This window comes from Choloepus didactylus, chromosome 2 (genome assembly GCF_015220235.1).
Source record: "Choloepus didactylus isolate mChoDid1 chromosome 2, mChoDid1.pri, whole genome shotgun sequence".
NCBI classification, from domain to species: domain Eukaryota; kingdom Metazoa; phylum Chordata; class Mammalia; order Pilosa; family Megalonychidae; genus Choloepus; species Choloepus didactylus.
Window position 1 is genome coordinate 221,421,709 of NC_051308.1, and position 565,898 is coordinate 221,987,606.

The 565,898-nt window shown below is 40.0% G+C and overlaps 9 protein-coding genes, 3 long non-coding RNA genes, 8 other non-coding genes and 4 pseudogenes across 34 annotated transcripts; 10 read left to right on the top strand and 14 right to left on the bottom strand.

Moving 5' to 3' along the window:
* The first annotated feature begins 15,512 nt into the window (after window positions 1–15,512).
* LOC119527683 lies at window positions 15,513–19,761 on the top strand. Its single transcript, XR_005215450.1, has 6 exons — window positions 15,513–15,778; window positions 16,295–16,345; window positions 16,877–16,971; window positions 17,221–17,294; window positions 17,614–17,662; window positions 18,187–19,761. It is a non-coding gene; the product is annotated as an uncharacterized LOC119527683 (long non-coding RNA).
* On the top strand, window positions 16,401–16,535 carry LOC119528351. Its single transcript, XR_005215656.1, has one exon. It is a non-coding gene; the product is annotated as a small nucleolar RNA SNORA16B/SNORA16A family (small nucleolar RNA).
* Window positions 17,004–17,133, top strand: LOC119528370. The gene has a single exon (XR_005215674.1). It is a non-coding gene; the product is annotated as a small nucleolar RNA SNORA44 (small nucleolar RNA).
* Window positions 17,320–17,441, top strand: LOC119528377. The gene has a single exon (XR_005215681.1). It is a non-coding gene; the product is annotated as a small nucleolar RNA SNORA61 (small nucleolar RNA).
* Window positions 18,042–18,115, top strand: LOC119528391. The gene has a single exon (XR_005215692.1). It is a non-coding gene; the product is annotated as a small nucleolar RNA SNORD99 (small nucleolar RNA).
* On the bottom strand, window positions 19,664–40,378 carry LOC119527681 (tRNA selenocysteine 1 associated protein 1). Its single transcript, XM_037827983.1, has 9 exons — window positions 40,245–40,378; window positions 39,656–39,753; window positions 36,296–36,395; window positions 35,618–35,670; window positions 34,075–34,206; window positions 32,839–32,958; window positions 30,081–30,243; window positions 29,846–29,879; window positions 19,664–20,706 (listed from the first exon to the last, which is right to left on the bottom strand). The coding sequence occupies exons 1-9, from the start codon at window positions 40,269–40,271 to the stop codon at window positions 20,570–20,572; spliced, it is 864 nt and encodes a 287-aa protein (XP_037683911.1). The 5' UTR covers window positions 40,272–40,378; the 3' UTR covers window positions 19,664–20,569.
* Window positions 21,116–24,474, top strand: LOC119527682 (annotated as a pseudogene).
* A 3,092-nt stretch (window positions 40,379–43,470) lies between the features above and the next one.
* Window positions 43,471–60,871, bottom strand: RCC1 (regulator of chromosome condensation 1). 4 transcript variants are annotated; one of them, XM_037827984.1, is made up of 11 exons: window positions 60,801–60,871; window positions 50,303–50,384; window positions 49,640–49,705; window positions 48,635–48,822; window positions 48,304–48,483; window positions 47,421–47,517; window positions 47,197–47,319; window positions 46,538–46,693; window positions 46,193–46,312; window positions 45,701–45,853; window positions 43,471–44,803 (listed from the first exon to the last, which is right to left on the bottom strand). In XM_037827984.1, exons 2-11 carry the CDS (start codon window positions 50,373–50,375, stop codon window positions 44,628–44,630), a joined length of 1,332 nt encoding a protein of 443 aa, XP_037683912.1. In that variant the 5' UTR covers window positions 50,376–50,384; window positions 60,801–60,871; the 3' UTR covers window positions 43,471–44,627. The 4 variants fall into 4 exon arrangements, with proteins under 4 accessions (XP_037683912.1, XP_037683913.1, XP_037683914.1 ...); XM_037827985.1 differs by lacking the exon at window positions 49,640–49,705 and having other exon boundaries at window positions 43,472–44,803; window positions 60,801–60,870; XM_037827986.1 differs by lacking the exon at window positions 60,801–60,871 and having other exon boundaries at window positions 43,473–44,803; window positions 49,640–49,722; window positions 50,303–50,371.
* Window positions 60,872–65,250: 4,379 nt separating this feature from the next.
* Window positions 65,251–65,809, top strand: LOC119520242 (annotated as a pseudogene).
* A 14,160-nt stretch (window positions 65,810–79,969) lies between these two features.
* LOC119527688 lies at window positions 79,970–83,093 on the bottom strand. The gene is made up of 4 exons (XR_005215451.1): window positions 82,975–83,093; window positions 81,933–81,970; window positions 81,160–81,192; window positions 79,970–80,038 (listed from the first exon to the last, which is right to left on the bottom strand). It is a non-coding gene; the product is annotated as an uncharacterized LOC119527688 (long non-coding RNA).
* Window positions 80,123–80,327, bottom strand: LOC119528323. Its single transcript, XR_005215631.1, has one exon. It is a non-coding gene; the product is annotated as a small nucleolar RNA SNORA73 family (small nucleolar RNA).
* On the bottom strand, window positions 81,314–81,517 carry LOC119528322. Its single transcript, XR_005215630.1, has one exon. It is a non-coding gene; the product is annotated as a small nucleolar RNA SNORA73 family (small nucleolar RNA).
* On the bottom strand, window positions 82,089–82,293 carry LOC119528324. The gene has a single exon (XR_005215632.1). It is a non-coding gene; the product is annotated as a small nucleolar RNA SNORA73 family (small nucleolar RNA).
* Window positions 83,094–89,558: 6,465 nt separating the features above from the next.
* Window positions 89,559–282,910, bottom strand: PHACTR4 (phosphatase and actin regulator 4). Of its 5 annotated transcripts, XM_037827990.1 has the most exons (15): window positions 282,837–282,910; window positions 181,603–181,656; window positions 114,549–114,572; window positions 113,402–113,575; window positions 112,654–112,734; window positions 108,960–109,124; window positions 108,041–108,436; window positions 103,606–104,203; window positions 102,221–102,408; window positions 101,164–101,317; window positions 96,557–96,612; window positions 95,367–95,428; window positions 93,918–94,055; window positions 93,177–93,253; window positions 89,559–90,276 (listed from the first exon to the last, which is right to left on the bottom strand). In XM_037827990.1, the coding sequence occupies exons 2-15, from the start codon at window positions 181,616–181,618 to the stop codon at window positions 90,261–90,263; spliced, it is 2,145 nt and encodes a 714-aa protein (XP_037683918.1). In that variant the 5' UTR covers window positions 181,619–181,656; window positions 282,837–282,910; the 3' UTR covers window positions 89,559–90,260. The 5 variants fall into 5 exon arrangements, with proteins under 5 accessions (XP_037683918.1, XP_037683919.1, XP_037683917.1 ...); XM_037827991.1 differs by lacking the exon at window positions 114,549–114,572 and having other exon boundaries at window positions 282,837–282,900; XM_037827989.1 differs by lacking the exons at window positions 114,549–114,572; window positions 181,603–181,656; window positions 282,837–282,910 and adding an exon at window positions 132,100–132,884.
* Window positions 282,911–314,999: 32,089 nt separating this feature from the next.
* Window positions 315,000–315,105, bottom strand: LOC119528295. The gene has a single exon (XR_005215611.1). It is a non-coding gene; the product is annotated as a U6 spliceosomal RNA (small nuclear RNA).
* A 19,997-nt stretch (window positions 315,106–335,102) lies between these two features.
* On the bottom strand, window positions 335,103–345,089 carry MED18 (mediator complex subunit 18). 3 transcript variants are annotated; one of them, XM_037827995.1, is made up of 3 exons: window positions 345,002–345,089; window positions 344,133–344,277; window positions 335,103–336,183 (listed from the first exon to the last, which is right to left on the bottom strand). In XM_037827995.1, exons 2-3 carry the CDS (start codon window positions 344,203–344,205, stop codon window positions 335,630–335,632), a joined length of 627 nt encoding a protein of 208 aa, XP_037683923.1. In that variant the 5' UTR covers window positions 344,206–344,277; window positions 345,002–345,089; the 3' UTR covers window positions 335,103–335,629. The 3 variants fall into 3 exon arrangements, with proteins under 3 accessions (XP_037683923.1, XP_037683924.1, XP_037683922.1); XM_037827996.1 differs by lacking the exon at window positions 345,002–345,089 and adding an exon at window positions 344,444–344,741; XM_037827994.1 differs by having other exon boundaries at window positions 335,104–336,183; window positions 344,876–345,058.
* Window positions 344,230–367,755, top strand: LOC119514385 (annotated as a pseudogene).
* Window positions 367,756–378,716: 10,961 nt separating this feature from the next.
* Window positions 378,717–395,828, bottom strand: SESN2 (sestrin 2). 2 transcript variants are annotated; one of them, XM_037827998.1, is made up of 10 exons: window positions 395,333–395,828; window positions 388,178–388,243; window positions 386,431–386,628; window positions 385,885–386,067; window positions 385,562–385,774; window positions 384,867–385,017; window positions 384,291–384,409; window positions 383,727–383,917; window positions 381,219–381,363; window positions 378,726–380,578 (listed from the first exon to the last, which is right to left on the bottom strand). In XM_037827998.1, the coding sequence occupies exons 1-10, from the start codon at window positions 395,423–395,425 to the stop codon at window positions 380,492–380,494; spliced, it is 1,446 nt and encodes a 481-aa protein (XP_037683926.1). In that variant the 5' UTR covers window positions 395,426–395,828; the 3' UTR covers window positions 378,726–380,491. The 2 variants fall into 2 exon arrangements, with proteins under 2 accessions (XP_037683927.1, XP_037683926.1); XM_037827999.1 differs by lacking the exon at window positions 388,178–388,243 and having other exon boundaries at window positions 378,717–380,578.
* Window positions 395,829–399,117: 3,289 nt separating this feature from the next.
* On the bottom strand, window positions 399,118–400,706 carry LOC119520247. The gene is made up of 3 exons (XR_005214150.1): window positions 400,606–400,706; window positions 399,773–399,898; window positions 399,118–399,374 (listed from the first exon to the last, which is right to left on the bottom strand). It is a non-coding gene; the product is annotated as an uncharacterized LOC119520247 (long non-coding RNA).
* Window positions 400,707–446,641: 45,935 nt separating this feature from the next.
* Window positions 446,642–448,581, bottom strand: ATP5IF1 (ATP synthase inhibitory factor subunit 1). Its single transcript, XM_037828012.1, has 3 exons — window positions 448,420–448,581; window positions 448,248–448,327; window positions 446,642–446,906 (listed from the first exon to the last, which is right to left on the bottom strand). The coding sequence occupies exons 1-3, from the start codon at window positions 448,504–448,506 to the stop codon at window positions 446,765–446,767; spliced, it is 309 nt and encodes a 102-aa protein (XP_037683940.1). The 5' UTR covers window positions 448,507–448,581; the 3' UTR covers window positions 446,642–446,764.
* Window positions 448,582–451,504: 2,923 nt separating this feature from the next.
* Window positions 451,505–475,905, top strand: DNAJC8 (DnaJ heat shock protein family (Hsp40) member C8). The gene is made up of 9 exons (XM_037828010.1): window positions 451,505–451,602; window positions 453,868–453,969; window positions 463,119–463,175; window positions 465,653–465,719; window positions 466,229–466,323; window positions 467,975–468,046; window positions 472,869–472,960; window positions 473,851–473,926; window positions 475,074–475,905. The coding sequence occupies exons 1-9, from the start codon at window positions 451,525–451,527 to the stop codon at window positions 475,194–475,196; spliced, it is 762 nt and encodes a 253-aa protein (XP_037683938.1). The 5' UTR covers window positions 451,505–451,524; the 3' UTR covers window positions 475,197–475,905.
* Window positions 475,906–488,852: 12,947 nt separating this feature from the next.
* Window positions 488,853–541,078, top strand: PTAFR (platelet activating factor receptor). Of its 5 annotated transcripts, none has more exons than XM_037828009.1 (6): window positions 488,853–489,074; window positions 506,667–510,139; window positions 520,553–520,726; window positions 534,795–535,716; window positions 536,401–536,546; window positions 539,496–541,078. In XM_037828009.1, exon 2 carries the CDS (start codon window positions 506,683–506,685, stop codon window positions 507,739–507,741), a length of 1,059 nt encoding a protein of 352 aa, XP_037683937.1. In that variant the 5' UTR covers window positions 488,853–489,074; window positions 506,667–506,682; the 3' UTR covers window positions 507,742–510,139; window positions 520,553–520,726; window positions 534,795–535,716; window positions 536,401–536,546; window positions 539,496–541,078. The 5 variants fall into 5 exon arrangements, with proteins under 5 accessions (XP_037683937.1, XP_037683935.1, XP_037683934.1 ...); XM_037828007.1 differs by having other exon boundaries at window positions 534,795–534,897; window positions 535,121–536,546; XM_037828006.1 differs by lacking the exon at window positions 520,553–520,726 and adding an exon at window positions 510,369–510,464 and having other exon boundaries at window positions 534,795–536,546.
* LOC119527696 (cytochrome c oxidase subunit 6B1) lies at window positions 522,609–523,045 on the bottom strand. Its single transcript, XM_037828013.1, has one exon. It carries the CDS (start codon window positions 523,002–523,004, stop codon window positions 522,744–522,746), a length of 261 nt encoding a protein of 86 aa, XP_037683941.1. The 5' UTR covers window positions 523,005–523,045; the 3' UTR covers window positions 522,609–522,743.
* On the bottom strand, window positions 539,011–540,019 carry LOC119514391 (annotated as a pseudogene).
* Window positions 541,079–565,898: the final 24,820 nt, after the last annotated feature.

Genomic DNA, 565,898 nt, shown 5'->3' on the forward strand with positions numbered 1-565,898 from the left:
TCTTAATGACATTTAGTCTTCCTATCCATGAACATGGAATAGTTTTCCATCTTTTAAGGTCCCCTTCTATTTCTTTTAGTAGAGTTATGTAGCTTTCTTTGTATAGGTCTTTTACATCTTTGGTTAAGTTGATTCCTAGGTACTTGATTTTTTTAGTTGCTATTGAAAATGGTATCTTTTTCTTAAGTGTCTCTTCAGTTTGTTCATTTCTAGCATATAGAAACATTACTGACTTATGTGCATTAACCTTGAATCCCGCTACTTTGCTAAATTTGTTTATTAGCTCTAGTAGCTGTATCGTCGATTTCTCAGGGTTTTCTAGATATAAGATCATATCATCTGCAAACAATGACAGTTTTACTTCTTCTTTTCCAATTTGGATGCCTTTTATTTCTTTGTCTTGCCGGATTGCCCTGGCTAGCACTTCCAGCACAATGTTGAATAACAGTGGTGATAGCGGGCATCCTTGTCTTGTTCCTGATCTTAGAGGGAAGGCTTTCAGTCTCTCTCCATTGAGTACTATGCTGGCTGTGGGTTTTTCATATATGCTCTTTATCATGTTGAGGAAGTTTCCTTCAATTCCTACCTTTTGAAGTGTTTTTATCAAAAAGGGACGTTGGATTTTGTCAAATGCTTTTTCAGCATCTATTGAGATGATCAATTGATTTTTCCCTTTTGACTTGTTAATGTGTTGTAATACATTGATTGATTTTCTTGTGTTGAACCATCCTTGCATGCCTGGAATAAACCCCACTTGGTCATGGTGTATGATTTTTTTAATGTGTCTTTGGATTCGATTTGCAAGTATTTTGTTGAGGATTTTTGCATCTATATTCATTAGGGAGATTGGCCGGTAGTTTTCCTTTTTTGTAACATCTTTGCCTGGTTTTGGTATTAGATTGGTGTTAGCTTCATAAAATGAGTTAGGTAGTGTTCCATTTTCTTCAATGTTTTGAAAGAGTTTGAGTAAGATTGGTGTCAGTTCTTTCTGGAAAGTTTGGTAGAATTCCCCTGTGAAGCCATCTGGCCCTGGGCATTTATTTGTGGGAAGATTTTTGATGACTAATTGGATCTCTTTGCTTGTGATGGGTTGGTTGAGGTCTTCTATTTCTTCTCTGGTCAGTCTAGGTTGTTCATATGTTTCCAGGAAATTGTCCATTTCCTCTACATTATCCAGTTTGTTGCCATACAGTTGTTCATAATATCCTCTTATAATTTTTTTAATTTCTTCAGGATCTGCAGTTATGTCACCTTTTTCATTCATTATTTTGTTTATATGGGTCTTCTCTGTTTTTGATTTTGTCAGTCTAGCTAGGGGCTTGTCAATCTTGTTGATCTTCTCAAAGAACCAACTTTTGGTGATATTTATCCTCTCTATTGTTTTTTTGTTCTCTATGTCATTTATTTCTGCTTTAATCCTTGTTATTTCTTTTCTTGTACTTGGTTTAGGATTGGTTTGCTGTTCATTTTCTAGCTTCTTCAGTTGATCCATTAGTTCTTTGATTTTGGCTCTTTCTTCCTTTTTAATATATGCGTTTAGTGCTATAAATTTCCCCCTTAGCACTGCTTTTGCTGCATCCCATAGGTTTTGGTATGTTGTGTTCTCATTTTCATTCGTCTCTATATATTTAGCAATTTCTCTTGCTATTTCTTCTTTAACCCACTGATTGTTTAGGAGTGTGTTGTTTAACCTCCAGGTATTTGTGAATTTTCTAAGTCTCTGATGGTTATTGACTTCTAATTGTATTCCATTGTGGTCAGAGAATGTGCTTTGAATAATTTCAATCTTTTTAAATTTATTGAGGCTTGTTTTATGTCCCAGCATATGATCTATTCTGGAGAAAGTTCCATGAGCACTAGAAAAGTATGTGTATCCTGGTGATTTGGGATGTAATGTCCTGTATATGTCTGTTAAATCTAATTCATTTATCAGATTGTTTAGGTTTTCAGTTTCCTTATTGGTCTTCTGTCTGGTTGATCTATCTATAGGAGAGAGTGATGTGTTGAAGTCTCCCACAATTATTGTGGAAACCTCAATTGCTTCCTTTAGTTTTGCCAGTGTTTCTCTCATGTATTTTGCGGCACCTTGGTTGGGTGCATAGACATTTACGATTGTTATTTCTTCTTTCTGAATTGCCCCTTTTATTAGTACGTAGTGGCCTTCTTTGTCTCTCAAAACATCCCTGCATTTGAAGTCTATTTTATCTGAGATTAATATTGCTACACCTGCTTTCTTTTGGCTGTAGCTTGCATGAAATATTTTTTTCCATCCTTTCACTTTCAGTTTCTTTGTGTCCCTGTGTCTAAGATGAGTCTCTTGTACGCAACATATTGATGGTTCATTTTTTTGATCCATTCTGCGAATCTATATCTTTTTTTTTTTTTTTTTTTTTTTTTTTTTTTTTTTGAGCAGGAAGTTTGCTTTTATTACACTGTACTTGACAAAGAGGTTGGTACTATCAGCAACAGAAAAAGGTAGAAACAAGTAAAGGTGAGAAGACAAGTTCTACACATAGAGATGCTCATGGCAGGATGGTTTTGGAAATGGGTGTCAGCAGATACAGCTCTCCAAGAGGACAGTAACTCCTATGAGGAAAGTTCTTATTTTCTAGATCCTTCTGTGGCCAGTCTATCAGCGTCTTCATTGCCTCTGATGCCGGAATGAGAAGGAACATACTTCCACTGAATATCCATTCCTTGGGAAGCTTGATCAATCCTCTCAAAATCTGCTCTGTTGACAACATCCCTTCCGGAGGCTGTTTTCCATCCATTTTCTTTCCAGTTATCAATCCATTCTGTCATGCCTCTGACGACAAACTTGCTATCAGTTTTAATAGTGAGTTTATCCATGTTGAGGCTCCTTGCTTGTTCAATTGCTCTGTGGGCTGCCTGCAGTTCAGCTCTCTGGTTTGTCTGCCGTCCAGAAACCCTCTCACTTACATTTAGAGGATTGTTAGGTCCCCAGGAGACTCCGAATCCTGCTCGTGCACCATCTCTTCCATTATTTTTGCAGTTGCCATCTATGTAAACAGTTGAAGTGTTGTCGCGGTCCCAGCCAGAAGCCTGTCCCCGTCGTCCCCAATAGCTCATGTCGTCCTTTTCCAATAGGATCGCTCAGCGTCGTCCGGCTATTAGCTGTGGGATGTCTCGGGTCTCCACCGAATCTATATCTTTTAATTGGGGAGTTTAATCCATTTACATTCAACGTTATAACCGTGAAGGCATTTCTTGAATCAGCCATCTTATCCTTTGGTTTATGTTTGTCATATTTTTCCCCTCTGTCTATTAATATCCTTTATTGTACCCATACCGAATCTCTTTAGTACTGAACCTTTCTCCAAGTCTCTCTGTCCTTTCTTTGTTTCTCTGTCTGTAGGGCTCCCTTGAGTATCTCCAGTAGGGCAGGTCTCTTGTTAGCAAATTCTCTCAGCATTTGTTTGTCTGTGAAAAATTTAAGCTCTCCCTCAAATTTGAAGGAGAGCTTTGCTGGATAAAGTATTCTTGGCTGGAAATTTTTCTCACTCAGAATTTTAAATATATCGTGCCACTGCCTTCTTGCCTCCATGGTGGCTGCTGAGTAGTCACTACTTAGTCTTATGCTGTTTCCTTTGTATGTGGTGAATTGCTTTTCTCTTGCTGCTTTCAGAACTTGCTCCTTCTCTTCTGTGTTTGACAGTGTGATCAGTATATGTCTCGGAGTGGGTTTATTTGGATTTATTCTATTTGGAGTTCGCTGAGCATTTATGATTTGTGTATTTATGTTGTTTAGAAGATTTGGGAAGTTTTCCCCAACAATTTCTTTGAATACTCTTCCTAGACCTTTACCCTTTTCTTCCCCTTCTGGGACACCAATGAGTCTTATATTTGGACGTTTCATATTATCTATCATATCCCTGAGGTCCATTTCGATTTTTTCAATTTTTTTCCCCATTCTTTCTTTTATGCTTTCATTTTCCATTCTGTCATCTTCGAGGTCACTGATTCGTTGTTCAACTTCCTCTAGTCTTGTACTATGAGTGTCCAGAATCTTTTTAATTTGGTCAACAGTTTCTTTAATTTCCATAAGATCATCCATTTTTTTATTTAGTCTTGCAATGTCTTCTTTATGCTCTTCTAGGGTCTTCTTGATTTCCTTTATCTCCCATACTATGGTCTCATTGTTCATCTTTAGTTCTTTGAGTAGCTGCTCTAGGTGCTGTGTCTCTTCTGGTCTTTTGATTTGGGTGCTTGGGCTTGGGTTATCCATATCGTCTGGTTTTTTCATATGCTTTATAATTTTCTGTTGTTTTTGGCCTCGTGGCATTTGCTGAACTTGATAGGGTTCTTTTAGGGTTTGTAGACCTATTGAAGTCCTTATCTCTAATTTATCAGATCTACAGCTTCGTGGAGTACACTTTCTCTAACTAACCAGCAGGTGGCGTCCACGAGCCACCTGTTCTCCACAAGCCAGTTCTCCCCTGCTTAGCCTTTTTGGTGAGTGGGGGAGTGAGTCTTGTGGGGTCCAATTGGTGTACCAAGCTTGCGTGTGTAGTTGGTATTGCCTGCCCTGTATATGGGGCGTGTTTCTGGGCAGTCAGGGAGGGGGGGGTGGCTCTAACAATCAAATCTCCCTGGTGATCCTCGAGTTTTAAAGCTGCTGCAATAGTCTAATCCTTCAGTTGAGTCCTGCCACAGTTTGTCTCTGCCACTGACCCACAAGTCCTTGGTATTGGCGTATGGCTCCTGAGACTTGCAAGTGGGCCTCTCTTCCAGGCCGTGCACCCCGGGTCCTCTGTTGAGGGATGACTGTGCTATGTCACAGGTGAGTGCTGTACCCCCAGGGCAGTTCTGGGCTGCTGGGCTGTGTAGGGAGGCTCCCAGTCTGCTGAAATGATGGCTGAATGGGGCTTTGTTAATTCACACTGCTCTACCTTCCCAACTCTGGGACAATCAGCTGAGGTTGCAGGGAAGGCTAATGTCCACGCCCAGTTTTGTGGTGTGTGCCTGTTATTTGAAGCACTTCCGTCACACTGGGTTGTCTGGGGCAGTTCTGGGCTATGGGGCTGGCGATGGGCAGGAGTGTTTCCTGTCCACCAGGATGATGGCTGTGAGCGGACACCCCCCTTTTCTTGGGAAGTTGTGGTGTTTAGTGAATTTTCTCAGCCACTGGATTATTGCGTTTTGTCTCAGAGCTCTCCTAGTTCTGCTCTTGACTTGACCTGCCCAAATGGCAAGTCTTTGAAGCTTTCTGTATTGGGCTTCTTAGAGTAATTGTTTTAGAAAAAGAAAAAAGGATTAAAAAAAAAAACAAAAAACAAAAAACAAAAAACAAAAAAACGGGCCCTCCTCAGAGATCTAATGGGTTATTGAAATGCTAAGAGACAAAGCAAACAGGGCCATTAAGGAAAGGTCCACAGGGCAGAGAGATCAGCTTTTCTTCGGGATTTGCATATGCGCCTCAGGGCCCTTCCCCTTTCTATGTTCACCAGAACTCCAAAAATCCTCCGCTTTTATTTTGGAGTTTTTCGTGTTGTTTTTTTTCTATGCCTGTCTCCTCTCTGCTGGACATCAGATTCTCTGGTGTCTGGTCTCAGTCTATCTATGGTTGGAGTTTGAATCAGTAGAATGAGTTTCCGATACGGGCTGCCACTGCAGTTCTCCCTTCTCCTTCCCGGAGCTGACAGCCCCTCCTCCCCCGGGACTGAGCCTGGCAGGGAGGGGCGCGGGTCCCCTGGCCACAAAAACTTACAGATTTCGCTGATCTCAGCAGTTCCACGTTTTCATGAGTGTTGTATGAAGTATGCCCAAAGTCAGATTGCTCTGTGGTGTCCAGTCCACGCAGTTCCTGGCTTTCTACCTACTTTCCTGGAGGAGTAACTAAAACATACAGCTCACCAGTCTGCCATCTTCCATCAGGGGCCTTACCCCATCCTTTTTTTCATTTAGTTTTTGTCCCCATTTTTCTACTCATCCATCCATATACTGGATAAAGGGAGTGCAATCCACAAGGTTTTCACAATTACACTGTTATCCCTTGTAATCTACATTGTTATACAGTTATCTTTAAGAGTCAAGGCTACTGGGTTGGAGTTTGGTAGTTTCAGGTATTGACTTCTAGCTATTCCAATACACTAAAACCTGAAAAGGGAAATCTATATAGTGCATAAGAATGTTCACCAGAGTGACCTCTCGACTCCATTTGACATCTCTCAGCCACCGAAGCTTTATTTCGCATCCCCCTTTTGGTCAAGAAGATGTTCTCAATCCTACGATTCCGGGTCCAGATTTACCCCTGGGAGCCATATCTGGTTTGCCAGGGAGATTTACACCCCTGGGAGTCATGTCCCACATAAGGGGGAGGTCAGTGAGATCACCTGCTGAGTTGGCTTAGCTAGAGAGAGAGGGCCACATCTGAGCAACAAAGAGGTACTCAGGGAGAGACTCTTAGGCCCAACTTTTCTTTTAATTCAGTTTTATTGAGATATATTCATATATCATACAATCATCCATGGTGTACAATCAACTGTTCACAGTACCATCATATAGTTGTGTATTCATCACCCCAATCTATTTTTGAACATTTTCCTTATACCAGAAAGAATAAAAATAAGAAAAAATAAAAGTAAAAACGAACACCCAAATCATCCCCCCCATCCCACCCTATTTTTCATTTAGTTTTTGTCCCCATTTTTCTACTCACTCATCCATACATTGGCTAAAGAGAGCGTGATCCACAAAGCTTCACAATCACACCATCACCCCTTGTAAGCTACATAGTTATACAATCTTCTTCAAGAGTCAAGGCTACTGGGTCGGAGTTTGATAGTTTCAGGTATTTACTTCTAGCTACTCCAATACACTAAAACCTAAAAAGGGATATCTATATAGTGCATAACAATGTCCACCAGAGTGACCTCTTGACTCCATTTGAAATCACTCAGCCACTGAAACTTTATTTTGTTTCATTTTCCTTCACCATTTTGGTCAAGAAGGTGCTCTCAATCCTGTGATGCCAGGCCCAGGTTCATTCCTGGGAGTCACATCCTGTGTTGCCAGGGAGATTTACACCCCTGGGAGTTGAGTCCCACATATGGGGGAGGGCAGTGAGTTCATCCACTGAGTCGGCTTAGCTAGAGAGAGAGGGCCACATCTGAGCAACAAAGAGGCACTCAAGGGGAGACTCTTAGACACAATTATAAGCAGGTTTAGCCTCTCCTTTGCAGTAACGAGCCTCATAAGGGCAAGTTCCATGATAGAGGGCTTAGCATATCAAACCTTCAATCCTCAATGTTTGTGACAACGTCAGCAACAACCCAGGTGAGGAAATCCAACACTTCCGCATTTCCCCTCAGCTCCTCAGGGGGGACCTGCATATATATTTTTATTCTCAGCCTAAATTACTTTGGGATGTGTCAGTATTTCACACTAAACTGTTGTTCTAGTTTGCTAATGTTGCCGGAATGCAAAACACCAGAGATGGATTGGCTTTTTTATAAAAAGGGGGCTTATTTGGCTACACAGTTACAGTCTTAAGGCCATAAAGTGTCCAAGGTAACACATCAGTATTCGGGTACCTTCACTGGAGGATGGCCAATGGCGTCCGGAAAACCTCTGTTAGCTGGGAAGGCATGTGGCTGGCGTCTGCTCCAAAGCTCTGGTTTCAAAATGGCTTTCTCCCAGGACATTCCTCTCTAGGCTGCAGTTCCTCATAAATGTCACTCTTAGTTGCACTTGGGGTATTTGTCCTCTCTTAGCTTCTCCGGAGCAAGAATCTGCTTTCAACAGCTGTCTTCCAACTGTCTCTCATCTGCAGCTCCTGTGCTTTCTTCAAAGTGTCCTTCTTGGCTGTAGCAAGCTTGTTCCTTCTGTCTGATCTTATATAGTGCTCCAGCAATTTAATTCAGACCCACCCTGAATGGGCAGGGCCGACACCCCCATGGAAATTATGCAATCAGAGTCATCACCCACAGTTGGGCGGGGCACATCTCCATGGAAACACTCAAATGTGGGCAGCCAACTCAGCACCCGGCAGTCAGCCTAGTGGCACGGTCCCTGGGCCTTCAGTACATGTCGTGGTGACCGTTCCGCAAGGTGGAGTGTCGAGTGGCACCTATGACTCCTGCCTAAAAGGAATTTGTTTCTTATGCTGTTTCTTATGCTGTTTCTTATATTCATACTGCCTCTCTTTCTCACTTGGTGTCTTTTGGGCTCTGTGGTGGTGACATGCTCCCACACCTAGCTACTTTAATGAGCCAGCAGCTTACCCTGCATTAGCTTCAGCGCAGTGAAAATGCCTGCTCCTTTCTCAGAAGACAATAGGTCACCCTTTCTGCTCAAAATCCCCCTTCCCAAGCTCTGAAAGAGTTAGCTAGAAGAAATAAAAAGGTAATATTAACAGACTCTAAAACACGAACACAAAAAAAATAGTTATAGATTGCTTGGTACTCAATAATAGGACCTGCTATGCCTGTGCCCAAACACTGTCTTGCTGCGCTTCAAGGAATCTGTCCCTGCAAACCCACTGATCACTGTGTAAGAATAAATAATGTCTGAAATTTAGCCAAACTATTCTAGTACTGTATGCCTAAATGCTAGTGCGTATGTTACAGAAAATTATAAAAATAAAGCTCTGATGCTCTGCTTGGTCGGAGATTTCATCTTCATACCCAGACACAACAAGGTGTCTGTCTTGTTTTTTCACCGACTCCAGCCCCCCATCAGGACCCTGACCGCTGCTGAGGGTTAGGCCAGCCCTCGGCACTCAAAGAATTACAATCTAATTAACACTGATAGGTCTGCCCACACAAGATTACATCAAAGATAATGGCATTTGGGGGGACATAATACATTCAAACTGGCACATTCCACCCCTTGGACCCCAAAATGACATTATCTTTCCACATACAAAATACATTCATCCCACAACAATATTACAGAAACTTAAATCATTTCAGTAACAATAGTTAAATACAAGATCCCATCAAAATCAGTTACAAGCATGGTCTGTCCTAAAGGAAAATTCCCCTCTGAATGTGGACCTATAAACTTAGAACAAGTTATGTGCTTCCAATATACAAAGGAGAGACATTCATAGGATAAACATTCCCATTGCCATAAGGAGAAAGTGAAAGGAAAACAGGGTTAACAGGACCAAAACATTTCCTAAAACCCACAGGACAAACTCCATTAGATTTCAAAGTCTGAGAGTCATTTACAGAATGATGTTGCATCCTTGGGGCTTGAGAGAGTGGGAGTCTAACCCTTCCTAAGGGCCTTTGTGGCAGTCCTTTCCTCTCCATATGCTGGGGTGGGTGCTCCAACATATCCACACATTGGGGAGACAACCTTCTTGGCCCCACACTCCTCAAACATTGGGGCAGCACCCGGATTCCCTTCCATCTCTGGGGCACATGCTCAACCCTTTCAGAACAGTGTGGTGGCAGCCAGGCTCTCCCCAATTCCCAGGGAATGTGCTCCACCCTGTTTGGGGCTTGGGGTGGCAGAACATTTTCTAAGCATAGAAGCGGAAGGCTCATCCTTGACCTCCAGGGCAAACTTACCCTTTCCATGCGTGTGGGCCACTCCGCTCTCCCAGCCTGAGACCTCTTGACTCCAGACCTCAACCTCCATGGCTCTGTCTTTGAAGAAATTTTTCCTTCAGTTTGTTCCTTGTCTGTCTCCTCCAGTTCAGACTGGCAATGGCTCTGTCTATAAAGATCTTGCAAAAATTCTGTTGGCTTCACATGAAGTACACAGGGGCCAAAGCCGTCGGACAATAGGACTTTCCACAAATCCTTTCTGCTTAACTCCTTTTCCAATCTTGGCTTGTACTGAAATGGCAGCTAGGTTCCATGTTTGGTTACATCCTCACATTGGGCTGTAGCTTCTGGGATTCTACCCCCTAGAAGCCCATAATTTTCCAAGCCATCAGCTTCTGGTTTCTTTGAACCCAAGAGTTCAGTTCCAAGTTTATCTCTCTCTGCTTGCATTGTGCTATCAGCTGCAAGGAGAAGCCAGGGTACATCCTCCACACGTAGTCTGGAGATCTCCTCAGCTAAGTATTCCAGGTTGTCGCTTTCAAATTCTTCCTTCCATCTGACACCAGGACTCAATTTTGCCAAATTCTCTGCCACTTTAAAACAAGGATCGCCTTTCTTCCAGTTCGCAACAACACATTCATCATTTCTGCTGAAGGCCTCATCAGAAGTATCTTTAGAGTCCATGTTTCCACAAACAGTCTCTTCAAAGCAGTTTAGGCCTTTTCTATCAAGCTCCATTTAAAAAGCTGTTTCAACATGTTTGGTATTTGCAAACTCAGCAGCAAAAGCACCCCACTTCTCTGGTACCAAAATCTGTTCTAGTTTGCTAGTGTTGCCAGAATGCAAAACACCAGAGATGGATTGGCTTTTATTAAAGGGGGTTTATTTGGTTACACAGTTACAGTCTTAAGGCCATAAAGTGTCCAAGGTAGAACATCAGTAATCAGATACCTTCACTGGAGGATGGCCAATGGCGTCTGGAAAGCCTCTGTTAGCTGGGAAGGCACGTGGCTGGTGTCTGCTCCAAGGTTCTGGTTTCAAAATGGCTTTCTCCCAGGACATTACTCCCGAGGCTGCAGTTCCTTAAAAATGTCACTCTTAGTTGCACTTGGGGTATTTGTCCTCTCTTAGCTTTTGTGGAGCAAGAGTCTGCTTTCTATGGCCATCTTCAAACTGTCTCTGCAGCTCCTGTGCTTTCTTCAAAGTGTCCCTCTTGGCTGTAGCAAGCTCAGTCCTTCTGTCTGATCTTATATAGTGCTCCAGTAATTTAATTCAGACCCACTCTGAATGGGCAGGCCAGCACCCCCATGGAAATTATGCAATCAGAGTCATCACCCACAGTTGGGTGGGGCGTATCTCCATGAAAACACTCAAAGAATTACAATCTAATTAACACTGATAGGTCTGCCCACACAAGATTACATCAAAGATAATGGCATTTGGGGGGACATAATACATTCAAACTGGCACACCTGTACAAACCTACCAGATCTCACTTCCTATTCAAAGTTCCATGTAATTACGGTGTTTGAACAAACTGTGCAAATTAAATTGTTTAATGTACTACAGAAAATATAGATCCTGCACCAAATAAACATCTTTTCCCTTGGTCTCACATGGAAGTTGAAGTTTTAAAACAGAGTCAGTATCGTCCTTTACCCTTTGACCTGATTTGCCCTAGTCCTAACCAGATCTGCTTCATTCATATCTCCAATTGAAGTCTTGACTCTTTTTCAGCTTTTTTAACAGTTGCTATATGCACTAATACTGACTGACATTCATAGCTGCTGAACTCTGACTCTGAGTTTCAGGTGTCACACAGATACCCAAAGTTCCAGGGATCGATCAGGTTATATACAAAAGGATCAGCATCACAGAATTTGGAGATAGCCCTTACAAGTAAGGAATAGATGTGACTGCTGTAAGAGCTTACAATCTAGGGACCATTACTATAAGTGTTCCCCTGATAAGCTGTGCTCTAAGATTCAATTCTGAGTTTACACATGGTAGTTAGTCCATATTGGTGAGACATTATAATGTTTGCTTTTGTTTCTGGCATAGTTTACTCAAAATGCTGCCTACAGGATCCATTCACCTCCTTGTGGGTCTCACAGCTTCACTCCTTCTCCCAGTTGCTCAATATTCCATTGTATGCACACATCACAGTTCATTCTCTTCCTCAGTCAATGTACCCTTAGGCCACCTCCATCCATTGCAAATCATGAATACTGTTAGGCACAATTTTATGTAGCCTTAGCCTCTCCTTTGCAGTAACAAACTTCAAAAGGGCTTGGCCTTCTAATTGGTAGCCCCCAATGCTTGTGAGAATATCAGTAATTCCCTAGGTGGGGAAGTTTAATATTCCCACATTTCCCCCAGTCCCTCAAGGGGGCTTTGCAAATACATTTTTATTCTCAGCCCAAATTACTCTGGTATCGGGGCTTCACACTAACCTGTACCAACCAACCAGATTTCACTGTCTATTCAAAGTTCATGTAACTATGGTGTTTGAATAAACTGACCATATGTTCTAGTTTGCTAATGCCGCTGGAATGCAAAACACCAGAAACGGATTGGCTTTTATAAGTCCTAAGGCCACAAAGTGTCCAAGGTAACATATCAGCAATCGGCTACCTTCACTGAAGGATGGCCAATGGTATCTGGAAAACCTCTGTTAGCTGGGAAGGCACGTGGCTGGCATCTGCTCCAAAGTTCTGGTTTCAAAATGGCTTTCTCCCAGGACGTTCCTCTCTAGGCTGCAGTTCCTCAAAAACGTCACTCTAAGTTGCACTTGGGGTTTTTGTCCTCTCTTAGCTTCTCTGGAGCAAGAGTCCGCTTTCAACAGCCGCTTCAAACTGTCTCTCATTTGCAGCTCCTGTGCTTTCTTCAAAGTGTCCCTCTTGGCCGTAGCTCCTCTTCAAAACATCACTCACAGCTGCACTGAGTTCCTTCTGTTATGTCAGCTCATTTATATGGCTCCACTGATCAACTTAAACCCACCCTGAATGGGCGGAGCAACACCACCATGGAAATTATTCAATCAGAGTCATCACCCACAGCTGGGTGGAGCACAGTCCAAAGAAACACTCAAAGAGTTACAATCTAACCAACACTGATAACATCTGCCCACACAAGATTACATCAAAGATAATGGGTTTGGGGGACACAATATATTCAAACCGGCACACCATACAAGTTAAATTATATAGCGTGCTACAAAATATATAGATTTTGCCCCTAATAGACATCTCTTCCTTTGGTCTCACACAGAAGCTGAAGTTTTAAAACACTATCAATGTTGTCCTTTACCCTTTAGTATGATATACCTTAGTTCTAACCAAGTCCATTTTGTTCATATCTCTAATCGAAGTCTGATCTCTTTTTCAGACTCATTAACAGTTGCTGTATGGGGTAATGCTGACATTCATAGCTGCTGGACTGTGGCTTTGAGTCTCAGTTGTTACACAGATACCCAAAGTTCCAGGAACCAACCAGGTTATACACAAAGAGCTCAGCATCTCAGAATTTAGAAATAGCCTTTACAACTCAGGAACACATGTAACTGCTGTAAGAATTTACAATCTAGGAACCTTTACAATAAGCCTTCCCCTGATAACCTATGCTCTCAGATTCAGTTGTGCCTACTTTTTAACATATATGTGAGGATAAAAACTAATTAACAGATTAAGCATAGAATTGGTGCTTAATCCTTGGCAAGTACTTATATTTTTATATTGTGGCTTATTCATTCGATAGATAAAAACCAGGAGGTTTAGGACACAGTGATTGTGAGGGTGACCTCTGGGGAGCACTCCTGGATTCCAGTCCTTACTTCACTCTTTGGTAGTATGATCCATTCCTCAGTTTCCTTACCTGTAAAAGAGGATAACTGTAACACCTATCTACTGGGTTACTGTGAAAACCAGATGAGATAATCCAGCACAGTTTACATGGTATGTGCTCAGTAGTTATTTATGTATTAGGCAAAGAGACAAGAATTGAACAAATATTGCATTTGTTTCCAGAGTCCTCCATTACTCCACCGAAGAAGCTCTTCCCTACCCCATCCCCAGAAGAAGAACTCATAAACCTCCCTCCCTGTGAACGACTCAGTTGCTCTCCTCTGCACACCATGGGGGTCTCAGTGGATCCCTTCCCAAGCTTTGATGATTAATTCCCTGATTTTTTCCTTTTAAACTTTTTATTTTTAAATATTTTGAAATGTACAGGACAATTACAAAAATAATATAAAACCCATACAGAGAACTCCAACATACTCCCATCCCCCAGATACCCAGATCTACCAATTTTAACATTTTTCTACATTTTGTGTATCATTCTATCTATCTATCCATCAATCTATCAACACATCTAACTATCGGTCTATCTATCAATCCATTTTCTGAATACTAGAGCATAGGTTGTATGACTCGTGCTCTTTGAACACTTAATATTTCCATGTGCATTTCCTAAGAACAAGGATATTCACTTACGGATCCACCTTAAGCACAGTTATCAAGTTCAAGAAATTTAACATGATATAAAGTTCACTGTCTCTAGTCCAATGTTTTCATATATTCCAATAATGTCCTTTTGACCTCCATGGTAAGATTCCATTCAGGATTAAGTATTGCTTTTAATCGTCATCATCTCTTTAGTTCATCTTTTTTTTTTTTTTAATTGTGGGAACATATATACAACATTACTTTCCCATCTCAACCACTCCCAAGCATACTATTTAATGAGATTAATCACATTCACAATATTGCACTACCCTCTCCACTTTCCATTACTAAAACGTTCCCATCTCCCCAAATAGAAATCTATACCAATTTTGTATTAACTCCCCATTCCCCCGTCCCCTGCCAGTGGCAACTGGTACTCTAATTTCTGTCCCTATGAACTTGCATATTCTCTGACCTTTTCTTTGTAGTTACCACAGAGCTGTAACCCTCTTGTTTGCTTTGATCCCAACCTAACTTCAATAGTATACACAAACTATGTTCCTATACCCCTCACCCACCCACCTTTATATAGCTCTTCTCACAAATTTCGTTTACACATTATCAGTCCCAAACCACTGATCTCTCATTACAGTCTGTGCATTTGCCTTTTAGATCCTGTAGGAATTAAAAAGTGGAGTTGCAAACCCAAAATACAATAGTACTGACAATTATATTTACCTCTGCCGTTACCCTTACCGAGATCTTTATTTCTTCATGTGGCTTCTATCTACTGCCTATGTCCTTTCCTTATATCCTGCAGAACTGTCTTTAGCATCACTTGTAGGGCTGGTCTAGTGGTAGCAAACTCCTTTGGCTTTTATCCGGAAATGTCTTAATCCCTCCTTCATTTTGGAAAGAGAGTTTTGCCAGATATAGATTCCCGGGTGGCAGTATTTTGCCTTCAGCGTTTTAAATATATCTTCCCTGTGTCTTCCTGCCTCCATAGTTTCTGAAGAGAAATCAGCGCTTAATCTCCTTGAGGCTCTCTTGTTCATGATGTGTCGCTTCTCTCTGGCAGCTTTCAGAACCCTCTTTTTTTTGGCATTAGGTATCTTCATTATAATATGCCGGGGCATGAGTCTATTTGGGTTTATCCTGTTTCGAGTTCCTCGAGCATCTTGGATATGTATATTCATGTTTTTCCTTAAAATTTCCCGATTTTGAATTCCTTCCCAGAGACTGAACTCCAGAGAGCAGGAAGGGGGCTGATTCATTTGCGGGGCCAGCACTTCGCACAGGACGTGTGTGCTTGGTGAGTGCTGAAAGAAGATGGATACGCCTCTTCTGACCATAAAGAAATCACTAGGTTTCCCCTAACCCTTGCTTCCCAGACGGAGAGTGGGCGCCTGGGAGCGCCGCTTCTCACGGGAGGGCGAAGGAACTACAACTCCCAGAGGGTCTGCGCGAAGCGCTGGTCCAATCGTCAGGCGCCCGGCGAGGACGGCTATATAAGTTTGCTCCCGCCTTGCTCCCGTCCTTTCTCCCGGCTGCAGCTCTGTGTGTGCGTTGCTTTTCCTTTGCCGCGGCCTGCTGCGATCCACGCCGTTTCTCCGCCATCCCCACTTACTATACCGCCACCAGCCTCGGAAGCCCCTGGGCTCCTGAGGCTGCAGGATGCTGAGGTCGGCACAAGGAGCCTGGCCTTCCCGGGCCGAGATCCAGAAGGCCCCGGCCGCGTGCGCGGTGAGCAGAGCCGCGCCCGCGGGGGCTGCGCTCTGCTCCCACCTCGGCCCGCCGCAGCCACCCTTCTGGCCGGTGAGTAACGCGGGGAGGTGGCTTGGTGCATGGAAATCGGTGGTGGTGGCGGTGTGGCCAACTGCTAGGCTCTTGGGGCGGCAGGGGCGGATTCTGGGTCTGAGGTGGCTCACTTTGGGGGAAGGCCGCGTGACGGTGTCATGCAGACCTCTTGACAACCTGCTGGGTGACCTTGGGCAGGTGATTTGGCCTGAGTTTTCTGGCTGCACAACGCATGCTAACCAGGTCATCCTGTTAGATGTAAGGGACAATATTTTCTGAAAGACGGGTTTTAAGAGCCATATAGATCCTGTTTTGAATCCCAGTTCTGTCCTTTAAACCTTGAAAGGTGACCTTAAGTAAGTAACATTAATTGGGCTAAACCTCTCTGTAAAATGGGGATGATAAAGTGGTCTAGTGAAGATTTAATGAGACAAAGCATGGAAAAGACTTGCACAGACCCTGGCACATAGTGAAAATGCAATAAATGGAAACAGTGGTAATTGTGGCCTACAAGATGATTTTTTTTTCCTCCAGAATGTTCTGGTAGATGAATTTCAGAAGGCAATAAAGAGGCACAGAACTTAGGTGAGTCTGTGGTGGCTTAACAGTTGGTTTGGAGCTGTCGTGAGCTGGACTGCCCCATGGCCCTTATCGAAGCTACAGCAGCTTCCATGTAGCTACTGTGGTCAAAAAGGAGCCCAGAGTGACAGTTTTCCTTGACGGTCGCCGTTCTGTTTGCTGTAACTGATCTGCAACATTTCAGGAAAGGACAGTTCCCAATGTGTTTGCCGTTTCTCAGGTGTGATCTGAGACCTTTATTGGCATGGTTCCAGAAACTAGCAGAATGGGGCTTTTCAGATGTACCTCACTGGGGCCAAGAACGAGTAGAGAGGGTTGGTCCAAATCTTGGCAGTGCTTTGGCTCCTGGGCCAAAAAAGCTTAAGAGCATCAGGACCAAAGATGGAGGGCACAAAAGTAGTAAGACCAAGTTAAGGGAGAGTTCATGGACAGATACCTGAGTGATTAGAAGTGCGTTGGGACCAGTCAAACCCCTGTGATTCTGATGATTAAATGAAGGGAACAGTTTTGTTCAGGACCTATGTATTTTCATCCTAGCTGTGCTCAATGAAGATTGCAGGATAACTGGTCTTTTGGGCGACTGACTCCCAGGATCATGACCAGGTGTTAAAAGGCAAGATCCTCAGGACCTGGTAGGTTTTTTGGGGGACTGGGTGGGTTGGGGCGGCATGTTCCCAAGGTCTTTGGCTAGTTGTGGCCAAGGGATCTCCAACTGCATGCAAGAGCAACCTGGAGAGACTTTGACAGCCCAGGTGAACATATACCTGCAGCTGCCACTCGACTTTCCTATAATGTCACAGGACCTGGGCTTGGAAGCAACCAAGTTCAGGTGTTTCCATCAATTTTCGGCAGGTTTAGAGTTTTTACACTTTTTTCTGCAGGTTGGCCCTGAGTTTTCTCATTGTGTTAGCAAGTCTGAAGATAACCAGCTGGTTGCTGGAGCAGGTGAATTGAGGTAAAGTTAAGACTCAGGCTGCTTGATCCTCTGGTTCCCTTTCCCATCGGATCTGAACATTGGTCTGGGTGGTCGTAAAAGGAGGAAAAGTAACACTGAAGCTGACCTCACAATGCTTTGTAGCATGTTGGTTAGTTTCAAACAGGCTCAAGCAAGGTTGAATTCTCTTTAAATTTCCTCACCCCTGTAAAGCGAGCATACTCTTAGGCTTTTTGAAGGGATGAGTAAATGAGTAGATGTGGGAAGCTGGTGGAGCAATTGCTGGGCTAGTAGACTCTTTGGAAAAGATTATTCACGTGGCTTTTGCCTCCTTTTTTAGATTTGTGATACCAAGAAAAATATCCTCATCTCTGTGGATTTAAAGTTGGGTAAGTTGAACTGTTAGATGAACGACTCCTTGGACCTTTAGAAAATGCTGACTCATGAGAACCCTGTTCCTAAGCTGTGTGAGAAGTAGAATTACAATGTTGCTACAGGTCTATCTAAAAGTCCCAGCTATTCTGGCCTTCCTTGGGTGATACTGGCTATTTACCAGAGACCAAAAAAGTTTTCATTGTAGCTTTGCCCACCTTTTTAACCATGAGCACAAGAGGACGGCTCTGGATCTTGGGCAGCCAGGGCCTGATTGCTTTGGGTCATGCTGGATTTTTTTGGAGTGATCTCAAACTGGAATCTTGTTTCCCCACCACAGGGGGTGGGAGGTGGATTGGATAGAAAGAAGCAGTTTTGTATTGTTTATTTAGGCAGACTGGTCCAGGATGAAACCTAATCTGAGTGGACATCTGTGGATGATAAATGCGGATATGGGACTGAGACCAGCTCTTAGAAGAATTCAAGGGTGAAGTTTAATTGTAGTAGTACTGATGCAGTGTTTTTTAAACTTCCTTTTCAGGAGAAGCACTATGGGAAGAGACAGACCAAAGGACACCTAGCTGGTTTTTAGGAAGTGGTGACCATGGCAAGCGTTTTGCTTAGTGTTCCATCACTGATGTCTGGCATGTTGATGACCATTGAAAGACGACTGTATGAAAGTGCCACTTTTCTTGGTGTTGCTTATTGCACATTTGAATACCCCATCTGTGGTCTCAAACCCGTCATAAAAAAGGATGATGTCCAAGAAATTTGATCAGTCTTTTAACTATGTATATATAGTTCGCCATGAGGCCTGAGGCACTCTGTTTTGAGGCCTTGCTTGCTCCTTAAAAGGCTTTACATGGCCTAGGCAGTGAACCCTACCAATTAACAGCCCAACCCCCATCTCCAAACCTAGAGAGAAGGTGCAGATGTTTAGCATCCAGGTTGGACCTGGTAGTTTAGAGATGACAATATAAATTGGAAAAGATAAATTTCCTGATCAATCAAGTCAGGAAGGGGGATATGCATTAGAAGTAAAGATTTAGGAAGTGACTCTTCTACCTTTCCCGTATGAAAAGTGAAATTTAATGAATTTATTGGCATGGGGGAGCTTGGTGTATGGCACTGTTCTGTTCCTTGACTATCCAGGTCTGCATATTTTGCTCCCTGGGGAACCTCTAATCCTAGAGAATTTAGGATTTAAAGTAATTACTGAATCCTAGTATAGATATTTCTTTTTACTTTCTGGTGTATTACAGTGGCCAGAGGGAAATATCTCAAATTTCTGAATTGTAATCCAGCTGCCTTGATCTCTGATAACGACTGTATAACTATATAGCCTTTGTTTTGTGATGGTAAAAACCTTGTGACATGATGTGCATGATGAGCCCAAGTCAGCAGTTCTGAAAACCTAAAGAATACCCAGATCCCTATCTGAGACTACAAAAGTTTCACTAAGTTTATTCTGCAGGAACTTGAATCCTCTAGAGAGTTCCTATGCCAGCTAAGTCCAAAACCCAGAGGCCACAGCCTCTTGAAGAACAGTTGTGTCCCCTTTTCCCCTAATGTCGACACCCCTTTTCAACATGAACAAGTTATGGTGGTCACTTCCTGAATATCGGGAGAGTGATTAAACTGGAGGGAGGGGTAGCAACAGACAAGATGAAATTTAACAAAGGATTATGAATATTGAATCTATAATTTTCTTAGTTGCCAGGGTATTTCAATAGCTAGAAGCAAAGAACTGAAATGGTGGAACTGTAACCCAAACCCATAACATTCTTTGAAATTTGCTATATAGCTGCTTGTTAAAAGTTACCACCTTTTTGTCTATGTTATACTTAACAAGGAAATTATTGAAACTGGTACTGTAACCCGTAACATTCTTGGAGATTTACTCCTTAACTACTTGTTAAATTGCACTTGAAAAGGTATCACTTCTATATAAATATGTTAAATTCCACAAAACAGTAAAATCCCTTGTGACCGATCCTCATTTGTACCACTTGATCCTGTTTTCAACTTACGATCAATTAATGTTTATTAATGAAAGGCTTCGAGTCAGTACAGAACTACTCACCCTAATTGCAAATAAAGCTGGATCTAACCAAAATTAGCTGGCCTGACATGTGCAGTTAGTTTCAACTTGAACCTGTAAGCGACCTATACTGCATCATACTAAAAATCATGGCCATCATCAAGGCTGCCATTTCTTACGTACATTCTGTGAGTAAGCACGTAATTAGTCGACATTCTCAATAATTAGGTTATATTTGAGTCATGCTCATCCTAAAACCTGCCCAGTTTTTCATACCATAAAACTGCAGTTTGGGGAGATATTTAGGCAGATAGGCGATCTGTTCTGCTGTGTGCATGGCACTAAAATCTCTTTGACTGTCCCCCACCCCCTGGTCGTAGATGGGCAGAAAACCCACCACTTTCATTGGTCTAGGTCCATGTACATCACGGTCTACCTCAAGGCCCAGCTGGAATGTCATGAGTTAACAGTGGGCCTCACTCTTAGTCAACCTGTCTTGCAGTGGGGCATGGGGTGGTGAAGTATCTACGACATTGCTCTGACATGCAGATGCCCTATTCTTTCTAACACTTAGGACAAGGACCTTTAAATCTAGGGTTTAGTGGGTATCTGAATCATGATCCACTTTCATTATGGATAACCCTACTTGCAAGAGATTCATTTTCAGAGATGGAAAAAAACAGTCCTGAATGGGTGGTGCCTTAGTTTTCAAGTGAAGTTAGATGCATCACTCAAATGAGGTCAGGGGTGTTGCAGAAATATACACAATCTCAGGAAGCCGTTGATTATTAAAATCTTACAAATAGTTTCCAAAAAGGTAAAAGTTCTTGTAATTTTTTTTTTAAAAAAGGTCATCTCTCTCACACAGTCCATTCTGGCTTGACTACATCATGGCAGGGATCTCTGAAGACACTGTATCCAGGGGTTGCCAGTGACAATCCATGAGCGCGTCGTACAGCTCCTCGCTTTGCTCCATGAACTCCTTGTTGGCCTCAGTTACATCCAGCTGTGGCATGGGGTCTGGAAAAGAAGCAGGGATAAATTTTGAAAGAGGCTCCCAGAGCAGGATGGGGCAGAGGGCCAAGGAAAGAAACCTGGGCTCTATAGCCAGAGGAGACTTGGATTCAGTTCCCAGCAACTAGGACTTCCTGGGTGTCCTAGGACAAGTTCCCTATCCTCTCCCTCGGTTTCCTCATTTCTCACAGTGGCTGATACCACTGCCTTGCCAGGTTTCCTGTGAGGATGAAAACAAGATAATGTACATAGAAAATGTACTATGCAGTTAGAACTCATAATGGTGGCTGTTATTGCACATTAAGAGCTACACCTTTGTCATGTGCCTAGGATTTTCTGGTGTGGTTATTTCAAATTTGGATTTGAAAAATCTGAGTACAATTACTAAATTCAAAGTATAATCTCAAGAATTAAAAAGAACTGTGAATCCTACATATTTTAATCTTTTTTTATTGCAAAAGTAATATGTGTTCTTTAGAAATCATGGTAAAATACAGAATAGTAAAAAAAATAGCCCATAACTTAAACTGGCATATTATTCTTAAAATGGAATATTATATAGCATTGAAAATGAACATCAGCTGCAGGCTGGATGAATCTCAGATATAATGCTAAGTACTGAATGAAAGAAGCAAGACAGTATATACCGTATGATTCCATTTCATAAAGTTAAAAAACAGGTAGAACTATTCTATATTGTTTAGGGATGCGTATCTAGAGAAGGAAGGAAATGATTACCACACAATGGTTTTCCTAGTAGGGAAGAAGGGTGTTGTGAGTGGGGAGAAGGATGGATTCTGGTGGCTGGCAATGTTCTATTCCTTGTGATCAATGAAGGTTTCATAGTGAATTGCCACACGAACACAGCCACTTTTTCACCGGAGAATTAAAGGCCTAAATACATGGAAAGACATCCCTTATTCATGGATCAGAAGACTTCATGTCAAGATGGCAACTCCCAAAATTCATCTACAGATTCAATGCAGTCTCTGTCAAAACCCCAGTTCAATTTTTTTTTTTGCAGAAATTGCCAAGCCAATCCAAAAATTTATATGGAAATGGAAGGAACTCAGAATACAAAACAATCTTGAAAAAGAACAAAGTTGGAGGACTCACACTTTGCCATTTTCAAAACTTACTACAAAGTTACAATAATAAAGACTGTGGCACTGGCCTAAGGATAGACACACAGAATATATGTCATGTCCATGGAATAGGATTAATTCCAGAAATAAACCCTTACATTTATGGTAAACTGACAAGGGTGCTGCTTTAGTTTCCTAGCTGCTAAAACAAACACCATACAATGGGTTGGCTAAACAACAGAAATTTGTTGGCTCACAATTCCAGAGGCTAAAAGGCTTGCTTCCTCCTGGAGTTGGTACCTTGTACCTGACCACTGATCTGGGATTCCTTGGCTTTTCTGTCACATGGCAATGCACGTGACAACATCTTTCTCTTCCAGGTTCCATCAACTTCCAGGTTCTGGCTGCTCCCTGTGGCTTCTTTTTCTGTGTCTAATTTCCTTTGCTTCTTACGACTTCAGCCTTATTGGATTAAGGCCCACCCTCATGCAGTTTGGGTGCACCCTAACTAATAACATCTTCAAAGGTCTTAATTATGAATGAATCACACCTACAGGGCCAGCAGCTGGGACCTGAACTTGCCTTTTGTGGGGGACATGACTCAATTCCCAACAAGTTCCCAAGGGGGAAAGAATAGTCTCTTCAACAAATGGTGCTAAGACAGCTGGATATCCTTATGTAAAAAATGACGTTGGCCTCTTACCTCACACCTATATAAAACTAACTAAAAATTATCAACGACCCTAAATATAAGAGCTAAAACTATAAAACACTTTGAAGGTAACAGGAATAGGTGCACACTGTCTCCATGGAAAGAGGCTGAGGTGACCAAGCTCTGGACAGAGGCACTGGGACAGCCAAGATGTCGGTTTCATTAGTCCGGGCCACTGTTCGGGCTGTGAGCAAGAGGAAGATGCAGCCCACCTGGGTCGCCCTCACCCTGAAATCTTCAGCAGTAAAACAAGAGAAAACAGCTTCTTAAAGATAAGCCTGAACATGTATGTGTGAAAGTTGGTGTTAGAACCAGTGGTTGTAATGGCTTTTCTTATACCCTGGATTATATGAAGACAAAAGGAGATTCTGATGAAGTTGTTCAAGATGGAATCAAAGTGTTCACCAAAAAGAAAGCACAGCTAACACTTTTAAGAAGAGAAATGGACTAAGTAGAAGATAAACTATCCAGTGAGTTTGTGTTCAATAACCCAAACATCAAAGGAACTTGTGGCTGTGGATAAAGTTTTAATATCTGACATCTCAGGACTCCTCTTTCAGCTGTAGGCTCCAGGGATGCTCCTGGAAGACCTGGGGCTTACTAAAGAAATAATGTGACTGTCATGTTCACAAGGCTTATAATGCATGGCTGCCTTAGGAGGAAATGAAGTAATGCATTTTTTGGGGAAAAAAAAAGGTAACAGTAATAAACAGACAATGGCTTCTTATATATGACCCAAGCAATAACAGCACAAGCAACAAAATAAAAATTGATGAACTGGACTTCCTCAAAATTAAAGACATCTGTGCTTCAAAGAACACCATCAAGAAAGTAGAAAAGATAACTCACAGAATGAGAGAAAATATTTGCAAATCATCTATCTGACAAGGGACTACTATCCAGAGTATATAAAGAACTGTTACAACTCAACAAAAGATAACCCAATTTTAAAAATGGGCAAAATATTTTAGTTTCTCCAAAGATATTTTAGTTTCTCCAAAAGATGGCCAATAAGCATATGAAAAGATATTCAACATCATTGGGGAAATGCAAATCAAAACTGCAAAACTTCAAACTCACTAGGATGGCTATATTGAAAAAGAAAAATGTTGCCAAGTATGTGGAAAAATTAGAACCCTTCATGCATTGTTGGTGGGTATGTAAAATGCTGCAGCCACTTTGGAACACTTTTGGCAGTTCCTCAAATGGTTAACCATAGAGTTTAACATACGGTTCAGCAATTCCACTCCTCAGTATATACCAAAGAGAAATGAAAACTTAAGTCCACAAAAAAACTTGTATAGGAATATTTATAGCAGCAACATACATAAGAGCAAAAAAGTAGAAACATCCTGAATGTCTGTGAACTGATGAATGGATAAAATTAAGGGCTAATCATACAACAGAATTTTTCACCTGTTTTTTTAAAAAAAAGAATGAAGTACTGATACATGGATGAACCTTGGAAACATTACACTCAGAGAAAGAAGCCAATCACAAGACCACATATTGTCTGACTCCACTTTTATGAAATGTCAACAATAGGCAAATCCATAGAGACAATTTTAAATTGGTTGCCGAGGACTGGGAAGAGCGAGTGTGGGAAATGACTGCTCTTGGTTATGAGTTTCTTTTTGGTGTGATGAAAATGCTCTAGACAGTGGTGATGGTTGTGCAGCTTTGTGACTATACTAAAAAATTAACAAATTGTACATTTTCAAAGGATAAATTTTATGGTATGTGAATTATATCTAAAAAAGTATAAAAAACACAACTAACTGGGATCTTACCATATATCCTGTTTTATATAAGGCCATTTTTCATTGAAAACATTTTCCCATGTCAATATTCTCAGAAAGAAATGGGATTTTAAAAAAATGGCTACTCTTATGAAGCTCATTACCACAAAGGAGAGTCTAAAGTTGTATGTAATGGTGCCTAAGAGTCTCCCCCTGAGTACCTCTTTGTTGTTCAGATGTGGCCCCCTCTCTCTCTAACTGAGCCATCTCGACAGGTGAACTCGCTGCCCTCCCCCCTACGTGGGACCCGACTCCCAGGGGTGTAAATCTCCCTGGCAATGCAGAGTATGACTCCCGGGGATGAATGTGGACCTGGCATCGTGGGACTGAGAGTATCTTCTTGACCAAAAGGGGGATGCAAAATGAGACGAAATAGTTTCAGTGGCTGAGAGATTCCAAATGGAGTCGAGAGGTCACTCTGGTGGACATTCTTATGCACTATATAGATAACACCTCTTAGGCTTTCATGTATTGGAATAGCTAGAAGTAAATACCTGAAACTACCAAACTCCAACCCAGCAGTCTGGACTCCTGAAGACAATTATATAATAATGTAGATTACAAGGGGTGACAGTGTGATTGTGAAGACCTTGTGGATCACACCCCCTTTATCTAGTGTATGGCTGAGTGGAGGAATGGGGATAAAAACTAAAGGACAAATGGGGTGGGATGGGGGGATGATTTGGGTGTTCTTTTTTCACTTTTATTTTTTATTCTTGTTCTGGTTCTTTCTGATGTAAGGAAAATGTTCAGAGATAGATTGTGGTGATGAACACATAACTATGTTATCATACTGTGGACAGTGGATTGTATTTGTATATCATGGATGATTGTATGGTGTGTGAATGTATTTCAATAAAACTGAATTTAATAAAAAAAAAAATGGCTACTGTTAGTTATTTAACCAATCCTCTACCCTTGGATATTTATCTGTACTGATAATTATTATTTTGGGATAACATCTTTTTAGTTAAATCATTGTTTCCAAGGGTATGAACATTGTAATAACTAACTTTTTACAGAAATGTGATATATTTTAGTTTGTATTTGATTATTAAAAATAATAGCACATTTAAACTTTTTTTCCTTGTGGTATATAGGCCATTTTGCATTGTTTGATGAACTATTTCCAGCTTTCTCACTTATTAAGAGTCTGTTTCTCTTTCTATTCCAGTCCATACTGATTTTGTTCACATATGAACCCTGCCTGTTACTGCAACCAGCTGGATCTTTCTGTGTTGTTTTAATCTGAATTATGAGTTTAAGTTGTGAGCACTTACAGGGGCTCCCACAGAGGAACTGTAAGGAAGCAGAGCATGACCAGCCTGCTCACTCCACCCAGTGCATCATAGTTTATGGGAACAGATTAGGAAAAGGCTTGATCAAGGGTAGGCATGTGTGTGCTGACGACTGATAATGTACTTTCCCTCACACTGAAGTGAGGGCCTGGAAGAGGACCTGCTGAAGCCAAGGAATAGATGAAAGATAACAATCCCTGCTGTGCGCACCTCACTTGGTTATTAGGTTCATGGGAGGCATTGTGAGGCAGTGGTAAAAAGCATTAATTGTACTGCAAGATAAAGGGATATGAAGACTGGCTCCATCTCTTGCTACTATGTTGCAACCTGCAACTAAGTTGACCTTCAATTTCTCCACCTTGTTTACTCATCTGTAAAATCAGAATAACTATGATATTTACTTCATAAAATTGTCATCAAGATTAAATGAAGAGCTATATTGAAGGCGACTAGGAATGAAAGGGATTGTTTAAAGGCATGTTTCCCATAGATTAGCAGCACAAATATAGATAGGTGCTTGCATGATATACTTCTAAGATGTGATACTAGCACAGAGAGTTGACAACAGAAGGGTACATGGAAAAAATCTACACATTGCATACTAAGGACTGTAATTAATAGGAATACCATAGTAATATTACATGAATACTAGGGACAAATAATTAAGGGCTGACAACAGCTACGAGATGTTTAGGGTCATGGGAATTGTTGAAAATGAAGAGTGATGAGGATTGTACAACTAAGTGATAATAATGTGAGATATGGATGGCTTATCATGGATATAACATATGCTATGTGAATTTAGGAACCCCCTACTTTATAAGTCAAGCCCTTGATATTGAGGCTTGCTTGGGTGAAACTTATGGCTGTAAAGGGGAGGCTGAGCCCATATGTAATTATACCTAGGAGTCACCTCCAGAGAACATCTTTTGTTGCTCAAATGTGGACTTTCTCTCTCTAAGCCTAACTCTGCGAATAAATTCATCACCCTCCCCCTGACGTGGGAAAGAACCCCCAAGATGAATGAGCTTTCCTGATGGCATGGGACACAGATTCTGGGAATGAGCCTGATTCTGGCATTGAGGGATGGAGAATGCCTTTTTGACCAAAAGGGGGTAAAGAAAGGCAACAAAATAAGGTTTTAGTGGCTAAGAGAATTCAAATAGAGTCAAGAGGCTGTCCTGGAGGTTACTCCTATGCAAGCTTTACCTAGATATGCCAAATGACCACAACACGATAAGCCCAAGTCAACAGTAGTCCCCCAAACCTTAAAGAATACCCAGATCCCTATCTGAGACTCTGTAAAAGTTTCACTCACTAAGTTTATTCATCAGAAACTTAAATCCTTCAGAGAACTCCTATGCCAGACAAATCCCAAAACCCAGAGGCAATAGCCTCTTCAAGAACATCAACTAGATGTGTCCCCTTTGCTCATACGGTTGACACCCCTTTTCAGCATGGACAGGCTGGGGTGGTGACTTTCTAGACGAAGGTCGGGAAAGTGATTAAACTAGAGGAAGGAGTAGCAACAGACAAGATGGAATTTAACAGAGGATTATGAAGGCTGAATCTTTATATAATCTTTTTCTTAGTTGCTGGGGTGTTGGAATAGTTAGAAGGAAAGAATTGAAATGGTGGAACTGTAACCCATAGCATCCTTTGAAGTTTTTTTTATAGCTACTTGTTGAATTGTAATTTGAAAGCTATACCTTTTTGTATATATATTTCACAGTAAGGTAATAACTGAAACTATGGTACTATAGTTTGTTAAATCATAATTTAAAAGATATTACCTTTTTGTATATATGTTAAATTTCATAATAAGGACATAATTGAAACTGTGGAATTGTAACCTATAATATTCTTTGAAATTTGCTCTCTAACTACTTGTTAATTTGCTGTTGGAAAGTTATCACTTTGATGTATATGTTACATTCTACAATAAAAAAATATGATAAAAAAGATTAAATGGATTAATACATGTAAAGTGCTTAAACAGAGCCTGGTACATACTGAACTCTCAATAACTGCTAGCTATTACTATTATTAATGCTCCAGGCCTCAGTTTTCTTTTCTCTGGAATGGGGATTTTAACAGTACCTACCCATCTTAGTGCTGATAAGTAGCAGTGCTTGGCACATGGGTACCACTCAAAATATGCTGGCTATTGTTATATTACAAGTGAATGAAAAAGAGATTGGGAAATTCTAAGGACTTACATACAGATACTATTATAATTAGCTTAATTATCTCCAAAGAGGTGGCAGAATATCCTGGGGTGGAGGGGGGAGTCAGAGCACAGAAAGACAGGGAAGACAGAGAGACTCTTAACTCACTGTGTAACCCTGAGCAGATCACTCAGGCTTCCTGGGTTTCTAACTCCCCATCGCTCAATTGGAGCTTCTGTGTCCTGCACAGCCCACCCCACAAGGTCATTGTTAAAATCAGACGAGAGTCCCGATACGTGGGATATGATTTCCAGGGGTATAACTCTCCCTGGCAATGTGGGACATGACTCCCAGGGATGAGCCTGGCCCTGGCACTGTGGCATTGAGAAAGCCTTCCTGACCAAAAAGGGGAAAAGAAATGAAACAAAACAAGGTTTCAGTGGCTAAGAGATTTCAAATAGAGTAGAGGGGTCATTCTGGAGGTTACTCTTATGCAAGCTTCAGCCAGATATTGCAAATTGCCACAGTATGCCAAGCCCCAACCAACAGTATTCCTGATAACCCTAACGAATACCCTGGGCTCTATCTAAGACTCTATAAAAGTTTTACTTATTAAGTTTATTTTTTCCCAAAACTTAAAGCCTCCAGATTGTTCCTATGACAGAAAAGCCCTGAAACCCAGAGGTACCAGTCTCTCCAAGAACATCAACCAGTTTCATTCCTCTACCCCATAATGTCGACATCCTTTTTCAGCATGAAGAGGTTAGAATGGTCATTGCCCAGGTATCTCTGAAGATGGAGAGAATGATCAAATGAGAGGGAGGAGTTTTAACAGAGAAGTTAGGATTCAACAAATCATTATAACTACTGAATCATTATATAGATTTATCTTTTTAGTTTCTAGTGTATTAGAACAGCCAGAAAGAAATACCTGAAACTGTTGAACTGTAACCCATTAGGCTTGATCTTTGATAATGATTGTATAACTATATAACTTTTATCTTATCACTGTGTGACAGTAAAAACCTTGTGACTTACACCCCCTTTATCTAGCACATGGTTAGATGAGTAATAAAATAAAGACATGCATGGAAAAAAATAAGATGAGTTAATACTATTGTCTGAATATTAAAAAAAAAAAATCAGACGAGAGTACATGTTAAAGTGCTTTAAAATGCCTGACAGCGATCTGTTTCCTTTAAAAGATATTTTACTTACAGATCACATTTGCTCCTATTACCTACTCTTGAAGAATTATCCTTAAAATAGACTTAAATATCAAACTTTGAGTCTTTTTATATCTTAAAAAAAATTTTTAGTTACTTAGAAATCAACGTCTGATTTTATAAGACAGCTGTTTGAATTTTACTTCCTAAAAACTTAATATATATTGATAAACATGACACTGAAATAAAAAATTTCTTTCATAATTTTCTTTCAAATCTTAAAGGATCATTTAGGGATTATTAATATATGTTGTTCTGAAAAAACTTTGTCTGAAGGTTAATATTTCTTCAGTTTCAGTTTCTTTTTCTTCTGTTAAATTCAATAAAATTTATTATAAATGCTTTAAATAAAAAAAAACACATGATTATAACTATGAGGTAGGAATAGGTTATTTTCCATTTCTTCATTATACTTTATTTTCCAAATTTTCAATAAGTGTTACTTAGAAATCAGAAAAACATAAAATAAAAGAAAAAAATTTAAAAACATGAAATTAAAAAATGAACTTTATAAACTGTCCAACAAATATAAGATAACAGTATTTTTATTAGAGATTCACATCTTGGAGTAGAATGTCTCAAATCCAGGGTCAAGGGAGTGATGGGCTCCCCCCACTGCTTCAGCATGTGCTGCCCGCCACTCCCTACCCTCGGGGATCTGCACTCACACCTCTGTGGCCACACAGGTCAGATCTTACTATAATTATTTTCATGCCTGGCTCCATCACTAGAATGTAAGTTCCTCCAGGGTAGAATTCACCTCCCATTTCTTTAGCACCTAGCACAACGTCAGCCATAGTAAAGCAGTCATTTGATAACAGTTGACAGTGGAATGAATGAACAGACGTCTTTCTTACCTTCCAGTGCATCATCTCCAACTTCTTCATATGTCTGCCAAGAGACCAGAGAAGTGGGTGAGGAACATGATGAAATCCTGGCCCAGGACCAAAATGGCTTATTTTTATCAAGAGACACTTTTCCCATTTTTTCCCTGAAGCCTAAGCTCCACGGCTTACCACGTGCATCCTGGAGGATGACCCATTTCCAGAGTATGACACAACCCAAGAGGACCACACACCAAGTCCTAGTTACCTGCATGGTACTCTGTGTATAGCCATACTGGGGGTAGCTGTAGCTGTAGCTGCCTGTGTTCTGGTCATAGCCCCACTGGGCATAGTAGTTCTGGTACTGCTGGTAATACTGGTTGTAGCTGTAACTATACATCTGGCTATATTCCACTGGTTTCACACGACTCCTTAAATGAAGAAAGTACAAAAATAAAGAAGCAAATATTTACACAGCACTGACTAGGCAGTCAGGGGCTGTTCAAAGTGTTAATACAGATTAACTCATTTAGTCCTCACAACAACCCTATGCAATACGTATACCCTATTCCTATTTTACAGATGAAGAAACTGAGGTACAGAGATGTTAAGTAATTTGTCCAAAGTTACACAGCTAGTAAGAGATTCAAACCCAGGCAGTCTGGCTCCTGAGTTCATTCTTGTAAGGGAGGTACTTCTAATGGCTAGTTTTTTTCTCTTACCAAACCTTGTCAAGACTGATTTTCCCTTTCCTCTCAGAGATTCTGTCAGCCCAAAGGCTCAGGTAAACATGGTCTGGATAACCTGGGTTTAGGATGATCCAAGAAGCATTTCAAACTACAAAATATCTAATCACCTCCCCCTCCCCCTTCTAAAACAAGACAGGCCTTCCTTGTCTCATTGTAGTCATAGCTGTCATTTATCAAGCAATTAATCAGGATTTGTGCCAATCATCTTCATATATGGTCTCCTATTTTAAATCCTATACAACCTTAGGACAGAGTTATTATTTATTATTCCCCTTATATTGTTGAGAATACTGAACCTGTAAAAGGTTAAGTGATTTGCCCAAGCCACACAGCTATAAGTTGCAGAGCTAGCACTGGAGCCAGGTTTAACTCCAAGGCTCACAGATGTAACAGAAAATAAGCTCCTTGCAGGGGGGACTTTGCTTCTCTTGTTCACAGCAGCATCTCCAAAGTCTACGACAGGGTCTTCTAGATTGTAGGGACTGAGTACTGTTTACTGAATAATCAGTAACAAACAGAACAATCAGTATCAGAGGAACTGTTAGACAGAACATAAACTCAAAAGGATATTCTATCCATCAATAGATGAATAGACAAACAAAATATGGTATATACACACAAAGGAATTTTATTCAGTCATAAAAGAAATGAAGTTCTGATACATACAACCTAAATGAGACTTGAAGATATTACGCCAAGTGAAATAAGCCAGACAAAAAGGACACATATTGTATGATTTCACTTGTATAAAATATCTAGAATAAGCAAATTCATCGAGTTAGACGGTAGATGAAAAGTTATACCAGGGGCTGGGGGAAGGGGAATGGGAGTTATTGCTTGATGGGTACAGAGTTTCTATTTGGGTGATGAAAAAGTTTTGGTAATGAATGGTAGTAATGGTAGAACAAGACTGTAAGTGTAACTGATGCCACTGAAGTGTACACTTAAAAATGGTTAAAATGGCAAATTTTATATTATTTATATTACGTTAAAAATAAAGAATATTCTGCAACTATTGAAAAATTATAATAATGACAATTGTACAACTATATGGAAAAGTGTGTATCTTGAGTTAACTGGAAAAAAGAATAAGCACTGCTTTTGTAATTAAAAGTGAGTAAATAAATAAACCCACTACATGCAAAGTCACCCTATATAGTAAATATGCAAAAATCTATAAAAATCATGGACATATATGGAGAAGCCTAGAAGAGAACCCAGAAATTAAAATCAGTCATCTTGGGGTGACAGAATTATGAGGAATTTCTTTCTTTTAAATATTTTCTTTATGTTTTTATATAACAGCATTTACAACAAATAAAGTTTTGTGGGGAAATCGCTCAAGATGATCCATGAATTAAACACAGTTAACCAGAAAGAACCTCCAAGTCTTTTGCTGCTTTAAAAAGGCATGGCCCATTGAACTACTCACATTTTGTAGCAGAAAGCACACATACACACAAAAAGACATGACCATTTGGAAGTTCTGCCATAGGAGTTCAGCTACTCCTCTACTTTTGGAGCATGGTTTCTCAGCCTCAGCACTCTGGACATTTGGAGCTGAATAATTCTATGTTGTTGAGGGCTGTCCTGTGCATTGTAGAATGTTTAGCACTAGATGCATGTAGCACCCTCCCCTGAGTTGTGACAACCAAAAATATCTCCAGACTTTGCCAAATGTCCCCTGGGGAGCAAAGTCACCCCCAATTAAGAACCACTGTTTTGGCCAAAGAATGAAGATTCAGTGCAAAGAAAAGTTGAGTAGCACACCTGCTTGGAGCTGTTAAGGGAGGAAGAGCTACCTGACTAGCATGACAGATTAATAGTGACTTATACTCCACTCCCATAGCGAATGGGAGATTTGTAGGTTTCACTAATAAAAAATAGTTGTAAAATTGGATGTAGTTTTACCCTTTCTGCTCAAGTAATTCTACGGATAAATTCTCAAAAGTGGTACTACTGGGCAAAGGGCAGGGACATTAAGATACGTATTGCCAAACTGCTTTCCCAACTGAATAATTACTTTTCATTGTTACCACCAATGTCTGACTGTATCTGCTTCCCCTAGTCATAGCTCTCACCCTGGCAACAGCTTCTGAGCTGAGGGGCAGGGTCATGCCAAGTTCATCTTAACACCTAGGAGACAACCTGGCAAACAACAGGCATTCAGCATCTGTGGCTTGAACTGAATCTCCCTGAAGCTGGGAAAGAGATGAGGAATATCTGGTGGGGGCCAGTCCAGAGGCCCTCCACCTTCCCTGCCGGCACAGGACTCACGCTTTAGGGATTGCCACACTGAGCCGCACAGGTTTAGACCCCAGGCCTACTGCTCCCTGGCACTCCGTCAGAGCTCGCTTCTGTTCCAATTCATCTGTGAATTTCACAAAACCATAGCCCCTGCAAAAACAAACAAACAAAAAACAAACCCACTATTTTGATCACAAATTTTATGAAGGTGATCTAACAATGGAGGCATGGAAAAGAAGAAAGGTTAAGAAGGTGGGCAAGAGTGGTGAAAGGAGAAGGGCTGGGAGGGAGTGTGAGAGACCATTACACTGTATGGGAAGAGGTGAGCGCCACACCTGAGGAGGTGTGCCACAGGGCAGTGTCGGGACTGAAGCACAGGACGATCCCTGGATCTGTAGGCATTCCTACTTTCAGTTCACCATTCCCCCTGACACCTTCACTGTGGGGCTCTCATCTCTTCCCAAATAGTAGCTTCCCTCCCAATCTGGTAGAAAAGGACTTATTATTATCAGTTACTACAGTGATAGTTATACAAGCTCATTCAGCAAACATACACTGAGACTGCCCTGTATACCAGGTACGGTGCCAGGAACTGGGACTCAGCAGTCACAGGAGAGAAAAGGTTCCTGCTCTTATGGGCTCATAGTCTAGGTGTGGGTAAAAGAATAAGAGCTAACATTTGAGGAGCACCTATTATATCCTAGGCACTGTGCTGAGCATTGTACCAGGGTTACCTCATTGAACGGCCCAACAATTTGATGCAGGTGATATGCATTTTACTGATGAAGAACTAAAATTCAATAGCAGGGACAGAATTCAAATGAAGGCCTATCAGATTCCCAAAGTCTGAGCTTGTAACTATTATTCTGATCGAGAATGATGTATCTTGAGGTTTTTCTATTTCTGGAGTGGAAAACTTCTAACTCTCAAAGGCTCAGGAACAATAACAATTAAAATAGCAAATACCTATAAAGCATTTCCTATGTGCTTTATTTACCTTACATCATTTAACCTTTATATTAACCCTATGAGCAGATATTATTAACCAGCTTTATGTTATAAGTGAGGAAACAGGGTCAGACTTAAGTAACTAGTCTATTGTATTATCCTTAGCCAGTATAAGAGCTGGGATTCAAACCAGGCAATTTGGCTCCAGAGCCTCTGCTCTTAACCACCATGCGACATGGTCTATCTGTAACACCTCCACCTAGGAGAGAAGGATGCTGCAACTAGCAGGGCAGGCAACAATTACAGGTAAGGCCTTACTTAGACACGCCTGTCTGGTCCAAAACCACCTTGCCTCCCCGACAGGAGGGGTAGACTTTAACGAAGAATTCATACAGCATGCCATCATCCACATCTGGGGTCAGGTCCCCCACAAAGAGGGAGTACTCAGGGCTGGGAGGAGAGAACAGCAAGATTTAGAGACAGACTGAAACCTCTGCTCTGAAAAGTTATTTCAGCCCATTCAGGTAAACCTCTCTTGAGCCCTCTGTGGGAAAAACACTTTTCATAGGTCCTTAACCAGATTCTAATTTGTTTCATTATAGTACTGCTAGCAGAAGAGTTACAGAAGTAGTCCCTGCCCCTCAAATCCTTCACCCACCGCACAAAGCCTGTGTAGCTTCAAGTTTTCCGTGAATAGAGATGGGTGAAGGATTTGGTACCACACTTCAGGGAACAGGGTCAGAGGTGAGTCTCTGAGGTGCCCAAAAGATACAATTAGCCATTTGGTATTCACTATCTATTTTTAATTCAAATACTGAAAAACAGTGAGTGAACAAGAACTGGGTGCTAACCCTAAAGGCCCAAAGCCTTGCTAAAATGAAATCCCCAAACTTTTTGAACAGGGGCTGGCAAACTTCTCCTGTGAAAGGCCAGATGGTAAATATTTTAGACTTTGTGGGGGTACATATGGTCTCTGTACATATTTGTGGTTTACTTGTTTTTACAACCTCTTAAAAATGCAAAAATCATTTTAAGCTGGTAGGTGACACAAATTAGGCCAGCATTTGCCAATTCCTCTTCTAAGAGATCAATTCTTAAAAAAAAAAACAAAAAACAAGCAAGCAACTTTTTATTACAATTTTCTTATTTCAAGAATGATACATGCTCCTTGTATAAAATTAGAATACAAAAAGAAAGATAAAATCACCAATAACCTCAAGACCTGATGCTAATCACTATGAACACTTTGATATATTCTTTTTCTACAGTATTTTTTCTTTTGAATTTACAAAAATTATATTTGATTCATTTTGTTTCTAGCATTTTTCCATTTTGAACATATTGCCAGTATCTTACAAGTGAGTATTTTGCTACAACCTGACTTGTTAATGGATACTGCAGCTTCCCATCTCATGAACATACTGTGATTTATTTGACCATTGTAAATAATATTTCAGTGAACTTTCTGAGGCTAATCTTTCAATAAATGCTGAACAGTAAAATTATGGAGTTGACAGGTACAAACCTTTTTTAAGCTTTAAAACCTTGTGCTGAACAGCTCCCTGAAACACTGAATAAATGTATATTGCTACAACAGGTCAATTCTCACAGAATCAAACCTCTATACTGAGGGGAATGACCATGTGGAAGGTGGGAGAGGACCCAATAGAGGGAAAACAGAGGCCTCGAAATGGCAGCAGGCCAGGAAGGTACATTAACAGAGAAAAGGGAGGGTGTATTCCTTCAGGAGGGAGGCAGGGTGGACTCAAACTCGACTCCCCATCCTCCTCTTTGGTAGTGCCCAGCACACTGACACATCTTGCCTCTGCCTAGTCGTTTGCAGGGGCTACTCTGCACTTACCTGTTATCTGGCTGCTTCCCGTAAGTAGCATAATTCAGTTTAAAACGTTTTGCCTGGAAATTTAAAAAACAAACAAACTAAAACAGAGAAACGTGCTTCAAGAGTCAAACAATAATTGAAAAAAAAAAACTGAAATAAATTACCTTGGCCAAAACATCTCCCCCTCTCTAAGCCTCAGCTTTTTCTCCTGTATAAAATGAGGGGGTTGCACAGATGACCGCTAAGGGCACTCCAGCTCCATGATTCTATGAGCCCAGATGTGCCAGATTGGTGCAGCTGTAAGCTAAGTAACTGTGGGAAGAGCAGAATGTAACTCTCTTGAAATGTGTCCTCACAGCTTCCAGCCTGTTCTACTTTCTTAATCAGGCAAGAGATCTAGATTTTCAAGTCTTCTGTTAAGGGAGGCAGTGATGCAGAGTGGAAAGGGTATGGACTTTGGATGCAGCCAGTCTTCAGTTTGACTCCTGGCTCTGCCACTACTACCTGTGATGCCTGGCGTAAATTATTTCACTTCCCTGCACCTCAGTTTCCTGGTCTGTCAAATGAAGGTAATAATGCCTACTGCATAGGGTTGTTAGAGGACTAAAAAAAAATGATAGAAGTATACAGTAAGTATTCATAGGTGGTAGTTATTAATGACGATAAACAATGGCAATATCATCATCTAAATGTCCTTACAGGTGTGGCTCCTGGAAGGGGTTTTCCATTAATTTTATGCAAACACTTCTCGGCTGTGGCCAAATCTGCAAATTCTACAAAGCAGTAGCCAGCTGGGATCCTGGAAATAAAGCAGAGAAAAAGAATGGTTGAAGATACCCAGATGACAGACTGACTTTGGCCTGAAAGAAGGGAGAAATGGTTTTCTAATTAGAGCCTGTTCTGTTTTTGTTCCCCACTATAATCCAGTTCAATAACCTGAAATAAGGATTGCCAACCTGGACTGATTCCAGACTCAGTAAACATTTATTTATGGACTGCATCACATATGAAATTCTCTAGTCAAAAATGTTTAATGAAGTCCAATCAAGCCTTTAGCTCTGATTTTCAGTTTATAAGAAATATTAGGGATAGAAGAACATATAAAACACTACCATGAATAAACAAACAAATCCAGAATGGAGAATCTTAAGTAAGACTCATACCTCTTCAAAAAGTCAATGTTGTGAGAAAAGAAAGAAGTGGGCTCTTCTACATTAAAAGAGGCTTAAAAGACTAAAGAAAAAATGCACTGCAGGATCCTTGACTGGCTCCAAGTTCATTAAAAAGAAAAAAAGCTATAAAAGATATCCTGGGAACAATTATAAAAATTTAATGTAGATGGCCTATTACGTGGTATTAGGGAAATACTGTTAATTTTGTTAGGTCTGATATGAGCATTGTGGTTATGTAGGAGACAATTCAGTTTTTTGGTGATTCATGATGAAACATTTAGTGGTGAAGTGTCACAATACCTGTAATTTGATTTGGCTCAGCAAAAATTTCTAGCTAGCTATAGATCTATAAATAAGCATATGTATACAGATAAGGAAAATATGGCAGCTGTATCCCTTGCATTGCTGAGTAGTACCCCACTGTATGACTATACTATTATTTGTTTATACATTCACCTAGTCATGAAGTCCCATGACTATTTGGCCATTGTGAATAAAGCTGTTATGAACATTCCTTTTCAAGTCTTTTTGTTGACACGTTTTCATTTTTCTTGGGTAAATACCTAAGACCGGACTAGTCAGGTCATAAGGTAGGTATATGTTTAGTTTTATAAAGAAACTGCCAGACCCTTTTTGCCAGCAGTTGTACTTTTCACCCCAACAAGCAATGAGTTAGATGTCTGACTGCTCCACTTCTAACCGCATTCTTAATCACTATGCTCTACTATATATTATTTTTCCTTGGATCTTATCTTTTGCCCTTATTTTCTCTGGTCTTGAGTTTTATATATTGTATAGTATTCTTATAAGCAACATTAAAAACTTTTGTCGGAGAGGCTAAGGCTACTTATAATTGTGCCTAAGAGTCTCCCCCAGAGAACCTCTTTTGTTGCTCAGATGTCACCTGTCTCTCTCTAAACCCACTCAACAGGTAAATTCACTGCTCTCCGTGCTATGTGGGACATGACTCCCAGGGGTGTAATCTCCCTGGAAAAGTGGGACTTGAGTCCTGGGGATGAGCTTGGATCCAGGATCATGGGATTGAGAGAGTCTTCATGACCAAAAGCAGGAGGAGAAATGAAACAAAGTTTCAGTGGCTGAGAGATTTCAAATGGAGTCGCGAGGTCATTCTGGAGGTTATTCTTATGCGTTATATAGAAATCCCTTTCTAGTTTACTGTATTGGAATAACTAGAAAGAAATACTTGAAACTGTTGAACTGCAATCCAGGTGCCTTGATTCTTGAAGATGATTGTATAACTATGTAGGTAACACAGTGTGACTGTGTGATTGTGAAAACCTTGTGGCTCATACTCCCTCTATCCAGTGTATGGACAGATGAGTAGAAAAATGGGAACAGAAATTAAATGACTATTGGGGGATGGGATATTTTAGGTGTTCTTTACTTGTATTTTTATTTTTATTAAAAAATTTTTTTTGGAGTAATGAAAATGTTCAAAAATTGATTTTGGTGATGATTGCACAACTACATGATGATACTGTGAACAACTGATTGTACACTTTGGATGACTGTATGGTATGTGAAGATATTTCAATAAAATTGAATAAAAAAGCTGAATTTTAAAAATTTGTCAAATGAGGCATAAATATAATGTGTCTGTAAGTATTGTCATAACAGCTAGAGTTTAGTAATCATGGATAAGAAAGGATATCCAAATATCCTTTCCAAGGTCTAGTTCCAAATCCTATTTCAATATAGATTTAAATGTGAGAACCTATGCCAGTGTTTTAGAATGCAAAAAGTGTCAAAATGAATTTTCATGCCAAAAGCTGATTTATCTGGGGCTTTCTGTCTACAAAAGCAGAAGAAACACTTATGCCTGTATGATCGACCATTTTGAAAATCTGTCCCTAGATAATTGGGTTTTGAATGCACAAAGTACCTGCACACCAAAGAGCTATGGAGTTGGCTACATGTCGTATTTCTCATCTCTATTTTTAAATCATTTGATGTTTTAGCAAGCAGCATTTAGTAGAGTACCTGGCACTGAGTAGCCACTTGATAAACATAAGTCAAATTGGTAAAGAAATCCTCTCATTTCTAACCAGAATCAAAAGGAAAACGAACACCTCAAAGAGAAGGAAGAATCCAGGAGGCAAAAGAGCACCACTATCTGAAAGTAGTCTGCATTTTGTTTACTTATTTATTGTCTGACTTTCCCCATTAGAATGAAGTAAGCTCCACGAGAGCACGAACTATGTTTCAGCCACATATCCCAGGAATCTAGAATCCTAGCAATAGTAGAGTCTCTATAATATTTAGTCAGTAAAGGGCATAATAGTTAAGGACATTTATGAATTTGAGGACAGACTTGGGTTTGAGTTCTGGCTTGTCATTTAATAGCCATGTAACTTTAAGACAGCTATAAAGCTTCTTTAATAATGGTACTTAGCTCAGAGGTTTTTGTGATAACTTAAAAAAAAAAAAAAAGACAATGAATGTAAATTGCTTATTACCTAGCAGACCATAATCTGTTTATACTTACTGAGCATATACCATATGCCAGGTACTGTTCTAAAAGCAGAATGTGAATTAAATCATTTAATCCTCAGCATAAATCTATGAGGTAATAGTAGTATCCCGATTTTTACAGTCAAGTTAAATGAGACAGAGAGGTTAGGTAACTTCCCCAAGGTCACACAGCAGAAATAGCTTTCAAACCTCTTCAGGCTCCAGAGTCCTATCTTGAAGCAATGTGCTATGCTCCCTCTCAATAAGCCCCCTAAAAGCTAGCTTTTATAATGTTATAATAACTATTATCAGGGGTGATGAGAAGCCTGGACTGTCTGCAGTGTTTACATTATCCTGAATATCTGAAGCACGACTTATTAAGGGAGAACTGAGAACATGGAAGGAGGGAACGTACCCCGTGAGACGGTTTCGGATAATTTTGACACTCATCACGGTCTCCCCCATGGTGGCGAAAGCTCTGGAGATGAAGTTCTCATCCATGTAGGGCTCCAGCTGCGGGAAAACAAGAACAGAGTGGCTCAGGCCGGCACCCTGCCTCCCCATTCCCAATTTCAGAGCCCTTGCCGAGCCCTTGCTCCGTCTCAGCCTCGGGTGGGCTACAAGCTTTCATCTTCATGTCTGAACCCCACTTCCCGCGTCCTCAACCCCTTTTCTTCAAACTTGCTTCACTTTAAAGAGCTTCCCCCTTAAACCTAAGGACACCTTAAAACCACAGCGCCCTTCATTTTCTGGGACTGCTCTCCAAAAGAACCTCCTGGAAAGGAAACTTGCATGAATCCAGATGGGACCCAAGGACACTTCCCCCTCAGATTCAGCCGCTTCACTTAGACGCTGGGACCCACTTCTCTGTCACCAAAAAGAACCTCCCTCCCCATTCATTTCCCCCTAGTTGGAATCCGGGGGCCACTCCTCCTTAGACCGTTCCTCCCTCAAGACACCAAGATTCCTCCTCCTCAGACCCGTAGCGAGCGACCCTCACTCACGTCCCCCATCCACAGACTGGCGGCCATGCCCGCACCGGGGCGTGGACTCCGCGGACCTCCCAGGCCGACGCCGGCGCCTCTCTGCGCTCCCAGGACCGTCACGGAGCATGCGCCTCCGACGCCTTCTGCGCACGCTCAGAAACCCAGTGGTCGGGGGTGGGGCCCCGAGGCTCGGCTCCGGATATTTCCCGGAACCCGTCTGAACACCCGGCGTTCGGATCCCGCCGGCGGACAGAAGACAGCAGTGTCCGGAAGGGGGTGGGGCAGAGGCCACCCCGCGCAGGCCGCCGGGCTGAATTTAACAGGGCTTACTCGGGTTTCTTTCTAACTTTATATATATTTTAAAAACCGTATGTGTATGTGTATTACGTTTCAAAAGTTTCAAAAATCATATATGCTTGTGGTAAAAAAAATTAAAAAACTAAACACCTAAAAAAAGTGAAAGGTCCTTTTGGCAGCCTGGATGTTCCAGTTCCACTGCAAGGCCATCCCGGCCATTCCCACCACCCAGCCGCGTTTCCCAGATCTTTGTTGAAGTTGGAATGGGCTTCTTCCCGCACTTCCGGTATAGCCCTGAGGCGGCCGGGAGATAAAGGGATGTAAATTGGGGACGGTCTTGTCATCTCTACGACCAGCCAATCCCCGAGTCCTGTCAATCTACTTCTTATAACAGCTCTTAAATACTGCCACCTCGAGTCCTACACCCACTACCCTAGTCCAAACCGCCCGGAGCTCTAAACCCTTCAAACACGGTGACTAGCACATGGAAAACCCTCAGTAAACATGGTGACTGTAGATAGTACTGACAGTTTAATTTTGAGATTTTTCTAGTCTGGGAGTGTCCCAAGCCTCAACCCCACTTTGATGCCCTTTTCTGAGTGGGAAGCTTCTGTAGGTGGTGGTTGTCATGTCTTTCTGACAGTGAAGCACACCTCAAATGCTTGAGGGTCCCTTAATGGATTATATTTAATTGAGTTTTCCCTTTTGTCAATAGATGGCCCCCTAAGGCCCCTTCTTACCCGCCTGTACATCCTAAATTTGGGGTTTTGTGCCCTAAAGCCAAGTACCCATCAGCCTGAAAACTTGTGGTTCAATTGTGAGTTGCCAAATTTCCAGCTTTATCCTACCCTCACTGCAGCTTAGTAGTAGAGGTTAGACTTTGACGATAGAGTCAAACAAATGGTACATCAATTCCAACCCCATCTCTTGCTAATTACTGATACTTATTTGACGCTATTGCTAGCTACTGTGCTATGCTCCTTGCTTACTATTTTTTAAATATATTTCACATGTGGGAGTTTGTATATCTATTTTTGTAAGCTCCATTGGATAGGGATGTTTGCTAATCAAGTTCCTACAATATGCTCAGCACTGAAAACATATTTGCATAATAATCAGCAGTCCTTTATCCCAACTATTCCCACCCCCAATCCCACTCCCTTGAGACCGCTAATTCAAATCTTTCATTTTTTTCTAGCATCTATGTGCATATTTCTAAATACAATTCACTAGTCTCTTCATTTGTAATTTCAGATATTACTTTAGCGACCTCTCCCCCTATTCATATAGTTTTCCCTCCATCTTCCATTTATAATTTAAAAAAAAAAAAACACCATAAAAACATTTCCATTATTATTACTTTGTAAATATTATTTACAGCCTAGCCATATGGGGTAGTATGATTACATTTGCTTTTGGGCAACCAATCCAGATTGGAAGATGGAGAAAAAGATGAAATTAGATTAACTAATGTGTTTGAATTCAATAAAAGATTTACACTTCTGATAGACAATGGCACTGAATGATATTTATATTTTAAAAAACGAAGCACATGGGAAAAAAGGGCAATCATTAATTACAGGGAATTAAAAATTGTAGGAGAATCATAATAGCAAAGACTTATAGAGCATCTACTGTGTGCCTAAAAATCCCTTAGGTGCAATACAAGGAAAAGGAACTGAAGTTCTGGACTCAGGCAGAGGACAATTTAGATTCCAGTCTAGCCTGTGCATTTAGGAGCTTCTTGACCTCTTCCCCACATGTGGGGGGAGGGGGAGGATTCCTGGTTTGCAGGGTTGCTGTGAAGATTACAGGACCTAGTGCACGTAAAGCACTCACCACAACACCTGACCCATTTTAAGTGCCCAAGGCAAAAGGCTGTTATTTCGAGAATGGGGTATTTTCAACCTGCTCTATGGCCAAAAGGGAAAACTCAAGTAAATATAATCCAAAGGACCTTTTTACAAAGAAAATATTAACACCAAGTTTGACTTTCCATTTTAAGAAATCAATTTCTGATCAGTATAGTGCTTGCATCAAGAGTAAACGTTTAAGGGAAAAAATATATAGATTCTAAATTTTTTTACATTCTATTCATTTTTCCTAGAGCCCCTGACATCCAAGAATCCTCTTGGCACTAATAAAACATCTGTTACACACATACAGACCTTCTTTATGAGTGCTGTTCATTCTAACTTTCTGCACTGAAAGAAATGTTCCATCATTTGTGTGGTCCAGTATCAGAGACACTAGCCACATATGGCTAAGTACTTGAAATGTGGCTATTCCAACTGAGTGAATTTTAAATTATGCTTAATTTTAATTGACTTAAAACTTAAATAACACACATAGCTAGTGCCCACCATATTGGACAGGTCTGTTCTACATTATTTAGTTGTCTAACTGCTTGTTAACAGTCTACATTAACTTAAATTGCCTTAAGAGTAATTGTGCAATTATGTTAAAAAATCCTATCAGCCATTGAAAATGATTCAACAGTAAGCTTAGTTAAGCATTTCTAAAGATGTATATACTCAAAAATCCATTTGGGATTAGATGTTAAAAGATCCAAACCCTTTTTCTTGAATATTGTACAGCACAATTAAAAAAAATTATCCACTAAGTGCCAGAATTCAAATATGCAATCAAAACTCTACCAAGGCTGCAGCTTTGAGTTCAACCATGCGGACACTGGTTCTATCACTCATGCTTATGCAATGAGACCCCATATAAACCCCATATATACTAGAAGTTGAGAGTTTGCATCATGCATAATTACATTGCTATGCCAGGAGGGTGATACATTCTGACTCCAAGCAGAAAGGACATGACATGGAAGCTTGCATTTGAGACCCTCTCCAGCCTCACACTATGTGTCTCTTTTGACTTATTTGTATCCCTTTACTATAATAAAACTATAATCATAAAAAAAAATCATCTCTAAACTTTTTTATTTGAGCAGACTTCAAGAGCCCTGGGAATAGCCACATTGGCAGCGGATATCTTGACCTCATGTAAGTCCTCGCCCTGGCATCAAGTTCACAAGCACAGTTTTATTCTGCCCTTCCCAACAGTGCCTGGCAGCCAACAGGTGCTCCCTTAAAAGAGCAGGAATCATGTATAAAACAAGGGGTCAGTTTTTATAAAACTCTAAATTTATTCAAAGTGTTAAAAGAGTTCACTCTCCCTTCCAAAATATTTTACATTTTTAAAAAAATCAAAACTATTTTCTCAGCTACTGTACAAGCTGCTGCTTCCTTATTTTATGACAAGCCCCTGGCCCTCCAACCCTCTTCCTCCCTCCACCCTTTCTCAGTATTGCTCTAAGTTTGTTTATAAAACCCTCTGTCCCCCTCTCCCCTCACACCATGCCCTGCTGGGAGTGTCTCCCTTCTGGGTTCCCGGCTTGGCTGCAGGTGAGGCAGGCTGGATGGGGCCATAAGCAGGCAATGTCTGAGGGACAGGAGAATGCTTTGTGCTTCTGGGAGATCGGTTGGTTGGCTTTTTTCTCTGTCACATGGAGGATCATTGTCCTTTTTGCCCCACGAACACCTGTTCAGAGCCAAATGTCTGGCTCAGTGTTGCCCATGGCTGAGTAGCCCTGCCTCTTCTCCACTTATCCAGGCATGGGGCCATGACAGCTGGCGACTGTGCCATGTCTGCCTGTGGACTGTTAGGAACAGGAAAAGTTGCACATGACTAGGGTGGGGCTTGATGGAGCCCCAACTATTCTGAGTGTTGACACCAAATGCCCAGGGGAGGAAGTTTAGTTTTTTTGGGGAGACAAGGCCAGGGCCAGCCAGAACCATGGGAAGCAGGAATGGGGGGGGGGGGGGCGTCTAGCCACATAGGTCTGGGTTGAACAGTGTTCCTTCTAACCCCAAATCCCTCCCTTCTTCCAGCCACCTCCTTCTGCGGGTCCTAGGATGATTCCCAAAAGGAGGAAGAAAAAGAAGAAAGGGATTCTGTTCTGCTGATGGGAAAAAGGCAGAAGTTGACAGAGTGCTCGGGGTTGGGGGAAGGGCTGCTGGGATCTGTAGCTGTCACTGCTTCCCGGTTCCAGGAGGGAGTCCAGGGGCTGGAGCCAGGCCCTCAGGGGTTTCATCAGCTCTGTTCCTTGTCCTTCACTAACAAGACAGTGTGCTGGCCTCCGCTGGACACAGACAAGACCACGCGGTTCTCCAGCTGTTTCCCTGTCATCTCCACAGGGCTCCAGGCATCCTCCTCCTGCCCTGTGCCCAGCTGGTAGTTGGTGCCCATGCCCCAGGCGAAAATGTGACCTGCAAGGAAGAGAAATGGGGACAGCTGTCTCCAGGATCCACAGCCCCACCCTTCCACACTGGGGTGAATTCTGGTCTTGGCCCGTAGTGGCCTGGCAAGGTCCTGGCCTCCTGTAGTTCAGGGGAGCTGGGAGAAGCCAAGTAGATGATGGATAAAAAAGAGCTTTGTAAACCAGAAACCACAGTCCTTGAACATGCCAGAGGTTCCTCTGTGCTCCTAGGTTATGGCATTCAAGACTCCATTTGACTGGCTACTCCCCAACCTCCTCCACCGCCATCCATCCTCCATTCCTTAGGAACAGCAACCCGAGACCACCTGGACCTCTTCTATCTGGGATGCCCTCCTTTGCTTCTCATAAAGGACAGAACCTTCGAGGTGCAGCCCAAGCCCTGCTTCCTCAGCAAGTCTTCCTGGATAACCTCAGACCAAGCACTGCCCCTATCCCCCAGACTTCTAAGCACCCCGCCCCCCAGCCGTCCCACTCACTCACTCAGGCTTTGGTGGCCGCTCCTTCACACCCTCCCCTGCTGCGACCGCCAGGACCCTGATTACCAAACCTTCTTTTTTCTAATAAGATTCTAGGAATGCTGGCACACAGTAGGTGCTCAATAAAGAGGGTCACTAGTGGCGAGAGTAGGGAGAGGCTGGATTAGGAAGCTGGTGACCTGGGTTCATGTCCTGTTGTCTCCCTGTGCCTCAGCGATGTTTCTCCCTTTGCTCTTTTTCTCCTCTATGGAACAAATTACCTTTATTAAAGCAATCTCTTTTCTCATTGTATGTTCATCAAAGCCACAGCTTTGGAGAATCAGGGGAAAGGCAGCATCATCACGCATACTGCTCTCCACATCTCAGCTCCACATCCCAAACCCCCACTGACTTGGGACAGCTCCACTCACCATCCTTGGTCACCGCATACCCTACAGAGGCCCCACAAGCCACCGAGGAGACGTCTGGCAGCCTGGGGATGAGGGTGGGTGTGCTCTTCTCTTCGGCACCCTCCCCGAGGCCCAGCCGCCCATACTCAGCCCGGCCCAGGCTGTAGGCCTTTCCTGTGGGAGGAGAGAGAGGGGAGAGGAACAGCAGAGGGTGTGTTCCAGACAAACTAGACAGAAGGCCAGAGGAGTTCCCATGCCTGTGGGAGTTGGTCCCTGACTTCCAGGGTGGTCAGGAGGAGGTCTGCTGTGTCTCTTCCTAGTTTGGAGGGGCCTGAGAGAACCTCTACATAGGTCCCCATTGAGTTCAAACTGAAGAGCCCCAGGACTCTGGGGAAAGGGGGCCCAACCCATGGAGCAGGCCTGGGTTCCAAGGATGTGGTCTCTTGAGTCTGGCCAGGCCTGGGTCCGGGAAATACTCTACCCTCAACCCCAGGAAGGACGTGGAGGTCCCACCTTCTGAATCCATGCAGACCGTGTGGTGCTGGCCACCAGAGAAGCCCACCCAGGACTTGGTGGAGTTCTTGAAGGATGTCAGATTCTGGGGTACGAAGCATGACTCTGTGCCCGGGGTTCCTGGGGGGAGGCCAGGATAGAATCATCAAGGGTGAAGGTGTTGCAGGAGCTGCCTTTCCCATTCCCCTCACCCACCAGGGTATGGATCCTCCCACTTTGTAGATGATAAAACTGGGGCTCTTGAGGGGTTAGGTGACCCCCAAGGGTACACAACAAAGGGGTGGTGGAGCCAGGAGTAGAACCCAGTCGGTCCGGGCCATACCCAGGGATAAGCTAGGGACTCACCAAGCTGGTGGTAGTTGGAGAGGCCAAAGCCATATACGTGGCCCTCACAGGAGACGGCAAAGGTGAAGTAGGCGCCACAGAAGACATCCTGGAACTTCACAGGACCCCGGCTTCCCCTGGATTTCAGCATCACACACTTGGGGGCCAGGAATCGTTCTGCAGGCAGAGAGAAGCCAGGATCAGTGGCAGCACACTGCCTCCCTGAGTCTATTTCCCCTCCATTACTAAAGCCCGGGGAGGGAGGCCAAGCAGAGACTCTTATCCCCATTTTACAGAAGAGACAACTGAGGCCAACAGAGTACAAACAACTGTCTTGCTCAGACTCTCCTTTCTTTACATGGAACTTATCACCTGCCCCGCGCTCTTCTGAGTTCCATTTACTCACTGAACCTCACAACAACCCAGCTGGCACAGGTAACGTTATTATCCCCATTTTAGAGATGTCGGTGCTATATCCAGGATCCTACATTTAGTAGGTAGCAGAACCAGGATTCAACCCAGGGTAGTCCAGTTCCAAAGTCTGAGTTCTTAACCACCACCCCAAGTCTGTCTGATGCCACCACCTGAGTGGGCACAGGGACTACCTCTCCTGTCCTGCCTTGAGCTTTCACTGGGAGGTGATTTGCCACGATGCCCGGAGGAGATACTAAGCCACCTACCAAGGCCCTGCCGGCCACCACGGTTGGCGAATAGTTCAGGCACACGGCCCAGCTGGCCCTGCTCCCCGCAGCCCAAGGTGTAGAGGTCACCGTTATCTGTCAGCATCACCAAGTGATCATTTCCTGAGAGTGAAAGGAGGGTGGAGGGTGCAGGGCTTGTCTGTAAGGCCCATGGCTGGGCCAGCCCCAGAACAAGGCTCCCCAACTCCTGTATCTAAACTCACCGGAGGCCACTTTCACCACAGGCACATTCAGCTGCACTTGCACAGGCACCATGCTCTTCTTCATGGGCTCCAGGAGCCCAATCACACCATTATTGTCCTAAAGGGAGGGGCAGAGCACTCAACAGCCAGTGCTGCCTGCCCCTCAACAGCCAGGAACTGAGTTGCATGATGAAGGGCAGTGGAGGGATGGGAAGGGGGGTGAGCAGGAGCTAGGCCCCATACTGAAATACTTGTGAATGAAATCATATGTGGCCTGGGATTTGCTTTAAAATGAAAAAGGAGTCCAGGAGTGCAAGGGAGTAGAGAGGAAACAAGTTTGGTCCCGAGATGATAATTGTTGATGCTGTGTGGGGAGTAGACGGAGATTAATAAATTATTCTGATTACTCTTGATGTGTGTTTGGAATTCTCCATTAAAAATTTTAAGATGGCCCTCTTTTTTTTAAATAGAGAAACCTCATTGGTTCCTTTATTTTTGACATTTTGAAATAAATTGAATACCAAAGCATCAAAACAATTTTAACGCTGAATGTTGAATGTGCTTTTTTATACCACACTTCCTGGCCTTGGAAACTCTGAAATGAGATAAATCCCTAACTTGGGAAGTGTGGAAGAGGGTGGGGAAGGAGAGGGAAAAGCTGCAGGAGATGGGTGATGGGTGCAGGCTTTCTGGATCAGCCTCAGCCCCAAGACATTCTTGACCCACTCCCTCCCTACAATCCTACTTCTTAACATCAGAGTCAAGGAAGAAACCAGTTGGCATGGACCAGCCTGAATGAAGAAGCTAGAGAGCTGGGTCTGGGCCCCAATTCCCTCCAAGTACAATGCGGATGTGGAGGTGGGTTATCTTTGGGGCCCCACCAGTCTGCCAGACCCAGCCTTACCCGGAAGGAGCCCCAGAGGAAGACACGGCCATCCTCGGTGAGGGCCGCTGTGTGACTGTCTCCTGCTGACACCTGTACAACCTTCTCTTGCAGGTCCACTTTCCCGGGGACCATCTCTGAGCCCTCCACCGATGTGTCCCTTCCCAGGGCACCCTCATCATTGCAGCCGAAGGAGTAGACCTGTGCCCAGCATGCCCCCATTAGTGCAAGGTCTGGCCTCTCCTAGGCCATTCCCTGCTAGGCTGGCCAGCTCCACCTCCGCAGAGCTCCTCCATCAACTCATCATCCACTGCAGGCCTTGCCCAACCCTGTCCCACCACCTGTGACCTACCTGGCCACTCTTGCTTAGACACACGGTATGCATTCCTCCAGCCTCAGCCTGCACAATGCCTTCCGAAATGGGGACCAGGGCTGGCTTCTTCCTCTCCATCACATTCTCGCCCAGCCCCAACTGGCCCACGTCGCCCTGCCCCAGTGTCAGCACCAAGCCTGGTTCTGTGCCGTGGGACCTGTGTGAGACTAGGGCAAAGAAGGCAGTTCCTGAGTATGTGTGATGACAGGAGAGGTCGCTGCCCAGGCCCTGTGATCACAAGACCTGGGTTCAAGTCCCTGCTCTGCCACAGACCTTTCTGGCCTAAGTTTCCTCATCTGTGAAATGGGAATAACTAAAGTACCTGTCTCATAGAGATTTTGTGAAGATTAAAACTAAGCAGATTATTAACATGAGAGGGAGGAAACAAAAATGAAGGAATGCTCTATATTGTGAAATGAATCTTGGGGTGGGGGGAGAGGACAGTGAGAACACAAGACAATTTTCCTGACTCGTAAATTCTTGGTCAGGTGCCAACAGCCAAGGCTCAGACACTGATGTCCACCCTTTCCTGCTTGCTAACCTGTCCAGGATCACACAGCTAACAAGCGGCAGAGCTTGCACTGAAACGAAAGGAGATCACGAGTCAGAGCACAGCCCACAGCCTCCATACTAGCCCCGCCCCCCCCATGCCCCAGGCTGCAACTGTCAACTCCTCGACATATTCACATAGGAGAACTGGGTGCTTCCGCCCCTACCCGGGCAGCAAACAGGCAGCTGAGGAAAGGGCAGTAATCACAGAGGCACAAATACGGAGAGCCACCGGCCAATCAGTGGAAGGCACAGGGTATTCTGCTAGCCAATGAAGGCCGCCCGCCCAAGGCCCCAGGACAGCCAATGCCATCCAGCCCCTCGCCCCGGGGGTGTGGCCGCGGCTGCAGGGCCACAGCGGCTGCGCAGAAGCCACGCTGGGCAGGGAGCCACCCGGTCGGGTTTTCTGCTCAGGAGGGCTCGGCCTGCAGGCACCTCGGCAGGAGCGGGCGCCGGGAACGCGGCGGGAGGCAGAGGCCCTCACTGCTGGGTTACGGGGGTCTGCAAAAGACAGACGGCTGTCTTGAGTGTGCAGCGGGTCCACACTCCCCACCACCCCATCCTGGGGGCAAGTTTCTTTCCTCCCCACTCCTCTCCATGTTCCCAGGAAAGAAAAAAACCACAGCCGCCTCCCTCGAGGGGTCAGATGTTGCAAGGACATTATTTTATCTAACCCTCACAACAGCTCGGTGAGGTTGGTGCTGCTGTTGCCTCCATATTTTGAATGGGCTAATCTGTTCTCAATGAGGTTAAGTGACTCGCCTAAAGTCACACAGCTAGAAAGTGACAGAGCCGGGACTTGATCCTAACCATTATGCCTTTTTTCCTGGGGTGAAGCCATAGGCTCTAGCGTTTGCCAGCAGTACTGTTTCAGTGCTTTTAGGCAAGTCTCTGCCCTTTGTGATTGATTCCCAGAGGGTGGGATTCAGTGACCTATAGGGGACCCTCCACCTGGGAGAGGTCCCTAAACATCTTAGGCCTGAAAGTTTCAAGTGTCAGGAAGGAAGGAATCCAGTCCTAGATCCTGAGGGCTCCCAGAGGCCACCTGCACCCAGGTTCCCGGACAGCTGCCCCAGTCAGAGGCCAACGCCAACTTACCCTTCACTTTCTTGCTTATGGGGATGGCATCTTCTGGGGGTGACCTTTTCTTAGCTATGCGCTTGGGTGGCATGTTCTCCTCCTGAAAAATCCAGCCAAACACTCCATGTCAGAATTGGCAAACATTTTCCTGCCCTAATTAGGCAATATGCATCAAAAACCCTAAAAAAGGTAAGAAGAATTGCTCAGCAATTCCACTTCCTGGAATTTATCCTAAGAACAGAATAGTGGATGCACCCAATGATAAAGGTCCACGAATATTCTCTATTGCATTCCTCATAACATTAAAAAAAAAATAGTAAAAAACGAAAAAACAAAAAAACAAAAAAAACCACCACGTGCTCAATTGTAGGGGATTGGCTAAATAATATGTGGTTTGTTCATGATAGAACATTATGAAGCCACTAAAAGTGATGCTTTTGGAGATGTATTTATTGAATAGGAAGATCTTCACCATTGCTAAGTAAAACAAGTGGACTGAAAAAGAGCCTGTCATTTTTTTTTGAAAAAAAATATATAAACATGTACATGTGAAAATATTCATAGAAAAACATTTGGAAGAAAATACATCCATATTAATCCAAGAAATGGAATTATGGTTAACTTTTACTTTTTTCCTTGCACTTTCCTGTATCATCTAAGACATTTAACAAGGAACATTACATTTATTTTTTAGTTTTCAGTGTATCATAAAAAAACACTGAAGAACAACAATAAATAAAGTAGCCCTGTATCCCTTATAACTCCCAACTCTGAGCTAACCACGGATAACTTCAGTGATACACTGCTGTTCTAATCAGACAAAACAAAAAAAAACAAAAAAAAAACAAAAAAAAAAAGAAGAAGAAGAAAAGATGCAGCGGCAGCTATTTTCATTAAATAAAACCAAACCAGACCGTTACTGCCCTTTGATCCAGAAGTGGCAGTCCTGGGAGGAGCCTAGCTTTCCCAAACAGTCCAAGAAGAGGTAAAAACTAAACATACACTCACACATACATACAAACACTATGTATTACAAAAGGGGGAAAGAAAATCACCTATGGGTAATAAGAAAGGCTGAACCTAGAAGATCCAGAGTAGCTGAAAGACGCAGCCCTGAGCCCTTTCCCTCCTCTGACTGCTGCCTCTCCCAGGCTGCTGGAAACAGGGAGTCTCTCCAGCTCCCCAGATTCCAATCCAGCCAAAATTGTGCCACAGCCTTTCTTCCCGCTAACAAGCAGCTCTGCAAATAAAGCTTGTGAGCCCTGTTTTTTAAGGCTGTAAAACACAATATATCGGCAGCCAACTCAATGGGAAAAAATTTTTGGAAACCATGTATGTGACAAAAGACTGATATCTTGCATATACAAAGAAATCCTACAACTCAATGACAATAGTACAGACAGCCCAATTATAAAATGGGCAAAAGATATGAAAAGACAGTTCTCTGAAGAGGAAATACAAATGGCCAAGAAACACATGAAAAAATGTTCAGCTTCACTAGCTATTAGAGAGATGCAAATTAAGACCACAATGAGATACCATCTAACACCGGTTAGAATGGCTGCCATTAAACAAACAGGAAACTACAAATGCTGGAGGGGATGTGGAGAAATTGGAACTCTTATTCATTGTTGGTGGGACTGTATAATGGTTCAGCCACTCTGGAAGTCAGTCTGGCGGTTCCTTAGAAAACTAGATATAGAGCTACCATTCGATCCAGCGATTGCACTTCTCGGTATATACCCGGAAGATCGGAAAGCAGTGACACGAACAGATATCTGCACGCCAATGTTCATAGCAGCATTATTCACAATTGCCAAGAGATGGAAACAACCCAAATGTCCTTCAACAGATGAGTGGATAAATAAAATGTGGTATATACACACGATGGAATACTACGCGGCAGTAAGAAGGAACGATCTGGTGAAACATATGACAACATGGATGAACCTTGAAGACATAATGCTGAGCGAAATAAGCCAGGCACAAAAAGAGAAATATTATATGCTACCACTAATGTGAACTTTGAAAAATGTAAAACAAATGGTTTATAATGTAGAATGTAGGGGAACTAGCAGTAGAGAGCAATTAAGGAAGGGGGAACAATAATCCAAGAAGAACAGATAAGCTATTTAACGTTCTGGGGATGCCCAGAAATGACTATGGTCTGTTAATTTCTGATGGATGTAGTAGGAACAAGTTCACTGAAATGTTGCTATATTATGTAACTTTCTTGGGGTAAAGTAGGAACATGTTGGAAGTTAAGCAGTTATCTTAGGTTAGTTGTCTTTTTCTTACTCCCTTGTTATGGTCTCTTTGAAATGTTCTTTTATTGTATGTTTGTTTTCTTTTTAACTTTTTTTTTCATACAGTTGATTTAAAAAAGAAGGGAAAGTTAAAAAAAAAAAAAAAGAAAAAAGACAAACAAGGAAAAAAAAAAAAAGATGTAGTGCCCCCTTGAGGAGCCTGTGGAGAATGCAGGGGTATTCGCCTACCCCACCTCCATGGTTGCTAACATGACCACAGACATAGGGGACTGGTGGTTTGATGGGTTGAGCCCTCTACCATAAGTTTTACCCTTGGGAAGACGGTTGCTACAAAGGAGAGGCTAGGCCTCCCTGTATTTGTGCCTAAGAGTCTCCTCCTGAAGGCCTCTTTGTTGCTCAGATGTGGCCCTCTCTCTCTGGCTAAGCCAACTTGAAAGGTGAAATCACTGCCCTCCCCCCTACGTGGGATCAGACACCCAGGGAAGTGAATCTCCCTGGCAACGTGGAATATGACTCCCGGGGAGGAATGTAGACCCGGCATCGTGGGATGGAGAACATCTTCTTGACCAAAAGGGGGATGTGAAAGGAAATGAAATAAGCTCCAGTGGCAGAGAGATTCCAAAACGAGCCGAGAGATCACTCTGGTGGGCACTCTTACGCACACTTTAGACAACCTTTTTTAGGTTCTAAAGAATTGGGGTAGCTGGTGGTGGATACCTGAAACTATTAAACTACAACCCAGAACCCATGAATCTCGAAGACAGTTGTATAAAAATGTAGCTTATGAGGGGTGACAATGGGATTGGGAAAGCCATAAGGACCACACTCCCCTTTGTCTAGTTTATGGATGGATGTGTAGAAAAGTAGGGGAAGGAAACAAACAGACAAAGGTACCCAGTGTTCTTTTTTACTTCAATTGTTCTTTTTCACTCTAATTATTATTCTTGTTATTTTTGTGTGTGTGCTAATGAAGGTGTCAGGGATTGATTTAGGTGATGAATGTACAACTATGTAATGGTACTGTAAACAATCGAAAGTACAATTTGTTTTGTATGACTGCGTGGTATGTGAATATATCTCAATAAAATGATGTTTAAAAAAAAAACAAAACAAAACACAATATATCGTCTAATCCTGGGGCTCCTAATCCCTGAACTGTGAATTCTCTAGAATGGGATCGTTGGGGTTGGGGCCCTTGGCAGCAGTCCAAATCCAGAGGTGGTATACCACACAGCCATTAAGAGTGCAGTCTTTGATGTTTATTTGGTGCAAAATCGATACTTTCTGTAGCACGCTATGTAATTTAACTTGTGTGGTCAGTTTATTCAAACAGTAATTACATGGAACCTTGAACACAGGGTGAGATCTGGTTGACTTGTACAGGTTACAGTGAAACCCTGATACATCCCAGAGTAATTTAGGCAGAGTATAAAAAGTATTTGCAAAGCCCCCTTGAGGACCTGGGAAAAAATGTGGAAACCTTAAACTTCCCCACTTGGGGAATTCCTGATGTTCTCACAAGCATTGGGGACTACCATTGTAGTAGGCCAAGTCCTTGATCTTGGGGCTTGCCCTTATGAAGTTTGTTACTGCAAAGGAGAGGCTAAGCCTCCTCACAATGGTGCCTAAGAGTCACCCCCCCCCGAGAACCTCTTTTGTTGCTCAGATGTGGCCTCTCTAAGACAACTCCGCAGGTAAACTCACTGCCCTCCCCTCTATGTGGGACGTGACTCCCAGGGGTGTAAATCTCCCTGGCAACATGGGACATGACTCCCGGGGATCAACCTGGACCTGGCTTCATGGGATTGAGAAAGCCTTCTTGACAAAAGGGGGAAGAGAAATGAAACAAAACAAAGTTTCAGTGGCTGAGCGATCTCAAATGTAGTTGAGAGGTCATTCTGTAGGTTATTCTTATGTATTATATAGATATCCCTTTTTATGTTTTTTAGTGTACTAGAATAGCTAGAAGAAAATACCTGAAACTGTTGAACTGCAATCCAGCATTCTTGATTTTTGAAGACGATGTATAACTATATAGCTTATCTGGTGTGACTGTGTGATTGTGAAAACCTTGTGGCTCACACTACCTTTATCCAATGTGTGGACAAATGAGTAGAAAAAAAGGGGGACAAAAAGTAAATGAATAATGGGGGGAAGAAGGAGTATGAGATGTTTTGGGTGTTCCTATTTACTTTTATTTTAATTTTTATTCTTATTAATTGAAGTAATGAAAATGTTTAAAAATTGATTGTGGTTTTGAATGCACAACTATGTGATGATACTGTGAACAACTGATTGTACACTTTGGATGATTATATGGTATGTGACTATATCTCAATAAAATTGCATTAAAAAAAAAAGAGTGCAGCCTCTGAAGCCAGAATGTGGGCACTGCTGTTTTCTTGGGCAAAGTTACTTAATCTCTTTATCAGTAAAATGGGGAAAATAGTACTTATTTACACCTTTAAAATAGTACTTACTTAAACCTTTGTGATGTCAAGGGTTAAATGTGTAGGGTGTTGTAAGAATTAAATGAGCTAATGCTGTAAAAGTATGTAGTAGCTGTTTAATAAATTGACACTATCAGTGTTGTTATAATGTCTACGCCCTGCCCCAGGTAATCTTCTCAGGCACAGCCCTGTTTGGGAACCACTGATCTAACATAACCCTCCTTTCCTTCATTTTATAGATGAGGCAACTGAGGGCTAGTGAGGGACAGACTCCACTCAAGGCCACAAACGGAACAAGAGCCCCAAAGAGCCCTTCTTCAGCTCAGCTGTGGACTGAACCAGCCACCCCATCCCACTCTTTCTTCCATTAGGTCCTGGGATCTCAGCCTCTCCAGTTCCCCGTTCCACGGTATACTAACATGAGGCCTGGGGCCCCTGCATCACCAGGCACTTTTCTGCTGACTGTTGTGGGGAGGACAAAGTACCAAAGTTGGGAAAGTGCCCAAAGGCTGGGAATCCTGCTGAACCTGTACAGATTGAGCCTCTGAGAGGTGAGCTTGTACAAGGCTGGGACTAGCCCAGTTCTGACTCTTGATGAGGTGTGGCTCTGAGCTTCACCCAACTTTTATTCTTTTAGGTGTGGAAATTTCCCCCTCCCATCACCTTTTTGAGACCCCTCTTCCCACATTCTTTGGGAGCACAGGGAGCTGGATTCACCTTCCAGAGCTGCTGCTTGCTCACCTGGGCTCTTGTGACCATGGCTGGCCACAGGCCTGGACCTCTCTGAGCTGTCACTTCTTCTGTAAAAGGGGATTTGATGGCTGCTTCTCTGGGCTCTTGTCAAGGCTAAATGAAATACTGTTTATAAAGGACTTTGCAATGCCAAGCACACAGTAAATACTCAATAAGTGACGGCATATATTCTGTCATTCCTCGAGTATTTGAGTGCCAATTACCACTGCTTGGCTTTGGGGCAGGAGGTGCAACAAGGAACAAAGAGACTTTTTCCCTACTCTCATGGAGCTTACACTCTCAGACAAAACAAAACAGGAAAAATAAATAAAAAATTAAATTATCACAGATGATTCTGTGTGAAGGATAAGCAAGAAAATAAGGAAATGAGGGTACTTGGGGTAGGGAAGGATAGGGATTAGGGAGGCTAACCTGAAGCTAAGAGCTGAAATAAGAGACGAAGCCAGCCAGGGAGATGTGGAAAGCATTCCAGGAAACAGTGCAGGGTATTTGGGAATCTGGGATCGCCAGGGCGACTGGAGCTGGAGAGCAATCAGCTGAGTGGCGAGAGGTGGGTAGGGGCCAGAACATGCCAGGCTGGCGGGGAAACCATAGAAGAGTGGTAAGTAGGAGTGTGCCTTCATCAGATTTACATTTTAAGAGACTGCTCTGGCTAATGTGAAGCAAATGGAATGGCTTGAAAGGGTCGTTAAGTGTGGAAGCAGGCAGACTTTTTAGGAAGCTATTGCCAGCAACCAAGTGAGAGATGATAGTGAATTGATTTGGTTGGAAGAAATGGAGAAAAGTACACAAAGTAGATCAAAGTAGGAACTAGACAAATTGCTGATGGATTAGACGTAGGGAGAGGGAGGAAATCAGGAATGATTGTTTCATCCCCTAAGACTCCCAAGACCTAAATGACCTAAATGACTAGGTGGATGGCAGACTGCCACCTGGTGAGATGAACTCGGTGGGACACAGGTCTGGGTGGAGACACCTGGAGCTCCATTTCACCAGGTGCTCTCACTCAATCTGAAGTGCTGGGAGGCATCCGAGGGGGGATGTTAAGTAGGCAGGGTTGGGAGGGCGAGGGGTGTGGGGTGGGACAGGTCTCCCCTTGTCTCAGGCAGGCAGTTGGCAGCCCTGGCCAGGCTGGCAGCCGGTTCATCATGTTTAGGGCCCTGTCCTGCCCAGGGCAGATCTCCCATAGGTTCATCAGAAAAACCTGCAGCAGTAAGCTGTGTTCGCGGAGGGAGAGTGCTTAGCAGCATGGGAAAGTACACAGAAGAGGTCAAGTGAAAAAATGGGCAACAATTTTGTCTGTGCGTGGGGTGCCAAAACAGGGCTGAACAGCGGGCAAGGCCTGGAGTGGAGACAGAAAAATAAAGGCTATGTGAAGTGGTTGGTATCATGGGACATTAACAAAGAATTCTGTTATTGTGGCTTGGAAGTGATCCAGTCAGTGCCTCCTTGGCCACCTGTGTCTCGGCTAACAGGCTGGAGCCTCTGGCAAGCCGGCCACAGTGACCTCATTTTACAGATGAGGAAACTGAGGCTCAGAAAGGTGACATTTCTTGCCCAAGACTAAAGATGAAGCCAAGATCAGAACCAAGCTGGTGGGACTCTAGAGCCCTTGAGCGTTACGGAGCCTGCCTCTGCCCCGCTTTCCCCAGTGCTCCACCAGTCTCGCAGCCCGCTGGGGAGCTATCTCTCAAAGCCCCCGTCCCTGCCCCAAACGAGCTGGTTGTCTCTGGTCTTCCTGCTTCCCTCTCCCACTCCTTCACCCTGGAATCACTCTCCAAGTCATTAATGATCTTTCCAAAATTCAGAGCTGAAACAAGCTGCTTCTCTGCCCAGAATCCCTAGTGGCTCCCCCTGCCTGGAAGAGAAAGCCTGAATTTCTTAGCCTGGTACTAGAGACCTCCAGGATCTGGAACCAACGTAACTTTTGGTCCTCCCTTCTTTTCCCAGTCTCTGCACCGAACACACCAGACTAGACTGCTTACTCTTCTCTCCATACCACCCACACTCTATTCCTTGAATGCACCTCCCATCCCTTATTCCACCAGAAGTTCTCATGGCTCATTGCTACCTCCTCAGTACGCCTTTTCTGATCCTCCCTCATTCTAAACTAATTCTTCCCACAGAAAACTTTCAATCATAATCACTTTAATTTACATGTCTACCCACCATACTAATCTGTTTCCTATCTTCCTCATGCAACAATCCTTTACTTCTTACAACAAGCTGAAGACAATCACTCCCATTTCACAGTTGAGGGAATTTACAGATGGGAGGTAAATTTACTTGCTTAAGTTCACACACTCAGTAAATGAGAGCCAAGAGAGGAACTCAGGTATGTCTGACTGATTAAAAAAAAAAAAAAGTCCAGTCAAAGAGGGGCCATGACCCGGGCAAAGGGTCATGGCAGCCTGGGCAGGCCTCCACAGGGTCACCTCTGAGCTGAGCTTGGCTACACGCAACAAGGAGCAGAGAGCAGAGGCTGGCTGAAAAGGAGAGGATGGAGAGATCAGAGAGGAAACACAAGGCAGCAAGGGCCTGAGACAGCAGGCCCGGGGTGGGGGGTGTGTGACAGATTCTGCAAAAAGATTGGAGAAGGACAGTGAGGCTGCCTCCCTAATGTGATGGATGGAGAGCACTGGTTGTGGAGTTGGGCAGACCTGAGATCTCTTTGAGCCTCAGTTCCTTCATCTCTAACATGGGGGACCCTAGGCATTGCATGGGGCTGTTGTGGGGCAATCACTGAGGCAGGGCAGGGGACAAGTGGGCAAGCATTACCCGCCTGCATGTCCTCTAGCTGCACAAATGAATCCTTTCAGCAGACTCATGCTGATTGTTCCAGGTGTGCTCACTTGAGTGTGAATACATGAGCTGGGAATAAGGAGTAGCCTTCTGTCATCCCCTCAGTCCCCTCAGACAAACACAGCTTCCCTCTTCAAGGACATTATGATCTGGGAGAACAGTGAAACCCAGTCAAATAATTAAAAGTCACTAATAGGCAGCTACAGTGTGCCAGCAGCTTACACCTGCTCTTTGAAGTGGGTGTAATCACACCCATTTTACAGATAAGGAAGCTGAGGCTCAAAGACAGGGATGGGCCATGATGGCCCAGGCCACACAGAGGTGGAACAAAATCCCAGGTGTCTTGACCACTCCCTGCTAGGACCAGAACCACCCCACCCCACATCCTTCTCCTCCCTGGGCCTCAGTTTCCTCATGTGTTGAATGAAGCGGGGAGGCATACCAGACCAAAGAGTCTTCCAGGAGTGTTGTGTTCCTGCTGTGACCCTCTGTGACCTCACCACAGCCTCATTTCTGCAAAGGGAGACAGAGTCCTCTCTGACCACAGCAGCTGTCCCCTCCCTCCCCCATGCCAAGAGGCAGACACCACCTGCTTGCCAGACTCAGAGGCTAAAGAATCTCTTTGTGTGAAAGGTCCCTGGGAAGGAAGGGAGGAGAGGGGCTCATCTGTCAACACACATTTGCTGAGCTCCTGCTATGCACCCGGCAGCACTTGGCACTACAAGCTCTTCACCTGGGGCCCCCTCCATATGAAGAGTTGTGCCTGGGCCTATATGTGTTCACTTTTCTGGGGAAGGGGGCCACAGCTTCCACCAGATGCTTAGAACCACTGCCTTCTGGAAATTATAGGATATTAATAACCCTCACCACATGCCTCTTACCATCATTTTACAGATAAGGAAGTTAAGGCTCCAGGGGCACCCAACTAGGAAACTGCAAAGCTGAACAGAACAGGATTCCAGCCTTTGGAATGTGCATCTTCCCACTCCACTCAGATGCCCTTGGTGGGGGGGGCGACGACCCCCCCCCCCAGTGTTCCTTGGTCCTGCACTGGAACCCCATCTCCTTCTCCAATTGTATTATTTTGTTACTCCCCTCCTGGCACCCTGTGCTCCGGTCAGACTGAAATTTCTGTGGTATTCCTGATCCCAACACTCCCCTATAGCTTCATGCACGTGGTGTGCCCCCTGCCTGGCTGACCCTAACCCCTGCACTCCCAGTCTCCTCACTCACTCATCGTTCCTTCAAAACCCGGTTCGATGGTCACCTCACCTGCAAAGCCATCCCTGACCCTCTTAGGCAGGGTTGGCTGTCTCCCTCAGTGTTCCTGTAACACTCCACACTCAACTTCTGCTACTGCACAAGTCACCTTGGCTGGAGGAGTTCAGTTAGTATCTGATGAATGAATGACTTGCCGGCAGCGGCGCCCCGAGCTCCAGAGGCATACCTCGGGGATCACACTGGACTGTAACTGCGGACTCACATGAAGTCTCCCCAGGGAGACTGTGAGCTCCAAAAGGGCCACACGGGGCCCTTCTCATCATTGTTCCCCAGCTCTGCAAGAACGGCACAGAGTAGGGGCCAGTAAATAATTTGTTGACAGTGAGTTGATGCGGAGTTCACAGCACGCCTCTCAACGGATCACAACAGCCGTCGTCTTGGTGCCTGATGACGCTGAGGTTTGTTTCTCTGCCGCAGACACCCCCTCCCCCCAGCCTACCCTCGAGTTTCTACAGCGGACCCTCTGCGGGACAGGATTCCTTCCCTGCTCTGCAAACCACTTTCTCCAAACCAATGCAGGAAGAAATCACTTTACCCGCCCCGGAAACGCGGCCCCCGCCCCGGCCTCGGCCCGCGGGGCTCGCGGGTCTGCGCACCCCGGGCGGACGAAGTCCTCGAGGCCAGCGCGCTGCAGCCGCGCGCACGCCGCCCCGCGCTCCGGCCGACCCGCCCGCCGCACTCGGGCCGTTTGAATCTCCCGCCCGCGCGGGCGCCGCGGGGCGAACGTGAGAGCCGCGTGCCCCTCGCTCGGGTGAGTCGGCTCCCACCCCGGGCCCCGCGAGGCCGGGGTCGCGCGCGCCCGCACCTCCCTGCCGCCGGGCTTCACGTGGGCCGGCGCGGTGGGACCCGGGCGCGCGCGGGTAACGGCTCCCGCCCGCCGCGGGACAAACCCGTGCTCTGGCGGCGGCTGCTCCGCGGGCCGCCCTCCTCCAGGACCCTCCGCGGGTCACGGGCACGACCTACCTCGCTGCAGATGGACCACAAGGAACTCCACCGCTCTCCGGCCCGGCTGCGAACTACCCCAGAGCATGCGCTCTGCAGGCCTCCGGCCCCGACCCCAGGCGAGAAAGGAAAACAAAGAGGCCGGCGGCCCCTGGCGACCGCCCCGGGAAGTGCAAGCTGCGCGCTGCTTGGCGAGGCTCTCTCGCCTGGCCCGGACGCAGTGGTTGTGTATTTTGGAAACTGTATTTTCATAGCACCAAATTGGGACCAGTGGACTAACAACCGGAAAGATGAGGTGAAATCAGGGTTTGTTTGTTCTAGTGCGGATGGGGCTGTGTAGAGAAAAAAAGATACTTCCCTGCCCTCAAAAAGGTCTTTGTCATGAACTCTAATGTACACTATGGACGATAGTTAATATATTGTTTCATCGGCTGTAACAAAGGTACCATACTAACGCAAAATGTTAATAATAGGGAAAAGTGGGTGGGAGTATGTGGGCACTGTACTTTCTGCATGATTTTTCTGTAAACCTACAACTATAATAAAATTAATAATATTTTATAAGGTATTTATAAGAGAAAGTAAAATCAGACTATCACCAAAATTATTACATGGGTACAGGGACACTGTACTCCAGAGGTACAGGGGCATATGGCTCAGACTGGAGCTTAGGAAAGGCTTTCAAGTTAAATCTAGCAGGGCATCCTAAAAGGAGAAACACGTGCAAAGTCAGGGAGCAACGGAAACCCAGGGTGCTTATGGGAAACTGCCAAGTGCGTCTGGCTGGAGTAGAGGGTACCGCTGAGAACGGCAGGAGAGAGAACCAGAGCCATAGGGTCAGATCATGGGTGCAGGTCTTGGGTGACTAGGGAGTACAGCCTCTATCCTGAGGCAATGGGGAGCCATGGAAGAGATTTGAGCAGGGAAGTGACATGATCAGATTTTTGTTTTAGAAGGATCAGTCTGGAGAGTGGCCTTGGGGGAAAGGGGAGCCAAGAGTTGGGGGGAGCAAGACTAGTGAGGGAGACCAGAGTAGAAAGAAAATAAGGGTGTGAATTGGGGCTGGGAGCTGAGGATGGAAAACGGACATCAAGCAGATTACCCTCTCTTGTTAACACACTTTCTTGAGGATGAAAACACAGAACAGTTCGGGATTTCAGGTGTACCCTCAGGTCATTTGATTACGTCCAGGCGTTTTTCCAGGTGAGGGTAGTGACCTCGGCAGAAGGGTATTTTCTCCACTGCATGTTGTTTCTGACTGAAAGTCACCCCATCACACCCAAGCTCTAGATGGATACTTCCTATGAATATTTATTTACCAACTGAATTTCTTCTGCTATGCAGAGCCCACTCCAAAAGTACTCCCCTATCTTCAGGGTCTCTTACCTTTCCAATTTGACCTCTGCCTCCATTGTGGAATTCTCTTTTAGATGAGATACTGTGCAGTTTCACCAAGTTTAAACACTGCTCCCTGAGCTTCTCTTTCTGCTGTCTTTCTCCAAGATCTTACTCATTCACATGGCTTAATGTAATAATAAAAATAATTATCACTATCACCTGTTTTGTAAAACCCTTTACTTTGTTAACCATGGAAACATTCCATGTCCATTTGCTCATTTGTTCCTCACAAAAACTTCATGACAATTGGCAAAAGAGTAAACTGAGGTTCAAATAGGTTAAGTGAGGTTCTCTGAGGTTGGCACACGTGTGCAGGCTGGCACTCAAGTGGACTGGAACTGTTCCGGGCAGAGCCATCACCTTTGAACTGAGGGCAGGCCATCTGGGCTGGTTCTGACCTCTACTCCAAGTTGAAGCCCTTCATCTCTACCGAAGACACAATACCTTTCACTCGGGGTCCAAAATAAAGCTCATCATTTTTCCATGGATCTAGGCTCCCTCCCCCTTCCTGCCAAGGTTAAGTTTCTCTGAGGAGTACTGTACAAAACCTTAAATTCTTTTCTAATTCCTTCCTCTCCTTGTCATATTTCTTCCTTTCTGGATAAAAGGGCCAGCTTCCTTACTTCTCCCACCTCTCATCTCTTACCTTCCAAGTCATTCCATCTACACCCCAAGTTAGTTTCTCTAAATTGTGACTTTCTGTGAGAGTGCCCTGCTTAGAAATCTTTAAAGCCTCAGTCCAATTCCACAAGTATTTGTTTAGTGCTGGGCTCGGAGCCCCAGGCTGTGCTTAGCCTCTGCGCTGTACCCTGAAGGTAGCCATGCTCATTCTTGCCTTCTTACACTTATCTGAGCTGTTCTACCTACCAGAGTGCCTTCCTTCCTGCCTAGGTGAATTCTTGTTCTATTTCAAGGTCTAGTTTAGTCTGTACTTGGTGAAGCCTCCCACTGATCATTTTCTTCTCTGAACACAAATATTGATTTTAATTTTTTGTACCGTGTCATTGTATTATTTATTCAATATGACCCATAATAAAAAGAACAGTCAGTCAAGTGAACCCAAACCAGAACTGAAATAGATGATAGAATTAGAAGTGAAGGACATTAAAACAGTTACTGTAACTATTCCATATGGTCAAAAAGTTAAACAGATACATAGAAGATATATATATATATGAAACTCAAGTATACTTCTCCTTCTTGACATGAACACTACAATGTCTAGGATGACAAATAAAGGGATTAACAACAGATTAGATATTGCAGAAGAAATTATTAGTGAACTTGAAGCAACAGAAAGTACCCAAAATGAAACAGGAAAAAATAAAAATTTTTTAAATGTATGAAGCATTATTGAGCTATGAGAAAACTTAGAGCAGCTTTCTGTATGTGTAACTGGGGTCTCTGCAAGAGAGGGAGGAGACAGAAAGTAGATTTTGAAGAAATAATGCCTTAAAATGTCCAAACTTGATGAAAACTATACAATTACAGAACCAAGAAGCTCAATAAACCCCAAGCACAAGAAACAAGAAGAAAAAATCCACCAAGCCTCATCATAATCAAGTTGTTCAAAACAAATGAAAATTGAACATCTTAAAAGTAGTCAGAGAAAAAAAGACTTGTTTGGTACAGAGGTAAAAAGACAAGGATGACATCAGATCTCGTTACAAACAAGCATGACGACAATGGAGCAATATGTTAAAAGATCTCAGAAAATGTATTAGTGTATTCAGTAAAGTATATCTAGCAATAATATCCTTCAAAAAGGAAAGTGAGTTTTGATAATGGATGATGGTGATAGTAGAACAACATTATGAATGTGCTCTACACCACTGTATACTTGCAAGTGTTAAAATGGGAAATTTTAGGTTATATATGGTACCAGAACAAAAATGAAATTTAAAAAAGGGGAGGGGGTGTTGGAAAATGTATTTTCCAACATACAAAAGCTGAAAGAATTCATTACCAGCTGCCCCATAGTAAAGAAAATGTTAAAGGAAGTCCCTTAAGTGAAAAGAAAGTGATACCAGATGGAAAACTGGAGCTATGTAAAAGGAATGAAGATCACTGGAAATGTAACTACATGGGTAAATAAACGTTTTTCTTATAATTAAAACATTTTTGAAAGATAATAGTCTGGATCATGACACCAATCAAGATGGTAGAATGAGAAGCTTAAGAAGCTTCCCCATGGAAGCTTTGAACAACCAGCAAGAACTGGCAGAAACATCTTTCTCAAAGCTCCAGGAAACAGTTAAAGGCTGCAATAAGAGGGTGAGCATTGAATCAAGAAAAAGGCCACTCAAAAGCAGTAGGATCTCCTGTCCCCTGGCTGGTCCCCCACCACCACCTTGGTCCCATTTCTAGAGGGAATAGAGTAACTCTCATGCACATACTGGGAATATGTATTTCTGGTCCATTTTGTCTGGTGCTGAAGGACTTGCTGTCCCAAAACTAACCCGTTGAGCTCTCCTACAGAATGCTGTGGGAGAGCAGTCAAGTCGTGCTGCCTGGGGTAAGCATGCTGGCTGTTGGATATGCAATGCAATGCCTGGGAGCATGAAGAAACTGTTTTCTAGGGAGGAGGGGACATATGTATCTGTGTAAATGGGGGAATTTCTAGGTCCGAATGTGCATGCTCAAGACAGATCATATGAGAAAAGACAAGAGAGGCCCCATGCTTTGGCCTGGAGCTATTCTCTAAACTCTTATATGGGTAAGATCTGAAGGAAAGCACTCTCCCAGGTCTATTGGCAAAGAGTGGGAGAATTATTTCCTTTTTTCCTTCTTTTTTTGTTAGCTCCTGGCATTCAGGGAAAGCTCTGTTGTAACACTAGCTGGATACAAGTGTAAGGAACAGATGCCTTAAAGTCTATATTTCAGTGATAACACATTAAAATGTCAAAATGTCTAGATTTCAACAAAAGATTACAAAACATACCAAAAAAAAAAAAAAAATGAAGGAATAGCCCAGGCAAAAGAGAATATTAAAGCATTAGAAACCATCAGTGAGGCTTCACAGGGAGTTGAGGCGAGGAGAGTGTGTTCCGAATTATTTACTGCTGTTTTCATCATGGTTCATCAGCTAAACTGCGTCGTTGCTGTGTCCAGAACGTGGGCATCGGCAAGAACAGAGACCTGCCCTGGCCCCCACTCAGGAATGAATCCAAGTATTTCCAAAGAATGACCACAACCTCTTCAGTAGAAGGTAAACAAAATTTGGTGATTACGGGTGGAAAGAACTGGTTCTCCATCCCTGAGAAGAATTGGCCTTTAAAGAACAGAATTAAGCTAGTTCTCAGAAAACTCAAGGAACCCCACAAGGAACACATTTTCTTGCCAAAAGTCTGGATGATGCCTTAAAACTTATTGAGCAGCCAGAATTAGCAAATAAAGTAGACATGGTTTGGATGGTGGGAGGCAGTTCTGTTTATAAAGAAGCCATGAATCAGCCAGGCCATCTTAGACTGCTAATGACAAGAATCATGCAGGAATTTGAAAGTCACTTATTTTTTCCAAAAATCGATATAGAGAAATATAAGCTTCTCCCAGAATACCCAGGTGTTCTTTCTGATGTCCAGGAGGAGAAAGGCATTAAGTACAAATTGGAAGTGAATGAAAAGAATGATTAATGTGAAGATGTTTTCTGACTTAATTCGTTTCCCTTCCCCCACCACCAAAATTAAGTATTTTCACATTAGAAAAAAAGACTTTTGTTAACTAAATCTATAGATTATTATTTCTCAGCATTGTGGTTTTACTTGCCATTAATCTTAACTGAACTGTATCAGATATCATTTGTGAAATATTACATTGTGAAATTTAATGCCTATCTCTCAAGGGTATGGCTTAGGTCCCCAGTACCTGCCTAGGGTAGCATATCTATCAAGGTAGCCTAAAGTGGAGAGTTCCTGATATCATGAGTTGAAACCAGGACCCATAGAAATAGAGCTAGTCAGATTAGTCCAAAGGGCAGGAAGGGATTAGAAACAGAAGAAGAACAACTTGTATTTTAAAAGAAAATTGGCTCAGAATAGGGACTGACAATTATTCTGGTTAAATCATCCTTTTGAAAAAAATTCTGTTCACTCAGATAGGAAATCAGTGAATTGAGAGTTCAAATATATTCAGTAGGGAAGGTAGAGGTAGGTAGAAGATGAACCTTTTGAGGGTTAAAAGAGGAGAAAAGGTATAAGACCTTTAAAAATTCTGTTTCTCATCATCAGTGAGATTCAAAGAGTTGTTACATGACAGAAAAAAAAATAGACTGCTCTTTACAGAAAGAGCTCAATCTAACAACAAGCATAGTGGGTAAAATTAAACTCAAAGAGTTACTGAGTTGAGAATGGATATTGCTAGAAACCAAGATTAATTTGTTAGAAAATAAGCTTCACAACATTAAAAAATGAAACTTATACAATATTTTTTACCCATCATGTTAGCAAAGATTTAGATTATGATATCTAAGAAAATAACATTTTCAGGATTTTCTGCATTATAAATTGGCATAGCCGTTTTAAAACTGTAAATTAGCAATATCAATTAATTAAAATTCAAAATTTTCATACCCTTGGAACTCAGAGCTTGTATTTCTAGAAATTAATCCTGAACTAAAAAAAAAAAAAAAGAACCAAGAGTATTTGTTGAAGACTTTTTAAAAAATAACAATTTGGTGGTGGTGGATACCTGAAACTATCAAACTACAACCCAGAACCCATGAATCTCGAAGACAATTGTATAAAAATGTAGCTTATGAGGGGTGACTACGGGATTGGGAAAGCCATAAGGACCACACTCCACTTTGTCTAGTTTATGGATGGATGAGTAGAAAAATAAGGGAAGGAAACAAACAAACAAACAGACAAAGGTACCCAGTGTTCTTTTTTACTTCAATTGCTCTTTTTCACTTTAATTATTATTCTTGTTATTTTTGTGTGTGTGCTAATGAAGGTGTCAGGGATTGATTTAGGTGATGAATGTACAACTATGTAATGGTACCGTGAACAATCGAATGTACAATTTGTTTTGTATGACTGCGTGGTATGTGAATATATCTCAATAAAATGAAGATTAAAAAAAAATAACAATTTGGAAACAGCCAAATGTTGATCAATAAAGAAATATCTAACCAGTATATGTATAAAATTTAATATTCCATAGCAGTTAAAATGACTGAGATACTGACAGAAAAATGTCAAAGATTGTTAAGTGAAAGAAGCAAATTGTATATATTAGCAAAAATTTTAAATAAATATTAATATGTATCTGAAAAAAAAAAAAAAAGAAGAAGAAACCATCAGTGAGGAGGGCCAGACCTGGGATATACCAGACAAAGACTTTTAAAAAATTATCCTAAATATGCTCAAAGAGTGGAAGGAAAACATGGACAAGGAACTAAAGGAAATCAGGAAAGCAATAGATGAACAAAAGAGAGTATCAATATGGAGATGGAAATTATGAAAAGGAACCAAAAGAGCTGAAAACCACACAGATATTTAAAATTCTCTAGAGGAATTCAACAGCAGATTGGGGCTGGCAGAAAAAGAATCAGTGAATTTGAAGATGAGACAATTTAAATCATCTAGTGTGAGGAACAGAAAGAAGAAACAATGAAGAAAAGTAAACAGAGCCTGAGGAATCTGTGGGATGCCATCAAGCATATAATATATGCATGTGGGAATCCTAGAAGGAAAACAAAGAAAGAAAGGAGCAGAGAGAATATTCAAAGAAACAATGGCTGAACGCTTCTAAAATTTAATGAAAGACATGAATATACATCCATGATGCTCAACAACTCTAAGAGGATAAACCCAAATAGACCCACACTGTTTTATTTGTATATTATAATCAAACCATTGAATGTCAAAGATAAAGAAAGAATTCTGAAAGCCTCAAGAGAGAAGCAATGTGTCACATACAAGGGACCCTCAATAAGATTAAGTGCCATTTTCTCATCAGAAATCATGGAGACAAGAAGGCAGGGAGAAGACACATTTAAAGTGCTGAAAGCAAAAAGTTGCCAACCAAGAATTCTGTACCTGGCAAAACTGAGGAGGGGTTAAGACATTCCCAGATAAACAAAAGCTGAGGGAGTTCAGGGAGTTCATCACCACCAGACCAGCCCTAAAAGAAATGCTAAAGGCAGTTCTGCAGATTGAAAGGAAAGGACAGTAAACAACTGACTGAAGCCGCATGAAGAGATACAGATCTCCAGTAATGATAACGACATGGATAAATATAAATAACAGTAGTATTGTTTTTTTTCTTGTTTGTAGCTCTACTTTTTACTTCTTACAGGATCTAAAAGGCAAATACACAAAATATAATAATCAGTGGTTCTGGACTCATACTGTATAAACATGTAGTTTGTGACAAGAACTACACAAAGGTGGGGGGACAGAGGAGTATAAGAACATAGTGTATATACTTTTGAAGTTAAATTGTACAAAAGCAAACAAAATTGTTATGAACTTAGGATGTTAAATTTAAGTCTCATGGTAACCATAAACAAAATAGAGAATATGCAAAGTTATAGGGACAGAAAGTAGAGTACAGGTTACCAGGGGTGGGTGACAGGGGCAATGGGGAGTTAATGAAAAGTGAATGTAGGGTTTCTGTTAGGGGTAAAGGGAAAGCTCTAGTAATGGATGGTGGTGCATGAACCACACATTGTGAATGTGATTAATCCCACTGAATGGTATGCTTGGGAAGGATTGTGATGGGAAGATTTATGTTGTATATGTTTCTACAAGTTGAAAAAGAGAAAACCTAAAGAGATAATGACAATTAAATGCAATACATGATACTGGATGGGATCTAAGAATGGAGAAAGTTCAAAAAGACATGATTAAGACATAAGAAAAAATTGGAATATAGAATATAAGCTTTATATCAATGGCAAATTTCTTGACCTTGATAACTGTACTTAAGTTGATTACGTAAGTGAATATCCTTGTCTCCAGGAAATGCACATGGAAGTACTATGTGTTCAAGGAGTATGATGTATGTAACCTGCTATGAAATATTCAGAAAATAGATAGATGACAGACAGACAGATAAGATAGACAAGTAGAGGAAGTGTGCTGGTTTGAATGTATTATGTCCCCCAGAAAAAGCCATATTCTTTGATGCAATCTTATGGGGCAGACATATTAGTGGGGATTAAGTTGGAACATTTGGATTAGGTTGTTTGCAGGGAAATGCGCCCTACCCAACTGTAGGTGATAACTCTGATATTTCCATGGAGGCGTGGCCCCACCCATTCAGGGTGGGCCTTCATCAGTGGAGCCATATTAATGAGCTGACAAACAGAAGGAACACAGTGCAGCTGTGAGTGACATTTTTAAGTGCAGCTGTGAGTGACATTTGGAAGAGGAGCTACAGCCAAGAGGGACACTTTGAAGAAAGCACATGAGCTGCAGATGAGAGACAGTTTAAAGATGGCCATTGAAAGTAGACTCTTGCTCTGGAGAAGCTAAGAGAGGACAAATACCCCAAGTGCAACTAAGAGTGACATTTTTGAGGAACTGAAGCCTAGAGAGGAATGTTCTGGGAGAAAGCCATTTTGAAACCAGAACTTTGGAGATGCCAGCCACATGCCCTCCCAGCTAACAGAGGTTTTCTGGACACCATTGGCCATCCTCCAGTGAAGGCACCTGATTGCTGATGTGTTGCCTTGGACACTTTATGGCCTTAAGACTGTAACTGTGTAACCAAATAAACCCCCTTTTATAAAAGCCAATCCATCTCTGGTGTTTTGCATTCCAGCAGCATTAGCAAACTAGAACAGTACGGTAGGTAGGTAAGTGGATAGAATGATACATCAAGGTAGCAAAAATGTTAAAATTGGCGGATCTAGGTATCTGGGGGGGGGTATGTTGGAGTACTCTGTATGGAGTTTGACCTGCAAGTTTGAAATTATTTTAAAATAAAAAATAAAAAGATAATAGCCTATTTAAACAAAAATAATAACAATGTATTGTGGATTTTATGATATATAAAAGTAAAAAGTATGACAAAAAGAATACAAAGACTGGGAGGGTAGAAATGGAAGTACTCTCTTGTAAGGCTCTTAAACTATAATAAGTAAAGTGGTAGAATATCACTTGAATCTTGACTCTAATAATTTAAAGATGTACATTATAAACCCTTAAGCAACCACAAAAACAAAACAAAGAGTAATAGCTAATAATCCAGCACAGAAGAAAAAATGGGATCTGAAAAAAAATACTCAATTTTTTTTTTAAAAAAGCAGGAAGACAAGACAAAAAAGAACACAAAGATAGGTAAGACAAATAGAAAAGAAACAGCTGTTTTGCTTAATTGATAGGATCGGATTCAAAGGAAAGAAATAGATGGTCTCATACTACTTTAGAATTTAAAAGCTAATTTTATTGGCATTAGCAAAATTAAGAAAATATTAAATAAATTAAATGGTTAGAATTAAATGACTAGCTCAATTACAGAAACAGAACAAAAGAGAAATAAGAATACCTCACTGGTCAGGCAGCAGCATCCATGGGTTTGAAAAGCAACGCGCTGGGAAGCCTTTCACTCTGTGGCGGTCCCTGGAGCCCCGAAAGGGAATGCATCAGCCACACAAAGTGTGTCCACCTTGCAGGCGAAGGCTTCAGGGAGTCCAAGAGGGGCTTTCCCTTTTAAAGCCCAAAATACATTTGTCATAATTAAGAGTGTTCCCTTGAAGGTGAAACTTGCCAGACTTCACGTCTCCACGGCAAGACTGCCTCATGACTTGTTGGTGTTATTTAGGATGCTTTGTTTCTAAGGATGTGGAACACTAAGTCTTATGAACATGTTTCCACAGACGTCTATTATTTAGATGTTATATATTAACCTTTGGGTGAGGCCACAGGGACATGCTCTGCAGCATCCGTGCTCCTTAGCACATAAGGTCCCAGAATCCTTTACGTATGTAGCTACACAACAGCAAGATGGTAAGACTCAAACCTAAGAAGATCATTAAAAGTCAATGGTCTAAACACCCTAATCAAAAGGCAGTGATTGTCATATTGCATAAAAAAGCAAGATCAAAGCACATGCTGCCAACAATAAACATATTTTAAACATAAAAGTAAAAGTAAAAGGACAAAAGAAGATATACCATGCTAACACCAGTCAAAAGAAAGCTGAACAGACTACATTAATAGCAGACAAAGCAAATTTCAGAACAAAGAATATTACCAGGGATAAAGGTCATTTCATAACGATAAAGGAATCAATTAAGATGTACAATCCTAAACATATATGCAACTAATAAAAGAGTTACAAAATACATGAAGCAAAAACTAATAGAACTGCAAGGAGAAACAGACGAATCCACAACTACATTTGGAGATTTCCTAGCCCTTTCACAATAATTGACAGAATAAGCAAACAGGAAACCAATAAGAATATAGTAGACTTGAACAACTTTCAACCAATTTGAGGGAAATTTATGGCACCAGATGCCTATACTAAAAAAGAAGAAAGGCCTCAAGTCAATAACTTCAGTTTCTACCTTAAGAAACAAGAGAAAATTAACTAAAAAAAAAACAGAAGAAAAGAACTAATCAAGATCAATGCAGATATCAATGAAATAGAAAACAGAAAAAGAATCAATTTAAAATCAACCAGTGCTTGTTATATGCCAGGAACTAGACTTACATACTTGGCCCCTTCCTCCTGAGGATATAGGATTTTATATAAGTGTCTCATGCAACTGTGGGTATGCACAAGTCCAAATTCTGTAGGGCAGGCAGCAAACTGGAAACTCCAATGATGTTCGATGAACTCCCCAGGCAGTGAACTGACAACTTCAATGAAGGTTTCGATGAACTCCTCAGGAAATGAACTGGCAACTTCAATGAACTCCTCAGGAAATGCTTCACTGGTTAGCCGAAGAAGAAGTGAAGGTCCTCTAACTTTCTCGCTTTAAAGTCTTCAACTGATTGGATTAAATCCAGCTGATTGAATTCTCTCAGTGTGGAAGTTATGCTCTTCTTTGATGTAATCAGTCACAGCTGCAGCCAATTGACTGATGATTTAATAAACCAGCCTTCTGGTTTATTAACCAGCCACAAATGTCCTTGCAGTAATGGTTAGGCCGGTGTTTGCTTGACCAGACACCTGGACACCATCACCTGGCCAAGGTGCCACATGAACCTAACCATCACAGTTCACCCCTTGTCAACTTGGCATTTATACACATCACCTTAAACCATACTGTATCTCTAAGTGGAGAATAACAGACATGTATTTCACCTAACAATACTCAGCTGTCCTGCCTGCAACTGGAAACACACTAAATCTCTGCAGAATAGGGTGCAAATCCTTGGGTAACATTAACTCTTAAACTAGATTTCCTTTAACTTAAATACTGCAAATGAACAATACAGCTTATGTCATATGGTAAGGGGATAAGATAGAGAAGAAAACAAAGATATTTGCTTTGCAGACAAATACAAACATACTCATAACAAAACAAGGAGGAAATATTCGTGCCATCATAGTCCTCGTTTCTGTAACTGGTCACATGGCTGTAGTTCATATTTATCACTACCTTCTTCCACTACCCATTTACCCTCAACAAGCATTTCAGCTGGCCGTGGTTCTTTTCCTGGTGGGGTGACCCAATCCTTCATTCCTGAAGTTTCTTGGCCATTGGTAGTCCTGCCTGGATTGGGTTGTTGCAGTTTTCCATTGACTTTAATCACAGGGCATGGTAGTACTAAGAGATGCCCGAGGGGATCTCCTGTATTCCAGGAAAATTCTTCTTTACCTCCATTGTGTAGTTGCAGTGCTATTTCACCTTGATAGTCAGGATCAATCACCCCAGCCAGTACAGTAATCCCCTTCCTTGCCTGTTGATTCAGAGGCGTAAGAAGCCCAAAGTGGCCAGGTGGCAGTCTTAACTTCCAGTTCAATGGAATTATTGTTGTGGTTCCTGGTGGAAGCACTCCTCCTTTTGGAACTAAGACTTGTAGACCAGCAGAACTTAAGCTTTCAGGGACAGGGAGCAAAAATTTTCCTAGTGGATCACTAGGAGTGATAGTGAATGATGCCACTCCTGTTTCCACCCCTTGATTCCTGGACCCATGATTCCTGGCTATGGGAGAAACATCACCATAGAGTGGATGCTGATTCAGAGCATACACAACCTCCTGGAGAACACTGCCCCAGCCCCACAAGGTATTGCCACCTAGTTGAAAACAGACCATTCCACTGTTCTATCAACCCAGCTGCCTCTGGATGATCAGGAACATGGTAAGACCAGATAATTACATGAGCATGTGCCCATTCCCTCACTTCATTTGCTGTGAAGTGGGTTCCTTGGTCAGAAGCAATGCTTTGTGGAATACCATGATGGTGGATAAGGCATTCTGTAATTCCATGGATAGAAGTTTTGGCAGAAGCATTGCATGCAGGGAAGGCAAACACATATCCAGAATATGTGACTATTCCAGTAAGAACAAATCACTGCCCTTTCCATGATGTAAGTGGTCCAATGTAATCAACCTGCCACCAGGTAGCAGGCTGATCACTTTGGGGAACAGTGCCATATCGGGGACTGAGTGTGGGTCTCTATGGCTGGCAGATTGGGCACTCAGCAGTGGCTGTGGCCAGGTCAGCCTTGATGAGTGGAAGTCCATGTTGCTGAGCCCATGCATAACCTCCATCCCTACCACCATGACCGCTTTGTTCATGAGCCCATTGGGCAATGACAGGAGTGGCTGGGGAAAGAGGTTGATTGGTATCCACCAAATGGGTCATCTTATCCACTTAAAATCATCTTCTGTTGAAGTCATCCTCTGGTGAGCATTCACATGGGACACAAATATCTTCATTTTTTGCCCACTCAGAAAGGTCTATCCACATACCTCTTCCCTAGACTTCACCAATTTTCCAGTCACGTTCCTTCCGAGTCCCTGACCATCCAGCCAAACCATTAGCAACAGCCCATGAATCAGTATACAGATGCACTTTGGGCCAGTTCTCCTTCCAAGGAAAGTGAACAACCAGGTGTACTGCTCAAAGTTCTGCCCACTGGGAGGATTTCCCCTCACCATTGTCCTTCAGGGACATCCCAGAAAGGGGCTGCAGTGCTGCAGCTGTCCACTTTTAGGTAGTGCCTGCATATCATGCAGAACCATCTGTAAACCAGGCCCAAGTTTTCTCTTCCTCAGTCAACTGATTGTAAGGAACTCCCCAAGATGCCATAGCTGTGGACTGGGAAAGAGAAGGTAAGATGGAAGGAGTGGGGGCCATGGACATTTGGGCCACTTCCTCATGTAATTTACTTGTGCCTTCAGGACCCACTCGAGCTCTATCTTATATATACCATTTCCATTTTATGATGGAGTGCTGCTGTGCATGCCCAACTTTATGGCTTGGCAGGTCAGGCAACACCCAGCTCATGATAGGTAACTCAGGTCTCATGGTAACTTGGTGGCCCATGGTTAAGTGTTCTGTCTCTACTAAGGCCCAATAGCAGGCCAACAGCTGTTTCTCAAATGGAGAGTAGTTATCTGCAGAGGATGGTAAGGTTTTACTCCAAAATCCCAAGGGCCTGCATTGTGATTCTCCTATAGGAGCCTCCCAAAGGCTCCAAACAACATCTCTATTTGTCACTGACACTTCCAGCACCATTAGATCAGCTGGATCATATGGTCCAAGTGGCAGAGCAGCTTGCACAGCAGCCTGGACTGTCGCAGAACCTCATCTTGTTCTGGTCCCCACTCAAAACTAGAAGCTTTTCTGGTTACTCAGTAAATGTGCTGGGGTAGCACACCTAAATGAGGAATATGTTGTCTCCAAAATCTAAAGAGGCCAATTAAGTGTTGTGCCTCTTTTTTGGTTGTAGGAGGGGCCAGATGCAACAGCTTATCCTTCACCTTAGAAGGGATATCTCAACATGCCCCACACCATTGGACACTAGAAATTTTACTGAGGTGGAAGGTCTCTGTATTTTTATTGGATTTATCTCCCAACCTCTGACATGCAAATACCTTACCAACAAATCTAGAGTAGTTGCTATTTCTTGCTCACTAGGTCCAATCAACATATCAAAATAATGGACCAGTGTGATGTCTTGTGGGAGGGAGAAACAATCAAGATCCTTGCAGACAATATTATGACATAGGGCTGGAGAGTTGATATACCCCTGAGGTAGCACAGTGAATGTATACTGCTGGCCTTGCTGACATCCATAAGCCCCAACTCTGACTGGTGGACCAGAATGACGTTTTGGGTCTCCTGGCATTAATGTCACTTCTGAACCAGTTTCTAATAATCCCATAAATATCTTTATCATTTCCTTTTCCCCAATGCACATTTACCCTGGTAAAAGGTTGTAGGTCCCTCTGGGGAAGGCTGGGAGGAAGATTAACAGTATAAATTTTTGGCAGTTTAACAGGGTCCTTCCCCAAGGGTACCCAGCCTTTCCCTCACTCATGGGGCTCTGGATCTGTAAACTGTCTTAAGTCTGGGAATTGATTAAAGGGCCGTGACTCTCTGTTTTTATAATTCAAGGCAGACTTTTGTTCACTTGACCTAGAATTCTTCTGCCTATACAGTTCAATCAAGAATTTAGAAGACTGCTCATCTATTTTACTACTAGGTACTCCATGATCTACTAGCCAATGCCGTAAGTTTCTGTGAGTCAGATTACTTTGCTACTTTAAGCCTGTTTTCCATCATGGTAGCCACACCCATCTTATCTTTGGTGATCAACTGCCAACTCGGGATCCGATTATCCCCTTTATGTTTAAGGATTCCAGCTCAGTGACAGCAGTTCCTACAGTAATACCTGACCTACAGAGAAGGGCGACTACAGAGCTTTTCAGGGATGAAGGAGCTAGTCTCGCAAATTTATTCCTCACAGTCCTGGTAAAAGGTGTGTCCTCTGGACATTCCAGGGGTGTATGAGCAGGTCTTCCATGAGAAATCCCCTCTAACATTCCAATCTCTCTAAATCTTTGGATTCCCTCCTCTACATTATATCAGGCAGTTCTGACATTTTGACCTCAGGTAATGTTGGCCACCTTTTGATCCATGTTTCAGCCAACCACCCAAACAAACTGTTAACACCCTTTCTAACCCCTCACGCCAAAACATTGAATGCAGAATCTCTGCTTAGTGGGCCCTTATCAGTAAATTCAGCCTGATCCAACATTATATTTCTTCCACCATTATCCCACACCCTTAATATCCATTCTCACATACATTCCCGATTTCTGTGTAAGTTGGAAAACTCATACAGTTCTTTTGGAGTATAGTGTACTTCCTCATGGGTCACATTGTACCTCACCCTTCGGGGCCTGTTGGGACTTTAGTCTAGTTATAGGTCTTGAAGCAAAGAATGGTGGTGGGGGTGGGTAATGAAAAGAATGAGAATTATCCCTCTAGCCATTTACCTGAGGACCTTCTGTTGCAGTTTCATCTCCTGAAACAGGATTAATCTCTCCAGAGCAGTGAGGGCTGCTTCCTCAGGGGAGGTGACTACAGGTTTAGCAGGCACTGAAGGGTTAATCTCTTTAGGTGGAGGTTGGATGGCAGGCTCCTCAGGGCAGACAGGAGGTTGGGAAGCTGTTTCCTCAAAGCAGGTTGGAGGTTGGGTAGCTGTCTCCTCAGGGCAGACTGGAGGTGGAGGGGCAGGGCTGTTTGCTCACTACAGGTATATGTAACAAAGACTCAGCAGAATCCAGGGTTCCAATGTCCTCACTGCCATTATTATCAATCCATATGTCCCCATCCCAAGTTTCAGGATCCCATTCTTTCCCAATCAATGCCTTTACTTTAACAGCAGACATCATGCAAGGTTGAGATTTTAGTTTATTTGTAAATCTTCTACTTGCCTAATAAGACTCTGGGTCTAGTTTTCAGAAATCTCAAGTCTGCGGCCACAGGAAATAAGATTTTTTTTCAGGGCACACATAGAAACCATTACATCTGTCATACAGTGCTTAAGTTTCAAATTTGTAGCCTTTAGCTTGTCCCTTTCTCTTATAACTTTATCCAGTCTATCTAAGCACAACTAGCCAACATCATTATACCTCTTAACTCTGCAAAACTCTGCTGAGGTATCAAAAACAGTCACCCAGAGTCTTGCTTCATACAAGAGTATGATTCAGAGAATCAAATGGTGATATTTTGAATATCTCCATTGCCAACTCATGCCATGGACTGTCAGTGCCATCTTGATTATTAGAAATGGAGTCAATAGTGCCTTTGAAACTAATCAGAGTAGAAAACCAGTTGTAAAAGCCCATTTTAAGATTCTGTTTCTCAAGAACCATTCCCGGTACCAAGTTGTATTAGTGCCCTAGGGAAAGAGAATCAACAAGCTGTATCTATCTATAAATGTAAGACTTTGTAAGTGTCTCACACAACTGTTGGTATGCACGAGTCCAAATTCTGTAGGGCTGGCAGCAAACTGGAAATTCCAATGAAGATATTCGATGAACTCTGCAGGCAACACTTCACTCGGTAGCCAAAGTGAAGGTCCTCTAACTTGCTCACTTATAAGTCTTCAACTGATTGGATTAAATCCAGCTGACTGAATTCTCTCATTGCGGAAGACACGCCCTTCATTGATGTAATCAGTCACAACTGCAGCCAATTGACTGTTGATTTAATAAACCAGCTTTCTGGTTTAGTAACCAGCCACAAATGTCCTTGCAGTAATGGTTAGGCCAGTGCTTTCTTGACCAGACACCTGGACACCATCACCTGGCGAAGTTGACACATGTTCCTAACCATCAGGAGTTAGGTAAGTGGTTATCAAATTAGCCTAATATGAAAGGTTCTGTGGTTTAAACCAGGTGGAAAATGTTAATTTTTTTTTGAGGTGTGGTAATACCATTGGCTCAGTGGTCTGTAGCCAATTGCCTTGGGTCAAATCCATGCTTGTCACTTACTGGCTGTAGAACTTAGACAAATCCTCCAACTTCCGTTTCCTCGTCTCAAAAAAGTACACGAGAGTACCTATCTTACAGAGACACATGAAGCATCAGATAAGATAATCTTAGCCCATTGGCTGGCACATAGGAAATCCTCAATAAATGGTAACTATTAATTCAAGGCTAATAGCATAACATGGTATGGCTTTGGAATTAAGACTGAGAAGTTCAAATCCTGGTTCTGCTACTTACTAGTTAGGTGATCTAGGGCAAATTACTAATCCTAGCCTAATTTTTTCTCTCTTGGAAAGGTAGGGTGGTTCTGTGTGAGTTCAAACCTGGCTCAGTGGGTAAGTGAATGGTGGCCATTTTAAACATTCAACAAAATTTATCCGATACTGTAGCCCACTGCAGCCCTGGTCCTTTGCTTGAGGAAAAAAAACAAAACAAAAAAACAGAAAAAAACCACCGTATTTATGCGCCAGGGACTGTATTGTTTTACAAATATCAACTCATAATCCTCATTACAACCCCAGTTTACAGGTGAAAAAATTGAGAGGTTGTGTAACATAGCTAGTACCTGGTGATCAGGCTTCAAAACCAGGGGGTCTGAAGTTGGCAGCAACTGCCCTCTTGTCTATAAGCAAAGGCCAGAAGAATGGAGAGTCTACAGGTAAGTATGTTGCAGGATGAAGTTCAGCAGAAAGGGTTGGACCTAGAACAGCTGCTGAGTTGGCTGCAGCTGTACCTAGAAGAACTATCTGTATTTCCTACTCAGTCCCACACAGAATTTCAAGAAAACCCCAATGATTGTGTGGAAAAAAGCTACTAATACCATTTGAATTTTACTAAGTACCTTTCTCCAGAGGGCGTGTATATGCCTGAGGGGCTGGCAGGACAAGGGCAACAGTAGTACCATGAGAAAGGTAGTGAAAGCTGGACACAGGCCTGACTCTAGGGACACAAAGACCCATGGTTCACAGCGATTATGAAGCATGTCTGCAGGGTTTCATGGGCTGCATTTGTACATGGGGTTTACCATCACCACTCCCTAGTTGTGGAACTTAGGCATTTCCAGGTTCACCATAAGAACAGCACCTGGTTAACTGTGCAAACGCTACTCCTAGTTCAGGGAGGTGACATCATATTTCTGCCCATCTGGACTGTCCACCCACAGCCCACAAACCTGGCTACACTGGATTCTAAAAGGTTCATGGTTATTCGATCCACCAACCCTGTATTATAAAAATTAGTAACCCCCATCCAGGAACTAAACTATACCTTCTAGATGGATCCCTCTTGACCCCCATCCTGCAGGGCCTCCAGATTTCCTTATTGTGCTGGCAGCCAGCACGAGGGCTTTGACAACCCTTCCATTACGACTCAAACTCTTCGCATCAAGCAGCTGCCGAGCTAGGCTGTTGATTCATGTTTTTGTAGGCTCAAGTACAACTCTGACACCCATTATGCAGGCTCCTATAGCACACAATTATACTATGTCCTGTATCACCAACAACTTGTGCTCAAAACAGGTCAACCACTGCCAATATAAGCTAAGTACAATTTATAAATGAGGCTGTGGGGAGAAGATACACAGGAAATCTCTATATTCAAAAAACCAAGAGCTAACTGGTAGAGGCAGTTTTCTTGATTGCTTAACAAGTAGGTTTGGCCGAAGTCATTAATTTCTGCTTAAAAGAGAAACCACAGCAACATGTCAAAAAAAAACAACAACAACAAAAAAAACACTTTCAATTCGTAAATAATTAGTAAAATCATTTTTTATTTTCAGAAAATTGTCAATATGTGGGTTATTTTTAGCACATTAGGAATTAAAACTGGTATGAAGCTCTCTAACATGGTTTCAAATTCCCTAACCCTTCAAGAAAGTATACCTCGCTGTTAAAGGATCCCAAAGTATTTAAATGTCAACTCCTGCCCAAAAGGTGATGCTCCTCTTCTCTCCTGAATGAAAATAAAATAAAAAAAAAAACAAAAACAGGTTTCAATTCCTATTTAAGGTCTTTTCAATTTAATCTTTGGTATAAGGCATGTTTCCTGCATGGTTTGTCTCCTCAGTCACTGTCCACAGGACTCTGAGAAGCTGTAGGAATATGCAGGCGCAGGCTTGTGGCCCGGCTTCATGTCCAACGTTGTGGAAAGGGACTTTACATCACTGGGCAGGGCCCTATGCTCCCCTGCGCCACTTGGACAGAGCCCGGGAAGAGTGACACCCCCAGGGTATCCACGTTGGAATGCCTGACTACTGGCTAGATTTGGGGTAATTTACATAAGCACGAGTGCTTTACAGAGCACACTACTGTACAGCATTTTCAAGGGCTTCCAGGTTACTTACCTTTGGACTACACATATAAGACTTAGAATGATTAAGTTTCTAGCTAGAGGCAGACTGACCAGTCAGAAGCATCACGTGTCCTTTCCCTCTATCAATGAAATGGTACAAGCGACACATGCAGCCAACCTATAAGGTGTCACTTAAGAATAGTTGCTGTCTAGTCCCTCAAGGGGGCTTTGCAAATACCTTTATGTGCTATACAGATAATCCTTTTTAGTTCATTAATAGTTAGAAGGAAATATCTGAAACTGCTGAATTGCAATCCAATGTCCTTGATTCTTAAAGACAATTGTATAACTATATAGCTTATATGGTGTGACTGTGTGATTGTGGAAACCTTCTGAGTCACTCCCTTTATCCAGTGTATGTACAGATGGCAGAAAATTGGGGACAAAAAATGAATAGGGAGAGATGGGATGTTTTGGGTGTTTTTTTTTTTAAATTCAATTCTCATTCTTACTTTCTTGCGGTAATGAAAATGTTCAAAAATTGTGATGAATGCACTTCTACATAATGGTACTGTAAACAACTGATTGCACATGTTGGACGATTGTATGGTATGTGAATATGTCTCAAATTGAATAGAAAAATGGATAGTAGCCCTCTGATGGGTAGAAAGATTTTATTCCTGTGTTAGGAAATTTACTGAAATATCTTAACGCCTGATAATGACTAGATGAATTAGAAAAGCTGGCTAGCCAAAAAAGCAATTCAGAACACATTTACTCACCTCGAATCTGAGCTATTTGGAATTCTGAGAATTCTGTAAAACAAAGGTAGCAAGTTATCACATGGAATCCACAAATAGATTAAAAACAAGCCAAAGCCATTCCTCTTGAACATGTGGTAAATGGAACCTAGATCCACAATGGAATGCTTTGGAGGGCTGTTTCCTGCATGGTTTTTCTCCTCAGTCATTGTCCACAGGACTCTGAGAAGCTGTAGGAATATGCAGGTGCAGGCCCAAGGCCCGGCTTCATGTCCAACGTTGTGGAAAGGGACTGTACATCACTGGGCAGGGCCCTATGCTCCCCTGTGCCACCTGGACAGAGCCTGGGAAGAGTGACCTCCCAGGGTATCCACGTTGGGATGCCTGACTAGATTTGGAATAATGTATACAAGCAAGAGTGCTTTATATAACACATTATAGGTTGCACACTATTTTCAAGGGCTTTCAGCTTTCTTACTTTGGACCACACAAACATGCAGATTGGAGGAAAACTGGAAGAGAGACCCATGAGGATTGATAGCTATTTTTAACCAGCTCTAAATCACATGAAATCATTGCGGTACTTCCCTTCACGGTCTATGTACTTAATAACAGGACTTTTAGAAAGGTGTAGCAATATTCAGGAGCATATTGTCTCCAACACTGTGCAAAAGGCACAGGTCTACTTCCTGTGCTAGGTTTGTGACTTTGGCTGAATCACCCTGTTTCAATTTCTTCAATTTCAACAAGGATTGAGAATGAAGGAAATCCGGCTTAGAATGATTACAACTTACCTCAAATGTGAGCAGCTATTTGGAATTCTGTGAGAATTCTGTAAAATAAACAGATGTTAAGTACAATCCACAAATAGATGAAAAAAGGAGCAAAAGCCATTTCTCTTGGACATGTGGTAAACTGAACATATATTCAGATTGAAGTGCTCCGGAGGAGGCTGTTTCCTGCATGGTTTGTCTCCCCAGTCATTGTCCACAGGACTCTGAGAAGTTGTAGGAATATGCAGGCGTAGGCTCAAGGCCCAGCTTCATGTCCAACGTTGTGGAAAGGGACTTTACATCACTGGGCAGGGCCCTATGCTCCCCTGCGCCACGTGGACAGAGCCCGAGGAGAGTGACTTCCAAGGGGTATCCGCGTTGGAAAGGTAACCGTATTTGCCTTCGACTTGTAAGCTGTACAATAAAAGAATCCATCCAGTTGATCCAACTTTTCCACAGCATCAACCAAATTCGACTTCCAGACACAACACCGAACAGCTATTCTAAGGCACTTCTAGCCAGATTTCCCAAGTGAGAATATCTAAAAACCCCAAAAGGCCTCAGGAATCCTAAATCCAAACCAAGGATCTGGGGGGCTTATCTCAAGTCACAGAAACCAAAAGGCAGGAAAAGGAGGAACCTATATGAGGCTGTCTCGATGTTAGGATTCTTAAACGCGGATGGAATTGAACAGTAAAGCGATTTACTTGCAACTCCATTGAGAACAACGTGCCTTCTAGGCGGCAGGGAAAGTAACATGCACGGGCAAGTGAACACGGGGAACTGTGCCTTCAGGATCTCGGCGAGTCAGGCGGCGGTGCCGCAGGCTAAAGTTACGCTGCGCCTGTGCGATCCTTGCTTAGGGCCCAAACCGTGCAACTCCCATGCACTCGGCGGCCACCCGCGGCCCACGTCCGGCCCAGACCCGCCCCACGCAAGAACGTAGTTAGCACGGCCACCGCAGAAGAGAGTTGTAAATGGAATGATTCCCACAGGAAAGGGTGGTTACCGGATCGGATGCCAGACTTGGATGTGCGGAACCAAGAGAGCAAAAAACACTCACCAACGAAGAAACCTCCTAGCGCTTGACCTGCTCCGAAAGACCCAATAACTACAATGCTTTCTTATTTATACCTTCTGAAGAACGCGGAAATCAAGGAATGCCTGTTGCGCCTGCGCCGTGTCATGCGCAGTTCAGGGAACGGGAAATGCGCTAAGGGCGCTGGGAATTTTCCGCAGCCCCGCCCTGACCGCGCTCAGAGGCCTGTCGCGGCGCGGCGGCTTTCGGGCGGCTGCGTACCCGGCAATGTGAGTCCCAAAAACTGAAGTTCGGGTGTATGTCAACCTGCCCTCTGACGGAGAGGTGGTTTATTTGGCTACAGTTTGCCCAGTATGACGGATGTGCCATTAGATAAACAGGTCAGAAAACCTTTGGAATAGGAGAAAACATCGAGAGAAAGGTAGTGTCTCACTTAAAAGGGATGGAATCTGCCCTGTGACGTGAAGTAAACATTTGATAGATGTTTAGGACGCAAGTGTATTAACCTTTGTGCTGAGGGCTTTAAAGATATTGTTTACTCTCACAGCAGGTGTAAAACATTATTGTTATGCAGATTTTGAGACGAGAAACAGGATCAGAGCAGTGGTTCTCAAAGTGTGGCCTGCAGACACCTTGGGTCCCTGAGTCTCTTGGGGATCCATGAGGTCAAAACTATTTTCATAATAATACTTAGACTTTAAAATTTTTTTTTACTATGCTGACATTTGAACTGATGGTGTAAAAGCAGTGAAGGGTAAAACAGCTGGTGCCTTAGCAGAAATCAAGCCTGTGTAACAAAATTGTGCTGGTAGTTATTGTATTCTTCATCACCGCACATTAAAGTTTAAAAAAAAGTCAGTTTTGCCTAAGAATGTCATTGATGAAGAGGAAAAAAATTATTACTTTACATTTCGACCCTTGAATACCCATCCTTTTAATATTCTGGGTGACAAAATTAGAAGTACATATAAAGCACTTTTACTGCATGAAGAAGTAGGATGGTTGTCTCCAGGAAAAGCACATATGCAATTGCTTGGTTTGCAAACTGAAATAGCCACATTTTTCCGGGGAATGCCATTTTTATTTGAAAGAGTGGCTGGCTTGATATCTCTTCCATCTACTTGTCTGTGTGAGACTGGATTTTCTTCATATACTTAAGCTAGAACAACATATGGCAACAGATTGAATGCAGAAGCAGATGTGAGAATCCAGCTGTCTTATTTAGCTAGACATTAAAAAGATTTGCAAAAACTGTAAAACAGTGCCACTCATCCCACTAATTATTGTTGTAAAAGTTATGTTTTAATAAAAGTATTAGTTAACATTTAATAGGGTTATTTTTAAATGTATCAGAATATTCTAAAAATTTATCAGTTTTAATTTTAGTATAGTAAGTGATATAAACAACAGAAGCAAAAGTTCCTTGGTGTCCTCAATAATTTTTAAGATTGTAGAGGGTTCTGAGACCAAAATGTTTAAAAACTGGTGGTTATAGAAAGGAAGACAAGTAATTCTGCTGGCTACGCTACCAGCATTGTTACCTTTCAATCACCCAATCAACATGTATTTAGTAGGTTATTACTTATTATATGCCGGGTATTGTGCTAGACACTGATACCAAGGAAAAGCAGTGGATTCTTTGCCCGATGTGCTCAAATGACCAATTTCTGAGATACGAGGGTTTCAAAGAGAGGGTTTAATGCTAGGCGCAAAGCAGATCAGATGGCTTATTGGCCTAAAACTCTGTCTCCCTGAACTGCAGTATTTCTGATAGTTTTATAGTATCAAAAGATGGGCAGGTTACTTTTAGGATAATGAGCACAGTGGCTCTAGATAATATAATTAGAGGTGATCTAATTATTGAGCATGCGCAAATGGATTGCATGCTTAGTCACAGAATGTATGTAAGAAAATGGCAGCTTTAAAGTGAAGATGGGTGTGATTTTTAGTATTATAATGCCGTATAAGTCACTTACAGGTTAAAGTCTAAGCTAATGCACAAGTCAGGTGGGCTGATTTTGGTTAGATCCTTCTTCGGTTATCAAGATAACTTTGGAATTGGGATGGGTTAGTCCTGGGCCGACCCAAGGTTCTTCATTAATAAACATTAATGTCTTTAGTGATCATAAGACTCTAAAGTAGAAAAACCAGATAAAATGGGTGCCAGGGGAGGTCAGTCACAAGGTTTTTACAATCGTAAGAGCACAAGATAAAGGCTATACAATCACTAACAGAGGTTAAGGCAGCTGGATTACAGTTCAAAGATTTCAGTTATTTCCCTCTGTTGACTCTGATATACCAGAAAAAAAAAAGGAAAATCTATATAGTGTTTCAGTAATCATAATCATCCCTTAAATCCTAACTTCTCGGTTATAACTTAGGGATTCTGTCTTTGAAAGCTCATAATGAGGGAAATAGACATGACAGCAAATTATAATACTGCTTGATTAATGCTATATGGTATGCATAAGGTGTTCTGAGAGCAACTGAAAAATCTGCTGAAGGCTGGGAGGGCTTCATTGGGGAGTTAAAATTTGAGCTAAGAAGACATAAAAGGTGTGGTGTGGATAATGACAGCATCCTAGGCTGAGGAACTAGTGGGTGCAAAGGTAGGCTGGTAGTTTCCCAGGAAGAGTAAGGAGGCAGCTTCATGAGGGACATTAAAAAGTAATCCATGAGCCTGGGTGTTAAGCAGGAGCTGAATTACAAAAGATCTTGAAGGCCAGTCCAAGGAGTTTAAATTTTATCCTGCAGGGAATAGGGGGCCAATAAGCTTTGAAGAATAGGAGTGCTATGACCATCTTTGTATTTTAGAAAGATAACTTCAGTGGCAAAATTGGAGTAGATTGGAGAAACTGGTGGAAGGATGTTAAAAAGTCCCATGATCATGTTGATTTTGACCCCTGATGGTAAACCAGGGGAGAAGAGATTTGGGAATCGAGAGACATTTCTGAGGTAGAGAATGCATAGAATTTGATGTCTCACTGGATATGAAAGGTAAGGGAGACTTGAGGATGATACCAAAGTTCTGGATTTCAAATGCTGAAGTATGGAGGGCTCTAACCCTGATTGTTGGGAGAGCAGTCTGTGAGGGTAGGAAGTAAGGTCCAGGTTAGAGGTGCAGGTGAGTTGCCTGAGGAAAATCTGGGTGTATGTATGTCCAAAGGGCAGTTGGATGTATGGAATTGAAACTCTAGCAGGAAATCTGAGTTGGAAATGAAGATTTATTTGTTAGAATAAGGATAGTGGCTAATGTCATTCTGGGAGAGCAGGGAGAGTGATGAGAGGACGTGAAAATCCAGCATTTAAGTGATAGGAAAGAAGGCAGCACGACAGAGAAAGCATGATCAGAGAACCAGGAGACAGTGGTGCTTCAGAAGCCACAGAAGGAGTTTCAGGACTAGGGCACGGCCAAAAGTATCAAATGCTACAGAATAGTCAAGTATATTAAAAATTGAAAACAAGCCTTTGGATATGACAGTTAACTGAGTAGTCACTGGTGAGTTCGGGGAACTGTTTTAGTTTAGATGTAGTTTAGATTTTAAAGAATTGAGTGACTATGGCTTTAGAAAGGGGATACAGTGCGTACAGACCAGAAGTCATAAACTGATGCAAAGAAGCCTGTTTAGTTTACATCTCCATGACTCCTTTTTTCTCCACCTGTCATTCATTTAGTTCAATTGGCTGGATTCTGCAGAAATTTAAGTTACCTAACATAAGATTAGATTATGTGTAGGTAGTGTGGGATAGGGTTGTGTTGATAATGTAGGATAGTGCTGTGTAAGTAGTGTAGATTATGTGTAAGTTAGTGTAGAATAGGGTTGAAGAAAATATAAAGAAGATTTTTTTGGGGGGTGGTGGTTGCTGTAGGAAGGAGATAAACATTAAAATAAATAAATGTAGGTGTGTCCTAAGTGCTAGATGGAGGGAAATTGAAGGTGTTTGTTCCTGTCAGAGGACCTTTAGGAAAAAGGCAAAATTTTGGAGGGAAGGAGTTCACAGTGTCTATAGAAGAGACGAAGGAGCAAGTGGTTCAGGTTGCTGGTGGTTCTTGCTTTTCCCTTCATGCTTTCTTGATCTGGAATAAGATAGAAACTTGAAGCAGAAGTTTTGGTTGTTCTCGCATCAGGGCTTGGCCTTTCTTTGTTGCACTTTCTAATTTTCTGTAAGCACACCCCGCCATGCCACCTGCTTTCCCCATTCAATATCCATTAGACCTGTCTCTTTTTGAGAGTGGTTTTCGAAACCTCTCATTCTCCACCTAAAGTCTTCTCCCTCCCGAGGTACGGTAATCTAAACTTCCACAAGGAAGTTCATTCATTGTTTCAGCAAACACTGGATAATGTGCACCTTCAAAACAGCCTTCTGGAGACAATGCTTAACCTCAAAAAGGTAGTAATTTGAGGCCTCTTTGGAGTGCCAGAAGAAGGAAAATTTGGGAGCAGGGGGAATCCAATGACAGAGCAGTTCTGACTCATGGTTTCTAAAAAGGTTAAAAGGTGGTATGCTAAACAAGGCCAGACTCTGAAATGACATGTAGAAAGTGACTCATTGCTGAGGCCATCTGAATTGAAACTGGGCTTTTTGATGGAGAGGAATGCATGAAGTACTAACTGTCCTTTTGTGATGTTAGCCTTGAGGTTCAATTATATGTGGTCCATACTCGGTAAATCCTTGTAGGGACACAATTGATTGGGATACTATTGCTTGCCCCTGACTAGATGCAAAGAGTGATTACATAGCTTGCTTTGACCTTGGGGAAATGACTTTACTTCTCAGGCTCTCCACTGGTAAAATAGGAACATGACCACTGACTCCACAGGCTAGGGGTGGGCTTAAAAGAATAGAGCAGTCAGAGCAGTACCGGGTACACAGAATGCCATTCACAGTTGGCTCGCCTCTCCTCAGCCTGTTTTTTTTTTTTTTTTTTTTTTCCATATGTGTACACAGACAGACACAAACATGACTAACTCTCACCTCCAGCTGCATTTAATGTCCTTACCATTATTGTTTTTTCCTCATCAACTTCTCACCGATGGTCTCTTGCAAAATTTTAGGTATCCCTTTTAAGTTTTTTAAATAAGGTAGGACATAAAAAATACTTCACACCAGATAGTATCATTTAGTTTTTTTTTTATTCTAAAATACTTTAATAATTAAAATTGATAGGAAGACATATACAATGCAATTACTTATTTTACAAGGAGATTCTGTACATCGGGGAAGCATCTTGAAGTACAATACATCAGGCTTTTATTCTTTACATTATGATTGTGAATTGGTAACTATAGGGAAAGGGAACACAAAATCCATTTTATTAAAAACAAAACAAAACCTGAAAAGACTTTTTACCCAAAAGTATCTTGTTTCAAAAGAACACGAATGAGATGAAAAATGAACTGAATTCCTTGGTGGCACATGGCAGGCATACAAGCAACTCAGGAAATCAAATCCTGTTTGAAGCTTGGCACATTAAAGAAAAGAAAGGCAGTGAAAGGGTTTGAAAATATCATCTTAAGCCACAGAGAATGCTGCAGGCATAAGCTAATTGTTTCCAAACCAAGGAGAATGGACAGAAGTCAAGTTAGCAATTAACATGTGGCAGCCTTTCATGAAGACTTCTAACAGACTTCAGTAGAATGCTCACTTCCATCATTCATCCCAAATGTTAATGAGCTCAAAGGAGATGTGGACCCAGCATATCTCCATAGCCACAAAACATTTGACAGTAACAGAAATCCAAATACCCCATTTCCCCTTAAACAGAGAAGACACTTCCTTTTAAGGTCACTTTAGATTTTTTTGTTCTGCCCTGATAATCTGATTTTTCAGCAAATCATATGCTGACAAGAAAGGAAAAAAAGAGAAAAATCTAGTGAAAAATTACAAACAGAACAAATGTCAGGGACTGCATAAGAAATCAGAAGAAATCTATAAAGCAGCCCAAACTTTCTGAACATTAAAATGAAGGAACAAAAAGACACATTCATCAATTAAATAGAAACTATTCTTTTCTTCCACTTAGTGTGGATCGGAATTAAAGGGAAATAGTGAGGCTTTATGGTTTTCAATAAAAATCAAAGAAAGCAACTGAATCCTATTAATAATATATTACAAATACAAAAAAGGTGGGGGCTGAGCCAATACCCAGGCACCAACTACACTGGCAACAGCTTGGGAGAGGAGGGATGAATGAGGTGGAAGCTGCCAGAGAGGGTCAGCAGGAGGATCAGTGTTTGGGGTGAGGAGAGGGCAAATAGCAATGAGAAGAGAGGAGCAGTGGGTCATGATTGTGTCCTCTTGTTGCTTCTCAAAAGACCTTTTCTTATCCACCGCCTCACATCCCTTAGGACTCTGCTGTGATTCTGGCTGGAGGTGTTGGGGCTGATGACACACGAGAATTCTCAGAGAACTGCTAAAAACTCTGCTTTACAGAGGAAGATACATCTATTGGTCAGCATAATTTGGTACAAGTAAAAGTTCAACAGCCTATAAAATTTAAGTCATGAGTTAGTTTTCTGCCAAGTTGGCATTAACATGAAGACGTATTTTTGTTTTTGTATATAGAAAATATACACATTTTCTCATGTTACCAACTTGGAATCTGGTTGCAGCTGATTCTTTAACAGACAGGAAATACATAAGTTCCCATCACCTCTTCAAAACCTTTTTTTTTTTTTTGTAAAAAATCAGGGTAACTTGTGCCAAAAAGGAGCAACACATCAGATCCTGAGCATCCTTTCTTATATTGCTGTGTTTATAAGAGGTATGGTGCAATGGTTTTCAACTGACATTCCAGTGTGGTGTGGCTGCTTCCCCTGGAGGAAGGGGTCCCTTTGCCAGAAAACTGGGGACCTCCAGAAGAGGTTTTGCCCACCACCAATGGGAAACGACGGCTGGAACTTAGCGCCTACACAAGTGGGTCTCACAACTAGAGCAGGCAGGTAAGGCCAATGGTGCAAACTGTGCTTCAGCACAGGCAGTCATCTTGGGTCGAGGGTGCAGTGCGGCCAATAAAACTTGGAACCTGCAAGTGGCCCAGAACTTTGGTGGCTGGTGAGGGAAGACCCCTCAGCTATGCTGCAATATTAAAAAGTTCAAAAGCACTGACAAGTGTTTAGCTGTGCCCCAGAGGCAGCAAGTAAGAATTCATTCCAGTGAAATGCTACATTCACAGAAGTGCTGTCATCCCAGAACTACACCCTAGAGGGTCCAATTCTGGTTGTGCTGGGAAGAACTGAAGGAGGATGAAGCAGCAAAGCAGCCCTGTTTTGGGGGAGTTGTTTAGTTCCTCTCTCAAAACTTCAGCATCATGGACGATGGTAGCTAGAACAGATGATCAAAAAGAGACACGTTAACAGATAATGTAGATGCCATTATTACATCAGTAGTCATGAAATGCTATGTCCTAATTAAAAAAAAAAAAAAGCTTCTCCTCGCTCTAATTCTGCCTGACCTTTCTGTAGCATCTGATTCTCCTGACACCTCCTCCTTTCTTCTCAAAACTCTCTTCTCTTGACTTCTGCAACATTTTTTCCCTAGTTTTCCTTCTTCCTCTTCAACTGCTTTTCCTCAGTATGCTTTCCTGGTTTTTTCCTCTGGCCATCCTTTAAATAAAAACAATTTCTTCCCTAAACATCAACCTACTTTCTTCTTTCATAAATCTGTATCATTAAGCTTACTTTTCTCCTTAACTCTAGTTTGAGTATCTAACTGTCTTCTAAGTATCTCCACCTCAGTTTGTCACAGGTTCTTTGAACTCAACTTATATAACTTAGTTTTCAATTCTGTTTATTGTCTGCCTTCCTCCTTTGGAATAAAAGTGCTGTGAAGACAGGGGCTTTACCTGATTCCCTGATATATCCCAAGCACACTGCACTGTACCTATCATGTAGGAGGTGCTCAATAAACATTTATTTTATAAATTTATTGAATAAGTGTCCTAATTGTAATCCTGAATTATTTATCTCCTTAATAAACCTCAAAAATCACAAGTTAGACCAGGGGTGTAAATCTCCCTGGCAACGCAGGATATGATTCCCAGGGATGAATCTGGACCCAGCACCATGGGATTGAGAACATCTTCTTGACCAAAAGGGGGATGCGAAATGAAACGAAATAAAGCTTCAGTGGCTGAGAGATTTCAAACGGAGTCAAGAGTCATTCTGGTGGACATTCTTACATACTATATAGATAACACTTTTTATGTTTTAATATATTGGAATAGCTAGAAGTAAATACCTGAAACTATCAAACTCCAACCCAGTAGCCTTGACTCTTGAAGACGATTGTATAACAATGTAGATTACAAGGGGTGACAGTGTGATGGTGAAAACCTTGTGGATCGCACTCCCTTTATCCAGCGGATGGATGGATGAGTAGAAAAATGGGGACAAAAACTAAATGAAAAATAGGGTGGGATGGGGGGGGATGGTTTGGGTGTTCTTTTTTACTTTTATTTTTTATTCTTATTCTGAATCTTTCTGGTATAGGAAAATGTTCAAAAATAGAGAGGGGTGAATGCACAACTATATGATGGTACTGTGAAAAGATGATTGTACACCATGGATGACTGTACGGTATGTGAATACATCTCAATAAAACTGAATTAAAAAACAAAAACTAACAAAAAATCACGAGTTAGAAATCTAAGAGTCATTTTAATTATTTCTTATATTTCATCCTTAGGATCCCACAAATTATCAAATCTTGTTGATTCTATCCTTGAAATGTCTGTCAAGTCTATCTCCTTTGCATTCTTTCACTGCCCTGGTCTGTGCTTCACTGACACTCAATATAACTATTTCAGTTACTTCCTAACTGGTTTCTTTGTCTTTGCACACTGCCACCTTATACATTTCCAGTGGTCCCAACATCCTAACATAACAGCCCTTCAAAATGTGACCCTAACCCACCTTTCTGGTCCCTTCTTCTACCACACGGCTCCCCCATTTCCTCTCTTCAAGTTGCATTTCCCGTTACACATAAATACCAGGTACTTTCCTACCTCCCATAGCTTTGCTTATGCCTGTCCTTCTGTTTGCAATGATCTTTCCTTCCTTTTTGTCTACCTAAATTCTTGGTGCATGCATACGCTTTTACATACTTTAAGATCCAGCTCTGACGTCACCTTTTCTGTGTCTCTTCTCTTTATCAAATCTATTGCTAATTCTTGATTTGTAGTCACTATAGCACTTTATTACTACTTTAACAACAAAAATAGCTAACATTGACATAGCTAGGAAATGGGGGAGTTGGGATTTGAACTCTGGCAGACTCACTGAGGCAATTTATCATACCAATTTTACTGTACGTTCTAAAACACAGTTCTTTTTCTAGATTACATTAAGAACTCCTGCAGGCAAGTATGGTTTGTTATTCATGTTTTTATTTCAGTGCCTTGAATGGTGTTATTGCTATTTAAAGAATCTGCCTTCGTGCAGAGTTCAGTACAAAAATATTTCTGTAATCAAAATAACCATTTGCCTATATAGTGATGGAAAACACTTGTTAAAATTTTATATTGCAACTTTGCTTGTTATTCTTTGTACAGCGGGCTCTGTATTTGTCATATTTTCTTTCATTTAGCCTCTTTATAAATGTTCTGAGAGTCATGTAAAGATACTTCCAGTGATTCCTCTTTTGGCTAGCTGACTCTTTAGATATTAGGAGGGTGCTTACAACAGTTAATTCCAAATCAAAATACTTCTTGATTTGTTTCATGAAGATAGTTAATTAAAGTAAAGTTTACACACTAAATTGGTAAGATCAACTGTGCTAGACAGAACAGAAACCAGAAAGGGGAAGAGATGCTGTCTAACACAGCACAGTCTCTTCATACAGAACCTGGGGCAGTGAGGTGCAAGGGAAGAGAGGACTCCAAGAGTTTGAAGCCATTCATGCCTTTCTCAAATCCTGGTCCTGCAATTTAGTAGCATGTCAAGCAAGTTATTTAATCCTTCTGAGCCTCCTTTTCCTCATCTATAAAATGGGGATATGAACCTATCTTGCAGGTTGACTGCAAGGTTTAAATAAGAGTATATGTATATGCCACCCTCACAACAGGCATTTACTCTTCTCATTCCTTTCTCTTAGTGTAGTCTTGAAACCACCACTGAGTGTCTTTCTTTAAACCATATCATTACAGTTTTTCATATCTAAACATATCTGGGAGTTTTGTTTGTATTTGGGGTGGGCACCACTTACTCACAGTATCTGGGACTTACCGTGTAAAATGTTTGCTCTCTTCATGAACCTCCATCTCTGAGCTTTTAAATTCATTTAATTCTTTTCTTATGGCAGCCTGTGGAGGAGAAACAAAAAAAAATATCTTCTATCTACTGTGCTATAGAAATATGATTTGTCTTCTATTTTCTATTGGAGGAGAGAAGCCAAGTCAACACATTCAGCTAAACTCAGAGCCTGATTCACATCACCTTCTGACAGCAAAACTGCAGCTAAATAAAAATCCTTGAAAAGCTGAAAAAAGTTTTGAGGAGAGACTGTAGTATTTAGAACTTCTACAGCATATAAAAATGATTTTCCCATTATAAAAATCAATGTAATTACTAAAATATACCACCCAAGCGCCCGCTAATCAAACATAAGCACTGTTAAAAGTGTTTATATCTTTCTAGTTTTTTGCCCTCTGTGACAAAGCAGGGATTTTCTTTTCTTTCAATTTTGGTGGTAGTGGTGGTATCATTAGCATAACATCTTGGTTTATGTATTTTTGCCTTTTTGCATCCTGCTTTGAAATTTAACATTATATCAAAACTAGAAGCTTTGTTTATGGCTCCCCCCACTTCTAGTTAGTGTCATGCATCCAAGAAAGGAAGACAGACAGAGAAGGAGGGAGTGAAGGAAAAAGGGAGTAAGGGAGAGGGGGAGAAAGGGGGAGAGGGGGAGAGTGAGGAAGAGAAAGAGTGGGAGAGAGAAAGAGAAAGAAAAGCAGGCTTTACAGTTACCTTATCAGCAGGGGTCAGTTTGGTCCAAGGTTTGTCGGCTCGCCGGTCATAATCTTGAGCATCTGTTACCTCAACATACTCATTGAATCTCAGAATCTTCCTGGCCAGTAGTTCAGCCACAGTGGGCCTTTGGCTCAGCTGAAAGAGGGGAAGCCTCTTAGTTCATTATGCCAGGAATTATGCATCGATCATGCATTCAAATTGTCTCTAAGCCAGCACTTCAATCTTTGCTGCTCATTGGACTCACCCTAGGAGATTTAAACAGCACTGATGCTGGGGTCCCATCCTGAGAAATTCTGATTTAATAATCCTGATGTTTTTAAAAAACTCTTCGATGCATAGCTAAGATTGAGACAGCTGCTCTAATCCAGTGCTTCTCAACATTTAATGTGCATACAAATCACATGGGGGATCTTGTTAAAAAAGATCTTGATTAAGCAGGTCCTCGGGGTTGGGACCTGAAATTCTGAATTTCTAACAAGCTTCCAGGACATGCCAATGCCAATGGTCCATGAACAACATTTTGGGTAGCAAGGCTCTTATTTTTTGTGGAAAGGGTTAGGGTTATAAATACATATATAAATGCATTAGAAAGTGAATGCATTTAAAATAAAAACGGTATCTATCAGTGGAAAACATTAAGGGTAATTTCATTTCAACATGAATAATATCCAAGATAAGAGATTCTGTAACAAACTGTTATTTAAGGCTGCACATTTGGGTAACCTGCTCAATTTTACAGCATTAAGTCTAGTTCAGCCTCTAACTGTCTTCCATTTATCAATGACAATGCCTCTGACCCTGGAGAAGGGGAGAAGTAGAAGAAATCAGGAAGAAAATGTCTAGACTCTTCATCTCCTGGGCATTCTTATTAGCTCTAAAAGATATCTAGAGAACTCAGACCAAATCAGAATCTACAGGAGGCAATTACAACCTATTATAGTGGGAAGGAAAGGAGCAAGGGATTAATATCAGGGCTTAAAAGCCAACCCAGGTTTGGTACAGAAAAGATTCTATTCTAATTGTTCTGGGACCAAGAAAATTATAGTTGGTTTTGCTACTTTTCAGATACTACTAAGGGTCAGTTTAGTTTAGTTCCTTCTCTGATCAGAAAACAACCAAGTTTGTTTTACAAAACAATGCCACACACTCCTTTTTTTACTTTCTTTACACTTAACAGGCTCTTATTAGAGCCTACATCAAAATTCCAGGTCTACCAAAGAAAAGCCAAAATTTATTCAATGAAATATTTATTGAGCACCTTCTTGTGTCAGGCCTTCTTTAATAAAAATGACAAAAAAATTCTTGATAATGTTGTGTTGTTTCATATTTGCATAATGGTTTATATTTTCAGAGCAGTCTATGGCACTTCAAGTCCAATTAATTTCTTTCCAATCAATAAGTCATCCAAATTATAAGATATACGGTCACCAGACACATGGGCAGTACCTTTCTCGTGAGCCGACGTTTAATCTCTCGTTTTTCTGCCTGACGATCAGCTTCATTTTTAGCTACAGTTTAGAGTAAGAAACAAAGATTATTACTTCAAAATGATAATTTGCATATCAAACTTTTAGTACTTATACACTGCAGATATTTCTAACAAGCCCCAAATCAGAATACAATATTAACATTGGGGATGGCTTACCAAGATAATTTTGTTGCTAACTGGTACAGCTGAATACTCAAGAGCAGGGCTCAGCAAACGAAACTGCCAATCTTGTCAGCTGCCTGTATTTTTACTTCCCACAAGCTACCTACATAATAGCCTTGATTCTGTTTCTTGGCCTGCAAAGTCGAATATATTTACTCTCTGCCCTTTAAGAAAAAGTTTGTGGACTCCTGCTCAAGAGTAACCATTATCATGCAAAATGGGGGACACTCTTTTCATGTGATATGTCTATAAAGGCTCCTTGTACTTTAAATTTTAAAATACTTTACTAAGTTGTGTATATCCAAATAGTGCTGAGAGAATAAGACATGGATCAGTCAGAGGTTGTGCCTGTCCACAAGTAACCCTAGGGAACACTAAACCTCTTTAGGAGGCTTATAAGACCAACGTTCACACTATACTCTGGAAAAACAAATCAAATACATACCAGATTAGAAATCATGTTGGGAAGTTAAGTATGTACATAGAAAGCAAATTAAATACATAGTCCTATTTTGTGACTTTAGAAATACCAAGATGTAAGAAAGTCTTAAAGAGATGAAGGGGCATAAAGACTGCTGCATTTGGGACTTGTTTTGGACCCTAGCTCTCAGATTCCAGGAAGGTTCCCTCTAGATGCCCAGCCATTAAGATAATGGCTATTCCCCAAAGACAGAAAAACGTTGAGACACTCTACCATACACTCAAATCTTCCCAAATGCCAAAGCAATTCCAGGACACTGTGAGAATTTTTAAACAAAATCTTCTGAAGGGTATCCAAGTACACTAAACAATACCACAGTGGTGTCTTCCAAAGTAAGCCTGGGGGAACTCTGTTCCTTCAGGGAAAACAATATCAAGTCTTTCCCTAGTTGGAACATTCTCTGCTTGGCCCTTATAGTAAATGCTTCTTTTCTCTGTTAAGTACATTAAAGTCAGAAACATATGAAGAAAATCTGTACAACTTTATTTCCATAACTGGACTCACGCTGCAGTATATTTCGTTGTTCTAATTCTTCTGGTGTTGGTCTTTGACTCAGTCGCCTAAAAAGGAGATATTTAAAAATATGTTATTGTATGTTAAACCTCCCCAAACTTATAGAGATTGTTTGGGCCTTAGTTTATATTAGTCCCTAAACTAGTAAGAAATAAATAAACTTTCAAGCTGCTAATGTAAATATCACAACACAAAAAAGAATTTTACAGGCAAACAGAAGGCCAGGATTCTAGTTCTAGTTCTGACACCAACTAGTGCTCTCACTACAAAAAAGCTCAGTTACTCTGAGTGTCCTCATCTGTAAAGTGAGGGCTTTGGACTATACGGTAGCTCCCAAACAAATCTCCTTCAGAAGCAATGGGACACTGTTAAAAACAGTGTCCCAAGGCACATTAACAGAAATTCTGGTTCAACAAATCAGAATAAGGGCTGAGATTTTGTATATTTTTATTTACAAAGCTTCCCATATGACTCTGATGTCCCTCTTTTCATTTTTAAACCAGTAGTTTAGGAACTATGATAATTTAAAATTGTCTCTTTTGGGTGATATTCTGTAATTCTGTGATTTTAATTTCAGTCTTCTGTGTGAAGAATTTGATGAAATTTCTCTTCTCACTAACAGTTTTGAGATGTTACTCACCAAAGATAACTTGTCATGTCTGGAATCAGAAAGATTTTCATTTCTTACCTTGAATTTATACTTCTTAGTATGTGAGCTTCCTGCTAATTACTCAACCCACTAATTCCCTGCATAGAGAACTCCCAGTCCAATTTTATACACATTTTACAACTATGTATTTCAAAGGGTTTTTTTTGTCCCTCCCAATAAGACCTTTTTTGGTAATAAACAGCTTTATTGAGGTATAAATGACATACAGTAAAATGTACATAAGGTATACAATTTAATGTTCTGACATAGGTATACACCTGTGAAATGATCACCACAATCATGATAACGAACATGTCCATTACCCTTCCCCAAAATTTCATCTTCTAGATACCTCATATATGCAGAATACTACAATATTTGTCATTTTGTGTCTGGTTTATTTTATTTAGCATAATGTTTTCAAGGTTCATCCATGTTGTAGCATGTATCAGAACTGCATTCCTTTTTACAGCTGAATAATATTTCACTGTATGTATATACCACATTCTGTTTGTCCATTCTTCTGTTGATGGATACTTGGGTTGTTTCTACCTTTCAGCTATCGTAAATAATGCTGCTATGAACATCAGTGTGCAAATATCTGTTTAAGTCCCTACTTTCAATTCTTTTGAATATATATTCCATACGAATTTTAAGATTAGTTTGTTAATTAAATTTTAAAAAGCTTTCTGGGGTAATTTTGATTGGAATTGCATTGAATCTGTCGAAAATCTTAATAGTGAATCTTTTTATCCATGAATGTGGTATTTCTCTCCATTTATTTAGGTCTTCTTTAATTTCTTTAGCAATATTTTATAGATTTTAGGTCTTACACAATCTTTTGTCAGATTTATCCCTAAGTATTAAATTTCAATTTTAAATTGTTCATAGCTAGCATTCAATAAGCCCTTCTAAGAAGACTATGACTTTGAAACAAACAGCACTCAAAGATGGACAAACAGCTTTGCAGTAAAGTAAAACAGAGTCTGTTTTCAAAGGTCCTCATTCTTAACTAATTCCTAATCCTGTGGTCTCTTGCTGGCACTCTGAGAGGGCCACAGTTCTGCATTAAGACTGCCAAAGTAGCTAACACTAGTTACTAGATCCTGGAAACCAGCCCCTGGAGGAAGGGGAGGGAGCACTGGTTCAATCTGTTTCTTTGGACTTCTAGTTAGCTATTTGAAAAATCAAGGGAGGGACTGTGGGACTATTAATAAAGACTTCTGCCGCTCCTATGACAGCTGAGAGGACATGGGATCTGAAAGTGGTGAAGCACTTACCACTCACCTGCAGCTCATAGGTCAGGCAAGGTCCTGCTGTAATACTCTGTTTCTGAAGTTTCTAATGGTATTCCAGAGAAAACTAGTTTCCATGAGGAAATTCCCAAATCTGGGAATAAACTAACAATAATGCTATCTGTTGTCTGGGCAGATGAGAGCCCCATCATTCGTAAGGTAGGAATAATCAAGAAGACTATTAGCTTTAGGACGAATAGCTACTTGGGACAGAAGTCTGCATCTGTGAACATGAATACTGGTTCTTTTTTAAAAATTTCTGATAAAAATGGTGAACAGGGATTAAAGACTTCACCTCTATAATTAAAAGTGTTTACTTAGAACAGTAGTTCTCAAACAGTGGTCCTAGGACCAGCAGCATCAGTAAGAATATAAATTGTCAGGCTGCACTCCAGATCTACTGAATCACTCTGGATGTGGAACCTAGCAATTTGTATTTTAACAAGCCTATCAAGTGATTCTGTTGAATGCTACAGCTTGAGAACCAGTGACAGAATTAAAGTAGCAAAAATTTGGAAGCAACACACCCAACAGTAAGGATATGGTTGGATTAATTATACTATATCAATTCAATGTATTATTATATTATTGTTTATAGCCTCACCCCTGCCCCACCCTGTGGGCCAAATCCAACCTAAGGCCTCCTTTTGTGGAGCCTGCAAGCTAAGATACATTTTTACATTTTTAAAGGTTGTAAAATACATACATACATACATACATGAGACAGAGACTGTATGTGGCCCACAAATCCTAAAATATTTACTATTTGGTCCTTCACAGACAAAGCTTGCCAATCCCTGGCTAATAGGGTAGTAGGATTATGGGTGATTTACTATTTTTCTTTCCCAAATTTTTCAATCTTTCTATAATAAGCACATATTTCTTTACTTTTGTACTAGAAAAAAGACTTTGCAAATCATAATTGCTCTGCTAGAAAGGGAGGATTATTTTAGTTTCCACTGACAAAGCAACTAATGGGTATAAGGTCCAAGAGTCTGGAAATAAAGTCCTGGGAATATGTACTATAGTGGACAAGACAGACAAGCTCTCCACTCTCATGGAACTTAAGGGTGTCCTAGGGAGAGAACATACAACCAAATAAATGAGAACAGCTGAAAACATATAACATGAACCCCATCATGAGGAAACAATCAAACAAACTCAAATTAGAGGCACTCAACAAAATAAATACATTATATTCTTCAAAAGTGATAGTATTATGGAAAAAAAAAAAGGTAAAGAATTGTTTCAGATTAATGGAGTTTAGAAGTAAAAGACAACTTGTAATCTACATGTAATCTTGGATTGGAAAACAGATTGGGGAAAAAACTGCCATGAAAAGACATCACTGAGATGATTTGTGAAATTGAATTTGGGTAGAAGACACATTGGTACTGAAGTTAAATTTGCTACTGAAGTTAAATATGATAATTTGCTGTGGTTATGAGAATGCCCTTGTTCATAGGAGATATATGCTTAACTATTTAAGAGTAAAGAATCATGATGTCTACAATTTATTTTCTAATGGTTCGGGGGAAAAAATGTGTGATGTGTATGTGTCCATGGAAAGAGGGAGAATGTATGCCAAATAAACGATAAAGCAAATATAGAAAACTTAATGCTTTGTAATCTAGTTCAAGGGTATTCTAGAGTTCATTCTTACAACTTTTCTGTAAGTTGAAAAATTTTTTCAAAATAAAACGTTAAAAAAATAAATACATAAACAAGAATATATGCTAAATCTCTGGACCTTGAATGTAAAGGGTCAGACCCCTAGCTTTCCTGTACGTGGCTCTTTGGTACCACGCCCAGATGCACCTCTACCAAATTGATTTCCAGACTGATGACCTGTGAGTTAAAGACATTGTCAGAACAAGGGGAAACCTACACTTCTTTCTCCTCTAATTCCCTTCTAATTTCAGTAGTGGACATATGCAGAGGTCATATAGGCTGAACATTATGTTTAAGTAAAGCCATCTGACAGAATGGTCTCAGGATCTAAAAAGAAGAGAAAGGGCCAAACTTGTTCCTAGGTACAGCTTTATGGCAAAGCCAGGTGTCTGGGAGATGGGAGAGTACATTTTCATTAAAGGAGAGTATATTTCATTAATTAGTTCGCAGGGAATATACCAAGGGTTGCACCTCCCTTTCTTCTCTACTGAGAGATACCTGAGTGAACAAACACCTGTTTTATACTGGAGTTTATGCGAAGCTGTCCTGTATTCAGTCTTCCTATGCTTTTGGTTCCAGCTGACTTGAAAAACATACTAACACTTTGAAAGGAGGCAGTTACATGGAATGTGTAAAACAGATATAATGAAAAATATGGGTGTGATTTTTTTTTACTGGGTTGGCACCTGATGGTTGAGGAACTGGATAAAAACATGACAGATGAGTCTTTCTGTCCTGGGTGCCACTCTGACTTCTCTAGATACTTTTGCAAAACCATATGTCTAATTCATGTCTAAAGCTCTGAAAGCCATCTAGTTCCTTAATTTCCAACTTGTTAGAGGATACCTGTGTCAAACATGTATTTTAACTACTTCTAAAATTTAAACAAACAAACAAAAGATAAATGAATGCTCCACCACAAAGTAAATCTCTAATACATATACTGATATAATCAAATCAAATCAATCTAAACAAAGGCCTACCGGATCAGTGTATTTCCAATCTGGTGCCGTATTTCATTCCACTCCTCCTTGCTTTTTCGGGGCCAAGAATTCAGGTTCAATTCTGGTTCACTGGGTCTGTGGTTCAGTTTCATTGCCAGTGTGTCTTTCCTCTTCACTTTGCTGGCCAGAGCATCTTTGCATAGGGGGAGAAAAAAATGTAGAAACGTGAGGCTTGAAACCAAAGGTTCAACCTCACCTGCAGTGAGGCAAGAGCCTGAACAAATATAATGTAACTCCTGGCTTCCTATATGACCTCAAATTATCCAGCGAAACAAAATAGAAGTGGGAGGTGGGGGAGAAGCTAAAGACATCTAAAAATCTTTTTAGCCAGATGGGCTCAGACAGGCCAAAGAAATCTCCTTTCCTACCTGTCATCTACATTTTTCTCCTTATTAAGAATTGCTAGAGGAGAAATAATCTAAGCATGGGACAACCCTCTGAATTACAACAAAATGGCTTTGTGCATGAATGCTATCATAATATACCATTTTTCAAGCTGCTTTCCCACCTGTAGGAATCAAGATTCCACTATTCACAAAGATATGTGTGCAGTGTACATATGCACATTTTTTTCTTTGTCCCATAAATATAAATTCACTAAAGATAGCATCACTTTCGTCTTTTCAACACAGCCCACGTGTCAGCTTTCCTCTACTCCATATTTAATGCTATCAAGGTGAACAGCTTTTTTTTCTCACATATAACCCAGGTTTAATGATACTTGCTCCCAGAACGCTATAAATCACATCTGTTACAGTTGTCAGAACTGAGTGAAAAACATGTTTCATTCACTTCTAAACACTTAACAAATGAATAGCTTTTTAATCAAATGCAGAAACCTGAATAATTCAGTCTACATGGTTCCTCTCATTGGCTAGCAGGGATAAGCAGTCTTTCACAGTGGCTCCCAACACCAGCTAGCCAGATGATTCAATGGGAGAGGGTGCCTGTTTCCATGCATTTTACCCTTGTTAGACCAGCAAGTAGCTTTATCTGTAAAAGAATTCTCTCTTTTACTTATCCCTCCCTTTCTTACTGTTTTGGCTTTCATCTTCATCTTCCTCATCTCTGTACTGAATAGGACCCTCTGAATCAGAGTCGCTCTCCTTCTCTTTCACTTGCTCCTGCAGACACTGCGGAAGTTTAGGCTTGACTGAGGTAGACGCCATGTCTTCATTGAATGCACAAGGGCAGATCTGCTCCTCTTCTTCTTCATCGTCTGGACTGAAAAATTAACATAATTATATGTTCTTTTCAGAAACAAAAGGGATAAGTGATTTGCAAGGCAGAATCAATGAATGAAATAATTTATAATTCCTCTTCCCTTAATTTTAACAATCTTGCTAAGAAACATTTTAGCAACTATTAATCTAGAGGGCTGTCCCCTGATGACCTACTTATGAGATGAAAGTTTGCTCTGGTCTGATTAAATGAGAAGACTGCACAGCAGCTAACACTGTACCTGGCACACAGAAGACACTCAAAAGGACTGGGATAAAACGATATTCTAATCCAAGGAGGCAAAGAGAAGCAAAAATGAAAACTAATGTGTCCCTCCTGGTCCCCCATTCTGGAGGCATAAAACTACAATTTAGAGTCTACTTCAAAATCTTCAACTGTCTGTTTCCAAGATGTAAAATAAGTAATACCAGCAAATACCAACATTATTGCAAAAAAAATAACATATCGAGTGCTTCAACAGTTTTTCTTATGACAGTTCTTAAGTTAGCAAATCTCCAATCTGCCAAAAAATGTCAATCTTCAGTCACAATTTGTCTAAATCTTAAAAGCCCAAAATAGGTATAAGTACCAATATTGGAATAGATTCAGTGTTTAGGGACAGATAAAGGCAGAACAAAACCAGTTCCAGTCTATGGGGCTGTGATACTGAACTCTATTTTAGAACTCCCTTCAGTTTTCCCTGTCTTTCTCTACCAAGTTTGTATGGCAGCTACTAGTGCTTTTCATAATTTGTCTAATTCCATTTTCACAACAAGCCTACAAGATAGGTATTATTCCCATTTACAGATAAGACAACTAATGAGTGGAAAGTTTAAGTAATTATACTACTACAAACAAGTAAATTAGTGATACAGCTAGGAATGGAACCCAGAGTTATCTTACTTCAAGGCCAATGTACCATGTTACACTACTTCACCTGTACCATATAAAACTAGTGGTTTTAATCTTCAGGTACACAAGTTTGTAATTTCTGCTTCATCATGGAACTCTATGTCATGGGAAAAATGTTACAGAAATCAGCAGTGTAAAAAAAAAAAAGAAATCCCAATTCTAAAACTTATCCAATACCAGAGTATTCTTTTTTCTTTAAATTTATTCACATTTTCATTTTATAATTTTTTTTTCCAAGTAGGGCATCTAAAGAAGGGGAAACAAGAGGCAAGCTTTAAAGGCACTCACACTTTCAGCATTTCGATAGTGATGGGAAGTGACCTGGTTCGACCCAGGGTACTGCTGTCCTCAGAAAAGCTGTCACTGTTCTCGAAGAGCAACGAATGAGCTCTATGAGAGCCCTCCAAGGGAGGAGTCACGGGCAGTGGGCTGGTCAGGGCCTGCTGGATTCGAATATGCAGTGGGAGTGGGGGCAACCTACAGGGTACATGGGGGTCCCAAAAGTTCTGCTCCATCATCCTCTTGGGTACTTCCTTCTTCTGATCTTCCTGCTGAGGGACCTCCTGGGGTAGGTCTAAGGAAGGTGGAAACTCGATTTCTGGCACAACTTGAAAAGTCTTAGAGGAGAATGGAGGGGATCGTGGGGGCTCTGGAGGTATATGAGTAGGCAGTGGGGGAGATGGTGAGGGGGGTGGGATCATCAGCAGAGGTACAGAGCCCACAGAGCATGTACTCTTCTCTCTTTGATCACTTGGTGCTTTTGTGGTGGCAGCAGCAGCAGACTCCGAGGAGGGTACCAAAGTTGATGGAAGGCCTCTCTTAGGTGGTAAGGGTGGGGATGGTTTTGATAACAATGTACCACTGTTTATTGCTTGGGATAGTTCAGCTGGAAAAGAGAGAGCAACACTTTGATTTAACATGGTTTTACAATCGCAAATGCTTTGAGGGGCCAGCCCCAGGCCTAGAATTAGAGCTGAGCTCAGTCTTAATTTTTCAAGCAAATTATATCATTTCATGGCTATGCCATTTCCTAGATAGTTCATCCTGAAACAAAATTCATATTAATATATGTAGAAAATCTAATAAATGTATAGGGGAAGACTACCACCTTAATACTTCAGTGAGAAACTTTACTTCTTTGTTACGAAAATAGATATGACAACTTTTTAATGACTTGATCTTGGTGTATGGAATATGAACAGAGACAGAAAAATAAGGATAAAAAGTTATTTTATATAATAATACTCCATAAAAAAATTCAAACATGCAGACAGCAATAACAAAACAAACAATATTGGGCATGGTTATCATATTCTAACAAATAATGATGTCTAGATACTTCAGCTTTATATTATGAAAAAATCAATAACAACATTTTGGAGTTTTATAGCAAAGGCCTTTGAAGAAATCAAAATGCTTTTCTCTCCTTGACTTCGTACTCTCCTTATAACCATCTGAGGTGACAGGAGAGAAAACAAATAATCTTTACCATTTTACAGAAGGAAAAACTGAGGCCACAGAAGTTAGATGACTTGCCCAAGATTATACTGCAAACTGGCATGGATTCAGCTAGCACCTAGGTCTCCTGACTATGAGGCTATTGCTCCATCCTCTGGATCCCACTGTCTGTGATCTTTATTAGCATCCATACCTCTGTTGTCCCTTTGTGCCCCATCCCACATCTCCACTTCCCACTACACTATTGGCTCCTCGATGGCAGGGCAACCCGTCTCAATCAGGGTATCCACAGGGCTGTGCATGGTGACTGGCATATGTCTATTAGATGAGAGGCTCTCTCCCTTATTATGACCATTTATATCCCTGCGTGATACTCCAAAGCCACACTGATTCAGGTGTTGATTTGGCAAAGACCTTTTGACAAGACCCAAGAGGCCTGTAAGAAGCAGACCCTTATATATCAAGCAGGAGCAAACCTTGGAGAATAATTAAACAGTAGTCCTCTTGATCACCAACTTCTAACACCTTCCATGGAAACCCCTTATTTTTCTCTACCTCGTGCCCTTTGCAGAGAGCAGCAGTACCTCAAGTGTTCCTGAAATCAAAATTTACTTGTCTTAAACTCCATTCCTTTGGGGGCATTCAAAGTAAAAGGCTAGCTAATCTGATGTTTTAATGTCACACTGGAAGTAAATTTTAAAAAGGGTTTTCTAGAAGAACACTGCATACACATACACAGTTCTAAATATGTGAATTTTGGGATCAATGAAAGAGATATTTTGAATCTAAAAATAGCATTTAGTTATTTCATTTATAATAAAACTTAGCCCTTTTGAAAGTCTTCACCCTTTTGTATATACCCTATGTAGCATAATAAGGAAAGAACTGAAACTGTGGAACTGTAACCCATAACAATTTTTGAAATCACCTATATAACTGTTTGTTGAGCTGCATATTGAAAGTTTACACCTTTCTGTATGTATGTTATATTTTACAATAATGGAAATAGCTGAAGTTGTGGAACTTTGACCCATGATATTCTTTGAAATTTGTTCTCTACTTGCTAAATCGTACCTTGAAAGTTATCACTGTTATGTATATATGTTAAAGTTCACAATAAAAAAAATGCATTAAAAAAAAAACAACTTAACCCTGACAACACCATATTTTTTAGTATTTTAACTTCTGAATTGATAAGGTAAATTACCTTTAGTAGTCTAAAGTGGGCATATACCTCAAGCTGTCGAGGAAGTGAACTCTGTTACGTGTACCCTGACAGGAGCATCTGGTGGTAGTTCTATGGGGAAAATGTCAGAATGTTCCTGGCAGGGGTTAAAAATTCCCTTTACTTATTCCATTATTTTTGGTGGTCCTTCCTTGTTACTAATACCTATGTTATGCCTGTTCTGAGACAGTAGCACTGTCGAATGCTGTGGTTTCCAAACCTTTGGATTTCACAGACCAAAACAATTAAAAAAAAATTCTCAACAAATCTCAGGTTGTCAGTTTTTAATATTTCCAAGTAAGGCTTGATATTAAATAAACCGTCTATGATCATTTTCCTTTCATGAAAGAAATGGCCTTTTAACATCAAAGAAATAGGAAGGTTCCAATTTCAGAATAAAAGATAGTCCTTTAAATCAAATCTATTTAACTTTATTAAAAGCTCTGTGAACTGACCTATGTTTCTCCTGCTCAAGACGAGTCATGGACTGACGTTGGTACCTTCAGTCACAGGGCCCACTACTTTGGGCTATTCACCTCAAGCCAAGAGTGACCTCTGCAGTTTAGTCCAAGGAACTGTTCATGAATTATCATTTTATATTGGGCCTTACCCTGAGAAAGGTGGGGAACCACTAGTCTAGGGCAGTAGTTCTCAACGTTAGGTCCTTGGACCAGCAGCAGCAGCATGGCCTGGAAACTTATTAGAAATGCAAATTCTCAGGCCCTAGCCGAGACTTATTGAATCAGAACTCTAGGGACAGGACCCAGCAAGATGTGATCTAACCGGCCTTCCAGCTGATTCTGACGAGAACACCTGTCTAGACAATAGTCTGAGAACACCAGTGAAGAGAAGAGAGGTTTGGACTTGAGAGTGGAAAAGCCTGTGTTCGGTTTCTGTCTCTCAACAACTGCAACTCTGAATGGGTCACAACTTCTTCAGATTCTAATTGCCCTATCTATATAACAGATAAAAATCAGCTTCCTACTTCACAAGGAAGTTTTGATAATAAGTATGTGAAAGGCCCTCAAGTTCCTCAGAGATAAGGCAACACTATCCATCCAATGCAATGATCATCATCATCATCATCATCATCTTTGTTTTGCTTTTATCAAGCTACTCCAACCTATCATACTCACAAAGAATTCTAAGCCAGTTTTTCAAGGTTCCAGTCACCCCACCCAGCTTGGTAGTACTGGCCATTTAAAGAGAATATTTTTTATTCCTCCATTCAACCATTAAGAAGATATCTAAGCAGTACTAAGCCTAGTATCACTTTTTGTAAAAGACTACTTTAAATATTAGCAACTTTCATTAGCTCTGAAGCACTCATTAGTCCTCCCTCCTTTCCTTGAAAAGTCTTCTAAGGTGTGCAATTATGTAAATAAAATAGACCTAAATAGGACTTGCAGATAAATAAACAAACCTTACTAAAACATAAAAATTTACTGATTAACGTCATTGCTTCCCCTACTTATTTTATTGTGTGGCATTTTTAACTCTCCCAAGATAAAACATGATTTTAATCTTCTATAGTGTCCCCATGAAGATGCTATGCCAGACAATCAGTCAAAAGTTACACTGTCATCTATGTGAACACCTTTTCTTTTGATCTACTAGGCTCACTTATGCTGAAGGAGGCATTGGTATTTAAAGTAGGTTAAAAAAAAAACCTTTTCATTTGGAAAGTGTGTCTGGCCCCTTTTCGGTTGTGGCATTATTCTAATTTTTCCAGTAAATCACAAGATAACTCCATGCAGGTCAAATCTGTTGTCCCAGTCCTCCAATTATACAGAGTTTTTTGGAAAACAGAGTTTTAGAAAAACAGATATTAATCCCCCCAAAACGGTACCTAATTTTAGTGATCTGATCCCAGCCTGTTTCCATCCAAATACATCTGCTTTTCCCCATATTGAGATCACTCAAAGGGGTGAGATGTGGAGAACTCTCTCAGACTAAATAAATATTGTACTAGTTATCCAATAAAAAAACCATCCCAAACAAACAAAACAAAACAAAACAGAAGCCTAAAGACTTACTTACCAATGACAGGGTTGCTGTTTCTGTGAGCTGGTTTAGGGGGAGGGACAGGAGGCTGCTTGGCAGGTACCGTATGGGTCAGGCTTGGGGTAGCAGTAGTGTTAGTGCTGGCAGGAGCAGCAGGCAGAGTCCTGGGTGCTGGGGAAGGGGCGATAGAGGAATTAACAGTCTTTGCTAGGTTCACAGCAGTAGTGGTGGCAGTAGGTGCTGTAGTGGTGGAGGAGGCAGAGGTGAAGGAGATGGACCTTGCAGTGCTGCCAGAGGCAGTGGCATCCTTTTCTTGCCTTTCACTTGCTTCGTGAGAAGAGGACAAGAGTCTTTTTGGGGGAAGTAAAGGCTGTTTGGGTACATTCTCAGGAACAGACTCTGCTTCAGAATTAGGCTGGCTTTCAGTTGAGCCTGTGTAATAATAATAAATGTGATTTAAAAGGGAAGAGGGAGAAATAAGAGATTGAAGAAACTAACTCACCTACAGACTTATGGTCAATTTCATCAATAATTCAATTTATAGATTAGTTTACAAGTAACAGTTCTCAATGTTTTCTAACCTCAACATACTTGAGGAATATGGCATTTTCCCAGCAAGAGAGGCTCACTGTGGTGGTGATTCTTCACACAAGAGTCTACTGGAGGAAACACATCAGAATCCCTTGGGTGGAGGAAGAGGAATATGTAGATTGAAAAAGTCCTGCAGGAATATTTAACATCCTCTTCCCTCCTTGAGAATTACAGATTTAGGTATTTTGTAAACGAGAGACTGACAGTGGTAAAATTCCATGTGAAGTTGCAATTAATTAAGAAACTATTAGAGGAGAACAGAATTCCCTTTAAATTTTATTTCTCCCTCCTCTCCTACAAACCCCTCAGGTAAATGAGAGTGATTATTACATGGCTCTTAAATGCAAAACCCAGAGTTTCTTACCGAGACGCTTTTTTGCATCCTCTTCTAGAGCAGGTTTCCTAAGACTTGATATTCTTTCTGGATCTTCCTCCACTTGGACTGGACTAGAAGATCTGGCACCCCAAATGGGGTTGGTATGGCCATTCTTCAACACAGAATGGCTCAACTTCCCTGGATCCTCCCCATCTGCAAGGCCAAAAAGGAAAGAGTAAATGGAAGGAACTGGCCTGGTCAGATAGGAAGAAGAGCTGAAGATTTCTAATCTCTCTCACCCCCTTCTCCATTTCCTGATATTAGCTTATTATTTAGCTTGAGATTATTCGGACCCTTATAATAGAAATGGAAATAAATAATTCTTTCCAATAAACACGATTTCTTACTCTCTGCTTTGCTATATGTTAGGTAACCTAGGTGGATAAGACAAATGTATTATATCTAAGTAATTACAATGCTAAATATTAACAGCTAGAAATCAAGAAGCAGCAGTTCTCCCAGGATGGCAGTGGGATTAGAAAAGTTTCATCATAAGTGGTATCTGAACTGGGTCTAAAGGAGTAGGAGCTTACCACATGAAAGACAAGATGAGAGAGGCCACCTAGTCAGAAAAAAATAGTATATAGAGAAGGTGAAAGTATTCAGCATGTGTAGGTAGGTACTAGCCCTAGTTTGGTCAGGCAGGAGAAGACGCTACCCACAAGGAACAGGTATAGGTGGGGCTGGAAAGGCAGGCAAGAGGCCAGGCTACAAAGAACACCAAATGCCATGTTCAGGAGCCTGGACTGAATCCTGGAGGTAAGAGGAAGCCTTAAAGGATTAGAAGTAGGGGAGAGACTGATCTGATCTATCTTTTTAGGAAGTTTAACTCTGAGGACTGTGAGAAGAATGGATTATACAGGGGCAGAGATTAGAGCAGGAAAACCAATAGTGGCCTACTGTAGAATCAAGGCAAGAAATAACAGTCTGACTAAGGGCAGGAGGAGTAGAGAGAAGGGGGCAGAATTGATAGATAGATAGGGAGTAAAGAAGTCCACCCAGCACTATGAAAATCATTGGTGACATTCCTTCATGGAGCAACTAAATAAACTTTCCCAGTTACTGAAGTTTCCTAGACTCTTTTGGAGGAGAAAAGTAAAAAACTGAGGTTAGAAATAAAAAAAATCTGACTCACCTCCTAGTGTTATGGAGATGGGAACTCTCTGGTTTTCTAGATGGTGTCCCTCTTTGCTTTCCATAGTGAAACACTTTGGGTTAACATAATTTCAATGTCCCTTGAGTTGGTCCCTGGAGTTCTCATAGATCAGTGCCCATTACTCCAACCTACCTTAAGCTTCTTTACCCAAATGAAGGCTACTTTTTTTTCTTCCTACTTGGAGATTAGACAGACTATAATTCCTCCTGTAGTCTCAGGAAGAGGTTGAGCTTGGGCTAAAATAGTAAGTATTCTTGGGCAAATAAGTACTAATTGAAAATTTCTGAAGCTAAAGTATTTTGATACCTACTCTCTTATTGTAAAAAAGGGGAGAGGCAATATGACAACTATGCAAAAGTAGTAACTTACTGCTTATATTAATATAGCCCAATTTTTAAACAAGACTTTCTAGAATATAAAACAAGGAATGATTTCAAAGCCAACAAAGACTACTACTTTTGATAATCATAAAATGAAAAGACGTACTATTCATCAGTTTCTACTCAGCACACACTAGAAAAGATATGCAAAACTGATCAGTTATTTCTCAAGTTATTTAACCAGGAATGTCTACTTTGAAGTGTCATTTCTTATCTCTAATGCAGGGGGTTTCTGCAATACTAATATAATGATTGAGTATAAGTAGTATCTGGCTTCAAAACCTACAAATGCCCCCCAAAACTCAGAAAATCTATTAAATATTTTATAATACAGTCAAGTTAGCACTATAAGCAAGGTCATCTTTGAGGTACTAAGACAACTGCAAAGTTCAAACAATGTTTTTGTCCCAAACTAGATATATATATATATAAGCCAGGCCCTGAGGTCTATCCCTAAATTTTTTGATGCAGAAAAAAAAAGCTCAGGTCAGTTCCTTGGTTGGCAGAGTGGTATCCCACCTAGTAGCTGCAGCTCATTTATCATTTCAGCCTTTGAACTTTTTAGGCTAAAACCAGCTTGGATCAACAGCTATTAGGAAGCACAGGGCAAAAGTAATTGAATGAAGGTGAAAAACAAGGAAGAAGTAGTGTATGGGCGTTGTGGTGAGTGACCAAGAAAAGAGAGACAGGAGAGGGCGTGGAGAGAGGAATGGAAAAGCAAGGGCCAAAGGTGCAGCAATGAAGACATTCTGATTGTAGTTAACCACCTATATACCTTGAAGTATACTTTAAAAGCGAATAGCTATGAATATGTGATGACTTAAAGGGGAAAAAAAAAAACATATTGAAAGAATTCTGTATTGATAGAGAAACACTGAAACTACTGGAGCCTTTCATCACTTTATATCCTGAGAAAGGTATTTTTTACCTCTTTCTGACATTTCTGACTTCAAGTACAATGCAATTTTTTGCTCATTAAAAACTTCTACAAAGGACAAATACTGTATGATCTCATCAATATGAAATAATCAGAATAAGCAAATTTGAAGGGCCAGAACTTAGAACACAGGTTACCTGGGGCTGGGTCGGGGTAGGGAATGGAGTTAAAGCTTAAATGGTCCAGAATTTGTTTGGGCTGATTTGTTTTGGTAATGGATGGTGGTGATGATAGCACAACATTGTGAATATATAATTAACAGCATTGAAATATACATTTGAATGTGGTTAAAAGGGGAAAGTTTAGGTTGTATATATATTACTAAAATAAAATATAAAAAAGTTTACTAAGAAACAAGTTATATATGCTCATTACTAATCATGTAAAAAGTTCAGAAAAACAGTAAGAAAAAAAACACAACCATATTCCCATACCAACCTCCAGAGGTTACCAATGCTAATAATATTTTAGTATCTTGCCTTCACACTTTTTCCCCCACTTAGTTTTTATATAGTTGAGATAATAAATCTTTAATATATTTCTTAATTTAATGTTGTGATAGACAATACATTCACATGGTTCAAAACCCAAATAATGGAATATTCTCCCAACCTCCAAAAACATAACATATTTTTAAACCTTAACATTCAGATTTTGACTCAATCAAAGTATTTCTAATTAAGAGAAATGAAGGGCAACCAATGTACTATAATCTTTTATCATCAGCTGTTTCATAAAAGTCACACATTGGAGAAAGTTCTGACATTATTGAACCAACAATGGATATATCAAAACATGATCTTTGTGACAGACAAACAGAAGAGTAGGGCGGCAATATGGGAATGGAGACAAATTTGATCAAAAAAAAAAAAAAAAAGGACATGACAATCAGGGCTGCAGTTAGCACATGTTTGCCCCAGGGAGCATTCACCAAGCACTCAATTTCATAAAGACCACAGCCAGATAAGATAACACTAGGATAGCAGGTAAACAACAGTTTAAAAAAAGACACCCAAGAAACACCCCCCCCCCCCAACACGCACATAACAGAAAGAAAGGAAAAGAAAAGGAAAACAAGAAGGAAAAGGGGGAAAAAAACACAAAAAAGATAAAATGAAAAGAAGGAAGGAAGAAGATTCAAATACCTAGTCAGAACAGATCAAAGACCAAGCGCACAAAGACGTTTATGTTATTCATTTGTAAACTCACCTTGCTCAGAGTCTTCCAACAGAACTCCTCTTTTAACCAGCTCTTCTCTGGGTTTTCGCATAGATATCTTTCGCTCTAAAACTAACATTGAATTGGAAAATAGCACTCAGAAATGTGGCAGTTAAAGGTCAACTTTACTCAGCATTTTAACTCCACAGGTAAAAGAATAAAGTGGTTCCAATTTTACACTTAGGACAAAAAAGAACAGGGAAACTAATTTCAAATTAAAAAACAATTATTTTCATACTCTTATGCTTGTGGGAAAGTATAATTTCCTAAAGGAACTATCCTTACATAATTGTAGCTTTTTCTTTTTTAATTGAAATTTTAATCAGGTACTTATGAATGAACTTTGTATGGGTAGGAAGGACAAACTTTGTATGGGTGGGAAGTGGGCAGGGTTAGGAAGGACAAACTTTGTATGGGTAGGAAGTGGGCAGGGTTAGGAAGGACAAACTTTGTATTGGTAGGAAGTGGGCAGGGTAGAAAAAAGAAGCATCTTAGATTTTCTAGTTTAATCAGGAACTCCATTCACAATTCAAAAGATAAACTTTAATCCCATCAAAAAACCAACCTGGGAATGAGGTTATATTATGCAAGCTTAATGAATCTTTTAGATAAATTTGATAAAGATCAAATTTCCTCTTCATATAGGGGGTCAGAGAGACTTAGGAAGAGAATGAAAAAGTTATGTACTTCCAAAATAGCTCTTTAACTCAGAACATATATTTAAGTCTTAATACCTCACCTTCTGAAGTCTCTCTGAATTTATCACTACTTTTTTTTTTCCTCCACTTCCAGGGTTTGAAGATCTTGCCAAAGCCTGAAAACTTGCTCTTCCTTTTTGTGGGAGGAGTCATGTCACCTGCTTCCACACTGTCCATGACCATGCCTGGGTCTGCTGTGGGCTGGCCTGCTTCTTCTGTTGCAGGGTGAGGAGAATGGGAAAAGAAAAGCCAATTAATTACTTCAGCAAAATCTCTAAATATCCCTTCCCCTGTCTTCCTGTGGTGGTTGGAAAGGATTAGAGCAATAATAAACAATCATGCAGACAGATTCTTTGACATCACATGGACATCAAACATCAAAATTCCTAACAGACAAATTACTAAGGAAGAAAAGGAGCCAAATCAAGTTGATATTATTTTGGAACAAAATTCAATAAAAAAATCAGAACCAGCCCAAAATCTTTTGGGGGGGGGAGAGAAAGGGAGAAAAGTTGGGAGTTGGGGGAGTGTCTTCCCAATGTACATGAAATCTCACCCCAAAGAAGCCTATTACTGTTGTCATTTTCATCCTCTTGGCATGGTTCCGGGAAGGCCCTAACACTCCTACCTCCTGGGTCACTGAAGCAGAGAAGTCCATCATTAGTGAGTGAATCTTTATTCAGTTAAACAGTGCCCTCTCCCTGTCCTCCTCTTTCAGGATATAAGTAGTACAGGGAGGGGTAACATTAAGTGTTAACACCTTGCTTGTATTTATCAGATTATTTTCTCCTTCACACAAAGGGCCGTGGTTAGCTTTGGAGTTATAGGAGGTGCATGGGGTGGGGATTAGACAGAGAGTGCTTTAAAATGGAGGGAAGTTTTTGCAGAAAGTAGAAGAGAGATTCCATAGATTGCCTATCTCAGTATTGCTTGAGAGAGAATCCCTATTTTAAGAATTTGACAAAAAAACATAACTGACATGTTAAATTTGCAGAATTGAAATGAAAGGCCATAAGATCTTCCTGATGACTACACATGCAAGGTTTAGTTAGTAGCTTTAATGGCAGAGAAAGGAACAGACAAGGCTGGGCCAAGAATAATAATAATTAAAAAAAAAAAAAAAAAAAAAGCAGGAAGGCAACAAAAAAAGCAGGAAGGCAATACAATACAGCTTTGCACTCCACCTACTGTCCCAGGGTTCTCTGGAGAAGTCTAGAGGGGAAGAAAAAAAGAGTCATGTGGAATAATAGTCGTGGAGTTAAAGTGGAACCTCTACTTCATAGAAATACATCAAGAAACATATACTGTATGATATCGTGATAAATTAACATTTATTGTAAACTATTTCATATCTGAAGCCTAGAACACCTTTGGTGGTGGGTAAAAGGGGCAACATACATGCCCTAAAAAATTTCTCCTTTTAATATGGTAGATATTTCTCATAAGAAAAATACACAATTGAAAAGTATTGATATTATTTAGAAACAGGTTCAGTTGATGGATAAGAGTCTAGGGAAGTCCAATGATAAAGGTCAGGTTTATACAGTTGTAATTATCAGGGTGAATGCAGCAATGACTATCAATACATTAGTTTGCTGTGCCCAAAAGACTTAGGCAAAATAGGATCCTGGTTACTAAAGTACAACAGATTGAAATAACAGAGGACAGTGATTCTTTTCTTTCTAGTTGCCCACTTACCCTAGGGCATCCTCTTCCTGGGCTGGGTCTCAACTACTTTACTTCTTTAAATGAAATGCACTAGATTCTTATTAAAACATTGAACCTTATTCAAAAAAGTTTAGTTGCCAGAGACATTAAAAGGACCCTTGTCATAATAATTTCTCCTTAATGGTAGCCAGGGATGGACCCCACTAGGGTGAACACATTGTATTTCCCTTAAGAGTCAGTGCTTTAATTAACAGTATGCTCCCATACATGCTACAACATGGATGAACCTTGAAGATACCACATTGACTTAAATAAGCCAAACACAAAAGGTCAAATATTTTTTGACTTTACTTATATGAAATACCTAAAATAAGCAAATACATAGAGACAGAAAGTAGATTATAGGTTATTAGGGACTGGAGGGTAGTGGTTGGAGAATGGGGAGCTATTGCTTCATGGGTACAGAGTTTCTGTTGAGGGAGTTAAAAAGTTTTGGTAATGGATGGTGGTGATGGTAATGAATTGTGAATATAATTCATATCTCTGAATTGTACGCAAGAAAGAGGTTAAAATGGGAAATTCTGTGTTGTATATGTTAACACAATAAAAATTAAAAACAAAAGAAAGCAGTAACTTTCTTCCAATTATGGAGTGTCAATGAGAACTGAAGACTTTGCTGAGAATAGTATAGTATAGTATAATATAGTATAATATAATATACTATATACATTGAACTGAGTCATAATAGTCTTTTCAACAAATGGGGCTGGGAGAGTTGGATATCCATATCCAAAAGAATGAAAGAGGACCCCTACCTCACCCCCTACACAAAAATTAACTCAAAATGGATGAAAGATCTCAATATAAAAGAAAGTACCATAAAACTCCTAGAAGATAATGTAGGAAAACATCTTCAAGACCTTGTATTAGGCAGCCACTTCCTAGACTTTACACCCAAAGCACAAGCAACAAAAGAAAAAATAGATAAATGGGAACTCCTCAAGCTTAGAAGTTTCTGCACCTCAAAGGAATTTCTCAAAAAGGTAAAGAGGCAGCCAACTCAATGGGAAAAAATTTATGGAAACCATGTATCTGACAAACGACTGATATCTTGCATATATAAAGAAATCCTACAACTCAATGACAATAGTACAGACAGCCCAATTATAAAATGGGCAAAAGATATGAAAAGACAGTTCTCTGATGAGGAAATACAAATGGCCAAGAAACACATGAAAAAATGTTCAGCTTCACTAGCTATTAGAGAGATGCAAATTAAGACCACAATGAGATACCATCTCACACCAATTAGAATGGCTGCCATTAAACAAACAGGAAACTACAAATGCTGGAGGCGATGCGGAGAAATTGGAACTCTCATTCATTGTTGGTGGGACTGTATAATGGTTCAGCCACTCTGGAAGTCAGTCTGGCAGTTCCTTAGAAAACTAGATATAGAGTTACCATTCGATCCAGCGATTGCACTTCTCGGTATATACCCGGAAGATCGGAAAGCAGTGACACGAATAGATATCTGCACGCCAATGTTCATAGCAGCATTATTCACAATTGCCAAGAGATGGAAACAACCCAAATGTCCTTCAACAGATGAGTGGATAAAGAAAATGTGGCATATACACGTGATGGAATACTACACGGCAGTAAGAAGGAACGATCTCGTGAAACATATGACAACATGGATGAACCTTGAAGACATAATGCTGAGCGAAATAAGCCAGGCACAAAAAGAGAAATATTATATGCTACCACTAAGGTGAACTTTGAAAAATGTAAAACAAATGGTGTATAATGTAGAATGTAGGGGAACTAGCGATAGAGAGCAATTAAGGAAGGGGGAACAATAATCCAAGAACAGATAAGCTATTTAACATTCTGGGAATGCCCAGGAATGACTATGGTCTGTTAATTTCTGATGGATATAGTAGGAACAAGTTCACAGAAATGTTGCTATATTAGGTAACTTTCTTGGGGTAAAGTAGGAACAGGTTGGAAGTTAAGCAGTTATCTTAGGTTAGTTGTCTTTTTCTTACTCCCTTGTTATGGTCTCTTTGAAATGTTCTTTTATTGTATGTTTTTTTTTTTAATTTTTTTTTTCATACAGTTGATTTAAAAAAGAAAGTTAAAAGAAAAGCAAGGAAAAAAATATGTAGTGCCCCCTTGAGGAGCCTGTGGAGAATGCAGGGGTATTGGCCTACCCCACCTCGATGGTTGCTAAAATGACCACAGACATAGGGGACTGGTGGTTTGATGGGTTGAGCCCTCTACCATAGATTTTACCCTTGGGAAGACGGTTGCTGCAAAGGAGAGGCTAGGCCTCCCTATAATTGTGCCTAAGAGCCTCCTCCCGAATGCCTCTTTGTTGCTCAGATGTAGCCCTCTCTCTCTAGCTAAGCCAACTTGAAAGGTGAAATCACTGCCCTCCCCTCTACGTGGGATCAGACACCCAGGGGAGTGAATCTCCCTGGCAACGTGGAATATGACTCCCGGGGAGGAATGTAGACCCGGCATCGTGGGACGGAGAACATCTTCTTGACCAAAAGGGGGATGTGAAAGGAAATGAAATAAGCTTCAGTGGCAGAGAGATTCCAAAAGGAGCCGAGAGGTCACTCTGGTGGGCACTCTTACGCACACTTTAGACAACCCTTTTTAGGTTCTAAAGAATTGGGGTAGCTGGTGGTGGATACCTGAAACTATCAAACTACAACCCAGAACCCATGAATCTCGAAGACAATTGTATAAAGATGTAGCTTATGAGGGGTGACAATGGGATTGGGAAACCCATAAGGACCACACTCCACTTTGTCTAGATTATGGATGGATGAGTAGAAAAATAGGAGAAGGAAACAAACAGACAAAGGTACCCAGTGTTCTTTTTTACTTCAATTGCTCTTTTTCACTCTAATTATTATTCTTGTTATTTTTGTGTGTGTGCTAATGAAGGTGTCAGGGATTGATTTAGGTGATGAATGTACACCTATGTAATGGTACTGTGAACAATCGAATGTACGACTTGTTTTGTAAAAAAAAAAAAAAAAAAAAAAAATAGCCGAATCATTTGATTACAACAGATCATCCTAGCTTGTATATAAAATTTTTAAATAAATTAAAATAAATAAATAAATAAATAAAATGAAAATATAACACTGGAAAAAAATATACTATATAGTATAGTATAATATAATATAATATAATATAATATAATATAATATAATACAATACGATACAATACATACATATGTTAATGATAATGCTTTCAAAGGGGCAATCCCAGAAATGGAACTAAGTAATATGAACTGTTCATTCTCAAATAGCAGTTTTACCTGCAGAGGTAAAGAGGGAATCTAACTTTTATCTGCTAAAGTACCACTGACTGAACTCCACACAGTTCCAAAAGAAACAAAGGAAAATGCCTATTTGGTTAAAAGTAATAGGGAAGATAACATCAAATTTAAAAGAAATGCAAACTAACAATATGAAAGAAGAGGTTATCATTGCTGTGTATTTTTTTAAAAAAAAAGGTCAACAAGCTTTAGACATGTTAGAAGGTAACATATTCACAAGTAAGCTCCTGTTTTTAAAGTCCTTAAATGAAATATAGCCACTCTAGCCAATTTCCACATTTCTTCTGGGATATTTGATCATTTTCTAATGTAGGATTTAATTCACCACTTTTCATCCTTCATTACAGTTAAACTTGAACAGTATTTCTCATTCATGTGTCACTTTTTTCCTACAGATTCTAAACAACAAAGTCATGATATTTTTTCAAATATTTATGCCTGCCAGCATATGAACTCAAAACAAGTTAGGTTTTTAACAAGTGCAGCATATGTAGAAAATACCAACAGCTTAGTATACAAATTAACGTGTATTAATTTTGCCACATCTATTATTAAGAATAGCTGCCTTCTTTCTTTATGTAGAAAACCCTAGTCACTGAATTCAAAAAACAAAGAGAGCAGCAATTTTAATTTCTTCGCTGCTCCATGCAAATGTTCTTAATTTTCATCTAAAAAAACTTTTTAGAAATGGATATTGCCTCTTGCCTCATGCAGTTGGGTTCAACCATGCTCAGCCCCTTCCCAATTACCATCCCAAATTCATTCATTCATAGTCTCATATTCAGATTCTTTCTTTCTCCAGGGCATGTGGAAAACAGACCATTATTTTGGTGACTCCCAAATCTGTTTAACACAGAATCAGCATTTGCCTTTTCAAAATACAGACTCTCCAGGAGCTGAGACCTAGATGTAAATCTAATCCTAGATTATTATCTGGAAATTTATGCATGTGAAAAGAGACAGAGGCAGACCATCTCCGGCTGTACCCTGCTCCTTAGCTGAAGTAGAATAGACTTAAACATCCATTCCAGTGTTTTCTACTCAAGGAGGTATTCCCATAAAGGAATATTCCCTATGTTTCCTAGTCTCAGATATAGTTCAAATTAAAAATAAACAACAAAAAGCTTGCATTTTTGTTTCCAGATTTATCATATATTATGTTTCATGTGCACTTGAAAAGAATGTGTAGTATTTTGCAGTTGTTGAGTATATTTTTTAATACATGCCAATTAGGGCAAGTTGGTTAATCATGCTGTACAAATTATTAAACTTCTTTCTGATTTGTTGTCTGCTTGTACCATCAGTTACTGAGAGAGGTATGTTAACATTTCCAACTATGAAATTAGGTTTGTCTCTTTCTCCTTTTACTTCTATTAATTTTTTTATTGTTATATACTTTGAAGCTATTTTTCTAGGTACATATAAATGGAGCATTCTTATAGCTATCTGTTGAATAACTGTTTTAATATTGTAAAATTCCCACTATTGCTGCAGTAACAATTTTTCTTGATTTTGTTTCTCTATCCAGTTCAACAACCACTGTCTTTTAAATGGAGTATTTAGTCCATTCACATTTAATGTTTTTATGGACATAGCTGGGTTTAAGTCTACCATTTTGCTACTTGTGTCATCTGTTCTATATATCCTTGACTTACTACAATCCATCTTAAGTTACTACTACTTCCTGAATAGCACAAGAAAACCTACAAGAGTTTACTCCCTCCCTGCCCTTTGTGCTTTTGCTGTCATATATTTTAACTTCTACATATGTAAAAATAAATCACAGAAAACATTATCACTGTTGTTTTAACAAACAATATTCTTTTACATACTCTATATATTTGCCCTTTCAATATTCTTCATTTCTTCTTGCAATTCTGTGCTTCCGTCTAGGATAATTTTTGTACCATCTTCATTTTTGAAGAATATTTTGACTGGGTATTGTATTCTAGGTTGGGAAGTTTTTGTTAGTTTAATTTTAGCAATTTATAGATGTGATATCATTGTTTTTTTTCTTGGGCTGCTTTCCTTTGGGTGTTTCAGTTTGGACACTTCCTATTCTATTCTGGAAGTTCACTAATTCTATTTTCTGTTATGTCCAGTCATCTGTTTAACCCATCCAATGAGTTCATAGTGTCTGGATAATGCATTTTTCAGTTCTGGAGTGTCCATGATTCTTTACAGATACCCATTTTGTTGAAAATGTCCAACTTTTCATCTGTTTTGTCCATCTTTTCCTCTACTTTCTTTAATACATATGGATTATAATTACTTTAGGTCTTTGTTAATTCCAGTATTTTAAAATCACCTATGGGTCTGCTTTAACTAACTTTTCCCTCTGGATTACTGGTTATATTTATCTGTTTCTTTGCACATATGTTCATTTTAATAGTATGTCACTATGTAAAAAAAGAACCATAGAGGTTACATATATCTTCCTATAGAAAGAATTCTCTTTCCTTTTTAAGCAGAAAAGGTGACGAAGTAATCACTTCAATCCAGTCAGGAGTTGAGTTGGGTCAGGATTGATTTTCAGTAACAGTAAGACTCAGTTCATCTCTGGATCCTCTCCCTGTTCCTCTGGTGTGGCCCTCCAGGGCATCTGATTGAGAACCTGGCAAATTTATCTCTTCTCTGCTTGAAGAAGAACTCTTTCCTCTCTGGAAATCTTAGTTCTTCTAGATCTCATTGCTTCAATTGTCCAATGTCTCTAAATAGATGGCTTCGGCAACGTATTTACTTTTATCCTAGTTGTTGCAATAGGAGTATTGTTCTATCATAACCAATCTCATCCTACTTAAGAGTAAAGTGTAATATTAAAGTAAGTAATGATATATTTTGGAATAAAGTTAGAATATCCAATACTTTTAAGTTATTGCCTGGAAACTTTTATTTATGCAACTTTATTGAGATATATTCACACCATACAATCCATCCAAAGTATATAATCAGTGGCTCACAGTATCATCACTTAGTTGGGCATTCATCACCACAATCCATTTTAGAACATCTCCATTACTCAAAAAAACAAAAACAAAAAAAAAAACCCAAACATTCCATACCTCTTATCCCCCTCTATGATTGACCCCTAGCATTGGTATGGAACATTTGTTACTATTGATGAAAGAATATTAAAATATCACTATTAACTATAGTCCATAGTTTGCAAAAGGTACCTTTTCACCCATATATCACTCTATTATTATCTCCTTGTAATAGTGATGTACATTTTTTCTAGTTCATAAAGGAGCTTTTTAATATTGTACTGTTAATCACAGTCATCATCCACTACAAGATTCACTGTGTTATAGTTTTCCTTCTAGTGACATACATGACTCTAAACTTCCCCCCTCAACCACATTCACACACAGTTCAGCACTGTTAATTATACTCTCAATAATGTGCTACGTATCACCTCTATCCATTTCCAAACATTTAAACTTAACTTAGTTAAAAATTCTGCACATATTAGGCAACTGTTCTCCATTCTCTAGCCTCATTATATCTCTTGGTAACTTATATTCTAGATTTTATCTCTGTAAGTTTGCATATTATAATTCATATTAGTGAGATCATATAATTATGTGTCCTTTTGTGTCTGACTTATTTCACTCAACATAATATCCTCAAGGATCATCCATGTTGTTGGGTGCTGCAGCACTTCATTCCTCCTACTGCTGAATAATATTCCATCTTGTGTATATACCACATTTTGTTTACACATTCATCAGTTGATGGACATATGGGTTGTTGCCATCTTTTGGCAAGTGTGAATAAAGCTGCTAGGAACATTGGTGTGTAAATGTCTGTTGTGTCCCTGCTTTCAGTTCTTCTGGTTGGGTATATCCCAAGTAGTGGGACTGCCAGATCATAAGGCAACTCCTTTTTTTTTTTTAAACATTTTTTATTGTAAAATATAATATATATACAGAAAAGTGATAACTTTCAAAGTATGATTTAACAAGTAGTTATAGAACAAATTTCAAAGAATGTTATGGGTTACAGTTCCACAATTTCAGTTATTTCCTTATGGTGAAATATAACATATATGCAGAAAAGTGATAACTTTCAAAGTATGATTTAACAAGTAGTTATAGAACAAATTTCAAAGAATGTTATAGATTACAGTTTCAACATTTCAGTTATTTTCTTCTAGCTGTTCTAATACCCTAGAGACTTAAAAAATAAATATATATTTATATAAAGATTTAGCATTTGTAATCCTTTGTTAAATCCTACCTTGTCTGTTGCTACTCCTCCCTCTCTTTCCTCTTTAGCACTTTTCAAAACCTTTGTTGTTTCTTGCCCAGTCTCCCTGTTCAATTGTTGTTTCCCCAATGGCCACCTTAGTGCCAGGGTGAGTGCTTAATGGATGTTTGTTAATGGCATCCAATATTTATTGCACTTACTTATGAGCCAAGGACTCTTCTAGGCAATCTTTTTTTTTCTGGAACAATATACATATTTTTTTAAATGTAATTTTATTGAGATATATTCACATAACATACAATCATCCAAAGTATACAGTTGTTCACAGTATTGTCATATAGTTGGGCATTCATCACCAAAATCAATCTCAGAACATTTTCATTACTCCAAAAAATAAAATAAAAATTAAAATAAAAAAGAACATCCAAAATATCCCATTTCCCTCCTTCCCCCATTGTTCATTTACTTTTTAAAATACAGTTTTATTGAGATATATTCACACACCCTACAGTCATCCATAGTGTACAGTTATTCACAGCACCATCATACAGTTGTGCAGTCATCACCAGAATCAATTTTTGAACCTTTTCCTTACTCCAAAGTAAAAATAAAAGCAAAAAAGAACACCCAATACTTTCCATCCCCTCCATCCCACCTTATTCTTCATCTAATTTTTGTCCCCATTTTACCACTCATCTGTCCATACACTGGATAAAGGGAGTACTAACCACAAGGTTTTCACAATCACACAGCCACACTGTGCAAGCTACATAGTTATACAATCATCTTCAACAATCAAGGTTCAAAAAATAAAAGCAATCAAGGTCACTGGGTTGCAGTTCAACAGTTTCAGGTATTTCCCTCACACTAAAAACTAAAAAGAGATATCTATATAGCGCATAAGAATACCCTCCAGAGTGACCTCTAGACTCCACTTAAATCTTTCAGCCACTGGAACCTTATTTTGTTTCACCTCTCTTCCCCCTTTTGGTCAAGAAGATCCTCTCAATCCCACAGTACTGGGTCCAGGCTCATCCCCAGGAGTCATTTCCCACATACCCAAGGGGAATTACCCCCTGGGTGTCATGTCCCATGTAGAGGGGAGGGTAGTTAGTTCACCTGCTAAGTGGGCTTAGAGAGAAAGCCTCCCTCTTGTTTGATCACTGTCTCCATTTTCAGAGATCTCTGGGCAGTGACCACCCTACCTTGTTCATATTGAAAAGGGGTGTCGACATTACGGGGAAGGGGTATGCATCCGGTGATCTTCAAGAGGCTATTGCCTCTGGGTTTTGGGACTTACCTGGCACAGGAACACTCTGGAGGATTTAAGTTTCTGAGAAATAACCTTAATGAGTGAAAACTTTCATAGAGCCTCCAATATGGACCTGGGTATTCTTTAGGATTTTTGGGACCACTGGTGATTTCAGCTTGGCATACTGTGGAATATCTAGCTGAAGCTTGCATAAGGGTAACCTCCAGGATAGCCTCTTGACTCTATTTGAAATCTCTTAGCTACTAAAACCTTATTTGGTTACTTTTCTTTTTCTCCTTGATGTCAAGAAAGCACTCTCAATCCCTCAATGCCTGGGCCAGGCTCATTCCTAGGAGTTGTGTCCCATATTGCCAGGGAGACTCATTCCCCCTGGGAGTCATGTCCCATGTAGGGGGGAAGGGTAAGGAATTTATTTGCAGAGTTGGGCTTAGAGAGAGAAAAGGTCACATCCGAGCAACAAAAGAGGTTCTCTGGACATGACCCTTAGGCATAATTATAGGTAGGCTTAGTCTCCCCCTTACAACGGTAAGTTTCACAAGAGCACACCTCAAGATCGACGGCCTGACTTATTAAGTAGGGGGCTTCTAATTTCACATAGCATATATTTTGTTCAACATAAACAATCAATGTCTCACAACATCTTCACTTAGTTGTACAACTCAATTTTAAACTATTATTATAACCCAAAACACCCCAAAACTCTTATCACTCCCTAATTATTCATCTCTAGTATTACTGTAGTACTAGTAAGATATTCCTATTGAATATAGTCCATAGTATGCAATAGGTAGTTTTTCCCGTATACCACTCTGTTGATACCTCTTTGTACCAGTGTCATATTTTAGAAGGAGATCCTGCAAGCACTTATTTATATTTGTAGTGCTAATTTGTGGGATACATGCCTTTAAATAACCCCTTTCAATCATGTTTGTTTTCAATATGGCACTGAAACTTATAATCCCTTTAACGAACCATCATCACCCCTGTCCATTCCCATACCCTTAAGTTCAACCCCATTATCAGGTCTGTATATATTAAGTAATCATTCCCCCTTCTCTAGCATCTGTCTATCTCTAGGTCCCCTATATTCTGCATTTTAAGACACTGATTTAACATTATTCAGGGAGTTCATATTAGTGATAACATACAATATCTCTCCTTTTGTGTATGACTTATTTCACTCAGCATTATGTCCTCAAGGTTCATCCATGTTGTCACATGTTTCAGGTCCTCATTCCTTCTTCCTGCTGCACAGTATTCTATCATATGTATATACATTTTTTTTATGCACTCATCCATAAGGCAACTCTTTACTTCTCTTTCTGAGGTACCGACAAACCATATTGCACAGAGGCTGTTTTATTTTACATTCCCACCAGCAGTGAATAAGTGTTCCTATTTGTTTGAGTGGCCATTCTAGTAGGCGTGAAATGATATTTCATTGTGGTTTTGATTTGCATTTCCCTAATAGCTAGTGAAGATGAGCATCTTTTCATGTGCTTTTTAGCCATTTGTATTTTCTCTTTGGAAAAATGTCTATTCATGTCCTTTGCCTATTTTAAAATTGGATTGTTTGCCTTTTTATTGTTGAGTTGTAGGATTTCTTTATAAATTCTGGATATCAAACTCTTATTCCTTTTTTTGGAATAATCCAAACATAAGATGTTTTGGAAAGTAATAATTAATGAGCTCTTATTAGGTGCTATATACTTCATATATATATAAATTATATATATACTTTAATATATATAAATATATTATATTTATATTTATATATCATATATATATATAAATTATATATATACTTTATATAAAGTATATAGCACCATGCTATATACTTTAATTCACAAGAATCTTCAGAATAACCCTTTATGGTAGGTATCATATCTATTTTGTAGATATGGAAATGTGTTCAAGGTCACATAGCATAAGTAATAGAGGTGGGATTCAAATCTGAGACTAACTTCAAAGTCTAATTTTTTCCATCATGCTGCCTTCAGAACAAAGATTAAGCTGAAATTTTACATGTCTCCCCAACATCTGGTTTAATTCACTAAAAAAGCTTTTTACAATGCAATTTACAAAGCTGGCACATGATTTAATCCCCACATCAACCTAGATGATTGGTATTAATCTCTACTTTATATGATTTACTTTAACAGTTTGGTATTCATCTCAAATATACAAAATTCATAAAGGGTACAAATTCTAAAGTTAAGTTTCTTATTAAAGTTTCCTTATTAACTAGTTTGTCATCCAATTACAATTACTTCAAATTTCATTAAGTATTTTGTTCACTCTTAGAGGGATTAATTTGTACTTAAATTGGATACAGCAATCAACTTTTATGATTTAGATCATCACGGTGCATTATTTTTGCATTAGATTACTGTTTTTTTTCTTTTTTATTCATAAATCATATCCTGTATTGGAGTCTTTCTTCACTGGCTACTGTCTACTGTATTTCTTTAGACCTTGCTTCAAGTTGAGACAGATTCTGCACAATATTGATAAGGGACATGGGAAAGAGAGGTAGACCCCAAAGTCATACTCTTAGGCACTTCTGGTGGAGACTTGTCTGGGAATGTTCTGGAAATTCGACTTTTAGTGACTTAAGATCACCACCCATAACTGATTAAAATAAAGTGTTGATAAAGTTCTTCCCACCCAACTCTTTGCTAAGGTTTCTGCTGAAAGAAATAAATCCTAAATCAAAGGAGTGTTCTCTTCATTTAAATCATAAAAATACTAGAAAAGGTTTATAAAAATGGAAGTGAATTAATCAGTCCTAGTGAAAAACAAAAAAGGTGAATCATCTTAACTTTTCCCCAAAAAACTAAATCCATTATGTACCAGAAAGAAATTATAAGGATTGGATTCCATCAAATGGCCCACATATGAGGGGCAAGTGGGATCTTCAAGTAATTAAATGATAATGGATCCAAGGATGGGAGACAGTGGTTTCAGTTAGCTTTAGTTAGCCACTCCTATCAAAAATTTAAGCATAATTTAAAAACCTTCATTCCATAGCTGAAAAATTTCCATCTGGTGGACTTTTGATCATCATTAAATTTGATCTTTAGCTCTGATAGCACAAGATTGTACTCATGGCAAACTAGGAGAATATACTTAACATCCATATTATCAAGAATGTAGGACTAGAGAGTGTTGTTTGGGCAATCCAAACCTACTCACTTTCACAGGTATTAGTACTCCAAATACCAAAGTAATCTGATATACTTGACTGATTTAATGTGCTAATATTTGAGACTATGATATTCATATGGGAAATAATTCATTTTTATAGGAAGCTAATGTTTACATAGAATCGTTACCTTTTGTGCATTTACAAAAAGCATATGCTTGGAATTAATTTGTCATTGTTGAAAGCTGCCTCTGTTCATTGTAAAAAGTAAAATTAATTTGTTTTCCAATTATAAAAATTATGTATGTTTACTCTTAAAAAAATACTTAAAGTGTAGGAAATTAGAAAGTAGAAAAACAAATTTCCCAAAATCCAATACCACAAAATACTCTTTCTAACATTTTGATTTAGTTTCTTTCTTTCTTCTTTTGACATATTTTAGCATAGTTTAGATAATGAAATATTTAAACTAGTTATTTCGTCATTCAAGTTGTAGTATTTTATGTTTCACAGGCTTGCTTCTCATATCATGTATCAGGTAAGGTATTGGTCATTAGTTTCTTCTACCACGAGATTTTTCCCAGTCAACATTTAATTCAAATTTTTAGCTCAAAATTAATTGTCTCCGATGAATTTCTGGGGTGATGTTTAAACAAATGTATAATATTATTTAAAAAAAAAAACCAAACCCCAACCACTTAGCATTTTTCTTCTTGCAATAATTTTTTTAAAACTCATTAACTGTTTGCTGTAGGTATATACTATACCTACATAACTTACTGGGCATAAGGATACAACAGGATTAAACAATGACTTGGGTCAAAGACAGTGTTCAATTCTTAATCATCCAATGTTGGAAGGCACGTTTAAGGTACAAACTCTTTACCAGGCTTCGAAACAAGAGACAAAATTATTGAGTCTGAGTTGTCTGTATGCCTTACAGTTTTATCAGGTTTTTAAAGAAATTTAGACTTAAAGTATATAAAGTTCTCCCATTTCACCCGTAACAATTTTATATAATCAGCTATTTGTCCAAAATTTAAAAATCTATAATTCCGCTTAAAAAGATACATACTAAACTATCAAAAAGTGCCAAATACCTTTACAATCTAGTTGGTTCTTTGTTTAATTATTATGCCCACCTAGCTGGAAACTAGATCTTGCTTTAAACAGCATTTTAATAGCATCAGAACTTTATAAATAGAGAACATTAATTTATAGTATGCACACTGACGTACTTACTCATTTTTGCCTTCTAAAAGAAGATTATTATTAGACTTAAAGAATTGTTACAGAAAACTGCAACAAAATTACAGAAAGCAAAATGTGCCACTTATAAACAAAGCAGGCTTTGTCCAAAAGGCCCATAACATCCCTTGGAAATACAGCACACCTGTGACCCTTGGAATTAGAAAGAATTGGACAAGCACTCAAGAGAGGATGGTAATCAGGAAGAAGGTCTCTCTCCCCACTTGCAGGTAGAGTTAAGCATGAGATTCTAAGTCTGGGAAAATGTAGTTTTCTGACCAAGACTTCATCAGGAAGTGATGCTGCCTTACCCCTAGCAATCTGAATGTGTACACTTTCTTGATAAACATTCCAAGTTGAGGGTAATTTTTTATAGTAAGGGGTTAGAATATAAGATATTCTTTCATGGAAAAAAACCTTGAAACTTTCCAAAGTTTACATGCAAAATACAGAGTTATGACAATAGGCTATTCAGAAAATCCACTGGAGCAGAGAGAGGGACCAATAATTTCTGGTTGGTATTCAGGATTTGATAACAATAGAAAATCCTTTAAGGAGTCCATGATAGACCACTACACTGTTACCTCTTCCTGCATCTGGTATTACATGGGGAAAGCATGCCTGTTACTTAGTATTTACTATTAGACCCAGGTATGTATGAGAAATTTCTCTGGTAATTCCGATGATCAAATATTACTAGGTGTTTTTCCCCAAAGTCCTATAAATGTTATTTTTAATTAACACATCTATTATTTTTTCTTATGTTTTAATGTTGCTATTTATTTACATCTTGAATTTTATTCACCCAGGAAATTCCTTTCTGATTTTGCCTCTTAATTATATATTTCTAAATCGCCTTCCTCCAAACTACCTCGTTATCATAAGGGTGAGAATCCATAAATACAAATTTCAGAACAAATGAATCAAATAGTGCTGGATAGAAATGTAGGAAAAAGAAAATAATATTATCATATGGTATCTGTCAAAGCAGTATTTTCCTGTATAAAAGAAAAGCAGAAAAAAAGAAGCTGATTAGTGAATGAAAGGTAAATGAAGGGATAAAAAAAGAAAAAAAAAGAGCGGAAATGGAAGCGCAGAAAGAAGGAAAGTTCTGGGCTAAATGGTCAGACAGAGCTTATTAAAATTCTTTGGTCTTGTGCCTAATTTAAGGACAGGTACTAATTAGCCAGGTTGTTTTAATATGGTGTGTAGTAAAGAATTCTAGTGAATACAGAAAACAGCTTTTATGTTGATCAAGAATTACAAAGTATTATTTTAAAGTTTTATCTGAGTAAATTTACAGGCTTTTTCTATGGACATATTTCACCCAGTAACTTTTTGTAGGACCTGATTAGTATAACTATTTATTTCATTGAACAGACACCAAAGCATAACTTCCTACTCTGCATTTAAACACTTGATTAGTTTGCTAGTTGTTAGAAAGATTCTATGGTAAAAAACTCTGATATAACATCTCTTAAGTTTGCATATGAATCCTCATGCAGTTTATTTATTTGAGAGCAGACCCTTCCCGGTAACAGAACTGGACTTTCCTCATAAACCAAGGGAGACAACAAGCTTAGAATAAGGAATATATCTCATCCTAAGCAAATTTGTAAATATTTTGCTTTTTCCTTTTCGTCTTTTAAATTTATATTTCCAACTAGAAAGTAAACTTCTTGAGGGTGCAGACATGAATTATATCTATACAAGGTCCTTTATGACATTCACAGTGCCTCAAAAATAAGAAACCAATTCAATATATTCATTCATTTTGCATCACTTCATTGAACAAATATAGTATCATTGATCATACAGCTCAAAACTGCTATGTTATAAGCTTGGAACTGCAAACAAATGATTCAGGTTTCAATTCACATTGTTTATTTTTCCAAAGAATTTGGTAAGGCTTCCAAACAACTACCCATTGACATGTTTTTAAAAATTTCATTAAGTATTGCTGTTTGGTAAAAGCCTTTAAAGCAATGGTATGGTCCTCAAAATTGTTTAATATTAAGCCTTTTGACCTGTTCCTGATTTGTGCAAATAGAATACATCCTAAATTATAAATAAGAGAATAATGGGGTCTGTCCATCAAAATACTTATAGTCACCTATGAATTATCTAGGTAATAGGAAATAACCCAAAAATTAAACCCAGAGAGAACATAAAAACTTTAATTAGATATCTGAGTGATTTCTATTTCTTCCACATAGATCGTTGTTAGGGCTACTGGTAGGCAGCAAAATCAATGGATTTGATTATCTCACCTTTTTTTTAAGCATAGAAAATATCAGACTTCATCCACTCAGATGAAATTTTTGGTATGACATACCACCATCCACCACTAAGTTGAACCTGCTTAACAATTTATCACTTTCATTTCCATCTCATAGATAAATGCCTAGCATTAGATGGGTCCTTATTACACTTATTAACAAAGAACTCATCTGTGGAGTAGAAGACACAGGAGAATTTGGTAGTGCAAAAATGAGTTCTTTACCAAATTCAGGAGAATGGTTACCTCTGGGAATGAAGAAGCAAAATATGTTAATGGCATATTTTAAAAATTTTATTTCTTAATTTTATTTTATTTCTTAAGCTGGATAGGGGCCCATGAGGGTTCTTTATATTTTCTCTATACCTTTTTCTATTTATGAAATATCTCATTAAGAAAGTGTGTTACTGAATTGATAAAGACCCAGCCCTAGTGATCAAAGTAGAGTGAGTCAAGTCCTGACTTCAGTCCTAAAAATCTGTTGCTGACTGACTCACTTTGGGATCCTTGTGCTTCAGTTTCAGTAAAACATGAAATATACTTCTGTAGGTATTTCATCTCGGAAGTTCTCAGGTGAAAACACTAACTTTAGAAACTAAATAACAATAAATTATTAGATATATTTGGGAGTGTTTCCTGTGTTCCCACACTTTTACCATTTTCTCTTCAAGCCACAAGCATTTTCATTTCTGAACCCAAAGCGGCCCAGGACTGAACATGTTTTCTGCTGCTTCATAAATCAAAGAGAAGGTATAAATAGTTTTTAAATAGTACAATGTCAAGAAATGTTTCACAGGTTTTCTCTACCTTGCTTATATTTAGCAAACTTTTAATGAACACCAAGTTAAAACTATGTTTCCCAGTTGAAGATCATCTTAAACAAAAAAACCTGACAAGATTGGGAAAATTAGGTTGGAGTGACAATGGACTCCCATTTTACTTATAAGCTTTGAAACTCTGAACTATATTCACAATTATTAGCTTGGTCTCAAGCTCTCCCTAAGACAATAACACTTCAAATATAAAGCACTAACTTCAGAAATGTTCACACCAAAGTTTTGCCTTAGAGAAACGGAAACCAGCACAATGGAAAAAGTCTGAGGCTTATCTGTAAAACATATAACTGAGTCCAAAAGATTAAATCAATCCTTAAAAATGGCCTTGCTTATAGAAGTCAACAGTTCTACTTCTTCCCATATATATATCAATAGCCCAAGCCCTGCAAACTACTAGTAACATACCCCTGAATTCTAAGTAAGAGTTCCTGTAGCACTTACTCATCTTGTAAGGGCAAGAAATTAAGAGGTGGTCTCCTAGCAATTAATATTTAAAACTCCAAAGGGATCAAGTAAAACCCAAATGTGAGTGGTAAATTAATATAACTGACAGTAAAATAACTTAAGTTTTTCATTCATTCTTCATAAAGTCACAAACATCCCAAAGGTACAAACATCACAGTTCTCACATTCAAATCCCTACATAATACTCAGCTTCACCTGTAACTCTGCCTTGCCTTTGTCAAGATTTTCTCAGTTTCTTTGCCTTCTATTACTCACCAACTGCATCTGGATTTACCGGTCTGGAGACGTCAGCTTGCCCCATGATTATATTGTCTGATGTGCCTCACGACAACAAACTGTCCTGGACAAAAGCAAATCTTTCTTAAAAGATAAATCCACATAAGGAGGGGACATGCATTCCTCTCTGTGTCACTGCTGAATGTGAGGAAATGGCATGAGGTCAGGTAATAAGCTGGAGTTTCTGCTTCCCTGTATCCTGGATTGGGTGCCGTCGTTCTCGCAAATATGTCTTCACGCTGGCTCTCTTCACACAGGAATGCCTGTCATTCCAGAGTGCACACTGTGTAGAGCTGAAGTGCAGGAAGGGGAGGAGACTGCCAGACACATTCTAGTTGCTGAGTGGTACAGCCCAAAAAACCCACACCCCTTTTCCCTGACATTGAACTCAGATGGAACTCTCCAGAGACCAGAGGAAAGAGACCCAAAGGAACAAGTCCACTCAAGACTCTACCAAACACAAATCTGTAAACTTAATTGTAGAAATAAGGTTAGGCAGTTACATGCAGCAGGCTAATGAGAGCAGAAATCCATTCAAAGGTATGTTTTAGACACAGGCTTCCCTCAAGAGTAAACTGCTCTGACATTTCCCTGCTTGCTCCTTGTAAAATTATATCTGCTATCTGTGGGTGACATACTATAATCAAGATGAGATGTATGCAGTGGGAATTAATAACATTATGAACAATATTTTAGAAATTAATAGACCTTTTCTAAGAATAAAATAATATTTATGAAAAATTGCTTACTAAGTTGAATAAAAATTTGGAAGGTATTAGACAATTTTTCTTTCTGCTAAAATGCAATGATCACCATAAGATCCTGTAGACTACAAAATTATAACTCAAGTGAAACACAAAACTGTATGTGGAGTAGCCCATGTAGTTGACATAATACATTGAAATATCAGCTAATTACATGCAACTATGGAAGGTCCAGTTTGCACACTTTTTTTACTTATTAATTAAGCTATAACTAATTTATATACAGTCAACCATACAAATCTTAAGACTACAGCTAAGTGAATTTTTACATATGCACACACCTGAGTATATGGAACTTTTAAAATATAAAAAAGCCATATGTAACTTATTATTTAGTCACATACTCTGGATTATATCCTTCAATCCTAGAAGTATGAAGCCAGAAGTTCTAAGTTACTTTCCTGGGCAGAATAACACTGTCCAATTGTTTGGACTATCCACTGGTTATGCTGTAAGAAGGCCTGATACACTCTACCTGAACCAGAACCTCAACATTATGAGTTCTAGGTCTGTCACCTAAGTTGAAAAATGTCTATATTTCACTAATACATGAAGGTAAAAGGGAAGCTAACAATTTTGAACACTATATTAAGGAGTTTTACACTAGTTATTTCATTTAATCATCACCACAACAGGTCACATGTTGTGAGGGATGTATTTATTTACTTTATTTTCAGATAAGAAAAGTAAGGCTCTGTGAGGCCAAATCTTGTCTTATATTACCAAGTTTATAAATGCTAGAGTCCTAATATTCCTTCAATAATAGATAGCTACCAACAAATGGAGCTTTTAGTTTAAAATTTTGTCTCCAAGCTGAAATCCCAGAAAGATTTCCAGCATTTGGACTTTCCCTTAAGTCTTTGCACATTCTTGTTTCCCCCATCATCTTCCATCTGCTTTTGATAGAGAAAAAATAGCACAGGTAACAAATCAAATGACAATATGAAGGCATCTGTAATAAAAAGAAGTATGCAAACACTCAGGCAACTTTCAAATTGTTAATACTGGTAATAGTCAGAAATACATTATGATGTTGACCAGTAAAATAAGAAAAAGGAAAAGGAAAAAAATACATTGAAAGAATGCTCCATTTTAAGAAGGTCTAACACCTCCAAGGTACTTATAATTTATTAGCCTAAAAATGGACCATGAGTAGTAGCAAGTTTTTACTCCTGTAAAATGGGGATATATGAGATACAAAAGGTAGTCTGGCATCCAGTAGGTGCTTAACATATCATCATCATGGAGCAATACAGCATATTGCTTAAGAGCATGAGCTTTGCAAAGTCAGACCGAAATTTTAATTCCAGCTCTATCACTTACAAGGTGTTAAAGCTAAGGCAAGTTATTTCACTTCTCCTAGCCTCAATTTCCTAACTGTAAATGGGCATAACAATATTTACCAATATATGGCAGTTGTAAAGATTAAAATGACATGAACATAAATAAAGAGCTTTGAAATGTGCCCAGCACATGGAAAGCTCTCAATAAACACAAGAATAATTATCATAGATGTTATAGTAACAAGACAAGTTAAGACAGGAGGGCAATGGTGTATAGCAAATAACTAAACAGTCATAGAGGTTGTCATCTCTGTACTATGAATCCAGACAGCAAAGTCGAAGTTTGAAGACAGAGGTTTAGAAAGTCGAATTGGAAGAAGCAGGCCAGGAAGGAAGTCTGAACGCAACCAGGGTTGGTGTATAGAAACATCAAGCAGATGGAAGGGCCCGGACAAAAATGTATGAGTAAAGCCAAACCAGGAAGGGAGAAACAAAAAAGACACTCGGGGCCCAGAAACAGGACCTTAGAATTTAGTATATGTTTGTAGGCCCCTACCACAGTAGAACTGAAACAGATTTATGGATCCTTGTACAGCTGCTGTTTATCTCCTGACAAATTTAAATGCTCATCTTGGCTTGGCTCAATACTGATCCTAGGTTATTGTGAAGATGGCAGTAAAACTTAGAGATAAAAGAATGAAATCATTCTTACTGTTCATCTGGCTCAAGTGCTTCCTCATTACAGAAGGAAGAAACTGAGGGTCAATGAGGTTAAGTGCCTTGCCAAGAGTAAGGACTAGAACTCAGATCTCCTGATTCTAATTACAGGACTCATTTCAGTTCTTACATAAATGGCCAAGGAAATATTTAAGCTGCCAAAGAAATATTCACTTCCCAAGGAAGTCCATACTCTACAACGACAATGAATCTCTGAGAATTGCTAATTTGGTTGTCTTGTGCCAAGCCAACACATGTTTCTCTGACCAACATGTTTCATTTTCATTCCAACAATCAAGACTGACTTTGTAGCAACTGGCAAGCAGACAAGCAGAGAGATTAGGAAAATACTGGCTCACTGATGGCTTTAGAAATGAACAATCAAAACCTTAAATTCATTCTAGTTTTCCATGCATTCTGTTTTAGAAATACAAAGATTAAGTCTCATTTTATAAGTAGACAAATATCTCTTGTTAATTGTCGACTAATAAAAGATATTTTTTTAGAGTACTTTTCCTCCACAGTTTATTGACGCAAGGAATGGGGGAACAAACAGGATTAAAATTTGTGAATCTCTTCCCATTAAGAGAAGAGCAAGAAATACTCTGTAAAAATGAAATTTAATAGGCAAAGGAATCTAGGCTACAGCTTGATTTAGGTACAATCTTGAAGTCCTTTAACCAGAGCTTTGATGAAGCAGTTTCTAAGCACTGTATATGGCCTATAAAGTGTTGAGCATACCAACAATACTCTTTTCCCATAAACTTGAATTTGTACAGTTCCACAGGTGGAGCTCTACAAAGAAGCTTAAAGATATCATAAGCCAACAGCACAAGTTGCTCCAAAGCAAGCCGCATAAACATGAACTAAATTTCTCAACAGCAAGCCATGTATTGTTCTTTCCCTCCATTAATCAAATTCTGATTTTTTTTAAGACTATATGGAGTAAAGGATTGTGCAATATCTTTGTCAGTTTCCATCCGAAAGACAGGTAAGACATCACCCTCCTTTTCTTGAATAAAGTGCAGTTTGATCTGTCTTCTTACATGTTAGTCACAGGGCTTCAATGCTAAAGACAGAGTGAAATCACAGTAGACTTTTACTATTGATGTTTGGACCAGAATTCTTTTCAGACTTGATGCTTAAGTCTTCAATTCACCAGAAAAAATTGTATTATAGTGAATTAAGCTTGTAGTGAGAATCTGTGTTTTCACTTGAAAACCATGATCCTCTAAGTGTATGTAATCCCTTCTATTGCTAGTTGTGACGTGACTTCAACTTTAGTTAGTTATAAAAAATTCCAAATTCTACAGTTTTGGATTAAGAAAATAAATTTTAAAATTCAAAAGCCCTTTTCTTAGGGAGAGAGAGAATGGAGTTCAGAACATAACGCAGAAATTAAGCATAACCTATGTTACTAAGTTCTTCCATTTGCAAACATTTTCAATGAATTTTTTTTTTTTTTTTTTTTGCATACAGATTCTATATTCCCCAGGTTTAACACTCAAAAAACAAAAAACAAAAGAGATAATAACAAATTTTTTAACCTTACAATTTCTTAAGACTATATTTTCTCTGCTGGTTAAAAAAAAAATTCTCTAGAGATTCAAAACTTTAAGTGACTTCTACAATCCCCAAACTTTCTTTTAACAAACACATCATATCATACATCAACACAAGAACATGCATTATATTTCAATAAACAGTTTACAAGATTGAACATGAGAGTATAATGCTTTCATTTAAATGTACTTTTATGCTGAAGTATCAATATAACTTAGATTACCCAGGCCAATAAGCTCTTAGCTATTTTAATTACATCTCCCTCAGCTTGATTCAACATACTACTTTCTTATTGCCTGAGATGTCTCAAGGAGATTTAAGCCACTTCCCTCTAAGAATGGACCAAAAGAAATTATTAGCAGGTCACACAAGCACACATTCAAGTAAAAGACTAATTTTTGACTTCTAGATATATAATTGGGGGAGGACCAGATTCCTTTTCTTTATTTCATGATCTATTGCAATCTAGTCTGGCAGGCTCTGGATAGTTACAGGAGATAACATTCCACAACTAATAACCTGTGTCTCAAAGCTCATGTGGAAATTAGAAAGCCTTGTTAGTCATTTATAAAGTCTTCATCATCTCATCTACTTGTATACATTTTTCCTTTGGCCTAGAGTTTCCTTCCCAGACCCAATTGAGGAACTCTAACTCATCCTTTATGAACTGTGATTATGTGCTCAGCATTGTGCTGGTGCTAAAAACAACAGTTCTTGCCCTTAAGGTGCTTATAGTTCATATAAATAGGATCAACAATAGAGCACGATCAGTACTTAGGTACTATATGGGGGTATGTGTGCGTCCACCTTTGTCCTGAGATCAGAGAAAATATCTTGAAAGAAGTGACATCTAAAATCTGATACAGTCAACCACAGAAAGGAGGTTGGGAAGAGTGTTCTAGACTGAAGGAACAGAAAATGCAATGGTCCAGTATGGCTGAACAGAAGAATCAAGAGATAAGACTGATAAACTGATCGTGACTATTGTCCTGCTGGACGTACCACCTTGAATGGCAATGATCTTCAGACTTTTCTGTTAAGCTAAAAACTCCTCCTGGGGAAGGACCATGATGTATTTATCCTTAAACCCTCAATGCTTAGCACAACTTAGTGTACAGTAGACATGCAACAAGTATTTATTAACTTTTTTCATACAAGAGAACAAACAGCAGTCTTCAATTTTAAGTTTTGTTCATGGAACCTAGTTATAAAAGGCAATTAAGATGGAAAAGTGCCTCTTATAGAGGCTGGAAGAAATGTGGATACTACAGGCTATTCGATTATTCTGAACAATTCTCAGAGTTCCTGTGAAACATTTTATGGGGAAAACATGGCATATTCATGATGGTTTTTGAGAATTACTGCTTTGCAAGTAGTAACAGCTTTCAAAAGGGACAAAAAAAAATTGTCACATGAATGTTCAAATAAATGCTCATATAATCATTATTGTTAAGCTCAAGATCCTCAGCAAAAAGCATCTGCTTTTCATGTGAACTAGCCTGAAGAACGAGGTTGAAAGAGACAGAGAAGGTTAAAAATAAGGCAGGGCCATTGGTATCCTACTCACCCCAAGTAATACTGGTTTCTTTCTGTATGTCTCACTGGATACAAAACAACAACCAAAACTGCTTTCTATTTGTACATTAAATAACTCTTGTTTCCTGCCTTACCCCTACTTCCAGAAGGCATCATGTTTACCAATGGAAGAAAGTAGAGGCTTTGGAGTTGCATATAACTATGTAAAATTTCAGCTTTTTCATGATCAGGTGACTTTGGACAAGTTGCTTCACTTCTATGAACTTCACTTTCCACATCTGTAAAATGGAGATAATTATTCAGAGAGTTGTTATAAGGATTTAATAAGATAAATCTCCAGAAAATCTGACGATTGAAGGTACTTAATATATTTCAGATCTCTCTTTCCCCATTTGGGTTTTTATATAAATGGGGAAAAAAGATTTAAATGTAAACACTATAGTTCTTTAGGAAAAACTGAGGTTCTGATATAGTTTTATGTCACAGTGCTATATATCTTTCACCTTCAGTAATGACAGGCATTAAGTAATTTATATATCTACATGTTTAGAATACATTGTATATTCTTTATAGTGGAGAGGACTGAAATTATGCCAAAAGGACTGCTTTCAGATCCACAGAATGGAAGACCTCAATCTTGGAAATTGGAGCTACAGAGCTTCTGTTTTTCGCTTTCCCCTAAAGTTTCTGTTTTGAGGACAATAAGCTCGAAAGTTCACCATATGCATCAGGAGATGCTTCTAGAACCAAGGAGAGAATTATAAGAAATTATAGTAAACAGGAAAGTTTCAGTTAAGAAAGGTAAAAGGATTTCTCTATGGTTTGTTAAGGATGTGGGTAGTTCCTTAGGGTTAGTACTCTAAGTAATAATTTTTCATGAACTGAAGGTTGATTTTGTGTAGTTACAATTAAAGTGATTAAGGAACCTTAATCCTAAAGAAGAAAATGCTTTATAAAACCACAAGATACTCATAAAAATTAAGTTCCAATTGACCTCTAATAAGGAATCATGAGGTATCAATCAATGATATGTAGAAACTAACTAGTAAGAAATCAAGGAGCAGCCCATCACAGGGTTTTGAAACATGTTCCCCAGTATAATGGCATTTGTTGTTGGTAACTCAAAGGGTTGACTATTATTAGCCACTGCCATTTATCCTTCCTTCTCTCTCTTTCGTCACTGTTTCCAACTCATCTTGCTCTCAAATTCACTTTAAATGAATGAGAAAAAAAATCTAAATACTACCAACACTCAGACACATCCAGTGGGAATATAATAAATGTCTGATGATAGCTATAACATTTGTAAAAGTTATTCAGAAATTTCTAACAAGGAATTTCCTTAAGTATCATTCTTTTCCAGTACATGTGGGGAAAGAATATAGCCTTCATTCTCTACTAAATAAAAATTCTGAGTAATAAACACCTGGCTACTCTATGAGTCAACAGTAATTCCTGCAGAAGAACCAAGGATGACTACATAAATGGAGTTTCCATCTAACTTCCTCCAGCCAGTAACTTAAATACACTTTATTCTTTGTTTTCCATGTATGAGATATCCATATCCCTCAAAATGCTCAATCTTTCATAACCACAGGACCCAGGAGGACACAGGAGTAAGGCAGAGCAAAAGCAAAAACAAAAATGTATATAATTTCTAAAATCAAAGAGATATTATGTTTTGAATTACTCATAATTTTGCTTGTAAGTTTTATCAACTGTTTAGGAAAATAAGAGTGAAGTCAGAGAAAATATGCACAATTTGTGTCTTTGGTCACATGTCTATGCTAAAGCAACTAGCCCAAACCTAGTTTAATCTTTCTGAAAAGCTAATCTTTATTAGCTCTGCTGAGTGTGTAAAAATTTAGCAACTAAACAAAATCTTCCTTAAGGATGCAAATTTGATGATTGCTATTTCAACCTAAGAATCATATCTTTTCTTGAGAAAAGCCCTAAATTAAAAAGTACCCAATTAGCCTTGAAATAGTGTACCCATATTCCTTTGTTCCCAGGCCTAGGCAGTAAGCACATTCAGAATACCAACTATCCTAAAATCCAAGGGAGGGCTGACAACTAGTTTGTTGTATTGATTTGTAATGATTTAAAACAAAAGAAAAAAGATAAAGGGCTGAGATGATCCTTCTGAGATTTATTCATTTGGGGCAAAAAAGTTTATATATATCTTCACACAATTCTATGGGCTGACAGAATCTGTTTGTGGAAGACAGTTTTCAAATGTGACAACTTCCTATGTATATTTGGGGAGTAATAATTTCTTACCAGCCTCCAGTTTTATCCCTTTCTAATCTATTCCCAACTCTGCTACAAGAGTAATCTTTATGACACAAATTTCATAGTGTTCTCCACAGCTTTCAAAAATAAAAAACTTAAAAAATCCTGCAAGAACTGACCCCATTCATTTACTAGATTTTCTCTCACCACTCTCCCATACCCACATTGGTCTCTACTCTTTAGATTTACTCACTTAGATTTCTGAAATGATTCCATATTCTCCCAGGTCTGCCCATCTATGCATTTGTTAATCTCTCTGCCTGGAAAGTCCTCATTCCCTAATCTGGCTAACTCCTACTCCTTCAAAATTCAGTTTATGTGTACTTCCTCAAAGAAGCCTTCCTTGATGTCTGTCTTTCTACTTAAGAATGAGTTAGGCACCCCTCCTCTGTGCTTTAAAGTCATCTTAAATAAACCTTTACATATTAAGGTATATATCACTTTTATTGTAATGATCTATTTACTCATCTACTCCTACTAGATTGTGTATTCTTTGAAAGCAGAAATTGTCTCTGTATCCTCAGCAAGAAACATAGTGCTCAGCACATAGTAGACATTCAATAAATATCTGAAATAAAAAAAAAGAACAGAGGGGTCAGAGGTACAACAGGATCTTTTACTCCTCTCAGAGAAAGTTTTTTTGACTGTTAGTATCCCTTAAGGGTTATGAGTATTTATGTTGGGAAATGTGCCAAGTCTGTAGGTAATGAAAATACTATAATAAATCACTGAACAGTTTAATAACAAAAATAAAAGAAAAAGACAGCCATGATTGAGATTATCTTGCTAGCTATGCATTACATGTTACTATAAATTCACTTCCACAGATGCTCATGCCACCACAATCTTTCAGTTTTTAAAAAGGGTTTCTTAGAAAAATTAATGAAAGGTCTATAATCAAGAAAGACATTTCTACCACTCCCCAAACTAAATCAATAACAATGAAACTCTCCAGTCCCAGTGTTTCACAAGAAACCAAAGTTACTGAAGCACGTTTGTAACATCCTTCACCTACATTTACATTCCTTGAGGCATTATTATCAGCAATGCACAGGTTATGTTTTATGACTATGTGTTATCTATTCATATACTCCCAGGTAGTCAGGAAGCCCCTAGATTTTCCTATTTCCCCATGTTCACCAAATTCTCCTATTAGATACATGAAAGAAACAAACAACAAACAACTTTCTTTAAAGAAATCACAAACTGTTTGAAAGGACATAGATACAGAAAAGGAGATAATATGCTATACAAGCAAATTTTGTTTTAGCAGTTTCCTTAAGTACAAAGTTATTCATGAAATTCCAATTATATACTATATTTACCTAAATGAATGTTTTATATTCATTCTGCCTCACACTAATAGTTCTCAGACTTCTCTTTGAGAGCTCAAACTGTACCTTATTTATTTTCCTTCAAGGCAGCTAGGGCAGTGTGCCAACAAAAATTTATTGAATGAATTAATGAATCAGTCATTAAATTAATCTATCTACCCACCAACCATTCATCTTTTGGTTGGGATTAGGGTATGTGGTAAGTATGACCATAAAATATGAAGCAAAACTAAGTGTCCTTCACTGTAACCAACATTAAGCTATAGGCACTGTATACGTTATAAGATTAAAACCAGAATTTTTTTAGTAATATACTAAGCTCCTCATCTTAGCATGAATGTCCCTTCTTTGGTGCCACTTTTTTCTTTTATTTTTTTAAAGGCAAAAATTCTTTTTTTATTAGAGAAGTTATAGGTTTACAGAAAAATCGTACATAAAATATACAGTTCACATACTATTATATACACTTTGCATGGGTGTGATACATTTATTACAATAGATGAAGGCACATTTTTATAATTGTACTATTAACTATAGTCCATAGTGTAATTTAGGGTTCACTGTTTGTGCTGTACAGTTCCGCTGGTTTTTTTTTTTTAAGATTTTTTTCTAGTAACATATATACAACCTAAAATTTCCCCTTCAAAGTACATTCAAATGTACAACTCAGAGCTGTTAATAACATTCACAATGTTATGCTACCATCACCACCATCCATTACCAAAACTTTTCCATCATGCCAAATAGAAACAGTCCATTTTTAAGCTTTAACTCCCTATTCCCTACCCCCACCCCATTCGCTGGTAACTTATATTCTAAATTCTGACTCTATGAGTTTGTTAATTCTAATTATTTCGTATCAGCGAGCACATACAATATTTGTACTTTTGTATCTGGCTTATTTCATTTAACACGATGTCTTCAAGGTTCATCCATATTATCTCATGTATCAAGATTTTATTCCTTTCTATGGCTGAATAATATTCCACTTCATGTATATACCACATTTCATTTATCCATTCTTTGGTTGATGGACACTTGGATTGCTTCCACCTTTAGCAACTGTGAATAAAGCTATTATGAATATCAGTGTGCAAATATCTGTTCATGTCCCTGCTTTCAATTCTTTTGAGTATACACTTTGAAGTGGGATTGCTGGGTCATACAGTAATTCCATACTTAACTTTTTGAGGAACTGCCAAATTGTCTTCCATAGCAAATTGTACCATTTTATATTCCCCACCAGCAATGTTCCTTTTTCTCCACATCATCTCCAACACTTATAATTTTCAGGGTTTTTTTTTTTTAATAGTAGCTATTCTAGGGAGTGTGAAATGGTATATCATGGTGGTTTTGTTTGATTTGCATTTCCTTGATGGCTAATGACGTTCAGCAACTATACATGTGCTTTTTGGCCATTTGTATATCTTCTTTTGAGAGATGTCTGTTCAAGTCTTTTGCCTATTATTTAATTGTGGTGTCTTTTTCTTAAGATGAAGGGTTTTGTTGTATATTCTAGATATGAAAACCTTGTTGGTTATGTGGTTTCCAAATATTTTCTCCCATTGTGGAGACTGTCATTTTGCTTTCATGATAAAGTCCTTTGAGGCATAAAAGTTTTAATTTTGATGAGGTCCTATTTATCTATTTTTTTTCTTTTGTTGCTTGTGCTTTGGGTGTAATATCTAAGAAACCACTGCCTAACACAAGGTCCTGAAGTTGCTTCCCTATGTTTCCTTCTAGGTGTTTTATAGTTCTGGCTCTTATATTTAGGTCTTTGATCCATTTTGAGTTGAGGTAAGGGTCTACATTCATTCTTTTGCATACTGATATCCAGTTTTTCCCAGCACCATTTATTGAAGAGACTATTCTTTCCCAGTTGAGCGGTCTTTGCCTCCTTGTAAAATCAGTTGGCCATAGTCATGAGGGCTAATTTCTGAATTCTTTATTTGATTCCATTGGTCTGTATGTTTGTCCTTGTGCCAGTACCATGCTCTTTTGATTACTGTGGCTTTGTAGTACATTTTAAGATCAGGAAGTTTGCATCTTCCAACTTCTTTCTTCTTTGTCAAGATGTTTTTGGCCATTCAGGGCCCCTTATCCTTCCATACAAATTTCATGACTGGCTTTTCCATCTCTGCAAAGAAAATTGTTAGAATTCAATTGGGATTGCACTGAATCTATAAACCGGTTTGGGTGGGATTGACATCTTAACAATATTTAGTCTTCCGATCCATGAACATGGAATATCTGTCCATTCATTTACGTCTTCTTTGATTTTTTAGCAATGTTTTGTAGTTTTCTGTATACAAGCCCTTTACATCCTTGGTTAGATTTATTCCTAGATATTTGATTATTTTAGATGGTATTATAAACGGATTTTTTTCTTGATTTTTTTCTTCAGATTGTTCATTACTAGTGTATAGAAACATTACTGATTTTTGAATGTTGATCTTGCTCCCTGCCAAGTTCCTGAATTCATTTATTATCTCTAGCAGGTTTGTACTGGATTCTTCAGGATTTTCTGTATATAGTATGTCTTCTGCAAATAGGAAAGTTTTACTTCTTCCTTTCCAGTTTGGATGCCTTTTATTTCTTTTTCTTGTGTAATTGCTCTGTTAAAACTTTCAGTACAATGTTGAATAACAGTGGTGACAGTGGACATCCTTGTCTTCTTCTTGATCTTAGAGGGAAAACTTCCAGTCTTTCCCCATTGGGTATGATGTTAGCTGTGGATTTTTCATATACACCCTATTTCTCTTGAGGAAGTCTCCTTCTATTCCTAGTTTTCTAAGTGTTTTTATCAAGAAGGGTGCTAAATTTTGCCAAATGCCTTTTCTGCCTCAAGATGATCATGTGTTTTTTTTCCTTCATTCTGTTAATGTGGTGTATTATGTTAATTGATTTTCTTGTGTTGAACCACCCTTGCATACCTGGGATAAAACCCACTTGATAATAGTGTATAATTCTTTTAAAGTACTGTTGGATTTGGTTTGCTAGTATTTTGTTGAAGATTTTTGCATCTACATTCAGAAGAGATATTGGTCTGTAATTTTCTTTTCTTGTGGTATCTTTATCTGGCTTTGGTATGAGGGTGATGCTGGTCTCATGGAATGAATTAGGGAGTGATCTCTCCTTTTCAATTTTATGGAAGAGCATGAGAAAGACTGGTGTTAAATCTTCTTAGAATGTTTAGCAAAATTCCCCTGTGCAGCCATGTGGCCCTGGAGTCTTCTTTGTCAGGCGGTATTTGATTATGATTCAATCTTTTACTAGTTACTGGTTTGCTGAGATCTTCTATTTCTTCTTGAGTCAGTGTAGGTAGTTTGTGTGTTTCTAGGAATTCATCCATTTTATCCAGGTTGTCTAATTTGTTGTCATACAGTTGTCCATAGTATCCTCTTATAGTACTTTTTATTTCAGTGGGGTCAGTAGTAGAGAGAAAGCTTTTGGTCTTTCCCCATTGAATATGATATTAACTGTGGGTTTTTTCATTTCTGACTTTAGTTATTTGTGTCCTCTCTCTTTTTTTCTTTGTCAAACTACCTAAAGATTTGTCAATTTCATTGATCTTTTCAAAGAATCAACTTTTGGTTTTGTTGATTCTCTACTATTTTTATTCTCCATTTCATTTATCTCCACTTTAAGATTTGTTATTTCTTTCCTACTGCTCACTTTGGGTTTAGATTTTTCTTCTTTTTCTTGTTCTTCTGCCAGTTTTGAGTTGGTCTCTGATTTGAAGTCTTTCTCAGCACTGCCTCTGCTGAATCCATAAATTTTGGTAGGCTGTTATTTTCTATTTTCATTTGCTTCAAGATATTTTCTAATTTCCCTTGTGATTTCCTCTTTAACCTATCGGTGTATAACAGTACGTTGTTTAATTTCCACATATTTGCGAATTTTCCATTTGTCCCTCTGTTAATTTCTAGCTTTATTCCATTGTGATTGGAGAAGAAACATTCTACAATTTCTATATTTTTGAATTGAGACTTGTTTTGTGACATAACATATGGTCTATCCTGGAGAATGTTCCATGTGCACTTGAAAAGAATGTGTATTCTGTTGGCTGTTGGGTTTAGTGTTCTATATATGTCTGCTAGGTCTGTTGGCTTAGAGTCATCATTGAAGTTTTCTATATTCTTATTGATCTTCTAGATGTTCTATACATTATTGAAGTTTTAATTAAAGTCTCCTACTATTAATGTAGAACTGTCTATTTCTCCCTTGAAATCTATCAATATTTGCTTCGTATATTTGGGGGCTCTGGTATTAGGTGCACATACATTTACAATTTTACATTTTGTTCAACTGACCCTTTTATCAGTATATAATGACTTTCTTTGTTCCTTGTAACAGTTTTGACTTAAAGTCTATTCCATCTAATATTAGTATAGCTAATCCAGCTCTCTCTTGGATACTCCTTGCATGGCATATTTTTTCGATCTTTTCACTTTTGGCCTACTTATGTCTTTGAATTAAAGGTGAGTCTCTTATAAACAGCTTATAATTGGGAAATGCTTTTTTATCCATTCTGCCAATCTCCGCCTTTTCACTGAAGAGTTTAATCCATTTACACTACTGATAATACAGGACTTTCTTCTGCCAATTTGCTATTTAGTCTTTGTAAGTCTTATACATTTTTTGGCCCTCAATTATCCCGTTAATGCCTACTTTCACATTTTTTTCTTGTTTTGTATTGTACCACATTGAGGTCCTGTTTTAGTTTGGAAAGCTGCTCAAAGCAGAGACCATGAAATGCATTGGGTTTAACTATGGGAATTTATTAGCTTACAAGCTTACAGTATTGAAGCCATGAAAATGTCCAAATCTAGGCATCATCAAGATGCTGATTTCTTCCTGAAGAACAGCTGCCAGAGATCCTGGACTCCTCTGTCATAGGACATGCCACATGGCGGTGTCTGCTGGTCTCTCCCTTCTCTTCTGAGTTTCCTTGCTTTCAGCTTCTTGCTTCCATGGCTTTCTCTCTCTTTGTCTGAATTTAATTGTCTTATAAAGGTTCCAGTAAGAAGATTAAGACCCACCCTGGGCCACATCTTAAGTAACCTTATCAAAAGATCCTGCTTACAATCAGTGCTCACCCACAGGAATGGTTTAGCTTTAAGAACTTGATTTTTTGGGGTACATACAGTTTCAAACAACCATAAGTCCCTTCTCTTTTATTTCTGGATATTTTTTCTATATATTTTCCTTGTAGTTACCATGGGATTAAAATTCAACATCCTAAATATACAACAATCATATCTGATTTGATACCAACTTGACTTCAACAGCATACACATACACTGTCCCTTTACCCCTCTACCCACACCTCTTTTTGTACTTGTTAAACATTATATCTTTGTATATTGTATGTTCAAAACCATAGATTTATTGTTATTTTGCTATGCATTTGTATTTTAGCACTTGTAGGAAGAAGTGGATTTACATACCAAAAAATATAATACCATAGAACTGGCATTTACAATTACACACATGGTTATCTTCACTGGAGGTTTTTTGTTTCTTTATGCTGCTTTGAACCACTGTCTACTGTCCTTTCCTTTCAGTCTGAAGAACTTCCTTTACCATTGCTTGTAGGGCAGGTCTAGTGGTAAGGAACTCCTTCAACTTTTGTTTACCTGGGAATGTGTCAATTTCTCCCTCATTTTTGAAAGAAAGTCTTGCTGGACAGAAAATTCTCTCATCACTTTAAGCATTTCAGCCCACTGCCTTTTTGCCTCCGTGGTTTCTGATGAGAAATTTGAACATAATCTAATTGGAAGTCCACTGTACATAATATGTTGCTTTCCTCTTGCACTCTCAGAACTCTCTCCTTGTCCTTGGATTTGGACAGTTTGCTCTGTAAGTAATAGGGTATATTTCTCTCCAAGCTCATTCTGTTTGGTGTTCTCTGGGCTCCTTGGTGTGCATATTCACATCTTTTACTAAATGTGGGAAGTTTTCTGACATTATTTCTCTGAATATTCCTTTTGCCCCTTTCTCTCTTTCTTTTCCTTCTGGGACTCCCATAATGCATACTGCGGTGGTTTAGAACTGAATGTACCCCAGAAAAACATGCTTTTAAACTTAATCCATTCCTGTGGGTGTGAACCCATTGTAAATAGGACCTTTTTGATGAGGTTACTTCAGTTAAGATGTGGCCCACCTCAATCAGGACATGGCTTAATTCTATGACCAAAAACCCTTATAAGGGGAATGAAATTCAGAGAGAAAGAAAGCCACAGGAAGCAAGAAGCTGAAATTCAGCAGAACCCAGAAGAGAACAAAGAGTCCAGGAGAGGCCACCATGTGCACTGCCATGTGACAGAGAAGCTAAGAACCAAGGATCGCCAGCAACCACCCCCAGAAAACCAGTCTTTGGGAAGAAAACATTGCCTTAATGATGCCTTGATTTGGACTTTCTCTTGGTCTCAAAACTCTGAGCTAATAAATTACCATTGTTTAAACCAATCTTGTATGGTATTTGTTTGAGCAGCCAAGGAAACTAAAACATAGATGTTGGTTAAGTTTCATGTTATCCCACAAGTCTGCTAGGTTATTTTCACTTTTTATAGTTCTTTTTAACTTGTGCTCCTCAATCTGTCTTATTTCAATTGTCTTGTCTTTGACTTCATTAATTCTTTCTTCTGCCAGTCCAAATCTGCTACTGCAACCCTCCTGGGAATTTTTCATTTCCGTTATTGTGGTCTTCAACTTCAGTAGTTCTGTTTGGTTCCTTTTTTTTTTTTTTTTTTTTTTTTGCATTTTTATTGAGATTGTTCAGATACCATACAATTATCCAAAGAACCAAAGTGTACAATCACTTGCCCCTGGGTACCCTCATACAGCTGTGCATCCATCACACTTAATTTTTGTTCAATTTTTAGAAACTTTTCATTACTCCAGACAAGAAATAAAGTGAAAGATGAAAAAAGAAAAAAAGAAAAGGAAACTCTAATCCTCCCCTATCCCTAACCAACCCCCCTCAATTGTTGACTCCTAGTATTGATATAGTACGTTTGTTACTGTTTATGAAAAAATGTTGAAATACTACTAACTGTAGTATATAGTTTGTAATAGGTATATAGTTCTTTCCTATATGCCCCTCTATTATTAACTTTTAATTGTATTGTCATACATTTGTTCTGGTTCATGAAGTGATTTCTAGTATTTGTACAGTTGATCATGGACATTACCCACCATAAAGAATCAGACAATACCACCAATGTCAAGTGTCTAACATGCCTCTCCTATCCCCCCCTCTTATCTGCATTTACCTTAGTATATCACCTTTGTTACATTAAAGGAAGCATAATACAATGATTCTATTAGTTACAGTCTCTAGTTTATGCTGATTGCATCCCTCCCCCAATGCCTCCCCATTTATAACACCTTGCAAGGTTGACATTTGCTTGTTCTCCCTCGTAAAAGAACATATTTGTACATTTTATCACAATTGTTGAATACTCTAGATTTCACCAAGTTACACAGTCCCAGTCATTATCTTTCCTCCTTTCTTGTGGTGTCTCACGTGCTCCCCATCTTCCTCTCTCAACCGTATTCATAGTTACCTTTGTTCAGTGTACTTACATTGTTGTGCTACCATCTCCCAAAATTGTGTTCCAAACCACACACTCCTGTCTTCTATCACCCTGTAGTGCTCCCTTTAGTATTTCCTGTAGGGCAGGTATCTTGTTCACAAAGTCTCTCATTGTCTGTTTGTCAGAAAATATTTTGAGCTCTCCCTCATATTTGAAGGACAGCTTTGCTGGATACAGGATTCTTGGTTGGTGGTTTTTCTCTTTCAGTATCTTAAACATATCACACCACTTCCTTCTTGCCTCCATGGTTTCTACTGAGAGATCCGCACATAGTCTTATTAAGCTTCCTTTGTATGTAATGGATTGCTTTTCTCTTGCTGCTTTCAGGATTCTCTCTTTGTCTTTGACATTTGATAATCTGATTATTAAGTGTCTTGGCGTAGGCCTATTCATATCTCTTCTGTTTGGAGTACACTGCGCTTCTTGGATCTGTAATTTTATGTCTTTCTTAAGAGATGGGAAATTTTCATGAATTATTTCCTCTATTATTGCTTCTGCCCCCTTTCCCCTCTCTTCTCCTTCTGGGACACCAATGATACGTACATTATTGTACTTTGTTTCATCTTTGAGTTCCCGGAGACGTTGCTCATATTTTTTCATTCTTTTCTCCATCTGCTCCTTTGTGTGTAGGCTTTCAGGTGTTTTGTTCTCCAGTTCCTGAGTGTTTTCTTCTGCCTCTTGAGATCTGTTGTTGTATGTTTCCATTGTGTCTTTCATCTCTTGTGTTGTGCCTTTCATTTCCATAGATTCTACCAGTAGGTTTTTTGAACTTTTGATTTCTGCCGTATACAGGTCCAGTGCTTCCTTTACAGCCTCTATCTCTTTTGCAATATCTTCTCTAAACTTTTTGAATTGATTTAGCATTAGTTGTTTAAATTCCTGTATCTCAGTTGAAGTGTACGTTTGTTCCTTTGACTGGGCCATAACTTTGTTTTTCTTAGTGTAGGTTGTAATTTTCTGTTGTCTAGTCATGGTTTCCTTGTTTATCCAAATCAGGTTTTCCCAGACCAGAACAGAGGGAAGAAATATTCAGTATCTGGTTTCCCTGCGGGTGTGTCTTAGAAAATTGCTCCACCCTTTGATGCCTCGGGTCACTGTGCTTTTCTGCCCAGCAGGTGACGCCTGTTAGGCTATAATTCTTGACTGGTGTGAGGAGGTGTGGCCGTGTTCCCCCAGGCTCTGGGGTCTGGTTCTGAATGGAAAGGGCCCCACCCCTTTCCTCCTAGAGAAGACAGAGCCCCCAGGTGGAGGTCATTAGCATTTCAATGGTCTCGCTCTCTGCTTATGGTGTCTCCACCCTTCCCCAAGTCACAGCCCTGGAAACTTAAAATGACTGGGGCTTTCTCCACTGAGCCGAAAAAGAAACAGATAGTCCCCTTCAGACCCAGTCAAGGCGACCTTCCGGCTCTCCCAGGTCAGTCGTCACCCAAAGCCTCTGTCTGTTTTTCGGGGCTGCGTACCTGTAGTGAGCAGTTCACACTCGCTACTTAAAACCCCAGTTGGAGCTCAGCTGAGCTGTATTCGCTTGCTGGGAGAGAGCTTCTCTCTGGCACCACGAGGCTCCGCAGCTCGGGCTATGGGGAAGGGGGTCTCACGACCTGGTTCCACAGGTTTTACTTACAGATTTTATGCTGTGTTCTCGGGCATTCCTCCCAATTCAGGTTGGTGTATGATGAGTGGATGGTCTCGTTTGTCCCCCCGCAGTTATTCTGGATTATTTACTAGTTGTTTCTGGTTTTTTGTAGTTGTTCCAGGGGGACTGCTTAGCTTCCACTCCTCTCTATGCCGCCATCTTGCCTCTGACTCCCCTGGTTCCTTTTAAATATTTCTATCTGTTGAGAGTCTCATATTGTTCATTAATTGTTTTCCTGATATCCTTCAGTTCTTTCTCTGTATTTTCCTTCATATTCTTGAGCACACTGAAAATCATTTTGCAAAAGCCTTTGTACAGAGGAGGGACAAGATGGTGGCATAGCGAGAGGTGTGGAATTTAATTAGTCCCCAGGAGCAACTAATAAATAACCAGGAAAAACTAGGCTGAGCTGCAAGACCTCGCTGTGGGAGAAAGCAGCATTCCCGAAGTGAGCGAACACAGCACAACCTAGCTCCAACTGGGGTTTTAATTAACAAATGTGGACTGCCGAATACAAGCTATAAACATAGACAAACCCCTAACAAGCAGCAAAGTACCCTGAAGTTGCTCCCAGTGGAGAGGAGGTAGGGCTGAAGGAAAAAAAAATTAATTAAAAAAAAATACAGAGGCTTTTAGAGACGACTGACTTTAGAGAGCAAGAAAACACCTGTGCCCTGGGAAAGGGAGCCCAGAAGACTGGGTGCTCTCTCTGACCAACAAGCAAAAGTATGGGGCTGTGGACTGGCTCTGAAAAAGGGTTTTCTTTCACTTTTTTCTCTCTCTCAACCCGAGTGGCTCAGTGGAGAAAGCCTAGTCATTTTCAGTTCACAGTGCTCTGTCCCAGACAGGGTGGAGTTAACAGAGTCAGAGAGACAGAGGGGTAATTCAAATGCAGAAGATAACTTCCTAAGAGGTGTATCTTCCCTAAAACAAAGAGGTGGGGCTCAGCTTTAGTGCCTGCCCTCCCTTCAGAACTCAGACCTCAGGGCCTGGGGGTAAACAATAAAACCAGAAACAACTTAAACTGAGAATTAAAGGGGCCATACCTCTTTACACCAGTGGAGTGGCAGGCTGACAGGCACCACCTGCTGGGCAGGTTAGGAAAAGCACAGCTGCTAGAAGCCTCACAGGAAAGTCTGTCAATCTTCTAAGACACACCCTCAGGGAAAATTGACACTGAATATAGCCCCATTCTGAGACCTGAACCTGTTGTGATCTAGGAAAATCTGATTGGGGTAACTAAGGAAACCAGATGCCTAGACAACAGAAAACTACAAGTTACACTAGGAAAAACGAAGATATGGCCCAGTCAAAGGTACAAACTTACATCTCAATTGAGATACAGCGGAGATATTGTTTCACTTTAATGAAACAATCAATTAAAGATTTTCAAAGAAGTATGCTAAATCAATTCAAAAGCCAAGTCATTGAGTTCAGGGAAGATATGGCAAAGGAGATAAAGGATATACAGAAAACACTGGATGAACCTAAAGTAGAAATCAAAAGTTTGAAAAAACAACTGGCAGAGTCTATGGAAATGAAAGGCACAACACAGGAGATGAAAAACATATTGGAGACATACAACAGCAGATTTCAAGAGGCAGAAGAAAACATTCAGGAACTGGAGAGCAAGACACCTGAAATCCTACATACAAAAGAACAGATAGGGAAAAGAATGGAAAAATATGAGCAATGTCTCAGGGAATTGAATGACAACATGAAGTGCATGAATGTTTGTGTCATGGGTGTCCCAGAAGGAGAAGAGAAGGGAAAAGGGACAGAAGCAATAATAGAGGAAATAATCAATGAAAATTTCCCATCCCTTATGAAAGAGATAAAATTACAGATCCAAGAAGCGCAGTGTACCCCAAACAGAACAGATTTGAATAGACCTACGCCAAGACACTTAATAACCAGATTATCAAATGTCAAAGACAAAGACAGAATCCTGAAAGCAGCAAGAGAAAAGCGATCCATCACACACAAGGAAGCTTGATAAGACTATGTGCGGATTTCTCAGTAGAAACTATGGAGGCAAGAAGGAAGTGGTGTGATATATTTAAGATACTGAAAAAGAAAAACCACCAATCAAGGGTCCTAAATCTGGTAAAACTGTCCTTCAAATATGAAGGAGTTTACAATATTGTCTGACAAACAAACAATGAGAGAGTTTGTGAACAAGATACCTGCTCTACAGGAAATACTAAAGAGAGCACTACAGACAGATAGGAGAAGACAGGAGTGAGAGATTTGGAACACAATTTTGGGTGATGGTAGCACAACAATGTAAGTACACTGAACAAAGATGACTGTGAGTATGGTTGAAAGCAGAAGGTTAGGAGCATGTGGGACACCAGAAGGAAAGAGGAAAGATAATGACTGGGACTGTATAACTCAGTGAAACCTAGAGTGCTCAACAATTGTGATAAAATGTACAAATATCATGTTTTTACATAAGGGAGAACAAATGAATGTCAACCTTGCAAGTTGTTAAAAATGGGGTGGTATTGGGGACAAAAATACAATCAAAGCAAACTAGAGACTATAGTTAATAGAAACAATGTGTTATGCTTCCTTTAATGTAGCAGAGGCAATATATCAAAGCTAAATGCCTATAAGAGGGGGATATAAGGGAGGGGTATGGGACTGTTGGCATTAATGATGTTCTCTGACTCTTATTGTACTTTAGTTTAATGTTATCTTTCCTTTTGTTGCTTTTTGTCATTTTTTTTCTTTCTATTTCTTTTTCTTTTGTCTCTCTACCTTCTTTGATTCTTCCTCCTTCTTTGTGGAAGAAATGGAGATGTCCTTATATAGATAGTGGTGATGGTGGTGAATGCATAAATACGTGATTATCCAGGGAGACATCAATTATTTACTTAGGACGGAATCTATGGTGTGTGAACAAAACTGTCTTAAAAAACAAAACAAAACAAAAATGAGTTAATGAAGAAACCTTGAGGGCACTATATTTAGAGAAATAAGTCAGACACAAAAGGACAAATATTGTATGGTCTCACTGATGTGAACTAATTATAATATGTAAACTCTAGACCTGAAATATAGGTTATCAGGATATAGAATGAGGCTAAAGAATGGGGAGCAGTTGCTTATTATGAGCAGAATGTTTAACTAGGTTGAACTTAAGTGTTTGGAAATGAACAGAGGTGATGGTAGCACGTTATTGTAAGAATAACTAACAGTGCTGAATGGTGTGTGAATGTGGTAGAAAGGGGAAGCTTCGAGTCATGTATGTCACGAGAAGGAAAGTTGGATGCTAAAATATGGGAATGTATAAAACAGTGAATCTTGTGGTAAACAATGTCCGTGATTAACTGTACAAATATTAGAAATCTCTTTCATGAACTAGAACAAATGTATGACACTATAACTAGAAGTTAATAAAGGGAAAAAAATAAAACTATGCACACTATTTACTGAAGTTAGTAGCATTTTAACATTCTTTCATCAACTTACCAAATGTACTATACCAATACTATGAGTCAATAATGGAGGGGGGCGGTTAGGGGTATGGGAGGATTTGAGTTTTCTTTTTTGTTTTTATTTCTTTTCTGGAGTAATGAAAATGTTCTAAAAATTGAAAAAAAAATTAATTGCAGTGCGGGATACTGATTACGTGCTTCGACTTGGTGGGCCTGGGCCGGGGGACCTGATCAGCCCCTGGGGAGGGTGGTGGGCATGGGCGGTAGCGCCCTCCACAGCCCCCTGGGCCTGAGAAAGTGAGGCCGGAGGCAGGCCCCATTTCCTCACCCAAAATACAACCATTGGAGGAGGCTTGCCGGAGAAAACCGCCTCCCTTATCTTGCCACACACTCCCCGTTGCCAGAGCAACTCCCCCACCGCCAGTGCGCATGCACCGTTGCCAGAGCAACTCCTGCCCGTGGCAAACAGCTTCCGCGTCCTCTCAGAACCAATCCTAGCCTTTCTCCCCTCAGCATTACCATTTAAGGCCCTTTCACCCCTACACCAACCCCGCCCTCTACGCCAGCCTATATAACTTGTGCTCACCCCTGAATAAAGGCTTTTTGTTCTACCCCCCTGTAAGGAGAGTGTCTCGTTTTTCTCCCTCACTGCCCTCCACACCTTGCACGCCTCCGCCGGGGACTCGGCCAAGTCCCCCGCCTCGCCCTCGCCTCCGGGAAGAGCCTCCGCCGGTACCCACAAAGCAAACCTGACAGCAGAAGGTTCCGTGGGTGCCCGCCCCTACTTAGCTGCGACCGCATTGCAGTGATGGATGCACAGCTATGTGACGGTACCGTGGGCAACTGATTGTGCAACTTGGATGATTGTATGGTATGTGAACAATCTCAATAAAATTGAATTAAAAAAAAAAAAGTCTTTGTCCAGTATGTCCACAGTCTGGTTATCTTTGTTGATATTTTCTGGACTTTAATCCTCTTCCTTTGGATGGGCCATAATTTTCTGTTTGTTTGTCTTGTAATCTTTTGTTGCACACTGTACATTTTAATATTTTAAAATGTTAACTCTGGGTTTATCTGCAGATGTCTGTTTCTGGAGTTTTTATCCAGCTAGTGATAAGACAGAGATTTTCTTGAGTGTCTCTGAGCTCATGAGACCTTGAGGAGGTAACAAAACCAAGCAAACCTAAGCAAAAACGTCCTTTCACCGTCTTTGCAAATTGGCTTTACATTGGCTAATGCTCTCTTCAGCCAAAGCAAATGCACAGTGTGGGGTCCTTCCTGTCTTTTCTGGGCCTGTGTCTTGTCCAGGGCTTGTTAGTGACCTTGAAATTTCCCTCTACTTCACAGGAAACAAATCTTCTCCCTCTCCTGGGTGATAAACTGCAGGACTTGAAGCAGGTAAGCTTTTGACCCAGGTCTCCTGCCTCAATTGTTTCTTAGGCTGCTTTTGTTGTCACAAGCTGCTTTTGCTTGGAGGGCAAATTCTGGGAGGGAAGGCATGAGAGGAGTTTCCCAAGTCAGTCTCACCCAGCTGGAACAAGGTCAGGGACCTACAAAGGAGTAAGTACTGGCAGTTCCCTGCTGCCCTGGACAGGGGATGAGGGAGAGGCCAGGAAGGGTGCTAGGAGCTTCTTCCACAGTTCCCCAAAGCTGCAGTTTCTTGACTCGGCACCTGCCCAGCAATGCTTTTCTTCAGCTGCCTTCTGAAGCTCTGGGGAAGGGTACCGTCTTTAAGTTTCCTCCATTGACTTTTTCCAGGGCAGGGTGGAACCCTCAGAGCTGGGCCCCCAACATTCCGAAGTAATTAATCAAAAGCAGTGGTCTGCAATCAGGCCACATCCCCCCTCCTCTGCCATCTTCCCACAATTCCCCTAAAACATAATTCTTAAGGCTTCTTGCTACTTAATTCCATTGATAATTGCACTCTAAACTGAAGTGAAGAGAGAAAAGACTGATACCTGAGGGAAAAATGGACAAAATATAGCAGCCAGACCCACGTGTTTTACAGCATCTAAACTCTTTTGGGAGATCAAAGAAGAAAAACAAAAGATAGAGAATCATCAAAAGAAACCTAAATATGAAATATAAAAATGTTTAGTCAGATCAAATATAATATTTAACCTTTTATGCAGTAGAAAAAAAGACAGCTGTCGCTATAGATAGCAATCTGAAATAATGCATTTTAGCTACCATGACACAACCAAACACTGGTTTGATGAGGAAAACAACAACAACAACAACACTTCAATGAGTAAAGGCTATTAGTACCACTCCCACAAGTGGGCATTGCACTCCCATCACATTCTTTTCATGGATGTCTCCATTACGGTGTGCCTGTGTTTTGGTCTCCACAGATATCCCAAACTGCAATCTTGTAAAAACTACCCTGCCTTTAGGTCAAGTCAAAGCTCTGATTATGAAATATCATTTTAACATGATAGAGCTCTGAGCTAGCACAAGAAGCCAATCACTAAGATTGGTCTAAAACTGATGGTTCCCTGTCTAATGTGCAATGTTTACACTAGTTTCAAGTTTTATATCCTTTTGACTACACTTCAACTCAATTTGAAACAAAATTAAGGCAAAACATTTTTAAATGAACATTTACTTTTCACTTAATATTAAAACATTATAACATTTCAAGAATCTTAAAGATTTTTAAAAATAAAAGTAAAGCACAATTTTAAATGGGAGCATGACATATACACTATGCTCTGCACACTGTCCTTTATCAAGGTTATTTTATTAGCAAATAGTCATGAAAAGTCTGAAAAAGTAGAATGAAGGAATATTATTTCAGAAATATTAAAATAAGACTGTACTCCCTATTTCTCAAGTAGGCTAAGAAAACTCCCACCTGAGGTCAACTGAATTTGCTGCTCCCTTTGCCTGAAAATTGCTTACACCATATACCTGCATGGTGCATTCCTCACTTCATTCAGGTCTCTGTTCAAACGTCCCCCTATCAAAGACAGTTCAGGGAACATTCTGTTTCCTATATCCAAAATACTTAACACTCTCCATTTTGACTCAGTGTGGTTTTGGGGGATTGAATTATGTCCCCCACAGGAGGAATGTTCATGTCCCAAACACTGGTCCTGGTGTAAACCCATTTGTAAGTAGGACTTTTGAAGATATTATTAGTTAAGGTGTGCCCAAACTGAATGAGGGCGGGCCTTAATCCAATATCGCTAGAGTCCTTATAAGCAAAGGACACTGGACGAAGAAAGAAAGAAGCCAAGGAGAACAGCCAAAAGCTGGAAGTCAGTGGAATCTGGAAGAGAAAGAAGACAGCACCATATGCACTGCCAAATGATGAAAAACCAAAGAACTCCAAAGACTGCCAGCCAGTCAGAAGATACCTACCTGGAGGAAAGCAAGCCTTCTAGCCTTTGAAACCATGAGCCAATAAATTACTATTGTTAAGTCAAAAGGGGAAAAAAAAGGACTGTAATAATACACACATTGTAGTACTGGTACAAAAACTAACAGATGGATCAAAGGAACAGAGCATATGGTCCAAAGATATACCTGAGAACGTAAGAAATTAGTGTGAGAAAGAGAATGGCTATGTGACAGAGGCAGAAATTAAGTTATGCTGCAACCAGAGAACACCATGGATTGCCAGAAGCCACCACCAGCACCCTACAGGCTTCAGAGGAGGCATAGCCCTACTGACACCTTGATTTCTAGCCTCCAGAATTGTGAAACAATAAATTCCTGTTGTTTCAAAAACAAAACAAAACAAAACAAAAAAACCAAAAACAAAACAAAAAACCTTAGTGTGATCAATATGGCACCAAAAATCTATAAAAGGATAGTTTGTAATTACTTAATTTTAATGTTTTCAAAGTTATATTTTAGAATTAGTCTTGTCAAATATCAAAAGTGAATATAAACTGTTTGAATTATTTAGTTATATTAAATCTATACATAAATTTGGGAATAAATGATACTTTACACTTAAATTTTTTTCCCATTTCTTGACACAATGGATCTACTTCTTCATCTACAACAAATTTCTATAGTAGTATCATGTAGGTTATGCATGTCTTTTATTAAGATCCTTCCTAGGTATTTTATAATTTTGGTTGCATGACTTTTAACCTTATTAGTTTTTCTATATATAATCCACTATACTGGTGTATATATATATGCATGATTCATTTTTGAACATTTATTTTGTATTTATCCAGTCATTTTACTAAACTCTTTTTTTCAGTTGATTCTCCTGGAATATTTTTCTGAAGAGCTAATAACTGCTAACATAAGTAAAATTATGTTTTATTCATTGGGAACCATATCTCTCATTAGTGTTTGTTTTACTGCACTGTCTAGAACTTTCATAAAAATGTTATATAAGGATAACAGTGGCCATTCTTGTTCTGGGCTCTAATGGACATGTTTTTAGTATTTCACTAATAAATGCGGTATCCATTGGTTTCAGAAAGCTATTCTTTATCATATGAAAGGAGTAGGTAAGCCTATTGTAAAAGGGAAAAATGAACTATGTAGGACATACAGAAAATTCATGCTATGGATTGTCACTGGGCTGTGGTAGTCAGAGGGACTTTAACAAGTTTTATTTTATAGAATGTACCAGTTTTTAAATCAATTTGGTAGGAATGTAGGTGCTTGATATTATTAAAATATTTAAGAATAAAAATAAATTATCCTATTCCTAGGTTAATAAAAGTTTTTAACCAGAAGAGCTAAATTTATAAAAATGTTTGTCATCTACAAAGATGAGCATAGTTTTCCTTTCTCACCTATCTATTTATTACTAGTTATAAATTCCTTAATACAATATTCTTATATTCCTGAAAGAAATCCCTCTTGGTCATATCTTTTAATATACTGAAAGATTTGACATATGAAATGGAAAAACAGCAGTTATAAAATCATTATGTTGAAAATATATCACTATATAGATAACTGTCCTGGAAAAAATCATGGAAATAGATATAACATGATGTTATGAGTAGTTACCACTTGGGGGAAAGATTAAGTATGATTCAGAATTTTCTTCTTTATGCCATTTAATATTTTTAAATTTTTCTGGAAGAAATATGTATTGCTTTTGTAATTAGAAAGAAAATGAAATAATTTGTTGGATTTAATTTGAAAGTATTTTATATAGACTTTCTACAACTATTAATTAAATGGGATACGACAAATGTAATTTTATTTATTTACTATCTTTGTCAGCTTTTGGTTATCAAGATTTTGCTAACTTTATAAAATGAATGGGTATATTTTCTATATTTTTCTCTCCCTTAGGATGATTGATATAGCACTATAATCATCTGCTTACTCAAAATATGGATGGAATTGTTCATAAAACCCACTGAGCCTAGACACCTTCTTTTTTTATACTTGTTAAATTGTGAAATATATACAGAACAGTGACAACTTTCAAAGTATGATTTAACAAGTAGTTAGAGAGCAAATCTCAAAGAATGTTATGGGTTACAGTCCCACAATTTCAGTTATTTCCTTATTGTGAAATATAGATGATATATTGATGATATATGATGATATAAAAGGTAATAACTTTCAAAGTACACTTTAACAAGAAGTTATATAGGTAATTTCAAAGAATGTTATGGGTTACAGTTCCACCATTTCTGTTTTTTTCCTTCTAGCTATTCTAACACCCTAGCATCTAACTATATATATATATATATACACACACATATATATACACACACATATATACACATACATACACACAGACACACATATATATACACATGTATATAAAGAGCCAGTATTCATAATCCTTTGTTAAATCCTATCTTGTCTGTTCCTACCCCTTCCTCTTATTTAATCACTTTCTCAATCTTCAGGGATGTCTAGTGATGTCAGTGACCACCCTAACTTGTTCATATTGAAAAGGAGTATCAACATTATGGGGATGAGGGATGCATCTGGTTGATGTTCTTGAAGAGGCTGTTGTCTCTGGGTTTTGGGACTTATCTGGCATAGGAACACTCTTGGGGATTTCAGTTTCTGAAAAGTAAACTTAGTGAGTGAAAATTTTATAGAGTCTCAAATAGGGACCTAGGTATTTCAGGACTACTGTTAGTTAGGGCTTGGCATACTGTGGTCATTTGGGATATTTGGTTGGATCTTGCATAAGAGTAACCTCCAGGATAGCCTCTTGACTCTATTTGAAATCTCTTAGTCATTGTAACTTTATTTTGCATCCTTGCTTTCCCCTCTTTTGGTCAAGAAGGCATTTTCAATCCCTTGATGCCAGGGCCAGACTCATTCCTGGGAGTCATGTCCCATGCCACCAGGGAGAATCACTTCCCTGGGAGTCATGTCCCACTATAGGGGGAGGGTATTGAATTTATTTGCAGAATTGGGCTTAGAAAGATAAGGGCCATATCTGAGCAACAAAAGAGGTTTCCTAGACAAGTTTTAACCTTCTTTCCATGACTAGTAGTCTATTTGGGGTTTTTAGTTTCTTGAGTCACTTTGGTAAATTACATTTTCTAAGAAAATTATCCATTTCATCAGGAATTCAGTAAAGGTAAGTGCCAAGGTACATATCTAAAAATTAACTTGAAAGGATCATTGATTTAAATTAAAAAAACCTAAAACTATAAAACAGGTTGAAGAAAACAAAAAAATCTTTGTGACTTTGGAGTAAGGAAAGATTTCTTAGGACACAAAAAGCAAGAACAATAAAAGAAAAAAATTGGATAAGTTGGATTTCATCAAATTAAAAACTTCTGCTAGTAAGAAAACAAAAAGACAAGCCACAGGCTGGAAGAAAACATTAAGAACTTGTATGCGGACTATATAAAGCACTCTCACAACTCAATAACAAGAAACTACCAGCTAAATTTTTAAGAAGGACAAATATTTGAATACATACTTCATCAAATTAAAGAAGGCAAATAAACACATGAAAAACTGCTCAACATTATTAGTCATTAGGTAAATACATATTAAAACCACAAAGAGATGCCATTACACACATATTAGAATAGCTAAAAAAGTGATAATACCAAAGTCTAGCAAGGATGTGGAGCAACTGGAACTCTCACACATTGCTGCTGGGAATACAAGATGGTTCAGCCACTTTTAAAAATAGTTTGCCAGTTTCTTATTAAGTTAAACATAAACTTATCATGTAGTCAAGCAATCCCATTACTAGATATTTACCTAAGAGAAAACAGATGTCTACATAAAGATTAATATATAAATGTTTGGAGCAGCTTTATTGATAACGTAAAAAAGTAGAAACAGCCCAATGTCTACTGTCTGATGAAAGGATAAACTGCTATATCCATACAACAGAATTCTACTCATTAATAAAAAGGAATGAACTACTGACACATATAACAATGTGGAAAAATCTCAACAGGATTATTTTTAGTGGAAAAAACCCTCACTTTTCTAACACTGTACATACTGTACAATTCCACCCATTAATATAATATTCCATAAAAGGCAAAACTATAGGGACAGAACCCAGATAAGTGGTTGCCAAGGATGAGGTGGAGGGAGAAAATTAATTATAAAAGGAAAGAAGAGAACTTTTTGGGGTGATGGAAATAGTCTATATCTTAATCCTGGTGGTGGTTACATGACCTTATATGTGTCTAAAAAATCATAACTGTATTAACTAAAAAGGGTAAATTTTACTATATATATATATATATATATATAAATTATATCTCAATAAAACACCCCCCCCCCCAATAAAAGGAATCCTAGGAAGCACCACCTTGTAACTCATTAGCCCAGAAGGAAAGCTCCACAAAAGCAGGGATCATGTCAAATTCATTTTATACCCTTAGTGCCTAGGATATTATAGCTATTAAATATTTACTATGTGCTTGATAGCATGCTAAGCAAATTACAAGCATTAACACATTTAATTCATAGAGCAATCTTCTGAGATACTCAATTTTCATATCCCCATTTTACAGACAAACTGAAGATCAAAGATTAACTATCTTGCCCAAAAGAACACAGCCAAGAAGTGGCATTCTCACTCCAGAGCCTGAGGGTTTAACTGTTACAATAGGCTCCTCTGCTGATTTTGCTCAGTGTTTATTGAAGAAATGAATGAATGAGAAACAAGTCAAATGTGTTAGAATTTATCCTCTTCTACATCCTTTAAAAATTAGCTTTATATATTTTACTTTTTACACTGAGAAGTACAAATAAGAAAAAAAAAAAGAACCCTTAATTCTAAAACCCAGATAAAATCTGTTTACAATACTGAAAATAAAAGTAATACATGTGCAAAGTTAGGAAATGCAAATCATACAGAAGATTAAACAAATGATAAGTGAAATCCATTATCTCTCCTATTCCTCCCTTTTAATTTTAAGTTTTATAATCATGCCTAGGCAGTGTCCATACATCTTGATGCAGAAATAATTTCAGATGGAAATCAGTCTAAACATTGAATCAACCTATCATGGTTGCTATTATTTTCCAGGGAGTAAGTGGTGGTCAGGAATGATGAAAAATGGTAGGAGTATATGGGAGATAGCCCAGAATCTCAGCATCATTCTGACAGATTTGCATTACTACTACTACTATAGCTCAACTTTTTCTTTTAAAGAATTATGAGCCATCTGTGTTCTTCAAGTTCTTAGAAATTGGTGTTCTGGGTACTCTATTTCCCTTAAGATTTATGAAGGATATTTAATGTATATTTATAATAAAGCTATATTAAATCTCTACTAAGAAATCACAGGAAAAAATTTAATTCCAGAGGAATTTATCTCCCACACCCTAAGGATCTCAAAACTAATTAAGTTCATATTTTATCCTTCTTTCTTAAAGAGGACGGAGGGAAGGACTGAAGGACTGTGTTGTTCACACATTTTGAGCTCCAAGTGATAACAACATGATAATGTTGCAGTTTTTTCCTCCATGAACTCTGAAATAAAGTGCATTAGCCTTGAGCATGGCTCCTTAACAAATGTCCTTGAACAGCCAGAAAATAAAACCCCTTTACAAAATAATAATGATTTATGAATTCCAATACAAAGTAGGAAGAAAGAAAATTATTGATTTTGCTTGTTTAGTATATACCTTCTGTTTTCTACCTTAACAAACTGCTCTTAATTTTCTTCATGATACAAATTTTAATCTAAAGGAGATTTTACCTTGTTAATCTGTTCTCAGAATACAACATACATAAAGACTTTGCAACTAATGTTAAATTCAGGAGTCACACTTATAATCTACATCTCATTAAATAATTATTTTATCAAATACACACCAAAAATATTTTTTTGTTAAAGTGTGTCAACTTCTGTAGAAAGGAGGGTATATAGAAATCTAATGAAACAGAAGATTTAAAACATTTTGGGAAGGCAGTTAGTATTCAGATCCTCCTTCACCTCCAAAACCTTTAAAAAGTAAGTCATAATTCAGCACCTTTTAACAAATGATACTGCCAGGATTTCAGTCATCTTTACTCTAGCACACTGTGGGGAAACTAGCTGTTAACTCACGAGCAATTGAGAAGAGAGGAAAGAAGCAAGTAGAAGCAGGTATTAGCCATTCTTAAAAGCAGTGAGGTGTGACTCACCACAGCATAATACTCCGGACCCCTTCTTCCCCTAGTACTTAAGTACAGTGTAGCCACTGCTTTTTTTTTTTTTTTTTTTTTTTTTTAATCTGGTAACATATACCAATATAAGTAACAGTTAATACCTTCATTGTATTTTATCCAGTACATATGAAACTGGGTGAAAAGGAGGGGATTCAAAAAAGGAGGACCAGGGTAAAAGTTGTTTGATTTCTCTATCACCTTCCCCACTCCATGACCTTGAAGAATTCTGGAGGTCTGTTTTCTGGGAGGGGTATAACAAGGGTCTCTGCACTGGGGACACAAAAGACAACTGATGGTGGGGATACAGAACTAAAAACTGGGAGGAATTAAGTGAACATATGCATAACTAATGCTGGATGCAGCGACCCCCAGTCCTCTTCAATTCTTACCAGGCAGAGATTGGAAGACTCTGCTCCTAGGATCCTGATACTGATATAGGGATATACTCCTCAAAAATAGGGCCAAGACAACGTGGAATATGACTCCTGGGGAGGAATGTAGACCCGGCATCGTGGGACGGATAACATCTTCTTGACCAAAAGGGGGATGTGAAAGGAAATGAAATAAGCTTCAGTGGCAGAGAGATTCCAGAAGGAGCCGAGAGGTCACTCTGGTGGGCACTCTTATGCACAATATAGACGACCCTTTTTAGGTTCTAATGAATTGGGGTAGCTGGCGGTGGATACCTGAAACTATCAAACTACAACCCAGAACTCATGAATCTTGAAGACAATTGTATAAAAATGTGGCTTATGAGGGGGGACAGTGGGATTCGGGGGGCCATAGGGATCACACTCCCGTTTGTCTAGTTTGTGGATGGATGAGTGGAAAGGTGGGGGAAGGAAACAAACAAACAAACAAACAGACAAGGGCGCCCAGTGTTCTTTTTTACTTTAATTATTATTCTGGTTATTTTTGTGTGTGTGGTAATGAGGGTGTCGGGGATTGATTTTGGTAATGAATGTACAACCATGTAATGGTACTGTGAACAATCAAATGTACGATTTGTTTTGTACGACTGCGTGGTATGTGAATATATCTCAATAAAATGAATCAACAACAACAACAACAACAAAAACAAACAAACAAAAAAAAATAGGGCCAAGAAACTCACTGGACACTGAAGCCCAAAAGTGACCAGCCATACCCACACATTCAAAGCTTTTAATTGGCTATTTATTCCTCACTCTTAATCTTAAGCAGACAACTAATTATTACTAGACTTCAGCGGAAAGCCTGACATAAAGGACTGAGACCAAAACAGAGAAAAGTAACTTTAAGGAAACAGAGACTATGCAGGACAAAGAAAATTTGTTAAACCAATAAAAAGACATTATGAAAAGAAACATTCAGAGAATAGAGAAGACCTTCTAGAAATTTAAAACATCATAGCAGAAAAGAAAAATTTAATAAAGCTGAAGAAATCTTCCAGGAGGTAGAGCTAAAGGAAAAAAAGAGAAAATAAGAAGTCAAGAAAATTAGAGAACTATTACAGGATGCCTGTATTAGTTAGGGTTCTCCTTGGAAACAGAATCAATGAGAGATGTCTCTTATTATCAAATTGTAAAAGTGACTCACACAACTGCGGGAGCGCACGAGTCCAAATTCTGCAGAGCCGTCAACAAGCTGTCAACTCCAAGGAAGACGTCCGACGAACTCCTCGGGAAACGAACCGACAACTTTGACGAACTCCTCAGGAAACGAACCGGCAACTTTGAAGAACTCCTCAGGAAATGAACCGACAACTTTGACGAACTCCTCAGGAAACGAACTGGCAACTTCGACGAGCTCCCCAGGAAAAGCTTCACTGAGCAGCTGAAGAAGAAGTGAAGGTTCTCTAACCGTCCGGCTTGTAAGCCTCCAACTGATCACCCGGACCAAATCCAGCCAATTGCATTCTCTCACTGTGGAAGCATGCCCCTTGATGAGTCATCAGTCAGCTGCAGTCAATTGACTGATGATCCGACAAACCAACCAGCCTCAAATAGCCTCACAGGAATCATCAGGCCAGTGCCCGCTTGACCAGACAGCTAGGCCACCTAGCCAAGTTGACACATGAACCCAACCATCACAGTCCACCCCTTGTCAACTTGGCAGTCGTACACATCACCTAAAACCATATCTTCAAAATGAACGTTACAGCTTATGCCATATGATAAGGGGACAAGACAGAGAAGAAAGCAAAAATATTTTCTTCACAGACAAATACAAACATAATCATCACAAAACGAGGAGGAAATATTCATATCATCATAGTCCTCGTTTCTGTAACTGGTCACGTGGCCGTAGTTCATATTTATCACGACCTTCTTCCACTACCCATTCCATGTTCCCTTTACCCTCAGCAAGCACTTCAGCTGGCCGTGGTTCTTTGCCTGGTGGGGTGACCCAAACCTTCATTCCTGAAGTTTCTTGGCCATTGGTAGTCCTGCCTGGATTGGGTTGTTGCAGTTTTCCATTGACTTGAATCACGGGGCATGGTAGTACTAAGAGATGCCCCAGGGGATCTCCTGTATGCCAGGAAAACTCTTCTTTACTTCCATTGTGTAGTTGCAGTGCTATTTCCCCTTGATAGTCAGGATCAATCACCCCAGCCAGTACAGTAATCCCCTTACTTGCCTGTTGATTCAGAAGCATAAGAAGCCCAAAGTGGCCAGGTGGCAGCCTTAACTTCCAGTTCAATGGGATTATTGTTGTGTTTCCTGGTGGAAGCACTCCTCCTTTTGGAACCAAGACTTGTAGACCAGCAGAGCTTAAACTTGCAGGGACAGGAAGCAAAAATTTCCCTAGTGGATCACTAGGAGTGATAGTGAGTGGTGCTACTCCTGTTTCCACCCCTTGATTCCTGGACCCATGAATCCTGGCTATGGGAGAAACAGCACCATAGAGTGGACGCTGATTCAGAGCATACACAGCCTCCTGGAGAACACTGCCCCAGCCCTGCAAGGTATTGCCACCTAGTTGGCGCCGTAATTGAGTCTTCAATAGGCCATTCCACCGTTCTATCAACCCAGCTGCTTCTGGATGATGGGGAACATGGTAAGACCACAGAATTCCATGAGCATGTGCCCATCCCCTCACTTCATTTGCTGTGAAGTGGGTTCCTTGGTCTGAAGCAATGCTGTGTGGAATACCATGACGGTGGATGAGGCATTCTGTAAGTCCACGTATTGTAGTTTTGGCAGAAGCATGTCGTGCAGGGAAGGCAAACCCATATCCGGAGTATGTGTCTATTCCAGTAAGAACAAATCGCTGCCCTTTCCATGATGGAAGTGGTCCGATGTAATCAACCTGCCACCAGGTAGCAGGCTGATCACCCCGAGGAATGGTGCCATATCGGGGACTGAGTGTGGGTCTCTGCTGCTGGCAAATTGAACACTCAGCAGTGGCTGTGGCCAGGTCAGCCTTGGTGAGTGGAAGTCCATGTTGCTGAGCCCATGCATAACCTCCATCCCTACCACCATGACCACTTTGTTCATGAGCCCATTGGGCAATGACAGGAGTTGCTGGGGAAAGAGGCTGACTGGTATCCACCAAACGGGTCATTTTATCCACTTGGTTATTAAAACCTTCTTCTGCTGAAGTCACCCTCTGGTGAGCATTCACATGGGACACAAATATCTTCATGTTGTTTGCCCACTCAGAAAGGTCTATCCACATACCCCTTCCCCAGACTTCTTTGTCACCAATCTTCCAATCATGTTCCTTTCAAGTCCCTGACCATCCAGCCAAACCATTAGCAACAGCCCAGGAATCAGTATACAGACGCACCTCTGGCCAGTTCTCCTTCCAAGCAAAGTGAACAACCAGGTGCACTGCTCGAAGTTCTGCCCACTGGGAGGATTTCCCCTCACCACTGTCCTTCAGGGATATCCCAGAAAGGGGCTGCAGTGCTGCAGCTGTCCACTTTCGGGTGGTACCTGCATATCGTGCAGAACCATCTGTAAACCAGGCCCGAGTCTTCTCTTCCTCAGTCAACTGACTGTAAGGAACTCCCCAAGATGCCATAGCTGTGGGCTGGGCAAGAGAAGGTAAGGTGGAAGGACTGGGGGCCATGGGCATTTGGGCCACTTCCTCATGTAACTTACTTGTACCTTCAGGACCTGCTCGAGCTCTATCTCGTATATACCATTTCCATTTTATGATGGAGTGCTGCTGTGCACGCCCAACTTTATGGCTTGGTGGGTCAGATAACACCCAGCTCATGATAGGTAACTCAGGTCTCATGGTAACTTGGTGGCCCATGGTTAAGCGTTCTGTCTCTACTAAGGCCCAGTAGCAGGCCAACAGTTGTTTCTCAAATGGAGAGTAGTTATCTGCAGAAGATGGTAAAGCTTTACTCCAAAATCCTAAGGGCCTGCGTTGTGATTCTCCTATAGGAGCCTGCCAAAGGCTCCAAACAGCATCTCTATTTGCCACTGACACTTCCAGCACCATTGGATCAGCTGGATCATATGGTCCAAGCGGCAGAGCAGCTTGCACAGCAGCCTGGACCTGTTGCAGAGCCTCATCTTGCTCTGGTCCCCACTCAAAACTAGAAGCTTTTCTAGTCACTCGGTAAATGGGCCGGAGTAGCACACCTAAATGAGGAATATGTTGTCTCCAAAACCCAAAGAGGCCAACTAAATGTTGTGCCTCTTTTTTGGTTGTAGGAGGGGCCAGATGCAGCAGCTTATCCTTCACCTTAGAAGGAACATCTCGACAGTCCCCACACCACTGAACACCTAGAAATTTTACTGAGGTGGAAGGGCCTTGTATTTTTGTTGGATTTATCTCCCATCCTCTGCCACGCAAATACCTTACCAACAAATCTAGAGTAGTTGCTACTTCTTGCTCACTAGGTCCAATCAACATGATATCATCAATATAATGGACCAGTGTAATGTCTTGTGGGAGGGAGAAATGATCAAGATCCCTGCGGACAATATTATGACATAGGGCTGGAGAGTTGAAATAACCCTGAGGTAGCACGGTGAATGTAAACTTCTGGCCTTGCCAGCTAAATGCAAACTGTTTCTGGTGGTCCTTGCTGACAGCAATTGAGAAAAAAAGCATTTGCCAGATCAATAGCTGCATACCAGGTACCAGGGGATGTGTTGATTTGCTCAAGCAATGATACCACATCTGGGACAGCAGCTGCAATTGGAGTCACCACCTGGTTAAGCTTACGATAATCCACAGTCATCCTCCAAGACCCATCTGTTTTCTGCACAGGCCAAATAGGAGAGTTGAATGGGGATGTGGTGGGAATCACCACCCCTGCATCCTTCAAGTCCTTAAGAGTGGCATTAATCTCTGCAATCCCTCCAGGAATCCAGTATTGCTTCTGGTTCACTACTTTGCTAGGCAGAGGCAGCTCTAGTGGCTTCCACTTGGCCTTTCCCACCATAATAGCCCTCACTCCAGGAGTCAGGGAACCAATGTGAGGATTCTGCCAGTTGCTGAGTATGTCTATTCCAATTATGCATTCCGGCACTGGGGAAATAACCACAGAATGGGTCCGGGGACCCACTGGACCCACTGTGAGACGGACCTGGGCTAAAACTCCATCAATCATCTGACCTCCACAAGCCCCAACTCTGACTGGTGGACCAGAGTGACGTTTTGGGTCTCCGGGAATTAATGTCACTTCTGACCCAGTGTCTAATAATCCACGAAATATCTGATCATTTCCTTTTCCCCAATGCACAGTCACCCTGGTAAAAGGCCGTAGGTCCCCCTGGGGAAGGCTGGGAGGAAGATTAACAGTGTAAATTTTTGGCAGTGTGACAGGGTCCTTCTCCAAGGGTACCCGGCCTTCCCTTTATTCAAGAGGCTCTGGATCTGTAAACTGTCTCAAGTCTGGGAATTGATTAAGGGGCCGTGACTCTCTGTTTTTGTAATTCAAGGGAGATTTTTGTTCACGTGGCCTAGAATTTTTCTGCTTATATAGTTCAAACAAGAATTTAGTCGATTGCCCATCTATTTTACTACTTGGTACTCCATGATCCACTAGCCAACACCATAAGTCTCTGCGAGTCATATTATTTTGATTGCTGCTTTGAGCCTGTTTTCCATTATGGTAGCCCTGTCCACCTTGTCTGTGGCGATTAACTGCAGCCACTTGGCTTCTGCTGACTCGGGACCCGATTATTCCCATTGTGTTTAAGGATTCCAGTTCAGTGACAGCAGTTCCTACAGTAATATCTGACCTACAGAGAAGGGCGACTACAGAGCTCTTCAGGGATGATGGAGCTAGTCTCACAAATTTATTCCTTACAGTCCTGGTAAAAGGTATGTCCTCTGGACATTCCAGGGCTGTGTGAGCAGGTTTTCCATGATAAATCCACTCTAACATTCCAATCTCTCTAAGCCTTTGAATCCCCTCCTCCACATTATACCAGGGCAGTTCTGGCATTTCAACTTCTGGTAATGCCGGCCACCTTTTGATCCATGTTTCAGCCAGCCACCCAAACAAACTGTTAACACCCTTTCTAACCCCTCGAGCTACAACACTGAATGCAGAATCTCTGCTTAGTGGGCCCATATCAGTAAATTCAGCCTGATCCAACCTTATATTCCTTCCACCATTATCCCACACTCTCAATATCCATTCCCACACATATTCCCCTGGTTTCTGTCTGTATAAGTTGGAAAACTCATACAGTTCTTTTGGAGTATAGTGTACTTCCTCATGGGTCACACTTTGTACCTCACCCTTTGGGGCTTGTTGGGACTTGAGCCTAGTTATAGGTCTTGAAGCAAAAACTGGTGGTGGGGGTGGGTCATGAAAAGAGTAAGAATTATCTCTCAAGCCATTCACCTCAGGGCACTCTGTTGCATTTTCATCTCTTAAAACAGGATTAGTCTCTCCAGACAAAAGAGTGAGGTCTGCTTCCTCAGGGGAGGTGATTACAAGATTAGCAGGCATTGAAGGGTCAATCTCCTTAGGTGAGAGTTGTGTGGCAGGCTCCTTAGGGCAGACTGGAGGCAGAGAAGCTGTTTCCCCAGGACAGCCCTCTACAGGTAAATCTAACAATGACCCAGCAGAATCCAGGGTTCCAATGTCCTCACTGTCATTATTATCAATCCATATGTCTCCATCCCAAGTTTCTGGGTCCCATTCTTTTCCAATCAATGCCTTTACTTTAACAGCAGACACCCTGAGAGGTTGAGATTTTAGTTTACGCTGTAAATGTGCTACTCGCACAATAAGAGACTGCGTCTGATTTTCAGAAACCTCCAGTCTGCGGGCACAGGAAATAAGATTTTCTTTCAGGGCACAGATGGAACCCTTTACATCTGTCATACGGCATTCAAGTTTTGAATTTGAAGCCTTTAGCTCATCCCTTTCTCTTACAACTGTATCCAAAGTATCTAAGAGCAGCCAGCCAACATCATTATACTTCTTAATACTGCAAAACTCCGTGAAAGTGTCGAAAACGCTGTCACCCAGAGCCTCGCTTCGTACTAGAGCACAATTAGGAGAATCAAATGGTGCTATTTTGCGTATTTCCTTTGCGAACTCCTGCCATGGACTCTTAGTACCCTCTTGATTATTGGAAATAGAGTCATTAGTGCCTCTGAATCTAATCAGAGTAGAAAACAAGTTGTAAAAGCCCATTTTAAGATTCCGTTTCTGAAGAACCACTCTTGGTACCAAGTTGTATTAGTTAGGGTTCTCCTTGGAAACAGAATCAATGAGAGATGTCTCTTATTATCAAATTGTAAAAGTGACTCACGCAACTGCGGGAGCGCACGAGTCCAAATTCTGCAGAGCCGTCAACAAGCTGTCAACTCCAAGGAAGACGTCCGACGAACTCCTCGGGAAACGAACCGACAACTTTGACGAACTCCTCAGGAAACGAATTGGCAACTTCGACGAGCTCCCCAGGAAAAGCTTCATGAGCAGCTGAAGAAGAAGTGAAGGTTCTCTAACCATCCGGCTTATAAGCCTCCAACTGATCACCCGGACCAAATCCAGCCAATTGCATTCTCTCACTGTGGAAGCACGCCCCTTGATGAGTCATCAGTCAGCTGCAGTCAATTGACTGATGATCCGACAAACCAACCAGCCTCAAATAGCCTCACAGGAATCGTCAGGCCCAGTGCCCGCTTGACCAGACAGCTAGGCCACCTAGCCAAGTTGACACATGAACCCAACCATCACAATGCCCAATATCAAGAAGCTATTGGCAATCAAGAAAGGGAAAGACATGAGATTTAGGAAACAAAAGAGCCAACATAGGAGAGGAGAGTCTTTAGGAGACTGGAGAAGGAACATCCCAGACATAGGCCACACATAGAGGTTCACTTGTCCAGATTAGAGCAGTGTCTCAAGAGACATACTGAAGGCTGTTATTGCCAATATTTCTTCTGCCATTTATCCTCTTTTTTTAAGGCCAAACAGAGTACCCAGGTGAGCCTGGCCCTCAGTTTGTCTTGGTCAAATGCTGATGCATTTCTTACTCATACTCAGTGCTTAATGAGCGCAGGATCTCCATTTCACCCCACAGAAATGTGCTTTAGCTTATTCCTGAAAGCTGTAGTTAAGTCATGGTCAATTTTGGAAAAAACCCAGAGCTGCTCACTTCCTCTGACCATATTTCTGCCAAATGTCAAAGACTTGGTCCATACCAGAGCCCTGCCCAAAACAATTTCCAGGACTAAATCTTGACTTCGCCCATGACTTCTGTAGAAGGAGCTCTGTGAAACTCAGGAAACTGAAGTCAATGTGGTCCACAGAATCAATCCCTGGGGGTCCCTGAGAACCTTTCAGGAGTCCAAGAGGCAAAACTACATACATAATAATGCCTTAAAAATCATTTGCCTTTTTTCACTGTGTTGACACTTGCACTGATGGTGGAAAAGCAATGGTGACCAAAACTGCCAGAACCTTAACACCAGTCAAGGCAGTTGCAACGAACTGTTAGGAGTCCTTGTGTTCTTCACCAAGGCACAATTGCAATTAAAGAGAAACAAAGTTTTATTTAAGAATGTACTTGAGGAGAACTTGTCATTTCACATCCCAATTGGCATTTAGGTAAATGGCAAATACACAGGTTTCAATTTCTATTGAGTGCAAAACTGCATAATAGAGTTAAGATGCTGCTATTATCTGACATAATAAAACAATTATTAAGATCATCAAAAAAAAAAAAAGAATGTACTTGAGGAAGCAGTAAAACATTTCAATTTTAATACATTTCAATTCTGTTGCAATATAACAGTATCTGTTCCTCTTTATTTCTGAGTAGTACTCCATTGTATGAATACCACAATTTGTTTATCTACACTCCTGCTGATGGACACTTGGGTTACAGTTTACAGCTATTATGAAAAAAGCTATATCAACATTTGTGTACAAGTCTTTTTGTGGATATGTTTTTATCTCACTTGGGTTAAATATCTTTCATGGGTCAGAGAGTAGACCTATGTTTAAAATTTAAAATTTATAAGAAACTGCCATTTTTTTCCCAGAGTGGTTGAATCATTTCACATTCCCCCCAGCAATGTAGGAGAGCTTTGGTTACTCTACATTCTTGCCAATAATTGCTGTTATTAGTCTTTTAAAAATTTAACTATTCCTGTGAGTGGATAAGTGGCATCTCACTTTGATTTTAATTTGCATTTCCCTAATGACCCATATAGCTTCCCTTGTGAAGTGTCTGTTCAAGACATTTGCTCATATTTTTATTGGGTTGTTTGTCTTTTTATTCTTGGGTTGAAGAGGTTCTTTAATACTTTGGATATAAGTCCTTTGTCTACACACACACACACACACACACACACCACTTTGTAAATATTTCTCCAAGTTTGTGGTTTACTGATTCTACATGGTATCTTTTGGTGAACATAAATTTTTAATTTTGATCAAGTCTAATCACTTTTTTTATTTTAGGATTATTGCAAAGAGCATCCTATCTAAGAAATCTGTTCCTAGTCCAGGTTATGAAGATACTCTATTTAAAGTTTTCCAGTTTTAGCTTTTATATTTAATTCTGTGGTCATCTTGAATGAATTTTTGTGTATGGTGTCATGTAGGAATTAAGGTTCATTTTTGTCCCAAATGGACATCCGGTTGTTTAAGCACCACTTTTTAAAAATGCAATTTTATTGATATATATTCACACAGTATACAACCCACCCATAGTATAATCACTGGCTCACAGTATCATCACATAGTGGTGCATACACCCCCATGATCAATTTTAGAACATTTTCATTACTTCAGAAAAGAAATAAAAATTAAAAAGGGAACCAAATCTTCCCATGCCCCTAATACCCCCTATTATTGACCTATAGTATTGGTGTGGTACATTTGTTACTGTTGCTGAGAGAATATTAAAAGATGACTGTTAACTATAGTCCATAGTTTGCAATAGGTACATTTTCCCATATACCCCTCTATTATTAACTGCTTGCAATAGTGTCATACATTTGTTATAGTTTATGAAAGAACTTTTTTTATATTTGTACAGTTAATCACAGTCATTGTCCACCGTAAGATTCACTGTGTTACACATTCCCATGTTTTAAGCTCCAACTTTCGTTCTGGTGACATATATGACCCTAAATTTCCCCTTTCCATCACATTCACACACCATTCAGCATTGTTAATTATTCTCACAATAACATAAGCAGCATTTTTAAAAAATGACTTTCCTTTCTCTGATAAATTGTTTTGGTGCGTTTGTTGAAAATCAATTGACTGTATACAAAGGTGTGGTCTAAATTTGAATACTGTATGCTGTTCCATTGATGTATTTATCCTTACATCACTATGATACTGTACATTTATACTTTATAGCAAGTCTTGAAGTAGGTAATATAAATCCTCCAGCTTTGTTCTTCTTTTTCAAGATTGTTTGGCTATGCAGCTCCTTTACATTTCCAAATAAATTTTAGAATCAGCTTGTCAATTTCTAGAAAAAACCTTGTGTCATTATGATTGGAACTGTGTTCGATCTATAAATCAATTTGAGGAGAATTGATATCTTAATATTGAAATTTTCCATTCATTTAGGTCTTCTTCAGAGATGTTTATACATTACAATGAAGAAGTTAAACATATTTTTGTTAAATTTATTGCTATATTATAGTATTGACATATTACAAATAGAACTGCTTTTTTAACATCATATTCCAATTGGTTGCTCTTGGTACACAGAAATGCAATCGACTTCTATATCTTGATTTTACAGCCTGAGACTGTGCTAAACTTATTTTTTTCAGTATTTTGTGTGTGTGTGTGTGTGTGTGTGTGTGTGTGTGTGGTTATTGATTCCTTAAGCTTTCCACAATCACATCATCTATGAATAGGGACAGTTTTACTTCTTTCTTTCCAGTCTGGATTCCTTTCTATTCTTTCTCACTTTACAGTACTGGTGAAGATCTCCAATAGTGTTGAAAAAGAGTGGTGAGAGCAGACATTTTTGTCTTGTTTCCGATTTCAGGAGGAAAGAGTTCAGGGTTGTACTATTATATGTGATGATAGCTTTAGTTTCTTTACAGGTTTTTTTTTTTTTTTTCTTTTACCACATTGAGGAAGTTTCCTTCTATTCACAATTTTCTGAGTGTTAACCATGGATGAATGCTGAATTTTGTCAAATTCAAATAGGTGATTTTTCTATCTATTGAGATGATCATATCCTTTTTCTTCATCATTATGTTAATCTGATGGATTACATTGATTGATTTTTTCTTCCCCTAGATTTACCAGATTTAAAAATTTATCTACTGATGAACATTTAGGTTGTTTCCAGTTTAGGGCTATTATAAATAAGACTGCTTTGAGCATTGATGTACAAAGTCTTTGCGTCTACCTACAGCTTTGTTTTTCTTGGGTACATACTTAGGAATGGTAGGGTTGTATGGTAGGTTTTATTTAACATTTTAAGAAACTACCAAACTGGTTTTCCAGAATGATTGGATTATTTACCTATTTTGCTGCATAACCTGCTTAGAGCCTTAAACCAACAGACATTTATTACTTTGGACATTTATTAACGTAGGTCTAGAATCGAAGCAGTTTAAATGGGTCATCTGATTCAGAATCTCTCACAAGACTGCATTCAAGATGCTGTCTGAGGCTGTGGTCTCATCTCAGGCCTTAACTGGGGAAGGACCCACTTCTAAGCTCTATGGTTGTTGGCAGAATTCAGTTCCTTGGTGGCTATAGGACTGAAAGCCTCAGTTTCTTGCTGGCTGTCAGATGGCGGATGCCCTCAGTTCTTTGCTACATAAGCCTTTCTGCAAGGCAACATACAACACAGCAGCTTGCTTCATCACAGCCAACAAGGGAGTCTGCTGACAAGATGGAAGTTACAATCACCTGTAACAATCATGTATGTGTCATCCCATCAACTTTGCCATTTTTTATTGGTTTGAAGAGAGTAATGGATCTCATCCACACTCAAGGGGAAGGGATTACACAAAAGCATGACCACCAAGAAGTAGAGATAACTGGGGGGACTTCTTAGAGCCTACTCACTATGGTTGTACCATTTTACCCTCCTACCAGCAATATGGGATGAGAGTGGGTATAGTGGTATTTCACTGTGATTATAATTTACATAGCTTTGATGATGAATGATACTGAACACAATGACTAATTTTTTTAATAATTCAATTTTATTGAGATATAGTCACATGCCATGCAGTCATACAAAGCATACAGTCAATTGTTCACAGTACCACCATATAGTTGTGCGTCCATCGACAAAATTAATCTTTGAACAATGACTAATTTTTGAATGCTAAAACAACCTTACATTTCTGGGATAAACTCCACTTGGTCATGATGTAGTATCCTCTTTATATATTGCTGGTTTCAATATTCTAAAGGATTTTCGCTTCTATGATCATGAGGGATACTGATCTATAGTTTTGTCTTGTACTTATCTTTGTAGGTTTTGGTATCATGGTATATTGGTTTAATAGAACAAATTGGTAAATATTTTACCTGCTATTTTATGAAAGAGTTTGTCAAGACTGGTATGGTTTTTCCTTTAAATATTCAATAGACTTCACCTCTAAAACCATTAAGATACAGTGTTTTATTTGGGGGAAATTTCTGGTAAAAATTTTAGTTTGATAGCTACAGGGCTATTCAGATTTTTAATTTCATCTTTTATGTCAGTTTTGGTAAACTGTGTTTTGCAAGGAATATGTCCATTTCATCTAGGCTGTCGAATTTATTGGAATAAAGTTGTTCATGATGTTTCCTTATTATCCTTTTGATGTCTATAGGATCTGCAGTGATATCCCTTCTTTTTTATTTCTATCACGGGTAATTTATGTTTAATCTCTTTTATTTCTTGATTGTCTAGGATTTCCCCCTCTCTTCACCCCAATTTATTAATCTTTTCAAAGAAACAACTCTTGGCTTCATTACTTTACTATACTGTTTGACTATATACTATATACTATACTATACTATGCATCGACGTCTTGCTTTTTCTTTATAATTTATTTACTTCTAGTTATTTTTGGTTTAAGTTGCTCCTGTTTTCTCTAGCTTCTTAGAGTGGAAATTTTAAATCATTGACTTTCTTCCTTTCTTACAGAAGTATTTAAAGCGATGAACTTTCCCCTAAGTGATGCTTTAGTTGAATCCTATAAATTTTGTCACACTGTGTTTTCATTATCATTCAGGTAAAATATTTTTTAATTTCTCCTTTGTTATTTCTCCTTTGACTCATGGGTTACTCAGAAGCATGTTGTTTAATTTACAGTTATTTAGGGCCTTTCTAGAAACCTCATTGATAATGATTTCTAATTTAATACCATTTAGTCAGATAAAATACTCATAAAGATTTTAATCTTTTGAAATGTATTATGATTTTTTAATGGCCCAGCATATGATCTAGCTTCATGAACACGGTTTGTGCACTTTGAAAACAATATGAATACTGCAGTTGTTGGATTATAAGAATGTTAAGGTGGTTGTTGGTGCTGCTCAGACCTTTATACTCTTATTGATCCTTTATCTTGTATGTACTTCAGTATATCAGTAACAGAGACAAGGGTATTAAAATCTCTAATAATTGTAAATATGCTTATTTATCCCTTTAATTCTGTCAGTTATTGTTTCAATTATCTTGAATGTTTGCACTTTTCAGCTTTACCATTTTCATTTGGTTCCTTTTTATTACTCTTTCTCAGCTGTTAGTTCCATCTTCATTCACTGACAGTAAGTTTTCTTAAGACCTTTAACATATTTAAAACAACTGTTTTAAAATTCTTCTCTGCTAATTGTAATATCTAGATTAGCTCTGGGTCAGTTTCTATTGACTGCTTTTTCCTGAGTATAGGTCACAAATCCTATTTTTTCATATGTTTAGTGATTTTTAAATTGCATATTGGCATTACAAATGATATGTTGTAAAGACTGTGGATTATGTTATATTCCTTGAAAGTGTGTCACTTTCTATTCTAGCAGGTAGCTAAACTGGCTGGACTGAAACTGAAACTTTGCCTCCTTGGGGGTGAACAGCAGCTGAAATTGTCACTCAATTCTTTCAGTGTCATGCTTATGCTTTTTCTAGGGCCCACTGCACTCTTCCCATGCACGTATAGATCAATGGTCAACCAAGGTGTTGGGAGGAGTTTATATGCAGATTTTAGGGCACCACAACATCCTCTGTGACTCTCTCTCTTCCAGGATTTCCCATCTAACTTTCCAGACACTCTGCCACACCAAACACTGTCCTCTGGTACCTCAAGCTAATAAGGCTGTGGCTTTCTGGTGCCACACAAATGTGGACTGGGAATTCCTTCACACAAAAAGCCTTAAACTCACAAATCTCACTTGCCTTCTTTCAAAGCCTATTTTCACTTCAGTTTTGCCTACTTTTTGTTACTTTCCACTCAATGCTTTCAAATAGTTTTTCTTTTTCTTTCTAAAAACTATTTTGTCCAGATTTTATGACTATTATCTATGGGTAAGTTATGCTACCCCACCATCACTAGAAGTCAGAACTCTATTTTATAACTACATCTATCTATCTATCTACCTACCTACCTACCTACCTATCCTGATATATATATATAAATAGCAACTATAAAAGGGAAGGGAATGATTAATACAAAAATTAAGAGGGGAAGGGGCAAAAGAGAGGATGATGTGACAGGTGAGGTAAGACAGGAGATTTGTACTATGGTTCATTAATCTGGTCATTTGTTCAATGAGTGGCCTTTTTCTTCTTAATCTTTAAACTGTACATACATGTATTATACATACTTTTCTATGTGTATTTTACTAAATAACAAAACAATTTTTTAAAGAACTGTCACATTCTTCTAGCTTGGTCAGACCTCCTTACAAAAAGAATTCTTCCCATACTAAGCTCCCAGTTCATCATTCTCTAGGTCCTGAACTACTTGGTTTCTCTCAAATGGGCCAGTCTCACACCTAAGTCTGTTTCCCCAGAACTCCTCCTCAATCCTCTTTGCTAGGTTTTGGTTTTCTTACCCCCACCTCAAACTGTTCTTGTGGCAAAAAGGTCCAAGAGAATTTCAGTTTCTCCCACTGGAATATGATGAGTAAAAATCCCTCACTTACTTTTAACTCATTTTACATTCAGAATTCTTTTCTTTGTCAAATGGCACTGAATAACCAGAACCAAGTAAACTAAATTCTTATTACATGTATGGTTTGTCAGCAACTAAGAAAAAAATAGTAAAGAGTATATAGAAGGAAGAATGGAGATAGAGAAAGAGGCTTGTTATTAAACATATGACCAAGTATCATTTCCATTTTTTCTCTAAAATCCACATTAGGAAGGTACATGTTAAATAATTTACTAATTAAAAGATTTAAAGTGAAAGTGCAAAAACCTTCTAACTGATGGAAAACATAAACTTTTGCCTATCCCAGTTAACAATCAAAAAGCACATTTCAATTTACATTTCAACTGTGTACTGGCCAAATATAACTTCCATAGCAAACTCTCCCTTTGGTGTTCGCTAGTAAATTTAAGTTACATTTAAATCTAAGTTAAATTTAATTTAATAACAAATTTAATTAATCAATTAATTTAATATAAATTTAATTTTACATAAGTTGGGTGAGGTAAGGAGGTAAGGGAGAAAAAAATAAGTTTCCAGCAAAAATCTTTGCAATTGTCACACTTTATTCTAATTTGTTATATATGCATGTTCTTTAGGACTAGTCACCAGACTACTAAAATAACCTTAATCTACCAAATTCTTCATAAATAATCACCTCAAGAATTAACCTGATAATGAAACTACAAATCTATGAATAAAGCAGTGACTGCCCTCTAGTGTTCAAACTAAGGATTTCATTGATGGACTTGATGTAATTCTGTAAACTACTTTTCAGGAAGAAAAAGCCAAGGTCCTAGAGAAGCCATCTAGGGTCATTAAAAACAGAAAGGAAATTCTGATCTTGCAAAATTTTCAACAGTAGTCTTCTCAAAGCAAGATAGAAGCTAGATATTGAAACTCTCAGATTACTAGTAACAGTTGACCAAAGGGCCTCAGTCATTAATTGTAATTGGGCATGAGTAGAATATAAACTTGGCAACATTTTTATCATAAATCTTTAAGTTACAGTTGCATAAAAGGAATTCATATATTTTCCCATGTGGCAAAGAATCAAAAAATGCTTGAATCAAACACTGCCTTTAGCATACTGAATTTAAACCAGTAAAACTGTCTCGGTTTCCATTTTTTTACTCATGCCTATTTTACATAAGCAGTACTTTATAAATGGTCTTCCTACCCTATAATATGGTTTTAAAATTTCTGATATCCTAAAATGTGTCTCTTACATTGAAATGAGAGTCAATAGGAAAATTGAGTTCAATACACTGTATTTGACTTTTTAGTCAAAAAGGCAGATATTAAACCTTTGTGTATCTAGATTTATATTCTCTTACCTATGTTGCTAGATGAAAAATGACATACAGGCAAAATTCAATTATAAATATTATACACCCGTTATTATGATTATTTCCATGGTATATTTCATTGGCCAATTACTAATAAAGCATTACAATGCACACTTTTTCCTGAAATATTAGCAGACTCAATTTCCAACAAAAAAAAAGTACATATAAATTACTAAGTGATCAAGATAGGAAATTTTAAGTTTCTAATTTTAACTTGGTTTTTTGAAGTAGCTAACATTCTAGAGCAGCAACTCTCAACATGTAGTTTAGGGATCTCTGGGGTCCGCAAGGTTAGAACTGTTTTTTAAATAATAATACTAGATGTTATTTCCTCTCTCCACTGTCATTATCTCACAATGTACAGCCAATTTTCCAGAGGCTACAATGGTGCATGATATCACAACAGATTGAATGCACAAACAGATATGTAAGTCAAGTTATCTTCTATCAAACCAGACATTAAAGAGATTTGCAAAAATGTGAAACAATGCTAACTTTCTTATTATTTTGGGGGGAAGGGGTTTGGAAAGTGATTTTACATAAAGAATGTCATTTATGTAATATATAATGATTATAATATTATTTTTAAATGATAAATATATTTAAATCTCTATTATTAATTAAAATGCAATAACTATCAATGGCCATACATTCTGCAAAACTCTCTAGGGTCCTCAATAATTTTTAAAAGTATAAAGGGATCTTGAGACCAAAAAAATCTGATAACCACTATTCTAGAGAGTGGCTGATGAAGATGAAAAAAATGAACTTACTCTCACAGTTCTAACACATATGAGGAAAACATGAATATGCAGGTGATACTCACCAAATGGACCTTCCATGCCACTGTTAACCAGTTTAGGGAGGTGGGGTATAGTTTCTAAAAAGAGACAAAGGTTTATGATATTCTTAAAATGTAAAATGTAAAATAGTGATTACAGATTAAAACTGGATCATTGGAGAAAAGTATGACTTATTAAATGTGAACAATGACAAATGGACATTATTTTAAGGTAAGAGTTAGATATAATACATAACATAAAAATTTTAAAAAACATTTAAGGTGAATTTTCATTTTTAAAGTATATCCTCAGTTTCCTCAAATATGTTCCCATTCTAATCCCCTTTTTGCATTTACTACAGTGTAAGGAAAAGGCAAGTTTTAAGTTAAATGCAAAAAAAAAAATTCTCATATTAACACCTGAAAATGGATATGAGGGATATCTTAGGAATTGGATTTGCCTAAGAAAAGTGGATGCTATAAGTTTAGAATACCCAAGAATGAAAATAAAACAAAAAATGTTTTGAAAGAAATTTGACTAAGTATAGCTACCCAACCTCCTTTACCTCCAAACAAGACAATAAATGGTCTAATCTGCCTAATTCTGCTTCCTACCCCTCCTCTTGTTTTCATCCCAAGGACACTCTCTAATAATAGTTTGAATACTAAACCCCAACTCAGAGCCTCTTTTTCAGAAAACACAATCTACTGACAGTTGGTGCCAGGAGTGAGCTGAGAAAATTGGGAATAAGATAGGGTTTTGAAGTCAAATTGCTTGCAGCCAGATGGCAATGAAGACCCCACTGCTGGCAGTAGGTGTAACACAGATAATCCCTGGTACAAGGTGCTGGTCTAATTCTTAAACTTTCACAGTAATGAATAGTGATGGCATACTTGTGAAAGGAAATGCACTCACTGACTGGATGTCTGAGACATTTGCAGAGTAAGAGGAAAATAGTAACTAAGGACAATGGAATTGAGTGGCTGATTGCTAAATTCAATTGGTGTTCTAGAAAAAGACTTTTAAAAGCTGAGAGTGATTAACCGCCAATTGAAAGCCAAATGTGAAAACTAGAAGGCAACCATGGTAACATACAAGGAGGCTCTTTTGCAGCAGGACAGAAAATGCTCAAGACCAGCCCGGGAGACAATCATCAGAGTAGCTCAGCTTCATAGGATAAAGTCTCAGTCAAGGGAAGTATGCCATGCCAACATCAGGGCCCAGACTGGAAAAGAATGATACCCTAATGCACAGGATGGAGACATCTGATTAAATGTCTCTCCCAAAGATAAAGTGGAAGCCCTAACCCCCAGTGTCTGGGAATGTAAAACCTTATTTAGAAACAAGGTTTTTGCGGATGTAATTAGTTAAGATTAAGTTATACTATGTGACTATACCAGCAATCACTGATTGTTTTTGGATTGAATGGTGTATGAATAAAACTGTTTAAAAATAAACAGAGGGATACAAGTGCTGGAGAAAATGTGGAGAGAGGGATGTACCTATTCACAGTTGGTAGGGAAGTAGAATGGTGCAGCCCATCTGGAGGGCAGAGTGATGGTTCCACAGGAAACTAACTGTGGGGTTTCCATATGGTACTGCAACCCTGTTATTGGGTATATACTTGGAAGAACTGAGAGTAGGGACATGAATGGACATTGCACACTGGTGTTTATGGTGGCAGTATTCACAATTCACAACAGATGGAGATGACCTAAGGGTACATCAACTGATAAATAGAATGTGAACTGCGGTGTATACATTCAATAGAATACTGAGCAGCAGCAAGAAGAAATGAAGTTGTGATGTATGCAACTAGGTGAATGGAACTTGAGGACAGTATGTTGAGTGAAATAAGCCAGCATCAAAAAGATAAACATTATAACATCTCACTAATATGAACTAACTATAATGTGCAAACTCTGAGAACTGAATCTGAGAGCACAGGTTATCAGGAGAAGGCTTATGGTAAAGCTTCCTAGATAGTAAGCTCTTACAGCAGTCACATCTATTCACGAGTTGTAATGGTTATTTCTAAATTCTGAGATGATGAGCTGTTTGTGTATAACCTGGTTAGTCACTGGAAATTTGGGTATCTGTGTGACACCTGAGACTCAGAGCCACACTTTGGCAGCTACGAATGTCACCATTACCCCATACAGCAAATGTTAAAGGAGCAGAAAAAGAAATCAGACTTTAGAGATATGAACAAAATGGACTTGGTTAGGACTAAGGAAAACCAGACTTAAGGGAAAAGAAAGACACTGACTGTGTTTAAAACTTTAACTTCCATGTGAGACCAAAGGAATTGATATTTATTTGGTGGAAAATCTATATTTTCTGTAGCATGCTATATAGTTTAACTTGTATGGTCAGTTTATTCAAATACCATAATTACATGGAACGTTGAATAGGGGGTGACATCTCGTTGGTTTGTACAGGTTAGCATGAAGCCCCCATATATTGCAGAGTAATTTGGGCAGAGAATAAAATGCATTTGCAAAGCCCCCTTGAGGGAATGGGGAAAAATTGGAAAAATTAAACTTCCCCGCCTGAAGAATTCCTGATATTCTTGTAAGCATTCAGGACTACCATTGTAGTAGGCCAAGCCCTCGATCTTGGGGCTTGCCATAAGGAAGGCTGTTACTACAAAGGAGAGGCTAAGCCTACTCCTAGTTTTCCCTAAGACAGAGAACCTCTTTCGCTGCTCAGATGTGGACTGTCTCTCTAAGCCAACTCTGCAGGTAAACTCCCTGCTCTCCCCTCTACATGGGACATGACTCCCAGGGGTGTAAATCTCCCTGGCAATGTGGGACATGACTCCTAGGGATGAGCCTGGACTGGGCATTGTGGGATTGAGAAAGCCTTCTTGACCAAAAGGGAGAAGAGAAATGAAACAAAGTAAAGTTACAGTGGCTAAGAGATTTCAAAAGGAGTTGAGCGGTCATTCTGGAGGTTATTCTTACGTATTTTATAGATATCCCTTTTCAGTTATCAGTGTACTAGAATAGCTAGAAGGAAATATCTGAAACTGTTGAACTGTAATCAAGAATAACTATATAGCTTATATGGTGTGACTGCAATTGTGAAAACCTTGTGGCTCACACTCCCTTTATTTATTTATCCAGCATATGGACAGATGAATAGAAAAAAAGGGGGATAAAAACTAAATGAATAATGGGGGGGGGGGAAGGTGTAGGAGATGTTTTGGGTATTCTTTAATATTTTTTTAAATGCAATTTTGAGATATATTCACATAAAATACAATCCTCCAAAGTGTATGATCAGTTGTTCACAGTATCATCATATAGTTGTGCACTGATCACTACAATCAATCTTTGAACATTTTCATTACTCCAAAAAATAAAATAAAAATTAAGAAAAAAAAGAACATCCAAAACATCCCATTCCTCTCCTCCCCTCAACTGTTCATTTAATTTTTAAATACTGTTTTATTGAGATATATTCACACACCCTACAGTCATCCACAGTGTACAATTATTCACAGCACCATCAAACAGTTGTGCGTTCAACACCAGAATCAATTTTTGAAACTGTTCCTTATTCCAAAATAAAAATAAAAGCAAAAAAGAACACCCAAAACTTTCTATCCCCTCCATCCAACCCTATTCTTCATCTAATTTTTGTTCCCATTTTTCCACTTATCTGTCCATACACTGGATAAAGGGAGTGCGAACCACAAGGTTTTCATAGTCACACAGTCACACTGTGTAAGCTACATAGTTATACAATCGTCGTCAAGAATCAAGGTCACTGAGTTGCAGTTTGACAGCTTTAGATATTTTCCTCTAGCCGTTCCAACACACAAAAACTAAAAAGTGATGTCTATATAGAGCATAAGAATACCCTCCAGAGTGACCTCTCGACTCCATTTGAAATCTCTCAGTCACTGGAACCTTATTTTTTTTGGTCATGAAAATTTTCTCAATCCCACAGCGCTGGGTCCAGGCTCATCCCCAGGAGTCATTTCCCGTGTTGCCAGGGGGATTCACACCCCTGGGAGTAATGTCCCACATGGGGGGAGGGTAGTGAGTTCACCTGCTGAGTGGGCTTAGAGAGAGAGGGTGCCACATCTGAGCAACAAAGAGGCTCTCTGGGGGAGACTCTTAGGCACAATTATAAGTAAGCTTAGCCTCTCCTTTGGAGCAACAAGCCTAACAAGGGAAAACCCCCAGATTGAGGGCTTGGCCCAACAATTTGGCAGTCCTCAATGTTTGTGAGAAAATTAGCAATAACCCAGGTGGGGAAGTCCAACATTTCTGCAGTGGGCCCCGCAAATACACTTTTACTTTCTGTCTATATCACTCTGGGATGTATCAGGATTTTACCCCAGCCTGTACAAACTCACCATATCCCACTTCCCATTCAAAGCTCCATGCACCTATGGTGTTCAAACAAACTGATCATACAAGTTAAATTTTCTAGTGTATTACAGAAAATATAGATCCTGCAACCAATAAACATCTCTCCCTTGGTCTCGCATAAAAGTTGTAGTTTCAAAACCCTGTCAGTATCATCCTTTACCCTTTGGCCTGATGTGCATTAGTCCTAACCAGATCTGCTTCATTCATATCTTTAATTAAAGTCTGAACTCCTTTTCAGCTCTTTCAACAGTCACTATATGGGGTAATAATGACATTCATAGCTGCCAGGCTCTAGCACCGAGTCTCAGGTGTCACACAGATACCCAAAGTTCCAGAGACCGACCAGGTTATACACAAGGAGCTCAGCATCACTGAATTTAGAGATAACCATTACAACTCAGGAATAGATGTGGCTGCTGTAAGACGTTACAATTTAGGGACCATTATAATAAGTGTTCCCTTGATAAGCTGTGCTCTAAGATTCAGTTTTCAGAGTTTACATTATAGATAGTCCATATTAGAGAGGCATTATAATGTTTGTCATCTCGTTTCTGGCCTACTTCACTCAAAATGCTGTACTCAAGATCCATTCACATAGTTAGTTGCATGTCTCAGAGCTTCATTCATTCTTGTAGCCACTCAATATTCTATTGTACGCATACACCACAGTTCACCATTCTGTTCATCAGTCGATGTACCCTTAGGCCACTTCTGTCCATTGCAAATCGTGAAGAATGCCACCATAAACACCAGTGTGCAAATGTCCTTTCCTGTCCCGGCCCTCAGATCTTCCAAGTATATACCCCATAATGAGGTTGCAGGACCTTATGACATCTACATACCTAGCTTCTTATTGTACCACCACACTGTCCTCCAGATAGGCTACACCATTCTGCTTCCCCACCAACAGTGAATACATACATCTCTCTCTCCAAGTTCTCTCCAGCACTTGTGTCCCTCTGTTTATTTTTTTCCCCTGCAATTTTTTAGGGAAATATTCAAATACCACACAATCATCCACAGTGTATAATCATCTACAGTATCATCATACAGTTGTGCATTAATTAACACAATTAGCACTTACACATATTCATTACTCAAAAAATGAATTGAAACAACAGAATAGTAAAAAGGGTAAAAGAAAAAGTAAAAATAAAATAAAATACAGCAATTAGGTCAGACAGCAACACTACTACCAAGAATCCCATACTTCTCCCTTACATCTCCCTCTCACAGACATTTAGCTTTGTATTTGGCCTTTGTTACATTTAATGGGAGCAGATTACAATGTTTCTGTTAACTCCAGACTCCAGTTGCATTGATTATATTTTTTCCCCAATACCATCCCTTTTTCAACACCTTGCAAGGTTAACATTCATTTTGTTCTCCCACATGTAAAAACATTTTTACATTTATATATTTAGTCACCATCATTGACCACTCTAGATTTCACTAAGTTAAACAGTCCCAGCCTTTATTGTCCATCCTTCCCTCTGGCATCACACATGCCCCTAGCCCTTCTCTTTCAACTTTACGCACAGATATCCTTGGTTAGTGTACCTACAATACTGTGTTACCATCACACAGCACTACACTCTCCATTTCTGGATCTACACAGTCAATTCTGTTGAACATTCTATAATCCTTTAGCATCAAATGCCTGTTCTCTACCATCTTTCTATCTCCTGACAACCTCTGTTCTCAGCTTTAACTGTCAAAGTTTGTTCATTACCGTTAGTTCATATTAGTGAGACCATACAGTATTTGTTCTTGTGTTTCTGACTAACTTCACTCAACATAACGTCCTCAAGGTTCATCCATGTTATTATCTGTTCTGTGACTTCGTTCTGTCTTAGAGCTGCATAATATTCCATTGTGTGTATATACCACAGTTTGTTTATCCACTCATCTGTTGATTGACATCTGGGCTGTTTCCGTCTCTTGGCAATCATGAATAATACCGCTATAAACATTGGTTTACAAATGTCTGTTCATGCCTTAGCTTTCAGTTCCTCTGAGTATATACCTAGTAATGGAATTGCTGGATTATATGGCAGTTCTATACTTAGCTTCCTGAGGAATCTCCACACTGCCTTCCAGAGTGGCTGCAACATTCTACATTCCTACCAGTGAATAAGTGTGCCTCTTTCTCCACATCCTTTCCAGCATTTGTAATTTTCTGTTTTTTGGATAAGGGCCATTCTGGTAGGTGTGAGATGATATGTCATTATGGTTTTGATTTGAATTTCCCTGATAGCTAGTGAAATTGAGCATCTTCTAATATGTTTTTGAGCCATTTGTATTTCCTCTTCAGAAAAGTGTCTATTCATGTCTTTTGCCCATTTTTTAATTGGGTTGTTTGTCTTTCTCTTGTTGATATGTAGGATCTCTTTGTATATTCTGGATATTAGACCCTTATCTGATATGTGGTTTCCAAATGTTGCCTCCTATTGTGTAGGCTGCCTTTTTACTTTTCTGACAAAGTCCTTTGATGTACAAAAGTGTTTAATTTTGAGGAGATCCCATTTGTCCATTTCTTCTTTGATTGCTCGTGCTTTGGGTGTAAGGTCTGGGAAACCACCTCCTATCACTAGATCTTTAAGATATTTCCCTACATTTTCTTTTAAAAGTCTTATGATCTTAGCACTAATGTTTAGATGCTTGATCCATTTTGAGTCAATTTTTGTGTAAGGTGTGAGATAGCAGTCCTCTTTCATTCTTTTGGATATGGAAAGCCAGTTCTCCAAACACCATTTATTGAAGAGGCTGCTCTGCCTAAGTGGCTTTGGCTTAATTGCTTTATCAAAGATCAATTGTCCATAGATGAGAGGGTCTATTTCTGAATACTCAGTCGATTCCATTGGTCGGTATATCTATCTTTATGCCAGTACCATGCTGTTTTGACCACTGTTGCTTTGTAGTATGCTTCAAAGTCAGGTAGTGTGAGAACTCCCACTTCCTTCCTCTTTTTCAAGATATTTTTGGCTATTTGGGGCACCTTGCCATTCCAAATAAATTTGGTTATTGGTTTTTCTATTTCTGCAAAGTAAGTTGTTGGGATTTTAATTGGTATTGCATTGAATCTACAAATCAATTTAGGTAGAACTCACATGTTAACTATATTTACTCTTCCAATCCATGAACACAGTATGTTTGTCCATTTTTTTAGGTCCTGTTCGATTTCTTTTAGCAGTTTCTTGTAGTTTTCTCTGCATAGGTCTTTTATGGCCTTGGTTAAGTTTATTCCTAAATACTTGATTCTTTTGGTTGCTATTGTCAATGGAATTTTTTTCTTGATTTCCTCCTGTTGTTCATTACTTGTGTATAGAAAAACTACAGATTTTTGCATGTTGATCTTGTAGCCTGCCACTTTGCTGTATTCATTGATTACCTCTAGTAGCTTTGCTATAGCTTTTTTCTGGATTTTCTACATAGAGGATCATGTCATCTGCAAACAGTGAAAGTTTTACTTCTTCCTCTCCAATATGCATGCCTTTTCTTTATTTTTCTTGCCTAATTGCTCTAGCTAGAACTTCCAGCGCAATGTTGAATAATGATGGTGAAAGTGGGCGTCCCTATTTTGTTCCTGATCTTAGAGGGAAAGTGTTCTGTCTTTCTCCATTGAGTATGATGTTAGCTGTGGGTTTTTCATATATTGCCTTTATCATATTGAGAAAGTTTCCTTCTATTCTATTCCTTGAACTGTTTTTATTAGGAAAGGATGTTGAATTTTGTCAAATGCCTCTTTTGCATTGATTGAGATGATCATGTGGTTCTTCCATTTTCATTTATTGATGTGGTGTATTCCGTTAATTGATTTTCTTATGTTGAACCAGCCTTGCATACCTGGAATAAATCCCACTTGATCATAGTGTATAATTTGTTTAACTTGCTGCTGGATTTGATATGCGAGTATTTTGTTGAGGATTTTTGCATATATATGCATTTAAGAAATTAGTCTATAATTTTCATTTTTTGTAGTATCTTTGTTTGACTTTGGTATTAGGGTGATGTTGGTTTCACAGAATGAGTTAGGTAGCTTTCCCTCCTCTTCAATTTTTTTAAGAGTTTGAGCAGGATTGGTACTAATTCTTTCTTGAATGCTTGGTAGAATTCACATGTGAAGCCATCTGGTTCTGGACTTTTCTTTTTTGGGAGCTTTTTGATGACTGATTCAATCTCTTTATTTGTGATTGGTTTGTTGAGGTCATCTATTTCTTCTTGACTCAGTGTTGGTTGTTCATGCTTTTCTAGCAAGTTGTCCATTTCATCTAAGCTGTCTAATTTAGTAGCATATAGTTGCTCATAGTATCCACTCATTATCTCCTTTATTTCTGCGGGGTCAGTAGTTATGTCCCCTTTCCCATTTCTGACTGTGTTTATTTGCATCTGCTCTCTCTCTTCTCTTTTCTCTCTCTCTCTCTCTCTCTCTCTCTCTCTCTCTCTCTCTCTCTCCATTAGCCTAGCTAAGGGCCCATCGACTTTATTGATTTTCTCAAAGAACCAACTTCTGGTTTTGTTGATTTTCTCTATTGTTTTCCTATTCTCAACTTCATTAATTTCTGCTCTAACCTGTTGTCCTGGTGGGCAGATGGAAGGCATAATTTGAAAGCGATGAGCTGGGATACTTAGCTGAGGACATCCCAGACTACGTGTGGAGGATGTGGCCTGGCTTCTCCTTGCAGCTTATAGTAAAATGTGAGTGCAGAGAGATAAGCTGAGAAATGAACTCTTAGGTTCAAAGAAACCAGAAATCGACAGTTTGGAAAATTCAGGGCTTCCAAAACATGAAACCCCAGACGGTATAGCCCCATGTGAGGATTTAACCAAACATGGAACCTGACCACCATTTCATTACAAGCCAAGACTGGATATGGAGTTATCCAGAAAGGATGTGTGGAAAGTCCTATTGTCTGATGGTTTTGACCCCTGTATGCTTCATGCCAAATCTACAAAATTTTTGTGAGATCTGTATAAATGGAACCACTGCCAGTCTGGACTGGATGGGGACAGAGAAGGAACAAACTGAAGGAAAATTTCTTCATAGAGGGAACCAAGGAAGTTGAGGTCTGAAATCAAGAAATCTTGGGCAAGAAGAGCAGAGCAAACCTTACACATGGAAAGGATGAGTTTGCCCTGGAGGACGAGGGCAGGCTTTCCGCCTTGATGCTCAGGAAGAGTGCTGCCACCCCAGGCCTCAGAGAGGGTGGAGCACATTCCCCGGGGGTTGGAGAGAGCCTGGCCACTGCCCCACAGTTTGGAGAGGGGAGAGCCTTTGCTCTGGAGGGGCAGAGTCCAGGTGGCACTCTGATGCTTGAGGAAGGTGGGGCCTAGAAAAAGGTGGTCTCCCCAATGTGTGGATATGTTGGAGCACTCATCCTAATGTTTGGAGAGAAAAGGGCTGCCGTGTAAGCCTTTGGAAAGGGTGGCACAGCCACTCTCTCAAGCCTTGAGGATAAAACACCGTATAAATAACTCTCAGACTTTGAAATCCAATGGAGTTTGCGTTGTGGGTTTTAGGAATTGTTTTGGTCCTGTGAACCCTGTTTTGCTTTCAACTTCTCCCTATGGCAATGGGAATGTTTATCCTATGACTGTCCTTCATTTGTATATTGGAAGCAGATAACCTGTTCTGAGTTTCACAGGTGCACAGCTAGAGGGGAATTTTGCCTTAGGACACACCATGCTTGTAACTGATTTTGATGGGATCTTGTACTTATCTATCATTACTGAAAGGATTTAAATTTTTATGATATTGTGGTGGGATGAATGTATTTTGTGTATGGAAAGATTATGTCATTTTGGGGTCCAGGGGGTATAATGTGCTGGTTTGGATGTATTATGTCTCCCAAAACACCATGTTCTTCGATACAATCTTGTGTGGGCAGACATATTAGTGTTGATTAGGTTGGAATCCTTTGATTGTTTCCATGGAGATGTGACTCAATCAACTGTGGGTGAAACATTTGATTAAATTATTTCCACAGAGATTCAGGCCCCACCCATTCAGAAGGTCTTGATTTAATCACTGGAGTCCTATAAAAGAGCTCACAAACAGAAGGATCTCAGAGTAGTGACAGTGACATTTCGGAGAGCAGCTGAGAGAGACATTTTGGAGATGGCAACTGAAAGCGGACTTTTTTTTTTTTTTTTTTAAATTCAGTTTTATTGAAATATATTCACAAACCATACAGTCATCCATGGTATACAATCAACTGTTCACAGTATGATCATATAGTTATGCGTTCATCACCACAATCTATTTCTGAACATTTTCCTTACATCAGAAAGAATCAGAATAAGAATAAAAAATAAAAGTGAAAAGAGAATACCCAAACCATCCCCCATCCCACCCTATTTGTCATTTAGTTTTTACTCCCATTTTTCTACTGATTTTTTTTCAATTTTTTAACTTTGTTTATCAAAAAATTAAAAACAAACAGGCAAACAACAACCAAAAAAACCCCACATTTCAAACAAAGCAATGGATTAAGGAAAACAAATAACCTAAAATAACTACTTTGCTTCCAGTATGTTCCTACCATACCCCAAGAAAATTAATAAACCATGTCCAAACAGAGGAGTAAGAAAAACAAATAATCTAAAATAACTACATTGCTTCCAACATGTTCCTACTATACCCCAAGAAAATTAACAACCCCTAAGAAAACAAAGGAATAAGAGAAAAAAAAAAAAAAACCTAAAATAACTCTATTGTGAAAGCGGACTTTTGCTGTCACTTTGAAGATGCTAGGCCAGAGTTTGCTCTGGAGAAGCTAAGAGAGGACAAAATGCTCCAAGAGCAACAATTTGAAGAATGCACAGGAGCTGAAAGAGAAGCTGGAACACAGCCTGGGATCAGGAGATGCCAGCCATGTGCCTGTCCAGCTAACAGAGGTTTTCTGGATGCTATTGGCCTTCCTTCGGTGAAGGTACACTCATGTTGAAGCCTTAATTTGGACATTTTCATGGCCTTCAGAGTGTAAATTTGTTGCCAAATAAACCCCCTTTATAAAAGCCAATCCATTTCTGGTATTTTGCATAATGGCAGCATTAGCAAACCGGAACACCTGTGTTATGTTTTTCCTTCTGTTTGATTTGGGGTTAGTTTGCTGTTTTTTCTCTAGTTCCTCTAGGTTAGCAGTTAATTCCTCAGTTTTTTCTCTTTCTTCTCTTTTAATATAGGCATTTAGGGCAATAAATTTCCCCTTCAGTCCCACCTTTGCTGCATCCCGTAAGTTTGATATGTTGTTCTCATTTTCATCTGCCTTGAGGTATTTACTATTTTCTCTTGTAATTTCTTTCTTTACCCACTGGTTGTCTGTGTTATTTAGCCTCCATATATTTGTGAATTTTCTGACCTTCTGCCTGTTATTGATTTCCAACTTCTTTCCATTATGATCCGAGAAGGTGTTTTGTATAATATTAGTTCCTTTAAATTTGTTGAGACTTGCTTTATGACCCAACTTGTGGTCTATCCTAGCGAATGATCTATGAGCACTTGAGAAAAATATGAATCCTGCTGTTGTGGGGTGTAATGTTCTATGTCTGTGAAGTCTAGATCATTTATGATGTAATTCAACATCTCTGTTTCCTGACTGATCCTCTGTCTAGATGTTCTAGCCATTGATGACAGTGGTGTATTGAAGTCTCCAACTATTACTGTAGAAGTATCTACTTCTCCTTTCAATGTTGACATTGTTTCCCTCATGTATTTCGGGGCACTCTGACTTGATGCATAAATATGTATGGCTGTTTTGTTTTCTTGATGAATTGATCTGTTTATTAATATATATTGTCCTTCTTTGTCTCTATTAATTGTTTTACATTTGAAGTCTAATTTGTATGATACTAATATAGCTATTCCCGCTTTTTTCTAGTTGTTGTTTGCATGATAATCTTTTTCCAACCTTTCACTTTCAGCCTATTTTTGTCCTTGTGTCTAAAGTGAGTTTCTTGTAGACAGCATATAGATTACTCTTGTTTTTTAATCCATTCTGGCAGTCTGTGTCTTTTTATTGGGGAGTTTAATCCATTAACATTTAGTGTTATTATTATAAGGGAAGTACTTTCTTCTACCATTTTGCCTTTTGGATTTCATATGTCATATCTTATTTTTTTTTTCTCTCTCTCTCCTTTTACCCTTCCTTATAGTCTTAATTTATACACAATTCTCCAAACTCCTCTCTCCTGTCTTTTCCTATCAGCCTGTAGCACCCCCATTAATATTTCTTGAAGCGCAGAAAGTACTCTTGTAAGCACTCTGAACACAGATGAGTGTGAGTACAGTTGAAAGAGGCTAGGGTCATGTATGATACCAGAAGGAAAGATAGAAGATAAAGACTGGGATTATATAACTTAGTGAAACCTAGAGTGGTCAATGATGGTGATTAAATATACAAATATAAGAATGTTTTTAAAAGAGGGACAACAAATGAATGTCAACATTGCAAGGTGTTGAAAATTGGATGGTACAAGGGAAAAAATACAATCAATGCAAACTAGAGTCTATAGTTAATGGTAACATTGTAAGATGCTTTCACTAATTGTAACAAAGGCAATATACCAAAGCCAGGCATTGTGGGATTGAGAAACCTTCTTGAACAAAAGGGGGAAGAGAAATGAAACAAAATAAAGTTACAGTGGCTGAGCGATTTCAAATGGAGTCGAGAAGTCATTCTGGAGATTATTCTTATGCAGTTTATAGATATACCTTTTTAGTTATTAGTGTATTATAATAGCTAGAAGGAAATACCTGAAACTGTTGAGCTGCAATCCAGTATCCTTGATTCTTGGAATATGATTCGGCAATTAAAAAAAAATGAAGTACTGCTATAACATGGATAAATCTCAAAAACATTATACTAAGTAAAAGAAGTCAGTCACAAAGGATCACATATTTTATAATTCCATTTATATGAAATGTCTACAATAGGCAAATCTATAGAAACTGAAAGTAGATAAGTGGTTGCCTAAGGCTGGGGAGAGGGTGATGAGAGTGGGGGGTTGACAGCTAAAGGGAACAGGGTTTCTTTGGGGGTTGTGCTTGTTTGAAGCTGTTAGGTAGCTCAGTTAAGGCCATGTTCTTTGTTTTTTTTTTTTTAGTGTGCTGCTCATTTTTTTTTTTAATTAAATTCAGTTTTATTGAAATATATTCACATACCATGCACTCATCCATGGTGTACAATCAACTGGTCACAGTGCGATCATATAGTTATGCATTCATCACCACAATCTATTTCTGAACATTTTCCTTACATCAGAAAGAATAAGAATAAAAAATAAAAGTAAAAAAGAACACCCAAATCATACACACTCATCTCATCCTATTTTTCATTTAGTTTTTGTCCCCATTTTCCTACTTATCCATCCATACACAAGATAAAGGGAGTGTGATCCACAAGGTTTTCACAATCACACTGTCACCCCTTGTAATCTATATTGTTATACAATTGTCTTCAGGAGTCCAGACTACTGGGTTGGAGTTTGATAGTTTCAGGTATTTACTTCTAGCTAGTCCAATACATTAAAACCTAAGAGGTGTTATCTATACAGTGTATAAGAATGTCCACCAGAGTGACCTCTTGACTCCATTTGAAATCTCTCAGCCACTGAAACTATTTCGTCTCATTTTGCATCCCCGTTTTTGTCAAGAAGATATTCTCAATCCCAAAATGCCAAGTCCAGATTCATCCCCAGGAGTCATATCCTCCATTGCCAGGAAAATTTACACCCCTGGGAGTCAGGTCCCACATAGGGGGGAGGGCAGTGAGTTCACCTGCCTAGGTGGCTCAGTTAGAGAGAGAGAGGGGGCCACATCTGAGCAACAAAGAGGTACTCAGGGGAAGACTCTCACACACAATTATATGCAAGTTTAGCTTCTCCTTTGTAGTAACAAGCTTCATAAGGGCAAGTCCTATGATAGAGGGCTCAGCACATCAAACCACCAGTCCTAATGTTTGTGACATCAACATCAGCCCAGATGAGGAAGCCCAATACTTCTGTACTTTCCCCCAGCTCCTCAGGGAGACCCTGTAAATATATTTTTATTCTCTGCCCAAATTACTTTGAGATGTGTCACTATCTCACTCTAACCTATACTAACATACCATATCTCATTTCCTATTCAAAGTTCCATGTAATTGTGGTGTTTGAACAAATCGACTGTAGAGTTATACTCTACAGAAAATACAGATCCTGCACCAAATAGACATCTCTTCTCTTGGTCTCACATGGAAGTTAAAGTTTTAAAACACAGTATGTTTCGACCTATACCTTTTGGCCTGGTTTGCCCTAGTCTTAACCAGATCTGCTTCATTCATATTGCTAATTGAAGTCTGGGATCTTTTTCAGCTTTTCTTTTTTTTTCTTTTTAATAGTTGCTGTATGCGCTAATACTGACATTCGTATCTGCCAAGCTGTAGCTCTGAGTTTCAGGTGTCACAGAGATACCCATTGTTCCAGAGACCAATGAGGTTATACACTAAGGGATCAGCATCTCAAAGTCTGGAGATAGTCATTACAATAATTCAGGAATAGATTTGACTGCTGTAAGAGCTTACAATCTAGGGACCATTACAATAATCGTTCCCCTCTTAGACTGTGTTCTAAGATTCAATTCCGAGTTTACACATTGTAGTTAGTCCATATTGGTGAGGCATTATAGTGTTTGCCTTTATTTCTGGCATATTTCACTCAAATGCTGTGTACAGGATCCATTCACCTCATTGCGTGTCTCACAGTTTCACTCCTCGTAGTTGCCCAGTATTCCATTGTATGCTTACCCCACAGTTCACCATTCTGTTCCTCAGTCTGTATACCCTTAGGCCACCTCCACCAATTGCAAATCATGAATACTGCCTCCATGAACATCAGTGTGCAAGTGTCCATTCATGTCTCTGCTCTCAGATCTTCCAATGACATACCCCATAATGAGGTTGCAGGACCTTATGGTCCCCACAAACTTAGCATTTTGTGGAACCACCACACTGACCTTCAGAAAGCCTACACCATTCTGCCTGCTCATCAACAGTAGATAGGTACATCCCTCTCTCCATGTTTTCTCCAACACTTTTACTCCTATATATATTTTTTTTCCTACAATTTTATAGTTATATTCACATACCATACATTTATCCACAGTGTACAGTCTGTTGTTGATGGTATCATCATAACGTTGTACATTTATCACCATAATCAGCACTTGAACATATTGATTACTACAAAAAAAAGTTGTCTTTTTTTTTTAACGAATAATAAAAAAGATGATAAAAAGAAAAATAACATGTCATACAATACAATATAATAGTAAGGACAGAAAACACCACCACTACCAAGAATCCCATATCCCTCCCCTCTATCCCCCTCTCATACACACTTTAGCATTGGTATATTGCCTTTGTTACATTTAATGGAAGCATATTACAATGTTACTGTTGGCCATAGACTCCAGTTTGCTTTGATTATGTTTTTTCCCAAACACCATCCCCTTTTCAACACTCTGCATAGTTGACATTCATTAGCTCTCTCACATGCAAAAACATTTTTACGTTTATACATTTAGTAACAGTCATTAAGGCCATGTTCTTTTAATCCATTCCTGTGGGTACAAACCTGTTGTGGGGTGGGACCTTTTGGTTAGGTTATTTGGATTTGAGATGTGACCCACCCCATTCAAGGTGTGTCTTAATCCTTTTACTAGAATCCTTTATGAAAGGAAAAAGGACATAGAAAAAGCCCAAGAGCTCAGAAGAAACAGGGAAGTTCAAATCCATTAACTGATCAAGATCAAGGTCAAAGTATAAGCCCAGGCATTAGATACCAACATGGGACAACTCAATAGGCCACTGTAGTTCCAGAGCTTCCTGTGGGGTCTGGTCCACCAGGGCTACTTTTGGATCTGTACTGCAGCTCGACTTCTCCCTCTGTCCAAATACTGCTTTCTTCCTATCCCTGTCATAGTTGTTGCTCCCAAGGACTTTATAATAAACATTATAATAATATATATTATAATAAACATTATAAATGTTTATAACAAACATTCTTCACACTAAACTATCTCAGTTTGCATCCCAGAGAACCCAACTTAAGACAGTACTCCTTTAAAAATATGACTTATGCTGACAGTGCCAGCCATGCAATACTTGCCAATTCTAATATCAAGCTATCTAGTCCTACACGGTCCTTTCACATGTCTGAAGCAACTCTTATAGACCTCTAACTTCTACATTAGATTATACTGGACCCTTCCAAGCCCAGAGAACACATGTGGTTTTTCTGATTGACGTTATTACAAAGTGTCTCCAAAGTCATTTTTTTTAATCTTCATTTTATTGAGATATATTCACATACCATGCAGTCATACAAAACAAATCGTACATTCGATTGTTCACAGTACCATTACATAGTTGTACATTCATCACCTAAATCAATCCCTGACACCTTCATTAGCACACACACAAAAATAACAAGAATAATAATTAAAGTGAAAAAGAGCAATTGAAGTAAAAAAGAACACTGGGTACCTTTGTCTGTTTGTTTGTTTGTTTCCTTCCCCTATTTTTCTACTCATCCATCCATAAACTAGACAAAGTGGAGTGTGGTCCTTATGGCTTTCCCAATCCCATTGTCACTCCTCATAAGCTACATTTTTATACGATTGTCTTCGAGATTCCTGGGTTCTGGGTTGTAGTTCGATAGTTTCAGGTATCCACCACCAGCTACCCCAATTCTTTAGAACCTAAAAAGGGTTGTCTAAATTGTGTGTAAGAGTGCCCACCAGAGTGACCTCTCGGCTCCTTTTGGACTCTCTCTGCTACTGAAGCTTATTTCATTTCCTTTCACATCCCCCTTTTGGTCAAGAAGATGTTCTCCGTCCCACGATGCCAGGTCTACATTCCTCCCCGGGAGTCATATTCCACGTTGCCAGGGAGATTCACTCCCCTGGGTGTCTGATCCCACGTAGGGGGGAAGGCAGTGATTTCACCTTTCAAGTTGGCTTAGCTAGAGAGAGAGGGCCACATCTGAGCAACAAAGAGGCATTCGGGAGGAGGCTCTTAGGCACAATTACAGGGAGGCCTAGCCTCTCCTTTGCAGCAACCGTCTTCCCAATCCAAAGTCATTTAACTCTACCTATCAATATGTTATATATTTCAGCCAACAGTCCCACAATTTTGCCCTTTAGAATCTTCAAAAGTAGTAGGTGGGTATTATGTGATCCCAGAAACCTGGCTCAGCTTGCTGTAATATTTGTTACAAGTGTTATGTTTGAAGGGAGACTTCAAATTTAATAAGAATTTAAGCAAAAAATAGATCTTTTATCTTTTTTCAACTGACTATATTACTTGAACCCTTCTTTCAACAAATATGGTATTGATTATCAGTGGTACGTATTGCCAAAGGCCCCACTGGTTTCTTCACCGGAATAAAGGTAGCACAAAGAAGGAAAAGAACCCAAAACATTGCATAATTAATCTGCACACTAACAAATGGCAAATTGAGCTTGTCATCTTAATTGAGAGGATATTTGAGTGGACTGCAAGTGATACACTCAATAAATGTTTTAGTGTTACTTACAATTTGAAAATGAGGTCAGTTCTTTTCTAAAAAGGAAAATTAACCACCTAGAAAAATCCTAATCCTACAAATCACCAAAACAAAAAGTAAAGAGTGAGTCTGACAATTTTAGACATAATTGACACGTGGGTAGTAGTGAACCTTACAGCTAAGGCAGTTAAGTTATATTCATTTTTCATAAGAAAATTATTTAATGAGCTATTTATATGATAGAATTTAATAGAAATGTGTCATGTGACAAATGACCACATTGAGAATGTCATGTTTCATTTCATACATGCTTATGATCCATGGGAACAGTCACATCTTTAAGTATACACCTTCACCTCTGTGAAAATAGTGACACCTGTTTTTATTTCCTGTAAGAGCTCCAAAAGAGGTGTGAAACTGATGGGAAAAGCTGGCAGAAAAGTATGAACAAAGTGCAGAAACTTGCATGAATAAAATCCACTCTTTGGTAGAGAGAAAGAAACATCAAATTATCATTTATTTAAAATTGACTATGTGATTAGTACCTTGAAAGGCACAGGGAAGATCAAAACCAAAAAACCTAATAGCATGTTTATTACTGGTAAAAGGTTAAAATTTAGCTGGAAGGGGAGCACTTCCCAAATGACAAAATAAGGACCTTTGAAAACCTGCTCCTTCAAAAAGGCAATGAAAATTACTGCAAATATTATAAAAATCAACTTTTTTCAGAACTCTGGACATTAACCAAATGTTTGCACCAATCCAAGGAGAATTTATTTAACAAAAATGGCTGAATTTTTGTAAGAACAATGAGTTTGTGGCATTTTAACTTTCCCAATTCCCATTTCCCTCTCCCCAACTCCACAGCAGCCTTGAAAACCAACAGCCTCACAATTACAGTAGCTGTGAAAACCAGCAGCCTAGCAGCCTGTGCTGGTTTAAATCTATATGTGCCCCACAAAAGCCAGTTCTTTTAATCCAGTCTTGTGGGTGCAACTTATGGGTGGGATCTTCTAATTAGGTTATTTCCATGGAGATGCGATACACTCAACTATGGGTGAGACCCTTTGATTAGATTATTTCCATGGAGGTGTGGCCCCCACCCATTCAAGGTGGGTCTTGATTAGTTTACTGAAGTCCTTAAGAGAGCTCAGGGACTACCACAGACCCAGACCCTTGGAGAAGCAGACAGAAAGAAGTTCGGAGATGCTAAGCTAAGAGATGAAGCCCAGAGTTTGCCCCAGAGAAGTTAAGTGACAGCCCCATAGATGTTTAACAAGAAAGCCACAGGAATCAGAAGCTGAAATCAGTCCAACCTGAGAGCAAAGGACCACAACACCAGGCACGTGCCTTCCCAGCTGACAGAGGTGTTCCGATGCCATCGGCCTTTCTTCAGTGAAGGTGTCCTCTTGTTGATGCCTTAGTTTGGACACTTTTATGGCCTTAGATCTGTAAATTTGTAACCTAATAAGTCCCCTTTATAAGAGCCAATCCAATCCTGGTATTTACTTAACAGCAGCTTTAGCAAATTGGAACAGAACCACTAGAGGGGAAAAAACAAATTTGGAGCCCCCTAAACCCCATCCCCAGAGAACTGTCATTAATTGACCAGTCTGGCAATACCTTGAGAAGCTCCATTATTAGGGCTTGCCTTTGTTTGACCTTACTTGGAACTCATTCTATGAAGTGAATTCCCATCCTTAGGGAATTTTTAAAAAATTAATCAGTGGCAAATGTTTAATATCACAATTGCCTGAGGCAGCAATATCAGTAGGGATTAAAAAGGCACTGACCAAAAAACATAAAAGGAAAAACTAGAAAATAAGATGTCTGCAGGGAGGTTTGAAAAGCTCTGACACATTCCAGGAAAGGTCTGAAAAGGCCCTGAACTCTCACCTCTGGCTAACCTTGAGGCTTTGTGCAATCAGGAAGTGATGGATAAGGCAAAGTTATAAACTGCCTGGTGGAACATTGAAGGTGTACTCCAACACATACACAGAGCACGCTCAGCAAAGGCTGGGAAACTTAATGGTCCAAGGAATTTAAGGAAATCTCTGTCTAATCATTAGCTGACTACTAAGCCAACTGTGCATACTTCAGTGGTCACACGTAACAAAGAATACAGGCTTTACAGATTTAGTTCAGGGAAGTCACTAAACAAAAAAACAGCAGCAACAATAAGAAAAAACACACAAAAGGGAGGGAATCTGATTTTCACAGTTGTCCTATTATATTACTTTAAATGTCCTGTTTACAAGAAATTCTGAGACAACAGGAAAGTATGGCTCATACACAAGAAAAAAAGTCAATGGGAACTGTACATAAGGAAACCTATATGTTGCACTTACTACATAAAGACTTTAAATCAGCTATTAGAAATACTTCAAGGAACTGAAGAAAACTTGTGTAAAGAACTAAAGGAAAGTATGAGAAAGATGTCTCACCAAATACAGAATATCAATAAGGAAATGTAATTCTTTTTTAAAAAAAGAACTGAATAGAAATTCTGGAGTTGAAAAGTACAATAGTGAAATGAAAATTTCACCAGATAGTCTTAGTAGTAGATTTGAGCTGGCGTAAGAAAGAATAAGCAAATGTAGAGAGAGATTAATCTGAGAAACAGAAGCAAAAACATAAAGAAAAATGAACACTCCTTCAGATCTGTGGGACACCTCAAGTGTACAAACGTATGCATAATGAGAATAACAGAAGGAGAGAGATAGAGATAGAATATTTGAAGAAATAATGGTCAAAAATTTCCCAGATTTTATTTTTTAAAAAACCCACAAACCATTAATCTGCATATCCAAGAAGCTCAACAAAATCAAAGTAGGATAAACTCAGATCCACACCTAAACATACCAGATTCACAGTACAGAAAGACAAAGAGAGAATCTTGAAAGTAACAAGAGAAAAGCAACCTATCACATATAAGGGATCCTCAATAAGATTAAGAGCTGGCTTTTAATCAGAAACCATAGAGGCCAGAGGCAGTGGGATGGCATATTAACAGTGCTTAAAGAAAGACTGTCAACCAAGAAGTCTTTATCAGCAAAATGATCCTTCATAAACAAAGAAGAAAATAAGACATATGCAGGTGTGGTGGTCTGGACCCATTATATGTAAGATTTTTTGATAAGATTACTTCAATTAAGGCGTGGCCCCGGGTGGGTCTTAATCCTTTTGCTGGTGTCCTTTATAAGGGAATGAAATTCAAACCAAGAGAGAGAAAGCCAGAGAAGCAAGAAGCTGAAAGCAAGGAAACTCAGAAGAGAAGGGAGAGACCAGCAGATGCTGCATGTGCCAGGAGTCCAGGATTGCTGGCAGCTGGGCTTCAGGAAGAAAGCATGTCTTGATGATGCCTCAATTTGGACATTTTCAAGGCTTCAAAAATTTAAGTTGTAAGCTAATAAACTACCATAGTTAAAGCCAATGCATTTCATGTTATCTGCTTTAAGTAACCTAGCAAACTAAAACACCAGGTAAACAAAAACTGAGAGAGTTCATAACCAGCAGACCTGCCCTTCAAGAAGTACTAAAAGAAGAACCTTCAAGCTGACACGAAAGAACACTAGAATCCACACACAGAAGTAAAAAGCACTGGTAAAGGTAAGCACATAGGTAAATATAAAAGACAGTATATGTAGGTAGTACTCAATATTTGATGAATAAATGAATGGCAATAATAATGAAGAATTGAGAATCTGAGGAGGGTTAAGAAAACCCAATTTACTGGCAGATTGGGGAGGCAGAATCAATAGTACCTGCATTGTTAATCACATGATCACTTTTTATTACTAGAAATTTGGGGTCATGGTCCTGGATTGTTAGCTGATGGAGAATTTTAATTAAGAAAACACATTTGTCCCTAGAAAATCACATATGGAAGGATATCTTGCTGAGAGAATACTTTGAGTTGGCTTTTGGCAGAAGAGGAGCCTCCTTATCTCCACCTAACTGAATGGCTGTGGCAAGACAGAAATATTCCCATGGTTTCCATGACTATCCATGTGCAGATGATGCCCTACCTACTCATATGTTCAGTCCAGACCTCTCTCAGAAGCTCAGGGTAAAAGCCAAAGTCCTTTCAACAGCATATAAGGCCCTACGACTTGCCCCCAACCCCCACCCCCATCACCAGCAACTACTCTTCCCCTTCTTCACTAACTCCAAGAAGTGAGCCTCTTTCCTATTTCTTGGACATGCCAAGTATGCTCAGGGCCTATGAATTTGCTATTCTGTCTGCCTGGAATGCTCTTTCCTCAGATATTCATTCGTCATTTCCTTTAGGTCTTTCCTTACATATTATCTTCTCAGTGAAGCCTTCCTTCATCACCCTACTTTAAATTGCAATCACCAGCAAACCCTTCCCTGCCCCTGCACTCCCTGCACCTTTTCCCCTTTCCCAGCTTTATATTTCTCAGAGCAGTATTACCTTCTAATATACCATATATATATATATATATATATATATATATATATTTTAACTTTTTAATTTTATTTATTGTTTCCTCCCACTAAAATACAAGTTCTTTGAGGACAGGGATTTTGCCTGTTTTTGTTCACTACTGTATCCTCAACATCTATAATAGTGCCTGGAAAATAGCCAAGTGCTCAATAATTACGGGAACACTTCACTTAACTGCACTTCACAAATACTGCATTTTTTATAAATTGAAGGTTTGTGGCAACCCTTGACAAGCAAGTCTATCAGCGGCATTTTTCCAACAGCATGGGCTCACTTTGTGTCTCTGGATCACATTTTGGTAATTCTCGCAATACTTTGAACTTTTTCATTATTTTATTTGTCACAGTGATCTGTGATCTTTGATGTTACTACTGTAATTGTTTTGGGGTGCCACAAACCACACCCATATAAGACAGAGAACTTAATCAATATCTGTGTTCTGTCTGCTCCACTGACTGACTGCTCCCCATTTCTCTCCCCCTCCTCAGGCCTCCTTTTTTCCTGAGATGCAACAATATTGAAATTAGGCCAATTAATAACCTACAATGACCTCTACGTATTCAAGTGAAAGGAAGAGTCACATGTCTCTCACTTTAAATCAAATGCTAGAAATGATTAAGCTCAGTAAGGAAAGCATGTCAAAACCCAAGACAGGCCTAAAGGTAGGCCTCTTGTGCCAAACAGTTAACCAAATTGTGAATGCAAAGAAAAGTTCTTGAAAGAAATTAAAAAGTGCTGCTCCAGTGAACACACAAATGATAAGAAAGTCAAACAGTCTTACGCTGATAGAGAGAAATTTTAGTGGTGTGGATAGATCAAACCAGCCACAACATTGCCCTAAATTTCTTCAGTTCAATGAAGGCTGAGAGAGATGAGGAAGTTGCAGAAAAATGTTTGAAGCTAGCAGAAGTTGGTTCACGAGATTTAAGGAAAGAAGTCGTCTCCATAACATAAAAGTTCAGGGTGAAGCAGCAAGATGATGGTTAGTATTTTTTAGCAGTAAGGTATTTCTTTAGTTAACATATATACTTTGTTTTTTTAAACCCAATGCTATTACACATGTAATAGACTATGGTATAGTGTAAGCATAACTTTTATATGTACTGGGAAACCAAAATATTCATGTGACCCACTTTATTATGATATTCACTTTATTGCAGTGGCCTGGAACTGACTCTGCAATATCTCTGAGATTTGCCTGTATTCATTGAATGCATGAGCTCCAAATTTATATCCAACCCACAAAACATCTCCACTTAGATAGCCACAAACCTCCATTCAAAAGGTACAAAACAACACATTATCTACCTCTCACCATTCTTACTCCTTCTTCTTCCTGCAGTTCTCTAGTTTACCACCATCAATCTAATTGCCCAAACCAGAAATCTCGCCCCCCACCATGAGTCATTTCCAAAACGTATCTCAGATCCCTCTCTTCTATGCCCTACCTGAATTCAAGATACTAACCTCCCCTTCCTGAAAACACAACAGAATCCAAAATAATCTCCCTGTCTCTAGAATTGTTTCTGCTCCAATCTATGTACCATAGCCCCAGTAACTGTTGTGTTCTCTAAACTGGGGTCTATGACAGAACTCCTAAGAGTCTTGGTTTTCCTCTTACTTCAACTGGGGTAGTAGCTTCTGCAGGCACTGCCTCCTCTTCCTAACCTCTAAATGTTGCAGAGCCCCAAGAATCAACCCTTAGATAGCATCTCTTCACTATCTACACTCACTCCTCCAGTGTTTCTCAACTGAAATTCTATAGTAATCCCATCCAATTCCATAGCTTTAAATATCAGATATACAGCAATGATTCCTCAAATTTATATTTCCATATTGATCCTCTCCCCCGAACTTCAGACTATTAAATCCACAGCCTGTTCAATATCTGAATCTGGAAATTTATTAACTATCTCAAACATATTATGTTTAAAAAACAAGCTCTTGATTTCCTATTTCCAACCTGCTCCAACTCCAGTCTTCCCTGTTCAATGAGTAGAACAATACATGTAGAGCACTTACAAAAATGGATGGCACATGTTTCAGATGCTATTTTGTACCATCATCCTCATCTCAGTAAAATGGCAACTCAACTTTTCCCGTTGCTTAGGACAAAAACCTTGGCGTCATCCTTAACTCTTCTCTTTCTCTCGCACCAATATCTAAATCATTACCAAATGATTATATCCATAATGTAACCATTTCTTACCACTCTTATCACCATCTCTTGCCTAGATTTGGGCAATCAACTATTCCTCAGAGTGGCCCAAATGATCCTTTAAAATAGTAAAGCAGATCATGTCTCCCTATTTCATCCAACGTTGAATCCAAATTTCTTACCATGATTTGGTATAAGAGTCTATAAAATCCTACATGACCTGGCCCCTGTCTACTTCAATAACCTTAGGTCCTACTTTGATCTCTTGATCACTCTATTCCAGATATACCGGCTCTACTGCTGTTTCTATAAAACAAGCACATTCATACCCCAGTGTTTTGCAGTTACTGTTCATTCAGTCTAGAATGCTCTTTTTCCCAGAAACTGCATGATTTGGTCCTTCATTTCAAGTGACAATTCAAATGTGACTCCCTCAGAGAGGACTTTTCCTGACTACCGGTCTAAAATCACACCCTCTTCCATTGCATTCCATCCCTTTACGCTGCTTTATTTTTATTCTAAACTTACCATTACCTGATAATAAATATTAATCTAATTTCTTATTGTGTCTCTCTCATCTAGAAAGTATTATTAGAGCAGTGACTTGATCTGTTTCGTTCACTACTGTATCCCTGCATTTAGAACTGTGCACACGGTAGGTGCTCAATAAATACTGAATGAATGAACACATGTACCAAATAGTCCAGGACTTGGATTTTGTCCAGGGCCAACAAGAAAAGAACAGAAATGGACTTATGTAAATACTAACGATGCATTTGAGTCAAGAGAAAGCCTAAACACCTCAAAGAAACAAAAATTTCTTGGAAATGTGAATACTGAAAAGTGGCGTAAGAAATAAATCATCTCATATCACTTAATAATAGAGAAATGCTAAACTCAAAAGAATTTACACACAGCAGAGATATCATTTTGATGTAAAATTATCCATATTAAGTTAATATAATTTTAATAGTTTTATAACCATTATAGTTTAATTAGAAACTGTCAGTTTTGTAGTCAAGTGCTATAAGTTTATGTCTATATTTATGTTTATTAATATTATAAACATTATTTAATAATATAATAAAATTATATTAAGCCATTACTGAGGATTGACAATATTTTTCCTTTAAAAAGCATTCCTCAAGTTAAAGAAACTGTTCTAAAACAAATCTCATCACAGCATCCCCCTGCTTTATAACCTTTCACTGTCCAAGATAAAGTCCAAACCCCCTAATCTGTGTGATCCAGCCTTTGTTTATCAACCTGATCTCATTCCCTGCATTCTTTTCTTCTGCCTATTGCTCTAGTTTGCTAATGCTGCCGGAAAGCGAAACACCAGAGAAGGGGGTTTATTTGGTTACACAGTTACAGTCTTAAGGCTGTAAAGTGTCCAAGGTAACACATCAGCAATTGGGTACCTTCACTGGAGGATGGCCAATGGTGTCCAGAAAACCTCTGTTAGCTGGGAAGGTTAGTTGCTCTTGGGGTGTTTGTCCTCTCTTAGCTTCTCCAGAGCAAGAGTCTGCTTTGAATGGCTGTCTTCAAACTGTCTCTCATCTGCAACTACTCTCTCAGCTTCTGTGCATTCTTCAAAGTGTCCCTCTTGTCTGTAGCAAGCTTGCTCCTTCTGTCTGAGCTTATATAGTGCTCCAGTAAACTAACCAAGGCCCATGCTGAATGGGTGGGGCCACACCTCCAAGGAAATTATCCAATAAAAGATCTCGCCCTTAATTGAGTGATCACATCTCCACAGAAACATCCAATCAAAAGTCTCCAAACCAATCAACACCAATATGTTTCCTGCGCACAAAAGACTGCATCAAAGATAATGGCATTTTGGGGGACATAATGCATCCAAACCAGCACACCTATTATGTATTATCCAAACCAAACCCCTGAATGAAACATACTCCTTCTTACCTGAGCCTTTGCACATACTGCTCCCTCTACCTTTAAAACTCTTTTGTCCTAATTCTCTATACAGTTGATTCCAATTCATCCACTAGGTATCAGTTTTGCTAACATATCCTCTAGGATACCTTCCCTATAGAAATAAATACAATTGCAGGTCTCTGCAGTAGATTCCTTGCAGCTGTACCAAAGATTTATAAAGGAACTAAAATATTGATATTCAAAATGAAGCATTTTTGAAGCAATATTTTATCATTCCAGTAAATGCAAAACTAAAGTCCATGTTTATATTAGAAAAAAAATGGTAGTTTTCCTACCTGTTATACTCCTTGCACATCACTAAAGTTAGATACTGTAAAATCAGAAATGCTTCTTGAATCAATTTTCTATCTCCATAACCTTTCTGCCTTAATTCAGAATCTTATTGTAACTAATCATTTGGGTCCTTGCTGCTACTTCTACTAATAGCTAACTCTTTGTGTTTACTACATGCCAGGTACTGATTTTGGTGTAATAACTCCTTTGATCCTTTTAAAATAACCCCATGATTTAGGTCCTATTGTTATCCTCATTTTACAGAAGAAGAACTTGAAGCACAGAGAAGTTAAATAATTTGACAACAACACTCACATTACCCTTATGCTGGTAACACTGCAATCTGCCTCACAGAGATTTGGAATATAAAATAGAACGAGGTAGGTCAAATGTCTTAACACTGTGCTTGGCTTACTAGGTAACTAATAAATGTTTACTGAATCAATGAATTGATGTTAGGCAGATATAACCTCACTTCTTTCCCCCTTGAGCACCAGAGCTGAACTACAGAAATAATTAGCTTCACATTCATTATTTCATAGTGGTATTAATTCTAAGTCATGATCAAGACATTTTTTAAAAAAACTTAAAACACAAGTAACCCTATTTTGAGCAGACAAAAAGACTGCAGGGAATAGTGCAGATCCTACTGTTTTAACATCATAAATAAAATTTGACATAAAAGCTAGGGCTTTAAGCTACACAAAAATTAAGCAGGAACGGTTGAGTGTAGTATAATGGTCTTCTTCTGTAACTTACGGCTGTGTAGTGGACATGTTTGTTAAATGTGCCAGAGCTATTTCACAACGTGTTATAGCAGAAACTGTCAGTAACCCTGCAGAACCAGATCTTTATAGCTTGTCAGAGGAAGTTAGCTATCAACAACCAGCATCTTAAACATCCCTCTCTGGGACTAAGCAGCAAAGCTGCTCTAATTCAAAGGCTTGCTCCAAGTACCTGCTGAACTACTTAGGTCACATTCTGGTGTGTTGAAGTTTCTTTATTGTCTAAAAGAGCCATTAAAATATATTGGTGCATGAAATGTTTTTCTTCTGCTAAAAAGGCATATATTTTCCTGTAAATACTTCCTGAGTATCCAGTTTTAAGGTTGCCAATGAATGCAAATGAAAGAATCACCCAAAATTCTGAAGTGCCTTTATAACATCTTGGTTCTGGTATTATAACTGATTAACAGACAGCTCTTTCTGCAGGCACCTTTCAAAGATATTCAATCATATTAGAGTACATCTTTTGAACACTACAGTAATCTCTCATTTCCACTCAGAGATTCATATTAATCTGGTAATTTTGTGTAGGGAAGTTGTCAGTTTTAAGCACCTAAAATCTGATAGATAAAGGAATAGCCCTAAAGACTTAAATCATAGTAAAATCACAGCCCTAAATAAATCCTCACTTCATTTCTCAGTATTGTCGAATAATTAAAAACCCTTGATAAGTCTTTACTACTAGAAATGTTCTAGAATCATTGGAGAGTGGACCATAAGAGATGCCGGGGTCTTGGGGCAGTTAAGTTCCTCCTCTGTGTAGGTTATAAGTGTTCTCATTTTGGCCACAACAGTTTTAGGATTGCTTTTCTGTATCGTAACTTTAGAGTACTCTTAATATCTTGAGGAGCTTTTAAATTAGAATACTGTCTTAAATACACCACTGGGAAATCAAGGTTATATTTCATTTTGGATTCATCTTTTACCAGGTTATACCAGGTAATTTTTAATTTCACTCTTGCAAGTTAAATGTCAATATTTCCTTTAAAAGTATCCATTGTTGTAAAGATTTTCACATGTAGTTCCTTTCAAAGAATGTTTTATATAACTTTTATAGAGACAACTGATATTACTGAGCTTCAAGCATTGTGGGTGAGTATAGGATACTGAACTCTTCTATAGTCATTCTGAAATTTCCGCATAGGTTATTTTGGTAACATAAACTACCAAATTGACCTGGAGTGACTGTTGAGGCATGACGTTTTCCTATTTTCAGTTCGTTCAAGTTGCTTGTACCTAATTTGTCTACTCACATAATGAGCCCTAGTAACACCAGATTTGGCTATTCTCATTCCTTATCAGGAGCTCTTTGTGTTAACACAGGCTGCTGCATGTTATTTTTAAATTGGGCTCTTCACATTATATTGTGTTTTATGATCTTACATGACGAGACTCTGTAATGGAAGCAAAACCTACCAAAAAAAAATGTATGGCCTTGGGTCTGCATTAAACAGTATAATCCATGTTCATACAAAAAAAAAAAAAAAAAAAAAAAAAAGGTAGGACTTTGGTGATCCATTGGGTGTCCTCTGAGATAAAGGGAAATTATGTAACTAAATTGTCTAAGCCAGACAGGATATCTGTTTTAATAATTCCTGACTTTTAAACTTCTGATCCCAATACCAAATTTCACCCATTCCTCTGCTCTTATTAATGCTGCTTTCTCCAGAAGTTTCTTCTATTAAATCTACCGCAAATCACAGATATTCCCTTTATCCAACTGAGAAGGAGCTATTATTTATCATTTCTAAAATACTCTGTATTTTAGACTCCTGCGATAAATAATAATGAAATACCACATGGCAGTAAAAATAAATAAACCACAGACACACATATCAACATGGATGAATATACCAATATAATGTTGAGTTAATAAAGTTAAGTAGTAGAAGAATTCACACAGCATGAGATCATTAAAAGTTTAAAATATGCAAAACATGTTTAGGGATACATGATACATACATATCTATATATTAAAAAGTATAAAGACATACACAGGAATAATAAACGTCAATTTTAAGAGAATGATTTAACCTGGGCAGTAGAGGGAGAAATGCAATCATTGAGGAGAACATGGTGTTTTAACTCTACTGATAATGTTTTATCTTCATCTGAGTAATTGGTACCCAACTACTTGTTTTAGTATTCTAGTTTAGAATTTAGAAGTTTAATAAGAGAGTGCATGTAATATATGTTTAGTTTAAAAAATAAAAATTAAATCAACAAATGTGGTTTGATAAACGAAGTTCTTAAATTTAAGTTAGTCAAAATTTCCAAACTTTTCCTTTACAGTCTAGGCTTTTTCTGTTTTAAAAACTCTTCCCAAAACCTGAGATAATGATCCAACATTTTTTCAGATGACTAACCACTGATGTCAACCCATTACTAAATAATTCATCCTTTCTCCACTGATTCGCAAAGCCACTTTTGTCACAGATCCAAGTTTCCCTATATTCATGGGTCTGTTTCTCAGCTATCCTATCTATTCCATTCTATAGGTCTTTTTATCTATCCTTGGGTCAAAATCACATTGTACTAATAGAGTTTTACAATATTTTAATGAGATAGGGAGAATATCCCATTTTGTCTTCAGAAGTGTCTTGGCTATTCCATTTACATTTTACAATCAACTTGTCAAGTTCTAAGAAAAAAAAATTGTTGGGATTTTTATTAGAATTATATTCAATCTAAAGTTCAATCAGGAGACAGCTGTTATCTTGACAATGTTGAGTCTCCCTATCCATGAATATTGTATGTCTCTCCCATTGATTTAAGTCTTCTTTAACACTTTTCTAGTCTGACCATTTTTGTATTTTAAATAGAGAATTTTTATAGAAATAGTTTGATCTATTTACTTATACTGTGGTTATGATATATTTGGACTATTTAATTTTGCACTTTTCATGTGTTCACTTTTTAAGTTTTTTCTCCTTTTTGGTGTTCTTTTGGATTGATTTTTTTTCTCATTCCCTTTTAACCCTACTAACTTCCATTCATTCTAGTTCTCTTCTTTCCAATCTATTTATATTTTAATTCTTTTAGTGATACCATGAATGAGTAACATAAACATTATGTCTAAGTCTAAAGTTAATCAATGATTTATACTCTCTTCCATGGTTATATAAGAACCTTTGGAAAGCTTTTACTCCAAACCCCTTCATTATTTATATTTTTGAGTACCATTTTTACACCCATAAGTAAGATATCATTATTATTTTGTTAACTCAATTCTTCTTAAGATTTCCTGAAACATACAGCAAATGTGCTTCATTCCTCATTGCATCTTGTTCCTAAAAGCATTTTTCCTTCTTCCTAAAGTATATCCTTTAGAAGTTCCTTTGGTGAGGTACTTTGGGAACAACACATTCTCCATTTTTCTTTGTTTGAAATTGCCTTTCTTTTAGCCTAAATTATGGTTGATTTAGGCTCCTTGTTGCTAAAGCAAATATCATGCAATTGTTTGGCTTACACAATGAGAATTTATTGGCTCACGGTTTTGAGGATAGAAGAAATCAAAATCAAGGTGCTATCCTCCCACCAAAGATTGGTTGCTGGTGATCCTTGGTCCTGGGCTCCTCTGTCACATGGTAATGCACACAGTGGCTTTTCTTGGCCCATCCCTTTCTTCTGAGTTCCATTGACTTTGAGTTTCTGGCTGCTCCCTTGGTAGCTTTTTTCTCTCTCTGTGACCTTCTCTATAATGCCTTTAGTAACAGGATTAAGACCCACCCTGGGCCACAACTTATCTGAAGTAACCTCATCAATAGGTCCCCAATTTACAAGGGTTTACACCCACAGGAATGGATTAGCTTTAGGAACATGATTTTCTGGGGTACATACAGTTTCAAACTACCACAATGGTTTTGCTGGGTAGAAAATTCTAGGTTGACAGATGTTTTCTTTCAGCACTTTGAGGATATTATTCCACTGTCTTCTTGCTTCCACTGATTGAAGAACAGAGTCTTAACCAGTACAACAAAGAGCCTCTCAAAAAGTATATATGGGGACTTTGGGAAGATGGTGGAGATGGGGGTGCCAGGATTTCCTCCAACAGTTGTCTGAAACAACTATTTTGAAACTTCAGAGGTGAGAAGAACACTGTACAACATCCAGGGAAGAGCGGGAAAGAAAGGCTGATAAATTACAGTAAAGAACAGTAAATTGCTCTCTCTGCACTGTGGCTAGCGGCGCCCATCCCCACTCTCAGTGCAGACCACTGTGGGGTCCAGTGCTGTTCTATTAGCTGCTGCTGACAGCAAGAGAAATAAAAAACCTCTTTCCCAAGAACACAGGTTGGCATAAGCTGATCAGTGATCATGGCTTTTGATTAGTGAATTCAGATTGCTGGGTCCTGAATGGCAGCCATTGTTTCAATCTGCCCTGGACAAAGGCAATGGCAGCCATTGTTTCAACCCTACCCCAGCAAAGGCAGGAGCAGCCATTGATTCAACGAGGCAGGGGAGATTTAAAGACACAGTGCTTCCTGAGGGCTATGAGGGACAGTAAGCTGAAGGGCTGCATTTTCTGGGCAGCCCAGGTAAGTTCAGCTTTGGGGAACTGACTATTGCAGAAGCTTTCCATGCCCTATGCTACCATCTTTGCAGCTGGCTGGGACACAACTCTTCACAGCCCTGCAGCCAAGAGCTTCCTTAGGGAATTCAGGATTTGGCAGGCTTGTGACTGTGTCCACTCTTCCTCCACGGAAGCCCACAGTGTGCACAGTCTAGAATCAGGGGTGCCACGCAGAGGTGCCAGGAGCCCTGGCCATGCAAATGTCGAAATGAAGGCATCAACACAAGTATACCTACACTGAAGGAAGGCGAATGATGTCTGGAAAACCTCTGTTAGCTGAGAAGATATGTGGCTGGCATCTGCTGATCCTGGGTTGTGTTCCAGCTCCTCTCTCGGCAACTGTGTGTTCTTCAAAATGTTGTTCTTGGAATGTTTTGTCCTCTCTTGGCTTCTCTGGAGCAAAGTTGAGCAAAAGTCTGCTTTCAATCGCTGTCTCCAAAATGTCTCTCTTACCACCTTCTGTCTATGAACTCTTTTATAGGACTCCAGTGATTCAATTAAGACCGACCCTTAATGGGTAGGGTAACACCTCCATGGAAATTACCTAATCAAAGGTCTCACCCACAGTTGATTAAGTCACATCTCCATGGAAACACTCAATCAAAGGATTCCAACCTAATCAACACTAATACATCTGCCCCCACAAAACTGCATTGAAGAACACGGCATTCTGGGGGACATAATACATTCAAACCGGAACAACTTGCCAACCCTTTTAATGATATAAATGCGCAAATCAGAAATGCCCTATGACCTCCAAACAGAATAAATCCAAATAAACCCACTCCAAAACATGTTCTGATCACTTTGTCAAATGCTGAAGAGGAGAGGCTTCTGAAAGCAACAAGAGAGAAGCAATTCATCACATACAAGGGAAACAACATAAGACTAAGTACTGACTACTCAGTGGCCACTATGGAGGTGAGAAGGCAGTGGTATGACATATTTAAGATTCTGAAAGAGAAAAATTACCAGCCAAGAATTCTTTATCCAGCAAAGCACTCCTTCAAAATTGAGAGAGAGCTTAAAATTTTCACAAATGCTGAGAAAATTTGTTAACAAGTGGCCTGCCCTACAAAAAATACTAAATGGAGCTCTACTGGCTCAGAAAAAAAGAAAGGAGAAAGACGTCTGGAGAAGGGCAGAGAACTGAAGAGTTCTAGTAAGGGTACCTTAAAGGAAATAAAGAGAAAGGGGGGGGAAAATAAATCTGACAAATAAAAACCAAAGGATAAGATGGCTGATTCAAGAACTGCCTCCACAGTAATAACATTGAATGTAAATGGATTAAACTCCCCAATTAAAAGATATAGATTGGCAGAATGGATTAAAAAATATGAGCCATCAATATGTTGTTTACAAGAGACTCATCTTAGACACAGTGACTTAAAGAAATTGAAAGTGAAAGGACGGAAAAAAAAATATTCCATGCAAGCTACAGCCAAAAGAAAGCAGGGGTAGCAATACTAATTTCAGATAAAATAGACTTTAAATGCAAAGATGTCATAAGAGACAAAAAAGGACACTATATACTAACTGTTCTAGTTTGCTAATGCTGCTGGAATGCAAAATACCAGAAATGGATTGGCTTTTATAAAAGGGGGTTATTTGGTTACACAGTTACAGTCTTAACGCCATCAAGTGTCCATCAACAAAGTGTACCTTCACCAGAGGATGGCCAATGGTGTCCGGAAAACCTCTGATAGCTGGGAAGGCACGTGGCTGATGTCTGCTCCAAATTCTGGTTCCAAAATGACTTTCTCCCAGACGTTCCTCTCTAGGCCACAGCTCCTCTTCAAAATGTCACTCTCAGTTATTCTTGGGGAATTTGTCCTCTCTTAGCTTCTCCGGAGCAAGAGTCTGCTTTCGATGGCTGTCTTCAAACTCTCTCTCACCTGCAGCTACTCTCTCTCAGCTTCTTCAAAGTGTCCCTCTTGGCTGTAGCTCCTCTTCAAAATGTCACTCTCAGCTGCACTGAGTTCCTTCTGTTTGTCAGCTCATTTATATTGCTCCAGTGATTTAATTTAGACCCACCCTGAATGGGTGGGGTAACACCTTCATGGAAATTATCCAACCAGAGACATCACCCACAGTTGGGTGGGGCACATCTGCATGGAAACACTCGAAGAATTACAATGTAATCAACACTGATACTTCTGCCCACAGAAGATTACAACAAAGATAATGGAGTTTTGGGGGACATAATACATTCAAACCAGCACACTAATAAAAGGGACAATTCATCAAGAAGAAATAACAATCATAAATGTTTATGCACCCAATCAAGGTGCCCCAAGGCACATGGGACAAACATTGGCAAAACTAAAGGAAGCAGTAGATATTTCCACAACAATCATGGGAGACTTCAATACATCACTCTCTGCTATAGATAAATCTACCAGACAGAGGACCAATAAGGAAATTGAGAACATAAACAATGTGATAAATGAATTAGACTTAACAGACATATATAAAGCATTACCTTCCAAATTACCAGGATACACATTCTTCTCTAGTGCGCATGGAACTTTCTCCAGGATAGATCATATACTGGGGCATAAAACAAGCCTCAGTGAATTTAAAAATTATTGAAATTATTGAAAGCACATTCTCTGACCATAATGGAAAGCAACCAATAAGGAAACTGAGAACATAAACAATGTGATAAATGAATTAGACTTAACAGACATATATAAAGCATTACCTTCCAAATTACCAGGATACACATTCTTCTCTAGTGCGCATGGAACTTTCTCCAGGATAGAACATATACTGGGGCATAAAACAAGCCTCAGTGAATTTAAAAATTATTGAAATTATTGAAAGCACATTCTCTGACCATAATGGAAAGCAACTAAAAGACATTAACCATCAAAGATCTAGAACATTCACAAAATATCTGGAGGTTAAACACATTCCTAAATAATCAGTGGGTGAAAGAAGAAATTGCAAGAGAAATTGCTAAATATGTAGAGACAAATGAAAACAAGAACACAATATATCAAAACTCATGGGATGCAGCAAAGGCAGTATTAAGGGGGAAAATTATAGCTCTAAATGCATACATTAAAAAGGAAGAAAGCTAAAATCACAGAACTAATGGAAAACTGAAGGAGCTAGAAAATGCTCAGCAAACTAATCCTAAAGCAAATAGAAGAAATAACTAGGAGTAAGCAGAAATAAATGATGTGGAGAACAAAAAAACAATAGAGAAAATAAATAAAATCAAAAGTTGGTTCTTTGAGAAGATCAATAAGATTGACAAACCCTCAGCTAGACTAACAAAGTCAAAAAGAGAGAAGATCCAATAAAATAACATATGAGAAGGGGGAAATTACTGCAGATCCCAAAGAAATTAAAAAATTCATAAGAGGATACTATGAACAACTGTATGCCAACAAACTAGATAATTTAGAGGAAATGGATAATTTCCTGGAAACACAGTGAACAACTTAGATTGATCAGAGGAGAAATATAAGATCTCAATATACCAATCACAAGCAAAGAGATCCAATCAGTTATAAAAAGCTTCTTCCAAATAAAAGTGCAGGGCCAGATGGCTTCACAGGGGAATTCTACCAAACTTTCCAAAAAGAACTGACACCAATCCTACTTAAACTCTTTCAAAAAAATTGAAGAAAATGGAATGCTACCTAACTCATTTTATGAAGCCAACATCACTCTAATACCAAAACCAGGTAAACATGCTACAAGAAAGGAAAATGACACGTAGACCCATCTCCCTAATGAATATAGATGCAAAAATCCTAAACAAAATACTTGTAAATTGAATCCAAAGACACATTAAAAAAATCATACAGCATTATCAAACGGAGTTCATTCCAGGCATGCAAGGTGGTTCAACATAAGAAAATCAGTCAATGTAATACAATACATTAACGAATCAAAAGGGAAAAATCAAATGATCATCTCAATAGATGCTGAAAAAGCATTTGAAAAAAATCAGCATCCTTTTTTTGATAAAAACATGTCAAAAGGTAGGAATTGAAGGAAACTTCATCAACATGCAAAAGAGCATATATGAAAAACCCACAGCTAGCATAGTACTCAATGGTGAGAAAATGAAAGCCTTCCCTCTAAGATCAGGAATGAGACAAGGATACACACTGTCACCACTATTATCATTCAACATTGTGCTAGAAGTGCTAGCCAGAGCAATCTGGCAAGACAAAGAAATAAAAGGCATCCAAATTGGAAAGGAAGAAGTAAAATTTCGTCATTATTTGCAGATGATATGATCTTATATTTGGAAAACCCTGAGAAAGCAACAACACAGCTACTTGAGCTAATAAACAAATTCAGCAAAGTGGTGGGATACAAGATTAATGCACATATGTCAGTAATATTCCTATACGCTAGCAATGCCCCCTTCCCCATACTGTCGACACCCCCTTTCAATATGAACAAGTTAAGGTGCTCACTGCCTAGACACCCCTGAAGATGGAGAAAGAGATTAAATGAGAGGAAGGTCTAGCAACAAACAAGATAAGATTTAACAAAGGTCTATGAATACTTAAACTTTATATAATTATATGACAAGGCTCCCAAGCCCACACAACTGGGACAGAACAGTTTCTTCAATAAATGGTGTTGGGAGAACTGGATATCTCCCAACACCAACATCTCCCAACATCTCAGTAACCAAAATAATGAAAGAGGACCCCTATCTCATACCCTATACAAAAATTAACTCAAAATGAATCAAAGACCTAAATATAAAAACCAGTACCATAAAACTCCTAGAAGAAAATGTAGGGAAACATCTCAGAGCTCTAGTGATAGGCAGTAGTTTCTTAGACTTTACACCCAAAGCACAAGCAATGAAAGAAAAAAACAGATAAGTGGGAACTCCTCAAAATCGAATACTTCAGTGCTTCAAGGGACTTTGTCAAATGGGTGAAATGGCAACCAACTCAAAGGGAGAAAATATTTGGAAACCATGTATCTGATAAGGGTTTGATATCTAGAATATATAAAGAAATCCTACAACTCAACAATAAAAAGACAAACAACCCAATTTAAAAATGGGCAACAGACATGAAGAGATATTTTTGCAAAAAGGAAATGTAAAGGGCTTAAAAGCACATGAAAAGATGCTCATCTTCACTAGCTATTAGGGAAATGCAAATCAAAACCACAATGAGATATCATCTCACACCTATTAGAATGGCTCCTATTAAACAAACAGGAAACTACAAGTGTTGGGGAAGAGGTAGAGAAATTAAAAAACTTATTCACTGCTGCTGGGAATGTAAAACGGTACAGCTGCTGTGAAAGACGGTTTGGCAGTTCCTCAGGAAGCTAAGTATAGAGTTGCCTTACAATCTGGCAATCCCACTACTCAGGTTATCCAGAAGATATGAAAGCAGGAATGTGAACAAACATTTGCACACCGATGTTCATAGCAGCATTATTCACAACCACTAAAAGATGGAAACAACCAAGTGCCCATCAACTGATGAATAGATCAACAAAATGTGGTAGATACATACAATGGAATATTCAGCAGTAAGAAGGAATGAAGTCCTGAAGCATGAGACAATATGGATGAACCTTGAGGACATTATGTTAAGTAAAATAAGTGAGACACAAAAGCACAAATACCGTATTATCTCACTGATATGAACTAATTATAACATGTAAACTCAAAGACATAAAAAATAGAGTACAGGTTACCAGGATATAGAATGAGGCTAAAGAATGGGGAGTGGTTGCTTAATATGTGCTGAATGTTTAACTAGGTTGAAATTAAATGTTTGGAAATGGACAAAGGTGACAGTAGCACGTTATTGTGAGAATAATTAACAGTGCTGAATGCTGTTTAAGTATGGCAGAATGGGGAAGTTTAGAGTGAGGTAAGTCACAAAAAAGAAAGATGGAGTTTAAAACATGGGAATATATAACACAATGAATCTTGTGGTGGACAATGTCCATGATTAACTGCACAAATATCAAAAAGTTCTTTCATGAACTAGAACAAACATTATTACAAGGAATTAATAATAGAGGGGTTTATGGGAAAAACTGTACCTATTGTAAACTATGGATATAGTTAACTGTAATATTTTAATACCCTTTCATCAACTGTAACAAATGTACTACACCAATACTATGGGTCAGTAATAGGGGGGAATAAAGGGTATGGGAAGATTTGGGTTTTCTTTTTTATTTTTATTTCTTTTCTGGAGTAATGAAAATGTTCTAAAATCGATCATGGAGTTGTATGCACAACTATATGATGATACCATGAGCCAGTGATTGTATACTTCAGATGCGTTATATGGTGTGTGAATATATCTCAGTAAATCTGCATTAAAAAAAAAAAAGTACAAAGTAAAAAAAGAAAAAAAATGAGGGAGAGATTAAGACTTTCTCTGATAAACAAAAGCTGAGGGAGCACATCACCACTAGACATGCTCTACAAGCAATGCTAAAGGGGGTTCTTCAGACTGAAATGAAAGGACACTAGATAGAGGTTCATATCAGCATAAAGAAATAAAGAACTGTGGTAAAGGTAACCATTTGGATAATTACAAATGCCAGTATTATTATATTGTATTGTTTAGTATGTGACTCCACTTCTTACTTCCTTCAGGTGCTAATATGCAAATGCATAAAAAGTAATGATAAATCTATGGTTTTGGACATATAATGCACAAAGATGTAAGTGGTAACTTACAAAAAATAAATGGTGGGGCAACAGAGGGGTATAGGAAAAGTATATGTACATGCTATGGAAGTTAAGTTGGTATCAAAACAAATATAATGGTTATATAATTAGGATGTTAAATTTTAACCCTATGGTACCCACAAGAAAAAAAGGATGAAAAATATATTCAGATAGAAATGAGAAGGACTCAATATGGTACAATATAAGAAAGCAAATAAATATAAAAGTAGGCTTTAAGGAAAGTGAGGAACAAAAAAGGTATAAGACTTACAAAGCATGCCCTGGAGAAGATAAGACAGGACCCCCAGCAAAACAGTAGAAGAAAGAACTGTATTATCAGTAGTGACTTTAAATGCAAATGTATTAAACTCTCCAGACAAAAGGCAGAGATTGGCAGAATGGATAAAAAAGGGTGAGACAACTATATGCTGTCTGCAAGAGATTCACCTTAAAGTCAAAGATACATATAGGTTGATGATGAAAGGATGGAAAAAATACATACCAGGCAAGCAGTAAACAAGAGAGTCACGGTAGCTATAGTAATACAGGATAAAAAAGACCTTAAGTGAAAAACAATTACAAGGGACAAAGATGGTCACTACATACTGATAAAGGGGACAATTCAACAGGAAGATATAACAATTATAAAATTATATGCAACTAACAGCAGAGCCCAAAAATATATGAATCAAATACTGACAGATTTGAAGGGAGAAATTGACAGTTCTACATTAATAGTAGGAGACTGTAACACACCACTCTCAATAATTGATAGAACATCTAGTCAGAATATCAATAAGGAAGTACAAGGCTTGAATGATACATGAAATCAACTAGACCTAACAGGCACATATAGAACACTGCACCCAAGGAAGACAGAATACACATTCTTCTCATGAGTACATGGATCATTCTCCAGAGCAGACTATATGTTGGGTCACAAAACAAGTCACAATAAATTAACAAAATTGCAAATCATACAATGTACATTCTCTGACCACAATGGAATGAAGCTAGAAATCAACAACAGAGGGAGGAAGAGAAAATTCACAAATATGTGGTGTGCTGATTTGAATCCACTATGTACCCCACAAATGCCATGTTCTTTTAACCCAGTCTTGTGGGTGCAGACTTATTGTGGGTGGGATCTTTTTTTTTTTTTTTAATTAAATTCAGTTTTATTGAAATACATTCACACACCATACAATCATCCATGGTATACAATCCACTGTCCACAGTATGATAACATAGTTATGTGTTCATCACCACAATCTATCTCTGAACATTTTCCTTACATCAGAAAGAACCAGAACAAGAATAAAAAATAAAAGTTAAAAAAGAACACCCAAATCATCCCCCCATCCCACCTCATTTGTCCTTTAGTTCTTATCCCCATTTTTCTACTCATCCATACACTAGATAAAGGGGGTGTGATCCACAAGGTCTTCACAATTACACTGTCTGTGGGTGGGATCTTTTGGTTAGGTTGTTTGCACGGAGATGTGACCTACCCAATTGTGGGTGGGACCTTTTGATTAGATTGTTTCCATGGAGATATGACCCCTTCCATTCAAGATGGTCTTAATTAGGTTACTGGAGTCCTCTATGAGAGGATGAAAGGCAGAGACATTTTGAAGAGAGCTTAGGGAGGCTTAGAGAGAAAATGCCCAGAGACATTTTGGAGATAGCTGTTGAAACCAAAACCAGGAGAGAAGGTAAAAGATGAAATCCAGAGTTTGCCCTGGAGAAGATAAGACAGGACCCCCAGATGCTTAGAGAGAAAAACCCTGGGTGAAACAAGCAAGGATGAACAGGAGCTGAGAGAGAGGCTTAGACAGGAGCCCAGAGTAATTTTAGAGAAAGCAACAGAAACCAGAAGCTAACCCCCAGGAGAGGCCCAGCAGACTCCGGCCACGTGCCTTCCCATGTGACAGAGGAACCCCAGATGCTGTTGACCTTTCTTCGGAGAAAACATTATCCTAATGATGCCTTAATTGGGACATTTTCATGAATTTAGATCTGTAAATCTGTGAACTAATAAACTCCCATTGTAAAAGCCAATCCATTTCTGAGTTATTGCATTTCCAGAAGCTTTAGCAAACTGGAACATGTGGAAATTAAACAACATACTCATAAACAACCAATGGGTTAAAGAGGAAATCAAAAGTGAACTTAGGAAATACCTTGAGGTGAATGAAAATGAAAATACAACATACCAAAAGCTACAAGATGTAGTGAAGGAAGTGCTAAGAAGGAAACTTATAGCTCTAAATGCTTACATTAGAAAAGAGACTTCAAATCAGAGACCTCACCTCAGAACTGGAAGAACCAGAAAAAGAAGAATGAACTAAACCTAAAGCAATGAAAATGAAAATACAACATACCAAAAGTTACAAGATGTAGTGAAGGAAGTGTTGAGCAAGAAACTTATAGCTCTAAATGCTTACAGTAGAAAAGATAAAAGACTTCAAATCTGAGACCTAACCTCAGAACTGGAAGAACCAGAAAAAGAAGAACGAACTAAACCTAAAGCAAGCAGAAGAAAGGAAATAACAAAGATTAGAGTGGAGATAAAATGAAATAGAAAACAAGAAAACAATAGAATCAACAAAACTGAAAGTATGTTTTTAAAAAGAGCAACAGAATTGACAAACCTTTAGCTGGACTAAAGAAAGAGAAGGATACCAATAACGAAAATCAGAAATGAAAAGGGGTGCATTACTACTGGCCCCTCTGAAATAAAAAGGACAATAAATGGATACTATGAACAACTGTACATATGCCAATAAATTAGATAAACTAGATAAAATGGACAAATTCTAGAAACACAAACTACCTTCACTGACTCAAGAAGAAATAGAAGATCTCCACAAATAAATTACTAGTAAAAACATTGAATCAGTAACCAAAACCTTCCCAACAAAGAGAAGCTCAGGACGAGATGGTTTCACAGGGGAATTCTACCAAACATTCCAAGAATTAACTCCATTTCTGCTCAACTCATTCTACGAGGCCAAAATCATCCTCGTACTACCTCATACCAGGGATAATTCCCACTTGATCATGGTGTATAATTCTTTTAATATGCTGTTGGATTCAGTTTGCTAGTATTTTGCTGAGGATTTTTGCATCTATAATCATAAGACATATTGGTCTGTAGTTTTCTGTTCATTGGTATCTTTATCCAGCTTTGGTATGAGGATGGTTTTGGCCTCCTAAGGGAAAGCTAATCAAAGCCATAATGAGATATCATTACACACCCATTAGAATGGTTGCTATTAAATAAACAATAAATAAATAAAACAGAAAATAACAAGTGTTAGAGAGGATGCAGAGAAATAGGACCACTCATTAATTGCTAGTGACAATGTAAAATGATGCAGCTACTGTGGAAGACAGTTTGGCGGTTCCTCAGAAAGCTAGGTATAGAACTACCATATGACCTGGCAATCCCCTTATTAGGTGTATACCCAAAGGAATTAAAAGCAGGGGCTTGAAAAGATATCTGCACACTGGTGTTCATAACAGCATTATTTACACTTGCCAAAAGATGGAAGCAACTTAAGTGTCCATCAACCAATGAATGGATAGATAAAATGTAGTATATAAATCTGTTCTAGTTTGCTAATGCTGCCGGAATGCAAAACACCAGAGAAGGATTGGCTTTTATAAAGGGGTTTATTTGGTTACACAGTTATAGTGTTAAGGCCATAAAGTGTCCAAGGTAACATATCAGTAATCGGGTACCTTCACTGGAGGATGGCCAATGGTGTCCGGAAAACCTCTGTTAGCTGGGAAGGCACATGGCTGGTGTCTGGTCCAAAGTTCTGGTTTCAAAATGGCTTTCTCCCAGGACATTCCTCTCTAGGCTGCAGTTCCTCAAAAATGTCACTCTTAGTTGCACTTGGGGTATTTGTCCTCTCTTAGCTTCTCCAGAGCAAGAGTCTGCTTTCAATGGCCATCTTCAAAATGTCTCTCATCTACAGCTCCTGCGCTTTCTTCAAAGTGTCCCTCTTAGCTGTAGCTCCTCTTCAAAGAGTCCCTCACAGCTGCACCGAGTTCCCTCTGCCTCTCAGCTCATTTATATGGCTCCACTGATAAGGCCCACCCTGAATGGGTGGGGCCACACCTCCATGGAAATATCTCATCAGTTATCACCTACAGTTGGGTGGGGCGCATTTCCATGCAAAAAACCTATTCCAAATGTTCCAGCTGAATCCCCACTAATGTCTGCCCCACAAGATTGCATCAAAGAATATGGCTTTTTCTGGGGGACATAATACATTCAAACCGGCACAACATACAATGGAATTATTATTCAGCCATAATAAGGAATGAAGTCCTGATACATGCAACAATATGGAAGAACCTTGAAGACATTATGAGGAGTGATTTGAAACAATTAGAATAAGCAATTGTGCCGGTTTGGATGTATTATGTCCCCCAAAACACCATGTTCTTTGGTGCAATCTTGGGGGGGGGGGCAGATGCATTAGTGTTGATTAGGTTGGAACCTTCTGATTGTTTCCATGGAGATGTAACCCACCCAACTGTGAGTGACACCTTGATTAATGTGGGACCTCTTGATTGAATGTTTCCATGGAAATGTGGCCCCACCCATTCAGGGTGGGCCTTGATTAATTCACTGGATTCCTATAAAAAGAGCTTACAAACAGGACCTCAGAGCAACTGAGAGTGACATTTTGGAGAGGGGCTGCAGCTGAGAGACATTTTGAAGACAGCTGTTGAAAGCTGATGCCATTTTGAAATGCAACCTGGGAGCAAGCAGACGCCAGCCATGTGCCTTCCCAGCTAACAGAGGTTTTCCAGAAGCCAATAGCCTTTCTCTAGTGAAGGTACCCTATTGTTGATGCCTTATGTTGAACACTTTATGGCCTTAAGACTGTAACTTTGTAACCAAATAACACCCCTTTATAAGAGCCAATCCAGGGAGGATCTAAGATGGCAGCATAGAGAGGAGTGGAAGCTAAGTAGTCCCCCTGGAACAACTAAAAAAAACGAGAAACAACTAGTAAATAATCTGGAATAACTGCAGGGGGACAGACGTGACCATCCACTCATCATACAGTAACCTGAATTGGGAGGAATGCCCGAGATCACAGCATAAAATCTGTAAGTAAAAACTGCGGATCCAAATCGGGAGACCCCTCCCCCACAGTCCAAACTACAAAGCCTCTTGGTGCCAGAGAGAAGCTTTCGTCAAGCAAGCAAATATAGCTCAGCTGAGCTCCAACTGGGGTTTTAATTAGCGAGTGTGAACTGCTCACTATGAGGTACAAATCCCCAACAAGTAGACAGAGGCTTTGGGTGACGACTGACCTTGGAGAGCCGGAGGGTCGCCTCAGACTAGCTCTGTTCCTTTATCGACTCAGTGGAGAAAGCCTCAGCCATTTTCAGTTCCAAGTTCTGTGACCCAACAAGGGTATAGCACAGACAGAGAGAGACCATTGAAATGCTAATGACCTCCCCCTAAGGCATCTATCTTCTCTAAGAGGAAAGGGGTGGGGCCCAGCCCTACTACCTGCCTTTCATTCAGAACTTACACCAGTAAAGAATTACAGGCTAATCTTTGCATCAGGCAGAGAGCGCCCCTGCATGGCCTGGCGGCCTGGGGCTTCCCTTGAGGGACAATGCGCACTAGTGACATAGCACAGCCTCCCCTCAGCAGAGGTCCTGGAAGATCACAGCTGAGAAGGGGGGCCCACTCGGAAAACCCAGGGACACTATGTCAATTCCAGTGGTTTGTGGGTCAGTGACAGAGAAAATCTCGGGCAAAACTGAAATGAAGGCTTAGACTCTTGCAACAGTCTTGAATCTCCGGGAACACCTGGGAGGTTTAAATATTAAAGCTGCCCTGCCTCCCTGACCACCCAGACACACGCCCCACGTTCAGGGCGGACACGTCCAACAACAAACCCAAACTGAGTTCACCAGCTGAACCCCACAAAAATCATCTCCTCACACACCACAGAGACAGAGTTGGGGACAACTGACTTGAGGGGTATAGGTGACTTGCAGACGCCATCTACTGGTTAGTTGGAGAAAGTATACGCTACCAACTTGTATTTCTGAAAAATTAGATTGGTATTTTTTTTACAACTTGAAAGAACCCTATCAAGCAAAGCAAATGCCAAGAGGCCAAAAACAACAGAAAATCTTAATGCATATGATAAAACCAGATGATATGGAGAACCTGATCCCAAACACCCAAATCAAAATAAAAGAAGAGACACAGTACTTGGCACAATTAATCAAACAATCACAATCGAGGAACAAAAACACGGCACAGGATATAAAAGACATGAAGAAGACCATGGTAACAGAATTCTGTGTATGGGGTTTGTATTGTTTTTGCAACTCAGCAGCCACCACAGAGGCGAGAAGGCAGTGGCAGGACATATCTAAAATTCTGAGAGAGAAAAATTTCCAACCAAGAATACTTTATCCAGCAAAACTCTCCTTCAAATTTGAGGGAGAGCTTAAATTTTTCACAGACAAACAAATGCTGAGAGAATTTGCCAGTAAAAGACCTGCCCTACTTCAGATACTAAAGGAAGACCTACCGACAGAGAAACAAAGAAAGGAGAAAGAGATACAGAGAATTTTAATAGACATATATAGAACCTTACATCCCAAATCACCAGGACACTCATTTTTCTCTAGTGATCATGGATCTTTCTCCAGAATGGACCATATGCTGGGACATAAAGCAAGCCTCAATAAATTAAAACAAAACAAAACAAAACAAAACAAACCAAAAAACCCCACAATTGAACATATTCAAAGCACAATCTCTGACCACAATGGAATACAAATAGAAGTCAATAATTTTTTGAACTGTAACTCCACTATTTACTTCCTACATGATATAAAATACACAAACTCTAAGGACAAATCAGTGGTTTTGAACTCAATGTAAAATATGTAATTTTTGACAAGAACTATATAAAGGTGGGGGAATGGAGGAGTATAGGTACATAGTTTATGTGTCCTATTGAAATTAAGTTGGTATCAAAGAAAAACAAGATTGTTATGGATTTAAAAGTTTAATTTTAAGCCCCACAGTAAACACAAAAGAAATTATCAGAGAATATGACCATAGAGATGAAAAGTAGAGTATGGGTTAAGAGAAATGGGGGAAGGGGCAATGGGAAGTTAAGAAATGAGTGTAGGGTTGCTGTTTAAGGTGTAGGGAAATTTCTAGTAATAGATGGTGGGAAAGTGATAGCATTACAACATTCTTAATGTGATTAATCCTACTAATGGAAGGCTAGGGAGGGGGTGGAATGGGAAGATTTAGGCTGTATATATGTTTCCACAATTGAGGAAAAAAAAAAGACAGTCTAAATAGATGACAATTGAATGCCAAGGATGACCCTGGATGGGATCTGAGGATGGAGGATAGGAGGCTCAAAGGGACACAGTTGAGACATAAGGAAAAGGAAATATAGAATGTAAGCTTTGTATCATTCTTGAATCTCTTGTACTTCTTAGCTGCGCTTAATGGGATTGCATAAAAGAATGTTCTTGTTCATGAGAATTGTATATGTGAATTATAGTGTTTGTTCACGGATGTGTGCAGCTAGCTCTCATGTTCACAAGACAGAGCAATAGATGATGGATGATAGATAGGGAGAGAGGGAGGGAGGGACAGAGAGAGGGAGGGAGGGACAGAGGGAGGGAGGGAAAGAAATAGCCGTGTGACAACATGTTAAAGTTAGTGGATCGGGGTATCGGGGGAGGGGGGTCAGGGAATGCTGGAGTTCTGTGTATGGGGTTTGTATTGTTTTTGCAACTGTTCCTATAACTTTGAATTTATTTCAAAATAAAATGTAAAAAAAAAATGTATAGGGGTCTTATTTGGAATTATGGAAATGTTTTAGTAATTAATGGTAGTGATGGTAGCACAACATTATGAAAGCAATTAGCAACACTGAAATATGTATCTGAATACAATTAAAAGGGAAAATATTAGATTGTATATATGGCAACAGAATACATTAAAAAAAATCCATGGAACTACAGTGCACAAACAGTGAACCCTAAGTTAAACTATGGACTTTAATCAATAGTACAATTATAAAAATGTGCTACATGTATTGTAACAAACATTCCACACCAATGCAGGATGTTGGTGGTGGGGAGGTTTATAGGGAGCCTGTGTTTTTTTGCATGATTGTTCCGTAAACCCACAACTTCTCTAAAAAGGCAAAAAACAAGTAAATAAAGAATATATGCTGCTAGAGGAAATAATGTGTCCTCAGTGTCCATTACAATCCCTTCTTCCTGATAATTGTGTGAGGTTCAAAATAATAATAATAATTAAAGATGAGGTAAAATGGCAGTATGATCTAACTACCAGTGGAAAAGGCATTTTACCGTCAAACTAAACTGGCTATCTCTCAGATCTTGAATAAATTACTTGCCAGCTATATGACCTTATGCATGCTAAATAACCTCTCTTGAAAGTATCAGTGAATTACAAGAACTTTACATGCATTGTCTCATTTAATTTTCAAAACAACCAAGAGATAGATATTATTATCCCAATTTTAAGACGAACGTAGAGTAGGAGGGAGGTTACATAGCCTATGCAAGGTCAATCACTTAACAAATAGTTGGAGCCAGGATTTGAATCCAAGCAACCTGACTTCTGAGCTTCCATTTAAAAATAATATGTTGCCTAATATTAAATCAAAGAATTTTAACAGACTTAAGATCTGTAAGAAGTTTGCACATAGCTGAGGAATTCCCTTGTGCAAAAAATTCACATGGAAACGCCCTTATCAGTATAGTCCCTCCTAGCTAAAACTGTGAGATACTTAGAATCATTTAAAGCAACAAATAAAAATGCAGCCGGGCGGGGCAAGATGGCAGACTGGTGAGCTGTATGTTTTAGTTACTCCTCCAGGAAAGTAGGTAGAAAGCCAGGAACTGCGTGGACTGGACACCACAGAGCAATCTGTCTTTGGGCATACTTCATACAACACTCATGAAAATGTCGAACTGCTGAGATCAGCGAAATCTGTAAGTTTTTGCGGCCAGGGGACCCACACCCCTCCCTGCCAGGCTCAGTCCCGTGGGAGGAGGGGCTGTCAGCTCCGGGAAGGAGAAGGGAGAACTGCAGTGGTAGCCCTTCTCGGAAACTCATTCTACTGATTCAAACTCCAACCATAGATAGACTGAGACCAGACACCAGAGAATCTGAGAGCAGCCAGCCCAGCAGAGAGGAGACAGGCATAGAAAAAAAAAAACAACACGAAAAACTCCAAAATAAAAGCAGAGGATTTTTGGAGTTCTGGTGAACACAGAAAGGGGAAGGGAGGAGCTCAGGCCTTGAGTAGCATATGCAAATCCCAAAGAAAAGCTGATCTCTCTGCCCTGTGGACCTTTCCTTAATGGCCCTGGTTGCTTTGTCTATTAGCATTTCAATAACCCATTAGATCTCTGAGGAGGGCTCTTTTTTTTTTTTTTTTTAATCCTTTTTTCTTTTTCTAAAACAATTACTCTAAGAAGCCCAATACAGAAAGCTTCAAAGAATTGCAATTTGGGCACGTCAAGTCAAGAGCAGAACTAAGAGAGCTCTGAGACAAAAGGCAATAATCCAGTGGCTGAGAAAATTCACTAAACACCACAACTTCCCAAGAAAAGGGGGGTGTCCGCTCACAGCCACCATCCTGGTGGACAGGAAACACTCCTGCCCATCGCCAGCCCCATAGCTCAGAGCTGCCCCAGACAACCCAGTGCGACGGAAGTACTGGGCGTGGACATTAGCCTTCCCTACAACCTCAGCTGATTGTCCCAGAGTTGGGAAGGTGGAGCAGTGTGAATTAACAAAGCCCCACTCAGCCATCATTTGAGCAGACTGGGAGCCTCCCTACACAGCCCAGCAGCCCAGAACTGCCCTGGGGGGAAGGCACTCACCTGTGACATAGCACAGTCATCCCTCAACAGAGGACCCGGGGTGCACAGCCTGGAAGAGGGGCCCACTTGCAAGTCTCAGGAGCCATACGCCAATACCAAGGACTTGTGGGTCAGTGGCAGAGACAAACTGTGGCAGGACTGAACTGAAGGATTAGACTATTGCAACAGCTTTAAAACTCTAGGATCACCAGGGAGATTTGATTGTTAGGGCCACCCCCCCTCCCCGACTGCCCAGAAACACGCCCCACATACAGGGCAGGCAACACCAACTACACACGCAAGCTTGGTACACCAATTGGGCCCCACAAGACTCACTCCCCCACTCACCAAAAAGGCTAAGCAGGGGAGAACTGGCTTGTGGAGAACAGGTGGCTCGTGGACGCCACCTGCTGGTTAGTTAGAGAAAGTGTACTCCACGAAGCTGTAGATCTGATAAATTAGAGATAAGGACTTCAATAGGTCTACAAACCCTAAAAGAACCCTATCAAGTTCAGCAAATGCCACGAGGCCAAAAACAACAGAAAATTATAAAGCATATGAAAAAACCAGATGATGTGGATAACCCAAGCCCAAGCACCCAAATCAAAAGACCAGAAGAGACACAGCACCTAGAGCAGCTACTCAAAGAACTAAAGATGAACAATGAGACCATAGTACGGGATATAAAGGAAATCAAGAAGACCCTAGAAGAGCATAAAGAAGACATTGCAAGACTAAATAAAAAAATGGATGATCTTATGGAAATTAAAGAAACTGTTGACCAAATTAAAAAGATTCTGGACACTCATAGTACAAGACTAGAGGAAGCTGAACAATGAATCAGTGACCTGGAAGACGAAAGAATGGAAAATGAAAGCATAAAAGAAAGAATGGGGAAAAAAATTGAAAAACTCGAAATGGACCTCAGGGATATGATAGATAATATGAAACGTCCAAATATAAGACTCATTGGTGTCCCAGAAGGGGAAGAAAAGGGTAAAGGTCTAGGAAGAGTATTCAAAGAAATTGTTGGGGAAAACTTCCCAAATCTTCTAAACAACATAAATACACAAATCATAAATGCTCAGCGAACTCCAAATAGAATAAATCCAAATAAACCCACTCCGAGACATATACTGATCACACTGTCAAACACAGAAGAGAAGGAGCAAGTTCTGAAAGCAGCAAGAGAAAAGCAATTCACCACATACAAAGGAAACAGCATAAGACTAAGTAGTGACTACTCAGCAGCCACCATGGAGGCAAGAAGGCAGTGACATGATATATTTAAACTTCTGAGTGAGAAAAATTTCCAGCCAAGAATACTTTATCCAGCAAAGCTCTCCTTCAAATTTGAGGGAGAGCTTAAATTTTTCACAGACAAACAAATGCTGAGAGAATTTGCTAACAAGAGACCTGCCCTACTGGAGATACTCAAGGGAGCCCTACAGACAGAGAAACAAAGACAGGACAGAGAGACTTGGAGAAAGGTTCAGTACTAAAGAGATTCGGTATGGGTACAATAAAGGATATTAATAGAGAGAGGGGAAAAATATGGCAAACATAAACCAAAGGATAAGATGGCCGATTCAAGAAATGCCTTCACGGTTATAACGTTGAATGTAAATGGATTAAACTCCCCAATTAAAAGATATAGATTCACAGAATGGATCAAAAAAAATGAACCATCAATATGTTGCATACAAGAGACTCATCTTAGACACAGGGACACAAAGAAACTGAAAGTGAAAGGATGGAAAAAAATATTTCATGCAAGCTACAGCCAAAAGAAAGCAGGTGTAGCAATATTAATCTCAGATAAAATAGACTTCAAATGCAGGGATGTTTTGAGAGACAAAGAAGGCCACTACATACTAATAAAAGGGGCAATTCAGCAAGAAGAAATAACAATCGTAAATGTCTATGCACCCAATCAAGGTGCCACAAAATACATGAGAGAAACACTGGCAAAACTAAAGGAAGCAATTGATGTTTCCACAATAATTGTGGGAGACTTCAACACATCACTCTCTCCTATAGATAGATCAACCAGACAGAAGACCAATAAGGAAATTGAAAACCTAAACAATCTGATAAATGAATTAGATTTAACAGACATCTACAGGACATTACATCCCAAATCACCAGGATACACATACTTTTCTAGTGCTCACGGAACTTTCTCCAGAATAGATCATATGCTGGGACATAAAACAAGCCTCAATAAATTTAAAAAGATTGAAATTATTCAAAGCACATTCTCTGACCACAATGGAATACAATTAGAAGTCAATAACCATCAGAGACTTAGAAAATTCACAAATACCTGGAGGTTAAACAACACACTCCTAAACAATCAGTGGGTTAAAGAAGAAATAGCAAGAGAAATTGCTAAATATATAGAGACGAATGAAAATGAGAACACAACATACCAAAACCTATGGGATGCAGCAAAAGCAGTGCTAAGGGGGAAATTTATAGCACTAAACGCATATATTAAAAAGGAAGAAAGAGCCAAAATCAAAGAACTAATGGATCAACTGAAGAAGCTAGAAAATGAACAGCAAACCAATCCTAAACCAAGTACAAGAAAAGAAATAACAAGGATTAAAGCAGAAATAAATGACATAGAGAACAAAAAAACAATAGAGAGGATAAATATCACCAAAAGTTGGTTCTTTGAGAAGATCAACAAGATTGACAAGCCCCTAGCTAGACTGACAAAATCAAAAAGAGAGAAGACCCATATAAACAAAATAATGAATGAAAAAGGTGACATAACTGCAGATCCTGAAGAAATTAAAAAAATTATAAGAGGATATTATGAACAACTGTATGGCAACAAACTGGACTATGTAGAAGAAATGGACAATTTCCTGGAAACATATGAACAACCTAGACTGACCAGAGAAGAAACAGAAGACCTCAACCAACCCATCACAAGCAAAGAGATCCAATCAGTCATCAAAAATCTTCCCACAAATAAATGCCCAGGGCCAGATGGCTTCACAGGGGAATTCTACCAAACTTTCCAGAAAGAACTGACACCAATCTTACTCAAACTCTTTCAAAACATTGAAGAAAAGGGAACACTACCTAACTCATTTTATGAAGCTAACATCAATCTAATACCAAAACCAGGCAAAGATGCTACAAAAAAGGAAAACTACCGGCCAATCTCCCTAATGAATATAGATGCAAAAATCCTCAACAAAATACTTGCAAATCGAATCCAAAGACACATTAAAAAAATCATACACCATGACCAAGTGGGGTTCATTCCAGGCATGCAAGGATGGTTCAACATAAGAAAAACAATCAATGTATTACAACACATTAAAAACTCGAAAGGGAAAAATCAATTGATCATCTCAATAGATGCTGAAAAAGCATTTGACAAAATCCAACATCCCTTTTTGATAAAAACACTTCAAAAGGTAGGAATTGAAGGAAACTTCCTCAACATGATAAAGAGCATATATGAAAAACCCACAGCCAGCATAGTACTCAATGGTGAGATACTGAAAGCCTTCCCTCTAAGATCAGGAACAAGACAAGGATGCCCGCTGTCACCACTGTTATTCAACATTGTGCTGGAAGTGCTAGCCAGGGCAATCCGGCAAGACAAAGAAATAAAAGGCATCCAAATTGGAAAAGAAGAAGTAAAACTGTCATTGTTTGCAGATGATATGATCTTATATCTAGAAAACCCTGAGAAATCGACGATACACCTACTAGAGCTAATAAACAAATTTAGCAAAGTAGCGGGATACAAGATTAATGCACATAAGTCAGTAATGTTTCTATATGCTAGAAATGAACAAACTGAAGAGACACTCAAGAAAAAGATACCATTTTCAATAGCAACTAAAAAAATCAAGTACCTAGGAATCAACTTAACCAAAGATGTAAAAGACCTATACAAAGAAAACTACATAACTCTACTAAAAGAAATAGAAGGGGACCTTAAAAGATGGAAAAATATTCCATGTTCATGGATAGGAAGGCTAAATGTCATTAAGATGTCAATTCTACCCAAACTCATCTACAGATTCAATGCAATCCCAATCAAAATTCCAACAACCTACTTTGCAGACTTGGAAAAGCTAGTTATCAAATTTATTTGGAAAGGGAAGATGCCTCGAATTGCTAAAGACACTCTAAAAAAGAAAAACGAAGTGGGAGGACTTACACTCCCTGACTTTGAAGCTTATTATAAAGCCACAGTTGCCAAAACAGCATGGTACTGGCACAAAGATAGACATATAGATCAATGGAATCGAATTGAGAATTCGGAGATAGACCCTCAGATCTACGGCCGACTGATCTTTGATAAGGCCCCCAAAGTCACTGAACTGAACCATAATGGTCTTTTCAACAAATGGGGCTGGGAGAGTTGGATATCTATATCCAAAAGAATGAAAGAGGACCCCTACCTCACCCCCTACACAAAAATTAACTCAAAATGGACAAAAGATCTCAATATAAAAGAAAGTACCATAAAACTCCTAGAAGATAATGTAGGAAAACATCTTCAAGACCTTGTATTAGGCGGCCACTTCCTAGACTTTACACCCAAAGCACAAGCAACAAAAGAGAAAATAGATAAATGGGAACTCCTCAAGCTTAGAAGTTTCTGCACCTCAAAGGAATTTCTCAAAAAGGTAAAGAGGCAGCCAACTCAATGGGAAAAAATTTTTGGAAACAATGTATCTGACAAAAGACTGATATCTTGCATATATAAAGAAATCCTACAACTCAATGACAATAGTACAGACAGCCCAATTATAAAATGGGTAAAAGATATGAAAAGACAGTTCTCTGAAGAGGAAATACAAATGGCCAAGAAACACATGAAAAAATGTTCAGCTTCACTAGCTATTAGAGAGATGCAAATTAAGACCACAATGAGATACCATCTAACACCGGTTAGAATGGCTGCCATTAAACAAACAGGAAACTACAAAAGCTGGAGGGGATGTGGAGAAATTGGAACTCTTATTCATTGTTGGTGGGACTGTATAATGGTTCAGCCACTCTGGAAGTCAGTCTGGCAGTTCCTTAGAAAACTAGATATAGAGCTACCATTCGATCCAGCAATTGCACTTCTCGGTATATGTCCGGAAGATCGGAAAGCAGTGACACGAACAGATATCTGCACGCCAATGTTCATAGCAGCATTATTCACAATTGCCAAGAGATGGAAACAACCCAAATGTCCTTCAACAGATGAGTGGATAAATAAAATGTGGTATATACACACGATGGAATACTACGCGGCAGTAAGAAGGAACGATCTCGTCAAACATATGACAACATGGATGAACCTTGAAGACATAATGCTGAGCGAAATAAGCCAGGCACAAAAAGAGAAATATTATATGCTACCACTAATGTGAACTTTGAAAAATGTAAAACAAATGGTTTATAATGTAGAATGTAGGGGAACTAGCAGTAGAGAGCAATTAAGGAAGGGGGAACAATAATCCAAGAAGAACAGATAAGCTATTTAACGTTCTGGGGATGCGCAGAAATGACTATGGTCTGTTAATTTCTGATGGATATAGTAGGAACAAGTTCACAGAAATGTTGCTATATTAGGTAACTTTCTTGGGGTAAAGTAGGAACATGTTGGAAGTTAAGCAGTTATCTTAGGTTAGTTGTCTTTTTCTTACTCCCTTGTTATGGTCTCTTTGAAATGTTCTTTTATTGTATGTTTGTTTTCTTTTTAACTTTTTTTTTCATACAGTTGATTTAAAAAAGAAGGGAAAGTTAAAAAAAAAAAATAAAGAAAAACAAGGGAAAAAAAAAAAGATGTAGTGCCCCCTTGAGGAGCCTGTGGAGAATGCAGGGGTATTCACCTACCCCACCTCCATGGTTGCTAACATGACCACAGACATAGGGGACTGGTGGTTTGATGGGTTGAGCCCTCTACCACAGGTTTTACCCTTGGGAAGACGGTTGCTGCAAAGGAGAGGCTAGGCCTCCCTATATTTGTGCCTAAGAGTCTCCTCCCGAATGCCTCTTTGTTGCTCAGTTGTGGCCCTCTCTCTCTGGCTAAGCCAACTTGAAAGGTGAAATCACTGCCCTCCCCTCTACGTGGGATCAGACACCCAGGGAAGTGAATCTCCCTGGCAACGTGGAATATGACTCCAGGGGAGGAATGTAGACCCGGCATCGTGGGACGGAGAACATCTTCTTGACCAAAAGGGGGATGTGAAAGGAAATGAAATAAGCTTCAGTGGCAGAGAGATTCCAAAAGGAGCCGAGAGGTCACTCTGGTGGGCACTCTTACGTACACTTTAGACAACCCTTTTTAGGTTCTAAAGAATTGGGGTAGCTGGTGGTGGATACCTGAAACTATCAAACTACAACCCAGAACCCATGAATCTCGAAGACAGTTGTATAAAAATGTAGCTTATGAGGGGTGACAATGGGATTGGGAAAGCCATAAGGACCACACTCCACTTTGTCTAGTTTATGGATGGATGAGTAGAAAAATAGGGGAAGGAAACAAACAAAGGTACCCAGTGTTCTTTTTTACTTCAATTGCTCTTTTTCACTCTAATTATTATTCTTGTTATTTTTGTGTGTGTGCTAATGAAGGTGTCAGGGATTGATTTAGGTGATGAATGTACAACTATGTAATGGTACTGTAAACAATCGAAAGTACGATTGGTTTTGTATGACTGCGTGGTATGTGAATATATCTCAATAAAATGATGATTAAAAAAAAAATGCAGCCAACTGGACTAATATATTCTTAGAAGATTCTTCAGCTAAGCTAAGTGGTCTTTAAGACAACAGAAAAATTCACCTAAGAGATTACAAATAAATGGATGCTTGCATCAAGGTGTTTCTAGAAAAAGCAGCAAACCCCTGATAGGTCAATGGATATATCATAGTTTGTAAAAACTACAAAGTCCCTGCTACAATAAAAAATATGGCAGGAAAAGAAGGGAAGAAAAGGCAGCAAAGTCCTGATATACCACTCCTCTTTCTGCTACTCCTTGTATGCTCTTCATCCTCTTTCCAATATTGCTCCACATTCCCCATTACCATTAGAAAATTCTCTTAACAAATCACTCCAAAGTTCTCTTCCAGCTCTATGAATTCAGAAAAGGGAAAGGGAAAATACTGTTGATTTTCTTACTCCATGTAAGCAATAATTACAAATGAAACTAGCCAGTCAACAAATCAGCTACTCAAATGAATGCCAAACCTTTGCTCTGTGTAAATATTGGTTTTTAACTAAACATCAGACATTTATCAACACAAGGATATGCTGGGCAGCACAATATAAACACAAGTGGATTTACAAATGACAACGATCTATCACGTTTCTACTTCCTAACCAAAAGCGTCTACTGATTTTTTTAAATATCAAGCAGATTTAAAAATAAAATTTTAGAGGTAATTAGGAATATAAAACATCTGTCCATATAGTCTAGGGCAAATAATAAAAAATAAAAAGATTTCAGTTTTACACTATATCTGTAATATAAAAAGCCTTGGTCTACAGGCTACCTAAAAGATATTTGATTCTGTTCTTCCCAACAGTAGCCACAGTCTTGCTAGTGTTGATATTGGTGTATGAGAATTGTGAATACTTATATCCCTCTCCCAGCTTTAGCAACAAATATATTAGTTCCTCAACTCGGATAAACATAGCTAGGTTAATCCAGTGAAAGCAATGCAGAAATGAATACCACTGGCTAAAAATTTCTGATATTAAAAGCAAAAATGTCCCTTTGTCTCAAGTACCCTAGTAATAGCTTTCATTCTTTGTTTCATTTTGAGTATCTGAGATAGTCAAGTTATAAATACAGATATAAATGAATCTAACAAGATGGAAATCAAGTATGAGAAGATTATCCTTCTGTCTTTTCTATTCCTTCCAATGATTCTTCCATAAGACCGGTCCTGTGTTCTTCAAAATAACCTTCTCACAAGACAATATATTTACTTAGGCAGAAACCAAAGAACAAAAATCTACCCAGCACACTGATCATGCCACCTCTGTATTCTTGAACATACACATGCACAATCATGCACATGTGTACACACACTCATACACGTACACACACTAACGAGTATTTTAAAAGGTTGTATGAACTGAACTCTCATCCTCTACATCTGGGATGGTTAACAGAATGCAGGTATCTTTCATCTGACAAATGAGCACATGGTGGTTTTAAATATCAATCACTCACTTCCAATAAAGAAAAGTTCAAAACCAGATGGTTTCACTGCTGAATTCTATCAAATATTTAAAGATTTAACACCAATCCTTCTCAAACTCTTTCATAAGACAGAAGAGGGATTACTTCCTAACTCATGCTATAAGGCCAGCATTACCCTGATACAAAAGCCAGATAAAAACAGCATAAGAACAGAAAATTTCAGGCCAATATCCCTTATGAATACAGATGCAAAAATCCTGAACAAAATACTGGCAAACTGAATCCAAAAGTAAACTAAAAGCATTATATAAGATGACTAAGTGGGTTCAACATAAGAAAATCAATTAATATACCATATTAATAGAATGAAGAAAAAAAACACATGATCTCACAAAATCCTACATCCTTTCATGATACAAACTCTCAGAAAACTAGGAATAGAAGGGAATTTTCTCAACATGATAAAAGGCATTTAAGAAAAACTCACAGATAATAGCATACTCAATGGTGAAAGACTAAAAATTTTCCCTCCAAGATCAGGAACAAGACAAGGATGCTCACTGTCACCACTGTTAGTCAACACTGTACTGGAAGTTCAAGTCAGAGCAATCAGGCAAAGAGAAAGAAATAAAGGGCACCCACAGTGGCTGAGGAGAGCTGGAACACACTCCCTCTTCATCTCTCCCTTACCCCTACATGATCCTTCCATACCTTCCAGGAAGAAGGGCAGCCAGGGAGTCAGGACAGGTCCAGAACCATTCAGGGCAATGGACAGATACAGAAGTATCAGCCCTAAGTCAAATAGTGACTGGGCAAAGTTTTTGTGGGACACTCCCATGGCCTCTGATGGTAAGGAACATTTTCTCTTGAAAGGCATTGCAATCAATGTTATTTTCCTTTATTTAAGATGTTTTACATGTAAAATTTTATTACCAAAATAATACATGTTGTTGAAGGCCAATTGGAAAGCACAAATTAGTAAAACATAGTAAGTACAAAATGAATTCACAGTCCCATCTCCTAGGGAAAAACAATCACTATTAGCTTTTATATATGAATATAGAAGCAAAAATCCTGAACAAAATACTGGCAAACCTAATCCAATACCAAATTAGTCTTTCTACATTTATTTAGATAAAACACACATAAATAAAACATTACCAATATTCTAAAAGCATCCATTATGTCCTCTCCCAATCATTATTCCGTCGTCTTCAAAAGTAGTTACCATTCTGACTTCTAACAGCATAGACTAACTTTGCCTGCTTTTAATTTTATATAGATGGAATCATAATCTTTTGGGTCTTTTTACTTTTTTTTAGCACTGTGTTAGTGAGAATCATGGATGTTGCTGTAATTCATTTCTTTTCACTGCTGTATGGTAAACTATCGTATGAATATATCACTACTTATCCATTCTGTCAAAAGGAGTTTGTATTGTTTCCTATTTTGGACTATTAAAAATAATACTGCTCTGGGGGAAAAAAAGGCATGCAAATAGAAAGGAAGAAGTCAAATTATTCCAATTTGCAGATGACATGATCCTATATACAGAAAATCCCAAAGAATCCACAACAAAGCTAATGGAACTAGCTTTAATTTAAATTAATGAATTCAGCAATGTTACAGGATATAAGATAAATATGCAGAAGTCAGTTGAACAATCTGACAAGGAAATCAAGGAAACAATTCCATTTATAATAGTGTCTAAAAGAGTAAAATACCTAGGATAAATTTAACCAAGGAGATGAAATACTTGTATACTGAAAACTACAAAACATGCTGAAAGAAATTAAAGAAGATCTAAATAAACGGAGAGACAGCCTATGTTCGTGGACTAGAGGACTTAATATTAAGATATCAATTCTGCCTAAAGCAATCTACAAATTCAATATAATTCCTACCAAAATTCCAGCAGCCTTTTCAGCAGAATGGAAAAGCTGATCCTCAAATTCGTATGGAATTGAAGGGGCCCCAATAGCCAAAACAATCTTGAAAAGGAGAATAAAGCTGGAGGACTCATTCTCCAATTTCAAAACTTACTACAAGCTACAGTAGTTAAAACAGTGTGGTACTGGCTTAATGATAGACATAGAGAAAAATGGGACAGAAGCGACAGTCCAGAAATAAAGCAATATACATCAATACCCAGTTGATTTTTTACAAGGCCACCAAGCCCATACAATGGGAAAAGAATAGTCTCTTCAGCAAATGGTGCTGGGTCAACTGAAAATCCACATGGAAAAGAATGAATTTGGACCCATACCTCACACCTTATACAAAAATTTACTCAAAATAGATCAATGATCTAAATATAAGAGCTAAACCCATAAAACTCTTTGAAGAAAATATAGAGGAAAAGCATTAGGACCTTGGATTTGGCGGTGAATTCTTAGCGATGACACCAAAAGCACAAGTAACAGAAGAAAAAAAATAGAAAAAATTTAAAACTTATGCATCAAAAAATGTTATCAAGAAAATGAAAAGACAACATATAGAAGGTAGGAAAATATTTGCAAACCACAAATATTTCATTTTGATAAGGATTTAATATCCAGAATATATAAAGAACTCCTTCAACTCCACAACAAAAAGACAAACAACCCAATTAAAAAGTAAGGACTTTGAGAAACTGCTATACCTAAACCTGCCAGCTTCCCTTTCCCTGGACAAAGAAATTCCTGCCAACCATCCTTTATAAGCCCTACTGTCCCTTGGCTTGGGGGCTGTCACCATTTTCTTAGGCTTCAGCCCACCTGCGCATGGCTAAACAATAAAACTCCTTTTGACTGAAAACAAAAAAAAAAAAGGACTTAATAGGCATTTATCCAAAAAAGATATAAAAATGTCCAATAAGCACATGAAAAGCTGTTCAACATCGTAAGTTATCAGAGCAATGTATAGCAAACCCATGAGATATCACTTCTTACCCACTAGGATGGCTATTATCAAAAAAGTGGAAAATAATGTGTTGGCAAGGATATGGAGAAATTGGAACCCTTGTGCCTTGCTGGTAGAAATGTAAAAGGTGGTGTAGAAAACAGTATGACAGTTCCTAAAGAACTTAACACAATTGCCATATGACCGAGCAATTCCATTACTAGGTATATACCTAATAGAATTGAAAACAAGTGTTCAAACAAATAGTTGCACATGAATGTTCATGGCTGCATTATTCACCATAGCTAAAAGGTAGAAACAACCCAAGTATCCATCAGCAGATAAATCAATAAACAAAATGTGGTCTATATTACAATGGAATATTATTCAGCCAGAAAATGGAATGAAGTGCTAATATATGCAACAACATGGATGAACCCTGGAAACATTATGCTAAATGAAAGAAATCAGACACAAAAGGAAAATTATGTATGACTCTACTTATACGAAATATATGGAATATGCAAATTCAGATATAGAAAGCAGAATTGAAGTTACCAGGACTAGGCAGAGGAGAGGAGTAATGGGGAGTTATTGCTTAATGGGTACAGAGTTTCTGTTTTGGTTGATGACAAAGTTTTGGTAACAGATGGTGGTAATGGTAGCACAGCACTATCAATGAAATTAATACTACTGAATTATACACTAAAAATGGCTAAAATGGAAAATTTTGTGGTATATATAAAGTTACAATAAGAAAATTAAAAATCATAGCATATCATCTGTTCATAGTGGTTTTCAATTGTTCAGATAGATGCTACTACCTTAATAACGAGCAGACCCTATAATCTATGTGTATTTTTGTTATTGTCGCCACAGAATCTCTTTTGACTGGAAACCGAAAGCCTTAGAAAACCTTGATCAGTTCCCTAAAATAACATTCTTGGCTATTTCTGAAATATTTTAATACTTGGCAGAGAAATTTAGTAGCTACAAAGAGAAAGAAACAGTTAATAAATAATTCATTTGTTTCTGCTTTATTACAAAGAAAATGAAGTATTATAGAGATACATAACCAGATATAAAATGCCTAAGCAATAAATTCATGTTCTCGGTAAAGATATAGCATATATTCATTAACAAACTCAGGAGTTTCACAAACATCTTTTAAAAAGTCACACCTAAGAAAAGTTTACATTTAAGTACAAATTATTAACATCTAACATATTACTTATGAGTAAAGAAAAAAAAATGGGAGCAATTTCCGCTATCTGTTGTCACTAATAAAGGCATGTATCAGCTCTAAAATAGAGATGGGACTCCTTAACTAGCAAAAACACTGCATGCTTATCCAAATTCTTTCAGGAAGTATCATAAATAAGTTATAAAGGACACTTCTTTCAGAAAGTGAAATTTTGAGAAAATGTGTGAAGAGAAAACACTTTTAAAAGCTACAGTTTTTAGTGACATAATATAGCAAATCTTTATTTTTTAAAACAATTTTGGCATTGAATATTAACTATTATGAGGATATTATTTATAAAATCCCCAAATACGATTCTTTCCCCAAACTAAAAAATGTAAATGAATGGAATCCTTGTTTCTAAACTTGTCTTTAAAAATTGTTACATGATTAAGAAATAGACACACCAACAGATAAATGGAGAAAAAATGATAATAGGCCATGTGTTGACAAAATACAAATGGTTAATTTTTCCCCCTATCAGAGTGGCTAAATATTTGTAGATTTATAATATCCAGTACCAGTATTCCATAAATAAATGAATGATGCCGATGTGTCAAAAAGTACACTTATAAACTGAGTCAAAGATAATTTGTTGTACTTTGTTGGAGGGCATTTGGGCAGTAGCAATCAACTGTAAAATTTACAAATTTTTGGCCCAACAATTCCATTTCTAAATCCTACAGAAATACTAGCTCTATTTACAAAGATACTTGTGACAGCATTACTCATAATGGCAAAACTTTGGAGGTATGTGAAATGTCCATCGATAGGCTAGTGGTTAAAGCATGAAACATTCAGAAAAGAATGAAGGCTTCCACTATGTTCTGACATAAAAGGATATAGGCAATATACTATTGAGTGAAAAAAATAAAGAAGTTGTATAACAATAGGTATGGACAGGTAGGAATAGAAGGTTAGTCACCCAACTATTAATTAGTGGTAACTCTTAGAGTGGAATTTGAAGGATACAGGGGTGGGAATAAGAGAGAGACAGTAGGATGGTGATAAGGACTTTTGCCCTGTACATTATAAACTTCTACACTATCTGAATGTTTTATTGTATACACCTTTTATAATTAAAATTTATTTTTAAGATTTGCAGATCAGAATTAACCATCTTATTTCTTATCTTGTGATACTTAATACTAATGTTAGACTTTAATTAAGAAAAACTTTTTTTAAAAAAGATGAAGTTTGGTTACATATAGTTATATGGTATTAGAAATCAAGTAAAAGTGCTCAATGGAAATACTGACAAAAATGGGCTTAAAAAAGTTTCATGTATCCTTGGATCACAGTGATATCAAGCATGAATATTTCCTCATGAAATAATATTTAGATTCACTATTTACAGGCATTTAATATGGAATAATTGATGTTTAGGAGGTCATTAACCCTTTTAATCTCTTTTAGTTAAGAGGAAGAAGTTACTCAACAACTACACTTTAATATTTTCCCTATCCTCCAAAAGGACATACTAAAAGATTTTATTTCCCAAATGCTTTAAGTCTTCTGTTATTAATTCCTCAATATAGCACCCAGAAGATAATTAAATGTTTGCTTTTCTACTTAATTCAAGTGGTGCCTTTCCTCTAGAGAATTCAAAGGTCTAAAGAACAGCTTTGTGTGTGTGTGTGTATATGTGTGTCATACGTATTTTATTTACCATAATATTTTCAAGTACATTCCCATTGTACCATGTATCTATACTTCATGCCTTTTTGTTGCTTCACGATACAGGCATAGTAGAAAATATCTTTTGATTTTCTATAAAATACATTTTTAAAATGTAACTACAGAAAGATGGCAGCGTAGATGACACAGGACAGGTTTCTCCAACACCAGAGTAACTAGAAAGGGGCCGGAGGACACCAGGGACCATGGTTCTGGCATGTGACCGACCATAGAGGGTCCTCAACAGTATGTGGCGGGACACCAAAAAAAACGGAGGAGAGATGTTGGCTGGAGAGATGCAGTGAGTTTGTTCCCTGACCAGACCGCCCCCACCCAGGCTGGCAGCAGCAAAACTGTTGCTGGGCAAGGCAGTGAGCAGTGGCTCTCCATTCCCATCTACCTACCTTGACAGTTTGCTGGGAGGTGATCCTCCACAGCCAGACAGCAGGGAGCTCCCATGAAAGATCCCTGCAGGCAGCAATTGCTCTACACCCCCACGGAAGTCAGGGTGTGTGTGTGTGTGTGTGTCTAAAGGCCAGAGGCAAGGAAGGGAGAGGTGCCATAGCAGTGATTGGAAGCCCCTCCCACACCCCAGAGACTTGCAGGGGCAAGGGAAGCAGAGAACCAGCAGACAGGGCCACGTCCCACCTGTGGGATGCCCTTGATCAGATTCCCTAACTACTTGCTCAGGGCCCCTATGATAGCCCCAGGACAGGGATTCCCCATTGCACAGGGAGAAGGGATGCACTGATCAGATATGCACCTGGTTTGGACTCCGCCCACCACACCAAGGAAGTTTGGGGAAGACCTACTTGAGAGCACCACCTGCTGGTAGGTAGGGAAACTGCACTCCAGCAAGCTGTGCATCAAGAGCACCACCTGCTGGTAGGACTGAGAAACTGTACTCCAGCAAACCAAATTATACATAAATACTCAATTCTCCACTTCCCAAAATAACCTTATCAAGACAAGGAAGCCAGCAGAAAATTACAAAGACTTGAAGGATCTAGAAGATATGGACAAGCCACACAAACAAATAAAAAGCTGGAAGAGACACAAAATTTGCAGCAATTAATCAAAGAAGTACAAATAAACATCAATATTATGGCTCAGGATATAAAGGACATGAAGAAAACCCTAGAAGAGCATAAAGAATTTGCAAGAGTAAATTTTAAAAATAGCAGATCTTATAGAAATAAAAGATACTGCTGATGAAATTAAAAATATTCTTGAGATACATAACACCAGATTTGAAAAAGTAGAGGAATGAATTAGTGACCTTGAGGATAGAGTGATGGAAAGTGAAAGCATAAAAGAACGAATGGTGAAAAAAATAAAAAAAATTTTAAATGGATCTCAGGGAAATGGTGGATGACATGAAGCGCACAAATATAAGAATCACTGGTGTTCCAGAAAGGGAAGAGAAGAGTAAAGGGCTAAGAAGAGTATTCAAAGAAACTGTTGTGGAAAACTTCCCAACCCTTCTAAATGACAGAAAGATGCCCAACAAACTCCAAATAGAATAAATCCAAATAAACCTACTCTGACACATATACTGATTAGATGGTCAAAGGCAGAAGAGAAGGAGAAACATCTGCAAGCAGCAAGACAGAAGCGATTCACCACATACAAGGGAAATAACATAAGACTAAGTACTATTTACTCAGTGAGCACCATGGAAGTGAGAAGGCAATGGTATGACATATTTAAAATTCTGAGAGAAAAATTGCCAGCCAAGAATTCTTTATCCAGAAAAGCTCTCCTTCAAAACTGAGGGAGAGTTTAAAATTTTCACAGACAAACAAACAGAGAATTTGTTAACAAGAAACCTGCCCTGCAAGAAACACTAAAGAGAGCTCTACGAGCTGAGAAAAAAAGGAGAGAGGGGTCTGGAGAAGAGCACAGAACTGAAGAGTTATTTAAAAGGGTAACTTAAAGGAAAAAAAAAGAGAGAGGGGAAAAAAAATAGATCTAACAACTAAAAACCAAAGGATAAGATGGCTGGTTCAAGAACTCCCTTCACAGTAATAAGTTTGAAAGTGATTGGATTAAAAGATACAGATTGGTAGAATGGATTAAAAAATATGATGCAGCAGAATGCTATTTACAAGAGAATCATCTTAGACCCTGTGACACAAAGAGACTGAAAGTGAAAGGATGGAAAAAAATATTCCATGCAAACTGCAATCAAAAGAAAGCTGGGTTTAATCTGCCAGGTGAGTTTATCCATTTATCAAGTTCAATGAAATCCCCCTGGGAGTTGAATGGGCATTGCATCACATGAGCACATTAACTTTGTGCACATTGTCGCCTATATGATAGTTTTCTGAAGCGAAAGCAAAACATTTTTTCCATTTATGTTTTAAACTTTATTTGAATAAGTCTCATATCCCCTAGTTAATAATAATAGCTAACACTTACCAAGTACCCACTGTCCCCATTTAACAGATGAGGAAACCCAAACATAGGGAAATCAAATAACTTAACCAAGTTTACAGAAAAGCTACTGAATGTTAGTGCCAAGATTTGAGCCCAGACAGTCTGATTCTAGAGCCCTGGAGCCTGCCCCCTTTGCCACTACAGTATACCATCTCTCCAGAGTTAATTCCCAAGCTTTTGATATTTTGTCCCTGTGTGTAAGCTTTTTTCACTGATCTTCCTAATTGTGTGTCCCAAATATTAAAAAAGAAAACACTAATGATTTGTGAGTTTAGTTTCTCTGTTGCGAAACTTCCAAATTGCTTTGATAACTCTATTTTTTATTGATGTTCAAGTATATAATAATGTCACCTTCAGTGTGTTCTTTTTATCTATTCCATTTCTAAAAATATGTCTTTCATTGCTTCCTCATCTCTAAAAACTATACTCAACCATAACAAGCTTCACCAGATATGGCAGCTATAGCTACGAGGCACTGTGCTAGACTCTGTAACAGGAATGAAAGAGACAGACTTCCTCCTTTTAGAAGCTCACATTCTAATGGTGGGGAGAGACAGATAAATAAACAACAAATTATTGCACAGTGTTATAAAAGCTATAACAGAGGGATGAAAAATATACCATAGGCACTGTATCTCAGTGGAAGGATATGGGTTTGCCAGATAAAGAAGAAAAGGCATTTGAGAAGGAGGGACATTTGATCTCCAGTAAGGACATCATGGAAAACACCATGATGAAGCTAGCCGTGCAGGGAAAGCACAGGACAAACAAACAAACAAACAAACAAAAAAGAAAGCTGGGGTAGCTATGCTAATATCAGACAAAATAGACTTGAAATGCAAAGATGTCACAAGACATAAAGATGGACACTATATATTAATAAATGGGATAATTCACCAAGAAGAAATAACAATTGTAAATGTTTATGCACTCAATCAAGGAGCTCCAAAATACATGAGACAAACTTGGCTAAACTGAAGGGAGTAATAGACACGTCTACAATAATAGTGGGAGACTACAATACACCACTCTCTTCTATACATAGAACAACTAAACAGAGGACCAATAAGGAAACTGAGAATCTAAACAATATGATAAATGACTTAGACTTAATAGACATATATACATAGTCACATTCCAAAGTAGCAGGATATACATTCTTCTCCAGTGCCTATGGAACATTTTCCAGGATAGATCATATGCTGAGGCACAGAATAAGTCTTAATAAATTTAAAAAGATTGAAATTATTCCAAGCACATTCTCTGACCACAATGGAATGCAACTAGAAATCAACAGCCACCAAAGAATCAGATCTTTCACAAATATTTCGAGGTTAAACAACGCACTCCTAAACAACCAGTGGGTCGAAGAAGAAATTGCAAGAGAAATTGGTAAATGTCTAGAAAAGAATGAAAATGAGAACACAACATATCAAAACCTGTGGGATGCAGTGAAGGCAGTGCTGAGAGGGAAATTTATAGCTCTAAATGTATATATCAAAAAGTAAGAAGGAGCTAAAATTAAAGACCTAACTGAACAACTGAAGAGGCTAGAGAATGATCAGCAAACTAACTCTAAAGCAAGTAGACAAAAAGAAATAACAAAGATTAAAGCAGAAATAAATGAGATGGAGAACAAAAAACAATAGAGAGAATAATAAAACCAAAAGTTGGTTTTTGAGAAGATTGACAAAATTGACAGACCCTTAGCTAGACTGACAAAGTCAAAAAGAGAGAAGTCCTCATGGTAAATAGAAATACCAATACTACTGTATTTTTGATTTGTAACTCCACTATTTACTTCCTACAGGATCAAAAATACATAAACTGTAATGATAAATCAGTGGTTGTGCCAGTTTGAATGTATTGTGTCCCCCAAACACCATTATCTTTGATGTAATCTTGTGGGGCAGACTTTTGGTGCTGATTAGATTTGCTTGGAATGTGCCCCACCCAGCTGTGTATGATGACCCTGATGAGCTATTCCCATGGAGGCATGGCCTCACCCATTCAGGGTGGGCCTGGATCAGTGGAGCCGTATAAATGAGCTGACTCAAAGAGAAGGAACTCAGTGCAGCTGTGAGTGATGTTTTGAAGAGAAGCAAGCTTGCGAGAGAGGAATGTCCTGGGGGAAAGCCATTTTGAAACCAGAACTTTGGAGCAGATGCCAGCCACGTGCCTTCCCAGCTAACAGGTTTTCCGGACGCCATTGGCCATCCTCCAGTGAAGGTACTCGATTACTGATGTGTTACCTTGGACACTTTATGGCCTTAAGACTGTAACTGTGTAGCCAAATAAACCTCCTTTTATAAAAGCCAAAAAAAAAAAAAAGAGAGAAGTCCCAAATAAACAGAATCAGAAATGAGAAGGGGATAATTACTACAGATCCCAAAGAAATAAGAAAAAACAAAACAAAACAAAAAAAAAACGATCATAAGAGGATACTATGAACTGTATGCCACCATGCTAAACAATTTATAGAGGAAATGGATAATTTCCTGGAAACACATGACCCAAGAAGAAATAGAGGACCTCAATAAACCAATCACAAGCAAAGAGATCCAATCAGTCATCAAAAATCTACCTACAAATAAAAGCCCAGCGCTAGATGGCTTCACAGGGGAATTTTACCAAACTTTCCAAAAAGAATTGACACTATTTCTGCTCAAACTCTTTCAAAAAATTGAAGAAAAAGGAGGAGGGCGGGGCAAGATGGCAGACTGGTGAGCTGTATGTTTTAGTTACTCCTCCAGGAAAGTAGGTAAAAAGCCAGGAACTGCGTGGACTGGACACCACAGAGCAATCTGTCTTTGGGCATACTTCATACAACACTCATGAAAACGTGGAACTGCTGAGATCAGCGAAATCTGTAAGTTTTGCGGCCAGGGGACCCGCGCCCCTCCCTGCCAGGCTCAGTCCCGTGGGAGGAGGGGCTGTCAGCTCCGGGAAGGAGAAGGGAGAATTGCAGTGGCTGCTCTTATCGGAAACTCATTCTACTGATTCAAACTCCAACCATAGATAGACTGAGACCAGACACCAGAGACTCTGAGAGCAGCCAGCCCAGCAGAGAGGAGACAGACATAGAAAAAAAAACAACACGAAAAACTCCAAAATAAAAGCAGAGGATTTTTCGAGTTCTGGTGAACACTAGAAGGGGAAGGGCAGAGCTCAAGCCCAAGCTCAGGCCCTGAGGCGCATATGCAAATCCCGAAGCAAAGCTGATCTCTCTGCCCTGTGACACCTTTCCTTAATGACCCTGGTTGCTTCGTCTATTAGCATTTCAATAACCCATTAGATCTCTGAGGAGGGCCGTTTTTTTTTTTTGTTTTTTTTTTTTTTTAAATCCTTTTTGCTTTTTCTAAAACAATTACTCTAAGAAGCTCAATACAGAAAGCTTCAAAGAATTGCAATTTGGGCACGTCAAGTCAAGAGCAGAACTAAGAGAGCTCTGAGATCAAAGGCAATATCCAGTGGCTGAGAAAATTCACTAAACAACACAACTTCCCAAGAAAAGGGGGGTGTCCGCTCACAGCCACCATCCTGGTGGACAGGAAACACTCCTGCCCATCGCCAGCCCCATAGCCCAGAGCTGCCCCAGACAACCCAGTGTGACGGAAGTGCTTCAAATAACAGGCACACACCACAAAACTGGCGTGGACATTAGCCTTCCCTGCAACCTCAGCTGAATGTCCCAGAACTGGGAAGGTGGAGCAGTGTGAATTAACAGAGCCCCATTCAGCCATCATTTGAGCAGACTGGGAGCCTCCCTACACAGCCCAGCAGCCCAGAACTGCCCTGGGGGGACGGCACTCACCTGTGACATAGCACAGTCATCCCTCAACAGAGGACCCGGGGTGCACAGCCTGGAAGAGGGGCCCACTTGCAAGTCTCAGGAGCCATACGCCAATACCAAAGACTTGTGGGTCAGTGGCAGAGACAAACTGTGGCAGGACTGCAACTGAAGGATTAGACTATTGCAGCACCTTTAAAACTCTAGGATCATCAGGGAGATTTGATTGTTAGGGCCACCCCCCCCTCCCCGACTGCCCAGAAACACGCCCCACATACAGGGCAGGCAACACCAACTACACACGCAAGCTTGGTACACCAATTGGGCCCCACAAGACTCACTCCCCCACTCACCAAAAAGGCTAAGCAGGGGAGAATCTGGCTTGTGGAGAACAGGTGGCTCGTGGACGCCACCTGCTGGTTAGATAGAGAAAGTGTACTCCACGAAGCTGTAGATCTGATAAATTAGAGATAAGGACTTCAATAGGTCTACAAACCCTAAAAGAACCCTATCAAGTTCAGCAAATGCCACGAGGCCAAAAACAACAGAAAATTATAAAGCATATGAAAAAACCAGACGATATGGATAACCCAAGCCCAAGCACCCAAATCAAAAGACCAGAAGACACACAGCACCTAGAGCAGCTACTCAAAGAACTAAAGATGAACAATGAGACCATAGTACGGGATATGAAGGAAATCAAGAAGACCCTAGAAGAGCATAAAGAAGACATTGCAAGACTAAATAAAAAAATGGATGATCTTATGGAAATTAAAGAAACTGTTGACCAAATTAAAAAGATTCTGGACACTCATAGTACAAGACTAGAGGAAGTTGAACAACGAATCAGTGACCTGGAAGATGACAGAATGGAAAATGAAAGCATAAAAGAAAGAATGGGGAAAAAAATTGAAAAAATCGAAATGGACCTCAGGGATATGATAGATAATATGAAACGTCCAAATATAAGACTCATTGGTGTCCCAGAAGGGGAAGAAAAGGGTAAAGGTCTAGGAAGAGTATTCAAAGAAATTGTTGGGGAAAACTTCCCAAATCTTCTAAACAACATAAATACACAAATCATAAATGCTCAGCGAACTCCAAATAGAATAAATCCAAAAAAACCCACTCCGAGACATATACTGATCACACTGTCAAACATAGAAGAGAAGGAGCAAGTTCTGAAAGCAGCAAGAGAAAAGCAATTCACCACATACAAAGGAAACAGCATAAGACTAAGTAGTGACTACTCAGCAGCCACCATGGAGGCGAGAAGGCAGTGGCACGATATATTTAAAATTCTGAGTGAGAGGAATTTCCAGCCAAGAATACTCTATCCAGCAAAGCTCTCCTTCAAATTTGAGGGAGAGCTTAAATTTTTCACAGACAAAGAAATGCTGAGAGAATTTGCTAACAAGAGACCTGCCCTACTGGAGATACTAAAGGGAGCCCTACAGACAGAGAAACAAAGACAGGACAGAGAGACTTGGAGAAAGGTTCAGTACTAAAGAGATTCGGTATGGGTACAATAAAGGATATTAATAGAGAGAGGGAAAAATATGGCAAACATAAACCAAAGGATAAGATGGCCGATTCAAGAAATGCCTTCACGGTTTTAACGTTGAATGTAAATGGATTAAACTCCCCAATTAAAAGATATAGATTCGCAGAATGGATCAAAAAAAATGAACCATCAATATGTTGCATACAAGAGACTCATCTTAGACACAGGGACACAAAGAAACTGAAAGTGAAAGGATGGAAAAAAATATTTCATGCAAGCTACAGCCAAAAGAAAGCAGGTGTAGCAATATTAATCTCAGATAAAATAGACTTCAAATGCAGGGATGTTTTGAGAGACAAAGAAGGCCACTACATACTAATAAAAGGGGCAATTCAGCAAGAAGAAATAACAATCGTAAATGTCTATGCACCCAATCAAGGTGCCACAAAATACATGAGAGAAACACTGGCAAAACTAAAGGAAGCAATTGATGTTTCCACAATAATTGTGGGAGACTTCAACACATCACTCTCTCCTATAGATAGATCAACCAGACAGAAGACCAATAAGGAAATTGAAAACCTAAACAATCTGATAAATGAATTAGATTTAACAGACATCTACAGGACATTACATCCCAAATCACCAGGATACACATACTTTTCTAGTGCTCACGGAACTTTCTCCAGAATAGATCATATGCTGGGACATAAAACAAGCCTCAATAAATTTAAAAAGATTGAAATTATTCACAGCACATTCTCTGACCAAAATGGAATACAATTAGAAGTCAATAACCATCAGAGACTTAGAAAATTCACAAATACCTGGAGGTTAAACAACACACTCCTAAACAATCAGTGGGTTAAAGAAGAAATAGCAAGAGAAATTGCTAAATATATAGAGACGAATGAAAATGAGAACACAACATACCAAAACCTATGGGATGCAGCAAAAGCAGTGCTAAGGGGGAAATTTATAGCACTAAACGCATATATTAAAAAGGAAGAAAGGGCCAAAATCAAAGAATTAATGGATCAACTGAAGAAGCTAGAAAATGAACAGCAAACCAATCCCAAACCAAGTAGAAGAAAAGAAATAACAAGGATTAAAGCAGAAATAAATGACATAGAGAACAAAAAAACAATAGAGAGGATAAATATCACCAAAAGTTGGTTCTTTGAGAAGATCAACAAGATTGACAAGTCCCTAGCTAGACTGACAAAAACAAAAAGAGAGAAGACCCATATAAACAAAATAATGAATGAAAAAGGTGACATAACTGCAGATCCTGAAGAAATTAAAAAAATTATAAGAGGATATTATGAACAACTGTATGGCAACAAACTGGATAACATAGAAGAAATGGACAATTTCCTGGAAACATATGAACAACCTAGACTGACTAGAGAAGAAATAGAAGACCTCAACCAACCCATCACAAGCAAAGAGATCCAATCAGTCATCAAAAATCTTCCCACAAATAAATGCCCAGGGCCAGATGGCTTCACAGGGGAATTCTACCAAACTTTCCAGAAAGAACTGACACCAATCTTACTCAAACTCTTTCAAAACATTGAAAAAAATGGAACACTACCTAACTCATTTTATGAAGCTAACATCAATCTAATACCAAAACCAGGCGAAGATGCTACAAAAAAGGAAAACTACCGGCCAATCTCCCTAATGAATATAGATGCAAAAATCCTCAACAAAATACTTGCAAATCGAATCCAAAGACACATTAAAAAAATCATACACCATGACCAAGTGGGGTTCATTCCAGGCATGCAAGGATGGTTCAACATAAGAAAAACAATCAATGTATTACAACACATTAACAAGTCAAAAGGGAAAAATCAATTGATCATCGCAATAGATGCTGAAAAAGCATTTGACAAAATCCAACATCCCTTTTTGATAAAAACACTTCAAAAGGTAGGAATTGAAGGAAACTTCCTCAACATGATAAAGAGCATATATGAAAAACCCACAGCCAGCATAGTACTCAATGGTGAGAGACTGAAAGCCTTCCCTCTAAGATCAGGAACAAGACAAGGATGCCTGCTGTCACCACTGTTATTCAACATTGTGCTGGAAGTGCTAGCCAGGGCAATCCAGCAAGACAAAGAAATAAAAGGCATCCAAATTGGAAAAGAAGAAGTAAAACTGTCATTGTTTGCAGATGATATGATCTTATATCTAGAAAACCCTGAGAAATCAACGATACACCTACTAGAGCTAATAAACAAATTTAGCAAAGTAGCGGGATACAAGATTAATGCACATAAGTCAGTAATGTTTCTATATGCTAGAAATGAACAAACGGAAGTGACACTCAAGAAAAAGATACCATTTTCAATAGCAACTAAAAAAATCAAGTACCTAGGAATCAACTTAACCAAAGATGTAAAAGACCTATACAAAGAAAACTACATAACTCTACTAAAAGAAATAGAAGGGGACCTTAAAAGATGGAAAAATATTCCATGTTCATGGATAGGAAGGCTAAATGTCATTAAGATGTCAATTCTACCCAAACTCATCTACAGATTCAATGCAATCCCAATCAAAATCCCAACAACCTACTTTGCAGACTTGGAAAAGCTAGTTATCAAATTTATTTGGAAAGGGAAGATGCCTCGAATTGCTAAAGACACTCTAAAAAAGAAAAACGAAGTGGGAGGACTTACACTCCCTGACTTTGAAGCTTATTATAAAGCCACAGTTGCCAAAACAGCATGGTACTGGCACAAAGATAGACATATAGATCAATGGAATCGAATTGAGAATTCGGAGATAGACCCTCAGATCTATGGCCGACTGATCTTTGATAAGGCCCCCAAAGCCACCGAACTGAGCCATAATGGTCTTTTCAACAAATGGGGCTGGGAGAGTTGGATATCCATATCCAAAAGAATGAAAGAGGACCCCTACCTCACCCCCTACACAAAAATTAACTCAAAATGGACCAAAGATCTCAATATAAAAGAAAGTACCATTAAACTCCTAGAAGATAATGTAGGAAAACATCTTCAAGACCTTGTATTAGGAGGCCACTTCCTAGACTTTACACCCAAAGCACAAGCAACAAAAGAGAAAATAGATAAATGGGAACTCCTCAAGCTTAGAAGTTTCTGCACCTCAAAGGAATCTGTCAAAAAGGTAAAGAGGCAGCCAACTCAATGGGAAAAAATTTTTGGAAACCATGTATCTGACAAAAGACTGATATCTTGCATATACAAAGAAATCCTACAACTCAATGACAATAGTACAGACGGCCCAATTATAAAATGGGCAAAAGATATGAAAAGACAGTTCTCTGAAGAGGAAATACAAATGGCCAAGAAACACATGAAAAAATGTTCAGCTTCACTAGCTATTAGAGAGATGCAAATTAAGACCACAATTAGATACCATCTAACACCGGTTAGAATGGCTGCCATTAAACAAACAGGAAACTACAAAAGCTGGAGGGGATGTGGAGAAATTGGAACACTTATTCATTGTTGGTGGGACTGTATAATGGTTCAGCCACTCTGGAAGTCAGTCTGGCAGTTCCTTAGAAAACTAGATATAGAGCTACCATTCGATCCAGCGATTGCACTTCTCGGTATATACCCTGGAAGATCGGAAAGCAGTGACACGAACAGATATCTGCACGCCAATGTTCATAGCAGCATTATTCACAATTGCCAAGAGATGGAAACAACCCAAATGTCCTTCAACAGATGAGTGGATAAATAAAATGTGGTATATACACACGATGGAATACTACGCGGCAGTAAGAAGGAACGATCTGGTGAAACATATGACAACATGGATGAACCTTGAAGACATAATGCTGAGCGAAATAAGCCAGGCACAAAAAGAGAAATATTATATGCTACCACTAATGTGAACTTTGAAAAATGTAAAACAAATGGTTTATAATGTAGAATGTAGGGGAACTAGCAGTAGAGAGCAATTAAGGAAGGGGGAACAATAATCCAAGAAGAACAGATAAGCTATTTAACGTTCTGGGGATGCCCAGAAATGACTATGGTCTGTTAATTTCTGATGGATGTAGTAGGAACAAATTCACTGAAATGTTGCTATATTATGTAACTTTCTTGGGGTAAAGTAGGAACATGTTGGAAGTTAAGCAGTTATCTTAGGTTAGTTGTCTTTTTCTTACCCCCTTGTTATGGTCTCTTTGAAATGTTCTTTTATTGTATGTTTGTTTTCTTTTTAACTTTTTTTTTTTTTTCATACAGTTGATTTAAAAAAGAAGGGAAATTTAAAAAAAAAAAAAAGAAAAAAGAAAAACAAGGGAAAAAAAAAAAGATGTAGTGCCCCCTTGAGGAGCCTGTGGAGAATGCAGGGGTATTCGCCTACCCCACCTCCATGGTTGCTAACATCACCACAGACATAGGGGACTGGTGGTTTGATGGGTTGAGCCCTCTACCATAAGTTTTACCCTTGGGAAGACGGTTGCTGCAAAGGAGAGGCTAGGCCTCCCTGTATTTGTGCCTAAGAGTCTCCTCCTGAATGCCTCTTTGTTGCTCAGATGTGGCCCTCTCTCTCTGGCTAAGCCAACTTGAAAGGTGAAATCACTGCCCTCCCCCCTACGTGGGATCAGACACCCAGGGAAGTGAATCTCCCTGGCAACGTGGAATATGACTCCCAGGGAGGAATGTAGACCTGGCACCGTGGGACGGAGAACATCTTCTTGACCAAAAGGGGGATGTGAAAGGAAATGAAATAAGCTTCAGTGGCAGAGAGATTCCAAAAGGAGCCGAGAGGTCACTCTGGTGGGCACTCTTATGCACACTTTAGACAACCCTTTTTAGGTTCTAAAGAATTGGGGTAGCTGGTGGTGGATACCTGAAACTATCAAACTACAACCCAGAACCCATGAATCTCGAAGACAGTTGTATAAAAATGTAGCTTATGAGGGGTGACAATGGGATTGGGAAAGCCATAAGGACCACACTCCACTTTGTCTAGTTTATGGATGGATGAGTAGAAAAATAGGGGAAGGAAACAAACAAACAAACAGACAAAGGTACCCAGTGTTCTTTTTTACTTCAATTGCTCTTTTTCACTCTAATTATTATTCTTGTTATTTTTGTGTGTGTGCTAATGAAGGTGTCAGGGATTGATTTAGGTGATGAATGTACAACTATGTAATGGTACTGTAAACAATCGAAAGTACAATTTGTTTTGTATGACTGCGTGGTATGTGAATATATCTCAATAAAATGATGATTTAAAAAAAAAAAAATAAAAAATAAAAAGGAAATCTTAAAAAAAAAAAAAAAAAGAAAAGTAGGGGAAGGAAACAAACAGACAAAGGTACCCAGTGTTCTTTTTTACTTCAATTGCTCTTTTTCACTCTAATTATTATTCTTGTTATTTTTGTGTGTGTGCTAATGAAGGTGTCAGGGATTGATTTAGGTGATGAATGTACAACTATGTAATGGTACTGTAAACAATCGAAAGTACAATTTGTTTTGTATGACTGCGTGGTATGTGAATATATCTCAATAAAATGATTAAAAAAAAAAAAAAAAAAAAAGAAAGCTGGGTTTAATCTGCCAGGTGAGTTTATCCATTTATCAAGTTCAATGAAATCCCCCTGGGAGTTGAATGGGCATTGCATCACATGAGCACATTAACTTTGTGCACATTGTCGCCTATATGATAGTTTTCTGAAGCGAAAGCAAAACATTTTTTCCATTTATGTTTTAAACTTTATTTGAATAAGTCTCATATCCCCTAGTTAATAATAATAGCTAACACTTACCAAGTACCCACTGTCCCCATTTAACAGATGAGGAAACCCAAACATAGGGAAATCAAATAACTTAACCAAGTTTACAGAAAAGCTACTGAATGTTAGTGCCAAGATTTGAGCCCAGACAGTCTGATTCTAGAGCCCTGGAGCCTGCCCCCTTTGCCACTACAGTATACCATCTCTCCAGAGTTAATTCCCAAGCTTTTGATATTTTGTCCCTGTGTGTAAGCTTTTTTCACTGATCTTCCTAATTGTGTGTCCCAAATATTAAAAAAGAAAACACTAATGATTTGTGAGTTTAGTTTCTCTGTTGTGAAACTTCCAAATTGCTTTGATAACTCTATTTTTTATTGATGTTCAAGTATATAATAATGTCACCTTCAGTGTGTTCTTTTTATCTATTCCATTTCTAAAAATATGTCTTTCATTGCTTCCTCATCTCTAAAAACTATACTCAACCATAACAAGCTTCACTAGATATGGCAGCTATAGCTACGAGGCACTGTGCTAGACTCTGTAACAGGAATGAAAGAGACAGACTTCCTCCTTTTAGAAGCTCACATTCTAATGGTGGGGAGAGACAGATAAATAAACAACAAATTATTGCACAGTGTTATAAGAGCTATAACAGAGGGATGAAAAATATACCATAGGCACTGTATCTCAGTGGAAGGATATGGGTTTGCCAGATAGAGAAAGAAGAAAAGGCATTTGAGAAGGAGGGACATTTGATCTCCAGTAAGGACATCATGGAAAACACCATGATGAAGCTAGCCGTGCAGGGAAAGCACAGGACAAACAAACAAACAAACAAACAAAAAAGAAAGCTGGGGTAGCTATGCTAATATCAGACAAAATAGACTTGAAATGCAAAGATGTCACAAGACATAAAGATGGACACTATATATTAATAAATGGGATAATTCACCAAGAAGAAATAACAATTGTAAATGTTTATGCACTCGATCAAGGAGCTCCAAAATACATGAGACAAACTTGGCTAAACTGAAGGGAGTAATAGACACGTCTACAATAATAGTGGGAGACTACAATACACCACTCTCTTCTATACATAGAACAACTAAACAGAGGACCAATAAGGAAACTGAGAATCTAAACAATATGATAAATGACTTAGACTTAATAGACATATATACATAGTCACATTCCAAAGTAGCAGGATATACATTCTTCTCCAGTGCCTATGGAACATTTTCCAGGATAGATCATATGCTGAGGCACAGAATAAGTCTTAATAAATTTAAAAAGATTGAAATTCTTCCAAGCACATTCTCTGACCACAATGGAATGCAACTAGAAATCAACAGCCACCAAAGAATCAGATCTTTCACAAATATTTCGAGGTTAAACAACGCACTCCTAAACAACCAGTGGGTCGAAGAAGAAATTGCAAGAGAAATTGGTAAATGTCTAGAAAAGAATGAAAATGAGAACACAACATATCAAAACCTGTGGGATGCAGTGAAGGCAGTGCTGAGAGGGAAATTTATAGCTCTAAATGTATATATCAAAAAGTAAGAAGGAGCTAAAATTAAAGACCTAACTGAACAACTGAAGAGGCTAGAGAATGATCAGCAAACTAACTCTAAAGCAAGTAGACAAAAAGAAATAACAAAGATTAAAGCAGAAATAAATGAGATGGAGAACAAAAAACAATAGAGAGAATAATAAAACCAAAAGTTGGTTTTTTGAGAAGATTGACAAAATTGACAGACCCTTAGCTAGACTGACAAAGTCAAAAAGAGAGAAGTCCTCATGGTAAATAGAAATACCAATACTACTGTATTTTTGATTTGTAACTCCACTATTTACTTCCTACAGGATCAAAAATACATAAACTGTAATGATAAATCAGTGGTTGTGCCAGTTTGAATGTATTGTGTCCCCCAAACACCATTATCTTTGATGTAATCTTGTGGGGCAGACGTTTTGGTGCTGATTAGATTTGCTTGGAATGTGCCCCACCCAGCTGTGGATGATGACCCTGATGAGCTATTCCCATGGAGGCATGGCCTCACCCATTCAGGGTGGGCCTGGATCAGTGGAGCCGTATAAATGAGCTGACTCAAAGAGCAGGAACTCAGTGCAGCTGTGAGTGACGTTTTGAAGAGAAGCAAGCTTGCGAGAGAGGAATGTCCTGGGGGAAAGCCATTTTGAAACCAGAACTTTGGAGCAGATGCCAGCCACGTGCCTTCCCAGCTAACAGGTTTTCCGGACGCCATTGGCCATCCTCCAGTGAAGGTACTCGATTACTGATGTGTTACCTTGGACACTTTATGGCCTTAAGACTGTAACTGTGTAGCCAAATAAACCTCCTTTTTATAAAAGCCAAAAAAAAAAAAAAAGAGAGAAGTCCCAAATAAACAGAATCAGAAATGAGAAGGGGATAATTACTACAGATCCCAAAGAAATAAGAAAAAACAAAACAAAACAAAAAAAAAAACGATCATAAGAGGATACTATGAACTGTATGCCACCAAGCTAAACAATTTATAGAGGAAATGGATAATTTCCTGGAAACACATGACCCAAGAAGAAATAGAGGACCTCAATAAACCAATCACAAGCAAAGAGATCCAATCAGTCATCAAAAATCTACCTACAAATAAAAGCCCAGCGCTAGATGGCTTCACAGGGGAATTTTACCAAACTTTCCAAAAAGAATTGACACTATTTCTGCTCAAACTCTTTCAAAAAATTGAAGAAAAAGGAACACTACCTTACTCATTTTATGAAGCTAATATCACTCTGATATCAAAACCAGATATCAAAAGAAGGAAAACTATAGGCCAATCTCCCTAATGAATATAGATGCAAAAATCCTAAACAAAATACTTGCAAATTGAATTCAAAGGCACATTAAAAGAATTACACACCACGCCAAGTAGGGTTCATTCCTGGCATGCAAGGGTGGTTCAACATAAGAAAATCAATTAATGTAATTCAACACATTAACAAATCAAAAGGAATGATCATCTCAATAGACACTAATAAAGCATTCAACAAAATTCAACATCCTTTTTTTGATAAAAACACTTCAAAAGGTAGGAATTGAAGGAGCCTTCCTCAATATGATAAAGGGAATTTATGAAAAACCTACAGCCAGCATAGTACTCAATGGTGAGAGGCTGAAAGCCTTCCCCCTAAGATAGGTAACGAGTCAAGGATGCTCACTGTTACTCCTATTATTCAACATTGTGCTAGAAGTGCTAGCAAGAGCAATTCACCAAGATAAAGATATAAAATGTAAATACAAAATGGTTATAGTATAAAAAATAAAAGGGAAAAAAGTGTGCAATGATTAATGCAGCTGCAAAGAGACAGACTTCTCATTTCTCTTAGCCTATAGTACACAAAGATATATTCATTCAACAGGGTGGTTCTTAGTGATCTGCATTTACCAAATGGTGGTGTTGCAGTGGAAGGATGAAGCCCCTCTCCCAATGATATAAAGATATTATCCACTTCTCAGAAGCCTTATCTCTTACCTGATTTTTTGTAACCACATAGAATGTATAAAAGACTACAAGTAAAAATCCAAGTCTTACTGGTATCACCAATAGGTGGCAGGCATACAATCCTTGAATACAAAGATGTCCTGATATCCTGAATCATGATGTTCTTCCTCAAATTTAAATTCAGAGGAAGAAACACGAGGCAAAGTTGGTGTATATAAGCAAAAGGAAGTGTAATGTGCTCTTCACACCTTATGATCGGTTCTTACTCAGTTACTGTTTGGTGTCTACTGGCAGCATTTCTAACAGGGATTTATTCAAGAGGGAGGGGAAGAAGAGGTAAGGCTATTATTGTTACATTCTGCCTTAGCCCCCTCCCCCTTCTCTGGAGAATGGAAAAGTGTTTGAAGGTTATATTTTAACCTTGCCTAACCTTCCCAAAGAATAACCATCTCTCCATGAAACCTATTCTGAGGTAAACAAGAATGAACACATCATTAAAAAAAAATGGTATATATATACAGTCAACATCATTGTGAAAAAGACACACTGTCATTTTATAAATATCTTTGATTATTTATTAAATGAAAGAATTTAATTTCTAATGACCTAGGTACATTCTTAGTATTTCAAGATAAAAATACTTTAATGTACTGCTTTCCAAAGACCAGCACGCCCTCACAAAATAATTGCTGTTGGGAAGAAGTGGATAGCATTATTAAAAAAAAATTAATTTGGAACATTTTTGTCCCACAGATCAAAATTAACTTTTCCAAAAGTTAAGAAAGGGCTAATAGTAGAAACATGAGTTGAGAATTTAATAAAGCATTACTCCAACTATGCAGAAGTAGTTTTCTAATGATGGAATACAAGAAATCACAAGGAAATAGTGAATTCCTATGGCATGAAATGTTTAGGTTTCTGTACAAAACAAAATTAAAATTAAATAAAAACAAATCTCACAGACTGGGGGAAACCTTTCAATAAACTTAAAAATAAATTATTTCTATAATAAAAGGCTTCCAGAAGTATCTAAGACCATCAAGGCCTAAACAGATAAATGAGTAAGAACAAGAACAGAATTTACATGATTATATGAAAAAACGTTTGACCTTCTCAGTAATTAAAACATTATAAATTAAGACAATAATTACGTATCATTTATAACTATTAAACTGGAAATATATTTATTTTAGAATATTAAACCCAATATTAGAAATCATATCTTAAATATGTTACCAAAATAAAAATAAATATATATTTTTTTAAAATTCAATAGCAGTAAGGTTGTGGGTAAACAGGTACTGAAAATTATCAGTAGCACTGCAAATGAGTATACTGATGTTGGCAAACAACTTGGTAATACCAATCAACGTATAAATGTTCTTATCTATATTGATCTAATAATTTCACTTTAAAAAATAATTTCAAAGAAAAAAGTTACATGTACAAAGACCAATGTGACAATATTATTTGAAATGGTTAAAAAATGGAAACCAATAAGCTTAATATAACAACATAGGAATCCTTAATTCAGTTTATTTTCATAAAAATGTATTGAGTAGCCAGGTTTCTCACTGTTGGAGAAAAAGGTTATAAATAAGTAAAAGGGGGAAAGCTAAAACAAACCCTGTATATTGGGCTAGAATCAGAAGTATCAATATAGCCACAGTTTTTAATATAAATACACAGACTGATACAGAAATATGGGTGGGTGAATATACATCAATCAGTACACAAACATATTTCCTAGCTCTGTCTGCTGAGACGGGCTAGCAGCAACGACACCACAGAAGCAATGAACACACCTAGGGATCAAATTTTGGTTTCTAAACAACTTCTCAAATAAAAGAAGAAATGGCTGATTCCAGGGCTGGGACAGGGAAAGTATAAGATGAACCTGGATGAACCTGGAATATCATGTGGTGCCAGAAAGTAAAGAAATTGTAGAATTCCAATTAATAAATGTAGAAGAAAAGAAGGAAATAGAAGATGGCCATTAGGCAAATGCCACAGTAATAATTGTTGCAGACAAGATCAACTGGCAGATGCTAATATTAATGGGCAAAAGTCTGAAGAGAAAATGGATTTGCATAGTCTCAAAGTATCTCCCTCATGACACCTTTTAACTACAAAGAGAAACATACTAACTTTATGGTAGAGAAACCCGGCAGACACAACTTAACCACATGATCAAGGTGAACATCATCAGGAATAAGACATATTGACATCATCATGAATACCTTGCTACGATGCACTGAGCAAGACAAAACACCACTTTTGAGGAGTTCTTGTCCAAAATGCATAACTTCATTTGAATCAAGAGAAAATACCAGACAAACCCAAATTGAGGGACTTTCTACAAAATAACTCACCAGTACTTGTGTAGTAAATAATGTGGCCTTGTCCAAAGAGAAGCTCTGGCCTTTGCCCTCAGCTTCTGGGGGAAAATCTCTGAACCCTTGTAATGTTGTACCTGAAAGGAGTGTCTCAGTTTGCCTGGGGGCCTTGGGTCATACTGGATAGTCTAACAATGTGATTTAGGGTGGGGGCTGGCCAGACTTACTAGTTTTATAGCCAGAAAGACCAACAATGGTCAGGGTAGGGGTTTTGGGTCACATGGTATCAGTTGACCTGGAGACTGAAATCAACCACATTGGCAATCAATCATGCCTACATGATGAAGCTCCAATAAAAACTCGGAAGTTTGATTGAGTTTCCCTGGTTGGCATTACTTGTGTTTGCTCACATATCAAGGCCAAGAGAGTAATGCACCCTAATTCTATGTGAAGAGGTCAATAGAAGAGGCTGTTTGGTGCTTCTGGGCTCTACTCTACATACATCTTCCCTTGAATGACTTTAATCTATTTCCTTTCCCTGTAATAACCTGTAACTATGAGTATAATAGCGTTCTGTGAGTTCAGGAATCGAAACTGAGGGTGGTTTGGGGAAGCTCCCAAACTTGCTGTATGTGTCAGAAGTAAGAGTAGTCTTGGGGATTATGCCCCCTAACTCTGTAATTGGTTCTAAACTTCTTTCAGTACTCACTCTTCAAATGTGTCAAAGTCATTGAAGACAAGGAGAAACTGAGAAACTGTTACAGACTAAAGAAGATCAAGGAGAAACAACCACTAAATGCAACATTGGATCCTGAAAAAACAACAACAAAAAAGAACATTAGTAGAAAAACTGTTGAAATTCAAATAAGGTCTTTAATTAATAATATTGTAATAATAGTAATTTCCTATTTTTGATAACTGAACTATGGTTATATATGATATTGGGTGTGGAATATAAGGTAATCTGGTGCTATTATACAATTTTGCTTTAAGTATAAAATTAGTTCAAAATAAAAAGTTTTTAAAAAATGTACTGATCCCCTAATATACATAAGATACAACGCTGGTAGAGGATCCAAGATGGTGGATTATGGAAGACAGTGCAAAACACTCCTCCATGAAAAACACTAGATAAAAGATAGATAGTGCTCCAGAATACCAGTTTCAGGGTTGTACTGGCTGGACAAGGTCTGCTACATCCACAGTGATTGTGTACTTGGTGAAACTGAGAATCTGGGTTTGGAATCGACTGAGTAAGGCTGCTGGGGAAACGGCAGCCGTGCCGCGGTGGGGAGAAAATTGGGGTCGGTGTTTGGAGGAGGGTTAGTTTAAAAACCCCAAAAGCAGCTGCGGATCTGGCAGCGAGAGCCACGCAGGCAAGCGTGGCGGCGAGTGCCTTCCATGCCCCGTACGCCCGCCACAGTATCTGGCAAAGACGATAGCCTTTTGCACAACTACAGCTAATTGTACTGGAGCTAGGAATGGCCCGCTGCAGCAGGTGGAGGTCTGCGGAAGTGGGAAGTTACCATGCCCCATACAGCCATCTTTTCAGTGGGCTAGGAGACACCCCTTTGCAGCGCCGTGGATGAAAGCTTCCCTTGGGGATTCCACTCGCCTGTGACATTGCAGTCTTCCTTGGTGGAGGCCTGTGAAGTGCACAGCTTGGAGACGCGGTCCTGCACAGAGGTCCCAAGGGCCCTACACAAATCCCAGGTATTTGTGGACCTGTGGCAGAGATAGACTGTGGGGAGTCTGAGCTGAAAGGCTGGACTTGTGCAACAGCTTTAAGACTCCGGGAAAGGGTGGGAGTCCTGGGTCTTAAAGCTCTCTTCCCTGCCTAACTGCTCAGGTCACACCCCCAACCCTCAGGGCTGGCGGTCCCCATTGCACATGGAAATTTGGTGCACTGACTGGACCTCCACAAGGTTTGTACCCCCCCACTCGCCACACAGACGAAGTTGGGGAGAACTGGCTTGAGGGTAATAGGTGGCTCAGGGGCGCCATCTGCTGGTAAGTCAGGGAAAGTACACTCCACCAAGCTGTAGCTCTGAAAAATTATAGATAGTTGTTCAAATAAGCCTGCATATCCTAAAAAACCCTATCAAGATAAGCAAATGCCAAGAGGTCAAAAACAACAGAAAATTGTAAACCAGAAAATGAAGAAACCAGAAAATATGGATAGCCCAAACTCCCAAATCAAAAAATCAGAGGAGACACAGTACTTGGAGCAATTAATCAGAGAAGTAACCACAAACAACAAGACCATGGCTCAGGATATAAAGGACATGAAGAAGACCCTAGAAGAGCATAAAGAAGGATTTGCAAGAGTAAATAAAAAAATAGATGAGCTTATGGAAATAAAAGAAACTGTTGATCAAATTAAAAAGATCTTGGAAACACACAGCAGCAGATTAGATGAACTCAAAGAATGAATAGGCAAACTTGAAGAAAAAGTCTGGAGAGTGAAAGTACAAAAGAATGAATGGAGAAAAAAATTCAGAAAATTTGAAATGGATCTCAGGGATATGATGGACAACATAAGGCACTCAAATATAAGAATCACTGGAGTTCCAGAAGGGGAAGAGGGGGGTAAAGGTCTAGGAAGAGTATTAAAAAAATTTTGGGGGGAAAACTTCCAGCCCTTCTAATGACATAAATAAGCAAATCATAGATGCCCAACGAACTCCAAATGGAATAAATCCAAATAAACCCACTCCAAGACACATTCTGTTCAGATTTTCAAATGCTGAAGAGAAGGAGCAAGTTCTGAAAGCAGCAAGAGAGAAGCAATTCACCACATACAAGGGAAACAACATAAGACTAAGCAGTGACTACTCAGCAGCCACCATGAGGCAAGAAGGCAGTGGTACGACGTATTTAAAATTCTGAAAGAGAAAAACTGCCAACCAAGAATTCTTTATCCAGCAAAACTCTCCTTCAAATTTGAGGGAGAGCTCAAAATCTTCACAGACAAACAAATGCTGAGAGAATTTGCTAACAAAAGACCTGTCCTACAAGAGATAATAAAGGGAGTCCTACTGGCAGAGAAAGTAGAGAGAGGTATGGAGAAGCGTTCAGAACTAAAGAGATTTAGTAAGGGTATGTTAAAGGAAATAAAGACAGAGGGGGGAAACTATATCTGGCAAACAAAAACCAAAGGACAGGATAGTTGATTCAAGAAATACCTTTCAGTAATAATGTGAATGGATTAAACTCCCCAATTAAAAGATATACATTGGCAGAATGGATAAAAAAAAATATGAACCATCAATATGTTGTGTACAAGAGGCGCATCTTAGACCCAGAGACACAAAGAAGTTGAAAGTGAAAGGATGGAAAAAAATATTCCATGCAAGCTACAGCCAAAAGAAAGCAGGAGTAGTAATATTAATCTCAGATAAAATAGACTATAAATGCAATGATGTTATAAGAGACAAAGAAGGCCACTATATACTAATAAAAGGGATAATACAAAAAGAAGAAATAAAAATCATAAATGTCTGTGCACCCAATCAAGGTGCCCCAAAGTACATGAGACAAACATTGGCAAAACTAAAGGAAGCAGTAGATGTTTCCATAATAATTGTGGGAGACTTCAACACATCACTCTGCTATAGACACATCAACCAGACAGAGGACGAATAAGGAAACTGAAAATCTAAACAATCTGATAAATGAATTTGAATTAACAGACATATATAGAACATTACATCCCAAATCACCAGGATACACATTCTTCTCTAGTGCTCACAGAACTTTCTCCAGAATAGAGCATATGCTGGGCCATAAAAAAAGGCTCAATAAATTGAAAATTGAAATTATTCAAAGCACATTCTCTGATCACAATGGAATATAATTAGAAGTCAATAACCATCAGAGATTTAGAACATTCACAAATATCTGGATGTTAAACAACACATTCCTAAACAATCAGTGTGTTAAAGAAGAAATAGCAAGAGAAATTGCTAAATATATAGAGATGAATGAAAATGAGAACACAACATATCAAAACTTATGGGATGTAGCAAAGGCGGTATTGAGGGGGAAATTTATAGCTCTAAATGCATACATTAAAAAGGAAGAAAGAGCTAAAATCAAAGAACTAATGGAACAACTGAAGAAGCTAGAAAATGAACAGCAAACTAATCCTAAAGCCAGTAGGAGAAAAGAAATAATAAGGATTAAAGCAGAAATAAATGATATAGAGAACAAAAAGCAATAGAGAGAATAAATAAAACCAAAAGTTGGTTCTTTGAGAAGATCAACAAGATTGGCAAGCCCCTAGCTAGACTGAAAAAATCAAAAAGAGAGAAGACCCAAATAAACAAAATAATAAACGAGAGAGGTGACATTACTGCAGATCCTGTGCCAATTGGATATATTATGTCCCCCCAGAAAAAGCCATGATCTTTTAATCCAATCTCATGGGATACTGGGATTAGGTTGTTTCCATGGAGATGTGACCCACCAAATTGTGAGTGACACCTTTGGTTAGTGTGTGACCTCTGACTGAATGTTTCCATGGAGGTGGGGCCCCTCCCATTCAGCATGGGCCTTGAATAGTTCATTGGAGTCTTATAAAGGCTCACAAACAGAAGGAGCTCAGCGCTGCAGCTGAGACACACATTTTGAAGACGGCCATTGGAAGCTGACACTGACATTTTGGAGAATGCCATTTTGAAATGCAGCTTGGGAGCAAGCAGATGCCAGCCACGTGCCTTCCCAGCTAACAGAGGTTTTCAGATGCCATCAGCCATCCATCAGAGAAGGTACCCTATTGTTGATGCTGTAGCTTGGATACTTTTATGGCCTTAAGACTGTAACTTTGTAACCAAACAAATCCCCTTTATAAAAGCCAATCCATTTATGGTATTTTGCATAATGGGGGCATTAGCAAACCAGAACAGATCCTGAAGAAATTTAAAAAATTATAAGAGGATACTATGAACAACTCTTTGCCAACAAACTAGATAATGTAGAGGAAATGGACAATTTCCTGGAAACACACTGAACAACCTAGACTGACCGGAGAAGAAATAGAAGACCTCAACAAACCAATCACAAGCAAAAAGATCCAATCAGTCATTAAAAAGCTTCCCACAAATAAATGCCCAGGGCCAGATGGCTTCACAGGGGTATTCTACCAAACTTTCCAAGAACTGACACCAATCTTACCCAAACTCTTTCAAAACATTGAAGAAAATGGAACACTACCTATCTCATTTTAAGAAGTTAATATCACTCAAATACCCAAAACAGATAAAGATGCTACAAGAAAGGAAAATTACAGGCCAATCTCTCTAATGAATACAGATGCAAAAATTCTCAACAGAATACTTACAAATCGAATCCAAAGACACATTAAAAAAATCATACACCATGACCAAGTGGGGTGCATTCCAGGCAACAAAAGAAAATCAATCAATGTAATACAACACATTAACAAATCAAAACGGAAAAATCAAATGATCGTCTCAATAGAAGCTGAAAAACCATTCAACAAAATCCAGCATCCTTTTTTGATAACATCACTTCAAAAGGTAGGAATTGAAGGAAACTTCCTCAATATGATATTGGGCATATATGAAAAACCCACAGCCAGCAAGAGACGGCAAGCCTTTCCTCTAAGATCAGGACCAGACAACGGTGTCCGCTGTCACCACTGTTATTCAACATTGTGCTAGAAGTGCTAGCTAGAGCAATCCAGCAAGACAAAGAAATAAAAGCATCCAGATTGGAAAGAAGAAGTAAAACTTTGTCATTATTTGCAGATGATATGATCTTATATCTGGAAAACCCTGAGAAATTGGCAATACAGCTACCTGAGCTAATAAACAAATTTAGCAAAGTAGCGGGATACAAGATTAATACACATGAGTCAGCAATGTTCCTATACACAAGAAATTACTTAAATGAACAGACACTCAAAAAAAGATTCCATTCTCAATAGCAACTAAAAAAATCAAGTACCTAGGAATAAACTTAACCAAGGATGTAAAAGACCTCTAAAGAGAAAACTACATAACTTTACAAAATAAATAGAAGGGGAACTAAAAAGATGGAAAAATATTCCATGTTCATGGATAGGAAGGCTAAATATCATTAAGATGACAATTCTACCCAAATTATCTATAGATTCAATGCAATTCCTATCAAAATTCCAACAGCCTACTTTGCAGACTTGGAAAAGCTAGTTATCAAATATATTTGGAGGGGGAAGATGCCTCGAATTGCTAAAAACATTCTAAAAAAGAAAAACGAAGTGGGAGGACTTACACTCCCTGACTTTGAAGCTCATTATAAAGCCACAGTAGTCAAAACAGCGTGGTACTGGCACAAAGATAGCAATATGGATCAATGGACTTGAATTGAGAATTTGGAGGTAGACCCCCAGATCTATGGTCAACTGATCTTTGATAAGGCCCCCAAAACCAATGAGCTGGGACATAACTGTCCAGTCAACAAATAGGGCTGGGAGTGCAGAATATCCATATCCCAAAGAATGAAAGAGGACTCCTACCTTACACCCTACACAAAAATTAACTCAGAATGGATTAAAGACCTCAATATAAGAGACAGTACCATAAAACTCCTAGAAGATAATGTAGGGAAACATCTTCAAGACCTTGTATTAGGAGGTCACTTCTCAGACCTTACACCCAAAGCACAAGCAACAAAAGAAAAAATAGATAAACGGGAACTCCTCAAACTTAAAAGCTTCTCTACCGCAAAGGCATTTGTCAAAAAGGTGAAGAGGCAGCCAACTCAATGGGAAAAAATATTTGGAAGACACTTATCTGACAAAAGACTGATATCTTATATATATAAAGAAATCCTACAACTCAAAGACAATAGTACAGACAGCCCAATTATAAAGTGGGCAAAAGATATGAAAAGACATTTCTCTGAAGAGGAAGTACAAATGGCAAAAAAAAAAAAAAAAAACAAACACATGAAAAAATGTTCATCTTCACTAGCTATTAGGGAGATGCAAATTAAGACCCCAATGAAATATTATCTCACACCAATTAGATTGGCTGCCATCAAACAAACATGAAACTACAAATGCAGGAGAGGATGTGGAGAAATCTGAACTCTTATTCATTGTTGTTAGGATTGTATAGTGATACAGCCACTGTGGAATACAGTCTTGCGGTTCCTTAGAAAACTAGATATAGAGCTACCCTTTGATCCAGCAATTTCACTTCTCGGTATATACCCAGAAAATCTGAAAGCAATGACATGAACAGATATTTTCACACTGATGTTCATAGCAGCATTATTCACAATTGCCAACAGATGGAAACAATCCAAATATCCTTCAACTTATGAGTGGATAAACAAAATGTGGTATACACACACAATGGAATACTACGTGGCAGTAAGAAGGAACGAGGTCGTGAAACATATGACAACATGGATGAACCTTGAAGACATAATGCTGAGTGAAATAAGCCAGGCACAAGAAGAGAGATATTGTATGTTACTTAACGTGAACACTGTGAAAAATGTAAAATAAATGGTTTATATTGTAGAATGTAGGGGACCTAGCGACAGACAGGAAATAGTGAAGGGGGAATGATAATCTAACAAGAACCTATAAGTTATGGAGGGTAAACTTAATGTTATGGGAATGCTCAGGAATGACTATGGTTTGTTAATTTCTGGGTGGTATGGTAGGAACAATTTGGCAGAAATGTAGTTATTTTAGGTTATTTGTTTTTCTTTTTCCTTTGTTGGGTTATAGTATGTTTATTTTCTTGGGGTAGGGTAGGAACATGTTGGAAGCAATGTAGTTATTTTAGGTTATTTGTTTTTTCTTATTCCTTTGTTTTGGTTTTGTTTGAAATGTTGGTTTTTTGTTTGTTTTTTAATTTTTTGAAAAAGTTAAAAAAAATGAGTGTGAAAAAAGTAAATGAACAATGGGGGAGGAGGGGAATGAAATATTTTGGATGTTCTTTTTTATTCTAATTTTTATTTTACTTTTTGCAGTAATGAAAATGTTCAAAGATTGATTGTGGTGATCAATGCACAACTATATGATGACACTATAAACAACTGATTGTACACTTTGAAGGACTGTATGTTATGTGAATATATCTCAATAAAATTGCATTTAAAAAATAGATACAATGCTGACCTTGAAGGACAAGTAGGATTTTTTTTTAATGTTGTATTGTGGTAATGTATATACAACCTAAAATTCCCCATTTTAACCACTTTCAAATATACAATTCAGTGGATTAATTACATTCACAATACTGTGCAACCATCTACACCATCATTTATCGAAACTTTTCCATCGCCCCAAACAGAAACTCTGTACCCATTAAGCAATAACTCATTCCTCTTCCCTAACCCCCTCCCCCTGGTAATTTGTAATCTATTTTACTGTCTCTAAAGAATTTTCATATCCTAGTGCTTTCATATAAGTGAGATAATAGAACATTTGTCCTTTTGTGCCTGGTTTATTTTAGTCAACATGATGAATTCAAAGCTGTAGCATATGTAGCACATATCAGAACTTCATTCCTTTTTCTGATTGAATAATATTCCATTGTGTGTATATATCACATTTATTTATTTGTCCATCTCTTGATGGACACTTGGGTTGTTTCCACCTTTTGGCTATTGTGAATAATGCTACTATGAACATTGGAGTACAAATATCTGAGTCCCTGCTTTCTTTTGGGTATTTACCTAGCTGTGAGATTGCTGGGTCATATGGAAATTCTATACTTGACTTTCTGAGGAAGCCCCAAACTGTTTTCCACAATGGTTGTTCCACTTCATATTCCCACCAACAATACAACAGGATTCCTATTTCTCCACATTCTCACCAACACTTATTTTCCTTTTTTGTTTTTCCCATAATAGCCATTCTCATGGATGTGAAGTGGTCTCATAGTAGTTTTGACTTTGGTTTACATTTTCTTAATGGCTAATGATGTTGAGCATCTTTTCATGTGCTTATTGCCATTTGTATATCTTCTTTGGAGAAATGTCTGTTCAAATCCCTTGCCGACGTTTAATTGGGTTGTTTGTCATTTTGTTATTGAGTGGTAGGCATTCTTTATAAATTCTGGATATTACATTCTTCTCAGATATATAGTTTCCAAATACTTTCTTCTGTTGTGTAGGCTGTCTTTTCACTTTCTTGATAATAGCTTTTGATGCACAGAAGTTTAATTTTGATAAAGTCCAATTTATCTATTTTTTCTATTGTGGCTCATGCTTTTGGTGTAAAGTCTAAGAATCCACTGCCTAATACAAAGTCCTGAAGATATTTCTCTATGTTTTCTTGAAAGAATTTTACAGTTTTGTTCTTATATTTAGGTCATAGATCCATTTAGAGTTAATTTTGCAGATTGTGTGAGGAAGGGGTTCGCTTTCATTCTATTACATGTGGAGATCCAGTTTTCCAAGTACCACTATTTAATGGACTATTTTTTCCCCATTGAGTCACCTTGGCACCCTTGCCAAAAATCAACTGGCCATAGATGTAAGGGTTTATTTCTGAACTCTCAGTTCTATTCCATTGGTCTATATGCCTGTCCTTGCACCAATACCACACTGGTTTGATTACTGTAGCTTTGTAATGAGTTTTGAAATCAGGAAGTGTGAGTCCTCCAACTTTGTTCTTTTTCAAAATGGTTTCAGCAATTTGGGGCCCCTTGTCTTGCCGTATGAATTTGATGACAGGCTTTTTCATTTCTGCCAATGAAGCTGCAAGAATTTTGACTGGGATTGCATTGAATCTGTAAATTTCTATGGGTAGAACTGACATTTTTACAATAGTAAGACTTCTAATCCATGAACATGGAATGTACTTTCATTTATTTAGGCTTTTTTCGATATCTTTAAGCAACGTTTTGTAGTTTTCAAGTGTAAATCCTTTACATCCTTGGTTAAATTTATTCTTAGACACGTTATTCTTTTAGCTGTAATTGTAAATGGAATTGTTTTCTTGATTTCCTTTTCAGATTGTTCATTACTGGTCTATAGGAACACCACCTATTTCCGTGTACTGGTCTTGTACCTAGCCACTTGCAGAATTCCTTTATTAGGTCTGGTAGTTTTCTTGTTGATTCTTTAGGATAATCACGTCATCTGTGAATAGGAAATGTTTTACTTAATCGTTTCCAATTAGATGCCTTTTATTTCATTTTCTTGACTAATTGCTCTGGCTAGAACTTTCAGTACAATACTGAATAGCAGTGGTGATAACAGGCATCCTTGATTTGTTTCAGATCTTAGGAGGAAAGCTTTCAGTTTTTCACAACTGAATATCATGTTAGCTGTGAGTTTCTTTAATGCCTTTTGTCATGTTAAGGAAGTTCCCTGCTATTCGTAGCTTTCTGAGTGTTTTTACCTTCAAAGGGTGCTGCATTTTGTCAGATGCCTTGTCTGTATCAAGAAGATCATGTAGGTTTTTTCTTTCATTCTATTAATGTGGTATATTACATTAATTGATTTTCTTATGTTGAATCTCCCTTGCATTCCTGGGATAAACCCCACTTGGTCATGATGATAAGTAAATTCTGATAGGAGAGATTTAGATAGAATAGGTGGAAGCATGTGCACCAATAAAGGTAGAGAGAGCAAAGCATTGAGTGGTACTAAGTCACATCTGGAAAAGTTAGCTGAAATTACAGTGTAGAAGGGACTTGAATGTGAGTATGTATGTTGCTTAATGATCAAATATGTCCATACCTATTGATCCGATAATTTCATTTTACAAAATAATTTCAAAGAAAAAAAGTTACTGCACAAAGTCCTATGCAGCAGTATTATTTGTAATGGTTAAAGAAATGGAAACCAAGAACATGTTACTATGACAACACAGGAATTCTCAATCCAGTTTATTTTAAAAAAAAGTTACTGTTAATGAGGATGTTACAGTTTGCTAATGCTGCCATTACACAAAATACCAGAAATGGATAGGCTTTTAGAAAAAGAGTTTATTTGGTTACAAATTTACAGTCCTGAGGTCATAAGTGTCCAAACTAAGGCATCAACAAGAGTATACCTTCACTGAAGAAAGGCTGATGGCATCCAGAACACCACTGTCAGCTGGGAAAGCATGTGGCTGGCATCTGCTGTTCCTTTGCTCCCAGGTTGCATTTCAAAATGGCGTTCTCCCAAATGTCTCTGGGCTTGTCTCTCTTAGCTTCTCCAGAGCAAACTCTGGGCTACAATCGCCAAATGTCTCCAAGCATCTTCTTTCAACAGCCATCTCCAAAATGTCTCTCTCAGCTGCTCTTGGGTTGTTTTGTCCTCTTTTAGGTCCTGTGCATCCTTAGCTTAGCATCTCCAAATGTCCTTCTGTCAGCAATTCCAAGCATCTCTATGCATCAGCAGCGTCTGGGCCTGGAGCTCTTTTTAAAGGACTCCAGTAAACTAACCAAGACCCACCCTGACTGGGTGGGGCCAAATCTCCATGGAAACATTCAATCAAGAGGTCACACCCTAATCAAAAAGATTAAGCAATCTGCCCCCACAAGATTGCATTAAAGAATATGGCTTTTTCTGGGGGAATAATATATACAAACTGGCACAGGGGCAAACAAAGAGATTAAACAATCAAATTACAGAGGGAAGAGTGTTCTACAGAGATATGGACAAAGTGCTCTAGGATCACCCAAAGTATGGATGAATCTTTAATCATTTACCTCAATTTTTGACACTGTAGTGCTACCAAAGTGTAAAGAAAGAATGTAATCAGAGCAGTTAAGTAGGGGAAATTGAATACACTGGTTATCAGCTACATGATTTGTGCAGGGCAAAAGTGGGGAAGGGAGTTCTCTGTAAGATATTAAACATCTTGAATTTTAACAGAGCCAACCATTCATGGAGGAAACAAATCAACAAACCAAGCAATACACTTAAATTCTGTTAGAGGCATCATAAAGTTATCATCTATCCCTAAATAAAATATAGTCAACATCTATCTAAAAATTACTTCTGGAAATGTGGCTAATAAATGCACAGTTGAGATAATAGAGAATATTTAACAAAAGATTTACTACAAAACACTAAGATTTAAGATTAGATTTGATTTTTAATGTGTACTTGAAAAAACACCCACAAACATCATAAACTACAAATACTTTTCTAAATTCAATCCACTGTAAGTGTTCACTCCTAGAGAAGTTTCTCTTACCACTCAGTACTCGAAGGATGCACTTTTAAACCAGTGTTCTCTCATATAGCACTGAGCATACTACAATCTACTTTTCTTTTGCCAGATATAATAATGTCTCTTCTTATTATGTTAAACACTATACAATTTATCTCTGAGCAGAGGGTAACCATACCTAGTTTATAAATGAGAAAACTAAAGTTCAGAGAGGTTAGCAGATTTGCCCATGGATGTTCACAGCTAGGAAGTGACAGAGCTGGAATAGGCTCAGATTTCAAAGTTAGTACGCAGTATTTTGAATAAACATGTCAGAACTTTCAGACTGTCAAACACAATAGAGACGTTAAACAAAAAAACAAGCTTGAATCTGAAAATTACATGGTTTCAACCATTCCTTCCCTAAAAATCAAACATAAGCTACTGAACATACTTCCTCTCTTAAAAACCCCAGAGAATGTTTTTGGTTTTAAGTCACAAAATGCTAGAATTTGAGAGAACAACTAATCCAGCCCCTTTTAGAGATGAGAAAATTGAAGCACAAGACTTGTGATTTGCTCAGAGACACAGCAAAAGCAGAGTCTTCCATTACAGCATTATGCATATCCTTCTAAAGCCCACAGAAAGAATATTCTTTAAAAAAATGTTCTAATGTTCTTCCATGAATTAGAACAAATGTACGATACTATTACAAGGCATTAATAATAGGGTTGTGTGCCGGTTTGATATATTATATCCCCCAGAAAAGCCATGGTTTTTAATGCCATCTTGTGGGAGCAGATTTATTAGTCTTTTGATTAGGATGGAACCTTTTGAATGTTTTTATGTAGATGTGACTCACCCAACTGTGGATGATACTTTAGATTATTTCCATGGAGGCATGGCCCCATCTATTCAGGGTAGGTCTTGATTAGTTCACTGAAGTATTTAAGAGAGAAGCTAAGAGCCAACACAGATCCAGATGCTTGCTAATGCTTGGGGATGCTTGGAGATGCAGATAGGACATTTGGAGACGCTAAGCTAAGAGACGAAGCCCAGAGTTTGCCCCGGAGAAGCTAAGAGAGGACCCCCAGACACTAAAAGAGAAACACCCCAGGAGAAAGAAGCAAGGATGCACAGGAGCTGAGAGAGAGGAGCAAAAAGAGAAAACCCGGAGATATTCTAGAAAATGCCATTTTGAAACACAACCTGGGAGCAAGGAACGGCAGATGCCTTCCCAGCCTTCCAGACCCTATCAGCAGTTCTTCAGTAAAGGTATCCTCTTGTTGATGCCTTAGTTTGGACAGTTTTATGGCCTTAGGACTGTAACTTTGTAACCTAATAAATACCCTTTATAAAAGCCGATTTATTTCTGGTATTTTGCATAACGACAGCTGTAGCAAACTGGAATACGTGGTATATGGGTAAAAAGACACCTAAAGCAAACAATGGACTGTAGTGAATAGTAATATATGAATATTCTTCCATCAATTTCTGCTAAGTGAAAGAAACCAGACACAAAGTATGATATGTAGTTTGGCTCATTTATATAAAATGTAAATATAATTTTATGGAAATGGAAAAAAAAAGCGTCTGCTCTGACAGAAATAGACTAGTGGTTATATAGGTAGAGAAGGACAAAGAGATTTTCTGCTTATGGCTTACCAATTTCTACATTACAAAGTCTAAATTCCTTAGCAAAGCATTCTGAATCCTTCTAAGGCATATAAGGTTTTTCTTTTTGGAGTAATGAAAATGTTTTAAAATTGATTGTGGTGATGAATGCACAACTCTGTGAATATACTAAAAGCCACTGATTGTTCACTTTGGATTAATTGTATGGGATGTGAATATATCTCAATAAAATGGTGTTAAAAAAAATGTTCTTAGTGAGAATGTAGGGGACAGAATAGATAGACTACTGGATAATCTGAGTCTGACCTTAGCTGGGTCCTAACTGCTGTTCAGCAGCCCATACTCATCTTTGATTGGCTCCTTTATCCTTTTCCACAACTGCTATTGCAACTTTTAACACTCTCTCAGGTCTCCTAGCCCACATTGTCCTTTTATCATTCTGTACATAACTTAACCTCTTTCTTCCAATAGGGAAATTTTAAAAGCTCATGAGGCATGAATAGGCCCTATGAGGCAGAAATTATAAGCCTGGGCTTTGGAGTCAAAACATATCTAGGTTCCAGATGTCTTCTACTACTTAATACAATGTCCTTGGGAAATTTACGTAATCTCTCTGAGTCACAATTTCTTCAGCTATCAAATAGGAATGTTCATCCACTCTATAGAAGTGTTGTAAAATTAAATACCTCAAAAAAGCACCTAGAACAGTGCCTGGAACAGAATAAGCACTGGTAACAAATACTCCTATTTCAACTTCTCTCTTCATCACTTCCAAATACATTTTCATCCGTCTTTCCTTTCTTCCTGTTTCTTTTCCAAGGCTCACCTCTCCAGGAGCTTTTGATTCTATTTCCTCCCAATGCTTCTTTCATTACCTACCTTTCTCTTGTACATATCTTCAATATCTGCTTCTCTGATGGCTCCTTTTCTTTCACTTTCAAATGTATAAAATCTCTCCCACCTTTACAAACAAATCAGAGCAAAAGGCCCTCAGTCCTGTCTCCTTTCAGGACTTGCTCAATAAATACCTTCCCCCCCACCCTCTAAACAGATGTGATTTTGTCACTTTTCTGCTTATGGCATACCAATTTCTACATTATAAAGTCTAAATTCCTTAGCAAAGCATTTTGAATCCTTCTCAGCACCCCAATCCACCTACCTTTTCCCCTTCACCAGCCACTGTACCCTTCAACTACTGGAACCCTAAGTAGTCCATGATTTGTAAAATTATATGCAAATTTTTGCTTTTGTGCATACATTCAGTTTTCTAGAGGGAGAAGCCATTGCTTTTCTCAAATTTTCTAAAAGGAGGGGGAGTATCTGAATTAAAAAAAAAAAAATGTTAAAAACCAACTGCCACACTCTCTAGCCATACCAGATATTCAGTCTTCCCCAGACACATACCTTGTGCTTTCTCATCTCCATTCTTATGTTCAAACTGCTCTCTCTGCCTGGAATAACCTTAACAGTAACTAGTCTACCTTGTGAATTTGTAATTCATCCCTCAAGACCCACCTCCAAAATCACTTCCTCTGTAATGTCTTCTTCACTGTCTCTAAAACAGAATCATTCAATCCTTCATCTATATTATAACTCTTTTCTATTTAACACTTACCACACTGTTATGTGTGGTAAGCTTTTCAAGGGCAGAGGCTATACCTTGCATATCTTTGTACCTTCAGACCACTAACACAGATTCTAGTACACAATGGGCATAAAAATGTCTGCTGAATAAATGAACAATGTTGGCATCTGTGTTCTAAAACTCTCCACAACTACCCTCTCACTTGATCACTCATTCAATAAGCATTTATAAAGTTCCAACAACTTTGTGTGCTAAGGCATACCCCTTCCATCAAGACTGTTAAGTGTAACAATGTGAAACAAATAATAGTCTTATTTTATAAATGTTATAAAAGAGGCCTATATAAAGGATTATGGTAGCCTATATGAAGACATGACAATCTGAAGAAGCCACAGAAAATTTTACAATGAGATTTTAAGCTTTCTTAGGCTGGAGAATTCATCCATTCCCTTCTCTGTCTCTTTCCTTATAAACAACCTTCTTCTCTCAATATTCCTTTCCTTTTCTAATAGTAGTAATAATAATAACTTACTATATAATAATAATAACTTACTACACAAATCTGAAGCATAGAACACAACCAAATACTTCACCCTACTCACTCCTGGAAACAATTCCACAAGCTAGGGAGATAGAGCAAGAATCACTATCCCCATGTAACAGATGAGAAAACTAAAGCTTAACACAGTTAATAAGAGGGGATTTTATTTATATATTTACTTATTTTCTGTTTGATTCCCCTTCCCTCATGTACTGGTTTGAATCTATTATGTTCCCCATAAAAGACTATATTCTTTTAATACAATCTTGTAGGTGCAGATTTATTGTGGGTGGGATCTTTTGATTAGGTTGTTTCTGTGGAGATGTGACCCCACCATTCAAGGTGGGTCTTAGTTAGTTTACTGGAGTCCTTAAGAGAGCTAGGGAGGGAGGGAAGGAAGGAGAGAGAGAGCGTACACACACACGCTCAGAGCTGACACAGATCCAGACACTTGGAGATGCAGACAGAAAGACATCTGGAGATGCTAAGCTAAGAGATGAAGCCTAGAGTTTGCCCCAGAGAAACTGAGAACCCATAGATGTTTAATGAGAAAGTCACTGCAATCAGAAGCTGAAAGCGGCGCAACCCAAGAGCAAAGGACCACAATGCCAGCCATGTGCCTTTGCAGCTGAGAGAGGTGTTCTGGATGCCATCAGCCTTTCTTCAGTGAAGGTATCCTCTTGTTCATGCCTTAGTTTGGACACTTTTATGATCTTAGAACTGTAAATCTGTAACTTAATAAATACCCTTTATAAAAGCCAATCCACTTCTGGTATATTGCATTCTGGCAGCTTTAGCAAACTGGAACACCCCACCAAGGGAGAAAAGACTTTTTCTTTTTCATTGCTTTGTCTCCAGGTCTAGAACAGTGTCTGGAATATCCTAGGCTTTCAATAACTATTTGTTGATTGAATGAATGAGTAAATGGATTTGGAAATAAAGTAGACCAACAGCAAAAAACACAAGAGAAAAAAATTCTTTCCCATTATGACAGCATAATAAAAGATTTAAAACAGGCTTCTACTAGTTAGAAAAGCTAGACTAATTGTATTGACTCAATTTCAATGACATGTTATTCATTTTACCTCGAAGAATTTAAATAAGGGAAGTGAAGTAGGTTTCTATTCCTGATGTCACATTCATGGCATGTACTGACATAAATTCAAGACTAAGCTGCAGATCTGGCTGGAAAAGTATCTGAATTTCAGTTTTGTCTTCTATGTTAGTTTCAGCAGCCAAAGCTGCTGCACCTATGTTTTCCAACATATTTCTTAATAAACCTTTTAGTAAAGATTAGTCAAAACCTTTTAGCAAATAAACTTTTTAATAAAGATTAGTCAAAACCACAGACCAGTAACTCACCACCCTTCCATCCCTAGGGCTCCATAAAACTGCCATTCAGCTAGGCACAAGGTAATTACAGCACATCGTAAGACAAGGAATGGAACCAATGTTCAGTATGACTTATGGGAAAGACGCACTGCTGATGTTTCCAGAATTCCAGTTCCCTATATATCAGACTGCTCTAATTGAAAACTATTGCCATTATTTTTCTCCAGTATTTAGATTTCAATAAATCAAAAGTTGTTGGTAGTAGTATGACAAGTAGCTACAATAAGTGTGAGGTAATGGAAAGAGCACTGGACTTGGAGTATGGTTTACTCTGCTATTTACTATCTGGGTTAAAGTGTGACCTTGGGCAAGCCACTTCACATTCTAGAGCTTTGGTTTCATGGGCTGTAAAATGAGAACAACCACCTCACAGAATTACAGTGAGAATTAAATTATATAATATATGTGAACTGCTTTCAAAAAATAACATGGATAGTATAAGCATATTTGAACAAATAAGTAACAATCAGTCATTAGTAATTAGTGTTCCTTAGATTATTTTAAAATATCCAATTCTAGGGATACTTCCTCAAAGCACAGCCAGGAAAACATAAACGACCACCACCCACTGCTGGATTAAAAACTGAGGAGCCACTATATTAAGACCTCCTATCCCTATACAATATTGCCAACAACCTGGGATTCTCAGTATAAATCATTTCTATTATGAGATCTCAAACTAAGTAATAAGGTCCAAAAGACTTTATTTGCCTTCTTGCCTACTGTGGGAATTTAACCAATATAATTCCAATAACTTCCCTGATTCATACAAAGGGGTCTTCACTGCCTTCATTCCAGAGGCTTGAAATACTAATTAATCTGTTTTTCAAAGGGGTATCTGCACTGGCCTTTAGAAAGCTTTACTTTTAACTGAATCTAGCAATGCAGAGCCTTCTAATGGGACACAGAGTTAGCACTTCCCAAATTTGATCAAATCCATGCAATTCCGCGTTTTCCATTAAGGATCTACCACCTCTCCTCCCTCAAACTGGCTTCATTCCTTTTACTTAGTGAACTGGTCCCCTTTGTTGCTTTCTGGAAGCCACCAAGTTTCTGGTTTCTCTGTAAAGCAGATCCATCTATTAATGGACTTGTTCTTTCCACTTTTTGTTTCAAGCAGGAAAGATAAGAAAAAGACTGGAGTCTTTTCTGTTTTTTTTTTTTTTTTTTTTTTTTTTTTTTGCACTCAACGAATGGAAAGTCTGCTCGCTGCCCAATAAATCACTTTCTCTTATACGAGACTCGGAGAGTGTCTGAACAATTCTGCCCATCGCATTGGTTCTGTGGTCCCCGTCACAGCTGCGACTTACACAGACATCGCAGCAAATTCGATCCCTTCCCCATTCCCCGGGGCTCGCTTCTTTTCCACAGTCCTATCCCCCTACCAAGAAAAACATCTGCAGATTCGCGCTCTGATGCCGCTCAGTGCTGATGTTTAAGAGTTAGACAATAACCTCAAGGTTTTCGACAGAAACTCCGTCTGCCTCCGCCTGGGTCCAGGTCTCGGCTCTGCAGAGTTCTGAGCCAGGACGGTTTTGAAAAATGTACTTTGATCGGATCCTGTTACAGTAACCGGATTCCTAGAGACCTGCGGTTCCCGTCAAGGGCTAGCCCGGCGAGCTCCTCCGAGTAGGTGACTCCACGCACGGGCACAAAGGGGCGAAGAGCAGTCTAGACAAAAGGGCCAAGCCAAGTCCCCGGGGGCGGAGAGGGCGAGTCTATGCCAGGCGCTACTGCAGACCGAGAAACAGGCGGGACAGCCCTGGGAAGGCCGAGCAGGGAGGCGACAGCCCTGGAGCGCCCTACCCTGGCCCAGGGCCGTTACCCACCGCCGGGGCCGAGACCCCCTAGCGGAGCCAAGAACGCGGCCCGCGCCTGAGAGCCGCCCTCAGTCCGACCCCGAGCACTTCCCGTTCACTTTACCTCGCTCACTCACTCACCTGGGTCGCCGCCGCCGCCGCCGCCGCCTCAGTCTCTACAGCAGTTTCCCCCGGAAATCCTACCTGGCTTGCCAGCCGCCAAGCTGCAGCTCAAGCCTTCGGCCCCCTGGAGGGGGTGGGAGAGGGAGTGGGTCGGACAGTAAGGGGGAGGGCGTACCGCCGCGGAGGCTCTCGGGGCTTGTAGTCTCCAGCAGGGACCAGCTGTGCCGCGGGCGAGACAAAATGGCGGGAATTTCACGGCCTTTGCACCCTGGGCATTCTGGCTCCATGTGTTTTCTCTGGGCATGCACCATACACTGCCCGTGCCCGTGCCCTACTTCTAAAAGCCCCTGGGTGCCATTGTTGGTACCGAGAGAGGCAAAGGTCTTTGGGGTTTGGGAGGGCAGGGTTAATTAGTAGGATCTAGGGAAAGTGTAGTAAGAAAACCGTCCAGTCCTTGTCTGACCAATTTCAATTATAATCTCCAAAAAAGAAAAACTATTGGGGAACTAATATGAAACACAAAAAACTTACAAAAAAGTTACTCTCAATTTTGTGCATATGTAAGAAACCAGGAATCATTCTTGACACCTGCTTCAATCCATTAACTTCAGTCAGTCTATATTAACTTTTTATTTCTGTTTCCACATCACAATCACCTAGTGAAGGCCACCATTATCTCTCTACAAGCTTTTTTTTTCCTTTTCTTTTAAATTCAGTTTTTTTAATCTTCATTTTATTGAGATATATTCACATACCACGCAGTCATACAAAACAAATTGTACATTCGATTGTTCGCAGTACCGTTACATAGTTGTACATTCATCACCTAAATCAATCCCTGACACCTTCATTAGCACACACACAAAAATAACAAGAATAATAATTAAAGTGAAAAAGAGCAATTGAAGTAAAAAAGAACACTGGGTACCTTTGTCTGTTTGTTTGTTTGTTTGTTTCCTTCCCCTATTTTTCTACTCATCCATCCATATACTAGACAAAGGGGAGTGTGGTCCTTATGGCTTTCCCAATCCCATTGTCACCCCTCATAAGCTACATTTTTATACAGTTGTCTTTGAGATTCATGGGTTCTGGGTTGTAGTTTGATAGTTTCAGTTATCTACCACCAGCTACCGCAATTCTTCAGAACCTAAAAAGGGTTGTCTAAATTGTATGTAAGAGTGCCCACCAGAGTGACCTCTCGGCTCCTTTTGGAATCTCTCTGCCACTGAAGCTTATTTCATTTCCTTTCACATCCCCCTTTTGGTCAAGAAGATGTTCTCCGTCCCACGGTGCCAGGTCTACATTCCTCCCTGGGAGTCATATTCCACGTTGCCAGGGAGATTCACTTCCCTGGGTGTCTGATCCCACGTAGGGGGGAGGGCAGTGATTTCACCTTTCAAGTTGGCTTAGCCAGAGAGAGAGGGCCACATCTGAGCAACAAAGAGGCATTCAGGAGGAGACTCTTAGGCACAATTATAGGGAGGCCTAGCCTCTCCTTTGCAGCAACAGTCTTCCCAAGGGTAAATCCTGTGGTAGAGGACTCAACCCATCAAACCACCAGTCCCCTATGTCTGTGGTCATGTTAGCAACCGTCGAGGTGGGGTAGGCCAATACCCCTGCATTCTCCACAGGCTCCTCAAGGGGACACTACATATTTTTTTCCTTGCTTTTCTTTTAACTTCCTTTCTTTTTTAAATCAACTGTATGAAAAAAAAAATTAAAAAAAAACATACAATAAAAGAACATTTCAAAGAGACCATAACAAGGGAGTAAGAAAAAGACAACTAACCTAAGATAACTACTCTACTTCCAACATGTTCCTACTCTACCCCAAGAAAGTTACCTAATATAGCAACATTTCTGTGAATTTGTTCCTACTATATCCATCAGAAATTAACAGACCATAGTCATTCCTGGGCATTCCCAGAATGTTAAATTTACCCACGATATCTTATCTGTTCTTCTTGGATTATTGTTCCCCCTTCCTTAATTGCTCTCTATTGCTAGTTCCCCTACATGCTACATTATACACCATTTGTTTTACATTTTTTCAAAGTTCACATTAGTGGTAGCATATAATATTTCTCTTTTTGTGCCTGGCTTATTTCGCTCAGCATTATGTCTTCAAGGTTCATCCACATTGTCATATGTTTCAAGAGGTCGTTCCTTCTTAATGCCATGTAGTATTCCATCGTGTGTATATACCACATTTTATTTATCCACTCATCTGTTGAAAGACATTTGGGTTGTTTCCATCTCCTGGCAATTGTGAATAATGCTGCTATGAACATTGGTGTGCAGATATCTGTTCGTGTCACTGCTTTCCGATCTTCCGGTTATATACCGAGAAGTGCAATCGCTGGATCGAATGGTAACTCTATATCTAGTTTTCTAAGGAACTGCCAGACTGACTTCCAGAGTGGCTGAACCATTATACAGTCCCACCAACAATGAATAAGAGTTCCAATTTCTCCACATCCCCTCCAGCATTTGTAGTTTCCTGTTTGTTTAATGGCAGCCATTCTAATTGGTGTGAGATGGTATCTCATTGTGGTCTTAATTGGCATCTCTCTAATAGCTAGTGAAGCTGAACATTTTTTCATGTGTTTCTTGGCCATTTGTATTTCCTCTTCAGAGAACTGTCTTTTGCCCATTTTATAATTGGGCTGTCTGTACTATTGTCATTGAGTTGTAGGATTTCTTTATATATGCAAGATATCAGTCTTTTGTCAGATACATGGTTTCCCATTGAGTTGGCTGCCTCTTACCTTTTTGAGAAATTCCTTTGAGGTGCAGAAACTTCTAAGCTTGAGGAGTTCCCATTTATCTATTTTTCCATTTGTTGCTTGTGCTTTGGGTGTAAAGTATAGGAAGTGGTTGCTAATACAAGCTCTTGAAGATGTTTTCCTACATTATCTTCTAGGAGTTTTATGGTACTTTCTTTTATGTTGAGATCTTTGGTCCATTTTGAGTTAATTTTTGTGTAGGGTGTGAGGTAGGGATCCTCTTTCATTCTTTTGGACATGGATATCCAACTCTCCCAGCCCCATTTGTTGAAAAGACCATTATGACTCAGTTCAGTGACTTTGGGGGCCTTATCAAAGATCACTCGGCCATAGATCTGGGGGTCTATCTCCAAATTCTCAATTCGATTCCATTGATCTATATGTCTATCTTTGTGCCAGTACCATGCTGTTTTGACAACTGTGGCTTTATAATAAGCTTCAAAGTCAGGGAGTGTAAGTCCTCCCACTTCGTTTTTCTTTTTTAGAGTGTCTTTAGCAATTCGAGGCATCTTCCCTTTCCAAATAAATTTGATAATTAGCTTTTCCAAGTCTGCAAAGTAGGTTGTTGGAATTTTGATTGGGATTGCATTGAATCTGTAGATGAGTTTGGGTAGAATTGACATCTTAATGACATTTAGCCTTCCTATCCATGAACACAGAATATTTTTCCATCTTTTAAGGTCCCCTTCTATTTCTTTCAGTAGAGTTATGTAGTTCTCTTTGTATAGGTCTTTTACATCTTTGGTTAAGTTTACTCCTAGGTACCTGATTTTTTTAGTTGTTATTGAACATGGTATCTTTTTCTTGAGTGTCTCTTCAGTTTGTCCATTTCTAGCATATAGGAACATTACTGACTTATGTGCATTAATCTTGTATCCCCACACTCCCTTTATCCAGTATATAGATGGATGAGTAGAAAACTGGGGACAAAACCCAAATGAAAAATAGGGTGGGATGGGGGGAGTGATTTGGGTGTTCTTTTTTTATTTTTATTTTTTATTCTTATTCTGATTCTTTCTGGTGTAAGGAAAATGTTCAAAAATAGATTGGGGTGATGAATGCACAACTATAAGATGGTACTGTGAACAGATGATTGTACACCATGGATGACTGTATGGTATGTAAATATATTTCAATAAAACTGAATTTAAAAAAAAAAAAAAAAAAAAAAAAAAAAATCTTGTATCCCACAACTTTGCTAAATTTGTTTATTAGCTCCAGTAGCTGTATTGTCGATTTCTCGAGATTTTCCAGATATAAGATCATATCATCTGCAAACAATGACAGTTTTACTTCTTCTTTTCCAATTTGGATGCCTTTTATTTCTTTGTCTTGCCGGATTGCCCTGGCTAGCACTTCTAGCACAATGTTGAATAACAGTGGTGATAGCAGGCATCCTTGTCTTGTTCCTGATCTTAGAGGGAAGGCTTTCAGTCTTCAGCATTGAGTACTATGCTGGCTGTGGGTTTTTCATACATGCTCTTTATTATATTGAGGAAGTTTCCTTCAATTCCTACCTTTTGAAGTGTTTTTATCAAAAACGGATGTTGGATTTTGTCAAATGCTTTTTCAGCATCTATGGAGATATCATTTGATTTTTCCCTTTCAAATTGTTAATGTGTTGTAATACATTGATTGGTTTTCTTATGTTGAACCATCCTTGCATGCCTGGAATGAACCCCACTTGGTCATGGTGTATGATTTTTTTAATGTGTCTTTGGATTTGATTTGCAAGTATTTTGTTGAGGATTTTTGCATCTATATTCATTAAGGAGATTGGCCGGTAGTTTTCCTTTTTTGTGGCATCTTTGCCTGGTTTTGGTATTAGATTGATGTTAGCTTCATAAAATGAGTTAGGTAGTGTTCCATTTTCTTCAATGTTTTGAAAGAGTTTGAGTAAGATTGGTGTCAGTTCTTTCTGGAAAGTTTGGTAGAATTCCCCTGTGAAGCCATCTGGCCCTGGGCATTTATTTGTGGGAAGATTTTTGATGACTGATTGGATCTCTTTGCTTGTGATGGGTTGGTTGAGGTCTTCTGTTTCTTCTCTGGTCAGTCTAGGTTGTTCATACGTTTACAGGAAATTGTCCATTTCCTCTACATAGTCCAGTTTGTTGCCATACAGTTGTTCATAGTATCCTCTTATAATTTTTTTAATTTCTTCAGGATCTGCAGTTATGTCACCTTTTTCATTCATTATTTTGTTGATATGGGTCTTCTCTCTTTTTGATTTTGTCAGTCTAGCTAGGGGCTTGTCAATCTTGTTGATCTTCTCAAAGAACCAACTTTTGGTGATATTTATCCTCTCTATTGTTTTTTTGTTCTCTATGTCATTTATTTCTGCTTTAATCCTTGTTATTTCTTTTCTTGTACTTGGTTTAGGATTGGTTTGCTGTTCATTTTCTAGCTTCTTCAGTTGATCCATTAGTTCTTTGATTTTGGCTTTTTATTCCTTTTTAATATCTGCATTTAGTGCTATAAATTTCCCCCTCAGTACTGCTTTTGCTGCATCCCATAGGTTTTGGTGTGTTGTGTTCTCTTTTTCATTTGTCTGTATATATTTAGCAATTTCTCTTGCTATTTCTTCTTTAACCCACTGATTGTTTAGGAGTGTGTTGTTTAACCTCCAGGTATTTTTGAATTTTCTAAGTCTCTGATGGTTATTGACTTCTAATTGTATTCCATTATGGTCAGAGAATGTGCTTTGAATAATCTCAATCTTTTTAAATTTATTGAGCCTCGTTTTATGTCCCAGCATATGATCTATTCTGGAGAAAGTTCCATGAGCACTAGAGAAGTATGTGTATCCTGGTGATTTGGGATGTAATGTTCTATATATGTCTGTTAAATCTAATTCATTTATCAGATTGTTTAGGTTTTCAGTTTCCTTATTGGTCTTCTGTCTGGTTGATCTATCTATAGGAGAGAGTGATGTGTTGAAGTCTCCCACAATTATTGTGGAAACATCAATTGCTTCCTTTAGTTTTGCCAGTGTTTCTCTCATGTATTTTGTGGCACCTTAATTGGGTGCATAAACATTTATGATTGTTATTTCTTCTTCTTGAATTGCTCCTTTTATTAGTATGTAGTGGCCTTCTTTGTCTCTCAAAACATCCCAGCATTTAAAGTCTATTTTATCTGAGATTAATATTGCTACACCTGCTTTCTTTTGGCTGTAGCTTGCATGAAATATTTTTTTCCATCCTTTCACTTTCAATTTCTTTGTGTCCCTGTGTCTAAGATGAGTCTCTTGTATGCAACATATTGATGGTTCATTTTTTTAATCCATTCTGCGAATCTATATCTTTTAATTGGGGAGTTTAATCTATTTACATTCAGCATTATAACCATGAAGGCATTTCTTGAATCTGCCATCTTATCCTTTGGTTTATGTTTGTCATATATATTTTTCCCCTCTCTCTATTAATATCATTTAATGTACCCATACTGAATCTCTTTAGTACTGAACCTTTCTCCAAGTCTCTCTCTCCTTTCTTTGTTTCTCTGTCTGTAGGGCTCCCTTTAGTATCTCCAGTAGGGCAGATCTCTTGCTAGCAAATTCTCTCAGCATTTGTTTGTCTGTGAAAAATTTAAGTTCTTCCTCAAATTTGAAGGAGAGCTTTGCTGGATAAAGTATTCTTGGCTGGAAATTTTTCTCACTCAGAATTTTAAATATATTGTGCCAGTGCCTTGTTGCCTCCATGGTGGCTGCTGAGTAATCACTACTTAGTCTTATGCTGTTTCCTTTGTACGTGGTGAATTGCTTTTCTCCTGCTGCTTTCAGAACTTGCTCCTTCTCTTCTGTGTTTGACAGTGTGATCCGAATATGTGTCAGAGTGGGTTTATTTGGATTTATTCTATTTGGAGTTCATTGGGCATTTATGATTTGTGTATTTACGGTATTTAGAAGATTTGGGAGGTTTTCCCCAACAATTTCTTTGAATACTCTTCCTAGACCTTAACCCTTCTCTTCCCCTTCTGGAACACCAATGAGTCTTATATTTGGACATTTTATATTATCTATCATATCCCTGAGGTCCATTTTGATTTTTTTGATTTTTTTCCCCATTCTTTCTTTTGTGCTTTCATTTTCCATTCTGTCATCTTCCAGGTCACTGATTTGTTGTTCAACTTCCTCTAGTCTTGTACTATGAGTATCCAGAATGTTTTTAATTTGGTCAACAGTTTCTTTAATTTCCATAAGATCATCTATTTTTTTATTTACTCTTGCAGTGTCCTCTTTATGTTCTTCTAGGGTCTTCTTGATATCCTTTGTATCCCGTACTATGGTCTCATTGTTCATCTTTAGTTCTTTGATTAGTTGCTCTAGGTACTGTGTGTCTTCTGATCTTTTGATTTGGGTGCTTGGGCTTGGGTTATCCATATCGTCTGGTTTTTTCATATGCTTTATAATTTTCTGTTGTTTTTGGCCTCTTGGCATTTGCTTAACTTGATAGGGTTCTTTTAGGATTTGTAGACCAATTGAAGTCCTTGTCTCTAATTTATCAGATCTACAGCTTCTTGGAGTACACTTTCTCTAACTAACCAGCAGGTGGCGTTCACGAGCCACCTGTTCTCCACAAGCCAGTTCTCCCCTTCTTTGCCTTTGTGGTGAGTTGGGGAGTGAGTCTTGTGGGGTCCAATTGGCGTACCAAGCTTGTGTGTGTAGTTGGTGTTGCCCGCCCTGTATATGGGACATGTCTGGGCGGTCGGGGGTGGGGGTGGCTCTAACAATCAAATCTCCTTGGTGTTCCTGGAGTTTTAAAGCTGCTGCAATAGTCTAATCCTTCAGTTCAGTCCTGCCACAGTTTGTCTCTGCCACTGACCCACAAGTCCTTGGTATTGGCGTATGGCTCCTGAGACTTGCGAGTGGGTCCCTCTTCCAGGCTGTGCACCCCCTGGTCCTCTGTGGAGGGATGACTTTGCTATGTCACAGGTGAGTGCCATCCCCCCAGGGCGGTTCTGGGCTGCTGGGCTGTGTAGGGAGGCTCCCAGTCTGCTGAAATGATGGCTGAATAGGGCTTTGTTAATGCACACTGCTCCACCTTCCCAACTCTGGGACAACCAGCTGAGGGTGCAGGGAAGGCTAATGTCCACACCCAGTTTTGTGCTGTGTGTGTGTTATTTGAAGCACTTCCGTCACACTGGGTTGTCTGGGGCAGCTCTGGGCTATGGGACTGGCGACAGGCAGGAGTGTTTCCTGTCTACCAGGATGATGGCTGTGAGCGGACACCCCCCTTTCCTTGGGAAGTTGTGTTTAGTGAATTTTCTCAGCCACTGGATTATTGCCTTTTGTCTCAGAGCTCTCTTAGTTCTGCTCTTGTCTTGACCTGCCGAAATTGCAAGTCTTTGAGGCTTTCTGTATTGGGCTTCTTAGAGTAATTGTTTTAGGAAAAGAAAAAAGGAATTAAAAAAAAGGGGGGAGCTCTCCTCACAGATCTAATGGGTTATTGAAAAGCTAAGAGACAAAGCAATTAGGGCCATTAAGGAAAGGTCCACAGGGCAGAGAGATCAGCTTTTCTTATGGATTTGCATATAAGCCTCAGGGCCTGAGCTCTGCCCTTCCCCTTTCTATGTTCACCAGAACTCCAAAAATCCTCCACTTTTATTTTGGAGTTTTTCTTGCTGTTTTTTGCTATGCCTGTCTCCTCTCTGCTGGGCTGGCTGCTCTCAGATTCTCTGGTGTCTGGTCTCAGTCTATGTATGGTTGGAGTTTGGATCAATAGAGTGAGTTTCCGATAAGAGCTGCCACTGCAGTTCTCCCTTCTCCTTCCCAGCGCTGATGGCCCCGCCTCCCACGGGACTGAGCCTGTCAGGGAGGGGCGCGGGTCCCCTGGCCGCAAAAACTTACAGATTTCGCTGATCTCAGCAGTTCGACATGTTCATGAGTGTTGTATGAAGTATGCCCAAAGTCAAATTGCTCTGTGGTGTCCATTCCATGCAATTCCTGGCTTTCTCTACAAGCTTTTATTAGTTTGATGCCTCCAGGGTCTCACCCTCTGTACATCTTCATTATTGCAGCAAGAGAACCTTTCTAAAATGCCAAACTGATTGCGCCACGTCCCAAATGAAACCCAAATGTAAAACTTAAAGCTACAAAACTTCTAGAGGAAAATGCAGGACAAAATCATTGTGACCTTCAAAAACACAATCCATAAAAGAAAACGTTGTTAAATTGGATGACATCAAAATATAGTTTTGCTCCTCCAAGATGCTATTTTGAAAATGAAAAGGCAAGCCACAGACTGGGATAAAATAGTTGCAAAACTAGTCCTATAAAGGACTAGTATCTAGAGTATACAGAGAACTCTTCCGACTTAGTAAGAAAAAAAACAACTCAATTTAAAAAAAGATTTGATGACATAATTACGTGGATCTTTTAATAGGAAGTGAGACCTGGTAGGTTTGCATAAGTTAGTGTGAAATAGGAACATATCCCAAAGTAATTTGGGCAGAGAATAAAAATATATATGCAGGCTCCCCCGAAGAGCTGGGGGAAAATGTGGAGGTGTTGGGCTTTCTCACCTGGATTGTTGCTGATGTTCTCACAAACATCGAAGACTGGTGGTTTGATGTGCCCAGCCTTCAATCACAGGACTTGCCCTTATGAGGCTCTTTACTACAAAGGAGAGGCTGAACCTGCTTGTAATTGTGCCTAAAAGTCTCCTCCTGCGTACCTCTTTGGTGCTCAGATGTGGCCCTCTCTCTCTACCTAAGCCAACTTGGCAGGTGAGCTCACTGCCCTCCCCCTATGTGGAATCTGACTTCCAGGGGTTTAAATCTCTCTGGCAACACAGGATACGACTCCTGGAGATGAATCTGGATCCAACACCGTGGGATTGAGAACATCTTGACCAAAAGGGGGATGCGAAATGAAACAATAAAGCTTCAGTGGTTGAGAGATTCCATATGGAGTTGAGAGGTGTCCTAGTTTGCTAATGCTGCAGAATGCAAAACACCAGAGATGGATTGGCTTTTATAAAACGGGGATTTATTTCGCTACACAGTTACAGTCTTAAGGCCACAAAGCGTCCAAGGCAACACATCAGCAATCGGGTACCCTCACCGGAGGATGGCCAATGGCCTCCGGAAAACCTCTGTTAGCTAGGAAGGCAGCTGGCATCTGCTCCAAAGCTCCGGCCTCAAAACGGCTTTCTCCCAGGACGTTCCTCTCTAGCAAGCTTGCTCCTCTTCAAAACGCCACTCACAGCTGCACTTTCTCTTTCCCCCCGAGTCAGCTCATTTATGTAGCTCCACCGATAAGGGCCCACCCTGAATGGGCGGGGCCACACCTCCATGAGAACATCTCATCAGAATCATAGCCCACAGCTGGGTGGGGCACACTCCAAGCAAATCCAACCATCACCAAAACGCCTGCCCCACACAAGACCACAAAGATAATGGCATTTGGGGGACACAATACACTCAAACCGGCACAAGAGGTCACTCTGGTGGGCATTCTTATGCACTATATAGATAACCCTTTTTAGGTTTTAATGCATTGGAATAGCTAGAAGTAAATACTTGAAACTATCAGACTCCAACCCAGTAGCCTGGACTCTTGAAAACGATTGTATAGCAATGTAGCTTACAAGGGGTTACAATGTGATTGTGAAAGCCTTGTGGATCACACTCCCTTTATCCAGTGTTTGGATGGATGCATAGGAAAATGGGGACAAAAAACTAATTGAAAAACAGGGTGGGAGTGGGGGTGATTTGAGTGCTTTTTTTTACTTTTATTTTTTATTCTTATTCTTATTCTTTCTGGTGTAAGGAAAATGTTCAAAAATAGATTGGGGTGATGAATGAATAACTGTATGATGGTACTGTGAACAACTGATTGTACACTTTGGACGATTGTATGGTATGTGAATATATCTCAATAAAATTGAATTAAAAATATAAAATTAACAAAGTTTCCTTGGGGGAAAAAAAAAGATTTGAACACTGTTCCAAAGTAGATATACCAATGGCAAATAAATACACATTATTCATTAGAGAAACATCATTAGTCATCAGAGAAATGCAAATTAAAAGCACAGTGAGAGATGGAAGAAGATGGCAGCATAGAGAGAAGTGGAAGTTAGTTAGTCCTCCCGGAACAACTAATAAACAATGAGGAACAACTAGTAAATAATCTGAAATAACTGCTGGGGGACAACCGTGACTGTCCACACACCGTACATCAACCTGGATTGAGAGGAATGCCTGCGATCGCAGCATAAAATCTGTAAGCAAAAGCTGCAGACCTAAGCCAGGAGCCCCCTTCCCCCATGGCAACCCAAACTGCAAAACCTCACTGTGGTAGAGAGCAGCACTCTCTGAACAAGGGAATATATGTCAGCCAACCCCAACTGGGGTTTTAATTAACAAACGTGGACTGCTCAATACAAGCTACAAATCCCCAACAAGCAGACAGAGGCTTTTAGTGATGACTGAACTTAAGGAACCAGAGGACTTCTCTGTACCTTGAGGGGGAGTCCAGAGGACCAGGTGCTATCTCTGGCCGGCAGGTGAAGCTGGTGGAAGGCTGTGGACTGGCTCTGAAAGGGGGCTTTCTGTCCCTTTTTCTCTCTCTCAACCTGGGTGGCTCAGTGGAGAAAGCTGCAGCCATTTTCAGTTCACAGTGCTATGACCCAGACAAGGGTGAAGACAGCAGAGTCAGAGAGACAAAGAACATATTTAAATGATGATGATCACTCACTAAGGGGTTTATCTTCCCCAAGAGGAAGGATGTGGTGCCCAGCCCTATGACTGGCCTCCCATTCAGAACCGGACCCCAGAGCCTGGGGGAGAACAGCCAAAACAGAAACTAAGCAGGCCACAACCTCCTTACACCAGTCAGGAGCAACAGGCTGACAGACGCCACCTGGTGGACAGGGTAGGAAAGCACAGCAGCTAGAGGCCTCACAAAGTGTGTCGATCTTCTAAGACACACCCTCAGGGAAATCCGATACTGAATATTGTCCCCTTCTGAGATCTGAGCCTGTTCTGGTCTAGGAAAATCTGATTGGGGTAACCAAGAAAACCAGATGCCTAGACAACAGAAAACTACAACCTACACTAAGAAAAACGAAGTTATGGCCCAAAGGAACAAACTTACAGTTCAACTGAGATATAGGAATTGAAACAACTAATGCTAAATCAATTTAAAAAGTTTAGGGAAGATATGGCAAAAGAGATGAAGTGTATAATGAAAACACTGGGCGAACACAGGTAGAAAACGAACACCGGTAGAAAACAAAAGTTGGAATAAACAACTGGCAGAATCTATGGAAATGAAAGGCACAAAACAAGAGATGAAAGACACAATGGAGACATACAACAGCAGATCTCAAGAGGCAGAAGAAAACACTCAGGAACTGGAGAACGAGACACCTGAAATCCTACACACAAAAGAACAGATAGGGAAAAGAATGGAAAAATATGAGCAATGTCACAGGTAATTGAATGACAACATGAAATGCATGAATGTACATGTCATGGGTGTCCAAGAAGGGGAAGAGAAGGGACAAGGGTCAGACGAAATAATAGAGGAAATAATCAATGAAAATTTCCCATCTCTTATGAAAGACATAAAATTACAGATCAAGAAGCGCAGCGTACCCTAAACAGAATAGATCTGAATAGGCCTATGCCAAGACACTTAATAATCATATTATCAAACATCAAAGACAAAGAGAGAATCCTGAAGGTAGCAAGAAAAAAGTAATCCATCACATACAAAGGAAGTTTGATAAGACTATATGCAGATTTCTCAGTAGAAACTATGGAGGCAAGAAGGAAGTGGTGTGATATATTTAGGATACCAAAAGAGAAAAACTGCCAACAAGAATTCTATATCCAGCAAAATTGTCCTTCAAATGTGAGGGAGAGTTTAAAATATTCTCTGACAAACAGACAATGAGAGAGTTTGTGAACAAGATACTTGCTCTACAGGAAATACTAAAGAGAGCACTACAGACAGATAGGAAAAGAAATGAGTGAGAAGTTTGGAACATAATTTTGGGTGCTGGTAGCACAGCAATGTAAATACACTGAACAAAGATGACTGTGAGTATGGTTGAAAGAGAAAGTTGAGGAGCATGAGGGACACCATAAGGAAAGAGGAAAGATAAAGACTGGGACTGTATAACTCATTGAAACCTAGAGTGCTTAACAATTGTGATAAAATGTACAAATATGTTTTTACTTGAGGGAGAACAAATGAATGTCAACCTTGCAAGGTGTTAAAAATAGGGTGGTACTGGGAGAAAATATAACCAATGCAAACTAGGGACTATAATTAACAGAAAAATTGTATTATGCTTCCTTTAATGTAACAAAGACAATATACCAAAATTAAATGCATGTAAGAGGGGGACATAAGGGAGGGTTATGGGACTCGTGCATTGGTGATGTTGTCTGACTTTATTCTACGTTAGCTTAGTGCTATTTTTCCTTTTGTTGCTTCCTAGCTGTCAAGTTTCTTTTTTTCTTTTTTTTCTCTTTCTTTTTTCTCTTTCTTTTGTCTCTCTACCTTCTTTGACTCTTCTTCCTTCTTTGTGGAAGAAATGGAGATGTCCTTATATAGGTAGTGGTGATGGTGGTGAATACATAAATACGTGACTCTACAGGGAACCATCGATTGTTTACTTAGGATGGAATGTATGATGTGTGAACAAAATCACCTTAAAAAAATGGGTTGATGGGGATACCTTGAGGGAACTATATTGAGTGAAATAAGTCAGACACATAAGGACAAATATTGCAAGGTCCCACTGATAGAATATGTAAACTCATAGACACAAAATATAAGTTACTAGGATATAGAAAGAGGCTAAAGAATGGTGAGGTGGTTACTTATTATAGCAGAATATAACTAGGGTGAACTTAAACATTTGGAAATGGACAGAGATGACAGTAGCACATTGTGAGAATAACTAACAGTGCTGAATGGTGTGTGAATGTGGTGGAAAGGGGAAGCTCAGAGTCATGTATGTCACCAGAAGGAAAGTTGAAGGTTAAAAGATGGGCATGTATAAAACTGTGAATCTTGTGGTGGACAATGTCCATGATTAACTGTACAAATATTAGAAATTTCTTTCATGAACTAGAACAAATGTATGACACTATAACTAGAAGTTAATAATAGAGGGGCATATAGGGAAAAATATATACCTATTACAAACTATACCACAGTTAATAGTATTTTAACATTCTTTCATCAACAGTAACAAATGTACTATACCAATACTATCAGTCAATAATGGAGAGGGGCTGGTTAGGGGTGTGGGAGGATTTGATTTTCCTTTTTTTGTCTTTATTTCTTTTCTGGAGTAATGAAAATGTTCTAAAAATTGAAAAAAATATTAATTGTTGTGATGGATGCACAGCTGTATGATGGTACCATGGGCAACTGATTGTACCCTTTAGATCTTTGGACAATTGTATGGTATGTGAACAATTGCAATAAAAAATTTTTTAAAAAAGCACAATGAGATAACACTACACACCTACTTCAATGGCTAAAAAAAAAAAAAATGTCAATATTAAGTGTTGGGAAGAGTGTAGAGCAGCCAGAATTCTCATACACTGTTGGTGGAATTATAAAATGATACAATCACTTTGGATACAGTTTAGCAGTTTCTTAAAAAATTAAATATACACCTAATTTATGACCCAAACATTTCATACTAAGTATTTACCCAAGACAAATGAAAGCATACATCCATACAAAGACTTGAACATGAATGTTCATAGCAACTTTATTTCTAATAGCCAAAGACTGGAAAAAAACACAAATGTCCTTCAACTGGTGAATGGTATTCATACAGTGGAATATTACTCAGTAATAAGAAGGAATAAACTATTGATTTGTACAACAATGTAATTATTATCTGATAACGTGATAATTATGCTGAGTGGGGAAAAAAGACAAAAAGTACATATACTGTATGATTCCACTTATATAAAAATCTGAGAAATGCAAACTAATCTATAGTTAGCAGATCAGTGGTCGCCTGGGGACCAGGGAAGTACGAACATGGCAGGGAGAGATTATAAAAGGGGTGAGGAAACTTTGAGGGGTGATGGTTATGTTATTTATCTTGATTGTGGTTATGGTTTCAAGGATGTATGAATATATCAAAATTAATCAAACTGTAGACTTTAAATGTATATTATATTGTTCCTCAATTATACCTCACTATAGCTAAAAAAAATACTGTAGAAAAATATTTTTTAAAAAGAAAGATATTACCAGGATAAAATTATATAAAAAAACATAGAACTGTATAAACACAAACAGTTGGACCCTAATATAAACCATGGTAAAATATATATACACAAACAGTGAACCCTAATGTAAATTATGGACTATAGTTAATAGTATAAATACAATAATATTGTTTCATCAGTTGCAACAAAGTTACCAGCAAGGTATTAATAATAGGGAAAACTGTGTAAACTAGGTATATGGGAACTTTGTATTTCTGCATGATTTTTCTGTAAACCTAAAACTTCACTAATAAGAAAAAAATGAAAGGAAGGATGGAAGGAGGGAGGAATGGAGGCCCTAAATGATATCCCAGTGACCTCAGGAAAAAATAAAAATCTTTGCCATATAAATTGTAATTGTGGATCTCTCCAACATCATCCATAATTTCAGGGAAGGGGAGACAGGGGAATGGCAATCTTGAAACATCAGATAACTAATATAATAAAAGTGCTACTCTTTTTTTGAACATCTACCATGTATCAGGGATTTTACATATGTCTTACATATTTGACCTATGTCTTAAATAGGATTTCCCCCAGAAAGCAGAACCTGAAACAAGTATTAGTTGCAGGTAATTTATTTGAGAGATGATTTCGGGGATTAAAACTGTTTAAAAAAAAAAAAAAGTGAATGTCCAAAATAAAATAGGGAAAGAGGACAAGCCACTACAGCGATCAAGGTGATCATTGAGGTGGACACCTGAGGCTTGATCCCACCAAAACATTCTGAGGCTTGTCCAGAATGCCTCTTGGAATGGCCCACCTAAGGACTGCAGTAGAGAAACATTTATCCATTGGCTCCCATCCCCCACTGTTTAGGATTGCACCAGGGAACATCAACTCTGCTTACACTTCTCCCACCAAAGACCCACCTCAAGGTTTAGGAAAAGCCTCAGGACTGAAAGAAGAAAGATACAAGAAGAGAGTTGAAGCCCTCTCTGAACAGTTTGCTGCGGCTTTGTCTAGCATCTGAGGGAAAACCGAAAGGCTGTGAGATAAGACACAACAGGTCCCAGACCATTACCGGCACTGCTCAGATTTGCCCATGCTCTGCAGAAGGCCCAATCCTTCAAGGTGATGGCTGGCTGAAATCTCAACAAAAGACTCTGTGACATGATAATTCTTTGCAAAATGTATATTTTTCATGTGCTTTTGGGTCTACAATACAATACACTCAACCAGATGGATGATTCTGACCATGTTAAGCAAAAGAAGCCAGACCAAATGAGTACATACCGTATAATTTCACTTTATATAAAATATAAAATGGGCAAAATCTTCTATCTGTTAAGTCAGAACGGCAGCTGCCCTTCAGAGTGGGAGGCAGTGTCTGGAAGAGGGTGAGAGGAGGTTTTCTGGAAGGTGGTAATATTCTATTTTTTTATTGGGTGCTGGTTACATGGGTATCTTCAGTTTGCAAAAACTCATCAAGTTGTATATTTGGGATATGAGTATTTTCTACATGTATGTTATACTTAAATATATTTTTTTTAGATGGGAAGTGGCCTGGACTAGGCCTCTCTTGTCCTCTGAAAGACCTGTTGGTAGTAAAGACTATTTTCAACCATTGATATTTCTGGATTTGGGGCTTACGTATAGCCAGTGGAAGGAAATGTTAAGAGTATGAGCTTTGGCAATAGAGAACTGCTCTGCCACTTCCTATCTGGGCACGCTTGGCCAAGTTATTTAAACTCTTTAAGACTCAATTTCTTCGTTATACAATGGGCAATATAATGGTACCTAGTATATAGGTTACTATGAAAATCAAAATTAAATTAAATTAAGTGCCTAACACTGTACCTGATATTAAGTGCTCAATAAACAAGAGCTACTATGATGTGTAATATTAGTTTCCTTCTTTCTGTTTTTTAAGCTTCCGATTTTTCAACAAGGAACATGGAGACAAGGTTGCAGGTACAAGAATTCATTGTAGCACTGTTTGAAACAGCGAAAGTATTGGAGACAATGCAAATGTCCATCAACTGGGGAATGGGTAAATCGACTACGACATATTCATAGTATAGACTACTACAAAACTGTTAAAGTGAATGAATTAGAGCTACTTGTATCAACACAAATAAAACGCTGAGAAAAAATAAAATGTTCAGAGGGAAAAAAACAAGTTGCAGAAGATGATATACAGCTTGATACCATGTATATAAAAGTTTAAAACTTTTATTAAAGTTTTAAACAACACTACCCTGAGGTTTCATACATACATAGCATATAAAATCCTGTGGGAATAAACAAACATTCAGGCAAGTGTTTAACTTCTGAGGAGAGAGAAAAGGAAGTGAGTAGAAGGTGGGATACAAGGTGGCTTAATACATATCTCTATTATTTTATTTCTTTAAAAAATTTCAAGAAAATAAAGCAAAACATTTAAGATTTGACAAAGTTGGTGAAAGGTACTTGGGTCCTTGTTATATAATCTTTACTTTTCTATAAGCTTGAAATAATTTATTTAAAAAAAAGCATAGATCAGAGCAGTGTGTAAAATACACTACCTTTTTTTAAAAAAAGGAAAAACAGTAATTTATTTGTACCAACAACTGCTGTGATATCAACCTAAAATTAGTGTACTGGGGGGGAGGGGAATTCTTTTAGATTCAGTTTTTTTAAACATACAGTAAATTTCACACTTTTTGGTGTTCAATTCTATGAGTCTTGAAAAACACATACAATTGTTTAACTAAAACCACCACCATAATTTATGTACAGAACAGTTTCATCACCTCAAAATAGCCCCTTCTGCTGAACTTTGTAGTCAATCTCCCCTTCTCCACCCAACCTCTAGTATCCACTGATCTTTTCTCTGTTCCTGTTATTTGGCTTTTTCCAGAAAGTCGCATAAATGAAATCAAAGAGTGTGTAGTCTTTTGAGTCTGGCTACTTTCACTTATTGCTAAGTATTACTATACTGTATGGATGTACCATAGTTTGATTTTCCATTTACTAGTTTTAGTATATTGAGGTTATCTGCAGTTTTTGTTGATTGTGAGTAAAGCTACTATGACATTTGCATGCAGGTTTTTGTATACACATCAATTTTTACTTCTTTTGGGGAATACATGGGAGTGGAATTGCTGGGTCATATGGTATGTGTAACATTATAAGGACCCCTGTATTGGTTTGTATATATTATGTCCCCCAGAAAAAGCCATTATCTTTGATGTAATCTTGTGTGGGAAGACCTATCAGTGTTAATTAGATTGTAATTCTTTGAGTGTTTCCATGGAGAGGTGCCCAACCCAACTGTGGGTGATGACTCTGATTGGATAATTTCCATGGAGGTGTTGGCCTGCACATGCAGGGTGGGTCTGAATTAAATTACTGGAGCACTATATAAGATCAGACAGAAGGAGCAAGCTAGTACAGCCAAGAGGGGCACTTTGAAGAATGCACAGGAACTGAGAGAGGAGCTGCAGATGAGGGACAGTTTGAAGACAGCCGTTGAAAGCAGACTTTTACTCTGGAGAAGCTGAGAGAGGAAAAACTCCCCAACAGCAATTAAGAGTGACATTTTTGAGGAACTGCAGCCTAGAGAGGAACATCCTGTGAGAAAGCCATTTTGAAACCAGAACTCTGGAGCAGACGCCAGCCACGTGCCTTCCCAGCTAACAGAGGTTTTCAACACCATTGGCCAGCCTCCAGTGAAGGTACCCGATTGTTGATGACTTACCTTGGACACATTATGGCCTTGAGACTGTAACTTTGTAACTAAATAAACCCCCTTTATAAAAAAGCCAATCCGTCTCTGGTGTTTTGCATGCTGGCAGCATTAGCAAACTAGAACAACCCCCTAAACTGTTTTCAAAAGTGACTGTACCATTTTGCATCTCCACTAGCAATGTGTGAGAGTTCCTGTTGATTTGTATGCCCACTGGCACTTGGTACTGTCAGTTTTTTGTTTGTTTGTCTGTTTTTGGCTATTCCAATAGGCATATAGTGGTATCTCAATGAAATTTACATATATCCAATGATTAATAATGCCAAGCTTCTTTCCCTGTACATATTTGCCATCTGTGTATTTTCTTTGGTGAAATATTTGTGCCCATTCTTTTACTGGTTTGTTTTCTTACTATTGAGTTGTGACAGTTCTCCATATATTATGGATACAAGTCCTTTATCAGAGATGTGATTTGCAAACATTTTCTCCCAGTCTGTGGCTCTTCTTTTCACTTTTTTAACAATATCACTCACAGAGCAGAATTTTAAAATTTTGATTAATTCCAATGTATCATTTTTTTAATCATGTCGTAGCTAATAAATCTTTACATAACCCTAGATCACAAAGATTCTTCCCCTAAATTTTTTTCTAGAAGCTTATAGTTCATGTTACTGTTCTGGTTTGCTAATACTACTGTCATGCAAAACACCAGAAATGGATTGGCTTTTATAAAGGGGGTTTATTTGATTACAAATTTACAGTCTGAAGGCCATGAAAATGTCCAGATTAAGGTATCAACACAAGTAAACCTTCACCAAACAAAGGCCAATGGAGTCCAGAAAACCTCTGTTAGCTGGGAAGGCAAGTGGCTAGCATCTGTTGACCCCAGGTTGTGTTCCAGCTCCTCTCTCAGCTCCTGTGTGTTCTTCAAAATGTTGCTCTTGAGGTGTTTTGTTCTTTCTTAGCTTTCCCAAAGCGTCAGCAAAAGTCTGCTTTCAACGGTCATCTCCAAAAGGTGTCTCTTAGCTGCAGCACTGAGCTCCTTCTGTCTGAGCTCTTATATGGCTCCAGTGATTTAATTAAGACCCAACAGGGGGCCACAACTCCATGGAAATAATCTAATCAAAGGTATTACCCACAGTTGGGTGGGTCACATCTCCATGGAAACGATCTAATCCAAAGATTCCAACCCAATCAACACTAACATGTCTGCTCCCACAAGATTTCATTAAAGAACATGGTGTTTTGGGGGACATAATACATCCAAACCGGCACAGTTATCATTTTTTTTTTTTAAAGGTATATGCTTTTATCTTCAGAGTCTACCCCTGGAAGGATACACAAGGTTTCTTCTGGGGAAGGAAAATGGTGGAACTTGGAGTGAGGGTGATAGAGAAACTGACTTTTCACTGTATACTTTTTGGTGCTATTTGAATTTTTCCTTAAATTTATATATTATTGTATCCTAAAAACAAAACAAAAACAGGGAACTAAAAAAACTAAGAAACTTAAAAAGTTTGGGGAACAACTGAAACAGGGTTCCACCCAACACAATTTAACATCACAGCCTGAGCTGTTGGACTGTATGACTTCCCTTCATTTCAAATCCGGAGGGCTCTCTCTTCACAGTCCTAAAGGGCTCCACAAGCCTGGCAGTGCTCATAAGGCTGAGAACCAAGCCATCAAATTAATTTGTGAGTAATTAATTGGGCCTAAGCATGATATGAGCGATTGTGAATGCATAAAGCTTCCTCATTGATGCTTTGACCATTCCAAAGTAGAGAAGAGAAAGTCATTGTGCTGCCACCTGCAGGCCAAACCTCTCAATAGCAGGTTTGTGGAAATAACCAAGGTGGAGTCCTCTCTCAATTTATCCTTTTGTGAGGCTCTGGATCAAAAAGAGAATGACTTATAAATATTTTCCATTTCCTAGTTAGCCCACTACTCTGCCACAAACCCAAATTTGAGATAGGGGTTCCTAAGAATAGGGACTGTGGCATCAGACTGTCTGAGTTTGCATTCTGTCTTAATCAGATATTTGTTCTATAACTCAGCTTCCTCATCTATGAAATGGGGATGATAACAGTAGCTCCTTCATGTAGCTGTTGTGAGGATTAAATCAGATAAATCTTTGGCACATAGTAAGCACTCAAAAAATATTAACAGTTGTCATTAGACTGAGCTTAGAAGCCTCTCCCATTCTAAACTGACAAATTGTACCTTGACACAGTAGAAAGCCCTTTAGCACCTGACTCCACCACTGTGGCTTGTGACCTCAGGCAAGTGTCTTAATCTGTCTGAACCTTACTTGACCTCACAGGTGGTTTTGGAGATCTCTTGAGATCATCTATGTAAAGCACCAAGCACAGTGCCTGGCAGGTGGATGGACAGTTAATAAATGGAGTGATGAAGGAGTGATGATATATACAGAAGAAGTTACCAAGCATTGCAAAAAGTGAAAAGCAAATAGGCAGGACACAAGCAGGCAGCAACCAACAGATGTTTTGATTCAGCTCATGGAGTTGCACATTTTAAAAATTTCTGGCCAGCATTGAAAACAGGAATTTCCCATTTAAGCCCAGATTCCTAACTTCTTTTTTAAAATATGAAGATCGACAATGTATCACACTAGATCTACAAGGAAGATGGCATATAACAAGGAGACCTAATTTCTTCCAAGGGAGCCAGACAACGTTCCTTAAGGAAGTGATGTTAAAGTTGAGACATGAAGGTTGAGTAGGAGTTGGCCTGATAAAGAAAGGGAGGATTAATGCTCCAGGTAGAGGGACTGGCAGGTCCAAGGCCTTGAGTCAGGGAGGTCATTGCCTCCAGGGAACTTCAGGAGAGCCAGGTAGCTGGAGTCCAGTGAGCAAGGGGAGAGTGGGGAGAGGAGGAGGCTACAGTAGGCTACTTAAGGATTTTGGATTTTGTCCTGAAGATGAGTGTAGTTTAAGGCTGGCAGCTGGGAGGGAGCCCAACCAGTGAAGCAAATTGAAATGGGTAGACAGGTCAGAATAGAGCAGGGTCAAGGGTCAACAATTAGCAACTGAGAAAGCAGCAGGGAAGTAGCTTAGTTCATCGGCTACAGAGATAGAATCACCATGCTTATCTCTAATTTGTTGCTCCTCTCAATATATTAGTTTTCTCAAGGTGAGAAAACTCAGCACCAATATTATAAACAACAATAATAATAGTTAACTCATTTATTAAGAGCTGTTAAATGTTAGGCTCTGTGTTTATGTGCATTATTATCTCACTTTTTTACTCAGGTAACAAATATGGTCCACCCAAAATATTATGTACCAAGGGACTGTTAGGCATTGGGGGCACAGGAATGAATGAGACAGACACCATCCCTAGGCTTTGGGAGTTCACAATCTAGAAAGGAAGTGAATAGTTGAAGATGTAATTACAGGTGGATTGAAGATTACAAAGGGTCATTGCAGGGACAGTGTGACAGTGGGCACAACCTACTAGGGACAGCAAGGAAGGCTTTCTGGAAGTGTTGGTCCAGCTAAAGCAGAAGTAGAAATTAACCAGATAAAACATGGGGGAAGAGTGTTCCAGGCAAAGAAAACATGTGGAAAGCAGTAGTCTCACAGTACCCGAGATAGGTGCCATTTCTATCCCCTTTTCATGGATGAGAAAACTGAGGCTCAGAGAAATTAAATAACTGAGATTAATAACTAGACATTGATGGAGCTGTTAAGCTAGATATTTCTATTGGTTTGACATTTCCTTCTAAGGGTCATCTGAGTGGAATGGAATATTAACTGAGATGTCTACTAGGCAGGAAGTTAGAATCACAGCTTATGAACTGTGCAAGCATGTCCGTGTCAGGGTTGGCTGTCAGTGTTGGAATGACAGCTATTTAGTGACACAGCTCTTGTGCTAATGGCCAAATGGATGCTCATTTCAACTGAGCATGATTCAACAGTTATGTACAGAGCACCTACTACGTGCCAGGCATAGTGCCAGGCACTGCCAGAGTTACAGAGATAACAAGACAAATTCCTAAGCACTAGGCTAAAGATCGGGTTATCATCAACAAATTAAAAAAATAAATAACAAAGTCATAATCCTGGCAGTTAGAAACTGTAGGTAATTTATCATAATAGCTACCAGATTTTGAGCATCAAACATATGCCAAGCACTGCCTGAGGTACCTTAACGAAAAGAAGAATGACAATGGTCATAACTAAAAACCAAAAGTGCTTACTTTGAGCCTTGTGTTAAGTGGTTTTTGTGTTTTATCTTCTTTCACCCTTGTGTTCATTCTGTAATTCTTAATGCTGAATATACTAATGTTGCCCGTTTTACAGATTTGGAAACGAAGCTTCAAGTATTTTTGCCTGTAAGTAGAAGGGCTAGAAGTCCAACCCAGGTCCACCCAATTCCAAGCTCTACAGCATTGCGCCATACCACCTCTGCAAGAACAATCAGCTAGTCAAAGATTCAGGGAAATGTGATATGCATGGACAGGCACACATCCAGAAAGGAAAAAATAACTATTGGTGGTTGAATTCAATGTATTTAGTGATTAGACCCCGGTTAATCCCTAAAAGAGAAAACCCACCCACAATATTTATACTACTCTTTTCTGTCACTTAATTCTGCTTAAATTCCCTCTAAGTTTAATTAGTAACTAAAGTTCAGAATTTTTTTGTATCAAAAAACACATCCTTTAATTCTTGTTTTATGTCTGCTTGGGAAATAAAAGAACTATTTTGCAAAAGTAAGTGTCGCGGAGGTGAGCAAGATGGAAGAGGTGAGGGCTGTTTCCGGGTACGGGGAGGGTGAGGCTGGGAGGTCGCAGCAGAATCGCGTGGTGCAGCCTCAGTCCCGGACAAACACGCTTCCGAAAACCTCATACTCGTGATGCCTTTGGATCTTCATCTTCCTCGACCTGGTGGTGTTTTTCATCGTGTATTTTTTGCCCTGAATGGTTTACCTGATATCTAAATAAAGAAGACGTCTTCTGAAGTGGATTCTGAAAATAATTACAAACCTTTTGAATAAAGAAGACAGGATTGTGAAGCAGGAGAATTTCAAATCAAGGACCTTTTTATTTTACACATTCTGTTACTTACTTGGGGTACTATATAAAACGGGTAGTGCTCTCAACCATTCGTAGTTCTTAAATCTAGGCTTATTGGTTCGTGTTTAAAAACTTTTTTCAAACATCTGATGGCTTTACAGGGTCTGAATATGAAGTTATTTGTTCTTAATGGTTTAATGTATTCATTAATAAATATAGTAATGCCTTTAACATTTTAAGCATTGGTCAGGGTTTAATATGATGTAAATAATATGGTGAAATAATAAGTTGAGGTATTTATAAGTTCAAAAGTAAATTACTGAAAAGCAAGGGAAGGATTTTGAAAAAACAGAGTGTTTTAAAATTGCATAAAAACGCCATAATAACACAAAAGAATTACAGAAAATGATGACCCACAATGTGTTGGCTGTACATTTCCAGTTTAATTTTTAGACTGAGACTCTTATGAAATATATGTTATGGTTGATGGATTCAGAAAATTTTAGAGAAAGTAGATAATAGCCAGTATGGGAAAGCTAGCACATATATTCTCTGAAACTCTTGAGCTCCCTAAAATAGGATTGCATGTTATATGAACTTTTTATGTTGCTTGCTAATAATTTTGTCTAATAAAGGTTTACTTGTATAGTTGAAAAAAAAAGTGTCAGTCAAAACCTGGGAAAACTATGTTGAAGTCTACCTGTATTCTATTTTTGTATCACATTTCATTTCCATCTTTTACATTTTTAAACTTTCTATCTTAAATAATTTCAGCTAACAAAAAAGTAGAAAGGTAATACAAAGAATTTTCACTGACCCTTTACTCAGCTTCCCCAACATAACATAGTTCAATAATCAAAACCAGAAAATCAACATTGATAAAATGCTGCCAACTAAGTCTACAGAACTTATTTGAATTTTGTCATTTGTCCAGCAATTCTTTTTCTGTTCTAGGAGTAAATCCTGGACCTCCCATTCCATTTAGTTGTCTTCTATATTTAGTCTCCTTCAATCTGAGACAGTTCATCAGTCTTTATTTCTCTCTCAGGACCTTAACATTTAAGGTGTTCTGGGCAGTTATTTTCTAAAATGATCATGAATTTGGATTTCTCTGTTGCTTCTTTCTGATTAAATTTAGGTTAGGCATCTTTATGTTTCTTCGGTCAAGAATACAAAAGAATTTGTGCTTTTCTCATTGCATCATACTAGAAGGTGTATGATGTTGATATTTCTCATTACTGGTGATGTCAGCTTTGATCACCAGGGTAATGTAAAGTTTTAATTCTTCCCTTTGTCATCAATAAGTGTCTGTTGGGGTAAAATTTTAAGAGCATTTACTCATCACACGTTTGCCCACAGATCTTTGCATCTATCATAATTCTTGCCTGAGACAAATTTTACTGTGGTGTTTGATAAATGGTGACTTTCTATTTTCATTTATATTTCATTCTCCATTTATAAATTAGAATTACACTGGAAGGAAAGTTTTCCTTTTCTCCCTGCTTATTTACTCATTTGATTATACCAGTGGAGGCTTATGGCTATTTCTCTTATTCTATGGTTAATAATCCATTATTGTCTTTGTTTTGTTGCTTGTATTGTCCCATATTCTCCTAACATTTCTAAATAATTTCATCTTAATTACTTATTACATGTTCTTTAGCACAAAAATCTATTTTTTTTCAATTTTGCCAGTTTTACTTAACCAATAAAATAAAACAAAATTTCTACTAATAACATCAAAATACATATCTGAAAGATACAGTTTAATAAAACCTATTATTCTGTACCCATAAATAGATTTTCAAAATGTCAAAGTGAATTGTTGTATATGTGTTAAAGTACAGTTGTCTGTATTACAAATATGTTTGTCTTGACTCATTAATGGCTCCTGCATCTGCTTAAAAATAATATCCACCCCTCAAAAATAAGCATTAAAAAATGCTAGAATATTAAAAAAAAAAAAAAGAAAGAAAGTGTCAAGCTCCCAGGAATGAGCCTGGCCCTGGCACTGAGGGATTGAAAACGCCTTCTTGATCAAAATGGGGAAAAGAAAGGTAACAAAATAAGGTTACAGTGGCTAAGATATTTCAAATAGAGTCAAGAGGCTATCCTGGAGGTTAATCTTATGCAAGACCCAACTAGATATTCCAAATGGCCACAGTATGCCAAACCTAACCAACAGTAGTCCTGAAATACCTAGGTTTCTATCTGAGATTCTATAAAAGTTTCACTCACTAAGTTTATTTTTCAGAAACTTAAATCCTCCAGACTGTTCTTATGCCAGATAAGTTCTAAACCCAGAGGCAACAGCCTCTTCAAGAACATCAGCCAGATGTGTCCCCCTTCCCCATAATGTCGACACTCCTTTTCAATATGAACAACTTGGGGTGGTCACTGCCTACACATCCTTGAAGATCAAGAAAGTGATTAAATGAGGGAAGGTGCAGTAACAGACAAAATAGGGTTTAACAAAGGATTCCAAATATTGAATCTTTACATAAATATATATATATATATTTAGATGCTAGGGTATTAGAATAGCTAGAAGGAAATAACGAAAATGGTGAAAGTGTAACCCTTAAGATTCTTTGACGTTTGCTCTATAGCAACTTGTTAAATTGTACTTTGAAAATTACTACTTTTCAGTATATATGTTATATTTCACAATAAGGAAATAACTGAAACTGGGGAACTGTAATCCATAGCATTCTTTGAAATTTTCTCTCTAACTACTTGTTAAATTGTACTTTGAAAGCCATCACCTTTCTGTATATATGTTTCACAATAAGGAAATAACTGAAATTGTGGAACTGCAACCCATAACATTCTTTGAAATTTACTCTCTATTTGTTAAATCATACTTCGAAAGTTATCACTGTTCTGTACATTTGTTATATTTCATGCAAACAAGTAACTTCATTAAGGATGGAGCGCAAGCTGTGTTGTGCTTAGTAAATTGGGAGAACACCCCCACTCCCACCCCGCCCCAGGAGGCAGCCATCAGCCCTGGGCCATATGAACAGCCCGTCCCCATGATTACTTGTGGTTGTGGGCAGGGAGGTATGCAGCCTCATTCCAGATGTTCAGATATGGCCAGAGGTGAAATCTGTGTTGTTAAGTGCCCTGAATTGGCTCTCTGTGACACATGGACCAGGAAGATGCCTTTTTTGTTCAAGCATATAGATGTTTGCATTTCCATCTGCCTGTTTACCCTTCATCTCAACATAAAAAGTCAAGAAAAGAAACTAATTTTTATTGAATGCCACTTTGCATGTGCTGTATTATTGTCTCAACAATTCATTTAATAGTATAGAAACTGGAGCTCAAACTTCTATCATAGTAACTAAAACAAATTATCTATTAAAATAGAAATCCCATTACTACTACTAAAACAATAATAACAAGAGTTTCCATTTAATAAGCACTTACTATGTGCCAGGCACTGTGCAAGGTACTTCTCATACATTATTTCATTTAATCTTCACGACAATCTGATGATATAAGGACTATTACCCCATAAAGCAACAGACACTCAGGAAGTTAGGCAACTTCCCAAGGTCACACAGTTACCAAGTGGCATCTCTTTACTGTCTGTCTCCCCACCAATTACTGTAAATTTTTTGAGGGCAAGGACTGTGTCTTACTCATCTCTGTATTCCTTCTACCTAACACTCTGCCTGGCACAGAGAAGGCAGAATCCAGTAAGTGTTTTGAATGAATGAGCACAATAACAAACTATTTCCCAAGATAAGTGGTAGAACTTGAATTTGGATTTCTGTCTTTTGTCTTCAAGTCTAGCGTGCTCTCTATGATTGTTTATTGCTGCCTAAGTCAGGATCCTGATTAAGCCCTCACAAGCCTCTTTCACTGTGAAAATTCACACGCAAGTGTGATGGTGCGATTCCACTTCTAGCTCACAGTAATTCTAGCACAAGTGCATAAAGATATATATATCAGGGTGCCCATTGTTGGTATTTAATGGAAAATAGAAAACAATTTTAAAAGTATGGTACATGAAGAGTTAATGCTTAATTGGTATAGTATTTCTGTTTGGTGTGATGGAAAAGTTTTGGTAATGGATGATGGTGATCATAGCACAACATCGTGAATACAATTGATACCACTGAATTATATATCTGAACATGAGTTTAAAAAAAGTTAAAAAAAAAGCATGATACATCCATTCTACAAAATATCATATAACTTTTTTTATTCATTTTATTGAGATATATTCACATACCACGCAGTCATACAAAACAAATAGTACATTTGATTGTTCACAGTACCATTACATAGTTGTACATTCATTTCCAAAATCATTCCCCAACACCCTCATTACCACACACACAAAAATAACAAGAATAATAATTAAAAGTGAAAAAGAGCAACTAAAGTAAAAAAGAACACTGGGCGCCCTTGTCTGTTTGTTTGTTTCCTTCCCCCACCTTTCCACTCATCCATCCACAAACTAGACAAACGGGAGTGTGATCCCCATGGCCCCCCCAATCCCACTGTCCCCCCTCATAAGCCACATTTTTATACAATTGTCTTCAAGATTCATGGGTTCTGGGTTGTAGTTTGGTAGTTTCAGGTATCCACCACCAGCTACCCCAATTCATCAGAACCTAAAAAGGGTTGTCTATATTGTGCATAAGAGTGCCCACCAGAGTGACCTCTCGGCTCCTTTTGGAATCTCTCTGCCTCATATAACCTTTAAAGAGAGTAAGGTAGATCTACTTGTACTAATATAGAAGAATGGCCATGATTGTATCAAGCGGAATAAGCAAGTATAATTTAGTATGTATAATAATTATCATATCTTGATCATAGATTGCACACTTTTTTCCAGGCACTCTTCAAAATGCATTACCACATTTCACTGAATCTAAGCTATTGTTTATTGAATGCTTACATTATACTTGGACTTGTACAAAACATTCTGATTTCAGAAATGTAAAAATGTTTCTTAAAATTAGTTAAATATGGTATTTGCTTAATATTCATAATAGTATAAAGTAGTACCATTTTTCTCCCATTTTACTGATGAGGAAATTGAAGCACAGAGAAATCCAAGTAACATGCCTTTTTGTAAGCAGTGAAATATAAGAAACAACTAGAGCTCTGGATAAAGACGGTGGCTGTAATTTGTCATGCCCCCAATTTTTCTGTCCCTCCCCAATCCCACTAACATTTCAGTAAAAGATTGTTTTAAAGTATAAGGAAATGGGGAAAGCAGTAAGTGCAACAGAATCTTGCAGGCCAGAAAGCAGATAAATGAGTGGTAATAGGCCTGGCAGAACAGAGTGCTCTGAACCCTAGGCCAGAAACTGAAGAAAGCGGAAAAGCAGCCTGATACGTTTAGGAATTAATATACCACTGGTGTCCTTGGAAGCAGGGGTGAAAAGCAGCTGAAACAAGGACTGATTGAAGGTCAAGTTCCCTTCCCCTATTGCACCCTCTAGGTGACTGCCCCATTGCCACCTCAGCAGAAGTATGGAGGTTTATTCTCTGGAGAAAGTGAAACAGACAATATCTGGAATAAGAGTCACCAGGCACTTATAAGGACACCATGCCAGAAAAGGAGAATTAGTAGGTTTTTCTCACACTCTGTTCCCAGAGTGTTGGTAGCTAACCTTTACCTCCTGGGCAGATAAGTCTTCTTTGGGGAAAATGACCAGCCCAACAGGAAAGATCTAAAGATACTGACGTTGAAGTCTCCAAAAACGGTTCTGCCAGATTCCCCTATGGTGAACCTCATGACCAATGTTCCCAGCTTTACATATAGCGCTTCCAATCGGCTTTAAGTCCCCCACTTCTATTCATGAGCAGAAAGCAAAGGATTACCAGATACTAGGCTTTCCTCTAACAGGAAAAAATAGAGACCAAAACAAACAGAAGAGAGGAACTTGGAGAAAATTGAGACAATGGGGAGAAGAAAACTTAAATAACTAGCATTCATATCTTCAGAGTAAAAAAAAGATAACTGAGTGTATGGAAATATTTGGAGGGGAAAAGAAGTTCTTAGAAATGAAAAAACACAAAAACAATGGAAAGATTGCAACCTAAAGTTGAGAAAATCTAGAATGTACAACAAAAAAACACAGATATGGAAAACAGCAGAAAGATAAGAAAATTGGAGGACCAGTCACGGAAGTGCAGCTGCTGAATAAGAGTTGAGGAAATAATAAACAAAATAATTCAAGAACATTTACAAGTTTCCACATTGAAAGGGCCTACTGAATACCCAGCACAATGAATGAGAATAGGCCCACATTAAAACCCTCTACTGTGAAATGTCAGAACACTAGAGACAAAGAGAAGATTCTATAAACTTCCAAGAAGAAAAAAAACTGGACCCATACAGTGGATTTGGGATCACAATAGCTTTAGACTTTTCAAAAGCAACACTAGAAGCAGAGGACAAGGGAGCAGTACCTTAAAAATTCTGAAAGATGATTTCCAACCTAGGATTCTATATCCTGCTAAATTGTCAATACTATCATTCAATTGTGTGGGTGAAGACAGAATTAGATATACAAGGTCTTTGAAAATTTACCTCTAATGCACCCTTTCAAAAGAAGCTACTGGCAGATGTGCTCCACCAAAACTAGGGAGCAAAGATAAAGGAAATTATGGGATTCAGGAAAACAGGAAAACCAACACAGGAGAGAAGGGAAAGGAATCCCCAAGAGGATAAAGAAGGAATATCCCAGGAAGACAACCATGCATCAGATATAGAGGGACGCCTATCTAGACTAGAGCAGTATGACTTAAGAAAGAGACATACTGAAGGCTGTCGTCAAGAACCCTGCTGCTGTAGTATCTTCTTTTTAAAGCAAAGGACAGAGTACTCAAATAAACCTGGCCCTGATTCTTACCTGTACAGAGCTTGTCTTGACCAGGTGGTGATGAAGGTCCTGCGCTCCCAGAATCATGTGATAGGGCAAGCGAGAAAGGGATAGTAACACCATAGCTTTGGGGCTAGAGGCACCATCACCATCCCTTGGAGACACCAGTGCCCTCCTCCCCCAGGCATCATCTTGAGGGGATAATGAGGGAGGCCAGGGTCTCTGAAAGAGAATGGGCTTCCTAGCATTAATTGAGAGTCTTCAGTCAGGAAACAGAAACCAAAGGATGGGGGCCGGTTTAAGTAGCTGTAGAAGGGGTGGTAGTTGCCTTTCTGGGCTTTCCTTTATTTATTCTTCTCAATTGAACCTAAAGTTTTGTGGAAGATCCTGTGAGGTAGGGATTAAATATCCCCTCTGCCATTTATTTGGAGGGATGATGCAAGCTGGGCAGGGAGACCTCTGGGTAGGGCACCACCAACATAAAATGACTAAGCTATATTTTGTGAACCGGATTATTGGGATTCTTGTGTTATTTGTTATCATTGGTATGAGAAAAAAAAAAGGGAGGAGCAAATGTTATAGAACAAAAGGAAGTTAAAAGACATAACAACCAAATGTATTATGTTGACCTTGTTTGGATCCTGACTTGAACAAACCAACTATAAAAAAACATTTTTGATACAATTAGGGAAATGTGAATAAAAATTGGGTATCACATGATATTAAGAAACTGTTAATTCTGTTAAATATAAAATGGGCATATTTTTGTTTAATATACCAAGGTATTAAAGCATAGAATGATGTGTTTTAAAATACTCCAGAAAAAAAATGTTTGGGGGGATAGAGAGGAATAAGACCGGAGATGTATTCTTAATTGTTGAAGCTGAATAATGGGTACACATGTGTTTATTATACTCTTCTTTCTACTTTAGGGTGTGTGTTTTAGTTTCCTAGGCTGCTCTAGCAAATACCATGAAAAGGGTTGGCTTAAACAATGGGAATTTATTTGCTTACAGTTTTGATGCTGGGAAAATGTCCAAATCAAGGCATCATCAAGGTGATAATTTCTTCCCAAGACTGGGGCTTTCTGAGGCTGGCTGCAGGCAACCCTTGTTCTTTAGCTTGTCTCATGGCAAGGCACATGGCAGTGGCTCCTGGTCTCTTCCTTCTCTGCTGGATTCCAACTCAGCTTCTTGCTTCCTTTGGCTTTCTCTCTCTGTCTGAATTTCATTCTCTTATAAAGGACTCCAGTAACAGGATTAAGACCCATCCTAGGCCATGCCTTAACTGAAGTAACCTCATCAAGAGGTCCTATTTATAATGGGTTCACACCCATAGGGATGCATTAGATTTAAGAACATGCTTTTCTGGGGTGTATCCAGTTTCAAATCACCACAGTATGTTTGAAATTTTCCATAATTTAATGTTCAAAAAGAAAAAAATAAGGAACACAGTGCAGAAAATTCATAAATACAGATAAGTAAAATGAAAAAAATAAAATTGTGCATAATTCCATCACCCAGTAACTGTTTTGATGAATCTTTTTCTACATTTTTAAATGGGATCACACCAGACTTTTTTTTTAACATGGACCACTTCATGAATTTGTATGTCATCTTGCACAGGGGCCATGCCAATCTACTCTGTAGTGTTCCAATTTTAGTATGTGTGCTGCTGAAGTGAGCACCACATATATTGTTTTATATCCTGTTTTTCTCACTTTATATATCATGAACATCTTCCTATGCATTAAATTTTTCTACAACTTTAAATAGTTGCATGGGATTTCGCTATAGAGTTATCTCTATCATTACTGTAAGATATGTTGGTTCTTTCTAGTTTGTGTGTGTTTGTATGTGTGTGTAATTATGAAAAATATAGCAAAGGGCAACCAGTCTTAATCATTTTTCTGGAATAAATACCTTGAAGAGGAATTGTTGGGTTAAATCTTAATTTGTACAAATTAAAATTGGGGTACTCACTGTACTCTCAACTACCTTGTGCTTTCATTCATCCATGTTCTTTTCCCCTTTGAAACTCTACTCATCTTTTTTTTTTATTATTAAATTCAGTTTTATTGAAATACATTCACACACCATACAATCATCCATGGTATACAATCCACTGTTCACAGTATGATAACATAGTTATGCGTTAATCACCACAATCTATCTCTGAACATTTTCCTTACATCAGAAAGAACCAGAACAAGAATAAAAAATAAAAGTGAAAAAAGAACACCCAAATCATCCCCCCATCCCACCCCATTTGTCCTTTAGTTTTTATCCCCATTTTTCTACTCATCCATACACTAGATAAAGGGGGTGTGATCCTCAAGGTCTTCACAATCACACTGTCACCTCTTGTAATCTACATTATTATATAATTGTCTTCAGGAGTCCAGACTGCTGGGTTGGAGTTTGGTAGTTTCAGGTATTTACTTCCAGCTATTCCAATACATTAAAGCCTAAGAGGTGTTATCTATATAGTGCATAAGAATGTCCACCAGAGTGACCTCTCGACTCCATTTGAAATCTCTCAGCCACTGAAACTATTTCATCTCACTTTGCATCCCCCTTTTGGTCAAGAAGATACTCTCAGTCCCACGATGCCGGGTCCACATTCATCCCCGGGAGTCATATTCTGCATTGCCAGGGAGATTTACAACCCTGGGAGTCGGGTCCCACGTAGTGGGGAGGCCAGCGAGTTCACCTGTCAAGATGGCTCAGTTAGAGAGAGAGAGGGCCACATCTGAGCAACAAAGAGGTACTCAGAGGGAGACTCTTAGGCAAAATTATATGTAAGTTTAGACTCTCCTTTGCAGTAACAAGCTTCATAAGGGCAAGTCCCATGATCGAAGGCTCAGCACATCAAACTACCAGTCCCAATGTTTGTGACAACATCAACACCAGTCCAGGTGAGGATGTCCAACACATCCGCACCTTCCCCCAGATCCTCGGGGCTGGAGAGGGGGAGGCTGTAAATATATTTTTTATTATCTGCCCAAATTACTCTGGGATGTGTCACTATTTCACTCCAGCCTATACTAACCTACCGTATCTCACTTCCTATTCAAAGTTCCATGCAATTGTGGTGTTCTACTCATCTTTTAAGACCCACTTCCAATCCTCACGAAATCTGTCCTCAATTATCTAATTAGAGTCCCAGAATCTAGAAAGCAGTAAAGAGAGATACAGTCTTGCTTCTGACTACAAAAATTTAATTTCTGAACACCTGAAAATGATTTTCAGTTCAGATTAATGAGAGGTGCTTGGAATAGTGGCTCCTAAACCAAGGATCTTTACATTCACCTAGAGAAATTAAGAAGGGAAAAATTCAGATTCCTGGATCCACGCCCCAAAGATGCTACTTGGGTTGGTTGGGGAGATTCTGATGATCACTCAGCTTTGGCAAATGCTACTTCAGTAGCACTCTTTCCGCCTAATGTTCCTTCTATAGTCTCTTTCTTGGATTACTATTTCTGCCTGTTTCTTTAAGTGCCATTTATTAGCATTCCTTCAGTTTTTGCATTTCAGGTGACCCATGGCCATGAGCGATGTGCACATGCTACCCAAACCCTTTTACTATGCGAAGTTTGAGTATAAGTTTTTGTCAGCTGAGCCTCTCCAGGCGTCAGAGAATAAATCATTCCCTTACTTCCACCTGCCAATTCTTACCTGGTTAGATGATAAAGTCCTTGGGGGTGTCTCGTAAGGCTCCAGATATAGACAAGGAGTGTCCTTCACATTCATCCACTTCCACTCTGTCCCCACTCACCAGTATCATTGTCCAAGAAAGCCTTTGGGGCTTCTGGCCTGGGTTGGAGCTCACCACACTGATGTCCTTGCCAGTGTATGGCAGCCTCAAGGTAATAGAACAATTCCTCAGAAATCCACACGATGACAAAGGACTCAGCAAAAGAGAAGCAGTTAAATAAATTCTGCCACCTTCAGTTCTCTTTTGCTGAAAATTTAGGTTGTTTTGAGATGTTTATTACTATGCAATATACACAACTGGATATTTATTAATATTTATTTCCTCAGTCTGGATTACTGGAAGTGGGATTGTTAGGCCAAAGGATATGAGAATTTGATGGTTCTTGATATTTAATTCCAAATTGCTTTCCAGTAGGTTTTCATTAATTTATAATGTCACTAGAAACATGAGAATACCCATTTCACTGCACCTAAAACAGCACTGGGTATCATGATTTTAATAAATTAAGAGCTAGAAAATTAGTTCATATAAGCCGATTTTGAAGTCATTGCACCCCCAAATCTAAAAAAATTCTTTGAACAATGGCAAATATCATTGCAATGTGTGTAGTGTTTATGTTCCAATATATTTATTTTTTTAAAAACTTAGTCTCCTCATTTTACACTCACATCTCCAAGAAAAAACACAGAAGCAATTACAATCAACCTGACAAAATGCCAGTGTGTTGACTCACATCCTGCCCACCTCTAGAGTTCAGTGTTGGTTTTAAGTAGTTGAGCTAGCTTTAAGAACCTGTCACTGCCAGAGGGCATCCTGGGGGCGTGGGATCCTCTCTCCTTTGAAAAGGGGAGCAATTACCTTTCAGAGTAGTTAGAGAAGTTTGACCCCTCCTTCACATTCAAACACCAGCCACACAGGATTTAGCAAAGCACAGGGAGGGTGAAAAATCCCAGACACTCTAAACTCCCCCAACCAAACAAATCTCTTCTGTTTTTATTGTTTTCTTAATTAGATAAGAAATATATATTCATTATAAAAAAAAATAAGACAGGAAAAAGAATTTAAAAATATGGCATATGTCCAACACCAAGCAATGACTATTAACATTTTGAAAAATTTATTTTCATATCAATCTCTCTATGTACACATTTTATAAAAAGACAGCATACTTTATATGTTGTTTTAAAACTTTTTTCCCCACATAATAATAGTTACATTTTATACTTAGTAGTTATTATGTACTAGGTACAATTCCAAGTATTTTTACACGTAACAACTCATTTAATCTTTATGATAACCCTTAGGAAGGCAATATTAGTATTCCCACTTAATAAAGAAACTGAGGCAGAGAAGTTAAGAAATTACCTAAGGTTACACAATTAATAAGTTAATATATCTGGAATATTTTTCTACATGAATATATTCATTTCTACAGAATCTTTTTGGGTGGCTTGCAAGATATCTCATTGTATGGATGAAGTATCATTTAATTATTCCATCCCATTTTGTTAACGATTTAGATTATTTCCATTTTTGCTATAACACACATCAATAAGATGACAAGCTGTACACTCATCCTTTGTGCACATCTATATTTCTTCATGCTAAACGCCCTCAAGAACAGCTTTATCAATTTTTATTTCTTCCAAAAAGGTATTCCTGTGTCCATGTTTGTTCTCCATCATCCAGACTGTTATAAACCTTAACATTTTTGCCTAGAGCAACTTTTTAAAATTCACTTTACATAGTAAGTAATTTACCAGTTCTGAGAAATGAATTAGAGCATTAAAGGATGAGTGATTTCTCTAGGGTCAAAAAGCCAGGGTCTAATTACAAAAATGTGCTTTCATCAATTGTAACAAATGTTCCACACCAATGCAAGGTGTTAATAATACAGTGGTATATGGGAGTCCTGTATTTTATACATGACTATTCTGTAAGCCTACAATTTCTCTTAACAAAAAAAAAAAAAAAGAAAGAAAAAAAAGCCAGGGTCTAAAAGCTCCCTCTTTCCACAGTCTCCACAGTCTCCTACTTTTTACAGATGTTGGCTTACAAGCCAACTCATTACAGAGGAATGAGGAGTGTTAACTTGGGACAAAGCAGCTTACATAGGTAAGATTCTTTTGGTCTGCAACTCAGCCTTCACTTATGCACTCACTCATTCATTCAACAAATATTTGAAGGACTATTACACGAGTAGTGATAAGCTAGGTACAGGTTGTGGGGTTCACAGAAAAGTACATTTAGAACAATGCTAAGTAAAAAATTTTGCACTTTGCCTGGCAAGAATTTACTGATCAATAAACCAATATTTATGCCTGGCACTGTATTAAATGCTGTGAGTAGATTATCTCATTTAATCCTATGTACTATTATCATCCCCATTTTGCAGATAAGAACCTAAGACTAAAGACATTTACCCAGCTTGTGCAACATGCTTGTGGTGCAGTTAGGATCTGAACTTAGGTCTCCAGAACCCAAGCTAGTAACCATTATACTATACCACAAAACACAGTTCCTCCTCTTACGAAGTGTGTAGTCTTGTTAATAATACTAAAATTGAAAACAGCTAACACATATTAAGCGCGTACATGCCAAGCACACAACTAGGTCTTTATGTGTATTGATTTTTTTATATTGATTATTTAATTCACATGACAACCTTATGAGGTCTGTACTCTAATTATGCTTATTTTACAGATGAGAAAAAAAGCTATTCTGAGAGTTTAAATAACTTGCACAAGACACAAACAACTATTAAAGGAGAGAGCTAGAAACCAAGATATACACACATGCGGGACACTGTTATCGAGTTCCGACTTGGCGGGCCTGGGCCAGGGGAACTGATCAGCCCCTAGGAAAGGTAGTGGGGCACGGGTGGTAGCGCCCTCCACGGCCCCCCGGGCCTGAGAAAGTGGAGCCGAATGCAGGCCCCATTTCCTCACCCCAAAGTACAACCGTTGGGGAGGGCTTGCCGGAGAAAACCCCACCCCGTGCCTTACCCGCACCCTCCACCCTCTTCGTTAATCAACCTCCGCGCCCTCTCAGAACCAATCCAAGCCTTTAACCCCTACAGCTACCCCGCCCTCTAAACCGCCCGATATAAGCTTGTACTCTCCCCTAATAAACTCTCTTGGCTTCTTCACCCTCAAAGAAACGTGTCCCGCCTGTTCCTTCTCGCCGCCCTCCACACCTTGCACGCCACCGCCGGGGACCGGGCCCAGTCCCCCGCCTCGCCCTCGCCTCCGGGAAAGAGCCCCCGCCGCCGGTACCCTCCGAGCAATCCCGAGAGCCTAGGATTTAGCAACCGGCCGCCACCCCCCCCCCAGACGAGTCAACTGCGACCGCACACACATAGAATTACTGTACAGGGAACATGATGAAATGTGAAACGAGGGCTATCAGAAGTCAGAGGCAAGAGAGAAAAGACTTCTTGATCTTTTTGCGGTTCATGAACGATCACGGGACAGAAAGGGAAAATGCTGATGAATTGTCAGGCCCCATCATAAACCTTTGCGCAGTCAACTCATTATATTCTCCATGTGATAGAGGTATTATTATTCCCAATTTGACACATAAGGAAATGGATTCTCTGAAAGGTGATGCAGTATGTCTGAGGACACATAGCTAGTATATGGCATGGCTAGAATTGGAACCTACATTTGTGTCTCAAGCCTGAGCTCTTAACCACTAAATTATATGCTCTTCATTGTTTGATCTTGCTTTTGGTTGTGTGGGAGTCACATAGGCAGACATGAGTGGAAAAAGCAAAGGTGAAAGGATATTAAGACAATACAGAAGCAAGATCATTGAGGTACAGCCAAGGAATAGGAAATAAACTACTTGGTCAGTGCTAAAGATTCATTTGTTTTGGGAAGGATCTCTTTGCATGCATAACTTTTATGACTACACTAACTATAAAAATGTCTCTTTCTGCCACTATAATAGGAGCTATTAAAGACAGGGACTGTATCTTAGCCATTGCTATAACCTAGTGTCTAGCACAGTTTCTAGCTTGTAGTTCTAGCAGGGAACGTTGGAAAAAGAGAGAGCAGCCCAGCTGCATAGATCTCTGAATGGCAATTAAGGAAGTACACAATGCAAAAATCCTAAATAGGTACCCAAATCCAACGTATTTAAAAGATAATACATCATGATATAGTGGGGTTATCCCAGGAGTACAAGAATGGCTCAACAGCAGAAAAATTGTCAATATAATTTACCACATTAATAGAGCAAAGGAGGAAAAATTACATACTTAACTCAGTATATATATATATATATATATATATATTTCAACACGTGATTTTAAAAAGAACACAGAAAATTAGAGATAGAAGTTTCTTAATTTGATAAGAAGTCCATACACCAGAGAAAAACCTACAACAAATAATCATACTTACTAGAGAAAATTTATGCAATAACGTAAAGATTGGGATTAAACCATCGATGCTCATTGTTACCACTAGTGTTCACTAGAGTATTGGAAAGTCTGGCTAATACTTTTGAACAAGGCGAAAGAGGTATTTAAGCATAGGAAGGGAAGAGATACAACTATCATTGCTTACCAGTGATATGATCATCTAACTAGAAAACACAACAGAATCAACACACTATTGAAACTATGAAAGTTAAGGAAGTTTGCAAGAAAATAAATCAACTTAAAAAATTAATAGTTATTCCTGCCAAAAATAACCAATTTAAAAATAAAAAACATAAATAATACTATTTACTATTGTTAACTATAGTCTGTAGCAGGGACTGGCAAAAAATTTCTGTAAAGGGCCAGACAGTAAATATTTCTGGCTTTGCAGCCACACAGTCTGTTGCAGATACTCAACTATGTTGTTATAGCACAAAAGCAGTCATATACAATATTTAAATGAATGAAGGTGGCTGTGTTTCAATTAAACATGATTTACAAAAACAGGTGGCTATACTGCAAACTATGGACTATAGTTAACAGTAATATTCTAATACTCTTATAAACCATAACAAATGTACCAAACCAATACTATGGATCAATAATGGGAAGGATAAGGGATATGAGGGGATTTGGGTTTTCTTTTTTATTTTTATTTCTTTTCTGGAGTAATGAGAATGTTCTAAAATTGATCATGAGGATGTTTGCACAACTATGTGATGATAAAGTGAGCCAGTGATTGTATACTACAGATGGGTTGTATGGCGTATGAATATATCTCAAAATTGGATTAAAAAATGATACAGCAAAATAAACTTTTTCTTCAAATAAAAGAAAAAAAGAAAGAAACCAAACAGGTGGCCAAACAATGCATGCAAGTATAGTTTGCTGACTTCTAGTCTATAGTAATTAACCTAAAATCCAATGCCTAAGAAAACTATTGAGAAAAAAAGTTAAACTCCATTCAAGGGCATAAGAAATAAGAAGGCTTGAATAAATGTTGTTCCAGTTTGTTAATGCTGCTGTTATGCAAAATACCAGAAATAGATTGGCTTTTATAAAGGGGGTTTATTTGACTACAAATTTACAGTTCTACGGCCATAAAAGTATCCAAACTAAGGCATCAACAAGAGGATACTTTCTCTGAAGGCCGATGGAGTCCAGAACACCTCTGTCAGCTGGGAAGGCACGTGGCTGGTGTCTGTTGGTGCCGGGTTGTGTTTCAGCTCCTCTCTCTCATCCTTGCTTCCTTGCTTCTTTTTCCCAGGACGTTTCTCTCTAAGCATCTGGGGATCCCTCTTAGCTTCTCCGGGGCAAACTCTGGGCTTCATCTCTCAGTTTAGCATCTCCAAACATCCTTCTGTCCACAATTCCAGGCATCTCTAAGCGTCAGCAAGAGTCTGTGTTGGCTCTTGAGTTCTCTTAAGTAATCCAATGAACCAATCAAGACCCACCCTGAGTGGGTGGGATCCACACCTCCATGGAACTAATTTAATCAAAGGTATCACCCACAGTTGGGTGAATCACATCTCCACGGAAACAGTCAATCAAATGGTTTCAGCCAACAACACTGTTAAAAGATCATGACTTTTGTGAGGGACAAAATATATCCAAACCAGCACAAATGTCATAGTTGGGATAACCTCAACATTGTGAAGATTTCATTCGTTTAACAAATATTCATTGAGGGCCCACCATTGCTAAGCACTGTTCTAGGGGCTAGAAAAACAGCAGAAAACAGAACAACACATCTGCCCTCACGAATCTTTCATTCTAGTACAGAAGGCAATGAATGAATAATTTAAAGTTGGATAGTAATAAATACCATGAAAAAATATGTAACAGGCTGAAGGGATAGAGAGTGATAGGGAGGGGGCATACTACTTAATTTAGGATGTTCAGTGAAGGCTTCTCTGAAATTTTAGCAGAGACCGGAACAAAGTAAGGTCAGGTCTTTCTCTCACATTGAATTCTGGGGAAGGATTGTTCTAGGGAAAGATGTCAATTCTCCCCCCAAATTAATCTATACATATTCAATAAAATTCCCACAAACCTTCCAGGAGTATCTAAAACTTACTGTAAAATGAATATGAAAGAAAATAGGTCTATGAAAGCTAACTATCTTAAGGAAAAAATAAAAGGTACCTGCCCTACTGGTAGAACTGGTTCTACCACAAAGCCACAGTAATAAAAACACTGAGATGCTAAACAAAACAAAAGAGCAGTGGAATAGAATAGAGAGCTCAAAAATAAAAGTATATACATGGAACCTAATATGTGATAAAGGTGGTATTACAAAGCAATGGAAAAAAATGAATTGTTTCTCAGATGGTGGTAGAAAAACTAATTCACTATAGGGAGAATAAAGCTGGATTTTCACTTGAAATCATATAAGAGATGGACTCCAAATGAATTAAAGACCTAAATGTGAAGGTTAACTTATAAAATGAATATAAGAAAACGTCGGAAAATCTATGTAGCCTAGGGGTAAATAAGGGCTTCCTAAACAAGACTGTAAACCAAAAGGCCAAAAATTGATGGATATGTCATCAAAACTTAGTACATCTGCTCATATCTGTTGAACTAATGACATCGCAAAGTTAACAGGAAGATGACAAACCAGGAGAAGGTATTTGTAGTTGTTCTAGTTTGCTAATGCTGCTGGAATGCAAAACACCAGAAATGGATTGGCTTTTATAAAAGGGGGTTTATTTGGTTACACAGTTACAGTCTTAAGGCCATAAAGTGTCCAAGGTAACACATCAGCAATCGGGTACCTTCACTGGAGGATGGCCAATGGCATCCGGAAAACCTCTGTTAGCTGGGAAGGCACGTGGCTGGCATCTGCTCCAAAGTTCTGGTTTCAAAATGGCTTTCTCCCAGGACGTTCCTCTCTAGCAAGCTTGCTCCTCTTCAAAACGTCACTCACAGCTGCACTTGGGATATTTGTCCTCTCAGTTTCTCCAGAGGAAGAGTCTGCTTTCAACGGCCGTCTTCAAACTGTCTCTCATCTACAGCTCCTGTGCTTTCTTCAAAGTGTCCCTCTTGGCTGTAGCTCCTCTTCAAAGCATCACTCACAACTGCACTGACTTGCCCCTGCTCATCAGCTCATTTATATGGTTCCACTGATCAAGGCGCATCCTAAATGGGTGGGGCCATGCTTCCATGGAAATTATCTCATCAGAGTTATCACCTACAGCTGGGTGGGGCACCTCTCCAAAGAAACACTCAAAGAAATCTAATCAAAACTGATAACGTCTGCCCACACAAGAATACATCAAAGATAATGGCATTTGGGGGACACAATACACTCAAACTGGCACAGTAGTGTTTTAAAAGAAAGGATTAATGTCTAGAATATACAAAGAATTCCTGCAAATCAACAAGACAGAAAACCAAATAGAAAAATGGCCAAAGGATATTCATACCTTAGTTTCATATACTAACAACTGTATACACTTTCATATACAAAAACGTATATTAAAAAGGCTCAAATTTAATTATAATCAGAGAAATGGAAATCAAAACAATCAAAAGATGCCACTTTATACCCATCAAACTGGAAAAATTTAGAAAAAAACGATACAAGAAATTTCCTGCACTTGTGTAATTGACACAGCCACTCCAAAATGCAATCTGGCGGCCTCTCCGGAGAGTCGGAAAGCGCCGCAGGTGAGCGCGCAGACGTCCAGGTGTCGCCTCATTCCCTCGCCCGCCCCCATTAGGGACCACTTGAGCTGGTACAGAGAGAGGAAGATGTTGACTCGGTGGTCAAGACGCGAGGGAGGGGCAGACTGGTGAGCTGTATGTTTTAGTTACTCCTCCAGGAAAGTAGGTAAAAAGCCAGGAACTGCGTGGACTGGACACCACAGAGCAATCTGTCTTTGGGCATACTTCATACAACACTCATGAAAACGTGGAACTGCTGAGATCAGCGAAATCTGTAAGTTTTTGCGGCCAGGGGACCCGCGCCCCTCCCTGCCAGGCTCAGTCCCGGGGGAGGAGGGGCTGTCAGCTCCAGGAAGGAGAAGGGAGAATTGCAGTGGCTGCTCTCATCGGAAACTCATTCTACTGATTCAAACTCCAACCATAGATAGACTGAGGCCAGACACCAGAGACTCTGAGAGCAGCCAGCCCAGCAGAGAGGAGACGGGCATAGAAGGAAAACAACACGAGAAGCTCCAAAGTAAAAGCAGAGGATTTTTGGAGTTCTGGTGAACACAGAAAGGGGAAGGGCGGAGATCAGGCCTTGAGGCGCATATGCAAATCCCGAAGCAAGGCTGATCTCTCTGCCCAGGGCACCTTTCCTCAATGGCCCTGGTTGCTTTGTCTATTAGCATTTCAATAACCCATTAGATCTCTGAGGAGGGCCGTTTTTTTTTTTTTTTTTTTTTTTTAAATCCTTTTTGCTTTTTCTAAAACAATTACTCTAAGAAGCTCAATACAGAAAGCTTCAAAGAATTGAAATTTGGGCACGTCAAGTCAAGAGCAGAAATAAGAGAGCTCTGAGACAAAAGGCAATAATCCAGTGGCTGAGAAAATTCACTAAACAACACAACTTCCCAAGAAAAGGGGGGTGTCCGCTCACAGCCACCATCCTGGTGGACAGGAAACACTCCTGCCCATCGCCAGCCCCATAGCCCAGAGCTGCCCCAGACAACCCAGTGTGACGGAAGTGCTTCAAATAACAGGCACACACCACAAAACTGGGCGTGGACATTAGCCTTCCCTGCAACCTCAGCTGAATGTCCCAGAGCTGGGAAGGGGGAGCAGTGTGAATTAACAGAGCCCCATTCAGCCATCATTTGAGCAGACTGGGAGCCTCCCAACACAGCCCAGCAGCCCAGAACTGCCCTGGGGGGACGGCACTCACCTGTGACATAGCACAGTCATCCCTCAACAGAGGACCCGGGGTGCACAGCCTGGAAGAGGGGCCCACTTGCAAGTCTCAGGAGCCATACGCCAATACCAAAGACTTGTGGGTCAGTGGCAGAGACAAACTGTGGCAGGACTGAACTGAAGGATTAGACTATTGCAGTAGCTTTAAAACTCTAGGATCATCAGGGAGATTTGATTGTTAGGGCCACCCCCCCTCCCCGACTGCCCAGAAACACGCCCCACATACAGGGCAGGCAACACCAACTACACACGCAAGCTTGGGACACCAATTGGGCCCCACAAGACTCACTCCCCCACTCACCAAAAAGGCTAAGCAGGGGAGATCTGGCTTGTGGAGAACAGGTGGCTCGTGGACGCCACCTGCTGGTTAGTTAGAGAAAGTGTACTCCACAAAGCTGTAGATCTGATAAATTAGAGATAAGGACTTCAACTGGTCTACAAACCCTAAAAGAACCCTATCAAGGACAGCAAATGCCACGAGGCCAAAAACAACAGAAAATTATAAAGCATATGAAAAAACCAGACGATATGGATAACCCAAGCCCAAGCACCCAAATCAAAAGACCAGAAGAGACACACCTAGAGCAGCTACTCAAAGAACTAAAGATGAACAATGAGACCCTAGTACGGGATATGAAGGAAATCAAGAAGACCCTAGAAGAGCATAAAGAAGACATTGCAAGACTAAATAAAAAAATGGATGATCTTATGGAAATTAAAGAAACTGTTGACCAAATTAAAAAGATTCTGGACACTCATAGTACAAGACTAGAGGAAGTTGAACAACGAATCAGTGACCTGGAAGATGACAGAATGGAAAATGAAAGCATAAAGAAAGAATGGGGAAAAAAATTGAAAAACTCGAAATGGACCTCAGGGATATGATAGATAATATGAAACGTCCGAATATAAGACTCATTGGTGTCCCAGAAGGGGAAGAAAAGGGTAAAGGTCTAGGAAGAGTATTCAAAGAAATTGTTGGGGAAAACTTCCCAAATCTTCTAAACAACATAAATACACAAATCATAAATGCTCAGCGAACTCCAAATAGAATAAATTCAAAAAAACCCACTCCGAGACATATACTGATCACACTGTCAAACATAGAAGAGAAGGAGCAAGTTCTGAAAGCAGCAAGAGAAAAGCAATTCACCACATACAAAGGAAACAGCATAAGACTAAGTAGTGACTACTCAGCAGCCACCATGGAGGCGAGAAGGCAATGGCACGATATATTTAAAATTCTGAGAGAGAGGAATTTCCAGCCAAGAATACTTTATCCAGCAAAGCTCTCCTTCAAATTTGAGGGAGAGCTTAAATTTTTCACAGACAAAGAAATGCTGAGAGAATTTGCTAACAAGAGACCTGCCCTACTGGAGATACTAAAGGGAGCCCTACAGACAGAGAAACAAAGACAGGACAGAGAGACTTGGAGAAAGGTTCAGTACTAAAGAGATTCGGTATGGGTACAATAAAGGATATTAATAGAGAGAGGGAAAAATATGGCAAACATAATCCAAAGGATAAGATGGCCGATTCAAGAAATGCCTTCACGGTTTTAACGTTGAATGTAAATGGATTAAACTCCCCAATTAAAAGATATAGATTCGCAGAATGGATCAAAAAAAATGAACCATCAATATGTTGCATACAAGAGACTCATCTTAGACACAGGGACACAAAGAAATTGAAAGTGAAAGGATGGAAAAAAATATTTCATGCAAGCTACAGCCAAAAGAAAGCAGGTGTAGCAATATTAATCTCAGATAAAATAGACTTCAAATGCAGGGATGTTTTGAGAGACAAAGAAGGCCACTACATACTAATAAAAGGGGCAATTCAGCAAGAAGAAATAACAATCGTAAATGTCTATGCACCCAATCAAGGTGCCACAAAATACATGAGAGAAACATTGGCAAAACTAAAGGAAGCAATTGACGTTTCCACAATAATTGTGGGAGACTTCAACACATCACTCTCTCCTATAGATAGATCAACCAGACAGAAGACCAATAAGGAAATTGAAAACCTAAACAATCTGATAAATGAATTAGATTTAACAGACATCTACAGGACATTACATCCCAAATCACCAGGATACACATACTTTTCTAGTGCTCACGGAACTTTCTCCAGAATAGATCATATGCTGGGACATAAAACAAGCCTCAATAAATTTAAAAAGATTGAAATTATTCAAAGCACATTCTCTGACCATAATGGAATACAATTAGAAGTCAATAACCATCAGAGACTTAGAAAATTCACAAATACCTGGAGGTTAAACAACACACTCCTAAACAATCAGTGGGTTAAAGAAGAAATAGCAAGAGAAATTGCTAAATATATAGAGACGAATGAAAATGAGAACACAACATACCAAAACCTATGGGATGCAGCAAAAGCAGTGCTAAGGGGGAAATTTATAGCACTAAACGCATATATTAAAAAGGAAGAAAGAGCCAAAATCAAAGAACTAATGGATCAACTGAAGAAGCTAGAAAATGAACAGCAAACCAATCCTAAACCAAGTAGAAGAAAAGAAATAACAAGGATTAAAGCAGAAATAAATGACATAGAGAACAAAAAAACAATAGAAAGGATAAATATCACCAAAAGTTGGTTCTTTGAGAAGATCAACAAGATTGACAAGCCCCTAGCTAGACTGACAAAATCAAAAAGAGAGAAGACCCATATAAACAAAATAATGAATGAAAAAGGTGACATAACTGCAGATCCTGAAGAAATTAAAAAAATTATAAGAGGATATTATGAACAACTGTATGGCAACAAACTGGATAATGTAGAAGAAATGGACAATTTCCTGGAAACATATGAACAACCTAGACTGACCAGAGAAGAAATAGAAGACCTCAACCAACCCATCACAAGCAAAGAGATCCAATCAGTCATCAAAAATCTTCCCACAAATAAATGCCCAGGGCCAGATGGCTTCACAGGGGAATTCTACCAAACTTTCCAGAAAGAACTGACACCAATCTTACTCAAACTCTTTCAAAACATTGAAAAAAATGGAACACTACCTAACTCATTTTATGAAGCTAACATCAATCTAATACCAAAACCAGGCAAAGATGCTACAAAAAAGGAAAACTACCGGCCAATCTCCCTAATGAATATAGATGCAAAAATCCTCAACAAAATACTTGCAAATCGAATCCAAAGACACATTAAAAAAATCATACACCATGACCAAGTGGGGTTCATTCCAGGCATGCAAGGATGGTTCAACATCAGAAAAACAATCAATGTAGTACAACACATTAAAAACTCGAAAGGGAAAAATCAATTGATCATCTCAATAGATGCTGAAAAAGCATTTGACAAAATCCAACATCCCTTTTTGATAAAAACACTTCAAAAGGTAGGAATTGAAGGAAACTTCCTCAACATGATAAAGAGCATATATGAAAAACCCACAGCCAGCATAGTACTCAATGGTGAGAGACTGAAAGCCTTCCCTCTAAGATCAGGAACAAGACAAGGATGCCCGCTGTCACCACTGTTATTCAACATTGTGCTGGAAGTGCTAGCCAGGGCAATCCGGCAAGACAAAGAAATAAAAGGCATCCAAATTGGAAAAGAAGAAGTAAAACTGTCATTGTTTGCAGATGATATGATCTTATATCTAGAAAACCCTGAGAAATCAACGATACACCTACTAGAGCTAATAAACAAATTTAGCAAAGTAGCGGGATACAAGATTAATGCACATAAGTCAGTAATGTTTCTATATGCTAGAAATGAACAAACTGAAGAGACACTCAAGAAAAAGATACCATTTTCAATAGCAACTAAAAAAATCAAGTACCTAGGAATAAACTTAACCAAAGATGTAAAAGACCTATACAAAGAAAACTACATAACTCTACTAAAAGAAATAGAAGGGGACCTTAAAAGATGGAAAAATATTCCATGTTCATGGATAGGAAGGCTAAATGTCATTAAGATGTCAATTCTACCCAAACTCATCTACAGATTCAATGCAATCCCAATCAAAATTCCAACAACCTACTTTGCAGACTTGGAAAAGCTAGTTATCAAATTTATTTGGAAAGGGAAGATGCCTCGAATTGCTAAAGACACTCTAAAAAAGAAAAACGAAGTGGGAGGACTTACACTCCCTGACTTTGAAGCTTATTATAAAGCCACAGTTGCCAAGACAGCATGGTACTGGCACAAAGATAGACATATAGATCAATGGAATCGAATTGAGAATTCAGAGATAGACCCTCAGATCTATGGCCGACTGATCTTTGATAAGGCCCCCAAAGTCACCGAACTGAGCCATAATGGTCTTTTCAACAAATGGGGCTGGGAGAGTTGGATATCCATATCCAAAAGAATGAAAGAGGACCCCTACCTCACCCCCTACACAAAAATTAACTCAAAATGGACCAAAGATCTCAATATAAAAGAAAGTACCATAAAACTCCTAGAAGATAATGTAGGAAAACATCTTCAAGACCTTGTATTAGGAGGCCACTTCCTAGACTTTACACCCAAAGCACAAGCAACAAAAGAGAAAATAGATAAATGGGAACTCCTCAAGCTTAGAAGTTTCTGCACCTCAAAGGAATTTCTCAAAAAGGTAAAGAGGCAGCCAACTCAATGGGAAAAAATTTTTGGAAACCATGTATCTGACAAAAGACTGATATCTTGCATATACAAAGAAATCCTACAACTCAATGACAATAGTACAGACAGCCCAATTATAAAATGGGCAAAAGATATGAAAAGACAGTTCTCTGAAGAGGAAATACAAATGACCAAGAAACACATGAAAAAATGTTCAGCTTCACTAGCTATTAGAGAGATGCAAATTAAGACCACAATGAGATACCATCTAACACCGGTTAGAATGGCTGCCATTAAACAAACAGGAAACTACAAATGCTGGAGGGGATGTGGAGAAATTGGAACTCTTATTCATTGTTGGTGGGACTGTATAATGGTTCAGCCACTCTGGAAGTCAGTCTGGCAGTTCCTTAGAAAACTAGATATAGAGCTACCATTCGATCCAGCGATTGCACTCCTCGGTATATACCCGGAAGATCGGAAAGCAGTGACACGAACAGATATCTGCACGCCAATGTTCATAGCAGCATTATTCACAATTGCCAAGAGATGGAAACAACCCAAATGTCCTTCAACAGATGAGTGGATAAATAAAATGTGGTATATACACACAATGGAATACTACGCGGCAGTAAGAAGGAACGATCTGGTGAAACATATGACAACATGGATGAACCTTGAAGACATAATGCTGAGCGAAATAAGCCAGGCACAAAAAGAGAAATATTATATGCTACCACTAATGTGAACTTTGAAAAATGTAAAACAAATGGTTTATAATGTAGAATGTAGGGGAACTAGCAGTAGAGAGCAATTAAGGAAGGGGGAACAATAATCCAGGAAGAACAGATAAGCTATTTAACGTTCTGGGGATGCCCAGAAATGACTGTGGTCTGTTAATTTCTGATGGTTGTAGTAGGAACAAGTTCACTGAAATGTTGCTATATTATGTAACTTTCTTGGGGTAAAGTAGGAACATGTTGGAAGTTAAGCAGTTATCTTAGGTTAGTTGTCTTTTTCTTACTCCCTTGCTATGGTCTCTTTGAAATGCTCTTTTATTGTATGTTTGTTTTCTTTTTAACTTTTTTTTTCATACAGGTGATTTGAAAAAAGAAGGGAAAGTTAAAAAAAAAAAAAAAAAAAAAAAAAAAAAGATGTAGTGCCCCCTTGAGGAGCCTGTGGAGAATGCAGGGGTATTCGCCTACCCCACCTCCATGGTTGCTAACATCACCACAGACATAGGGGACTGGTGGTTTGATGGGTTGAGCCCTCTACCATAAGTTTTACCCTTGGGAAGACGGTTGCTGCAAAGGAGAGGCTAGGCCTCCCTGTATTTGTGCCTAAGAGTCTCCTCCTGAATGCCTCTTTGTTGCTCAGATGTGGCCCTCTCTCTCTGGCTAAGCCAACTTGAAAGGTGAAATCACTGCCCTCCCCCCTACGTGGGATCAGACACCCAGGGAAGTGAATCTCCCTGGCAACGTGGAATATGACTCCCAGGGAGGAATGTAGGCCTGGCACCGTGGGACGGAGAACATCTTCTTGACCAAAAGGGGGATGTGAAAGGAAATGAAATAAGCTTCAGTGGCAGAGAGATTCCAAAAGGAGCCGAGAGGTCACTCTGGTGGGCACTCTTACGCACACTTTAGACAACCCTTTTTAGGTTCTAAAGAATTGGGGTAGCTGGTGGTGGATACCTGAAACTATCAAACTACAACCCAGAACCCATGAATCTCGAAGACAGTTGTATAAAAATGTAGCTTATGAGGGGTGACAATGGGATTGGGAAAGCCATAAGGACCAAACACCACTTTGTCTAGTTTATGGATGGATGTGTAGAAAGGTAGGGGAAGGAAACAAACAGACAAAGGTACCCAGTGTTCTTTTTTACTTCAATTGCTCTTTTTCACTCTAATTATTATTCTTGTTATTTTTGTGTGTGTGCTAATGAAGGTGTCAGGGATTGATTTAGGTGATGAATGTACAACTATGTAATGGTACTGTAAACAATCGAAAGTACAATTTGTTTTGTATGACTGCGTGGTATGTGAATATATCTCAATAAAATGATGATTAAAAAAAAAAAAAAAAAAAAAATGCAATCTGGCAATATTTTGTGAAATTGGGTCTGCCCTTGGCTTTATGGCTCAGAAGAATTTTCACACCAATCTACAAATTTGCTTCTTGCAGCATTCTTTATGGTAGTGGAGAGTTGAAGGCAATCCAGTTTTCCTCAATCAAGGAATTGAATGAGTAAAACACGGTGGATGCTTAAATGATTATGTGCCTCGATTCCAGAGCTAGACTGCCTCAGCTGAAAGTCAGGCTTAACCACCAACAAGTTCTGTGTGCAGACAGTAAATATGAATAACCTCTCTGTGCTTCAGTCTCATCTATAAAATGGGAGTAATAATATCTACCATGATTGTTGTGAGAAGTACGAGTTAAAATATTTCAAGTGCCTGCCACAGAGTTAAGCACAAAGTCCTACTATTACTACTGTTAACGTGAAAGCATACGCAAGTTGGGAGGTATGAGTTAGATTTACATATAGCAACAAGAGCAGATCACAAAAACAATGTTAATTTTTAAACAGTAATAGAAGTTATAGCACAGTTTCATTTACGTGAATTGAAAATACATAACTCCACATATTCAACAGGGCAGGCATTACAGAGACATCAAACATGGATGCCTATAGGATAGAGGGAATGCAAGTAGTTTAGGAATAAAGGGAAAGATTACAAAACAAGAAAGGGGCCTCCTTGAAGCAGGAAAAAAGCTACCTTGAAAACATACAGGGGAAAGTCAAGAAAAGGATCCCAGAGCTGGTGAAATAATCAACTAATAACTTGGGAGCAGCCCCATGTTGGAACTGATCATTAGGTGAGAAAATCCCATCCTTATTGTTTAAGGCTTTTTAAAATATTTTGTTACTTGCACCCCAAAGCATCCTGTTAGAGTAGACATATAATCTTATGAGTGGCAAACAGATCCAAAGAGATTTATGATTTATCTAGTGTAGCTCAACTGGGATGATAACTAAGTGGAAGCTCTCAGAAGAAAATGATGAATTTCAGTAACCTACAATTTTTAGCAAACCAAACTCTCTCCAGTGTATTAAAATCTCTACTGCAAATATTAACATGATCAACATTTATCCTACTAAGAATTGTCACTTAACAAAAAGCAAAAACAAAAAACACCTGTTAAATTAAATGATAAATGGGGAAAATTATATTAAAAATCCTATAAATAAGGAAAAGATGATCAATGAAAAAAATTCATATAAGAAAAAAAGTTCCAATAAACATAAAAAATTCCAAGCTCAATGATGAATATTAAAAAAAAAATTAACTAGTTACCATTAATCATCAAATTGGAAAATGAATTTTCATGATAATATCTAGTGTTAGCGATAGTGTTCGCAAACTCATTCATAACCGGTAGGAATGAAAACTGGGACATTTCTGGAAGGCAACTGGCAATGCATGGCAGAAGTCTTGAAATAGTGCACACTCTGACTCAGCAGTTCCCTAAAATTCATCCTAAAGAATAATCGTAGATGTCAACAAAGATTTCATTAAAAATACTAGCATTACAGGATTGTTTATAAAAGCAAAAAATTAGAATCATACTAAAAATCAAACAGTAAAGGACTCAATTAATTTATGGCATATCCATATGGTAGAACACAAATAGCAATTATAAATGCCATTATTTAAATCCAACTCTCCTATTTAGTAGCTGTGCCTTCGTTTTCCTGTTTACAAACTGGGACTATCGTGAAAATTAAATGATCTATGATATCTTAAGCACTGACACATAATAAAAACTCAATAAATGAGCTTTTTTTTAAACCAAAAGACGCTAATGTCCTGTGAAGATGTTAATGATGCATTAAATGCAAAAAGATTACAAACTAGTATATGCAGAATAACTTTATAAAATACAATCATATACATTAAAAAATAATTCTAGAAAGATATATACCGAAAGAGAAATAGTACATCCATTTGGATAATATGATTATAGGTTACTTTTACTATTTTTGTCTGTATTTAAAATTTTTTAACAAACATGCTTTTATGAAAGGCAGAAACTACCATCTCTATCAAAATTAAAGTAGGACCTGTCATTTTCTTGCTCTAACTGGTAATGAATCCACCCCAAATTAGTAGGATGGCAGAGTAAAGAAATACAGAATTATGCAAGCATTTCTCTTCATAGACTTTATTACCACACAAGCTCACAGCTTCTACATTACAAACCTTTATACCCAAATGGCCAAACAATTAAGATTTTTCTGTCCAAAAGTGAATTTATTCCAGTGTCCCCCCTTTATGTGGAAGGGACTAGATAGAGTCTCAATGTATTCCCGAGCCTTTCATGCAGACAGGCTGTCACAAAAGGGAAACTATCACATGAGGAAAATGTGCAGTGAACCAACAGTCCTCACCGCCCTCCTTCCTGGGGGAAAGGATGCCTGGCTGGCAGTGGTGAAGTAAGACATTTATAATACCTTTTCTGTAAAAGGTGAGGACAGGCCGCAATGATGGACAGTCCCCCTTAGTCACATGAGCCTTTTGGGGTCTATTTTCTCTAGGTGAACTAGAGGCTTCAGCTGCTCGGCAAAGTTCCTCATGTCATCCGAGACCATGTCCTGCCCAGCTGGTGCAACAACACTCAGTTCCACAAGATAGGAGAGTGACAAGGCCTCAGTGCTATCTGTGTTCCCTGGCACCAGGAGGCGGAAAATCTTGTACACCATAATCTTCATGATGCCCTTTCGGAACAGGTGTCCCTTGGCGACGAACTCATGGTCCATGCGGAAACCCATTTCCATCAGGAAGTCAGTGAGGTTCTCAGATGTGGCAATGTCCACACAGTTTCGCACCAGGGCATGGCGGTTCTTGTCTCCCATTTCTGGCTGTCCGAGGTAGCGCAAGTGCCAGGGTGCCCCTGCCTGATCCATTGAGCGCCGGGCCCTTAGAACAAACGGGCTGGCCTGCTGGCCCTTAAGGAGGAAAACCATCTCATGGTCAAGGAAAGTCTCGGGTTCCATGTTGTCACACAAACCGCGAAGACGGTGGATGAGGCTTTCCAAGCTGTGATCTAAAACACTTCCTAAAGAGGGAGAAAGCACTATTGAGTCCAATCTTTCACTTTGGGTCATGAAACTAGCAAAAGATTCAAAAGAGTTACAAGACAAACCACAGCAGTTTAGTGTACTATTTTGTAAACTATAGGCCCAATATGTGAGATTTTAAGGGATGACACTGCAAAAGTATTACATTAACATTATGAGAAAGTTATTCCTTTATCAATTTCTTCCATTTTCTTATTTGGTACTAGAAAGTCCTTAGGCTCTCTCTTAACACTTGCTAATCTCCAGCAAGCCTGGGGCTCAGAACCTTTAACAGGTAACAGTATCTAACTGAAATATAATAATACTGTTTTGTTTTCATTTTATTTAACAATTACCTTCCATTCCTAGCAAAGAAAGGTTTTCCATTTATAGAAGAAACATAAAGCTTCCTTTTGAAGTAACAAATTTAAGTATAAAAGAATGATCTGCTTCAATGAAATATGTTAAATAATTCTTAGTCCTCATCTTATTCACCTTGTTGGCAGCATTTGATACAGCTGTTATAGTTTATACTGACTCTGAAATATTTTCTTCCCTTAGCCTCTAAGATGCAACTCTCTCTTGGTTCCTCACGTAACTCACTGACCACTCCTTTTAAGTCTTCTTTGTTGGTTCTTCCTCAACCATTGGAGGACCCTAGGACCCAGTCCTGGTTTTCTTCTCTATCACCAGGCCCTTCCTCATAGATGACCTCATTACATTAAATATCATCTATGACTTGAAATATCACCTATGCCCTGGGGACTCTCACATTTATATCTCACGAGCTTTACACTCACATATCCAACTGTCTACTCAACTTCTCTACTTGGATGCCTAACAGACATCTCCATCTGAATGTGTTCAATACCAAATTGTTGTGTTTTTTTCCCTCCACAAACTTATTCCTCCTGCAGTTTTCCCTATCACAGTAAATGGCAACTCCTTGCTTCCAGCTGCCTGGTCAAAAACCATGGAATCTTCTTTGATTTCTTTCTTTCTCCTATATACAATATCCAATTCCTATTTTTGAAATAAACACAGAATCCAACCACTACCCATTCCCTCAGTCACTTCCATCTTTTTCAAATATCTTTCATTTCTTGCCTGGTCTTTACACTAGCCTGCTTCCACTCTTGCCTTCTTCTATTCTCCATATAACAGTCAAGTGATCCTTTAAAAATGTAAGGCAGTAGACACCCCTGAAGACGGAGAAAAGGATTAAGTGAGAGGAAGGGGTAGCAACAAACAAGTTAAGATTTAACAAAGGTCTATGAATACTGAAACTTTATATAAATATGTATATTTTTTTAGATGCTGGAGTGTTGGAATAAATGGAAGGAGGTAAATGACAAATGGAACTGTAACCTATAACATCCTTTGAAATTTGCTCTATAGCTACTCATTGAAATGTGCTTTGAAAGCCTTCACTTTTCTGTATACCTTATATTGCATAATAAGAACTGACACTGTGGAACTGTAACCCATAGCAATTTTTGAAATTACCTATGTAACTGCTTGTTGAGCTGTACATCAAAAGTTAACACCTTTCTGTACGTACATTATATATTACAATGATGGAAATAGCTGAAGTTACGGAACTGTGACCCATGACATTCTTTGAAATTTGCTCTCTAAATACCTGTTGAATAGTACTTTGAGGGTTATCACTCTTATATATATATGTTAACATTCACAATTAAAAAATGCATTAAAATACATATATATATGTAAGGCAGGCCCCATCCCAATCAAGATGGTGGCGCGAGACGCTTCAGGGCTTCATTCCTCCACAAAAGCTTTGAACAACCAGCAAGAACTGGCAGGAATTTCTTTCTCAAAGCTCCGGAAAACAGTTAAAGGAGTACCGCAATAGAGAGGGCACTGAATTTAAAAAGCCAATTAAAAGTGGTAGCATCTCACGGTGGCCTTGCTGGCCCCTTCCCACTCCTGTTACTGGCTCCCAGTGCAGGTCCCTGGTCCAGGTTCCAGAGGGAACAGTATAAACCTCATGCACAAAGTGGGAACATGGATGACTGGCCCAATCTATCTGGCGGTGGCCTGAGGGACTCATTCTGAGAACTTGGCCTGCATGTAGAAGGCGGCTCACACAGCTCTCCTACAGAATGCTGTAGGAGAGCAGTCAAGCAGCTGCCTGGAGCAAGGGATTGCTGGGAGGACATACAGTGCAATGCCTAGACTGTGAGGAAACTATCTGCTAGGGAAGAGAGGACTGGAGAATTCTCAGGGTCAAACACCCAGTCCCACACATATGCACACAAAGGACCAAGGAGAACCCTACGCTTTGGCCTGGAGCTATTATCTATACTGATTGTATGGAAAAACTCTGAAGGAGAGCTGTGAAAGGTCAATCTACAAAGGCTGGGAAAGGTGTTTTCTTTTTTTCCTGCTTTTTTTGTTGATGTCATTGTTAGATTCTGGCATTCAAGGAAAGCTCTGTCATAACACTAGCTGGATACAAGCCTAAGGAACAGATGCTTCAGAGTTTAAATTACAACAATAATACAATAAAACATCAAAATGTACAGGTTTCAATAAAAGGTTGCAAAACATACAAAGAAACAGGAAATGATGGCCCAGGCAAAGGAGGAAGTTAAAGCATTAGAAACCATCAATGAGAAGGACCAGGCCTAGGACACACCAGACAAAGACTTTAAAAGCTGGTTCTAAATATACTGAAAAAGATAAAGGAAAACATGGACAAAGAATTAAAAGAAATCAGGAAAATGATATATGAACACAAAAATAATATCAATAAAGAGATGGAAATTATGCAAAGGAACCAAAACAGAGCTGAATACCACAGTAACAGAAATTACAAATTCCCTACAGGGGTTCAACAGTAGATTGGAGCTGGCAGAAGAAAGAATTAGTGAACTTGAAGATAAAGACCACTGAAATCATCTGGTGCGAGGAAAAGAAAGAAGAATGAAGAAAAGTGAAGAGAACCTGAGGAACCTGTGGTACAATAGTAAGCATACCAATTTATGTGCTGTAGAAGTCCCAGAAAAAGGAGAAAGAGAGAAAGGGGCAGGGAGAGTATTCAAAGAAATAAACGTGAAAAACTTCCCAAATTTAATGAAGGACATGAATATACATATTCAAGATGTTAAACAAACTCCAAATAGGAAAACCCAAATAGACCCACACTGCACCATGTTATAATCAAACTGTCAAATGCCAAAGATAAAGAGAGAATTCTGAAAGTCACAGAAAGAAGCACAGGTTACATGTAAGGGAGACTCATAAGATTAAATGCCGATTTCTCATTGGAAACTATGGAGGCAAGAGGGTAGCAAGAAGACTAAAAATATTTAAAGTGCTAAAAGTAAAAAATCACCAATCAAGAATTCTATATCTGGTAAAACTGTCTTTCAAAAATGAGAGAGGGATTAAGACATCCCAGATAAACAAAAGCTGAGGAGTTTATCAACACTACACAGACCCCGCAAGAAATAGTAAAGAGAGTTCTGCAGGTTGAAGGGAAAGCACACCAGACAACTGACTGAAGCCACGTGAAGAAATAAAGATCCCTGGTAAAGATAATGATAAGGGCAAATATAAATACCAGTACTATTATATTTTTGATTTGTAACTCCACTTTTTACTTTGTACAGGATCTGAAATGCAAATGTTTAAAAATGTAATGATAAATCAAAGGTTTTGGACTCAATTAATAAGAATGTAATTTTTGACAAGAACTACATAAAGTTGGGGGGACAGGGTTGTAGAAACATAGTTTGTGTGTTATTGAAGTTAAGTGATATCAAAGCAAACAAGTACAAGATTGTTACAGATTTAGCATGTTAAATTTAACACCATGGTAACCACAAAAAAGAAATACCAGAGAATATGCAAACTTAAAGAGACAGAAAGTGGAGTACACATTATGGGGTGTGGGGGGACATGGGCAATGAAGAGTTCATCCAAAATGAGTGTAGGGTTTCTGTTTGGGGTAAAGGGAAAGTTCTAGCAATGGATGGTCATGAGGGTATGCTTGGGAGAGGTTGGGATGGGATGATTTATGTTGTATATATGTTTCCACAATAAAAAAAGGGAGAATGAGAAACTAAAGAGATAATGGCAATTAAATGCAATACATGATATCAAATGAGATCCAAGGACAGAGGAGAAAATGCTCAAAAGGACATTACAGGGACCTGAGAAAAAATTGGAATATAGAATGTAAGCTTTATATCAATGCTAAATTTCTTGAACTAGGTAACTGCAGTTAAGGTGATTACATAAGTGAATATCCTTATTTCTAGGAAATGTACATGGAAATACTATGTGTTCAAGGAGTATGATGGGAACAACCTGCTCTCAAATGTTCCGAAAACAGACAGATGACAGATAGATATAGATATAAAGAATGATACAGCATAGAGGATAAAACATTAAAATTGGTGGATCTGGGGTATCTGGGAGGGTGCGTGTATGTTGGCGTTCTCTGTATGGGGTTCATATTACTTGAAATTATAAATTTGAAATTATTTCAACATTAAAAAAATATATATATATTTGAGGCAGATAACACACCTCTGCTTAGAACCCTCTAATAGCTTCCCTTGTCATTCAGAATAACAGCCAAAATCCTTACTGTACAAGCTCCTACATATAATGGTCTCTGTAACCTATCCAACATCAATCATATCCCTCCAGGCTCCCCCTTGATCATTTTCTCCAGTCACAGTGACCTTTATCCTATTTCCTGAAAATGCCAAGTACACACCCACTTTAGCGCCTCTTCCCTTATTTCCTATGTTTAGATATTCTTCCCTCAGTATCTACATGGCACACCCCATCACTTTCTTCAGGTCTTGGCTCCAATGTCACTTTATCAGAGAGGTATTTTCTAGCCAGCCTAACTGCACAAGTGTATCTCCATCAATCTCTATCTGCTTCCCTCCTTTAATTTTTCTTTAGCCTTTGTCTCCTCCATTTTTTAGTCATCTTTCAATGTATCAATTATGTATTAATTTCTTCTAATCATCTTTTTCCCTCCACTGCTGATACTCCAATACTAGGAACATATTCAAAAATTGGTTGAATAAATCTGTTAAAGTAAATAATAAAGTATTATTGTAATTACGGCAGAATTCAGAGTGAGAATCAAATGACTGAATTTTAGGAAACAATATTGTAGGAAAAGGAATAGACCAGGTCTCAGTGATCACAGACAGAAGATCCCTGAGAGCAGGGAATGGTAAACCAATATATCTTGCATTTAAGAGAGTGTCAGACATGTGCTTGTTCATTTCTCAAACATTTTAAGTACTTAACAAGTGTTGGTTCATTTAACATATACTTGCTGAATGTTGTGCCAGACACTGTGCTAGGTAGGAGGAGGCCCTGCCCTCACAGAGATTAGGGTTTAGTGGGGAAAGCAAAAAATAAACAAGTAAGTGAACAGAAATACAAAGAAATAAAAGGGAGCTGGGATAGAGAGCAACCAGTGGGGGCGAAGAAGAGGAGACCTCTCTGAGGGAGTGGAATGGTCAGACAGGGCCTCTCTAAGGGGGTGACAACTGAGATGTGACCCAAATGATGAAAATGAGAAGGTCATGTGAAGACCTTGGAAAAAAAGATTCATAGTGTAGGGATCATCAAGTACAAAGGCACTGAGGTGGGAAAGAGTCTGGTGACTTCAAGGAAATGAAAGGAGATCAGTGCAGATGAAGTATACTGAGCAAAAGGGAGGATGGTAATGAAATGAGGATTTGGCATGGGTCAAAGCAAGTTGGCCTTCTAGGCCATGGAAAGGGTTTGTTTTTTATTCTAAGGTAACTGGGCAGCTATTAGTTATTTTTATTGTCAACTGAACAGGGTAAAATATGATTGCATTTACATTTTAAAAAGAAAATTTTAGTTAAACTTATAGACTCCTCAACAAGACAAGGTCATGCTAAAGAAAAAAGCAGGGGCAAGGAAGAGACTGTTCCAGATTAAAAGACACAAATATCAAATGTAATGTATGAAAACTGATTGGATGCTGGTTTGAAAGAAAAAAAAGTTATAAAATATATTTTGGGGACATTTGGGGAAAAATTTAATATCATCAAGGCATTAGATGATATTAAAAATTATTGTTAATTCTGTTAGATGCTAATGATGGTATTTAAGTCATGAAGGAAAATATCCTTGTTTTTTAGAGATGCATGCAAAACTATTTAGGAGTGAAATGTGATGATATGTGCAATTTTCTTTAAAAATATCCAGCAAAGGAAAACAGATAAGGCAAATATGGCAAAATGTTAGCAAATCTAGATGATGAATATGGAATGTTCATTATACTAGTCTGTTTTTTATGTTCAAATTTTTCATACATATATTTTTTAAAGGTCACTGGCTGTTGTATGAGAAGAGACAAGAGAGCAAAAGAGGAAGCAATGTAAGAAATAGGAGCTTGGTAAAGTAGGCCAGGCAAGAGATGATAAACTAGGGCAGTGGTACTGCAGATGGAGGAAAGTCATATTTAAAATACATTTTGGAAACAGAATCAACAGAACTTAGAGATAGACTGAATGTAGGGGTAAAATGAAAAATAGATTGACTCCTAAATGCTTGGCTTAAGCAACAGGGAATTGATAGTGCCACTTTACCGAGATGGGGAAGAATGGAGGAGGAACAACTTGGGAAGTAAATATTAATAACCCCATTTCTGGCTTATTAAGTTATTGAATTAATTATGTGAATTAATTTAGATTAATTCTGAATTAAAGTCTAAACTCTTCCACTAAACATTATATGACCTCCTGAAAACCATTACCTTCTCTGGGTCTCAAGTTTCCTCACCTGGGAAAGTTACTTTACCTCAGTTTCCTGATCTAGAAAATGGAGGTAATAATAGTATATTCTTGTAAGTTGTTATGAGAATTAAGTAAGTGGGCAAAACACTTGAAGAACCCGATATAGAGCAGATGCTCAAAAATTGTTAATTATTATTATTATCATCATTAGTTTTTTTTTAGCTGAGTCATTTCTCTGAAACCACTAAATTCAATTTAAAAAAATCATTGTTTGACCCAGCAATTCCACTCCTGGAATTGCACCCAAGACAAATGAAAATATATGTCCACAAAAAGATCTGTGTAAGAACGTTCATAGCAGCTTTTTTCATAATAGCCAAAACTAGACACACCCAGGGAGCCCATCAATAGAATAAACATTGTGTGATATATTTGTACAATGGAATGTTAATCAGCAACAAAAAATACAACTAACAACATGAATGAATCTCAAAAACATGCTGACTGAAAGAAGTCTTCGACAAAAGAGTGCATTCTATATGATTCCCTGTATATGAAGTTTAAGTAAGAATAGGCAAAGGTAACCTATAGTGGGAAAAAAATCAGAATGGCAGTTCTGCCAGTGGGGAAGGGGTCAGGATAATGTGTAACAAGGAGCATGAAGGAAGTTTCTAGGTGATAGTAATATTCATATCTTGAAAAGGGTTTGGATTATACAGATGAACGTATTTGTTAAAACTCATGGAATGTCCACTTTAGATTTATGCACTTCATTATATGGAAATTTTACGTCAAGGAAAATAACGAATTTTGAACTCTAGCTAATTTTATGCTTGCTCAAGTATTTACGGGAAAATATACTGAGGTCTTCAACTTAAACGGAAATGCATAAAAAATAGGATGGATTGATGGACGGAGAAATGTACAAATATATAATAAGGGAAGTATAGTAAAATGAAAATTGTAGAATGTAGGTGGCAAATATAGGGGTGCTCACTGTAGAATTCTTCAAAATCTTCTGTATGTTTAAATTCTTTCATAATAAAATTTTGGGGCAAAAAAAAGAGTTGTCTGCTGAGTGCCAGAAAGTGCAGGCTGCCTTTGTATAACTCTCCCATCTCCAGGGAAGATGAATAAAATGGAGGGAGACAAGTAATCCACCTTCCTGGTTCACTTACCTTGCAATAGGTACTCCATCATGTTAATGGTGCCCCCAGTGACGGGCATCATGGTGACTGGAGGAGCTTCCATAATGTTTGTCTGATTAAGTTGAAGATGGAAGAACTGGACTCAGACCCCAATCAGGTAAGGTACAGGATACACCTAGAGAAGGGTTAGAATTGTTTACACATCAGAGTGGAGATACGCCAGGTCTGCCTGTGTAAATGGCCTTCATATCAAAAGATTTATTCATTCAACATTTTTTGAGCAACTGCTAAACTAGATGTCCTGTTCCAGGAACTGATGATACAGAAATATACAAACCGACCTGCTCACTACAGCATAATGTTCTCGTCTCAAATTCTGAATCCTCCTAAAGTTAGCTGTGTAGTGTAATCTTGAGCAACTTCTCGCGCTGGGACTCAATGTCTTCCTTATAATAAGGCAAACGATATCTAACCCCCAAGGCTATGAGGCTTAAAGGACATAATGCACGTGCAATAAAATTCAGAAGAACTGAAAGGAGCCTTAAGAGAGCTTGTCCACCCTTCATTTTACCCACAAAAATATTGAACCAGGAGAGGGGCCAAAGGATACCCAGCAAGTCAGTGACAAAGTCCGGACCAGACTAAAACCCAGGCGTTCTGCATCTCCAGACACTGAAAGCGCCTTTTAAAGCGAGTAAGCGGAAGCGTGAAGTTCTTTTAAAATGATGGTTTAGGTACTCCTAAATCGGCTTCCAGAACACATGCCCACTTACACTAGAAACACAACTCCGCTGGGCTCTGGCCTCCTCTCGCAAGGTCAGGAATTATATCCTTGGAGCCTTTAAGCATAGCGCCAATTAAGCTCCCAGCCTTAGGTTACCCGAGCTGGACAAACCCACCGGCAACCGCAACCACAGTAACTCTTCTTCTTCCCGCTTCCGGTAGGGCAGCAGACGTCCCGCAACACCAGCAAAGTACGGGTGCCGAGATGGCACGAAACACTCGCTTTAATGCTCGGCAAGCAGAAGAGCATGCGCAAGATCTGGTGCTGCTGGATGGAGGATGGCGGCGTTTCCCTGGAAAGTACTCGCTGCCGTGACGTCATAGGCCGTCCGCTAGGAAAAAAAATTTTTTTTTCTAAGTTCGATGAGCTGGAGAGCATTTTAATGTACGAAATCTCATTAGACTGATAGGACTAAAGAAAGAGCTTATGCCTAAGCTTTGGACTCAGAGCAGTGCTGCCCAGAGAGGAAAAGAGAACCTAGGGAAGGGAGCTGTAAAGAAAAGAGGAGAGAAGGGGAGAATTTTATAAAATAAAGACCTCTTTTTGTTGGGTACCTGAAAGAGAAAAGGGAAGACTCCAGTGTTGTTATTACTGAAAACTCTATAATGTTCTGGTCAATCAGGGAGATTGGTAATACACTTACTATTTGTTCAGTTTACTTTGTATGTGTGTATTATACTCAACATAAAAATGAAGAGAGATAAGTAAATTCAACAAATACTTATGGAAAGCTGCTTTATGTCAAGGACATAAGGTGAGGACAGGGCGGGGACTAGAACGAGGCCTGTGAGGTGCTCTCCTGGGGCACAAAATTGAAGGAAGTGCAAAAAAAAAAACTGATTAAAATAAATAATATTTATAAAGTTAATGCAAAAATTCCATAATGAACATATCAAAATTTAAATTTTGTTCCTCACAGCACACCTATGAAGCAATTTACTATTATTACTATCATTTTACAGGTGGGAAAATTTAGACAATGAGATGTTAATTAACTTTAAGGGAAGGGAAGAGGCTTGAATACAAAGCTTAGTGACTTCAGAGTCCACACTCTTACTTACTGTGGTATACTGCCACCTCTAGCTCTAGTTCCCCTACACTACCATTCTTTTTTTTTTTTTTTAATTGGGAGTCTACTGTGTTGTAGACATTCTGCTAGTTGTTGACTCCATCTCTACTCTCAAAAGAGTTTATTGTCAAGTTGTGAGAATCAGAATTAAACTAAGGAGACTACTGTGTGAATGATAACATGGGTTAATGAAATATAAAGTAGCTCAGCCGCTTTGGAAGTAAGCAGGGCATTTGACCCATCCTGGGGGCATCAGAGGAGGTTTCCTGAAAGAGGTAATTAATGCTGGAAGAATTTGAAGGTTTAATAGGAGTTCGCCAGATAAAGAATGAAGGAAAGGGAATTCCAGGTAATGGGAACAATGTACAAAGGAACATCAAGTTAAGTAAAATTGGGATATAGATAGAATCAGGTTTTGAGGGGTACAAAAAGAGTCTGGAGATGAGGGTAAGGCCCAAATCCTGGAGAACTTTGCATACCAGGCCAAAATAACAGATGTGAACTTTAGAAGGATCACCCTGGCTGCAATGTGAAGAAAATCTTGGGAAAGGAGAGCCTGGAGAAGGGAGACCAGTTGGGAGCTATGAATCAACTCCAGCTAAGAGAATAATCCAGGAGAGAAGAAAGGTTTAAAAAAATGTATATAAAAGAGGTGTAATGATTTGATGACTAATCAGAGATAAAGGCAGAGTGAGGAAGGAGTCACGAATATCTAGGTTTCTACCTTGGGTGGCCATGGCAATTCTTTTTTTCTGAGCTAGGAAACACAGAGATGGTGAGTCAGAAAGATGAGTATGTGTGTTTGTGTGTGTGTGTGTGTATATATATATATATACACACACACACACACACAAACACACATATACATATATTGAGTATGAGTTGTCTCCAGGACACTCAGAGTTCTGGGGAGAAAGAGCTGGGCTAGAGGTAGAGATTTCATAGTCGTAGCCTTATAGATCATGGTTGATGGCATGAGAATGAATGAGATTACCCAGGAAGAGTGTGTAGAATAGGAAGAGAAGATGGCCAAGCACCGGGCCTTGCAAAGGACTCTGACAGTTATTAGAGCTGCTTATACCTCAGGGCTTAGGATGTGCCCCTGACCAGCCTAGTGATTCACAAGATTTGACTGAGTGGCAGACTCTCAATGGTGAAATGACTGAAGGAGGATGTAAAAATACTGGGCCTCTCCCTTCCTATTCAGACACTAGCTTCGGAATGCAAAGTCCAGTGAATTATAGGTCCTTTGAGGCATCATAGTATTTATCCCAAATTTTAGCTGGCATTTTACAGTAGAAGACATTTGGTTAAATAAGTATTTTAAAAAGGGGTGGATATACAAAGTAGTAAATCCTACCCCCACCACAATGCAGGACATTTTAGTTTGGCTTTATAAGTAGAGAAAGTTCTCCCCAATCTATTTTCTGATTTTTGTTTTCACTATTTGTCACAGAATTGTAGAACAATTAAATATTTTTCTTTTGAATGAGAAAAATTATTAGACCTGGAAGGAACTTGAGAATCATCTAGTCAAGCTTACCTATTTAACAGTTGAGAAGAATAAGATTCAAAGAGGCTTAGTGATTTGCCCAAAGATATTCATTAATTGTTGCCAAAATGGGGATATGAACCCAGTGTTCCTGACTACTCAACTAGTATACACTATCTTCCTCAGAATTTTTAAACTATTTATGGTGAAAGAAAATGAGTTCAGTAATTACTCATTGCTAATAAAATGCAAAGTTCTTTTAAACCCAATATAAGGTTATATATATATATAATTTTTTCTTATTTTTTAGCCAGAAAAATTTAGTCTTCAACCATGCGATAATGCTAGGACTAATTAATGGAAATTTAAATCTTTGCTTTGTGTCAGTGCAATATACATTGTAGCAAAAGAAAAGATAAGGGATGAAAACATTAATGTCTAGTTATGTTGCTTTGAAAATTCTAATTATTCACTGGGACCATACCATTGAGTTCCAAAATTGTATTGCTTACAAAAGGGGTTTAAAATTTTTTTAAATTAATATATTAAAATGATGTCTCAATTTGTATGTCTTATTGAAAATCTCTTTGAAAACTTTTACTTTCGATATAGCATGAAAGACTTTGTAAGTTAGGTGGTAGGTCACTAAACGTGTTAGCATCAGTTAATTTTTATAAGAATGTTTATATGGCCTCTTTTGCTTGGTTGTATATTTTACAAACTATATTCAGTGTTTGGTCCTATCAACAAATCTTAAGAGTACTGTAATCACTTCCTTATTTAAAAAAAAAAAGGATGGATATGAAGTGGGTGAACAATATGGTAAAACATGGATGAGGCCCAGGAATTATAAGGATGGGTTTCCTTGATAAGGAAATGAGGCCTGGCACTTAGAATGGGGCTCAACCCTGCCACTGCCACTCTCCTGCTGTGCAAATTTAGGCAACTCAGTTCCCCTCTCTGAGTCTCAATTTCCTTTTTGGTGAATTGGAGATAATACTAATACTTTCTAAGATGAAGTTTGCAAAAATAAAACGAGATAATGTTTATAAAGTACTTTTCACAGTGCCTGGCTTATTGTAAGCACTCAATAAATGGTAGCTATTATTATTATTTTGTATCTGTCATTTGAGCAAGCACACTGTGTCTTATTGAATATATTTTGTCAGCATCTCATCTCTATATCTTGAGGGGAGGAATCCTGTAATTCTTTATACATGTGCTCAAAAATTATGTTGAACATTTCACAACAGCTACCAATGATTGAGCAGCTGCCACACACTAGCCACTTTATACTATATGTGTATAAATCTGGCAAATACTACTAAAAGGTAGCTATTACCATCTCCACTTTACAAAGGAGGTAAAAGAGGTTCCGAGAGGTAAAATGACTTGTCCAAGGTAACACAACCTGTAAATGACAGAACTAGGATCCAAATTCAGGTCTCTATCACTAAGCTTATCTCTTCACTTTGCCACCTTCTGAATTCATGGGCTCTTTCCTCACAGCGGATTTCCCCAATTATTCCAATTAGGGGTAGCAAAGGAGGAGTAAAGTTCATACGTTAATGTTTCCTAGTCAATTCCTAGACTGGGCTCAAAGGAGTAGGACCAGTTCTTGGCCCATCTTCATCAGGAAGCAGACCAGCAACATGGATTGCAACACGCATACTTCTTTCATCAGCTTTCTAGAATGGCCCAGTGGGTATTAAGATAGATCTACCTCCCTGTTCTTCTCAATGCTATGCTCTCAGCCTTTTTGCCTTAGTGTTAAAAACTAGTATTTCCCCAGGAATGGGCTGTCATTTATTGGCTGTTTCCTATACGTATAACCCTGCAGAAAACGTATAACCCTTGCTTTTCAACCTCATTATCTCCAGTATCCTCATCAGATCATGTTGTTTCCTTGACTCATAATAAAAGCCAGAGTCTCTATGGCTACCTGATCGGCCCCCACCTGTTAACTTTTTGACTGTATCTCCGACCATCCCCATTCCACCACCACCACCCCCAATTCCCTCCACTCAGCTCCAGCCCCATGGTCTCATTGTGCTTAATTAACTGAACATGTCCAGGATGCTGTCACCTCAAGTCCTTTGCATTCATTGTATAGTCTGCCTGCAATTCTCCTTCCCCACTGAATCACAGGGTTTATACTCTTGTGTCCTTCTGGTCTCTCCTCAAATCTCCCCTTATTAGAGAGGCCTTCTCTGACTGCTTATTTAAAGTTGCAATCCACTATCTGCTTTGGCCCCCATACTCTGTTATATTCTTCTTCAGAGAACATTTGACCAGGTGACACGACCTATTTACTGATTTATTTGTTTATTGCCTTTCTCCCTCCATCAAAATTATAAGCCTCAAGAAGGAGGGACTTTGTTTTTCAACTGCTGTGTATCCTCAGCTCCTGGAATGATGCCTGGCACAGCGTCTGCAATTGATAAATATTGCATTTGTTGAGTGAATGAATGGTAAAGGGAAGAGATTAACAGGGGGGTTATTATATGACTGTCTCGGTCTCATACATTTAATCAGCACTGGATTTGAGAGGAGAACCTAAGTCCTTGAGTTCTAGGCTGGGACACTCCTCTAGGTATGAGCTGTCCAATACAGTAGCCACTAGCCACATGCAGCTATTAATCACTTGAAATGTGACTAGTCTGAATTGAAATATGCTATAAGTGTAAAATACACACACTGAATTTTGAAGGCTTAATGTGAAAAAAAGAATGTGAAACATCTCATCAGTAATTTTTCATCTTGATTACATGTTGAAATGATGCTGTTTTGGGTATTTTGGGTCAAATAAAATATATTATTAAAATTAATTTCACCTGTTTCTTTTAATTTTTAAAATGTGGCTGCTGGAACATTTAAAATTACATATGTGGCTTGCAAGATATTACTACTGGACAGCACTGCTGTAGGATCCAGATTTGAAGGTGTGGCTTTAGAGCCAGACAAACCAGGGTTTGAATCCTGCTCTGCTTTAATAGCACTAGGGAAATTATTTAATCTCTCAGGCCTTCAGCCATGCCTGCCACTAGTTATGCAATGAATCAGAGTTATTAGTAGGAGAATTGTTGAGAAATTGAAGATGTTTAACTTGGAAAAGACTTGGGAAGGATGGTACATAACATCTGTCTTCAAAAATATGACAAAACCAGGGAGAGGAGAAGAGGGAGGAAGAAGAGGGGAGTATTTTTCATTTATTGAGCATCAGGAAGCAGATACTTTCTATGTATTTATTTCATTTATATCTCACAGCAACGGGTACTTTAACCCACATAACAGATGAGGAAACTGGTTCAGAAAAATTAAGCAACTTGATTATAAGTGGCAGACAGGATTAAAACCCAGATCTGTCTGCCTGCAGAGCCTTTCCTCACTTTCCTAAGCCACTCTGCCTTCTGAGAAAGATCTAATTATTTTGTGTAGTTCCAGGGGACAGAACTAGAATTTCTGGATGGAAATTATAGGGAGACAGATTTCAGCTTCACATAAGGAACAACTGGTCTCAATTATGGTGTCCAGTAATGGAATGGGTTGCCAGGATAAGAAGTAAATTCCCTTCCAGTGGAAATATTGAAGCATAGACTACTATAGAAAGAATTCTTGACTGAAGTGGAAAGTCAAACTATTATATTTTCTCAATTCATAGGCACTATCCACTCTAAGTCACAGCATTTATTTAATAACAGAGTTTAAAGCAATAGAAAAACACTTCCATATATACCTCCTTGAACATTTTGATTTTGTAATTCATAGAGACTCCTGGCCTTAGTAATTCTGCACTTTTTTTTTTTCCTATTGTGATGACTACAGCATCATTATTAATAGTAACCACCAATAGCAAACATCTAGTGACAAATAATAAATGACACAATTCTTGCATTCAACGAGCTGGTTTGCTAAGAGACAGGTAAAACATCCCAGGTCATTTTGTGCCTAGTGTTCTTCATCGTCTGCTGACTCAAGTGCACATCAGCCATTTAATCCTCTTAATCTCAAGGTGGAGACCTAAGAAAGTCTGTTACAGAAGGGTAATTGGCCTATTTACTTGCCCCTTTCCACTTAGCCCAGCCAACTCAACCCCACCCTCTGGCTGACCAGGTGTTGAGGTGCCTCAAGGGGATGGGCTGTAATAGTTAATGTATTACACATATCCATAAAGATTAAAGATTAGTTTTGCTTTAGCTGCACTATAACCGTCTGTTTGGGTTTTTCCCCAGCCAGGACTGTCTGGGTAATCAGCGTTGTTTTCCATCTGAAGATAATTAACTCACTGGGTCTTGAATTTCCTGGATGGGGTCCCTTTAGCAGCTCCCCCTTTAGTAAGTCCTCGCTGGGTACCAGGCTCAGGGGGAAGCGTTTTCCACGAATCACTAATATAGTCCTCACCCCATCCCTCTGAAGCAGGGGGTATTCTCCTGGTCTTCTAGCTGCAAGAATTGCAAGTCTGCCATGTGGTATCTTTGGAAGTAAAAGAGTTTGTTTCTTCAGTTTCTCAAAGATCCCATGCCATTAATCCCTTCCTTGGGTCAGAGGGTCATATGCCATCAATGACATCATCGACTCAAACGCTTTCTGAGCAAGACTCTGTGTACAGACCAGAGGGAGTAAAGAAGCCCAAGGAGACTGCTTGGAAAAGCAGAAAGGCATGGGTTAACACACCAGTGCTTGGAGTTTAAGATGGGCTCTGGCAGCAGACTGCTTGGGTTAAAATTCTATCACTGTCTAGTCTGTAACCTTGGGCAAGTTAGTTGCCTCTCTGAATCTCTCAAATGGGATGATATTAGTATTTCTCTTTAAGATTGTTATGAGGATTGACTGATAACCTGACACACGTGCCAATAAAAATTATTGTGGGATTTGAACTCTATTAAACATGGATTAACATCTAGACTCACCTACAAACTTCTGTGTGGCCTTGAGGCAGTCATTTGACTTCTCTGAATCTGTTTCTTAATCTGAAAATCAGGGAGATTATCTACTTGAAAGATTATAGATGATACACAATGTGCTTGGAATGCAGTAGATATTCTCAGAAACTGCCTTCAAGCAGCTTGGTTGAGGAGGCAGGACATAAACATTAAAAAGAACCAGTATGCAGGATCTATATTTTCTCAACGATATAACTTCTACAGTCAGTTTGTTCAAACACCACAATTACATGGAACTTTGAATAGGAAGTGTGATATGGTAGGTTTGTATAGGTTTGAATGAAACACTGACACATCCCAAAGTAATTTGGGCAGAGAATAAAAATATATTTGCAGGGCCCCCTGAGGAACTGGGGGAAAATGTGGAAGAGTTGGACTTCCTCACCTGGACTGATGCTGATGTTGTCACAGACACTGAGGACTGGCAGTTTGATGTGCCGAATCCTCTATCATGGGACTTGACATGAAGCTCATTACTGCAAGGGACAGGCTAGACTTGCATGTAATTGTGCCTAAGAGTCTCCCCCTTAGTACCTCTTTGTTGCTCAAATGTGGCCCTCTCTCTCTAACTAAGCCACCTTGGCAGGTTATCTCACTGCCCTCCCCGCTACGTGGGACCTGACTCCCAGGGGTGAAAATCACCCTGGCAACGCAGGATTTGACTCCTGGGGATGAATCTGGATCCAACATCGTGGGATTGAGAACATCTTGACCAAAAGGGGGATGCAAAATGAAATGAAATAAAGTTTCAGTGACTGAGAGATTTCAAATGGGGTTGAGAGGTCACTCTTGTAGACATTCTTACACACTATATAGATAACACCTCTTAGGTTTTAATGTATTGGCATAGCTAGAAGTAAATACCTGAAACTACCAAACTCCAACCCAGTAGTCTGTACTCTTGAAGAGGATTGTATAACAGTGTAGCTTACAAGGGGTGACAGTGTGATTCTGAAAACCTTGTGGATCGCACTCCCTTTATCTAGTGTATGGATGGATGAGTAGAAACATGGGGACAAAAACTGAATGCAAAATAGGGTGGGATGGGGGGGATGATTTGGGTGTTCTTTTTTACTTTTATTTTTTATTCTTATTCTGATTCTTTCTGATGAAGTCATGACTAATATGATAGAGCTGTGAACAGTTGATTGTACACCATGGATGGATTGTATGGTATGTGAATATATTTCAATAAAACTGAATTTAATTTAAAGAAAAAAGAACGAATAAAAACAAAACTTGAAGAATTGGCATGCTCTCTATATGGACATAGCAAGACAAACTCTGGCACACCATTCAGTAAACATTTATTGTGTGCCTGCTGTTGGCCAAGCACCATTCTAGGCTCTTGGAATACAAGGCTCTTGGCTCTTGGAAGCAAGACAGCCTAAATCCCTGCACTCACAGAGTATTCATTCAATTGATAAAATATTATGTACTATTACAAATGAGGGTTATGAAAGAAATAACATGGAAAATATTTATGATGCAATGTTAACCAAAAATGCCAGTTACAAAATCATATGTACAATATGATTATAAATACATAGATTCCCCAAAACATCTGTGCACAGGTGGAAAAAACAAAATATTCTAATACTAACCGTGATTGTGTTCAGTTAATGAGGCCAGAGATGATTTTTCCTCCACTTCTCTGTTTTCCAAATTTTTGATGAACATGTGCTATATAAAAATTAAAAAAATAAAAAAAATGAAAAACTTGAAACAAACCAAATGTCTATGAGCAGGTAAATGGATAAACAAATTGTGATATATTCTTACAATGGAATACTACTCAGCAATAAAAAAGAACTATTGACATATGCACCAAGATAGATGAATCTAAAAACATTCTCAGTGAAAGAAGTCAAACACAAAAGAATACATAATTCCTGATTCCATTTATATGAAGTTCTAGAACAGATAAAACAAATCTATCATAGGAGAAATCAGATCTGTGCTTGCCTGGGATGGGGGGTGGGGAGGATAGATCACAAGGGGACATGAGGGAACTTTTTGGGAAAATGGAAATATTCTGTATTTTGATGGTGGCGGTGGTTACTTAGGTGTATACATTTGTCAAAATCATCAGGCTATACACTTAAAATGGGTGCACTTTTGTTGTTTGTAAACAGAGCCTCAACAAAGTTAATTAAAATAATGAAAAAAAAACACTATTGTTTTCTTTTCTGATCACAAGAAAAATGTTTCTGATTACAAAAAACTATATCATTTTCTTTTCTGATCGCATGCTCACTTTTATTTTCCAGGCTTCCAAATCAAATACCATGCAATGGATTGGCTTAAACAACAGGAATTTATTAGCCCATGGTTTTGAGGCTCACAGAAGTCCCAAGTCAAGATGTCAACAAGATGATACTTTTTTCCAGAAGACTGTGGTGTTCTGGGGCTGGCTGCCATTCGTCCTTGGTCCTTGGCTTTTTTGTTACCTGGCAAGGCACATGGCGGCCTCTCCTGGCCTCTCTCTTCTCTTTGGTTTCTGTTGACTTTCAGCTTCCGACTGCTCCCTCTAGCTTCCCCCACTCCCACCCCACCCCCTATCTGACTTTCACTCTGTTTATAAAGGACTCTAGTAATCCGGATTAAAGCCCAACCTGATTCGTGTGGGCCACACCTTTAACTGAAGTAACATCTTGAAAAGACCTTATTTACAATGGGCCCACACCCATGGAAATGGATTAAGTTTAAGAACATGTTTTTTTCTGGGGTTCATCGCTCCAAGCCACTACACTTACTATAAAAAAAATTTCTAGCTTTTTAGAAAGATAAAAAGATGAAGCAGGGAAATAACTTTTTCCAGTTTTAAGAAATTGGAAGTCACTGAAACTGTAAGCACAGGGTTTGGTACATGATAAATATGTGTAAATCAAAATACAGAGTGAGAGAAAGCATTATCCTCGTTGGGAAGCAAAGAAGAAATTGAGTGGAGCAACCAGTAAGAACTACAGAACTCTAGAAGAAGCCCTGCTGGAGGATGAGGCTGTCGACAGGTGTGTGACCTCTGTGAGACCCTGATAGGAAGCAGGATGGAGGTCAGAGTAAGTGAGCCATTAGGAATTGTGCTTGATTAGCTTCTGCTTCCTCTCAGGGTTCCCTCCCCCCCACTTTACTGGAGAAAAAGTGAAAATGTGGCTATGACAAAAATCATGAAAGCTGAGAAAGTGTAGGAGGAAGTGGGCACGAGTTCTCAGTAACGACCAAACCAACTAGAGAGCTAATTCCCCAAGTTGTCATCCTGCCTGCTTGGCCGAAGTACTGTTAACTGATTCCACCTGCCTGTCCTTAGTGAATGGAATTATATCAGTCAGCAAGCAATTACACACCAAGAGCCCATAGAAAGTCCCATGATGCATTATCTCGGAAAACAAAAACAGTGGAAGACTCAAGTTCCAGCTCCCGCTCCAGTGGGGAAAAGAGAATCAGAATAAGAAGCTCACCAAGTGCTCTCCATCCATCATGGCAGTGCAACCTCCCACCCACAGAGGTGGGAGATGAGGGGAGGGGCAGCGTGGCAAAGGGCAAAGAGGCAGAGGATCCTAGGCTGAAATCCCAGCTCTGCCTCCTAAGAACCAAGTAGCCACATCCCCTCCTGTAGCCATTATGACGATGAACAGGAAATGTATATGACTTGCATAGCACAGTGGCATGTATTGTGACTGGGTTGCTGGAACTATGGTTATCCAGATTTTACAGATGCATACAGGACACAATGGAAGTCCTGAAAGAGTTGTCAGCAAAAACTGATACTTGCTGGGAAATCGCCAATGTGGAAAAATTCTTCATCAATATTATCTGCTCTTTCCCCAGAGGAAGCTTGAGAATGTGCTAGGATTTGCAATAGCCAAAAGGCAGAAACAAAAGTGCCCATCAAGAGATGAATAAACAAAATGTGGTATATCTGTACAACGGGATATTAATCAGCCATAAATGGAACGAAGTTTTAATACATGTTACATCAAGAATGAAACTTAAAAATATTATGCTAAGTGAAAGAAGCCAAACACAAAAGGACAAATATTACATGATTTCATTTATATGTAGTATCTAGAAAAGTCAAATTCGCTGAAACAGAAAGTAGAATAGAGGTTACTGTGGGCTGGGGGGAGGAGAATGGGGAGTTATTGCTTAATGGATAAGAAATTTCTGTTTGAGATGATGAAAAAGTTCTGGAAAAGTGGTGAGGGTTACGCGTCACTGTACGTGTATATAATGGCACTGAATTGTACACTTAAAAGTGGTTAAATGGTAAATTTTAAGTTATGTATATTTTACAATGATAAAAAAAAGAAAAAAGAAGGAAAATGAGCTAGTGTCTGTGCAGGGAACAGAGACTAAGCCCAAGTTGTGACTTAGAGAAAGACCTTCTGACATGAAATCATAGGGCCATAGAGGTAAAAGTGACAGTTACCTATGCCCCATGGAACAGATGGGGGAAAAAAGGCCCAGAGAGAGGAGGGGACTTGTCTAAATAACTCAGCATGGAGTGGCAAGTCCTGAATGATGGCCAGACTTTTGCCTTGCCATTTCTTTCTGAATCCAAGCTCTTAAGTCATACAGGCTTGGGGGTCGATTCCTGACCCTGCACTAACCTGCCATGTGACTTTGGTAAATGACATAACATCCCTATTCCTCAGTATCTGTATTTATAAAATGGAAAAAAAATAGCATCTACCTCATTGGTTTACTGTAAAGATTAAATTATATAGTGCATGTGAATGCACAATAATTTAAATATTCCCCATTTTACAGATGAGGAACCGAGGTTTGTTGAAACTTCCTTTGGCTCAGGATTGCACATCAGTTCAGAGAGAGCCTAGAAGCAGCTGAAGAAACCTCTGGGTGAGAGTTGGTTAGGCACAGGGTGAGCCAAGCCCTCCTTGCACCTGTCCCTTGGAGGTACCTTTTTGTCCAGGAGCTCAAGAAGACATTTGCCACTCACAGAGCCTCCCTATCTCTGCTGTTTGGTTCACAAACAGGTTGTGAAACAACCTGGGCGGTGACTCAGGCTGGAGGTCTATTCCACTGGTCAGTGCAGACAGACTGGGGCTGTTTGGTTGAGCCTTGGAAGGACAGCGTGTTTAACAAACACTGTGCTTGTCAAAGCTCTTATGGGGGTGCAAAACACAGACCATGAACTCTGGTCCCTGAGTCGTCACGGATGGTGGAACTTGGGTGCCCAAGTTGTGTACAATGTTTCCTGGTTGTTTTCTGGTCTAACAACTATCCAGGTCAATGTCAAGATGAGGGAGGTGTGTTAGGGACTGGGAAGCTCCTGTTTTTCAAGAGACAGCTTGGTGTGGTGGCCAGGGCCTGGCTTTGGGCATGCAGACCTGGGTTCAAACCCTAGCTCTACAACTTATTGCCTGTGGTGATGGGCAAGTGGCTTACCCCCTCCAGGTTTCAATTTCCTTATTCTGTAAAATGCCCACCATGCAAAATTGCCTTTTGGAGATAAGGGATATAAATTTCCTGGAACATAGAAAATTGTCCATAAATTATTATTAAGATCCTGTGTCAAATTTTTCTTCTTTCCCCACCCCAAACTGAAATTGTCCTTCTTGCTAGCTAAGGGTTTATATTGTACTGTCACTTTCCCACTCATCCAGAAGCAATAAAAAAGCAACCAGTACAACTATAACAGATGCTTGCCCCAAGCCAGATGTAGTGCTGTTATTCTATTGATCACACCTGTATTCATTTCCTAATATTAAAAAGAGAGACATTTTTAATCAAGGGATATGGTAGGCGGCATAATGGTCCCCAAAGATATCCAGGCCCTAATCCCTGGAACCTGTGAATATTACATTATACGGCAAAAGAGACTTTGCAGATGTGATCAAGTTAAAAACTTTGAGATGGGGAGATTATCCCACATAACCTGGGTGGATCCTAAATGTATTCACAAGGGCCTTTATAAGAAGGGGCAGAGGGAGATTTGACTACAGAAGAGAAGGCAAGGTGATAGTGGAAGCAGAGATTGGAGTGGTGTGGCCACAAGCCAAGAAATGATAGCAGCCACCAGAAGCCAGAAGAAACAAGAAGCAGATTCACCCGTGGAGCCTCCAGAGAGAATCTGCTCTGCTGACACCTTGATATTAGACCTGTAAAATTAATTTTGGAATTCTGGCCTCCAAAACTGTAAAGAGAAAAAAATTCTGTTGTTTTAAACCACTAAGTTTGTGGTAACTTGTTATAGTAGCAATAGGAAACTAATATAAGAAAAGAAAAGTGTTGGGTATATTGATTTTAAAAATTATTACTCTGGTATATACATGCAATGGAATGTTATTCAGCAGTAAAAAATGTCATAACAGTACATGCTACAATGTGGATGTATATCGAAAACATTATGCTAAGTAAAAGAAGCCAGTCACAAAGGACCACATGTTATTATTCCACTTATGTTGAAATACTCACTGTGGTTTGAAGCTGTATGTACCCCAGAAAAACATGTTCTTAAATTTAATCCATTGCTATCAGTGTGGACCCATTTTAAGCAGGACCTTTTGATGACCTTTCTAGGTAAATACTCGAAAGAATTTAAAGCAGGGGCTTGAACAGATATTTGTACACCAGTGTTCATAACAGCATTGGACACGATAGCTAAAAGGTGGAAACAACGCAACTGATGAATGGATGACCAAAATGTGGTACATTCATACAATAGAATAGTATTTTACCATCAAAAGGAATGAAGTTCTGATATGTACTACAACATGGATGGCCCTTGAAGACATCATGTTGAATGAAGTAAGCCAGAACCAAAGGGATATTGCATGATTCCACTTATATGAAATACCTAGAATAAGCAAATGCATAGAGACAGATAGTAGATTACAGGTTACAAGGGGCTGGGGTGAGGAATTATTGCTTGCTGGGTATAGAGTTTCTCTGTGAGTGTGATGAAAAAGTTTTGGTAATGGATGATGCTGTGGGTAGCACAATATTATGAATGTAATTGATATCACTGAACTGTACATGATAGTGGTTAAAATGTGAAATTTTTGTATTGTATATACATTACCACAATAAATTTTTTTAATCCTTGACTCTGCACTCTGGACAATGGTTTGGTAGTGATTGTAGCACAATATTGTGAATGTAATTAACCCCACCGAATTGTATATTTGAAAGTGGTTAAAAAGGGAAATTTTATGTTGTAAATATGTTATCAAAATAAAAAATTTAACAAACCATATAATTGTACAACAAAAAGAGTGAACCCTAAAGTAAACTATGAACTACGGTTAATAGCATAATTATAATAATATTGTTTCATTAATTATAACAAAATTACCACACTAATGCAAAGTGTTAATAATAGGGAAAACCATGTGTGTGAGGGGAGGTATATGGAAACCCTGTACTTTCTGCATGATTTTGCTGTAAAACTAAAACTTCTTTAATAATAGTAATTTTTTTTAAAACCTAAATGTGCAGCTGCCATACAACCAGCAATTGTACTCCTGGGCATTTATCCCAGAGAAATGAAGACTTGTGTTCACACAAAAACCAGTACATGAATGTTCAAAGTACCTTTATTCATAATAGCTAAAACCTGGAGATGTTCTTCAATGGGTGACTGGTTAAACAAACCATAGTACAGGAATAAAAATGATATAAACGTTGATATGTGCAGCAACCTGGATGAATTTCCAGAGAATTATGCTGAGTGAAAAAAGCCCAATCCCAAAAGGTTAAATATGTATGATTCCATTTATATAACTTTCTTGAAATGACGAAATTATAGAAATGAAGATCAGATTAATGGTTACCAGTGGTTAAGGAGAGAGTGGGGGAGGGAGGGAACTTGGTGTGGCAATAAATGGGCAACATGAACCATCCTTATGGTGATATGCAGTTAATTCTCATTATTTGTAGTAGTTATGTCCTATACAGTCACAAAAAACACTGAATTAGCAAATACTGAACCACTGCTTCTAGGAGAAATACAGAGTTAGGTTCCTACAAGCATCTGGTCATGTGTTCATCAATCAATAGATAACCTTATTTTGTGTGTGTTTCTGTTTAAAGACACCTTATTTAATACATGTTGTTAATTCATCAAAGCTGAACTCAGGGCCAGCAGTGCTATAACTCATGCCTGAAAGAAGCTTATCTAAAACACACTCATCTTCTCTTCAAGGCACATGACAGTCTTCTTGAACTTAGAACCACTAGACAGCACTTTAGCACTATGCTTGCAGGTCATTTTAAACATGAAATCACCAACAAAACCCACAAAAATGCTAAAAACATGGCACTAAATATACTTCCAAAAAGACACTTGTTTACAGCATAAGAACTGAAACAAGAAGACACAGCCTCATTTTGCTGAACCTCAGCTGGGAACGTGCATCAGGCAACTCAAATTTTTTGTGACTGCAAATGTCTCAAATGACCACAAAAGCTCTGTGAGTATTGATTTGGGATTTATGAATAAATTTTAGTGATTAGACAAATTTACAAATATGAAATCGGCAAATAATAAGGATGGACTGCTTTCTGTACCTTGACTGTATTAATGTGAATATGGTGGTTGTGATATTGTACTACAGTTTTGCAAGACGTTACCATTGAGGGAAACAGGTAAAAGGAACATAGAATCCCTTTGTATTATTTCTTACAACCACATGTGAATCTACAGTTACCCTTAAAAATAAAAGTTTAATTTTTTAAAATCCTGGGCTCTGTGTTCAAATCCTGCCCCCACCATCTATTAGCTATGTGTTTTTGAACAACTGTCTTTTCCTATCTGCACCTCAGTTTTTCTTCATCTTACAGATTTGTTGTGAGAAGTAAATGATATTATGTATATGAAATACTAAGCATAGTGCCTAGTACATTCCAAGGACTTAATAAATATTAGTTAGTATGATTATAAAAAATAAAAAATATAAATATAAATAATAAAAATTAAGAAAATAATTAAAACAACTCTAATTCTACCACTCTTAACACCTTTGTCAATTGCTATACTTTTAGCTGTGAATAAAAACAAAAGGAAAATTTCTCAGAATTGTTTAAGAAAAATTGATTCTCTCTCATACCAAGAAGTCCTGTAAAGCTCTAAAATTGGTTATTTTAGTAGCTTGAAGATTTCATCAAGGACTCCAGTTCTTTCCATCTCTCTGTTTTTTTATCCTCAGTTGGCATTCTCTGCTCTTTCATGGTTGAAAGATGGCTGCCACAGTTCCAACCATCTCATGCAGATTCTAGTGAAACAGAAGGGATACCTATTCCTGTATTTCTCTCACTCTCTTTCTCTCTTTAATAACAGTTTTGTTTAGATATAATTCACATGCCATACAATTCATCTATTTAAAATATAAATTAAATGGCAATTATCACCAAAATCAGTTTTAGAATATTTTTATCACCCCCCCCAAAAGAAACTGCACTCATTAGCAGTCACTCCTCATTTCTGCCCTTCCTCCAGCCCTAGGCAGCCACAAATCTTCTTTCTGTTCCTATAGATTTGCCTATTCTGCACATTTCATATAAATGGAATCATCTAATATGTGGTCTTTTATGACTGACTTCTTTCACTTAGCATAATGTTTTCAAGGTTCATCCATGTTGTTGCATGTATCAGTACTTCATACCTTTATATTGCTGAATATATTCCTCATATGGATATACTACATTTTCTTTACCATCAGTTGATAGACATTTGAGTTGTTTCCAATTTTTTGCCATTATGCATAATGCTGCTATGAACATTTGAATACACGTTTTTGTGTAGAAATGCATTTTCATTTCTCTTGGGTATATACCTGGAAGTAGGATTCCTGAGACGTCTGCTGACTCTATGTTTAACCTTTTGAGGAACTGCTAGGCTGTTTTCCAAAGTGGCTGAACCATTTTACATTCCCACTAGCAGGCATGAGGTTTCCAATTTCTCCATATCCTCCTCCATAAGTCTTTCTTTTACCCAGAAGCCCCCCAGAAGATTTTCCTTATGTCTTATTGGCCAGAACTATTTGACGTGGCTGCACCTAAACCAATCACTGGCATTACCATGACTGATTTTGCGTTGAGTCTTCAGCTAAATTCTGGATATGGACACCTTCCCCGAAAAGTGAAGACCTGAACAAACTTGGGGTTCAATGAACAAAGAAAAAAGGAGAAAGATTTGGTGTAGTTAGCAATACTCTGCTACAAATGTCTTTCAGACCTTATTCCTACAAACATATAAATATAGTTTTAAACAAACAAACAAACAAAAAAACAGTACTATCACACTGTTTTGTAATTCAGTTTATTACTTAACAATATTCCTGGTATATTTTTCCATGTTCATACATATTTATTTACAACATGACTTTAATAGTTGAATGACATTTGTTAGTGTTTTAAATTCTGTAACACGCAGAGGCATTTCTAAACTTGTGTTGGCACACTTAACATCAGAAGCATAGAAGCATTCAAGTCCTGTCTCAGAGAGAGAGAGATGGAGGGCGGAGACTAATTTCTTGGATCACCTGTCTCTTTAAGTCAAGGCAAACTATCAGGTTCCTTTGTTGCCCAAGAAGAGGCATCAAATATGAGCTCCATCTACTTCCCTATACTTTTGCTACCAATTCTTTCTACCCTCTAGGGGGCTGGCTTCCCCAGCTGTCCCATTTTCTTTTTCCCTCTTATTTGCTGTTTTTCTTTTCCCTTTCATGTCTCTCCAGAGCCTACATAGAACTCCTTAGAATGACATTTGAGACCCTTTGTAATTTTATTAGTTGGCATTCTTCTGGTTTCATGTGACTTAAAAAACAGCCATCTCAACCTGTCTTACTCATAAAAGAGAATTTATTGCTCATGTAATTGAAGAGTCTAGAAGAAGTCTTCAGGCATAGCTGGATCTAATGATTCAAATAACATCAAAAGGAATTGGTTTCTGTTTCCTTTTTCCATGTCTATACTTGACTTTCCTGTCTTAGTTTCCCAAGTAAAACAGAGCTTCTGTTTTCCCAAGAGTTACAACAAATAAACTGGGGAGGATTCTCAATGGCCCAGCTTGGGATTTTTGTCTATCACTATACCAACCATTGTTGTGTTCTCATTGGCTGGACCCAGATCACATGCCTGCATCTGGAGATATAAAAGTGGGGCCAACCCCACCAGAACTACTTAGACTAAGAGGAGGAGAAGTGGACCTCCAAACCTTCTTTGTGTTGTTTCCAAAAGGTAGAAAGGAGGTTGGTTGGACAAATGCCAACACCCTTCCCAGGTTACTCAGCATGGGATTCAGCTAGTCTCCAGCAGCAAGGCCTTGAGGGTTGTTTATAGCACAGCATCCATCTGATCGGTTAGTGCCTGTTTTTTTACAGTTGTTAAACATCTTGAATATCACCCCTGCCCATTTCCAGCTAACAAATAGTCTTTTTCCAATTTACCAACTTTTCCAGTCAGATCTTCGAACTCCCTTCCCCTTCCCCATCTTCTGACCCAACCATGTGGTCACGCTTCTTGGGACCTCATTCTGTGAAGGAAGAGTCTGGCTGTCTACTTTCAATCCTACTCATCTTCAAAGACCAACTCACACACCATCTCCTAGGGGAAGAGAGATGAAGGAAAGTAGGGTTCCGGTGGCTGAGAGATTACAAATGGATTCGAGAAGTCACTCTGGAGGGTATTTCTATGTGCTATATAGATATCACCTTTTAGTCTTTAGTGTGTTGTAATGGCTAGAGGGAAATACCTGAAGTTGTCAAACAGCAACCCAGTGACCTTGATTCTTGAAGATGATTGTATAACTATGTAGCTTGCACAGTGTGACTGTGTGATTGTGGAAACCTTGTGGCTCGCACTCCCTTTATCCAATGTATGGACAGATGAGTGGAAAAATGGGGACAAAAATTAGATGAAGAATAGAGTGGGATGGAGGGGATGGAAAGATTTAGGTTTTCTTTTATTTTTATTTTGAAGTAAGGAAAAGGTTCAAAAATTGATTCTGGGGATGAACACATAACTGAATGATGGTGCTGTGAATAATTGATGTACACTGTGGAAGACAGTAGGGTGTGTGACTATATCTCAATTAAACTGTATTTTAAAAAGTAAATGAACAATGGGAGGAGGAGGGGAATGGGATGTTTTGGATATTCTTTTTTACTTTAATTTTCATTTTATTTTTTGGAGGAATGAAATGTTCAAAGTTTGATTGTGATGATGAAAGCACAACTATATGATGATATTATGAATAACTGATTGTACACTGAATGATTGTATGTTATATGATTAGATCTCAATAAAATTGCAATTAAAAAAAACACACCAACTCCTCCATGAAGGCTTCCTGATTGTTCCCTATCTGGAATTAACCTCCAATCTGCCCCCTTTCACCCAAATGCTCTTTTGTAGTACTTCTCTCATGGTCTCTTTGCTTGGGATTCGAATTTACCTGTCTTTATTTTGTCTCTCTTTTGAGACCCTAAGCTTGTTGAAGACAGGGACTGCATCTTAATCTATTCTATTATTTCTATTTCCTCAAAAGTCTCTCACAGCAACCTTCTGCCACTTACTTCTCTGACATTGGGCAAAGCCCTTCACCTCTTTGAGCCTCAATGTATTCTTTCGTCAAATACGGATTGCTAACAGCCCTTACCAAATAAGTTTTTTGTGAGGACTGAAACACGCACATAATTTACTGAATTTATATCATGTGTGTCAGGAAAATGACATGCCTTATAGAGTGCCAACACCTAGTGCTGGCAGAGCTGGGATTCAAATGATCCTACCCACTATTCCAAATGGCCTCCCACATAGGAGTGGGACAGTACCTGGTCCACAGCAGGAGATTAACATTGCTAAATGCTTGACTCTTCAATTGAATCAAATCTTGCTTTGACCGCACTTTCCCCTGGGCTGTGGTTCGTCCCTCTCCAGTCGATCCTGGCTGTGCCATCAGACCACGTGACACACGCACCCCCTGGAGGCCCCATTTAATTCCTGCTGACCTGGAATGTGTCTTCCCAGCACTTCAGTAAACTGGGAGGAACTTACAGACAGTAAATCCTGGACCTGGGACAGCCCAAAGGTCTCTGTTTGCACTGCCCCAGACAACAGCTGGAACTCCAGCCAGGGGAGACACTAGCTGGAGGGGGAGTGGTGCACCTGAGCCTTTCCATCCTCCCCACCTAGGGGAGTTCAAGGTTCAAGGCTGCAGGTCCTCAGTCTTGAACATATTGCTCACCCTTTGGCTGCTGAGGACTCTGCAGTGATAAAACCCTTCTCATTCTTTTGAAGCCTCCTCACTTCTTACCAGCCTTATTGCTAGATATTTGGGGAAAGTGCCATGGGAATCTGGATCCACCAAACTCATATTCCTGCTCTTGAAAATATTTTTTCCCAAAAGTCTCTTCTCCCTTTACCAAACACTTAATATGTGCTAGATGATATATTGTAGGTACATTATTTAATTCAGAATTTCTCAACTTTGGCACTATTGACATTTGGGACTGGACAATTACTTGTTGTGGGGTGCTGTCCTGTGCATTGTAAAACATGTAGCAGCATCCCTGGCCTCTACCCACTAGATGCCAGTAGTACCCTCCCATCTGTGGCAACCAAAAATGTCTCCAGATTTTGCCAAACGTCCTGGGGGTATAATAATGTCCCTAGTTGACAACTGCTGATTTAATTGAATGGACACAAGAACCCAATGAGATAAGTACTATTATTAACCCTTTTAACAGCAGAGAAAACTGAGACTTAAAAAAGTAAAGTGACTCACCTAAGGTCATACACCATGTGGAAGGGGTGGAATTTGAACTCTGACTCCAGTGCATCTGTGTTTAACCACTAGACCAGCAGTTCTCACCTAGGGGCAATTTTGCATTCCCAAGGGTCATTTGGCAATGTCTGGAGACATTTTTGGTTGTCACATTGGTGCTGCTGGCATGTAGTAGGAAGGGACCAGAGATGTATCTAAACATCCTACATACATGCATGGGATAGCCCCCCCCACAACACAGGAATATCCAACCCAAAATGTCAATAGTGCCTAGGATGAGAAACTCTGCCCTACTATACCATGCAAATGTTAAAAATATTATTGTAACAATGTATTTATTACTTAGAAAGATATTCATTTACTGTGGTGGGGGAAAACAGATTGTGAAACAGAATGTTTAATATGTGCCATTTTGTTAGCATATCTAAGCATAGAGGGAAGATCTGAAAGATAAATTCTATAAAAAGAAAACAGTAGTATGCTTTGTAGGGGGAGAACTAATGGCAATTTTTATTTTCTTATTTTTGCTTCTCTGTATTTTCTGATTTTTCTTCTGTAAACAGAAAACCTATTTTTTTAATTTTTTCCTGCCTTGCTCCACAAAGGAATGGGATTTACTTACAGGAAAAATATACAATAAAATAGTGAATAACAAATTAAAAATTTTAATCTCAGTATTAGGATAGACATATGGATCAATTCAACAGATTGGAGAAACCAGAAATAGACTTGCATATATTCAGTCAATTGATTTTTTTACAAAGGAAACAAGGTAATTGAATGGGAAAGGATAGTCTCAACAGATGGTGCTTGGATAGCTGAATATTTGATGGAAAAAAAAATGAACCTTTACTTCACACCATAACCAAAAAATTAACATGAAATGGGATATAGACTCAAATGTCAAAGATAAAAATATGGAAAAAATAATAGGAGAAAAATCCTTGAGACCTTGGAGTAGGAAAATATATCTTAGATGGAACACAAAAAATCTGAACCATAAAAGAAAAAATTGATATATTGGACTCCATCAAAATTTAAATTTTGGTGAGCAGCTAAAACGGTGGTGCTTGGCCATGAAGCTGGTCCTGAATTGAGGGATGTAGGTGTGGTGCCAGTGAAAGCTGGGGAAGTGCCCAAAAACTTCAAGATGGCAACATATATGCATGGTCAGCACAGTCCGTCTCTAGGAGATGAAAAACTTGGAAGAACAACAGTCATTGAAATGATAGAAAAGAAAATTGAGTATCTTAGAAAAGTAAGAGACACATTGAGACTGAAAGACCTTAAATACATATGGATCAGAGTTCTTTGAAACAACAGAAGGTTTCTGTGGAATATTGGCAAACTTCATGAAGGTTAACTGTGACACTTTGAAGACATATGCATCGACTACACTTCCATTTTTGTCTACTATAGTTATAAGCTCTTTGTAACTGACTCTTTGTATTCAGCTCATATAAGCCAAGAGAACTGTGTTTTAAGAAGTTCACTGGTTGGCATAATATGTGATATTTCATATCTCAGTCCTTTGACTTTTTCTAAAAATGGACATCTAGCAGTCAAGTATCACACTGTTCTACTGCTATGAAAAGGAAAAGTTTTACTCCACTAGCAAAAGCAGTGGTGGTTCCTCTAGTCTTTTCAGAAAGTCATTGGAATACTTAATGGTCTCCAACATTATTTGAAAGTACACTTGAGAAAACTACACATGAAGATAATCAAAGAATGAATGGATACTAAATCAGCAGAATGGACTTTTTATGATAAGGACTTGGATATTACTGAAAGAGCTAAAAGTAACTCTGGAGATGAGAACCTCTTTTGTTGCTCAGATGAGGCCCCTCTCTCTCTAAGCCCACTCAGCAGGTAAACTCACTCTCCTCCCCCCATATGGAACATGATTCCCAGGGGTTTAAATCTCCCTGGAAACATAGGATATGATTCCTGGGGATGAGCCTAGACCCAGCATCGTGGGATTGAGAAAGCCATCTTGACCAAAAGGGGTAAGTGAAATGAAACAAAATAAAGTTTCAGTGGCTGGGAGATTTAAAATAGAGTTGAGAGGTCACTCTTGAGGTTATTCTTATGCATTATATACATATCCCTTTTTAGTGTATTGGAATAGCTAGAAGGAAATACCTGAAATGGTTGAACTGCAAGCCAGTAGCCTTGCTTCATGAAGATGATTGTATAACTATATAGCTTACACAGTGTGACCATGTGATTGTGAAAACCTTGTGGCTCACACTCCCTCTATCCAGTGTTTGGACAGATGAGTAGAAAAATGGTAACAAAAATTAAATGAGTAATAGAGGGATTGGGGGAGATAGGATATTTTGGGTGTTGTTTACTTGTATTTTTATTCTTATTTTTATTAATGTTTTTGGAGTAATGAAAATGTTCAAAAATTGTTTTGGTGATGAATGTACAACTGTATGATGGTACTTTGGACAACTGATTGTACACGGTGGATGATTGCAGGATATGTGAATATATCTCAATAAAACTGAATTCAAAAAAAAGTAACTCTGGAGAGACAACTTGTTTTTGTCCCTTCTGTCTGGCATATAGCAAGTACTCAATAAATATTCAGTAATTCAATTAAAGAATTTTAATCTTCCAAGCAATAGTTGTGGAAAAAATATTTTGGAATTCATTTATCTGACAAAGGACAAATCCAAAAAAAATCCAGAATATATAAAGAACTCTTAGTATTCAGTATTAAAAAAAAAAAAATTAAAAAAATAGCAAAGGATCTAAAGAGACACTTTACCAGAGAAGATATACAAATGGCCAATAAGTACATGAAAAGATGCTCTTCATCATTATTCCTCAGAGAAAAATAAATTAAAACTGCAAGACACCAATACACATCCATGAGAATGGCTAAAATTGAAGTCTGATAACACCAAGTGTTAACAAGAATGCAGAGCAACTGGAACACTAATATATTGCTGGTGGGACTGCAAAATGGTACAGCCACTTTAGAAAACAAGTTGCAAGTTTCTTATAAAATTAAATATGCACTTATCATATATTCCAGCAATTTCAATCCCATGTACTTACCCAAGAGAAGTGAAAACATATATGCACACAAATAGCAGCTTTATTCAACATGGCCTACACTGAAAACAACTCAAATGTCCATGAACTAGTGAATAGACTGAAAAACATCATAGTATTCTACTCAGCAATAAAAAGGAATGAACTTCTGATGCATGCAACAACCTGGATGAATCTCAAAAGCATCATGCTAATGGAAAGAAGCCAGCCACAAAAGATTATACAAGGAATGCTTCCATTTACACAAAATTCTAGAAAACTCAAAACTATAGAGACAAAGCAGATCAGTGGTTGCTAGGAGCTGGGGTAAGGGGGAGAGATTGATAGCAAAGGAGCACAAGTGAATTTTAGGAGTAGTTTGAGATGTTCTATATCATAAATTTTAATAGGTAAATTTAATTGTATGCAAATAAGACCTCAATAAAGCTCCCTCAAAAAAAATTTTATACCATCATAAACCCACTGGAATGGCTAAAATGAGAAAAGATTTACTATACTGTGTTGGAGAGGATATGGAACAACTGGTACTTCCATACGCTGTTTGTGGGGAATAAAATGGTACAACCACTTTAGAAAACAGTTGGGCAGTTTTTGTAAAGTTAAAAACATTTACCATACAACCCAGTGATTCTACTCGTAGGCACTTACCCAAGAGAAAAGCAAACACAGTCTGTAAAAAGACTTGTAATTGAATATTCATAGCAGTTTAATTTACAACATCCCCAAACTTGAATCCAGCCAAATGTTCACTAACTGGTGAATGGATAAACAGCTTCCAGTATATCCATACAACAAAATATCACTTAGCAATAAAAAGAAATGACCTACTGAGACAGGAAACTCATGGATGAAATTCAAAAGTGTGATAAGCAGAAGAAGCCATACACAAAAAGTATATACTGTATAATTCCATTCATATGGAATAATAGAACAGGCAAATCGAATCTGCAGTGACAGAAAGCAAATCAGTGGTTGCCTGGGGCCTGGAAGGGAGAAGATGGAAGATTCTTTGCAAAAGGATCAAAGGAAACTTGATTTTGGTGATGGTTACATAGGTGTATACTTTTGACAAAACTCATGCAACTGTGTGCTTGTAAAATGTGTGCATTTTATTGAATGCAAACTATACCTCGAGAAAGTTGATTTGAAAAGAAAATTAAATGAGAGCAAATATAAATTAGTGGATATCAATCTCAGAGAGGAAGAGTAAATTCAGAGCAGCTGGAGAGTCCTAAGACACTGCTTTGGCTGGTCTGTGAATTTGGCTCTGGACTTTCTTTCCCCAAATCTTACTTATCCTGCAAATCCTGGTTGAGATGCCACCCCTTGTAGGAAACTTCCTTGGCCTGTACCACTCCACAGAGACTTCTCCAGTTTTTGAACTCAATATCCATTCTGTATATTAACATGAAAAATAATCCTCCATACATGAGTATAGTGCATTCAACCCATGATCTCATCTGATTCTCACCTTAACCACCAGCCAGGACAAGGATTCTTCTCCCCATTATAGAAATGGGGAAACTGAGGCTCATGGAGCGACATATATCCCACTAACAGTATATGAGAATTCCAGTTGATCTGAATCACTGTCAACACTTGGTACTGTCAGCCTTTTTATTTTTAACCATTCTCATGGGTGTGTAGTGGTATCTTGTGGTTTCAGGATGTATTTCTGTACTGACAAGGGCAAGTTAGGGCAAAGCCTGGACTAGTACTTGGCTTCTTGTTGGTTCCTCCAGGGCTCCTTCCTCTGGACAGCAGTGGAGGAGAGGGTGGAAAGAGCACTGAACAAAGAGTCTAGAACTGCTGTATTTTGTTTGGGAAATCCCTGGGCAATGTTACTGTGGTCTTCAGCTCTGGTGGCACTTTTTCATAATTTCTGTCCCTCTAATGATATTCTTCGTGTTCCGTTATTGTTTTCCTGATTTCCTTGTTTTTTTGTCCATTTTTCACTTTGGCTCCTTGTGCATACTTAGCGCTATTTTTAAAAAGTGTTTGTCTTATATGTCCCAGGTCTAATCCTCTTCACTGATGGTTTCTAATGCTTTAATATTCTCCTTTGCCTGGACAATTTCTTCCTGTTTCTTTGTATGTTTTGTGACTTTTTATTGAAACCTGGACATTTTGATATTTTAATGTTATTGCTGAAATTTAGACTCTGAGGTGTCTGTTCCTTAAGCTTGTATCCAGCTAGTGTTAAGACAGCGCTTGCCTTCATAGCCCAGAGCCAACAATAATAACAATGAAGAAGAGGGAGAAGGAGAAGGAGAAGAAAAAGAAGAGGAGGAGGAAGAAGTGAAAAAAACAAAACGAAACACCTTTCACACTTTTTGCTGATTGTTCTATGCAAGTGCTCTCCAGAGCTTATCTATACAATGAGTTTAAAGAATAGCTCCAGGCCAAAGTGTAGGGGCCTCCTGGATCCACTCTGAGCATATCTCTTATTTTGGATACACAAGAGTGGCCTAGGAGTTCCTCTGTTTACACAGTTCCCCTTCCCTAGGAAACAATTTCCTCAAGGTCCCGGACACTGCACTGTATGTCCTAGCAGCCAGCAGTCCCTTGCTCCAGGCAGCATGACTTGATGCTCTCCCACAGTGTGCTGCCACGTAGGAGAGCTCTGTGAGCTGCCTTCTCCGCACAGGGTACGTTCTAGGACAGAGTCCCTCAGGCCACCACCAGACAGACTGGGCACGACTTACGTGCTCCCAGCTTGTACAGAAGGGTTACTCTGTTCCTTCAGGAACCAGGGTGAGGAATCCTTACTGAAGGGTGGGTCAGCTCTGCGCCACACCCATGAGGGCATGAGAGAGGGCTAGCCAGAAGCCATGAGATCCTGCAGATTTTAAGTGAACTTTTTCTTGAATCTGTGCTCACCCTGTTACTGCATTCCTTTAACTGTTTTCTAGAGCTTTGAGAAAGAAGTTTCTGTCAGTTCTTGCTGGTTTTCAAACCCCTGGGGCAGTATTAATGCTGCTAGACCTTAGTTTCCATAGTTGGAAAATGATTAAAATTATCCCTGCCATGCCCATGTCCCAAGTTGATGGCTAAGATTGCCTAGGAGATGGCAGGTAAATTCACTGCCCTCCCTTGACCATGGGACATGACTCCCAGGGGTGTAAATCTCCCTGGCAATGAGGGACATGACTCCCGGGGATGAGCCTGGACCCGGCATTGTGGGATTGAGAAAGCCATCTTGACCAAAAGGGGGAAGAGAAATGAAACAAAATAAAGTTTCAGTGGCCGAGAGATTTCAAATGGGTTGAGAGGTCACTCTGGAGGCCATTCTTATGAGCTATATAGATATCCCTTTTTAGTTTTTAGTAGCCTTGCTTCTTGAAGACGATGGTATAATCTATGTATCTTACACAGTGTGGCTGTGTGATTGTGAAAACCCTGTGGCTCATACTCCCTTTATCCAGTGTATGGACAGATGAGTAGAAAAATGGTGACAAAAATTAAATGAAAAAATAGGGTGGGATGGGGAGGGGGGATAGAATGCTTTAGGTATTCTTTTTCAGTTTTATTTTTATTCTTACTTTTATTTTTATTTTTTGAAGTAAGGAAAATGTTCAAAAATTGATTTTGGTGATGAATGCACAACTGTATGATGGTACTATGAACAACTGATTGTACACTGCAGATGATTGTATGGTATATGAATATATCTCAATAAAACTGAATTTAAAAAAATAAAACACACATTGTTCCAGAAAAAAAAGATTGCCTAGAAGAGTCCTTGGCTCACAAATAAGTGATCAATAAATATCTGATGCAATTAACAAACATCCATTAAGCACCCACCCTAGCACTATGGTGGCCATTGGGGAAACAACAACTGAACAGGGAGAAGGGCAAGAAACAATAAAGGTTATGAAAAGTGCTAAAGAGGAAAGAAATAGAAGGAGGTGAGTTAGGTGGAGAAATAGGGATCAGATCAGAACTCTCCAAGAGATGTTATTTAAGGTGAAACCTCAAGGTTTAGAGCCGGGAGAAAAGCATTCCAGGCCATGGAAATTCTGCATTCTCTTGCATCCTCACAATTCCCGTTTTGCAGTTGAGGAAACACTCTCTGAATCTAAAAAAAATGACATTGACCCAATCCCTGTCTTCTCATGAAGGGAGGAACTAAATTAATTAAACAGGCATTTTTGTAAACATTTTCTCATTTGATCCCGAAACAACGTATTTTTTTTGACGTGGGTGGATGGTAGTGTTCCTATTTAGTAGATGAGGAAATTAAAAGAAAGTTACCCAAGCCCAGACAGGCACTTGGTTCAGTTTGTTTATACTCTGCCTCATTCCAGATGGACTTGCTCTCAGATTTGAGCCTCATCTGTCTGGTTCCAAAGTCCAAGCTCTTTGCCTGACATCAGACTGGCGCTGAGTCTGAGATCTGGTCATGAAACACCCGAAGCAGAGGCTGGATACACAGCGTTGGGTGGCTGTGATTTCTTGAGCATGGCTGCCTGGGCCCAGCACTGGACCAGACATCCTGGTGGTACAAACATGTATTCCTCTCATATTTAGTCAACACCCACTGTGTGCCAGGCCCTGTTCTAGGCTCTGGAGAGAAAGCAGTGAACGCTCCAGACAAACATCCCTGCCTTCTGGAGCTTGCCATCTAATGGGGAAATGACCAAGTCACACAAGTGATAATAATATTAGAAAAAAAAAAATGCCTTGATAGGCTTAAAGAAGGAAAAGGCATCCGCTGGATATGGACAGGGAACCAGAGAAACCTTTTTGGATGAGGAGACTCTCAAACCCAAGTTCAATTATGCTCATCTGTAAAATGGGGATAATAATGGGCTCTCTGATACAGGGCTGTTGTCAGGATTAAATGAGATCATGCCTGCTATGCACTTAGTGGGGTAGCTGGTGCCCAGTGGTCCAAAATAAGTCTTGCTACCTTCTCCACTCCCTCTACTAATAAATAGTGTCTATTTTGTAATACATAACAAAATCTCCTTTGAAGATTTTCCGTTGCCCATAGGATAAAATCCAACATTCTTAACATGCCCTGCAAGGCGCTGCTGGATAGGGCCTGGCTTCCTCCCGAAGCCCTCCCTTCTCCTTCCTCCTGTTCTCCCTGCTCCCTCTGTCCCAACCAAGAAGCCTTCTCCTTCCCACGCCGAATCTTCTATGCCGTTTCCTCCACCAGAAACCTTCTCTGCTCCACACACCTTTCTCTTCTCCCCTCCTTAGTCAACCCCTCCTAATCCTTCAGGTCCTGACGATGTCTTCTGGGACCTGTTCCCACTCTTGTTCCCTCTCGTAACTATTTTTTTTTTTTTTTTTTTTTTTTTTTTTTTAACTGAGGTGAAATTAACATAACAGAAAATTAACCATTTTAAAGTGAACAATTTAGTGGCATTTAGCACATTCACAATGATGTGTAACCATCCCCTCTATCTAGTTCCAAAACATTTTCATCACCCCATAAGGAAACCCCATACCCATTGAGCAGTAGTTCCCCATTGCCCCTGGCAAACAAATACCAATCTACATTCTGTCTCTATGGATTTACCTATTCTGGATAATTCATATTTATGGAATCATACAATATGTGACCTTCTGTGTCTGGCACATTCCACTTAGCATAATGTTTATGCGGTTTATCCACATTGTTGCATATATTAATACTCCATTCTTTTTGATGGCTGAATAATATTCCTTTGCATGTATATACCATAATTTGTTTACCAATTCATCCACTGATGGACACATGGCTGTTTCTACCTTTTGGCTGATGTGAATAGTGCTGCTATAAACGTGCGTGTACAAGTCTTTATTTGAGTACCTGTTTTCAATAGTTTGATATTTATACCTAGGAGTGGAATTGCCAAGACCTTTGGTAATTTTATCTTTTAACTTTTTGAGGAAATGCCAAAATGCTTTCCACAGCCGTGGCGCCATTTTATATTCCCACCAGCAATGTACGAGGGTTCCTACCTGTGCTTTTTTTCCCACCAGGACTTATCACAAGTGTTTGTGTGATGTTCATCTTTCCCACTGGACTGCATGGCCCACGAGGGTCAGCACTGTGTCTGTCTGTCTGTACTGCCAGCATCTAGCCATGTCTGGGACACAGTAAGTATAATGTTGGCATGAACAAAGAAAAGGGGTACCTTCTTGAAATGTGAGTTTGGACATTCAGAAATGGGACAGGAACCAACTAGGTCAGTGGTGACTCAGCCATAGGAGGAGAGGGCTTCAGCTGCTAGGAGTTTCTCTCAGGACCTGCAGCATCACACAGGCAGACTTGAGAGAAGATGGGGTGCTTTGCCATCTCCTCAGAGAGGGGAAGTGATTTGCCCAAGGTCTCTGGCCATGGGGGTGGGGATGAGAGCAAGACCCTATTCTGGTGCTTTCAAGCTTTGCAGCTGTTGCCTCCAGCCTCAGAAGAGAAAGTTGAGACAGGAAGTTGTAGGACCCTGGGACAGGGTGGTGGCAAACTATGAAGAGAATCCAAAGGTCCAGGCTTGTGAGATCTCAAGCAAGTCATTTCCCCTCTCTGGTCTTTAGTTTCACCATCTGTGATAAGAGGGTGTCTTAGATCAAATGCCCCAGCAAGCAAGCTCTGAGATGGAAATGTGGACACTGGAGGGTTATTGGGGACCAATATCATAAGACAGTGAGAAGCAGGACTGGCCAGAGGGAGAAGCTGAACTGCAATGCAGCTACCCCAGAGGTGTCAGTTGATCCTGCAGGGAGCTCTGGAGCTGGGAAAATTCTTCAGAGTTGTTTCAAATGCAGGCAAGGGGACCAAGTCTTTGCACACTCCTGCCCGCACCAATCTGTCAATGGAAGCAGATTGCCTGGGTGGGGATAACCTTGAGCTAGCCATGACCTGCAATCCAGGGCAATTCCCAGACTCAGCTGAAAGCCTTAGGCAGCCAACAGTCCTGATGGATTTGAGGGGTGGGGCAGGCAATAGGTGCCACAATCTCAGTAGCACACCACAGCACCTGCGACACAGGAATACAGATTAGCAGTTTTCTAACTCTCTTCCATGGAGCCCTCAGGTTCTGAAGAGGTACTTCAGTGAGTAGGAAACTGCTCCTCTTTGATGTATTTTAGCTTCGGCAGAACTCTAACCTATTTCCTTGGAAGAAAGGCTCTGATGCTAGATTTGAAATGGATAAATGCTTGTGTAGCACCTCATATTCCTCCTTTGAGGTGCAGATTACAATTGCAATTTAAATAATTGGCATCTATTCAGAGCAGTGTGCAGAATGTAGTTTTTACAATAAATATTTTATCATTTTAAAAATAAATTTAGTGAACTTATTGTTTGGTGTTTTTTTTTTTTAGCAGTCATTTTTCAAATGGCTAAATTCTTCTACCCCATCCCTAAACTAAACACTAGGTTTGGTTTTCAGCTACTCTGTTGGACATAAGTGCATCTCTTCTTGGACATAGGCAAAATATCTTGGCAAATTCAGTTCTGGTGACTTGGTTTGAAAGTCCATTGTTTGGGAAGATACAGATATTCCATCACATATATTCACGCTTATAATAGGCTGGGGTTTCTTATTTGTTTGTTTTTGTAAATTGTTTCTAGATTATTTCTCACCTAGACTTCAACTGTCAACCTGCTAGTATCTTATTAAACTTTGTAAAAGATATATACATACATACATATATATATATATATATATATATATATATATATATATATATATAGTTTTTCCATTGTATGCATTTTCTCTGTTGTATGTTGGATTATGTAGGAAATGTTTGTAAATAATTCAAAACAAAGATGAAAAACAGTTCCTGTAGATGTTTTGTGTAGTTTCTTGGCATTTGTATCGATAGTTAAAAGTTCACTTCCAAATAAATAAAAGTCCCATGGGGGAAAAAAACAAATAAAAATATTTGAGTCACCCGTCCCTCTCCAACTCCAACCTGTTTGTGTTTTAAGTGTGCCCAGGTCCTGAGGCTGTAGTAAGCTAAAACAGATTTATTACATACAATCTTGAGCCAAGAGTTTTCAATTCCATTAGAAAATTGACTTGAACAAGATAAACAGTATGCAGATGGAGGGCCCGGGGAGTTTGGGGGTAAAAGCATGCAAATCAAAGAGCTGGAATCCTACTGACAGATTCAAATCCTAGCTCAGCTGCATGCTGTTGGGCAAATACCTGAAAACAGGACTCACTAGCGTTAGGTGCCAGGTCCCTGAACTGTGCTCACTGGTTTTCATGCATTATTTAATCCTCACAGCTCCCCTGTGACCTTAGTATTGATTCCATTCCACAGATAAGGAAATTGAGGAGGGAGAATGGAAGTAACTTGCTCAGGGTCAGAAAGGCATTAAGTGTCGAGGCTGGAATTTGAACCTGGGTCTGTCTGACTGCTAAGTTAACATTCCCTGGACTCTCATTTGAGGTTCCCTTTCCACATCTGTAAAATGTGAAAATTAAGTGAGCGATTACTTTTGAAAACATCTGGCACAGAGTCATACTTACGTGCAACCCGAAAAAGAAATGGAAACCTGGCTCCTGGACAAACAAAATAAATATCAAACTTCCAAGTCTTCCTTGAACCCCTACAACAGACTATAGTTTACAAATTCATAATCTTGCGGTAAAGCAGGTGCAGTAGATATTTTATTCTCATTTTTGTTTTGGCTGAGGAAACTTGAGGCCTGGTGAAACCGATCAATCCACCAGGCCACTTGGCTAATAAGTGGCAGTCAGGACCAGAATCCAATTTTTGTCTTCCAAATCTGATTCACTTTCTCTCACACCCTCTCACAATACTCTAAAAAGAAGAGTAAGTATCAGGAAATGTTGCAAAAATACGAAGAATTACCTTAAGGGGAAAGGGGACATGGAGTCAATCAGGGGAGGCTTCCTGTAAGAGACCCAGTTTTAGTTTTATGATGCAGTGTTTAGAGGAAGTGGGAAGCCAGCAGGTCTTAGCTCTTAGTCATGATGTGGGTTTCCTGCTAAGCTTACAGGTTCCTGGTGCCCAGAGAACTTAAGAAACGACTGAGGTCACACAGCTGCCAAATGGCACTAGCACAACTTGGGGGCCACATTTGAGCACTTATGCCTGGTTCTGTCTCCTTGGGGCTGGAAAGGAAAGGATGAGAAGTAGGCAGGCATAAGGTGGGACAGAGGACACCAGGAGGTTCCCCCAGAGATTCTCAAATGGCCTCCCTCTGCCACAGGGGGAGCCCAGGAATGGGAAAAGAAGTGAGGTGAAATTCCAGGGCCACTGGGTTGGACTCCTGGCTCCACAACTGACTAGCTGTGTGGCCTCAGCAATTTCACTTCACTTCTGAGTCTTAGTTCTCTCACAGGACTGTTGCAGATTCAGAGAAGTACCCGGCACAGGGCCAGGTTTAGTCAGAACATGGTCATTATTAGTCCATAATGCCAGGGCAGCTGCACATGGGTGGCAGGACTGGACACCCAAGGGATAGAAGTAGACTTTCAGTGCCAACCACTCCCAACCCTATAGTCACAGGGCACAAGTGCCTGACAGGGCAGGAACTGGCAGGTCAGGTTCATGATGCAATCACAGCTCCCTGGTTGTGCTAGGAGGTGAACTATGACCCTCAGGAAATGGAAAAACAGCCCATTAACAAGGAGTACAAAACAAAACCTCAGTGAACCTTTATTTGTCATCTTACAGAACAGGTAGCAAAGCCAAAGATTTCTGCACTTGAACACGGACTACCCTTCCCCACCCACCCGGAGGACGTTCACAGAGTCACCAGGTCCCCTACAGAACCCAAACCCCATGCTGGGGTCCCTTCCCTCCTGCCTGGCTTCTTTGTGGGGAGGGGCTGGAGGCTTGAAGGGGGTGCCAGTTGCTTCCCTGTGCCTGCACAGGAATGAAATGTGGCATGCTGACCGGGCTCCTCTCCTGCCCCACCCAGGGAGGAGGTCAGAAGCAGCAGCGTCGTGGCCCTTGCCTTGCCTCAGACTCCTCCCACCTGGCCGGAGAGGAGGCACACGCCGTGGGAAGAAGGGCAGGTGATGTCAGAATTCACAGCTTGTTTACTACAGAAAGTGCGTAGGATCAGTCCTTGGCTGCTTCTGCCTCCAAGCAACCTACCTAAAATCAAGGAGAGGGGACAGAAACTGGGATAGGGGCAGCGGTCCTTGGAAGGCAGCCAGAAGACAGACTGCAGGAGTGGAGGGAAGGGTCCCCAAAAGCCTTCGAGATCCTGCAAGGAAATCCGTTCGCTGCTGGGCGGTTGGCCTGGGAATTCCAGGGTGAAGGGTCTGACATCTTAGAAATCTTGTCCCACCCCTCAGTTTGCAACTGTGGAAACAGTCAAAGCAGTTTCGCAATGTAGCTGTGGTCACCTGGCCAGTGGCACTCACTTGGCCACGGGACCGTGAGCCCCCTAGGAAGGCTCAACTTTCTGCAAACATCTACAACAGGGGTGATAGGAGAGAAGGGTGCCAGCCCCTGCGGGGCACCTGCAGCTCTAGGGGAAAGAATTCTCTCTCTCCCTCCCCTCAAGCACTGACTGTGGTTCCAGGGGGAAAGGCCCTAAGGAGCTTTGAATCTCAACCATAAAGGACCAAAAAGTCAAAAATTTATAATTTAATACTCTCTCTTCTTCAGAAGGCAGTGACCAGCAGAGGCCCAAACTCTCCAGAAAAAAAATCTACTTTTTTTGATGTGCTTGGCCTCTCTCCTGGGGCCCCCACACCAGCAGGCCTGAGAGAAAAGGATAAGAGGGAGAAGGCGGCCAAATAACTGCACTAGGTTTAGGGCAACCAGAGAACAAGGGGCTTTTGGGGAGCTGGGCACAGACCAGCTGTGACCTGGCGTTCACATTGATGGGTGAATGACAAGTGGGAGGTAATGAAATCTGGAAATGGGGGGAAGGGAGGGCAAAGCTGCCTGGAGTGTCAGTCCCTGGAGGTGTGGCCCCTCTCCCTGGGGGCCTAGCCAGGGACTTCCCCGTCCAGGGAGCCAATAGCACTCATGGTGTTGATGAGTCCCAGCTGGACCCTTTTTCCTTCCTGTGCCCTCCAACTGTGGGGGTCCAGGCTGGAAGAGGGACTTGGCCCATCGGGGTCTCCTAGTTCCTTCCAGCTCCCAGGGGCAGAGCTGGGATCCCAGAGTCAGTGCAATGATCCTGTCCATTCCAGTGAAAAAAGAGGGTGTGGCTCTGGGGCTGCACATCACACACAAGCCCACCCCTAGAGTGGATGGGCGTGGGGCAGCAAATGGGTCTGGGTCTGTCTCCAGAGAAGTCCTTGCAGGACCCCCAGGGTCAGCGGCTCCAGACCCAGGTAGCATGGGGATCAGGTCATGTAACGGGTGATGGCCCGGAGGGCGTAGAGCAGGGCGGCTTGCATCCGGGCCTCCAGGAGCAGCAAGTTCACGTGGACCTGAAAACAGGCAAGGGCTTCTAGCAACTGACTTCACTCCCTGTCACCCTATCTCTTCCAGACTGCCACTGTCCAGCCTTCCCTTCAGAGATTCCCTGTCCTTTCCTAAGACTCTGAGGAGTTTGGTGCAATGACTGCTGCAAACTTTCAAGCACATCCATCCCTCCCATGACTCATCCCTCTATCCTCTGGAGCTAAAAACAAGAGCTACCACTAACTGAGCACCTTCTAGGGATCTGGGGTTTCTATACCTTTTCTCATTTTATTTTCCCAGCAATTCTAAAATGCAGGCAGTATTTTTTCTCATTGAAAGATAAAAAAGCTCAGAGAGGCAAAGTGACTGCTGGTCTAAGGATACACGGCAACCAAGTGATAGTGCTACGATCTGAAACAGTTCAGCCAGGCTGCCACTGAGGACCCTGTGAAGCAGGCACCCATATTATCATTCTACATGTGAGTAAATGGATCACACTGTGAAGCAGGACTTAGAAAACAGGCCCAGGTGTCCCATATCTTGCAAGACAGACTCAGTCAGGTATCCCTCAGTGACTCCTGATCTCTTGCTCCCTCAGATTGGGCTTATCTATTCCATCCTGTTCTTCCAGTCTTAGCAACTTCCTGTCCCTCCGAGGGGCTGTACCTTCTCTGAGTGGCGGAAGTGCCTCCAGAAGAGGTTGTACATCCTCCGAGTGGTCTTCTCTGGGTAGCAGGCCACCGTCTTGATATAGACCTTGAGGTTCCGCTCCAGGAGCTGGTTCACTTCCCCATAGTCGTAGTCATCGTATCTTGATGGAGAGGACCCAACACCGTCACTCACCCTCTGCTCCCAGAGGTAGCTCCTGCCCCCACCCCCACTCCATACAGGGAGGAACACAGAGTGACAAGAATAGAGTAGGAAGCAATGAGGTGCCTGGTTCCTCTTAGAAAAACAGCTGTTGCCATATATCACAGGCTGCCAGATATGCAGGGCACCACTCCAAGAATGCACAGAGAATGAGCACCAAGTATGTGGCAGGTATTTTGTGGATATGAACTCATGGAATCCTGAAAACTACTGCATACAACAAACAGGCTTCATCAACCCAATTTTCATAGATAAGGAAACTGAGATTCAGAGAAGTGAAGTCACTTGCCCTAGGTCACACAGCTAGAAATGGGACCCAAAGCCAGCTCTGCCTGGCTCCAGGGCAAAAGCCATGAGAGGTGGGGCAGGAGGTAAGTGCAAATATTCACCCTGGAGGAGGAAGAGAAGGGTAAAAAGGAGCTGTAAAAATCATTTTACAGATGGGTAAATGAAGGCCTAGAGAATGGAATTAACTTGTTCAAAGTCAAAGAGCAACTTGGACAAATCTAGAAGCCACGTGGAACATTCTGCGGTCCAGATGGGGATGGCTGGTTGACAAATGGAGGGCAGGTTTGGAAGATAAAAGTGTGACAGGAAAAGCCATGTTGGAGAGTGGAGAAGGCTAGACCCGTGGGCTGGGCAGGAACCAGCTTGGACCACACTCTGAGATGCCCATCCGCAGCCTGCCTTACATGGGAAACCCACCCATGACCAGCAAGTAGGCACAGTTCGACTTACTCAGTGAAAAAGAATTTTAAAAGTCAGCAATACAAGGAAATACATGTTTTTCTGATAGGAACACATACCTCTTTAAAAATTAGAGGGTAATTTTTAGCTGTTTGGCAGAAACAGTTAAATGAGAAAAGCAAAAAACAAAACAAAACAAAAAAACAAAAAACCCTACAACAAAACCACATGTTCACAGAAATATGCTCATATTTTAGTAAATGAGTAAAATAAAATTAGATATGTTTTCATTATTTTCACATAAAAAAAGACAGGAAGAAAATACCTGACAAGAAGAAGAGGAAGTGGAATCTTTTTTTTTTTTTTGCTTTTTGTTATGTGTGTTTTCTAAATTTTCTAAAATCAGGCTATTTGTTTATATATGTTTTTAATGAAATAACCACTATAATTTCAATACAAAAGTGACTGCATAACAAAGAATAAAGGTAATGGAGAAAAACATACCAGGATGTGGATATGGAGTAGTAGAATATGCAGAAAATTGTTTTCCTCAAGTCTTAAAATTTCTCATAATTGTATCAGAGTATGAAATTAAGAATTTTTTCCAAACTGAAAAATAATTATACTGCGTATACTCTTGACAAGCAATTTCACATCTAGGAATCTATCTACAAAAGATTTATGCACATGGTGTTTGTAATAGTGAAAACCGCAAACAACCTAAAAAGCCACCAAAAGGGGAATGTCTGAAAAATGAATCATGATATATCCATAACAGATTACCATGTGGCTACTTAAAAGCATAAAAGATCTATATAAACTGACAAGGAAGGTGAGTCACAACCGATCACTTGTGGAAAAAAGCAAGTAGCAGAATAGGTCAAGTATGATCTCATCAATTAAAAAAGTACTCAAAAAAATTGAAAATACTTAAGCAACAAGATAAAAATGTAATTCCTCACATAATACTATACAGACATAACCACTATTAAGTAACATTTTCATGTATAGCCTTCCACTCATTTTCCACACATGCGCACACTTTTAGGAACAAAAAGAAGATTCTACATGGTAACTAGCTTTCTCTTCTCTGAATACATTTTAACCTTTTCCCATGTCAATATAAATAGACCTCTACTGTCATTTTTAACAGCTGCACAATATTTCACTTAATGGACATATCATTATTTAAAGTCCCTATTGACAGGCATTTATGTTATCATTATTTACTATAAGGGAAGGGCTACTGTTTGGAATGGAAATATAAACATTAAATATAACTATAGTAATCTCTAGGGGGTGGGATTATAAGAGTTTCATTTTTTGAGATTCAAAAAATGAGCACATCTATCATCTATTATATTCAACAAAGAAGTAAATTTGTTTTCAAAAAGAGTACAGGCACAACTATATGGTAGCATTGTGAACAATTGATTGTACACTTTGTATGACTACATGGTATGTGAATATATCTTTGAATTATTAAAAAAATAATTGAATTATTAAAAAAAAAGAGTACGGGCAGGAAGAAAAAAAAATAAAAGAAACAGAACTGTGAGCTCAAACTGAGGACATGCAGTATACACAAATGGCCTGGGTGAGGGGACACATGCCCACCTGATACCAAAGACACAGTGGATGTAGTTCCAGATGGCCCTGCGGAGCACGGAGGTGTCCACACCACTGTGCATGGCGATGGTGTTGTAAGTAAGGCTATAGGCTGCCTGGAACTTCTCGTCCAGCAGCTGCCCACCCTCGGGGTAGAGCCGTTGGATCAGTGAGTAGCCATGGTCTTCCCAGGTATAGTCCTGTGGAATGCGAAAAGGAGTCAGCGGACAGAGTCTTTGGAGCCCAAGGCCAGTTGGAGACATCCTCGGGTCCTCGGGAGCATGCCTTGGCTTTCCACAGTGTTCCTTCCCCACCCCGCAGAGATAACACTCTTCTTGCTCTGGGCCCAAGAAGCTGTGGAAGATACACTTTGGTGGTGACCTCCTCCCTATGATCGGGACCCTCGAAGCTTAGGGTGCAGATAAGAGGCTTCAGGATCCAGAGGCCCTTCCACTGCCCTCCCCTCCCGGGAATCTTGAGGGATATCCAGGTAGTAAGGGAAGGTGCCAACTCTACAACCCACAAACCTTTCACCCCTGGAGCAACAACCAGGACATGGGGGGAAAAGTCTACCTGGGCTCGGAAGGTGGGGGGTGCCTGAGCCCCTCGTCGGGTGAAGTCCTCATATCCGAAAGTGGGGTCTTCCACAAAGCAAAGCATGTCTGGGCATGGAGACGGCTCCAGGATGTCAGCTGAGGACCACGTCAGAAAGAGGCCACAATGAGGCCAAGGCCTACAGTGCACAGACCTCCAATCCTCAGTAGTAGGCAGGGAGAGGCACAGAGCAGAGGGCAAGCCTCTTGCTACAGTGAGTGAGACTAGGACGCCAGCTGGAGCCGGGCCTGGGGAAGGTGAATCAGGCCCATGGACCCAGGAGACAAGGCCCCTAGTAATAATCACAGCATTAAAAACAGAGGCAATCCTTCACATGTGAGGAGACTGAGGCCCCGAGACAGGAAGTGACTTATCAGTGCTCATCATACAGCCAGAAAGGGGAACAAACTGAGGTCCATGCTTGAAACCTACTGGAAGGGTGGCCAAGATTTGGTTGCCTCCAGAACAGAAGAGATATGGGGTATGGAGGTGCCTACTCTGCACTAAAGTTAGGCAAGGAGCAGTCCCTGGAAATGGATGCCTGTGACCCTGTACCTGCAGGGGTCACCAGCAGGCTCTCCGACTTCTCCAGCTCAAAGCGGCTCTCCATCTCCTCCTGGGATGCCCCTTCGTCCTGCAGCAAGCTCTCCTGCAGCTGCCTCATGCGTTCCACCAGAGCGTCCACATCGCGTGCAGCTTCAAAGCCCTGGTGGAGAGAACCCAGTGGTGACGATCCCCTCCTCCCCAGCCCTGGGAAACCACACATCCTTTGCCACATGCTGGGCCTTCCTGAATGATCATAAACTCATAAAGGCCTAGTGCACCTCTGTGACAGGCACAGTGCGAGCAGCTCACATGATCTGTGCTTTCCAAAGTTGAGTTTAAGAAGTTGAAGAATAAACATGTTCCTTTCCTGAGCATAACTTCCCTTACAGATGAGGAATTTTTAGGTACCTATATTTTTATATTAAAACAAATAAGGCCACTGTATGGAGTAAGAGGCAAACTTTACAGTTTTTAAAATGCTAAAACGTTTGAGCCTATGTGGCAATGATGAGAGGCCAGTCAAATGATTATTTCATTTAATCCTCACAACCCACTGGGTCCCATTGATGAGAAACTCAGCGTCACTGTCAAGTAACTCTTCCAAGGCCTCTCAGTCTGGGAAATGGAAGCAGTGGATGCTACCCAAGGACCAGAGCCCATTCCAGTTTCCTCCTCCACCAAGACCCAGGTGTGGAGTGACTTACCCCAGAGTTGTTCAACGGGTCCCTGCTGGGGGGGCTGCTTTGCTCACTGGGTGGTGAAGGCGCCTGGGGAGCAGGGCTGCCCTCTGGGTCCCCCTCAGGGAGGATGCCACAGCCAAACACGAAGGAGGCCAGTGAGTGGCAGTGGGTGAGCAAGACCAGGGCCTGGATGAGCTCGGCCAGGGACCAGCTGTGCTCACCCGTCTTCAGCAGGGCCTGGAGGAGAAGGAAGACCAGGCCTGCTCAGTGCCTGCCCCTGGGCTGCCCGCTGTGCCCCAGCCCAGACCCAGGGCTCCCTTGGGGACCCACCTCTCTGCCCCCTGTACCTGGATATGCTCTTTGGTGATGAGCCATGGCCGATGTGCCAGCAGCTTGTTGATCTCACTCAATTTGCGTATCTTCTCAGGGGCACGGTGGAGGCCCAGCAGCCACTCAGGGTCACCGCCAGTCTGCAGAAACTCGGCCATGTGGTAGCCCACCAGGTAGGAGCACTGGTGGCGGGCGGCAGCCTGTGGAGGTGGTGGATGGAGCCTGAGTCTCCCTCCTTTCCCTGTACCCTGCTCATAGCAGTTTCACAGAGAAAGACCCACAGGGTGGCTGGAAATCGAAGTTCTAACCCCAGCTCTGCCACGGCTTGCTGTGTGACCTTGGATGGGTTACCTGAGCCCCTGCATCTTAGTTTCCCAATCTGTAAAGCAGTCGCTAAAGATGTGTCTCTTCAAAATCTAAAATCCTGTGGATGCTCAGATGAAGCCAGGGCTTTCCTCTGTTCTATGCTGCCTCTCCCTCTCATCTACGGAATCAGCTCAAGAAGCCCCCAGCAGAGAGATCCCAGGACCGGACCCCCAAAAGTCAGGCCCCGACAGGCTCACCATGATGGCAATATAATGGCGCCAGGAGCTAGCCAGGGGCCCATCCGTGTGCAGCAGCAAGTAGTGCAGGCGCCAGAAGCTGCTCAGGTAGTCGGGGTGCAGGCCCATCACCACCGCCAGGTTGTCCACCCGCCCTGAGGACATCAGCGCCTCCAGCCCCAGGTGCTGCTCCAGGCTCTCAGGCCCCTCCCGAAGGACCTGCCAAGAAAAGGTAAGGAGAGCATGGGTCACCCTCCTGCACTCCCCACCAAGATGCCAACACATTCACTGTGGTGAGTTTATAACAAGAAACTGAAAGTAACCTCCATGTCCAAAAGATGGGAACAAGGGGAGGAAAAGATATTTCATTAAGTCATTAAACAAATATTTGTTAGGCACCTTATATAATAATAGGTAATGAAATCAGAGGACTGTTTTCTCCTTCTCCATCTTTAGATAGGAAAACTCAGGCACAGAGATTAAAGTAGAGTTTCTCCTGCCCTCATGGAGCTCCCATTCTAACAGTACAAATCCAGACAACCATGGGGTGCAAGGGCAAATTCTCCCATTTTCTGAGTGCCAGGTACTGAGTTTAGACCTTTCCTGATATTATTTCATTGAAATCTTCCCAACAGTCCTGCAAAGTGCAGTGTCCCCAGTGGACAAATGAAACTGAGGCCCAGAGAGGTTTAGTTCTTTGCTCAAGATCACAGATCTGGTAAATGACAGAACCAAGATTCAAATCCAGATTAACCCAAAGCCTATTTCTTTCCTTTATTATAAGAGAGGAGTGGTTATTTATAAATGAAAAAATAAAACAGAAGAATACACCAGTTGAGTTTAAAATTCTTGGCTACAGAAATCAGGGGGTGGCTGTTCACCTTACATTTACAGGGTGGGGTGAGGTTGAAGCATTTAAACATTTGTTAACTGCTCATCAACCACCTGGTCTACACATTAGAACAGAGAGCAAGGAAACAAAATACTCCTCCCTATTCACTGAAAGTCAAAGAAAAGTGAGGAAACTATTGTTTTGTTTTGTTTTGTTTTTTTAGTTTTTCTGTACTTGTGTTTTAAAGGTACCCCTCCCCCCAAACACAAACATACACACACTCTAGACTGTAAACTCCATGATGGCAGAGATTTTTATCTGTCTGTTCACTGCTGTATCCCCAGCACTTAGAACAGTGCCTGGCACAGATTAGTCATTCAATAGATCCAAATGAACAAATGAATTGACTCAGTAAACGAAAGATGCCTTAGTTGTACTAAGTGGAAAAAAAACACCAAATAAGCAATGACCTTGGTTTTGTATTGAAAATAATTATCTGTATGAAAAAAAAAGTCTGGAGAAGGGTGGCAAATGGTTAATAATGATTACCTCTGCAGGAGATAGGAGTACAGGAGATTAGAGCTTCCTAAAACATTGGAATTTTGTTCACAATGAACTGGAAAATAATTTAACATATGCACAGTCAAGAATGAGAAAATAAATATATATAGTTCTATCTTAAGGAAAATGGGTACTTATCTAGGAATCAAAAGTTTGGCCATTATCTAGCTGCGTTACTATCATTTTATCTCCTTGAGCCTGTTTACTTCCCAGTAAAATGGGGTTGACAGTGCCTGCTTCACAGAGCTGTTTTGCAGATTAAATGAGTCAGGAACCTGAGGGTGTACTTTCAAAACTGCTATTTTAAGGGACAGAAAAAGACATCCCCACCCCACCCCAAACCAACCAAAGATTCCTAACCCGATCCAAGTTTACCTCCTCCACAGGGATAAAGGCGCTGGGCCCTCGAGGGCCTCGCCGAACCCGGCTCTCCCTCTGTCCCTGGAAGGAGACAGACACACCACGATTAGTTAGCAGCAGAAGTATGGACTACAGGGATAGTTCTCTCTCCAGCCTCCTCCTCACCTGAGGAGCCACAATGAGCTTTTAAAACCCCTTTTCTGGTGCACCCAGTACAGAGGAGCCAGTTGGGAGAAAGACAGCCAGTTTGGGAGGCATTGAAAGCGTACGCAAGAAAGAGGGCTGACCCTACAAGCTAAGTTCATCAGGACTGGGCAGGGACCCAGGAACCCCAGCACTGCCAGGAGGACTTGGGGAAGGGAAGTATACAGCCACCTGTTGCTTACCTCCAGGGGACCACCTTCTAGGCATCCCTGAAAAACCCATACAAGGCATGGTTTGACCACCCCTGCCAGGAAAAATGTCTCCTTGTCAGATGTATCCAGGAACGAGTAACCAAGTACCTTAAAGTCCTGTTGATCTAATCAACTGGCTTAAAACCCAAAATTGTGCCTTGATCTCCCAGAGCCCTCCAGAAAAATTAGTGGCCCAGGGCCACTGCCCTCCCACTGGTCCCTCTTTTTTTTTCTTTTTTTTAAAAATTAAATTCAGTTTTATTGAGATATATTCACATACCATACAATCACCCATGGTGTACAATCAACTGTTCACAGTACCATCATACAGTCGTACATTCATCATCCCAATCTATTTTTGAACATTTTCCTTACACCAGAAAGAATAAGGATAAAAAATAAAAGTAAAAAAGAACACCCATATCATATCCCCCATCCCATCCTATTTTTCATTTAGTTTTTGTCCCCATTTTTCTACTCATCCATCCATATACTGGACAAAGGGAGTGCGATCCACAAGGTTTTCACAATCACACTGTCACCCCTTGTAACTACACTGTTATACAATCACTTTCAAGAGTCAAGGCTACTGGGTTGGAGTTTGATAGTTTAAGGTATTTCTAGCTATTCCAATTGAAATCTCTCAGCCCCACTTGTCCCTCCTTTTGCAAAGCTAATTCTTAATTGTTCTTCAGGCAGGAGGACAATAAGATCCCTTGTCTGTGATTCCCCACAATCCCACTGCTTTTGCTTCTGAAAACATTATCTTCTAATTGTCTGTTTTAAGACTCCTTATCACCTGGCCACCTTTTGTTAAGAGCAGGGCCAGATCATTCATACTCATCTGTGAATGAAAAACCGAGAAAGCAGGGAGGAATTCCAAGCAGCTGTTTGAGGTAGCAGCTATTCTGACATGTGGGAGGAAATGTTCCTGTTTGTATGTAGTTGAGCCTCTTTAGAACCCACCAGAGTCATGTACTCACTAAATCTGCTTCTCCTAGTTCTAGAGACGGGATTCAGGGAGGATGCTTTTATTCACTTTGTTTTGTTGATTTGAGATCGGGGGACTCTCAGCACTGGCCTTGGAACCGGAGCTAACCCAAACCAGTCATACCTCTTGCTGGACAGAGACAGCGTCTCCTCCAACACCCTCCCCATTAAAGTCCAGACTTAGTACCATACCAATCCCCAGATGTTCAAGGACTAAACTCTATAATTGAACCTTCCTTCTCAAGCCGCCAAAAGCCCCTGAGGCAGGCAGAGCTCTGGGGCTCTGGAAGAGCACAAAGGAAAGAACACCAGACCTGGGAAGCCCGGCAGCAAGTACCAATTCTGCCACTAACTTGTTTGTGCCCCTGGAAAGTAAGCTGGACTCCTGCTGGACAGAGAAGGTTAGGCTAACTGCCCAGGCCCCTTTCAGCCCCTGCACTTCTAGTACCTACCAGGTAGGCTGGTCCAAGTCCAGGGTGGTAACCACCACAATCCCCAGCTCCTTTGCGCCGCCCTCCTCCCTCGCCAGGGGGGAAAGCCCAGCGGCACCGTCTGAGAGATAAGGACTGCTGACTGCGCAAACTCCCCTCAGGGGAGCTGAGGACAGATAGAAACCGCAGGGGAGAGGGTAGGGTGGGGTGTGAGGCAGGGAGGGCCCACCACAGGTGCTAGGGAGTGCAGAGCGCAACCTTGGGATCCCTTCTTGCTCCAAAATCTGCCCCAGGAGGTGCTAAGGGAAGGAGGCGACACCTGTGGGTCAGTAAGTGCTAGGTCTGGATCCATCAACATTTTCCAGCCCTACTGATGATGAAGATGACTGCAGTTAAGAGATAGGGGCTCTGAAAAATAAAAAACAAAAACAAAAGATATAGGGGCTCTAGACACAACCGCCTGGGACAAAATACCATGCCCCCAGCTGCTATCTGCTAGCTATGGGAGCCTCAGTTTCCTCACCAAATAAGGGGGTTATAGTACCTATTCTCACTGGGTAGTTGGCAGTCATTTAATGAGATAGAGGATTTAATGAGATAGTGTTTGTATAGTGCTTAGCTCAGGACCTACCTCACAGTAAGCACTTAATACAAGTCAGCCATCAAGAACCTCATTGTTATTTCAAACAAGGGTTTCTAAACCCAGGATGTGCATTAGAATCCCTTGGAGAAGCTTTAAAAAAAATACCAATGCCCGGGTGGGGATGGGGCCTCAGCATAATGTACAGCCGGGGTGGAGGACGATTGTTTCGTAGCATTTATTGATCGCTTTCTCAAGTATAAGCCACTCTGCTCAGTGCTTTCCAGGAGGAACCAGAATTAAACTGTTCCTATGACAAATATTTTTGATGACTATATATGGTAGGCAGTTGGAATACAGTAGTGCAAAGACAAAGTCTCAGCCCTCATAGAACTTACAATCTAATGGGGAAAGACAAACAAATAAACGAATAGGATTTCAAATCACAGATTCTATAAAGGAAATGAAATAGAGCAATGAAAAGAGTGTATGATGGGGTGTGCAGATGTGCAATATTTTAGCCAGAGAAACGGGGAAAGCCCAAGGAGGTAACCTTTGAGCTGATATCTAAGTGATGAGAAGGCAACAGGGCCTGTAAAGATCTGGGGGACCAGCATTCCAGGCAGAGGGAACAAAGCCCTGAGGGCAAGTTCAGAGAGATTCCAATCTACGGCTCCAAAACCTTGCACACTTGACCAATCTTGACATCCAGGGGGGAGGCAGACAGGGCTCTCTGATTGCCAAGAGATGATACCTCCAAGTCAGCCTTCCCCCACTCCCTTGGGTAGGAAGTCAATAATAATAATAATAATAATAATAATAATAATAATAATAATAATGGTAAAGAACAACACTGGTCACCATTGGCTAAGCATTTACTTCACATGCACTGCCTATGCTTTACAGTAGGAACTACTGCTCCAATTTACAGACAAGGAATAAGGCTCAGAGAGATCAAGTTGTCACGTGCAGACACTCAGCTGGGAAGGAGGTGGCTGAGCTTGGACTCAAACCAGGTTTCTACAACTGCCGAAATGACTCCCCATTCTCTAAATTTCTTAAGGTCTCAAAAGCCTCAAAGATTTTGCATCTGGGATTCCCTAGGAGTGAGAAGCCCCTTCTCTCTGCCCTCAAACCCCATGATCCACTGTCCCCAATCACACTGTATTGTTTCTCACTTTCAGGGCACACAAACAGATCTAGCTACCTGTTGTTACCCCATTAGCTAGCACAGGGCAGTCCAAGAGAACTTTCTGGAGTGATGGAATGTCCTATATCTGCACTGTCCAATAAATACGGTATCCCCTAGCCACTTGTGGGTACTGAGGATTTGAAATGTGGCTGGTGTGACTAAAAAACTGAATTTTTAATTTTATTTCATTTTAATTAATCAAATGTAAATAGCCACGTGTGGCTGGGGCTACCATATTGGACTGTGCAGATTTAGCACATCTGATAAAGGTGAGATTCCCCACCTCCACTTTATACCTGAAGAAAATGAAGCACAGAGGGAGCAGGTGACCTGTCCAAGGTAACACAGCCAGTGTGGTACAGAGGGAGGACCACTGGTGGCAGTTCCTATAGATTTGACTGAGGGGGTCACATGGGACAGCAGGAGCACAGGAAGAGGAAGAGTCAGACAACATTCAGAGAAGGCCACTCAGGGGGGAGGCCTTTGGGCAAGTTGTAAAGAGGAAAATTGCCTCAAGCTCATTGCCTGGCTCCAAATTTAAGTGCTCACTAAACAATTTTATATTAACTCAGGCACTTGCATATAGGTTCCATTTAATTTTCACATCAGTTTTGGGGTGATGGGTCTCTCTATTTTGCACACACAAAAAAGATTAAGGTCCTAAAGGTGAAGCACCACAAATGGCCAATCTGATGTTTGAACCCAAATCTACCTGGCTTCCAAGGTCCTTTCCACTCCACCAGGATGGCTCTTGCAATGGCCCCAAGCCTGGAGATTTGAACCCAGCTCAATCTGCCTTCCAAGTTTTCTGTCCACTGCCCACATGGACCTCTTGGAGTGGTCCCAGCCTCTATTCTTGGCATCTTTTCTAGAGCCTGAGACCCTGCAAATCAGCAACTGACACCTGCTAAGTTACTCTGCTGGCTGTTGAGGGGCAGAGACACCCCTTCTTCTCCCCAACATGGTCAGAAGCTCTTTTCAGCTGAACTTGGACACTTCCTTGGTTTACACCTGAGAAGAAGACAGTCCCTGACCACCAGCCTTGAGTGGAAGGTTGGAGGAGGGATTGCCATTCTCTTGTATGCCCACCAGGAGCTGGGCACTATGCTAAGTGCCTTATACATCTGGTCTTGCTGATTCCTCACAAGCACCTCCAAAAATAGTTCTTGTTATCCCCTTTTTAGAGGTCCCAGGGGCTTTGAAAGGTTCAGTCCCACAGGGGCACAAGCTCAGACAGGACTTTCAAAGCCTGCACAGTTCACAAGGGTCAGCTAAGTCAACAAGGGGTGAATAGTTATGGACACTTACTAAGTGTTAAGTACAGTGCTGGGACAGGAATGAGGCCTGCAGGGTGGGGTTCCTCCCCCTGGGCGCTCCTAGTTCAGTAGAGGAGACAGACAAGAAACACCTAATTACTCAACATTTTCACTATAATTGGGATAAAATATCCTACAATGGAGAAGGGCAACTGGGAGAAGAGGACTTATATGGTGGAGGAAGAAAGGCTTTCTTGAGGAAGTGATATCTGAGGAAGCGATTCTAGGGCCCAAAAGGCTCTGAGAACATCAACAGAGTGAAGCCCTTGGAACTTTCTGGAGACATGTATACCTGAAGGCCTTGATCTTCTCACACGGCAACTGGTGGAAACATGGGGAGATGTGTGGGTCTTTGCTGGGGCTTCAAGCACCAGGCTCTGTAAGATCAGCCAGCACCCTTCTGTCTTCTAGGGATTCCCACTTAAGCAGATACCCCCTTCTCAAGGTCCTCTTTTCACAAGACAGAATACATAGAAACACCTTATACACCACCAGGTTTCTCCACTGCTGACACATGGCTTCCATTTAAAGACCACTCCCTCAGGAGTCTGTCCTAACCACCTGAGAAACTTTCTGCTCCCCAGACCACTTCCCGGAGAGGGATGTACCAACTCTCACCTCAGGCAGGAGGCGTAGGCTCAGGGCACGTCCCTGTGAGCCTATCTGGGGAAAGAGAAGCGTGTCCTACGCTCTCAGTTGGGTATGACCGCATTCTAACCATAGCTAGCATGTTTGATGCAGTTACAATGTTCCAGGCCCTGTACTGTGCCTTTGCTTGTCTTAGTTAATTCTCTGAAGAATCCCTCAGAGATACCAACAAATTGACCAAGGGAGGAAGCTGTGGATCAGAGAGGTGATCTATCACTTGGCCAAACTCACAAAGCAGGTGACTGGGAGAGGGCTTGGACATGAACCCAGCTCTCTCCCACTCTAGTGCCCAGGCACTCTCAATATTATTTCCATTTTTCACAAAGAAGGAAACAGACTTAGAGGGTAAAGCAAATTGGTCAAAGTCACCCAGCATGGCTGAGAGGTTATCAGGAGCAGGGGTCATTCCTTCACATGGAGCTCCTAAACCAGAGTGGGAAAGGAGTTTAGCTAACAGAAAATCTAGAACACAAACCATCCACTGATGAAGCTAGGACCACGAAAACAGGTAGCTCAGAGAAGGTGAGATATTTTCCTGGTCACACAGCTCAAGCCTCTAGCACTATCTGACTCCAAATTCCAGCAATACCCCGCTCCACACTGCCAGGAAACAAGAGAAACAGGCAAAACTCCCCGAAGTGCCCAAGCACACTCCAAAATCCTGGAGCCACCCAGGCCAAAGAATGGGCTACCAGGGTTTGATTACAGAGAAGCCTCTCCCTAAGTCCCTCCTGGGATTTTCTCATTCTTTAAAGTGGGGCTGTAAGTACAAGTCCTATTTTGTTAGCTTAGTCCTGAAGACTCAGAGAAAAGGCAGGCAAGACTCGTAGCCTGGCATATCGTAGGTGCTTAATAAATGATAAAATGCCCTACATCGCAGAGGTGTGGGAGGAGGGAGATTGTTAAACAGATTGGGCCGTGCCTTATTCCTAGCCTCACAGCAACGACCCTCCCAGCTCTGCCTGGGGGATAAGGGGGACCCTGCGAAACAAACTTCTAGGACCTCAGACCGCTTAATAGGACGCTGCCTAACCCGCGCTTAGCTCCCCCCACCCCAAGCCCCTCTCCCCCCAGCTCGCGCGCGCCGCCCACCACCCCCCCAACTCCGGGGTGTCAGAGGGGGCACGGCGGAGGGAGCCGGGAATAGCAGGAGACCGGCTCGGCCTTCGCTGGCTAGTCCCAGATGCCCAATTACCGGCGCTCGGGGACTGGAGCGGGGACATACCCTAGAAAGAGTCCCCCAGCCTGCTCGCCCCCACCAGGAGGAAGGGAATCTGCGGAAAGAGGCGGGGAGGAGGAGTGGTCGGGCCGCGCGGGCTGGGATTTGCCTGGACTTGAAGACGCTCTCGACGAGAGCCCTAACCCGAGAACCTCGAGAAGGCCCCCTTCTCATTGGCCAGGGGTCCGAGGGAACCTTAGACGGCTTCGTAGCCCCGGGGGGAGGGGGTGGGGACAGACAGAGCCGAGGCTGCCAGTTGATGCAACCCCACTCCCAGGTTACACACTCCACTCCCCCTCCCCAAGCCCGGGGGGCGCACAGACTCCGCTCGGGACAGCCCGAGGCTCCGACGCCGCTCGGGGTTCCAGCGAACAGTGGCGTCCCTCGGCCGCTGCTTACCTCTTCGGCCCCGGCGCCGCCGCCGCCGCTGCCCCGGGCGAACGGCAGGTAGCCCTTGAGCTCAGCGCGGCACTCGGAGTCCGCAACGATCATAGTGTGCGCCAGGACGGAGCCGCGGCTCGGAGACGACCCGGGCACCCGGAGGGGGCGTTGGACCGATGCACGCAGGAAGCCGGGACCGGGGGCTGCTGGGGAGGTTCTAGAACCCTGGGGTGCCTCTCGTGATTCCAGAACGCTCCGAAAGCCCAGAAATCGGGAACCGCCGCTGCTGCGCTGGACTCTCACTCAGTCCCGCTTCTGGAACGGTGAATGGCCGTAGGAGCCTCTGATTGGCCGCGGCGCCGGGGTTTTCACGGCCCTTAGCGCCTCGGAAGTCCGCAGTGGCCAGGGCTGCTCGCGGACCCAGCGCGCCTCAGCATCCCCGCCGCGGAACTGCCAGCGTTCGCCCGGCCCTGACACCAGCAGAGCCGCTCAGCCCGCTGCGGTCCCCCGGGGAGAGCGGGGACATAAAAGCCCCTCACCGCAGCCAATCAGATTCCTGTTTCCCGGGGAGGCGGGGGCGACACCTCCCCCTCGAGCCGCCTGCTCGGCCAATCGGCATCGGGAAGCTCCCGGGAACTCTGGGAGCTGTAGTCTGGCCCGGACCAATGCTGCAAACTTTTGCAAGAGGGTTTAGTCAGAGCGCAGAAATGCCAGGCAAGAATGACAGCCCAGAGAGTCATTAGGGCTACGTGATGAAACGGGACTTCACCGGTCTGGGCCGGAGAGCCGGTGTTAAGTCCCTCCCAAGTGCGTTCTTCAGTTTTTCAGTTGCTGGAGAGGCTGGTGAGGATTAGAAGTTTGGCCCCGTCGTATCCAGAGGTGTTAATTACAGAGCGGAACGCCAGATCACTGGAGGTGAGAGGACACAGCCCTGTTCTCCTTGGCCTCGGGGAGGACTCCGCCTTGAAATGTACCAGACACAGGGAATCCAACCTATTTGTGGAGTCTCTGGAAAAGCCTTCATTCGCGAAATGTCATTGGTCACCTCATGTCTAACCTCAATCCCTATTGCAGCAGTTTCCTCCCTTCTGCTCCCTTTGGACCTCAGGTCTTGTCTTCCAGCCCTGCCCACTCCCCCTTTTCGAAACTCTGTGACAAGGTGTTGTGCTGGCTCTTTTCTCACCTCACTCTGGCCACTCCTTCTCTGACTCCTCTTTCTCCTCCTACTCCCTGAAACGTGGGTGTTCCCCCAAGTTTCTGTTTTTATCCCTCTTCGCTCCAGACACACTCTTCCTTCCTAATCTCATCCACTTTCTGGCCTTCAACTCTCCTTTGGGGAGGAAATTACCTTCATCAGCACCTCAAAGCTGAATTCATCTCCTGTCCCCTTTCCACAGAGCCTCTTTCTTCATAGTTTTTCTTCAGAGCTCCTCTTTTTGTTTCAATTTTAAAGCCATTGTTTACTCTGGACAGGGATCCTGGCAGGGGCAGAAATGGAGTATATGAACTGCCAAGGTCCCTTCTGAGAAGTGTAAGATTACAATTCCAAAGATGAGCCTCTGCCTTGTTCTCCTGCCTCCAGCCTCTTGAGAAAGGAAATTAATCTCAATCTTTCCGGAGTTCCCAAGGCACTTGGGCTGGGTCTCTATTATAACACTTATCACACTCTATCTTGTATTGTAATTTTTCTGCATACATGTCTTATCTGATCCTTTTGATTATAAGCTCCTTGAGGGCAGGGTCCACATCTTGACATCTTTGTATCCTCCTGACATATGCCACCTCGCCTAACCTCCTGCCAACAATATGCTCTTGTAACAGAATCTTCCTTTGAATTGAATTCCCCTCTAAAGCATTCAGTTTCAGATTTCGGCATTCATTTGAAATAATTACTCTGTAAGGCCAATGTGCAGATGAAAAAGCTCTAATGATATTTCATCAGCTACAGAATAAAGGTCAAACCCTTAGATTGCCAAGACCTGCCTCAGTTTACCTTTCCAATCTCATCATCTGTCACACGGATGTTCCTTGTTTGGTTTTCAAGCCTTCCAGTAGTTCTCTCTATAAATCTCTCCCCCTTGAAATCCTACCCAGCATTTACTGCTTTCATTCTTTGTGGCCTGAATGAAGGCTTCCAAATGCCACTTCCTCCAGAAAGCCTTGCCTTTTTTCAGCCCAGTGGAAAGGAATCTCTCCTACTCCTCAACTCCTACAACTCGTCCTCTCTACCTCTATATCATTGCCTCCCAAACTTGATGCAGCCTCATTATCATATTTGCATATCTTTCCTCCTCCCCCCAACTAATAATGGAAAATGTTATTGACCATTTTTACAATGTGAGGAAATGAGCCCAGAAAGATAAAATTGCTTGTCCAAGGTCACACAATATCTTCTTTTGACTGGGCCAGGCTGTATCAGAGCTCCTTTAAGACGGGACTGTCTAATTGTTTCTGTACCCCCACTAGCACATAGTGGGTCCTCAGTAAATTTTCTGTAGAATGTATATGAGTTATTCTCCTCTGCAGAATAACCCTTCAGAATCTTCAAGAAAGTGACTAAATCATTCCAAGGCTTCACTTACAAAATTAATGATTTTTGAAGAAGTAAAAGCAAGAGATACCAATATTCTAAATTGGATGCTCTTTTGTATCCCAGTCTCCAAGGAAGAAAGATTGGAAGACGCAGGGACTGTAACGTTTACTGACCTCCAGCAATGGTCCAGGATATATCTGTTGTTACACCAGGATACATCTGTTGCCTCCTATAACTCTTACCACAATGTCATGAGGTAGACATCATGCCCCCATTTGGCAGATGAGGAAACTGAGACTCAAGAGGTATGTTGGCCAAGGTCAGATTAAGCTTATTAACAGGTTGAGCAAGGATTCAAACCTAGGCAGGAATGACTCCAAAGCAGAAATTCCACTGTGCCACTGATTCTGCTTAAATCAGAATTCCAAAGTATTAATTAGGGGTGAGAAACATAACTGTCAAGTGGCCTAAAATTGAAGGGCTACCCCATCCCTCCTGGTAGGACAGCCTCCATGAAAAGGCAAGTTATCATCCAAAGGTAGCCAGGGCAGCTGAAATCTGAGCAAAAAGAGTCAGTGAAAAGATGAATCAAAACCTGTTAGTCAGTGCTCAGGCTCCTTCCCTCCCTCTTTCCTTCAATAAATATGTACTGACCATCTAGTGCATACCAGGCATTGTGCTGGGCTCTGGAAATCCAGCGATGAAGCTTCCAGCCCAGTGGGAAATGGCCTCATGACACCAGTTGGATATGTACTCCCCTCTCCCCTACCCCTCAAGGTTTTGGTTCAGTCAATATCTCCTCCTGTTGCCATACTCTCTTGCATCAGCTATGCTGAAGCCACTGATTGGCTGAAGCTTTTTTATTCCTCAATATTTCAGTCCTGAAGATAGATAACATCTAGATCGGATTTGAAATGTTTTTTTTTCCTCAGCTTCAGGCCCTCTCTTAGATTATGACCCTAATGGGATTCTCATCTGTTCTGTATTCATTCCTCCCAGGTTAATTTTCTAATCCCACATTCTGAGATCACTTTACCATATAACCTGTACTCCAACCACTCCTGGAACTGTGACTTATCACCCCAGAAGTCATCTTCTGAGCTCTCCATATTGTTTCTCCCTCCCCAACGCCCCTCCCACCTCCATCTCAGAACACAATTCCTGTCTGGGGGGGGGGAGCACTGGAGGAAAAAAAGCTGAATCCCAACTGGTTTGATAAAACCAAAGGAGACACACCCATCATGGTTTATTAACACATTCCTTCATTTAATTACTCATTAAGCAGACATTATGCTAGGTGCTGACAGGTCCTGAGCTGTCAAACTAGACAACCACTACTGGGATTGTCCCCTGGAGTTGTGCTTTAGGGGGCAGGACTACCACAGGTTCTTGGAAACAGAGACAACTGTTACCTGGATAAGATGAAATAGAAAGAACACTGCCAAGGAATCAGGAAACTCGGGTGCTAATCTTTAGCTGTGTGACCCAAGGTGAATTTTTTTCAGCTCTTAGAATCTGTTCCCTCATCTGTAAAACAAAGGAATATTGAAATTAGTTCTAACCCTTAAGAGTCACTGTGGAGAGAACTGGTATTGGGCAATGCATATAATTCCATTTCTTCACTGCATACCTAAGACAGAAACCTTCAGCTTTGACCAAGCTCACCCCTCTTAATAAATAAAATAAGAAAACAGACCAGCTGGGTTGCTCTTGGGAAATTCACTGAGTTCCTGATGGATTGTTTTGTCGGCTGAGTGGGCCATCAGACCCCTGCAGGCTGGACCTTGCTACAGCTTGGCCAGAATGGGCCGGAAAAAAAGGCTTGAGGGCCACCCCAAACCTTTTTGAGTATATAGGATTGCTAGGTCCCATGTCACTGCCCCAGAGGTCCTGAAAAGAGGCCAGGAGACGGCCAAGTAAAAAACCTGTGGTTGCTGAGGTTTCCTCTGCGCTTGCCAGCATGACCAGGCTCCTAAAAGACTTCACAGTATGAATGCACTTCCCATCGGTTTGGTCAATTCTTTCATCAAACAGTCAGGAAGTCCGAGGTCCTGAGAGAGGAAGGAATTTGTCCAAGGTCACCCAGCAAGATGGCCACTGAGCGGAAACTAGAACCCTGGGATTCAGGCTCCCAGGCCAGGGCCACCTGCACCATAATAGGCTGCCCCAGGAGCCTCACATTTCCAGAAAGAACAACTTCTCTCTTTCCTCTGGTGTCCCCCCCTCCACTCCTAAAGGACTTATACATCCCATTCCCAGATGCCTCTGCGGACCATCCATGGAACAACGCCCCTGACTCTTGTCACCATCTTGTCCCTTCTCTCCCCACCCCCCAAACGACTTCCATACCACCCAACTACATCCACCCAGAGACTGTGCTTGGAGTCTGAATAGCTGAGTTGAAGGTTTCGGTTCTAATCCTTTCTAGCTGTGTGAACCTGGCAAGTCACTTCTCTCTGAACCTGTTTTTCTGTGTGCAGTTAAGTTTTACCTCACAAGGCTGTTGTGAGGATGGGAGCTAATGCGTACAAATACCTTAACTAGGCTTGATGTGGAGTAGTGCTTAATAAACGGTAGTAATTATTCATATTAGTACTGTTCTTTTAAGGCGTCTACCTGAATAACTGGCAGAGTGTTTAAAAAAGGTGGCCATTAACATTAATGTTTTAAAGTTTGGAGCAAGGAGCCTGGCACTTGGTAGAAGCTGAATAAAAGGGGGCTACTATTGTTCCTTTTTTGACCCAAGGGCACCCAGTACCTTTCCAGCCCTAACATTTCTTCTAAACGAAAGCTGCAGCAGTTACTTCTCTTCGCTCAGCAACAGGCTCCTTTTACGTAAGCCGCGGCAGCCAATGAGCAGGAAGGTGGGTGAGTTTTTCTGACAGCCAATAGCAGCCTTCAGCGGCGCGCTGGCTAGGCCGAGGCGGGTTTCCAGGCTGGTTACGGAAGCAAATCCCCAAGCTGTTTGCGGGGCGGGGAGTGTCTCCACATGCTCCCGGCGCTGCCTATCAACGGGGCTTTGGTTGGTGCAGACCGTGGCGCGGCGCCCCGCCCCCGTGGGTGGGGGCCGGCGCTTACCCGTGAGCTTTACCTTTCTTTCTCTTTTTCTCTGTCCCTTTTTTTTTTTTTTTTAAATGAACGTTTGATTTTAGTTTCTGTTTTTCCCCTCCAAATTTTAAATGACTTACATTTATTGTAGAAATTTTGGAAAATACAGAAAAGTATAAAGGTAAAAAAGAACCTGAAATAGTTTTCCTCTTTGTGTTTTTTAATGTTTTTCAGGCTTTCTGCCCTGAGCCACTATTGCTCCAATTCTTTTTCTATTGTGAAAGCGTAAACCTGGAAGCGACCAAAATACCCTTAAAGGAGATTGGTTAAAGTAATATACGGATTCGTCCGCACAGCTGAATGTCATGCAGCAAAGAAATAGAAAGAGGTAGCGCTCTTTGCTTTTAGATGGATAGCGGTGCAGAGTTTAATGTAAGGTTTAAATGAAAAATCAAGTTGCACAATGACGCAAATGGAATGCTCTTATAGATGTGGACATGACTACACAGGAAACAAAAGTCTGGAAAGATGCACAGTTTGCAAAAAACTGTTTACAGCGGCTGCTTCTGGGGTGGGTGGGGGAAGATGGGGAAGTTTTAAGATTCTTTATACACTTCTTTAATATTTGATTTTTTAAATGCAAAGATGTATCACGTTTGTAATTTTAAAAAGTCTTTTAAAGAGACAGGGAAAAAAGCCTCAAATCCTAATCCCACTATCAGGAAGAATTACTAACATGTTGGTTTTTATTCTTTGTATATATCTATTTTTATATATTTATTACATATAACATATTAGTATATATTTATTCTGTCTTTAATTTATGCTTATTTTTCCTAAAAAATGTGTAGCTATGTGGTCTGCTTTTTTCATTTAGTTAATTTCATAATTTTCATAGTATTCTATAAACATAATTTTTGATGGTTGCAGAATGTTCATATGTGCTATAATTTGTTCATTAATCCCTATTGCTGGACATTCTGGTGTTCTTCCCAATTTTTCACCATTATAAATCAAGATGAAATAAAAATCTTACATATAAAAATATTGCATTATATCCCTAATTAGTACTTTAGGTTAAATTTCTAATCAAATTCACAAGTTGAAGACTGTGAACAAATATATTTAACACTCTTGATGCTAATTGTAAAAACTTTAAAAAGTATTTCTGTGAACATTACTGATTTCTAAGATAGGCCCAGGACTGTGCTTCTTGCAGGGATGCAAAGATGAATAATGCCCCAAATCTAGCTGCCAGGATTAATCAGGTGGGAAAGATAGATGCAAATATAAATAACTCAGATAAGTAAATAGCTCAAATAACTGTTTTCTGCTGTATCCCCAGGACTAAGCTCAAATAAGTGAAAATAGTCTGACAAAGTTGTTACTAGGCACAAAACTCTTTATGGCTCCCTATCGTCCAGGTTGTGATGGTACATACAATGGGTTGTATTTTGTCTGCAGATACATATTGTTCAGTCAGTTTTTCAAAAATTGAATAAGTTGCTAAGATTTAAAAATTCAATTTCACATATAATCCCCAATTTATGGATTCCCTTGGAAAACAGGAATATAGGCAACACTGGGCCTGCATTCCAGGGCCATCAGCCAGGACTGAGTAGTTGAACTTATCTTCTCTAACTCTCAGTTCTTGTAACAACAACACGCAGACCACTTGACTCGTGCATTGCCTGCCTGGCCTCCATAGGAACCTGAGTTTGAAACCCTGGACCAAGTGAAGTTCAGATTCCTTAACATGGCATTCAAAGCCCCATGATGGTCCTGTGTCTTCCTTTTCACCTTCACTTCCTTCCACTCTTGCTCACTCCGAATCATGCATAAACTTGTTCAGGGTCAAAGCATGAGGTAGAGGTAGAACTGGTATTAGAACCAGGGATTTTTGTTCCACTGTGCAGGCTCTTTTAACTACTTCATTCGGTTCTTCATTCATTGACTTGTGTTTATTATTCTACAAAAGACCAGGCCAAAGTCAGCCAATTTGCATCAAACCAAATGTGATGTAATGTCCTGAAATGGAAATCTTTCTACAGGATGTACAACCTCACATATGGCTCTCACCCTTCATTCCCTGCTTCTCTCCTTCTTGCTCATTGTGTTTCAGCTATACTGGCCACTTTGCTGTTCTTTGACTATGTCAAGCCACTTTTGTCTCAGGGCCTTTGCCCTTGCTATTATACCTCAGCTTGAAATGTTCTGTATGTTCATAGCCCATAATAAAATAATTTTCATGTCTCTCCTTTATCAGTTCACTCTATAAGATGACAACCTTATCAGATCACACTATATAAAATTGTTCATCTTATGTCCTTTTATGTCCCCTTACCCTGCTTTATTTTTCTTCCACCATACATATGATATATATATCATTCTTACTACTTACTTATTATTTGTTGCCTCCATCACATAATGTAAGCTCCATGAGGACAGGTCTGTGTTTTCTGCTGTATACCCAGCACTGTATCCTTTGCACAGTGCCTGGCAAAGTAGGTGTTCAATTAATTAATTTTGTTTTAATTAATGAATTAATTAATTAGTACTCCTACAAGAGTTCCACCTCTTTCACGGTCGGGTAATTTTCAGTACATTGCGTATTTCCCCCAAGAGCTAACTAGCTTTAAGTTTCTTGTGCTCAGATATGGAGAATGGGATGAAAAACTGAGAAGCACCAACTAGAGGAACAGAGCCAACATCATCAGAGCCATTAATGGCAGTGCCAGAATCCCCTGCCTCAACCCATTGGGAAGATGGAAGAAGATAAACTAAAACAACTGACTCTTTGATCTGAGATGATAAGTCACTTGTGGCTCTTTATGAGACATGAAAGCATAGTGATGAGGAATAGATTCCATCAGGGTCTTTGAGACAATGACCATGGTAGACAACTCTTGAGATCTCTGCCTAGCTCAAAATCCCTTCTTTGGAAACTATCCCATATACAAAGAAGTGGGGCCTCAACAGCTGGGACTGCACTATAACCATACTCTCCTTGCCCAAGCCCTTTAGACTAGGTGTAATTGCCTGACACAACTCAGACTTGAGTCTTTTCCAAGGATTGGAAATTTGCAAAGCTGACTATTGTTAGAGCTGAATCACATTAATGGCAGCTATGGAGCATAAAACTTACCCAGAAGCTTCTTAAAATGTATATTCTTGGAACTTTTCTCAGTATTCTGATTCATGGTGTTGGGAGTAAAGGGTCGAAATTTGCATTTAGAAAAAGCACCCCAGTGATTAAAAAATGGAGTTCCAAGAATCACTCTTGCCACTGAAGCAACCATTAAGCTGGCAAAAATGGCCAGATTCAACATTTTTTTTGGAACTCTGGAATCTAATAAAAAATTTATACTAAACAGAGAGGTGCTTAATAAAGAAAGAGGCTGCTAAATTTCAGCATTAAAGATATCTTCATCAGGTCACTGGTTGACCACTGAGATAAAGGATCAGAGACTTCAGTGACCACACATGACAAGGAATACAGTCTTTGCAAAAATGTTTTGGAAAAGACATTAAATGACAGATGACTGTACCCCACAACAAGCAACAATAACATGAGAAGTGGGGCAAATCTGATTTCCAGAGTTACCACATTATAATATACAAAATGTTTTCAGTTTTTGATGAAAGTTTACCCTATATACAAAGAAACAGGAAAGTAAGGCCTATGCACAGGAAGAAAAGAAATTCACAGAAAATCTTCCCTGAGGAAATCTAGTCATTGGACTTAGTAACACAGACTTAAATAAACAATCTTAAATACACTTACAAAGCTAAAGTAAACAATGGGCTGAAAACTAAAGGAAACCAGGAGGATTATGTTTCAACAAATAAAGACTATCAATGGAGAGATACAAATTATGAAAAGGAACCAAATAGAAATTATGGAACTGAAAAGTACAATAGCTAAAATGAAAAAATCATTAGAGGGGTTCATCAGCAGATTTGAACAGGCAGAAGAAATAATCAGTGAATATGAAGATAGGTCAAGTGAAATTATCCAGTGTGAGGAGCAGAAAGAAAAAAGAATGGAGAGATCTGGCCCTGATCAAGGTGGCAGAGTGAGAAGTTTCGAGATTCCACCTCCCCACACACAGAAGCTCTGAATAACTGGGAAGAATTGGCTGAAACATCTTTCTCAAAGCTCTAGAAAACAGTTAAAAGGATTGCAGCAACAGGGCAAGTGCTGAATCAAGGAAAAGGCAAATTAAAAGCCATGGGATCTGAATAGCCAAAAATATCTTGAGAAAGAGGAATGAAGTGGGAGGTCTCACACTACCTGACTTTGAAGCATATTACAAAGCTACAGTGCTCAAAACAGCATGGTACTGGCATAAGGACAGATGTACTGATCAATGGAATCGAATTGAGTGTTCAGAAGTAAACCCTCGCATCTATGGACAACTGATCTTTGATAAGGCAGTGAAGCCGAAGCAACTGGGAAAGAGCAGCCTGTTCAATAAATGGTGTTTGGAGAACTGGATATCCATTTCCAAAAGAATGAAAGAGGATGTCCATCTCACACCTTATACCAAAATTAACTCAAAGTGGATCAAAGACCTAAACATTAGCACCAAGACCATAAAACTCTTAGAAGAAAATGTAGGGCAATATCTTAAAGATCTTGTGAAAGGAGGTGGTTTCTTAGACCTCACACCCAAGGCACGAGCAACCAAAGAACAAATAGACAAATGGGATCTCCTCAAAATTAAACACTTTTGTACATCAAAGGACTTTGTCAGAAAAGTCAAAAGGCAACCTACACAATGGGAGATGATATTTGGAAACCACACATCAGATAAGGGTTTAATATCCCGAATATATAAAGGAATCCTGCATCTCAATAACAGAAAGACAAACAATCCAATTAAAAAATGGGCAAAAGACATGAACAGACATTTTTCTGAAGAGGAAATACAAATGGCTCAAAAGCATATGAAAAAATGCTCAACTTCACTGGCTATTAAGGAAATGCAAATCAAAACCACAATGAGATATCATCTCACACCTACCAGAATGGCCATTATCCAAAAAACAGAAAATGACAAGTGCTGGAGAGGATGTGGAGAAAGAGGCACACTTATTCATTGTTGGTGGGAATGTAGAATGGTGCAACCACTCTGGAAGACAATATGGAGGTTCCTCAGGAAGCTAAACATAGATTTGCCATATGACCCAGCTATTCCGTTGCTAGGTATATACTGAGAGGAACTGAAACTTAAGACACAAACAGACATTTGTAAACCGATGTTTATTGCAGCATTATTCACAATTGTCAAGAGATGGAAACAGCCCAAATGTCCATCAAAGGATGAGTGGATAAACAAACTGTGGTATATACACAAGATGGAATATTATGCAGCTGTAAGACAGAACAAAGACCTGGATCATGTAATAATGTGGATGAACCTTGAGGACATTATGTTGAGTGAAGTTAGCCAGAAACAAAAGGACAGATTCTGTATGGTCTCACTAATATGAACAGACATTAATGAACAAACTTTGGGAGTTAAAAGCTGACAACACAGGCGACCAGGAGATAGAAAGAGGGCAGAGATCAGCCATTTGATGCTGAAGGACTACAGAATGTTTAGGATTGATTGCATAGATCCAGAAATAGATAGCATAATACTGTGTGATGGTAGCACGGTATTGTAAGTACACTGAACAAAGATGTCTGTGAGTAAAGCTGAAAGAGGTGGGATAGGAGAATATATGACACCAGAGGTAAAGATAGATGATAAAGACTGGGACTGTATAACGTGGCAAAAACTGGAGTGGCCAATGACTGTTACTAAATATACAAATATAAAAATGATTTTGCATGTGGGAAAGCAAATGAATGTCAACCATGTAGAAATTTGAAAAGGGGATGGTATTCAGGAAAAAACATAATCAAAGCAAACTGGAGTCTATGGTCAACAGTAACATTGTAATATACCTCCATTAAATGTAACAAAGGCAATATGCCAATGCTAAATGTATATGAGAGGGGGATATAGGGGAGGAATATGGGATTCTTGGTAGTGGTGTTATTTGCTGTCCTTACTAATATATTGTATTGTATGACATGTTATTTTTCTTTTTATCATTTTTTTCTTATTGCTAAAAAAATTTTTTTTTTCTTGTAGTAATCAGTATGTTCAAGTGCTGATTGTGGTGATAAATGTACAACTTTATGATGATACCATGAACAACTGATTGTACACTGTGGATAAATGTATGGTTATGAGAATATAACTCTATAAAATTGTAGGAAAATATATATATATAGGAGTAAAAGTGTTGGAGAAAACATGGTGAGAGGGATGATGCCTCACCAATATGGACTAACTGCAATGTGTAAACTCAGAATTGAATCTTAGAACATAGCCTAATGTGGACATAATAATTGTAATAGTCTCTAGTTCGTAAGCTCTTACAGCAGTTAACTCTATCCCTGAATTGTAATGCCTGTCTCTAAACTTTGAGATGCTGATCCCCTAGCGTATTGGACTCTGGAACAATGCATATCTCTGAGACACCTGAAACTCAGAGCTAGAGCTCAGCAGATATGAATGTCAGTATTAGTGCATACAGCCACTTTCAAACAACAACAACAAAAAAGCTGAAAAAAGAGCCCAGACTTCAATTAGTGATATGAATGAAGCAGGTCTGGTTAAGACCAGGGCAAGCCAGGCCAAAGGGTAAAGGTTGAAACTGATTGTGTTTTAAAACTTCAACTTCCATATGAGACCAAGGGAATAGATATCTATTTGGTACAGGATCTAAATTTTCTAAACGGTACAACTCTATAGTCGATTTGTTCAAACACCACAATTGCATGGAACTTTGAATAGGAAGTGAGATATGGTAGGTTAGTATAGGCTGGAGTGAAATAGTGACACATCCCAGAGTAATTTGGGCAGATAATAAAAAATACATTTACAGCCTCCCCCTCCCCAGCCCCGAGGATCTGGGGGAAGGTGCAGATGTGTTGGACATCCTCACCTGGACTGGTTGTCACAAACATTGGGACTGGCGGTTTGATGTGCTGAGCCCTCGAGCATGGGACTTGCCCTTATGAAGCTCATTACCACAAAGGAGAGTCTAAACTTGCATGTAATGGTACCTAAGAGTCTCCCCCTGAGTACCTCTTTGTTGCTCAGATGTGGCCCTCTTTCTCTGTAACTGAGCCAACTCAACAGGTGAACTCGCTGCCCCCCACCCCACGTGGGACCCGACTCCCAGGGGTGTAAATCTCCCTGGCAATGCAGAATATGACTCCCGGGGATGAATGTGGACCCGGCATTGTGGGACTGAGAGTATCTTCTTGACCAAAAGGGGGATGCAAAGTGAGATGAAATAGTTTCAGTGGCTGAGAGATTTCAAATGGAGTCGAGAGGTCACTCTGGTGGACATTCTTATGCACTATATAGAGAACACCTCTTAGGTTTTAATGCACTGGAATAGCTAGAAGTAAATACCTGAAACTATGAAACTCCAACCCAGCAGTCTGGACTCCTGAAGACAATTATATAATAATGTAGATTACAAGGGGTGACAGTGTGATTGTGAAGACCTTGTGGATCACACCCCGTTTATCTAGTGTATGGATGAGTAGAAAAATGGGGATAAAACCTAAAGGACAAATGGGGTGGGATGGGGGGATGATTTGGGTGTTCTTTTTTCACTTTTATTTTTTATTCTTGTTCTGGTTCTTTCTGATGTAAGGAAAATGTTCAGAGATAGATTGTGGTGATGGACGCATAACTATGTTATCATACTGTGGACAGTGGATTGTATACCATGCATGATTGTATGGTGTGTGAATGTATTTCAATAAAACTGAATTCAAAAAAAAAAAAAAAAATCCATGGGATCGATACTTTCAGCAGACTGGGAGCCTCCCTACACAGCCCTGCAGCCCAGAACTGCCCTGCGGGGACGGCACTCACCTGTGACATAGCACAGTCATCCCTCAACAGAGGACCTGGGGGTGCACAGCCTGGAAGAGGACCCACTCGCAAGTCTCAGGGGCGATATGCCAATACCAAGGACTTGTGGGTCAGCAGCAGAGACAAACTGTGGCAGGACTGAACTGAAGGATTAGACTCTTGCAGCAGCTTTAAATCTCCAGGAATACCAGGGAGATTTGATTGTTAGAGCCGCACCCCCCTCCCTGACCACCCGGACACACGCCCCATATACAGGGTGGGCAACACCAACTACATGCGCAAGCTTGGTACACCAATTGGACCCCACAAAACTCACTCCCCCACTCACCACAAAGACAAAGTGGGGGAGAACTGGCTTGAGGGGAATAGGTGGCTTGTGGATGCCACCTGCTGGTTGGAGAAAGTGTACTCCACGAAGCTGTAGATCTGACAAATTAGAGATAAGGATTTCAATTAGTTTACAAATCCTAAAAGACCCCTATCAAGTTAAGCAAATGCCAAGAGGCCCAAAACAACAGAAAATTTTAAAGCATATGAAAAAAACAGACGATATGGATAACCCAAGCCTAAGCACCCAAATCATAAAGATCAGAGGAGACACAGTACCTGGAGCAATTAATCGAAGAACTAAAGACAAACGATGAGACCATGGCACAGGATATAAAGGACATGAAGAAGAGCATGGCACAGGATATAAAGGACATCAAGAAGACCCTAGAAAAGCATAAAGAAGAAATTTCAAGAGTAAATAAAAAAAAAAACAGATGACCTTATGGAAATTAAAGAAACTGTTGACCAAATTAAAAAGATTCTGGATACTCATAGCACAAGACTAGAGAAAGTTGAACAATGAATCAGTGACCTGGAAGATTACAGAATGGAAAATGAAAGAACAAAAGAAAGAATGGGGAAAAAAAATAAAAAAAATCGAAATGAACCTGAGGGATATGATAAATAATATAAAACGTCCAAATATAAGACTAATTGGTGTTCCAGAATGGGAAGAGAAGGGTAAAGGTCTAGGAAGAGTATTCAAAGAAATTGTTGGGGAAAACTTCCCAAATCTTCTAAACACATAAATACACAAATCATAAATGCCCAGCAAACTCCAAATAGAAAAGCCATGGGATCTTATTTTGTTCTGGCTGGCCCCACCCCCAACTCCTCACCAGCTCAGCATGGAGCCAGTCAGTGCTCCCTGTGGGGGTCCCTGGTCCCAGTTTGAGGGGGAACAAAGTAACTTATATGCTTTCTGGAAGAATGTATGTCTGGCTCAGTCTGTCTGGTGGTGGCCTGAGGTCCTGAACTAGGACATTGGTTTCAGGCTGGCCATTCGAGAACTTCCTCTGTGTGTAAAAGACAACCCACAAAGCTGTCCTGCAGAAGCTATGGGAGACCAGTCAGATTGTGGCTGTATGGGGCAAGGGATTGCTGGCTGTAAGACATAGAGTGCAGTGCCCAGAACCATGAGGAAACTGTTTCCAACAAAAGAGATGAATTTGTATCCATGAGAATGGAGGAATTCCTAAGGCCACATGCTCATGCCCAAGATAAGACATATGTGCAGAAAGGATCAGGGAGGGTCGTACACTTTAGCCTTAAACTATTCTGTAAACTCATTGTATGGATAAGATCTGAAGGAGAATACTCACATAGGTCAATCTGCAAAGACTGGGAAACGTGTTTTTTTTTTTTTTCCTTATTTTGTATTTTTTGTTAGCATACTGTTTTCAAGGAAAATTCTGTCAAAACACTAACTGAATATAAGCTTAAGAATCCTCAGAGTATAAATTCTAGTGATAAATATAAAATATTGAAGTTTAATAAAAGATTATAAAGGATACAGAAATAGGAAGTCATGGCCCAGGCAAACATGAAGATTAGACATTAGAAACCATCAATGAGGAGGACCAGATTTGGGACATACCAAAGACTTTTTAAAAAATGGTTCCAAATATGCTCAAAGAACTAAAGGAAAACATGGACAAAGAACTAAAGGAAATCAGAAAAATGATAGATAAACCCAAAAAGAATACCGATAGAGAGATGGCAAAAGACCCAAATAAAGCTGAAGACCATAGTAACAGAGATTTAAAATTCCCTAGAGGAATTCAAAATCAGATTGGCCTTCTTGACCAAAAGGGGGAAAAGAAATGAAACAAAATAACATTTCAGTAGCTAAGAGATTTCAAATAGAGATGAAAGGTCATTCTGGCAGTTACTCTTATGTAAGCTTCAGTGAAATATTATAAATTGCCACAGTATGCCAAGCTCCAACCAACAGTATTTCTGAAACCCTAAATAATACCTTGGGTTCTATCTAAGACTCTATAAAAGTTTTACTTATTACATTTATTTTTGCAGAAACATAAAGCCTCCAGATTGTTCCTAAGCCAGATAAGCCCTGAAACCCAGAGGTACCAGTCTCTCCAAGAACATCAACCAGTTTCATTCCTCTACCCCATAATCCCAACATGAAGAAGTTAGAATGGTCATTACCCAGATATCCCTGAAGATTGAGAGAATAATCACTGTGCCAGTTTGAATGTATTATGTCCCCCAGAAAAAGCCATATTCTTTGATGCAGTCTTGTGGGGCAGACGTTTTGGTGCTGATTAGATTTGCATGGAAATGCGCCCCACCCAACTGTAGGTGATAACTCTGATGAGACATTTTCATGGAGGCGTGGCCCCACCCATTCAGGGTGGCCCTTGATCAGTGGAGCCATATAAATGAGCTGACAGGCAGAGGGAACTCGGTGCAGCTGTGAGGGACATTTTGAAGAGGAGCTACAGCCAAGAGGGACACTTTGGAGGAAGCACAGGAGCTGCAGATGAGAGACAGTTTGAAGACGGCCGTTGAAAGCAGACTCTTGCTCGGGAGAGGCTAAGAGACGACAAATACCCCAAGTGCAGCTAAGAGTAACATTGGTGAGAAACTGCAGCCTGGAGAGGAATGTCTTGGGAGAAAGCCATTTTGAAACCAGAACTTTGGAGCAGACTCCAGCCATGTGCCTTCCCAGCTAACAGAGGTTTTCCGGACACCATTGGCCATCCTCCAGTGAAGGTACCCGACTGCAGATGTGTTATCTTGGACACTTTATGGCCTGAAGACTGTAACTGTGTAACCAAATAAACCTCCTTTTATAAAAGCCAATCCACCTCTGGTGTTTTGCATTCTGGCAGCATTAGCAAACTAGAACAGATTTTGGTACCAAGAGTGGGGTGCTTTTGCAGCTGAGTTTGCAAATACCAAACATGTTGGAGTGGCTTTTTAAATGGATAAGGGGAAGATTCTGGAAGAATTGTGAGGAGCTTGATAGAAAAGGCCTAAACTGCTTTGAAGAGACTGTTTGTGGAAATATAGACTCTAAAGATACTTCTGACGAGGACTTGAACAGAAATGATGAATGTGTTGTTGTGAACTGGAAGAAGGGTGATCCTTGTTTTAAAGTGGCAGAGAATTTCGCAAAATTGAGTCCTGGTGTCAGATGGAAGGAAGAATTTGGAAGCAACAACCTGGAATACTTAGCTGAGGAGATCTCCAGACTACATGTACAGGATGTACCCTGGCTTCTCCTTGCAGCTTATAGTAAAGTGTGAGCGGAGAGGGATAAACTTAGAACTGTTGGGTTCAAAGAAACCAGAAGCTGATGGCTTGGAAAATTCTAGGCTTCCAGGGGATGGAATTCCAGAAGCTACAGCCCAACGTGAGGATGTAACCAAACATGGAACCCAGCCGCCATTTCAGTCCAAGCCAACCTTGGAAAAGGAGTTAAGCAGAAAGATTTGTGGAAAGTCCTATTGTCTAATGGCTTTGACCCCTGTGTGCTTCATGTGAAGCCAACAGAATTTTTGCAAGATCTTTATATAAGCCATTGCCAGTCTGGACTGGAGGAGAAAGACAAGGAACAAATTGAAGGAAAAATTTCTTCAAAGACAGAGCCGTGGAGGTTGAGGTCTGGAGTCAAGAGGTCTCGGGCTGGGAGAGTGGAGCAGCCCACACGCATGGAAAGGGTGAGTTTGCCCTGGAGGTGAAAGGCGGGCTTTCCACCTCAATGCTCAGGAAATGTTCTGCCACCCCAAGCCCCAAAGAGGGTGGAGCACATTCCCAGGGAATTGGGGAGAGCCTGGCTGCCACCACACTGTTCTGAAGGGGTTGAGCATGTGCCCCGGAGATGGAAGGGAATCCGGGAGCTGCCCTGATGTTTGAGGAGGGTGGGACTGAGAAGATGGTCTCCCCAATGTGTGGATATGTTGGAGCACTCACCCAAGCGTTTGGAGAGGAAAGGGCTGCCACAAAGGCCCTTAGGAAGGGTTAGACTCCCGCTCTCTCAAGCCCCAAGTATGCAACCTTGCTTTGTTAATGACTCTCAGACTTTGAAATCTAATGGAGTTTGTCCTGCAGATTTTAGGAACTATTTTGGTCCTGTGAACCCTGTTTTCCTCTCAGGTTTTCCTTATGGCAATGGGAATGTTTATCCTATGAATGTCCCTCCTTTGTATATTGGAAGCATACAACTTATTCTAAGTTCACAGGTACAGAGGCTGAGGGGAATTCTGCTTTAGGAGAGACCATGCCTATAATTGATTTAGATGGGATCTTGTACTTAACTATTGTTACTGAAATGATTTAAGTTTTTGTGATATTGTGATGGGATGGATGTATTTTGTATTTGGAAAGAATATGTTTTTCTAGGGTCCAGGGGGTGGAATGTGCCAGTTTGAATGTGTTATGTCCTCCAGAAAAAACCATATTCTTTGATGCAGTCTTTTGAGGCAGATGTTTTGGTGTGGATTAGATTATCATGGAAATGCGCCCACCCAACTGTAGGTGATAACTCTGATGAGACATTTCCATGGAGGTGTGGCCCCACCCATTCAGGGTGGCCCTTGATCAGTGGAGCCATATAAATGAGCTGACAGGCAGAGGGAACTCGGTGCAGCTGTGAGGGACATTTTGAAGAGGAGCTACAGCCAAGAGGGACACTTTGGAGGAAGCACAGGAGCTACAGATGAGAGACAGTTTGAAGATGGCCGTTGAAAGCAGACTTTTGCTCCGGAGAAGCTAAGACATGACAAATACCCCAAGTGCAGCTAAGAGTAACATTGTTGAGGAACGGCAGCCTGGAGAGGAACGTCCTGGGAGAAAGCCATTTTGAAACCAGAACTTTGGAGCAGATGCCAGCCATGTGCCTTCCCAGCTAACAGAGGTTTCCCGGACACCATTGGCCATCCTCCAGTGAAGGTACCCAACTGCTGATGTGTTGCTTTGGACACTTTATGGCCTGAAGACTGTAAGTGTGTAACCAAATAAACCCCCTTTAATAAAAGCCAATCCATCTCTGGTGTTTTGCATTCTGGCAGCATTAGCAAACTAGAACAATCACATAAGAGGGAGGAGTTGTAATAGAGAATTTGGGATTTAACAAATGATTATGACTACTGAATCATTATATAGACATTTCTTTTTTTTTTTTAATTCAGTTTTATTGAGATATATTCACATACCATACAATCATCCATGGTGTATAATCAACTGTTCACAGTACCATCTTATAATTGTGCATTCATCACCCCAATCTATTTTTGAACATTTTCCTTATGCCAGAAAGAACCAGAATAAGAATAAAAAATAAAAATAAAAAAAGAACACCCAAATCACCCCCCCCATCCCACCCTATTTTTCATTTAGGTTTTGTCCCCATTTTCCTACTCATCCATCTATACACTAGATAAAGGGAGTATGATCCACAAGGTTTTCACAGTCACTCTGTCACCCCTTTTGAGCTACATTTTTATATAATTGTCTTCAAGAGTCAAGGCTACTGGGTTGGAGTTTGGTAGTTTCAGGCATTTACTTCTAGCCATTCCAATATATTAAAACCTAAAAAGTGTTATCTATGTAGTGCATAAGAATGTCCACCAGAGTGACCTCTTGACTCCATTTGAAATCTCTCAGCCACTGAAGCTTTAGTTTGTTTCATTTCGCATCCCCCTTTTGGTCAAGAAGATGTTCTCAATCCCACAATGCCGGGTCCAGATTCATCCCTGGCAGTCATATCCTGCATTACACCCCTGGGAGTCAGGTCCCACATGGGGGGAGGGGAGTGAGATCACCCACCAATGTGGCTTAGTTAGAGAGAGAGGACCGTATCTGAGCAACAAAGAGGCACTCAGGGGGAGACTCTTAAGCACAACTGTAAGCAGGTTTAGCCTCTCCTTGCAGCAACAAGCTTCATAGGGGCCAGCCTCAAGAAAGAGGGCTCAGCATGTCAAGCCGTCAGTCCCCAATGTTTGTGAGAACATCAGCAACAATCCAGGTGAGGAAGTCCAACACCTCTGCATCCTCCTCCAGCTGTTCAGGGGAGCCCTGAATATATATTTTTATTCCCCACCCAAATTACTTTAGGATGTGTTGCTATTTCATTCTAATCTATACAGACCTACCCTAGCTCACTTCCTATTCAAAGTTCCATGTAATTATAGTGTTTGAACAAACTGACTATAGAAGTTATATTGTTTAGAAAATATAGATCCTACACCAAATAAACATCTCTTCCCTTGTAGACATTTCTTTCTAGTTTCTGGTGTATTAGAATGGCCAGAAGGAAATACCCGAAATTGCTGAACTGTAACCCAGTAGCCTTGATCTTCGATAATGATTGTATAACTATATAGCTTTTATCTTATGACCATGTGATTGTAGAAACCTTGTGACTGATACCCCCTTTATCAAGTGTATGGTTAGATGTGTAACAAAATAAAGACATGCATGGAAAAAAAATGGAATGACAAAATGAGGAGAAAGTGTATAAGGATTTTGCTGCTTAACAGGACAAGGGTAATTAAAACTTAATCTTCAGAGGAGAATGATTCCCTGGAGTCAAAATTGCAGCCTCCTTAAATGTTTCTACCTTTTACCATTCTTTTGAGAAATGTATGAGAGTTCAGTTGCTCCACATACTTACCAATATTTAGTACTGTTTGTCTTTTTTATTTTAGCCATTCTAGTAGATGTGAAAGGAGATTTAATTTAAATTTGCTTATGATTTATGATGTTAACTTTTCTTGTGTTTATGACCCATTTATATATAATTTGTCATGAAGTGTCCAAGAGTTTTGCCCATTTTAATTGCGTTATTTGCTTCTTTATATTTTATTTATAGAATTTATTCATACATACTGGATGTGAGTCCTTTATCTGTTACATATTCTGCAAATATTTTTGTCAGATTATGATTTGTCTAGTTATTTTCTTAATGTTGCATTTTGAGAAGCAAATATTTATAAATTTGATTTTATCTAAATAAAAAAAGAGGAGATTGGAGCCAGCAGGAGAAAGAATCAGTGAATATGAATATAAGACAGTTGAAATCATCCAGTCTGAGGAACAGAAAGAAGAAAGAGTGAAAAAAAGTGTGTGTGTGTCACTGCGGAAACTGTGACACACCATCAAGGGTACCAATATATGCACTGTAAGAGTCCCAGAAGGAAAAGAAAGAGAAAAGGTGGCAGAAGGTATATTCTAAGAAAGAATGGCTGAGAACTTCCTGAATTTAATGAAAGACATGAATGTACACTTCTAAGATGCTCATTGAACTCCAAGCAGGATAAACCCCCAAATGAAACTGTCAAATGCTGAAGATGAAGAAAGAATTGAGAGCTACTTGAGAAAAGCAACATGACATGTACAAGACAGCTTCAAAATATTGTGCTGATTTCTCACTGGAAAATGTGAAGGCAAGGAGGAAGTGGTATGACATATTTAAAAGGCTGACAGCAAAAAATTACCAATCAAAGGGGACTTCCAGGGAAGAAGGTGGAGTAGGGAGATTCAGGACTCAGTCTTTCCACCAAAACAACTATTAAACAGGCAGGAACTCTCTAAAACAGTTATTTTAAAACTCCAGAGGCCAGAAAAGCACTGTACCGCATCCAGGGATGTGTGGGATGAAGAAACCAATAAACTATGATAAAGAAAATTAAACTGCTCTCTATGCATAGTGGCTACTGGTGCCCATCCCCCATTCTTGTGGCTAGCTAACTGACGACAGAAAGGGACTTAAAAACCCTCTTCTCCAAGAAGAGGGGTGGGCACAGCTGATCACTGATCATGGCTTTTTGGATTTCTGGGGGCCTGGCTCTGATACTGACTTACCCACCCAGGGCAAAGGCAGTGGCAGCCATTGTTTCAACCCTCCCTGGACATGGGTGGAGGTGGTGGAGATTTAAAGATTCAGTGCTTCCTCTGGGCTGCCAGGGACAGTTAGCTGAAGGGTTACATTTGCAGGGCAGAGCAGGAAAGCTCAGCTTTGGGAAGACTTTGGGGTAGCTTTTGGCACCCTCCTAATCCTCTCCCAAACGCACTTTGGAACCAGCCTGTGCCCCACCTCATGGGTCCCTGGCCCTGTTTGGGCTGGGAAAGACTGACTTGGGAAAGTCCTTCCAGAAAGTGACCCTCCTCCAAGAATTCGCCCTCCAGGCAAAAGCAGCTGGAAACAATGAAAGGAGTGTAAACACCTATAGAGGCAGACAGTTGGGGAAAAAGACCTGCTGGCTTCAAACACCCAGGAGAGGGAGGCCTGTCTCCTGGGAAACAGAGGAGACAACCAAACTCCTGTACACAGGGGAACTCCAAAACAACTGACAAGCAAAAGCCCAGGACAAGACAGAGGCCCCAAAAGACAGGGAAAGCCCTGCACACTGCATTCGCCTTGGGCAGACCTTCTTGATAAGGAGGGCTGAAGCTCAAGAGAATCTCTGTCTTATCACCAGCTGGTTACAAATCCAAGAAACAGACATCTCAGGGAATAAATGCCAGAGTCAATATTTTAAAATATTAAAATGTACAGTGTGCAAAAAAAGAGCACAAGACAGAAAAAGAAACAGGAAATGATGGACATCCAAAGAAAGGGGATAAAAATACAGAAAATACAAAGAAGATGAGAATGTGGACATTCTGAACAAAGTCTTTTAAAAAATGGTCTTAAATTCAAGGAGACGAAGGAAAGTACAGAGGAAAAACTAAAGGATATCAGGAAAAAAATGAATGAGCAATATGAGGGTCTAAGTAAAGACCCACATATCCCTGGATTTTTAAAAGGAACCAAACAGAACTACTGGAGTTGAAGGCCACAATCACTGAAATGAAAAATGCCCAGGAGGGTTTCAAGAACAGACCGCACATGGCACAAAAAGAATCAGTGAACTTGAAGACCAGACACTTACAATGAGTCAGACTGAAGAGTAGAAAGAAAAATGAAATATTGAGAGTAAAAATAGCCTTAGACAGCTATGGGACACTGTGCTGGTTTGTATATATTATGTCCCTCAGGAAAAGCCATATTCTTTTAATGCATTCTTGTAGGGGCAGACATATTAGTGTTGATTAAGTTGGAACCCTTGGATTAGGTTGTGTCCATGGAGATGTGACCCACCCAACTTCAGGTGATAACTCTGATTAGATAATTTCCATGAGGTGTGGCCCTGCCCCTTCAGCATGGGCCTAGCGTGGAGCTCTATAAAAGCTCATAAAGAAGGAGCTCACAGCTAGCTGCAGCTGAGAGACACGTTTTGAAGATGGCTGTTGGAAGCTGACACTGACATTTTGGAGAACGTCATTTTGAAACACAGCCTGGGAGCAAGCAAATGCCAGCCATGTGCCTTCTCAGCTAACAGAGGTTTTCCGGATGCCAATGGCCTTTCTCCAGTGAAGGTACCCTTTATTGATGCCTTACATTGGACATTTTATGGCCTTAAGACTATAACTTTGTAACCAAATAAACCCCCTTTATAAAAGCCAATTCATTTCTGGTATTTTGCATAAGGCAGCATTAGCAAACCGGAACAGACACCATCAAGCACACCACTATATGCATTATGGGGTCCCAGAAGGAGAAGAAAGAGAGAAAGGGTCAGAGGACTAGTCTAAGAAATGATAACAGAATACTTCCCAAACTTAGCAAAAGACATGAATATGCACATCCAAGAAGTTCAGAGAACACCAAACAGGATAAATAAGAAGAAAATCACAACCCATTGTGTATCAATTACACTATCAAATCCAAAGGGCAAGGAGAGAGTTCTGAAAGTTGCAAGAGAAAAGCAATGTGTTACATACAAGGGAGTCCCAACTAGATTGAGTGTGATTTCTCATCAGAAACCATGGAAGCAAGAAGGCAGTGGTTGAAATATTTAACATGCTGAAAGAAAACAATTCCCAGCCAAAAATTTTAAGTCCAATGAGACTCTATTTCAAAAATGAGGAAGAAAGTAAGACATTCTCAGGTAAACAAAAGCTGAGAGAATTCATTGCCACTAGATCTGCCCTACAAGCAGTGCTAAAGGGAATTCTTTAGGCTGAAATGAAAGGACACTAGACAGTGGTTTAAAGCAGCATAAAGAAATAAAGATCTGCAATAAAGGTAAACTTTGGGGTAATTATAAATGCCAATATTATTGTATTGTATTCTTTAGTATGTAACACCCACTTCTTACTACATTTACAAGTGCTAAAATGCAAATGCATAAAGAATGTGCATAAAGACTAATGATAAATTTATGAGTTGGCCATACGATGTACAAAGGTATAAGTGGTAACAAGTACCAAAAAATAGTGGGAAGAGAGAGGAGTATAACAAAAGTATATGTTCATGTTATTGAAGTGAAGTTGTACCAAAACATATATGATTGCAATATATTCTGGATGTTAAATTTCAACCCCATGGAATCCACAAGAAATATATCCATGAAGAAACGAACAGGCACTCAATATAGTACAACACTAAAAAAGCAAATAATTTAAAAACAGGCATTAACAGAAGTAAGAGACAAAAAATGTATAAAACTTACAAAGGCTAGGTAGCAAAATGGCAGAAGAAAGCCCTGTATTTTCAGAACTGACTTTAAATGTAAATAGATTAAACTCTCCAGTCAAAAGGCAGAGATTGGCAAAATGGATAAAAAAGCATGACCCAACTATATGCTGTCTGCAAGAGACTCATCTTAAAGTCAAAGATACAAGAAGGTTGAAAGCACAAGGATGGAAAAAAAGATATTATGCAAGTAGTAAACAAAAGAAAGCTGGGCTGGTTATACTAATAACAGATAAAATAGACTTCAAGACAAAAACAGTTATGAGGGACAAAGATAGTCATAATATACAGATGAAAGGGACAATTCAACAGGAAAATGCAACAATGATAAATATATATGCAATTGACAGCAGATCCCCAAAATTTCTGAAACAAATACTGACAGATTTGAAGGGAGAAATTGACAGTTCTACATTAATAGTAGGAGTCTTTAACACACCACTCTCAATAATGGATAGAAAATCTAGTCAGAAGATAAATAAAGAAGTATAGGATTTGAATGACACACTAAATTAACTAGAGCTAACAGACATTTTGGAACACTGCACCCCAAAAAACACAGAAAAACACATTATTCTTGAGTGCACATGGTTACCAGGGGACAAGGAGGGGACAGGGAATGGGAAGTTAAAACTTAAAATGTACAGGTTTCCTATTTGGAATGACGGAAATGTTTTGGTAATGGATTGTGGTGATGGTAGCACAACATGGTGAAGGCAATTAACAGCACTGAAATATATATCTGAATATGTTTAAAAGGGGAAATGTTAGATTGTGTATATGGTAACTAAATAAAAAACTTAAAAATCCATGGAACTACACTACACAAACAGTGAACCATAAAGTAAACCATGGACTTTAATAATACAATCATAAAAATGTGCTATCGTTACTTGTAACAAATGTTCCACACCAATGCAAGTTGTTGTTGGTGTGGTGGTATATGGGCATCCTTTATTTTAAGCATGATGGTTCTGTAAACCCACAACTTCTCTAATAAAGAAAAAAAATTAAATACCTTCTACCAAGGAAAAGCCCAGGACCAGATGGCTTTAAATAGTGAATTCTATAAAATATTTAAAGAAGAATTAACACCAATCCTTCTTAAATATTCTCAAAGAAACAAAAGAGGAGGGAATGCTTCCCTATTAATTTAGGGTAAAGCCAGCACTACCCTGATACCTAAGCCTAATAAAGATATTACTAGAAAAGAAAATTACAGACCAATCTCCCTTATGAATATAGAGGTAAACATCCTTAATATACTAGCAAACCAAATCCACCAGAATATTAAAAAGGTTGTACACCATAATCAAGTGGGATTAATTCCAGGAATGCAGGTTGGTTCAACACATAAAAATCAATCATTGTGATAGATTAATAGATGAAGAAATAAAGCACACCCATAATTATCTCAATAGACCCAGAAAAGGCATTTGACAAAATTCAGAACATTTTCATGATAAAACACTCAGAAAACTGAAAATAGAAGAGAACTTTCTCAACATGATAAAGGGCATTTGTGAAAACCCACAGCTAACATCAGACCCAATGAAGAAAGACTAAGTTTTCCCCCTAAGATCAGGAACAAGACAAGGATGCCCATTTGCATGGCTGCTATTCAATATTGTACTTGAAGTTCTAGCCAGAGCAAGAAAAAGAAATAAAACATATCTAAATTGGAATGGAGGAAATGAAACTATCCCTATTTGCATATAACATGGTCTTATAGATAGAAAATCCAAAATAATCCACAAGAAAACTACTAGAGCTAATAAATGAATTCAGGAAAGTGGCAGGGTACAAGAGCTACAGACATAAGTCAATTGTGTTTCTATACACTAGCAATGATCAATCTAAAAAAGAAGTAAAGGAAACAATTCCATTAAAAATAGCAACTAAAAGATTAAAATATCTAGAAATAAATTTAACTAAGGAAATGAAAGACATATATACCACAAAACATTTCTGAAAGAAATTTAAAAAGAAATCAAAACAGCATGGAGAGACCAAGGGAAGAGATGTTTATTTAGCACAGGATCTATATTTTCTGCAGCACACTAAATAATTTAACTTGTACAGTCAGTTTATTGAAACACCATAATTAGATGGAACTTTAAATAGGACGTGAGATCTAGTAGATTGAAACAGGTTAGTGTGAAATCCCAATACATCCCAAAGTACTTTGGGCAGAGAATAAAAATGTATTTGCAGAGTTCCCTGAGGAACTGGGGAAAAATGTGGAAATATTAAACTTCCCCACCTTGGGAAACCACTGATATTCTCACAAGCATTGAGGACTACCAATTTAGTAGGCCAAGCCCTTGATCTTGGGGCTTGCCCTTATGAAGCTTGGTACTCCAAAGGAGAGCCTAAGCCTGCTTATAACTGTGCCTAAGAATCTCCCCCAGAGAACCTCTTCTGTAGCTCAGATGTGGCCTAGGCCCACTCAGCAGGTAAACTCACTGCCGCCCCCCCCCAGGTGGGACATGACTCCCAGGTGTGTAAATCTCCCTGGCAATGTGAGACATGACTCCCAGGGATCAGCTTGGACTGGGCATCAAGGGATTGAGAAAGTCTTCTTGACCAAAAAGGGAAGAATTGTGGGATTGAGAAAGTCTTCTTCACCAAAAGGGGAAGTGAAATGGAACAAAATTAAGTTTCAGTGGCTGAGAGATGAAAAAATCCTTAAGAAAATACTAGCAAACTGAATCAAACAGCATAAAAAAAAAAAAAGAACTACTCACCATGAGCAAATGTGATTTATCCTAGTAATGCAAGGTTGGCTTAACATTAAGAAATCAATTAATATATCATATCAATAAAAAGTTGCAATTATCTTGATGCAGAAAAAGCATTATGGAAAGAAATGAAAGAAGATCTAAATAAATGGAAAAATATCCCATGTTCATAGATTAGAAGCATTAATATTGCTCAGATAGCAATACTTCCAAATTTGATCTACAGATTCAACTCAATACCTATCTGTATCCCAGCTGACTTATTTGTAAAAGTTGAAAAGCTGATTATAAAATTCATATGGAATTAAAAGTTACCCAGAATAGCTTAAACAATATTGACAAACAAAAACAAATTTGGAGGACTCACAGTTGCCAATTTTAAAACTTACTACAAATAAATGGTGGTCAAGACAATGAGATACTTGAGCATGAATAGAAATATATTTCAATGGAAGAGAATTAAAAGTCCAGAAATAAAACTATATGTCTATGGTGAACTGAGTTTTGGAAAGAATGTCAAGACCATTCAGTGGGGTAAGAATAGGCTTTTCAACAAATGTTACTTGGACAACTAGATAGCCACATGGAAAAGGATAAAGATGTCCGTTGACCTCACACTGTATTCCAGTTTGCTAATGCAGCTGGGATGCAAAACACCAGAAACTGGATTGGCTTTTATAAAGGGGGTTTATTTGGTTACACAGTTACAGTCTTAAGGTCATAAAGTGTCCAAGGTAACACATCGGCAATCGGGTACCTTCACTGGAGGATGGCCAATGGCATTCAGAAAACCTCTGTTAGCTGGGAAGGCATGTGGCTGGCATCTGCTCCAAGTTTTGGTTTCAAAATCGCTTTCTCCCAAGACATTCCTCTCTAGGCTTCAGCTCCTCAAAAATGTCACTCTTAGTTGCTCTTGGGGTGTTTGTCCTCTCTTAACTTCTCTGGAGCAAGGGTCTGCTTTCAACGGCCATCTTCAAACTGTCTCATCTGCAGCTCTTCTCTCAGCTCCTGTGCATTCTTCAAAGTGCCCCTCTTGACTGTAGCAAGTTTGTTCCTTCTGCTTGAGCTTATATAGTGCTCTAGTAAGCTAATCAAGGCCCATGCTGAATGGGTGGGTCCACGCCTCCATGGAAATTATCTAATCAGAGTTATCACCTACAGTTGGGTGGGTTGCATCTCTGTGGAAACACTAAATCAAAGAACTGCAATCTAAACAACCCTAATACATCTGCCCACACAAGATTGCATCAAAGATAATGGCGTTTTGGGGGACGTAATACATTCAAACCAGCACACACTATATACAAAAGTTAACTCAAAATGGATCAAAGACCCAAATATGAGAGCTAATACTATGAACCTCTTGGAAGAATAAGGCAAATCTTCATTTCAGATTTGGCAAAGGATTCTTTGATATAGCACTAAAAGCATGAACAACAAAGAAAAATAGAAAAATTAGACTTCATAAAAATTAAAAACTATTGTATATCAAAGACCAGTGTCAAGAAAGTGAAAAGACAGCCAACAGAATGGGCAAAAATATTTGCAAATCAAATGTCTGATATGGGTTTCATATCCAGAATATAAAAAGAACTTTTATAACACAATGATAAAAAGACAAATAATCCAATTTAAAAATGGGCAAAGGATCTGAATGGACACTTCTCAAAGGAAGATTTACATATGGCCAATAACCACATGAAAAGATGCTCAAATAATTAGGGAAATTCAGATCAAAATTTTAATGAAATATTACTACATACTCATTAGGATTGTAGAATCAAAGTAGGTAACATCAAGTGCTGGTGAGGATGTGGAGAAACTAGAACACCCATACATTTTTCATGCAGCAGGTGTGGAAAGCAGCTTGGCAGCTCATAAAAAAATTTAAACAGAATTACTACATGTCCTAGAATTTCAACTCCTAGATGAATACACAATAAAATTGAAAACAAAGGTTAAAAAAAATACTTGTAAATGAATGTTCATCACAGCACTCTTCACAATAGCCAAATTTTAAAATGATCCAAATGCCAGTCAACTGATGAATGGATAAACAAGAGTGGTGCATCCCTATGATGGAATATTAATCAGCCATAAAAAGGAGTGAAATGCTGATATATGTTACCAAATGGATGAAACTTGAAAACATATGAAAGAAACCCTCCACAGAGGACCACATTTTATATGATTCCATTCATATGAAATGTGCATAATAGGGAATTCAATAGAAATAGAAAGTAGGTTAATGGCTGTCACTTTTGTGTTTCTAGGGATTATTCCAGTTAATCTAGGTTATCTAATTTGTTGGTGTACAATTGTCCATAGTATTCTCTTACAATACTTTTTTTTATTTCTATAAGGTCAGTAGTGATATTCTGCTTGTAGGTACTTGCATCTTCTCTTTTTTCTTAGTCTGTGGGAATGGGGCACACATTTAAAGAATTCAAGGTTTTGTTTTGAGGTGATGAAAATGTACTAAAATTAACTATGGTAATGATTGTACATGTCTGTGAATATCATCACTGAAATCACTGAGTTGTATACAAAATTGTAAAATTTTTGGTATGTGAATTACATCTCAATAAAGCTGTTTAAAAAAAGAATACCTCAAAACAATAACCACACTATACACCTTAAGTAACTAGAAAAAGACGAGTAAACTAAACCCAAAAGTGGCAAGAGAAAAGAAATAATAAGGATTAGAATGAAGATAAATGAAATAGAGAATTGAAAAACAATAGACAGTATCAACAAAATCAAATATTGGTTCGATTAGTTTCAACCTTTGTTGAAAATGTCAACAAAATTGACAAGCCTTTAGCCAGACTGACTAAGAAAAAAGAGAAGATGCAAATACCTAAAATCAGAATATCACTACTGACCTTATAGAAATAAAAAAAAGTATTGTAAGAGAATACTATTAACAACTGTACATCAACAAATTAGATAACCTAGATGAACTGGAATAATCCCTAGAAACACAAAAACGACAGAAACAGACTCATGAAGAAATAGAACATCAGAACAGACTATAACGAGTGAAGAGATTGAATCAATAATAAAAATCTTCCAACAAAGAAAAGTCCAGAATCAGATGGCTTCACTGGTGAATTCTACCAAACATTTAAAGAATTAACACCAGTCCTTCTCAAATGCTTACAAAAAATGGAAGAGGAGTGGGCACTTCCTAAGTCATTCTATGAGTCCAGCATTACCATAATACCAAAGCCAGATGAAGACATTACAAAAAAGAAAACTACAGACCTATATTCTTTGTGAGTATAAATGTAAAAATCCTCAACAAAATAGAAGCAAAATGACTCTAACAGCATATTAAAAAGATCATACACCAAGACCACATGGGATTTATCTCAGGAATGCAAGAGTGGGTCAACAAATGAAAATCAATCATGCAACCCACCACATTTACAGAATGAAAAAACAAACACATCTCAATTGACACATCAAGTCTTTGACAATGGACATTTTTGCAGAAACAGAAAAATTGATCCTAAAATTCATATGGAATTTCAAGGGACTCCACATATCCAAAACAATCTTGAAAAACAAAAATAAAGGTTCAGGACTCATACTTCCTAATTTTAAACATATTACAAAGCTCTTGTATTCAAAACAGTATGTTACCAGCACAAGGACAGTCTTATAGACCAGTGGAACAGAATTTAGAGTCCATAAGTAAACCCATACATCTTTGGTCAATTGACTTTTAAAAAGGATGCTAAGATAATCAATCAGAGAAGGGCATTGTCTCTTCAACAAATGGCTCTGGGACAACTGGGTAGCCAAATGCAAAAGAATAAATAGGACCTTTACCACACACCAAAACTTAACTCAAAATGGTTCAAAAAACTAAATGTAGGAGATAAAACTATAAAACTATTAGAAGATAACATGGGGCAAATTTTTATGACCATGAATTTGACAATAGTTATTTAGATTTGACATCACAAGCACAAGCAATGAAAGAAAAAATAGAAAAGTTGGACTTCATAAAACTTAAAACTTTTCATGCCTCAAAGGACATTATCAAGAAATTGAAAAGACAACCTTCAAAATGAGTAAAAAAAATTGCAAATCATATATTTGACAACGGTTTTGTATCCAGAATATATAGAGAATCCTTATAACTCAACAAAAAGACAGACATCCTAGTTTAAAAATGATCAAAGGAGTGATGTCAGTGAGAAGGCAGAGAAACTTCAGGGTCCAGTTCCCCAACAAAATCTGAATAAGCAAAATCTTGCATAACCATCTTTCTCAGGGACCCAGAAAACAATTAAAGGGCTTCAGTGATTGGGAAAGCACCACATTAAGAAAAAGGCAACTTAAAAATTGTTGAAAAACCTTGCAGCACCTTTTCTGGTCCTTTCCCCAACCTCTCCCTGTTTTAGTGCAGTCAGCCTTTGCTCTGAGTGTGGATTCCTGGTTCCAGTTTTCAGAGGTTGCAGAGTAACACTTATGCACATATTGGGGTGAATGTATGTCTGTACCAGTCTGTCTAGAGGCAACATGAAGGACTGAAATGGCATGCCTATGTCTGTCTGTCTTGTACTAAAACTTGCTGGAATGTAGAAGCTTCTCTCAGGGCAGCTAAAACACCAAGAAAACAACTAAACTGCAGTGGCCTTGGGCAAATGATTACCACCTTTAAGATATACAATAGACTGCCCAGGACCAAGAGGAAAGTCTAAAAATTTCTTGGCACAAGAGGCATTCAGAGAGAAGCAACGTGTAATCACAAGGAAGCCCCAGTAAAATTAAGTGCTGGTTTCTCATCAGGAACCATGGAGGCAAGGAATCAGCAAGATAACACATACAAAGTGCTGAAAGAAAAAAAAATTGCCAGCCAAGAATTTTATATCCAGCAAAACTGTCCTTCACAAATGAGGGATAGATTAAGACAACCCAGATAAACAAAAACTGGGTTATTTACTCCCTCTAGACTGGCCTGAGAAGAAGTGCTAAAGGGAGTTCTTCAGATTAAAAGGAAACAACACTAGATAGTAAATGAAAGCTGCATAAAGCAAAAAAGATATCTGATAAAGATAACTACATGGATGCTAATGCCTTAATGGTTAGGTTCATGTGTAAGGTTGGCCAGATGATGGTGCCCAGGAGTCTGGTCAAGCAAGCACTGGCCTGTTACTGCAAGGACATTTGTGGCTGGTTAATAAATCAGAAGGCTGGTATATTAAATCATCAGTCAATTGACTGTATCTGTGACTGATTACATCAAAGAAGGGTGTGTCTTCTGCAATGAGAGAATTTAATCAGCTGGATTAATCCAATCAGTTGAAGAGTTTTAATGGAGAAGAGAGAGAACTTTCATTTTTTCTTTGGCTAGCCAGAATCTCCTGGGGAGTTAGTTCATCAAACACCTTCAAAGAGTTGTCAGTTTGCTGCCTGCCCTATGGAAGTTTGGACTCATGCATCCCCACAGTTGATGAGACACTTTTATAAAATCTCATATTTACAGATATCTCCTTTTGGTTCTGTTTCCTTAGAGAATCCTAACTAATACAATGCCAGTACTATTGTATTTTTGGTTTGTAAGTCCACTTTTTTTTTCTTACAGGATTTCAAATGCAAATGCATAAGATAATTATAAATCTATTATTTTGGACACACAGTGTATAAACATGTAATATGTGATAAAAATAACATAAAGGTGGGAGACAAATGGGTATGTTGAGTGAAATAAACAAGAAATGGAAAGAAAAACATATTTATAATGCCTCATTTATATGGACTAACTATAACACGCAAACTCTGAGAATTGAGTCCGAGAGCATAGGTTATCGGCGGAAGGCTTGTAAACGTTCCTAGATTGTAAACTCTTACAGCAGTTACATCTATTCCTGAGTTGTAATGGTTATTTCTAAATTCTGAGAAGCTGAGCTCTTTGTGTATAACCTGGTCAATCCCTGGAACTTCAGGTATCTGTGTAATGTAACACCTGAGACTCAGAGCCAGAGTTCAGCAGCTATGAATGTCAGCATTGCACCATAGAGCAAATGTTAAGGAGGCTGAAAAAGAGTTCAGACTTCAGTTAGAGATATGAACAAATGGACTTGGTTAGAATGAAGGTAAATCAGACTAAAGGGTAAAGGATGATATTGATGGTGTTTTAAAATCTCAACTTCTATGTGAGGCCAAGGGAAGAGATGTTTATTCAGTGCAAAATCTATATTTTCGGTAGTACACTATATTATTTAACTTGCATGGTCAGTTTATTCAAGCACCATAATTTACATGGAACTTTGAATAGGGAGTGAGATTTGGTTGGTTTGTACAAGTTAATGTGAAGCCCCGATTCATCCCAGAGTAACTTGGGTAGGGAATAAAAATGTAATTGCAAAATCCCCTTAAGGGACTGGGGAAAATATGGACATACTCAACTTCCCTTCCTGGCAAATTAATGATATTCTCACAATCATTAGAAACTACCAGTTTAGAAGGCTGAGCCCTCAATCTTGGGGCTTGCCCTTTTGAAGCTTGGTACTGCAAAGGAGAATTATTAATTGCCCAAGAGTCTCACCCAGAGAACCTGTTTTGTCACTCAGATGTGGTCTCTCTCTCTAAGCCAACTTTGCAGGTGACCTCACTGCCCTCCCCCAACGTGGGACAGGACTCCCAGGGGTGTAAATCTCCCTGGCAATCTGAAACATGACTCCCAGGAAGGAACATTTACCTGGCATCATGGGATTGAGAATGCTTTCTTGACCAAAAGGGGGAAGAGAAATGAAACAAAATAAAGTTTCAGTGATTGAGAAATTTCAAATGGAGTTGAGAGGACATTCTGGAGGTTGTTCTTATGTGTTATATAGATACCCCTTTTTAGTTTTTAGTGTATTGGAAAAGCTAGAAGGAAATACCTGAATCTGTCAAACTGCAACCCAGTAGCCTTGATTTTGAAGACAATTGTATAACTATATAGCTTACACTGTGTGACTGTGTGATTGTGAAAACTGTGTGATTGTGTCTTACACTCCCTTTATCCAGTGTATGGACAGATAAATAGAAAAAATGGGGACAAAAAATAAATGAATAATAGGGAGGGATGAGGGAGGATGGGATGCTTTGGGTGTTCTTTTTCACTTTTATTTTTATTCTTATTCTTATTTTTTTGTGGTAATGAAAATGTTCAAAAGTTAATTACGGTGATAAATGCACAACTATCTAATGGTACTGTGAACAATTGATTGTACACTTTGGATGATTGTAGGGTATGTGAATATATTTCAGCAAAATTGTATTTAAAAAACATGCTGAATAAAAGAAGACTTACACACACACACACACACACACACACACACACACACAGGAAAAAAACACCAAAGGCACCAAATTTTACATAGCCTGCCTAATCCCTAATCATGGAAGTATGTTCAGGCTTCAAATAACTTGAGTTTTAATTTTTTTCTTGGCAGGTATGCCGGTTTGTATATATATGTCCCCCCAAAAAAGCCATATTCTTTAATGCATTCTTGTGGGGGTGACATATTAGTGTGGATTGGGTTGGAACCTATTGCTTCAGTGTCCATGGAGATGTGACCCACCCAACTGTAGGTGATAACTCTGATTGGATAGTTTCCATGGAAGCATGGCCCTGCGCATTCAGCCTGGGCCTTGTTTAGTTTACTGGAACACTATATAAGCTCAGACAGAAGGAGCTCATAGCTAGCTGGAGCTGAGACAGACATTTTGAAGGCAGGTGTTGGAAGCTGATCCAGACATTTTGGAGAACGCCATTTTGGAACACAACCCAAGAGCAAGCAGACGCCAGCCACGTGCCTTCCCAGCTAACAGAGGTTTTCCAGATGCCAATGGCCTTTTTCCAGTGAAGGTACCCTTTGTTGATGGACACTTTATGACCTTAAAACTGTAACTGTTGGGGGCAAGATGGCAGACTGGTGAGCTGCAGGTTTTAGTTACTCCTCCAGGAATGGGGGTAAAAAGCCAGGAACTGCGTGGACTGGACACCACAGAGCAATCTGTCTTTGGGCATACTTCATACAACACTCATGAAAATGTCGAACTGCTGAGATCAGCGAAATCTGTAAGTTTTTGCGGCCAGGGGACCCGCGCCCCTCCCTGCCAGGCTCAGTCCCGTGGGAGGAGGGGCTGTCACCTCCGGGAAGGAGAAGGGAGAACTGCAGTGGATGCTCTTATCGGAAACTCATTCTACTGATCCAGATTCCAACCATAGATAGACTGAGACCAGACACCGGAGAATCTGAGAGCTGCCAGCCCAGCAGAGAGGAGACAGGCATAGAAAAAAAAAAATAAAAATAACACGAAAAACTCCAAAATAAAAGCAGAGGATTTTTGGAGTTCTGGTGAACACAGAAAGGAGAAAGGCGGAGCTCAGGCCTTGAGGCGCATATGCAAATCCCGAAGAAAAGCTGATCTCTCTGCCCTGTGGACGTTTCCTTAATGGCCCTGGTTGCTGTGTCTATTAGCATTTCAATAACCCATTAGATCTCTGAGGAGGGCCCTTTTTTTTTTTTTTTTTTTTTTTTTTTTAATCCTTTTTACTTTTTCTAAAACAATTACTCTAAGAAGCCCAATTCAGAAAGATTCAAAGAATTGCAATTTGGGCACGTCAAGTCAAGAGCAGAACTAAGAGAGCTCTGAGACAAAAGGCAATAATCCAGTGGCTGGGAAAATTCACGAAACACCACAACTTCCCAAGAAAAGGGGGGTGTCCGCTCACAGCCACCATCCTGGTGGACAGGAAACACTCCTGCCCATTGCCAGCCCCATAGCCCAGAGCTGCCCCAGACAACCCAGTGTGACGGAAGTGCTTCAAATAACAGGCACACACCACAATACTGGGCGTGGACATTAGCCTTCCCTGCAACCTCAGCTGATTGTCCCAGAGCTGGGAAGGTGGAGCAGTGTGAATTAACAAAGCCCCATTCAGCCATCATTTGAGCAGACTGGGAGCCTCCCTACACAGCCCAGCAGCCCAGAACTGCCCTGGGGGGACGGCACTCACCTGTGACATAGCACAGTCATCCCTCAACAGAGGACCCGGGGTGCACAGCCTGGAAGAGGGGCCCACTTGCAAGTCTCAGGAGCCATACGCCAATACCAAGGACTTGTGGGTCAGTGGCAGAGACAAACTGTGGCAGGACTGAACTGAAGGATTAGACTATTGCAGCAGCGTTAAAACTCTAGGATCATCAGGGAGATTTGATTGTTAGGGCCACCCCCCCTCCCCGACTGCCCAGAAACACGCCCCACATACAGGGCAGGCAACACCAACTACACACGCAAGCTTGGTACACCAATTGGGCCCCACAAGACTCACTCCCCCACTCACCAAAAAGGCTAAGCAGGGGAGAACTGGCTTGTGGAGAACAGGTGGCTCGTGGACGCCACCTGCTGGTTAGTTAGAGAAAGTGTACTCCACGAAGCTGTAGATCTGATAAATTAGAGATAAGGACTTCAATTGGTCTACAAACCCTAAAAGAACCCTATCAAGTTCAGCAAATGCCACGAGGCCAAAAACAACGGAAAATTATAAAGCATATGAAAAAACCAGACGATATGGATAACCCAAGCCCAAGCACCCAAATCAAAAGACCAGAAGAGACACAGCACATAGAGCAGCTACTCAAAGAACTAAAGATGAACAATGAGACCATAGTACGGGATATGAAGGAAATCAAGAAGACTCTAGAAGAGCATAAAGAAGACATTGCAAGACTAAATAAAAAAATGGATGATCTTATGGAAATTAAAGAAACTGTTGACCAAATTAAAAAGATTCTGGACACTCATAGTACAAGACTAGAGGAAGTTGAACAACGAATCAGTGACCTGGAAGATGACAGAATGGAAAATGAAAGCATAAAAGAAAGAATGGGGTAAAAAATTGAAAAAATCGAAATGGACCTCAGGGATATGATAGATAATATGAAACGTCCAAATATAAGACTCATTGGTGTCCCAGAAGGGGAAGAAAAGGGTAAAGGTCTAGGAAGAGTATTCAAAGAAATTTTTGGGGAAAACTTCCCAAATCTTCTAAACAACATAAATACACAAATCATAAATGCTCAGCGAACTCCAAATAGAATAAATCCAAATAAACCCACTCCGAGACATATACTGATCACACTGTCAAACACAGAAGAGAAGGAGCAAGTTCTGAAAGCAGCAAGAGAAAAGCAATTCACCACATACAAAGGAAACAACATAAGACTAAGTAGTGACTACTCAGCAGCCACCATGGAGGCAAGAGGCAGTGGCACGATATATTTAAAATTCTGAGTGAGAGGAATTTCCAGCCAAGAATACTTTATCCAGCAAAGCTCTCCTTCAAATTTGAGGGAGAGCTTAAATTTTTCACAGACAAACAAATGCTGAGAGAATTTGCTAACAAGAGACCTGCCCTACTGGAGATACTAAAGGGAGCCCTACAGACAGAGAAACAAAGACAGGACAGAGAGACTTGGAGAAAGGTTCAGTACTAAGAGATTCGGTATGGGTACAATAAAGGATATTAATAGAGAGAGGGAAAAATATGGCAAACATAAACCAAAGGATAAGATGGCCGATTCAAGAAATGCCTTCACGGTTTTAACGTTAAATGTAAATGGATTAAACTCCCCAATTAAAAGATATAGATTCGCAGAATGGATCAAAAAAAATGAACCATCAATATGTTGCATACAAGAGACTCATCTTACACACAGGGACACAAAGAAACTGAAAGTGAAAGGATGGAAAAAAATATTTCATGCAAGCTACAGCCAAAAGAAAGCAGGTGTAGCAATATTAATCTCAGATAAAATAGACTTCAAATGCAGGGATGTTTTGAGAGACAAAGAAGGCCACTACATACTAATAAAAGGGGCAATTCAGCAAGAAGAAATAACAATCGTAAATGTCTATGCACCCAATCAAGGTGCCACAAAATACATGAGAGAAACACTGGCAAAACTAAAGGAAGCAATTGATGTTTCCACAATAATTGTGGGAGACTTCAACACATCACTCTCTCCTATAGATAGATCAACCAGACAGAAGACCAATAAGGAAATTGAAAACCTAAACAATCTGATAAATGAATTAGATTTAACAGACATATACAGGACATTACATCCCAAATCACCAGGATACACATACTTTTCTAGTGCTCATGGAACTTTCTCCAGAATACATCATATGCTGGGACATAAAACAAGCCTCAATAAATTTAAAAAGATTGAAATTATTCAAAGCACATTCTCTGACCACAATGGAATACAATTAGAAGTCAATAACCATCAGAGACTTAGAAAATTCACAAATACCTGGAGGTTAAACAACACACTCCTAAACAATCAGTGGGTTAAAGAAGAAATAGCAAGAGAAATTGCTAAATATATAGAGACGAATGAAAATGAGAACACAACATACCAAAACCTATGGGATGCAGCAAAAGCAGTGCTAAGGGGGAAATTTATAGCACTAAACGCATATATTAAAAAGGAAGAAAGAGCCAAAATCAAAGAACTAATGGATCAACTGAAGAAGCTAGAAAATGAACAGCAAACCAATCCTAAACCAAGTAGAAGAAAAGAAATAACAAGGATTAAAGCAGAAATAAATGACATAGAGAACAAAAAAACAATAGAGAGGATAAATATCACCAAAAGTTGGTTCTTTGAGAAGATCAACAAGATTGACAAGCCCCTAGCTAGACTGACAAAATCAAAAAGAGAGAAGACCCATATAAACAAAATAATGAATGAAAAAGGTGACATAACTGCAGATCCTGAAGAAATTAAAAAAATTATAAGAGGATATTATGAACAACTGTATGGCAACAAACTGGACTATGTAGAAGAAATGGACAATTTCCTGGAAACATATGAACAACCTAGACTGACCAGAGAAGAAATAGAAGACCTCAACCAACCCATCACAAGCAAAGAGATCCAATCAGTCATCAAAAATCTTCCCACAAATAAATGCCCAGGGCCAGATGGCTTCACAGGGGAATTCTACCAAACTTTCCAGAAAGAACTGACACCAATCTTACTCAAACTCTTTCAAAACATTGAAAAAAATGGAACACTACCTAACTCATTTTATGAAGCTAACATCAATCTAATACCAAAACCAGGCAAAGATGCTACAAAAAAGGAAAACTACCGGCCAATCTCCCTAATGAATATAGATGCAAAAATCCTCAACAAAATACTTGCAAATCGAATCCAAAGACACATTAAAAAAATCATACACCATGACCAAGTGGGGTTCATTCCAGGCATGCAAGGATGGTTCAACATAAGAAAAACAATCAATGTATTACAACACATTAAAAACTCGAAAGGGAAAAATCAATTGATCATCTCAATAGATGCTGAAAAAGCATTTGACAAAATCCAACATCCCTTTTTGATAAAAACACTTCAAAAGGTAGGAATTGAAGGAAACTTCCTCAACATGATAAAGAGCATATATGAAAAACCCACAGCCAGCATAGTACTCAATGGTGAGAGACTGAAAGCCTTCCCTCTAAGATCAGGAACAAGACAAGGATGCCCGCTGTCACCACTGTTATTCAACATTGTTCTGGAAGTGCTAGCCAGGGCAATCCGGCAAGACAAAGAAATAAAAGGCATCCAAATTGGAAAAGAAGAAGTAAAACTGTCATTGTTTGCAGACGATATGATCTTATATCTAGAAAACCCTGAGAAATCGACGATACAGCTACTAGAGTTAATAAACAAATTTAGCAAAGTAGCGGGATACAAGATTAATGCACATAAGTCAGTAATGTTTCTATATGCTAGAAATGAACAAACTGAAGAGACACTCAAGAAAAAGATACCATTTTCAATAGCAACTAAAAAAATCAAGTACCTAGGAATAAACTTAACCAAAGATGTAAAAGACCTATACAAAGAAAACTACATAACTCTACTAAAAGAAATAGAAGGGGACCTTAAAAGATGGAAAAATATTCCATGTTCATGGATAGGAAGGCTAAATGTCATTAAGATGTCAATTCTACCCAAACTAATCTACAGATTCAATGCAATCCCAATCAAAATTCCAACAACCTACTTTGCAGACTTGGAAAAGCTAGTTATCAAATTTATTTGGAAAGGGAACATGCCTTGAATTGCTAAAGACACCCTAAAAAAGAAAAACGAAGTGGGAGGACTTACACTCCCTGACTTTGAAGCTTATTATAAAGCCACAGTTGCCAAAACAGCATGGTACTGGCACAAAGATAGACATATAGATCAATGGAATCGAATTGAGAATTCAGAGATAGACCCTCAGATCTATGGCCGACTGATCTTTGATAAGGCCCCCAAAGTCACTGAACTGAGCCATAATGGTCTTTTCAACAAATGGGGCTGGGAGAGTTGGATATCCATATCCAAAAGAATGAAAGAGGACCCCTACCTCACCCCCTACACAAAAATTAACTCAAAATGGACCAAAGATCTCAATATAAAAGAAAGTACCATAAAACTCCTAGAAGATAATGTAGGAAAACATCTTCAAGACCTTGTATTAGGTGGCCACTTCCTAGACTTTACACCCAAAGCACAAGCAACAAAAGAGAAAATAGATAAATGGGAACTCCTCAAGCTTAGAAGTTTCTGCACCTCAAAGGAATTTCTCAAAAAGGTAAAGAGGCAGCCAACTCAATGGGAAAAAATTTTTGGAAACCATGTATCTGACAAAAGACTGATATCTTGCATATACAAAGAAATCCTACAACTCAATGACAATAGTACAGACAGCCCAATTATAAAATGGGCAAAAGATATGAAAAGACAGTTCTCTGAAGAGGAAATACAAATGGCCAAGAAACACATGAAAAAATGTTCAGCTTCACTAGCTATTAGAGAGATGCAAATTAAGACCACAATGAGATACCATCTAACACCGGTTAGAATGGCTGCCATTAAACAAACAGGAAACTACAAATGCTGGAGGGGATGTGAAGAAATCGGAACTCTTATTCATTGTTGATGGGACTGTATAATGGTTCAGCCACTCTGGAAGTCAGTCTGGCAGTTCCTTAGAAAACTAGATATAGAGCTACCATTCGATCCAGCGATTGCACTTCTCGGTATATACCCGGAAGATCGGAAAGCAGTGACACGAACAGATATCTGCACGCCAATGTTCATAGCAGCATTATTCACAATTGCCAAGAGATGGAAACAACCCAACTGTCCTTCAACAGATGAGTGGATAAATAAAATGTGGTATATACACACGATGGAATACTACGCAGCAGTAAGAAGGAACGATCTGGTGAAACATATGACAACATGGATGAACCTTGAAGACATAATGCTGAGTGAAATAAGCCAGGCACAAAAAGAGAAATATTATATGCTACCACTAATGTGAACTTTGAAAAATGTAAAACAAATGGTTTATAATGTAGAATGTAGGGGAACTAGCAGTAGAGAGCAATTAAGGAAGGGGGAACAATAATCCAAGAAGAACAGATAAGCTATTTAACGTTCTGGGGATGCCCAGAAATGACTATGGTCTGTTAATTTCTGATGGATATAGTAGGAACAAGTTCACAGAAATGTTGCTATATTATGTAACTTTCTTGGGGTAAAGTAGGAACATGTTGGAAGTTAAGCAGTTATCTTAGGTTAGTTGTCTTTTTCTTACTCCCTTGTTATGGTCTCTTTGAAATGTTCTTTTATTGTATGTTTGTTTTCTTTTTAACTTTTTTTTTCATACAGTTGATTTAAAAAAAGAAGGGAAAGTTAAAAAAAAAAAAAAAAAAGAAAAACAAGGAAAAAAAAGATGTAGTGCCCCCTTGAGGAGCCTGTGGAGAATGCAGGGGTATTCGCCTACCCCACCTCCATGGTTGCTAACATGACCACAGACATAGGGGACTGGTGGTTTGATGGGTTGAGCCCTCTACCATAAGTTTTACCCTTGGGAAGACGGTTGCTGCAAAGTAGAGGCTAGGCCTCCCTTTATTTGTGCCTAAGAGTCTCCTCCTGAATGCCTCTTTGTTGCTCAGATGTGGCCCTCTCTCTCTGGCTAAGCCAACTTGAAAGGTGACATCACTGCCCTCCCCGCTACGTGGGATCAGACACCCAGGGGAGTGAATCTCCCTGGCAACGTAGAATATGACTCCCGGGGAGGAATGTAGACCCGGCATCGTGGGACGGAGAACATCTTCTTGACCAAAAGGGGGATGTGAAAGGAAATGAAATAAGCTTCAGTGGCAAAGAGATTCCAAAACGAGCCGAGAGATCACTCTGGTGGGCACTCTTACGCACACTTTAGACAACCCTTTTTAGGTTCTAAAGAATTGGGGTGGCTGGTGGTGGATACCTGAAACTATCAAACTACAACCCAGAACCCATGAATCTCGAAGACAGTTGTATAAAAATGTAGCTTATGAGGGGTGACAATGGGATTGGGAAAGCCAAAAGGACCAAACTCCACTTTGTCTAGTTTACGGATGGATGTGTAGAAAAGTAGGGGAAGGAAACAAACAGACAAAGGTACCCAGTGTTCTTTTTTACTTCAATTGCTCTTTTTCACTCTAATTATTATTCTTGTTATTTTTGTGTGTGTGCTAATGAAGGTGTCAGGGATTGATTTAGGTGATGAATGTACAACTATGTAATGGTACTGTGAACAATCGAAAGTACAATTTGTTTTGTATGACTGCGTGGTATGTGAATATATCTCAATAAAATGATGATTAAAAAAAATGAGGGACAAATTAAGACATTCTCAAAAAAAAAAAATAAAAAAGACTGTAACTGTTTAACCAAATAACCCCCCTTTTATAAATGCCAATCCATTTCTGGTGGTTTGCATTCCAGCAGCATTAGCAAACGGGAACAGCAGAGTAATATAAAATTAAAATGGGGAAAGATATTTCATAACACTAAGCTTTAAAAAGTTACCTGCTATCATTGCTATGTATCTTGTTGCAAAGACTATGATGATGGTAAAAGAAATTAAAGAAAAAAATTATAGGTATTCAGGAAAATGATAGATGAACACAAAGAGAATGTCAATAAAGAAATAGAAATCATGAAAAGAAACCAAATAGAGCTTAAGTTCACAGTAACAGAAATAAAAAATTCTCTAAAGAGATTCATTTGCAGATTGGAATAGCAGAAGAAGTCAGTGAACTTGAAGATAAAACAATTGAAATTATTCAGTCTGAGAAGCAAAAAGAAGGAAGAATGAAGAAAAGCAAACAGAGCCTTAGAGACCTGTTGCACACCATCAAGCATACCAATGTGGTATTCCCCCTAAGGAGAAGAAGGAGAGAAAGCCAAAGGAGTATTCTAAGAAATAATGTCTGAAAACTTACCAAATTTAATGAAATACATGAGTATACACATCCAAAAATGTCAACAAGCTCTATACAGGAAAAACCCAAATCAAACTGTTAAAAGCCAAACATAAAGAAAGAATTCTGAAAGCTGCAAGAGAGAAGAAATATGTCATGTACAAGGGAGACTCAATAAGATAAAGTGCCAATTTTTCATGGAAAACCATGGGAGCAAGGAGTGATGAAAAAGTTTTGAAACTAGAAAAAAGTTGTGATGGCACAACATTGTGAATGCACTAAATGCCATTGAATTAAGCATGTAAAATGGTTAATTGTATATTATGGGAATTTCATTTCAATTTAAAAAAGAAAAGGAAAAAAATCAGTCTGGTATTGGCTTAAGGATAGACTTACAGATCTATGAAATAGAATACAGAATCCAGAAATAAATTCATATATTTCTGGTCAATTGATTTTCACCAAGACTACTCAATGTAGAAACAATAGTGTTTTCAACAAATGGTGCAAAGATAACTAAAGAGCCATATGCAAAAAAAAAAAAAAAAAATGTCTTTGGACCCCTGTCTCACACTATATATAAGACATAACTCAAAATGGTTCAAAGACCTAATATAACAGTTAAACCTATACAACCATCAGAAGAAAACAAAGAAGTGAATCTTCAAGACCTTACATTTGGCAATGGATTCCTATATACAACATCACAAGCACAAGCAACAAAAGAAAAAATAGAAAAATTGGACTTCAAAAAAATTAAAAACTTTTGCGCATCAAGGGACATCATTAAGAAAATGAAAAGACAACTTACAAAATGGGAGAAACTATTTGCAAATTATATATCTGTGTTCTAGTTTGCTAATGCTGTGGAATGCAAAACACCAGAGATGGATTGGCTTTTATAAAAAGGGGGTTTATTTGGCTACATGGTTACAGTCTTAAGGCCATAAAGTGTCCAAGGTAACACATCAGTAATCGGGTACCTTCACTGGAGGATGGCCAATGGCGTCCGGAAAACCTCTGTTAGCTGGGAAGGCACATGGCTGGCGTCTGCTCCAAAGTTCTGGTTTCAAAATGGCTTTCTCCCAGGATGTTCCTCTCTAGCAAGCTTGCTCCATGTCAAAACGTCACTCACAGCTGCACTCAGTTCCCTCTCTTTGCGTCAGCTCATTTATATGGCTCCACCGATCAAGTCCCACCCTGAATGGGCGGGGCCACACCTCCATGGGAACATCTCATCAGAGTCATCACCCACAGCTGGGTGGGGCACATACCAAGCAAATCTAATCAGCACCAAAACGTCTGCCCCACAAGACTACATCAAAGATAATGGCATTTGGGGGACACAATACATTCAAACTGGCACATCCGTTAAGGTTTTAGATTCCAGAATATATAAGGGTCTTTTATAACTCAACAATAAAAAGACAAAAAACTGAATTTAAAAATGAGCCAAGGACTTAAATAGATATTCTCCAAAGAAGATATACAAATGGCTAATAAGAACATGAAAAGGTGTTTGACAACAGAAAAATGCAAATTAAAACCACAATGAGATACCTCTTCACACCCACTAAGATGGTTATAATAAAAAAGACAGATAGTAAGTGTTAACAAGGGTTTGGAGAAACCGGAACCCTCCTACATTGCTTTTGGGAATGTAAAATGGTTCAACTGCTGTGGAAAACTGTTTGGTAGTTCATCAATATTTGTCCTTTGGTACCTGGCTTATTTCACTCAACATGATGTCTTTAAGTTTCATAATTTTGTACCATGTATTTTTATGGCTGAATAATATCCCATTGTATGGATATACCACAGTTTGTTTATCATTCATCTGTTGATGGACACTTAGTTTGTTTTCACCTTTCAGCTATTGTGAATAATGCTATGATGAATATTGGTGTACAGATATTTGTCCAAGTCACTGCTTTCAATTCTTTTGGGTAGATAACTAGAAGTGAAATTGCTGGGTCATATGGTAATTCTATGTTTAATTTTCTGAGGAAACACCAAACCGTTTTCCATAATAGCTGCACCATTTTACACTCCCATCAACAATGTATGAGGGTTCCTATTTCTCCACATCCTGGCCAACATTTGTTTTTTCTTGTTTTTGTTTTTTAATAATAGCCATCCTAGTGGCTTTGATGTGGTATCTCACTGTAGTTTTGATTTGCATTTCTCTAATGGTCAGTGATGTTGAGCATTTTTTCATTTGCTTATTGGCCATTTGTATTTCTTCTTTGGGGAAATATATATTCAAATTCTTGGCCCATTTTTAAATTTGGTTGTTTGTCTTTTTGTTGAGTTCTGGGAGTTCTTTACATATTCTATATGATAAACCCTTCTCAGATATACGGTTTCCAAATATTTTCTCCCATTCTGTAAGTTGTCGTTTCACTTTCTAACAAGAAAGCAATTTCATGCACGAAAGTTTTTAACTTCAGTAATGTCCATTTTATTTATTTTTTCTCTTGTTGTTCATGCTTTTTGTGTAAAATCTAAAAATCTGTTGCCTCCTATATGATCCTGAAAATATTTCCCTATATTTTCTTGCAAGAGTTTTATAGTATTAACCCTCATATTTAGGTCATTGATCCATTTTGAATTAATTTTTGTATATGGTTAGAGGCAGGGGTCCACATTCATTCTTTTGCATGTGGATTTCCAGTTATCCCAAAACTGTTTGTTGAAGAGACTTTTCTTTCCCCATTGATTGGACTTGGTGCCCTTGTCAAAAATCAGCTCTCCATAGATGTGTGGATTTGTCTCTGGACTCACAATTCTATTTCATTGGTCTCTAATTCTATCCTTACACCAGAATCACAGTTTTGATTACTATAGCTTTTTAGTAAGTTTTGAAATCAGGAAGTGCTGAGTCCTCCAAATTTGTTCTTTTAAAGATGGTTTTGGCTATTCAGGGTCCCTTGCAATTCCACATAAATTTGAGGATCAGCTTTTCCATTTTCTGCAAAAAAGGATGCTAGAATTTTTATAAAATGGTATTGAATTTGTAGATCTCTTTAAGTAGTATTGACACCTTAACAGTATTGTCTTCTAATCCATCACATGGGATGTATTCCATTTACTTAGGTCTTTAATTTATTTCAGAAGTGTTTTGTAGTTTTCAGTAAAAAATATTTCACCTCCTTCATTAAATTTATTCCTAGGCACCCCTCCCTCTTACCTGGTCACTATTATATCACTTCCATCATGAAATCCCTCCGAGGGCCAGGTTTGGAAAGAATGCCCTGTCACTGCGCCCCACCCCCAATCATTCTGCATTCACCGTGTTTGGAGTGTGTCCCACATTAATCACGTCTTTCCCTTTTAATCACATGTCTTTCCCAATAGGCTGTGGGTTCCATAAGGACCAGAGCTATGATTGTTTTGTAGTTGTATCCCCAGTATATTCCAAGGGCCCATCATGTAGTAGGTGCTAAATAAAATTTTTAATGAATGCATAAAAAATAAGCTGAAAACAGACAATGTAGGATATGCAGCATTGCATATCTAAGAATAATGGAATGACCCAGGACCTTTTGTAGGAATTGGGAAAAGGTTGCCTTTTTTAAGAACTGATGCTACCCCCAAACTAGGGCACACTGTTTGGTGAGTGAAGTGTGAACTTTGAGTTTTATTCCTTATTGGCCCCTTCAGTCAGGTATCCCTGTGCAGTGAGCAACCTGCCCAACTATGTGCATCAGATCTGAATTTTTTATTCCAGTGGTTCTCAACTCTGGTCCCATATTGGAAAAACCTGGGGATCTTTTTGAAAATACCCATGTCCAACAATAATTGTAATAGTCCCTAGATTGTAAGCTCTTACAGCAGTTAACTCTATCCCTGAATTGTAAGGCCTATCTCTAAACTTTGAGATGCTGATCCCCTACCGTATGTTGTCACAAACATTGGGACTGGCGGTTTGATGTGCTGAGCCCTCAAGCATGGGACTTGCCCTTATGAAGCTCATTACCACAAAGGAGAGTCTAAAGTTGTATGTAATGGTGCCTAAGAGTCTCCCCCTGAGTACCTCTTTGTTGCTCAGATGTGGCCCTCTCTCTCTCTAACTGAGCCATCTCGACAGGTGAACTCGCTGCCCTCCCCCCTACGTGGGACCCAACTCCCAGGGGTGTAAATCTCCCTGGCAACGCAGAGTATGACTTCTGGGAATGAATGTGGACCCGGCATCGTGGGACTGAGAGTATCTTCTTGACCAAAAGGGGGATGCAAAATGAGATGAAATGGTTTCAGTGGCTGAGAGATTCCAAATGGAGTCAAGAGGTCACTCTGGTGGACATTCTTATGCACTATATAGATAACATCTCTTAGGCTTTAATGTATTGGAATAGCTTTAAGTAAATAGCTGAAACTACCAAACTCCAACCTAGCAGTCTGGACTCCTGAAGACAATTATACAATAATGTAGATTACAAGGGGTGACAGTGTGATTGTGAAGACCTTGTGGATCACACCCCCTTCATCTAGTGTATGGATGAGTGGAGGAATGGGGATAAAAACTAAAGGACAAATGGGGTGGGATGGGGGGATGATTTGGGTGTTTTTTTTCACTTTTATTTTTTATTCTTGTTCTGGTTCTTTCTGATGTAAGGAAAATGTTCAGAGATAGATTGTGGTGACGAACGCATAACTATGTTATCATACTGTGAACAGTGGATTGTATACCATGGATGATTGTATGGTGTGTGAATGTATTTCAATAAAACTGAATTTAATAAACAAAACAAAACAAAACAAACAAACAAACAAAAATACCCATGTCCAGTTCCCAATGTAAGAAATTTGGATTAAATTATTCCTGGGACATTAGTTTATTTTTCAACTTCCCGAGGTATTACAAGGTACAGCCTGGGTTAAGAAGGGCAGCTTTAGACTTGAAAATCTCAAACCAGACTCTACTGCAAACATGTGCTTGCATCATAGAGGCATGTATTGACAAGCTGATGGGCTTCATATCACAGCCAAAATGCTAACACCAATACCAATCACTGTACTTCTAGATTTACTGCCAGGAGCCTTTGCCTTTACCACTCCCCCCACCCCAGGGTGTCCAGACATGCCCCTGACCTGTCTTGCTATAGAGGGAGCTAATAGGCAGCTGGACCACTTACTGCCCTGGAACTGAACTAAAGACTGTGCATGCAGTTCTGGAATAAATTCCTTGTTCAGCTCAAACCTGGCTGTTTGACCTTGGAAAAGTTAATTAACAATTCCCTGTTTCAGTTACATTGGCTGTAAAATTAAGCTGAAGGTAAGGAACCATTTGCCAGAAATATCATGAGATTTAATGAGCAAATAATTGTAAAGTGCTCCATAAATGGAAATTATCATGCAATTGTTAAATAACTTCATTGGGTAAACGCCATAGAAATCTTAAAAAAAAAAAAAATAGTACCCCAGTGATTGTGACGTATAGGGTTAGGAAGCTGCTTGGATAGATCTTGATGTTCTGTGAGATTACAGCCCCCCATTCTTCCAATAATTATCAGTTTTCTCCCTCTAAAGGCTGTCAGTGCTGGTTTCTGTTACTTTAAACAGAAAGAATTTCAATGAATGTAATAAACCAGCATAGCATTTCACAAATTGTATTCTGTGAATTCTATACTCTAAAATGTTAGGATGTGTTTTGTACATGACTGAATTCTTAACACTTTTTATTTTAAAATCCTAAAATGGCATTCATAGTAAGAACTATATTAAACATGTAAAGTTATTTTTTTATACTCAACAATCTGCCTTTATAGGTGTTCTAGCCCAAGAATGCAAGCAAATTTCCTGAGAAATTACATGTAGTCTAGTGGTTCTGACTTCAGTGCACACCAGAATCACGTGGAGAGCTTGTTAAATCAGATTGCTGGGTCCCACCCAGTTTCAGCTGGTCTCCGTGGGGCCTGAGAATTTGCATTTCTAACAGTCTCCCAGGTGATGCTGATGCTGCTGACTTGACACTTTGAGAACCACTGCTGTAGTATTTTCCAAATTCCCTGGGTCTAAGAATCCCCTGGGAAGCTTCTGGGTTCCCAGGAGAATCTTATAATTTGTGGTATTTAATGGTCACTGCTTCATACCACACAAATGATTTCAGGATTTTAACATATATTTGTGATCTTATTCAATACTTACAGCTTGCTTTTATTGCAGCATGGTAGAAAAAGTTATCACAGGTATGCCATAAGAAAAAGACCACGAGTTACCACTTTTATGATAGTATGCTCCCAAAGTAATTCATTTAATCTTTTTAAGAACTCAAGCTTATGATTGTTCTTCACTTTGAAGTTTCAACTTTTTGCTTGCTTTATTCAATCATTAGATTGATTTTTTCTTTACCTTTTTATTTTGGAGTAATTTCAGACTTACAAAAAAGTTGCAAAAATAGTACAAAGAATTCCCAAATGCCCTTCATTCAGTTTCCATGAACATAAACATTTACATAATAATCATAGGACAATTATCAAATCAGGAAGTTAATGCTGACGTTACTGACTGATACAGAATTTATTCAAATGTCAGTTATTCCACTCTCCCAGCCCTGTCCTTTTTGGAGACGAGGGTCACACGTTGACATTAGTGGTGATGTCCCGCAGTGTCCTTTACTCTGGGACAGTTCCTCAGCATTAGACTGATTTTTATTTAAAATAAAATATATGACAAGAGGAGATGTAACAGGGATTGAGGCAATTGTGAGTTGAGGCACTTGTGGATCATTAAGTAACAAAAACATTATCTACAAACTGAAGTCACAAAATGCAAAATGGAAGATGTTTTATCTTTTATAACTTGTTCGTAAACTAAGTTTTAAAGTTTTTGAAATTTGTACTGTTTTAAGTTAAAAAAGGAAAAAAAGGCATATGACTTAGTTGATCATTTATTACACTTGCATCTTTGAAGTTATTTTGTTGCTGGCCACTTGAATCCCAGCACTTCCACTTCAGAAGCATCTATAAACCTTCCATCAGCAGCACTGTAATTCTAAGTGTTCTGTTTCATGGGGAAGAAAGTTTGGGCAACAGTCATCTCAAGTCTTGTCTCCATAGACAGGGTCAGTGACTTCTCCAAGCTTTCATTATTCAATGGCCCTAAAGACCTTTGTGTAATAGAGGCTGTGATAAATGACTTATCACAATTATGGGGCAAATGATATATTAACTGGTGAATTGAAAACGTTTTGGAAATGGCTCAAAAGTCACCTCAAGTTTTTTTGTCTAGAGGAGTTACACATCTGGTTGTATAGTAATTTAATTAAACCAGGCCTTAAAATCTAATATGAATCTTGAGCACACCTGACAAAGCAAAACAACCTAAGAAATAATTCTGATTCCCTGCTATTAGCAGACTTGAATTAGGAGTCTCAACAACTGGACTCAAGTCTCAACTCCACCATATCAAGTGACTGTAGGTATACATGATTTCTTACTTCAGTTCTTTCAATCTGCAAAATTAGAACAAGGATACCTAGTTCATAAGTTTATATGAAGAGTTCTCTAAATCATTTTATAAATGTAAAATGGTGTTATTACAGATGGTGCCTTAAATTGCATCTTTTTAAGCAATCACCCCCCCCCCCCACCCCGTTTTCCTTTATGCCTTGAATTGGAGTTTTTCCTTGAAGAATCCAACCTGGGGCTGGATTGGGAGTCCCTTCCCCATGTCACACCCTCCCTCCCCCATGCACTATAATGACCTTTCATAGCACTTATCACATTGTGCTTTAATTGTCTGTGACCTCCCTGCTGCTGAAACCCTGCCTGATTTCATTGGAGCAGTCCAGCAGTATACTTCCTCACCCTACTCCAGACGGTAGAAGAAGGCATCAGACACGGTTCACTGGTGACAATTTATTATAATCCGTTGGCAGCACACAGATCAATATTAATTAAATCAGAACTATGTCCATTAGAAGTGGACAATGATTATGTCGCCATTCTCTTGATAATGGTGTGCATTTAATCATCTTGTTTTAGCTTCTTGATCTTCTGCTTGTGCCGCTCAATTTCTTTCTGCAGACGTTCAATCTCCTTCTTAGAATGAACGATCTCATCTTCATGGAGTTTCCTCAAGGCTTCCAGTTGTTGTCTAGTCTGTTCTCTACAAGGACACAATGGCTCTGAATTTAATCCCAATCCTCTGCCCTAAAGAGATCTCTAAGGATAACATACAATTCTTAAGGCCAAAATCAGAAGTCCCAGTCCCCTGAGGGTCTGGCTGCTCATCCTCTTCTTTCCCCTGTCCCACTAGTGAAAGAATACTACATCTTAAGATGAATCCATCCTGATGAGATGACTAAATGATTCAATTTTCCTGGTGCTAGTGCCTGAAATCTCACCATTAGGGAGCTTTTCCTTACAGATTCCTCTTTAGAGTAGGAAACTCTAGTTAGGTGTGGCAAATCCCCAATACCTCACCAGAGGAACAGCCCGGAGGAACAGTCCATTAGGGGGTGGGGGTGGGGAGGGCAAAATGAAGGGACAAACAAAGGAGTGTGCCTAGAGGACAAATATTCATCTCCTATCCCAATTTCGTCTAGGGCTCTCTTTGCCTATAAAATGTACCGCACACTATAAAAGCAAAAAGAAGGAAAAAAGAAGCCTAGGAGTCTCCTGTCTGGGGAGTATTGGGCAGTCCAATTTAGGTCTCAGAAGGGACTGGATTAAAACAGTTTGGCCTCAGTTTTCCTTAATTGTAAAATCGTAGATGTTCTCTAAGGGCAGGACCTTAGCCCTCTGGTGTGGCAGGTGCCATGGTGATCATTCTTAAGACCGAGCAAGAGAGGGCAGAAGTGAAGAGATAGGCCAAAGGAGATGCAAAAGCAAAACTGACTCCAGGCTCCTCCCCAGTGTGGAGAGAAGTCAGCTAAAGATAACATAGGGTTGGGAAAGGGAGTATTTAGGCCCAGCCTACTCCTTACTTCTAAGAGGAAGAGGAAAATCTACAGTCCAGGATTTCAGCTGGGTTGGACAGGGTAAATGTCTCCGGGAGCAGGTGGAGTCCAACTAAGATCAGGTGCCCCAGCTGATCCGCACAGTATGGCCGAGTTGGGGACTAGAAAGAACTGAATATGGGAATCCACGTGAGGCTTGCAAAGCTAAGGCGTGGAGCGGTTAGCGGGGAAGAGAGCGTAGAAGAGCGCGCGAAAGAAAGGAATCAGGCTCCGAGGGTCTGCAAGTATTGGACATTAGACACTAAATACAGTGAAAACCCCACAGGGGGTGATGGTAAAGGACACAGGGGGAGTTCAACCATGGGTTGCGAGGTTTGGAGCTCGGCAGGTAGAAATGGTTTTGGTTTGGGGACGCCCTTTAAGTGGTAACGGTGGGGACCTCCAGATTTGGGCGCACCAGATAGGGATGGTGGAACGGTTGGCGGTTTAAGACCGGCTGGAAAACCATGGGAGAACTAGAACTGCACTGAGGACCCTGTGGGCCTCACCGAAAGTATCGCTCCTCTTCCGCCGCCTCTCTCTTTCCGAAGGCCCCACCGGCCTCCCGGATCGCGCCAGCACGGTCGGACTGTGGAGAGATAGGGGACAGCGGTTAGGGCGCGGCGGCGAAGACCCGCACCGCGCTCGGCGCTGGGGCAGCGAACACTGCCACCGGCCTACCTGTTCCGAGCTGAAGCCTCGACCTTGCATGACTCTTACGCCCCACACGCCGAGCAGCGTCCGCGCACTCAAGGTCGAGACTGCCATTGCTGCTAGTGTCGCACCTCGGCCGTCACTGGCGTTGCAGACGCTCTGGATGCGCTAATGGCGCCGTTGGCTAAGCAGCCAATCTTTTCTAAGGAGGAGCGGATGAACAGGGGAGTAGCGAATCATGAGGGGGAGGAGGCGGGGTTCCTGGAGTTCACAGAGAATCCTGAGCAAGAGGCGGGCCTATTCTTAGGCAAACCATTGGAAAGGCTCAGCTGTCGGGGGCCAATAATGAAGCAGGCAAGGGGAGTGGGGAGAAGGGTGACAGAAGCTGAGATTTTGACTATTGGACTAATCAGAATGAGGCGTGGCGTCTGCCCCCACCCCACGATTTCAATCATAAAGTTATTATTATTAAAAATCCAAAGGAAGCCTTTTCCTGGCCTTATTAAACCATCTCATCAATAAGATGGATAATATAGGGGTTGGGGGCTAAATCGGGGATGCCCCGACTTGTAGGTTAGTGGAAAGGAGCCATATATATATAGGATTAGGGTTACGGATATATATATATATATCAGTTCATCTCTTAAGAGGTTAAGTTGTTCTTTTGTTGCATTGACATTGCACGCCAATGTCTCAGTTTAAGTGTCACCTTCTCAGAGAAACCTTCCCTGCTACCTTATCTAAAGGAGCTCCCAGAAGTGTATATGTGAATTATAGTGTTTGTTCAAGGATGTGTGCAGCTTGCTCTCGTATGTTCAGAAGGCAGAGCAATAGATGGTGGATGATAGATAGGGAGGGAGGGAGGGTGGGAAAGAAATAGTGATGTGACAGCATGTTAAAGTTGGTGGATTGGGCTATCGGGGGAGGGGGGTCAGGGTATGGTGGAGTTCTGTGTATGGGGTTAGTATTGTTTTTGCAACTATTCCTATAACTTTGAATTTATTTCAAAATAAAAAAAAAGGAGCTCCCATCCTTAGTCATTCTATCATCTCTGCCTCTTTTGTTCTCTCCTCTTTGCACTTTTCACCTACTGAAATTATCAGGGCTTAGTTCAAGTAAGCCCTGAATTAATATCTGGAGAATGTAATAATATATTGTTGAATGGGCTTGATAACTCTACTTTTGACAATGTGGGGCAATGGAATAGAAAGAGTGTAAGTAGGAGACTACCAAAGTTTTTTTCTTCGCCCTTGAGGTGGTTTGGGGATATATACCCCAGAAAAACATGTTCTTAAACTTAATCCATTCCTGTGGGTGTGAACCCATTGGAAGTAGGACTTTTTGATAAGGTTACTTCAGTTAAGGTGTGGCCCAACTCAATCAAGATGGGTCTTAATCCTATTACTGGAGTCCTTTATAAGCAGAATGAAATTTAGACACAGAGAGGAAAGGCAAAGGAAACAAGAGAGCTGAAGGGAAGCAACAAGCTGAAGGTCAACAGAACCCAGAAAAGAAAGGAGAGGCCAGGAGAGGCTGCCATGTGCATTGCCACGTGACAGAGGAACCCAGGACCAAGAATCATGGACAGCCAGTTCTCAAATGCTCAAGAACAGTCTTGGGGTAGAAAGCATTGCCTTGATAATGGCTTGATTTGGACTTTTTCCTAGGCTCAAAACCATGAGCCAATAAATTCCTATTGTTTAAGCCAACTCATTGCATGGTATTTGCTTGAGCAGCCAAGGAAACTAAAACAGCCTTCCTTCATCTATCCAACAATTGTGAACAAGGCAACTGTAGTCTCTAACTTCATGATGTTTATAGCCCTTGCATAAGTAATTTCCTCTCTCTGGGCATAGTTTCTTCTCCTTTAGATGTGAGCGTTGGGCCAGATTATCTATTTTATATAATAAAATACATGATTGTAAAAATAGCATTTTTGCTTTCTATGAAATAGTAGTAGAACTGGTTTTATTGGTCATCTTTTGGTTGGAAAAAGATTAAACCTGGTTTTAGTATGACTTAAATGGGACAGAATGCCTGCAGGGCACATTTCCAAATGTTCATTGTAGAAAAGTTGGAAAAAAAGAAAAGCAAAAGGATGGAGATAATTATCACTTACAGGCCTAGTATTCCTAGTGATACTAACTTTGTACATTTCTAGATGAACTTTAAGTACCATTCCAGTTCCAAAAACTCTGTTTCTAGGAAGTTCTTAGGAACTGCTATTTCTAGTTCACTTCCTGGGCTAAGTGTCCACGGGAGGGTCTTGCTGAGCTTCTGCAAAAGGTCTGCCCAGGCACTAGGATGAATATAAATTTTTTAAAAAATCAGAGAATATCAAGGGTTGGTCAGGATATAGGGAAATTGAACACTCGTATATTGCTGATGGGAATGTAAACTTCTGTGGAAAACAGTTTGGTGGGCTCTCAAAAAGCTAGAGAACTACTTATACGACTCAGCAATTTCAAGCGTAGGTACATACCTGAAGGATTGAAAGTTGGGACTGAGATATTTGTACACCAATATTCATCTCAGTGTTATTCACAGTAGCCAAAAGGAGGAAACAATGCAAATGTCCATCAACAGATGAGTGGATAAGCAAATAGTGGTAAATATACACAATGGAATATTATTCAGCCATAAAAAGGAATGAAGTACTGATACACTGGTACAACATGGATGGACCTTGAAAACATTATGCTAAGTCACAAAAGGACAAATTGTATGATTCCACTTATATGAGGTATCTAGATAAGGCAAATTCATGGAGTCCACAGACAGGTGGTGGCCAGGAGATGGGGAGAGGCAGAATGGGATGTAACTAATTAATGGGCACCCAGTCTCCTCTAGCGGTGATGAAATGAAAATGTTTTGGATCTAGATAGACGTGGTGGTTACACAACATTGTGAATGCACCAAAAGCCACTGAACTGCTCATTTTAAAATGGTTAATTGCCTGTTTACGTGAATCTCAGCTCAATTTAAAAAAAAAAGTCCATCTAGACCAACGGCTTGGACGCCAGCCCTTTAAGGGTCCTACCGGAGCAGGGCGGAGCTGGTGAAGCCGACCTGTAAGAATCCCTGGAGGTGGCGCCTGCGCAGGAAGGTCACGTGGTAGCTAAACTGGGGGAAATGGCGGCTTCAGGGGAGAGCGGGGCTTCGGGAGGTGGAGGCGGCACAGAAGAAGCGTTTATGACCTTTTACAGTGAGGTGAGCACAGGGTCGAAGAATAATGGACGAGGGCGACCGCTTCCAAGACCTGCTCTCCCGGCGAGGGGAGGCAACGGGCCGCCTGGACTGCTGTGCGATTCGTACTGTCGGGCCTTGGTGCCGAGGACGGCTGCGGATGGATGTGTGTGCGTTTCCATATGATAGTTGTTAGGGGAGCCCGGGGGCAACGAAAGGGGTGCCGGGGTCCGACATAAGGAGGGAGATGGCGAATGTGGCCAGCGAAGTCCCTGGCACTCGCAGAGTTCCCCAAGTCCGCGGACTTGGGGGCAGCAGAGGCTGGGCCTTTCTGGGGGTGACTTAGCCGTCTTGGCCCCCATTTTTATTCTAACTAGATGCGCTCGCTTCTCTCAGTCTTCTGTAAGGTGTTATGTTAGTGGTTATTTCTGCCATTCACGAAGGCCAGGGACTGTGCGTGCCAGTAGGCATTATCCCCGTTTTGCAGATGACGAACCTAACGTTCAGGGAGGCGAAATAATTTGTTTAATGTCTTACAGCAGAGGACAGCTTGGTATCTGTCATGTTAGGACTGGAGTAAACTTGGTCTGAGCCTTGCTTTTTATCGCATCTGCAGGGCTTAGTACGTATTTGTTGAGTAAGTGAATTAATAAATACATGAAAGAAAGGCATGCCATTTGGAGTCAGAAGACCTCGGATTGAATTATTGTAAGGCAGTTAACCTGACAGGGATTGAATTATTACAAGGTATTAATTTTGCAGGTCCTCAGTTTCCACCTCTGTTAAAGGAGAGAGTTAAAATGTTAAAACAAGCGTTTTTGTGATGATTGAAGGAATTAATACCTAAGTAAAGGTTTCACAAAATATAAAATAGAAGCTTCTTTTTCAGAGTTAAAACAAGGCTACAGATAGGAACTTAAAAAATTGGCAGGGATTTGAGGAGTGGAGTTGCTCCCTACCAGATTGTGAGGTACTCAAAGTTAAGGACCGTGTCACCTTCATCTCTTATTTCTGACATTTGTAATAGTGCCAGTTACCTAGTAGGTACTCCAAAGTATTAAATTTAAAAATGGAAATTAGCACATCCTTTACATTCTGTCCTTTTGAAGTGCTTAATTTGCCTGAAATTGTTGATGCCCTGGCACTAAAGTTTATTGGCCTCAAATAACTACTCAGGAAATTATAGTGGAACTTGTTTCACTTAACCATTTCTTAGTTTAAAAAGAAAAAAAAAGTAGCCCTGGTTTGTGTAAATTGTATGGAAGAAAGTACCTAAGGGAGGATCTTTCATTATCAGTCAACTGATGTTTATTGCGCACCTGACATGTACTAGATACAGTTTAGGCCCTGGGGGATATGGTGGTGAAAAACAGAAAAATCCTTGTCTTCATAAAGCTTGTATTCTAGAGGATAAAGAATAAACAGATGCTCGATATGGTGTCAGGTAAGTGTCATAACACTTCCTCATAAGTGCTATGAAGCAAAATAGATCTGGGGAGGAGGATACAGTGTGGGGGATATGGTCAGAAAGAGTGAAGAGGGAAGATGCTGAGAAGGAGTGGCTTTTTATGTTACTGAAATTTTTTCCAATTTCATTTTGGCCATAGGAATAATGATGGTATAAAACATACCAGAGATTCATTCCAACTAGCATTCCAACTCTTTGACTATGGCATCAAGGATGTTTTCCTGGGACTACCTGATGTTTGTTCTTCTTGGCATTGTCTTCAGGCCAGGGATTTTTCTAACGCTGTTAGGTAGGCAGAGTTAATTGCTCCCCTCCCATAGCACTCCTTTGCATGTTGCTTTTAGTATATATTTCAATATAATTGTATTTTTTCTTTCTTAAAATAAAAGTTACAAATTAAGTGTAATCACATACAGGTACTTCTCCCATCGTTAGACTGGAAGCTCTTCCAAGGTGTGGGCTGCAATTTACTTACCTTACTTATCTTGATGCCTGCTCTGGAGTCAGACTGCTTGGGTTAAAATTCTGGCTTACAAGTTGGGTTATTTGGAACAAGTCAATTAAGTTCTCTATACTTTTCTTATGTGTGAAATAGTGATGATAGTACTACATGATAGGATTGTTGAGAGGAATAAATACATGTTAAGTGTTTACAACATTAAAATTTAACAAATAGTTGTAAGTATTTCTCAAGATATTTAGCAAAATATCTTCTGTTGGTAGACACACAAATGTTTGCTGAACAAGCAAATGAGTTAAGAGAGACAATTTAGAGTTTATTATTGAGCGTTACTAATGAAGATTTTATTCATTTATTTTAGGTGAAACAAATAGAGAAGAGGGATTCGGTTCTAACATCCAAAAATCAGATTGAAAGATTGACCCGTCCTGGTTCCTCCTACTTCAATTTGAATCCATTTGAGGTGAGCTGATTGATTTTCCTGTGGCTTCTGTGATGTGAAGCTGTACATATCTGTAGACAGACTTATGTCAGAACATATATCTCATTTATATCATAGATGGAGTTGAGAAAAGTGGTGGAGTAAGGGATGGAGTCTATGTAGTATGGAGGTTGGCTTTGAATTGTGGTGAGCATAGCTTGAGAGACAGCATATTAAGGGAAAATGTGATGGTCTTTTCCCTGTCAGATATTCTTCATCTTTTAGCAACTCAAATACACCTGGATTTATTTTCAAATGTGGAGGTATAGCTAGACCCTGATAAATTTAGGATCCTTGGTTTAAACTGCTTTTTAAAACTTCTGTTTCTGTTTTTTGAAGAGTCATTTTTCATTTTGAAACAATGTCAGATTTACAGAAAAGTTTCAAGGACACTGTGCTGGTTTGAATCTATTATGTACCCCCAAAAAAGCCACGTTCTTTTTATCCAGTCTTGTGGGTACAGAGGTATTGTGGGTGGGATCTTTTGATTAGATTATTTCCATGGAGATGGGACCCCTGCCCATTTAAGGTGGATCTTAATTGGTTTATTGGCATCCTCTATGAGAGGATAAAAGGCTGAGACATTTTGAAGAGCGCTGACACAGAAGGAGATGCTTAGAGAGAAAATGCCCAGAGACATTTAGGATAAAACAACAGAAACCAGAAGCTAACCTCCGGAGAGGCCCAGCAGACTCTGGCCAAGAGCCTTACCATGTGAAGAGGAATACGAGATGCCATCGGCTTTTCTTCATTGAAGGTATCCTCTTGTTGATTCCTTAGTTTGGATACATTTTCATGGCCTTAGAACTGTAAATTTGTAACCTAATAAATCCCCTTTATAAAAGCCAATCCATTTCTGGTATTTTGCATTCCGGCAGCTTTAGCAAACCAGAACAGACCCTGTGAAAACTTTTCTTGAACTGTTTGAGAGTAAGTTGTCAGCATGATGTGCCATCACCCAGAAATACTTTAAAGTGTTTTTCCCACAAACAAGAACATTCTTCCACAGAACCACAATACAGTGTAACCATCAAAATCAGGAAATAATCGTTGATAAATTGTTACTGTCCAATCCTCATGCCCCATTCAAATTTTGCTAATTGTCCCAATAATGACCCTCATTGCAAAAGGATCCAATCCAGAATCTCTTTTTACATTTAGTTGTCGTGTCTCTTTAGTCTCCTTCAGTCTGGTATAGTTCCTTAGTCTTTCCTTGACTACCATGACTTTGCCACTTTTGAAGATTACAGGCCAGTTACTTTGTAGAATGTCTTTTGTTCCAGTTTGCTAATGCTGCTGGAATGCAAAACACCAGAGATGGATTTGGCTTTTACAGAAGGGGGTTTATTTGTTTACACAGTTACAGTCTTAAGGCCATAAAGTGTCCAAGGTAACACATCAGCAATCGGGTACCTTTGCTGGAGGATGGCCAGTGGTGTCTGGAAAACCTCTGTTAGCTGGGAAGGCACATGGCTGGCATCTGCTCCAAAGTTCTGGTTTCAAAATGGCTTTCTCCCAAGATATTCCTCTCTAGGCTGCAGTTCCTCAAAAATGTCACTCTTAGTTGCTCTTGGGGTGTTTGTCCTCTCTTAGCTTCTCCAGAGCAAGAGTCTGCTTTCAACAGCCATCTATAAACTGTCTCTCATCTGCAGCTACTCTCAGCTTTTGTGCATTCTTCAAAGTGTCCCTCTTGGCTGTAGCAAGCTTGCTCCTTCTTTCTGAGCTTACCTAGTGCTCCAGTAAACTAATCAAGGCCCATGCTGAATGGGCGGGGCCACACCTCCATGGAAATAATCCAGTGAAAGATTTCGCCCACAGTTGAGTGACCACATCTCTACTGAAACATCCAATCAAAAGTCTCCAACCCAATCAACACCAGTACGTTTCCTGCCCACACAAGACTGCATCAAAGATAATGGCGTTTTGGGGTACATAATACATCTAAACCAGCACATCTCTTAACTTCAGTTTGTTTGAAGTTTCCTCATATCAGATTCAATTTATGCGTTGTCGACAAGAATATCACAGAAGTGATACTGCATTCTTTTCTTTGCAACCTGTAAGGTGGTACATAATTTTAACTTATCTCCTTACTAACATTTTAACTTGTCACTTGTAACTAAAGAGGTGTCTGCAAGGTTTCTCAATAAAGTTACTTTTTCCTCCCTTTCTTAATTGATAAGTGTCTTATGGGGAGGTACTTTGAGGTATTTACAGGTAAATATTCTGTTTCTCATCAAACTTTCTACTTATTCATTTATTTGTCAATATTGACTCATGGTTTCCTATTTTATTCATTGAGTTATAATAATTATTATTATTTTAAACAATTTTATTCACACACCACACAGTCCATCCTAAGTGTACAATCAGTGGCTCCTGGTATAATCACTACAGTCTGTACGAGAACATTTCAGTTTTTTCCGAAAAGAAAGGAAAAAAAAAATCCTATACCCCTCCCTTATATCCCCCTATTATTGACCTTTTGCTTTGGTATAGTGCCTTTGTTACAAGTAATGAAAGAATATTACAAAGTTAGTGTTAACTATAGACCTTAGTTGGCATTAATTGTATTTTTTCCTGTATATCATCTGTTTTGGTTTGCTAAAGCTGTCAGAATGCAATATACCAGAAGTGGATTGGCTTTAACAATGGGGATTTATTAGTTTACAAATTTGCACTTCTAAGGCTATGAAAATGTCCCAGTTAAGGCATCAACAGGAGGATACCTTCTCTGAAGAAAGGCTGATGGCATCTGGGCTTCCTTTGTCACATGGGAAGGCACATGGCCAGAGTCTGCTGATCCTTCTCCCTGGATTTCGTTGCTTTCAGATTCTGGCTCTTTCAGGTTGTTTGCTTCTCCCGGGGACTTTTCTCTGTTAGATCTCTGGGTGTTTCTGTCTGTGAGCTCTCTCTAGGTGTTTCTCTTTGAGCTCTCTCTGGGTGTTTCTCTCTGAGCTCTCTGGGCTTTTTCTGTCTTTTATCTTCATAAAGGACTCCAGTAAAGGATTAAGACCACTTTGAATTGCGTGGGTCACATCTCAGTTGAAAAAACCTAATCAGAAGATCCCACTCACAATAGATCTGCATCCACAAGAATAGATTAAAATTTTGAGCATGGTCTCTTCTGGGTTACATGATAGTTTCAAACCAGCAAACCACCCCATTATTAATACCTTGTAATAGTGACATACATTTGTTCTAGTTCATGTAAAAACTTTTGTATTTGTATAGTTAACCACCATCATTGTCCACTCTAGGTTTTGCTAAGTTACATAGTCCCAGTTTTTATCCTCTAGTTTTCCTTCTGTTGACATACATAACCGTAATCTTCCTCCTTTTGCTGTACTCACACTTAGCTTTGTTAAAATTACAGTATTGTGTTACCATCACACAGTATTGTGCTTTCCATTTATGAACCTTTACAGTCAACCTTATTAAACATTCTGTACTCCTTAAGCATCGATTGCCCAATCTCTGCCCTCTTTCTATTTCCTGCAACCTATGCTTCCAGATTTAACTCTCAGAGTTTGCTCATTATAGTTAGTTGATATTAGTGAGACCATACAATATTTGTCCTTTTGTTTCTGGCTTATTTCACTCAACATAATGCCCTCAAGGTTCATTCATGTCTTTGCATGCATCACAATTTCATTCCTTCCTGCAGTGCACAACATTCCTTTATATATATACACCACAGTTAGCCCTTCTACTCATCAGTAATGGACCCTTGGGCTGCCTCCATCCATTGGCAGTCATGAATAATGCCCCCATAAACATCGGTGTGCAAATGTCTATTTGTGTCCCTGCTTTTAGTTCTTCCTAAGTGTACAATCAGTGGTTCCTGGTGTAATCACATTATTATGCATTTACCACCGCAATCTATATGAGAACATTCTCATTTCTTCTGAAAAGAAAGAAAAAAAAAATCCCATACCCTTCCATTATACATTTAGCTCTGGTATAGTGCCATTGTTAAAATTTCATTATGAATTACTTTGTTGCTCAAATTGTCCCCATATTTGGCCAGTGGGTTGCCTTTCAAGCTAGCTCCTCTGTGTTTTTTTGGCATGTGTTATCAGTCTTTGAATATTGGATGCTCTTGTATTTATCTTGAAGGCCTGGTTCCTTTTAGCAGAGTGATATATAGAAACTCAAGAACGAGCTCATTTTTGTACTCCCCTGACCCAGTTTGGAGAAAGCCATTTTATCAAGAAGTCCTGGTTCGTTTTAGTGAAGATTTGGATGCTTTTGAGATGTCATTACTTCCAGGTCTTGGTGGTGGTGAATAGAGCTAAGGAGTGTGTGTGTGTACACATTTACATCTGATTTCAGTGCAATATGACAAGGTTTATTCTAGTTTTCTTCCTTTCCATGTTTGTAACTCCTGTCTCTGACAGTGAGAAATCTGTCTCTATCTATCTTTAACATGTTCATTTACTTGATTGACACCAACCCCTCCCCCCCTTATGCTCCCAATCTCCCATTGCCACTCCTTCTCTCATGTTAATGCCCTCCTCACCCTACCTTACTCTGATATCCTGATACACCAGGCTGCTCACTGTGCAGAAATCCTTCTAATTAAGTTTAGGCTCAAAACTCCCATGCCTGCCCTCCACCCTTTGGATATTGTACTCATCCCTCTTGTACTCCAGCATCTCATGTTGATCCTCCCTACCAAGGAGGCACCCTCCTTATCCTACTCTGGCTTTGACACTCTATTGGGCTGCCTTCCTCCGTGGACACTCCTTATCCTGCTTGGGCTTTGACTCCACATTCCAGGTCACCCCTCTGTGTGGAGGCCCTCTTCCCTCTGCACAGGTTTCAGCTCCCTGTGCCAGGCTGTACATCCCCACGGATGCTCTCTCCACCTTGGTTGGGCTCCAACACTTTGCATTGGGCTGCCCCTCCTACATTGGACACCCTCCTACATGAGCATCCTCTTCGCCCTGCTCAGGCTTTCACACCCTGTGCTAGGCCATCCGTTTGTGGGGCTGTCCCTGTCTTACTTGGGCTCCTGTACCTTGTGCCAGGCCACCCTCCCTTGTGGACACCCTCACCCTGCTGGTCTCAAACATCCACACTGGGGTGCACTTCCACTGGGTTGCCTTTCTTATCCCTCTTGGTCTCTGACACCCTGCCCTGGTCTCCCCTCCCATCTCCCATGTTGACATCTGCACTGTGCTTAGGTTCTAATACCCTGTGTCAGGCTACCTGTCCATGAGGATGCCCTCCTTAACCCACTTTGGCTTTGGTACCCTATGTCATCTACCCTTTTATGTGGATGCCCTTCTCACCCCATTTAGGCTCTGGCACCCTGTACCTGACCACCTGCCCCCTATGTGGTCAGCCTCTTCTTTGCCCCATTTGGGCTCTGACATTCTGCTCCAGGCCATCTCAACTCCCACAGAGTGAATGTATTCTTTGCTTGGCCCTATTTAATGAATTTGGATTTATTGCATTGTTTGGGAAGGGAAGGAGAAGATGAAAAACTTGAAGGTTACTTTTGATATGATTTTGGGGAGGGCAGGGGGGTAGATAATTTGCTGGAGAGGTCATAAAAATCTGTTATGTTCTTTCTACTTAGTAAATTGAGCCTAGTACCAAGAAAAGGGGACACACGACCATATAACTTACCTGTGCATCCTATTTGTTTAGGTAATTGGTGTTTCTTGTGGAGATTTGGTTGATAAGAAGTGACGGATTTTTGAGGACCAGTACGAAGACTAGGATTTTAATGCTCTTCTAGTTAATGGGGTTCTGGAAGTGGAACTTACTGTAGTGTCTTGACCAAAGGAAATGTATTTGAATGTGTGCAGATATGGTGAGGTTGGAGTGGGCAGAACTCCATGACTGTCCATTAGAACTTTCTGTCTTCTCTGTTTTGTACAAGTGTGCCAACCCCTTTATAGGTGTGAATGTCATTGTGTTCTTACAAAGTTGCTTTTTGATTCTACATCAGAATTAAGTTCACAGCTACTTAGGAAATCAAAGACTTGTGTTTTTCATTTAACAACTATGAGATACCTACTTATGAATCAGACTGTTTCTACAAAGGTAGGTGGACTGGCCTTTTTCTAGTAAGGAAAGGTAATACAGTAATAACTGTCTTCTTAACTGCCAATTAAAATGTGAATAATTTTCCTGTACTTTTCTACCTTAATGAGCAGCAGGTAGAAAAGGGGGAAATTAAATTGGGAATTTGAGGGGTCGTATTTTGTGAATTCTTACCCAGGGAGCATTTTTCCCCCGTGCCATCTCTGCAGATCCCTGTTTGGACACATTTCTAACCTTTACCATTATGCAACTATCTCTCTTATGCATTTTACAATTACTTTTAGATTAAGGGCTCTTCATGCCCTGTTCATGTTCCTTCTTTTGATTTAACTTATTTGTAAGGCCCCAGTAGGCAGCAGCACATAATTTGTTTTCTGTTTATCTTGTTTAGCAGCTTGGAAAGAAATGGTTTATCTCACAGGACTCTAGAACTTACATATTGACAGAGAGTTCAGGTCTAGCCTAAGACTGAATTTCTATTTGAAGCCTAAAAATCCCAAGGGGGACTGCTATTACAGCCTATTTGAGTTCAAGAACTTACTTACATGAATCCCACAGTCAAGCATTTTTGTTTTCTGTGTGATGATCAATTTGCCCTTTGAGGCTTGAGACTTAAGGGTTCTCATTGTAGTATCCCCCAAACCTGAGACACAATAGGGGTTCAGAAAATGCATTTTGAATGAATAGGCAAAAACCTGGTAAGACTCTGAACAGACTTGTGTGCTTATTTGGAGACATATTGCTAATATGGCATTTATCATTTTGTCAGAATTGTTACTTGTCTGTCCCTTCCCTACTGAACCTTAAATTGCATGAGAACAATAGTAAGTACAGTATTGGCAATCCTAGGTGCTCAGAAAGTTTGTACTAAATGTATAAAACTGTCTTCAAAGAGGTTTGGACCACAGGTATAGGCTTATTGTCTTCACCATGTTTTATGGCCACTTATAGCACACCCAACCCTTTAAAGACAGAAAAGGGGTTGGATTAGCTTTGGAGGTGCTCAGTGAATATTTGTTGGCAATGATCAGTGCACCTCTGATATAATTCTTGGAAAAATAACTTCTCGCATGTATGTGTGTGTATACCCCTCTTTGTTTTTGCCAAATTATCTGAAAGGCTGCAGACATCTTGATGCTTCAAGCCTAAATACTTTAGCATGCATCTCCCCAAAACAAGTATGTGTCTTCCACATAACCACACCACCATTACCGCACCTAGGGAGAACACAGTAATTCAGTAACATCATCCAGCATATAGTCCACATTCAAATGGCCCTAGTTGTCCCCCAAATCTCTTTTATTAGCTGTTTTATTTTTTAAATTCAGGATCCACTGAAGGTTTATGAATTACATTTGGCATGATTGTTAGTTCTAAACTATAGCTTTATTGGAGACATTTTTGTGTGTGTGTGTGTGTGAAAGCGGGAGGATTTCCATCCATTCTCTACCTTCTGGGGTTTGTTGCACTTTGATTTGTCCCAATAGATTCCTTTTCCCCAGAGCCAGTAGTTTTCCTGAATATTTTTATATATACAATTACCTCCCCTCATCTTTCTCTTGAGTGTCTCTTTGCCAGTTCTTTTCTTACTTGAGGAGGTATGAGGGGGCACACTGACTCTTGAAAATTCTTTTTCCAAGTGGTTGTTCTTTCTCCCCACTCATCTTGATTGTATACTCCTGTCATCCAAAAGTCTCTTGAAGGCAGCAGTGATTCTGTTTCATTGTCTTCCAATCACTCTGTTGCTGTGGGTGGGCTGTTGGAATGTTTTGAAAGCTTGGTATAAATCTTCACATTACGTGTTGCCAGGTTTTTCTAAGACCCTATTGGCATCTTACTAAAGCTTGGCAGATTATTTTTCAATTTTTATTTCTCTGGTAGGTATTTTTCATTTCAAGACTTACTTTCAGTTTTTTTCTCTTTGTTCCCCTCTCCCCCCTTAATAACTGATCCTCACTTCTGCCTTTGGAATGTACGGATTTCTAACCTCCACCATCATTCCCTAACAGTGCTTCTCAGATTTTAATGTGCGTATAAATCACCTGGGGATTTTGTTAAAATCTTAATTCTGGTTCAGTGCGACTGATGCGGGGGGAGGGCCTGTTGTGTATTTCTAACAACCCCTTCTCAACCTTTTGCCCTTTTAGCACTTTCCTTTGGCCTTGAATACCAAATAAACAATAGATGTTATGTTGAATTCTTGGACTGCACTATGATTTCATATATGCTTAATGTATATCTTATAACATTCTCTTCCTTAAAAACTACTTGTCATATGGTAATTTTAAAAAAATATTTTTGCATTTCTAGTACATAGCAGCGTGTCCAGCAGGTGGCAGCTACTGTATAAATGTTTGATGAATGTATTCTTAGTGATAGGGTCAAATCCTTGATGAGGAGTGTCAACATCAAGATACCCAGTGTTGGAAAAGACTGATTAAATTTATGTGTTTTTGAAGTAGTGTTGCTTGAAAAATAGTAATTTTTCTGTCATTTGCATTTGGCCCTATCTCAGTTCTATGGAGCATAACTCCTGTGAAATCAGTTTCCTGGAATGAGCCCCAGGCATTGTTCTCAGGTTTCCACAGGTGATTCTGATGTTCTTTCTGGGTTGAAAACCAGTGGGTCACATAAATTAAAGATATAAAGGAACTAAGTGGGCATTTCTGAATTTTTGAAAATCAGGTGGCCAGCCCACGTTTTTCCTTGTTGAGTTGCTATGCTTTCTCCACATTTACAAAGACAAGTAGGGGAAACTTTTCTTAATAATTGGAGGAAAAATGCAACATTTTCTCATAGTGTGGAGACTTGTCTCTGGGTTTGTTTTTTTTTTTTTCTGATGGAGTGAAAATAAGTATTATATTAGTTGAGAACCCTAGACCAATATAGCTATCATTTTCTGAATGATTTGCTCATCCATATTTTTTGAGTATTTTTCAGCTGTGTGCCAGCCGCTATTCTAGAACGCTGGCTGTTGTTCTGGATGCTCAGTATAATATGTATAATTATTGGGCACCTACTAAATTTATAAATTCTTTTAATCTCTTTTACAGTTTTGATTTTGATTCTTCCAGGTTCTTCAAATAGATCCTGAAGTGACAGACGAGGAAATAAAAAAGAGGTTTCGGCAGGTATGGTACTGTATTATTTCCTTGTAATAGATGGAATTCAAACCTTTTGAAAATGTCTTAAACACATAATTCTCTTAGGACTTGCTATTAGAACTTGGTACTTTGTGACCAACAATTTAACCTTTTTTTTTTTTAGCTTAAGGTTTATGTAACTGTTCTTTTAAAAAAAAAATCATGGATTTTAGAATTTTAGATAATTTAATGACCGTAGCTTACCTGTGAACAGAATAAATTTTGTATCCAAAAGGAATCTCTCTAGCCCCTTAATTACGAGGGAGAAGTACAAGGTGGAATAATGGAGCTTACCTGTAGTCATGGCTTACAAGAGAAAAGATGTCAAATGATTCATAACAGTTGTTTATCTTTACCACTCATCTATCAATAATTTTATCTTTTGCTAACTTAAATGAATACCTTAGAGATACCTGGTTTTATATAAAAATTGCTTTTTGAAGGTTTTTCGGGAAAGGAGATCCACAACCTGTTTCCTGCTCATAGCTACAAAGTTTTATAATAACTTTTTAAAAAGTGTTCTAGTTTTGACAGCTGAGTAACTCCCAGCTTTTCCCTACGAGTTGAATAATCATCCTCCCTGCGATTTGTCTTTGCAAATTGCATTTCCTATAATTTCACGTCTTTTTTTTAACTTTCTCCAAATTCTTTATATATCTATGTACTCCATATTTTGATGGGACCTGACCAATACTAAAAATAATTCTCAACTCCTGCATGACGTACTTGTAAATATCCAGTGTTACGCTTGCTTCTTCAATACAGTAATTGCCCCCACATTGTTGACTCATAATCATCTTCTGATCTGATATTAAGCCAAGATGTTTTTTATCTTTACCTACTGTCATTTACTATTATATAACTTTATAGCCTTTTTCCCTTCCTGAGTTCTACCCTGAACATATACTTAGCTTTTTTTCCTTTTTCTAAAATTTGAAGTTTCTTGATGTTGACGCATTAGCAATCTTTCTCAATTTAATAAGCATTTAAGTCCATAGTCAAAACAACTTTTTATGTAACCACATAGGAAACTCAGTAAGGGTTCTTATTGAGTTGTTAATGTGGTCTGATGATTGAGTGTAGATGTGGAGTAATATGACTTAAGTTTAAATCTTGACCATACCATTTACAAGTGTGAACTTGGACAACTTACTTTCCTCCTTCCTGTGCCTGTGTCCTCATTTATAAAATGCAAATAATAATGGTGCCTATGCCATGGTGTTGTTATAAGGATTAAATGAGGTAATACACAGTAAGTGCTTATGCTCTCAATATATACTAACTATTGTCATTGTGATTTAGACATTATACTAAGTTCTTTACATGCAGTATTTTGTTTAATCCTTACAACAACCCAGTTAGATGTACCTTGATGTGCCTCATACCTAGAATTGTCCCATTTACAGAGGAGGAAACTGAGGTGGAGATGGGTTAAGTGAGTTGCTTAAAGTCGCACAGCTAGTTAGAGATTGGAGTTGGAATCAGAACCCAGGATTCTGGCTCCAGTAATGCTGGTCTTAACATTAGCTTTCCACTTGCTGTCATCCCCTGACACAGTTCCCTTTGTCCCAACTAGTTGGTTTCTGTCTGCCAGTGACAGTAGTCAGTGGTTTTTAACCCTGGCTATGTGAATCACCTGTGGAGGTTTTTTTTTGTTTTTTAACTTTTTTATTTTGAAACAAGTTATTTAAGAAAGAAAGGTGAGAACAATGAACACCATATACCCACCACTTACCTCTAGCAGTTTGCTTCATTAACTGTATGTTTTTGGCTAAATCATTGTAAAGTACATTACAGACACCATGATACGTCACCCCTAAATACTTTAGCATGTATCCCCTACTAGAATAAAAAGGGACATTTTCTTGTGTAGCTGTATGTCACACTAACAAATTTAACAATACTTCTTTACTATCATACCCAGCATAGTAGAGGTTTTACAAAGTACAGATGCCAGAGACTGAACTCTGGTCTGAAGGTAGAAAGTATACCTCTGTATTTTTAAGAAGCTTCACAGAGTTGGAACACAGCCAGAACTGAGAACTGGTGCTATATGTTGGAAATTCTTTTAGGGAAAAGATGATGTATCATACATGTTTTATCCCCCTTAGTGCTCAGTATAAGGAACATAATAGGAACTTGGTATTTTTCAGTCTCTCCCTCCCTCATATTATCACAATATCCTCATAATGTGGGCTTCCATTTGTTTTCAACTTTGTGATTAAAACCTTGAATGTTTCCCACTTGTGCCATTTACCTTTTGTGTGTTTGAATTTTTTTACAGACCAGTATTTCTGTGCATTTTATGAGATTTATTAATTTAAAAAAATGAGTTTGGCTAAGATAGTCTTTTTTTTTTTTGCCACAGATTGCCTTGGAGCTTTTGGTCATAAAGAAAGATGGTACAGGCGAAGAGTTATTAAATGTTCCTCTTATTGAGAAACCTAACTTTTCTCTTATTGCAGTTATCCATATTGGTGCATCCTGACAAAAATCAAGATGATGCTGACAGAGCACAGAAGGCTTTTGAAGGTATTTGTACATTTACCTGCTTCTGAGTCATATATTGTCAGTGCTAGAAACTAACTGTTCCTTGTTCTGGATCAAGAAAGGAATGTTATAGTTTTCTCTTCTGGTCATGAAGAAGCTGTGGTTTTCCGTAGAACAGTTGTCATTCCAAAGCAGTGTTGCAGTTTAAGAAGTAGACTTTAATTTTGCTTTGTTAAAATGTTTATGTGCCAACAAAGACTGTTATTGTATAGGATCTTTTTTCTTTTGAACATAAAAAATATTGGAAATATTTTATCACTGAATTAAATCTAGATTTGGTGTATTTAGTCTTGTGTGTATATTTAATTTTTTCCAAGGCTCTCAAGGAAAGTCGTTGCTATAGTTGAATGTCTTTTAGTTAACAACAGTAAATAATTTAACAAAGTAGGGAATACATTTTAGACAGCACGAGCCCATTTATGATGCCTGAGTATAGTTCAGACTTGCAGAGGGTGTTTGCAGAAACAGTTAATTTCAATGTTTTGCATTAGCTGTGGACAAAGCTTACAAGTTGCTACTGGATCAGGAACAAAAGAAGAGGGCCCTGGATGTAATTCAGGCAGGAAAAGAATACGTGGAGCACACTGTAAGTATTTCTAGTACTGCTGTGTTTACAGGAGGTATCAGCAAGCCTTGGTCACCTTGCAGGAGGGTAAATGTTAACGAAGCAATGCCTGTTGGCTTAACTTGGGACCATTAATGTGGTCTCCACCACTTTGTTGTGATGGTCACAAATAGTGTGTCTACAGCTGTAATTCACCCCTAGAACTCAGGGAGAGGACTGGCTAGGACATTGCTCACACCTCTTTCCCTGCCAGTTCTGTGTTGCGTAGAGAGAGCTTTTCTTGCCTCTCATCACATGTTGCCACCTTACCCCATTCTGAGAGTGGAAAAGTGAAGCCGCTGTGGTGACACTTGACCCTTATTTTATTCTTATCTTTGTGAAGGGATTGGAGCATGGGCTTGGGGAAAGCTGGCAAGGAGATATAAGTTATTTTTAGTTGTTTTTTTTTTTTAAATAGAAGGAGGTACATGACATATTAATATGAGGGATGGGAACTTATGAAAAGAAATTCAGTTATAGCTGGTATTGTTCTTTACCTTTGGAGGGCATTACTTAAATCTCCTGAGCAGTGAAGAATGTTAATATGACTTGGTAGAGGTAAGAACGGTCTTTGTTTTAATTATTAATTCGTTGGGGTGAGAATCTCAAGGCCCTAATAGCTATTTCAGAGTCAGTGACATGAATAAATCAGTCGGGAGTGAGTATGGATGTGACCTTTCCTCGGAAGAGCTGTGGATTCTGAATCAGAAGTTTATAACCAATAATAATGCGTCCAGTCTAGATGAGGAAAATGAGGAGCTAAAAAGGGGAGTCACAGGGCCTCACTCTGTCTTATTGGGTCGGTATTGGCAATGACATTTGTAGGCCCAATCCTGGTAGAAATCAGAAAAGTGTCTGACAATTTCTCCTTAAATTATTGTGATAGAAACACTGTTCTTCTGTATTTTGCCTGCAAAAGAGCCCTCCATAGGTTTTCTGACCATAAGGTGGCAGTAGGGCCTTTCTGAGTTTAGAAGGCTCTTGCTGGCTTTTTGCTGGTGTGATAGACTGAATGGTTATTTAATGGAGTAATGTCATTCTTGTGTGAATGGGTATATTTAATTTTTTTGGATCTCAGTGGTAGCCAGAGTGATAGAAACATCATTTTATGTGATGTGAAAATTATTGGTTTAAGGAAGTTTCACAATAAAAACATCCAGAATGCAGTTGTAGAAATGCTAGAAAAATACTGCTTATCCTTAATGCCACAGATTCTATAACTAATTCTAAACCTTGACAAGCATAATCTCTTTGCTGTAAACACATAACCACAAGCTGTGAAAGATAAAATGGTTAATCCATTCAACATATCAAAGGCTCTTTGGATCTGGCATAGGATCTGAGGAATTGGGACATCCCCCAGCTAGTCCCCTTTCATCCTCCGTGGTTGATTGTATTTTAGATGTTGATAGAAAAAGGACCCATGGTTCCTAATTTTCCTTGATTGCATTGCTGTTTGGGGTATGGAGTGGAGAGAAGGACTCATCTTTTTTTTTTTTTTTTTAATGTAAACTTCTTGTTAAATTAATCTAATATACCTACAGAAAAGGGCACGTATCCTATATATATAGCTCAATGGATATTCTCAAAGTGTGGGTGCTCATCTTTTGATTGAAAAAAAATTTTTTTTTAGGTGAAAGAGCGGAAAAAGCAATTAAAGAAGGAAGGAAAACCTACAAATGTGGAGGAGGATGATCCTGAGCTGGTGAGTTAAGTGTGGGAAAAGCCACCTTAATCTGGTGCAGTTGGGTCCACTGATTCGTGGGCTAAAGAGAGGAACCCCTAAGGAATGATGCATATGTGCCTTAAACAGTTCATTTAACTTAAAATATATTTTAAAATACATATTCATTCACCCTATTTTATTTTCATTCACTTTTTTTGATATAGGGTTATGGCCTTTGAGTATATTTGCTGGTTAGAGTTCCCAGTTGACTTTAATTTATAAATCACACATAGCACCTGTCATTTCTACTTCAATTTCTTTTAAGTACTTTGAAAACTCAGGTACTTGTGAAGCAAACCAGGAGCAGTATCTGAAATATTTATTATTCTCTTTTCATTCTTTTCCAGATGTCTCACTTGTATCTAATTCAACAAGTTATTTTTAGGACATGTTTATTGAAGCTTTCTAAAGCATTCAACTTAGTTTTCAAAGAAATAACAAGCATTTATTTTTATAACCACATTGATCAATTTCTATGATATTTAAATTACATAACTACAATAATAATTACAAATGGCATGAACAGCTTTTGGAACAACCACAGCTGACCCTTGTTAAACAGCAGACTGCTGTCTACTAGCCAGGTGATATTTTACAAAGAAACTGGAGAACATTGGTTAATCCAGTGAAGTTACTTTGTGGAGATTGGTCAAGAGAGATTCTGTTGAAATATTTTCATCTAAGTGCCTCACTAGTCTGAAACATTTCAGTCATGTTTATCTTGCCCCAATTTAGGTCAATAGGTAAATAATACCGGCTCCTTACACTGTTGTTCAAGATTTACAGAAGAGAAGCTGTCTCATAGGGAAACTTCCTTTTTGCAACTTCATGGTTTAGTGATTTTGCTAACATTAAGTGGTCCCATCTTCTGTGTGGTAACAGTGTTTGAGAACTATTAGGTTATCTTCCCTGTTAGCCACCTGTTGTGGGGTTTCCGCTGTTCCAGTAATTTTAGCATTTTCTCCTCAGTCCTATTTTCTCTTCTCTTTAATTGCACTCTTTAGTCTTTTCTGAAGACTCTCACAAATAACTCCTTGGTCCTCCTAAGTTGTTAAGAACCCTAACTTTTTTAGTTGTCTCTTTTTTTTTTCTAATTATAAAGGAATGCATGCTAATGATAGAAAATTTGGAAAAAGCATAAAAATATAAAACATTTAAAATAAACTGTAACTGTCCACCCATAAGAGTCAGGAAATATTTGTTATAGATTCCTTTCTTTACCCTTTCAATGTTTGTTCTCATTAGGGACTAGGGTTTGTTAGCATTACTTTAACTGAGCAGGTGCCTGGCAGGTAACAGCACTGAAGAGAAGTAATAACAGTTTTGGGACTCCTTTGCTTACTTTTTTCTCCATCACTCTTTGCTCCAGTGTCTCTGATTTTTGGATAAATCTTTTAAATCTGCTTGGTAGGTTATTTTCTGTATTTATTTATATGTTTAAAACAATATCTGGGAAAAAAGTTTTAAAGATACAATAAGGTTATAAGCTCTGTTTTTGAGATTTCTTCTAAGTAAGAATTAAAAGCTAATGGGGAGTGGACTGTGGTTTTATTAACTTTGTGTGACAAGGGCTGGATCATTTACCTTCACTTTCTGTGTAATTCTGATAAATTCTAATTATCATCTGTGTTCTTACTTTTGTAAGACTATCACATAATAGTTTTATTAAAAGGCTCTTTGCTTTTTTGTTTTCCACCTAATGCTGTATTTCCTGTTTTAGTTAGTATATTAGTGAAAATGAATATAAGTTCTGTTGCACAAAACTGAGACCCAAAATGATGGTAGTTGGAACAAGATAGCGATTTCTTTACTCCTGTGTAATAAATAGTCTTTGGGAAGGTGGTGTTGGGCCGATATGGCAGGTTTGTACTCTGTGTCATCCAAGGACTCAGTGTTCTTTCCTTGCTGCCAACAAGGATGTCTTCCCATCACTTCATCTATGTATCAAACAGCAGAATAGAGGAAGGCAGTAAGCTCACTCCCTCTTAAGAACATATGAAGAAGTTACATATGTTACTTTTTCTTACATCCTTTTGGCTAAAACTTAAATTACATGACCACACCTAGTTACAGGGAAACCTCTGAAATACAGGCTTTATGTTATGTGACCATGTGTCTTAAGAGGTTGCAGATTAAAGGAGAAGATAATGTTGGGGGTGGACAGTAGTCGTTCCTGAGACTGTACTACCTGATAGCAATTTTGTATCCCTAGTAACTAGCTCAGTGCCTGGCATACAGTAGATAATTATGAAATATTTGTGAAAAAGAAAAAATGAAAGACCCTCAGATGTGTAGTCAATTGATTTTTTTTTTAAACATTGGATTTCATTTTTTTTTTGTTTTTATATAGACAGGTATATATCACAGGGGATTATGATCATGAAATATTTAAGAATTGTTGACCTGTAAGATAAAACTCAGCACCTGTGCTGTCTGTTCACTGATTACATGACAGGCCTCACTTCCTGCTTCAGTCATGTCATATTTTATTTTGCATGCATTTCTCTGCTTTCTACAACTTTCTCATGTGCAATACCACTTTTGCACCACTATATTTATGCTTAATAATAATGGCTACTATTTATTAAATACCTCTTAGGTGTCAAGCACTGGACTATGAATCTTATATGCCTTGCCTGTCAATTCTATCAATTTGATTAATTAGTACCATTGTCTCCATTTTATGAATAAGAAAAATGAAATTCAGACAAAAGTTTGCCAAAAGTCACACAGCTAGACAGTGCAGAAGAGGAATTTGAATCCACTTCTCTTTAATGCCAAAGATAAGGCACTTAAACACCATACTTCTTTATGGCTGTTTTAGTTTGCTAATGCTGCAGAATGCAAAACACCAGAGATGGATTGGCTTTTATAAAAAGGGGGTTTATTTGACTACACAGTTACAGTCTTAAGGCCATAAAGTGTCCAAGGTAACACATCAGTAATTGGGTACCTTCACTGGAGGATGGCCAGTGGTGTCCGGAAAACCTCTGTTAGCTGGGAAGGCACGTGGCTGGCGTCTGCTCCAAAGTTCTAGTTTCAAAATGGCTTTCTCCCAGGACATTCCTCTCTAGCAAGCTTACTCCTCTTCAAAATGTCACTCAGAGCTGCACTGAGTTCCTTCTCTTTGAGTCAGCTCATTTATATGGCTCCACTGATCAAGGCCCACCCTGAATGGGTGGGGCCATGCCTCCATGGGAATACCTCATCAGAGTCATCACCCACAGCTGGGTGAGGCACATTCCAAGCAAATCTAATCAGCACCAAAACGTCTGCCCCACAAGACTACATCAAAGATAATGGCATTTGGGGGACACAATACATTCAAACTGGCACAATAGCCCTAAACACCATACTTCATTATAGCCCTAAAACTTGAGTAGCTGACAAATTCTCCCACCACCCTCCACCTCCAAGGCAGTGTCCCCTGTTCCTCCATGTCCATTCCATCTGTAAGCATAGTAGATCACTCTCTCCTTTATGGCAACCATGTACCTCACATATACCTCTATTTTATTTTATTAAAATTTTAAAAAGTTTTTTTTTAAAAAACAAAGACTACCCCATTCCTCCTCCCCCCATTCTCCCTTCCCTTTGATTTGCTTTCTGTCTCTGCAAGTTTGCTATTTCTAGTCATCTCTTATAAGTGATATCGTACAATTTTTGTCCATGTGTGTGTCTTGCTTATTTCATTCTGTGTGATACACAAATGACAAAAAAAAAAAAAACCGCAAAAAACATGAAAAGATGCTCAAATCATTAGCCATTAGGGAAATGCAGATCAAATCCACAACGATGGCTCTTATTTTAAAAATGGAAAATGACAAGTATTGGTGAGGATATGGAGGCATAGGAACCCTCCTGCATGTTTGGTGGGAATGTATAATTGTACAAGGGCTGTAGAGAATAGTGGAGTGGTTCAGCAATCCCACTTCTAGGTATATACCCCAAAGAACTCAAAGCAGAGACTCAGACAGATATCTATACAATAGCTAAAAGGTCGAAACAACCCAGGTGTCCACCAGCAGATGAATGGACAAATAAAATGTGGTATGTACATACCATGGAATATCTTCAGCCCTACAGTGGAATGCAGTTCTGATACATGCTACAACATGGAAGAACTTGAAGACATCATGTTAAGCCAGACACAGAAGGATAAATATTGCATGGTCTCACTTATATGAAATAACTGAAATATACAAATTCATAGAATCAGAAAATAGGTCACAGAGTACCTGAGATGGGGATAGAAGTGGGAAATGGGAAGTTAATGCTCAATGGGTACCGAGTTTCTTTTTGTATTAATGGAAAAGTTTTGAACATAGATAGTGTTGATTGTAGCACAACATTGTAATTATCACCACTGAATTGTATAATTGATAGTGATTGAAATGGGAAATGTTATGTTGTATATGTGTCTTAACTACTGTAAAAATGTTAGTTATTTTTGGAAGTTCTTTTGAGGAAAGGGCCCTCCACAATCTCAGGTAGTGGTACAAGGGCATAGAATTTTTTTCTTAGTGGGTGCTTTTTACTAGTGCAAAATTCTTATGTATCATTTTACTAGTGCAAAATTCTTATGTATCATTTGCATGATCAAAGTAGAAAATCTCATAGGCACATGTGCTATTTGTCTCCCGAGAGAGATAGCATCATTAAGTAGTTCTCTCTGAAGAATCTTTTTTTCTTGCCAGGTTCTAATCTGCTTTCCTCTCTTGGGCTCCATCTAAAAGTGCTTGGTTCAAGGTACTGGCAAAATGTTTACTTCTCTTTTCTTTTGTTCTTAATTTTCTTATAGTTCAAACAGGCAGTATACAAACAGACCATGAAACTTTTTGCTGAACTGGAAATTAAAAGGAAAGAGAGAGAAGCCAAAGAGATGCATGAAAGGTATATCCAATTATGTTCATTTAAATGTACCTAAATACTTAGATTAACCAGTATTGCTCTTTGGGGATTTTCCTAAAGAGGGAATTATGTAGTGCAATATTTAAAAGACTGTCAAATTATCTGAAGCAGCCAAGCTTTTGAATCACCAGGGTTAAAATTTCTCTCTGACTTTTGGGAAATATTGAATAGACCTTGTCTTGGGAAATTTATAATTAAGAGTGCTCTGTGTTTTCTTCCTGACTTCCTGGAATGAAATTGGCAGTTATTAAGGCCATTGTCATTGAGGCCAGAATCTTTTGTGTGACTAGTGGCTGAGGTTTGGTGAGTATGTAGTATTGTACAGTGTGATCATTTGTAAAATATTGATTATTCTGAAATGTGATTTTCCTTGTCAGAAATCTTGGGGTTAATTTGATTTATGTATTTTGTACTGTTGATTGATATTCAGCAGTAAGTAGATTTTGCTCATTGACGTTATTGCGTGAAATGTCCTTGTTTTGGGGTAGAGTTTTGTCTAGAGAAGCTCTTGAGTAAGAACCTCTGCAATTATAATGGTCATTTTGCTTGGTAGCTGGAATAAGGTGGCCTGAGTTCTTGATACAGCTTTGTCACTGACAGCCCTCAGATCATTGTTGGCTGGGCTTTGGTTACCATATCCGTCTCCCTGTATAACAGGGTTATTTATATCTGGCCCTCTGTCTCATCTGCATGTTTTAGAAGGAGGTATTCATGGAAGTCCTTTGAGCTCTTTCCAGAAAATCGTCTTTGTAGAATCCTATAGGGAACAGATTTACATTACATACTTGCTTCTGTGGGGAGATGCCTTAACTTGTATGGTTAACACAATCTCTAAATGTATAAATAGAACTATGATCTGGTTTTCTTCCTAGGAAGCGACAAAGAGAAGAAGAGATTGAAGCTCAAGAAAAAGCCAAACGAGAAAGGGAGTGGCAGAAAAACTTCGAGGTAAATTATTTTTATTTATTTTTTCTTTTCTTTTTTTTTTTTTTCATTTGAGGTAAATTTCCAAGGTGGCCAGGGATTCTTATTCCAGACTAAGGAAACTTGCCAGCATAGAAACTTGGTGCCTGGGGGCATTCCCATGGACAGTCAGAGGAAAATAGGATCTGTGGGAACGAGTAGGAGCTTTGAAGAACGAGTCTGGGTTCTCGCTCTGCCGTCTACAATCTCTGTGGCCTTGGTCAAGGGCAGTGAGGATCCCTGAATATTCAGTTTTTTAGAGATTGTGGTAGTCGCAGCTGCCAAGTGGGCTCGAGAAGTGGTATGGACATTTGATTTAGGGGGTAAACATGAAGTCGGGCCTGCTTAGGTTAGGGGCTTGGTAGTGGAAACTGTGGTTCTTGTGACCCCAGTGTCCCAACTGCAGAGAGACTTAATGTCTTTTAAAGTGACTTCTCTTCGGGACCCTTACTACATCCTTCAGCTGGCTCAGCCAATCCTGGATTCTGGCAATATTTGGCCTTTTCTATAGAAGTTAGGATCTGGGGTTGCCTCACCAGGTGGACGCTTTTGCTTCTGTCCCATTTCATATATGAAGAGAAAATGAGATGGTCTCTTGGTAAAGAGGTAGAGATCCAGTGGCCCTTTCAGCACAGCTGACCAGGCATTGAACTAGCTTTGGGGCATCCATCCAAGTTTTGGGGAGTGGCAAGAAGGTGTGGTGGAGAGAGTGGCTGTACTGCTGGCTAGTCGTGGCTTTGAGTAAATGACTTTAACCTCTGAGCCTTAGTGCCATCAATTGTGAAATACCAGTGGTACACTTCTTAGTTGTGTTTTTGTGAGGACTGAAAATAACTTAGGCTAAATATCTCGTTCTGAAGTCCTCAACAAATGGCAACCTCATTGTTATGGTGAGTATTACTCATTTTGCCCTTATCCTCTTCCAACCTGTGGTTCATCTTGCCTTCTAGGGGTGATGTGACAATTCCCTGGGTCCATGGAAGTGGGAGAAAAGCTCTCCTCTATTCTTCTCTTGGATTATTCCCAAGGCCTGGGCTGGGCTGGGCTGTGGGAGCGTGGATGGATGACAGGGCATGTTCAGGCCTTTCTGCTCTTTACAAGCTTCCTCACCTCAAATGTTTTTGGGGTTTAGGAAAGTCGAGATGGTCGTGTGGACAGCTGGCGAAACTTCCAAGCAAACACAAAGGGGAAGAAAGAGAAGAAAAATCGGACCTTCCTGAGACCACCAAAAGTAAAAATGGAGCAGCGTGAGTGACCACCTAGGGTCACAAGCACAGACCCTTCCCCCAACTGCCTCCTCTCCTGCTTTGAAGGACTCATTCTTTCCTCCCACCTCTACCCCAACATAGAGTAGTATTTGCTTTTTAGTCCATTTTGTTTTCAATACAATTTAATATCGATCAGAGTAATTCTTTTGTACATTGAATGAGGGGCTCAGTTTAAAAAAAGACCTTTCCCCACTCCCTACCCTCATAGCAACCAGGACTGGAAGGTGCCACTGTTGGTGCTGCCTTCTCTTCCCACAGCCAATAACTTAATGTTTTGTACTTCACTGAATTGTGATGGTTAGAAACTTCGTGTATACTTTGTGGAAATCATCTAATTAAATATGTTGCTTAAAATGGTGTTGCAGTGACTTCAGAGACAAGCCTGGCCCACGTTAGGAAGCCCGTTTCCTTCAGTTGCTTGCTTCTGGGCGAGATATCCTTTGAAGCCCCAGATCAGACAAGGAAGGCAGTGCGGGCAGACAGAGCAGTCACTTGATGCCCTGACACCCCGTGGTGCTTGGCATGTGCCCTCCTATCTGACCAACCAATCAGCGTGGCATGAGGCTCTGAGCCACCCAGACCTGTTCACTTTCCAAAGAGCTAGCTGTCCTCCATCAGGTACCATTGTGTCCTAGGCTGTTTGCATTCATTAGTGGTAATATTCTGTATGTGTAATAAATTTTTATACCCAAACCATTGATGTACTCTTCCTCAGGTGTTGTTCCAAGAGTGGGTCCCTTGTCTGGCTTGGCCCAAGCCTGAAATGTTTTGGGGTTGGACAGACTGGGCTCTCTACCTCTTTCTTGTGGCACTTTAGTTTTTTCATCTACAAAATGGGAATATACATCACCACAGCCACCTTTAGGGAGGATTAGTGATGGCATACACAGGGTAACTACCATAGTGCTCCATGGGGGTTGCCAGTATACTATTATTTTTGTAAAAAATGAAGATACTGATTGTGAGGATTAAATGAAATAATGTCTGTGAAGCCCCCAACTCCTTCGTGGTATATGCCCAAATGTTCTGCTTGCTGTCAGGGACAGAACTAGTCCTTGGGAGGGCCATAAGGTAAGAAGTAGAAAGGTGAGTGTACAAAGAACTGGGTGACTCAGAACCAGACATTTTGCTTTCTGCAATGTCAGTCTTGTCTCAAGATACTTCAACTTTAATTTGCATCTCTGTGGGAGGGGACAAAAGCTTCGGTGTTTTACTGTTCTTCCCCGTTCAGCTAAGCATGTCTAAAACACAGATAGGAATTAGAGCACAGGTCTGGGTGGGTGTGGCTCTGGCTGAAACTATACCAAGACCGAGGGAAATTTTTAGACACCCTGCAGGGGTGGTACGTGTCATGAAGTAATGCAAACTATCTTGGGCGGGGAGCAGCAGCTAGCGTAATTCTAGCTAGATAAAGTGACACTCCCCCCTCCAGCATGTGCATGCACATACCCACCCTCAGAAGCTTCAGGGGCTCTGTGGTGGCCATTCACTTCAGCTTTCTTTGCAAGCTCCTGAGGGCCAGTCTTTGTCCTCAGGGAGACTATACCAGCAGTCAGCTAAGGGTGTGCTTATTCATTCAACAAATATTCTGGTCTGAGAAGAGAAGGATGAATGCGATGTGGCCCCTACAACTAACTGCCTGACAGTCCATTGGGGCACATGGACCCTCAAGTGAACGGTACCTTGATTAGGAAAGGCTCGATGTGTGTTCACTGCCCTGAGGACGGGGCTCTTAATCCTGTTCTTAGCAGCCAGGGAATGTTGCCTAAAGGAAGTGACCTTTTTAAAGTTGGAACCCAGAGAATGATGCATCAGGAATGTTTTCAGTTCAAGGAATAACTGACATCAACAAATAGGGGAATGTTTTGCTTATAGAACAAGAAATCTGGAGGTAGGCAGTTTCAGGTGTTCTTCATGGGCTCAAGGATATCACCAAGGTATCACCAGGCTCATATTTGCTTCTCCATCCCGTCAGTAGGGCTTGTCATCTTGTAGTTGTTAAGAAGGTTGTGGCAGTGCCATGTCTCCTACCATCTTCCAAGCAGAAAGAAGTTATCCAGGAAGCAAAATCTTTCCCAGAAGATGCCATTGGTCACCCAAAATGGGTCATATGGCCACTTCTCAGGGAGACTGGGAAAGTGGCAAGGGAGAACGGGGTGGAGAGACCAAGCATTAGTCATCCCTTGGGGCTAGGTCCAATAAAATGAGGGTTTACTGGCAAGGAAGAGGAGAGTGTTTGCTGGGGGCAACTAACAGTGTCTGCCAGAGACAGGATTTGAGGGGAAGATGTTTCAGTCTGAGGAAACAGCATGTGCAAAGGCAGAGGTGAAAGCATGGCCCAATTCATGGAATTGAAAGTTGTGTGTGATTCCTAGAGCGTAGAAATGGGGTGAATTGAAACCAGGGAGATCATAATGTCCTATTAAGGAATTAGAGTTTAAGGACTTTCTGTTTTCCCAGGGGGACCAAAGTCTTCCTATTTCCTTTCTGGCACATTTTTAGCACATTTTAGACACAGATCCACCTGGAAGATTAGCAGTGGCCCCACCCCATTCTCATACTCCTACTGGGAGCAATCTTTACAGTGATGACCTGGCTAGGGAGGGAGTGGTGGGTTGGGCATCAAACCGAGGCAGCCTTGGTCAAGACTGGCCTCTAGAGCATGGCAGGGGCCGTGGCAGCTTCTGTATCCCCTTTGCCCGTGCATGGGTGAAGAACTGTCTGCAGGAAAGGCTCGCTGGAAGAGCTGGCCCCAGGAGGTCCTGGAGAGAATGATAGGCTGGATGAACCACTTCATCCCTCTTCCACAGTATCCAGTGAATGATGGGGTGGATAGCCACCACCTGCACACTTCCGAAGAGCCAGCTGCAGCCAGCAGTTCTGTGGGCAGAGGTGAGGTGGAAGGAGCCAGCCAGGGTTAGAATCCTGGCGTTTGGGCCAGCACCTTCAACTCAGCCCCAGCTTCCTTACGTGAATTGTGGGAATCAGACCTCTTGAAAATCAAGTGTAACCACCAAGGCACCAGTTTCCGTCTTTGATCCCATCCCCCCTCAGCCCCCCCCAACCTTTCCTGTTGCTGTGGCCTCTCAGTGGCTTCCTGAAGCAGCCATACCCGGCCTGACCTTGAGGCCCTTCTGGTTTCCCTGGGGCCCGGGGGAAGGTAGGAGGAAGTGAGCGGGAGGCTGCGGATGAGTCTGGGCCTGCTCTGAGGGCAGAACCTCCAAGAAGCAGAATTTGCCCCTTCTCCATTTCCTTCCCCTTCCCCGCACTCTCCTAACCCCATCCTGGCACATCTGGCTCATCCATCCCCTTGCTGGACGTTATCAGTGCTTCTCACCATTGGAATCGGGGTTTGGAGCTCTGCCCTGGGTATTGTGGGATGAGCAGTGGGCTTGGTCTCACCTTCCTAGCTGCTCTGCCACACACCAGTTTTGCGACCCTGGCAAGTCATTTCACCTCTTGGGCTTTAGCTTCTTCCTCTTTGGTAAGATGGGGGTGAAAACACCCCATCCCTTCCTGTTCCATAAACTCTAGTGAGATCATTTATTGTAAAAACAAAACAAATCCTGCAAATGGAGAAAACAGGCCTGCAAGTGGCGTCTGGAGTTTCGATCCCGTCTCCACTACTGACAGAAAACTTACGCAAGCCTTGAAACTCCTCTGAGCCTCAGCTTCCTCATCTCTTAAATGTGCTGCCCCGAGTGGTAAGGAGATCAAGGAAACCAGATGCCCAGCACAGCTGGGTGCTCAATGGGTGCGCCACTCCTTCCCCCACCCCCGCGTGGCGTTTCCTGCTCCAAGAATTGGAGGATTGAGGACACCTAGGAAACTAGTTAAAAAGACATTCTCTGGTTACCCTGAAGATTCTGATTCAGGATTCGGGCTGGGGTGTGTGTACAGTGTGTGTTGGGAGCCCCAGACAGCTGAATTTTTAACAAGCTCCCAGGTTAATTCAGCCAGAGTTGGAGGCACTGGGCAGAGTCAGCCAGTCCTCCAGGGGGTGGAGGGGTAGAGCTTGGGCTACCTGCCCATCAAAGATGTCAGTATCCCCACCCATGCGTATGGCTCAGTGGGGCAGCCATTCTCAAGGTGTGGGGTGAGCTTACCTAAAGAGAGCCCCCAGGTGATTGAACTCCCCTCTCCCAGTCCCTGGTTTCTGCAGGAGTCCCTCCAAGCCAGCTCAGTTCCAGGCTCCATGAACCACCTGCACTAGAATCGCCTGGGTTCTTGTGAAAAATTCATTTCCTGGACCTCCCACCTGCTTGGCTGAATCAATCTCTGGAAGTAGAGTCTAAGAAACTGATTTTTTTTTTTTAATCTTCATTTTTATCACATTCTCCAACTGAACATATGTTTCACCAAAATTTAAAAAGCATTGCTTTAGGGGATGGGAAAGGATTTGACCCCCAACCCTGGGATGCTAGGTAGGAACTTGAATAAAGTGATTTTCATTTAGAGTTTCTATGATGTGACAGGTATCATGCTAGGTATAAAGTAGGGAGTATTGTGTCCCTATTACAGTCCCAGGAAACCACCACCAGAGGTGGTGACCCAACAGAATGTCTACCTTATGCCGTGGCCCAGTTTGCTTTCTTCTGTGGCCTAACACCTCTCCTCCCTGCTGAGTCTGACTGGATGTTTTCTTGAGGATAGGGTGAGAGGTGGAGGTAGAGATTAGGAGTAACTTTCAACATAGAACATGGAAAGTTGGAGCTCCCAGGCACAGTCCTCGGCTTTTGCCAGGATGATGGTCCTTTGCCTCTGTCAGACCAGGGACTTCTGAGAGCAAGGGAAAGTCGTCTTCAGACTGGAGGCTCATGAGGGCAGGGGTGGCTGTGCCTCCCTGTCAGATGGGGGTGGTTTTGGATGTTGGGACAGAACGGGCATCCCTGACGGCATCTCCTTGTAGGGGTTCTTGTGGGCAGGGCCTCATCTCACTCATTGGCCTCTGGTCTCCCATGGGCAAGGCTGGCCGTGTGTCCCCTCAGGCAGTGGAGAGGTGTCCGAAGGCAGCACTGCGTGTTTCCCGTCGGCTTGGGGCTGGCTGGAATCAGGAATGTTTCTTCCCCATTGAAGTGTGGGCTCCTGAGGCAGGGTTGTATCCCCTCAGACTGGGGGCTCCCGAGGACAAGGGTATCTCCCTCCTCAGAATGGTGGCTCCTGAGGTCAGGGTTGGGACATGCCCTAGGTCAGGGCTGGTCTCTCCGAGACAAGAGGCACAGCTCCTCCCTCATCTGCGAGTCCAGGCCCAGCCCTTCTGCCCAGAGAAGCTCAGCGTTGGGTGGGACAAACCCTCTGTTGTTGGCTGAGCTGATGTGCAGGGAGGCTCTTGGCTGCATGTGGATGTTCCCAGTGACCTCAGGTTGGGAGGGCCTGGGTTGGGACCCTGCCCAAGGAGCTGACTTCCTGGCTGCAGATGCCCTGCCCACCCAGCAGAGCTGGCAGACAGACCTCTTCTAATTCTTCATCCTGCCACTGCCAAGCAGTGAAGTGACATGAGTCACACACCTAGGCTGGGGCCTGCCTTCTGCCTCCTCCCCGCTCCCTGCCCTGCTTCCTGAGTTCCCGGAGAAGCCGTCCAGGAAACATGCTCTCGACATCCCCCACTTCCCCCTCAGCTCCTTGGTCATCTCCGAGACTACTGACCTCACTGTTTCTCAGGTAAGAGACTGGTGGCCTGGGTGAGAGGGTCAGGTTTGGCTGCTTTGGGTCACTGCCCCTCTGAATCCTTGAGGCTGGGCAGGTTGTGAAGGGGTCTGCAGAGCATCAGGCTGGGCTGGGTTATGTCTGCTCCCCTCCCTTCAGCATCCTCATGGCCACATAACCCACCTTCAGCACCTGCATACTCAGCACAGGTCCTTTCACACTCGTAGACATTTAACACACACACACACCCTTCACCATCATCACCAAATTCCCCACACGCAGCACACACAGCACACCCTCCCACTCACTGACATGGCTCATGGCCCCTTGCAGACACGGAGCACACAGATACATCCCATGATCCCTCACTACACACAATGCACAAGCTGTCATAGCTGACAACAACCTACCTACAGCCTGAAGCACACATCCCTACAGGCACACAGCTCATGCAACTGCAGTGACAGATGCAGCACACACATCGTCACGGGACACAACGAGCCAGACATGGAGCACCCTCCACTCCCTGCAGACAAACCTACTCGCTATAGACACATGAACATCCTCCCTACACACGCACACACACACACACACACACACACACACACACACGCAGAGACCAACGCAACCACCAGCGTACCTATCACAGGAACCCCCTCACCCCACCCCCCAGGCAGGTTCCTAAGATCCTTGCGTTCAACCAGGGCAGGGCCCAGCCAGCAACACCATCTCCACTTCTTACCTCCCACTCAGGCACTTCTCGTGTTCCGGGGAGAAGGGTGATGCCAGGGTGGCACAGCTGAGCAGTGGGGCAGGAGCAGAGCCAGGGGATCTGGCCGCATCAGGGGGCATGATTTGAAAGGCTGCCTCTCTCACACTGCTTCTTACAGCCCTGGGACTCAGCATGCTGAATGATTAAAAAAAAATAGCATTTACAGCTTGCCTTCTCTGAGCTGGACACCATGCTAAATGCTTTTGCAGCATTATTTATTTATGCAATGCCCTTATGAGGTTTAATCCTCATTTTACAGCGATAGAAATATGCTCAGAGAAACTTCCCTGTGCTACAGCTAAGAGAGCAATGAGATTTAAACTTAGGCGAGTCTGACCCCAGTCTACCTCTTTTTAATTAAAAAAAGAAAATTATGTAACAAACGAAAACAGTTCAAAGTTCAATAGATTTAAAAGATTAGATAGTGGAAAAACTCTTCCTATTGTTCTCTGATCATCCTGTGGTTTTGCAGTAATCCCCCTTCTCCAGTGACTCTCCTCTCTTCTGTACCTTTGGACTATTTGCCTATTCTTGTGCCTATTTCACTGTTTCTTAATTACTGTAAATTTATAGTAAGTCTTGAAATAACACAAGGGCAAGTCCCCTCACCTCTCATTCTCCAAACTATCTTTGCTAATCTCAGACTCATGTATATTGCTTGGATGCAAATCTAGAGAGAATATTACCAGTACCTGTGCACCCACTACCAAGGTAAATAGAATGTTGAAGATATAACAGAAGCCTCCTGTTACTAACTCCACTGTCTCACTCTCCCCAGAAGGAATCATATCCTGGATTTGTCTTTACATTTTGTTGCATAGGTTTTGTGTCCACCAACAGTAACATTGTTTTAAGGCTTTATGTAAACAGTATTATCTTAGATTTTCCTTTTGCGATTTGCTTTCATGGTTTAGCATTATAACTTCTTATCCATAGTACTACATGTAGCTTTGTTCATTCATTTTAACAGCTGTACAGGATACATTGTAGAAATATACCACAATTTTATGTTTCCTAGTGTACATGTTTAAGATGTTCAGGAAGAACCTGCATATTTTTATTATGAAACTAATTTCCAAAATGATGGTGCTAATTTCTATTGTCTTTAGCACTGTAATGAGTGTTTCGGTTGTCCTACATTCTCCCCAGTAGTATTGGCAGATTTTCATTTTTTCCAGTCTGGTGGTGGGAGTTGTTTTAATTTGAACTCCTGTTTTCTGGAAAGACTGATCATATCTCCATGTTTCCTGGCCATTTGGGCTTTTTCTTTTGTTAACTGTATATTTCTTCCTTGCCCTGTTTTTCTATTGGGGTTGTCTTTAAATTATTGATTTGTAGGTGTTTGTACTATATTTTGCTTGGAAATTCTTTGTTATATGTGTTGCAAATATCTTTTCCTGGTCCATGACTTGTCTTCTCACTATTCTTTGTTATATGTGTTGCGAATGTCTTTTCCTTGTCTGTGACTTGTCTTCTCACTATTTTTATAGTATCTTTTGATGTGCACAGTTTTATATCAGATTTATCCATCTTTTCTTTTTCACTTGTAGTTTCCATGTCTTAATTTAAGAAAAAATTCCCTACCCTGAGATCATAAAGATGTTCTCATATATTTTCTTCCCAAACTTTTTATATTCTGCTTTTTGTAGTTAGGTCTTTATTCCACTTGAAATTTAATTCTGGATATGGTATGATGTAGGGATCTAATTTTATTTATTTTTCCTAATGGATAGCCAATAACTTGCACCAATATCTACTTCTTTCTTATTGATCTGTAATGCCACCTCTGTCATATATATCAAGTTTCCATGTACATACTCTCTATTTCTGGGGTCTCTATTCTATTCCTTTGGACTATTTATCTCTTTGTTAATATTACCCTGTCTTAATAACTTCATAATAAGATTTGACTTATGATAAGGGAAATCATTTTGTTGTTCTTTAAAAATTTCTTGGCTAATCTTGGCTGTTTGATTTTTCACTTGGAATTTTAGAATCAGCTTGTAAAGTTCCTCTAAAAACTTTATTGGGATGTTGACTGGCCTGGCACTGAATTTATAGATTAAATTGGGAAGAACTCATATCTTTATGATATTGATAGTCCCATGCATGAATATGGTACCTCTCTCTATTTAGTTCTTATTAATTATTTTTCAATGACACCATTTCTTTCATCAAGATCTTGGCACATCTTTGCCCCCAATTTTTTATTTGTTGAGATATTTTCCTTGCAATTCCAAATTACATCTTCTTATAAATGACATTTTTTTTTTACTGCTTGTTGTTTAGAGGAATGTGATTGATTTTTATATATTGATTTTATATCCAGAAATCTTGTTGAAGTCTTTTATTGGTTCTAATAATTTGTTCATGTAATTGCTTTGATTTTTCTATGTAAATAATTGTATTGTCTTTGAAAATGATGGTTGTACAATCCACTGTTCACAGTACCATCTCATAGTTGTGCATTCATCACCCCAATCTATTTTTGAACTTTTTCCTTATACCAGAATCAGAATCAGAATAAAAAATAAAAATAAAAAAAGAACACCCAAATCACCACCCCATCCCACCCTATTTTTCATTTACGTTTTGTCCCCATTTTTCTATTCATCCATCCATACACTGGATAAAGGGTTTTCACAATCACACGGTCACCCCTTGTAATCTACATCATTATACAATCTTCTTCAAGAATCAAGGTTACTGGGTTGGAGTTTGGTAGTTTCAGGTATTTACTTCTAGCTTGTCTTTGAAAGCTTCCTTTCCAATCTTTATAACTTTTTTTTTTTGATCTCATATTCTTCACAACAGTTATGCAAGGAACATATGATTATTCTCATTTTGAAGATTAGGAAGCTGAGGCTTGGAGAGGTAAATTGGATTTTCCAAGCTCACATAGAGAGTTGGAGGCTGTCAAGATTTGAACTCAAGTCTGTTTGACTCCCAAACCATGCTGTTTTCCCTATGTTATTCTTCCTCTCACATTATTCTCCATTTAGACTTGAGGAAAGGGCTGTTTACAGAAATGACATGGCCATGTCACTCTGGGTCAGGGACAGATTGGGAGAGCAGAAAGGAGTTGATGAAGACTTCATGACACATGTGCAGCTTGAACTGGGGTTTAGGGTACCTGGGTCCTCATTCCAGCTCTGCCACCAACCAGCTATATTACCTTGGGTAAGTTACATCCTCTCTCTAACCTCATTCATTCATTCAGAAAATTTTATTGAGCACCTGCAGTATGTCAGGCAGTGTTTCAGATGCTGGGATATGGCAGTAAGCAAACAAATGCCTATTTCCAGTTTAGTTGGGGAAGTAGACAATGAATAAATTAAATAAAATACATATTATGTTAGACATGATGCTGTGGAGAAAAATAAAGCAGAGCAGGGTGCTGGGAGTGTTGAGCGCTGACTGCAGTTTATTTGGATGATAAGGAAAGGACTCACCCAGGAAATGGCATTTGAGCAAAGATTTGAATGCGGTGAAGGGACGAACTGTGTGGATCTTTGGAGAAGACTGTTCCAGGCAGAGGAACAGGGCGTGCCTGAGGTAGAAGCATGCCTGGTGTGCTCAGGAGAGCAGGATGGCCGGTGCTGCTGGAGTGGGGGAGTGAGGGAGAGAGAAGTTGGAGATGAAGTCAGAAAAGTAGGGCAGCCTCAGAGTAACACACGATTCCTTTCGGTGCTCTACTCCTGCCCCGTCTTTTTAAGCAGTCCCCCCATCCTCAGGTTACCCAAGTTGAGTGTGTCATCTCTTGCCAGGAGCCTATCTGGTACATGTGTCATTTAAAAAAATTTTTTTTAAATTCCGTTTTATTCAGATATATTCATATACCATATAATCATCCATGTTGTACAATCCACTGTTCACAGTACCATCTCATAGTTGTGCATTCTTCACCCCAATCTATTTTTGAACATTTTCCTTATACCAGAATCAGAATCAGAATAAAAAATAAAAATAAAAAAAGAACACCCAAATCACCCCCCCATCCCACCCTATTTTTCATTTACGTTTTGTCCCCATTTTTCTACTCATCCATCCATACACTGGATAAAGGGTTTTCACAATCACACTGTCACTCCTTGTAATCTACATCATTATACAATCTTCTTCAAGAATCAAGGTTACTGGGTTGGAGTTTGGTAGTTTCAGGTATTTACTTCTAGCTATTCCAATTTATTAAAACCTAAAAAGTGTTATCTATATAGTGCGTAAGAATGTCCACCAGAGTGACCTCTCGACTCCATTTGAAATCTCTCAGCCACTGAAGCTTTATTTTGTTTCATTTTGCATCCTTCTTTTGGTCAAAATGTTCTCAATCCTATGATGCCGGGTCCAGATTCATCCCCAGGAGTCATATCCTGCGTTGCCAGGGAGATTTACACCCCTGGGAGTCAGATCCCAGATAGTGGGTAGGGCAGCGAGATCACCCGCAAAGGTGGCTTGGTACATGTGTCTTTTTACAGTTGATTTGATTGCCCTGGGTTCCAAATGAGAGCCACGTTGCATTTGATTTTTTGTTTCTTAAATCTCTTAATCTGGAAAAGTCCTTGGTTTGGTTTGCTAAAACTGCTGGAATGCAATATCCCACAAATGGGTTGGCTTTTACAAAGGGGATTTAATAGCTGACAAATTTCCAGTTCTAAGGCTGTGAAAATGTCCAAATTAAGACATCAACAGGATGATAATTTCTCTGAACAAAGGCTGCCAGCATCCAGGACACTTCTGTCACATGGGAAGGCACACGGCTGGCGTCTGCTTGTCCTTCTCTCCCAGGTTTCATTGCTTTTAGCTTCTGGCTTCAGTGGCTTCCTCTTTCAGCTTCTGTGGGTGTGTCCTTGTCTCTCAGCTTCTCTGGGGCTTCTCTGAGCTGTCTGACTTTTTCTGTGTGTCCTTTATCCTCTTACAAAGGTCTCCAGCAATAGGATTGAGACCCACCTTGAATAAGGTAACCATATCTCAGTTGAAATACTATAATCAAAAGATCCCACCCATAATAGGTTTGCACCCACAGGAATGGGTTAAAAGAACATGGCCTTTTCTGGGGTACATAACATCTTCAAACTACCACAGTCCTCTTCTCCATTGTTTTATACTGTTGACTTGTTGAAGGAACTGGCTCAGTTGTCCCACATTCTGGATTCTGGATTTGGTGGATTGTTTTCTTGCAGGTCCTTTAATTTGTTTCTCTGGCCTCTATATTTCCTGAACACCATAAGTTAGGTCTAAAGGCTTGATTAGATTTAGATATGTACATACATTTTAAAATAGAAATGACAGAATTTGCCCATAGAATGGAAGTGGGATGTGAGAAAAAGGATTCAAAGAAAACCTTTTCCTCATTTGTAAAATGACAATAATATTATCTACCTACCTACCTTGCTTAAGAGTAATCTCAAAAGAGGTACTACATGCAATTGCTGGATGTACGCCTGTGAGGGACTATTGAAAAACAGCTGGAGCCAAACAGTCCTGGAGCTCGAGCTTGTCCTGGAGACTGTGGCTGAAGGCAGGCTGGTTGCTCTTGGAGGCCCCTCCGGGACCTGATGTTCCTCCTGGAGTGTCGTGGTGGAGGGCTGGGGAGCAGAGTGGGGTGTTGTCTTTCAGGTGGACAGTTCACTTGAAGGTTAAATGCAATGCCCAGACCATGTTCTCTTATCCCTCAGCTCCGGGCATCCAAAGTTCAAAGGATCTCTAACAGAGACAAGGGAGTTGACCCAAACCGGGCCTGTTTCAAAGTCCTTAACAGAAGGTTTCGGCCTCTTTTGGGATTTGAGGAGAGTATGTATTGTGGGTGAGTGTGGAGCAGTGTGGGTGAGCTAGCCTGAGGAAGTAGGAGAGTCTGGGCAGGTACAAGTGAGGGGGTAAGGGTGTAACTGTGGGTACCTGAGTGCACAGGTATGCATAGGAGTGAAGGAAAATAATTGAGTGGTATCTCCGCACATCTCAAATGTATGTGAGTGTGCAAGGATTATATGCATAAATGGCTTGAGTGTGTCTGCCTGTGTGTGACGGGTTGAGGTCAGCAGAGAAATGCAGATTTTTGGCTCCAGTTCTTTCAGACTGAGACCCCTGTTAAAGGAGGTTTGTCTTTTGAGAGCCAGGTTTGGCTTTGATAAAGGGACAGCAGGAGGAGGCTAGCTCAGACACCCATGGTGGAGCTGAGGCTGGACCCTGCGTGGAGGGTCAGGAGCCGGTCCTCCTGGCTCTGCTTTGCACCTGCCTTGCTGTGGGACCTTGGTCTGGGCCTCAGTTTCCCTCCCTGTTAAGAGGGTGTTGGATTGGCTGATATCTGAAGACCCAGCTTCCTCAGGTGGGTCTACCATAGTGCCCAGGGGTGCTCAGTAAATGTTTGTTGCTTGAGTGAATGAGTGGGTGCATGGGCAGGAAGTGGAGGTGGGGAGTTCTGACCCATTCCTCACTTATAGACACATGAAGTCCCGACCTGACTCTCAGGCACCCACCGGCTCTCATACACATTCACACACACTCATGTGTGTTCATGTTCACATACACACAAACACACACACACACACACACACCATTCCCCACACCTATTTACCCTCTCTCACTCCCACCAATTACATGCTGCTCTCACTCCAGCTCAGGGTTTTATGAAGCTTCCTCCCTCCCCCACCCCCCTGGCTCCTCCAGCCCCATGGGTTCCTTGGGCTCGGGGCCTCCTAGTCACCAGGGATGCCCAGCCAAGTCACGTGGCCACAGCAGCTCTTCCCAACCTCTCCCGTCTCCACCTTTCTATATTCTAGCTCGCTTGCTTTCCTCCTCCTCTCCCTTTCCTTCATTCTCTCTCATCCCCATAGACAGACACACCCACACATGCACACACACTTATGCACACCCAGGCACACACTCACTGCATCTCTTCTTTTTCTCTTTTAACTCTCTTGACCTTTGTTCTTACATCCTCCTCATTCTTCTCATGTTCTCTGTTTACGTCTGTCTGTCTTTCTCTGAGTCCTTCTCCCTCCATCTCTTCCTCTGCCCTCTTGTTTTGTCCCTGACTCCCTCTCTCCCTCCTCCCTTCTCATTACGTTTTCTCAGCCACTCATTTCTTCTCCCTCCTCTTCCTCACACTCATGCCGGTTTCTCTGTCCTTTGAGTGCATGCCCTTGCAGTATCTTGCTCTCTCTCTCTGTCACCCCAGCTCCTTGGCACTGCCCCTGTGCCCTCCCCCTAGCTCTGTGCTCTGGGAGGTGTCTCCGAGTCGTGCCCAGGGCCTGGGTGGCCCGGCTGGACATTCCCGTGGCATCCGTTGGGGGGCCCTAGGGTCACGGCATTTCCTCCCGGGGGTGACTTGGCAGTGCTGGGTTCTGTTTCCTCATTTCTGCAATTTCCAGCTGTCACAGAGGCTGGGGATCAACCCGGGACCCAGGCAGAGACGCTCAGGACCCTGCCGCAGCCACAGCCCTTGGCACAGGTGAGGAGTAGGCGGGAGCGTGTGATCTCAGCCCTGGCTGGGCAAGGCGGGGAGGCACAAGACAATGTCCTCAGGAGGCCAAGCTCATGCCCTCTGAATGCACCTAATCAAATGGGCGGTTCTGTTTTGAAGAGACTCTTCTGGCATCTTCCTCAGGCCCTATGCCTCATGTTTAGAAAGAATTTCTTATTATGGCCAAGTTTTCCCAGGAGGTCCAACTCCCTTTTCTGTTTCTCTGAGGCCAAGGCAGTGCTCAGATGACCTCACCATCCTCCTGGGGGTGGGGGTGGGATGATGGTGAAGTGGGGGCCACCTTGGTCTCAGGGACGGAATGCCATCTACTTTACCAGCTGTGTGACCTTGGCCAAGCTACACCTCCTCTCAGAGCCTTGGTTTCCTCAGTTGAATTACATGCAGGGTAAAGGGTCTGGCACAGGGCTGGCCACTGATAGAAACTAGGTTTTCCTAGGGACGTGATGAAGATAACAAGGTTATTGGTGTTTGGTGTGAGTGTGTGTGAGTGTGTGGGGGTGGGGGTGGGTGCGAGGGAAGCAAAAAAAAAAAAAAAGAGAGACAAAGGTTCCTGCTTTAGGTATTGACAGCCCAGCCCAGGAAAGAAGTCATCCCTGGGGGTAAAGAAATAGTCTTGGGCCTGATGTGGGCACCTAGAGGCTCTTGCTTAAAAGCTGAGAACTTGGGCACTGCAGGAGCCTCAGTTTCCTTCTTTGTAGATTGGAGTTTATAATATTGACCTTGTGGGTTTGTGGAGAGGGTGAAGTAAGAGGCTTGATTGAGAATGTGCTTTGTCAGTTGTAAAATGCTGCATAAACGTGAGCAAATGTATTACTAGTAGTATTGGTTCTGTAATTGTTAGTGTAAATGCCTTGAGGTTAAGGAATGTTTTAGTCACTGTTTTTTCCTTATCCTTAGCACAGCATTTGGCACGTAGAAGATGCTTAGTAAACATGCATTGAATGCATGAATGATAAAGTAGTAAGTTGTAGTCTGGAAGCCCAGCTTCTGGGCCCAGCTCTGTGGAACAATGCTTAGAAGTGGGTGGCACACCCATTTTGCAGACAAAAGTCCCAAGGCTCAAGATGGCAGTGGCAGGGTAGAGGCTGGAGCCCTGATCCCCTGCACCTCATTCCTATGCTTTCGCTCCTGCCACGCCCGGTTGCTTCTTCCAAAATGAGAGATGGCTGGCTGGCTGCATGGCTGATGCATTGTTTATTTATTCATTCATCCAACAAATGTTTTCTGAGGATGAAAGACAGGAAGTTCACAGTAACTGAGCATAAATTGCCTTATTCTGCCCTCAAACTACTTGGCGAAGGTTTTATTGTCACCGTTTTGCAGATAAAGAAATGGAGGTTGGGGAGCCAAAGAAGACACGGCAAAGAAAGTGCAGGGCCCTGTGCAGACCCTGGCCTGTGTAACCCCAGGGCCCGAGTCCTGGACCTTCCGTGTTTCCCTGGGCCACCCCCTGGGCTGGCCATGAAGGCATCAGCCAGACTCAGGAGCTCCGGGCTGGGAAAAAAACTTCAAAGTCAGTATGTTTCCCGGTATCATAGAGGCGTGTGCCCAGCACTGGGGAAACACACCCCGCCCCGCCTTCCCTGTCCTGGCCACAACACAGAGTGAGGAGGAGAGATCCAGACCAGTGGTCCCCACCGCCACAGTGATCTCCTACATCAGCTGAGCCACGGCTCAGTCTCCTCCATGTAATATATATATACTTGGGGCAGGGTGGGCCACCCAGTGAGAAGGAAAATTGAGTAACTCTGACTGATACCCAGGCTACTCCCATCTCTAGGGCCCTAGAGCCTGTCCCTGGCCTCTCCCCAGATAAGGGGCTCCATTCATTCAACCAATGCACGTGCCTGGCTAGACTTCTTGGACTGGGGGCCGTGGGGAGCTCATCTGGAATGCTTCAGAAGTCGGGGTAATTGCTCAATTGACCCATCATATCTCCCTGCTTCTTAGAGAAATATGGTTGGTTAGTGGAGCCACTCCACGAAGGGACTCTTTAGAGTCCAGCATGGCCAGAGCAGGGCACAAATGTCAAGTCTTGGGGGAGGTCAGACAGGAGGCAACTCGTTTATTGAGCACCTACTATGTGCCAAGCAGTTTAGAGGTTTCTCTGCTTACAACCTCTGGGCAATCCTGTGAAATCAAAGTTGGTATTATTCCCATTTTATAGATGAGGAAACAGACTCACAGAAGGGAAGGATTAAACTGAGAGTGGCTGAGGTTGGTGCCTGAGTGTGTGAAAGTACAGGGCGAGAGACTGAGGCTGGGTGAGGGAGGGAAGTGGGGGAGATGGTGTATCTATTTAGTTAAGTATTTCTCAAGTGTTTGCTGAGCAGGAGGCCCTGTGATGGCGCTATGCCAGAAGCCTTGCTCCCAGGGAGTTCCCAGCCAACAAGGAGAGAGAGTGATGGGTAGCTAATATAATGCAACGTGATGTGCTGTGTGTTTGGGAACCGGGGGATCAGTGGTGGTGCCTCTAATTCTGCTGAGGGTAGAAAATAGGCTAATAATAGCCGACCAACATTCTTTGAGCTCTTCCTGTGGGTCACGCATTTGCATTTTCTGTCTAACCCTTGTAACAACCTTATGAGATAGGGATTATTATATCTCCATTTTGTAGATGAATAAATAGAGGCTCAGAGAGGTTCAATCACTTGCCACAGGGAAGAATTGGCTGATTTAATTTTGCCAACTGACCCCAGGTCCCATAAAAAGATGGGACTGGTTCCCAGGAGCTTGTGGGATTAAAGAAGTATCTGGAAGCCTAATAGATATATATGGCTTCCAGCTGGGGTGAGTTTGATGGGAGCAGTGACAAGGACAGTGGCCCTTTTCCCCTCACTTTTGGCATTTGTTGGTATCTAAACAGCAGCTTATCTTGACTTTCTGTAGACACAGCCTTTTAGATCTGTTGATGATGAATGCCTTGAATTGTGCTGAGCACTTTCTGCACATTACTTCATTGACTCATCACACTACCCCTGGGAGGTATTTCCCCAGAATATGATCTCCTTACAGAGAAAGGACCTGAGGCTCAGAAGCGATGTGTTTGGTCATAGTCAAGCAGCTAGGAAATGACAGAGGCAGGATTTGAATCCATGTTTGTGTGACTCCTCTCTGTGCTCTTAAGCACTGTCGTTTCCAAATACTTAACATCCTTTATCTCACTTGATGCTCACAAAAGTCCTTATAGTAGGTATATTATTGCCCCCATTTTACAAGGGAGGCCCAGAGAGAAGAAGCAGTTTTACTAAAGGCTGCACAGCTATTAAGCCATAAAGTTGGAATTATATCATTCCAGGTTAAAAAATGCAAAATGTACTTTCAAATCTGCCATCTCTTAGACCTATTAAAAAAACACTTTTTAGTTTTCAAATAATTTCAAACTGCAGGACAGTTGCAAAAGCAAGACAAACCCCATATAGAGAATGCCAATATACCCCTCACCCAGATACCCAGATCCATCAACTTTTTTTCCTTTATTAAAGAAGTTGTGGGTTTATGAAAGAATTATGCATAAAATACAGGATTCCCATATACCACGTCACCATCAACACCTCACTCCACCAACTTTTAACAATTTGCTGCATTTGCCATATCATTGTATCCATCTATTAATACATCCATATATCTATTTTCTAAACATCTGAGAACAGGTTGTATTCATTATGTTTATTGAACACTTAATACTGCCATGTACATTTCCTAAAAACAAGGATATTCACTTATGTAACCATCTTAAGTACAATTATCAAGTTCAAGAAATTTAACATTGATAAAAGCTGACAGTCTATACTCCAGTTTTATCATACATCTTTGGCCCATTTTTTTCTTGGATTTTCTTATTAAGAAGTTGTAGGTTTACAGAAAAATTATGCAGAAAATACAGCGTTCTCATATACCACCCCCATTATTAACACCATGCATTAATTTGGTACATTTGTTACAATTGATGAATTAATAATATTATTATACTATTAACTATAGTCCATGATTTATTTTAGGGTTCATTACTCATGTTGTACAGTCTTATTACTTTTTTTAAAAAAAAATTTTAGTTTTTTAAGTTTTTAAAAAAATTTTTATTTATTTTTAGTTTAATTATTTTCACAATGTTGTGCTACCATCACCACCAACCATTACCAGAACTTTTCCATCACCCCCAAAATAGAAACTCTGTACAATTTGAGCATTAACTCCCCATTACCTACTCCCACCCCAGCCCCTGATAACCTATATTCTAGTTTCTGACTCTACAAATTTGTGAGATAATATAAAATTTGTACTTTTGTGTCTGGCTTATTTCAGTCAACATGATATCCTCAAAGTTCATCCATATTGTCACATGTATCAGAACTTCATTCCTTTTATAGCTGAATAATATTATATATATATATATATATATATATATATATATATATATATATATATATGCCACATTTTGTTTATCCATTTCTTGGTTGATAGACACCTGGTTTGTTTCCCTCTTTTGGCAGTTGTGAATAATGCCGCTATGAACATTGGTGTGCACATATCTGTTTGAACCTCAACTTTCAATTCTTTTGGTTATATACCTAAAAGTGGGATTGCCGCATCATATGGTCATTCTATACTTAACTTTCTGAGGAACCACCAAAATGTCTTTCACAGTGGTTTCAACATTTTACATACAAATTTTACACCAACAATGAATGAGTGTTCCTATTCCTATCCACATCCTCTCCGACACTTGCAATCTTCCATTTTTTTAATAAGTAGCCATTGTAGTAGGTGAAAAATGGTATCTCCTTTGTGGTTTTGCTTTGCATTTCCCTAATGGTGAATGATGTTGAGCACATTTCATGTCCTTTTTGACCATTTGTATATCTGCTTTCAAGAAATTTTTTAATCTCCATTTTACCAATGAGGAAATGGAGACTCAGAGTCTCGGAGTGAGTTTTGTGGTTGAGCCAGTATTGCTCTCAGCTTTAGCCTGCAAGGCAGGCGTGAGAGAGATGCAGACAGACCCTGCCCTCCCTTTGCCCCATCCCCTCCCAGACTCCAAAGGCATCTCCTTCTAGGGGCCTTGCAGCATCTAGAGCTCCTGCCCTCAGGCTGCAGCACAGGCCTGTTGGTTGGCCAAGGAGGAGGTTTGCTTCCAGCAGAGAGTCAACAGCTTGGCCTGGGAGAGAGGATGGGCCTTGTGGTTCAACATCCCAAGTCTGCTCCTTACCAGCTGTGTGACCATAGACAAGTCTGTTCCCCTCTTGGACCTCATTTTCTTCCCTGGAAAAATAGGTATCTCATAAAACCCATTTCACAAGGCTGATTTGAGGAAGAAATGTGATCATAGTTAAGACGTGTCTGCACATTTTACTAGCAAACGGTGCTCAGCTTCCTGAGCTTTCATGGGCTGGCTCTGTCTCTCCTTCAACCCTGCCTTCCCCACAGAACAAGAAATCTTGGATCCAAGTGGGCTTGCCCCTCTTGCAGCCCAAGCTTTATTGGGAATGCACCCCCAGGCCTGCGGAGCTGCCAGGAACGGCTGTTGCAGGGCATATGGATGAACTCGGATATGTCTGATTTATTACTTAGACATATAGCTTATAAATATTTAGACATTTGTACTCTTGAACCCAACTGACCCCACAAATGTTAGGGGCTGGCCTGACTGGTAAGCCCAACGTCCCCAACACTCGGCATGCATGCGTTGGGGAAATAACTAGCACACATTTCTTTCTGCCCAGACTCGGAGAGCCCTCCCTTCTGGTTGTCCTGCTGAGGATGGGAACCCCTTTGTCAGATTTCTTGGGGATTGGGAATGTTTCTGGACATCCCAGAGGATGGGAATGGTAGAGAGTGTGGGGGAGGAGCCTGAATGCTGTGCAGGGCAGAGGGCAGGAGTTCCAGACTGCAGACAGAAATCTTCCTATCTCAAAGAATACCATGAATATTTATGTACCCCTCCCCCAACCCCGCCCCAAGCTGAGTGCCGAGCCAGGGCCTAATGCCCACCCTTGATCCATCAGGAAACGGTGCCTGCCTGCGTGTTAAGCAGAGTGATCTGAGCCTTATCCTCCTCCCTGCAAAAGCACATCCCTCCCTCAGCTGTTGAAAGTTTTGTTGGCATTGGCCCGAGGTCCATGTCTGCGGTTTGGAGTACAGACAATGTGTGGACAGAGCCCCTGGGGTCAGTGGTGACTATAGTCTCTCTCCCCTGGCTCCTGACATCTGGGTCGATGGGGAGAGGGAGGCCAGGACATTTGTGGCTCATACCCTGCTCTAGTCACTTTGCAGCCATCTTTGGAATCATTGGGAGGATGGCAAGATTTTGCAGATGAAGAAACTGAAGCTCAGAGAAGCAGGTGAGTGACAGAGTTAGGTAGGAGCCCAGGTCTTTCAGACTCCAGAGGCCTTGTTCTCTCCACCCCAGCCGGCCCCCAGGAGGACCTCCCCAGAAAGACTGGCCACATCCCCTTTGCACTAGGCTCACTGGAATAGCCACTAGGAGCTTGGTCATTCATTCATTCATTCAATTGGTCCCCAGTGCCTGGCACTGGGGGTAAAGAGAAGAATAACACCTAGCCCCCTTGCCTTCAAGGAGCATTCAGCCTGGCGAGGAATCAGCCACAGAAATCAGTACTTGCCACATGTGTCAGGTGCTATGCAGAGGAACGTGCCTATGCCAAGGCAATCCAAAGAAAGAGCTGCTGATTCTGCCTGGGTCAATCAGGGAAGGCATCCCAGAGGAGGCACTCTTTGGGTTAGGTCTTAGAGGAGTAAAGTCATGCTAGCTTGAGCAGTGGGCAAGTGCACTCTTAGGAGGAGGGGCCGCATCATGTGCAATGGCAAAGAAATTTAAGGGGAAATGAAGTTTTTAGGGAAGCAGCAAGAAGTTCAGTGTAGTTGGAGTAGAGGGTGCCTGGCAGGGAATGGTGGAAGATGAGGCGGGAAAGGAGTTTGGACTTGATCTTGGGTGACAGGGACCCCTGGGAGCCATCAGAGCAGGTGGGTGTGTGGCTGGCAGTGTGCTGAGGCACAGCCCTTCTCAAATGTTAGAGTGCACACGAATCACCTGGGAATCTTATTAAAACACTGATCCTTATACGGCAAGTCTGGAGTAGGGCCTGAGACCCTGCAGTTCTAGCATGTTCCAAGGTGAAGATGCTCGTTATGCTGGTCCAAGGACCACAATTTGAGTTGTGCGGTGGTAGAGGGCTCACTCTGCCTGGGGTGGTGGCTGCTGTGGGGAGCAGGCAGCCACTGGGACTCTTAGGTCACTGGAGAGACCTGGTCCCTACCATCTTCTTGGGCCAGCCCTCTTGCAGCTCTGACACAGGAGGTCTAGTCCTGTTGGGTGCCAGATGTTTGTTCACTTGACAAAGGTTTACCAAGTTCCTGCTCTGGCCAGACTTGTGCCAAATGTCAGAGACGTAGAGAGATATTGGAAATACCACTCTCTGGTCCATGCTGCCACCCTCTCTCACATCCTAAATGGCCTCTCTGCTTCCCCCATTGCCCCCTACCGTCTATTGTCTGCCCAGCAGCCAGAGCGAGCAAGTCAGATCATGCTACTGGTCTGCTTGATGCACATCCCAGTGGCTCTCCATTGCTCAGAGAATAAAATCCAAATGCCTTACCATGGCCTAGGAATGGTCTGGATCCTGCTGACCTCTGACTTCATCTCATTCTTCCCATATCTCATTCCGCTCCGGCCACACTACCTTTCAATTCCTTGAACATGACCAATGTATTCCAACCTCAGAACATAGTGAGCTAATTCCCATCTCAGGACCTTTGCACATAGTGATCTCTGGATGGAATATTCTTCTTGGAGATCTTCTGACTTGTTTCTTTTCACATCTTGGATTTCAGCCAGGGAAGATCAATGTTTTCTAAGACCCTAAAGCATATACCATGTAGGAGGCTCTCTTTGAGGAAAAGATGCCAAATTACAACTATACAATTAGATACAGGGCCTAGAAGGGGGTCTTAAAGCTTAAGCTTGGAGTTCTGGGCCACCAGACTCAGAGGAAACTCGGCTGGTTATTTTCTGGGTGATTTCAAGGTCTCCTGATGCAAAGGTGCAATTGGCCACTAAATTTGGGACTAGAGCCAAGAGAGTAGAGGTCATGTGGGCCAGGAACCTGGGACTGAACAGGAGAGTCGGTATGATGGGCACAGAAGGACAAAGGATAGTGGCTTTGGCTAAAGGCAGGGGTTTCACACCAGACTCTCCACACTGATTCTGGTCCCATCTCTGAAAGGAAGAGGCCTACTCTGCTGGGCCTCCCATGGGGGCCATGTGGGCTGGGGAGGCTCTGGAGTCAGACAGACCTGAGTACACATTGTCAGAGGCTGGGTTCCTGAGAAGCAGACTCCGAGATGGAGATAGATTAAAGGTGCTCTTGTTTTGGAATATTTGGAAGCAAAATCGAGATACCGTATAATTTCACCTATAAATACTTCAGCATATGTATCTAACAGATAACACTTGAAAATATACAAAATATATAACTACAATATCATTATCACATCTAACAAAATTAACATCAATTTCTTAATAACATCAAATACCTAATCTGTGTTTGCATTTTCCCAATTGTCTAAAAAATGTCTTTTACAGTGAGTTTGTTTGAATTCAGATCCAAACAAGGTCCACACAGCCTTGGGTTCCTCAATCAAACTTCTTGAATGAGAATTTGCTACTCCCACTTCCTCACCTCTCTTTCATTCTTCAATACATTCCTTGGAAACTGTTCCCCGCCCCGATCACATGAGATATATCTCCATGTTTGCTTCTCTGGCTACCTTGCAGTTGGTTTCTCTGTGGCTCTCCACACTCTGGGCCATTCACTTCCACTCTGTTGAAAATTTCTTCCCTTAGTTCTCAGCATGGTGCTCTCTTGGTTCTCCTCCTACCTCTCCAACTGTCCCTTCTCTGCATCCTTTGTGGGTTTTTCCTCCTCCTCCTCTGACTTCTCCTTTAGTGTTGGGCTCCTCAGGGTTTAACCTGGGATCCTCCTGGATCCACAGCCCCCGCCTCCCCAAATGTGATATGTCCCCAAACTGAAGCCACCCTCCCCACTTCCCACACTGTTCCTTATCAGTGTCGTCTCCGTGAAGACAGAACACTACCATCAGCCATCTGGACCAGAAACCTACAAGCCTCGTCCTTGACTCCCTTTCAACACACACCAAATCCAGCCCCGTGTCTTGTCCATTTGACCTCTCACATCCATCCATTTCCCTCCATCCGTTCTGCCACAGTCCAAGCCGCCTTTGTTCATCCAGACACTTGCAGCTGTCTCCTTGTATCTCCCTGCCTCTGGTAACTCTGCAGCCCTCAGAGCTTCTTCCCCAAACCCAGATCCTGCCTGGCCCCTCCCATGCTCAGTGTCCTTCAAATGACCTTCCCATTTGCTGTGGAATCAAGTTCATACTCCTTACACTGTCGTTCCAGACCCGCGTTGAGTTGACTGATGCCACTTTTCTAGACTTGTCTCCCTTTACCTGCCTTGCACTTTCAGTTTTAGCCAAACCGAAGGTCTCAAGTTCCCTGAGAGCAAGGCACAGACTCTCCTAATCCTCCAGGACTTGGCACATGCTGTCATCTCGCCACTAAGTGGAGGAAAAGGTGTAGCTAGTTTGAACCAGAATGCACTGAGCCTTGCTTCTTCAGGTTACCGACTTCTCTTCCTTCAGCTTCCTTCAAGAGGTCTTTCCTGGCCCCTCAAGTCTGGGTGAGCGGCGCACCTTCCCTGAATTCCCATGGCACCTTGTACCGCCGCCATCAGAGCACCTCATATTTGTTTTTCTGAGACTCTCTCTTGCAAACGGTCTGTGAGCCGCTTAAGGGCAGGCACTGGATCTAATATCTGAGTCCAGGACTCTGTCCAGGGCCTGGGTCAGTGAGTGCTTGTCTAGCACATGAATGAGGGGCGGAATGGGTGATCTCGGCTAAACTGTGTGCATGCCCCATTCACATGGTGGGAAGACTTTTTTTTTAATGAAAATTAATGCCCAAACATCCATGATGAACCACCAAGTTATACTGGAGCCCGAGGCAAAATGAAGAATCAGTAATACTGATTTTGATTTTTTTAAATATTGCATTAAGATATTATCTCGAGAAGTAGGAAGAGGTGGAGGGAGGAGGAGGCCCCCATAGCAACCTCCGCCGCCGCCGCCGCCAACGGGGCTGTCCCTGTAGCGCCGGATGGAGCTTGAGGTCGTAGAGTCGCCGCTGAGCTCTGCCGGGGCGAGACGAGGCGCCTCTGCCGCCGAGCCGCGCCGTCGCGGGGCTCCCGGGAGTGGCCCTTCGCGACCCCGCCCGGGCCTCCTCAGCTTGCAAAACAGCACACAGCAAAATAACGATCTGCTAGACTGAGCATCCAGCTTCAGCAATGTCTGTGCAGGCAGCTCAGTGGACAGAATTTCTGTCCTGTTCAGTCTGCTATAATGAATTTGATGAGAATGTGTGTAGACCCATCAATTTAGGTTGTTCACACACTGTTTGCAAGAGCTGCTGGAAGAAACTTCACCGAAGAACTTGTCCTTTTGATCAGACTGCCATCAACACAGATGTTAATGTGCTTCTGTCAACTTTGCACTTCTTCATTTAATTGAAGCCCAAGAACCAGATCATCACTCAGTGAAGTTCAGTAATCTAGATGAGAACAAACACTATGAAGTTGCAAAAAAAATGCTTTGAGGCGTGGAATATGACTCCCAGGGAGGAATGTAGACCCGGCATCGTGGGATGGAGAACATCTTCTTGACCAAAAGAGGGATGTGAAAGGAAATGAAATAAGCTTCAGTGGCAGAGAGATTCCAAAAGGAGCCAAGAGGTCACTCTGGTGGGCACTCTTATGCACAATATAGACAACCCTTTTTAGGTTCTAAAGAATTGGGGTAGCTGGTGGTGGATACCTGAAACTATCAAACTACAACCCAGAACCCATGAATCTTGAAGACAATTGTATAGAAATGTGGCTTATGAGAGGGGACAGTGGGATTAGGGGGGCCATAGGGATCACACTCCCGTTTGTCTAGTTTGTAGATGGATGTGTGGAAAGGTGGGGGAAGGAAACAAACAAACAGACAGGGCGCCCAGTGTTCTTTTTTACTTTAGTTGCTCTTTTTCACTTTAATTATTATTCTTGTTATTTTTGTGTGTGTGGTAATGAGGGTGTCGGGGATTGATTTTGGTAATGCATGTACAACTATGTAATGGTACTGTGAACAATCAAATGTACAATTTGTTTTGTATGACTGCGTGGTATGTGAATATATCTCAATAAAATGAATAGAAAAAAATGCGTTGAGGATTTGGCACTCTACTTAAAACCAGTAAGTGGAGGAAAAGGTGTAGCTAGTTTGAACCAGAATGCACTAAGCCGTCTGATGCAAAGGAAACTGGTGACACTTGCAAACTGTCAGCTGGTGGAGGAAGAAGGTTGTGTAAGAGCCATGCAATCAGCATGTTCACTTGGAGAAAGAACTGTTACAGAACTACTATTACAGCACCAGAACTCTCAGCAATTGTCTGCCGTGCCAGTTTGGATATATTATGTGTCCGTCTCCCCCCTCCCTCCCTCCAAGAAAAAGCCATGATCTTTTAACCCAATCTCATGGGATATTGGAATTAGTTTGTTTCCATGGGGATGTGACCCACCCAACTGTGAGTGACACCTTTGATTAGGGTGTGACCTCTTGATTGATTGTTTCCATGGAAGTGTGGCCTCGCCCATTCAGCATGGGTCTTGATTAGTTTACTAGAATGCTTTAAAAAGGCCCAGTTGCTTGCTGACTTAGCTCAGAGATGCTTGGAGTATGGACCCCTGACGCTGGCTGCAGCCAAGGGAAACATTTTGAAGACGGCCATTGAAAGTAGACTTTTGCTACCCCAGAGTTTGCGTGGGAGAAACTAAGAGAATACCCCCAGACGGCTAGAGAGAAATGTCCTGGAAGAAAGCCATTTTGAAACAACCTGGGAGCAAAGGAAGAAGACGCCAGCCATGTGCTTTCCCAGACAACAGAGATGTTCCAGAAGCCACTGGCCATTTTTCTGTGAAGGTACTCTGTTGTTGATGCCTTAGTTTGGATACTTTTATGGCCTTGAGACTGTAACTTTGTAACCAAATAAGCCCCCTTCATAAAAGCCAATCCGTTTCTGGTATTTTGCATAAGGGCAGCATTAGCAAACCAGAGCATCTGCTAATCTATGGGCTGCTATCAGGGCTTGAGGTTGCCAGTTTCTAGGGCCAGGTAACAACTAACAGTGATTGTCTGCCTTTGCTACTGTCTACCAGGACCTGAGAGTGCCAATTTCTAGAGCTAGGTAGGAATCTCCAGACTCAACCCATCTTCTTTATTTATACATACAAATCTTAACATAATTAAATATAAACTAGTTTTTGTTAGTCATAATCTGTGTGATAGTGCTTCGGTGCTTTAGTGTTTTTAGAACAAATTTCTCAGTTAATCCTCAACTGCTTTCAAGATGGTTGTTGACACAGCTCCAATTTTACCAATTAGAAAACTGAGTCAGAGCCCCAGGATTACACAGATGGAAAGTAAAGGAAAAGTAAACTTTTTTTGGTCGGAAAAAAATTTCTTAGCCTCTTCATTTTTTTTTTAAATGTAGAATATTTTAACAAAAATAAAAATCATCAGAGGATGATCCCTTTGTGGTTAGTGCTGTCTGTGTTCTATTTAAAATATCCTAACCTATTCCAAAGTTATGAAGTGTTTTCCTGTGTTATCTTCTGGAAGGTTTATTGTTTTACCTTTCTCATTTAGAATTACAGCCTGGGTAGAATTTATTTTTGTAGAGGAAGCCTTTTTAATTAGTGTCATCGGGGCAACTAGATAGTTGTGTGGAAAAAGATAAAATTGGATGCATTCCTTATACCCTATAGCTACAGAAATTCCAAATGGGTCAGAAATACTTATGATTAAAAACAATAAATTTTACTGTACAAACAAAAATTATCTCGATGACTCAGTTTTTTGGCACTCCCTTAAATTTTGTGCGCTGGCGAGTGCCTCACTTGCCTTGCCTTGGTCCTGACTCCAGTGGGAAGACTTTCTTAACAGGCCTGGGCAGGCACAGCGTGGTGGGCAGGTCCCAGGCTTTCCTGGCTTGGCTCCCCTGACTGGAGAAAAACAGTTTCCAGAGAATAGTTGCCATCACCGGACTGAGCTGGACCCAAACTCAAGAAAAGGGTGGGATTTCCCGTGAGGAGTTTGAGTAGGGGTGTAACTTCCCCAAAGACTCTGAGTGAGCACCAGCTGTAGGCCGCCTCCCTGCCTTTTTCAGGAAGGATGAGGCCAGGGCTAGGTCAGGCATATCCCCTCACCCCAAGAAAAAGTTCCTCCAAGGCACAAGGGCCAGCAGGCTAGAGAAAGGAGGCCTGTCCCAGATGGATGAGCATGTTGGGCTTAAAGGAAAGGGGGCTGAGGTCTTGGAGCAGTGGTTTTCAAATAAATCTTCTGGTCTCAGGACCCCTTTACGTCTTTAAAAATTATTGAGGATCCCAAAGAGCTTTTGTTTATATAGACTGTATATATATCAATATTTATTATATTAAAAATTAAAACTAAGACATCCTAGAATGTTTAGTTTTTAATTAAAAAAATAACAATAATAAACTCATTCCATGTTGACAAGGAATATGGCCAACAGTTTTGCTCACCATTGCTTTTGCACCATCAGTGCAAATGTCAATGCAGTGTAAAAGGCAAATAATGCCATAGTATTATTATGAAAATGTTTTTGAGTTCATGGGTCCCCTGAAAGGGTCTTAGTGATCTGCAGCCTCCCCACCCCAACCCCATGGAGCATTCTTTGAGAACTAGTCTCCTAGCGCTTTGGATTAGATGGTGGGGCTATTTTAGGGGGGGAAACTGGTCTGAAAAGAGCAGAAGCTAGCAGTTTTGCTGCTGGTGAAGCAGCATAACATGTACCCTCAAATCAACTTTGCAATTCATAATGTGACTCAAGGATGAGTTTTTTGTTTTTAAAGGATTTGCAATGATTTATTGGGACTAATGAAACCTACATATATTTAATCTGATGTAGAAAAATCACCACCATACTAAATGGAGCAAAGCACAAAAATTTTCTTAGTCAACAAAATTCCAGGTAGAGCCAGTTGTTTCTTTAAACCCACCTGTAAGTGTATTCAGGTTTCTTCAAGTGTTTCCACAACTCCGGGACTCTCTGAGGATGGGTGTAATTAACAAGACATCACCGATTCCTTCATTTATTGATTCACGGTGCTGGGAATAGTATTGAACAGACAGACCAGGTCCTTGTTTCTGGGTGCTCACAGTCAAGTGGAGAAGCATTAAATAAACACACACTTAGGAAGATGATCACAACTGTGCTGAGATTTATGAAGAAGTACAGGGATCTTTGAGATAGGACCTGACATGGCCGGGGGTCAGTGAAAACTTCCTTGAAGAAGTGCAATTCAGCTGAGGTTTGGAGCACGAGTTGGAGTTGGCCAGGTGAAAGCAAGTGGTGGGCAGGTTTGATGGTTACGTTCATGTGCAACTTGGCTTAGGTTATGGTGTCCAGTTGCTTGGTCAAGCAAGCACCAGCAATTGTTACTGTGAGGGTATTTCACGGATTGAAATAATTGGGGTCAGTTGATTGCATCTATGGTTGAGTACATCTATGGCTGATTACATCTCCAGTCAACAAAAGAAATTGCTTTCAGCAATGAGACAGGTCTCATCCAGTAGGTTAAAGGGAGAACTGATGATTTCAGCAGTCAGAAAGAATTATTTTTATCTCTCCTTCAGCCAGCCGGCTTCTCCTGGGGAATTCATCAAAACCCAGCCCAGTTTGTGGCTGGCAAATGCGGATTTGCCAATCCCCGCAGTCACATGAAACATGAACAAATTCCTACAATAAATCTCTTAGTATTTTTGTCTGTATTACCTCCGGTCAGTTCTGTTTCTCTGGAGAACGCTAATACAGCAAAGAAATGTGGTCAAGGCAGTGGGTCATGGATATGTGGAATTCTGAGGCATGAAAGATCTCAGCAGCTTTGAAGACCTGTTTGGGAAGTCCATTGCTGCTGGAGCCCAGTGGGAGGGTGGTGCCAGGTGAGGGTGGAGGGGCAGCTGGCGGTCAGGGCAAGGGCGTGGGTGGCCTTCTTTCAGCTCCTGAATCCTAAGGAGCTCCTTCCTGCCTTAGGCCTGGACCCATGCAAGTCCCACTACTTGGAATGCTCTTTCCCCTGCTCTCCCTTCAGGTGTCAACTGCAATGTCCCCTCCTTTCTGAATCAATCCCTTCTTATTCTCCATTCAGTTCATGTACGTCGTTTGCCCAGTTTTCCCTATTGCTAACAAACTATGATTGTTTAAATCGCTTTTGTCCATCTTTGCCCTTGAAACTGTAAATTCCCGGAGGGCAGGGCTGCATCAGTCTGTTCACCTGTGTCTCCCTTGCTTAGCGGTGTGCCCAACAGGCAGCTGGTGGATAAATGTATGGATGGACGAATGAGGACAGAGCTGGATTTGAGTTCCTGGCTCTATCTCCTAACAGCTGGGTGACCTTGGAAAAGTCACACAACCACCCTATACCTCAGCTTCCTATTTTGTAAAATTGGGGCCCATACTTCCTATCGCAAGGGGTTTTGTGAGACTCAAATGAGGAAGTACCTGTGGAGGCACCTAGCAGGGTGCCTGGCTCCAAAATGAGGTGCCACTAAGGGTTTTGTTTTGTTTTGTTTTTCCTCACTTCTCACTTCTAACTCTGTGCTCTTTTCACTGCACTCTGATAGATGGTGAGCCTTGGGCCTCTCAGCTCCGGTTGAGTCCCTTGCTCTTCCCCCATGAGCTGCTTCTCCGAGCCAAGCCCACAGCAATGCAGACATCAGGGAGGCCTCTAGGCTCACGTGTGAACAGCAGTTGTGGGAGGAACAGGACAAAAGGGAGGGACCCCTGGTTCCCTGGAGAGTGAGCGTTGGAGAGGAGCTCTCCAAAGGGACCAGACTCTGCGTAGTAGGATTATGGCTAGCCTTAATCTTCTGTCATATGCTTTAAAAACAAAACAAAGCAAAACAAAAGAAACTTTTAATTTTGAAATAATTTTAGGTCTTCAGAAAAAGTTGCATAACTAGTACAAAGAGTTCATATGTACCCTTCATCCAGCTTTCCCTAGTAGTAACAATTTAGGAAAACATAAAACAATAATCAGAACCAGGAAACTAATACTGATACAAAGTTGTTAATGAAATTATTGACCTTTATTTGAGTTTCACCAGTTTCCTCCAAATGTTCTTTTTCTGTTCCAGGATACAACCCAGGATCCCACATTGTATCTAGTTGTCATACTTTGCCTTCATCTTCTCTGATCTATGACCGTTCCTCAATTTTTCCTCATCTTTCACTTTTGACCAGTGCTGGTCAGTTTATTTGGTCACAGTTTGGGTTTGGCTGGTATTTTCTCATGATTGAATTGAGGTTAGGCATTTTCTCAAGAACACCCACAAGTGATATTGTGTCTTTCTCGAGCGTTGTATCAGAGATACTCTGTGTTGCTACGTCTTAGCAATTCTCATGATGAAGTGGTTAAAGTATTTTCTACTGGGTTTCTGTATCATATACTTTTCTTTTTAAATCATATTTAAAAAATTTTTAATTATTAAAGTAATAAGTGCTCCTAAAAAGTTCAAACTGTAAAGTATAGGGTAGAAAGTAGAAAACTTCTTACCAAGCCCACCTCACCTTCCCAGGTGTTACTTACCATTGTCAATAATTTGAGGTCTTGTCTTCTAGACCTTTTTCTGTTCATATACACATATATAATGGGGCCATAAAAACATTTCTGCAGCTGTTTTGTTTTGTTTTCATTTAACAATATTATCTAATAGCTTTCCATGTCACTATAATCAGATGTAACTCATTCTTGCTAATGACAGGCTAATATTTCATTCTATGGGTGACCTTAATATTATACATTTCTGTATTTTCTAGATTTTTAAATAAGCATATAAATTGGTCTTAATGTAGAACATTTTGCCATCAAAAATTTCATTCCAAATACCATCAATCAAAAAAGTTTAAACTTTATCAGAACAAGTATAAAAGTTTCATAATAAATATTTTCATAGATGTTACTACTAGAAATGGATGATTTAAAATTTTAGGTCAAAATAATAAAGAGTTAAATTTTAAAATGGAATAAGAATTGGTGATACAAGCACAAAATTGTAAATATAATTCATATTGCTGAATTGTACACATGAAAGTGGTTAAAATTGGAAATTTTGTGTTGTATATACATTGCCACAATAAAAAAAATTTAATGGAATAGGAGAGAAGAAACTGAACTATTACTGATTTTGTTGAATCTCAGATGCCACTGATTGTAAAAAACACACATTATTATACATAGAAAGGAAAAAAATGCTGGCAATTAATTGGAAGATGCCATAATTATAAAGCATATTCTGATTTTAAAGTTTTTAAAATGTGCCAAACGGGAGTCTTAGGGTTGATGAAATATGAGAGTCCCTTCTTGGCCCTTCATTAACCAGGATTCATCTCTGTGTGTCTTCTAGGCACAGGCAGGACCCGATGACAACCTGCCCCTTCCAGGCCAGAGCAATGGAGTCAAACGATTCCTCCCATGTCGACTCTGAATTCCGATACATCCTCTTCCCGATCGTGTACAGCATCATCTTTGTTCTAGGGGTCATAGCCAACAGCTATGTGCTGTGGGTCTTTGCCAGCCTGTACCCTTCCAAAAAGCTCACCGAGATAAAGATCTTCATGGTAAACCTCACCATGGCTGACCTGCTCTTTTTGATCACCCTGCCCCTATGGATCATCTACTACCACAACCAGGGCAACTGGATTCTTCCCAAATTCCTTTGCAACGTGGCTGGCTGCCTCTTCTTCGTCAACACATACTGCTCTGTGGCCTTCCTGGGTGTCATCACTTACAACCGCTACCAGGCAGTGACACGGCCCATCAAGACCGCTCAGGCCGCCACCCGCAAGCGTGGCATCTATTTGTCCCTGGTCATCTGGGTGGCCATTGTGGCTGCTGCATCCTACTTCCTCGTCCTGGACTCCACCAACGTAGTGCCCGACAAGGCTGGCTCAGGCAATACCACCCGGTGCTTTGAGCATTACGAGAAGGGCAGTGTGCCAGTCCTTGTCATCCACATCTTCATTGTGCTCAGCTTCTTCCTTGTCTTCCTCATCATCCTCTTCTGCAACCTGGTCATCATCCGCACCCTGCTCACGCAGCCGGTGCAGCAGCAGCGCAATGCCGAAGTCAAGCGCCGGGCGCTGTGGATGGTCTGCACGGTCTTGGCTGTCTTTGTCATCTGCTTCGTGCCCCACCACGTGGTGCAGCTGCCCTGGACCCTGGCCGAGCTGGGCTTCCAGAACAACAGCTTCCACCAGGCTATTAATGATGCACATCAGATCACCCTCTGCCTCCTTAGCACCAATTGTGTCTTGGACCCTGTCATCTACTGCTTCCTCACTAAGAAGTTCCGCAAGCACCTCACTGAGAAACTGTACAGCATGCGCAGCAGCCGGAAATGCTCCCGGGCCACCTCGGAGACAATCACTGAAGTAGTCTTGCCGCTCAACCAGATTCCTGTCAATTCGCTCAAAAATTAGACCCTGCTTTTGGGGCCAGGCCCAAAGTCTTCTCCACCATCTGTCTGGGTATCACAGACAGATCTGGGAGAAGGAGGGATATCTGCCATGGTCTGGGCATCTCATCCCTGGAGACTGGTAGCCCATAAGGTATGGAGGCTACCTGCTGGAAAATCCAGAGCTTGAATAAGGCCTTTCATCCATCTCTTGGGCACATGTTACCATAACCCTGACAGGTGAACTCATCCTGAGCTCCTGGGCCTGATGGGACTGTGGGCTGGGCCAGTGGTTGGTGCTAGGTGGATAGCGCAGTGTACTCAAGCTTTGGTGTGGCACAGACCCGGCTTCTACTTGGGCTTGTCACTTCCTGCCATGGGCCCTTAAGCTGAATTTCCTACCTCTTAGGGTTGTTACCTATGAGGTAAAACCTACCTCATAGGGTTGTTAGGAGCAGTAAATGCTGAGGCAGGCACTTCTTGGTCAGAGACTGCTCATCTCCCTTCTTCTGAGAACCCAGCCCGTCTCCGTAGCTGATCCCTCAATCCTGTGATGGGAGATGAGTGGACAAGAGAGAGACAGGCATCTCGCTCAATGTGGGCCAGTCAGGTTCTCTCACCCAGAAGTGGGCAGCAAGATTCAGGGATGCCATTTCAGGCTCGGCAAGTCACTCACCTGAAGAAATAGAAACTGGCGCTATGGCGGTGTGTCGACTTGTGTGTGTTTGTCTATGTGTGGGATGGGTGGGGGTGGGGAGGGGGTGGTGGCCACTTCATGGAGAAGAGAATATTGCCGTGCTCAGACAGAAGGTGAGGATGTAAGAGCAAAGCAGAGAAGAGGGAGAAACCATAGGAGCCTGGAGAGGAGGGGGTGGTGCTTCCAGGGCCCAGGCTCTCCTCCTCCAGACCCAGCCCCTCTCCCTCCTTTGGGTCCTGTGAGATTCCTTAGTCAGGATACATTCTCTTATTTTGCTTAAGCTGATTTGAGTGACTGTCTGTTACCTGCCACCAAAAGAGCTCTGAATGAGGTCAATGCTTCTGTGCGGAAACACATCGTTTCTTGAATTTCTGCCATTGGTGTACCGCCCTCACAATTTTTGCCATATCCATGTGCCAACTGTATGTTTACTTAATAAATATTTTTCTTTAAATAGAATAACTGTTTAAAACTTAAATTTATTTAAAAGGGAAACATTATAACATAATTGTAAATGAAAACCAGTGCCACCTGCACAGAAAGGAAACATAAACAGGAACTATAGCTATTAAAATAAAAATGCCCCTCTGTGTCCCATCTAAACTCTGCTCATGTGCTCCAGTGACTAGTGTAGCAGATTGCAGGTTGTGGGGTATAGAAAGTACAGTGTCTGCATTCAGGACATGCTTGATAGAGAGCATCTCGGACAAAGATTGTGCCATTACTGGTGATTGCTCCCTTACCTCTCCCAGAATGTTGCTCGAACACACAGGCCAGGGTCTCTCTCTCCAGCCAGGGCCCCAGGGGTTGCAGGGAGTATTTTAGACTATAGCGCACGCTCTAGCCCTGCTGACCACCTCACCATCCTGACAGTCACATTACTCCCCTGTAGCTTCTGCCTCGTTGTGACCTTCTCAGACACCTTCTCTTCCTTTTGGCCTATCCCAGAACACCTCATACAGGCAGCCTTCCTGGATCCCTCCAGGCAGGGTTATTGGCAACTCGTGGAATTTTAGGTCTGGGAGGATCCAACTTTTTTATACATTAGTTACTCTGGTTATTGAAATTTGCCCATTTACTGAAATGGGGGCAGGAACAGAGTCTTAATCATCTTTGTAGCCAGTGTTTTTCACTCATGGTCTGGACTTGAGATCTGTCTATCTCCAAAGCTTACTGCTTCCACAGGGTGGAGCACAAACAGATATATTGACAAGTACTTACAATTATTCTGAAAAGGTTTAAGGAGATTTTTTAGGGACATACAAGGAAGGGATTTAATGCATATTTTCCGAAAGTGCTATGTCTGTATTTTAAAAGAAAGATGCAGGGGATTTTCAAAGGATCGGAACATTTTGGAGCTGGAAGGGTCCAATCCCTTCATCTTACAGAGGGGGAAATAGGGCTCAGAAATTACACAGTGAGTGGGTGGTGGACCTTTACAAAAGTGGGAGCCGGCTGCTCACCTGCTTCTCTCCTTTCCTGATACAGTGACAGGGAGACTAGGAAAAGTTGAGTTGTAATTCTTCTGATGAAACATCACTGATCAGGATTTCCAAGCCATCTTGCTTTCAGGGAGGCCTCACTTTGCATGTCCCCGGAACTCAGCCTTTGGCCCCAGGGAAATAACAGTGATGGCAGTTGGAGAACTGACAGTTGGAGAACTGAAGTGGGCTCCTGCAATACCAGGCTCCTCCCCGAATGGAGAGGAGACCTGGACCCAAGCATGGTAAGTGAAAGACACCATGGACTAGAACTGGCTGTGTTTATGCCTGTTTTTACTAATCTGTGTTATGTCTGTGTCCAAGAATTGAGGCCATAAACAGATAAAACCCTCTTGTAAAGCACTTGGCATTTGTGTAGAACAAGTCATGTTCCTCTTGACATCATGCTCCAAGCCATGTACACACCCACATACCCACCCACTCATCCCTCCATCCTTTCCTCCATCCATCCAGGTATCCAACAAGCACCTATAGAACACCTACTGGTCTAGTAACTGTGCTAAGCATAGCTTTTACTGATCTCACTGAAACCTCACACCTTCCTTAAAGGTAAGTGGTTTTATCCCCACAGAAATGAATAAAATAAATAAGGACCTGAGCTGACTAAGGGAAGGGGACCTGCTTTTTGTTGCGCCCCAGCTATTTGCTTGCCAGTTTTACAAATCTTATCTCACTGAGTCCTCACGACCACCCTGCAGGGTGGATATCTTAACGCCCATTTTACAGATGGGAAAATCGAGGCTCAGAGGGGTTCAGTCATTTGTAAAGGTAAAAGAGCTGGTGAGTAGCAAAAGATCATTCAAACCCAGATCTGCCTTAGTAAATATGGGTCCTTCCTCATTTGCCTCCCCCGTGTGACCCTCATCCACCTCCCTCCAGGTGCTGTCCTAGCTCTAGTGTGTGCTGGGATTGTGGGGGGGGGGGGCAGGTCTCTTGAGAAGAACAGCGGCTGGCAGGGGCCTCCACCTTACTCTGTTTCTAGCTTCCTCTCCGTGGTCTCTTGTGCTCCCCATGTGGGTGGAAGCCCCAGCAGCGGTGACTCTCTCCCAGGCTGAGGCTCCTGCAGCCAGCCGGGAGGGCATTCCTGCTGGTGGATGGTGTCCATGAACACTGCATTTTGAGAAACCTTTATAAGGGGAGGGATAGGGATGGCCTCTCAACACTTACTGACCGCTAACTGCGCCAGGCACCATGAGGGGCACTTGCCACCATTTACTCCTCCCAAGCACCATGAGTGGAACTGGCTCTTTCCTCTGCCTGAATTGTCTTTCCCTAGATATCTGAATGGCTCCCTCCCTCACCACCTTCTAGGCTTTGCTCAAGTGTCTCCTTCTCAGTGAAGCCTGCTCTGACCACCCCATTTAAAACAAAGGCATAGAGGGTGTGGTAGTTTGAAGTTGTATGTACCCCAGAAAAGGCCATGTTCTTTTAATCCATTCCTGTGGGTGTAGACCTCTTGTAAGTGTGACTTTTTGATCAGGTTATTTCAATTGAGATGTCACCCATCCCATTCAAGGTAAGTCTTAATCCACTTGCTGGAGTCCTTTATAAGAGGATTAGAAACATGCAGAAGCTGAGAGATGAATTTAAGAGAAGCTCATTGAGAAAAAAACCCAGAGAAACTGAGAGGAAGCCACTGAAGCCAGAAGCTGGAAGCAACGAAACCTGGGAGACAAGGATCAGCAGACACTGGCCATGTGTCTTCCCATGTGACAGAGGTGTCCCGGATGCTGGCAGCCTGTCTTCGGAGTCCAGGTATCATCCCGTTGATGCCTTGATTTGGACATTTTTCACAGCCTAAGAACTGTAAACTGTAAGCTAATAAATCTCCATTGTAAAAGGCAACCCATTTCTGGTATATTGCATTCCAGCAGCAAACTAAAACAGAGGGTAAAGTGATTCTGGCTCCTAAGCCCACGCACTTTCCATTCCACCATACTGCCGTCCTCTGTAGACATCCTTCATGACACAGGAGAGGAAGGTCCATATTTTCCATCTCCTAGATAAGAAAAACAAGTATGAAGGAGGTGAAATGATTTCTCCCAGGTCATAGAGCAATAACATGCTAGAATTGGGATTCAAACTCCTTTCTCTGAGATCTTTTTAATGCATAGATACTTTTTCTCTCTCCACTGTGCAAGACACTCCCCTGTACACGTCTGTCTGGATGCATGTATATTTATTTCCTTTTATCACCATTCTCTGGTCTCATCTTCCCCAACAGTTCTAGGGCATTCAATCTTTGTATCCTTCTAAAACATGTGGAGTTATTTTTTGTATGTATACATTTTACATATATGTAACAAGCATAATTTACATAAATTGGGCTATGGACCTCATTCTTTCTTTTTTATTTCCTCTACTTAGCATTGTTTTTATGATTTACCTATGTTGTTTTGTATACATTCAGTTCTTTGATGCTGTTCTAGTTTCCTTGGCTGCTCAAGCAAATACCATGCAATGGGTTGGCTCGAACAATGGGAATTTACTGGCTCGTGGTTTTGAGGCTAGGAGAAGTTCAAAGTTAAGGCATCATCAGGGTGATGCTTTCTTCAAGAAGACTGGCATTCTGGGGGTGGCTGCCAGTGATCCTTGGTCTTTGGCTCCTCTGTCACATGGCAAGGCACATGGTGGCCTCTCCTGGCCTCTCCTTCTCTTCTGGGTTCTGTTGACCTTTAGCAGCCTGCTCCACATGACTTTCTTTCTGTCTGAATTTCATTCTGCTTATAAAGGACTCCATAATAGGATTAAGACCCATCCTGATTCAGCTGGACCACAACTTAACTGAAGTAACCTCATCAAAATGCCCTACTTACAAAAGTTTCACACCCACATGAATGAATTAAGTTCAAGAACATGTTTTTTGGGGAAGCATAGCTCCAAACCACCATAAATGCTCCATCATGTGCAGCTACATTTTACTTGCCTATTCCCCTGAGGATAAACATTAGGTTGCCCCTACCTCCCCCTTCCATAAACAGTGTTGTGTGGAGATCCTTTCATATATTCCCCTATGGACTGTTGTGAGAACTTCTCTGGGATGTGCACCCAGGAGTAGCATTTCTGGCTCATAGGCTATACTCATATTTAGTCTGAAGAACTGCCAATTGCTTCTGGAAGGGCTGCAGCAGTATACATTCCCAGCCATATTTACATTCTTCCCATCCCCACCCACACTTGGCATTGTCCAACTTTCACATTGCTGCTGGGTGTGAAGCAAAATTTTAGTTTGAATTTCTCAGATTACGAATGGGTTTGTAATCTTATACTCATCAAGCATTCAAGTTGGAAATCAGATATTTCTGACTCCAAAGCCTGGGCATTGCCACACTGCCAAGTTCCAATTTCTGGCTCCATCACTTCCTAGCTCTGTGACTTTGGGCAGATTACCAAACCTCTCTGGGCTGCTGTTTCTTCATCTGTAAAATGGGAATAATTTATTCAGTCAACATAATAGGATAGTTTGAGGGTTTTTAAATTCCTCAAATTTAAAGGAAATTTAAATGCCTGGCACATGAGAGCTTAGTAAATGTTACGTATCATTATCCGTATTAACCTGGCTAGAGTGAGATGCCTTCAGCAGCATCCGAGGTCTGCTGCCCTGAAAGGCTGTGTCATTCTCTATACGGCCTCCCTTTTCACTCTAGCCCATAATCCATCTCCCCTGCCCCTTTTCATCAAGTTCATATTGTTTAACTCCACATTTCCTCAGAAATGTGAAAATGTAGAAGAAAGGAACAGTGTGACCAGCCTGGCCTTCCTTTTATTTGATTTACCAGGCTGTTCTAAAAGACATCTAGAATGTGTTTTAAGAAGACAATTGCCACGTGCATGAGTCAGGTGACTTTGGCCTTTGGGAGGAAATAATGAAATAGCTCCTCAAAGGAGAGATTGGGGTGGAAAGAAGCAGGGGGAGTGGGGAGAAATTTAGGCTCCAAAAGGGATTATTCTCTCTTACTGCAGAACCATCATATTCAAGGAGATGTTGCCCACCGCTGTGGCCACAAACTCTGCTTGAGTTACTGGGTGTGAAAATGCTCACGTGGGAACCCAGGGCCCAGACACCCTCCCCTCCATAGTTAAAGTGAGCTATTTCATGTAAACCACCTACTTGACTGGGACAGACATTGAAAGTCACTGAGGTGGGGGTGGAGGTGGAGGTGGGGGTGGGGGTGGGAGGGTGGGGAAGGAATGTATCCTAAACAGAGCATTGAAACTCCCCTCCCCTGATCGCTGTTGATAACAAACCTTCACACCCCTGTGTCACAAGACCCTGCCTAGATTCTGTTCTCACTCCCTATGGAATGTCCTTGTCTTAACCTTTACAAACTACACCCTGGCACCCCCTCCTCTGCTTTTTGCAGGGCACTAACTTCCATCTTTCCTCAGCCGGCCACCACTGAGAAAAATTATCTCCTGTCATTAAGTCCTATTAAACTCATGTCTAACTCCCTGCCTGGCAGGTTCTTTGGTCTTGGGGATAAGCTGGGTTGGAACACCTCAGTCAATAAAATTCTATTTAAGTATGATATTTTTGGTGTGTGTGGCTGTCTGAGGCAGCGTGATCCAATGAAAAGAGAAAGGATATCCTTCCTTCATTCCACAAAATTATAGTGATTGGTAGCACTTTGCCTTATGTTGTGGAGACAAGTCAAGAAAGAGAAGGCCTCGCCTCAGGGTCTAGTGGATGACAGATGAGTTAAAAAATGCAAATGAATGTTATGTTTACTATTCAATGGTGTGCAAGAGCTGGCTCACACCAGCTTGAGAGCCAACTGTGAGTCTCTCTTCCCAACTCTGTATTCAGAGAAGGCATGTTGGTAGCTTGAAATCAGCCACATTGGGAGTACTTACACTACAGAAATTAGCAAATGCTGCAAATCAGGGCTGTTATGGTTTGGATCCCAGCTCTGTCACTTACTGGTGGTGTGATCCTGGGCAAATCACTTCACCTCCCCAAGCCTTAGTTTCCCTGTGTGTAAAATGGGTATAATAAATGTCTGTTCCCTTCTCTTCTCTTCCCCAGGGCGAGGATAATTTGGCACTTGAGATGGGGCAGTGGTTGTTCTTGGGTAGCAGGGAGCCTATCTGTCCTCAGATAACTGCTGATGCCCCTTCCTCCACCTTCTTGGTTGGCATAAGTGTGGCCCCAGGCTGGGGATTGGTCAGGAAGGGCAGTGGCCCAGAAGTAATTCTAGACTCAGTTATTATTTACCCTGTGGGCACTGGGGTGAGGGAGGGGAGGACTGAAAATTGGGCCTCTCCACAGCTCATTGTTTCACTGCTTATACTTAATCTTATAGCTTGATAATGGCTCCTAACATTATGGATGTTTCACAATAAAAGACCTTTAACTCTGGGAATAGCCACAAGTAGTTCAGGAAGGCAAGAGGTGGAATGGTGAAGAGCTTGGGCCTTGGAGTTAGATTCAGGTTTGTCTCCCAGTTCTGCCATCATTCGTTGTTTGTCCTTAGGTGAGTGATTGCCTATCTCTGAGTCTCAGTTTCCCCAAATGTAAAATGGTGATAATGACATCTACTGCAAGATGTGTTAGGAGGCTGGGGGGAGGTAATTGGAAGGAAACCATTTTGTAATCTGTAAAGGACTGTCACATGTGCCATCAAAAGTACGTAATGAACTGTAGCAAGACTGCTGGTTGCCTAATATCCATTCTCTCCTTCTTCCTGAATAGAAGAACCCTTCTTTTATTTGGGGGTAGCAATGCAACTAGCTAAAAGACAACATTTTCTCACAGCTAGGTGTGGTCTTATGACTAAGTTCTGTCCATGAAATGTAAATGAAATTGTTGATAAGTCTTCTGGAAATGCTTCTTAAAGGAATTGACTCAGCTAGGAAGTGATCCTTTTCTGCATTTCCCTCCTTTCTAATTCTTACCTGGAATTTGGTGCTCCAGCAGCCTTCTTGGGCCTTGAAGTGACCCTGAAGATGGATGTTACATGCTACAATGGTAGAACAGAAGGATACAAGGAGTCTGGCCTGTGATGATGGTGGAGTGCCATTCCCACTCGTTGCTGCCTCCTTTGGACCACTTTTATTTGAGAGAGAAATACAATTTTCTCTTGTCTAAGGCTCTGTTCTTTTGGGTTTTTCATTATGTGCAGATAAACCTAATCCTAGCCAATATATTACTATTGCTGAATGAGGCTGTGGGAGATGAGTTACCATTTATTGAGCAACTATTATGGGCTCAGATGGTTTATACATTTACATGGTTTCAGTCTTCTTATTGAATCTCTCAGAAGCATCTGACTCTGTTAACCATACTTTCCTTTTTATACTTTCTCCTCCCCTGGCTTCTGTGGCTTCACATTTTCCTGGTGTTAGTAGGATCTTTTTTGATTATTGAGTGACAGAAATCTTGACATATACTGGCTTAAACAAAAACAAGAATGCTTTGGCTCAAGTAACTCAGTAATAGGTTAAGGGTAGAACTTTTGGGCCCAGCTGAGTATAGGGGTTCAAACAATGGCATTAGGACAGGAGTGACATTCAAAATATTTAACAACTGGTATTGCATAGACACTGATCAATCAGGATAGATGTTAGAGGAGGTGTTCTAGAAGCCCCACTGCTGGTCCCAGTATTAACCCTCTAGTTACTAGATGATGAGGAAATCCAGAGATTCCAGGAGAAGGGAGGCAGTGGTGAAATCATTCCCATGCCCAGGGGTTTCTGGGCAGCATTTACTCACCAACAGAAATGTTTCACCAACAATCAGCCATCCTAGTGTGGAACAGCTGAACACCAGGCCTCTGTTAGGATCTGGTTTATCTCATTTTCCATCTTTCAGTTGTGCTATTCCATGTTGACTCCATTCTTAGACAGCCTCCCTTCTACGGTTGCAAGATGACGGGAAGTGTCTCCCAGGGCTAAATTTTTCCCGGTTCACATCCAACAAAGAGAAGTGAGGCTTTCTTGAGTGAGAATCCTTACACAAGTCCTGGGATTCACTCTGATGGGCCCGGCTTGGATCACATGCCCCGTGCCATTCCATCATTGTGGCCGGGGGCTGGGAAGGGGACACTGGTTTAGGCTAGATCACCTTCTCTACATTTGAAGCCCCAGGTTAGCTCTAGCTTCACTAGAGTGGCTTAGAGTGGTAGTGTTTCCCCCTAAAGCAAAACTGGAGTACTCTTGTCAAGAGAGGAGGGGACCTGTACTAGTTTCCTATTGCAGCTACAACAAATTGCCACAAATTTAGTGACTTCAAACCATACAAATTTATCATACAGCTCTGGAGGTCAGAAGTCCAAAATAGAACTTACAAGGCTAGAACCAAAGTGTTGGTAGAGGTAAGTTCCTTCTGGAGGTTCTAGTATAGAATCAGTTCCTCGCCTTTTCCAGGTGCTACATTCCTTGGTTCATGGCCACGTCACTCTGACCTCTGCATCTGTTGTAACATTTCCTTCTCTGACTCTGATGTTCCTGCTTTCCTCTTGTAAGGTCCCTTTGTAATTACATTGAACCCACTGGACAATCAGGATAATCTCCCCATCTCAAGATCCTTGACTTTATCACATCTACAAAGTCCCTTTTCCATGCCACTCATTGGTTTCAGGGATTAGGGTGTGAGCATCTTTTGGGGGCCATTTTCTGTCCACCACAAGGTGGATGCTGAGTGGCAAAAGCAACAAATGTCTATTACACCTGCTTTGTCTCTTGTCTTTCTAGCTACTTCTTTGTTTCTTTTGCAGACTCATCTTGACTTAGGTTCCTCCGGTTTTAGCTCTAGGCTTCTTCTAGCCTTACTCTATGTTCTCTCCCCAGGCAAGTTCATTGAGTCCAAGGCTCTGCTTATGTGCGTAATTACCACCTATGGTCACACATTCTTGTCTCCAGCCCAGACCCCTGTAAGTCCAGGCCTGTTTGACTAAGTGACAACTTGGTATCTCCGCTTGGCTATCTCAAAGGTCCTCCAAACTCAAGATGCCTACAGCCCTCTCCTCAAACCCAGCCCTGACTCAGTAAACGGCACCACCATCCCTCCAGTTATGGGGGCCAGAAACCTAGATATCATACTTAGTATCATTTCTTCTTCCTCCCAATTCAGTCTTTATTGAGTCTGACCTGTTTTACTGCCTTAATCTCAAATCCGTCTACTTCTCTCCATCTACAGCCCCTCCATTTCAAGCCACCACTTTTGTCCACACTGTCAACCCTTTTTTGCCTGGACTTGTTTAGTGGCCATCTAACTGGTCTTCCATGTCCACTCTGACCCACCTTCAATTTGCTCTCCATACCATTGCCAGATTTTTCCAAAATCCAAATCTGATCATGTAGCTCCTCCACATAGAACACTTCAGTAGATTCTCATTGCTCTCAGAAGAGAGATCAAAACACTTCTTGGGCTTCTAAGGCTCTGTGAGGTCTGCTCTCTGCCCATTTCTCCAGCCTTGCCTTGAATCATGTTTTTGTTGGTTTTCTATTATTTTTTCTTTTCCCCAAACTTGCCACTTCCTCTCTTATCATTTAACCTTTGCATATTCTGTTCCACTTGCCGGTATGATCTGCTGGATTACCTCCAGTTCATCCTTCATGTCCCGAATCAGCATTTCCTCATGGACCCTTCCCCAACCTCCAGGACTAGATCAAATTCCACAATTATAGATGCTCATTGTACTGTGTACCTCACCTAGATAATGCTTAGTACAATTATAATTTTCCGTTTATTTGTGTTCTCTTTGGTTAATACCTGTTCTCCTCACTACAACCACTCCTAGTCTGTAAACTCCAGGGGGTCAAGGGCTTTGTCTGTGTCTGCTCACCATTAAAGCCCCAGCATCTTGCTCTGTATGCATGCACTAAGTAACTGGAAAACATGACTGCACACGCTCATTTCCAGATCAGAACACTCAGGCTTGTTCCCGGGTCACACGGTCAGCGCGGGGGTAAACCCCAGATCTGACTCCAAAACCCAACTTTTTTCTTGTCGTTCTGCTGACTTCTGAGATGGGGAAAGGGTTGGGACTGTCGTTTCTGGGCATGCAGCTCTAGAAACTGCATCTGCTTCCTAAAGCTTTTGGAGATGGATCTGAAAAGGCTTATAGCTTGTCTGACCTCTGAGGGGTGGAGGAATGCTTTCCTTTTCTTTTTCTTCCATTTACAGCTTTTTCTCTCCTTTCCCCTCCCTTCCTTCCTTCCTTCCTAACACATACAGAGTTCCTGCTCTCTGCCAGACCCTGTGCTGGGAGATAGCGATACAGAGATGAATGAGACCTAGTTGCTGCCCTCAAAGAGCTCAAAATCTAGTTGCTTAGAGGACTAGGCCAGTAAATAAATTACAACCCAGTATGAGGTCCTCTATTTACAATGGGGGTTATTCTTATTACACCAGTCCGAGTTTTCAGATTGGAATGTGTAACCCTGGGTGAGTCATGTAACTTCTCTGTGCCCTGGTTCCCATCTGTAAAATGGGAATGATGTTAATACCTACTTCATGATATTAATAAATAAAAGGGTGGAGAACAATGCCTAACACATGGCAAGTACTAAGTAAGCATTGCCTGTTATTATTACCTAAGTCCCTGGATTCCAGGCCATACTCTTTCATCCTTAAAATGAATACCTCTCCCCCTTTTCGGAACATCTTGCTTCAATAGATTGTTGATTCTAATCCAAAGAATCTGAAACTTTCTTCACCAGTGAAATGGTGAAAGTTAATAATGGTGATTTCTTAGTGTGGTAGTGAGATTAGAGTAAATGAGTTGAGTAGTGCTCTTGGCATGCATTTGGTGTATTGGCACCCTCCCATCCTTCCTGTGCCATCTTCTCCAGACGCCAACCGTCTCCGCTCCACCTTAGCCAGGCTAGGCCAGCGCGTGGGAGTCGGTTCTTCTGATATGGATGGTCTTGCCTGTAACTTGGTTTGGCCTCTTTCCAAGATGAATCTGATCCATCCTGACAAGGTTCTCAGAACACACACCTTGATATGTCATCCTGTACTCTGGGTGAGTGACTCATCTTGAGGTGCCTTCCCCCAGGAAGGGCCCTGGTTAATGTGACATCATCTCCAGATGCACTGGGGATCTTCTCGTTGCTGGGGAAATGACTCAGGGCCCAAAGCTCTCATGGGTTGGGCAGAGACCTGAACCCCATTTTCCTCATCTGTCCCCTACTGGTGCAATCCCTTTCCTGGTCCTCTTGGGAACTATACAGGAAGGGGGAAAGGCTGACTTAGGAGGACAGGAGCAAGAGGTTTGGAGACATGGACAGAGCCTCTTGTTTCTTGTGATATTATTCTAGGGTGGAGTACAAGTCCGTGATGGGGAGGTTTCCTTCCTCTGCCTTGCTACCTTCTCCGACTGAGGCCCCTCCCCTCACCCCACCCAGCCCCTGGGACAAGCCCAGTGTGGTTGAGTAAGGTGGGTAAGTCTAGAACGGGTTTGTCTCCTGTATCAATTTGCCTCTGGGCCAGACTTGGGCTGGAGAGTGACCCCAGAGGTGAGTCAGACATTGCCATCAGACATCTTCATCATCCTAACCTCTCCCCTTTGCTCCTTTTGTGGACACAGAAAAGGCCATAAAATGTTGGTGTGTACTTCTAGGCTCACATAAATTCATGGTGCTGTAGCCTTCTCCTTTTGCCATGTTGACTTGGTCCTTGTTTCCCTACCTAGTTCTCCAGTTACACCTGAACATATCTTCGGACTTTGCATATTGCCTGCCTGTTGGCTGCAGGATTGCCTGTCAGCATCTGCCAAGACCACCCTGTGTTCCCTACACCTCCTTGGACCCCAAACCTGGAACTGGGACTGGCTGGCTTCCTGTCCTGGATCAGCCTCTGGACCTGGGTCAGTGTCCTCCATGTCCACCTACCAAAAATCCCCCACTTCCCCACGAGCCCAGTATTCCCCATGCTTACATCAACTTCAGGTATTATATTTTGGATAGTTGTCCAAGAGGTAGCCTGAGAAAGAGCTTGGTCTCTAGAAGCATGATTCTGGAAACTTCATCATTGACTTGTTGTGTGACCTTGAGTTAGCCACTTCCCTTCTCTGAGCCTCAGTTTCCACAACTGTCAAAGAGACTAATAATGCCCTACTTTGAAGTTGGGAGGGTTTAGTGAGATGACCTATCTTTAGTATGTGCTAGGCCACATTGTAGAAGCTTGTGAAATGGCCATCCACTGCCCCTTCTCCCTACATCACTGTAAAAGAAAAAGTAATTCTGTATTTTCATTACTCCGCAACATGATTTAAATCATCCCTTGCTCCACAGCTTCTCATAAGCCTATTATCAGATCAAGGTAGCAGCATCGAGCTAGGGGTTGGGTATGGGAATGGAGCAGCCAGTCACTGAGGACATCAGGGATCAGGTAGAGGCAGCCCAGTGCAGTGGTGGAGTGTGTGACCCCCTGAGGCGTTCAAACCCCAGCTTTAACTCTGCTTGCCACGGGCAAATTACTTTGATTCCCATAGCCTCAGTGTTTTCATTTGGCATATGGAGATAAAATAGCACGCACCTCCTGGAACTGTTTGGAGGACTAAATGAGATAATCTGCACTGAGTGCTTAACGTGGGACCTGCCACAGAATTAGCACTCAAAACAGTCACTTTTGACATGTAGGTCATTTAAAAGTTTTTGCTACTTTATTTTTCCCCCTTTAATGTGATTTAATTAGGATAAAGTTCCAGGAGAGGAATTACTGCCTACTGAAATGTACTGTAAATTGCTTTTAAAAGGCTTATGCCAATTACAGTGCCACCAGCAAATTGTGTAAATACTGATTTTGTCATATCTTTGCCAGCACTGACTATTACAATTACTTTTAGTTTTTACTAGTATTTAAGATGCCTCTTCATTGACTTGGTTTTTATCCCAAAACAGCAAAAGTGAACAGAGGGTGCCATTAAGTTAAAGTTTATTGGAACTGGGTAGGGATAATTTCTTTGAAGAGGGAACTTAGAAAAAAACACACACACATTTTGTAAATATCTTGAAAATTGAGGATGTTGTTCTTCCTGTCAACTGATGCTACTTCTCTTTTCTGAGGCATCCATTTCTGCGTATTTGTTCAGTTCCCTCGGCTTTGACAGTTGTAATCTGGAATGTGGAAGTGCCCCAAAATGGTGAACAGTTAGTATCTTGAGATAAACTTTGTTTTTTCTTTTTACTTCTATTATTATTATTACAGCAGTTGCGGATTTATAGGAAAATCATGCAGAAAATACAGGGTTCCCATATACTACCCCCATCCCAAACTGTTCTCCCTATTATTAACATTTCACATGAGTGTGGTATTTTTGTTACAGTTGATGAAAAATATTATTTCAATTATGCTATTCACTTTAGCCCACTGTTTACTCTTTGTGTTGTATAATTCTATGTCTTTTTAAATGGTAACTTATATACAACCTGAAATTTCCCTTTTATCCCTTTTCAAATTTACAGTTCTGTGGTGTTGATTATATTCACAATGTTGGGCCTCCATTACCATCATCCATTGCCAAAACTTTTCCAATGCCCCAAACAGAAACTTTTGTACCAATTAAACATTAACTCCCCAATCCTCTCCCCGACCCAGCTCCTGGTAAGTTGTATTACAGTTTCTGACTTTATGTATTTGCATATTTGAATTATTTCATACAAGTGAGATCATACAGTATTTGTCCTTTTGTGTCTGGCTTATTTACTCAACATGATGTCTTTTTTTTTTTTTTTTTTTTTTTTTTTTTTTTTTCCAGTAAGTTTTTATTATTAGTTATATCATGATTCAGGATCCCAGGGTGGGGGTCATTATGTAACCAGGTCCCCCTTCACCACCCTGGGAGAAGGATGAAGGACAGGGAAGAAGTGGGATAGGCCAGTTCAGATCTTCCCAGGAAATGTGCCTTCTGCCCTGCGGTCGTCCCAGGCTGACACCCAGGATATGGGGCAGAGGGACTTATACACACGCCGGTACCATTCGCACACGGAGACGTCACCGTCTTTAGCAGTCATTGCCTTCTCGCAGCGGTGAAAGTCCAGGTAGTTCTGCCAGCAGTTCCTGGTCTGGTTCTGGTTGGGGAAGCGGCTGTCAAAAGGGGCAGTTCGGTAGTTCTTGATTTTGGTCTTGATGTCTTCTGCCATGGTGCTGACTCCTAAGAGCGCCGCAGGATTCCCTCGCAGCTCAATGTCTCAACATGATGTCTTAAAGGTTCAACCGTTTTGTCGCATGTATCAGAACTTCTTTTTTTTTTTTTATGGCCAAATACTATTCCATTGTATGGACATACCACATTTTGTTTCTCTACCCATCTGTTGATGGACGTTTGGTTGTTTCCACCTTTGGCAATTGTGAATAATGCTTCCATGAACTTCGGTGTGCAAGTATCAATTCTAGCTTGAAAAAAACTTTTTTTAAAAGAAGTTTTATTCACACACCATACAATCCCTCCAAAGTGTACAGTCATTGGCTCTCAGTATAATCACAGAATTGTGCTTTCATCACCACAATAAAATTTTAGAACATTTTCATTGTTACAAAAAGAAAAACCCCATACCCCTTACACCCCCACTCCCTCCCCCCCCCCATTACTGACACTTGGCATTGGTGTGGCACCTTTGTTACAATTGATGGTAGAATATTATAATATTGCCATTACTTATAGCTCATAGTTTGCATTAGGTGTATTTTTCCCATGTACCACCCTGTTATTAACACCTTGTAATAGCGACATACGTTTGTTCTAGTTCATGGAAGAACATTCTTATATTTGTACTATTAACCTCCTTCATCATCCACAACAGTGTTCACTATGTTATATGGTCCCATGTTTCATCTTCTATCTGTCCTTCTAGTGACATACATGTTCTAAACTTTCCCTTTCAACCATGATCACATGCACAATTCAGCACTGTTAATGTGCTGCCATCACCTCTATCCATGTCCAAATATTTAAAATCAATCTTATTAAGAATTCTGCACAAATTAAGCATAGGCTCCTCATTCTTTTCCCTCATTCTATCTTCTGGTAACCTGTATTCTAGATATTATCTCCACGAGTTTGTTCATTATAATTAGTTCATATTAGAAAGATCATACAATATTTGTCCTTTTGTATCTGGCTTATTTCACTCAACATAATGTCCTCAAGGTTCATCCATGTTGTCACATGCACCAGAACTTCATTTTTTTAATGCTTGAATACTATTTCATTGAATGTTTCTACCACATTTTGTTTACCCATTCATCTGTTAATAGGAACTTGGGTTGTTTCCACCTTTTGGCAGTTGTGAATAATGCCGCTATGAACGTGGGTGTGCAAATATCTCTTCAAGTCCTTTCAATTCCAGCTAGAAGTAAACTTTTGCTGAAACTTCAGATCAATTTCCATGTCCCTTTGAACAGGCATTTTATCATGAAAACTTTACAATTCAGAGGAGAAACTTAAATTCCTCTAGAAAATTAGTGAAATGGATGAGACTCAGTTTCTCCATGTGAAAATGGGGAAGGAAGAGTTGGGATAAAGCAATCTCCTAAGGGCTCTTCCTTTGAAAGAGACTAGCTTCATAGGCCTATTAAGACATGCAAGGACTTGGTTGGCAAAATGTGTCTTGGGAGGAGGAGGAATGAACAAGGTCTGACCAAGAAAAGTTGGGGAAAGGAGGTGCTAAACTCACTGCAGTGAGTAGGCAGCATAATGTGGAGGAAAGAGCAGGATATCTTGCATTTTTCCTTTATTGAATTTGTCACTTGCATGATTTTGCTTTCTTCTTCGGCATTTTTACTTGTCATTGTATGTCTCTCTTACTAGAATACAATTTCCATGAATGCTGGGAACATATCTGTCTTGTTTATTGTTATATCCCCATTTTCTGGCAGATGCTTGATATTTAAGAAATATTAATGGAGCGCAGGGTGACTGAGGTGAGCTGGAGATTTGGGGGACATCCAAGCTGCCAACCCTTGGGTTACACATATTCATGTCCTTTATAAAAATGGTCTCATTCCATATGTTATTGGTAGAGATGGGATGTGAAAACAGGCAGGCTGATGCCAGGGCCCATGTGCTTAATCATGAGGCTTTCTGGCCATGCCAAGGAAAACAGTGCCGTTATTAAATCCATGTGACAGAAGGATAGTTATTGATGTGGGAAAATGTTCACAATATGTTGGTGAGTGAAAGCATTAACCTTCAATGTAGAGCATCTACCACACAGAGTTGCTGGGAGGTTTAAATGAGTTAATATGTGAATAGTCTGGCACATGGAAAGTTCTGGATAAATGCAGCCAAAGCAGTTGGCCAGCCAGCTCTCATCTTCAGGCTTTCTTAGGTAGAAGTTTAGCCCCCAGATCGCAGCGTGGAGAGGTGCCCTGTCATTGAAGAACTGTCTCCCTGGGTTTGCTACAACACTCTACCTCTGCCCCACCTCTTCCTGGGATGGTAAGATGGTGGGATCAACACAGACCACAGCAACCTCCGAAGATATCTCTTCATCAAATCCTTGCTCCCCTCTCCACATTCTGACTCCCAAAGTGGTCAAACTTGTTCTGTGCTTTTCCTTTGTAACTTGTACATTAGAGGTTGCCTCACATTCTCTTTGGTATATGTTGTCCATGTACCGGTCTCTGTAGAAATGGAGGCAGGGAAAGGCCTTTTTACAACCTATTTTAACATCCTATTACATGGCTGCAATTGCTGCCTTGGATTCTGTAATACTCAGTTCCTTATAATAAATTCTTCCTTTTCATAGTTTGAATGGGGTTCTCTCGCTTGCAGACAAGTGATTGCTGACCAAGACAGAGGGCTAGTGGCCTGAGTTTGGATAGGTGTTCCTCCTGAAGTGGGCGGGAATAAGTGTAATCAGAGCAGAGTCTGAGTCAAAATCCCCCTCAAGACAAGTTCAAAGGCCTGAAATCGGGCAGAAAAGCAAAGACAGAGTCAAGGGGCAAGGCCAGAGCCCCGGGGTAGAACAATTCAACAGGAGAAAGTCGAATTCAAAGTGAAGTGGCGTCCTGGGCAATGGCACACTCCTGCTTTCCACGGTTTTGCTTTTTGGACTCTCCAGCATATAATGTGTGGTTGGCTTAAAAGGTACTAGGTCACGGAGGGCAGTCATTGACATCTCCAGAGCTTTGGTCTTTAGCTTTTGTAGAATTATTTCTGGGTGGGATTATAATGTCAGAGGATTTGACTCTTGGTACCAGCCACCAATCACTTTGCACCCCAATTGTGCCAATAGCCCTGTCATTAGCCAAGTGGGAGCATATTTGAGAATATGAAAATACGGAGTTACAGGCAAAGGAGTGACCAGGGCCTCCCAGGAAACTGTCTACATTTAAGGGAAGAAACGGCTACAGGAGGAGGAGCTGGAGAAAAACCAAGCTCCCATCCAGCAGTCCAGTCTTCTGGACATTCCTTTGGCTTTGCTCTCTGTGGATTCCTGACTCTCACCCGACTCCCATAAGTTCCTGGGCTGTGCCCTTTAGATGTTAGACCTGTAACATTTATCTGCACAAGGAAAAGGTTTCTGGTTCCCACAAGTCTTTGCCTTTCTGGTCTAGAATGCATGCTTGAGCTGCTGAGCCCGCTCTGAAAAGCCTGCTGGATTCTGCTTAAAGTTTTAAAGGTCAGTCCCCTCCTCCACCTATTCTCTTGACCATTAATGAAGCAGGATAGCAGAATTGTTAAAAGCACAGGATCTGGAGCTAGACTTTATGGATTCAAATATTGGCTCTCCCCCTTATGAGCTGGGTGACTCAGGACAAGCTATTTAACCTCCCTGGGTCAGTTTCCTCTTCTGTAAAGTGGGGGTGAGAATAACAATACTTATCTCATTAGGTTGATGAAGAGGATTAAACAGAGTTAATTTGTGTAAATCCAGGGATGCTAACCCACAAAGAGTGAGATGGACAGTCCTGTACAACAAAGAATCACCCTATTCAAAATGCCATTAGTGCATCCTTAGCCGAGAGACACTGGTGAACCCCATGGTGCCCCCCTGCCTGGTTGGGATCCCAGATCTACCACGTACTAGTTTTGTGACCTTGGACACTTTACTGAACCTCTCTGTGCCTCAGTTTTCTCACCCGTAAAATACAACGATAGTATCAACCCACTAGAGTCTTATGAGGCTTAAGTAAGTTAATATAGACATGCTTTTAGGTCAAGAACTAGCGCATAGTAAGTCATACATTTTAGCGACTGTTACTATTATCTGTACCCCTTATCTGGTGCTATAGCATTTGATACCATAAGCATTTTCCCCACATCATAAAATTAATCTTTGATTGCTTCCTCAGCCTCCGGATACTGTTAATTCCTATGTGCATGAGTCACAGGAGAAAACACTTCCCTTAATATGGGGAAAATGAAACCCGGTCATATCCTAGACGGTGGTGAATTAGACCAGCTCAAGAGCCAAGGTGTCTTAGTCGGGGATGGTTCCTTAGCAAATAACAGAATCCTGCTCCTATACTAGCCTAAGCAAGAAGGACTTTTGGGAGGAAGACACATGGAGAAACCTGGATGAACTTAGGAACAGGAAGTAGATAAGTCCCATGAGGAACTAGAATCAGGAACTGGAACCTACTGGATCCAGACTCCTACTCCTTTTTGTCACTCCCTGTACCCCTGCCCTCATGCTTGTCATCATCATCTCTTGCATGGCCTATTGCAACATTCTCCCAGCTTCTCCTCCTGCATTCTCACACTAGCCAGAGTGATTTTTTCCAAAATACGATGTTTGTGTTATTCCCCTGCTCAAAACCTTCTAATAGTTTTTCATTATACCTGAAATAATATCCAAACTCCTTCCCAAGCCATGTGGTGATCTGGCCCTTGCCTACCTCTCTGACTTACCTCCTGTCACTCTCTCCCTGGCTCATGACTTCAGCCATGGTGCTGGCTTGCTGCTCCTTGAATATTTATTCTCCTTCCTAACTCAGGGACTTCACACTTGCTCTCCCCTGTACCTGGCACTCTCATCCCTCAGTTCTTACCTCCTCCTCAGAAAGTCTATCCCTGACCACCCCGGCTAAAAAGGCTGTCTCTTCACCCATCTCCATCCATCTCTAACCCTTGACTCTGTTTTGTTTTTCTTTTCTTTAGAGCAGTTACCATTCCCTGAAATGGTATCATTTATTTTCTTGTTCATACCTGTTGTCCCCACTTGATTGTAGGCTTCAAGAGAGTAGGAACTTGACCCTCTTGTTCACTGCTGTCTTCCCTGGACATGGAACAACGTAGATGGTCAATAAATTTGCTGATGTGGAGTGGCTGAAAGCAGTCTCACCGGGATCCAAGGCAGAAGTCTTCTCTCCCTTTCCCTCTGAGGCTACAGGGTTTCTTGACTTTCTATCTGAGTCTATTTTGTGGTTCTTTCTCTTGCTTCTCAGCACAAAAATGGCTGACCCAGTCTAGAGCTACGTCACTTCTCAGCTCCAGCACTGCCTACTAACATATCACAGAGTTCCAATTCCAGATTTCCAGGACAGAGTGGTTGACTGGTCCAGCTTGGGCCAAGTCCACCACTGTCCATTTGGTTACGGCTACCGCTGGAGCCCACTCCTGTGGGCAAGGCATTTTCAGAGAACAGGATCGTTGGCCGGCAGACCACCACCAAAACTGAGAACTGCCTTGAGGGCAGGGCTCAGGAATGGGAAATTCTCAGTCTGGGGCAAAAGGGAGTCCAATACTAGGTTTAGGTGGGCAGTGACAACTTGTCAAGAAATTCTCAAATAGTCCAAATTCAGGAAATGAAATAGATAAAATAAACTAGCTTCTATTTATTGAACTGTTGAACCTTGTGGCAGGCATTGTTCTAAGAACTTCATAGTTATAACTCAATCTTCCCAACAAACCTATGAAGTAGGTCCTATTATCCCCTTTTAATAGATGTGGAAATGGAGGCACAGAGAGATTGTCAGCCATATGCCAAAATTCTAACCAAGCATTCCAGCCCCACAGACTGCACTTGTCCCTTACCCCACCTAAATAACTTTGCAAGATAAAGATTATAGATTACCTCTTACAATGAGGAAAATGAGGTTCAGAGAGACAAAGTAAAAATATGCCCAAAATGACCCAGCTAGAAAGTGGCAATACCTTGATTGCAACAGTTCTGCAGCCCTTAGGCTAAAAATTCCCCCCATCGCCCAGTCCGGCATCCAAGGAAACTCCCTGCTAAAGAGGGGAAGTAATTAGCCAATAGTCACACAGAGAGTAGGTGGGTTCTCAGGCCACTGTCCCAACCACTGTGATAATGCTTCTGGAAACCCCATGTGAATAACTGTGTGTCAGAAAACAATGGCATGAGGCAGAGCTGGGAGGAGGTGGGGGCAGGGAAGGGCAAGGAAGCCCCTATACCATAGACAGTGACTGTCCAAAGTTGAAACTCTAGTTCTCATGAACTCCCTTGCCCACCCCTCCGTTGTCTTTTCTTGATTTTCTCTTTTACCTCTTTGACAAACCCTGATCGGTCCTTAAAGTCTTAGTTCAAATATCTCCTCCTCCAGAAAGTCTCCCCTGATTCATGCTCCTAGATTGGGCTAAGTATGCCTCCATGATGCCTCCTGGGCACCTCTTGGTCTGTCTTGGCCCCTCTGCCTTTGACTGGTATTCCCAATGCTGAGTGCTTGAACTTAGAATTAAAAAGACATGAGTTTAGATCCAGGCACTGCAACTTCCTAGCTCTGGGACCTTGGGAAAGCACACAGTAGGCCCTCCAAAATTTCCAGTTCCTTTCACTTTCTCTTTCTGGTGTCTTTGAAGGTGCCCATTAAGCCTCAGCTTTCCCTGGAACCCTGGTGTCCTCATGCTCTCCAGTCTTAAGGGGGTTTGGTAGACACATTTTTGTTGCTCAGCCTGTCTTCCTATGGGAAATCATTCCTCCTTCTCCAAACCCTGCTCAGTCCCTGTGGTCTGGCTGCTCTTGATCTTCACCTCCCGCACGTCCTAGGGATGGGCCAAAGACACAAACCTGGCTGATGCAAGGTCTACATTCCCTTGACCCCAGTGATTGATCCAGGGATGGGCCTGTGAGTTAATCAGAATCCGTTCATGAAATTTCTTATATGGACATTGTAAGAAAGAAGGTATCTCCACCACCACCCTCCCCCACCCCCGTCTCTCTCTCTCTCTCGCTTTCTTTTTCTCTCTCCTTCTCACCATGAGATACATGGCAATGAGGGCTTGACATTGCCAGCAGTCATCTTGCTGCCTGTCTGAGAGTGAAGTCAAGCAAAGTAAGTGGCTTGAGATGGAAAGAAAGAGAGTTCTGGTGCTTCCCTGGCTCCAGACATGCCTAATGTCACCTGATTTCTGACATTTGCAACTAAGTGTTCTGACCAATAAATGAGTCCACTTTAATATCCAAGTGGATGGCTGGGGCTATGGCAGCCTGAAGACATGCCAGCACTTTGAGGATAGCAAAGTAGCAAGAGGCAAAGAACTTGAGCTCTTGCTAAATTAACCAACTCTGGAGGTCATCTAATTCAGGGCTTCTTGTTAGATGATGATGTGACATTTCCTTATTGGTTAAGTGATTTTAAATTGTGTTTTCTATTACATGCATCCAAAACCAGCTTTAATTTGGACTCCAGCCCTGTTTTCCTAAATTCCTGTGATTTTAATGAGGGATGGGATGAGAGTAAGGTCATATTTTCCTGGCTAGTCTAAGAAACAGCCTGTTTCTGACAGTTATTCTTGGCTCCTCCAATTTTTTTTTTCCCCTTCTAGACATTCTCAGCCTTTTCTAGGCACATTTCTTATTCCTTCATTCCTTCAAGAATTCCTAATACTTAGTATTTAGGGGAAACAGCAGGGGAAGCTTAGCATAGTATAGGCACCAACTTAAAATTATATAACTTAAAAAAATATATGAGACATCACTGTCCTAAAATTTCATGGGCCATTACTGCCAAAGGGAGTTTCTCTCTGGCTATATCTCTCACTGGGAATCAGCTTGCTACCATCTTCTCCAGCCTCCTCTCTAGCTCTTTTCTAGCTACTGGCAGTCTTACCCCCAAATCTCTTACTTTCTAAAACAAAACATTTTCTTCTGTGTACCAGACCCTGAGCTAAACTTCAGGCTGAAGTTGACCCATCAAATACTCATTAAAGTGCAGTTTAAATGAAGGGCCAAATACAATGGATCCCTGTTCTTTAGCATCACAAAGAAGTGGCAGAAACTTGAACATTATGGGTGTGTTTTCTTTAACAAAATCAAATCTTAGTGCCAAAAGATGGAAGCAACCCAAATGTCCATCCACTGATGAATGGATAAACAAAATGTGGTATATACGTACAGTAGAATATTATTCAGCCATAAAAAGGAATGAAGATCTGATACATGAGACAATATGGATGAACCTTGAAGACATCATGTTGAGTGACATAAGCCAGACAGAAAAGGACAAATATTGTATGACCTCACTGATTTGAAACAATTAGAATAAACAATCTCATAGAGTCAGAATCTAGAATAAATTTTACCAGGGGATGGGGTGGGGGTGGGAATGGTAAGTTAAAGCTTAAAACGTACAAGGTTTCTATTTGGAAAGATGGAAGTTGTTTTGGTAATGAATGGTGGTGATGGTAGCACAACATTAACAGCCCTGAAATATATATCTGAATGTGATTAAAAGGGGAAATGTTAGATGGTATATATGGTAACACAATAAAATTTAAAAAAGAATCCAGGGAACTACACTATACAAACAGTGAGTCCTAAGTTAAACCATGGAATTTACTTGATAGTACAAGTAACAAAATGTGCTATCATCAGTTATAACAAATGTTCCACACCAATGCAAGGCGTCAGTGGTGGGATGGTGTATGAGAATCCATTTTATGCACAATTGTTCTGTAAGCCTACAACTTCTCTAATAAAAAAATAAATTCAATTTTTACATCAAATTCCCAGGCTGGACTCCCTCTCCCACCAGTTTGTAAGCTAAGGAGAATAGTATAGCAAATAATTCTCCCTCTACTAGCTTCACAGAGTCACATGTTGCCTTTGTGTAAGTATGTTTTTAAATAATGGTTTTGTTGAAATATAGTTCACTTGCCATAAAATTCACCCTTTAAAAAGTACACAGTTCAGTGGTTTTTCATGTATCAATTCACAAGGCAATCACTGCCAATATCTAATTTCAGAACATTTCATCACTCCAAAAAAGAAACCCCATATCCATTGGTAGTTACTTCATATTCCTCCACACACCCTCTCCCACAACCCCTGGCAACCACTAATCAATTTTCTGTCTCTGTGGATTTGCATCTTCTGGACATTTCATATGAATGGAATCTTATAATATGTGTTTTTTTTTGTAACTGGCCTCTTTCACTTAGCATAATGTTTTCAAGGTTCATCCATGTTATAGCATGTATCAGCACTTCATTCCTTTTTATCGCTGAATAATATTCCATTGTATGGATATACAAATTTTATTTATCCATTCATCAGTTAATGGGCATTGGATTATTTGTAGTTTTGGGCAATTCTGAGTAATGCTGTTATAAACATTCATGTACAGATTTTTTGTGTGAACACTTTTTAATTCTCTTGGGTATATATCTAAGAGTAGAATTGCTGAGTCATATGGTAACTCTATGTTTAACATTTTGACTAAATGCCAAACTGCTTTCCAAAGTTGCACTACCATTTCACAATCCCACCATCTATGTATAACTCTTCCAATTATTCCATATCCTTGACAACACTTGTTATTGTCTTTTTTATTTAAGCCATCCTAGTGGATATGAAATGGTATCTCATTGTGGTTTTGATTTGCATTTGCCTAAAGGCTAATGATGTTGAACATTTTTTCATATACTTATTGGCCATTTGTATAACTTCTTTGGAGAAATGCCAATTCAAAATTTTGCCCACGTTTTAATTGGATTATTAATCTTTTTATTATAGAGTTGTAAGAGTTCTGTGTATATTCTAGATACAAGTCTCTTATCAGGTGTATGATTTGCAAACATTTTCTCTTATTCTGTAGGTTTTCTTTTCACTATCTTGATGGTAACTTTGAAGCAGAGAAGTTTTAATTTTAATGAATTCCAATTTATCTATTTTTTCTTTTGTTCCTTGTGTTTTTAGCCATTGCCTAATTCAAGGTTATGATGATTTACTCCTATGTTTTCTTCTAAGGGTTTTATAGTTTTAGCTCTTATATGTAGGTCTATGATTCATTTTGAGTTAATTTTTGTATATGGTGTATGCCACAAGGATACAACTTCATCCTTTCGCATGCAAAGATACATTTTCTCAGCACCATTTGTTGAAATGACTATTCTTTCCCATATTGAATGGTCTTAGCACCCTTGTCAAAAATCAACTATCCATCAAAGTAAAATGTATGTCTGGACTTCCAATTCTTTTCCACTGGCCTATAAATCTATTCTTATATCAATACCACACAGTCTTGACTACTATAGCTTTGTAGTAGGTTTCAACCATGTTTTATAGTATTCAAGAGTCAACTCATGCACTTCTTTTGTTAAATTGACTCAAAATTTTCATTTCATTTCATTTCACTTCATTTCATTTTGATGCTTGTTCTGTTTTGCTAGAGTTGCCATTATGCAAAATACCAGAAATGGATTGGCTTTTATAAAGGAGATATATTAGGTTACAAAGTTATAGTTCTCAGACCACAGAAGTGTCTAGACTAAGGCATCAACAAGATGATACCTTCACTGAAGAATAGCTGATGGCTTCTGGAGTACCCTTGTCAGCTGGGAAGGCACGTGGCTGGCATCTGCTGGTCCTTTGCTCCTGGGTTGTGTTTTAAAATGGCTTTCTCCAAAATGTCTGTCTCAGCTTCTCTCTCAGCTCCTGTGTGTCCTTGCTTCTTTCTCCCAGGGCGTTTCTCTCTAAGCATCTGGGGGTCCTCTCTTAGCTTCTCTGGGACAAACTCTGGGCTTTATCTCTTAGCTTAGCATCTCCAAATATCCTGTCTGCATCTCCAAGCATCTCCAAATGTCAGCATCTGTGTCGGCTCTTGAACTCTCTTAAGTAGTCCAGTTAATCACCACCCATCCTGAATGGGCGGGATCCACACCTCCATGGAAATAATTCAAACAGGGTTATCACCCACAGTTGGGTGAGTTACATCTCCATGGAAACACTCAATCAAAAGTTTCCACTCTAAGATTAGGTTAAAATATTATGGCTCTTCTGGGGTCCATACAGTTTCAAACTGATACATTGCTATTATAAATAGAGTTGTTTTCTTAATTTCATTTTCAGTTTGTTTGCTGCTACTATGTAGAAATACCACTGATTTTTGTATATTGATTTTATCTTCTGCTATCTTGTTCAACTTATTCACAGTCTTAATAGTTTTTGTGTATTCCTTGGGATTCTCTCTATATACAGGGTCATGTCATTTACGAATAAAGATAGTTTTATTTTTTCCTTTCCAATCTGGATGACTTTTATCTCCTTTTCTTGTCTAATTGTCCTGACTAGACCATCCAGCATAATGTTGGTAAGATGTGACAAGAGTAGACAAGTTTTCCTGATCTTAAGGGGAAAGTATTCAGTCTTTTTCTATTAAGTATGATGTTACCTGTGGATTTTTTGTAAATTGTCTTTTCTTGCTGACAAAGTTTCTTTTTATACCTAGTTTGTTGAGTGTTTTTATCATGAAAGGATGTTGGATTTTGTTAAATGCACTTTATGCATCTGTAGAGATGATCATGTGTTTTTTTCCCTTTATTCTATTTAATATGGTATATTCCATTAATTGCTGTGTAAAAATTGACATGATAGTTTTAACACACTTCATGTTGATGTGTCAAATCATCATGTTGGTTTTAAGCTCAGGTGGGTCCCATTTTAAGAAAATTTGAATACGACCAACCAGATGTACACAACCATGGCTTTATGTACTTGGGTTAACAAAGATTTTTTTCTTTTCAGTTTCTCTGAAGGAGAAAATTCATCATAAGACTATAACATGAAGCAAGAATAAGACATAAAGGCATGAAGGCATGTTAGCGTCATTCTCTGTAAATGACAAAAGGTACAACATGAATTATGAAACGTTTTCCTGAGCAGTGTCCTAACTGGTCAAAATGGGCCTCAATGCAAAGTCTACTGCCACCTCTGCGCTTCGGCTGTCACCAAGACAGCTGTGGAACTGACCACTGACCTCCAGGGAGTCTCCTCTCCATGGGAAAACAGAAGGAGGTTTGAGTAGAGAGAATGGTCTGTAAGAGTGCAACTTTTCTTTTTTTTTTCTTCAGTTCTCTCTTCTGGAAATTTCTGCCCTGAGAGGAGAAGTTGCTGCAGCTGATCTTTCCCCAGAAGGAAGGAGTAGTGCATTCAGCTTGGCAACTACCACTTTGAAAACATCTTCTATTTTTGCATGTCCAGCATTCCTTCCTTTGGGGAACTTTTCCTCCCCATCCCATTTGATACTCACAGGACTGCGAATCATGAGATTCCACCCTTCTGATCACAGGAGTGATTCAATCTGAGTCAACTAGACTTTAAGGACATTGGACACTTGAGTAGAGATACCAGGGGATGGGAAGCAGTTGTAGCTGAGTCATTTGATGTGTTTACTCTAGAGCAGTGGTTCTCAAAGAGTGATCCCAGGACCAACAGCATCAGCATCACCTGGGAACTTGTTAGAAATACAAATACCAGGCCCCACCCCAGACCTACCGAATCAGAAATTCTGGAGGTAGGCCACAGCCATCTGTGCTTAACCAACCCTCCAGGAAATTCTGATGCATACTGAAGCTGGAAAACCACTGCCAGAGAAACTAGTAGCTTTGCTAATGGGATTCCTAGAGCTTCCTCAGATCTTGTCCTTTCCTGGGGCTTGGCTGTTGAGGTAATTCTTAGATTCTTTGATCTCCTCAGTGTCTTTCTAATAAATTATTTTTTTGGTTTTGTTTTGTTTGAGAAAGTGAAAGTTGCTTTCTGTTGCTTGCAACCCAAAGACCCTGACTGATGCCCCTCTCACCTCATTCATAGCAGTACACCCTTTTCTGAGTATGAGCTGGACCTTCTTGAAGTATGGATCATTGTGCCATACCTAGGATGCCCCGGTTCAGCTTCACCCTGGTCTTTGCATTCAACTTCAGTTCCAATTATACTAACTCATTCCAGACCAAAGCAGAGCCCAGCAGAGCTTCTGACCAAGCTCCATCACTTTCCTGCCTGTTGATAGTTCAGTTGCTTTTGTATCTTCCAAGACCTCTTTATAAAAACATCTACTCCTGCATTCATTTGACTCTTCTCTTTCCTCATGTTAGCTCCTAACCTCCTCCTTAACTATAAACGGCAACCCATTGGCATAATACAGTTTGTTTTCTATATTAGTTTGGGAACATAATAAGCTACTTTAATATAGTGATCCCAAAATACAGAATACATGTTTGTTTATCTCTTATTTAACAGTTTAGAAGTAGATGGACAGGTCAGGTTGAGTCCAGAGGTGGGAAAGCAGCCCTGCTTCAGGTAGTCCATTTAGGGAGAGAGGTAACTTCTTTCGTGTTTCGTTACCATCTCCTAGACACTGTTGAAGTAAGCTCTCCACCACCACATCTACATCCCAGCCTGTGGGAAAGGAGAAAAGAGGAAGTAGATGGCTAACAATTTCCTTTTAAGAAACGATGTTGAAGAAGTGATATTCATGTCAATTCTGCTCACTTTCCAAAGGTAAGAACTTAGTTGTATGGTCATACCTAGTTAGCTGCAAGGGAGGCTGGGAAATATGATCTCAAGCTGCACAGCCATATACTTGCTACATCTTAGGATAGGGGTTATTTTATTACTAGAGAGAAGGAAATAATAGGAATATTAGCAATCTTTTCACACTTTCTAACCCTGAGCCTTATATCCATAGGTTATAAGCTCAAATGGCTTCAGGGACTAGGCAGGCAGGTGATTGAGCAAAGTAATCTGGGTGTAAAACTAGAAGGAGTAAGGTGACTGTGACAAATTGGAAATTATCATGTCTTGTCTAAAGTGGGCAGCAGCTATGGTGACCTACCTAATGTTCCTTCCCACTTCTTCTTCTTCTTATTATTATTATGTTGCAATTGAACTTTTTATTTAAATAAAATCAGAATATGCACAGCACATGCAGTGCTAGCATCTAAACTAATATAATAAGCAATTACTAAAGCTACAGTGACTTGAGGTTCAATCTTTATATTCATTGAGTTTAAATCCCTTCTTACATGATTTTTAAAACCTTATTTATTAACTGAAAATATAGGTTGCTGATAAAACTTGCTCAAATGCTACCAGTAAATGTAAAAGTCACTAATTATGCCAATACAACAAAGATAACCACATGTTTGAGGATTGCAATGTGCCAGATATTCACACACACAAAAATACACACAAATAAACAAAACTTATGCAACAAACATCTGAGAATCTAAACACTTCATATCAGTGTTCTGAAGTGTTTCATTAACATCTTAAGAGAAGATATCAAAACTTTGACATATTTTAATTTCAAGTAGCCAATTTTGTTTTTACTATCATAAAAGTTAGTAAAACAGTTATAGCTACACTGTCAATGCTGGGTCTGCTTAATTTGACTAACAATTTTAATATGCCTTAACATTAAAAGCTCACACTATCCCCAAATATATAATTTCATGCATACAGTGACATTCAACATTCAAGTGCCAGGGTTTTTGTACTGCCTTTTGGTCAAGTTTCTTTAAACCTTCAAAGAATCACTTTTAGGCTTACAAAAATAAATATTTGTCAAAATGTCAATGTCAATAAATATTACATAAAACCAGCAGCAAAAACAGGCGCAAATAGTTTTCTTCTCAACTGTCATTCCCATGGTCCTCAATGCATTTTAGAATCTAGTCCCATCCCCTTCCTAGACAAGTTGTGATCAACGGTTTCCAAGAGACAAAATAAGATCAGAGGTTTAAGGACACAAACACAAGACATATATAAAATTCTCTGAATGTGCAATAAAAGAAGTATTTTGTAAAAAGTTATGGGCAAAAGTACAAGGGTCTAAACCTAGACTAATTGAAATAGCACCATAACAGATGACCTCAATACGGTCAATTGCACCTACTAAATAAAAGTTTTAGGACAAGGCAAAATACACTTGAAAATCTTTGCACATTAGGAAATTTTTGCTGTCTTCCTATGCTACTGTAAAAAGATCCAGCATTTTGATCACTGTATTCTGACCACAAAATCAGCACAGAATTTAAAGTGGCAGAGGCATTTTAATGGTTGACAATGCTCATCTTTGGCCAGATTTAACATGAACAGACTATAAATATAATGGAAACCTATGCAACTAAAACTGCACTGTATAGCAGAATTGACACCTTATGCAGTTTTATACACATTTCCAACCTGTGGGATCTCAAAAGATTTCAGTTTGTTACTCCTTTGGGGCTACTTTTACAACATCTATAGTAAGCCAGTTAAACATCTCAATACAGCTTGAACAGAGTAATGTGAATTGGCATTTTAAATAAAACCTGATGCCTAATTCATCCTGTTCATACCCTCTTGGCCAAGAAACATTAACATCAGCATGCATTATTAGACCAAAAATCATTCAGGGCCCTAACAAGGGCTGGTCATTTCTGTGGTCAACCATTCTACCCATTTCAATTTCATTTATGGCAGGCATTTAAAGTCAAAGTAGATGAATTCTCCTAAAAACTTATTTCAAGTTATCAGACCTTTCAACTTTTCCTGTAATAGTATGCCCACATTCAGCTAGCACGTAATTAATGATCTGCTTAACACTGAAAGAGGATTTGCTGTAATTGCTTGTATTAAACTTTGAAAACAGTGCTTTGAATATATGTATGCATTCATACATCACCTCATGACTGGAATGGCTTATTTAAAGCCTATCAGCTTCTAAATACCTATCCAGGATAGAGTGAGCAAATCAGAACTTTAACTAATACAGTTTGCCACATTAGATACTAATTCTATTAATATGCTTCAAGATGTTTGTTGTTTCCCCCCAATCCTTAAGTATTAAAAAGCTTAAGGCAGGCTACTGCATAAGTTTTTTCCTTATAGTATTTATGGATGAATTGATAATTCTTATTAAGTCATAGTGCACCTGTGTGCCAAGGTTTGATTTTAGCTCAAGTTCAGTGAATTTATTTTGTCAAAACAATTGATATCTTGAGCATTTCTGAGCCAACAGAACATCAAAATAATCCACTAGACATCCTAGAGTGGCTACTAACAAGTGGCATCTCCATTCCAAGTCTCAAATCTGTTGGCCAATGTCAGCATCATCATAGACCACATGAGGATGAACTCGAGATCAGTATGAAAATTTCCTGGCTTCCTCATGGATATCTACTGCCAATTCTCTCGTTGGTGCCAACACCAAGGAGATTGGGTTTGTTTGTGGTGCTCATGTCTTCCATTTTCCTTCATGGCCTTCAAAGCATTGCTTGGACCATTTGAGTAAATCTGGCTCAAGATGGGCAGGAGAAATGCTGCAGTTTTTCCAGACCCTGTTTGGGCACAAGCCATCAAGTCTCTTTTTCTTTGATAATAGGAACAGCATGCTTATTCATGGGAGTTGGGCGAGTATAACAAGTATGCTCAACTTTTCCCATGATAATTTCTCCCTCTCAACAGTGCTGAAACTTACAATATGTGGAGGACAGTTGTTGCCTGTGCCTCACCTGGAATGGCATCATATTTCTCAAAGTTAATCCCAGCATTGCTTCCAGAAAGAGTTCCTGCTCCAAGCATTTGCTTGGTGGAAATGGTTTGACCAGTCATCTTCAACTGATTTGTTACACCAGCGACTGTTTCCACCATGTTCAAATTTGCCAAAGCCACTTCGGTCGCCACGGCTGCCAATGTCATCATAGTCACGCTTTTCATGATCGTCAAACCTTCCCCTTGATCCACTTCCACGATCACTGAAGAAACTAGACTTCCCTCTTGTATCACTACAAGACCCCAAACCATTGTGTGCATCTTTATCTTTGCTAGAACTCCACCCTGAACTGTCTTTATCGTAGAATCCTTCATCAGCTTCTCTGTTCCTTAAGTGAGAGGACTGTAACGTCCTTTGCTGGCTTGTACTTCCTCTACTCGTTATCTGAGAAGTTAAGATCTAGGCCAGCAAACTGCTGGTAACAGTCTGAGTGCATTTTCCTCTACCACATTACTATCCCTGAAGAGGACTGAGAACTCGGAGTCTTCCATTGCTGATCAAATGCGTCTGATTCACCACAAAGGCCTTCTCATGGGAGAACTACTGTTCTCTCTTCCCTCTTATTCTTAACAAACCTCCTGGCCAGGCTTAGGGCATAAATCATGACTGTTCCAAGCCACTTATGAAATTCCTGTTTTTAGTGACCCCAAACTCCTTCATGGCTAGCAGCATTCATGTGGCTCAGACAATGAAAGAATTAGGGGAAGTTTGGTGGGGAACTTCTGGGAAAGCTTTTGCTTTCCTAGTAAAGAGAGTCGGTCATGGCTGGAGCTTCCTCTTACCTGTTCTTCCTGCTTTGAAAGTGGAGCTAGGGCAGCCAATTTATGACCATGGTGTGGCGAGGATGAGAGGAAGGTAAAAAGAATTGTGGGGATATTGAGCCAGAGAGAACCAAAACCAGTGGCTGCCCACTTCCAGACATCTTGCTATGTAAAAACAACAACAAAAAAAACCAACCAAACAAAAAAATCCCAAAAAACACAAAAGCACCATTTAAACCACTTAAAATTGTTTTATTTAAACCTTGTGGTCAAAAGTATTTGAAACTAATTCAATCTCTCCAGACCTTTTTCTCTATGTGTATTTACTTTTGTAAAAATAGAAAAGTACATAAGCTGCTTTGTAACTTCCTTTTTAAAAATAATGTACAGTAACATCAGCATCTTTCCCTGTCATTTAATATTGTTCAGCAGTTTCTATTTTTCTGATTACAGGATATTCACTGTGTGAATGTAGCATAATACATTTAATCAACTCTTTATCATTGGACATTGAGGTGTTTAACAAGTTAGTTAGGTTTTGTGTATGTGTGTGTTTGGGGGAGGTTTGCTATTATAAACAGTTGTATTATGAACATCTTTATAACTAAGCTTTTGAACACATCCTTGAAATTACATTCCTGGTTATTTCCTTAATTTTCTAGAAATGAAATGGCTGGGTCAAAAGGTAACAACATTCTCTTTTCAATAAAATGATACACTTGTCTTTGGTTCCATTTCTTCCACCCTGAATAACTAGTCCTTCATTTATCCATTATCCACTCACTGAACAAGCTTAAGAGGCCTGTGTTAGAAACTAAGAGGCACTAAGACATGAGTAAAATATGGCCTCTGTCTTCAAGCAGCTACAAATGGAATGGCAGACAGATTGGGCCAATGGACAATGACAAGAAGGAGTGACAGTTGTGGTAGGCAACTTCTGACAAGGCTACTAATGAGCCCTACCTGCTGGTTTCACCTCCCCTTGAGTATGCACAGGACAAAGAAAGTTGCTTCTAATGAATGTAATAAGACAAAATGATGGGAGGTCACTTCTGTGATTAGTTTATAAAGGACTGTGACTTCCCTCTTGCTGGCACTTTCTCTTGCCCATTTGTTTGCTCACTCTGGTGAAGCCAGCTGCTATGCACGCTGGATGGAGAGGTCTACACGGCAAGAAACAGAGGGAGGCGTCCAGCCAGCAGCTCTTGAGCTACTGAGTCCTCAGTCCAAAGGCCGGCATGGAACTAAATCCTGCCAACTACCATGTGAGCTAGGAAATGACTCTTTTCCAATCAAGCCTTAAGAAGACGGAAAACCCAGCTAAGCCATGCCTAGATGCCTGAGCCATAGAAACTGTGAGATGAAAAATGCGTGTCATTTTAAGCCACCACAATTTGGAGAAATTTGTTATGTGGTGGTACATGACTAACACACAAGTGGAATGATAGAAATGAGCACAGGGTGAGACACAAGCAACAAAGGTAAAGCATTCAGCCATTGTGGTGGGGAAGGGACGCATCTGGTAAATCTCCTGAGTGGAGGGCAAGCTTGCATTGCATTTTGCAGGGAAAGATGCATTAGTTAAGGAAAGGGGGAGGAGTTTCCAGACAGTTTCCAGCACAATCAAGCTCGGGGTCCAGTTCCTAAACCTATGCTACCAGCTCACTTGTCACACCCTTGGTTAGAAGCAGATTTACCATGAAGCCTGCAGAAGTGAAGGTTCAGAGTCCCTCACCTGCATGAACCCCTGAAAGGGCCCTAGAAATTTTGTGTTTATAATTTTGCCTTCTTTGTCTTAAACAAGGTCCTCTACTTCAGGCCCCACAAACCCCCGATCTGCCCCTGCCTCAGTGGGGCTGCCAAGACCCTTCTAATTCCCTGCCGCTCAATTCCCTGCTCCAGATCTATAATGTCTACTTCCGAGTCTTATTTGGCTCTGCCTTACTGAAAACTGTTTTCCGGCACCCCTCCTCGCCCTCCAGCCTTCACTTTCTTAGCCTAAACAATCAGGGGTCTTGTCTTTCCTCACAGGCCCTAGTCCCTAACTCTTTAATCATCTTTATTCCTGTTTTTGAAGCCTCTCAGAGTTTTCCCTCAGGCAGTTCCCAGAACGGATGTGTTTTTCTAAACAGCAAATCTGGCTCCTGATCAAATGGCATCTGAGCAGAGCCACTTTGGAGCAGGCCAAGTCCCTGGGGACAGCCTCTGCTCTGTGTCACCCCATCCCCAACCCCAACTTCAGAATGATCAACGTTCAGAGAAATAAAGCAGGTACTGATTAGGGAAGAGGTAGAAGGAAAGGGGGGAGACTTGCTATTTCTTTGGGGTGTGGCCACTCTTTTAGGATTCAATTCTAGAAGAAAATTAGTAGGCATGGCAGAAAAAAAAATCCACCTGGAAATAAGTTGAATAGATGAAAAAGTCACTGTATTAGTCAGGGTTTTTTAGGGAAACAGAACCAACAGGAGATACCTGTAAATATGACATTTTATAAAAGTGTCTCATGCAACTGTGGGGATGCACAAGTCCAAATTCCACAGGGCAGTCCATGAGTTGGAACTCCAATGAAAGTCCTTCAGACTCCCCAGAAAAGGCTGGCTGGCTGAAGAAGAAATGAATGTTCTCTCTTCTCCTTTAAAGTCTTCAACTGATTGGATTAAATATAACTGATTGTTATTCTCTCATTGTGGAAGACACTCCCTTAGTTGATTGTAGATGTAATCAGCCACAGATGAAATCACTTGATGATTTAATAAATCAGCCATGAAATGTCCTTGCAGTAATGGCTAGGCCAGTGTTAGCTTGACCAGACAACTGGGCACCAGCACCTGGCCAAGTTGACACGTGAACCCAACCATCACAGTCCACCTCTTGTCAACTTGGCAGCTATACACATCACCTTAAACCATTCTTGATCGCTAAAGAGAACACAGTAATGGACACATGTTTTGCCTAACAATACTCAGCTGCCTGCGTACAACTGGAAACACACTAAACCTCTCTAGTATAGGATGCAAGTCCTTGGGTAATATTCACTCTTAAACTTGATATCCTCTAACTTAAATACTGTAACATGAACAATACAACTTATGTCATATGATAAGAGGATAAGATAGAGAAGAAAATAAAGATATTTGCTTTATGAGCAAATACAAACACGCTCATAACAAAACAAGGAGGAAATACTCATACCACCACAGTCCTCTGTTCAGTAACTGGTCACAGGGTCATAGTTCATATTTATCACTACCTTCTTCCACTACCCATTCCATGTTCCCTTACCCTCAGCAAGCACTTCAGCTGGCTGTGGTTCTTTGCCTGGTGGGGTGACCCAAACCTTCATTCCTGAAGTTTCTTGGCCATTGGTAGTCCTGCCTGGATTGGGTTGTTGCAGTTTTCCATTGACTTTAATCACAAGGCAAGGTATACTAAGAGATGCCCTAGGGAATCTCCTGTATTCCAGGAATCTCTTCGTTTCCTCCATTGTGTAGTTGCAGCCCTACTTCCCCTTGATAGTCAGGATCAGTCACCCCATCCAGTACAGTAATCTCCTTCCTTGCCTGTTGATTTTCAGAGGCATAAGAAGCCCAAAGTGGCCAGGTGGTGGTCTTAACTTCCAGTTCAATGGAATCATTATTGTGTCTCCTGGGGGGCACACTCCTTTTGGAACATAAACTTGTAGACCAGCAAGGCTTAAGCTTGCAGGGACAGGAAGCAAAAATTTTCCTAGTGGATCACTAGGGGTGATAATGAGTGGTGCCACTCCCATTTCTACCCCTTGATTCCTGGACCCATGAATCCTGTCTATAGGAGAAATAACACCACGGAGTGGATGCTGATTCAGAGCATACACAGCCTCCTGGAGAACACTGCCCCAGCCCTGCAAGGTGTTGCCACCTAGTTGGTGCTGTAATTGATCTTCAAAAGGCCATTCCACCATTCTATCAACCCAGCTGCCTCTGGATGTTGGGGAACATGAAGACCAGAGAATTCCATTAGCATGTGCCCATTCCTTCACTTCATTTGCTCTGAAGTGGGTTCCTTGATCAGAAAAAATGTTGTATGGAATACCATGAAGGTGGATAAGGCATTCCATAAGTCATGGATGGTAGTTTTGGCAGAAGCATTGCATGCAAGGAATGCAAACCCATATCTGGAGTATGTGTCTATATCAGTTAGAACAAATTGCTGCCCCTTCCATGATGGAAGTGGTCCAGTGTAATCAACCTGCCACCAGGTAGCAGGCTGATCACCTCGGGGAATGGTGCCATGTCAGGGACTGAGTGTGCGTCCCCACTGCTGGAAGATTTGGCATGCAGCAGTGGCCATAGCCAGGTTGACCTTGGTAAGTGGAAGTCCATGTTGCTCAGCCCATTCACAACCTCCTTCCTACCACCATGACCACTTTGTTCATGAGCCCATTGGGCAATAACAGGAGTGGCTGGGGAAAAGAGACTGAATGGTACCCACAGAATGGGTCATATCCACCTGATTATTAAAATCTTCCCATTCTGAAGTTATCCTCTGGTGAGTATTCACATGGGACACAAATAGCTTCATGTTTTTTGCCCACTCAGAAAGATCTATACACATACCTCTTCCCCAGACCTCTTTGTTGCCAATTTTCCAATCATGTTCCTTCCAAGTTCCTGACCATCCAGCCAAACCATTAGCAATAACCATGAATCAGTATACAAATGCACTTCCGGCCAGTTCTCCTTCCAAGCAAAATGAACAACCAGGTACACTGCTTAAAGTTCCACCCACTGGGAGGATTTCCCCTCACCACTGTCCTTCAGGGACATCCCAGAAAGGGGCTGCAGTGCTGCAGCTGTCCACTTTCAGGTTGTGCCGGCATATCGTGCAGAACCATCTGTAAACCAGGCCTGAGTTTTCTCTTCCTCAGTCAACTGATTATAAGGAACTCCCCAGGAAGCCATAGCTCTAGGCTGGGAAATAGAATGTATTGTGGCAGAAGTAGGGGCCATCGGCATTTGAACCACTTCCTTATATAACTTACTTGTGCCTTCAGGACCCACTCGAGCCCTATCTCATACATACCATTTCCATTTTATGATGGAATGCTGCTGTGCACACCCACCTTTATGGCTTGGCAGGTCAGACAATACCCAGCTGATAGGCAATTCATGTCTCATGGTAACTTGGTGGCCCATGGTTAAGAATTCTGTATCTACTAAGGCCCTGTAGCAGGCCAAGAGTTGTTTCTCAAAAGGAGAATAGTTATCTGCAGAGGATGGTAAAGCTTTATCCAAAATCCTAAGAGCCTGCATTGTGATTCTCCTATAGGAGCCTCCCAAAGCCTCCAAACAGCATCTCTATTTGCCACTGACACTTTCAGCATCATTGGATCAGCTAGATCATTTGGTCCAAGTGGCAAAGCAGCTTGCACAGCAGGCTGGACCTGCCACAGAGCCTCCTCTTATTCCAGTCCCCAATCAAAACTAGAAGTTTTTCTGGTTAGTCGGTAAATGGGCTGGCGCAGTACACCCAAGAGAGGAGTATGTTGTCTCCAAAATCCAAAGAGGTCAACTAGGCATTGTGCCTCTTTTTGGGCACAGGAGGGGCCAGATGCAACAGCTTTTCCTTCACCTTTGAAGGGATATCTCAACATGACCCACACCACTGGACACCTAGAAATTTTCTGAGGTAGAAGGCCTCTGTATTTTTGTTGGATTTATCTCCCATCCTTTGACATGCAAATGCCTTACCAATAAGTCTAGAATAGTTGCTACTTCTTGCTCACTGGATCCAATTAACATGATTTCATCAATACAATGGACCAGTGTGATGTCTTGTGCGAGAGAGAAAAGATCAAGGTCCCTGAAGACAAGATTATGACATAAGGCTGGAGAATTGATATACCCCCGAGGTAGGATAGTGAAGGTATACTGCTGGCCTTGCCAGCTGAAAGCAAACTGTTTCTGGTGGTTTTACTAACAGCTATGGAGAAAAAAGCATTTGCCAGATCAATAGCTGCATACCAGGTACCAGGGGATGTGTTGATTTGCTCAAGCAACGATGCTATATCTGGAACAGCAGGTGCAATTGGAGTTACCACCTGGTTAAGCTTACAATAATCTACTGTCATCCTCCAAGACCCATATGTTTTCTGCACAGGCCAAATAGGAGAGTTGAATGGAGATGTGGTGGGAGTCACTACCCCTGCCTCCTTCAAGTCCTTAAGAGTGGCATTAATCTCTGCAATCCCTCCAGGAATCTAGTATTGCTTCTGGTTTAATATTTTGCTAGGCAGCGGCAGTTTTAGTGACTTCAACTTGGTCTTTCCTACCATAAAAGGCCTCACTCCACGAGTCAGGGAACCAATGTGGGGATTCTGCCAGTTGTTGAGCATGTCTATTCCAAATATGCATTCCAGAACTGGGGAAATAACCACAGAATGGGTTCAGGGACCCACTGGGCCCACTGTGAGATGGACCTGAGCTACAATTCTATCAATCACCTGACCTCCCTAAGCCTTTATGCTGACTGGTGGACCAGTGTGACCTTTTGGGTCTCCTGGAATTGATGTCACTTCTGAGTCAGTGTCTAATAATCCCCCAAATATCTGATCATTTCCTTTTCCCCAATGTACTGTTACCCTGGTAAAAGGCCATCAGTCTCCCTGGGGAAGGCTGGGAGGAAGATTCACAGTGTAAATTTTTGGCAGTGTAACAGGGTCCTTCCCCAAGGGTACCCAGCCTTCCCCTCATTCAAGGGCTCTGGGTCTATAAACTGTCTCAAATCTGGGAATTGATTAAGGGGCCATGACTCTCTGTTTTTGTAAATCAAGTTAGGCTTTTGTTCACTTGACCTAGAATTTTTCTGTTTATACAGATCAAACAAGAATTTAACAGACTGCCCATCTATTTTACTTCTAGGTACCCCATGATCTAATAGCCAATGCCATAAGTCTCTGTGAGTCAGATTATTTTGACTGCTGCTTTGAGTCTGTTTTCCATTATGGTAACCATGCCCACCATGTCTGCATGGCTTCTGCCAACTCGGGATCCAATTATCCCCACTGTATTTAAGGATTCCAGCTCAGTGACAGCAGTTCCCACAGAAATATCTGACCTATAGAGAAGGGTGACTGCGGAGCTCTTCAGGGATGATGGAGCTAGTCTCACAAATTTATTCCTCACAGTCCTGGTAAAAGGTGTGTCCTCTGGACATTCCAGGGATGTATGAGCAGGTCTTCCATGAGAAATCCACTCTAACATTCCAATCTCTCTAAATCTTTGGATTCCCTCCTCTACATTATATCAGGCAGTTCTGACATTTCGACCTCAGGTAATGTTGGCCACCTTTTGATCCATGTTTCAGCCAACCACCCAAACAAATTGTTAATACCCTTTCTAACACCTCGAGCTACAACAATGAATGCAGAATCTCTGCTTAGTGGGCCCATATCAATAAATTCAGCCTGATCCAACTTTATATTCCTTCCACCATTATCCCATACACTTCATATCCATTCCCACACATATTCCCCTGATTTCTGTCTATATAAGTTGAAAAACTCATGCAGTTCTTTTGGAATATAGTATACCTCCTCATGGGTCACACTTTGTACCTCACCTTCAGGACCTGTTGGCACTTTAGTCTAATTATAGGTCTTGAATAAAAGAGCAGTGGTGGGGCAGGTCATGAAAAGAATTAGAAGTATTCTTCAAGCCAGTTACCTCAGGGCATTCCATTACAGTTTCATCTGGTGAAACAGAATTAATCTCTGCAGAGGGGAGGAGGAGTGATGGCTGTTTCCCCTGGGGAGGTGTTTACAGTTTTAGTAGGAACTGAAGGGTTACTGTCTTTAGTTGGAAGTTGGATGCAGGCTCCTCTGGGCTGACTGGAGGTCAGAAAGCTTTTTGCTCAAGGCAGGCTTGAGGTTGGGTAGCTGCCTCCTCAGGGAAGGCTGGAGATTGGATGGCTCTTTCCTCAGGGCAGGCTGGAGGTGGGGGGTGGGGCTCTTTCCTCAGGGCAGACCATTACAGTATATCTAACAAAGACTCAGCAGAATCCAGGGTTCCAAAGTCCCCACTGCCATCATTATCAACTCATATGTCCCAATACCAATTTTCAGGATCCCATTCTTTTCCAATCAGTGCCTTTACTTTAACAGCAGACACCCTGTGAGGTTGAAATTTTAGTTTATGTTGTAAATCTATGACTCGCACAATGAGTCTCTGGGTATGGTTTTCAGAGATCTCAATTTTGCAGCCACAGGAAATAAGATTTTCTTTCAGGGCACACATAGAAACCTTTACATCTTTCATATGGCCTTTAAGTTGCATATTTGAAGACTTCAGTTCATCCCTTTCTGTATTCAGTGTATCTAACAACATCTAGCCAACATCATTATACCTCTTAACTCCACAAAACTCTGTTAAGGTGTCAAAAACACTGTCACCCAGAGCCTTGCCTCCTACTAAGTCTAATTACAGAATACAAATACACAGATAAAGCCATTACAAGAGTATGATTAGGAGAATCAAATGGTGATATTTTGCATATCTTTATTGCCAACTTATGCTATGGACTGTCAGTGCCATCTTGATTATTGGAAATAGAGTCATTAGTGCCTTTGAATCTAATCAGAGTAGAAAACCAATTGTAAAAGCCTATTTTAAGATTCTGTTTCTCAAGAACCACTTCCAGTACCAAGCTGTATTAGTCAGTGTTCTCTAGGGAAATAGAACCAACAGGAGATATCTGTAAATATAACATTTTATAAAAGTGTTTCATGCAACTGTGGGGATGCACAAGTCCAAATTCTGTAGGGCAGGATGCATGAGTCCAAATTCCACAGGGCAGGCTGCAAGCTGGCAACTCCATGAAAGTCTTCAATGAACTCCCCAGGAGAAGCTGGCTGGCTGAAGAAGAAATGAAAGTTCTCTCTTCTCCTTTAAAAGTCTTCAACTGATTGGACTAAATACAACTGATTGTATTCTCTTATTGTGGAAGACACTCCCTTAGTTGATTGTAGATGTAATCAGCCACAGATGCAATCAACTGACTGAAGATATAATAAACCAGCCTTCTGCTTTATTAACCAGCCATGAAATGTCCTTGCAGTAATGGTTAGGCCATTGTTTGCCTGACCAGACAACTGGGCACTAACACTTGGCCAAGTTGACACATGAACCCAACCATCACAGTCAGGCACGCCAAATTCCAGGTCCTGCGACATACAACTGAAGAAGTCCTGCCAGTGAGCTGAGTGTTCTCCCAGAGTTGGTTCACTTCCCGTGAGAGAGAGAGAGAGAGAGAGAGAGAGAGAGAGAGAGAGAGAGAGAAATTACACTGGAAGGCAAGAGATCTATGCCCCAAACGTAGATTAGGGCTGGGAATTAGATTAGGCTGGGCAAGCTATCAAGTGGGATGACAATAAAAGTAATGAGAATGACAACTACTGCTTATTGAGTGCTTACATTATGCAGGCACTGTGCTAGGTGCTTTCCATAGGTGAGTGCATTTTGTCCTCACAACATTGCTAGTAAGGTAGGTTATCATTCCCATTTTTTGGCTGGGGAGTCTAAAAACGAAGGCATTGATAAACAGGTAGGCAGTGGTAAAAAAGGAACTCAAACCTTGGTTTGCCTGGCTCTAGTGCCTTGCTTTTTAACCATTAGGTTTTACTAAGTCAAGGAGAATGGGAGTGGAAAAATCTTAATTCTTGTGGATGAAACTAACAGGGAGAAGTGGGATTAGCAAGTGTGGTAACTTGGAAGGGTAGGATATAGGAGTATCTAGGATTCACTCAACCCCAGTTCTTGCAAGCAGCTGATTTGATTCATGGGATCCTGGAGAGCCAGCATTTGAGTGCTGTGGACGGCAACTTTAAACCAAGCTCTTGAGTCCAGTGTGGAGAGAAGCAGAGTCTGCCATATCAATCAGTCTCTCGCAGAATTGGCTCAGGAATGCGAGAGAAAGAGTCTTACCTCGGGATGCAAATGTGAAGGCTGGACCAAGAAGCTCAAGCTCACACATGCTCCCGATGCTGGAGCACCCCGGGTTTGAATCTGCCCTCCTACTTCTGGGACTTTGACTTATTGATTTAACAGCCTTAAGAACCTGTTTTTGTAAAGTGGGGATAATCAGTACATATAGCCAAATAATAGATAATATTTGTGCCTTTGGGAGAATTCAGTGAGGTGATGAGTGTGAAGGATTAACAGTTCCTGGGCCAGTAAGTACACCGTAAATGGCAGCCACTATTATTGCAAGAATCCATTCTTAGCTGAGCAGAAGAGGCTTTTCCTACTTTCTACTTTCTTTCCTTTCCATCCCCACTTTGGTAGGAAAGTGGGGCTGTATTCTAGGGAGGAACTGAGGTAATAAATTTAATGTCTCTCTCACCTTTCATTTGTTCAACCTCTGAATGCTTTTTATAGGTTTTATGGTTCACAGCTCTTTTCACAATTGTGATTTGTCTCTTGTCTGGAGTATATTGAACTGTCCTATAAAAGCAACAAATAGTTTGTGCTATGAATTTTCACTCTGCCATTTATGTATGTCATTTCTAGACAAAACATTGGATCAGCTATGGTTCAATGATTGAAAACATCAGTGACGAATTCTGGCCTTAACAACATCAAAAAGATTTTATTGGAAAGATTTGGCAGAGCTCACTGAAGAAAAAGCTGAAAATGTCAAACTTAGGGAAAGAACCCAAGGTAGCTCCAGGGATCTCGGTAGCAGGAAGTGAGGAGCAGTCTCTTCAGGCATTTACTCAAGGTTAAAATTCTTGTGACAGACTGTTTGATTGACCTGACTTGAGTTATGTACCTACCCCTTGTCCAGGGTGGGAGAGAGCACCTGGACTGACTTCACAAATGTGCATGCATTAGGGGAGAGTGATCCTCTCCCCACCCCAAGGAAACGGAGGCACTGTTATCAGAGGAAAAGTATGTACGCTTGGGGGTCACAAACAGCAGGTGTCCTCTACAAACACTGTTTTCTCTGTCATGGGGTATCATGTTTCCTGGTTTTTAAGCATGAATATTCTCAAACATGCAGAATATTTGAAAGATTAATTCAATGAACACCTATATACCCTCCATCTAAATTCAACAGTTGTTAACATTTTGCTATATTTGCATTCTCTTTCTATATATAATTTATTTGGTGAACTATTTGAAAGCAGCAGATTTCAAGGCCTTTTACCCCTTAAATACTTCAGTGTATCTCCTGAGAAAAACAACACTGTCGTACACAGCTGCAACACCATTACTACACCTAAGAAAATTAATAAGTATCCCATAATATCTCCTAATAGCTAATTCATGTTCAAATTTCCTCAACTGATATAAGAACATATTTCATAGATTTTTTTTCCAAATCAGAATTCAAAGTTCACTACTTACATGCAAAAATACATTAGCCTTGAGAGGCGGGGCAAGATGGCAGACTGGTGAGCTGTATGTTTTAGTTACTCCTCCAGGAAAGTAGGTAAAAAGCCAGGAACTGCGTGGACTGGACACCACAGAGCAATCTGTCTTTGGGCATACTTCATACAACACTCATGAAAACGTGGAACTGCTGAGATCAGCGAAATCTGTAAGTTTTTGCGGCCAGGGGACCCGCGCCCCTCCCTGCCAGGCTCAGTCCCGGGGGAGGAGGGGCTGTCAGCTCCAGGAAGGAGAAGGGAGAATTGCAGTGGCTGCTCTTACCGGAAACTCATTCTACTGATTCAAACTCCAACCATAGATAGACTGAGGCCAGACACCAGAGACTCTGAGAGCAGCCAGCCCAGCAGAGAGGAGACAGGCATAGAAAAAAAACAACACGAAAAACTCCAAAATAAAAGCAGAGGATTTTTGGAGTTCTGGTGAACACAGAAAGGGGAAGGGCGGAGATCAGGCCTTGAGGCGCATATGCAAATCCCGAAGCAAGGCTGATCTCTCTGCCCTGGGCACTTTTCCTTAATGGCCCTGGTTGCTTTGTCTATTAGCATTTCAATAACCCATTAGATCTCTGAGGAGGGCCGTTTTTTTTTTTGTTTTTTTTTTTTTTTTTTTAAATCCTTTTTGCTTTTTCTAAAACAATTACTCTAAGAAGCTCAATACAGAAAGCTTCAAAGAATTGAAATTTGGGCACGTCAAGTCAAGAGCAGAACTAAGAGAGCTCTGAGACAAAAGGCAATAATCCAGTGGCTGAGAAAATTCACTAAACAACACAACTTCCCAAGAAAAGGGGGGTGTCCGCTCACAGCCACCATCCTGGTGGACAGGAAACACTCCTGCCCATCGCCAGCCCCATAGCCCAGAGCTGCCCCAGACAACCCAGTGTGACGGAAGTGCTTCAAATAACAGGCACACACCACAAAACTGGGCGTGGACATTAGCCTTCCCTGCAACCTCAGCTGAATGTCCCAGAGCTGGGAAGGGGGAGCAGTGTGAATTAACAGAGCCCCATTCAGCCATCATTTGAGCAGACTGGGAGCCTCCCAACACAGCCCAGCAGCCCAGAACTGCCCTGGGGGGACGGCACTCACCTGCGACATAGCACAGTCATCCCTCAACAGAGGACCCGGGGTGCACAGCATGGAAGAGGGGCCCACTTGCAAGTCTCAGGAGCCATACGCCAATACCAAAGACTTGTGGGTCAGTGGCAGAGACAAACTGTGGCAGGACTGAACTGAAGGATTAGACTATTGCAGTAGCTTTAAAACTCTAGGATCATCAGGGAGATTTGATTGTTAGGGCCACCCCCCCTCCCCGACTGCCCAGAAACACGCCCCACATACAGGGCAGGCAACACCAACTACACACGCAAGCTTGGGACACCAATTGGGCCCCACAAGACTCACTCCCCCACTCACCAAAAAGGCTAAGCAGGGGAGATCTGGCTTGTGGAGAACAGGTGGCTCGTGGACGCCACCTGCTGGTTAGTTAGAGAAAGTGTACTCCACGAAGCTGTAGATCTGATAAATTAGAGATAAGGACTTCAACTGGTCTACAAACCCTAAAAGAACCCTATCAAGGTCAGCAAATGCCACGAGGCCAAAAACAACAGAAAATTATAAAGCATATGAAAAAACCAGACGATATGGATAACCCAAGCCCAAGCACCCAAATCAAAAGACCAGAAGAGACACACCTAGAGCAGCTACTCAAAGAACTAAAGATGAACAATGAGACCCTAGTACGGGATATGAAGGAAATCAAGAAGACCCTAGAAGAGCATAAAGAAGACATTGCAAGACTAAATAAAAAAATGGATGATCTTATGGAAATTAAAGAAACTGTTGACCAAATTAAAAAGATTCTGGACACTCATAGTACAAGACTAGAGGAAGTTGAACAACGAATCAGTGACCTGGAAGATGACAGAATGGAAAATGAAAACATAAAAGAAAGAATGGGGAAAAAAATTGAAAAACTCGAAATGGACCTCAGGGATATGATAGATAATATGAAACGTCCGAATATAAGACTCATTGGTGTCCCAGAAGGGGAAGAAAAGGGTAAAGGTCTAGGAAGAGTATTCAAAGAAATTGTTGGGGAAAACTTCCCAAATCTTCTAAACAACATAAATACACAAATCATAAATGCTCAGCGAACTCCAAATAGAATAAATCCAAAAAAACCCACTCCGAGACATATACTGATCACACTGTCAAACATAGAAGAGAAGGAGCAAGTTCTGAAAGCAGCAAGAGAAAAGCAATTCACCACATACAAAGGAAACAGCATAAGACTAAGTAGTGACTACTCAGCAGCCACCATGGAGGCGAGAAGGCAGTGGCACGATATATTTAAAATTCTGAGTGAGAGGAATTTCCAGCCAAGAATACTTTATCCAGCAAAGCTCTCCTTCAAATTTGAGGGAGAGCTTAAATTTTTCACAGACAAAGAAATGCTGAGAGAATTTGCTAACAAGAGACCTGCCCTACTGGAGATACTAAAGGGAGCCCTACAGACAGAGAAACAAAGACAGGACAGAGAGACTTGGAGAAAGGTTCAGTACTAAAGAGATTCGGTATGGGTACAATAAAGGATATTAATAGAGAGAGGGAAAAATATGGCAAACATAATCCAAAGGATAAGATGGCCGATTCAAGAAATGCCTTCACGGTTTTAACGTTGAATGTAAATGGGTTAAACTCCCCAATTAAAAGATATAGATTCGCAGAATGGATCAAAAAAAATGAACCATCAATATGTTGCATACAAGAGACTCATCTTAGACACAGGGACACAAAGAAACTGAAAGTGAAAGGATGGAAAAAAATATTTCATGCAAGCTACAGCCAAAAGAAAGCAGGTGTAGCAATATTAATCTCAGATAAAATAGACTTCAAATGCAGGGATGTTTTGAGAGACAAAGAAGGCCACTACATACTAATAAAAGGGGCAATTCAGCAAGAAGAAATAACAATCGTAAATGTCTATGCACCCAATCAAGGTGCCACAAAATACATGAGAGAAACATTGGCAAAACTAAAGGAAGCAATTGATGTTTCCACAATAATTGTGGGAGACTTCAACACATCACTCTCTCCTATAGATAGATCAACCAGACAGAAGACCAATAAGGAAATTGAAAACCTAAACAATCTGATAAATGAATTAGATTTAACAGACATCTACAGGACATTACATCCCAAATCAACAGGATACACATACTTTTCTAGTGCTCACGGAACTTTCTCCAGAATAGATCATATGCTGGGACATAAAACAAGCCTCAATAAATTTAAAAAGATTGAAATTATTCAAAGCACATTCTCTGACCACAATGGAATACAATTAGAAGTCAATAACCATCAGAGACTTAGAAAATTCACAAATACCTGGAGGTTAAACAACACACTCCTAAACAATCAGTGGGTTAAAGAAGAAATAGCAAGAGAAATTGCTAAATATATAGAGACGAATGAAAATGAGAACACAACATACCAAAACCTATGGGATGCAGCAAAAGCAGTGCTAAGGGGGAAATTTATAGCACTAAACGCATATATTAAAAAGGAAGAAAGAGCCAAAATCAAAGAACTAATGGATCAACTGAAGAAGCTAGAAAATGAACAGCAAACCAATCCTAAACCAAGTACAAGAAAAGAAATAACAAGGATTAAAGCAGAAATAAATGACATAGAGAACAAAAAAACAATAGAAAGGATAAATATCACCAAAAGCTGGTTCTTTGAGAAGATCAACAAGATTGACAAGCCCCTAGCTAGACTGACAAAATCAAAAAGAGAGAAGACCCATATAAACAAAATAATGAATGAAAAAGGTGACATAACTGCAGATCCTGAAGAAATTAAAAAAATTATAAGAGGATATTATGAACAACTGTATGGCAACAAACTGGATAATGTAGAAGAAATGGACAATTTCCTGGAAACATATGAACAACCTAGACTGACCAGAGAAGAAATAGAAGACCTCAACCAACCCATCACAAGCAAAGAGATCCAATCAGTCATCAAAAATCTTCCCACAAATAAATGCCCAGGGCCAGATGGCTTCACAGGGGAATTCTACCAAACTTTCCAGAAAGAACTGACACCAATCTTACTCAAACTCTTTCAAAACATTGAAAAAAATGGAACACTACCTAATTCATTTTATGAAGCTAACATCAATCTAATACCAAAACCAGGCAAAGATGCTACAAAAAAGGAAAACTACCGGCCAATCTCCCTAATGAATATAGATGCAAAAATCCTCAACAAAATACTTGCAAATCGAATCCAAAGACACATTAAAAAAATCATACACCATGACCAAGTGGGGTTCATTCCAGGCATGCAAGGATGGTTCAACATAAGAAAAACAATCAATGTATTACAACACATTAAAAACTCGAAAGGGAAAAATCAATTGATCATCTCAATAGATGCTGAAAAAGCATTTGACAAAATCCAACATCTGTTTTTGATAAAAACACTTCAAAAGGTAGGAATTGAAGGAAACTTCCTCAACATGATAAAGAGCATATATGAAAAACCCACAGCCAGCATAGTACTCAATGGTGAGAGACTGAAAGCCTTCCCTCTAAGATCAGGAACAAGACAAGGATGCCCGCTGTCACCACTGTTATTCAACATTGTGCTGGAAGTGCTAGCCAGGGCAATCCGGCAAGACAAAGAAATAAAAGGCATCCAAATTGGAAAAGAAGAAGTAAAACTGTCATTGTTTGCAGATGATATGATCTTATATCTAGAAAACCCTGAGAAATCAACGATACACCTACTAGAGCTAATAAACAAATTTAGCAAAGTAGCGGGATACAAGATTAATGCACATAAGTCAGTAATGTTTCTATATGCTAGAAATGAACAAACTGAAGAGACACTCAAGAAAAAGATACCATTTTCAATAGCAACTAAAAAAATCAAGTACCTAGGAATCAACTTAACCAAAGATGTAAAAGACCTATACAAAGAAAACTACATAACTCTACTAAAAGAAATAGAAGGGGACCTTAAAAGATGGAAAAATATTCCATGTTCATGGATAGGAAGGCTAAATGTCATTAAGATGTCAATTCTACCCAAACTCATCTACAGATTCAATGCAATCCCAATCAAAATTCCAACAACCTACTTTGCAGACTTGGAAAAGCTAGTTATCAAATTTATTTGGAAAGGGAAGATGCCTCGAATTGCTAAAGACACTTTAAAAAAGAAAAACGAAGTGGGAGGACTTACACTCCCTGACTTTGAAGCTTATTATAAAGCCACAGTTGCCAAAACAGCATGGTACTGGCACAAAGATAGACATATAGATCAATGGAATCGAATTGAGAATTCAGAGATAGACCCTCAGATCTATGGCCGACTGATCTTTGATAAGGCCCCCAAAGTCACCGAACTGAGCCATAATGGTCTTTTCAACAAATGGGGCTGGGAGAGTTGGATATCCATATCCAAAAGAATGAAAGAGGACCCCTACCTCACCCCCTACACAAAAATTAACTCAAAATGGACCAAAGATCTCAATATAAAAGAAAGTACCATAAAACTCCTAGAAGATAATGTAGGAAAACATCTTCAAGACCTTGTATTAGGAGGCCACTTCCTAGACTTTACACCCAAAGCACAAGCAACAAAAGAGAAAATAGATAAATGGGAACTCCTCAAGCTTAGAAGTTTCTGCACCTCAAAGGAATTTCTCAAAAAGGTAAAGAGGCAGCCAACTCAATGGGAAAAAATTTTTGGAAACCATGTATCTGACAAAAGACTGATATCTTGCATATACAAAGAAATCCTACAACTCAATGACAATAGTACAGACAGCCCAATTATAAAATGGGCAAAAGATATGAAAAGACAGTTCTCTGAAGAGGAAATACAAATGGCCAAGAAACACATGAAAAAATGTTCAGCTTCACTAGCTATTAGAGAGATGCAAATTAAGACCACAATGAGATACCATCTAACACCGGTTAGAATGGCTGCCATTAAACAAACAGGAAACTACAAATGCTGGAGGGGATGTGGAGAAATTGGAACTCTTATTCATTGTTGGTGGGACTGTATAATGGTTCAGCCACTCTGGAAGTCAGTCTGGCAGTTCCTTAGAAAACTAGAGATAGAGCTACCATTCGATCCAGCGATTGCACTTCTCGGGATATACCCGGAAGATCGGAAAGCAGTGACACGAACAGATATCTGCACGCCAATGTTCATAGCAGCATTATTCACAATTGCCAAGAGATGGAAACAACCCAAATGTCCATCAACAGATGAGTGGATAAATAAAATGTGGTATATACACACGATGGAATACTACGCGGCAGTAAGAAGGAACGATCTGGTGAAACATATGACAACATGGATGAACCTTGAAGACATAATGCTGAGCGAAATAAGCCAGGCACAAAAAGAGAAATATTATATGCTACCACTAATGTGAACTTTGAAAAATGTAAAACAAATGGTTTATAATGTAGAATGTAGGGGAACTAGCAGTAGAGAGCAATTAAGGAAGGGGGAACAATAATCCAAGAAGAACAGATAAGCTATTTAACGTTCTGGGGATGCCCAGAAATGACTATGGTCTGTTAATTTCTGATGGATGTAGTAGGAACAAGTTCACTGAAATGTTGCTATAGTATGTAACTTTCTTGGGGTAAAGTAGGAACATGTTGGAAGTTAAACAGTTATCTTAGGTTAGTTGTCTTTTTCTTACTCCCTTGCTATGGTCTCTTTGAAATGTTCTTTTATTGTATGTTTGTTTTCTTTTTAACTTTTTTTTTCATACAGTTGATTTGAAAAAAGAAGGGAAAGTTAAAAAAAAAAAAAAAAGAAAAAAGACAAACAAGGAAAAAAAAAAAAAAAAAAAAACGATGTAGTGCCCCCTTGAGGAGCCTGTGGAGAATGCAGGGGTATTCGCCTACCCCACCTCCATGGTTGCTAACATGACCACAGACATAGGGGACTGGTGGTTTGATGGGTTGAGCCCTCTACCATAAGTTTTACCCTTGGGAAGACGGTTGCTGCAAAGGAGAGGCTAGGCCTCCCTGTATTTGTGCCTAAGAGTCTCCTCCTGAATGCCTCTTTGTTGCTCAGATGTGGCCCTCTCTCTCTGGCTAAGCCAACTTGAAAGGTGAAATCACTGCCCTCCCCCCTACGTGGGATCAGACACCCAGGGAAGTGAATCTCCCTGGCAACGTGGAATATGACTCCCGGGGAGGAATGTAGACCCGGCATCGTGGGATGGAGAACATCTTCTTGACCAAAAGGGGGATGTGAAAGGAAATGAAATAAGCTTCAGTGGCAGAGAGATTCCAAAACAAGCCGAGAGATCACTCTGGTGGGCACTCTTACGCACACTTTAGACAACCTTTTTTAGGTTCTAAAGAATTGGGGTAGCTGGTGGTGGATACCTGAAACTATTAAACTACAACCCAGAACCCATGAATCTCGAAGACAGTTGTATAAAAATGTAGCTTATGAGGGGTGACAGTGGGATTGGGAATGCCATAAGGACCAAACTCCACTTTGTCTAGTTTATGGATCGATGTGTAGAAAAGTAGGGGAAGCAAACAAACAGACAAAGGTACCTAGTGTTCTTTTTTACTTCAATTGCTCTTTTTCACTCTAATTATTATTCTTGTTATTTTTGTGTGTGTGCTAATGAAGGTGTCAGGGATTGATTTAGGTGATGAATGTACAACTATGTAATGGTACTGTAAACAATCGAAAGTACAATTTGTTTTGTATGACTGCGTGGTATGTGAATATATCTCAATAAAATGATGATTAAAAAAAAAAAAAAATACGTAAAGAACAACCAAAGCATCAAAAAAAAAAAAAAAAAAAAAATACATTAGCCTTCTTCCTTATCTTTCTAACCAAAGAGGAATGGTTAATCCAGTGTTTTGCATTTTCTAAAGCACTTAAGTTAATAGCTTCATATTCTCAAGTTTCCTAATAAAAATTGGGACTTTATGGTTGATTATATATTTTTTCTACATCTTTATATTCATAGCATAGTTTCTATATCTCCATTTTCTTCTTATTTTAATCACATATATGTATGTATCTAGCATAATTCTAAGAACTTTACACTCATTTAATCCTCAATCCTAAGTGGTTTTTTAAATCTCCGTTTTACAAATGAGAAAACAAGGCAATGAGAAATTAGTTGACTTGACCAAGGTCACAGCTAATCAATGGGAAAGATGGGATTCCAACAGACACAATATCTCCAGACCCTTGTTCTTAATCACTATATATTCTCATTATAGGGGCAAAAAAAAACAAACTTGAGAGATACATACATATCATAGAAATTAATAGTCCCCCTAATCCTATCTCCAAGAAATAGTCATTGCTAATTGTTTATGTTTTAATAGTAAATCTAATTACAGAGTACAAATACACAGATAATGCCCTTCTTGGGGGGAAGGTACAGCCATAATTAAGAGCAAATATTAATCCATCATCTAGTTGGCAGGAATCCTCCAAGTGGCCTCAGTATGACGCTTGTTCAAGTTCTGGAATTGGACAAGGATAGGATAAGGAGGACTCAGTTTAGTTGTGAACAGCTGGCAAGTGACCCCACAGCAGGGAAACCTCCTAAACAAGAGGGGAACCAAGAGTGAGAACCCAAGGCAATGAGGGTCAGGCTAATGCTAAATAGAGTGAAGGCAGAGGCAGAAACCAGGTGGCTCAGATAGCCCAGCCAAGACAGATAATCGAGCACCAGTGAGGCAAGGGGCTGGACTGTGGGTCTAGCTTTTCCCATGAGAAGAGTTCACAGCTATGTGGAGTCCTGTGCCAAGACAGCTGCAACTGGCCATCTGTGCAAGAAGATACTGATTCAAGTGTGTTAATAAAAATAGAAAGGCATCCTGGAAGAAGAGTTTTGGGTATGGCAGAGCTATGACCAATGAATGGGAATTAGGCATCCAGAAATGGGTCAAAGTGGGAGCCACTGCAGATGGCACAATAGTGGGTCTATACAATGGCCTAGATCAGTGGTTCTCAAATGTTTTGTTCTCAGGATCAAATAATCTTACTGATTATTGAGAAGCCCAAAGAGCTTTTGTTTTTGTGAGTTGTAGCTATTAATATTTGGTCTTTCAGAAAGTAAAAGTGAGGAATTTTTAAAATACAAAGATATGCCAGCAAACATTCCATTAGCCATCAGAGCAAAACCATAGTCTCTGGAAAACTCCAGCATACTCTTGAGAGTATGCGAGTAGAAAGGCAAATAAGTAGTATTATTCTGAAAGTAGTTTTGATCTCACTCCCTAACAGTGTCTCAGAGACCTCCAGGGGTTGCTGGACCATACTTTGAGAATAACTGGTCTAAATAATATGTAGCATCTTATTTGTATAGTAATGTATAGCTTACAAAGCAAAGACTTGAATCAGGAAAAGTATTCTTGTTCCCATTTTATAGCTGAAAAGCGCCTTCTATGGAGTAGGGGAGGAAGCCTGCTATCCTGCTTTTGAGGAGGCAATGCTGAGATGGTGGCCTGGAACCCAGTGCAGCAGCTATTGCACTGAGATTGCTGCTTCCCAATCTTCCCATTGTTCCTGGGACTTGCTGTCTGCTGCAACACTTGGCATTCCGCTCTCCACCAGAGGCTGTTCCTGTCACCGAGCCCCTGCAAAGCTGTAGAGCTGTTGTGGACTGTCTGGGAGGAGTTAAAGGCAAGAATATCCGATGCTCAAATTTCCATGTGAGGGATTCTAATGTAATCATCAGGTAAATACAGAAGAGTCTCCCTAGAAGGCAGAGATAGTGCTGAGTACCTCAATTTTACTGTCAGACTCTGTTAGTCTGGTGTTAACCACAGGAAACAGAAATCACTTTAGATATTTTAAGAGAAAGCAGTTAATTTCAAGAAATCATGTACTTACAAAATCACTGGAAAGGCTGCTGAGAGGCCACCTCTAGAATAATTGAGCACAAGCTCACAATCTACAACTAAGATGCAGAGATCCGAAAACTAGGATTGGGTAACCACTGCCTCTGTAGCCAGTGTTGCTGCAACTCCCTTTCAAAATGCCTGAAGCAGGAGATAAGAAACTGAAATGTTGTTGCAGAAAAACCCATGTCTCAATAATAATATTGGCCAGCAGAAATAGTTAAGCTGCAAGAAAAAGACCTCTCTATTCATCAAAATTTCTGGCTATGGATTGATTGGAATGTGATCTTCATGAGAGCAGGCTTTTTTTTTTTTTTTTTTTTTTTTTGTCTGATTTGTTTTCTGCTGTGTCCTTAGAGCCTAGAATATTGCAAAGTGTTTGCTAAACAAATTAAGTAAACTGACTTATCAAAATGAATGTTTCCTCAGGAGCTCTTCTTGTGAACATTGTAGAGATAACAGTGAAGGGGAAATAGGACTGAGTTACTCTGACAATGGCTCTGGGGGCAAAAAAAAAAAACAGTCAGAGGCAGAAGTGCAAAGAAAATGCTCTGTGATGGATTACAGATGGGCATAAATTCTTTGACATTCTTCCCATCACAGGGTGGAGTCCATGTCACATCCCTTGCATCTAGGTGAGCTCTATGACTGCTTTGACCAAAAGATTATGATGGAAGTGATGCTGTGCAAGCTTCCATGACATGTCTCTATGGAGCCCTGGACTGCCATGTTAAGAAGTTCTACTGCCTTGGTGGAGAGACTGTATGGAGAGGCCCTGAGACTGTGCGGAGAGGGGGCTGGCTGAGGCTGGCCTTCCAACCATCCCAATCAATGCCAGAAATATGAATGAGGTCATCTTGGCCCCTCCAGACTGGTCCAGCTACCAGGTAGACTACTCTCAACTGGCTCCAGTTGATGTCATACTGAACAGAGGAATCACCCAGCTGAGCCCTGCCCAAATGCCTGACTCAAAAATTATGAGATAAATACAATGGTTGCTGTTTTAAGCCACTGAATTTTGGATAGTTATGCAGCCGTTGATAAGCAGAACACACTCCAGGTGTGGTCCTAGTGAATTACAAAGCTGACTACGGTAAGTTTGCAGAAAATATCCATTTATATCTCATGTAGATTTTCATGGCTATATGTATATGTGTGAGGTATTCCTAAAACACCCAAGTTTGTTCAAGAAGCATCCTCTATAAGAGATCTTAGATGTTTCAAATAATACTGACTTGTTGGGAAAGTGACTGTTTTGGTTTGCTAAAGCTGCTGGAATGCAATATACCCGAAATGGGTTGGCTTTTACCATGGGGATTTATTAGCTTGCAAATTTACAGTTCTAAAGCCATGAAAATATCCAAATTAAGGCATCAACAGGATGATACCTTCTCTGAAGAAAGGTTGCTGGCATCTGGGTTTCCTCTGTCTCTTAGCAAGCCACATGGCTGGTGTCTGCTTGTCCTTCTCTATCGGATTTCATTGCTCTCAGCTTCTTCAGCTCTAAACTTTCTCTGGGTGTTTTATCTCTCTTGTCCTCATAAAGGACCCCAGTAAAGGGATTAAGACCCATTTTGAATGGGCTGAGTCACATCTCAATTGAACCAAAAGACCCCACCCACAAATAGGTCTGCACCCACAAGGATGGATTAAAAGAACACAGCCTTTTCTGGGGTAAATATAGCAGCTCCAAACTACCACAGTGACCATATGGAAAAGATGCCTATGTGTAAAGTGAAGATAGTACACTCAGGAAACTGAAAATGCTTTGCTCTGGACACAGCAATGGTTAATGTTTACCTTGAAAATGTAAATTTATTCCAATCCAAAGGTTTCTTGCTAGTGACAATTTGGACAAAAATGTGAAAAAGACCCTAGTAATCTCTATTCAGGGCCAAGTAGGCAGAAAGTGACCCATGTTCTTATTACAGCGATGACTAGATTACTGTAGACTGTCTTTTGTGGCTCAAATGTCATGAATATAAGAAGAATTTGCCTTAAAAATAATAGAAAACAGAAACAAAACTGAGATCATTGTACTTCAGGTATGTCAATCAGGAGGGTTACAAAACATTGATTATACATTTATGCCTTTTTCTAATGGAAATATATAATCCAGAGACCCTATTTTTAGACACTTTTAGTGTAATTAGGATTTTGTTTGCTTTTTTATTGCTTACTTTTTTTTTTTTAAAGAGAAGTTGTAAGCATACAGAAAAATCATGCAGGAAGTATAGGGTTCCCTTATATCCCACCTCACATACACTGTTTTCCTTATTATTAACACTTTTCACTAGTGTGGTACCTTTGTTACAATTGATGAAACAATATTGTTATAATGATACTATTAACTATGTAGTGCATAGTTTACATCAGGGTTCACTGTAACAAATTTTTTTAATATGGTAACATATATACAACCTAAAATTTCTTCTTTTAACCACATTCAAATATACAACTCAGTGGTGCTGATTACATTCACAATGTTGTGCTACTATCACCATCATCCAAAACTTTTCCATCACCCCAAACAGAAACTCTGTACCATTTAAGCATTAATTGCCCATTCTCTACCCCCACCCCCTCCCCTGCTAACTTATATTCTAGTTTCTGACTTAACGAATTTGCATATTGTAATTATATCATATAAGTGAGATCGTACAATATTTGTCCTTTTGTTTCTGGCTTATTTCACTCAACATGATGTCTTCAAGGTTCACCTATGTTGTGACATGTATCAGAACTTAATTCCTTTTTATGGCTGAATGATATTCCATTATATGTATATTCCACATTTTGTTTATCCATTCATGTGTTAATGGATACCTGGGTTGTTTCCACATTTTGGCAATTTTGAATAATGCCACTATGAACATTGGTGTGCAAATATCTGCTCAAGCCCCTGCTTTTAATTCTTTTGGATATATACCTAGAGGTTGAACTGTCAGGTCATATGGTAATTCTATACTTAGCTTTCTGATAATCTGCTAAACTGTGTCCCACAGCAGCTGTACCATTTTATATTCCCATGAACAATGAATGAATGCTCTTATTCATCCTCTCCTGTTGGAGAGCATCCTCTCCAACACTAGTTATTTTCCATTTTTTAAATAGTAGCCATTCTAGTGGGTGTGACATGGTATCTCATAGTAGTTTTGATTTTCATTTCCTTAATGGCTAATGATATTGAGCATCTTTTCATGTACTTGTTGGCCATTTGTATTTCTTCTTTAGAGAGATATCTTTTCAAGTCTTCTGCTCATTTTTAAATTGGGTTGTCTTTCTTTTTGTTGTTGGGTTGTAGGCTTTCTTTATATACTCTGGATATTAAACCCTTATTGGATATGTGGTTTCCAAATATTTTCTCCCATTGTCTTTTTACTTTCATGATAAAGTCCTTTGGGGAACAAAAGTTTTTAATTTTGATTAAGTCCCATTCATCTCTTTTTCTTTTGTTCATTCTTTTAGTGTAAAGTCTAAGAGACCATTACCTAACACAAGGTCCTGTTTTCCCTATGTTTTCTTCCCTATGTTTTCTTCTATGAGTTCTATACTTTGGGTTATTATATTTAGGTATTTGATACATAAATTTTGTATATGTATGGGGTAGGGGTCCACTTTCATTCTTTTGCATACGGATATCTGGTTTTCCCAGCACTATTTGTTGAAGAGAATATTCTTTCCCCATTGAGTGGGCTTGGCACCGTTGTCAAAAACCAATTGGCCATAAATGCGAAGGTTTATGTCTGAACTTGCCATTAGATTATATTGGTCTATATGTCCGTCCTTGTGCCAGTACCAAACTGTTTTGATTACTGCAGCTTTGTAATAAGTTTTAAAATTGGAAAGTGTGAGCCCTCCAAGTTTATTCTTCTTTTTCAAGTTGGTTTTGCCTATTTGGGTCCCCTTAACCTTCCATATAATTGATTGAGATTGCCTTGAATCTGTAAATCACTTTAGGTAGAATTGACATCTTAACAATATTTAGTCTTCCAATCCATGAACACTGAATGTCCTTCCATTTATTTAGATCTTTGATTTCTTTCAGCAATATTTTGTAGTTTTCTATGTTCAAGTCTTTTATATCCTTGGTTAAAATTATTCCTAGATATTTGATTCTTTTAGTTTTGAAAGTGGAATTTTTTTTTCTTGAGTTCTTCTTCAGATTTTCATTACTAGTGTACAGAAACACCATTG

Bases quoted from the DNA above. Each gene is read 5' to 3' on its own strand.
- ATP5IF1 (XM_037828012.1), bottom strand. From the start codon at position 448,506: ATGGCAGTCTCGACCTTGAGTGCGCGGACGCTGCTCGGCGTGTGGGGC. The intron at 448,328-448,419 runs GTAGGCCGGTGG...ATCTCTCCACAG, and splicing joins GAGGCTTCAGCTCGGAACAG to TCCGACCGTGCTGGCGCGAT. The intron at 446,907-448,247 runs GTGAGGCCCACA...GTGTCCTTGTAG, and splicing joins GAAGAGGAGCGATACTTTCG to AGAACAGACTAGACAACAAC.
- SESN2 (XM_037827998.1), bottom strand. From the start codon at position 395,425: ATGATCGTTGCGGACTCCGAGTGCCGCGCTGAGCTCAAGGGCTACCTG. The intron at 386,629-388,177 runs GTAAACTTGGAT...TTTTCTTGGCAG, and splicing joins CCTTTATCCCTGTGGAGGAG to GTCCTTCGGGAGGGGCCTGA. The intron at 386,068-386,430 runs GTGAGCCTGTCG...CCACCTCCACAG, and splicing joins GCCATTATATTGCCATCATG to GCTGCCGCCCGCCACCAGTG.
- DNAJC8 (XM_037828010.1), top strand. From the start codon at position 451,525: ATGGCGGCTTCAGGGGAGAGCGGGGCTTCGGGAGGTGGAGGCGGCACA. The intron at 453,970-463,118 runs GTGAGCTGATTG...TGATTCTTCCAG, and splicing joins TCAATTTGAATCCATTTGAG to GTTCTTCAAATAGATCCTGA. The intron at 473,927-475,073 runs GTAAATTATTTT...TTTGGGGTTTAG, and splicing joins AGTGGCAGAAAAACTTCGAG to GAAAGTCGAGATGGTCGTGT.
- RCC1 (XM_037827984.1), bottom strand. From the start codon at position 50,375: ATGCCACCCAAGCGCATAGCTAAGAAAAGGTCACCCCCAGAAGATGCC. The intron at 48,823-49,639 runs GTGCCTGCAGGC...TCTTTGCCCTAG, and splicing joins CGGCGCCCGCTCCTGCCGAG to TCTCACACAGGTCCCACGGC. The intron at 45,854-46,192 runs GTGGGACCTCCA...CTCCTCCCACAG, and splicing joins GGTCTGCATGGATTCAGAAG to GAAAGGCCTACAGCCTGGGC.
- PTAFR (XM_037828006.1), top strand. From the start codon at position 506,683: ATGACAACCTGCCCCTTCCAGGCCAGAGCAATGGAGTCAAACGATTCC.
- LOC119527696 (XM_037828013.1), bottom strand. From the start codon at position 523,004: ATGGCAGAAGACATCAAGACCAAAATCAAGAACTACCGAACTGCCCCT.
- MED18 (XM_037827995.1), bottom strand. From the start codon at position 344,205: ATGGAAGCTCCTCCAGTCACCATGATGCCCGTCACTGGGGGCACCATT. The intron at 336,184-344,132 runs GTAAGTGAACCA...CTCCCTCTTTAG, and splicing joins GATGGAGTACCTATTGCAAG to GAAGTGTTTTAGATCACAGC.
- PHACTR4 (XM_037827989.1), bottom strand. From the start codon at position 132,145: ATGGGGCAAGCTGACGTCTCCAGACCGGTAAATCCAGATGCAGTTG. The intron at 104,204-108,040 runs GTAAGTAAGTCT...TCTCTTTTCCAG, and splicing joins AAACAGCAACCCTGTCATTG to CTGAACTATCCCAAGCAATA. The intron at 95,429-96,556 runs GTGAGTCCAGTT...TCTAAACTGTAG, and splicing joins ACAACGAAATATACTGCAGC to CTAAAAATGAAGCTGATCGT.
- LOC119527681 (XM_037827983.1), bottom strand. From the start codon at position 40,271: ATGGCCGCCAGTCTGTGGATGGGGGAC. The intron at 39,754-40,244 runs GTGAGTGAGGGT...GTTTTCCCGCAG, and splicing joins CCAGTCTGTGGATGGGGGAC to CTGGAGCCCTACATGGATGA. The intron at 32,959-34,074 runs GTAAGGCCTTAC...TTGTTTTTGCAG, and splicing joins GACCAGACAGGCGTGTCTAA to GGGCTATGGTTTTGTGAAAT.